Below are 492500 nucleotides of genomic sequence, written 5' to 3'. Positions count from 1 at the left end.
TTTGGCTTGCTCACTGGGGAGGTCTAAAGTTTTTATCTCCTGTTGATCTCTTGTTATGATGCCAGTTGTAAAAAGCACTATACAAACTGATTTGATTTAAAAAAAAATCATCTACAGGGCCTAGGATCAGAAAAGGAAAAGAAGGGGAATAATAATAAAAAAAAACTTATCTTGTGTGCTTCTCTGTGAAGAACTCCTAGTTTACACACACACACACACACACACACACACAGTCATAGACAACCGAGAATGCACATACTTCCTGAATGGAGCATCAGTCTGCAGTGCAGGACAGTCTTACAGTGATGGGGGGCTGTTAGGCAACCACCAGTAGTCCAGGCACGATTTGAAGGCTATATGTATGCGGAGACATACCCACACCTGATGTCTGCTGAGACTTATCCACACTTATCCACACAGTTTCTCAGAGAAGCCACCAACCTTTTCTCTCCTCCTGACCCTACACGAGAATGTACAACATTAAACGTGTTATATATATATATATGCACGGTCATGCATACTTATTATAGTGCAGCTAGTTCATGAACTGGTGCTTGCTTTGTTAAATAGCTAGTAGCTAGCTGTGTGCTGGCTAGTATATTTAAATGTAACCAAGCAAATATCATTAGCTAGCATGAATTAGCTGCACTAGCTGAAACAGGTATGCAGGACAATGTAGTGTAAGCTTACAGCACACGTTCAGTGAAATAACATCTTAAAAGAATTAGCCAAAAACGTTTGCAAATGTTAATGCAATAACTGAACTTAATATAAACATGTCGTTTAGCTTAGCTCTATCATAGTCAGCATATAGCGCACGTGACTGGTGGCACTAGCTAACTGCTACACACTCAGCTTACTTAGCTAGCTAGATAGCTCCGAAAATAACATACCAGGTCTTACCTAATATGAAAATTAATATGTTCAGGCATCTTTCGTAGGCTTTTATAAAAGAAAAACCTGTGAAAAACACTAGCTATCAACTAGGAGCAGCCATTTTTTTCTCCCATACATAAATTTAGTTTACCAAGCAAACAGCACTGCATGAATGAGGTGTGCATGGAAGTGAATTGTCAGCTTACAGCACACGTTAAGTTAAATATCAGCTTCAAATAATAAACCAAACACGTTTGCAAATGTTAACATAACTGAACTTACTAGCTATAAACATGTAGTTCCCGCATAGTCACGTGACTACAAATACACGTGGCTGCTACACGCAAATCTTACTTATCTCCGAAAATAACATAACGGGTCTTACCTAATATGAAAAATAATATTTCGTAGGCTTTTATAAAGTAAACCTGTGAAAAACACTAGCACTAGCTAGCTATCAACACTAAAAGCGAGTTCCAAAGAGCAGCCACCAATGCTTTTCTCTCCTCCATCATTACACGTGTGCTGTAAGCTTACATACGCTCTCATGCATACGTATTTAAGTGCAGATAACTGTTGAAATGAGGTTAACTAAATGTAGCTAGCTCGCATATATAAATTTATATATAAATATATATATAATAAATTTATATATAATAAATTTAGTTTATATATAAATTCAGTTTACCAAGCAAACAGCACTGCATGAATGAGGTGTGCATGACAGAGTACTGCCAGCTTACAGCACACGTTAAGTTAAATATCAGCTTCAAATAATGAACCAAACACGTTTGCAAATGTTAACATGACTGAACTTACTATATAAACATGTAGCTAATTTCCCCTCATAGTCACGTGACTACACATACACGTGGCTGCTACACGCAAAGCTTACTTATCTCCGCAAATAACATAACAGGTCTCACCTAATATGAAAAATAATATATTAAGGCATCTTTCGTATGCTTTCATTATATAAACCAGTGGAAAACACTAGCTAGCTAGCTATCCACACTGAAAGCCAGTTCCTACAATCAGCCACCAAACTTCTCTCTCCTGACGCCAGACTGCTTGAGCATGTGACCTAAAGGAGGCGCTGCAGGACAACTCTCAGACACCCAAACTAGCAGAGAAAAAGACTGATCTGAGCATGTGCCTGGATATACACCACAAGTTCTTCATAGAAGAAACAAATAAACCAAATAAAAGTATAAGTATCATATACTGAACACAGATGTGTACTATATCGCCGTTGTCCAGTGAAAACCATGATTGGTGTGGCGCAACACACACCACCATTACCTGACCTGATCTTCTTATCTAGCTACAGTTCCGGGCTGTTTGCATGACCGAGATCTGTTCATGATGATGGTAATGAACAGTGCAGCACCGAAGAAGCACAGGTCTGTTATTGAAACTGCTTATTAAGAGCGGAACTCCACATCATTAAAACACCAGGGCGAACAATGATCCACAGGCCTAAACATCGACAACACAGGCTACAAGACTGATGTCTGAATGGATTTTCTCTACTCTGATATAATTTAGGTTTAAAAATACTTTAAAATACTTTCTGAACAAACGAACATTTTTATATTAAGCGTATAGCCTAAGTGCACCCCCCTCCAAAAAAAACGAAAAAAAAAAATACAGCAATAGGGCTATGCATTGCACAACCATTTAACTGCAATAGGCCAACAGCAATAACACAATTAACATGTACAATAAACCACGAAAACATCGGATATTCTTAGGCCCATTATAGCCTATCAAACAAACTGTAGTCTAATCAAAACGAATTCAATAGGCCATACGCTGCTGCAAACGGACATTAATTCTGCATTTAGATTACAACATATGATTTAAAAATAAATAAATAAATGATCAACGAGGTTCAACATTTGATCAACATTTTTAGCAGGCTGAAGGATTCCAGGACAGGTGGACGCCGGGCTCGTCCCGCTGGCTACAAGGTCAAGTGTAACGCGGGCAGTGGAGGAGTTCACGTGTGCGCGCTGCGCGTTCCAGCGCTGCGTGATTAAGACTTAATAACTTATGCAGCTTTTTTACGATCACAGTGTGATTTGTTACTTTGCTATATTGAGATTATCACGCCATAGCGATTCATTTAATTAAAAATAGCATTAAAAACGTAGGCGAGTTCGGGTGGGCATCTGGTTCGGTTTGGGCAGAGATGGATGTAAATCTCCTGTAGCTGCTCTGTACACTGTGTGACTACTTCTGGATGATTAGACCAATAGAAATGCTAGCTACACATTGCTTGGAATAAATAATAATAATAAATAATATTTGACATTAAGTTTCATTCAAAGTTGTTTGTCTTTCTTTTGTAAACTCAGCATTTGGAGATCCCCATCCCCCAGACAGTCGCTCTGAGCCTATAGTCATGGCTGCTTTGCTGGTGAGAAACACACCCTAAGGTGGAGGAACTCGAGGGATGACTCAGATGTGTTTTGGCTAGTGTTCCCGGTCGGCCTTTCTGTGGTCTGCGTGTGAAGCGAGACGAGACTGGGTGGAGGTGGGCGCGATGTTTGTTCTTCAAAGCGGGCTTGAATGTGAGGTGGGTATATAGAGGGGTTGAAGACCTAAGGGTAAGGGGCGTGGTCCTTGTACCCAAAATAAGTTAAATTGTTAACTCTCCACATCAACCTCTATCTAGATCATGGGCCCAGCACACTTACACACACACACGCTGTATTTTTACATTTACAGTTAATGGTGCTACTAATTTAAACGTGCACTATACTGTACACTGTACAGCGAAATGTGTCCTCCGCATTTAACCCATCTGTGGTAGTGAACATACACACACACTGGTGAACTAGGGGCAGTGAGTACACACACACACACACACACACAGCGGTGGGCAGCCAACTCCAGCGCCCGGGGAGCAGAGAGGGTAAAGGGCCTTTAATCCACGTGTTTCAGATGTTTTTTTTTCTAATCATAGACAGCAGGCACGTTCACTCAGCAGAGTTCACAGACTTGTAAAATGAGGTGATGTCACACGCTTACTCTTTACTGACACTTACTGGACCAACGAGGTAATGACTGGAACTCCCTGGAACTCAGTCAGGCTGCCTACAAAGCTTGAGCAGCACGCCGAGCTCAGGTCAACTCAACGAGAGCTGCGACTGTTTCAGACAGAGCAATCCCGAGACCACAGGGCCACAGCAAAAATGTCCAGTCTTTGTAGATTCCAGCCTTCCTACAAGCCATTCGCAGACATTCACTGGCCGGAGGTTGTTCCTCTTTACAATCACACAGATTCACTGTATATATATATATATATATATATATATATATATATATATATATATACACCTACACATATTCTTTCTAAAGCATATAGAGTGCTATTGACATGCAATGATACATGGTTAGACTTAGTCTGTGTTTTGCACAGATGGCTTTCATGGCACAATATCTGCACTAGATGGCAGCCTTACTTTGTCTAAACTGCTGAGCTAAATAAGAGAAGTCTATATTCACTATTTGCAAATGTAAACTACATTGAGTTCATTGTAAGATATAATACACACTCCAGTCCTCATACTCTTGTTCCAAAGCAAGTATATACACTTCATCCAGCCAAAATCTACTCATATACTCTTTTTAAGAATGATTTTTAAATAACTAGAGAAGCAACATTTAACCATCAAATGGTTATTATAACTGGTTCTATACTGTATAGTTCCATTACATTTGCTTATATAACTCTAAATGATTCCTTTTTGGATGGATTGGATGTGTCGGGTGTGAGCTAACATAAATGCAAGAGAGGGCAATGCTTTTTTAATAGCAGAATCACACACCAATTCAAAACAGTCAGAGAAACAGACAGTTTCAATTACATCTAAGAAACCAACATCAAAACAATTCAGGATGCTCACAATGAAAATACACAATGCACACAATGAAAACTTTGCAAAAGAGCAGATTCTAGGCACTAATGTGTGTCTTTAAATAGGGTGTAACAGATTTCAGTTACCTTCAGCCTAGAGAACCTCGGTGCTTCTGTAAAGCTGTAGTGAGTGTGTGTGAATGACTTGAAAATGTCTCTTGTGGTTTTGTGGCTACGGTCATTTTGTGCTGTGCTGGTAAAGTTTACCACACTCTTAGCCTGCACAGGTTGCTTTCCTGTTCAGCTTTTGCTTGCCCTCATAACAATGTTGGTATGTTTAGAACAATATATTTTGTAAGAAATATTTTTGTAAGTACTGCTGTTTTTGATTGCTGTAAATATTTATAAAACATATAGGCCATAAACACAGAATTTCAAAATGGAAATCTATTTTCTCTCCAACCAACCTCTGGTACAGCCTGATCACACCCCAGAACACATGGCAATCAAATCGCACCTCTTTCTCACCCTTCCCCTCAGGCGTTTCCTTTACCTCTCACTTACAGCTGAATTACCGTGGCCTAGTCTGTGTGAAAGAGGACACATTTAAATCATGTCTGTCAGGAATGCATGAATTAGGCCTCCTTTTGCACCATAATACGATTTTATATTACCATATCAAAAGCTCCATTAGGAGCTCCAGTGAGGGTTTGAGTGTGCTTTTTTTAATATAACATAAGGCATAGAACTGTCCAAGCTATTTCATTGCAATGGTATTCTGTGAAAATTGTGAAGCCCTACAATTGGTTTGACCTATGTACACTCTTACGTACACTCAATTTGCATTTGTCCTAATAGTTTCTTGAAATATTTTCTGAAATTGTATTGGATTACTATCAATATGGTAGCAAAATTATCAATTTAAAATCCAATTCAAAATCTATTAGTGTACTGAATAAAAGTTTAGCACTATAGAGGAAGCTGACAGGACATTTTACTCATCAGTTACTGCATGAGAACATGAGGCTTCCTTTGATGTTGGATGTACTGTGAGTGAGCATGTGAGCTCAATCAGAGAACTTATTATTAATATGTTTATATATATATGTATATATATATATATATATATATATATATATATATGTATATATCAGTCAATCAGTCTTAAAGTGAAATGATGTTAAATACACTACATACACTAAATCAACAAAAGTATTGGGACGCCTGCTCATTCATTGTTTCATCTGAAATCAAGACTATTAAAAAGGGTTTATCCTTTAAGTGTCTTTACTGTCTAGGGAAGGCTTTCTACTAGATTTCATTGCATTTAGGGCATTCGTGATGTCAGGATGTCGGACGGTCACCAACCCACCTCATCCCCAACGCCCCCAAACTCGTCCCAAATGTACTGGAAGGAGCAAAACGTTTCCAGAGAAAACATTTGGACATTTGGTGTAGCAATATAGCAACGTAGCTTGTGTTCACCTGACCGGTATGCTAATACCATGTTTCATTAGCATCCTTACAGGGTGTACAGTGTTTCTCCCCCTGTAGCATTTTACTGGTGACTGCATGATGAGTTTGATGATGGTGATGTTCTGGGTGGAGGAATTGAATCCACTGGAGTGGAATTGAACCCACACATCTCGTGATCAGTGTGTAGCGAATATAAGTGCACTGCTTAGGGACCCTGTGGAAAGGAATGCAGCTGTAGTACAACATGCACAAACCCCAGCTCAATACAGGGAGCAAGAATCCAGTGCAGGTATAGTGCTCTGGAACTGAAAGACACACGCATACACACTTTTTCCTAATGATAGCTTCAGCTCTTAAATGCTCTGGTTGATTGGCAGCAGCTTCTGGGGGTTAAGGACAGTGTGTGTATGGATGGAGGAGGGGGAGGGTCTTGAAGAAATCTCAGCACTTTCTCCCTAGGGTCCTCCCCCAGACCCACAGGCTGCTTTCCCAGAAGGCCCTGCAGAAAGCCTAACCTCTGGGCCTCCCCGTGTGTTTACTCAGAGTTAATGAATGAGCCAGTGTTGAAGGGGAGATAGGAAGAGGGGGTGACACGCATGTTCTCGTTCTAGTTCTCCCTCTCGCTTTATTCCTGCTTACTATTGCCCCTCTCAGATGAGCTGTTAGGAAAAAGGAATTTGACTAAAGCAGATGTGTTAAAAGTATTTTATTGAGTCTATTTCTGGCCCATTAGAATACGTAAGAATGCCACAGCTTGTGGGAAAATGCTAAAGTTTTAGGAACCTGTTACTTTGGAATTAAACAGCTCCTTATTTGGGCATTTAGTGATTATCTGCTCAGTATAACACAAACAGCATTCATACAAAAACTTGTATTTTTATGTATGTCACTGTGTATATTTCTAAGGCTCTCTCCCAGACAGCCTAGCATTACTTGTAGTTATCATCTAATCATCTAACATGGTTTGGCAATTTAATGTGTAATTATGTCAAATCAGGTGTGAAATCAGGTGTGTAAAAGCTAGCGATGGAACCCAACAAATCCACACACTGGCTGGGGGCATCCAGGAGAAATCTGCAACCAAGCTTTGTTCTTTAAACTAGTTTGTTACTTGCATCTGTTCTAATGCAATATGGTGTTTTTACAAGCAAAAAGACTCTTTTTGCCAAGATAAACAGTTTTAGATAATGTGCTTAGGTGTCTAAGACCCCGTTTACACTTGGTCATTTCATGCGTCTTTAGTATCAGGATTATATCTGTGTAACACGCCCACAGCACTTTTAAACCAGATACAAATCCGCTCACTCAAACCACTTCAGGAGGTGGTTTCTGATGCATTTGAGCCACATGTTAGAGCACTGTAAACACATCAATCTCTCCAAGATACATTTAACAACCCAAATTCTTTCCAGTGCAGCCACTAGTACTAATTGCCACGCAATGAGCAAATTTACATATTCTGTCCCACACAGCAATCGGCTACCAAGTGTAAATGCATGTGTCTAAAATAGTCACATGCAGTGACCAGGTGTAAACAGGGTCAAACATATATAAAATGTAGAAATTAGGAAATAAAGAGAGGTATGTTATATTTCTGTAGGTTTACAAATACAGTAAAAGTGTGGATATTGTGACACAGTCGGCCATATAATACATATTCACTGTCAGATGATTTTTGTTTTGTTTTTATTTATGAATTATTGGTTGTTTATAATTGAAAAACACTTCCTTGTGTTTCACAGTAAAAACTAAACAAACATCAGTAACAATATAACTTATCATGGTTGTGCTTATGAATTGGATTGTATTTAGAAAAAAAAGGGATGGGGGGTGGGGTGGGGTGGGGTTAAGAGCAGACTGAGCTGAGGGCAATCAAAACCAGGCTGCTTCTCTTGCTCACACATTACAGCACATTTGCCATGCCAATAAAGTAACTGTCACGTACATGATGAGGCATGGTGGGGAAAGGTTGGACATGAAAGAGAGAGGCTGAGAGGGAGGGAGGGAGGGGCTGCCTTTACTTTCTCCTGTGTGTGAGGGCGGAGACAGAGTGGAGTGAGCCAAACACACAGACAGAGAGAGAGAGAGAGAGAGAGAGAGAGAGAGAGAGAGAGAGAGAGAGAGAGAGAGAGAGAAAGAAAGAAAGAAAGCAGGACTGCTGAGCCTGTAGGAGAGAGGAGAGGGAGAGAGAGAGATAGAGAGAGAGAGAGAGAGAAAGAAAGAAAGAAAGCAGGACTGCTGAGCCTGTAGGAGAGAGGAGAGGGAGAGAGAGAGATAGAGAGAGAGCAGGACTGAACTTGAAAGAAAGAGAGTAAGTGAGTGAGTGAGTTAGTGGAGCTGAAGCTGAAGCATGTTGTCCTGCATCTCTCTGGTTTGGACTGGGGCTCTGCTCCTGGTGCTTGGGGCTCCACAGGCCCAGGCCATTGATGACTTCAAGCACCACAGCTATGAGGAGATGGTGCGCGCCCTGTTCTCTGTGCAGAGCCAGTGCCCCTACATCACCCGCATCTACAGCATCGGCCGCAGCGCGGAGGGACGCCACCTTTATGTGCTGGAGTTCAGTGACAGCCCTGGCATCCATGAAGCATGTGAGTGCTTTTTTACCTCTAAACATTCAGCACAGTCCACTGCTGCTGTAGTGATGTCTTATCCGAGCTGTAAGGTCCTTCAGGAATGGAAAGCTTAGGAGAAATTATTGCTGAAGCTGTACAGCCGCCAGAGCAAACTTTGATTTGCAGGCAGTGCTTTGGTAATCTCAGTTGCTTGGTTGCAGGTGTTCCAGGTTTTTTTCAAAGGAAAAAAAAACAGACTCTGTCATCACTTTCTTGAGAATGTTGCTGGCAGAGTATCTATTTTAAATGGAGACTTGGCAGGTGATACAAGTCTTGGCCAGACAGAGCAAACCATCAGTCTATCACTTTGAAACCGCCTGCTTTTATGCACTGTGAGTATCTCACTTACTGTTAAAACTTTAAACCCTTAACGCTTTTGTTGGCCTAAGGGTCGGAATGAGCCGCCACCATGTTTAACAGCAGAGAACCCCCTAAATGCTCTTTCCTTTCAGCCTGCAATTAAATGACTTTAGACCTAGAGTGATCCCAACATTAGAGAATGCAGACCATTGGATTTAATCATTCTTTCATGCAGGCTGTACATCACCTTTTTTACCCCTATGACAAGGGGAGTAAACTGTATGTTAAGAATACACAAGGGTTAAAATAATTGGGAATAATTGGGAAAGATAAATAAATAGAACAGGATTACACTACAAGATAATCTTCTTCTAATGAAGATTAGCAAGAAGAGATGACCACACTAAGGAGGGACTTCCTTGCCTAATTACGTTTAGTAGATGAAGTTTAATCTAATCCGGCCTGTCCCTGGTGTACCCGTGAGTGTAGGTTGCTGATTCATGACCTGCAGAGACCTGACGACCCTGTGTTTCTGAATTACTGGAAATAGTATCTACGTTCTGTCAACAGTGAAGGTAAACAGAGCACATTTTATGCCAAAATGGTCTGATTGGGGAAAAAAAATCCTCAGAGGATGCATGCCAAACACCCATCTCTCCACTATGGGCTCAAAGTAGACAGCACTGTCTCTTGATGTTCCCCCACATTGTGTAACTTTGAGGACAGCTTAGGGTTTAAGCGCAGGAGATGCTTTTTAACTCTGCAGTTTCAGCTGACAAAAGACATGCTAGGCACGAGTATTGTATGAGTGGTGCCGGCCTGAACCAGGCGGGCTTTTTGCTGATGTAGGGGCTTCCTTCAGTAGAATTGGAGGATGTATGCATGTTCCACAATGAGGTGAAAGAGCACAAAAACAGGAACAGGGCAAGGGCAACCATGAGCCTGCTCTTTAGTTTCCGGCCAGTATGTTGCTTATATTAAAGAGCATGTTTGCATGTATGGCTGTGCTGATGGTAAGAGTGGCCAACGTGGTAACATTTCGACCATGGCACTTTGACAGTTTTCCAATACGCATTCAGGGTTAGGAATAAGAGTGGATAACATTGCATCAACAAAACAGCAGTGCTATGTTTTAGGTTAAAAACGTTGAAAAATTATAGAACAAATAGAAAAAAGAGGAAAAATCAGTCTTTTCTGAAAACATCATTATTAATAATATAAAAAAGGCATAATGGGCTTACATTAAAAAGGCTGCTTGTTAAGAAGCAGTTTATGCAAGTACTTAATAATAGATCACTAGATAATGTTGGTAACATGCTTGGTCCCCATACAGAAATCTGATGTATAGCCATATATGCACATATATCATACATAATTGGGCATATATTTAAAAATAAATCTACATATATATTGTATACATATATTATATATCTCTATCTATATATATTTTGTAGGTAAATACATATACATACATAAATGTAATAAACAAGTAAATATCAGTTGTAGTACGTTTAGGTAAATTACTTTGTATGATACATAGCATCACTGTCACACTAAAACCTTGTATCTCCATTTTTGTCATTTTAAATGTTTTCAATATATACATGTAACAAATATGCTGGATTTTTTTATAATTACATATGTCCTAATATATGTAAAATACTTGAAATCTATATGTTGCCATATAGATTGTTCCGTATGGGTCAAAATGCCCATGATGTACTGTAGTTTTAGGCCTAGTTGTTTGGTGAGAGGAAAGAAATAAAAGACTTTGAATTTAAAAGTTTAAAGTTAAATTGGACCCTCTCTCCACCTCAACACTTCATCAGTCACCTTCGGAAGTGTTGTCACACTTCCAGTAATCCAATCATTATATGTTTCACAACTGGTAAATGAGCAGCCTGCCTCCTTCACACTGCCAACAAGATTTACATCTCCCTGGAACTGATAGTTTCACTACAGGAGTGAAGTGAAGTCTCCCCAGTGGTGTCCGATTGGATCATCTTGATAATGAAGTCACAGCCAGACAGAAACAATAGGTGCTTTACATTTAAGGGTTTTTGTAGAAGATAGTTATCAGCTTTAGGCTTAGTGTTTATATCCATGAGTATCGGTTGCATAGCCACATGTCACAATCTCTGATGGTGAAAGATAGCACTGGAAATCTAATTAACAGAGGATGTGACGTCACCCAGCACCTGCAGAAACAGTGGGGTTTGCACAATTAGCACAAAAGCTGTCCTAAGTGTTTCCACTCTGAAGAAACGCTTCATCTGCACTAATAGTGGCCCTGCTGCCTGTCCACTTTTTGTGCTTTTGGAGGACGTGACCTCACACCCTCCTGACTTCCTGACACTGATCACTTGATATGTGTTTTGCAGTGGAGCCGGAGTTCAAGTACGTGGGGAACATGCATGGTAACGAAGTGCTGGGTCGCGAGCTCCTCATCCAGTTGTGCCAGTTCCTGTGTGAGGAGTACCTCGCAGGCAACCAGCGCATAACCAGCCTCATCCACAACACTCGCATCCACATCCTGCCCTCAATGAACCCAGACGGCTATGAGGTGGCAGCCAGGCAGGTATTACAGCCTTGTTGGCTCATGAGTAAAAAGAAAAAAAAAGTCTATACACACACAAAAATAAAGGTTCCTACATGGTTCCTGACTTGGGCTGGAATGCTTATCTGCCTTATTGGGGTTCTAGGATATTCTGCCCTGGTCAGACTTTTCTAGAAGGTTTGCCTCATTCAGATAGTTTGAGAATACTTCTCTTCATTCACAGTGTCTAAGAATGCTTCTCCTCATTCAGTATCCTAGAAAGCTCTCATAATTCACACTGTACTCAAAAGCTTTTCTGCAACCGCACTGTTCAAGAATGTTCTCCAAACTGGCTAGATTTCTTAGAAAAGCTGCACCATGTAAGCCTACTTCTTAAATTGTCAAATGCCATCTGACCTCTTCTTCTCCAGTTGGACAGGGATTCAATTTCAAATCATAGTCTGACCTGTGAGCTAGGTGTGCTGCAAGTCTTTCTTATCCCCTCCCTTATTCCCTGTATTATAAACACCCGGTAAGAATTTTCCTTCCTGAGACTAAAAATACCAGCCAAGAAATAACACAATACACACACACACACATCCTCCGCATTCACAAGCACATGCTGTTTTCGCTTATATATATATATATAGTGCAAACACTCACAACACTAGGACACACTAAGATGCACTTTCGCACCCTCTCTGACACTAATCATACAGTATGTGCAGAAGACTCGCCTCTAACACTCAATTATCATCGTCTGGCTCGGCCTCTGGAGTGGTCCCCAGAGTAACAGTTCTGTCTGCACCAGACTTCCAGATCAGCTTTTTTTACACTCCGACTCAGAGCCTGGGAAAACACCCCTGTGACAAAACAACTGTATATCACATACTGTATTAATGTTGCGCAAAAAGCTCGTATATCCAGCTTGGCTTTACTGAAGAAGGGAAAAAAAACTTTCAATGGAGGTCAATATAAAAAGATTTTATTACAGGTTATTTTGAAGCATTGCTATTGGCTCATTTGTCATGTCATTTTAAAACACTAGAAAGTGGCAGATTCCAATGAAGTCAAAAAGGGGAACACGCAAGGTTTTGCGCTACAGTGAAGATACTGTATGTTTATCCCTGTGGAATTACTGTGTTTTGGATACAGTGTCATGATATTAGTTATCTTCACAGTTATTAAGGAAATGCAGCATCAATCATGTCAAAACTTTACAACGTTTTTTCTTTCTTTTTTTCTATTATTTATTATTTTATTATTTTATTTTATACCATTTGAAAATAGAGAATGGTCAAGTACCTTTGGATCATTTCCTGGTAAAGAATCAATCATGACAAAGCATTGTATACTGTAAACTACTTCTACCTATGCACATTAAACCACACTTATCTGTCTCCTGCAAAGTTACTGTTTCAAAGATACAGTATTTTACAATAGCAAAAAAGAAACTGTAAAAAATCTTATTTGTCCTGCTTTCCAGGGTCCAGAATTCAACGGGTACCTGGTGGGCCGTGGGAATTCCAGAGACGTTGACCTCAATCGCAATTTCCCAGACTTAAATGGCCTAATGTACTACTACGAGAAGAACAACGGGCAAAACCATCACCTGCCCCTGCCTGACAAATGGGAACTACAGGTGGGCAGTGTAGAGTGACAACTGTGGCACAAAAGGCAGCTCTGCGGACAGAACTGTGTGTGTGTGGATAGGGGGTTGGAGCTAGGCCAGGATTTGCTTGTGGAGTAAGCTGTGCAGTTTCAGACGTTATGATATCAAGATAACATTGCATTTACTTATGGTTACTCAATATGGTTCTGAACAGAACAGTGAACAGAAACCACAGAGAAGTGCAGATAAGTGCACATAAGGCATTCTCCATATTCAGCATGGGTTCAACTCAAAAACACAGAAAGAACAACAGAGGATCCAGCGCTACATTTCAAAATATTGCCGTTTTTACAGCGTAAAGGTCAGCGAGCAAACACACAAGCACTGTTTCTGGTCTAGATAAGCATCCCCGGATCTCACAGGTTTGGTCTGGCCTCTATCAAACACTGACAGATCCACCTATCAGCACCTTTCCTTGAGTAAGCAGACAGTGGTCTGTGTAAGGGGACTTTTTTTGGTGAGAAAATGCCGAGTTCTCAGAATGGGGTGCTGTTAAATTTCATATTATTTACTGGATTTACTCACTATGAAGGCATTTGGCAGTTAGGTCAGTGGCAAAGCACAGAGGCACTAGAAATCAGAAGGTATCCCATGTAGCAATGCAGTGTGCAAAGCTCAAACCAATAGCAGCTCAAATTCAGCTCAGGTAATGGTACAAAATATGCTAAAATATTTTAATTAAACATTTTGTTCAATAAATAAATTGTTTTAATTGGTTATTAAGGATCGTTTTAGTAAACAGTACTACTATCATGCAATATAATTAACAATATAACGTACAAATAAATTACTTGTGTTTCTTAAGGGTAAAGTGACACCAACATTAGAGCCAGTTAAACACTCCCTTGACTTCAAATTTTATAAAAGCTGTACACTACCAGGGTACATAGAGTGTCCTTGGGTATTTTTTGGACCCTTAGGATAAGATGATTATACAGATTTTTAAGACTTCATAAGTGTTAAAGATTTTAATAACTATGCTTAATAATAATTTGATTGACATGTCGTAATACATGTTTACGTAGTATAATGAGTGCTTGTTTTTTCTTTTACCAAAACTCCAGCCTAGAGCTTTTAAATGTTTAGGTAAGTCCTGTCGCTTTCAGCTGTTTCTCATGACAAAGACAGGAGCTGGAGGAGAGTGACATGTTCCTGACATAGCTGCATTGCTGCATAAGCTTTCACTCCCACATCGCATGGTCCTGGACCAGGCCCTCTGTGGGCGCCACACTCCTCTGGGCAGGAAAACATCTGTGTGTATCAGCAGCATGAAACCCAACTCTCCACTGACAGCCGAGGTCACAAAGGAACATGTCTATATATATATATATATATATATATATATATATATATATATATATATATATATATAGAGAGAGAGAGAGAGAGAGAGATCCACACATAATAAATATTAGCCTTCTGACTGGGTCAGCATCCCTGTAGCCATCTCCAAGGACAACAAACTGTCCGGCCAGACTGATCTGACCCAAGGCAGTAAAAGGTAGCCCAGGATTTATTTTCCCAACTGCTCCACTGGGATGTATTACGCCACGTTAGATCTCCCAGATAAAGCGTCTGAGAATAAAGGTTCCACTGACGTAATCATGCTTTCTGTCTGGGGCAGTGTGTTGGTTTATATCACAGGGTTGCACTTGCACACATGATATTTGGTAATTAAAGGGTGTCTTGGCCCCTCAGTGTCTCGGTTTTTCAGACATGTTTTTTCTCGTATGCTCTTGGTTTTCTCTAGGTTGAACCAGAAACATTGGCAGTTATCAAATGGATGCAGAACTACAACTTTGTTCTATCAGCGAACCTGCATGGAGGAGCAGTGGTGGCCAACTACCCTTTTGATAAATCCCGGGAGGCCCGTGTTAGAGGGAAGTCTGCATATTCAGCCACCCCCGATGACAAGATCTTTAAAAAGGTATGTATTGATTAAATTCAATTGAATAAACATTGCCATTTCATTTTAAGGAGGCATTCATACAGGCAACCAGTATCACCCAAAACCATTTCTGTTAATACATGCTCACACACTTCTCTCAAACTGCATCTAGGTCTTTACAGTGTCAACTATAAACTCTAAACTATTAAAAAAAAAAAAGTCACCAGCTGGCACATCCTAAAGCAAGCAGCACTTCACTTGACACATTTAGCTATCAACACTGTGACCTCAACTTTTAGCTTTAGCCGGGTTCTCAGATCAGTCCTTGTGATAGTGGCTACAGCCACAGTCCTACTGAAGTTCTCCTATTCTTACTCAGATTTGTTAGTGCAGATGAGGAATGAAATATTGCCCAATAACAAACATGTTTACAAATACAGCAAACTGTTTCTTACAAAACAGCAATGAAGATTTGTCACTTAAATGGCCCCTATAGAATGGGTATGTATAAATGATTAATGTTTACATATCTATCTGTGTGTGTGTATAGTTGGCAAAGGCCTACTCTTATGCTCACAGTTGGATGCATAAAGGCTGGAACTGTGGAGACTACTTTGAGGAAGGGATTACTAATGGAGCCAACTGGTACTCTCTGTCCAAGGGTCAGTGGATCTTTCCTAATGTTACTTGATTTTTTATTTATGATTAATTAATCATACGTCATCAAAAATGCTGACTTTATGGGTTTGCTGTGTTTATGTGCAAATATGTGGGGTTAAATAATTATTAATTATTTTGTAAACATATATTTTAAAATGAAGGACAGCACAGTACAGATGTAAATATGTAAATAATGTAAATATATTGGCATGCATCCCATATTTTCTTATCTAATACGTTAATAATATATTTAAGAGGATTAGTGTGTGTTTATTATGTGTATATGCTCTCCAGTGTTTATTACTGCAACAGCAGCAACAACAAAAAATCCCTCTCTGCATTGCAATGCACCATTTATTACATGATTAGGTATTACATGTGTTTTACCATCAGCTTCTTGTAACCTGTGTTACAGGCATGCAGGACTTTAACTACCTCTACACCAACTGCTTTGAGATCACTCTGGAGTTGAGCTGTGATAAGTTCCCCCCAGCAAGTGCTCTAGCAAAGGAGTGGCTAGCCAACAGGGAGGCTCTGGTGTCCTACCTGGAACAGGTGAGTTCTCCTTCCCACACAGCTCAGCTCCTGCTCCGGATTGGGACCCATCTGGCTGCACTGAAACACTTAGAAGTTCAAGCTCTCATCCTGCTGCCAAGCATGCACATGGTGCAAGTGTATTGTATTCATGATGAAACAGGTAATAAAGGGCCCAGTATGCAATCAAGATGGAGAGAGGGGCAGAAAAAGGACCAAGTGGTTTACTGTTGCATTAGTATGTAATCAACCTGTCCCTGGGTGCTTGCGGTGTGGAATGGATATGAATGTTCTGTGCCTTAGTTAAAGTCAGTGTAACACTATTCTTGGTCTTTGTTGGCACGTAGCAAGAAATGGATGGAGAATCTACCTAGACTCTACCTCTATCTAGGGACTTGCAGCCACCTACCTAGAAGACATCAATACAATACATGCAAAAATGGTACGGTACTGTACACACAGACTGGAGGGTAATATGGTTGTGTTTCCCCAAGGTACACCACGGCATTAAGGGAATGGTCTATGATGAGAACAACAACCCCATCAGCAATGCAGACATCGCAGTGGCAGGCATAAACCATGATGTCACCACTGGTCAGTACAGTATTACAATAAGAATAAGAAACAAATAATAAAGAAAGCAGTAGCTTGGTTTCCTAATATAAACAAGTTGCTAAGTAGGTAGCTCTTATGCAAAGTGTATTGCTCAGTTCTCACCTCTTTAACTATGTTGCAGGTGCTGATGGAGACTACTTCCGTCTGCTTTTGCCAGGGACCTACACTGTGACTGCTTCTGCATCAGGGTACCAGCCCTACAGTAGCACGGTCACAGTTGGACCTGCAGAGGCCATACAGGTGAGAACAGACACGCTGCACTTACACACATCCACATACTGTTCACTGGCAGTCAGAAATCCTCAACATGATTGAAAAACTAAAAGTTTGGGTGATTGAATAAGGCTGTCCAAACAAGAGCTGATGTAGCTGCAGGTTTGCTTAACCTTTTGAACCCACTGCATACTGACTGACTTGTGATGTCCATGGATATCCAGTTTTGGGCCAGGTTGGCTTGACCTACATCAACATGTAACTTTCTTGGAGCTGCACAAGACCTCTCGCAAGAACTGCATAGCACTGCATGGTTCTTTCATGTTCAGGGGAAGCTCCAAGTGTTACACTCCACAACTGTAAGGGGAGTCCATGAGCAATACAAATGATCATATAATCATATAATGCTGCTTTAAATTGGCCCACAAAAAGAACACTATCTGTGTCCATAACTGTGGAACCCTGTTCACTGTCCCCTACATGTGAAAATCCAGATCACTACATTTACAGCATTTAGCAGACACTCTTATCCAGAGCAACTTACAAGGTTACTCGTATTACAGAGGTGGGCCAATGTAGTGTTCGGAGTCTGGCCCAAGGACTCTTATTGCATTTACATTACATTTACATTTACGGCATTTAGCAGACGCTCTTATCCAGAGCGACTTACAAAGTGCTTTGCTATTTACCCAAGAAAACCTCAGCTAGTTAGAATAGGCTAATAATTCAAAAGATACCTCTAAGCTTAGACATTACTAAACACAAGACAATAAGGCGACCATAGTACTCTATTCGTCCAAGTACTCTCTGAAGAGGTGGGTCTTCAGTCTGCGTTTGAAGACAGCGAGCGACTCGGCCGTTCGGACACCCAGGGGAAGCTCGTTCCACCACTTTGGTGCCAGGACAGAAAAAAGCCTGGACGCTCGTCTTCCGCGGTAGCACAGCATAGTCACCCAGACCGGGAATCGAACCCCAGTCTCCCACATGGTGTGGTAGCTCAATGGCACGTATCTGTTGGTTATTTGTTGCACCACACCAACTACTACATAGAGCACTATTATAGGACGCAGAATTCAAGGGTCGTGAATGATTACCAGACATGTCGTTATATGTGTGAACTCATTTTTGTGCGACTGCAGAGTGTGTCAGAAGCTGCGCGTGAATCTTCAAACCAAACAACATAGTGAATTATGGGTAATTCCATGTTTGATTAGTGTTTATAATTTGTGCACTGTATATTTTGATACATTGTGGGATTGATACAGTGACACCTCTACAAAATTACAGAACCCCAAAATAATGCACTATATAGTAAATAGGGCGCTGTTTAGGACCTCATTCAGCTTTCAGTCTTCAGTTGATCAGTTGTATCAGAACCCTGCTTCTGCTTAGGTAAAATTTAGCAGCCCTTTCTCAGATAAGCTCAGACACCTCAGCTACTAAGCTTAGAGTGTTTCCTTCCTATGCAACCCATACAAAGTCCCTGGCAACCACTCTAATGTTAACCACATGCATCAAACATGCATTTTTGTGGTTTTCCTCCATTACATGAACAGGAAGGATAGATCTCCTTGAACACGTCAAGAACATTTTTGGCTGCCAGTGTACAAACTCAAATGCTTTTCCAATCATATACATGACATTTATATGATACGTTTCTGCTTGCATATGCCTCAGTTATGTTTTTTACTAATTTATTCTTTCACTTTTTTAGTTACACTTCTATTTGAAGCCTGCACCTAAAGGGACAAACTTGAACGCGAAGGGCCACCAAGGCAAGAAAAACTTGTCCACTGCCAAGGTTCCTCCTACCAACCTCGGCCCAAGATAAAAAAAATATCAGAAGGACACTTCCCTCAACAAAGAGAAACTCCCATCTCTTTCCCAGAAATGAGAAGGAGGTGAAGAATGTGGAGAGGCGTGGGCTAACTCCGTCACAAACCTCACATTTTCTATTCAGTGAAAAATCACTTCCAGATTCCTCTGTTTGTATTGATTTTTAATAGAGTGTTGTTGTTTTTTCACAGGGACATTCTTTTGCTATGAGTGTCGTATTTATGTAATACATAAGAAATGTATGTGTTAAATAATGAGAAAAAAAGGAAGTGAAAAGAGTCTGGAATATTATCCATGCTCTAATGTAGGTAACTGAGCAATGTTATGAAGTGCAACACACACTGTACACCAGCACTTATAGACAATGAACCACAGAGATCTGAGACATTTTGCAGCCAAAAACTTCAGTACCATCAGATATGTCAGTGATGTGGGTCCTGAATTGGGATTGCCTTGGGATTTTTAATTTTACAAACATTTTACAACTTGAAGAATAAAACTTGATTATCTTCTACATTAAACAACAGATACATTTAGCCTTCCTGTGAATGTGTGAATATGTGTACCAGAACTGTTGGTAACATTAAAGGGCCTATATATTGACATTTAATTTTTATTCCTTTCTTTAAAGTGCAAGGAAAGTCTTCCCTTTTTTTATATCTACAAATAGTTTCACACACATACGCCATGTAGTATTTTGTTTAAACAAGTGATTTGTGATAAATAGCAATTTTGCTGTTCCAAACCTGGCTAGTGCACCCCCTAGAGGTTGGACTGAATTCAGTTCAGCTGCATATGTAGCTCCACGACCACTGCTGATCAAATACTAAAGATTTGTCCTTCTATCACGTGATGGTGGGCAGCGGCTTTCTAAATGTAAAGAAAGCCTCTGATTGGCTTCTATCAGCCCTGAGCCCATTTCCAACTAAGCCCTGATTTCACATATTTTATACACACCCTGTAATGTGCATTTTTGTAATGTGCTGAGTAGGCAGGAGACCTGCTGATACTGAGGGTGAATGTTTAAATCAAAATGTACGTTTTACTCCCCAGTCCAAATGTACAAAAACAGCTCTTCTTAAATACATTGTTTTTATGATGTGAGTAGAATCAACATATTTCCATGTATGTGACCAACCAGCCTACAACTGTTTTAGCCCCGCTCATTTACAATGAAGTTATAAGAAGTTGTTTCAGCAAATAAGAGATCATATATATATATGATCTCTGCTCTTATTAGATGAAACACTCCTTATAACTTATACAATCTGTGTATATATCACACACACACACACACACACACACACTCACACATACACATATATATACACCAATTGTAGAATCCCAGGGAGAAAATAAAGTACACGAAAATAGTGGGATATGGGCCATTTAAAGCATATACAGAGATATTATAGTACTCTATAGCAGAAGGTTCATGAACAGTGTATTTCTAGGCTCATTTGGCTTTAGTGTCAGTTTGGCTCTGTTTGGTAGCAGGAGATGGAAACCGCTTTTCCCAGTTTTAAAGGTATTTAAATAATAAGGGGTGAGTAGCTGTAGGGTAACTGTAGAGTATCTATAAGGAACAGTTTGATTTAAACAGTAACATTAGAAGTACATTTATTAAAATACAAAAAAGGAGTGTAGACATCCAGTTAAGCATCTGTCCACCAGTGAATAAATATTCATAATATGAAAAGTTAATTTTCATTCTTGTACACCAGAGGTCAGTGTTTCCCACTTAAAACATGTGCTCATCCAACGTTAATGAAATGGTAGCAATTTAGAATATTTTGGGTCTGAATGTGTACTTTATTGGTCAAGAAAAATCTAGCTTAGTCATTTCATTGCTTATATTGTTTGTTATGATTTTTTAAGCTCTTCCAAACCATTATTGAATGGTTATATACATTAAAAACATCTGTTAAAAGACTTGGAAAATGCTCTTGGAAAAGATGAGTTATTGATACTGTATGTATATTTATATTTGGTTATAAAAAGGACACTGCTTTTTCCATTGTTTTTCCTTTGGATGATAAGCACACAAACCATCTGACAAGCAGGAAAAGGAAAAACGCACTTTAGTAATGAACCTTGGACAGTGTGCCCTACTGCCGGAAACTGACCGGACAGCACATCTTTTATGCATAACAACACACACACATACACAGAGTTCCCTGTTTTTAGAGCCATAGAACACAGCTGATTAGATCTGTATGGAAATGATGTATTGTAAGTAAGGCTAATGCACTATTATTAGTTTAAAACTACATTTAACTTTGCTATTCAAATCAATTATATATACACAATCAAATTGCTAGAAAGCATCTAGGTTTACTTGGCTTCAAATCTAAATGTGATCCTAAATGCATTAAGGATATAATTCTTAAGAATCTGTAAATGTTTTAAACAATAACCCCATTACATTTATTCCTGTACTGGGCGAGCTCGGCCACCCATTCATAGTGCCATCATTCTGTACAAAATGATCCCAGTCAGGGCACAACATGCCACTGTAAAGCGTATGGTGTTTCAGGGCACGTCAAACAAAGTGTTGTGCGACAGAAAAATGAGTAATGATAATGAAGAATGGAAACAAAGAGCTCAAAGCTCACATGATCTCTCTCAATGAAAATGGCAGTGTAGGACTGGACAACACAGCTTTTCATACAGACTGAGCGTGACGGCTCTGGAGTTTTCCCACAGATGCAGTGGGCAGTCTAGTGTCAGAGGAATTTACACTAAGCTGAATGCGCCAATACCGCTCACACTACAATGGATATTACAATAACCTCCTCCACTCAGTCAGCTAGCAGTGACTCAGCTTGGGCTCGTTTGCCAGGCTGTGACAAAGGACACCTACATACTGTGTAAAATCAGCTGGGTAATTATATCAATATGTCATGTTGAAAATGGAGGTTTGAATTGAACAGAAGTTGCAATAAATACCCTGCAATACTCTGCAAGATAATGTGTGTGAGATTTACACCTCTGCTGAGTCCCATCACCTCATGCCATTGCTTTCCCAGCAAGCTTCCTTCAATTGTTGTCTGCTTAAGGAAGTCAAATTTAGTGCTGGCATAGCACAAACCCACAAAACCCTAAATGCTCTGTGATCGCTTTGTAGATCACTGAATCCTTCCATGGGCTTTTAACTAAGCATTAAGTATATGTAAATAATGTAATCATACATTTATCATGCATAATCATAATGTAATCATGCAGGTATCTAGTTTAAACATTTCCTCTCCATGAGGCAAATTAGCCATGACCCTCTGTCAGAGTATAAAAATAAAATCTCTAAGCACAATATTACAGTGGTGGCTCGGAGGTTAGAATGCTAGCTTATTGATCACAGGGTTGTGGATTTGATACCTGGTTGCAGTAAGCTGACACTGTTGGATCCTTGAGCGACAGCTATGGGAACTCTGATCCGAGCTCCTAAGATGGGATATAGGAAGAGAAGAAAGGCATTGTACTGTACAAACATAAATGACAATACAGGCACATTTTAGTATTATCACATAAACCCTTCTTGCTGCTGTACTATGTCTTCATGAATTGCCACAAAGTCTGGCCTGCTAGAATATAGAGGACACAATGTACTGACCTTTGACCTTTGACAAGTGGCACACCAAAAAAAGATATGAATTAAACTTCAGGTCATAAACTGATTGTTTCTGTATGTGCAACATAATTATATGGCTGTTCTTTAGGTTATTTCACCAAAGAACCAATACCTGAATCTAGGGTTCGGCAACCGGCTACCGCTTGTAAACAGTCATGCCATATAGGACATATGTTGTAGTCCTTCAACATACCGTCTTCTACAAAGGTTTGGGCACTTTGGATAAATCACACTATTTTTTTAATGAATTAGTAGAAGTAGTAGTAATGATTAACAGCATACAAACATTTCTTGTCGAGGGGAATTTCCTGGTCCTCTAGACCTCATCTTGACCTCCACAGGTCCCTTGAACTTCCATTTCCTAAATTCAGCCCACACTGTAGAAACAGTAATCTGAGAATGCTTGGGTATGTTTCTAACCTTCTGATCTACCTTGTGGACATCAATTGCTTTCATTATCAGATCTTTAGACAGTCGCTTGGAGGAGCCGATGTCTGATGAGTGTTAGTTCAAGCTTTAAAGAGTCTGAGAATTTACAAAGCTGGGAAATTTGATTCGGCTGTCAGTTCTAATAGCAACTGATGGTATGCCTCAGGCCTGAGTGACTGAAGGTCTGAGACCTTGTCAAAAATATTTTTGGCAGCGGTCAGGGAATTACTGCAAATGTTTCATTTTATTATTATTTTGTTGACCAGATTTCCTTAAGGAGACCTGGGTAGCACTCAGTTCTTTATGTCATTCTACTTTCTTTACAAATAAATCAAATGTAGATAGAATTTAGTGACCTTTCTCAAATGATGTTTAACCAATGTTATTAGACTTCTCAAGTAAAGAAGGTTAGTACTTTCTCGGACACTGGATCAGATCCTCAACCAGGCCTGTATTCTTCCAATATGAACACAGTCACACTAACAGAGGTAAATAGAAGAAAGTGGTGAACTCCTGCTTCCCAGTAATGATGAGAGACGTGCAGGACTTTCTGTCAGGCAATAGTAAGACAGCCCAGTGCAGGCCCGTGTGTGTGTGTGTGTGTGTGTGTGTGTGTGAGTGGGGCTGGAGGGCGGTGTTGATGTCAGCATGGAGGGAGCTGGGATCAGCCTGCTGGAGCCTCCAGCGGGGGAGATGACAGCTGAGTTTAGCGCAGTACACACGAACCTACAGCGCGTGTGTGGACACACTATGTAGACCACCGCACCCCCAGCACTGAACTGGTAGTCCTCCAGTAGAAGAAGTGGGGGAAGAAGAAGTAGCTACGATATTCATGGCAGAAAGCAACAGGCGACCGAGCAGTGAGCGGATAGCGAGAGTTCACCCAGCGCTCATCCCTGACTAGCGGCTCTCAGCAGAACAGCGAGGAGGGCTGTACCGAGAGCTGTAGTTAGCTAGAACCCAGGTAGGTCCACCTAAATCCAGCACAGTGCTCTCTCGTTAGTCCCTCGGTGTAACGTGCTTATATTATCTACCTGACAGGAGTGGTTAGATTACTTTCAGCCAGCTTTTAGTCGCTGGAGCAGAGTGAGGCCGTTAACATTTGCTGCGTCAAAAAACACACTTTTCTTAAACTCTAATAAAGCAATAAATGAACTCGTAGTTAATAAAAACAGAGCCAGCGGAGGAGTTTGGGTCTGGTGTGGTGTTTGTATGGGGGTGTTTTTGGACGCAGCAGTGGGCTGTGTTACAGGGCTGTGTTGTGTTTGCATACGTGTGATGTGGAAACGCTGGTCTTTAGCTAATGTTGGCGTTTAACTAATCTATCATTAGTTTATCTATCTGTGTTAGATAAGGAAATCAGCACGTCTACAGTGTTTTCCTATCGCTTCAAATATTTGTTCAGGGGCATGTTAGACTATGGCTTTTTTGGCCTAGTATGTTTGTACACGCTAGACATTTCTCTTGGTGCTGGGCGATGTGCGGTATACCGTGATCCTGCCTTTTCACACGCTAGCGATGTATCTGATTGATCATTAGGACTATTTTCATGTTGTAGAAGTTAGAAGAAAAAAGCATGACTTCCTGTCTTTTATTATAAAAGTACATTGAAATGGGTTTTCTGAGAGTTCATGTTAATTAACATTATTATAATGATATAATAATGAGCTTTCCTCGATTACAGAATAATTGTCTTAAGGAAACATCTATTTAACATCTGTTTTTTTTCTAGAATATTCTGCTAGCAAAACATCTTTTATCATCCCCTGATATTTTCAGATCTCATAATTATTTATTGGACATTGGAGTAAATGAAATAAATGAACCCATGTCTCTTTACAGCTTTTAAAAACAAGCTATGTTAGGTTTTTAAGACATTATCTTTTAAATCAGACCAGCAGTGCTAAGAAATTATATCTATATTAACTTTTTATTTCTATTTTTTATGTGATTCTTTGCAATAGACTGGGAAAATCTTGTGATGCTGAATTAGTTGAAGTATTGCAGCCAGCCAGCACTGCTTTCACAGCAGCTCACGACACACAGTAAATCACAATAGACTTATACACATGTGCAATCACACAGACATTCTACCCTCAAACACATTGTCACATCATATCATTTCCTGTGGACATTTACACATGCACACATTTGTGAATAGTATAAACATAAAGCCAAAGCTCATGAGCTGCCCTTCGCAAGCTCAGGAATTTCCTGATTTCCAAAGCTACGCCGTGTGCATGTCAATGAGAAGGTGGGCTCACGATGCGACCGGAGAGAGAATGGCCTATTTTGGCTCAAACACAATCCTTCTCAGCTGCAGGGCTGATGAACCCAACCTCCAAACATTGCTGAATGGAAAAGGAGCATTCTGGACTGGTGGATTGATGAAGGCTGTCAGGAGCGCTGTTTTATTAGACTGGGCTGTATGTCAGCAGTCTGATCTCAATGCTTTTCACCTGTTACATGGCAGTTGTTGACAACTGTCTCACCACCTGATGCCTTTGCAAAAAGAGCGATGACTGACCGTGGCTGTTGGACATGTGCTGTTTGCGCATTCTCAGTCACAGTGTTCACGCTGCAGGGTTAAATAAGCTTCTTAAGGCATGGATTAGGAGACGTTACGATGGATTATTGTAACGTTGGCGCTTTCATCCAAGGATTTGCGCTGGTCTAATGGCTTTATTGTTACTTGATGACCTGATGTTGTCAAATGTAAATGGTTATACTGGTCATCGTTGTGCTTCTAAGTGGCTCTAAGACACGAAGCAAGTGTTCCCATTGAGAAGCAAGGACACCTTTTTACCTTGAAAGAAGATCATCAGACTTGGTGTTTTTGGATTTGCTGGTTTGTCCTTCTCTCAGTGCTAATGACTGATTCTGTTAGGTACATTCTGATATTGCTGTTCTTCTTGCTGTTCTTATCTTGGTTTTGACCTTTGTAGGAACCATCAAGGCAGTCTTTTGTACATCACCAGTGTATGCTGTACACTTGAGAAACAAAGTGAGACTTGATTCTTTGTTATTCAGGGAAGGCCTGAATTATTGATCCAAATAGCAGACGTGCACTGTTCCACCTTTGACAGCTGAGACAGTTATGTTGCCATTAGGAGACGTAACGAAGTCCCTGGCCTACTTTGGGACATTGGTGGCCTTGTCAATGTTCATTGGAAGACGTTTGCCACAGAATTCTGTCCAGTCTGGACATGAGCTGTTTTACATTTACCCTAAAGTCCATATTTTCATACATAAATCTCTTGGCTCTAGCAGGTTCCTGACAAAGGACTGGAGAACATTCCTTGCATTTTTCCTTTAGCCTGCAGCGCAACTAAAATCGCTTGGGAAAGAACTTTTTCTCAGAGTCCTTAGGGAAATGGCGGCGTTTATTTTTGTATTCTGTTTGTGTGACAGAAATATTCATATTGGTGTTACCACTGTTGTGCCAGCTGGTGCATAGGCTATGTCTACTTAATGGTGTGCTCACATTACTATCATTTGGAGTACAGCATATGTGTAATGCAGCTCAGCAGCTGATGCTTTGTGTTTGCCCATAGGCCCTGCAGTGTCAATTCTGGCATCAGCTGTAGGTTCCACATCATGGCTCTATGAGTAATGCTCTCTTGTTCTGAAATGCCTACACAGAAGAGGCTGACGCAGCATCAGAAATGCTGCTCAGTTAATATATTCAGGCATGTATGCAATGGCAAATAAAGACAAAAACCTGATTTTCCCATTTGATTTTAAATGGAACAAATGCTGTTCATGCTTAGGCTGTACACACAGACAAGATGGGCAAGATCTGCATTCATTTGTGTCTACAGCTCTGTTCTTGCGTTGCCTAGTGAGTAAGCACCCTCATGGTTTGTCAGCTCCAGCCGAACTGTGAACCATCTGACCTGCCATGTGACAACCCCCCCCACGCTTTCTGTACCTAGCCAACTGAAATGAGGAGCTGAACGACAGCAAGTGATAGTGAGTGTCTCTGAAATGGATGTGGTATTTGGAGAGCTTGTGTCACTACACAGCTCTGTGGTTTTGTCAGGGAGAAGAGTTATGGCCTGCTGTGAAAGGTCTTCTTTTGTGGTAGCTTGATTACTGAGCTTTTGGTCAAATGGAAGCTTCTTTATTGAGCGTGTGAATGCCACATCACCTGCAGAGTAGTTGGGGCCTTCATTTGTACCTTTATTGCTCTCAAAACAGGATAAATAACAGGGTAAAATGTCTGTTCCAAGTGGATATTGCATAGAAAATGGATTTAAAAAAAAATAGTATTCAAAATATTTGCCCCAAAATGCTTTTAGTTTCTAGATTCGTTTAAGATACACTATATGGCTAAAAGTATTGGGACACCTGCACATTACACCTAATGGATATTCCATTCTAAATCCATAGGCATTAATATGGAGTTCAGAATGGCATTCTGAACTCCATAATAATGCCGTGTTGGATGAGAGGGGTTCAGTGGAATTGAAGTCAGGACCCAGTCAAGTTTTTCCAAATCAGACTCCCCCAACCAAGCCTTTATGGACCTTGCTTTGTGCATTCTGGAACAGAAAAGGGCCTCCCCAACATTGTCTAAAATGTCTTGGTATGCGAAAGCATCAAGGTTTTCCTCAACCCCATAGCATGCAACATATTATCTCTCATCCAAGAAATGTTACAGTTGGCACAATGCAGTTAGGCAGGTAACGTTTTCCATAAGAAGGTGTTTGTTTTCAGTATTGAAAGCAACTGCGTCAGTTATAGGCATGTTTACAACAGATAAATCTTCATTTTCACTGGATTGTCTCTTTTAATCTATTAGGGTAAATCTCACCATTAATGAATTAAGTTCATTGAAGTATTTACAATATTCGAATTGAAAGGAAATTAGATTTTTCTTTTTTTTTTTTTTTTTTACTTTAGAAGCTACTATTTCACTAATGTAAGTGGCAAGTAGGTATGTTTACAACAAATGTATGCCGCTTTAATGTATGAAGATTATTATTATTATTATTATTATTATTATTAATGTATTAATACTGTATTTACCCATAATGTATTGATTAACTCAGTGGTTCCCTCATCACTCTTATCTTCAACTCCTTTTGGGTTGTGTAAGACTGGCAGAATCAAAGCAATGGTAATGTAACTGCAAAATGTAATTTCAACACAGACGTTTGACTCATACTTTTCTGTTACACTGATTGTTGTGCACATTGGAGGCTAGTGAGTCTGTCAGGAAGCTGGTGATTATATATAGCTCAACATCCTGCTGCACTTATTGATCACTCCTTTAGTTCTCCATGAATGTTCTTCAGAGAAAATGAGTCTTTGTTGCGTAACATTGAGGCCTGGAGACTTCAGAATGAGGTAGTGGGCAGTAGTCCAACACCCTCCTTAGAGGCCAACTGCACATGCTTAGCTGTGTGCTATGCACTGCACTATGCACTAAAGGAGAAAGCTATGGGGAAATGTTAACACCTTGAAGGTTCTTCTTATGCAGCCTCCCAAAACAGTCCTCAGAAGCCATAGCAACCGTGTCCATCTGGGCAGTGTCCCTTCTCAGTCAAAATGTTTGGGTTGGGGAAATGCTCCACCTCTCCCTCATGTGCTCATGTGGCTTCCCCTGAAAAAACTCCCGGCTTCACTGCCAAAGATCCAACTCCCATTACCCTTATGCATGACATCAGCCCAGAGACACAACATGTTTCGGGGGGGACGATAAAATGAGGAAGTGTGAGCGATCGGAGCAAAAGGAAGTGTGAAGACTGAATTGTAGGTTACAGAGAGGATTCAAGAGAAGGAGCTTCACTTCTGAAAACCAGCTGTCTTATATTAAAAGACACATGGGGAACAAAACAGAAGGAGAAAAGAGAAGTAAGAATTGTAGTTGAGAATGATCATCTATGGTTATCATCAGACGGTGCAAGGCTAGTTTTGTCTGCCCTTGTAACTGGCTGTAGGCTACATAGAAATCATTGGGCCAGTCATAGTCTGGGGCCTTCAGTTTCCAGTCTCTACATGTTGACAAGCTCTATGCACAAACATGTCTTAACATAGCAGCTTCAAAATCATGGTGATGTTCCACTGACCTGTAAGGAGAATAGGCTTTCTAGCTTTGCTAGTAAAGACTGCTAGTCTTGGCTCACTGCTAACTGCACTATGTAACTTTGGTAAAGCAGACAGGAGAACACTTGCAAGAAGTGCATGACGCTGCATATCCAGAGTCATATTTGTGTGAAACCTTTATTATTGTGTCTGCTCAGTCTACTTTCTTTTTTTTTTTTTTTCCCCTCCCCCCAGATGCCGGTTCAGTATCTCTCGGCTTGTCCAGAAATGTGTGCAGCGTTGTGTTTATACTTGGACCAAGCAAGAAAATGATACATTCTTACATTGTAGTCCTGTTTGCTTTGCATTTATACTGACATTCTTGCAATCAAACCAAAATTAGGGGAAGAATAAGTGATGTATGATGCACATATGACAGAAGGCTGCAAATAAAGGTGTGTTCGCGGGTGCTGCGTGAGCCACACAATAATTGGCGGGTGGGATTTAATTTGCAGCACTGCGGTCAGTGTGGGCAAACATCCAGTGGGGTGTGGGTTGAAGCAGGCGGGCGAGGACTGCAGAGAAAAGAACTTTTACTAAATCAAATAGTCCTACAACAAAAGATGGGCCTATTAACATATTAACCCTTTAATCTTTGTGGACATCCTCATTCTAGGGCTTATTATTCAGTAACTGCATTGAAAACTGTTCTCAATAGTGGAGTTCTCAGGGAGTTTAAGATTGTATTCCCTAAAATCTGTGTATTGTTTTCTTTGTAATATCTTTGTTTTGGACATTTTGAACAACTATTTAAGTCTGCTATTTAAGAGAACCTGAAATAAGATCAGCTTTTGTTCGACCCTGCTCAGCTCTCATTATACACCTCCTGCCATGAGCTTTCATTTTAATGAGCTTCTGCCTTCCCTCACTCGCCGTTCTGGGCTGAGTAAAAGAGAAGCTTGTTTGCTGGTCTGGAACGATCCACTGCACCACCTGTTAGGACCTGTGTTGTTTGAATGAAAGCTTTTTGCATTTTCGTGGAGGCAGCATTCTTATGCCTGGCTGTATAGTAAACAGCCAGCGGTAATATAAAAAACACAAAACAGAAAGGTGACACAATATGGAAGCTTCCAGCCTTGAATGCGTGCCGAGGTCAATGCTATAGCGGTGAGGGGCAGCATGCGACTCCCCCATTGTTGGCACGGAATCGGTCCTGTTCAATAAATAAAAGCAGGCAGTCAGCAGATCGAATTTCAGCACGGCTCCGGCCCACACTGACCATCTCGCCACGGCCTGACAGAGATGCAGAACTGCTGGAGAGCGAGGGAAGAAGAGAAAGAGAGGGAGATGGGAGGGTGGTTTGTGTTCTGTCACAGGCAGGATGTTTTTACTTTGAGTTTCTCTGGAGCATGAAGACATGAATGAGTGCTGAAGCTGGGAGAGGGGAGAGAGGGGAGAGAAAGGAGAGAGAGAGTGTGTAAACTGGAGGGAAAAAGTAGACATGTTCATTCATCAGGGCTGAGGTGTGTGGATAGAAAGCTAGTCATTGTGATTTCATTGATCTGCAGGTGGAGATTCAGCTGCATCAGTTTTGGATTGTTGATCTATAACACTTATGCAAAATCATAGGCACATCCTAAGTTCACATACAGAGAACACACTTCTCTGAAGTGCACATTGAAATCAATACTATGGAAAATGGGCATTTCTTGCTCCGGTGGGGGCAGTGATCGAACAGCACTTTCTCCTCCGTCAGCGTTTACGGCTGAGGTGCTTTTGAGCAAGGCACTCAAAGCCCAATTGCTCCCCAGGCACTGGGGTGGCTGCCCACTGCTCTGGGTGTGTGTGTGTTTTCACTTCCCATATTCAGTAGTTTAAGTGTGTGTGTGTGTGTGTGTGTGTGTGTGTGTGTGTGTGTGTGTGTGTGTTTATTGCAGAAAACTGGAATATTGTGGTCTGTATATAAAAAAATAGTAAGCAGAAATGTCTTTAATATCACAAAACTTTATGCTGCACCGCTCGCACATACTGCTCATCCTGATGCTACACATGCCTACAAATAATATAACATGAACCCAGCCATGATAAGGTTGAAATATTATGATGCAATGAATTGCTTCCTAAAAATCCAAACCAACTCTCATGTTGTAACAGATTTCCACCCCCTAGTGCGCGGGTTATTAGCTGGGTTTCATCTTCACTGCTGTTCAGTCATTAGTCTGCAGCTTCTGAGCTTCAGAGCTGCCGTCTTAAAGAGAGGTCAGACTGGGTCAAGCCTTTCAGACAGTAAACACAGAGAGCACACGTGCATCCATGTGCACTGGGGCTTATATCATTTAGTGCTATATAAACACACACACACACACATACATGTCATACAGTAGGACGGCATACTTCACAAACTTCACCAGCATTACCAGGAACCACACATGCACTTACATTACATCATACCAGTCCTCAATGACAGTCATTCCTTTGTCTTTCAGCTGTGTGTGTGTGTGTTTGTGCACAGATGACTCTTAGAATAGACACACTGCAGAAAGTGACTCGTGTTTATAAAGCTGCCTGTCGTTACACTGCCACTTTCTCCCTTGTGCCAAGTGGTAGGGAGACAAAAACGTGCATTCACTTTCCCTCTCTCTCTCTCTTACACACCCTCACACTCTTTCTCAGTCTCACTAGCACTCTTTGTTGTCTCGTCTATATTCATTAGCACAGTCGAGTTACTCACCTCTTTTGTTTTTTGTTCTCTCTGACTTTAAAATCATCTGAGCTTCAAGAGTCTCATGCCTGGCAGTGTCAGCCCACCGCCTGCTTTCAGCTCCAATCAGCGTCACACTCCTCTGAATGAAGGCCTGGAGAAACTCAGTCCAAGTGATGTTCCTTTGTAGAATATGAGCACGTGGGACCAAAATGAAGGTTCTTTAACACGTTAAAGGTTCTGAACCTTCATACATCTCTACTGCAAATATGCTTCTTTATGGAACCACAACTGGTTCTTCCATGGCACCACTCAAAGAACCAAATGAAGCCTCTTTAATGTTCAAGACAGTGTAGCTTACAAGAAGCCGTTTATATGCTGTAAATATGTGCTTTCTTAAACCTACAACAACTGCTATGAAGCCATAAGGAAGAAAAAGGTTAGCCTACAGATGTCTGAGTAGACATCCTTCTGTGGTTTGAGCTGCTCTGTGAAACCAGTTCTCGCTCTCAGCACTCTCGGTTCTTTCTTTCTAAAAACGTGCTCACATGGTGTGCTGGTGGCGTGGGAAAGTGTTGCGTCAATCATAAATCGGCACCGGTGTGGTCATCAGTTGGCGATGGCTATGGGGTGTGATCGGACACAGTTGAATGCAGTCTCACAAGTGTAGACTTTTGAATATCCTGTGCTTTACAGAACAGAATCACAGTTGTTCTAATGAGACATTCTAGTTGGGCTAGTTGAGCTAATGTTAGCATCTCATTTCATTTTCCAACCTTCCAATCATAAGTTATGATTGATTGGCTACAGAATAAAAGGCTATGTTGGGGACCTGTGCTGCATGTTCTGGGGGAAAACTGGAGCTCTCATTTTCTGCAGCATGCATTCATCAACGTTTTGTTGTGTGTTATAAATGTACTGCACCTATGATTATGGTCCTTAGAGTCTTCCTCAGCATTTATAATGTATTCATTAGGGCCTGTTGCCAATTGGCTCTTAGTATGCAGTTCAGCATCTTTCTTCAAGGTCTTTAAGGCCAGTAAAGTTGTACAATTTAAATAATGTATGAAACACAATTTTTCCACTTTAAGATGCATAAAATTTAGAGCTGCACAGTATGTGACCTTGCGGGACCTGCAATGTCAGGTGCAGTGTCAAATTAGACTAAACATGTCATGCTACTTTTTGTATGCAGGAAAATCTGCAGAGGCAGATGACGCAGATCATATCTGCCCAGTATAATTTATTTTACCCTAATCTCGGATACACAGTGCATTTATTATATACTGATATCTATTTCTGTCTTCTGAGATGCCTTTTGTCATGAATTTCATCCTTGCAGTTTGTGGGTGGGGCATGGATAGGTTGGTTGTTTTAGAAATTTTACATTATGTGAAAGTTCTTAAAACTTTAAAAAAATTTCTTCATACTTTACAAAAAGAGCTTTTTAAGGAACATCCCATAAAAAAAAGTTTTTGGCACCTTTGGCACCTGTTTTTAAGAGTGTATTGCTGCTTTTTGTAATTTTATGTAACAGGACTGGTTGTTTTGAACATAGTTAATGAGCAGTGGGATTTGGACAGTCCGTCACAGCCAGCAGGCTTCCAGTCCCACTGTTGTGGAGCTTTCACAGCAGGGATGGATCATGCTGACTGGTGAATTATTGTTCCCAGTGACTTTCCATAAAGGAATGCATGGTAAGAGCTCAATGTTTCAATGAGCCAAACATACCAGCATTTCACAAACATCTCAGACTCGTCAAGAGGAATCGTTAGATCTGTTTGCAGTGTGAGGTAGAGAAGAGACAGGCGTGTTCACGGTGTGTCTGGTAATCTGGCCTTTGCTGTACCTTGTGCAGGTGTCTGTCTGTTGAACTCCCGCTGATCTCTCCCTGCCTACACTGCTACACTTCGGCACACTTAATCTGGATTACTCCGCTTTCACTGTCACCTTTTTTTACGTCCTTGCTTTTTTTCAGTTAGATTGCTGTGTTTTCTTCTGTCTTTGTCTGTTTACTGTCTGTGTTTGTTCTTTTTACTTTTTATTCTTTCTGTTGCATACACTGCACATTCTGTACGGCATCTCTGTCTCTCTCAGCGGGACCATATGCTCAGCTCCTCTATGTGTGAGGTGTCTGTTGTGGGTGTAGGCCTGTGCCCTTCATGCTCTCCTCTTGATCAGCAGGAGAATGAGCAGAGATCATGCAGTGTTTGCAAAGATATAAGAATACACAGCATACAAGGTACATTGATTCAGAGTACATGTTCATTAATACAGTTTAGGATCTAAAGTAGTAGGTAATGTCCTATACAGCAGTGTACCAAAATTACATTCTCATGATGTGTAAAGTTTCTGTTCTGTGTGTATCTAGAACACTGCCAAATTTATGCACATTTATAAGAGCCACAGGATGGGTCGATCATGTACCAGGTATAGTTTATAATGCTAGGTCTGTAGGCAAAAATGGTATTTCTCTGATTAGAGCTTGTTTAAATGCTCCTGTTTCTAAGGGTGTGTCTTCACCTTTGCTCTGTGCCTAAACCTGTCAGTGGATTGGATTCCATTCCTTAAAATCTCCACTTTTCTCCATGTAGACGCCAGATGTTGGGGATGTACAGACATTCTGATCATTTCATGTTTGAACATGGTGCAGGAGACGTGGTGGAAAGCCAAAGGAGTTTTATACATAAGGTACAGAGTCACTGTTCAGGTAGACGTGGCCTTTATGCCAGGGCATGCCACGCTGATCACCTGGTCTAAAGTGATCTCACCTGTGATTATTCAGACACCCACTGTTTATTCATGGTTTCAGGGAACGTCGGGAGACATCACATACACACACGTGAGCTGTAGTCAATTTATAAATCTTATACAGTGTAGAAACAGCATAAGAACAGTACACTGACAGATAGAACAAGATCCAACACAACCAGTTACTATTTTACCTCTACGTTTTATAGAAGGAAGAATCTGCTGGGGAGGATGGATAAGGATTACACCAACAAATTCAGTTGTGGGAATAGCAGACACAATTGAAACCAGTCTTGATGTAAGAATGGATGAGGTTATATGTCTCCTCAGTGCTAGCATCGTGTTTCTTGTTTTCCCCACTCTGATACACCCAGTTCATCCAACCTCGACCTCCTTAATAAGCCAACAATATAATTCAATTGTATTAAACTGAAGAAAACACAACATGCTGCAGCTGTAAGTGAGCCTTCAGGACTTGTGTGTTACTGTTGACTCTTATGTTAGCATAGTTCTTTGTTTGATTTCATGTTCTTTAACGACTGACAGAAATAGACCTTTTTTTATTTAAGAATTAATTTTTTTTATTTGCCCCATGAAATAGCACACTTTATTTCTGTGAAAACTTTGGGTGATAGTCCTGTTAAAGTGCTGGTGTGTTTCATGTGTTCATTTAAACCATGCAGTTTGAACTTTGCTTTAAAAAAGGGGTAATAAAAGCCAGCCCATGAAATAAGCAATAACAACCAATTGAGTCATAAAGACAACACAATCAAGATAGATCAGCCATAAAAGTCATGATCGCTGCATCTGTAAGGAAAATAGAAGCAACTCGGGCTCTGAGTAGCTAAGTCTAATGTGCTACCACTGTCTCCCGGGAATCTCGGGCCATGCCATTTTGCCATCAGCAGCTGGTTTCAGAGGGAGCACAACTGGCCGTTCTCTCTCTGATGATTAGATGCTGCTCTCTCTCCTCATCACTCTTAAGCAATGTTGGACTGTTAGCTTGTGTGGTGGAGCAAGGGACCCAACGCTTTCCTGCAAGAACAGGCAGTGGCTTTTTGTAGACTTCTCTTGTATCGGAGGACAAATGTTAATTCCTTACCTTCCTAGTCTCAGGAGCATTGCTTGCAGTGGTAGATGGGAGCTATGAATGGGTGGGTTAATTGGCAGTACCAACTTAGGAGAAAAGGGGGGATAAATTTACAAACAACTTATTATAACATAAAAGCAAGCAGTAAAATATGAAATCAGTTTGCAACCTGATTAGATGGTTTCGCTTGGGCAAGAATGAAAAGTAAGAAAGTTTGCTTACTGTCTAGCTTGTTCAAAAACACAATAAACCAATTGAATGCAAAAAAATCAGAACAGATCTCAGACAGTTTACCCAGTGTTTTATTAGTGCCTGTCTTTAACACAGTCCCCTGGAAAATGCTTTGAACAATGCATTGCTGACAGCTGACACTGATTGGAATATTATCATTATAAATGAAGAACAGCTGCTAGCCTTCGCTCAGAAGTCATGATGCATTTTTCCTTTCATATCATGACGTATTGTCATTGAAAGTAAAACACAATATTATAAAGGGTCTATGAACTATTTGACTGTTTAACTGAATGATAGGGGGTGGTGGAAGGGGGGAATTGAACATGATATTAATAACTGTAGTTTTTCCCTGCTACTGGTCCAACGTGCCAAAGCCAGAAATCAGAAGATGATTTAGAGGTGGGCAAAATTCATATTGTAGTGGAAGATTATGGGAAAACTTTAAATAATAAATAATATGATACATGGTGCTTAAGATGGTCTAGAGCATGTTTTTTTGTTAGGAAACAGTTGAGCAGTTTCTAATTGTGTTCACTTTGTGGTCATACACATCCATTTAAGGCATAGAAATGCAGGGAGAAGCTTATATATAAGTGCTTCATACTTTTTATTTCTTGGCTTTTCCTTTCAGAAAGAGAAAGGAAATCTTCTTTTGATCCAAACTCATTCATGACTCCTTTAAATGGCCTTAAACGATGCATTGGGATTGGGTTTGGGAGGGCTTTGTGCACTTTCCAGAGACTTAATCAAACCAGATGGTGTGATTGTGTAACCACTTTACTCTGTTAGTGTTATAAACCATCCAGTGCGCCCCTTAAAGTCAACGTAACAAGTTCTGAAGACCTCACGGCACAGGCACACGTTAATGGCTTGATGCTGTTTATAGGCTTCTGTATCTCATGAGGTTGTGTGTGTATCTCCCGTGAGGCGTGGAAAGTTGGTACTCTCTCATGGCCTGTTACGACAGGGCACATTCCTGCAGTAACTGACTCTGGCAGTCTAGAAAGGAAAAAGGTGCCTCTTCTACTGCCTGACTGGAAAAGTGTACTGCTGTATTTACACAGAACCTCAAATCTTGACTTGCCAGATTTTTTGCTGTATGACTATGACTTGGTGCAAAAATGTTGACAGTCTAGGAGTTCCCAAGGAACCGTTTAGGAACCATTAGATTAAACAAAGGATTATCATTAAAACAGTCACTTAGGCGCAGAGAACTAGATGTCAGCCATGTTGCCCCCAAAACTCTTGGAGCATTTTGCAAGCTGTCAAAATGACCAGATCAATCGTATGAATTATAGAGTAGAAGTGAATGGAATTCGCTGAGTTTAAAAGAGCTGACATTTTAATTATAACTATCTATAAAATTGTTGAAAAAAAATGTAAAGTGGGGAAGTCTAACCTCAAAACATGGGGTTTGTGAACTGCATGTAGGAGTTAGACCAATCAGAAGCAGCCATGTTCTGTGAACAGGACAGCACAACTACAACGAAGTGGCATCCCTGTACATTACATTCAGCATTGAAGCAAAGCTGGGCCATATAACTATTCATAAAACATTACACCACAAGACTGATGTCTGGATGTCATGGATGTCCTCAGTACTCATACAACATACAATATTTACAAAAAAAGTAGAATTTGCAGAGATTAACAGATTCTTATTGAACACTCTGCACTAAATCAAATTTTCAGATTTTCATTCAGATTGTCTTTCTTTTCAATGCTCATTATGATAGATGGATATCCTGGCAGATCCCTACATGCCCTATCCCTACATTCAAATTTCATCCTTGAGAATGTGTTGGTCAGTACAGGCCTGTACCTTAATTTATAGACAATATTTGCAATTTAAATTACAGTTAAAATAGTAGTGATGTGAACTGCAGGTAGATATGTTCCTTATTAAACCCTCTTACAGAATGTTTTTGTTTTTACAAAACAAGGTTGTTATTATTACCGTAATCAATTTAGTTGTTGCTAATAGGCTTTTGTGAAAAGACTTTTAAAATACCTGTAAACTGATCAGGAAATTCAACCCCCACACACACATTTAAACAAGGCTATGCTGCACAATTTATGGCTGTGGTCATGGCAAAATGACTCCTGATCCACCCCCACTCCCAGCCGGGTCACCTGTCACCCCTAAACCAAATGGCCAGGTTGTCCACAGAGGACAACTAATCCCCCCCTACCCCCCTCCAGCACATAACACTCCAGACAGAGAAGCCTTTGAGTAAATGAAACATGTGTATCCCCTTCTCTTCTTTCTTTCTTTCTCCTCATCACTGCACTTTACCTTCTCTTCATACCCTGAAACTGCTGTTTATCATAATAAGTCTAGCTCACATAGACCTTTTAATAAAGTAAAGAATGTTACTGTCACACAGAAACCTTAATAATGCCCTGTTTCACTTTTAAACATCTGCCAGTGATGAATGGACGAATGTAAATGCTATGAAATGATATGGAATAAAATCTTTTTCCATTGACTTCCATTAAAAATGGTTGTTTTGAAGATGCCTGTCTTTGCCTGACAGCGACGATTAGTATCTGCTTGTGTTTTTCCATGAAGGGAAAATCCAAAAGCTTTTACTTTCACACAGTCAGATTACGAGAAGAGCTCACTAATGCTGGCCAGGACTTGCCCTCTATAAACATTTTCATGTGCACAGACAAACACTCATTGATTCTCTCTGTTAGAAGCACATACACACACGCTTACACACTGGACTTTATGACTCATTGCCCAGGCAAGGCCTCTCGCTCATATTCTCCACCCAGTTAAGACCTATCTGAATGACTAATGGCATTTTAGAGGACAGATGAACGTGTCTCACCATGTGGAAGAGAAAGTGAAGACCAACCTCTAAGTGGTCCTTTTCTGATATTTCTTACATTCACAGAGTTGTGTTCAGTGTTTGTTTAAAAGTGGTAAATTCCATTTGTTTTATGCTTGTTTGTTTGTGTCCAACAGCTGCTTCAGTGTCCTCATTAATGAAGGTGGAGTGACTAAATCTTCATCATCCTGAGCCATCTAGTGGCCAAACTCTGACAGTGCAATAAGTGACTTTGCTGACTGTCTTTTTGGTTCTCTCAGGTAACGAGGGATGATGGAGGCAGGCTCGGTGGTGCGTGCTGTATTTGAGTTCCTGCCCAGCGTCTCAGAGGAGCTTCCTCTTTTTGCTGGTGATGTGGTTGAAGTCCTTAGCGTGGTGGATGAATTTTGGCTGCTTGGAATCAAAGATGGAGTCACAGGTACAGTTACACTGCAAATTTCTTACTGAAAACATGATTTAAAGCTATTCACAAAAAAGTAAGTTATTTTACACCGACCTTCGTTGAAAGATATGAAGGTTTTTCTTTTGGCCATTTTAGAGGTTTTCAAGATAAGTGTCTTTATTGTCTTTGGACTTTTGTACACACTTGTACAGTATAGTACAGTACAGCTAGATTCTTCTCTTCGCATACCCCCTCGCAAAGCTGGGATCAGAGCGGAGCATTAGCCCCTATGGCACCAAATGGGTTGTTGGCCTTGCCCAAGGGCCCAACAGTGGCAGTTTAGCAAGCCAGGGTATTAAACCCACCACCCTGTAATCAGTAACCCAGTGCTCTAACAACTGCCCCCATTTACAAAGCTGTAGAGCTTCTTATTCTAAAATCATTCAAATGTGCACCTACTTTATTGAGTATTATAATAGTTTTATTTATTAGTAAAAGATCTGACATTCCAAGACTGGTGTAGTTGATTTACCACCTTAAGGCTGTGGCATCATGCCTTTATAGTCTGACGAGTCACAAAATTACTCATTTATTTAATTTATTGGGGTCTCAATTCAAAGCATTTTTGATACAGAAAAAGGAGTGGCTGAAAGAAAGTTCCTTAAGTTAATATATTACTGTTTCAGTTTCGGTTTATGGGAGCATTTAGTGAAATAAATAAATAAAATACGATATGCTGTGATACAGTATGACATGCTGTATTTGTATTGTTATATAAGGCTAATTATAATAAATTGATGCAGTTTACACCCCTGTGAAGTATACTGACATATAAAGAACTGTTACTGGCTTAAGTGCCACATTACTTGCAGTAAATACAGTACATAAATTAATGATAGAACTCACTTGACTAAATACAGATTTTATCTGAGGGATTTTTTTTTCTCGTACAAATCAGCAAGTTTTATTTCTTTGGTTTACCATGCTACTCTCTCTGTCTTTTCCCAGGCCAGTTTCCCAGCACCTTTGTGGAATCCATCACCGTCCCCCCTACTAAGGCAGGAGAGCAACTTTATGTGTGTATCAATGATTTCAGCTCTGTGGAGCCAGGCAACCTTCCCCTGAAAAGAGGTAAACACCTTGCTAAATATGTAATGCTTAAAAGTGCTGTTGCAGTATTTTAAGTGTGTTAAAGCGATATGCTTTACCGGTCTTGTTAGTTCCTGTTTTGTTACTGTCTTTCTCCATATTTCTCAGCCTAAAACCCACACATTCAGAGAGGAGTAATGTCATACCTGAGAGGTAAACATTTTGCAGCAAACTTTATGGAGTTTTGTAGTAGCCCATTCTTCTAGTAACCTCGCTCCTGAGAAAACTGCTCCCTTTCCTTTTCCTTGTAGTACGCTTGCTGTGTTCATTGGAATAGAGGTCTTACAAAAGAGACAGAAACACTTCAACTGTTAATGTAATTATGCATAAAAATAAAGAACTTTTATGTATAATCACATGTATATATCTACCTCTTTGTCCTTTTTAATTTTATTTGTATGTATAGGAATTATCACCCCTAGCAGTCATGATCTGAATGACCACTAGATGTCACTAGTTTTATGTCTAGTAGATTTGGTTAATAGACATAGGTAGAGTACTCTGTATCCTGTTCTACGGTGGAAATCCTTTTTGTTGTGTTGTGTGTGATGACTGTTCATAAGCCTTCGTCATTCTCTAGCACATTTCAAGATGCTTCAGAATGTAACATTGTGTGTGTGTGTGTGTGTGTGTGTGTGTGTGTGTGTGTGTGTGTGTGTGTGTGTGTGTTAGCTTACTGTTTTTTAGGTGTTTAGAGTCCTTTTTCCAGTGTGTCATTTTCAGCATGAACTTTTTCTATGGAAACCTCAGTTCCTGTAGTTGTTTTTCTGTGTGAGAGAGTGAGTTGGATGAATTACATTTCCTGTATATCACTCTACGGAGCTCCTCAGTGTTTTACTTTATGAGCTGAACACAATAGGAGGTGGAGCCGGACTGTGTGGAATTTGACCTCAGTGACCTCAATGGACATTCTGACTCCTGGTAGCTCAGACCTGTGGATACGTATGTCTGTGTTTATAAGTGTGTATGTGTGTATATGTGCACTTGGCTCATTGCCATGGCTGAGTGAAACATAAACATAACATCACTGTCACACGACAACTTTGTACATCCTAAATAGGAAATTTACAGGTGACACAAAAAGGTTAAAAGTTTCAGTGGAAGTCAGTGTACAAATATTTAGTTTTGGAGCTTTTCTATTGGTCGATTCATTAAATTGTAACACAATGCAAGGGAAACTGCCAAAATCCAATTGTCAGAAATTGAAAAACAACAGAAATTAAAGATATAAGATATAAAGCTTTTACAGGACAGTGATGAGAAGCTACATATGTAATGTTGATTTTCCTAGCGAACATAAGTCGAATCTTTTGGTTCTTATGTGTTCAATTTAACGTTAATATAATAAAATATAAAATGTAGCCCATATAGAATGGCATGGAGTCGCAAGGAGGTGTTATGGCACATTTAATTTAATTTAATTTAATTCAGCAAATAAATTGAAATTGTTCTCTACTTGCAGAAAAATGCCATATTCATAATGCCTTTAAACCATATTTCCATATAGTTTGTTTTCTATAGACCAGAGGTTTTCAACATTTTGCAGATACAAAATATTGAAACAATCATAGCTAACTAGCTGTGTTTGTTTTGCCAGATCACAACAAGCTTGACCTGAATATTGTTTTAAATTGCTAATAATTATTAAATCAAAAGTATTTGTTATATTTAAAGTTCAGTTCCGTATGTCTATGTATTGTTATTTGTTAAAACAAATAAAAACAAAACTGACCACAAGAAGCCTCCTAGCACTACCCCCAGTACCTACCAGTCCCAGATGTTGAAAAAAGTGGAATGTAGTCAATAACAAAAAACGATACCAATTTTAATAATTTCTACATTCTGCAATTAACAGTTCATCAATGCCTTTTTACACATCTGTGCTAAATCTTAATGGCCCTTTTTTGTGCTTTATGCCCCTCGTGCCTACAGGTGATGTGGTGGCTGGAGAGGCCAGAGTGGATGCGGTCTGGCAACGGGGTCGGAATGCCTGGGGTTCGTGGGGACTCTTCCCTCTGTCGTGTGTGAAGGAGCTGGAGCTGTCCGGCCGCTCCAGGCAGCTGAGTGAGCGCAGTGCAGCTGCACAGGCATCTGAACTGCCCCCGCATGCTTTGGGCCAGGCCCGTGCTCTAATGGGCCTCCACGCTCAGCTGGATGAGGAGCTGGACTTCCGGGAAGGTGATGTGATCACCATAGTTGGTATACCTGAGCCAGGCTGGTTCCAGGGTGAGCTAGAAGGCAGAACAGGAGTCTTCCCTGAGGGTTTTGTGGAGCTCCTCATGCCCCTGCGTTCGATTCAGCAGGAATTGGAGCCTCAAAGCCCAGGACAGTATCACCAATGCAGAATAGAGGAAGAGGAGCATAGGGAAGAAGAGGAGGAGGAAGAAGATGAGGACGAGGAAGAGGATGAAGAGGCACTGAAAGACGATGTGGAAATGGAGGCACTGCAGCAGTGCCAGGAAGAAGAAGATGAAGAAGACGAGGAGGAAGGAGGTGTTTATGGAGTTGCCCTATATGAGTTTAGAGCTTTAGAGCCTGGAGAACTAGACTTTAATGTTGGGGACAAGATCCGAATACTCGGAACCATGGAAGATGGCTGGCTAGAGGGTCAGTTGCGGGGCCAGAGGGGTATTTTCCCCCATCGGTTTGTGAAAATGGAGGAGCCGCTACAGACTGCGCCCCAAATGCAAACTATAAACAGAGAAATCAGCACCCCTGAAAAAGAGGAAAGGGACAGCTCAGTTTCTGATTACAGTTCTGGTCAGCAAGACCACACTGTACTGGAGTATGACCAAACTTGTGAAACCCATAAGGATCACACTGTGTGGGATCTGGACTACTTTGAGCAAAGGGAGGAAAGCAAGGAGACTCCTTTAAGTGACTCACAATCTAAAAACAAAGCTCAGGATAAAGAAGTAGCTAATCAGAGACACCCTCAGACTCAACCAAGGAGGAGAGAGAGGCCTCCACCACCGCTCATCCATACCGGTCGGTCAGGCAGCTCAGCACACAGAGTGATTCAGAGGACTAACTCAAGCAGCCCCACACCCCCTAGACCACAGCTGCCTCCTAGACCCAGCCTCCATGCACTCAACAACAGGCAGCAGAGCATGGGCACTCGCAGTAGCCCACCCGAACCTTCTGTTGCTCCCACTGCCAGGAGTCTGAGCCTTCATCTACCTGAAAGAACCTCTCCAAGCCCTCAGAGTAACTTCTCTTGGTCTAGAAACAATGGCCACTACGCCTCACATGACCGCAGGAACCCGTTTTTCAGCAGAAGTTCCTCCAACCTGGCGGACAAGAAAAGGCAGAAGAAGTTGACTTGCCATGCCAGTGTTAACGACTCTGACCTTAGTTCTTATGGCCATACTGAGAAGCGGACATGGCTTCAGGGGCGGGGCACCAATGGCCTGTCAGCCTCACACACTCTGGACTCATTAGCCACGTGTGTAGGTGACCTGGAAGCCAAGCTGTCCCAGCAGCTCCTGGAGTTTGAAAAGAGTCTTCCAGGCCGAGGGGGCGGGGCAAGTGAGGAGCAGGACAGGAGGGAGGAGCAAAACAATGGCTGGGGAAACAAAGTGTCACGCCACTTCTCCATCCTTGACTACAGTAGCGAGAATGACATCATCAGAGGCTCTTCTTCGCACCCCTCACTGGGCCGACCCTTGTCGCGCGCTTCCTCTCATTCAGGCTCCACCTCCTCTTTAGAGAGACATAAGACGCTCCGCCCACCTCCTCCTCGTCCCAGGATTTTGAGACCACCAGCGCCCCCTAGCTCCCACGCTCATGCTCCTCTAACAAATGGACGAGCTGCTCCGCAGCCTTACAAGCCAGCTCGCAGAGCACCCCGTCCACCTCCGCCTTGTCCCCGCCCTAACTCTGATGCACACCGCCCCCCTCCAAGGACCTCTACCCTCTTATTCCCAAAAGAGGAAGTGGAGGTGACTCAAGAGGAAGAGATGGTGGCTGAGGAGGTAGAGGAGGCAGAAGATGCTCTTGAAAGGGAAAAAGAGATGGAGCGAGAAAGGGAAAGAGAGGAGGAGGAGCAGTACAGGCTTCTACTCAGGCTTGAGGAAGTAGAGAGGGACATTGATATGTACACCAACACGGCCCAGGAGCTGCGCGCCATGCTGGATGACGAGGAGCAGGAGGACGAGACTGCACGGCAACAGGCCCTGGAGAACCTGGAGTTCTGCACCTACACCCTGGAGACGCTGACCCTGGAGCAGCAGCAGTTACGAGGTAAGACTGATTGACAGCCATGTGACATCATCATGATTTAATTACAATTCGTTAGGGAATCAGCCGTTGCTTTCGTGTGTTTTGATAGTGTGGGAGTATTTTGGTGTCATTCCTGTTTAAACGTCCACTAAATACCAAAGTGTAACTTGATGCACAGGGCCTGTTTACACAGTAGTGAAATAGAGACAACATATCCAGTATATTACTATTAAATAGTTTGTAATAAATAATATAAATAAGGTAATATCCTGAGAGAACCTACTTCTTTGAATCTGATCCAGACATATTTTAATAGATTGGTATCAACTATTTTAATGCCAATCCAGTTCCGAGCACTCTAAACCATCTGCCGTCTAGTGTATTCATAGCGCCATTAACAGACATTATTCCCGACATTTATAACAGACATTATTATTATTAAAAGTAAAATCTGCAGTGTAAAACAAGTTTACAGTGGAACATGGAAAAAAAAACCAAAATAATAATATCTGAAACTATATAAAACTATTTTGGAAAAGTTCTGTTTTTACCTCAGCATTAAGAGACTTGGATCAAGGGGCAAAATAACCTGATCAGAACATCTCTATTATTAAATAGTTGATTACAACATTGATGTGGTTAAATTGCTACCCAAAAGTTTTTATGTACCGAACATTTGTTTAATGTTTGATTTTTGTGAACTTTCTCAAAATGAGCTCACTCCACCAATCACTGTTGTCTCTGCTGTCAGCAACAACCAAGCTGGGCGATCAGTAGTGTTCCAGCATTAGAATTAGTTTTCTGCTCAGTATTTTGGCTTGTATATTCTGCTCAGTTTTTCCAGACCTAAACACAGTTCAGTTTTTCTCCCTATTCATTTACTTTATTGTCCATAGAATGTCAGTAAAATAAGATTAAAGGAAATTGTACAACGTGAATTTACGTGTAAACGTGCAAAAGAAAAAAGAAAACAATGATTTGCATGGATTACATTAACTCGTTGAACTCATCTCAGGCGTCTAGTGAGTGAGCCTCATTCTCAGCACTTCTGTGTAGTATTCAGCAGCCTCTCTGGCCCTGTGTAACACTGGTTGACCCTCACACCTGTATGGGAGCCCTCTGATTAGAATGTAGAAAGTACTCTGACACAGTTGAGAGCTCACTACAGAGAAATCTCCAGAGTGGGGTTGTCTTGATTCCCGAATGCCAGGACCAAGTGCAGTTTCACAGTGCTATGGATCAAACAATACTATAGCAAAATATTCAAATGCACATTATTGTCCCAATGCGCCAAATGTTAATTTACTTTTACATAACTGATTTTCTTTTAATTCAGTCAGTTCACTATCAATAATCAGTAGAGAAATCTTTCATTAAAAAAATACATCAAATAACCAAATGCCTTAATTAGCATGTTTTGAAGGGAAATACGATATAGCCTCATATTAAGAAATACAATTATAGCCTCATTCATCCAACAGGGGTTAACAGAATGGGTCATACTTGTTGATGTTTTTATGAGCATAAGACCACTTTTACTGAATAACACACTTCACCTGAATGTGTTCCATATCGTAGCTGTCATTAGAATCTAGCCGTTGTCCATTACCAATAGAAATGCTCCAAATGACTTGAAATCTTCCGTTAAACGTTATAAAGTTTTTTTTAATATGATAATAAATGAGGACTTTTACACATTCTAATCAAATTGTCTTGAACAATTTAATTTGGCAGATTGATTTAGCTTGTACAATTTGATTGACTTAGCAGCTAGAAAACTAGAGAAGAGCACTGACGCACACTGCATACAGTACCTTGTGCAACACTCCTCCAGAGACTGACTCCTAAAACTGGATTGTGGTACAGATAGAGGTTGTGCCTGACTTTACTCTTCGCCTTTCCAGAAGGAGAGGAGCAGTGAGTAAGAGTGACTTTACTCCTTTACCCTGAACAATAACTCGCTAATTTTGAAGCTCGGTTTCAGAAGATCAAGGAGCTTTTCACAGGGATTACTAGAGTGTAACTAGAAGCTCTTGAGACCAGAGCTGTAATAACACACAGTGAAAGGGTTCTGGTGTCATGGTCACAATTAGAACACAGTGAAGCTATCTAGAACTCATGAGCTCTGTGATTTGTATTCGGTCTGTGGAGAAGGTTTGTGTTTTGCTAGGCCAGAATAACAACTCTAAATTTTTCTAAGAACAGCATAACGCTGAAAATATGAGAGAAAAAATGAATATTTACTTAACTATTTACTAATAAAATCTCAAAACATGTACCCTGTCCACTGTGCACTGTCCCTTTTATACAATAGCAATATGGAGAACTGCCATGATGCTGAGTAGGGTAGGAGGCCATGTAAATGAATCCTAGAGCGTGTCTTCAATGAAGATCTGTCCAGGTGATTCAGTATTCTCAGTTCTCATCAATAGACTCTCCTCTGCAAGCTCCCTACATTGGTCCTCAGTATATTACAGAGTTTTTAATGTGTTTCTTGTTTATATTTATTAAGATCCCAGTAATTCTGAGTCACTGTGTTTAATACCTTAAAAGGCAGTTAATATGTGGATAGGCACTGATATTACTGATGCTTCGATTTTCTATTTAATAAAACAGGCTCAGAGGTAAGATGCTTGAAGTATGATTCTTATCCAAGGATGAAGTGTTTCATAAATGCTTCTACAGGGATACAGGAGCATGCTACTAAGGTGCTGAATGCTGAACCTTTCTCACATAGCCTACATAGGAGCCACATTTTTGACCTGTAGTGAGGAGCAATGTGTGAGGAGCTCCCGCACTCTGCCTGTCTGTTCATATGGGTGTAGCTCCCATCAATGTTGTCAGGGTTCTGTGGAGCTCATGGGGCAGTCAAGGATCCACACTCGACTCTGGACATCTCTTGTGCAGCCCTTAGCGCGGCTTACAACCGTCTTTGGCCAAGTTCTACGCACCAGAGTCGTGCATGTGCCAGGTAGGACTGAGAACTGGGAGGTGGGCCAAATACAGCATCCAAAAAGTGGGTGTAATTTTATAGGGGAAGGTAAGAATTTTATTTAAGATCTGTAACTTAATTCTTAAAAACCTGGTACAATTTCATCTATTTTAATTAAACTCTGCTTGTGGAGAAATTCTGACTGAAGTGCAGATTCTACATTTTCAGTTAAAACCACCTATGTGTTTGTGAGTAGAAGAGCAGATATTTTATTATGATTGACATATATATTTAATACATATATATTATAATTAGAATATAAAGTAATTGTCATGTTTTATTAATGTTTATAGCGAAACATGTGAAATAAGGTTGAATTACAGACTTGACCCTGACAAATAGAATATATGAACTAAAAGCTATAAATAAAATCTGATTTGTAAAGTCAATTAATTACATTAATTGTAAATTCTGTGAACTACGTTTTTTTTATTTTAGATTCTGTAGATTCGTTATGTAATCTGCATATTCTATAAACTAAATTTATTATGTAACTGTAGAGTCTATAGATTCATTACATAAGCTGTAATTCTTGTAGAAAATGTATTTGGGAACTATAAATCTTAAGAACTGTGTATTTGAAGTCTTGAAGGTCTTATGAAGTGTAAATTTCCAACTGCAAATTCAGTAAAGTATAAATGTAATACGTAAACTGTAAATTCTGTCAATGCATGAACGATTAAATACCTAAATAATTATTCCTGTGTTTAGGAACCTTATTACTTTTGGATAAAGAAATGAAAGTAATAACTGTTAATCTCAAAGTTTTACAGAGTTCTGTTGATTCATTGGTCTTGTTTTCTTAGAGCAGCACTGACAGGAAAATGGATAATGGCTGGTATGAGAGTGTTTTCATTTTAGCATTCAGCCGGAGGCCCTGTTATGCTTTTCAGTTTCCTCAGGATTATATATGAATGAACCTTAAACCTGTGTTCTTCTTCTGCAGTGAGGATTGTTCTTGTGCTCGGTGTTTTTTTTGGGCATGCCTTTTTACACAGCAGTCGGTAACATGGACTGAGTATGTATCGTAGTGTTTACACACAGCTGTGCAAGCACTTTGTTTGAGGAGTGGAATTTCTGCAATGCACATTAGTTTCAGCTGTTTATTGGGAAACCTATTTATATTGTATTATTAGAAACGAAAGATTTATTATAATGAATAAGATTTATTACATACAATTGGCAAAAAAAATAATTCTGGGTTTGATTGACCAGTGCTCCGTGTCCTCCTTTTGTCCATTGGACTACCGCTCGCTTCACTGAGCTAGAACACCGGCAGCGTTCATATTGTGATCAGCTGTAGAGTCTTATTTGAGTCTCCACGTTTAGCTAATAGGTGTTGGATCTGTGTTAATCATCCTGGCAGAAAGTCTGCGTCTGTGTTAATGCAGCATGTTCCGAATAGCAGGGTTCACTGACCGGTTTCTGTTTCTTCTGAGGTGCGTTTGTACGTATCATAGTAGGGTGTGTTTCTCAGCTGGGAGGGAGGAACAATACAGGCTGCTTGTTGTGTCACTGCAGGGAGTCAAACGGGAGTGGTCACAGCACCCAGTTCAAAGTCTTGACGGAAGGGTGGAGAAACGTCTTGGAGTAGCTGAGATAGGAAAGGAGACTGGGGGCAAGAGAAGGAGAGAGATTTACAAGCAGAAAGAAAAAATTATAATGTTCTGCTTGAGGTTGTCCCGATACCCGACTTTCCCGATCAGTCACAAGTGTAATATCATAATCTTTGGAACTAAAAGAAAAATACTTTTAAATTGTTGTTGTTTTTAATCAGTCTTTTAATGTTCCTCTGTAAAATGAGGACATGCAGTTTACTTTAAAATTCAGCACCCTACTTTTAAAATAAATACCAAATAAACTATAACTGATACCTTATGTTGACTAAAGAAGCATAATTATTTCTGAATTATTCATCTTATCAAAATTCTTCACCTGTATCTTTTAGATATGCTAATAGATGTTATTGCTCCAACTTGCATGTGTCAGTTTGTATCAAGAAGTACAGAATTTAATTTGTGTACCGTGCTTTATTATTATTATATTATTATTGCAGTACATCATACAAGACTCTTTCAGTGCTTTAACTGAACATTGGCAACATCAGGTTTGAAAGAAAAGAGAGAGAGAGAGATACACACACACACACACACACACACACGCAGGCACTCTGTTGTGAATTATAAGAGACCTAGAAGACAAAAGTAGCCAATCCTAGAGCTGAAGCAGATCCCCTTTTGTGTGATCTGGGGATTCTCATATTGCTAAGGCATTCTTTCTCCTGGGGGAGCTTCTCTAACAGTGAGGGGCTTTAGCAGGAGGTAAACTTCAGTACCAGATACAAGTATCGTGTGTGTGTGTATATAGCCACATGTTGCCATTTTAACATGCCTTGCAATACTTTAAGTGCATCACATTTGCCTAAGTTTAAACATTCCTGGTAAAATGAGAGTTTTTTTTTTTTTTACTTTAAAACTTTCTAAAACCTTTTAAAAATTTCTAGGCTTTATAAGTAAAAATAATCTTCTGCAGGAAACAAGCACAATTATGCCATAGTTCTGTACATTTTACAACATTTGGCTAATGTTGTTATCCAGAGCAACTTACATTTGAATTATTTCACACAGGCAAATCTAGCACTCTTCAAGCTCTTCAACACATGCAAGGTAACCCAGATCTTTACGTTACTCTGAGAAGCTTTATGTGTGAAAGCAAATGTCCATATCATTTGTACTGGATGTTACCCAGATAATTCCGAGGTAATGTCCGAGTAAGCCCTTGTGTGAATTGAGCATATCTCATAATGAGCAACTCCGCATTAATGTCTGGACTGGATTCTCCAGACATTTTCCTGAGTTCAAATGTGAGAACAGTTTTATTGGTGTAGGATTGTGCAAAGGCCAAAATGGTGGCGTTACCCACTGTGCTACAACAACCACACAGTAGTGGATGTGTAACTTAGACTTTATATACAAATCAATAAAACATGTTATTTGTTGAGGGATGCCCAAACTTTTGCATACCACTACATGCATATGGTGAACCGTAAGTATGCATGCTCAGTATGCTCATTACGAGGTAGTTTGTATACTGAAGACGTCATGCTAACAAATAGCAAACAACATTGTGCAGCCCAGGTGTGTGTGTGTGTGTGTGTGTGTGTGTGTGTGTGTGTGTGTGTGTGTGTGTGTGTGTGTGTGTGTGTGTGTGTGTGTGTGTGTGTGCGCATGCTCCACTCCAGCTGACTATTCCACATCACTCTGGCTAATTGGGAACCAGCTTGGCTGCTAAAAATGTGTGAAGTGCTCGTTTCAATCTTGCTGCTGATCTCCAGCTCCGAGCTTTTCTGTGTCGGTCGCCATTCAGGTTAATAGAGGGCTGCTTTAAGTAGCTGTGAATTTTTCTCTCTCTATTGAGAGTGGCTGAGAGAGATGCCATAAAGGACTGTGGAGGAATAACGTGGATGAAGTGAACCACATTATTTAAGTCCCCTTAATTCTGAATGGATGTGTAGACGCTGTTTGTGCTCTGTTGTGTTTTGTGATTGATTTACGATTTGGGAATAATATGGAAGAGTTTGAAAGCTATAGAATTTGATGTGGGAAAATTGTCATGTCTTTAACACTGAGCACAGAGTTCCAACCTGCAGAGTAATGCAAATCCCCACAGTTGCAGCATTCACCTAGCTGTTGTTTGCTTCTTATATCCTGCTTAAACATGGTCGTTATTCTGTTCTGAATTCTGGTCTGTGTGCAGCGGTTATCTTGGTGCTTGTTTGTTAGGAAAGGAACAACGTGATTTGTTGTTTATAAAAGATTGACTACAGCAGCAGTTTCAGTGAGCTATACATATGTAAATGAAACGATTTTCTACCTACCATTACACAGAAGGAATGCTGCACTTAACCCCTTTAGACTGTAAAAGCTATGCATGTTAGGTTTCAGAGCTTTTTGTTTTGGTGGTAATGTGAGATCCACAGTGATAACTTTTAGACAGTTTAAGCTAAAGGAAAAATTTAATTCTTCACTTATCATTTAAACATTCCTCATTTTGTCCACTCTTGCAAAACACACCAACTGCAATTATTTTAGCTGTCACAGTGTTTTGTTGCTGGTGGAGTTTCTTTTCTTTAGCGGGCAGAAGCTTTGAAATGATGTCCCTCATAATTGTTCCTTTTTATTAGTTTGAAAGCGGTGGATATACTATACTAGAACCCATGAATAGCTGTTTTTTTTCTCACACTAAAACATGCCACAGCCTCAGAGACCGGGGACAGTCCTCAACAATAGCTCATTGTGGAGTCTGTAAGCACTTTCCAGCACACCGCAGTCTCTGGTATAATCGGCTTGTGTCCAACTTTCCCAGGTCATCCCAGAAAAACATAAAAGCAAAATTATGAAATCATGGGAATCCTATTGCTCTGAATATGGGCCAAAAAAGTGTCCATATGCTGGTTCCACACCAGTGAGCAGCTTCTAAGGTTATGCTAATCAAGCTGGAACAGAAGTGAATGGTATCTTGCTTGAGAGGAAATGCTAGAAGTGTCAGTCTGCCTGGGTTTCAGCTCAGTCTATTTATGTATTGTTTAAAAGTAAAAGTCTACAAAGCATTTAGTTTGTAGATCGAGTTTGTAAAGCAAGTATTCTCAGGGTCACAATCCTAAGTAGCAGGAAAAAAGTTTTTCTAGTTAACAGTGGAAAGTTTGAAACGCCTCAGAAAAGTTTCTACAAAAAAAAAAAAGGGAGTGAACCCACCTCTTCTGGAGAGGCATTTCTGTGAAGACCAGCCTCTGTTTTTCTGCAAACAGAGACTCTAGCCAATCACAGCAGTCCTGTAATCCACCACTCATGTGACTTTGCTCAATAATTACCCTGAGTTCCTCCCTCTTTCCTCCCTCCCTCTCCTCCTCTGCCTCCTTCCTATTGGCTTGGTCAGCAGAGGGAGTGAGGGATTGGGTTTCTCACGTCTAAACCAGACAGTCCTGCACAAGCAGCTGACGGAGAAGGAGAGTTGGGAAGGAGAGAGAGAGAGAGAGAGAGTTTGACAGAGCAGAGACCATGTCTGACAGGTGGATTCTTGAACGCAAACATGTAAGGAGTGAATGCTGGGGCAGCTAAAGCAGCTATTCATGCTGAAGAGGTGATCCTTGCTGGCAAAATGAAGGGGCAGGTGGCACTGGGACATCCCTTGGTGTTTGCCCCAGTGCCCTGGGACCTCAGCAGGGCTCCTCCTCGGAGAGGGAAGAGTGTGGAGGGGCTGGTGAGTGACAACTGGGAGAGGGAGAGGTACATCCAAATGATGCAGCTCCAACAACAGCAGCAACAGCAGCAGCAGATCATATGCCCGCAGGACTTCAGACCTGCTCCAGGCTATTTGGAACACCAGGCCTATGTGAGACAGGCCAATGGCATGCGTCAGCCAAGCTGGGAATATGAGGATTCGGACAGGATTCCATACAGAGAGGGCCTTCCACAGCAGCGGAATCAGTTCTTCCACCATATGCCTGAGGCTGTGTTTCAGGAGCCCAGAAGGCCACAAGAATGGGCTGCCAACCACTGCTTTTATGTGCCTGGAGAAGACATGAACTGCGTTGACCCTAGAGAGAATAGAGACTGTGTGCAGAGCCCAAGGACTAAGGAGAGTACTAACCACATGGATCGAGACAGGTACGACTACTGGGACGAGGAAGAGTATTATGAAGAGAGGGAGCGTTACAGCAGGCGAGATCGATATGCCTACACCTACGAACGGGACAAGAGGGATTATTACGATAGAGAGAGAGACCATTACAGAGAGAGGGATTTTTATGATCGCAGAGGCCGTGATTACTATGACCAGAAAGAACTGGATGTGTATGACTGCTATGACCAGAGAGAGAGCAAACAGCGGGATTACTATGATACTAGACAAAGGCCTGGACGAGGGGAACGAGATCATTACGAGCGCAGAGAAAGGTTCTATGATCATAGAGAAACAGACCGAAGAGAGAAGGACCAATATGACCGCAGGAAGGAGGACCATCATAATCACAGGGAGAGTGAGCAAGACCATAGGAAATCAGAGCGGTATGCCTATAGAGAGAGAGATATTCATGATCGAAGAGAAAGTGATGAATATGAGCGAAGGAAAGGGGACCGCTGTAAGTACAGGGAGAAGGACATTTATGACCACAGAAAGGTTGACCGCTATGAGTGCAGAGACAACTTTGTTGCCAGAGACCCAGAAAATGATCGCAAGGACAAGCTTCCTTGTGATTCTGGGAAAGGTGACCGCTACATACTCAAGGAGACCATCCAGTATGATCATAATGGAAAGGGCCACTCTGAACACTTAGAACAGGACAGTATGCGAGGGGAAAAATACAGTGTTGAAGGGAGGAGGAAGGACCACTACCAGCCCAGGGATGCTGACCAGTATGATTATAGGGAGAAAGACAGCAGAGACTATAGATCAGATGACCGTTACGATAGTGGTGTTAAAGACTGTTTTGACGACAGGGACGGGGAGGATGATCAGTATGACCAGAAAAGCAAAGAGTGCTACAAAGAAGCAAGGTCTGCTTCCATAGACCATAAACAAGAGGGCTACAACAGTGACCATAGCAGTTGGAAGCACAGTAGGGAATGGGAAGAGGATGTTTACCGTATGCAAACAGTCAGAGAGAGAAGGAGCTATGAGGATCCTGTCACTCTCAGCCACTTGGATCACGAGGACGACAAGCCCAGGGTACACATTCGTCCAGGATCAGGAAGACTAGACCCAGAAAAACAAGGCCGCACCCGGAAAGCACTTTACGTGGGTTCACTGGACAGAAACAGTTTCTATAGGAGGACGGCACCTAGCTCGCTAAGGAAGTCCGAGTTTGCCATCAACAGGAAACAGAAGCAAGGTAAAACTTGAAATAAGGCCATACAGACAGTTCCACAACACCTAAATCAGGGGTTCAGCCAGGCCCAGACAATAGCTTTGAGGGCATAGTGGGATGATACAGTCAAATGAAAAGTTAAGTAACTGTCTGTGGAAGCCAGGCAAAACTATGTGACAGAGTCCACATGGGCCTCACCTTTATTGATAGGCAGACTCTGACCTTCAGTGACATAGTACCTGGTACAGTACCTAATCAATCCAGGAAATGCCAGAAGTGCTGATGATGCTGTCACCAGTGTAATAGTGTGTGTGAGTGTGTGTGTGTGTGTAAGACCAGGCTGTCTGGCTCCTTGAATGGAGCTGAGAAACAGTTTCGCTGATTCTCCTAGAAAGGTGATCTCACAAGGCATGCAGGGTGGAGAGTGGAGATACTAGTCCAGCAGGTTTTGTTGCTTTGAAATTGTGTTCATCTCTCTCTCTCTCTCTCTCTCTCTCTATCTATCTATCTATCTATCTATCTATCTATCTCTGCCTTACTCTCCTATCTTCTGTCTGTCTTTCTCTTTTCCTCTTATTCTACTCTGTATTTTTTTTCTTTGGAAGTGACACCAGTCACCAGTCTAAATGTCATGCATGAAACATGCTTGGGAAAAGTCAATATGCAGAACAAACCCAGGCTTGTTTCGTCTTGTTGGTCCAAACAGTCGTGTCACATCTTGATGCTCTAGTGATCGTGAGAACATAATGCACACTATGATTTAAAAATGTGATAAATACATAACTTAGAACTCGGAATAGTTGTACTTTTTTGACTTATCTCTTTTGTCACCAACAAATATATTGTGTAACGTTAGATTGGGAGTATAACCAAAACGTCCCTGGGTGTGGGGCACCGATTTGGTGGGGCACTGATTTGGTCAAAACTCAAATAGTCTCACTCCTCAAATCATTAGCATGCTTGCTTAAATTTAGATAGGATTGAGAGTAGCTTCTACCGTTGAATTAGCTGTGTGATGTTGCATGAACAACTGTTTGCTATACAGGTCGGAAGCCAAGTCTCTCTGAGTGTTCTTGGCACGGTTAAGGTATGTGTATGAGAATGCAGGTATTTTACTGATATGATGCTAATTGGTTTGATATAAGCTTCTATCAATTGTATATTTGCCTCCCTTGCTACCATCACCTTGTAGATCCAGTTGCTCTTGTGTCTAACATAGAGCAGGTGGCCAGGGGAGCCTGTGGTAATCCTCTGTAGTGCAGGGATGCAGTCATCACCCATTGGGGGATGGTAGAAGCAGGAAAGCCTTAAGGAGAGGTGCTGTCTGGGAATGGGATGTGCCTGGCACCAGAGACCCTCCTCCACAACAAGGATGACCCCGTGTGAGCTGTTACTGGTGGGAGTAAGGGGGACTGCAGAAAGGATTAGACAGACCCAACATTACTCCCAGTCTGAGGTCAGCATCCTCTGGGCTTTGGGGAGCTTCACTAAACCTCGTTTTGGCTAGACTGCCGTTTGTTCTCAGTCTTTTGTAGGGATATGGGGCAGAGTTGACAAAAGATTCAGATCTCTACATTGCAGATCTTTGCTTTTCAGCTATATAGTAATATATTTCAGTTGGTGGAATGGTTTACGGCAAACTTTAAGTACAGGGTGGAGTGGATGAATAACTTAAAGATCTAATTGGATTACTTAGAAACTGATCTAACATCTGAAGTAGGGTAATAACTTTAACAAAGGCCAATGAAAACAAGTCAAGTTTACTGGGAGCAGCAAAGCCCATATGAGGACAAACTTGACCAGCTGGCATTGGTAATGGTGAATTGTGTGTGTGTCTGTGTACGGCGAGACGCCTGTTGCTGGCCTTAGTAATCCCTGTGCAGCTGCCTATGCGGGTGGGCTGGAAGGGGATTAGAAACTTTCAGGCAACGTTCAGACAGCCTTCAAGAAACTTATAAGTCAAGGGCCAGCCTGATTGACAAAAGCCTCAAGTCACGAGCCGAGGAGGGAATTAGCTTGTTAATATAGGTCAGCTACTCTGACACGCTGTGCGAAAACAAACAAAAAATGCACAGACCTTAACACTCACCATTAAACACTACATAAACCTTTGACCCTCACACTCACTGTAGACCTGAGCTTGACCAATTCTAAGCTTTTCAGACCACTTGTTGAAAAGACCTTATGGTTATATTGCCAAGCCCAGTCATTTTTTGGAAAACAAACAAACCCCTCGCTCTAAACTGATCTCTGATACGCAGATGTGAACAGCAGGAAAAAATTTTCACCCAAGGCAGTCATGCATATTGCTTTAATTCCTCCTCTGGAGAGCACTGATTGCTGTAGCCAGTTATCAGTGGGCCGGCAGGCTGCCCAGTTTAATGCTGATGTGCTGCAGTAGCCGCGGCCACAGGCTCACAGGATCCATGCCAGTGGGAAATATACTCTCTGTTTGGTTGTGGAGCGAGACCTTTCAATAGAGCAGTATATCACTCTTCCCTTTTGTGCTCGGACATCTTGCTTTGTCCCATCAAGGTCCTAGATAAAGGGATCGGGGCTGTTAGCGTGCATGCAATTACAGCATATCTCTGTAATGCTAATCTGGCCCTATTCAAGAGATTACATACGCTCAAATGACTTACACTGCACAAACGCATGCAATTTAAACGTGATTGTAACCTTATCAAACCAGGGTGGGAAAGAGGTGGTTCTCTCAGCTAGGTCTACAGGTATGGAACAAAGCAGCGCAAAGCACACCATTGATTGCTGTATATAATGTGTCACACTGTGAACAAGCTTCATGTTTTTGCCTTGAAGGGTTTGCAGAATGTTCCCTGGGATGTGAGCCAGTGTTTTTGTGGCTGTAGCTCTGGAACACATTGTCACTTCTTACTGTAGGCTCAGATTAGAGCTGCACAGTTAACCCCTTTCTAGACATGATATTCAGTTGTTCTTATTTTTTGGACTTTTAGTTAGTCTGTTGCTACTATGACACTAACATGTAAGTCATGTGTTTGTGAGAGTCAAGAATGGAAATAAAGGCCCACCCATGAGTGTTTAATTTGTCATACAGTGAATTCATTAAGTAAGGCCTCGGGTGGTAGTAGTGGTTGTAGAGCTGAAGATCAGATGATTCCCTTTTTGTTGTGTGTTGTCGGTAAACTAATCAGTCTCGCCTTCGTCTGGTTAATGTGTTGTGAGCTGACAGATCACTGTTCACACGCTGGTCCTGCTTACTGCACTGTACCTCCGATATGCTCTTATCAGAGGTCAAACCAACTCAACCTGTCTGCCCAAAACTGTAAACAACCAAACCAAGAGAACCTTTTATGGAACAGCTGAGCAGATATCATCACTGAGATGTTCAAGACAACAGTGTGATCAGGACTTTGGTAAAAACGAGTTTGAAGGCCCTCGAATATGCATGACACTCTAGAAATGTCATGCATATTTATTATCTCATTGACAGAGGACAAAACTAAGAATTTCAGTTGAAGCTTTTTTAAAGCATGGTCAACATTTTTAGGACATCTTTACTTTTTTATTCTAACTTTTACTGTGAATGTGTAAGTCAAGCAAAGTTTGAGGGGAAGTTGGAGAGGCTTAAGGAATGCTCTTACGCACGTTTGGCATGGGTGTATAACAGTGTGGGTTCCTCAGCCCACAAAAATATTTGATGAGGAGCCTGAGTAAGTCTAAAGGGAGAGCAGGAATGTGACCCTGCAGCCTTTTAAACAATAGCAGTATAGACCTGTGTTTGACAGAGCTGAAATCTGCTGAGAAAAAAGCCAGCAGTAGGACATGTAACATGATGAGATATGGTTCTGCTCTCATGCCTTATGAAAAATACCTGCTAGTCGTACAATAAAAATGCTGCAGAGTTTCTGTAATGCTGGACAATACTTCTCTAACAGTCTTTCAGCTCAACTTAATATTCCAGCAGGACTGTCTTCTAGTTGTGTAGAATATGTGTGTTTATCCTAAAACCACAGGTCTTTATGTGGACAAGTTCCTGACCTAACACACTTGCTAATCATTATCATTTTTAAATTTAATTATTAATAGTGCATTAATAGTCCAATCCAGTCTATCCAGTTTACTGGGTGGTAAGTTTGATGAACCCTGTCTAATATAAGCAACAAATCAACAATGTAATGCATTTATAACAGTTTACATAATGATATATATTTATATATATATAAATTATTATTATTATTATGTTTTTGTAAAGAATATATATGTGTGTGTGTTCATATGTTATTTCTTTCAGTTTCTAGTAGTGATGTAATGTTTTCAGGCTTAATGCAGACTAATTCTTTAAAGCTGTCTGGGATGGGCATTTGTTTATTGCTTTTTGCCACTGCTGCTTTTAAGTGCATGTAATCTCAGTTTCACACACACACACACACACACACACACGCACGCACACACCCATGCATGCACGCACGCACCCACGCACCCATGCACAGACACACACAAGTTCACATAATACACACAATGATTGTGGCTTGTACACAGTCTTCCTAATTCTTAGCAAAAGCTGCTCCCCCACTCACTTTCAGTCTTGGCACAATATGAGAGGTCCGCTACCGCATGTATCCATGGCAACTGGCCATTCTTGTGTGAACTTTGTGCTGAGCACACAGCGCTGATAGTGCGTGACCTTAGACTACGCGGTGATACTCAAACAGCTCAGAGGGCAGACCAAGAGTGGCGGTCCATAAACCGCACTAGTTTCAACATGCCAAAGCAAAACTACCCTTGCAAGTCACTGCTTTCAAGCTGTAAATCTGTTCTGCTATGACATGCTTTACAAGTTTACATTTTACTCTCAACCTGATTAGTGTGAGAGCAGTTTCATACACTTACAGAACAAAGTTCTCTTGTATTTGTAGGAATGCCAGAGTAAAAAAAAAACTGCATTGTCTAGAGCAGCTAAATGCTCCTGTCAGGGTGAAGTGCCAAAAGCTACATGTTTAATTTTTTTGGAAACTAACAGGGAACCTGTTAGCGGAGGTTAAAGTTAGGGTTAGGGAGAGAGAGTTTGATTTAGAAAGTACTTGGTAACAGTTTACATAATTAGGTTTACAAAACGGTACATATTCTGTTACAGTAACAGGAAAAAGCAATTCTCTTACAGATACTTTATAAAGTGCAGTGCTTGATTACTAGCTAAATTACAGTACACCATTATTCTGGCACTTATACACTGCTGAGTTATTCAGACATCAGCATATTCAGTAAAATGTGTAGAATTGGAAGACTGCTGAAAACTGCGAACACCAAAGATTTTTAGATTTTTTTTGGACAGTTCAATTTGCAAACTTTGCAAACTCACTTGACCAACCACTGCTGTCTCTAATGTTTAATTGCAACAACCAAGCTGACCCGTAATAAATCCTTTTTTCTTTTGCCTGTTTTTTCTGTTTACATCTAAATACTATTTAAATAAATAATTCAGCATTTTATTCTTATCTATACTTTTAAAGGTAAGTAAAATAAAAGTGACTACAATAAAGTAGTATTTTGGATTAGATTAGATTAGTTAATCAGTAATCTGGACTGAAATACATAGAAAAAATAACTTCTACCCTAATAACTGTCACACAAATCTTGTGTATCCATTTTTACCATTTTGTGCTTTTTGACATAATTTGAATCTGGTAAGGTTTTTCCTTCTCATGTAATTTTGCCTTTTTTGGAGACACACGGTTTTTGCCTGACAGTGACAGTGTATATATATATATATATATATATATATATATATATATATATATATATATATATATATATATATATATATATATAATATACATGGAACTATTCAAGTGACCCCACCACCATTCTCTTTGAGACTGGATATTAAAAATGTATCCTTTTCTAAGAGTTTTTTTTTGTTGTTGTTTGTTTATTACTTTTGGCAATAACTATTGTAATAATTCACATGAAAATATATTAGGATAGCTTTTTTTTTAGCCTTTGGAAATAGATCCTTCACCTGTTCTCAGATGCACCCCAACAAAAGGCTGAGTGCTGAGACATGGAGAGGCCGCCATACTGAGAGATCCTTAAGACCTTGATGGAATTTGGAGTAATTGGGCTAGGCTCTGGAGATGGCTTGGTCATTCTAAAATCATGGTCCAGACCTGCTAAGATCACTTGGCGGTGGAGCTGGGGGTGTGTGTGTATGTGAGTCTGTGTGAATATGAGCGTGAAGAGTCCAGCTCCAGACTTTTGTGTGTGCGCTCGCAGTGGTGGCTGTGCTCACTGGGTTGTGTGTAATGATCGTGGGTTCCCATGCATTCACATGGTAATGTGGGTTCAGAATGGAGCCTGTGTGTCCCACAGAAAGAGCTCTTCGTGATGATACAGTGAGACAATGCAGGTCCTCTCAGCGCCAGGAGAATGCACTGGACATGACCTTGCCACCTGGGGGTGTTTATGAGTGTGCATGGCCTCCAGAAGGAGAAGTTTGTTTATATGGTGGCTACAGGTGAGTGACAGCTAAGTTGGTCAGTCGTATTTGTAGGACACTGTTTTCAAGGAGACGTCAGCATATTGGTATATGTGTGACTTCACAGTGTGCTTGGGTGTGAGAGGGTTGTAAAAATGATGTAATGGGAAGTATATTTAAATGGGTTAGCAGAAGGTGAGGTGTTGTGGAAAATTTAAGTTGTGATAAAAACTGACTGCCATGAGCTAGAGATGTACATTAGTTACAGTGGCTTGTGTATGAATATACTTTATATTTGTAATTATGCCTAGGTGGTTGCTAACAGTTAACAGACTCCTTCCTTATAGCCCACAGTGCAATTTTAGACCTAATGCTCCATAGCATTTCCAGACTTCAAAATAACATATTATCAATATGGCCTTGATTGACTTTGGCTTCTAATTTTAGTAGTGGTCTGTCTCCACTTAGATTGTTGTTTTAGGCATACCTAGTAACTAAATACACTATTGCATGAGGTCATGACATCATTTGAATCTGGCATTTTTACATTGTGTCCAAGTTCCATGATAAATGGACCAATAGAAATACTCCCGAAAATCTTTTTACATTGACTTCTGTTAAGTTAAGGTTTTTTTCTTCCCATGTAAAGCTGGCATTTTGGAGAAAAAAGGTTTTTGTGTGACATTGACAATAGTAATCCTGTGTCTGCTTCTCCTGACCCATGCTTGTTGTGCCTGTATGAAAACTGCCTTTTGGGTGAACCCAAAAGTAGCAGTAGCAGTGATTTCACTCTGGTTGATCAGCGTTACCTCAGAACTATTAGTTCTTATGCTGTTACGTTCATCCTTTCAAAATACAGGCTTGGAAAATGACTTGTTATTTCCTTAGCAAAATGTTGTTGTTTTTTTTTTGTTTTTTTTAACAGTACATGTATCTGCCTTGATGGAGCAAGCCCTCCGATTGCATTGTATCTGGCTTAGCGTAACCTCAACCTAAGTATCCGATTTTATATTTTTCAGAAGTTCTTATTTAGAAAAAAACTAATCTATAGAGAATACACAACGCTTGGACTTCATGCCTTTGTTTGGTGTCTGATCTGTCATGGCCAGGCATAATGATTTATGACCACCATTGCATTGCATGGTTACAGGGTCAGACCTTTGACCAGGACAACCTCTGCAGTGCCACCACTGGGTCTGCAGTTTGTGCCCCTGTAAGGGCACTAAGGGGGCTGCATGGTGTAGACTGGTAGGACCAGCGCTGTGGAAGGAGACCAAACACAATGCCACAAGCAATTACTTCCACTGCACGTCAACAGATTAGAGAGAGGGAGAGAGGGAGGCCTTTGTGTGCCTGTCTGGGATTACCCACTCAACCATTCACCAGGCCATGGCACACATACGTTACTGTAAGAGCCTTGGCATGCTTTCTGTAGGAAAGGTCCTCATGTACCACTCTTTCCCGAGAATGCACTCACACAATTACATTCATACACATAATTACAGCACTAGGAATACTCTGTCCTTAAAAATACTGATGCGAAATGATTGTAATGAAGTAAGTACTAATTATGTAATTAAGTACTAATTATGTAAAGCTGCTTTGTGACGACAACAGTTGTAAAAAGCGCTATACAAATAAATTTGACTTGACTTGAAGTAATGGCATAGATCTACTTTTTTTTTCTTTTAATAAATCTTTGAATGGATGGGACTTTTAATTAAATTCTTGTAAATAACAAGTGAGTACGAACCTTTTTCGCCTCTACAGAACCTAAACCTATTAGAAACCCATAAGTTTCTAGTGTGCATACTTGAATGTCTAAAATTTGGTCTTAATATGTGATTCATCAGTTGAACCTTCCATGTTGCCTTAAAATTGCACTTTAACTGATTGGACGGGTTTGAGTGTGTAGCTAGTTGTGTTTTATATCACAGTTTTGGAATTACTCAACTTTTAGTTTCTATCCAGCTCACGTTTTCCATTCTTCATAAATGCATGATTGGTAAAGCAGGTGAACAACTGGTTCCTGCTTGAATTCTTACAGTCACTGAGTCACTGCTAGGAGTGAACGTCCTGTCTGCTGGTGTGCTTATTTGTGTTAGAGGAATTCTTTGTCGGCTTGGCTTTTTGCTTGGGCCACACTTAAACTTCAGCGCTGCTTAGAATTTAGAATTAACTGATATAGACAGACTTTACTTTAAGAGATTTTATTCAGAACTTAGTAGGTCAAAGTAGGTCAGAACAGCTTGTATTGTACAGTGGGTGTGTTTGTGTGTGTGTGTGTGTGTGTATGTATGACATACAAAGGGGGGGGGTCTGTTTCTGTTTCTGTGCTTGTTTCTGAAATGTATGTAAAGGGAGTAACTTGGATAGCACATAGATAAGTGAAGGCCTATTGTTCTGTTATCTGTCCTTCTTCACATAAAAGATAATGTACTATTTGATAATTTGTCACAAATACTGCTAGACATTCCCTGTATCAGAGTTATTCTGGTGTAGAAAGTTTTGGCTAGGCGTGGGTGGTGGAGCTCCTTTCTCTACTTGAATATTTCCATTCTGTAAAAAATTAAGACTTGATTTCTAGACTAAAAAAACCCATTGAATAGATTTATTATATAAAAAAAAGATTTTTATTACATGTATTCAAGCAGTTCAGTATTGCTTTGCACCAAGATTCCCAAGTTATGTCTCAGATTCAGCCAAAACCTTTTTTGAAAGCAGGTGTTCTGACACCACTGTAGTAGTGGTGGTAGGCAAGCTACTAAATGTATTAAGTGCCATTTGTTTGGGAGGCTAATCTCTTACGGTCCTACTAATGAATCAGCAGCATGAAAGGTTTACCTCAGAATGATGTCACTGCTAGTCACCATATTAGATCCAGGAGGTCAGAATCAGAATCTCTTTATTTCACCAAGTATGTTACACATACAAGGAATTTGTCTTGGTGAGAGCAACACGTATGACAAGTAACAAAAACACAGAACACAGATTATTTACAGTATTAAACTAAAGGAAAATTACACTAAACAATAAATAGGGTAGGGGATAAATTAAAAAAGTAAAACGTACTAAAGGTAATAAAGAGCTGAAGAAGCTGAGAGATGTGAAACAGATTTGGTTGAAAAATATATATAGAAAGTTACAGATGACCTGAATATTAACAGAAAGAGAACATCTGTACAGGTGTGCAAATAGGCAGAGTGCAAATAGGCAGAGTGCAAAATAGCTGTTCAGTCCGGTTTGGTACAGTTCAGTTGTATGTTTTGAGGTTTACATTGGGAGGTGTCCACTGTGGTTGAGGCATGAGGTCCTGCATGGTATCAGGGTTTACTTCACACACCTGTTGCATTCCTTGTAGAACGCTTATGGGTAATTCCTCTCCTGAAAATACATACACACCACTCCATAGTTTACTGTCTGCCCCAACACACTTCGCTGGTGTGGGTTAAAGAAATATGTAAATAGGGCAGTGTTGTGACCTTGGCCTTCAATAACAATTCTATTAGAATAGAATCAAATAATCTTCTAATATAAAAAAGCTAAATGATAAAATGCACTTAATTAACCAGACACAAACAATGCAAAGCCTTTCATAGAAATAATATACTGATGTGTCCCATTATCTTACTGAAAATTAGTAATTAGGCCATAAGTAAAATATTATATATTTTTAAGTAGTCAAACCAGGCTCTGCAATGCCATGAAGTTGACCATGCCCTTTGTAAAGTGAATATGTAAAGAGCCTGATTCACAGCCAAAAGTCCCCGTTGTCTGTAATGGACGGAAACCTTTGCTTCTGTCCCCTGCAGCCTGATCTAGAGCAGCCCAAGCCCCCAAAAAGCCCATGTCTCCGTGAAAGTTGTGGCAGCTCTTTGTGTTCCCACAAAGGCCCTTTTTAGACTCCATTGTGGGGGCCCACTGGTGCATGAGAGCAACTCTGTCTCCAGCAATCCCAGTGTCTTACTCAGCCCAGCCTCAAAGCGGAGAGAAAAAGATCAGAGAGCAGTCAGACTTCACCCTGCGGCGTGACATCCTCTGGACAGTGAGCGGCCACATGCTGCGTAAAGCAATACTTTAAACTGTGCCACCCTAACCACTTTCTTTTATACATATTTTTATTGTTCAATTGCTAAACTTCCATTCTCACAGTCTAGTCCAACAAGCAGGCCATGGTTCAGAAAGACTATATATATCCAAGATTGTTTCTGTGTTAACATTTGCTTCCTTTCTGTCTTCTTCAGAAGAGATGACTCTGCTGTCAGCCCAGCCTAAATCTCTAGACTCAGCCCCAGCCTCTGCGGCCTCCACTGAGGACCCTGAACAGAGAATGCTCGAGAAACGTTCAAAGGTCATAGAGGAGCTTTTGCAGACCGAGGCAGACTACATAAAAGACCTGCGGATGTGTAAAAAGGAGATAATTGAACCTCTAAAGCAAAGACAGGTGGGTATGGTAGCAGCAATATACAAAGCTCTTCATTACAGTTGTCACAAGTGCATATACACAATATGGACAAAAGTATTGGGACACCACCTTCTGAAATCAACAAAATCATTAATTTTGTTGGAGTAAATGTCTTAATTGTCCACCCCAGCTCATCCCAAGTTCCCCAGCTCATCCCAAAAGTATTGGTGATGAAGCATCATCATTCCAGAGAACACGGTTATACCCCTCTAGCCCACATCTGGCATTAGGCATGGTGCCAGTAGGTTTATGTTTATCTGCTCCAGAGAGTCCTATTCTATTGACAGTACTTCTGTTTAGGGGCTAGATAAACTGTGTGTGTGCTTCGCACTTATGTGTCAGCAATGGGTGCGACTTAAAGTAGTTAAATGCATTCATCAGAAGGGCTGTCCACAAACATTGGACATATAGTGTATATCATCACTTTCCAGACAGAACCTCTCTTTTTACAATTCATTTTCTAATGGAAGTTATGAATGTTTAAGGTCATTTTAATGTATTTTAAATGACTTAAATATGAACAACCACTATTTACAGTTTACTGGAATGGTATTGGAATTGTAGCTTTCTCTCCTTCTCCTTTAAAACCACAATATCTATACATTATAAAGGTCCAGAATGTAGACTTTGATGGGCTCTTTGGTAACATCGACTCTGTAATTGAACTCTCGACCCGGCTAAATGAGGCACTTCATGACAATGACTCTATAGGTAAGAAAACTGCACTTCTCAGTTCTAGCCCTGTTGAATGCCATTACCTTTTACATGATCATGTGTCCCTCTCCTGAAGCTTTTCAAAGGGTTTGTCTGTCCTCTGTTTACTAGGACAAGTGTTCCAGGCCTTCAAATCAGAGCTGGAGGATGTGTATAAGGTCTACTGTCAGAATCATGATGATGCCATCTCTCTGCTGGAGACCTATGAGAAAGATGAGCACATCCAGAAACATGTGTTGGAATGCCTGGAGAACCTCAGGTTAGTAGAAAATAAATTCATGCATTTGGAGACACAGTCAGCTCACTGCATGGAGTGATACCATTACCAGAGCATGTTTGCCTTGGTTTGAAACATTGACACTACTAGTTATAACAGACATGGGTGGTTTTTTTTTTGTTTTGTTTTTTTTTACATAGGTTTGTGTTTAATTGAAAGGTGTAATGACTGATATAGGCTAGTGTGTGCCTGGATTCTACTTGGTTTAACGGCCACTTAAAGTGGACATAATGTGTGTCAGGTCCTTTAGGTCTTCCTAAAGGCAGGCTACAGAGTAAACTCTTTGAAAGAAAGACTCCGGAAGTAGATATGCGTGTTGATATTGTGCAGACGTTCTTGCTTTTTTATTCTTGCTTGTCCTTTAGCTGACAGTGGTTGACATGAAAACAGGAAGCTGTCTGTCTTGCTGTCTTGCTGTTATTTTAATTGATAGTATTTAGCTTCTGTGATTTCTGTAAGGTTTGGTGTTCCCTGTTGATGATTTGGATTTGGATGTGTAGGTAACTAGTGGAAGTGCTTGCACAATGTTACATTTATCTAGGTTCATTCTTTCTCAGGTTCATTCTGTGTAGTAAAGCATAACCAGGGAAGAATGTAACTCTCCTCGTTTCACCAGCTCACTGGTTTCGCTCAGTGTTTCAGTCAGGACCTTTATCTAGCATGTTTCGTCTGTTTTCAGTGCAACATGTTATTATTGGATTGTTTGAAGTTACTGTAAACACCGCTCACCAGACCAATGGAAAATACATTTAATAGCCAATGGTGTTGCACCCTGAGACCTTCATGTATCCCCTCGCTTTTACCTGTGTGCTATCTTTATTTTTGGCATGATTCTGAGGAAGGTAGTTCTGACGCGGCTTTTGTTTAGACGACCTGCTGTAATAATAGGAGTGTGTTATCAGTGCAGGGCTTGGCTCCAGGTCCCGCTGAGGTATTTTTGCACTATGTAGGAGAGGAGTAAGCGCTCTGGGCCAGAGAAAACTGACATTTCGTTTTTTTTCTCTCAATGGGAGTGCTTAGTAGGGCCAGCAGGCCCACTACAGACTTGCTGCTCTCTTTAAGTGGGTCACTGCAATGATGTGTTGCCTCAGCAACAGAGAACTTATTAACACAGATCTTTGCTCTTGTTTTGGTATTTGTGATGTTGCCCTTTTGCTTGCTTTCTTCATCCCTGTTACAGTAGAACTGAAAGTCAAATCATCAAAATCTCTCTCTTAAAACAAACTCGTTTAAAGAAACACTCCAGCATATTTAGACCTGATGTGCTGTATCCATATTCATGGACAATCATTTACACACAAAAACCCCTTTATTTAAAAGCCATTGGGCCGCCACATGTGCAATCAAGCAAGAACGTATGTGGTAACATAGTACCACAGTTTCCTCTCTCTGAAAAAATTAAGGGAATCATTCAAATAACAGCCCTGTCCAGGGTTTTTCCTGCCTTGTGCCTAATGATTCTGGACAACCTTGACCAGGAAGAAGTGGATAAGAGAATGGGTGGATAGATGAAATAAGCGAATTATATAGACCTTAATTAAAAAAAAAATGGCAATAACATTTCATCTATTCATAATCATCTATTTTTGTCATTTTGTCATGTAACTTTTTAGCACTTGACATTGGAAATAGTCTGTTGTTCTTTAGAAATTCTTTAAATCTTTTTCAGACTTTCCATTGAAAGTTTAGAAGGTTTTTTTCCTTCTCCTGTAAAGTTGTTGTTTTGGAGATGCAAGGTTTTTGCATGACCACAGCACTATGTATGCTTTGAGGCAGTGAATTTACTTTTTTCGTCAGAATTATTCTGGCCGATAATTAACTGATGCTAGAGATGCATCAGACGGATTAGTGTAAATACTGGGGTCTTCCTTTAAAATCATGTCTGTTGTTTTTGTGTCTCTCTCTAGCTAGCAGTTGTATGATGTCTGAGTTTCAAATGTAGACAGGTCCCTTAACCTGGCATCATCAGTGTTGAACTGTCTTTCTCTCTTTCTTTTCTCTCCCCTCCTCCTGACAGAGCGATATACCGTGGGTGGTAAGTCTTAAGCCAGCAGCTGCATGTAAAAAGCCTGACAACATGCATGCTATCCATTAACCCTCATAACCTCTTTTCTTTTGTTTATGTGTATGACCAAGGGGAGTGTGTTCTCAGAGTTCTGTGTGTGTGTGTGTGTGTGTGTGTGTGTGTGTGTGTGTGTGTGTGTGTGTGTGTGTGTGTGTGTGTGTGTGTGTGTGTGCTTTGTGTGTTTGGTTGTTTTGGCTCTCCTTTGTTAGGGCTGTATTCTGGCTTGACTGAGTAAATTTGTTATTTAGAATCCAGAGACTTCAGATTTATTTTATGTAAAATGTGTCAAGTCAGAATTTACCCTCTCAATTGGAAAATTGGCTGCTTGTTGTTTCTCAGCTGGTTGTTTTTTTTTGTTGCTGGCAACTGACACAACGCTACCTGGTGATTTAAAGATATTAACATGGCCTCTAAGCAAATTTCAGCAAATTTGGCTTTTCTGCTGCTCATGTTGTTGCAGATTTGATCTTATCTGCAGAACAGAAATTTAATTAAATTATTTCCCATTCTTAAAAATATTGATATTTCCCCCTTCCTGCAACATTTCAGTGTTAGTATAAAGGTTCATCTTCATCATCTTCAAAATGGGCCGTGTTCATTCCATCAATCAGATGTGACAAAATAGTTTGTTTTTCCCTTTAGTATCTTTGATTGGCCGTATTTCTCAGGTTTGTCTTTGTGAAATGTGATATACACAAGTTTTACTGATTGATGGGTAGGAAGAAATGACACAGTAATGGTCCATTTTTAAAGAATGATGACAAGACATGTGTGAGTGAGTTAGTGAGTGTACAGTCTCTAATCCACAGTCTCAAGCCACTTTCTCTTTCTTTCTCAGGGGAAAAACAAACTACATTAATCTTGGTTCCTTCCTGATAAAGCCGGTGCAGAGAGTGATGCGCTATCCACTGCTGCTCATGGAGCTCCTGAATGCCACACCAGAGTCCCACCATGATCGGAAACAGCTGGAACATGCTGTGCTGTCTGTTAAAGAGATCAACGGTAACATAAACGAGTACAAGAGGAGGAAGGATCTTGGTAAGTGAACGTTTGTGCTCACATTTGTGCTTTGTGTTTTCTGTCCTCGCTCACTTTTTTGACTATTTGTTGAGCGTACTGCATGTTCTGTGGCCATGACTCATTTCTAACCACAGTGCGCCCTCTAATGTTTATAGTGGTGAAGTACCGCAAAGGTGATGAGGACCGGCTCATTGACAAGATTTCCAAACTAAGCATGCACTCCATCATCAAAAAGTCCAACCGCGTCAGCAGCCATCTCAAGCACTTGACTGGAATTTCACCACAGGTACAATTATTTCATTACCACTCTACATCGCATGCTGACACTCCAGCCCTGTCTGAGCGTTTCTGTAGTTATTGATGTTTTTTTTTCTTTTTCTTGTGTTTCCTCAGATAAAGGATGAAGCATTCGATGAAGCAGAGAAGCGATTTAGGCTTCAGGAGCGATTGATCAAATCCTTCATACGTGATATCTCCCTCTACCTACAACACATAAGGGTGTGAATACTTTTTCGCTACACGACTTTCAGAGCCGCCAGATAGTTGTACTCCTCACACTACACAGCTTGTTGTCTTGTAATCGGAAATCTATCAGTGGTTGTGGTTTGCACACTACACTTCTGATCAGCGATGAAGCAGCAAGACACATTTATTTCCCCAAAATGAATGTCTGTAAAAGACGCTCATTGGCTGTAAATAGTCGCTGCACTAACATCAAGTCATACCACTGGATTTAGATTCACCTACAGGTGAATATATTAAACCTGCTAGATATTTATCGGGGGCCGATCACCAATCAGTCGGCATGCCCTCATCTTTTAGAAGTTTACAGCGACTCAGTCGCTCGGTTTGCCTCCAACCTGAGGCTCATGTCAGTGAACTCCAGAAACAGTCTGTGACTCAAAAGTTGGGGCTAGAGTTGTGCAGTGTGAACCTGGCATAAACATTGTATGAGACACCGATAATAACTTCACAATATGTAGAACACAAGCTGTTTATGTGTGCTCAGCTGGTCTCGTTAACTTTAATACAAATCATGACGTTATTACAGTGCACTACTCAGGGCTCTTCTGTAGCCCTGGTCTTCAAACCCAGGCTTTAAATCCAGTTTCCTGGATTTTGATCTCACTGGAAATTAAAGGAACAGGTTAAGGCCACATAGTGTCACACCTACCAAGCATTACAAAGTCCAGGACTGGAAACTGGAAGATCCAGATTTGAAGACCTTCTATGACATTGTTTAAAGAACCCTTTTTAGCACCTGCATTTTTAAGTGTTGAGTGTGCAGTGGATCAGAATCTTTATCTCACACTTGTCTTTGTTGCTTTTCAGGAGTCTGCCTCAGTAAAGGTGCTTTCAGCCATCAGTTTCTGTGACATCTACACAGAGCGGCAGCAACAGCTGGACCCTGAACGTTTCCAGAGAGCCCACCGCTGCATCAGTGACAAACAGTTTACTGAGTTTGTGAGTTTTGGACACTTCCCATATTACTTGTCACTATTACTTGTCCTTTACTGAAATGCACTGTGCATAAATGTAGAATCTCATAGCATATAAGTTTCTCAAGCAAATAATTTTAAACAAATGCATGGTATCTGTTTTTTACTATTTATCTATTCAAATAAGGTAAAGTCCCAGGTGAAAAACAAATGCTATAATTTTGTGGTCAGTGTGTTCCAATTTTAATGTATTAGATTTTATATTTACATACATTTAATGTGGCTACCTGCCTGACTCTAAACATCTGTGTATGTGTCTGTGTCTCTGAGTAGAAGGAGAGGACAGAGGCACTGGTCATCTCTCCCCTGACACAGCTGCTATCCATGTTTGCTGGGCCACACAAACTGATCCAGAAGCGATTCGACAAACTCCTTGACTACGATAACTGTAAGGAGCGAGCAGACAGGCTGAAAGACAAGCGTGTGCAAGAAGAACTGCAGGCGGCACGGAACAACTATGAGGCCCTGAACGCCCAGCTGCTGGATGAGCTGCCCAAGTTTCACCACGCTGCAGAGGATCTTTTTACCAGTTGTGTGCGGGGCTTTGCTCAGGCCCAGAAAGACTTCATCCGCCTCACACTGGGAGAGCTCACTCCATTACTGCAGGTGAGGAACTGAAGGGAGTTATAAAAGGCAAGGTGTGCAGCAGTAGTGGGTGTGCCAAAGATAAGAGTCTGATTTAGAGGTTTAAAGCTAAAGTGGCAAATAAAATGTATCTTATTTCAGAAGTAGTCAATCAAGCAATAAATTACACATTAAAAAGTTATACACACACAAACTACAAATTATAAAATTAGCAAAATACTCCCAACCATATACAACCATTCAAATCGCCCAATGCAACAAATATATAACCCATGCTTTCTCCTATGCAGCACAAAATTCTGCCAATAATGGCTACTGTAGTTTTAGAACTATTCATCTCCCTGTATAAGAGCACACATTTGGAACTTTTTTAAGCTGGGGATCAGCAGTATGTGTGGAGGAGGAAGAATGAAGTATACACTGAAAAGAACATCCTATCTACAGTAACGCATGCTGGTAGCTCTGTGATTCCTTGGGGCTGCTTTGCTCCTGTGGCACTGGAAACCTGCAGCATGTGGAGGGCAATATAAATTCATATATCCTGCTTTCAAAAGTTGCTCTGGAAGATTCTGGAGTGGCTTTCACAGTCACCTGACTTGAACCCCATAGAAAATTGTTAGTGGGACTTGAGGAAGGCAGTGGCAGCACGCAAACTCAAGAATATTAGAGAAGTGGAAGATACTGCCCATAAGAAATAATTCTTCAGAAATCAGGTGAAGCATCCTGGCTATTTTTTTGCAGAAGATCATAACAGTAAAAGGGTGCCTCACTAAGTACTAAAGACTCTTGTCATGAAGGGGTTGAATCATTCCTGAAACTACAGTAAAAAAAAGTTTTATGTTGAATTTGGAGAAAGCACTGGTTATCTTAGTTGTATTGAGCTAAATTGTTCTTGTTTGATTGGTTTATTGCAAACAGCCAAAAGTGTGTACATTTTGATAATAAACCTAATTTGTAACTGTATATTGAAACCTTAAATGTTAATGAAAACCTTAAATTTATATATATATATATATATATATATATATATATATATATATATATATATATATATATATATATATATAGCTCTGGAAAAAATTAAGACCACTTAATGTTTTTTTTCTTAATTTTGCATCTCTACGTGTATGGCAGCCATTTATTTGGCATGAAGTCACCCAACAGCAATGTGAAAGACTAGTGGAGAGCCTGCCATGATGTGATTATCAGTCAAGGTTATTTCACCATAGTGATTTTTGAATGCTCTCAGAAATCAAATAATAGTACTGTGTTGTTTAAATTCCATAATAACTTATTTTCATTATAATTATTATAATGATTTCTTTGCATTATTTGATCAGTTGTTTTGAGCAGTTGTCATTTCTGTCAATAAATGCTCAAAATATTTTTTATTTGGAACTTAGGGAAAATGTTCCCCATTGTTTATGAACTACAACACAGATGTTCATTTCCCTAAACACATTGCCTATAAATAGTAAAACCAGAGAAACTGATCATGTAGGGTGGCCTCTTACTTTATTATATATATATATATATATATATTCACATACATTCATAACTAGATCATCATCCTAACCATTACTACCATTTCTCTCTCAGCTGTCTGGCTTTGGTGGCACAGAGGGGAACCCGGTGTCACTGTTTCAGGAGGAACATGGCCGAGTACTGCAGCTGTTACAAAGCTTCAGCTTTTTCCCTGAGAACCTGCCCACTTCTCGCAAGCCCTTCGAAAGGAAGACCCTAGAGAAACAAACTTCCAAGAAGCATCTGCAGAGCCCTGTGAGTCTCACTCATTCGTAACAATCCATCCCAGGCATATTGCACCTAATTACAGCAGGGCTGGGATTAGGTCCTCCAGAACTGGATTATTCCTCCAGAACTGGGTTTTCCCACACCAGATTCAACTTCCTTATGAATTAGCAGGTTTATTAGGTGTGTTAGAGAAGAAATATTGCCAAACTCCAACCCTCAACTTTCCTTTACCCCTGCAATAAAAGTGTCCTATATCCAGGCAAACTGATATTTGATAAATCTTACTAAGATCATCAGGAATCTGACTGTTGTTAACTGTTGCCTCTTCCCGATTTCCTCTGTGTGTAGCCCAATTATGTACTGCAGACAGACGAGCACCGGGCAGGGCTGCTGGCCCGCTACACCCCAGAGAAACTCTTCCAGGCTGAAAGGAACTTTAATGCCGCACAGGACCTGGATGTGTCCATATTAGAGGGTGACATAGTGGGTGTCATCAAACAGCAGGACCCCATGGGAAGCCAGAATCGCTGGCTCATAGACAATGGTGGTATGTATTTACCTTCAGAATGGCTTAAATGTTGGTCACTTGTTTTGAGATTGTGTTACACACATTTAGGCTTGTTGGAATAACACTTGTTCAATGTGCTTATCCATAGCCACAAAGGGCTTTGTTTACAGTTCCTTCTTAAAGCCCTATAACCCACGTAGAAGCCAATCAGATGTGTCTATTGAGAGCCAGTCCTCCAATGAGTCTGGTTACGGCGGCTCCTCCCCTGTGTTCTCACGGCAAAACAGCAACAGCACTCTGACGTTCAACCAGGAAACATCCACCGTCAGCTTCTCCACAGCGGCACCCTCAAACCACGCATCCCCACGCCCCACTCAGGACTCTGCCACCTCCAGGAGAAACCCCCACCGAGATGCTCCTACATCTAATTGCCCCCCTACAAATCAGAGGGATTCCCTTGACTTATCCTACAGGAATTCTTCTAATCACAGAGAACTGTCTGATACAGCCTATCACAATGATGCGAATCACAGGGACTATTCAGAGCCTTTGTCCCAGAATCTTACTGATGATAAAGATTCCTCTGGCTCCAACTACAGCACTCCAACAAATCGCAGAGACCTCTCAGACTCTTCAGAGACAGACTCTTGCTCCTCTAATTGGAAATCTAGACATGAGCCATCTCAGAGGTACACAGCCAGTAGCTCTCAACAGAGACGGAACGGGGACTGCACATTGCACCAGAAGAAGCCTCAGTACCCTGCTGATGAGTACATAGAGCCTGACCCTGACCCAGAGTTGGATGGGCATCAGGTAAGCTGGGTCGATGGGATATAATACGTTTTAATAAAATTATTAAAGCGTTCATCTCTACATTTTATTAATAATTTAATTGTGGACCATTTAAACTGGTCCCCTCATCATACAGTGTTCACAGAAATGAAAAGGTAGCTGGTTTCAAATGGTGTAAAAGAATTTCAGATATCTGTGACCTGTGATTTGCTGATATGCTGAGTTCTTAAGCTGTTTCTTTGTTTCTCTTCTTTTTTTAGATATATTATGCTCTCTATTCTTTCAATGCAAGATGCGCAAATGAGCTGAGCATCTCTGCCAACCAGAAAGTACGAATCCTGGAGTTTCAGGACATGAATGGTAACCCAGAATGGTGGCTCGGAGAAGCTGGAGGAAGGCGGGGCTACGTCCCCTCCAACTACATCCGCAAGTCAGAGTACACTTGAGTACACTGCATTCATATGGGGAGATTCAGAGAGCACTCCAACCACCCCAGCTCACCACAAAATAAGCTCAGCTGAGGAGACACACTGAAGAAAGGACTTTACTGTGCCTTTGCTAAATGGGAGATGGATTGATGTGGTGAAAGAGAACGGAATTCTTTTGAAACTGGTCATTGCTGCTGATCGGAAGAGAATGTGATTCTCCATGACTGTATTTATGACTTATCTATATTTTGCATTCTGTTCTGTTCTGGACTGTAACCCTAGACCTCTCCCTCGTGGCTGTAGTGAAACGGTTAAGCACCGTGCATTACGGTTTCCGAGGAGAAAATGAGATGGACTGTGACAGCATGGGTTTTGTTCAGGTTTCTAAATGCACTCCTAATGCCTATACTATAAGTGGTTGAATGGGAGCAGTACAAGAATAGTGGTAGCGCTTAAGTGGTATACATGAAGTGAGGAAAACCTGTGTTTGCCTGACACTGGGCATGAATAGTCATTTGATGCTGAGAGAGTGTGCATGTTTTGTGGGGGGTTAAAGCAGTGGTGTGAGTGTGGTGTGTTTGAGACATCTAGCCTTGGTTGTTAGCCAATCATAGTTCACCTTGAGACAGACACATCCCTCATTCACCTGTTGATTCTTCGCAACATTCAGAGCAAGATTCTACTGAAAAAGTGTAGGTTTTCTGAGAATCTGAATGAAATGTGATGCATTTTATAAAGTACAACACTTCTGTATTCTGCCTTTTTCACCTTTTGAATGATTTTTTTTTTATGATGCACTCTCCTGTGAGTGAGTTTTTAAGAGCTAGAACAATCTTGGGATTTGACCAATATTTGAGAGTTCAACCACTGGTACAAGTGAGACCCCTAAGAGCCTTCAGATGTTTCCCACTTTCAGATACTGGTTATGATTCTCCTACTATCATATTAATCTCTCATGCTGTATAGAACAAAATGTATTTCTGTTTTCCAGTGTCAAGTGATCAATTATTTTCTCATTTGAATAAAAAAAAATGAAAAACTGAAATCACAGACTGAATGACTATTATCTTGGTGTCACAAACTTAATACAACAAAGTGTATTGCTCACATGCACAGTTATACATGGTACAACTAGTAGGAAAGCATAGAAATAGAGAGATATAATATATAATATATAGAACTAAATGCATATACAGAAATAAGAACATTACACAAAAGTGTACAGTTGCATGTCCCGTGCAGGAGCATGGGATAGGATGTTTGGTATATGTGCAGAATTGTCTGTGCAGTGTTGTGCAATAAGCAGGATAAGTGAGTGACCGAAGTAACTAGTAATATGAATATAAATATGAAAATAGTGACCATTTATGAATGCAGAAGTAGATACATGTGAAGTAGAATGTCTTGCTTTATGTATGCTACATAAAGGTGAGTATGCATTATGTACGTTATATGGACAGAAGTATTGGGACACGTTTGGATGTAAGCCTATCTATTAGAAAGGGGGCATTGCTGTGAGGTTTTGTTTGCATTTCATCCCAAATGAATTCATTACTATGCAATTTATTGGATTGAGCACCATCATTCCAAAGAACAAAGTCCCACTTCTCCAAAAGTTTATACCCCTCTAGCCCACACCTAACATTAGGCATGGTCCTATGCTATTGGCAATACTTCTCTACAGGGACTAGACAAGCTGTGTGTGTGTGCATTTGCACATTTGTGCCAAGGTGCTACAGTATCTGAATGCATTCATTAAAGGGGAAGTTTGAACATGGTGTAGGTGACTGACTTCAGCCCAAGCTTAACCATAAGCAGCTAGGTGACATCTAATGTTTGGTTCTTTACTCTTCTGACTCTTATTTAGTTACTGACTCTTAATTGCAGCCCGTTAGTTTACCAAACTGACTATCCTATCGTTTGACAACACAGACAGTTAACTTGCTTATATTATGTTGCATGTTCGAACCACAAACACAAGTAGCAAATGTCCTCCCACTTTACAGCATGGGCCCCTGAGCGAATATTTAATGATCTGTTTGTTTGTAATGCTTTAGTGAAGGTGAGCTCGGGTTCCTAGTACAAAGTAAACAACATGACCTTGCAACATGGCCATTGACCTATGGGCTGAGCTCAGTAAAAGTTAAGGATGGCATCATAAGGGATGTATAACGGTCACAATATATGGTCTAACTGACTTGACAGAATCAGAAACAGAAACAGATACAAGGAATTTTACTTGGTGAGAGGAATTTACAAGTAATGATGTCTAAATCTAGGAGAGAAAAGTACACTAAACAATACATAAAATAAAGAATAATAATGTGTAAAAAGTACTAAGAGTAATAGAGTTGAGGGAGCTAGTAGAGATGTCAAAATCTGTACTTGAACAGGTATGAATACTACATATCCAAATGTAGCCTGAGTAGACATATACACAAACTATTATGTACAGAAAGTTACAGATGATGTAAACATTTACAGAACATGAACATCTGTACAGCTGTGCAGAGTGCATTTACACAGCTAAATGAAGTCAAGACCTCTAGTAGAGGTTGACGCTTTTACCAGCACACTGACTGGTAGTTATCTTAGAAAGTGTCGAAAAGTAACTGTGCTTTGGCCTTTAGGTTAAAAACAGATGAAATGGAATATGCCTTGTGTGTATTAGTGGCACGGTTGGACAGAATAAAAAATCAATGCTGTGGGCTAATGATTAGCAGCCAGAGAGATAAGAGATACTGTATGAATGTCCAAGAAGCAACCCTGGACATCATTGCCTCAGTGCTGTGGGTTGTAGTGGTTTCTTTCCTGTGTCCAGCATTCTCAGCACTATGCTCCCACTGCTGCTGCTCCTGCTGAGCCTTCAGAGCTTCAGTCAGCCTGCAGGAGCGGTTGAGGTGCGTAGTGGCTTTTCTTCAATTCATTATGTTATGTAAAACAGTGACTATGGTTAATGATCTAATATCAATGAAATTCTCCAAGCACTACATTGTAAGTTAAAGTATTTGAAGACCTGGTGTGGCCTGGTGTGCAAAATGACTTTTCCAGTGTGTTCCTCATTTTTATTTGCCAGAGACATCTGGATCAATGAGTGCACTAAACCAGGACTGCCCATAAACATCTAACAAGAGTTAAATTATTCATTTAAAGGCTAAGATTGTTTCTGACTGGTCTTCATGCTCTGCTTACTGTTTTAGGATATCTTCTGGGACACTGTGGGTGGTATATTAGATGGTGAGCCTGGGAGTCTATAAGTCAATAACATACAATATCTGTATGATGTAGAAAGTTTGTCATAATAAAAAACTCAAAACAGTTACATTAATGACACACGTTAACTCACTGTGAAAAACTGGATATACAAATATTTATTCTTTCCAAAGCTCTCAGTGAGTATTTCTCCGACTACGACTCTGAGGATCCTGATTTGGACGAGGTTATTAACAGCACCATTGACTGGCTGTTTGACCTTTTCGATGAGACAGGTAATGGACATACTGCATAGAACGACAGAACTATCACACATGGGTCCCCAATCTTAGCCTTAATGTGCCATGCAGCCATGCCGGCATCCTAATGCCTATGGAATGCATATCCCATCCCATAGAATGGGATGTCATGTAGGTGTCCCAGTACTTTTGTCCATGTAGCGTATATGTGATGTCATGCATTGGGATAGAAATAGCATAATTATTTCAAATATAATTTTTTTTCCCCTCCCTCCTAGACATGTGTGACTCGAACCCCTGTCTAAACAATGGAACATGTGAGACTGGAATTGATGGACCTTATAAATGCACCTGCCCTCGACCATTCATAGGCAAAAAGTGTCAAGATGGTCAGAGCCCTGTACATCAACATCTGTTCTTACACACTTAAAGATAAACGGGTCTGGTGGTGACAGTGTGCTTTTCTTTCTGTTTTCCAGTTGAGAATGTGTGTAAAAATGTGAAGTGTGGCCAAGGTGAATGTGTCCGCATTCCAGAAGAGCCCTTTTATGAGTGCAAGTGCAGAGCCCCCTACCGGCCTCCCAGGTGCAAGAAACGTGAGTATGGCCCCTCTTTCTCAGTAGCGCTGATCCGTGCTAGTGAGATCTGGGATGTATTGTTTCACATTCTTTTAGAAACTATGTATACTTTTAGTGATACTTTTTCTCCTTTAGCTTCACCCTGTAAGCCGAGTCCCTGCTTGAATGGTGGAACGTGTGAACAAGGGAGTAAAAAAGGCAGCTTCCAGTGTGTGTGTCCTGACAACTATACTGGAAAGTTCTGCCAAGTTGGTAATGTGCCTCCAGCTACTACTTGTTACTTTACTAGTTCTCTGTTTACACTGGTCCAATATTTATTTAATTTTTGTTTTTGTTGACAAAGGCAGGCACTACACCAGTACTACAACATTACGATCACTCATAGATAAAGTGAATAACATTAATTAACCCATAGCAAGGCCCTTTACCCTCTCTGCTCCCCGGGCGCTGGAGTTGGCTGCCCACCGCTCTGGGGGTGTGTGTGTACTCACTGCCCCTAACACATGTGTGTGTGTGTGAGTGTGTGTTCACTACCAGATGGGTTAAATGCGGAGGACACATTTCGCTGTACAGTGTACACTGTACAGTGACAAATACGTGCACCTTTACCTTTACCTTTTTAACTGCACATGTGATGGTCTGGGATGTAAGACAGTTACTAAGTAGCCTGTTCTTCTAGTCTTTGTGTTGAACACACGAATAATGGTCAGGCATGAATGTCATGTCGAACTGTGGCAAGGGGGAAATTGTGCTTCTGGTCAGCTGTAGTGGGTAACTAAACGACATGGGAAAGAAAGCTTTCCCATCTGGATGGAACTGACAGAAGGGCTACTGTGTACTGTGCACAAGTACTGTGGCACAACTGTGCATAGCTGTAGAGTGCCTATTTTAATACAATCAAAAGTGCCTATAATGGGCACACACGTGTCTGAACTGGACCTTGGAGCAATAGAATAAGTTTGCCTGGTCTGATGAGGCTGTTTTCTTTTACATTACTTGCATGGCTAGGTACGCGTGTGGCGTTTACCTGTTCAGATTTGCAGTAGATCCACCTCTCAAATGACTGAAGAGGTCAAGGATTTGATGCTAATGTATTGGTGCCAGATACCACAGAACACCTTCTCTGATCTTGGTCTGGTAGAGTGAGATATTTAGCTGGTGCACAGATGACCATCAGCATATTAGGCGGGTGGTCTTAATGTTTTGACTCATCAGTGTACATTTGCTGAAGCTTCTAGACTAACAGTTCATGTTGTTTGGCATACTTAGGTCCTGATGACTGTTATGAGGGCGATGGGGAGTCTTACAGGGGATTTGTTAGTGAAACAATAAATGAGCTGGAGTGTTTGCCCTGGAACTCTCACCTCTTACCATACAGTGAATTTGATGAAGATGATGGAGTTGGACCTCATGACTACTGCAGGTCAGATGTTTGTTTATGAAATTATGTCTTACTTTGATATATCTGTAACCCACAATATGCAGACTATACACTGTTTAGGACCTGGAGCCCATAGACTTAACCCACCAATCTTCTCTGCTAAGGGCTGATGTGGCTGCAGGCCTCCATTGGTTATTGTTTACACTCTGTGTAACTAAAAACAGTACAGCGCCCCCTGCTGCATAGCTGTTGGGTTGCCCATGCTGATCTCTGTCCACCATCAAGAGTGCCTACACTGGACACACAAGTCTGGACTGAACCTTGGAGAACTGTAAGAAGGTTGCCTGGTCTGATGAGTCCGTTTTGATGGTCTGAATGGCAGAGTACAAACACACGTGCAGTGTTCTACATATCAGTTTTCAGCAGTTTTCCTAGATCAGGGTGGGCAACGGGGGCCGGAGTCCAGCACAATTTGCTGATTTCCCTATTCTAACAAATCTACCAAACCTGCCAATTAACAGGTGAGTTAAACCAGGTGTCCTCAAGCAGGAAAAAGCACAAAAAGCACAAAGGTTTCCCACCCCCATCCTAGATCACCTGGATACGCTCTATCTAGTTTTCTTTTCCCAGTGTGACACATGCTACACTACACATGCAATACAGTTTAAGTACCCAGTTTAAGGTAAAGGGAGAGAGAGAAAAAAAGGAAGCAAAGCAGAGAACTGTAGTTTTTTTGTGTGTGTTCCTTCATTCAGGAATCCAGATGGGGAGAGCCAGCCCTGGTGCTTTACCAGATACAAAGGCAAGCTGCGATGGGATAAATGTAAAGTCAAACGCTGCACTGAAGCAGGTACACATTCACTTTTTACCTCCTTTGCCAACCTTTCTCTTCCTCTCCACATACCCTTGCTTTATTTTAACCATGTCTCCTCCACCCTTTTACAACTTGCCCAGCAACCACTGAAGAGACATATCCTGCAGTGGTCACCACGGCCACCCCAAAGAAGGACTTCTCTGTGTGTGGGAAGCCCCAGCCTACCAGGGCTTTGGGTAAGATTTTTGGTGGAAGAAAAGCTCTACCTGGAGCTCATCCCTGGCAAGCCTCTTTGCAGGTTCGCCCCAAAAACAGTACAGATCCCTTCAGTCATATGTGTGGTGGAATCCTTCTCGACTCCTGCTGGATCCTCACTGCAGCTCACTGCTTGTAAGTGTGGTCTCTAGAGGGCAGTGTTGCTACACTGTACACAGGGAAATCAGGTGAAAGCTTTGTATGTTTGATTTAACAGGGAAAGGATGAATGAGACACAGATGCAGGTGGGTCTGGGTGGAGTGAAGCTGGATGTTGATGAAGCTGCAGACCAGACGGTGGAGGTGGAAGATTACATCGTTCATGAGAACTACACTGAGACTTCATTTGCCCTCTACAATGACATAGGTTATCACACTCTGTACTGGACCATTCGTCATGTTCAAATGGATGCTGACCAGTCTATCTTAGCTGCTGATGACTGTCTTCTTGTTTTAACCAATGTCAGCCCTTCTCAAGCTGAAGGCCGTAGATGGACAGTGTGCCAGAGAGACCAGGTTCGTAAAGGCTGCCTGTCTGCCCACTGGTCCAATCCCTGATGGGACAGAGTGCACCATATCAGGCTATGGAGTCACTGAGCATGGTGTGGCTATGTTCTCCACTTCTTTTCACACCTCCCACCCATATATTTGCATAATCTGGGCTCTGTAGATATAATGACCTCTTGCATTCTTTGTTCTTGCAGATGAAGAAGGTTCCAGTCAGCTGCTGGATGCAAAAGTTCTCCTGATCTCCCAAAAGCAATGCATGGCTCCTCGTGTGTATGGGGACAGACTGGATGATAGCATGTTCTGTGCTGGACACATGCATGGAGGAGTGGACTCCTGCCAGGTATGTCTTTATGAGCCTCAGTCACTGCAATGATTAGCTAGAAAATACATTTAATATAGACAAACAGCCATGGCATGTTTAGCATTCAATGTAATTTTGCACTGTAACTACCAGGCGGTAGCCAACACATGATGGAAGCTTATAGCCCACTATTTAGCACTGTGCAAACTGCGAAAAGTAGATCATTGCACACTTGCCTCAAACCAGATTGAGTAGTCACAATTAGACCTGCTTATGTTTTTTTTATGATGTTTTTATGACACATTATTGTCTATATCACATTTGTGGTTGGTTGGTGTGGCGCAACAGATAACTCCACTACCTGCCACTGAGCTACCACACCATGTTGGAGACTGGGGTTCGATTCCCGGTCTGGGTGACTATGCTGCGCTACACCAATAAGAGTCCTTGGGCAAGACTCCTAACACTCCATTGGCCCACCTCTGTAATACAAGTAACGTTGTAAGTCGCTCTGGATAAGAGTGTCTGCTAAATGCCGTAAATGTAAATGTAAATCTATAGAAATGGACAAAGTCACATAGCTAAAGACAGAAGTAGCAGTGATGTGTCCCAGCAGTCAAAGCTGGGATTTTATCCACACAATACCAAACAGGTCTTTGCTGATCTTTGCTGTGAATCTGTGTGTCTGTAGCTGTTTACTTGTTCTTTTGCCTTTATAGGGGGACTCTGGGGGTCCTCTGATCTGCAAGCAGAACAGCACGTCCTATGTCTATGGCGTAGTGAGCTGGGGTGACGCTTGCGGCAAGAAGAATAAACCTGGCATTTATGCCCGTGTTACCCACTTCCTCGACTGGATCGATGAAAAGATGCGCTCCTCATAAAATAGAGCCACATATCCACATGGTTGATCTACCACAAGCCTTTGTGTTCTTAAAAAAGGATTAATGACATCATGAGTCTGGAGTCAATGTGCATTTTTCATATACCCTCATAATTCATGCATTAAGCATGTACTTGTAGTTGTGCTGTATTTGCTAATGGCATACTCACCATGCTGAACCTGTCAGTTAAGACATAGTTCTTAAATATAACATTTCTGCCTTCAACAGAACTCTGTAACTCCACAAAAGAGTCTGATCATTTGATCCTTATTGCCACTACAGACTGATGAAGACCGCTTTGTCACTATTGCAAATGAAGGTTTTGCCTTAAATGAAACAGTGTGCTTCTTTTATTATTAGATGGAAAGAAAGACACGTGTGTTTCCAATTAAGGAATGAAATAAACAGATCCACCTTTTGTTCACGATTTATTATTAAGGTGTAGTTTAATTCCAGACATCTCTCTATTTGTTCCCTATGTTTTCACGAGAAACAGCTGCCTATGTGAACAGCTGCCTTATTTACATTGTGACCGATCAATATGACAAGTCTAGTCATTGTTTTCTAATCATCTGTTTCTATGGCATTGGCTGTTATGGTCAGTTACATTCTTATAAACAGCCATCCATAAATAGCAAATGTCAAGTAGGCATCACCAATCTGCCTCCCTGCTTGGACAGCGAACCAGTGCTTTTACAGCACAAGCTACTGAGTGATGGACAGTAGCGCTGGTGTGTAATGCTTCAGTAAAGATGAGTTCAGGGTCCTGATTTTAAGTAAACAGGGCATGCAAACATGACCATTGACCTAGTGGTACACAAAATAGTCCAAACTGACATTCCAAGACCTGTTAAACTCATGTTAAATGTTAAGGATAGCGCTGCAAACAGTCATGCCAATGTGTTCCTAAACTGACTAGATTGTCATAATATCACATTTGCATGAATGGATAAGTTTATGACCTCTAATAGTAGACCAGGCCTTCAAAAACACACTGAAAGAGGTCTGTGCTATTTGTTGGGGCACCCATTTGGACAGAACGAAGAATCAATGTGGGCTAATGATTACCAGCTAGAGACGAGAGAGATGCTCTATGAATTTCCAAGAAGTGACTTTAGACATTGTCGCCTCAGTGCTGTGGTGGATTCTCTTCTAAATAGTGTCACGTATTCCCAGCACCATGCTCCCACTTCTGCTGCTACTGCTGAGCCTGCAGAGCTGCAGCCAGCCTGCAGGAGCAGCTGAGGTATGTAGCGGCTTTTTATACTACGGTTAATTTAGTTGCATGAAAATGAAAAGTCAGAAGTTACAGTTTTTAAGAGAAGTACTGTCATAGGGCTCAGAATGTATTTCTTACTGGAGCAGAGTATGCTACTAAACATCATGTTCATCATGTTTAGTTATTGAGTTATGTAATTATTTATGAATTTCCTTTCTTGGATCATGCCGTTCTAACGGTTCTCTGTAAAACCTGGATAGTATTGTTTGTTTTGTAGTGATAAGAAACTAAAAGTGTGTTTACTGTTTCCAGGACATATTCTGGGATGTTGTAAGTGGTATAGCTGAGGGTGAGTTTCATAATCTTTGCAGCCAATATCTGCATTCCTGAATTATGTTGGAAAGCTCTTTGCCCTCATTCACAAGCTTGCTATGTGAGTTAAAACAGTTGACTAAAACTTTCACTGATCTTTTTTAATAACAGCATTCAATGAATATTTCTACGACTACACTGAGGAACCATCTGAACTGGACACAACTATTGACAGCACCATTGACTGGCTGTTCGAGCTCTTGGATGAAGAAGGTAACAGACACACTTTATAGAAACCACAGTAGCAGTAAGCTAAAAGACATCATCATGCTAAAAAACTTTTTCTTATTATTTTTTAAAATTATTATTGCATTTTTAAAGATGAGCTGAAATATTATTCAATTCAAAATAAGCCCAAAAAATTAAGATGAGCATATCGTCACTGTCACACAAAAACCTTGTTTCTCAAAAACAGCAACTTTGCAGGAGAAGGAAAAAAAACTTCCAACTTTCAATGGAAGTCAATGAAAAGATTTTATTCAAAAGCATATTTGGAACATTGCTCAATTCAAACTATATTCAAAAATAAAAAATAGCAAAAGTGAAGATACAAGGTTTTATAAGACAGCGATAATACAATTACAGTGGGGAAAAAAAAGTATTTAGTCAGTCACCAATTGTGCAAGTTCTCCCACTTAAAAAAATAAGAGCCTGTAATTGACATCATAGGTAGACCTCAACTATAAGAGATAAAATGAGAAAAACAATTCAGAAAATCACATTGTCTGATTTTTAAAGAATTTATTTGCAAATAATGGTGGAAAATAAGTATTTGGTCACCTACAAACAAGCAAGATTTCTGGCTGTCACAGACCTGTAACTTCTTCTTTAAGAGGCTTCTCTGTCCTCCTCTCATTACCTGTATTAATGGCACCTGTTTGAACTTGTTAACAGTATAAAAGACACCTGCCCACAACCTCAAACAGTCACACTCCAAACTCCACTATGGTGAAGACCAAAGAGCTGTCGAAGGACACCAGAAACAAAATTGTAGACCTTCACCAGGCTGGGAAGACTGAATCTGCAATAGGCAAGCAGCTTGGTGTGAAGAAATCTACTGTGGGAGCAATAATCAGAAAATGGGAGACCTACAAGACCACTGCTAATCTCCCTCGATCAGGGGCTCCACACAAGATCTCAGCCTGTGGGGTCAAAATGATCACAAGAACGGTGAGCAAAAATCCCAGAACCACACGGGGGGACCTAGTGAATGACCTGCAGAAAGCTGGGACCAACGTTACAAAGGCTCCATCAGTAACACATTACACCGCCAGGGACTCAGATCTTGCAGTGCCAGACGTGTTCCCCTGCTTAAGCCAGTACATATCGGGCGCGTCTGAAGTTTGCTAGAGAGCATTTGGATGTTCCGGAAGAGTACTGGGAGAATGTCTTATGGTCAGATGAAACCAAAGTATGTGTTTGGTACAAACACAACTCGTTGTGTTCATAGGAGAGTAAATGCTGAGTTGCATCCAAAGAACACCATACCAACTGTGAAGCATGGGGGTGGCAACATCATGCTTTGGGGCTGTTTCTCTGCAAAGGGACTAGGACGACTGGTCCGTGTACATGAAAGAATGAATGGGGCCATGTATTGTGAGATTTTGAGTGCAAACCTCCTTCCATCAGCAAGGGCATTGAAGATGAAACGTGACTGGGTCTTTCAGCATGACAATGATCCCAAGCACACTGCCAGGGCAACAAAGGAGTGGCTTCGTAAGAAGCATTTCATGGTCCTGGAGTCTCCAGATCTCAACCCCATAAAAAAAAAAACTTTGGAGGGAGTTGAAAGTCTGTGTTGCCCTCGACAGCCCCAAAACATCACTGCTCTAGAGGAGATCTGCATGGAGGAATGGGCCAACATACCAGCAACGGTGTGTGCCAACCTTGTGAAGACTTACAGAAAACATTTGACCTCTGTCATTGCCAACAAAGGATATATAATAAAGTATTGAGATGAACTTTTGTTACCAAATACTTATTTTCCATCATTATTTGCAAATAAATTCTTTAAAAATCAGACAATGTGATTTTCCGAATTTTTTTTCTCATTTTGTCTCTCATATGATGTCAATTACAGGCCTCTCTCATCTTTTTAAGTGGGAGAACTTGCACAATTGGTGACTGACTAAATTGTTTTTTTCCCCACTTTATGTGAAAAGTTCAATAAATGAATATTTATTTAGGGTGTTCTGTACAGTAACTTACAATATTATAATTACTGTAAATAGCAATTTAGCCTTTTAGCAGATACTTTTTAAAAAATCAAATATTATGTACTTTTAAGATTTATCATTTATTTTGTGCTTTAAAATACAACATTTATAAATATGTGCTGTTCTCTGTGTCTGTGTCTCTCCTAGATGTGTGTGACCCAAACCCCTGTTTAAACAATGGAACATGTGATACTAAAACTGACGGCCATTACAAGTGCACCTGCCCTCGACCGTTCATAGGCAAAAAGTGTCAAGATGGTCAGAGCCCATGTACATCTGTTCTTACACACTTAAAGATAAACGGGTCTGGTGGTGACAGTGTGCTTTTCTTTCTGTTTTCCAGTTGAGAATGTGTGTAAAAATGTGAAGTGTGGGAAAGGTGAATGTGTCCGCATTCCAGAAGAGCCCTTTTATGAGTGCAAGTGTAGAGCCCCCTACCGGCCTCCCAGGTGCAAGAAACGTGAGTATGGCCCCTCTTTCTCAGTAGCACAAGCCCAAGCTAGATGGATTTTGTCATCATTTTTTAGTAAATGTACTTTGTAATTTAAGGTAATATTTTTTTGCCAAATGGGTGTAGAACTTCTTTAGTTCTGTGCTGGAAGGATAATGTGGATATATGTCATTTCTCCTTTAGCATCACCCTGTAAGCCGAGCCCCTGTTTGAATGGTGGAACGTGTGTTAAGGGCGGTAAAAAAAGCTTCCGGTGTGTGTGTCCTGAAAGCTATACCGGAAAGTTCTGCCAAGTTGGTAATGTGGCCTTTTGTCAGTCTCAGTCCACTACATCTGCCACTGGCACAGTCATTATTTTTTTTATTTTTGATTGCAGATGTGGTCATGAGTTAAAAAAAATGACATGTTTCATTGTCTATTTTTTAAATATGCTGTTTGGCGTCCCCAGGTCCTGATGACTGTTATGAGGGTGATGGGGAGTCTTACAGAGGATTTGTTAGTGAAACAGTAAATGAGCTGGAGTGTTTGCCCTGGAACTCTCACCTCTTACCATACAGTGAATTTGATGAAGATGATGGAGTCGGACCTCATAACTACTGCAGGTCAGAAAGGCATGCATGTCTTATACAAGTATATATGAAAGGAGTCGACATTCAGCATTCACAGTTTTTACTAAACTCAGTGTCATCTTTTGTATTAAGTGAAATTGAACTTCACAAATATTTTTTGACACCATATAAAAAAAAAAACTCTACAAAACTGAGAAAAAAGATTGCATTGGTTCATTTAACTTTCAACATTTCATTTGTCTTAATTTGTCTGGTATTTGTCACAAGCAAGTTAGAACTAAACAAACAGTAAGTCAGAAAATAAGCAAATCTGATCTGTGAAGATACTGAACATTTCAGGAACCCAGATGGAGAGAGCCAGCCCTGGTGCTTTGTCAGATACCAAGGCAAGCTTCAATGGGATGATTGTAATGTCAGGCGCTGCCCTGAACCAGGTAACCTATGCCCACTTTTGCCTCCTTCCTTCTATCCCATCTCATTCTCCCAATTCCAATCCTCATTTCAAGTCTTCTCAATTTTTTCCCAGTTTCCACAACCAGCCCAGCAACCACTGAAGGGACATATTTCACAATGGTCACCACGCCCCCTCCAAAAGAGGGCTTCTCTGTGTGTGGAAAGCCCCAGCCTCCCAGGGCTTTGGGTAAGATCTTTGGTGGAAGAAAAGCTCGACCTGGAGCTCATCCCTGGCAAGTCTCTTTGCAGGCTCGCCGCAAACGCAGTACTGATGCCTTCCGTCACATTTGTGGAGGGATACTAATCGACTCCTGCTGGGTCCTCACTGCAGCTCACTGCATGTAAGTCTGACCTCTAGTTCAGTATTGCTTCACTGCACACATAGTAGTGATACAGTATCTAAACAGAAATAGCACAGTTTAAGGACATTAAGTATTTCTGAATGAAATGCCATTCTCAGTTTAGATAAGTCTGATAGTGCCTAGAGATGATTGCTAAGCAGTGACATATTTTGTATTAATTCGGTCAGAGATGTACAATGACATCAGATTTAACTTGCCCGGCATCTTTGGTATATAATTTCTAAAAGTTCATGATGTATTAATAAAATTCAAAAAGTGCACAGCATTTAGGCCATGGTGGGTCTATATTCGATTCTATTCTATTATATTCTATTATATTATATTTCCACATCTGCACCAGCAGGTGTGTACATAAAAAATATTGGATATCTGCATCATACCACAATTTCCATATTAGAGCATCCCTAATTCTGGTCATTGGAATCCATTGTGCTCCTTATAGAATCTTAATCTTTTGTTGTTGTTTGACAGCCATAGTCAGATTTGAGAATTCTGTAATGCTGTTTTTTTATGTATACAATGTTGTGTGTTAACTGTGTGTGTGTGTGTGTGTGTGTGTGTGTGTGTGTGTGTGTGTGTAACTTCACAGTGAAAGGTTTAATGAGATGCAGGTGAGTCTGGGGGGAGTGAACCTGGACAAACATGAGGCTGCAGATCAGACAGTTGAGGTGGAAGATTTTGCTGTTCATGAGAACTACAGAGAGACTGAAGATGCCCTCTACAATGACATAGGTCAGCCACTAACACTCTTTAAATAGCAATTCAGTGTATCAAGAGATACATCAAGAGATGCATTATTGATATGTGTGCATCGTTTTATATAATATAATTATATTAAAAAATGGAACGTGTACAAATTACTGTACAAATCCCATCATTTTTTAAAGCTTCAATCATATTTCTGTAATTGCTTTTCCTTTAAAATCAAATCAGTCAAAGTTGTGCTCAACCACCTCTTCCTGTGCATACCATATACAAAGCAGTCTATTTCAGGTGCTGATGACCCTCTTCTTGTTTTAACCAATGTCAGCCCTGCTCAAGCTGAAGGCCGTAGATGGACAGTGTGCCAGAGAGACCAGGTTCGTAAAGGCTGCCTGTCTGCCCACTGGTCCAATCCCTGATGGGACGGAGTGCACCATATCAGGCTATGGAGTCACTGAGCATGGTGTGGCTATGTTCTCCACGTCTTATCAGTCCTCCCACTCATTTGTCTCCCATAATCTGGCCTCTGTAGATATAATCGCTTATGATATATTCTTTGTTCTTGCAGATGAAGGCGGTTCCAATCAACTGCTGGATGCAAAAGTTCTCTTGATCTCTCAGAAGCAATGTATGGCTCCTCACATCCATGGGGACGTGCTGGATGATGGCATGTTCTGTGCCGGACACATGCAAGGAGGTGTGGACTCCTGCCAGGTATGTCTACAGCTGCAACAATGACTGATTAAACCTGACTGTCACATTCATTTGAATCGGCATTATGGAGAACTGAGAATTTCTTGCTCCCCCTAGAGTTGTGAAGTGTAATTCATGCTCAGCTTCAGCAGCAAGTCATTAGTTTAGCATTGGTTCAAAGTTGTTATGCAAAGTTGAACTACCACATGTATTATATATAGAGACAGATGTGAATCTGTTGTTTGATGCCTCTTTCTCTTCATAGGGAGATTCTGGGGGTCCTCTGGTCTGTAAGCAGAATGGCACATATTATATATATGGTGTAGTGAGCTGGGGCGACGCCTGTGGCAAGAAGAATAAACCTGGCATTTATGCCCGTGTTACACACTTCCTCGACTGGATCAACGAAAAGATGCGCTCCTTATAAAACAGAGCCACATGGAGATCATATGAATCAGTGATGGACTGAAAAGTACTACAGCCATGGGTCACAAGTTGCTGTGCAGCTTCCACAAAACCTTTATTTCTAGATTTCATGGTTATACGTCATATATCAAGCAGGTACTCTTAAATGAGCTGTGTATGCTAATGGCATACTCACAAAGCTGAACCTGTCAGGCATACAGTATATCAAATATATCTTAAATATAACACTTTTACCACTGGCAGTCTAAAAGCTTATCTGTCCACCTGTGACTTTACATATCAGTCATTAAGATGATTTTCCTTACTACAGACTGGCAATGTTAAATAAAGATTCCTTGCTATTCCAAAAATAATGTTTTTTTTTCTTAAATGAAGTGGCAAAATTCATTGGTTAAGAAAAACCAAAAAAAGGCACGCATGTCTCCACTACAGGAACACTAAACAAGTTCATCCTTTTTGCACCTGCCCGATACACTTTCCAAAACGTCTCAACCATCTTTTGCATTCCCAATTAATATCCGCCCTAAATGACCATTAGGCACATACAAATTTCAATTATGCACTCTGTCCTTATCTCTTCATCATTCTGTTATTCACATACACAGTCCATTCCTTGTCTTTGCATAAATCTGCTTCAGTCTCACTATCTACTGGTAAGGAACGCCAGGCTCAACATGGCATCCTATATATAAAATCTGGGCTTACATTGTTATAGATTTGTTATCAGTGGACTTCTCTGTAATTGACCTGTGCTGGCTCTCTGTGGACTGGTTTGTAGAAGAGTGAGATGTTACAGACTGCGATGTTATAGTCTTTGCTTGTTTGAAAGTAGTGTGGATGGTCTTCTTCCTTTTCACATGGAGGATCTCCATGGCATCCGGATTGACCACAGACTGCTGGACGTGTTCTTGGGTTTCCACTTGATCCGAGAAGTCCTTCTGCTGCTCCAGCAACTGCTGCTCACGCTGGAACATCTGAAAGAGGACAAAAGAGCAGAAAAGAAGAAAGTGAGTAGACATCAAAAACAGTTTAAGAATAATAATAATGTCTCGAATACAGTAATGTTTAGAAGAATGGACTTTTGCCACTTCTGCTAAATTACATTCATGATTAAGTTTTTTGCTGATTTTCCCCCCAAATTCAAGTTTAGGTCTTACCATCAGTTGCTGGTACTTTGCGATAGCTTCCTCAGTGTCCACTCCCTCAGCCAGGCCAAGTTCTGCTGCCCTCCGAGCCATCTCTACCTTATGAGAGCCCGGAGGGGTCCAACCAACTCCCTTTATCCAGTTTAGGTCTGACTTATATTTCACCTGCAAACACACATTGGTCCACAGCAGAACTACTGTCAGAGTCCATTATCTACTACTCAAAAAAGCCAACAAGCCAGAAAGTTTTTTAACTTAACTTTTTTAAGAGTCCAATCCAGAACTAGTAAATATGTAAGGAGGAGTTTATGATCAAAATAGTAGTACAATAAATTATTGTTCATGAACAATTCTAGACATTCTGGGTTATTCTTGTTTTGTTTTATTCGTGTTAATAATACACATGTCCATCAAACTGAAAATGTCCCACTCACATCACTCTGTAGCTTGTAGGCCTGTTTGGCGTGTTTAAAGTTGAGCTGCTCTGGATCACAAGTGTAGTTGTGGAGGCGCTGGCGGTAGCTGAGGTCACTGGCCTGAGCCTGGCTCTTTCTGGCTTGCAGAAATTCAGGCTGGTCTGCATGGATCTTAAACTGAGAGCGGGTCTCCTGGAACTGCTTCTTGTACTCATTGTCGCTCTGCAACTTGCCTACAGCCAGCGAGTGCCTCATTCTGGGGTCGTCCTCCACACTGAGAAGACCCACCTGCTGACCCTTCTGCTTCACAAAGGCTTCCTTATAGCGGAACTGTTGCATAATATGGAACATCAGGTCAGTCCGAATTCTGTCCATTCAGATTTTTTTATTGATGACTATTTTTATTGAGACCAAGCAAACAAAAATGTAAAACTATTTGAGATTAATGCATGTTATCATAACTCACATCACTAGCGATTTCTCTAGAGGCCTTGGCCGTCTGGAAGGGAATGGCATCTAGCCTCAAGTCATAGCCTGCTGACTTCACCTGGTCTCCTGACGCTTTGTAAACTTTCTGTAGGGTGAAACACAAGATAGAGGATGAGTTAAATTTGTCAGATCTAAAAGGTTCCTATTTAAAAACAAGGCGTTTTTAAAACGTCTCATACATCACTGATCTGCTGAGCGTTCGTCTTTGCTCTGATGAAGTCAGGGTGATCAGGAGGTAAGGTGTATTTATGCATGGACTCAGAATCTCCAGACTTGTACAGCCTCTGAAATGTAGGTAGTAGCAGGTCAGAACTATATCCTGATACATATACTGCTCTTTTTGATCAGTTCTTCACATCAGTGTTTTACTTTTGGACATACCTCGCTACACTGCATGTAGCTGTTCTTGGCATGGATGATATCAGGTGAGTCAGCAATCTGGGTAAACCTCAGCCTGTCAGGTAGCTGACGGTACTTCTTCTGCAAGAACAAAGTAAGAGAGTGCCTTGCTTTAACAAGTATGTCCATTTTCTTCATATTAATATATACTTGTGACAGTAGCTCTGTCAGCATGGACTCACATCACTGATGAGCTCTCCAGCTTTCTTTGCAGATTCTAGTTGAGGAGCTCCAATTGAATCCCATGCCACTCCCTTCATGAAGTTCAAATCTGACTTGTACGCATTCTGGGTTAAAAAAATAAAAGTTTTTGGCTTACATTTCATAACAGTAACCAATACTGTTCTTTTCAGTATTTATATGGATATTGAAAAACTATTTCAATTGATATGATCTAAATGTGTGAATTGTGACATGAATTGAATTGATCAAATATAACCAAAAATAACCAAAAAATAATAATACAAAAAGTAAATTGAAAGACAAAATGTTGATGTTAATAAAATATTTTGGCACTGTCACACAAAAGCCTTGTATCTCCATTTTTGCTGTTTTTTATTTATTGGCATCATTTTTATGTCAGTTCTTTACATTGTGTCAGAATTTCATGGTTAATGGGCCAGTAGAAATGCTAAAAAATGACTTGCAATAAAGATTTTTAATTTTTTCTACAATTGCTGTGTGCAGATATGTTATATGTACAAATAAGACACAACTCTTTTCATCCACAAACCTACCTGGCTCTGCAACTCATATGCCTTCTTGGCCCACTGCACCTTTATGTCATCAGGCAGGACAGTGTAGGAATGGAGGTGGGTCTTGTAGTCCTGGTCACTGGCCAGTGCCTGGGCTTTCTTAGCATGGACCAGGTTGACCAGGTCCAGTCCCAAGTGATATTGGCCACTGGTTGCAATGGCATCTTTGCGGTAATTCTTATCACTTTGCAGGTGTGCTGTCTGCATGCAGTGTAGGAGGTGGGTGTCATCCATGATGCTCCGCGCACCTATGTGCTTGCCTTTCTCCAGGATGTGGTTGTGCTTGTACTGGTACTATGGACAGATGCAAGTGCAGTGCAATCATATAAAAGACATGAATTTTTTTCTATCTGTCTGAGCACTCAGACAGGAGTCGACTTGCACAGTACTCTATATATTAAGTAAAAGTGTAGTTTTGAAGCTTGCATGCAAGTCAGGCTCTGGTTGAGTTACAGAATGGAGAACATTGCTGTCTATGTCTGTAGATGTTTACAGAAGGTGTAAAATTAGCAGGGATTTTCTTACATCACTGGCAATGTCTGTAGATGCTTTGGCTGCCTGGAAGGGGATGTCCTGCATGGTGAGTTTATAGCCTTGCGCTCTCAGTGTGTGCCATGACTCTTTGTACTTGGTCTACAACAAGAACGCACATAGTTAATCATCCAAAACTCAAAAAGCTGCTTTACATCATTTCAGGAGCCAAGCCCTTTTTTTTATAAGTGTATAAAATAATTTAAATTATTTTAAACATTAAACTATAGAAAGTTGGAATTGTAGTGAAGATGGTCTGAATGGCTTACATCACTGAAATTAGCTGCGTTGATCTTGGCCTGGGTGATTTCCGGCCTCTCAGCTGTGATTGTGTAGTTATGTCTGGAGTTCTCACCCTTTTCTTTGTACAGGCGCTGTGGGCAGCAGATCAAAACACATACAACAATGGCTTTCTGTTTTATCTGGGCCTCAAAGAACTGAAGCTGTCAGGATATCAGATCTAAAGGCTAAAGTCCACATACCTCATTGGTGATCTTGTTGCTGAATTTGGCGTGAACAATGTCTGGAGAGTCTGTGATGGATGTATGTTTAAACGTGTAAGGCTGCTGACGATACTTTTTCTGTTGAATGAAGAAAAGAGAAAGACAACATTAGATTGCTGGGTTTTTTTTCATATTTTTGAAGAGATTTATATGACTATATTTGAACATAAGGCCAGAATGACATACATCACTGATCAGTTGTGTAGCATGTTTGGAGCCTTCGATTTGTAAGGCTCCGGTGGCGATCCAGGCCGCCCCACGAAGGTAGTTCAGATCAGAACGGTAGGCTTTCTGTTAAACACACAAAGCATTGCTAAGAAAAACTGCAAACATGGTAATTATGTTCCGTACTATCATTTACATTTCACATTCACATTTTATGGACAAAAGTGTGTGGACACTGGCTCATTCATTGTTTCTTCTAAATTCACAAGTATTTAAAAAGGTTTATCCTGCTTTTGTTGATTTGTTGATTTTGGAGCATTGCTGTCAGGATTTGATTGCATTTGATGACAAGAGTGTTAGTCAGGTTAGAATTGTGGATGATCGTGTACCATCAGCTCAGTGCTGGGGGGCTTTATACCCCTCTAGCCCATGCCAATCATTGGGATCAACAAAGCCAGTTTGAGGTGCTCTCATAGTAGTTCTATAGTATTAAATGACAAAATGTTTAAATGATAATAAGTCATTATATTATGCTTTAAAAGATTCAAGTTTACCTCACTCTGCAGAGTATAAGCTCTCTTGGCAGCCTGCACCTTCAGGTCATCAGGCAGTGCAGTGTAGTTGTGCAGGGTTAGTCTGTAGTCCTGATCACTGACCAAAGCCTGGGCCTTCTTAGCATGGGCCACTTCCAGCATGTCCATCGGTAGGTGGAACTGAGAGTGTACCTTAGTAGAGTCCTTCTTATATTTGATCTGGAGAAAGAATGTGAGAGATAATTTCTGCAAAACTGAAGCTGAATGCATTTGCCCTGTTCATGTCTCTTTTGAAGTGACAGTCAGTCTTGTTGTTTGCTCCATAAGTATACTTACATCGCTCTGTAGCTGGGTAGCATGCACTGAGTGGGCAATGTTAATGTCATCCTGGAGTCCTTTCAGGCCGATCATCTTACCCTTCATCTTCTGAAACTCCTCTTTGTACTTTTGCTGAACAGTAGAGATTATAGAGATTGGTTACTTTTCAAATGCTCACAGAGAATCAGTCCAAAGGAAAGATAAGGACAAAGAATAAGAACAAGGCCACCATTCTTACATCACTGATCATCTCTGCTGAGGATTTGGCAGCCTGGAATGGAATTGCGTCCAAGCGCAGCTTGTAGCCTGCATCTCTGAGCTTCATCCATGACTCTTTGTATCGTGACTGTACGAGATGTTAGTGAAATACATTAAACACAATTGAATATGAAGTTGGATACAGGTGCCTATATATTGCTGCTTTTATAGGCATTTCCTAAAACAGATGTGCTAGAAACTCACCTCGCTAATGTTCATAGCATTCATCTTGGCCTGCATGTGCTCTGGCAGATCTCCTGTCAGTGTGTAATTGTGCTTCTCACTCTCTCCCTTCTCTCTGTACAGCCTCTGCATGATGAAAAAAAGCCTGATATAGTCTGTATTTAAAGTTCCATCCACTCCTCAGTTCATACAGTTCATGTAAAGCTACTATGCTACAGAAAAAAGTATTGGATGGAGCACCATCATTCCAATGAACATAGTTTCACTGCTCCACAGCTTAATGTTAGAGGGCTTTATACTCCTCTAGCCCACGCCTGGCATTGGAAATGGCGCCAATAGATTTTATTGTTGAGATTTTATTATTGACAATACTTCAGGGACAAGCTGTGTGTGCAGTTACATATTTGTGTCAGCAAAGGATGCAACCTGAAATAGCTGACAGCATTAATTAGAAGGGGTGTCCACAAACATTTGGACACATAGTGTATATCCACCGGTTCATCTTACAGCAGTTTAGCTCAACCCATTTTCAAGTTAAAAAAAGAGTGCTGCAGAGTGAACTGCTTTTAAATGACGCACAATTCGGGACAGCCATCCATGTTTTTTTTTGCACATACACCCACACAAATATAAAAAGAAACATTTATATATATATAAACAAAATACATACAGGTCCTTTAAATTACTTAAGTCTCCAGTATACATATATATATATATTATATATATATATATGTATATATATATATATATATATATATATATATATATATATATATATATATATATTTGCTTACGTCTAGTGCCAGCTTATTGCTGAGTTTGGCCTGCACCATCTCTGGTGTGTCCTCCACGCTGGTGAACTTCAGAGCACTAACATGCTGCCGGTACTTTTTCTGGAACACACATGAGACACGTCAGAGATTTATCTGCCCAGTTCATTACTGCAGTCTAATTAGAATGTGTGTTATTTATAGGAGCAACTCAGGCATGGATGTTGCCCAAGACGTACACATTATGTGACCATATTTTAAATATATACATATAGGCTACTTGTTATATTTTACTGTGTATTCTTGACATTCCACACTGATGAAATATGTTCCTTAGAAATATCAACCCAGGCATGTACCCTCCTACTTTAACAGTTCTATTAAAAGAGTTTTTATTTTGAGTAAAGCATGACTGATGATAGTCATAACTGCAGTTAAGGAGGGCGATAATACAAATTCACCAGTATGAACCAGTAATAAGTATTATAAAAGTTTTGTTTGGTCTAATTCATTTCAATTATGCCAATTTGTCTGTTCATTTCAGTATATTATGTAAGACTGTGACTGTGAATTTTCATAATGGCTTTTTAATGGTCTAAATTAACATCAGCTGAAGGTTGCATGGAGTATGTAGTTCTCATGGGTACTGTATTTGCCATTTGCTGAGTAAGAGATTTTTTTTAGGTCAAACAGAGTTCCTACATTTCTTAAAATGATTCCCTTTCACAAAATATGGTCTTAATCATAAACCTGCCAGTCAGTTCTAACTTACTTATAAATGGGTTATTTCCCCAACTCAAATCATGTCAGTCATGTCATGAAATTGTTTGAAAAATGTGTTATTTAATGCAGCCATGCAAAAGTTCCAAACTGTGCTTCACATAAATTACATTTTGACTTTAACTGCTTATAAAATGCTACTACCTGACTGAATTGAGCTGAAAAGTATAAAACATTACTAAAAAAATACTGTAATCAACGACTTAATCAGAACTTACATAACTCATACACTTAAAAATAAAGGTGCTCCGAATAGTTCCTTGAGAGGTGCCATAGAGGAACCACTTTTGGTTCCATAAAGAAGAATGTTTGTAATAGGGATGTGCTAGTGTGCTTGGTAAGGAACCTTTACATCAAGCAATGCTTCTTGACTCCTTTAAAAGGTTCTCCACACATTTCTATTACAAACATGTTTCTTTATAGATCCAAAACTGGTTCTACTATGGCATCCCTTCAAGAACCATTTAAAGCACCTGTTTTTTTTTAGGAGTATGTGTTCTGGTCTCTGGTTAGACTACACAAAGTGGTGTATCAGGATTTTTATAGTAATTTATGAGAGTCCAGAAAAAGTGAACATGATAATGTTAATCTGTACCTCACTAGCCAGATCACTAGCCTTCCTAGCCTGCATCACATCAAGAGATCCGGTGGTTTCCCAGCCCACACCTTTCATCCAGTTTAGATCTGACCGGTACTTTTTCTAAGGAAGAAACAGATTCTCAGTGTACTTGTACAAACAAAGAATGTATGCATATCAATCATGAAAGAATATGTGTTTGTTAAATCTGACTCTTACATCACTTTGTTGGCCATAGGCTTTCTTGGCCCACTCCACCTTCATGTCACTGGGCAGGGTGGTGTACTCGTGCAGGAAAGTTCTGTAGTTGGTGTCTGTGGCCAGATCTTGGGCCTTTTTAGCATGGCTGATGGTCATCATATCAAGCGAGGCACTGTACTTGGTCTTACTATCCTCATACTCCTTCTTATAGTTAAGGTCACTCTGGAGCTTAGAGGCCAGAGCTGAATGGGCCATCTGAGAATCATCTGAGACAGTTTTCACACCGATCATCTTCCCCTTTGTCATCTCATATTGCTGCTTGTACTTCACCTGTAGGCCAATGAAAAAAAGGAAAATTTAATAGAGAAGAAGGACATGTTTCACAGAAATAGCTTTTTTTTTCAACAATACTAACAAAAAAGGGTCTTTTGAATTGTGATGGTTGTGATCACTCACATCACTGGCAAGATCCCTCTTAGCTTTGGCTGTGAGGATAGACAGTGCATCCATACTCAGCTCAAAGCCCTTCTCCCTCTGGGCCTCCCAGTTACTCTTGTATGATTTCTGAAGAGCACAAAATACATATTTTGTTCATAATCTTAAAGCCTTCTAGCTTTTTATTTCATGTACAAATAAACAACACGTTGGGTAATGAGCTCATACGTTGCTGAGAAGCTCTGCATTAGCTTTGGCTTGCTTGTAGAGAGGCTCGTCTTTGCTCACAGTGTACTGATGGATGATCTGCTCTGTACCTGCCTTGTATGTCAGCTGAGAATGAGCAAAGACCAGTCAGACACTAAATGATTTGATAATTTTGTGAATTGCTTGTTTAAAAGAAAGGAAACAAAGTATGATAAACAAAATATTTAAAAATCAGTATCTAACATCACTCTGTAGTTCCTGGCTCCTTTTGGCGTGTTGTATGGAGGGAGTGTCGGCCACCTGGGTGAATTTTACACTATCAACCTTCTGACGATACTTTTTCTGCAGGGGAGAGTTGTAGAGTTGTCAGTTGAAGAAATACACTCAAAATATCATTCTCAAACACACAACCCTTCACACATGTGCACACAACTTACATCACTCAGAAGCTCTCCAGCCTTTCTGGCCTGTTCAACATCCAGACAGCCTTCGGCCTCCCAGCCCACTCCCTTCATCCAGATCAGGTCAGAGCGGTACTTGTTCTATTAGGGTAAAACACCAGTCCTTATGAGGTGCACTGCAGTGACAAAACAGTTCCTTTAGGCTATTGTATGTTGTCTCCCAGTCTTACATCACTCTGCAGGTTGTAGGCCTTCTTGGCCTGCTGAACTTTAATGTCATCAGGCAGGATGGTGTATTCGTGGAGCTTCTTCCTGTAGTCCAGATCACTGGCCAGTGCCTGGGCCTTCTTCGCATGGCTTAGATTCACCATGTCCTTAGGCAGGTTAAACTTAGTCTGAGTTTCCTTTGAGTCCTTCTTATAGGCAATCTATAGGGATGTGGAGCATGAAGGTGACTAATATTAGCTTTTTTACTTGTGAATTAATGTAAGGAGACTATAATAATAATAATTTTGCTCCTGTGATTGTTTTTTCCAATGGTCAATGAATGTTTACCTCACTGTTCAGCTTTGCCACTTGGAGGCAGTGGAGGGTCTTGGAGTCACTCATATTCACACCCACTGCTTTGTTCTTGTCCTTTGCAAATGATTCTTTATATTTGATCTGCAAGAGTCATGTGGGACTGGTTTGTCATCTTTGTTGGCTTTCATAAGATTATTCCAATCAGTCTGGCAATGAAGCACCATATTAAAGCAGAAGTTTCATATGAATAATGTAAACATTTGCTTACATCACTGGCCAGATCTCGAGAGGCTTTGGCAGCTTTGAAGGTCAGCGTGTCCACACCAATATCATATACTTTAGACTTATTTTTCTCCCAGTCCTCTTTATACTTGATCTGTGACCATGGAGAGAGTCAACAATGCAATAAACACACCACTTTTAACTTCTGAAACTAGAAGTATTATTATTATTTTTTTTTATTGTTTTTATTATGGTAGGAACTCACATCACTGATGAGCTCTGCATTGGCTTTGGCCTTCTGCAGCTCAGGCATGTCTTGAGCTAAGGTGTACTGCGTCTTAGTTTTCTCATAGTTGGCTTTGTAGTTTACCTACACAAGACAGTATGTTATGTGATTACACTATATATATATATATATATATATATATATATATATATATATATATATATATATATACATACATATATATCATACATATAATATACATTACATACATGAAGATTTCACTGCTGGGATAAGAGCTCAATACTTACATCACTAAGCTGCTGAGCATTGATTCGAGCTTGAATAATATCTGGAGTGTCTGTCACCTGGCTGTACTTCAGCTTGTCAATGTGCTGTCTGTAATTTTTCTGTACATGTACAGAAGAATATAATCAGACAGCTGTTAAGTAGTTATAGTACTATTAGCTACATTATCAATCACCAGGGTCATCTGCTTCCTTGGCACATTGAAGTGCCTTTCAAAATTCAATGTCACTCATTAATTCATACATTAAGCACACTCACGTCTTTCAGAGGCTCCAGTTTCTTCTGGGTCTGATAAGACGGGGTGATGTCAGCGGGGTAGTTGTATTCTCCCTGCTCTGTCTTTTCCTGCTCATACTCTGACTTGTATGCAATCTGAAATGAAAGACATTAAAGATAACACACTGACTGAATTTGACTAAATTTGACTAAATTTGTCAGTGTAATTGTTATTTAATAATAATAAAGTTTATCAACTATAAAGTTGATCAACTATAAACTATAAATGGAACATAGCAGTGATTTTACAGCACTCCATTAATTAATTAATTCCTGCACATGCATTTGATCACAATTTAACGTGACCATCATGCCAAACAGGATGAAAAGTCAATGAATAACAGTGATAAAACTTACATTACTGGCCAGGTTTCTGACTTTCATGGCATGTGCAGTTTTCTTGTCCATTCCAGTTCCCTCATAGTGACCCTTCATGTGATTGGTATACTTCTCCTTATATTTATTCTGCAATCACACACATGGAAATAAAAGACTTGGTGATTCAATACCTGCAACATTTTTATTATTGAGCCTCCATGTCATATCCTATAAGGTTATGCCATATATGACCCACCTTTAACAGAGATGTGTGAGTGTGAAGAACCTTTAAATTGGTAAAGAACCTTTACATCAAGCAAAGTTTCCATTAACCTTTAAAAGGTTCTTCACACTCACACATCTCTACTCCAACCAGGGGGCAGAAAGCAACAGAAAGCAGCAGTCTCCAGTACGTTCTTGTTCCATCCTATTGCTAACAGGGACTAGACATGCTGTGTGAGTGCATTTGCTCATCTGTGTAAAACAATGGGGGCAGCTTGAAGTAGCTGAATGCATCCATTAGTGTGGATGAAATTTACATACTCTAAATCATTATGGCACTGCAATTCTATGACAGTGAATACCAACTGAGCAAGCGAATGAGCCCTACATAGCCCACCATCTCACTTAAATATAGAAAGTGCTCTCACTCGTTGAGCAGTCACATCATAGATGGCATACTCACATCACTGGTGTACTGCGCGATCTTGGACACATTTTTAAACTGTGGTGTTTCGCAGTAGTTGATGCTGTGCCCTTTTGTGTTCTCGAGGTCCTTCTTGTACTCAACCTGATAGAAGGGGAAAATTAGCTGCAGCACTTGCAACCTTATAAGCTGATACCATACACTGGATTTCATACGTGCAATGAGGCAACACCCTGAAACTCTAGCAGTGACCTTCACACCCCTCACTTCGCCCTTTAACCCCTAAAGATAAATCTGACTCACACAATGGTAGGGTATCATCAGGCATCAACAGAGGAATTTAGACCGAAGTCTAGGTTGCCATCTCTGGGCAGTGATGTCATGTTTATAGGCCATTTTTGTTGTCTGTCTCCATGCTTGGAGTTCTCTGTGAGAGGAGCTGAGCTCAGCAGAAGAGCCATGTGTACCATGAAAACAACACAGGCCTGGAGCCTTTGTGTCTGACTGAGCTCATGACCGATGGCTTTTTTTAATCGTCTCTGTCATCTACAGTATTATCCGAAGGTCTGGTTTTGGTGTTAATGCTTGTCCTCACAATGGCAGTACAACTCGATGGCTCATGATGTACGAGGATACGTTGATCTTCCATAAACATTAAGTGTGCCCTAAGCATTGAACTATTAGCTATGAGAGACTATAAACTGTGTAGCAGTGATTTTACTGTGGTTGATGGTTGTTGTTATGACTCAAAATGCAGTACTTAAATCTCCTAACTGAAGTAACATCACTGTAAGGCACAACCTTGAGTGGTTCATAGCTTCCATAAAATGTTGACAAACACAATATGAAAAAATACACCAATATTAAAGATATAATTCAATGTAATGTTCCCCACCAAGCAATATAAATAACATCACAATTGTTTTTAAAAACCTAATTATTAACCTAACTATAAACCTTATTCTCTCTTTTTTTTATTATTATTACTACTTTTTCCATAATTATTTTGAACATTTATTTTTACATTTCTCTTTTTATGTGCATCACTTTGGGATGCAAATTTTCTCTGAAAAGCACTATATAAATACATACATACATACATACATACATACGTACATAAAATTGTTATTATTATTATTATAATTAGGGCTTTTTTAAGTTTTAACAAGTTCTAGCTTTTATGTCATGGATACAATTATGGTGCAGTTTCACTGACTATGACGCTTATTAAAACCCTCAGAACCTCACCTCGCTGACAATCTTATTGATCTTGCAGGCGTTCTTCAGAGTCAGGTTGTCATCAGTTGTCAGGGAGTGATAGGCAGAGGAACCCTTCATCTTTTTCAGGTCCTTCTTATATTTCAGCTATAGGTTAAAAATGGAGAGAGGGAACAGGGTTAGTGCTGTTCAAAAACAACAATGCTAATGTCAGACTGCATTCCCCTGGTGTGAACAAACACACACATGCTCAACAATACACTCCAGAGGTATGACTATATCTGTCTGCTGGGAGCTTTTGGAGTGACAACACTGGATTCCTGGCTGGCAGTTATGACAGTAAGATTGATTCCCCTGGAGTAGAAATCCCACCCAGAAAGGGCAGCATGAAAAGAGGAGTGTGTTTTTGATAGATGTGGTTCTCTTTTTCAGGTAGTTGTGATATAGATAGACTCAGTAGGACTATCAGTTACAACGAATACCTTTATTTTTATGTAACAGAAAGAATATATTCCTATTGAGAATTAATGTGCAGCACATATTTGGGGTGATAGGTAAATGGAAATAGATGTTAAAGTTCTTATGCCCTCAATAAAAACACAGGATACTGTCATATAAATATGTATATACACCTATACTCACATCACTGGCAATGTCATTGGCTTTCTTGGCAATCTGGTATCCAGGAGTGATCATAGCAGGAAAGCTTCCTTTGCCTCTCTGCTGTTCATATCCCTCAGTATAGGCATGCTGCAAGAACCCACACATACATACACTTGATGATGATGTACTGCACTCACAAAAACACTGTTAATGAGAAACACTATATAAACAAAAGTACTGGAACACCTGCTCGTGTATTATTTCTTCTGAAATCAAGGCTATTAAAAAGAATGTATCCTGATTTAGATGGAGAAACTGTTTCTACTGCCCAGGGAAAGCTTTCTATTCAAGGAATATAAATATTCCTATTTCAAGGAAGCACCATTATTCCAGAGAACACAGTTTCACTGGCCTTATACCCCTCTAGCCCATGCCTGGCAGTAGGTTTGTGTTTAGCTGCTTCAGAGACTCCTATTGAACCTATTGGCAACTTAAAGTAGCACATCATATGCACCAAGGGCCAAAGTGAAATATAAGATAAATATACAGTAATAGATATCTAAAATATATATTTTATATGTATGAGTAATAAGTAACAATTATTCCAAACAATATATCAAATCGTGGAGAACATTTTGAATGAAGTGTATTACCTGGCTGAACTTCTCAGCATTCTCTTTAGCCAGCACAAACTCAGCAGCTCCAGCATCTGTGCTGGCTTTACCCTTTATCTCTTGCTCATACTTCTGCTGGTACTTCACCTACACAACACAGGCAGTTAACTTTGTGCATTTGGGGACATATCAGTGTGAAAGGTAATGCAAATAATGTGCACATCCTTACTTACTTTGCTAGCCATTTCATTTGCTTTCTTAACCATTTGGTATCCAGGAGTGACATGGGCAGGGAAGCTCCCTTTGCCTCGCTGCTGTTCATAATCTTCAGTGTAGACAAACTGTTGATCATGGGTAAAAATGAATATCTGTAGATTTCATATCTACATAATTTAAAAAGATGAGATGAGATGAATGAATGTGGCAGTAAGCTTGTGCTTACGTCACTTGAAATTCTCCCTTGGCTTTTGGCCAGGAGCACTTCAGGGGTATCTGTCACAGTGGTGTACTTCGACACCCTCTCCTCATGCCCCTTCTTATACTCCACCTGAAAATAAATTACATACTCAAACAGCTGGAAACTGTTGTCATCATTTATATTAGGACAAGGTTCTACAGTGGTTGCACCCTAAGGGGTTTGCTTACATTGCTAGCAAGAGTATTGGCTTTCTTGGCCACTTCATATCCTGGAGTGAGCATGGCGGGGAAGCTGCCTTTTCCTTTGGATTGCTCATATCCCTCTGTGTACTTTACCTGTTAATTGAAAACAGACTGCTTAGCTAATATGCTTATGTGCAAGCAGAGGCATGCAGCAGTGCACTTTCAGTAAGAATATATTTAACATGATTGACCCTTGTCTAGTCCTTTTATCACCCCTTGCACAAGTTTCTCTGCTGTTAAACATGGCAGTGAGTCATTTCTGGCCCTTAAGACAGCACAAGGGTTAGGCAAACCTGTTTACTGTGTTTAAAATTCAAATCCCCAGTAATGTTCTTTTTTAATATAGGTTAACCTCTTGGAAATGGAATGAAAAGGTATTTAGACAAATGGCAACAGAAAAAAAAACAGAAATAGGTTAAGTGACCCTATATAGCATTGTCTAGGTAAACACAAGCATTGACTTCTTTGCCTATAAATGGCCTATTTATCGAATATGCAAATATGCATTTCGAAAATACATCTGTAAAACAGTATATGTGCAAAATACTTTGGGACACAAGCTCAGTCATGAGAATACAACCGCAGTTTATACCATCAGTGCTTTTGACCGTGTACTGTCAAGAGCATTTACTGGTCTAAGCTTATTGTATTGTGTTTAGTAATGTCTAAGCTTAGAGGTTTCTTTGAATTTTAGTCTATTCTAACTAGCTAAGGTTTTTTTGGGTAAATAGCAAAGCACTTTTGTAAGTCGCTCTGGATAAGAGCGTCTGCTAAATGCCATAAATGTAAATGTAAGCTTTTCGAAAGCTGTTTAAGCAAAGTGTTAAGTAAAAGTGTAGTGCAAGCCACTGTGGGGGTGCCTTTTAACAGAAAAAGAAAGTGTCCATACATCGCTTGCCAGTGAGGTTCCACTCTTAGCATGCAGGATTCCAGGTGTGTCAGTCACAGAAGTAAACTGTGTAACTCGCTCATCGTGGCCCCGTTTGTACTCCACCTAAGACACAGTAAACAGAAGTGCGTGCCTTCATTTTCCATGGACTGCAGACATCACATGGGCTTCAGTATTCACACACAGCTTTGAGCGAGATCACTTACATCGCTGATGGTCTTCTGTGCCTGAGTCACGCGAACCATCTCCTGGCTTGTTACACTGCCAGAGTACCACGACTGCTGCTCTGAAAACTCAGACTGGTAAGCCTAGGGGACATTTTATTGCATGTGTGAGCTCCTTCCTTTCAGTAGTCCTGGATTTAACATTTGAAGAGTTGATCTGAAAAGGATAGAACTGATTTGTTACCTGGTTGGTCATTTGGCTGGCCTTGCGGGCCTGCTCGATTTCCTTTGACCTCATGTCATAGTGGAACGTGGACATGAAACGCTCGCCCTCTTCTCTGTATTTAATCTAAGAAAAGAACCACAGTGTGGGCACTTAACACCGCTCAGCTCAAGCAATGAAAATGATCTGAATACAAAACGTTGTGTGGGCCTGTATCATCACCATCCAAAACATGTATCTCTATTTTTCTGCATGATTTAAGCAGAGCGGCTGTTCTTTACATTGCATGAACATTCATGACAAGCTGACCAATAAGAACACCCCGAAATACTTGGAATACAATCTCTTTAGGCCTAAGGAGCAGTATGTGGGCCTCCACTTAACTGCTTCACTCTTGTGACTACATAACTTCTCCTGTAATGTTACCACCTTAGAGACACTGTTTTTAGATAGCAACTGCAGTCAAGTGGAAAAGTTAGGACACCCTGTAAAAACCTATGTCTTATATAGTATTATATATAAAATATATATTAACATCTTTATAGATTAAGGTAACACAACTAAACACATAAAACTGAAGAAATGTATTAAATAATGTGGAAAATGTATTTAATAAAAATATTATTTTCCTGTGAGGAAAAAGTTAGGACATCCCTACATTTGTTAATACTTCAAATGTCTGACATTAGAATCAGGTGCACCACATCAGCTGCACATGATTAGAACATCAGTAGAGGGGATTTTGGAGGAGCCTGTCTTATTTAAAACCTTAGACGCTTAGTTTGGTTTGGCCTTGATTGGTAAAGTGAGTGTTATGTACCATGGAGAGATCCATGGGAGATCCAAAGAGCTTAGGCCTTCAGAAAGAAGGCTGCAGATGCAGATGCATTTGGGAAAGAATTTAAACTGAAGTGCAACAACTGCCAACATGACCAGGCCAAGCCGTCCTAGTTCAGTCCAACAGCAGACCACAAAATGTGTAAAGAATCCCAGATCCTAAACAATCCTAAAATGTCATCACAGGATCTACAGGTAGCTCGTGCTACAGCTGAAGTCAAAGTACAGCATCTACCATCAGAAAGAGACCACAAACATTTGTTTTCTAGAGAACACCAAGACCAAGACCAGGACATTTGGAACAATATGCTCTGGACAAATTAATCCAAAGTTGAATTTTTAGACACAGTAACAGAGGACATGTTAAAATGTAAAGGTGCACGTATTTGTCACTGGTGCAAAATGTGTCCTCCGCATTTAACTCATCTGTGGTGGTGAATGCAGACACACACACTAGTGAACTAGGGGCAGTGAGTACACACACTCAAAGCAGAGAGGGTAAAGGGCCCGGGAATCGAACCCACAACCTTGTTATCGATAGCCCGGCGCTCTAACCGCTGAGCCACCACTGCCCTAAATACTGTTTGGTTTAAACTAGACACTGCGTTTCAGCACAAGAATCCAAATCAACTGTTAAGCACTGAGATGGAAAAGTCATGGTTTTGGGCTGCTTTTCTGCAGTAGGGTCTGGAGAGCTCTCCAACATAGAAACCACTAGGAATCCTTTATTGTGTCAGAGAGCTCTTAAGGAAAATGTGATATCATCCGTCTACAAACTACAGCTGAAACGCCACACAGCTGAAAGAATTCTGCATGGAGGAGTGGTAAAACCTTTCTCCCTTTTGCCAAAGGTGTAAGCTAATGTCACAATTACTGAATAATTCATGGGGGATAATGAGTAGTTGTAAGTAGAAGCAAGGGGTTCAACATAATCGCAATTTTAAAACTTTACAACATCCATTTTTACATATCCCTAAAACACTAACGTGACTTGACTGGGGAAGTAAATTCTAGTTATCATAGATCTAAGATAGATATACAAAGTGATGCCGGCTCAGAGCATGTGACCAGTGCTATCTTTTCAAGTTGGAAAACGATCTGTGTTCATACAAGTCTTTCCAGGAAGTGGGGGAATGATGTGCATGATGGAGTTTTGATAGGCCACATTCAGTACACCCAGAGAGAGTAGACTTTTAAGCGCACTGACAGACAGGAGCAGGTGGGTCTCCCAAGATGAGAGAGAGAGAGAGAAAAGGAGAGATAGAGAGAGAGAGAGCTAGAAGCGGGAGGGAGGAAGGAAAAGAGAACGGCTGCTTTCCTGAAGCATAAATTTAACCACCAAATGCATGAAGCAGGCTAGAGAGGGGTGTCATGTCGCTGTCACACTACAGAAATAGCTCTTAGAGCTAGAGCCCATTCCAAACCTGTAGAGTCACCAGGGCTACAGAGTTCTCCTAAAAACAACTTTACAACCCTCTCATAAAGAAGCTTACAGATAAATGACCTTAAATGAACTTTTATTTAGTATATTTTACTTTTATTTAGAATAAAGTATTATTATTATTATTATTATTATTATTATTATTATTATAGATTTGTTATTAATTCTTGAGTGATATAGGTTTAAGACACCATAAAACTTATATATAACTCATAACCACATTCAAGTTCTTCTTAGCATTTACGAACGCCAGCCCTTGATATGTGTGAACATTTAGACCAACAGAAATGGCCCAAAATGACTTGGAATAAAATATCCTTACATTCCATTTCTAATACAGGATTTATGATTTAATAAAGTAACATGTTCTACATACATTATATAAATGAATAAATTACTTATTTTCATACACAGCTAAACTATTTCTGAACTATGCAATCTTTTACATATTCAGTTTGAGAATCTGCCAACCAATAAAACTATGATGTAATCGAACTCTCTCCATATGTACACCATAATATGTATAAGAAATGTACATTGTAAGAAGAAGAATGCCGTCTGGCTTGAAGCATCAGCGAAATAACTGCAAGCTTACCTCGCTGACAGCCTCTGCCTGCTTCTTAGCATTGATGTTGACAGGAGTTTCATAGACGCTAGTGAAGGTGTTGTTTCGTGGATTATGTCTGTGAATTATATACAGATTACAAGCATAGTTAATAGAAAGTGGAGGATTCAGTGGTTTAGTTGTGGGGCAGCAGTAAGCACAGTTGCACTGTTTACAGTGTGGATGAACAGGCCCATCTTCAGAAAAACAAAGAAGCAATAGATGCTTTTTAATTACCAGGAAATGATTTTCTTTAAAATATCAGGAAAGGGCTTCATGTACTCACACTTGACAATACGGCCTCTTCTGATGGCTTACAAAATTATTGGCGGTGAGAACCATCTTACAGACCTCGCAGTGAAAGCATGCTTTGTGCCAGTTCTGTTTAAGTGAGAGAGTACAGACAGAGAAGAAATCACCACCCCCACCACCATTGTAACTAAATCTAAATATATATTATTTTGTCATTTCATCTCAATTTTTGCAGAGATATGGTTGAAAATCAAACATGGTCATTTTACATAATGTCTTGTCCCCATTTGTGATGTGATGGGCAACATCTGTCACAAACTAAATCTTCATCTAGCCTTAAAAGGCATCATAATGTACTAAACTCTTAGTAGCCTAAAAATCAAATGTATTTATTTATTTTTTTAAATCTTGCCTTTAATATTTAACACAGACATATTCACGATTTACGCGAGTTATGTGCTCAGTCTTACCTGACTAATGAGATTGATCTTCTCAGCTGGGTACACCACAAACCCACACCTGGCACAGTTTTGAATATTCATGTTGATTTCCCACTGGATCCGTCACTACAGAGAAAACCAATTTACCATACCACTTCTCTAAAAATCTGTGCTCTTGGATAGGCTACAGAGCAGAAAGGCGAAACGTCCCAGACAGTCCCCTGTTCCCACTTGTGTCCCACTCTCTGACCTGTGTTAAACTTAGCTCTGGTCTTTCGCAGGCCAGCTCTGTCTATTACATGACCTGGATGCAAGGTCCCACCCCTTTATTAGATGCTGTCAGTCAGCTGAATGGCTGCCCAGCTGTCTGTTAGTTGAGAGGGGGTAGAGATGCTACTGGGTCTATGTAATTGAATACTGAATTTATTGTTGTTCCTTTGGGCAGCTTAGTCACAACAGTCTCCACATATCCCAGATATGCACAAAAATAGAGGTGTGACATGACATAGTGCTTGCAGGGTGCATGTGTAATAGTTACCTATGTGCTTTCTTTTACCGCGCTCGGTCATCGTTGGAGTTTTCAACGTGCCTGGCCCACATTATATGACAAACCTGGATAGCCTTAATAGGCTACTGTAAGGGCTGGTCGGCTAGTAGAGTTGGCTAGTAGAGAAAATCTCCCTGCACTGATTTGTTTAATTTCTTCATAATATAATAAATATATAATTTACCATTAATAACCACTAGTGAAATTATATGTACATATAATTATTTATGTGATGGACATGAAAATCATGTCAGGTTACACAGGTAGGACAATGTAGTGTTAGGACTTGTTAATTGTTGAAACAAACGGTATTCTGCCACAGGGTGCTCTACACCAACCACAGTGACCGCTTCTATAGAACATTTCACACCAAACCACTCTGAGGTCTGTGAATATACCCTCACCAAAATAAAACACTAAATGTTATATAACTGTAAATGTTAACTGTAACTGAGTAAAATGTAACTTGTTAAGAAGCAAATCCTTTCCAACCGGTACAAATATTATAATTAGACATTTCTGAATACATATAATTGAGAAATACCAACATCTGCCTATTAATAATGCAAATATTGTACATAAATGTACACCCTTTCTAATGAATGCTACTTTAAGTTGCCCCCATTGCTGCTTCAAAAGCACACACACAGCTTGTCTAGTCCCTGTAGAGGAGTCTTGTCAATAGAATAGGACTTTCTGGAGCAGATAAACATGAACCTATTTGGCGCTATGCCTAATGCTGTGCAATCAAATCCCAGTAGAAAGGTTTCCCTGGACAGTAGACAGCTACTCTACTCAGTTTTTAATATTCTTCATTTCATCAAATTTATTTACTTATTCATTTGTTGATTTATTCATTGTTTATTTATATATAGGCAATGTCAGATATAGTAATGCAAAAGTGTTCAGATTGTAATTAAAATTAAAAGAAATTGGAATTAAAAATCTCAGAGATTAAAATTAATGAGTGAGACTGGTACTTTGCTATGTCTGTCCATCTCCTTGTGGGAGCTACTGGGTCACTGGGTCTAATATAAAACACAGTAGTCCATGACCAACGTGATCTTACTGATCATGTAATATGCCTTATTTAATAAACTACAGTAATACTACAGCAATTTCTACAGGATAGAGCTGGTCTTACAGTGCTTATATTAAATGCGGACAGTTATGACTACAGTTTACTACAGGGAAGGACACAGGCATTACAGATTGCTTTGCAGGAACATACAGGAACATACATACAGTCCTGCTAGAGTTTCTAAACATTCTGCAAACGTCTGCATTATTGGACCTTCTGAAATATGTAATAAAAAGTATGTGAACCTTCAACTAAACGTCAACTAAACATTTCCATCACTGCTGATGAATCCTACACAATGCACTGGGTTAATTTAGTTTTGGATCATTTTGTTTAGTAGTTTTTCTCTATTTTTATTTTTATGGACTGGATGAAAATCTGATCACATTTCAGGTCCACTTTCTGCAGAAATATAAGGGTGCGCAAACTCTCTATTGCCACTGTATAGCAGGTGAACTCTCTTGGTATTACTACAGATTACTTTGCAAGGGATAGTTAGCTAGTTATTAAAGCTATAATCGGGGTAATGTAGCAGGTAAATACATCGATTTCATTTCAAGTTCACTGGATTAAAATAATTCGTCTTCTCTAGCGCACTTAAGACTGTCCCCTGTCTCTTTAAATGACAGTAAGCCAAGTCATGGGCCGGGTATACCTACCTACTGTAGCTACTTGACAGTTGCCTAAAAAGAAAGTTTGCCTTGGTTCAGCCGAGCTTTTTCATTTTCTTTTTCCTGGATCAGTGCTGTGTTAACATTTGGATTGGAGGTGTTCATCAAACAGCTAGCCCTGACGGTTTCCTTTCTGAGTAAGTTATTCAGTATTAGCTATCCCTCTGAGATTTCTGTGGGCGGTTGTTGTTGTTAGCTAGCAGGACCACAAAAATGACCTTAACCTGGCTAGCTAACGTTACCAGCATATGAAGGTTCAATACCTCTTCATGATATATAGCTTATAACATCTCTGGTTTAGTAATTGCTGCCTTATGTCGGTCCGTTATCAAGTTATAATATCCTCAGTTGTCTCAGTGTGTGTGTTGATCAATACACTAGCGAGTAGTCGTAACTTTAGGATGAACTGAAAGAAGGAAATGGTGAACCGTCCCGTCAGTACTGTGCTCTGCTCAGCTAGCACCAGTTGTCGTGAATATGGTTTGCTGTCTAGCTACTTCTGTTTCTGGACCACATAGAAAAAGAGCTGAGGTTCTTCTGAGCTGAGGTAAAGTCATTCACCACAAGTGAAAGTGCTCAGTCGAGCCTCAGCTACTATAGCTAGTCTCAGGCCCAAGTTCAGCACATTTAGCTAGCTAGGCCATGTATGTGCTGTGCTTAGCTTATCAGGTAATGAGGATCACATCTGTTAAAAGAGAAAATGTGGTATTACAGGATCCTATAGCTAGCTACATTAACAATATACAGTGCATGTTGTTATTAATGTGTCCCTTTGCTTTTGTATTAATAGTTTTTAAGCTATTCCAGGCCTTCATATCCAGCAAAGCAATGGACCTGCCTAGTAAAAGTGCAGCGAAAGTTATCCAGCTACTGAACAACACTCGTATTGCTAACTGCTGTAATGTATAAGACCTCTCTCCTGACCTCGTTTCTCCAGAAAAATCAATAATAATAATGTAAGAGCAGGCAGATATGATCCCCTAGCACAATTTCAGCCTTCATCCTCCAGGAGTTTAAGTAAAATTTAAGTGTGTGGCCAACAGGTAGTTATAACCTAGCTATCACTATATGTTCTTTACTGCAGCTGATTTATGATGGAGGAAGAAACTTTGCCTGCTAAAACTGAAGTGAGGGAGAAAGACGTGGAGGAGGGTGGAGAAGGGGACACTGCAGATGCAAAACCTAAACAACATTTTCCTGTTGCTGGCAGGTGAGGAAATGCTGCATACTGTGTTGCACAAAAGTGAACAAGAAAGAAAAGTGTAGCCATATTAATAGGAAGAACAGTAGTGAAGTAGCAGGGATGTGCAGTATTTGTAGGTCTGTTTTCTCCACCAGGTGGCACTCAGCCCCCTGTACTCAGCCCCCTGAGGCACATGTGTATCTACAGGACTGCCCAACATGAGTATTTAAGAAGACATATAACATATAAAATTTGTATTTTTGTGATAGAAATAGTTTTGGGTTATGTTATCTACCGTATTATAGTACATTATTATTTTAAATCTACATATTACAGGTTGGGTGCTTATTTTCAAAATGTATTAAGAAGTTAGAAATGGGTTTAAGTTTTCACACTAAACACATGCTGTCCAACAGCCCTGTGTGACTCACTTTTCCTTTTTCAAATTTATAAAATTAATATATCAGATTATGCACACCCCCACACAGTTTCAGCCATTATTCCCTTGGCCCTTGAGGAAAAGTTGTTCAATGTAAGTGTTGTCTTTACTGCTCTATTTACAGGACAGATGCAGAAACTTTGCTTGAATCTTCAGTTAATACTGAAGTGCCTGATGAAGACTCTGAGGAGGGTGAGGAAGAGGACACAACTGATGCAAAACCTGATCGTACAGCGAGATTTTTTCTTTTTGGACGGTGAGCCAATTATCTTTTTCTAACCCCATTTAAGATTTAATGAAAAGTTAGATTTAATAAAAATGTAGCTTTTTATGACTATGTCAAGTTCAATGTCCAATTTGAACATTTGGTTTAGCCCAGCAGGAAAAATACAAAATGCTTGAAGACCAACTGATTAAACAAGTGGAACCAGTTGAGCTCTTGCATGATTGAAGTGGAAACCTGCCGCCACACTGGTCTGTCACAGAGATTGAGGGGGAAAAAAGATTACAGAGAAACCTGAGAACAAGCCAGAGAACAGGGGCTGGATTCACAAACTTTCCTAAGAAAAAAAACACTAAGAGTTTCATAGTCATGTGATTTTCAGAGAAAACCAGTAAGAAATATTTTTTTAAGAAACATTAAGAAAGTATTAATTATTACACTTTTTTTTTATGTAGATCATTTGTAACAAAGCCTTATATAACATGTTTATATAACATTTTTACAACTTATCATAAACAACATAAGACATATTTTTATTTTCCTTCATTCAATTAAATCTGTGCAAAATAAGTGTTCACAATATGTCAGCAAACAAGAACAGGTAGAGGAAACAGGCAACATTATTAAAAAAAAAAAATGATACTTCTTGGAAAATCTGAATCTGGCCCCAGATTAATGGGTAATACATTATATGGACAAAAGTGTTGAGGGATCTGTTCAATTATTGTTTACTCTGAAATCAAGGCTATTAAAAATAGTTGATCCTGCTTTTGTTGGAGCAAATGTCTACTGTCCAGGAGAGGTGTTTTACTAGACTTTGGCTGCGAGAATTTGATTGCATTCAGTGACAAGTGTGTTAGTCAGGTCAGGCTTTATACCCCTCTAGCCCACGCCTGGCATTAGGCATGGTCCCAATAGGTTAATGTTAATCTGCTCCAGAAAGTTCTGTTCTATTGGCAGTACTTCTCTACAGAGACAAGCTGTATGTGTGCATTTGCACAACTATGGCAGCAATGGGTTCAACTTAATATTTTTGAATGCATTCATTAGAAGGGCTCTTAACAAACATTTGGACATATAGTGTCAGAGTCAGAACAGTGGTCAGACTACAGTAATTTATATTCAATGTCCTGTCCTGTTCCACCAGGTGGCACCTGAAGGATTGTAATTAGTCACCTAAGCTCAGCACATCCTTTATAGTGCAGTTGTAAAACTGACATACACATTTAGCAACAACATGGTAACAAGACAGACATATTTTTGGGATATGATAGTTCATCTGTTGTAGAAGAGTATATACCCGTAGGTATGTGTCTGTACATTTACTTGCCATTATGGACTGTGATGCTTGTGTAAGTGCAGACAATTCAAGGCCCTTCTAGCCAAACCTTCGGCTTTCGTCTAGCTTTAAATCAATCTAGACATCACTCAGGTTATTCCAAAAACTAGCTTTATTAGTTAGAGTCAAAAACATTCATTCAAATGGAAATTTGTTCATGAATAACTGGGACATCATTGTAGCAAATATCTATTTGACTTACTGTAAATCGGTCAAGTACACTTCAGTATGCAAAGCAGTCTCTCCACTACTAAAGTTTTAAGCATTAGCTTGTGTGGCTCTAAATGGATGAGCTAGCCTGTAGGTCCAAGCAGGATTGTGGCAGTCAGCAGAGGTTCACTGGTGTCCTGAATGACCTTGGCAGCACAGTTGAATAGGCCTTTAGAAAGCTCTGGGGGGTGGCGTGGCTGCTGACTCAGGTAGGGTGCACCGCCCCTGGCCAGCGCAGCTATCACTCCACTCTTTATAGAGTATAGAGCATGTCAGGATCCTAGCCTACACCTCGCCACACGTCAAGGACAAAAAAAAAACAACCCAAAGAGGTGAAGTTTGGACAAAACAAGCAGAGCTAAAGAGAGAAGCAACACGTTTCAATGCAGAGTGGCGTAGCGCTCAATGAAGAACCCAGGTAGGATAACCCTCATCCCAGCTGAGGACGAGCTAGCCAGGCCGTGGGTTTTAGGATGGGATGGGTGACTTTGGCAACCTGCTGCTCCAGGTCACATGGGATTTCTATGGAGCAGTGATTCGTCCTTGTGTATGGGGCCCACATGTGTGTGTGTGTGTGTGTTGAATGTGTTAAGAGAGAGAGAGAGATTAGGAGCAATTGTTGTCTGTTGGGTAACGTGTTGACTAGGTTCTTCTGGAATACTTGCACATATTGTGTGGCCAATGGCCGCTCTGGCCTGCCAATCTGGATGGATCTTTTGGAAATATGGCAATGGAGATATGAGAAGTCTGTGAGAATTTTCCCCCAGGCATGTAAAATATACTCTTTTTGGCTTGTATTTAAGGTTATTACACCACCACAATGTTTGATTAGTTAGATTTTAAACTATAGTGTGGAGAAAGACCACTGGATACAGCCTGATAATCAACCATGACATTGCTTTTGTATTCACACTTGTATGTTCCTTTTTTTCTTTGTTTGTTAATATTTTTTAGTCCTGTAGACTCCTTAATTGTTGCTGTTCCTACTGTAGGTATACAGATTTTGGGTGTGTACTTTGTATTCTATTTTTGTGTGGCCTTGAACCTGTTCCAGAATATTTTTAGGCTAAGTGCTATTGGCTTTGGCTAGTTTCCCATTTCATCGCTGAGAGATAGTTAGTAATTAGACTTGTCTTTTTTCATTGATCTTTGTCTGTGATGCCTGTGATGTTTCACTGCCAAGAAATTCTGCAGGGAAGGAAGTTTTTGTCTTTTTTGACTTGTGGTAATACATTGCTGCCATTTGATAGATAATGTAGTGTTCAGAGATGTGCGCTTTTTAATCAAACAACCTGTGTGTGCACTTTTTTTAATATTAACTGATTAATAGACTTTTATGCAGTGCTTTAAAGGTCTGTAATTTTCTGATTGTTAGTAAGAAGAATAAGGATGGCAAGTTGCGGGAGAAGGACCATTACAGGATCGTTACACCAGCATTCCAGTATAAGATGAGCCACCGGCAAGTGGGCAAGTGCGTCATCATTAACAACAAGAACTTTGATGAAAAGACAGGTAGGCCTTATTTTAACTGCTGCCTTTCAAATACTGTAAAAACACTAAATATGATGTCTGTTTGATGATATTCTTATTAAACAAAGTATAAATCACACAAATAATGTTAATAATTACTAAAGCTGTTTCCTTGTGTGTTTTTAAGGGATGAATGTACGCAATGGCACCGATCGAGATGCAGGAGAGCTGTTCAAGTGCTTTAAGAACCTGGGTTTTGATGTTTTCATCTACAACGACCAGACCTGTGCAAGAATGGAGCAGTTGTTGAAAGAGGGTGAGTTTTAAAAAGAAAAACAAAATGTAGTGAGTGTTATACGTTGTGAAAACGTGCAGAGGTATCATTACAGTACAAATATTGCATTGTGCTGTTTCTTTTTTTTTATTTGACTGTTTGTTTTTAATTGTGTTTATAGTCTTTCTGTTACCAAACCATTTAAAGGCAAAACTGGCATATTCACATTGCTAAGACATGAAAGGGGTGGAATTTAAAGCCTAATAGTTGTGTTTCAGTCAGTGACTGTATACAAACATTTATAAGCATATGAGATTTAATGTAGAAGCAAAAAATCAAAAGCTTCTGAACTTGTTTTGTTCTTTGCCCTTATGTTCTGGATATATGTGTGTTTGCATCAGTCTCAGAGGAGGATCACAGCGACAGCTCTTGCTTTGCCTGCATTCTGCTAAGCCATGGAGAAGAGGGCATGATTTACGGAACAGACGGTGCGATGCCTATCAAGAGCATGACCTCACTCTTCAGAGGAGACATGTGCAAGAGCCTTGTGGGCAAGCCCAAGCTCTTCTTCATCCAGGTAAGAAGAGATGAACAACTTAAAGAGAGGGGACAGGAGAGGAGGACCAATATAAATTGACGTCCACTGATGTTATATAAATTGACAATATCATTCATGAATTTGAAATTATGTTATATTAACACTTTGTTATTGTGTTCTTGGTGGTGCACGTTTTTATTCATATTAGGACTTTAGATTTGTAAAGGATAAAGGTGTATTTAAATAACTTTTTAATTTGTAATCATTTTTAATAAGGTTAATAATTTTATCAACTCAGTTAAGGTGGGGAGTATGACAGTATCGTCTTGTTATAGTGACGCACATTGTGCTTTTGGTGCACAGGAGTTTTTTGCACAAGAGCAATGTCTTATAATCATTTATTAATTTATCTGGACATACATTGATTTTATATAATTGAAGACGTAAGTATATTCACTTACCTAGCAAATTCATTCTTGTCCATTTGTGGAGGATATTAATGTGTTATTCACACAGGCTTGTCGAGGTTCAGAGTTTGATGATGGCATACAGACTGACTCAGGACCACCCAATGACACCATTGAGACAGATGCAAATCCTAGACACAAGATTCCAGTGGAAGCAGATTTCTTGTTTGCGTATTCCACTGTTCCAGGTATGTTTTTCTATTGTAGAAACTTCAGGAGGACGGGGATAATGTGCATTATCTACCCTCTAATGCATAGTCAAAAATGTGTCTGTTTCTGCCTTTTAACAGTTGCTCCAACAAAAGCATGATAAACTATTTATTAATACCCTTGATTTCAGAAGAAACAGTAAATAAGCAAGTGTCCCAATACTTTTATTCATATAGTGTAGATTTAAATACTACCATAAACTGTATGTGTGTGCAGTGCGTTTTGACACAGTGCTGTGTTGTCTCTCAGGTTACTACTCATGGAGGAATCCAGGCCGGGGGTCTTGGTTCGTTCAGGCCCTCTGTAATGTCCTCAATGAGTTTGGCAAGCAGCTGGAAATCATGCAGATCCTCACCCGGGTTAACTACATGGTGGCAACCAGCTTTGAGTCCTGGTCTGAAGATCCACGCTTCAGTGAGAAGAAGCAGATCCCCTGTGTGGTCTCCATGCTGACCAAGGAGCTTTACTTCAATTGATGACCTAACAACCACCTCAGACTGTTTCTACAGCCTTTGCACGCTCAGACTTTTTAAATAGTACACAGACTTGCATGTCATATTTTTTACAGTTTTGTAGTTTTACTTTTGTAATTTTTATTCATTTTATTTTCTGATTTTTTTTTATATTTTTTTGGACAGCACAAATCTGCATGGCAGGCAGTACAGACACATCGGCCGGACTGACTGACTGACAGATGTGACCGAGTGGTCTCAATATTCAGGGATCCAGACCCAGCTGGAAGCAGTGTTGTTTGTGTGTGAAAGCTTTTTTTCCTACGTTATGCTGGGCACTTAGTAGATTCTCCAGAAAAGTGCTTCTTTAGTGGCACTCCACGTTCAAGTGATGATGGTGATAATTTGCCTCTTTCAGTTATTTCATGGACCACTGATGTCACTCTTCTTTGTCTGCTGGCAGTGTGAAATATCCATGTCATTTTACCAAATTGGACAGTTTGCTGCCATTGTAGGTGATGATCTGGGGCATGTAGAAATTTCAGCTTTGATGTAGAACCACATATATAACAGATGTATCCATGACCCAAGATCACTGCAATAAGAGACAAAGTGAATCTGGTGTCTGTAGTTAGCAATGAGTAGATCTGGATAAGTACATTGTAATTTCATTCGGTTTATTAGGTAATCCTTGCTAGTTTTGACAGCCTGAACCTCAACACTAAAGAGGATAGTGATCACAGATCACCAGACTGTATTACCCTGCCCTCTGTAGGACTGAAGTATATGGTGTCTGTAAATGGTTGTTTGCCTGGTAAATTACCTCCTTTGTCGGTTACAGCCAGCAAAAGAAAGGAGGACTTAAATTGCATTCTCATTCTCAAAATCAAAGATGATGAAGTCAGCAGTAAAACACCACTAGTTTTTTTTTTTATTGCTTGTCTTTCCATCTTTGACCAGAACAGTCTATAAGTTTTTATCAGTGTCTCGTTCTGGTTTGAATTCTGTGGGTCCTTCAATTTGGCCAACGAATATTAGCTTCTTTTACATTTTAAGTTGTAGGGGATTGAATTGTAATGTGAAAGATGCTGTTTTTTGTTGACCAAAACCTAGGACAGTGTACCATGTGATTTGCACCCAAGCTATAAACCTAAAGCACATGTGGCTATGGGTTTGAGTTCAGTTGATTTCAGTTAGGTTGAGGTGGTCTTACCAGTCCAGAGTTCACAAGCTGGACAGTGAAAGGGCATTAATAGATTTGGAGTGAAATATTTGAGGGTTATGTATTTAAGTAGCTCAGAACTATTGTTTTAAATAACTGTCAGTCTACCTTGCATTTCCTCATCAGATAAAACACCAATTTAAAAACACACTATTGGCTTAAAGGTTGCCATTCATTTTGTTCTTATAATATTTACTTAATGTTCTGTTTTAAAACTAGTTTATAATCTACAGAGGCAGCTACTGTATTACTGGTGACAAGTTCATCCATTACACCACGCAACTGTCCCAACCAGCTGGATCAACGCTGCAGTAGTATTGCAGCAGGACTATGTCATCTGATATTTTTAGAACCAGCTGTATTAGGGCTTTGCTCCACTTTGTTTATTTCATGCCTTCTTTCAGTTGTAAATGTATGTTCAGTTCAGTTCTGGTTCAGTCATACATTCAGTATTCTTCTGGATCACAGTCAGTCTGCTGTACATTGCAGTGTATGAAGCAGGCGGTACTGTCAATGATTTAAGCAGATTTTGATGGGACACAATAGAGATCACCCTTCTGCTAGTGGAACAGATAAACCTGTCAAATCAATTCAGCTCTTGTCTTCTCTCTCTCTCTCTCTCTCTCTCTCTCTCTCACACACACACACACACACACACACACATATACATTTGCTGTTATGAAAAAAAAATCTTTTTGCTGTTCTACTTTTTGACATAAATCTGGCAGTTGTTCTTTACTTTGTGTAAAATTTCATGAGGAATGGACCAATAGAAATGCTCCAAAATTACTTGAAATAAAATCTTTATACATTGACTTCCATTGAGAGATTGAGATTACCTCTTAGTGATGTAGTGCATTGGAATGGAATTTAAGGGAAAAATATATTTTTAAGTGCTTTACAGTGTTCAATTAAATTGTCCTCAGGAATATATTAAATGATTTGAAAATATATTTTTGGGGTATGAATGCTCTAATTTTTTTAATTTATTTTTTTTGATTACTGCCATATATTTTGCCCCTTTTGTAATTCAGGGCTATGTTTTGTTTAAATTACTTCACATGGAAAGAATGCCTTTGTAAACCTAATTTTGTTGTATTAAAACATAAAATACAGCTTTGTGTGTTCCTTCATTCTTTTATCAATGTTCACATATAGAAGAGCCATACTGTACAAATCACCTTTCAATTTCCACCATTCATTTCTTTTCCAGAGACGAATCACAGAAATGGAGCAGATCTAGAGGCATCACAGATAAGCAGCGCTTTCCAGTTGGTACCCTGGTTGTCATGGCCGGGACAGACAGCCTGGTAAAGGGCATCTGTGAACGTGCCTGCACAAAAACTATAAAATGGGGTCATTGTGTCCGCCCCCAGGAAACACACAAGTCCCCCATAAGAGCTAGAAAAGACCCCGATGCGCTGGAAGGTCCTGCCAGTAATGTGGGTCAGCTCATGGGACGTCCCGTTGTGCCAGGCTGTGTAGTCACCATTGAAGAATTCCACACACCAGGACTCTGGCCCACGGCCCAACCAGCAGTCCTCCTCACGACCCTTGCGGGGGATGCTGGGATAGGTAAGGCCCAGCTCCCAGTATGTTTTGTCGCTGACCTGCACCTCCCAGTAGTTGCGTCCTTCTTTGAAGCCCTCTCTGCTTATGACGTTCAGGGTGGTGTCAAAGCGGGAAGGGTTCTCAGGAAGTTCTTGCCAGGTATCTGTGTACAGGGCTGAATCTCCAGCCGTGGAAATGATGAGCTTCGGGTGGGCAGAGTCAGGGTTCAGGATCACCTCTTGGGCATCTGAGAGAGAGTGAAAGATATCAAAGCAACCTATCAGAGACTTCATTACACTATTACATACCCTTTTATAAAAAAGCTATAGTTATAGGAAAAACCTTTAGGTAATAGAATAATCTTAAGGTTCTTCACACACATTATATATATAAATATATAATATATATACTTTTATTATTATTTGAGATTTTTAAGTGTGTATTTAGGGTAATTTGTGTTATTGGCATGAAGGCATGTTTCTGTTGGTATTCTTATATTCATGAAGAATGCTTAGCAAGTTAGGAGGCTCACAGCTCTGGAAGAGTTTCTTCATAACAGGGACCTGTGAGCGGATGAACAGCAGTAAGTTGATGGTTAAACCGAGTAGCTGTTCATTCTTAAACTCATCCATCTGGATCAGCTCTGGATCTGTAATCTTCAGAGTCTCCATTACCCTGTCAGACACAAGAAAGAGGAAAGAACTTGAGCTCTGGCCAGAATGAGTAGTCAGGTCAGTCTGGTTGGTTCACTTATCTCTTTCTAGGGGGAGAAATAATTGCAAATACGAAAGGTGTCAGCTTTGTTATTTGTTATTACTGAAGAGAGGCAATTTCGCTTAGTGACTGACTGGCTGAGTGACTGGCTGAGTGACTGACTGACTGACTGAGTGACTGGCTGAGTGACTGACTGACTGACTGAGTGACTGGCTGAGTGACTGACTGGCTGACTGAGTGACTGATGGACTTTGTTGAAACGCACATGCACAAGAACTGCCTCTTGTTTTCCTAGAAAATAGTTCTCACACACTGACAGCCTGAAAACTACATTGTGCCATAAAGTTAACAAGTATTTGTGCTGCTTAGAGGAGATGCAGGCTTAGGTAAGCTGAGGTTGGGTCCCCTAGCTTGGAATGTTATTGTAAAGGGAGGTGGTGCAAAGGCTGTAGCTATAGCTGTAGCTGTAGCCACAGTGTTAGCATCGCAACTGCGGCGTTAGCACCAAAGCATTAGCATCGCTATTGCGTCAGCTGCAGGTGTCATGCCCTATCTATCCCCCGGACACACCTTAGCCTCTCTGACGTCATCTTACAGAACGACCATTCTTGCCCTGCCTCGCTTGTTAGTCACATGCCACGTTTATAAGGCCCTGGGCACTTCACACTTCACATCACCTTTACCAGGCAGGGTCACATAAAGTGGTACATGAAACATAATAGTTGTCATTTTATGCCACAGAACCCCTTTATTTATTTATTCATTTATTTATTTATTAATTACAATGAAAAGCAGATATTCCCAAACTCCCCATTGTTATAATGCTATTGGTGATTGGTGAGTTATTATTATTATGAGTGATTTCTCATTTACTAGACTGTTTCATTCTGTCCACCTGCTTCTTTATTTTACAAATAAGGACAGCAACCCAACATGACATACCTTTCCTCAGTCTCTGAGATCTGCATGGAAAAAGAATAAAAGTTAGAATAAAAGAATGAATGGATGAGAAGGAAAGACAATAGGGGGAACAGCAAAGTTCCTAGAGTACCCGGTCATAGCTGCACTGTTTGTCTTCTTCTAACAGTGAGGAAATCTCAGCCAGCTGCTGGTCTAGGTCCTGGGTCAGGTGGTAGCACCTTTCTATGTTCTCCTCAAAAGCTCTCTCCATGGCCTCCTCCTCCATGTCTAACTGGCAGAGGGTGATCCGCAGGTCCTCATCTAGAATTCGTTTCATGTCGTCATATTTCTTCTTTATCTTTGTTTTCAGTTCTTCTGTCTTTTTCTGAGAGGCATGATATGTTAGAAACATGTAAATCATATAGAAGAATGATTTGCCCAACCTGTTCCCCTAAATACAAAGGTCACAAGTAATAATAGCAAGACTTACACTGAAGCCCATTTGCTTTGCTGCCAGTTTTTTCATTCGGTAGGCGAGAATGTCCCTTTGCTTTTTTAGATGCTCCTGTTGTTTTACAGGTGTGTTCTGTGTTAAATAGTATGTATTAAAAGAGTGTTGTATCCCAAATTCTACAAACTGACACCCTGAGTGCATCATTATGACCTAAAACACAGCTAAATGCATATTTTACCTGAGCTTCAGTCTTCATGTCTGCAGTATCTTGTCATCTAATTGGGTTCCACCATGCAAATCCCTCTAATCCTTCTGCTCTTTCACTCTACTGTCAGAGGATTCCTCATCATAGGCAGTCTCCAGCCCTTATATTCCATTGCTGGGATGCCAAGGCTGGGGGGTTGGGACATGTTGCCTCCGTCACAGCGAAGCCAATGTCTGTGTGCCCTGGGAAGTATTCAACTTCTGCTATGGAGGTCTGTAAATCTAAAGACATAACTCCTCAGAGAAAAGAGACTGTTCTAGGCTGCAGTCTGACTGTGCTGTGCCCAAACAAGAGGCCACAGCCAAACTGCACCCTATTTATATCTTCTACTCAAGCAAAAGGTGTTTAAAATTGTGCAGGAACATGCTAGAACAAATTCTCACCAGTTTAAATTAGGACCCATAAATCATTGCTCTTGTAAATGAGGTTGTTAACAATGCAGTGAAGGATTGTGTTGTTAAGGTTCTTTTCTTCAGTAAATTACACAGTTAATCCAAGATCCAAGAGTGTCCACATATATATTAGGTGGACCTTATAGGAATAATAGCCATTTTTAGTCATAGCCTCCCTCAAAATAGGCTGTGGCCCTGACCCTGAAAGGTCCTGTGAATGGCTTACAGAAATGGTAGGAATTGTGTGCGCGCACATGAATGCAAGTACAGAGTAATATGCCAAATCACCTACAGCTGCCGCCTGTCTCTCCACTGCTCCACAAAGCAAGAGAGAGTTGAAGGCCGGCCTGCCCAGCATTCTGACCAGGACTGGCAGGGGCTCAAAGAGCAGGCCCACTGACTTCCATCTGATACATGCCAGCAGGTTTATGGCTTTTTGATTGACACTACGCATTTATAAGATGGTTGGGGATTATAACATTGGTTCATTAAAGCAATAGTTTGGTGATAAAACCTAATTGAGGAAAGTCTTTTTTTAGAATGAGCTACACGGCTTATTTGGCTAACCAGTTTATCAAGCGTATATTAGCATGATGAAATCTTCAGCATCACTGCATTGCTAATTCATCACACACGTGCCTTATTTACCTTATTACACATTTTACACATTAAGCTCTTTCTGATTGTGCTTGACAGTTCTTCATTTCTGGTATCCAGCACTGCCTTGCTAAGCTTAAATTAGAGTTGACCATATTTCTCTGAGGCTCTTTTGGCAACTACGTTCTAACCACAGTGGACGACTGTGTGTCCCCAGTGTCCTCTATTTTAATGTAAACTATATTAAAACCATGCAACTCATGCTTTATATATATATTTACACGTTAATATATACATACATACATACATATTAGTGGTGTCAATCAATTAAAATGTCTGATCGTTTTAATCACAACAGTATTCTGTGATTAATTATTATGTCATTTGAATTATGTCTTTGAATTTTTTGGCTGGAGAACAAATAAATGTGTATGTCTAATAAACTGTCTAGAGAAATCTAGTTTGAGGAATGTAGTTTTGAGAACTTTAGCCTTGAACATGGCAAAGCTCGGACACAAGCTTTAACAGAAAATGGTTCAGCATTTTTTTAAGAGATAAATGGAGGATCAGTGAGTGAGTGAGTGAGTGAGTGAGAGAGAGAGAGAGAGAGAGACGGCTAACATGTTAAAGCTTGCAAATCATGTACGTTAACGTTGACAGCACTATATATACACACATACATAATAGCAATATTTTTATTTGGAATTGAGGGGAAATGTTGTCCATGGTTTAATGAAATACAATGCAAATGTATTTTTGCCTATAAATAATAAAACCAGAGAAACTGATAATGTTGGGTGGTCTCTTATTTTTTCCAGAGCTGTACATATATATACATATATAGCAGGTGGCTTTTATATTGTGTGAATATTTTATGATGAATGGATAAAGTAGTTACATTAATGTCCATAAAAGTTAATAAAGGTAAACATTATTTCTGTGAATTTCTGTTTCTGTTCTCCTCATTCCTTTTTGAAATAATGCAGAGTTCAATTGAGTTGAAAAACCCTGAAAATTTCTGGTTACATCCTAATCCTTTTTGTTAGAGTGGTTAGAGTGAAGCAGTGAGGGTAATAGGCTCACAATGATAGACCTAATGATGCGAGCCATGGAGGCCCTTCTTCACAACGTAGTAGATAAGCGATTTGCTTCTAACAGCTCACTGCCAGATACCACAGGATGCATTCAGAGGTCTTGTGGATCTGTCTTGATGTCTTGACAAGGCAGAGCTAATGGGTAGTCTACACAGTATTAGGGAGGTGGTTTTAATGTTATGGCTGACTAGTATATTAGAGCTGCCTTCAGTGTCTGTGTAATCAGATCAACAGTGATGTTGGTCATTTACGGGCTCCTATTACATCCTCTAGAGAAACCCATATGTGTGTTTATCATTTATAGTTGGGTTGGGCTCCATAATGTACCGTTTTTAGTGTCTATGTCAACCCAGTTTGTAGAGCTCATATAATGTGCTTCATTAAACTGAAGTTTTGTAAATAACTAAAAAATAAATAAAAAATAGCACCAAAACAACTGTTGAGCTGGATGGTGACATTTGTTATGTTATAGCTGTTTTAATATAATTTTGCATCTCTGTTGTTGTTCTTAACCTCACAACACTACTTTAAACATCTGTGAAAATTTGAATAATAAAAAAAACTGTAGTAGAAAGTACATTTATTCCCCCAGTAAAACATTAGAAATATTATAACATCTAAAGCTCTCCACATGAGAGTCTGGAGTTATTTAAAGTTATCACCCAAAACCTGGTTTGGTAAATTAGTACTGAATGAGGTCACATCAGGTGAGCAGGTGATGGTATTGAACTAATCCATGCACTGTCTGGGGGCTTCAGTGAGGAATCTGGAACCAAGCATTGCCCCTCAAACTTGCTTACAAGCGATCGACTATTTTCTTCTTTAACATGAGACATTCCTGTATCTGTTCTAATGTGGTGTTCTTACAATGAAAGACACACATCCAAACGTTTGTGGACACCCCTTCTAATGTGTGTAAAAGAAAAAGTGTTTGGCACAGTCACAGATCATTAAAATGCCACAAACAAACACCTATGTGGGAGCCACCTACCAGGAAAACTTGAGATGCTGAACCTGTAAAAAAGTAGGTTCCTAGCTGTCTTTAGCGTTTAATTTTGTACCCACTGAATTTTCCTCTTAAGAACAGCACAGGACTAAAACTCATTTCAATATTTGAAATTAAATGCAAAAACAACTTCTTCAGAGAAGAGCTCATTAACAGTCAGGACCACAAATAAACACAATTTTAGATTTTGTAAAAAAATAAAAAAAAATAAAATAAAAAATAAAAATAAAAACGAAACAAACATAAAAACACCAGAACATTAAATATTTAAACACCCTCACTTTTTTATTAATTCCATACAGCCCTTGGGGGGCACCAGTGCTCAGTATGGTGGTCTGACCAGGAGTCAGGAAATCCAGGATCCCACATTCAGGAACACATAAAGCAGTAGTTTTGACAATGTACACGAATACAAAAGAAATATGAAATTAAAAAAAAAAAACTTAGCCAAAAGATTCAACCCAAATGTAAAAAATCCCTTCTAATGAATCCAGCCAATTACTCGAGTCACTATAAAAGACTCAAACCAAAGAGGACTGTACAATCACTCACAGTATGAGAGAGACACCAGAGGAAAGACCTTGGTTTAACAGCTAGCATTAACTAGCAGATAAGATAAATCAGGTATCAAGCAAAGTTCAATACGCTAGCTGAACTTAGACCCCACTGTGTTAAAACTCTTACAGAATACTGATTTTAAACCCTTAAAGCTACTCCGCCAAAAAAGGCTAAATATTAATACGCGACCATAATCCAGATAAACGTGGGGTGTCCCTGTCGGCTCCTGTTGGCTAATGCTAACGCTACAGCTGAGGTAACGGACAGCTGGAACTTCTCGATTCATTAAAATGTAGATAATTGGGCAGTTGAACATAAAGCTAACTTAGACCCAAGTTTACATTGTGGTGAAGGTATATATATAAGTATATATATATATATATATAGTCTGTGTGTTTACGAACTGTTTCCTGAGCAGCCAGGAGAAACCGGAGGGTGTGGCCAAGCATCTGTAAATTGAAAACGAGGCTTGTGGGCGTGGCGCTGGTCAACGCAGACGCTTGTCAATCAAAGACTACACCTGATTCTTTCTGCAGCACTCAGGAGTCAGGACAGTGAAAGCCTACAGTAAAATTTACAGTAATATTTAGAGACATAAACTGCACTTTCGATTAAGTCCTAATTAAGACTTATCTGTTCTTTCAATTTAATTACTAGTTAGTTCACTCAGTTTAGAGGGGAGGCTTTAGCTAAACTGAGGGAACGAATGATCAAACTAAGTGAGGGATTGATTTATTAAATTGAGATATTGTTTCATTTCAACTGAGGAAATGTTTTAAGTATTTAAACATTAAAAAAATAATAATAATAGTTAATAATTCTGCCTTAATACTTTGATGACAAAGTGCACCAACACTAGTTATTTAACACCAATACTCACCAATACTATATTTTAATACTTACGACGGTGCTTTGTGGCCCCTTTATCATATAAGATAAGGTTCAGACAAAAATCAACAAAATACATTAATTAGCAAACGTCATGGTATCTGAACAGCTTAGTTACATTACAACTACTGCTGTCAATTACTGCACATTCAGTATTCATTCATTAGTTGTAAACAACTAAAAGGGAAAACTCTAGAATTCCCCACTGTTTGTGTGAGATCCAGCAATAACACTAAAGGAACAGTCCCTCTTACCAATTGTTACTGGCATGAGGAAGAAAAGTGTTTGTTACCTAACCCAACCAGTCATTTAAGTAATAGAGTGCAGATCCTTTGTCCATGGACAAAATCAGTCCAATCAGTGAGCAGTGAACACAAAACGAGATTTCATACCCCACTGAAACAGGGGGTTTTCTTGGTTAATGGGAATATCCCAAATTGAAGTTGTCCTGTGCTGTATGTACCTGTTTAAACATACTGTATGGTTAAGGGTTGGGTAACAGGTGTTGTTTATTTCAGTAAATCCATCTTCTTATCCTCTTCTTCCTGGTCAGGGCCACAGTGGCCTACCTGGAATTATTGCGTGCAAGGCAGTAACTGATTTCCAAATTTTCTAAAAACGGTTCCATTATTCAGCCAAAGAACCTGTTGGCTCACTATTTGGATAGTTTGGATAGTTAGAATTATGCCTCCTATAGATTATCTACAGTAATGCAAATTGTGAAACTATCTGGGATATGTTTTGGGCTGAGTCTTATTTAGGGGTTGGTTTAAGTTTTGTGTTGGGGCATTAGGGATAGGGTTAGATTTAGGTTTTGGGTTAGGGTTAGGTATTGGGTAAAGGCTTATTAAGGGCAAGAACCCCTTCCTGTGTAGCAAACTATTCTCACTCATTTTATCAGATTTTAGCTAAGTGACAGATGAGTGTATTGACAATGTAAACATACATGTCAGAGTTTTTATTGGCTCAGAAAAAAACATGGATAAACCCTGAGGTATCCCTGGCTATACACTACTATAGACCACAGTCAGTCTCTAGACCCCACCTTGAGAGCCATGGTTGTGGTGAGTGTATAGAGCAGGAAACACACATAACTGGAAACATACACTTCCCATTACACTGATTAACTATACTAAATAAATAAGCTGTTTTTATTATCTCCAATGATATGAAGTATACTAACTAGTTTTTCTCATGTTTAGCTCTTTAACGTGTGCACTGGGAAAGACAAAAAAAGCTGGCATTTACCCAAGGCATGGACTTCTTGTCAGAACTAATTTCAACACCTGAAACCCTGCCTCCTAGTGATGTCACTGCTCAAACAAAACACTGCCCAGGTTCCCCATGCGACTGCACTCGTCTTGTACAGAATTAGAGTTGAACAGAGGACCTTCTGCTTCTCACGTCAGGTATTTTAGTTCTATTTACCTCAGCTGGTGTTTTTTGCTGTTTCATTATTTCTGGGTTGCAGAGGGCAGCTAATTATTGAAATTATTGGAACAACTGCAGTTGATACATAGGGGGTTTTAATATGAGGTGAAGTGCTTGTTTGTTTTTTTCGTTATGACCCTTTCCTTCTGAAAGCAGTGTGCCTTGAAGGTACAAGCTCAGTACAACTGCCAACTGCTATTCATTTGTTATGTAAAGCTGGACAGAACTCAGTCAGAGGAGCCATAAGCTTCGCATTTAAGGGCTAAAAGTCCTTGAAATTACCCAGGCCTCCAAATCTCGCTCCTCTAATTAAGAAGTTTGCATTGCTTTCTATGTAGTTACTGAATGATATGCTGTATGTTGTAATAAGCCTTGGGATTTTTTTAAGGTTTAGTACATATTTTTTACATGGGCAAGCAAGCATTTGTCAACAATAATCAAATAACCTGGATTGATTTCAGTAATTTGTGGTGTTTTGTGAGTTTATTCACGTTTGTTGGCAAATCAGGTGGAAGGGTTTAGCAAATTCTAGTGCTGTATTTTTTATGTTTCTCTTCAAACGTGTATTTTAAGTGTTATATATATAAAAATAGGTTGATAATCTCATTAGGTTTGCTTGTTCTGTCTTGCACACAACCTTATGACATAACTGTCTGTTTCAGAGCAGTGTCCAATGTCTTTGGTTACTCACCGAAAGATACCAGGTAATTTACTGAATACTATGCAATGCCCATATTATTGTTAATATGAATTCAACTTATATACAATCTGATACAATCTTCACACCACAAGATACACATTTGTTTAGTTTGAATAGATGAACCACTTGTGCAGTAGTTTTGCAGTGCACGAGTGCCTTTAATGACAGCTGAAGTGCTTTTTTCAGCCGTTACCATATACTTTGGAGGCACTACTTCAGTACAACTGCAAAATGGCATCAAGACTAAATAAAGCTGGACAAAACTTACTCAGAAGCAATCAATTGGGAAAAAAACTCAAAAGAGAAGAATAATAGCACACACATTATTAAGGGATTTTTTTTGCTACGCTTGGTAGAGTATCAGATGTCAGATGATTACTATTGTCTTTGTTAATATAATTTTTCTATTCTCAAGTGGGTCGAAATTCCATGTTTTATGAGGTCCCAACTTCAGATGTGGAGGATGTGCAGTCAGGCTACCTCTACAAATCACCCCCTCCGTCTGTCCTCACTAAATCCATGGTATGTTTCAAATTAAGGTGAAGTTAAACATAAAAAAAAAGGTCGTTAGTCCAGGAATATAGATTTTTTCTTTTAATTTTAAAAAAATTCTATGTGATTTTGTAAACTTCTGCAGAAATCATGGAAGCGGAGGTTCTTTGTGCTCAGCATGGTCAATGGGCACCTCCACGAGCTGAAGTACTATAAGGATGAAAATAAGAGAGACAAGCCCATAGGAGAAATCGAACTGTATGAGTATGTACATATTGGCGATATTATAGTCACATAAAAAATACACTATTTACATAACAAAGCCATCAAAAGTCATCAAACATAGTTTAAATGTAGTCAAAAATTACTTTACTACAAGTTTATGGCAAACAAACAAACTATTGTTGATAAATATTTAATATTTTACTTAGGTTTTCATAAGTAATTGAGGTTTAAAAATGTAATACCATTTTAGTTTGCCCATTAATCTTAAAATTTTGTCACAATGTAATTAACTAACAACAAATTTTTGCAACAGTGAAAATAACAATATTACTGAAGCAAATTACCACATTATGTATTCTGATGATTACAATATATCTGTGAAATGGCCCAATCATTTTGGTTCATGTCTCTTTTTATTTAGGACCTCTTTGCTTTTGCTGCAGCCGGAAGCACACCCTACATGGGAATGGATTCAAAAGAATTTTCGGTGTTCTTCGTCCTGTGTTCTGTTTATGAGGGTGATAGACAGAGACTATTTCCTCATTGGAGAAAACAGGTTAGGCATGATTTATGTACACATCAAGCTTTGACTTAATCAGTAATGTAGCTGGCAGGTCCATGAAGCTTGGCGATTATGGATGAATAAATGGTTTAATGTATCTATAGTTTTGTAATGTTGTGAAAAGCCCCGTTATTCAGTCTTGGAGAGGATCTAAGCTGGTGTTTGTAGTCATGTAGGCAAGTGGTAAAGCTGTTTTATTCTTCCCATAGAGAAGTAGGCCAGTCAATTACTTGAGCATCCATATCCTAAGGCACACATCCTATTGTATATTAATGCCACTGAAAACAATAGTAAAATATTTCAGGTGTTAATAATAAGCTTAGTTGTTTAGCTGCTCAATTTTAGAGGTGAAGGATCTCAGCTGCTATATAAACAGTACTGATTTTGGATGATTTTGGAAAAACCATGTTTAACTTTAGAAAACACTCTATTTTTCTCTCAGTACTGAGATGGATGGCTGGTTTAATGCCATATTTGCAGCTCTAAAGACACACACGCTGATCATTCCAGAGGTAAAGCACATTTTTTACACAGATTGCAAAACATTACAAATCATTAGGACAGGGTTTCCCAAAAGCATCTTAGCGCCAAAATGATTCTCAAATGGTTAAGCGGGCATCACATGAACTCGCTTGCTCAATCTCTACCACTTAAGCCGAGGTTTAGATTAAGATGCCTTTAGGAAACTGGGCCTGGATACTTGTCTGTGCAACAAATCCAGTTCAATTATTGTACAATACTGTACTTAAACATTCAAATGGTTCATGCTTTTACTAGGAAAACAGAAAAACGAGGTCAATATCAGAGCCCTCACATGTAAAAACAACCTATAATGATCAAGACCTTGCTGAAAGCGAAGAGCAGGTGAGTCAGAATTTAAATATGAAACATTTCAAACAGAGCTTACAGAGTCCTAGCTGCTTACTGCTTCTTTTCCTTTTTTCCAGGAGTTGCAGAAAAGAACACCGTCTCCTTCAGCGAGAAGGTCTGCCCCAGAATTTACAACCCTGTACGATCACTACGATTATCCGAGAAGTTTCATGATGAAAACATCACCAGTATGTTTTATTTCACTTAAGTACACACATACACGCACATACACCTATGTACACATACAGTACACTCTTAAAAATAAAGATGGTACAAAGGGTTCTTTAAGGGATGCCATAAAAGAACTACTTTTGGTTCCAATAAGAACAATGTTTGTAATAGTGTGAGTGTGAAGAACTGTGGAATTAGTAAAAAAAGTTCTTCACACTCACACATCTCTATTATAAACATGGTTTTATGGTTTTGCTCAACAAACCCTTCGTAGCACCTTTGGGTTTAGAAGAGCGTATATTGACATTGAAATTCTTCCCAAAGAAAAGTGAAGATGAGGAAGAGGAAGAGGAAGAGGAAGAGGTTACCGGCTGCTACATGGATATGGCAAGCGTGTAAGACTATTTATTTCAGTATCAGTTAACTAACTAACTCTAGCAAAATAAACTCATAAAATACATTATATACTGCTCCTGTTACTGCTACTGCTACTGCTATACTGCTCTCCAGGAGGAAAAATATACATTTACCTTTAATTGGAGTACATTTATCATGCAACCTTCACACATATTTCCCTTGTTTAGTCTTAATATTCTTTATACTGTACCCTGGTGGTGTACATCTGTCATGGAAGTTTGAAACACAAGGGTTAATAAATAACAAATGAAAATGTGTGTTGTCCAATGGCAGGAGGAAGGTGGCAATCGCAGTGGACAGTGAAGATGACATGAACCTACAAACGCAGTAAGTACTTGTGCTCTACAATCTGGCAGGTCATAAATGTTGTTCTGTCATTAGACATTAGATTTGCTACAAATCAAGCAGTAGCATATCGACCAGCAGCACATATATTATTCTTGGACACCTCATTACTACCTGCACAGGTTGCCATGTTTCATGGGATTTATAGTGAGCAGACTGTAGTGTTAAATTCTGATTGAAGTCAATATATATATATATATATATATATATATATATATATATATATATATATATATACACACACACACACACACACATATTTACTTCATTCGCTAGCCTACATTACAGCACTGACATGGCATGTGACATCTTCAGGAGTAGCAGAGTTGGATTTGAATGTAGGCTACACTCAACAGACATGTTATGTCTTTAGCCCTATATTTCTGTTACACTATGTAAAAGTGCATTAGTGAAAAAGCACAATATTTAAGCTACAATTGTAGTTCATAATTTCAATATGCATTATGGACACAGTAATATTAGGCTTTCAGTGATTTTTTTGAAACTTGGGGTTTTCTTAGCAAGTTGCAACTTGACCAGATGCTTTTGATAACCATCAGCAAACTTCTGGCAAAATTCTTGTTGAATATTAGACCACTTTTCCATAAAACCTGTTGTTTTTTTCTGGCACAAATCTGATTTTGAGGCACAGTCCACATCGTTTTAATAGGGTTAAGGTCAGGACTCATGACTCATTCTGGCCTAGAAGAAGAACAGTATAAAGACAGCCCAACATTGCCATGACATTCATCTGTAAACTCCTAGTTTTACTCAAATAATTTAGTGCACCAAAAGATATTTTGCACCAGTGTTATTATCAAATCAAATCAAATCAAATTTATTTGTATAGCCTTTTTTACAAATGGTGTTGTCACAAGGCAGCTTTACAACATAAGAAATTAGATGTTGATTTATTTGATTCTCCTAGCTAAAGTTTGCTCACATAGATTTTTGAAAACATTGTCTTAAATCAGCATGACATGCTCATACCTCCGAATGAAGGCTAAAGGGCACTGATCTATTTAGTTGTAAAGTATTGTGTAAGCCACGATCTGATACAAACAAAGAGACCGGAAAAAACAACTACAGACCCCCCACACCTAAACTGCAGACAGAAATGCTGTGGTCATGCTGACTCACTCCTGTGGAGGATTTACTAGTTCCATACATTTCTCAACAATGACTTGAAAGGTCAAATTGACCTGAAGTAACAAGGCTGAGATAAAACAATGTTGTGTTATGTTTTATGTGGGTATGCGGTCAAAGTAAACTGGAGTCACTGATAAACACTCACTGTTGCCTTTTTTAGAACCTGCCAGACTTGTCTAACAGCTGTGATTACTACAGAAACTTCTTACTGACCTTGTATCCTCATACCCAAGACATACAGTCATCAATGGCTGGAAAGTTACTATGGTACTTCTGTAAAGGTTTATGTAATTTAATTGTTTCACATATTTGCCTTTCTTTCATTTTGGCAGGAAAAACACAAATTGCCTATCAGCTTTGTCTTTAAGCGGGGATTTCTGTAATGGCCAAGTTGACGAGGGTCAGGATACAGGACATCCATGCCAGAGGTAAATTCAGCATACATATTTGCTAGCTGAGCTGCAACTGGGATACTGTTCACAATATAATTGTTATTGTTATATAATCTGGTCAGTAGCAAAAATAACAAAAATTACATTGAAAACTGCATGTAAAAAGAACAAAAACTGCAAAGTCATTACCTCATTTTAATTAGATTTAAGCCTTATACTGAATAAAACACTGTAAACTCTCAGACTGTTAAGACAGCCTGATAACTAACCATGTTAAGACACCAAATGTAATTAATGAACTGAGTTATTTTTACTTGTTAGGTTCAGTTACGCTAAAGTTCTTGAGAAAAGTTTGGCTTTGCATGTAATTTAAGGAAAATTTTGAGAACACTGCACTTAAACACATTTAGAAAGTGACAGACAGCCACATTTACCATTTGAGTTAGATGCAGATGGAATTTGGCCTCCAGCTTTTGCTAGTGAGCAAAGACACTCAGTTATACAGCGAGCACCCATGCCTAGGGCGGTGGGCAGCCTTGGTGCAGAGAGAGTTAAGTGCCTTTTTCAAGGGTCCAACAGTGCTAGCTTAGCAAACTCAGGAATCAAACCTACAAGCAGTCTTTATTAACCCAGCGCTCCAACCACTAAGCCACCACCACCACCCCACCCCACCCCAAAAAAAGTCACAATACACTTCACTTTATTCAGCAAAGATACTTGAAGTCTTTCAGTGTGATCACCCCCAAGCTGATTCATACAGTACTTTCCTGAGTACAAAAATAAACACACAACACTGTTTTACTTTTATATACCTGGAATATAAATGGAACAGAGTAGGAGGCCTTCCTCATGCTGATGGGAAAGTTATTTGCTTGTAGATTAACTGGTGGAGATAAAGGCCCTGACGATGCATTCCAGAACACCAAGAGCGGTTCCACTGGTTCAAGCAGACAGATTCCACAGGAAAGGTGAGCCAAATGACTGCTAGATGGACAAACAAAAATATCGATTTCCTCAACTTAAGTAGAAGAGTCTAGAATGCAGACTGGCTGTGGTATTTGGAGTGGTCATTTGGCCAGATTTTAATGAAAGATGCATGTTTTCTCAGTGGAGCACTCAACCCTGTGCAGAAGGAGATTTGCGTGAGCCAAGAAGAGCTGAAAAAAAATGTGATCTTCTCAGAAGAAGCAGGAAAGCCATGGTAAGGAGTGTGCTAAAAACAAACCCATGATCAGAGTTTTGATAATGCTGATAGCACTCTATATCTTCTGATGTCATCAAAACATAGCTGAACTTGGTTAAACAAGTTACAGACTATTAATAATTAACTTCAAATACTTTACTGTCACTCTGTCCTGAGCAGTGTGTCTGACTGGAAGCATATCCAATCTTCTGGCCCATTCCATGAGGGGGATCAAATCGTGGCCATCAATGACTTGCTCACAGACAGTCTGGAGGAGGTACAAACGTATCTAAGGAGACTTAGTAAAGATGAGGTAAGAGTAAATGTCACAGCAGTGTTATTATGTACTTCCTGTTGTACCTGAAAACATACTGAAAATAATCTTTCAACTGCAGGTAAAACTGACAATTCTGAGACAACCAGGATCTCGACCTTTAAGTGGATGCAGTGCATAAGGGGTCTTTTGACCCTAGAGCACCTCTCTGCACAGTTCATTAGTCACTAGAAGTATGCATTATGTGGGGTCTGGCTCAGTGCTTTACAGTGAGCAGCGCTGCTGTTAATACATTTCCTTTTCTAGTTATCCTTTGTCATGGGTTACTACGTAGCATGGATCCCTCTAGTGGTTTCTGCTTGAAATACAATGTGAAGATAAACTGCTCATATAAACACCAAAGCTAGAAATCTTGGACAAATATACACTTTCTGAAAGTCTTGAAGAAATCTTTCCTCTCATCACCATAACAACGATTTGTCTTATTTTGTAACACGCACTGAATTAGTAAAAAGCATGTTAAATAGCCTGATGTATGTAATATTGGATTGCACTGTATATATTGTATTATAAAAAAACAAACTATATTAAAAGAAACATGCCATACCATATTATGCCTCCAGTGTGTGATAAAGTACATTTGTCAAAAATATACAAATGATTAAAAAAATATATATTTCTGCATTTGTAACTCATGACTTCTGATCATTATCCAAATCCCAATTCTAGTTAAACACAGTCTAACTGAACTAATAACACAAATAGGTGTGCTGTTCATGTTGTTTACTGAGCACATTTAGTAAATATTCAGTTCAGTTCATTGCAGTTCATCAAAATTTCTGGAATGGAAGAGGGCTGTGCACAAGGCAGTCATACCACAGCATCATAAGGTTTAAGGTCAGGACTCTGACTTGGACATTCCAACATACAAGTTGTCTTCTTTTTCAACCATTCTTTAAATAATTTACTTTGTTTTGGGTCATTGTCTTGTTGCATGGCCAATGTATATTCCTTCATGTTTAGGAAATGTATATAGGGATATCATAAATTCATCTGTAAACACATTACAAAAGACTACACATACGCTTAAAAAGAATTTATTTTAATTACATATTTTGTATACAAAATTAAAACATTCAAAAGAATAGATTGTAGTGTAATGGAATAAACAATATTAGGACAAGACATCTAAGGAAACTATACAACATGCCCACCTCAGACTGACAATTCAATATTATTTAAAAATCTTTCTTTCAAACTGCTTTGATCGCTTGCTATTTATTCTGAGTGGGCTTGGCAGATGTAAAACAGGTTTTTACTAGAAAATAACTGTAGTAAATAACCATGCAATACTGTAAAGCCTGCTATAAAAAAAACAGTATAAAAATCTGTATAAAATGTGGTTCTGTATTTTCCCCCTGCATCTTTCTAAATGAGGAGAGGTCCTTTGTCCAGCTGTACTTCCATCAGGTCCAAAATCCACCATTTGACTACTTGGCCAAAGGCTAGACTGCCATGCATTACTGCCTTGTGTAGGAGTTACAGCTGCCGTTCCGTGGAACCGTATGCAGGGCTTTCGCCCCAGCCTGCCACTCGCTGAAGCACTGCTGCATGGAGTTCCTGCTGCTCCAGCTGCCTATGTTCACTGTGGGAATGATCTTCAGAGGCCGCAGCCACTGCACAAATCGCTTCAGCTCTAGGAAGCTGCTGTGCTCACTGTATGGAATGCCTGGAACACAAATCCACGACCAGGATAAAAAAATAATTCAACTCTCATAACTCTTCAACTTTCCAGGAGAACCTATATGCATGTCAGTCATCCAGCTACACGTGCAAAATTCTTTGAAAACGTGTTTTTTTTTTAAAGCAAAAATAAATTCCCAGTGGCAAATCTCTCTGGCTTTGCTATATGAAGTTTATTTGTTACAGAGGAACATGCTCTTTCAGTTCATTCAAGTTTGGCATCTGGATATGACCTGAGAAAAGCCTGTGAAATGAGATGTGACTTTTGCTTGGGGCAGCACTTGACTAGGCTACAGAATGCTGATATGTGGAAATTAAATCTCAGAACTGCAAAAAAACAAACAAAACCCCCCCCACCACAGTCTCTCTGGGTCAAAACACATCTGCTGATTCTGTTAATATGGGCCATGCTGTTTGGTGGCTGGAACATTCAGCATTTTTAGTAGGAGCAGAAGAGTAAGAGCAATCAATATAATCAAACTGTAACTCACTTAAAGCGGACCATTTAGTGAGAGAATGACAAGGTCACTGCCAAAGGACTTCACAATCCACTACTATTAGCCCTAAAACCAAAAAAATCATCAAAATCCCATAATGTCCTGCTTAATATCAAAGAAGAAATGGAATGCTGGGATTTGCTCCCAATTAAATTTTTGGGATGAATTAATGTAATAAAAATTAATGTCTTGCCATGATTAAGTTATCCATTTTAGTTAATTTCAATGCATGTTTCTAAGTGCATAAAAAAGGTAGACTCAATTTTTGGAAGAACTCTAAAACGTTAACTAAAACCTAAGAGAAAGGTGGACTGACACTTCCTGACTTTTCATTGTACTATTGGGCTGCTCAAAATTGTTTAATTAGCTGGATACAAAAGCGTAGTACTGCTCACCGATGAGATATGGAAGATTTTTGATCCTCTACACCTATATGACCTCTACCATTAATCAATAATATAAACATATTCCATTCAGTACTAAGAACATATGTAGTCTACAATACTCTCCAGGTTGGCAGGATGTAAAGATGTTCTTTGCTTTGTCTGCTAAAATATCTATGCTATCTCCTTCATCTGCTAATGCAAATCTGCCACACTCAACTGGTGGATATTTATTCACTCAGTGGAAAGAATATGATATATACAAGTTTTAGACCCTGTTTAATGGTGATTCCCTTTAATCTTATTTCTGATTTAAGAAGAGTTCGGCATTCCAAAACATGATTTGTTTTTTTTTTATATTTAGAAATTCAAAAATTGCTTTTTAATCTTTATTTTTTATTCTTGAAACACTCCAGAGCCAATTGCTTGAAAATCAACAGCTACCAGTAATACTACGGTAAAGAAATACCTTAGGCTTCATTATAAATGCCTACTTTCTTACAAGATCAATGTAAACAAACAGTAATTCTAATAGGTAAGGATTCTTTTAAACAGAAAGCCGAATGTACACAAATGTGCAGCTTATAGTAGAACCAACTGAGTTGAAGCAAACGGACAGATTACATACCATAAATACTGATGTTGTCCTGAACTTGAGGTTGTATGTTCTTCACATCCCCTGACTGAGTGAAGGTCCAGCCTGTGGGCTTAAAAGCCACCAGATGATCGTATGACGCCGAAAATTTATCCAAGTGTGCTCTCAAAGTCTGGAAACAAACATTCATTAAGAAGATAAACAGACTGTCATTAGATACAAAACCTTAAATGATTTAGCACAATATAAACCAAGTCAAAATAAAATCCAAATTTCTACAAGATGCTTAAGTGTCAGATCATTAAGTATAATGTATTAGATCAACGGGCGCACATATGAACAATCCCAGTTGGTCTAATTATAGCAACAATGACTGAACATAAATTGTCACAAGGCTCCTGACCTTTGACTGCCCATATGTGCAACAGCCACTCCACCATTATACATAGCAATGGCCAAATCCAAAGCAAGATTAGATTCATTCTGTAAGAGTATCTGCATGACAACATTCATGGACAGAATGTTGGATCTTTCTCAAGGTCCTGCTAGCTATCCTAAAGTAGGAAGATCCAAGTTGCTGACCTGGGCTGTAGTCCAGATCCAAGATTTGGAGATACTGTGGGGCTGATCTCATTAAGGATTGTTAAGACCTAAGAGTGCAAGGAAGAGTTGTAGTAACCCGGTGTATAAATGACCAAAGCTTTGATGAAATTTTGGGTAGCCCTTTGTCAAGAAGGGTGGTGCTTAATGTTGTGGAAAACAAATCTGTAGGATCTGGCAGTGCAGGGGTGTCCAATCTTATCTGCAAAAAGCAGGCTGCAGGTTTTCATTCTGGATACGCTGGATCACACCTGACTCTACTTATTTAATCATTCGGGCTCAGTCTTCAAACAATTAATCCTGTGTGCTCCTGCTCTGTTGGAATGAAAATCTGCAAGTACTTCAACCCTTTGAAGAGAAAATTGATGAACCCTTGGGACAGTGGATGTAACACTCAGACAGAAGGATGGTCCTCCATGTAATGTGAAGAACAAACAGGAAGGATGTAGATTGTGTTTTGCAGGTATGTCTATCTGTTTCATCAGTCAAGAACTTAGTTTCAGGCTATGAGCCTCTATCTAAGAAGAGATGTCAGAGAGGCAGTTTGTTAAACTCTGTACGACTGGAGGGGGAAAAGGGAGGGACATGTGTCGTCAGACCTGATATACAACCATTCTTAAGGACAAATCACTTTGTTGCTTTAGCTTGCACTTTGAATCTGAAGAGAGTACTTTCGGCCTAGTGCTGTGTTTTTGGAAACACCACTAGGCCAAAACAGGAAGGGTGACAATGATTTTACTCAATTACAAAATGTCAATATTTTATTTTTAGCATGCTCAGTGCATCATACTGAAGCATCTCTGACTACAGCACTACTCATCAGATGACTACACTAATAACAGGCTGCTGCATGTTTAGGGCTGCACAGCCCATTAATCACAATAACAACAGTTAACAGTCTTAAATGTTTCAATTCTGTCTAGTCTCAGATTTGAACTGACAAAAGTGCTCAATATACAGGGAGAGTCTTTCGCACGGCTAACACTAACATCAAGCCACTGCAAAAAACAAAAAACTACCCATAACTCCTACATTATCTCCTGTTAATAGTACACTGGGGATTTCCCCCAGTATATAACTAATCCATCAGCACTGGTTAAACAAAGAAACCAACCAAAAACCCTGACCCCTAAAAATCTGTGGGGTAAATAAAATGCTTGCCAGGGTGACTGTGTGCCAGTGTTGCTGCACTCTGTAGCTGTATTTAATACTTTAGTCATGTTGTGCTGAAACCTAGCACACATTAGCATACTCAGGCTGCTGAGTATGCTAATGAGAGATTTAAAAACACATTCAAATGAGAGGCCAAATTAGAGCAATTACAATCCAAATTAAATTGGCCATATGGCCACCATTAAGGTTTATTTGGATGCTGCATTCTCGAACGAACTTGTTTGGCTGTCAACTTCCAAACAGACCAAAACTCACCTTGAAATTGAGTTGCATCATGGGGAGAACGTGGACCTGAGATGCCTTCTGCTCTGTGGTGATACACTTGCGAATCTGCTCGGACTCCAGACAGCACATGGTGTTATATCTATCCCTGGACATAAACACCTTAGAACCTAGCACCTCAGATATGGCTAGGAAGGGATAGGAAAGCAGAGAGAGAGAGAGAAAAAAATATGTTGCTACTCATGAGCATTTGTTGTGAAGAGGGAACAGCAGAACACTGGATGGGATTCTCAGTCACATGAAACTTCCATTTGAGCTGGCAGTTAAGGTATGGTTGCCTAAGGGCCAGACAGAAAGCTAGACAAAAGGAGATGAACAAACCAGGAGCACATCAGGAGAGAAAGAATTATCTTTGACATTTTTCCTTAATCCCTCCACGATACGTCTCATGCTGTTAGACACCAAAGAGGATTTTCTTTCTCCACTGGAAACTCCTGAAGCCATGTGTGAACACGAAGAAACAGGTCTTAGAATAGCAGGAAGGAAAATGTCACTTACCCAAGAAAACCTTCTCTTTCCCCACAGCGTAAGTGCCACACACCACCAGCGTGCGAGGGTTGAGTGTAACCAGCTCGAAGGCTGTGTTAGCAGCAAAGGTTATCACCTCCTGCTGAGTGGGAAACGCATACTCTGGACTGCAGTACCTATTGCAGAACAGGGGACACAAAAACACTGGTGAAAGCTGCTACCTACATTTACAAGGACATGGAGCATCTTTGGGAAAGTAGATAAGCATGTGGCTTAGAATTTCAGCGACTACCGTAACTGTTATCTTTATTACCTAAGGACACCAAGCATTAACTGAAGTGATCCTCAAGTTCTAGACAGTTCTATGTTTTGCTCCGAGTTGAAGTGAGCCATTCTGTTCTTGGGCTGCATTCAGACAAAAGACTCACGTAGTGTCCAGATACAACGTCTGAATCCTAAAGCCCTGCAGCTCTGGGTAGCGCTCCATGGACGGATCAGCCCGGAAGTCACCTGTGTGGAGCACAGTCTGGCCATCTGGCAGCAGGAACAGCAACATAGCTGCCCCTGGACAGCTGGAAAGATAATGTCTCAGTGGATCAGTCATGCAGTCACAAATTAGTAAAAATGCACAAAATTAATTAGAGACTAGAGACAATAACTATTATTATATATTATTTATTTATTTATTATTATTATTATAGTTAAAAGTAAACAATGACCTGATTTCCAAAAGGCATACTTCTTTCATGTATTAATAATTAAGAATGATTACTTTCTATTAAAAAAAATACATTAAAATAAAACAAAAAATATGGGCACCCCTTTGGCAAGTAAGATGCTTGTAAACACATTTTGAAGCCAGCCAAAAGTCATTAAGTTCTTTTTTTAAACAACTAACCCTATTGGAGATCAGTTCCTCTTCTACTCACTTTACTATTCACAGTAACATATTTTGCCCAGAGGTAAACCACTGTAAACAGACAAACCCACATAGGGCTGAGTATAAAAGATTCAGCACTCACTGATTAGCATCCAAAAGAGTGACCTTTACACCATCCACCATGCACTCCGTGTTCATTGGAAGAATGTGGACATATTGCTCATCCACTTTCAGCTTACTCTTCACCAGGTTACCTGTTATCTACCATAACAGAGGCCCATCAGCCAACCCTTGCAGAACAGTTTAAGAGCAGTACTATGATCCAGTCCAACTTATCCAACTACTCAGCTCAATTACAAGGTCTTCATGAACTAATGTAAGCTTTATGCACACGTACTTTAAAGTAATAGAGGCTTACTTTATTGCAGTAGATAGGAAGTGTTGAATGTTTGGTTAGTCCTCCATAGTGATCAGAGTGGAAGTGCGTAAGAAAGTAGGCTGTAATGCCCTGAATGGTCCCATACTGAAACGCATCCACAGCAAAGCCAGTTCCTGGGTAAAGACAGGCAGACTGAGCGAATGAACAGTATGACATTTCAGGACATAAAGCATCTGGCCATTTTACATTTTATGTGGCCTAATGTCAAATCTACTTCACATAATACATCAGCAAAACTGACTGCCACTATAACATGTACTTCACAACTTGGTTTAAATATGGCAAAGAAGCAACAAGTCAGTGTCGTCTCGGCAGTCTTATTACTCTTATTACTTACCAAATTCAATATTGCACAAACACATTGCATATTTTATTACCCTCTTGGTTCATGCAAATGAGACTAGACCCCAAAACGGCCCATCAAGCTCTAATCTTCTCCCCTCAGACAGTTGGTTAAAATAAATAGACCCCAGAAATGCCTACTTGGGTATTAATTCATGAAAGCTAGTCTGGAATGGATGAGTGCACTTCTAAATGCAAGAGGATGTGTGTGTTGTGAGGTAGTGTGTGATTCATGACCAACCCCTTGTATTAGCAAACATGCTTGCCCAATTCCAATTCAGTAGAATTTCGTAAATAGAGGCACAAGGAATGTGTTGAAACATAAAGCATGCAACTCAAACAAGTAAGCATTAACAAGCCAACTAACCAGGGATTTTCTTGTAGAACGGGCATCGCCTGGGCTCTGCTGGTCCTCCATCTGTCGCTCTTCCTCTGTTCCACCTCTTCCTCCCCCCTGCCCTCACTCCTCTGCCTCCTTCTGTTTGCGTGGGCTGAGCAGCTCCTTCTTCGGCTGCCGCTGTTGCTGTGGACTCTTCAGGCACTGCAGTACTCTTCTTGCGCTGCCGACCCTGCCGCTTAGCATTCTTTCCTGCAGAGCTTTTCCTAGGAGTGGAGCTCACCTGTAGATTCTCTTCCTTCACTGAGTTGACCTCCTTTTCAGCCTTTCTACCCAATGGCTTCAGTCCAAAGAACACGCCAATATCAGTTTGCTTTAACCCAGAGACCTTGGTCTGGGTTTTCCTGGGTGTATTGGAGAGGGGCTGGTTCTGGGTGGTAGGCATGGTGGTTTGAGTGGAAAGCATTTTAGAAACAGAGTTCAAATCTGCACAGGCAGAGCCAAGACTCCTGAAATCTGCGGAATTAGATATGTGCTCACGAAGATGCTCCAGTACTAAACTTCCAGGAGACTGTAACTGAGGCTTACCAGCGTTACCTTCACTATCAGTCAACAAATGCTTATCCTCTGAGGTTCTAACTAGGGAACTGAACTGACATGTATCAACAGCAGTACCTTCAAAATGTTTTAAGGACTCTAATTGGTCACAGGTGTAAGTAGACTCCATAATGAGAGAATCTTCTTGGCTTCTGCTGTTCTCTGTCTCAAAATGGTCCAAGACATCAGAGAGTAGGCCATCTTCGCTCCCTGTCTCATCAAACAGCATCAGTGAATCATCTTCATTATCCTTATCTTCTCTTACTAGTGCAGTACTGTGAAAGAGTTTTTTCTTACTACAGGTTGTATCTGTTTCAGCAGGGAGCTCAGAAAGGGGAGAGTAGGAGATATAATCATCATCATTTAAAGCAGAGGGCTCCTGTTTTACTATCTGAACAGCATGGCAGTCTCCTTCTTTAATAGGTGTAGAACTACTAATTTTAGCTTCCTGAGATGAAGACTGGGATCTAGATCCTTTGGCAGAGGAGGACCAACCTTTCTTTTTCTTAACATCCTCAGGGGCTGGTGACCTCAGTAGCATTAAGGCATTAGGGTAAACAGCAGGTGTGTGAAATTCTTGGGATCCATGACTAGGAGAGGCACTCTGGCTGGACACTGAAGACAGATTTACTGCACTGTCCACAGAGCTCTCTTTACTGGAGATGGTGGAATCATTGTTAACGGACTTCTGCTCCAGATGTCCATCTAGTCCTGAGTCTGAGCTGTTTATTGCTCGACTGTGAGCTAAAAGAGAGTGGCTGTACCTCTTGTAGTGATTTGGAATGGATGAAGAGCACTGGAGACCATCTGGGCATTCTGTAAATTTCAGACAAAGCAGTGAACATAAACAATGCAATTAGGATCTAGCATGCAAGGCAGGACAGGTAGCAAGATGCTGTTTTGTCCTTGAGATAAGTTATATTGACATTTTTCAATTGGAACATTTGTGCGCAGCCTCAGCTCTTCTGGAGTTCAAACATTCACATCAAATATTGGTTTGAAATGTCAAACCTAAACATCTGTCCAGTACTAGTCATCTTTTAAGCCAATACACTACACGGTCAAAAGTACTTGGACACCTTCTCATTGTTTCTTCTGAACTCACTGGCATTTAAAAAAGGTTTATGCTGCCTTTGTCATCTTACTACTAGACTTTGGAGCACTGCTGTGAGGATATGACTGCAGTGTTAGTGAGGGCAGAATGTTGGATGATCACCACCTCCACAACTTCTCAACTCCTCCCAAAAGTATTGGACAGTTCCACTGCTCTGCAGCTTGATGCTGGGGGGCTTTATACTTCTTTATACTTAGGTGCAGTGCCAATGGCTTCATGTTTATCTGCTTTAGAGAGTCCTATTCTAATGGAATTAGAAACATTCAAATTTCACAGCCAGGACCTTTCACTCACATGCATTTTATCTTTTAAATTATGTATAGAAAGCATACCTTTGGTAGTTTCTCCAGAGGTATCCAAGCATTCAGCAACATGCCACCGCTCAGACTGGACCACCAAGATAGAAAAAGGCATTTGACAGACAGGACAGTAGCCCCCGGTTTGACCGTCCTTTTTCTTTTCTGTATCTCTCCCAAGAGAAGCGGCACCGTGTGTTTCAGTGGCAGTGGTCAGTGATCCGTTTAGACGAATGTCTTGGACAGATTCCTCGGGCAGGGGACTCCTGGTAGATGCTCCATCGGTTGTACTAGACTCCACATCAGAGCCCTTTTTATTGACCCTGTTCTCTCCAGTGTCTTGGGCTGACTTTTTCTTAGCCATCCCTTGCTTGGTCACCATCTGCCTCTTTGCTACATGTTCGTTGCATTTTTGAGACTTATTTTGTCTTTTCGTCTTCTTAAGAGATTTATACTCCCAGATATCACTTTCTGAACTGTTCTGTGACATTTCACACCTCAGCAGAGGAGCTATGCTAGATAGATAGCTAGCTAAGTTACACAAACACAACAGCCATCAGCAACAGCAGGAATACACCTGTTTTGAACTGCATAACGTAGCAACACAAAACAGTAAAGACCCGGTCTGAACCCCGTTTTGTCAGTATTTATTATCGTGTAAACATCTTTCGCGTAACAAACGCACAGCTAACACGTTTATTAACACAGAGGACTCCTCTGCCCCAGTCCTGTTACATACACGCTTACCGCCACTGAGGAAAGAACACACCCTCACACATTCTCAGCAGCATTTTCCAAACAATAATTCGTCTATCCTAAAGTCTCTAAAATGTGTGTCAGATAACCTGTAGAATTGGTTTGCAGTTGTATGTATGCTAGTTGAAGGTCTTGAAAGCTTTTTATAATAAGATTTTGTAATGCGATGTGCTTATTGTGTATGTCGAATGTGCTGATCGCGATTTCAGAGGCAAGTTTCCCCTTCTGCCGCTGTGCTAGGGAACATGGCGACTTACAGCAGCCTCTCGACTCTGTTTCCACTTCAGAGCCAGTTAGACAGTGGCCTGGAGGACGCGACCACTCAGGAGGAGAAGGAGGAACTCGTCTCGGAGTACCTTCGAAAACTGGACGGAAGGGAAGACTTGAAAGTTCCTGATTTTGAGGAAGGTTCGGGTGGAAACGATTGAGTTCCTCTCTCTCTCTCTCTCTCTCTCTCTCTCTCTCTCTCTCTCTCTCTCTCTCTCTCTCTCTCTCCTAAATTTGCTCAAACTCGAAATTAAGTATTTTAATACTTTGAGATACTTAATTTCTTATTTTCATAAGCTAGAAGTCTTGATGATAAAAAGTAAAAACAACTTTTTTTATATGCATTAATATTATACATTATTATTATTATTATTATTATTATTATTATTATATGTCGTACTAGATTGTTATAGCTAGTAATAATGTACACCTACACCTTCATAAAAACCGTTTCAGCATAACAGTCTCTGGAGTTTACTCAGAATGGTGTAGTTAAGACAAATCTTTCAGTGAGCCGCACCTTTCAAACAGAAACGCCTTGTTGATGAGAGCAACAAAGAATCAGGTAACTCAGATAAACACTCTGTATAGTTGGGATGAACAGTAAAGCAGGTCAGAATGCACAACACGTCGATCATTGAGGTGGATAGGTTACAACATCAGAAGACCAGGTTCTACTTCTGTCAGCCAAGAACAGAAAGCTGAACAGAACCTGAAGAGCTTCTTCAATGTAGCATAGTCTGATGAGTCTTGATTTCTGCTGAGACACCGAGTAACATCAGAATTGAGTGCCAACAGCTTGAAACCGTGGACACAACCTGTCAAAAGTCCAGGCTGGTGGAGGTGGAGTAGTGGTCTCATCAGGCTTATTAGGAATCATTATTAGGTCATTGTTTGAATGCCACAGCCAATTTGAGCATTGTTGCTGACCATGTGAATTCCTTCATGTACTACTTTTGCATGATAATGCAGCACGGCACAAAGCAAGCAATTCCATCAATGCAGCGATACTAATCCTGGTTCTCTGAAAGAGTGGCATTTAAATAGTCATTTGCTTATTGCTATTTATCACACAGCAGTCAGTTAAACACTTCTGTGGTGTTGATGTGGCAGTCTGACCCTAGTGTTGTACTGCAGGACTAGACTGGCTGAACACTGAGGGTCCTCTGTCTCTGCAAAAGGAGCTGGCAGGGAAAGTGGTGGTGCTGGACTTCTTCACCTATTGCTGCATCAACTGCATTCATCTACTGCCTGATCTGCACCAACTGGAGCAGCGTCACACTGTTAAAGGTACATACTCACACCTACCTATCTATGTTCTCTGGTCTCTTGTTAAGTTAAGTAGCCATATTAAATTCCCCTACCCTAATACATTATCTGTTATTGTCCTGATTAAGGAGGATCTTATAGTAGCCTATAAATTAATGCCTGGAAAACCTGCAAAAGTCATTAAGGTTTGAAATATGGCGATGTTACGGGTAATACCCAGTCTTGCATTCCCTAGACATTTGTTTGACTACAGCTGTTATCTTATTATCTGCTTTGTTCCATCTTTTCAATAGAAAGGGTTATGGAGAAGTCATACAAATTTCAGATTTTTGAACAGTTTGAAGAACACATTTTAATCCAACGGTCCAATCATTTTTCAAAAAGTACAGTATTTCTTAGCTAAGTGGCTTCGGAAACCTTGGCACAGTTAAATTAACGTACTGTAACATTGTAACTTTACTCAATCTGCTAATTTTATAATTTATTGCTAGATAAACTAAATTTTTGTGGCCAAACTGAAGATGGCAGCATGCCACAAATCCAACTTTTGATAAACTGCTTTAAAACTGCGAGTTTTAAAAATCCAAGCCAGAAGAAAGAAATGTCCTGTTTTCTAGGATCTATAAACATGGCACAAACATGACTGGGTAAATGATTTCCTGATGGTTTAGCAAAGTTACATAGTAAAGTTTCCAGATTCCAGGGTAGCAGCGATAACAGCGCTACTCACCCTTTTACTGGTCAGTGACCTTGTACTTGAACTTTAGTTATTTGAAGGTAACAATGCCACAGAAGGCTGCCTGAATAAGAGGATCCTGTTACTAGGCAGTAAGACATGTCCTGAAAGTTTGTTATCCGAAGGTAAAATGTCCTATGGTAATAGTCACTAAATAGATGTAAAGAGTCAGATGGTGTGTCTGCGGTCTTTTTCTTCTTTACTGTACTTCAGCTTCAAACACAGTGGAACATTAGTACTCAACAAGGTTACTTTCCTGTAAATTAATGACAAAAGCAGAAAAAATCTGACTTATTCAAATCATTCATTCAGATAATGAAGTTTTATAATTACTTAAATTGGGGATAGGAATGTAGGAGACACATTGGACCCCCATGACTGAGGTTCTAATTTACTTTTTTTTAATTTTATTTATTTATTTTTTTATATAAACAAGGCCACAGAGCAAGAGCACAATGGCAGGCCTAAACGCTAACCTTAGTCGTTCTGTTGGCTGATGGCTTATTATAGCACCCTGTTGAAAAGTCCTATCAGCTCCAGCTGTCAGTGGCATATCATTAGCCCCCTAGTAGGGTCATCTAAGGAAGCAGGCCAAGCCAGTCAGCTCTTAGCCCACTCACTGTCCTATCTCAAAAGTTACAAAGGTCTCTCTGGCACGGAATTCAGTACATTCTGTTACTGTACCTCAGAACATGCCCAAGCCCCCTCTACTCCCACACCATGTTCTGTTATAGCACGTTTGCCTAGAAGCAGCTTTTTGTACAGTAGAGTCACTTTATTACACCCTGTTAATATTTTACATGAATTTGTTGGATGATATTCATATCTGTAGTGTATTCTTGCCATTTACGTTACCATAGTTGTATGCCATAATGGTGTACCATTCAAGTTCCATATACAGCAGGTTACCGCTTGTTTATTATTGGTGAAAGGGGGTTTAATATTGCAGTGCACATATTTAAATAAATCTCTGTGTGGGCAGTCTGGAGTGTTTTTCGCATCCCATTGCAGCAGGGATGGTTATTCCTTTTGGGACTGAATGAGCCTGGGATTTTTGTGCACTGAGAAATGAGAAATATCAACATGCGTGCATTGTATATTTAGCTATTGTAGGTGCATTTCAAATTCATTGATGCATAAAGAGAAAATGTACTGAAATTACCCTCACTTTTCTGTAAGCGTGGTTTGCAGTTCTTTGCTGCTGAGCCTATGAATTTTAATATTTTGATGGACGACTGAAGCGGGAATGTCGAAATCGCCATCTATACGTTTCATTCATTTGTCTCGCACCCTGAGGACATGGAATAGAAGAATGTCGCAGCTAGTGACAAGGCAGAGTAGTTCTTCTGACATTTCACTTGAATTAGACAAAAGGCGGGCTGAGCTTGTGGCGGCAGGAGTGGCAAGCGGCGGAAAGGAAACAAACTTGGGAAGCTGATGTAAAGCTGCACCTTGGTAGTAATGGGCTGCCTGAGGGTTGCATGGACACTTTTTATTAAATGTCTTGTTCATCGTTGATGGGATTTACTCTTCCAGTTGATTTGAAAGCACCCCATCGGCTTTATTCATCAGCTTAGTTGATTGGCTATACAAGTGTGTTTGAAGGTTCACCTGGATTCTTTATTAAAGAAAGATGCTTAATGAAATCATGCCTCGTAAAAAAGTAATTACTAAGTCTAAAAAATTAAATAAATCATTTTGAATGTAGTTTTGCATATTTTGGACTGAGTAAGAATAAAGGTTTAAAACTGTAATTTGTATTCAAAGGGAATCAGCTGTCCTGGGGTGAAAGGAAAGCACAGCTCAGTCAGTGACCAAACACAAAAAGATAAAGGCACCAAAAAAAAAGTCATTTTTGATTAATCTTCCTTTTAAGAACTGTGACTCTGAAGTTAATCGCATCTTGTCTCGTCTTCTAACGTTTTTAGTGAGGAAGAACTTGGCAATTTGTCTGTAAAGTTTCAAACACGTATGAAATATGGATAGGTCTTTAAAAAAAGCCATAAATGGATGAAGACAAAAAGCCATTTCAGAAACCATCAACCAGGGAGGCAATTTGACAGCTCAGACAAACAGGATGTATTCATCCAAGGCTTGAATAAGACATCCACCAACATGTCAATTATACATTCATGCATTGTTTGAGTGAAACTCTACTTTATATATAGCCTTGAATTCCTTTTTTCATAAAAAAAAGAACAAAAGTACTTTGTTTAGGAAGGAACCGTGCATTTTTGTATTTTGGGATCCATTTTCTTTGGGCAATTAAATATTTATAGTTTGATCAACGTTCCTATTAAAACGCCTTTTAAATATTTTGGAGACCTAGTTTTATTTCAGGGCACTTTAATATAACCTCTTAGACCTACAGGCTTTGAAGAAATCTCATTTCTTTTGACTTTACTTGCATTAGTCATGGTGTTCCTTTTGTAAGATGTACACTTTGGTAATGGTATCTATTTGCACAGTATTTTACATCTTGTTTATGTTATAAAATGAAGCAGGCAGCACTCTGTTACAGTGTTCATGTCCTACAGTATATGATGAGGATTCTAACAACTGGAACACAGAGTTCCTTTGTTGCCAGAGAATAAGAGTTAATGAAGTGCAAAACAGTTTTGCTTGAGGGCATATCCCAGAAATACAGCAGTGTGGGACGCAGGTTTATACCAGTCTGTGGGGTTTACCATTCTTGGTTTAGAACCCATGAAGAAGCAATATGATATTTACACTTTAGGCCAGCTGCATGGTTACTGATTGGTTAATTTAATATAAAATTAATTATGTAAACTGTCAAAAAAACAACAACAATGGGACATGATATGATAACCATTTTCCTTTTGCCCTTTTATCTGTGCCTGCTGACATTTGTCTCACCCTCTTTTATCTTAGATGGCCTGGTTGTGGTAGGTGTTCACTCAGCAAAGTTCCCCAATGAGAAGGTTCTACAGAACATTTGCTCTGCGGTGCTGAGGTATGGCATCACCCACCCAGTGGTGAATGACCGTGATGCACGGCTATGGCAGGAGTTGGAGGTGGCTTGCTGGCCTACCCTGGTGATCCTGGGGCCCAGAGGAAACTTGCTGTTCTCTGTGGTTGGTGAAGGCCACCGAGAAAGGCTCTTCCTGTTTACTTCTGCTGCTCTCAAGCACTATGAAGAGCAGGGCCTGCTGCGAGACCATGCTGTGGGAATTAAGCTATTCAGAGATTGCATACCTCCTTCCATTCTCTCCTTCCCTGGAAAGGTAGCAGTGGATCCCATCAGCAAGCAGCTGGCCATTGCAGATACAGGACATCATAGGGTTTTGGTGGTCTCCAGTACTGGGAAAGTCCTGCACTTTGTAGGAGGTAAGAAGTGTTTTTCTTTGCTAGGGATGGGTGTGAGTAATTGATTAACTGATGACTCATCACCACTGGACTGGTAAAATACTTCTGGAAATGGGCAGATTGATTTTGCTTTGGCAGGCAAATCCCTTTTTGTGTCTCAGATGAATCTCCAAGTAACAATTGAGTCTAGGGTGCACCAAATAAATTATAAAGCATTTTTATTTGACAACACAATTACTCATCGATCCAGCAGATTATTATTTAACGGATGTTTAAAGATAAGAACCTTGCTAAATGCACTTCACATTCTCAATCGCTCTTCTCCTGTTTGTTATGGTAGGGTCTGGAAGCGGATGGAAGGATGGAAACTTTTCTGAGGCATTGTTCAACTCTCCTCAAGGACTATTCATAAAGGGAGACACTGTGTTTGTGGCTGACAATGAGAACCATCTGATCAGGAGGGTAAATGAAAAATCAGGGCAGCTCTGCAGTGCACCCCTGGGCTTTGGCATACTTTTTTGAGCGATGCTTGTTAATATGAGTTTCATCATGCTGCATTGTGTCTCTGTTTAAAGCAGTAAATCGCCATTTCTTCTATCAGATTGACCTTTCAGAGGGAAGAGTCACAACTTTAGCTGGTATTGGATTACAAGGCACTGACAAGGAGGGTGGGGCAATGGGACTCCAGCAGCCAGTCAGCTCCCCCTGGGATGTTACCCTCGGCACTGCAGGTGAGGACTTTACATTACAAGGCATTATAAAACAATCAAATTTGAGTCCTCTGTGTAAACCTTTTTATGGGTAAATTTGTTGAATAATTTCACCCACTTTTTCCTTTTGTAATGAGCTTTGTGTTGAGTCCACCAGACTTTGAATTACACAATGCAGGCACTGGATGGCGGTTGAAAGCATGCGGACATCCCAAGATAACATTCATAAGCGCTTTTTTCAGTATTTTCTTTTAAAAAAAAGATTCAAAGTAATTGTCAAAAATCAGTTTTCCATTAAACTTGGATGCACAAGTTTCTCTTTGGGCAGGGGCGAACATCAGACACTTTTCTAAAAAGGGATTCCACTAGATTTAGTGACATTTGGAACTACCTTTTAGTCACAGAAGTATGAGTGAGGTCTGGCACCGATGCTGGTGAGTAAGACCAACAGTAACCAAGCCTAGCTCCTTATTACTGTGACCACCCCTAACAATCGTTAGATCTGTCTGCCCATTTGACATTTTCTCTCATGTTTCATTGGTTAATAACTAAGAATAAGTCTTTTTCTGCATTATAGAACTAATAAGCAACGTTAGGAGGCCCACATCAGCTTATGTCTGAGCTTTCTGGATGTTAAGTCTCCATTATGATAGCCAGAGTTAAAACCAAACTTAGCTTGCTAAGCTAATATTTTAGATTCATTGTACCTAGTTCTCAAGCCAGGCAAATATGAACAAATCATGCTTTATCATGCTATAGGATGGCTCTGAAGTAAGCAGAACAACAGGGTCAAGTGGAGCTTTGCCTCTTGCTGAGTCTGTATTTGGCACGTTGCCTCCTCTGTCTTAATATTTCTTCCCTTTGTGTACTCCCTTCTTGCATTGGAATTAGGGTCACTTAATCTTTTTCTTTCAGTCTTACTCATAAAATTTAATGTCTCATATAAAGCTTCAGTTTATTATTCTGCCAGGAGCCATTTTATAATCTTTTTATTCATCTCCTTCACCCCAATGTCGTCTCCCTATCAGTCCAATCTGTCCTGGCCTCTCCTAATCACAGTTCCTGTTCTTAGAAGTTCTTTTTGTAGTGCTCTTTGCAGATACCATTTGTAACTTTCATTTCACCACGTGAGGAGTGTGACTGGCCCAAGAGCTTTGTTCTCATAGAATAGGCTCAGGTTGTCTAGAGCTACCCAGGATTTAAACAACTTAGTCTACTGGTTGCTAGTCCTAGACAAGCTGAATGCATTTGTGTTGTTTGGGTTCAGCTCAGAAGATGCTGAGATCAAAAACTGGTTTGAACTAGCTGGAGCTTCAAACAGGCCTCTGCCATTTGAAGAACGAACACGGCTGTCTTGAACGAAGTTTGGCTTGTCTAAAGCAATTGGTCCACACAGCATTTATTTATTTATTTATCTATGTATTTATTGATATTAGAATTTCTTTGACAGCTAATCCTGCTAGAATGAAATGCTATCCAAAATGCTTTTTTCGACTTGTTTGGGAAATTCAGTTGACAAGCAAAATATGACACACAGGACGAGATGACATGTCATAAATCTGGAATGATTGATTTGGTTTCATTGCAAAACTGAGATGAATCTAAAAAGGTACCTCCGGCTTTAATTTTTTACGCAATCAGAAATCTGTTGTGGGCATTTGGTGGTGCGGTCATGCTGTTTTCACAAACGGCTAATGAATACACAATGGATATGGTCATCAGAAGCAGAAAATTGAGGTTGGGTAAGGTTCCGTGGTGAAAGGGTATGTCCATGTGTGTTTTTGGTGTCCGTTTCAGTGGGAGAATGTTTTGAGCATTTGATCTCAGTAGTGCATTAGCTCTGTTTTTCGGCCAGCTGTACTCACCTTCTCCCTATTCAGCAGCTTCTTAGCTTTAGTCTGACCTCTATTTCTCTGCCCAGGATGCTTGATACTCAACAATACTGTGGGGGGAAAACATTTGAAACATAAATCTCCAAATGTAGAAAATGCAGTTGCAGTTTTAGAATTAATGGTGGGTTTGAGGAGTTTAGTTTAAATAAAAAAGGAATGGAAATGTTGAAAGTAGTGAATTATTTGCCAAATTGCAGTTTTGAAAAATATAGAATTGTCCATGCTTTTACATCTGAGCCTATTCTTCTTTTATATCATTTGAATATGTATAAATAATTACAATTTTTAAAGTATAATTACTTTCTGACAGATGTGAAACGGGATGTGGTCTTCTGTTATTGTAGCTGATCTGCCTCAAGGTTCAAAGTGCTTTTCTGCTTACCACAGTTGTACAGAGTGGTTATCCAAGCTACTGTAGCCTTTCTGACAGCTCTAGCCAGTCTGGACTTCTTACATCAAGAGGGCGTTTCTGTTGGCAGAACTGCTGCTCACTGGATGCTTTTTCTTTATTGCACTGTTCTGGGTAAACTCTAGAGACTTTTGTGCTGAAAATCCTAAGAGATCAGCAGTTCTAGAAATACTCAAACCAGCCCGCCTGGCGCCAATCACATTTTACTCCATTCTGATTGTTGATTTGAACATTACCTGAAGTTGCTGGCCTGGATCTGGATGATTTTATGAATTGTGCTGCTGTGACATGATTAATTGGCTTATTAGGTAATTGCTTGACTAATAGGTGTTCAGCTGTTCCTAATAAAATGCTTGGTGAGTGTTTCTCAATAATGTGTATAAGCTACAGGTTTCCAATTAATCCCTCTTCTTCTTAATTCCTCTTCTTCCGCATGTTTTTCCTCCTATTTATTTCTAAAGCTCTTTTTTCCCCTTCGTAGCTGGGCTTCAGGCCAATTGAAATTGTCTAGATAAGCATAGTACCATTAGCCAGCTATTGTTAGACAAAAGTGCAATAGCCCTCTTTCCCCATTCCTCTCATAATACGCGCACACGCACACTGAGTGCTGTACTATTTTCTTGAATACAGACACTATCTCGTCTGTGCTTAGATGAGGTTTAATTGAAATGGAATTTAATGGCTGTCTGGGTCTGGACCGTGCTGTTCCTGTTGGTGGGCACTGTGACACACTAGGGCACCCAAATACTCATTAGACATTAATGGGCACAGGCTAGAGAATTGGACCCACTGTAGTTTGCAGTGCATCCTTGACATGATGCTCATCTGATTTGTACAAGATATTCAGCATTCACATGTTTTGTGTTTTTGGTAAAAATAAGCTTGGAGAAATTATCCTAAACTATGGCCATATGTGTGTACTGGTCAGAGTGTTGACTCTGTTGGTGTGTGTTTGTGTTGGCACAGGTGGAATAGAGGATAACGTGTTGTGGATTGCCATGGCAGGGACTCATCAAATCTGGGCTGTGTTCCTGGAGGATGGGAAGCTGCCCAAAGGAAGGTGAAATCTTCCCTAGAGCTTTCACTTTATGTTCACTAGGGACATGACAATACACACACACACAGAGGTCACTAGTGTGCTGCCACTAGGGTACAGCAAGCTGTTTCCTAGCATGTGACTTAGTTATTCATTGTTGACTTGTGTTAATTCATGTTCAATTAAACATGCATTTCAGAAATACACTATGTCCAAACGTTTGTGGACACTCCTTTTAATAAATGCATTCAGCTACTTCAAGTTGTATTTATTGCTGACTGAATGTGCAAAAGCTCGCACTCAGCTTGTCTAGAGAAGGATTGCCGATAGGGCACTCTGGAGCAGATAAACATTAACCTTTTGGGACCATTCCTATTGTGGGCTAGAGGGGAATAAATCCCCCCCTGCACTGAGCAGTGAAGCAGTGGAATGATTGTGTTCTATCCAATACTTTTAGGAAGAAGTTGGGGATAAGTTGGGGTGGTGATCATCCAACACCCTGACCTCACTAACACTCTTTGTCCCAAAATCTAGTAGAAAGCCTTTGTCCATTATTTGTAGTATAATTTTTGTCCATGTAGTGTATTTCTACCAAATCATTTTCTGTTTATACTATAAGTGCTAATATTGTGTATATAGGGTCTGATATTCTAATGTAAAAATGTGACTTTTATTTCCATATTCTCTCATTAAAGTATCTTCATCTCCATCATCTCTTAATGTACATTTTTTGAACAGTCACTGTAATAAAACTCAGTGTCGTCTTCTCTCCTTTTATCAATGTGTGTTTGCAGTGAGTATGGAAAAGGCACATGTGTGCGTTTTGCAGGCAGTGGGAATGAGGAGAACAGAAATAATGCATACCCTCATAAGGCTGGCCTGGCCCAGCCATCAGGTCTGGCCCTTGTCTCCAGCCAGCCGTGGAACTGCCTCTTCATCGCGGACAGTGAGAGCAGCACCATCCGAAGTGTGTCGCTGAGCGATGGGGCCGTCAAGCATGTTGTGGGAGGCGAGAGAGACCCCTTGGTGAGTGTCAACATCAGTTTTTAAAGCTGCTATGGGAGCCTTACTTGTGCTCTCAACATTTGGCCCATTGCATCGTAAAGTTTATCAAAATTGAACTAGCATTGGGAGTCTCTTGTGTGCTTTTTATGATCCAGAGGAAAAGTCAGTGTCTGGTTAGGTTTGACATTTCATGTCCTACAGAAAGAAACTGCTGTTCTCCTCCTCCTCCTCCTCCTCCTCCTCCTCCACTTTCTTCATCTCCTCCTTCCTTTTCTTCTTCTTCTTTTCCATCTCCTCCTTCTTCTGCTTCTTCTCTACCACCTCCTCCTAATTCTTCATCCTTAATCATTGTCTTTTCCTCTTCCTTTAAGTAATCTTTTCCTTCCTCTTCTTCTTCTGCTTGTTCTTTTTTTGTTTTCCGTCTTCCTTTTCTTCTTCTTCTTCTTCTTCATATTATTTTTTTCTTTTTTATGTTCTTCTTTTTCTTCTTTTTCTTCTTCATCATGTTCTTTTTCTTTTCCTCCTCCTTCTTTATCATGTTCTTCTTTTTCTTCTTCATCATGTTCTTTTTCTTTTCCTCCTCCTTCTTTATCATGTTCTTCTTCATCATCATCTCCTCCTCCTCCTCCTCCTCCTCCTCCTTCATTAGAGGATGTACCCATTCAGGGGTGACCTTGTACAGTCAGAAGGGAGTTCTCTCCTCTGCTCTTGTGTAATAAGTTGCTATGAAAGGTGGTCAGATCAGCAGCGTGATCTCCTCCATGCCTGCTTCTTTGGCACTGCAGCCAGCCATTCCTTTCTGTGCTCTAATCAGCTTCAGTTTATGCTCTTTGCCCTGTAGCACTTTGTCTTCCCCTTTCACCGGAGAGTTTGGCAGCAGCTCTGTAAGTGCAGGGAAAGTCCCCCTGTAATACAAATCAGTTCAAAAATGCTCACAGAGTAATTTTCATTTTTATGGTTTCGTAAATTAAGGCAGTGATTACGTGTCAGATTTGAAGACATTGTAACGATGTGTTAAAGTTTTAGTTTGGTTGAGCAAAAATAAGGTCTCCCAAACTGCTGTAATTTTAGACGTTTAATAAATGAGGCTGGGGACCAATTATGAATTATGTACTGAACCAAGATGACCTAGACAGAAAAAGTACTTCCCTTAGTTCCTCCACCTTAATAAAGACATTTTTCAGAGGTGTGAGTTTTCCGGCCCACAGCCTGCCTTTTCCGCCGGCAGGCGATGAGAATGGATTGTGTTGCTCTGTGCATGCTAGACAGATTTGTGTGTAATTAGGTTCTTTCCTGCCTCGTTAGATGAGTTGATTGGTGATATTAAACAAGCCTGTCTGTGACTCCAGCAGAGTGAAGTGGCAGAGGAAGCTTGTTTCTAATTTGCCCCACTTGTACATTGTACCTAATTCCTGGTCCAGCAAGATGTTCAGATTGACACCACCACTGTGGTTATTAATCTGTGGTTGACAACACAACCAGTCAGTACTCATGTTCGATTCCCCAGCTTGGAAGCATGTGTTTATATTAAAAGATTTGTATCTTGAAAAATGTATTTTGTAAATACATTTGATGTTGGATGGAAACACTGGTAATGCTGTGGAAAGACTGTAAATAAGTTTTCCTTTAATGTGAAAATAGTAAGTGTTGGGTCCTCTCTGTGTGATGTGCTTTTAGCAAGGTGAAGAGATTGTAGCTGGTTAGCCTTAAGCCTTGCCTCACTGACTGTGTGTGTTAGCTCCAGTTTGGTAGTCTTTTGAGTTAGTCCTGTTAGTCCTGTTAGGAGTGGATGAAGGGGAGAAGAGATCATAAAAGTTTGTGTCTAGTGTAGATCCCCATTTGCTTTCTCCAGTTTTTGCTTTGTCACATGCCGAGTTTGAGTTTCCCCTCTATGGACACTGGCACAACAAAATCTGTTTGGCCCCGTATTCCTATAACTAGTAGTCTAGACTGTTATGAAACCCTGTTTTTGAGGTGTTGGAATTGGGCTGTTTTCCAATCCTGTTTTGGTTATGCCAGATTTTCTCTCTAATGAAAAGGCAACAGTGTTTACAGTAGGTCACTTACATGTGCTGAACTCTCCTTATTGCACTATGCCAAGGGTAATACAGTTAGACATTCTAGGGCTCCCTTAGGTCTGTAGTCTCTACCTATCCACATTAAAGTGCTGCCTGGGCTGCTTTTTACATGAGGCACAGTACAAAGCAGGCACTTAAAATTCAGGTCATTTACAGTCTTAAAGGCCTAATTACAAAACCAGCCTGCTTAATTCCAAAAAAATGGCTCTGAAAGAGCTACTGAAAAATGGCCTTGCAAAAAAATGATTATGAATGGCTTTCATAAACACAAATGTTATAATTTGCTTCTTCTCTTTGGTTTGGCAGAATCTTTTTGCTTTTGGAGATGTGGATGGTAAAGGAATAGATGCAAAGCTTCAGCACCCATTAGGAGTGGCCTGGGATGCCAGCAGCAGCCTTCTGTATGTTGCTGACTCGTACAACCACAAGGTCTGTCTGCTATAGAGAATAAAGTTATGCTTTCAGGAACTTTTATTCCCTTGCAGTGACACCCATTTCACAAGTTTCTCGCTGTGTTTGTTCACGTTCGTCATGCTGTGAGCTTACACAGATGTCTTTTCATGGATATTACAAAGCATAGCTTTCTGTTCCAGATCAAAGTAGTGGACCCTAAGACTAAGCAGTGCAGGGTGCTGGCAGGTACTGGGGAAGCGAGCAATGTGTTTGGCCCAGGCTTCACAGAATCTAGCTTCAACGAGCCTGGTGGCCTGTGTGTGGCTGAGGAGGGCAAGCTGCTGTACGTAGCGGACACCAACAACCATCACATCAAAGTGCTGGACCTGGAGACCAAAACTGTCTCCCTGGTGAGTGGCAAATGTTTTTTTTGGTCTGTGTACACATGTTTGTGTTGGCTGTATGTCACCGTAACTCTCTTTAGTTTGCTATCTCACTTAGCACCTCCCTGCAAGTTCCCTGCACACTTCTTTTTTTCTTTTTTTTTTATAATATGGGTGGGTGATGTGTCCTTATGATCTCACGAAAATCATGTTGTAGGAATTGTCATATTAAAAGGTGCCAAAGAATGCATTTATTGAGTATTTTGTGTTGTTAAATGATGTATAAATAGTAAGTAAGTGTCTTTTTGGAGGCATAAAATGAACTGTTTAATAAAAAATAAAATAAAAATGCCTGTTTACAACCCTGTAATTTTGCCTCAGAATGAAAAGTGCAATGAAGGGCACCCAAAAAAAATAGTGTTGCTGTCCTCTATGGGTCTTCTCAGCACACTGTGTTGAAGTTGAAGACCAGTTCTCCCTTCTCTGGTCAGCTTAGCGTTAGCTTTTAGCCTTTTAGGCACTCTCTGCTTTTGTTGGCTTCTGCAAGCCAAGTGGTACTTCATGTTGTGATATGGCTGGCTAGCTCTCTCCGACCGACCGACCGTGATGCAGCTTTTTGGCATGTGGTATGAGATTTAGATGGAGCACTCTCGTGGTGTAGCTGTTTAATGTTTTGCTAAATTTTTGGGGAAGAGTTTAAAATAAAAAAAATCCAACAGTCAAAAGTGAGCATAATTAATCCTGGTCAATTAGTCAAAGTGATAAAAATGCTATTGTACTCAATATTTTGCTAGCAGTTATGAAATCTGATACTCCTCCTTAATTGCGTATCTTTGAACTAATGAATCGAAGAGAAGCCAATTTTCCTCCATTGCCCATCTCTGCTCCCTCTGCCTCACTTCTCATGTCTTCCTTCGTCTTCCTCCAGTTCCCTATTGCAGTAGAGGAAGTGGATGCCTCTACTGTCACCGTCCGAAAGGTTCCCAAGCTTCCCAAGTCAGCCCCTGTCCTCAGTGTTGCTGCACTGCCTGTGTCAGCAGGACAGACCATCCGAATGCACCTCAGCCTGACTTTACCTGCTGGCACCAAACTAACCAAGGAGGCGCCCAGCTTCTGGAGTCTTTCTGCTGAAGGTATGTTGTCTATGAAGTCTACGTTGATCATCACATTAACAGTCATTAACAGTCTCACTGTTGAATAATATCGAAACCAGAGGATAAGAAAACCACATGTATGGTATTCAGTAGATTTATGGGATTTTCTTCAATTGAATGAAACACAAGGGAGTTGGATAGCCTCGGGTTTATGCATTGCTGCAAGGAGCGGTTTGTTGGAGTGCTTTGTTCACACATTTTCACCAGGCTGCAGGGACCAGCCGGCCACACTGGGAGCAAGTCCAAGGAAAAAATTAACAATTCCTCTGAGCCTCAGAACACACCAGCATGCTCTATGTATCTCTTTCCCTCCCCTTACTCCTCTTTATATTTCCTCATCTCCCTCTTCATCATTTTGTCACTATTGCACAGATTCGTTCTGTCTCCACATTAATCAAAGCAACATTCCAGATAAAACTCGATAGCAATTTTCAGTCCATTCCTTAGGAGTTTAACCTATTTATTTAATTGTTTAATTACAGTAGCACTCATTGCCTGCAAATGTTTCCCTGGGCAGATGATGGTGCTGAAAGTCCCAAAAGAATATTGTTGGATTGCCTTGATTTTCATTATGAGCTTTGCACCAGTGGGGTCCATATCACTCATTTTATTGCTGAGGTGCAAACCTTGTATCTCCATTTTGCTGTTTTGTTCTTTTTGACGTAACGTGGATCTTGCAGTTGTTCTTTACTTCGTGTTAAAAGTCATTCATTATGAATGGAGCAAAAGAAATGCTACAACTTTATTCAGAATAAAATGTTTTACATTGACTTGAAGTCAATTGGAGCTTTTTTCTTTCCTGTGTAAAGTTATCATTTTGGAGATACATGGTTTTAACGCAGATTCATTAAGGTTAATGCATTTCCAATCCAAAGAGACTAGGCAAGATGCAGCATTCCTAAACTTCAATAAATGGAGGTGGATAATTGTGTGACTAGTATTGCCATGGCGTGGTTTACCTACACTGTATGGACAAAAGGACACCTGCTGATTAATTCCAAGAGCCAAAGCATTAAAAAATGTTTATCCTGCTTTTGTTGGAGTAACTGTCTCTACTGTCCAGGGAAGGCTTTCTACTCGAAACTAGGAGCATTGATTGCATTAGTTAGTGATCTCACATGCTCAATGCTGGGGAACTTCATAGTCCTCTAGCCCACACCTGGCATTAGGCACGGTACCAAAGGTTCATGTTGATCTGCTTCTATTCTGTTGGCAGTACTTATTTACAGGGACTAGACAAACTGTGTGTGTGCGCAGTTGTACATCCGTGTTAGCAATGGGTGCAACTTACAGTAGCTGAAGGCATTCATTCCCTTTGAAAGGACCTAGACCAGATAAAGTCATGGTAAAAAAGGGCTGTGTGCCTTGCCCCCCCCCCACACACACACCCCTGTGTGTGTTTAAGGTGCGTGTTTGATTGGAGCTTGTCCTAATTCAGTTTGGCACTTGTCTTTCTGGCATGCCCTTGGTACAAAGCCAGTAGCGCATACACACACACACACACACATGCACAGGCACTGCAGACTCAGGGATGTAGCTGCTTCTTCTTTCTCTATCTGTCTGTTCACACTGCATCAGCAACCTTGTTAAATAAGGGTGCTACCACTCAACATGAAAAGATGTTCTCCCCCTTCGAGAGCATGAGAGCATGTCTGTGTGCATGCTGAGCGACCTCACAAGCTGCAAAAAAATTCCATTAAATCCACACACACACACACACACACACACACACACACACACACACACACACACACACACACACACACACACACACAGGCGTGTAGAAAAACCATTCACGTATTCTGTTTTATTTAAAGGAGCATCAGTCAGTGGTTTTACAGTAATTGCTGCTGATTTATGACTGAGTTCACTGTGTTCTTGTGCTCTGCAGGTCATGAGTGGTTACTGGAAGGACAGGCTATGATCGGTGATATTGCTGATCTATCCCAGCCGCTATCCATCACCTGCTCTGTCCCAGCTCCTCCTTTGTCCTCAGACCCTACATTAACCCTCAATGCTTGGGTCTACTGCTGCCTCACCGAGGGAGGAGCGTGTATGATGAAGGCAGCGTCCTTTATACAGCCTTTGCTTGTAGACCCCAAACCCAAGGATGGCACAGTTGCCGTGACTCTGGCACATACCTTCTAAGCCAAGCACTTACTGTTTCATATACTGTAATGGTGTTTACCCAATCCTGGTTGTAGAATCTTTTGGCCCTAATTATTTAGCTGTTTCTCTGCTCTAAATGGTCCATATCATCCCGGTTACGGAAACATCCTATCTCCAAAATGCCCACTTTACCTTTAAACTTTCTTAACTCTCAATGTGTCCCGAGGGTTGCAAGGTCGAATCCCAAGCCATGCCACTTTGCCATCAGTGGCTAGAGTCCGAGAACACAATTCCGTGCTTTTTCCGGGTCGGTAGATGGGTCGGTAGATGACTGCCTGGTGCTGCTGCCTTGTTGGCAGTTCAATAAAGGTGGTGGCTGACTTTACATGTATCAGAGGAGAAGTCCTTACCCTTCTGGTATCTCTAGGGGGAGCTATAAACGAGTGTGGTTAATTAGCTGTGCCAAATTGGGAGAAAAAGGGGAAATATTTACAAACAAATCCTAATGGAAGTGTATTCAGTCAGTTTTGGAGCATTTTTATTGATTAATCCATCAAGAATTTCTAATATGATGTAAAAAAAACTGTCTGATTCAAATTATATTGAAATGTGAAAAAGAACAAGGTTTTTGTGTGCCCGTGATGTAATATTACACTTTAACTGCATTTAATTTCCTGTGTAGGCTTATGTTCAACAACGTTCATTATTAATTTTTGCATGACCATTTTCCAGCCTTTCCTTTTCTAAGAGTTAAAGAGGCTGAGTGTCTTACTGTACCTTTTAGACTGAATGTTATTGAGCTCTGTTTTGATTGGCTGCTTAATTCAAGTAGCAGTCTAGGCTCAAACACTCCTTATAACTGTGGCCTAATGGGCGGGGCAACACTGCTGAATAGACAGATATGTAAATGTGCTGTAAATTCAAATGAAGGGAGTGAATGATGCACTTAGGAACTGTGGGTTTGATGGGGAAGAGGGATTTTTTTTTTATGTTTAGAGCAGATGGCCTCCAAGACCAAGGTTGGGGAAACACTTGTGTAATACATACATGATGCAAAGAGTTATGCTTATTTTATGATATGATTTGAGAATTATACAGCATTGAGTGAGCACACGTCCAGTGATAGAATCTGGCTGGTGCGTCTTCATGCTGTCTTAAAGATAACTTGGCAGTGGGAAAGAGAACAAAGTGCCTTTTTCTTAGAAGTGCTTGCACATTACCCAGCTGTTTTGGCTGTCGAGGCTTTTGTGTAGTCAGTCAGTCAAATCTAGGTCTTCCTTTCACATCTGATATACCTTATCTTTTCATTGAAACCTGACTATAAGAACCATTTTTGCTCAAATCTTTTAAACTCCCAGTTTTAACCGCATTCATTTTCTCAGACAGCTGATTTCAGTATATAAGGCCAAACGTCGCTAGCATGTATAAAGTCAGAAAAGGTAAAGAAGGATACAAGTAAAATAGCAGTATATGGTTGCAAGCTCTTTTTGCTTGAATGTGGCATAATTGGGCCATTGTGATAACTTTGTGTAATAGCACGTTCTGACCTATGACGAGAATTGTTTTCTCAAATCTGTGTGTGTTTGGATGTTGTTCATTATTAGTCTTAAATCTTCATTTTCATGCACTGTACACATAGCTAAGTGACTTGAAGGAAAATATCAGTCGTCCTACTGGCAGTGCTACAATGCTCTTTTGTCTATAGCTTTATTATTTAGCATGTCTTCTTCTCTGATCACGCATTGTCCTTTAACACAGCAATGTTACTCTGAGCACTTGAATTACTTATTATTTAGAGTTTGTTATAATAGCAGTGCTTGTTTACAAGGTCTGCACTTATTACCTTTATTTAACTGGGGGGGGGGGGGGGGGGTTCAGGAGTCAGTGATTCGGGCAATTAAGGAAAAACTGAAACATGACTCTTTTTTTTTTCAGAAAACAGTTTTGTCTGATGTGGAGAGACAGGGAAACATAGTTAGCCTCAGTCATGGTTAGCCTCAGTCATAGTTAGCATCTCTTCTCTCCTCTGAAGGCAGCTCTTTTTTTTTCTTTTTTTTTTACACAGCATCTGAATTCTGCACTTTAACCGACTGTTTGGAGCAATTAATATAATAAACATTATTTTACTATTAAACTGTTTGTTTCAGTTTCTGTGATCTTGCTTGAGAAGTCTTCTGCATGGTATAACACTTGAGATTTAAGCAGCGTTCTGCAAGAATTGGTATTTCCTGCCCCCTGGCTCCCCCTACAGTCAGAAAGTGTCACTTGTGCTTTGAGCCGCCACTAAAGCACACACTTTACACATGCATTTCTGGGCAAGCTGAGAGAAACAGAGCCAGCACTGAAAGTGAGAAAATCATGTGGACTTATCGGTTAGAGGTACATTACAAGACAAATATACAATATACAAATAGACTTTGGTTACACTGCTGTACACAGTTCTCGCGAGTGTTGTCCTGCCTGATTCACCAGAGTTATGTAGCATAGTATCTGATGTGCTGGGGTAGATACAGACGCTATTCTCCCGACTGCAAATCAGTTGAAGCTGTTCGTTGAAGTTAAAATGCTACATAATGTGGCCTTAGTGTAAACACGTGCCGTTAGGAATTGGATGGCTTGATCATTAATAACCTGAATTCAGATTTACATTTGGCTGACGAGTTTAGAGTCACTTACATATGAATCATGTTATACCCAACGGCCAGTGTAGCGTTTGGAGTCACTGCACGCTTATTTACATTTACATTTATGGCATTTAGCAGACGCTCTTATCCAGAGCGACTTACAAAGTGCTTTGCTATTTACCCAAGAAAAGCCTTAGCTAGTTAGAATAGACTAATAATACAAAAGATACCTCCAAGCTTAGACATTGCTAAACACAAGACAATAAGGCGACCATAGAACTATTCGTCCAAGTACTCTCTGAAGAGGTGGGTCTTCAGTCTGTGTTTGAAGACAGCAAGCGACTCGGCCGTTCGGACACCCAGGGGCAGCTCGTTCCACCACTTTGGTGCCAGGACAGAGAAAAGCCTGGACGCTTGTCTTCCGCGGATTTTGAGGGATGGCGGGTCGAGCCGAGCCGTACTTGAAGCTCGAAGGGCTCTTGGTGCGGATCGGCTTTTGACCATTGCCATCAGATACGGAGGGGCTGGTCCGTTCTTGGCTTTGTAGGCCAGCGTCAGGGTTTTAAATCTGATGCGGGCAGCTACAGGAAGCCAGTGGAGAGAACGCAGCAGTGGAGTGACATGGCTAAATTTTGGGACATTGAAGACGACCCGTGCTGCTGCATTCTGGATGAGTTGCAGGGGCCTGATGGTGCGCAGAGGGAGACCAGCCAGAAGAGAGTTGCAGTAATCAAGTCTGGAAGTGACGAGAGACTGAACAAGGACCTGGGTGGCCTCTCTAAAGAGGAAGGGTTGAATTCTCCGGATGTTGTACAGAAGAAATCTGCAGGACCGAGTTACGTTTGCAACATGACTTGAGAACGATAACTGATCATCCATCACTACACCAAGGCTTCAGGCTTCAGTAGAGGGAGTGACCAGTGAGTTCTCAAAGGTGATGGCAAGATCGTTTCTTGGTCCAGCAGTTCCCGGGATGTACAGCAGCTCCGTCTTGCTGATTGGTGTGGTGTGGTGTGGTGTGGTGGTATGTGCTTGATTAACTGGGGAATCGAAGCCCAGTTTGCCACTGGGAGGGAAGTGTTGTTACCATTAGAGCCACTGCACCGTTACACAACAGCATGCTGGAATTCAACCTTAGAGCCCAAGGAGCAATTGGGGGTTGGGTGCCTTACTCCGTGTTTAAGATGGAGGCCACACTGTTCCTTCCCTACCCCCAACATCACTTCTTGACAATTCAGGGGATTGAACTGGTGGCCTGGTCTCAAGCCCACTTCGCCAACCTTTAGGCCACAGCTGTCCTTTATACTAGAACATTACTCTGAGTATTTAATTGCATCCAGTCAAAGGAGTGGCAAATGAGTGAGGTCAGGTGTTGATGAGGGATGATTAGCTTGGATTACAAACACAAGTCCAACTCCTGGCAAAGGAATTCAATAGTGCCCCATCACTCCAGAGAAAGCAGTTCAGCAGTGTCAGCAGAGAGTGAAGCTAAAATCACTAATTAGAAGCGGTGTCTGAATACTGGACATACAGTGTCCTTGGCACATTGACTGACATCCACAAAGTACAGCATTAACCACAGCATACGTTCCTTTTTTAATGTTGTTTCTTGGCTTGAACGAATAGGAATCCTTTAATTGTTCTAGCAATTTTACATTATACTATTGAAGTGTTCCTCACTTGTAAATCTGATTTACAAAAATGGTTCCCTAAGGAGTCAAATATGGTTATTATATGGCATCGGTCCAAAAAAACTTTTTATCTGATTCATACAGCACAAACGTTCTCAGGCATTTCAGGCCGCATCAGGAATTAAGCGGGAATTTGGGTATTTAATGATATGGTCGGGTAGTCCGTTTCCAAGTAGTAGAGCCCTGCTGTGATTCATATGCTGCTGCAGTTCTCTGAGTGAGAAATGGGTTGTGTCAGGTTCAGTGAGTAAGACTGATTTGGAACTACTTGACAGTGTAGATGAAATGCAGAGTTTGATGGAAAACACGGATTCTGGGAATCACACTGGCAGCAGGCTTTTTGTCAAGTGCACAAACCTGGTTCAGAAAACATGACGTAATGTTGTGAGAGCAATCACCAAACTACTTTAAAGGAAATCTGGAAGGAGTTAGAGGTAAAAAGAGAGCGAGAGAGTTTTGAAGCTAGCCGATAAGGGCAGCTTTTCATGCTGAGCTTTGTTGATACCATCGCTGTGTGTGTGTGCGCGCACCTCTCATCACTTATAAACACCCCTTAGTGCCCCTCTTCACTTCCCCACATTTAGCCTGCAGGCAGTGCCCTATCTGGTCCCACATCAGTGCTGTGTGCCTCCTACAGTCCTCTTCAGTACCCAACAGATTGAGGCTTATAAAGAGCTGTAGGCTTCTCTGAAGACGTCCAATTAGATTTATAATCAGAAGACTGATGCAAGTACTGCACTTTATTACAAACTGTTGATGAAATGTTCAGTCTGCCACTCATAAACATAAAGGTTCTTTGGACAAATGTATCACAAGAACCACTTTTTGCTCCTTAAAGAAGCATCAGTGAGATGTGTAGGCCTGAAGAACCTCTTTACAGTTTAAAGAACTTCAGCATAATAATAAGGGTTCTATATCTAGCACATAGGCTTGTGAGTAACCTATGTATAGAACCATCAAAATGAATAACCATGTAACTGCTCAGAGAACCACTTACACATTCAACTGGGTATTATAATTTTATAAACAATGCTCAGCCACAACTGACTAATATTGTGTATGTCCCCCTCATGCCACCAAAACATCTCTGACCTGCCAAGTCATGGACTCCACGAGACATATTTAGCTTTTTAGCTAGGAACTGACCACTGCATACCAGGAACAGCCCACAAGACCTGCCTGATGTTTTGGAGATGCTCTGACCCAGTCATCCAGCCATCACAATTTGATGCCTCCAGCACATTCAAATTCAAGAACTGACTGTCCATTTGCTGTCAGATATATATATTCTACCTCTTGACAGATGCCACTATAAGGAGAAAATCATAGTCAGAGGTTTTGGTGTTAGGGCTGATCAGTGTATACAACCATATTGTACCCTATACATTTTTCTACCTTCTCTTAAGGGGCGCCTTAACTCTATACTAATGTGCTACACATGCCAGCCTCCCATCCACTGCACACTTACCAGGTGCAAATCTGAGACGCAGTGTAACGCCAATCGTGGGTCTCAGTGGTAGCGTTGGAGGTTTTAAATTCACTGCAGACGCGGTGTGTGTTTCACATTCATATGTAGAGGAGTATCAGTTTCAGTGTGTGAGGTAAATTCCTCCAGACAGTGTGTAAAGAGGGATTATGTGTTGTGTTAATTGGACTCTCACTCTAGTGTTGATGCCAGGCAGGGTGATGATAATAGCATGCTGTAATGTAAATGTGTTTTTAATAGAGCAGCTGGGGACCTGACCAGACTTGACGGGCTGTCGCCTGTAGGGAAGGCCCAACAGATCAAACTCCATCCGCTTAGTGAAATGTTTACTGTGTGCACTTAACTCTCAGAACCTTTGGCCATCTGTTTGTGTACGTTTGTCTGCTGTATCTAAAGTGACCATAACGAACAGACCTGGTTTTAAAAAGATATGTGCCAAGAGAGATCTCTCAAAAGAAAGCTGTGTTGTAGTACAGTTATTCTCCATTTTGCTCCTGGAGTGTTACTGCCCAGCACATCTTAGAGTTTTTCCTGCTCACCACTCCAGAAGCCTTTCTTGGGATGAACTGGTTGTATAGGAGTAGGGAGAATACTACAACGACTGCTGCGGCGTAGATGTTAATAGTTCACACAAGTGCTGTTTTCGTCTAAAAGAGAGAGAGAGAGAGAGGAAATGATTACTAATGATTACCCTAAATGTATTATTTAGTTAAACGGTTTATGTGTGTATTGAAATACCACTAGTCACAAATCAGACAGTGTTGTGTTCATCCCGAAATGGCATCTGAGCTTTTTCAAAATTCCTTTTGATTACTTTACATTCCACCTTAGCTCTGAATGCATTATTTATTCAATTATTCACAAGATAGGAATAGGTGTTCCTGGCTGAGAATGAGAGCGGCAAAACAGATAAATAATGAAGTCTGTGAGAGCACAATAATGGAGGGAAGTGAAGAGGAAAATGAAAACGGTACTTTACATTCAGGAGACATTCAGTCGTGCCTTAATTTTTGGCCTGGTGGCTTTCATTAAAATGGCATGAACCTAAAGTAATGAGACTGACGTGGACAGAAATTGAAGATTTCATTTAAGGTTTCATTTACTAAACTGTTACTGTCTGTTCCTGGACCACGCATTTTTGGTGCCATGTATGCATTTAAACATTTGTGATAGTGTAGGCAAAATCATATCACATTTTAGTCAACTATTATAAGTGACTTATACGTGTTATATTATCATAAGTGACTTATACATGTTATATTATTATAAGTGACTTATATAAGTGACTTAATTTACATTTTCTAGCGATATGTCCAATTTACTAGTCTAGACCAAGTCTATGCAGTGTTCTGAAATTCAGCCTGAAAGTGCCATTTAACTCTTTAAACTGCAAGCTTATTATTCTGATATATTCTGTTATTCAGTAACTACTACTACATGTGCACTAACCATATTTCAGTTATTTCACATGCACAAACCACTATACTTAATAAATTTACTAATATAAATTATTAGTTACTACTAATACATTTTTACAAGCCACAAATAATTATTTAGTTATTACTATTTACTCTGTACAAGCATCTAATAAATTATTCAGTTACCAGTATTAAACCTGTATAGGGCACTATGAATTATTCAGTTACTATTATTAAATTTGTACAAATCACTATGAATTATTCAGTTTCTACTATTAAGCCCATATAAGCTGCTATAAATAATACAGTAACTACTACTAAACCTGTACAAACCGCAATTTATTTTGTTATTTCTATTATTTCTATTGTTATATATTTCTATTGTTATTTCTGAGAATTTCCCCACTGCGGGACTAATAAAGGATTATCATATCTTAATAATGTACAAACCACTATTAATTAATAAGTTACTACTAATAATTCTGTACAAACATCTAATCAATTATTCAGTTACCACTATTAAACATGTATACGCCATAGATTATTTAGAAACTACTTTTAAAAATGGCCTATTTATTACTATAAATTATTATTATTATTATTATAGGAACTACTTAGAAATTGGGTGAGAGGCATAAATGCATTGACCAAGGAGGCCTGGAAGCAGGATGTAAATGTGAGTAGTCTTTACTGAAATCCGGGTTAACACAAAAAATAAACAGAGAGCCTGAAGACAAAATAGCCAAACACTGAACACAAAACAATAAACAGAGTAAAACAGACAACGATATTGAGGTAAAACACAATAAGTACACAAATACCAAACTACCACGACCAGCTCACATCCAACACTGCACAGCAGGGGACAAGTAGGTATTTCTAAGCTAAACACAGACAAGAAATACTTGTGCAATGACAGGAAAACAGGGTTCCAGACTTAACTCAGGTGAGAGACAGGATCTGGAAAAGACACAATAACAACAAATGGTTTGGACCAGAATTACCGTCTAGAACAGAAAAGAACCAGGGAACCCATGCCAAAAATATGTGCTAGCTACTATGAAATCTAGAGTGACAACTACATTAAAATGAGGTTCTTCAAGTTTTCCACAGTAAAGGCAGAGGGTATATATATATATAGAACCATGACAACCTAAAGAACATTTGAATGTTCAAAGAACTGGCTTAGTGTGTACATTAACATATTTACTAACTCCTATGAATTCTTCAGTTCATGTTATGTAGTTATGAGAGTTTGACTGAACATAGCAGTCTTGGCAGTTTAAGGGATCAGGCCTTTATTGATAATCTATAACTGTGTATTTTCACATTGAAATGAATTACCAAATGTTAGGTTCGCAGAGAGAGTGAAAGAGAGCGAGCGAGCGAGCGAAAGAGAGAGAGAGAGAGAGAGAGAGAGAAAGAGAGAGAGAGACAGAGAGAGAGAGAGATCTTGCTTTCTCACGTCATCAGACATCTTTAAAGCTCTAAAGAAATGTTTCCCTCATTTTTACATTCTGTTCCTCAAAGTTCTGTTAGCGAAACACTGAGTCCATAAACAGGAAACTGTCACTTAAGATGATGAAGTACTTTTGGCCTTTGCCATGGCCTCTATGCCAGTGTCAACACCAGGCACTGGGTCCCCCACCAGATACAACACAGTGCACATGTCTCCTCTAGAATCATCAATCCTGAGTCAACACGGTTGTACCTTGTCGTATTTTAGCCTCTGCAGGCACAGTCTCAGGTGACTTTCTTGGCTGCAAAAAAGTTAAACGTGACATTAAAGCACCTATGGCTATAAAAAATATCTATGTTCCAGACATTTTGAAATAAGAGTATGATATAGTACATATATTCAAACTGCACTATTGCAGTTTCAGTTATTTCATCTTTCTCAGTGTTTCTCAGGGCACGTCTGTTTCTTTTCTGCTGTTGTATTTTAATGTGATCTTGGTTATAGCCGAATCAAAACTGATGTGTTAATAAACAAGCATATTAATGACTGAAACTTAGATTGTGTATCAGCATTACTTCTACTTAATCTGACTGGCTGAGCCTTGCTGAAAGCCACCCTGTGTTAATGCTTTCTAAAATCTCTCTAAAGAAAGTCAAGGTCATCTCAGTGTAGTTGTGCTATCACCAGATATGTACTATTTGGTAGTTTGCCATGATACTCAGTCCAAACAGCTGAAACTAGCCATTTAATTCAATTGGTTAATGAGTTAAGTGTGAGAACATGCATTAAGACTTGCCTGTGATTGATTAAATCCACATTAGTGTCTTACAAAGACCTTCACAATCATTCAGTGGAATCTTTTTGCATGATGGTGTGGTTTACGAATCAGTAACAGTGTATGCTAATGAAGTAAAAGTGCATATAGCTTTTAATGCAGATTGTAAAGAATGTAATCACAGCTCGTGAATTAGCAAACGTGACATTATGACACTGTTTCCTAATCTAGTCCACCGATGTCACAGGGAAGCCAGTCAGAACAGAGGTCATTAACATATGTCAGGTACAAAACATCCTGTTCAATTCTAAAAGACAAAGTGTATTTGGAAATGATTAATATAAAAAATAAGTTATGTCTGTTTTAATACTTTCTTGGAGAACTTATGGGATAAAACTAAAATAAAATATATGTGAATGATTTTGTATTATATTTGATATTATAAACTAATTAATACATGTAAAACATACAATTTCAAACTTTCACATTTCAAAACATCTGGATGTATTTTTCTGGTGTGTGCAGCACACAGATAATCCACCAGTACCTGCTTTTATTTTTTATGTGTGTAATTCCTTATTATTTATTTCATTCACTATTATTATTATTAAATTTATATTATTATATTATTATTATTTCAAAAATATCATTCACAATTTAATTATCACACTGATGTTGCCGTCTCAAAAACTCAAATATGTATAAAATATTTTTAAAACTTTGTTTTAAAAGGTTGCAGATGTTTTCAGTGACACTTTCTAAATGTAAAAGCCCATATCAGTACCACAGCTCTCTCTCAGATATGAAACATGGGGCTCTTCATGCTTCAGAATATTTCTAAGGCTTAGCGACGTGACACTTACACAACCACATACACAGCCAAGCAACCTGACTGATAATCTTGCCATTAGGGGCAGCGAGGCTATTCCGGTCAGAAAAGGTTCCAGCAATCTTTATCAGATCACAACAGTAATATAATGTTCTTGTTGCTGCATTATGTAAGACTCAGTGGCACTGCGGTTCTACTCTGTGTAATGCAGCTACAGTATTTTGCCGAAAGTACCTGTAGTAACTGTCCACTGTGCAATACATTTGGATGAGGGCTGCTGGCACAGTGTTCATGCTCGGAGCGCATAAGAGGACTGTCTGTGGGTCCGAGACACACACACACACACATGCACACAGACACTGCAAGGTCCCAGTGCTGGAATGTAGATGTGAGAGAGACATTATCCATGACTGCAGTGCTGCCCCAATCTGCCTGGCCTGCACCCCTGCTATAAGGAGGGGTAATTATGATCTTATCTACAGTAACAGCTTCCTACTGCTAGAAAAAAAAACTCTCCCGCCGGACTCTTAAGGTTTCGTAAGAAAAGTAAGAGCTGCGAGCTCTTTTTATAGCTTGGCAATGGTGGCGAATTATCTTGGGAAAGTACTGGGGCATGGTGGAAATTATGGTCAGCTGAATCGAGCATTGTGAAGTTTGCAGGGTTGCGCCCTATCTGTCCAAAAGCTCAGTAATTGCTTCGTTCTGTCGGGCCCTGCATGACGGAATATGTTGCTCTCCATGTTGCCCCGAAAAAAACTCAAATCAGTGTGAAGAACGTCATAAGCAGCTACTTAGTGGGTCACCTTCATTAGCCTCAATTTATATTCCTAATGTCTGTATATCCTCATTACAGGATCACATGCTGACAATGGCTCCATAACAGCTGAGTATGGATTTAGTGCTGAAATTGCAGCAATGGTACAGTGTCATGGACGACCTTCCACAGTAACTTTGCCAGTGTTAAATCAATGCTGTGGAGTGTTAAAACTACAGGAATTATCAATAGCATTGATTTAACATTCAGTTCAAATTTATTTCTCTAGAAATAACAAGCAGCTTTTTACAACAAGCTGCTTGTTTGTACAACAAGCAGCTTCGCAAAGATCTAGGATCTGAATCTTTTGAGTAAGCCAAGTGTAACAGTGTCAAGGAAAAACTCATTCAGATGGAGAGGAAGAAATCTTTAGAGGAACCTATCCGTTTCTGGTCGACATCGGATAGCACAGCAAAGAATAAACAAGAGCAACAAGAATACAAATTAACAAAGAAAATGTGAAATCAAGCTCTAAATGATGAACATGAGAGAGAAATGTGAAAGTCTGGCAGTTCTGGGGCAGAACAGCTGGAACAGGGCATTTACATGGGAAAGACAGAGAGAAACAGAGAGAAACCAGAAAGGAAGGGACAACACATGGGTTAAGAGGAGCACAGCACATGCCAAAAAGCTATAAAAGCAGAAGTTTAAACCATGAAACATATAAAATCAATTATAGATATAGAGCTATAATAATTACAACCGGCCTTGGATTGAAATAAAGATAATGCAAAGGTTTGAGCTTTCCGATTTTATCAAAGTCTCAGACCTTAATTAGCTTGTTAGGGCTATACTGTGTTCACAGTCCTCGCTAGGACAGTCCAGGTTATGCAAATTGCAAAGCTAGAAATAAAATCCTCCATAAAAATCCTCAAACCTTGCCCCAAAACTCAGTAGGCATGGACTCCTCTAAACAGCTGCCAAAAATTACTGATGCCCACAAAGGAGGAGGAGTCTTTAAGAAGATGTTTCCTCAACACTTCAAAGTGTTTTAGGTAACCTTATCCTTTGTAATGTATTAACAGGTATGGTAGCGGTCAAGTTGAGGTCTGGAAGACCAAGGTAGCTTTCTGAGGGATCCGCTCGAAAGATTGCTAGAAAGGCAAATCAACCCCCCAAACCCACCCCTGTTTGGCTGCAAAAGACTTTCAGGAAGATTTATACTACAGAGTGGTGGTGCACTGTTCTACTGTGCAGCATCATCTGCAGAAATAAGGCAAGAGCCATCAAAACCTTTCCTGTGTCCTCACCACAAAATTCAGCACCAACCATTATAGATCTCCTGGGTCACTATGAGGAAAGCTATGTCCGAATTAAAAAAGAATTTTGAAAAGAACACCTTTCCAACTGTTATGCACAGAAATTTGGGCCAGGCTGTTAATTTCCTGACTTCCTTCAGTACTGTTAGGATTTACCTTTTCATACCTTTGCATATTTGTACCTTCTTCTATCTAAACTGCTTTTAAAGAAAGGGACTGAATAAAAGGCCTGTTGTGGAGTGAAGTGTGCTGAGCTCACATATCCTTTAATTGTCTGCTTTTATTTCTAACCCTCCTGGTTGCTTCCTCCTTCCCTCTCCAGCCGTGCGTAAAAACGCACTGGCCTCGACCACTTCAGCATCTCCTGGGTCGAAGAGACGCTCCGCCTACTTTGGGCAGCCGCCTCCCTGCGATTGGTGGAGGCGAGGCGTGACGTGAGCGCCCTTTTCCCCCCGCGCGCGCTCTCTCTCGCGCTCTCTATCTCTCTCCGTGGCTCGCGCTCCGAGAGCAGGACGGATGGAGCGCGGCGGCGAGGATGGCGCGCCACACGGGAGAGCGTGCTCGGCGGACAGCGTAAGATCGGCACGCGGAGCGCGCGGGCCCAGCATGGGAGACTACGGCAACGGCTCCAGGCGCGGGCGTGCAGAGTTGCCCACGGGCCCTTCAGAGCAATGGGCTGTGGGCATGGCCGCGGTCATGGCCCTCATAGTGCTGGTGACGGTGGCGGGCAACGCACTGGTGATCGTGGCCATCGCGCGCACGCACCGCCTGCAGACGCTCACCAACGTGTTCATCATGTCGCTCGCGTGCGCCGACCTCATCATGGGCCTGCTGGTGGTGCCCTTCGGTGCCGCGCTGCAGGTGCGCGGCGCGTGGCTCTACGGTCCCTTCCTGTGCGAGCTGTGGATCGCGCTCGACGTGCTGTGCGTCACGGCGAGCATAGACACACTGTGCGTGATCGCCGTGGACCGCTACGTGGCCGTCACACGGCCCTTCCGCTACCAGAGCTTGCTGACCAAGGCGCGCGCCAAGGTGGCCGTGTGCGCCGTGTGGCTAGTTTCGGCGCTCGTCTCCTTTCCCCCCATCCTGCTGCACTGGTCGCGGCGCGCGGACGACACGGCGTGCTACGAGGACCCGGAGTGCTGCGACTTCGAGACGAACGGCGCGTACGCCGTGGCCTCGTCCGTCATCTCCTTCTATCTGCCGCTGGTCGTCATGGCCTTCGTGTACGCACGCGTCTACGGCGAGGCCAAGAAGCAGTCGAGGAAGATCGACCGTTGCGAGGGTCGCTTCCACAACAGCGGTGCCAAGGTGCTGGGCGCCAAGGAGCAGAAGGCGCTGCGGACGCTCGGCCTCATCATGGGCACGTTCACGCTCTGCTGGCTGCCCTTCTTCGTGGCCAACGTGGTGCGCGTGTTCCGCGCGAGCGCCGTCGACGACGGCCTCTTCGTCTTCCTCAACTGGCTCGGCTATGCCAACTCTGCCTTCAACCCGCTCATCTACTGCCGCAGCCCGGACTTCAGGCGCGCGTTCAGGGCGCTTGTGCGCTGCGATCGGAGCTTTGCAGGAGCCGCTGAAGCGCGAGACCCGTGGCGTCCGGCCGTCAGCTCACCGGAGCCGAGCGCACTCGCCACGTGCTCGCGCTGCGACGACGGCGGCATCACGACCCGGTGCTGAGGGTCCGAGTCGGACCACTAACCGACCTGAGGATTACAGACCAGGGACGGAGCACGTGATGATGTCTGTAAGGCAAAACAGCACGGATAGAAGACATGCGTTTTATTTTGTACCATACAAACAGCCAACTTACTGCAGCCACACAGTGCGGGAGAGCTGGGAGAATGTAGAAACGTCTATTTTGCTAGATTTGCCCATTTTTCTGCCCCTTTTCGGAAACAAATCAGGACTAGAGCCCGAAATAGACTAGACATGTGACCTAGAAATGGCCCATTTACTGCAGCTATATGGTGCGGACATTACACTCCTAAAAATAAGGGTTCTTTGAGTAGTGCCATTGAAGAACCACATTTGGCTCCAAAAGGAAGCATTTTAAAGTGGTAAAAGTATAGTAATCTAAGAGAACCCATTGTAGCACTTTTAATTGTAAGACTGTAGGGTGATGGGAGACACTTAAAGTGGGAATTCCACCTGCATACTTCAATCACAGAGAAGTAAGCCGTGTCATGCAGACGGGTTTGGTGTGAGATGGTTTATTGTGGAGAAATTTACTGACATTCATTTCTTTACAGTGGTGCTGAAAGGAACCGCAGTGTTCAATATCTACAGTGCAAACATGGCCCATTTACTTACTATCCAAACCACCAGCAAGCGTTTATACATAATGTAGGTGGTGATACAGGAGAGACACATCTGAAAACTGTAAAGACTTTCTTTGGGAGGACCTGTATTTTAAACTCACTTGGTGAATCTTAAGCTAGTGCAGAGCAGTGCGGAATAACGTCCAGGGATGTAAGTTTTATACACATCAAACATTCCAGCAGCACCACCACACTGAACAACTCTGACTCAGTAAGTCTCTCTAGAACGAGGCATTTCACACCAAAGCACTCTGAACTACGTCTTAATGATTCAATAACATAAAAAAGAGAAAGTATTGAGTTAAAACACTCAAAAACAGCCTCTTTACATTACCAAGGATTCATGACCTATTGACCCGTGTATCTCATTCGACCTAATGTCCAGTAATATCTACCTGAGACCACCCAGCAAGTGCAGGGATTGCAAGAGGAACAGAAAGATTTTGCGGGGTTGCCAACTTTTTGGCCCTGTTCTAAATAAAGCCCAGCTGAGGACTAATATGTGCAGCTTCAGATAAAGCCCCCCGTGCTCCGCCCTAGCCTCAGACATATGCCACACATGCGCAGTTACAGGCCTTCCCTAACGCTGTTGCACAATGTAGATTTGTTTCTGTTTTAACTAGAAAAAAAATGGTAAACTCACGAACATCCTCCTCCACCTTTCCAGAAAAATAAACGAGAAAGGCCTAAGTCCATTCACATCTGCTTGTTTCTTTTAGGCCTGCTTATTTTTAGTTAGTGACCGCTGCCTAAATGCTGATGCTGAATTGAAAAAGGGCTTCAGTGGAAATCTTTACAGTAAGTATTTTATGTGTAAACATCTTAACTGGTAGAGAGAGTGCTCGGTGGGATGCTCACTCAACTATTTAGGCATCAACTATGTCCTAAAAGTGCTTTTCAGTCGTCCAGAAATTACTGTCCCGTTTAGAGAAACTGCCGTTAGCAGCTTAGTGCTGCCAGCATTGCGCACAGGACTGTGAGACGGCTGGTCAATAACCGCCTTTTTGATTGGCTTGATTGGTCAGTTTCTGCACTTCTGTCTGTTGTAAATGCTTGTAGCTGCACAGGAGCACTGTTGGGTGGGTTGGAGAGTTTGAACGATTCTATAGGCCTGTGACTGACAGGGGCTCTAAAAATGCATTGAGTGAGTATTTTGGAAGAACGGTTAAAGTTCTTTTCACGGGACCTAAAATCACCCATAATACACCAACATTAATCACGTGTTCACTTTTATAGTCAGTCCAAAACTTCACACTACCACACTGCAGTACTAACCAGTAGACCAGAAATAGTACAGTCATTACATTCACTAGTACATAACACCTATAGTGCAGTAGTATGTGGTGAGAGAGACAGCCTCGTTTCTGACTGTGCAAAAAGAAGCCCACAAAATGAGGTCCTTTTGTTAAATATTAATGCTCTAAGCTAATTATCCCCTCACAATATGAGAAAAGTAGTCCAGTCGCAGGACATAGCCCAAGTTGGCAACCCTGTGGATTTGTTCTGACTTGTCTTGAGCACTTCTGCAAATACGAGCTTTTTCATTTTCAACAGTTTGCAGTTGTCACTAAACCTCCAGCCTTCATGTTGTACATAGGAATGTGACGTTTTAGGAAATCTCCTTTTTACAGCCTTACTTTACCTCATACCTTAGAAATGTGCAAATTGTACGAAAGGAAGTTGTTTATATTAAACAATCTTGTCAAACTATACAGTATTTATTTGGTACCAAGTAGGCTGTAGCTGATGGAGTGAGCGTGATGAACTGTCAGGACAATGATAATGTAAAGGGCAACTGTGATTCATTGCTATGTTTGCACCGCATATTTTGTCCAATGTGAGCGAGCTGCTTCTTTTCTCTTTTAATATCATATTAATATTTAATATTTGAATACATCGGTTTGCCTAAAGATGAAAAGGGGGCTCAGTATTTTATTCATTGACGCACAACTAGGTCTGGTTCTGTTTTATGTAGTACAATTTCTGCCCATTTGCCATATATCTGCATTAGTACTTCATGTAGCGATGCCTCATGTAATGTATAAGGTCTTCATGTTTACGAGTGTGGAATAAAGTGTCCTATTGGAAACACAGTGGATGTGAATCCTCCCAGCTCTTTCTTCTTGTGCTGAATTAATCTCAGGTAGTCTGTTTGAAGGACACCTTGCTCCCATTTCCTTGCTTTTGCATCACCGTTGGGGTGGCTTGAAAAGTAAATCGTATTTCTAACCCACCAGACTTTTAGAATTTAAGAAAATTCAGCCTAAATAGTTAAGACAGTGAGACTGCAGCCAGACCCTGAATTTATATAATCTACATGATTAAAAATTAAAGTAGACTCCCATTCAAGAGTCCACCAAATGCTCAGTCAATCACAATGAGTCCATTAGTGCACCTATTAAATATTAATGCTTATTGGTCTAATTTTGATAGACTTAATGCATCCCAAATGAAGGGCACTTAAAAAAAAGCCACCCATATTTTATTTAATTGAAATGACCTAATATCCCACAACATGACATACAGTGGCCAGCCCTGTTACTGTGAATAATTAAGTGAGTAAAAGATTAACTGATATTTAAAAGGCACAGTTAAAATGGAATATACTAATAATATAAATTAAAATATATATAACATTTTCCTTATTTTCATTTGTTTTGTTTTGGACAATTTTAAAGTAAAAAAAAGGTAAAGGCATCACCATGCAAATGTTTGGGCACCCCTAGACATGTAAGCTCATTAATCATTTTTATCAAGGACCTTAAATGGCTTGTAAGAACTATGAATCAACAAATGCCAAAGATTAAAAAAAAAACTCCAGATTCCTCAAACCTTATTCCAACAATTAGCAGCCACGGCCCCCTCTGAGCAGCTGCTTAGCACAATAGGAATTACAATAGTTGATCTCTGCAAAGCAGGCGAAGGCTTTTTTTCAGGTAGCCATTTCCTCAGTTTGTTCCTCAGTTAACATGAACGGTGGAGGTCTGGAAGATCAAATCAAAGCCTCCATTTCACTGCAAAAAAGACCTTCAGGAAGATGTAGCAGACTCTGGAGTGGTGGTGCACTATTCTACTGTGCAGCAATATCAGCACAAATAGGTCTGTGGAAGAGTCATGAGGGGGGAAAAAACATTTCCTACATTCTCAATATACTGGTGCATTTTCTTTTTTTTAGGATACCCAAACATTTGCTTCAGGCTTATCTCCTTTTTGTTATTGGGGAAAAATAGGGAAAAAATCTTATTTAACATGATTTATATAATTGAAAACTTAACAACTATCAGGTCATCTTTTACTCAGGTAGGCATTCACAGTATTTTGACCTGGGGTGCCCAAACTTTTGCATGCCACTTGAAGGTGTTTTGTATTTTTATGACAAACAAAGCACCATGATGCTCGTCTCCTTTAAAACATGGTATTAATAAACATTAATTAACTTTCAGCATGGCCTCTCTTACTGAATAAGACAGTTGTTATGCAAACTCACCTGCTGAAACAGCTGTGCAGATTCCCAACAAGAGATTTCCCTGTTTTAACACTTATGTTAGCTTGTGAAGTGATGATTTTGAATATTTGTATAGTGTGACACATTCCTCTATTCTTAAGAGCAGACAACTTGTTGACTTAAATGTGCTGAAGCATTCCCATTTTAGGGCAGTGGCCTACTTATAGATTTAGAGGGCCAGCTACCCAGCATTATTTCCCAGAGACATCGCTTTAATAGGGATCATAACTGTCAACTAGCCTACTACACTGGAGCTAAGTCATTTAAAAATACTCTACCACAGTTAGAGGCAAAACACATTCCTGAATTCTAGACTCACAACAAGTAAAAGTGGCCCAAATTCAATCTTTTTCATCATATGTGACACAGATGTTATATGGGACTAATATGGGACACTTTCACATGTGGTATTGAAGTCTGATAATGTGATGTGAAAAAAAAGTTACGTGAAAAAATTGGTTATATAATTTGGGCCACTTTACCTGCTGTGTGAAAGTAGCCATAGTTTTGTCCCTACTATAACCACTGACAGCATCATTTTCAAGGTATTGGCTTAACAGCTCAGTACTAGCTAAGTAAGCAGCCTATTGAAACTAGCACTGCTCAGCTATGGTCCTACAGTCAGCAGAAACAGTGGAGCAGAGTGATGCTGTTTACATACTGCTGTTAAAAAAGGTCATGTGCCTGAATTCTAAACACCAACTGTACACAGCCAACGGCAGGGCGATAGCACATGAAAACTGATGATGATCTAGGGAGATCTTTGGCAGTAATGTTTAATTGAAGGTGAGAAAGAGACCTTTGTGTTATGAGTACATGTTAAACTTGCGTTTTTACTTCCTTAAGAATTCTACAGGATTATGTAACCCCCCAGCCACCACGCTGGTTGACCAGCATGACCAGCAAGACCATGCTGGACAACCAACATGACCAAATCAAATCCAACATACAGTTTGCTGGTCAAGACCTGGTTAACCAGCTAGCTTACCAGCATACCGTTTTCGCCTGGATGACTAGCTTTTCAACCACCTTTAGCATCAAAGACCAGCTCAGACTATCCGAAACCAGCTACCAAATATAGGTCTTGAGCTGGATTTGTCAGCAGGGTTGACAGATGCAGAACTTGCCCTGATGAATAACTGCAACTGAGGTCAGTAATAAATCCTGTTACTTTAAGGCTCTGTCAGATTTCGTTATGGTTTCCTCCTCTATCACAGAGCTTATGATACTAACCCTTAGCATAGACAAAACTCTGGATGATGGAAGGACGGTAAGAGGAGGTTAAAAATGACTTTCTTCCTGTTCCAGTAGACTACAGGCCGTTTAATTCTTCTGTGAAAATCTAGGCGTAAGCAGCTGTAATGGCCTGACGTTTTGAATTGGCTCATAAGGGAAACATTTTATTTGAGTCCACAGCTGTGTGCTATTAATCATGGCGGGATTGGATGCTTTAAAATGCATTAGCGTTTTGAGCTGTCCCCAGAGGCCCACTGCACATTTAAAACCACTCTAGAAAGGCTGAGTGGAATATGGCCGGTCTGATTTAGCTAATGAACCTTATTTGAATGCGATTACCCTTTCTAATACAACGGTGCAGAGTTTAAAAAAACAGTAACACTACTGCCTACATCATCAGCGCTCTGCTGGCACCGTCCCACCTTGTTATTAGTAATTATTTGTTTGGCAGGAGCTCATATCTAGCCTGACAGGAGGGAGGCCTTTCAGACAAGGGCCCTTATGGTGCGAACACATACGTGTGATACGCTTTGGATTAAACACCTGTGAAATGAACGCTTCCCCATCATCCTGGCATTCTATTTGATATGGCCACATGTCTGGAGTGTGTACCATCGCTGACATGCAGCAGTGGCCATTTGGTAGCTGTTGTTTTTGAAAGAAAAAACAGAAAGAGAGCTGGAGGAACAGGAATAATTGACTGAGGATGAGAGATCATTTACATTTGGGTTATAAACGATGGGTTTACTTTACATTACATTATGGAAGTAGCTGAATCTGCAGGTGTATCGAAGCGTACGGTCATACGGGTCTACCAGCAGTGACAAAAATCCCAGTCTACTGAAAATTCTCTGCATTCTTGAGCAGAAGCAGGCCTGTTGCGTTCCACTCTGCGATATATGTTGATGATATGCAATCGAGATCCAGACTTGTGACTTGGTACATGGACTTGTAATAGGAGGGTCTGTCATTGCTAATTTAGGCCCAGGCATGCCGGCTACTACACAATGTAACTCTCTCGTGAGAACTGCGTAATGCTGTGTAACTCTACACCTCTCCTCAGTAATAAAAAAGAACAGACAGCAATTACATTAGGCTAAATTACATTATAATAGGACACTGGCTCTTAAGTAGTTCAGGGCGAAGCAAAATTACAATTATTTTTTTTATTTTTATGAAAGTTTTCATTTCATAATTTAGAACTTGTTTAATAAGCTCCCCAGACACAAAATTGCATGTTTAAGGTGGTAAGAACTTCAGGCTCTTGCAGATGATTAGGCTATAAATACCTGTGGGGTGTGTGGCGGGATTCATAGATTGAGAAGAGGTGGTACGGTACAAAATGGGTCGTAAAGCAGGCAAAAATTAATTGGCAAAAAGTGATTGGCAAAAAGGATTGATTGCATTTGGACGTGCCAAAGGCCATAGTGTGAAGGAGGAGCTGAATCTGCAGGTGTATCGAAGCGTACGGTCATACGGGTCTACCAGCAGTGGCAAAAATCCCAGTCTACCAGAAATTCTCTGCATTCTTGAGTTGAAGTGGGAAAAGGCCTGTTGCTTGCCACTCTGCTATATATGTTGGTGGTATGCAATACCCTGGCGAGTGTTTTTTCTAAAATTAATTGTGAAGGACCTGCATTGACATTAAGAAGCAGTTCTTGCTTCAAATTTAGCTACTTTCATCACACTATGGCCTTTGGCACACAGTGTGACTTTGTCACTCTTTTTTGCCAATCATTAACATCTGCTTTGCTATCGAACAAGACATTCACTGCACTGTACCACCTCTTCCCAATCTATGAATCTTGTTGCACACCCCGCAGGTATTTATAGATCAATCATCCGTGTGCAACACTATCTGTAAAAGCCTGAACTTACTACCACCTTAAACAAGCAAGATGACTTTTTATTGTCCAAGGAGCTTATTAGACACTTAAACGTTTTTGCGTTGCCCTGACTTACATAAGAGCCAGTGTCATATGATAATGTGATTTAGCCTAAAATAATTGCTGTCTGGATGTGAGTTTTATCACAAAGGGGAGGTGTAAAGTTTTTATTACAAACTAATCCCGTCCGAATAAGGTTTAGGGTTACACTGCGCATTAGCCGAAAGGACCCATAAGGACCCGAGTTGTCATAAAAATGAATGGATTTAAATACACCCACCTATTCAGCCTGAAGTCATTTAAGTGGTTATTAACAGAGGCAGAAAGTCACATTCAAAGATGTGCCAGGTTGAAAATGAACTTCCATTACATGACTATAAGTACCTCGTCTGGATCAGCACCAATCTCTACACACATTTTTATGTCAGCCAGAAGCTGCCATTAGCACATTGCAGAGATAAGACTCCTCTGATTTTCCTCCTCACGCTGACCAGCGGCATGCAGTCACTATGGAGCTGTCTGATGAGGTGCTGATGGCCAAGCATGTAGTGTGTGTACCTGCATGTCTGGCTGGCTTCCAAACATTCTTCAGTGTCTCCGAGTTTCCATTCGTCAGTATGGCCACTGATCAGACTTCCTTAAGAGAACATGCACTATGCTGGGTTCATGTTGCGTAACGGATCATTTGAACATGTGGTCGCAGCGTATTGTCAGAAGCTTCAGTTAAGCTCATGGTTAAAAGAGGTAGAGAGTCATTGTCACACATAAGACATTGAATCTCCAAATCAGCAACTTTACAGGAGACGAAAAACCGTAACTTTCACACCACAATGCAAAGAATAACTGCCAGATTCAAATGATATCAGCAAGTAAAAATGGCAAAAAATTAAGATAGTTTTTTTTCTCTCTCTAAATGACAGTAACAGTAAGTACATTTAAGTTTAATAGTATGCAAACATTTGGTAGATATAGAATTTATTTTCTTAAATAATTGATTAGATTGAATAAATGCAAATTAATTATTCATTCAAATATGCAAAAATGTGCTCCATGTAGAGGACTGGTTCACTTATTTTTACTCATTTGAACAGGGTTGTGGGGGGTTTGAGCAAAGACTGAAATACAACTGTATACACACTACTGTTCAAAAGCCTGGATACACTGGGCCACATTCACCATTATCTTCCTAAGACTCGCATTTGTACTTGTACTGAGAAAAGTTCTAACAAAAAATCTACATCAGACCACAGAGTTGTTCTCAGCTATGCTCTTATAATGATGAATCCTATTGTCCTCATAAATTAAACAAACCCCAGAGAAAACATTGGTGAATGTCAGAATTGTGAAAACTGTGTGCATGAGTTTTAAGATGAAATTTCCTTTTAAGAATTATGAGAGAAATAAATATAATAATATTGAAAAAATAAATCAGATTTCAGATATCAAATAAAACAAGAAAAGGCTTAAATGGCTTTAAAATGAATAACAAAAAATGCTAGAATATAATTAATATCCTCTTTGTATCAAAATTTGTAATTACATCTCAATGTTGTTTAAGGAAAAAAAAAAGTAAAGTGATTAATGCATTACTTTAAATGCTTAAAAAATTAATAAAACATCTAAAAATATATATTTTTATATTTGAATTGGTGACTAGCTGACTGAATATTTAAAATGGGCTTATTGTTGTATTTAGAATTACAGAACATATTAATAAGATTTTTTTTAATAGCGTATGGACAGTTCCATTCCAATCTCCTGCACATTATCAGTGTGTATATGTATATACAAAACATATAAATAGAAAAATTACATTTTTATTTTTTCCAAAAAACGCAGTACTAATTCTAATATAGCACTGATATCTCTTGTATGCATAAAGCCCAGTCCCAACTGAGCTCTATCAAGGGGGGAAATGACTGTTTGGAACTATCTGGTTGTTTTTGTGCTGTGTGAAAGCTGAAAGAAGCAACTTCCACACCAAACATTTTATGAATACTTCTAGGTCTTCTGCACTTTCTGTATTTGCTGTAGTTACTGATGTATTCAATAATTACACAGACATATTAGTAAAGTATAAGAGTTTAATCATCTGTGAGAGTGAGAGTACCATTACCACTGACAAGATAACTGCCCCGGTGGTAGACATTAACCATGGCTTATGAATTCACTGGAGGTCCTCAAGGCTGATGAGTTTCCGAGCGCCTTATCGGGAGGCACTAAAAATAGCCTGCCAGCTGGGTTCATGCAATGTCCTACTGGCACCAAGAGCAAAGACAGCTCTCCAGTTCCCCACCTCCAGCAGCCACCAAAATGTCACACAGGTGAGCCGAATTTCAAGGATGCTTTCTTCACTGTATTGATGAAACTCAGGACCACTTTAAGAGAGAGAGAGAGAGAGACCCTGACAAAGTGAGAGGAGCTGTGATCAGAGAGATCTTGCTTCAGCTATGTGCTTCAGTTTAAATGAGGAGAAAATCATGCCCACAGTCTCAAAGATCACAGCGTTTAAAGTCACGCTGCTCGTCATTTAACGAGCTGGTATGAACACGCTTGCTGTTATCTGGACAGAGCATCATGGGAACATCCATGTTTTTCATCCTTTTTTAGTTCAGCTCTCCTCCAAACATATTTCTGTTTATGCAAGTGATTCCCCGGCTGTCGAAGACTGGTGTATGTTTGCTATTGTGATAGCGTCTCTGTTTTCCGCATACATTCAGACATTTGGGTAAACAGAATTATTATTAGCGCAGGCCGCTAGATTACAGGAAACACACCACCTCAATTACAGCTTAAAATGAGCGAACAAGCCTTCAATGTCCTGCTGCAGTTTTGTTGAGTATAATAGCAGCTTGCGTAACTCCTGAAGGCTCGAACCCTATCAGAGAGGACATTAAACACTGCAGGGACAAGAACTACAGTTACACCACACTGGAAAGCAGTGCAGAAGAGACGGGGTGCCCAACTGAGCCTCGCCTATGCCACTACTGTAAGTGCTGGATGTCAATGGCTGCTTCTGGCAACTAGAGAAAGGCAGCACTTTTCTCTTTTTAAAAGGAATATCATGTGCTAGTACGCAATTCAATGGGGAAGTCAGTGGTTTAGGTGTAAACAAAGCCATTCAGAGGGGGTTTGGTGTGAGACTATTCACTGTAGTGGAACTTTAATCAAAATATAGCCATTATATTTACTATCTAAAACCACCCGTGAAATGTTGATAATGATCAAATAATAAAGAATAAAAAGTTTCCACCATTAATGTTTTTTTGTCGATACATTTTAGAAGCATAGAACCCTTCAGCTTCCTGGTTTTTACCACCCTGTGAACACTAAAGTGAGGCATTTCAGACCATACCAATGTAATTTCAATTTGAAATGTAATTTATCAGAAAATAAATACAATGTATTCTTTAAAGCCCTTGCAATTGGATGGTTCTTTATTTAAAAAAAAAAAAGACAGATATCTATCTATCTATCGAGAGAGAGAGATGCACAAATCAGCCATAACATTGAAATCACCTGCCTAATACTAATATTGTGCAGGTGACCATTGTACCAACTCCCACACATCAAGATGGACTTCACAAGGCATAGGCTTCACATGGTTCTTTGAGCGATGCCATAGAAGAACCACTATTGGTTGCATAATGAACCATATTTGTAATAGAGAGTTCATCATTGAACCAGTAGGCATCAAAGGGCCTTGGGTCACCTCTTCACTGGGTAACTTATGGTAGGTACCAGCCTCTGCACACTGGGAACACCCCATCTGGGAAGACCTGCTTGATGTTTTGGAGAACATCAGACCCAGTCCTCAGACCCAGTCGTCTAGCCATCACAATTTGTCAAAGTCGCTCAGAGCTTTACACTTCTCTATTTTGCCTGCTTTCAACACATCAACTTCAAGAGCTGACTGTTCACCTGCTGAATAAATTTGTGTATGCCACCCTTCCACAGGTGCCAGTGCAACCAGAATGTTATTCAATCAATCAATGTTATACACTTCACCGATCTGTGGCTGATCGGTGTGTATATATAAAACTCTGAAGATCCTCTTCCCTCCATCTGCAAAATATTATAAAACTGTACTAATATTTTGTCCCCTACTGAAAAAGAGATGATGATAAAAAAAATGGCTAAACAAAATGCATCAGACTATGGTCCACAGAGCAGCATGCAGAGGGTGGCGAGTAACCTGCTGTAGTTCCATGTATTTCACTGCCCTTGTGTCAGGGTCACACAACCAGTGTAAACTTCGGGGAGGGCATTCACCATGCAGGTGTTTTAATATTACCTGAGAGGCCAGGAGGTAGAACTAAAACACTGCTGTGTTTGTTCTGGATATCACCTAAATGTTTTGTGATATTGCTCCTGACTACAAGAACACTTAGAGGAGAACACAGAGGGATGAATTATAATGCAGGCGATGCACATAATCCAGCGTTTCTCAATCCTGCTGCTTGCACTGCATAGTTTCCTCTTTGTGTTGCTTAACTCAAACATGCCCACGTTATCCTTCTAAGCTTCGTAATCATTAGAATTGAGTTAGGAGAGTCAGGAGCATGAATTGGGGCTAAGATTAGGAAACACTGATAGACACGCTATCCTCTCTTAAACTGCCCTGTGTCGGAACAGATAGACATTTAAATGCATTTTCCTCTACCTCAGCAATCTACTGACGGGTGGAAGCAAGTCCCTCTACCATGGATCAGAAAATTCACTGGATTGGACACCAGAGAGCCTTTTATTGTGCTTGAATTTATCAGTTCTATCCCTTCGTTTTAAGATCATACCCGATTGAAAATTGAAGTGCTTCAGATGGTTCTTTTAGCAATGCAAAAGAATCATGGTTGTGGGCTCTGGGTGGCTCAGTGGACTAATGCGTTGACACTATGGCATGGGAGCTGTAAGTTTAAATCCAGAGCCATGCTGCTTTGCTACCAGCAGCCCGAGCTCGAGAGGTTTTGAGAATTGTTTGGGGGCTATACTATACTTTGTTGCTATACTGTTAAATAGGGCATGTGCTGATGCTTGACTTTTACCCTGTAATTCACATCATCAGTGATATTTTGAATAACAGGGTAGAAGTTCCATGCTTAGGCATTTACATGAATGCGATCATGCCTAAAAGTAGCACTGCTGCTTTGTGATGCTGAGACGGAGTGGCACACCTCAAATAAAACACCATTTTTGTGGACATGGCCATCTTTTCTTTAATTCCCTGTAAGCACCATATATACAGAAAGGAATCAAGAATCATAGCTTTAAAAACATTAGACCATTGTACATGACATCATATCTACAAATGTATAATCACAGTTTGACAGACTACTCAATCGAACAAAGCATAGAAGACAGACCAGCAACAGAATCAAGACAATTGTTTTTGTTTCTCTTCATCAATTACGATTCACCACTCAGGCGCACACACGCGAGCACACACACACACACACACACACACACACTTCCAGAGATAATTCATCACTTCATACTTCAACAGATCATTTCAGTGGGATATTGAATAAATTAGGAAATTGTCCCTTGAATTATTGACAGTTCAGGCCCCCATGTAAATATCTGTTATCCCAACATTGCATAAATATCTTAATTTCCATCGGCCTTTTCTTATTTCCAGGGAATGTCTCTGGCGTGTCTGAGAGATGATGGAGTGTGGAGAAAAAAGATGCAAGGGAAAAAAAAAAACAAACAAAAAAAAAAACAGAAGATGGCTTGAATAAGCTTGAGCTTTACGTCTTTACGTTTTTTTTTTTTTTTAGAGCAGTTCATGCTTAGCTGGGCTTGATTGCTGGACAAAGGCTGCCAGATGAAGACATGAGGTGGTCCAGTACACACCGACATATCCCAAACGATCCTTCATACTTTCACCTTCTGGAGGTGTAAGGAATAAAGACAGATGAAAGAAGTCTGTAAGCAGCAGCCAATGAGGCATTTGTTCCATTCGTTCTCTTCAGTGTGCAGAGCAGAATTTTCCAGTCAGTCAGAACACAGCCTGCAGAACGCACACAGTGTGGTTTACTTCCACACAAGGAATCTGATGCTACCAAATCCATTATTTTTGGGGTTTTAAATAGGACATTAGCTGCGGTAATCGCGGCTCAGGCATGTTTCATGAACGGGTCACTCTCTCCGGCAAATACCAAAGGGTGGAAAAAGCAGAATTGCACTTATGCCCTCAATATTTACAACGTCTCCTTCAGTTAACCGGGCTTTCCCCACTTATCCCTTTAAACCGCAGCTAAATGAGCAACCGCCTCTTTAATTCAGCCTTACAACAGCTTCATACAAGAAAACACAAACAGCATTAGAGGGAGGAAGAGAGTGTGTATGCTAAAACATAAATACTGGCAGTTTTCGACAGAGGACAAGAGGCAGAGGTTGAATTCCTCTCAGCAAGCAGGACAAAAGGAAAGGGGGAAAAAAACAACAACAAAAAAAAAACAATGACCAATTGATTTAATAAGAAATTAATTCATTAGACCAGGAAAATAAATTAAAAACACACATAAGCTCACTTACTAAAGACCAGCCTTAGACTACCCAACTCTTCCAGATAGTTATTATGATTAATTTGTATTATTCTGCAACAAGACACTTAATATGGGCAAAGTGCAGGCGCTGTATTTTTTGGCATGGCCTTTCCTGCTTAAGTGCTTTACAAGGGCCGTGCAGAGAAAATGGCATCTGGTTGGAAGAGAACCTTGTGAAGAAAACAATGTCCCCTCGCTCTAGCTCTCCCTCTTCCTCTCTCTCAGGGTAGAACACGTGGGAGTGTGCATTAGGGTCTGCTCGTTATGCAACACATTCAGTAATTGGCACGTATACATCATGAGCGAGAGAAAGACGCTTTCGCCTCTACGCGGCGAGATAATAAAGAGGAGCAGGTCTGAAGCCATTTTCTGCTTCTAAAATGCACCATTACCCGTTGAATCCCCCTTTTCCAACATGACTCCATTAGTAGGGTCAAGCACTTTCAATTCTTCAGAGGAAAATGGAAGTACCTTCATCAGGACACCCATTCACCCGGTCATTAATTAATTCATCCATTCATTCATCTTCCAGGCTTTATATCTTGCAAGTCATTGGGTTGTGCAATTCAGCTGGGAGCTTGAGAGACTGGCTCAGGCCACAAAGGGCAGGTGCAGTAGCTACATTCCACAGAGAAGCTCACACTGGCCATGTGTGTGAGAGAGAAAAAAAAGAGAGAGAGAGAGAGAATGTGGAAGGAGGAGTCAGCCAGATGGCAAATAAGAGATGACCGAGAAGATGGAGGTGTCCCCCAAGAGGATGGTGACTTTCTGGCTGGTTGGCCTCTCCCTTTTTTCAACTGGTCATGCATAATGTGGAAGCATGTACTGGACATGTGAATGTTTTTGTGTATATATTTGAGCTAATAACCATAAAAGTTGGTCCTTTAGAGCACCTGATCTCATGGTAAACTTGGTCCGCCATCAGGTGTGATATCCTGTAGAGACCACCTCCTCCGGAGTGTGCCCATCTCTCCACCAAGAGCAGCGCTGTCACTTTCTGCTAACAGTGTGTTCATGCGGCCGCTGCTGTTTAATCAGTCTCTCGATTTCTGAACCCAGGGTTTGTAGATTCTCCTGTGGAGCGGGAAACAAAAATCACACTGCTGTGTTGGTTTAATGTGCTACTTAAGCAGCAATATACAGGGTCTACCTAAAGACATAAGTAAGTAAGAAAGACAGATGATGTGAGAAAGATGGCGGGAAAGAAAAAACAAAATACAGAAGGGGAGAGCAAGAAGGGAAAAGACAGATAGAGGCAAAAAGGAAGAAATGAAGATTGACCAATAAAAAACACAGTACCACAATAAAGACTGAAGGATAGACAGAAGGACAAAAATAAAGACAGAGCAAAAAGTGTGTGCGTGTGTGTGTGAGACTGCCTGAAAGCAGGAATGAAAGATTAGTCTTTCGTTGCTTTGCTTTAAGTCAGTTTGATTGCCTGACCATTCTTCCTAATGTCTCTAATCCTGCTACAATACCCCAAATCCCATTCTCCGCTCGTTGAGCACCCTGTCCTTCCACCAATCCCACTTAATTTCCCTCCATCCTCCTGCTCATTCATTCCCATGTACAGTAAAGCGCTAGTCTTTCTGCACAGAGTTCTGCGTGTGTGTGACCTGGATCAAAAAGCTCCCTCTCTCGCTCGCTATCCTGCATCTTCTGTATCTAGTAAAGTGAAGCTTGTTCATAGAAGGCTGGCAGGCCCGTCCAGCGTGGGAACGTATCCACAGTGCCTCGATCATCAATCACCACTCAATGTGCTTTGTTTCTGATAGCCATCACTAGAAATCCCATTCACTTAAATGCTGCGATTACATCATACATATCGCTGCGAGGCAGCTGTACTGAACCGATTCCCAAGTGGACCATATATAGTCAAATTACCACACGCTGTGACTTAACATACAGCAACACATGTAAGATGCAAGTGGATAAGAGATACGAAAATCACTTACAGTACACAACATACACACACTGAGTGAGGCAGGCAACAATACCTGGAGTTAGATGTATTACAGTACAGGTTTTCAGGTCCGATATGATTATTGACTCTAAGGTCAAGACAGGAGTTCACTATTAAAAGTATCTGAATTCACTATACAGAGCTTTAATATACACTCTGGAAGCACAAAGAACTCTCTTTTGTAAATTAAAATGTATTATTTTTCTTTAATGTATATAAACATATTTGGAGTTTGAATCATGTTTACAACAAATTATGTTTTGAATAGATATTCTTGGAATCTCAAGTTGCTTATTAATTATCTGTCTAATTAAAAAAAAAAAAAAAAACACCCACAACAATCTATGATCATCCATCGCAGTCTTTCATATTGTACTGTGCGTCAGTCCAATTAAGTGCTGCCAAAAAAAATAAAAACATTATGCAGGCACAAAAAGCTACCAGCTGTAGATCGCTAAAGTTAGAAAGCCTTGGCAAGTCAGCACCTGTGAATCAATAACCTAAGTGGGTGTGAGTATAATTTGACCCTGTATGTATAAATTGACCCAGTGGGGGGGAAAAAAAAAAAAAAAAAAAAAAAAAAACAACCCAAACACTTTTTCTGCAGAAAAAAAGTCTGACTGCAACGGACTTCTGGCCACAACCGTAGTTTAACTTTCAATACAGTTTTGAATATTCAGTACTGTACTGACCACGCCCTTACCTTCAGTGTGATGTTCTTGAGCAGCGTGTCCTCTAGCACCGCCTGGAGCTTGCGGTTGATCTCCAGCGAGAGGTCGAGCGTGAGGCCGCTGTCAGCTGGGTGAGATGTGTACAGAGAGGCCATGATGCCCCCCCTCTTACTGAGGTGGGCTTTGTTAAAGTCCGAAGCCTCAGATGAGAGGGCGCCAGACTCCTCCCGCAGTACATAGCTCTGGATAATTCTGCAGGAAACATACAGGCAGCACACATCACAGGTAGGTTTTATTCTCATGGTCTCACACACACACACACACACACACACACACACACACACACACACACACACCTTCAGCAAAAGTAAAGCCCTGGAAAAGCCCCACAATGGTCACTGTGCAACTAATGTTCATCAGGAAAGAGGCTAAAGGTGAAGCCACTATTGGAACTGGACAAAGGAAAAGGCACAGCCCACACATCATTACACAGAGACACCTGACCTTATCTCTGGCTCACCATCACTGAGAGATAAACCTGTGCAAGCTGACTGGAAACATTAGAGCAACTTTTTGAACTGCAGTGTAAGATGCCAATATTACACTGCTAAAAAAATGTAAAAAAAATAAAAAATCTATCTTGCGAGCGTGACCTTTATAAGACATTCATGTTCAGATGGCTGTGCTAGCAGGAAGCCAAGGTTTTTTGTGCAAAAGAGCATAACATAGCAGATAACCAAAAGTGGTTGGACAGGCTAAATTAACTTTTTAATACCTTGTTGCACTGGCTGTTCTCGAACAGGAGAGAGAAACAGAGAACCTAACTCTGGAGATAAATAGCCACTACATCTTAGAACTACATTTTAATAAAGTGCTAAAAACCTCTGAATGCAATTGTGCCCTAAAAACTCGTTATGAAAGTCTAATTTATCTTTGAGTGGCTCAATTTGCAACAGAATGGAAAAAAGCTCAGCACTGATGGAAATTTGAAATCATTATTTTCTCTGCCATTATTGTTGTCTCTTTTTAATATCTAAGGAAACAATGCCGAAAAAAGAAACACCCAAGTGGTTCGGCCTTATTTAGAAGGTATGGCTGAGGGGCACAAACCCTTTAATTCTGTCGTCTCCAAGAGCTACTTCTCTTTTCAACCTCCCCACTTCCAAACCATTTTTACCCACAATGACGCACGGCCCACATAAAGGCCAATTCGATTTTAACGCTTTATTCAGTCCATGGCTTGAGACAAAGATATTGGAGGGCACACTAGTAAAAGGTCCCTGTCTGAGTGAACAGGCATAAACATAGGGCTCCTCCAGCCTCTGAGTTCTCCATGTTGTTTCTAAATTAGAAACTGCTGATTTGATGTTAAATTAATATTTAGGACCAATCACAAGCATGAGTTTACAGATTTACCTTGGATACCTGCTACCTGAAATAGTGAGAGGGAAAGGACTACAAACTGCACGCTCCATAGTGGAAGTTAGAAATGGGAAGAAAGATTAAACTCAGATCTGACATGTATGCAAAGACTACACAGCTAGACAGAAATGGCAAAATTGCACACATTCAAACAAAATCACCACCACAAAGGCGGATTGGCTTACCTTGAACTTATCTTGGGTCCGTTTGGACCCAATTTTCCATCACGGTAGTATTTAACAAAACAAAATAAAAAAGAAATTAAATGTTGCCTCCTATTTAGCAACTGGCATGCGAAGGGATGGGCCACAGGCAGAAGTGCTCGAAATCAGAATCTACAGAAAATGCCCACGTTCTCCGGGGAGAAGCTAATTAAAGCTATGAGTAATGGGGTTATCACCCACTACATCGCTATTTTGACATCTGGTAATGCTACTTTCTGATACAAGTTCAAAACCACATCAGTGGCAACATGGCCTGAAATGATCTGATTTTCTGTTACTATATACAGCTACAGCCAGGGCAGGATGGCATGGCCTGATTCTCTGCTGTAGCAATAAGAGCAGCAGAGGGAAAGTAAAAGATGGCACCTACAGCAGCAGGCTGGTCAGAGATGTGCACATGCAATAAATAAACTCACAGACAAACAAGACACAACTCAGTTGTAGCTTGATTGATATGTCAGTCATATGACTGGTCAGAAACCAGAAACATCACTTTTCATTTCCATTTCATTACTGGAGAGTTTTCTTGAATGAGTTTCAAGTGACACCTTGATTGCCCACAATCAAACTACAACTGAACAAGACAGATAAAATAATGTTAGATCAAAAATAAATATGAAACATTTCCATGAAATCCACACACACACACACACACACACACACACACACACACAAAAAGAATAAACCATGCTTTTTTAACATTTGTCAGTCAGTAGAAAATATCAAAATATGTACAGATACTTTCACGCAAATATAACAACAATTTGTAGCAATTCCTGTGGATAGGCAGCACAGCCATTCATTAAAATCTATTACCAATTTCAGTCTAAGCGACAGAGCAAGAGAGAGAAATCGTGTGAGAGGGCCAAAATGAGAGAGCATGAGAGGGAGAGAGAACGAACAACAAGGAAAAAGAGCCAGAGAGAGCATGAAGGCGAGGGGGGTCGGGGGGAGCAGAAGAGCGTGAGAGAGCGAGACAGCAAGAGGATCTGGATTTGGATAGAAAACTACATCTGAAAAAGAGAAAACTACAGATCACCAAATAAGCAAAATCTTGTCCAGCAGTGGGACAATTAATGAATGTGGGCTAGCAAAAGTGGTCCCTTGAAGACAATCATTATTCAAGAGTACTGACAATCATACCTTCAGGCAGCTCTTCTGCCTTGGACAGTGTCAATGGCCCACGTGTCACAGCGAGTACCATAACCAACTGGACATTTCTCTATGTGACCACAGATATTGCCTGATTGATTTTTTTGGAGGGAGGAGAGGGGGCACATGAATATGCAGCAGACATCTTTAGAAACCTCAGCGATGCATCATTTCCCCAGAACAAACAACTATAAATACCAATACACATCTGCTAGGAGCACAGGGCAGTTCTGTGTTTGTCTGTGTGTGTATATGTGCATGAGCAAACGTGTGAGAGAGCTCAATGTCTGCCAAATCCCATTGTCTGACTAAAGTCTGTGTGACAAACAAGATACAAAGCTGGTCAGGAAGGGAAAATAAGCAAAAGGAAAAATAAGCAAAGGGAAAACCAACAAATGCAAGAAGGACAATGGCCAACGAAAACTTCCGCAGTCAGTCAGAGCCTGTCTTGGTGCCTCGGCATCACAGGATGAGGGAGTCAGGACTAGGAGGAATGACAGGCAGGCAGACAAGACCAAGCAGCTCTGTCCACACCATCTAAAATCAAAGCTCTAACAGCTTCTGTTCTCTCATTAGACACCTCTAACTGCCATTTAGCACACAGTATTGACAATACTGACAAAGCTTAGTCCAACCCAGAGTCACATCTGAGATTTTCTGTACGTCTCTTTTCACAGCCCTGCTCTCTCTCACTCACTCACTTTGTCTTTTTCCGGATCTCTTCCACTAGCTGTTTGATGTGGTCTTCCAAGAACTCAATTTTTTCGTTTTTGCGGGCATGGGCTTTCTGTAGCCGCACAATGCGCTCCACCAACACCGCCTTGTCAACCTCTGGAAAGCTGTCCACCACCACCACTGATGGCCCTGACTGGTTCTCAGGAGAACGATCATCCGTACTGCTCCCTCGAGCATTCAAAGAACCTAAGAAAGAAAGACAGAGAAAGCGTGAGTGTGAATGAAACACACCAGAAGGTCACACAGAGCAAAAAAAAACAAAAACAAAAAAAAAGCACAGCGACAGCAGATTCACTAGATGTACCGAAGTGACAGTCTTTTCTTACAGAGCAGATCACTCACACAGACAATGAGACATCCTTCAAGAGGTGGATGAAAGATACATACAGATAGAGAGATATATGGCCTGTAACATTTATTTTATTTTATTTCATATGCACCAGGCATATTACCATAGACTACACAGTGGTAGAGTAAGACGCTGCAGCAAGTACTACCCTTTAAAAAGGTCTCAACTTTGATATATATTGATCTGCACTTATTGTCTACTATCCTGCAGTTACTGCCAAGTTGTCAAAAATTGTGTGTAAATCATAAAGATTTTCTAAAGGACTTCTAAGAGGAGTCCCTTCGGGCAGCATAAGTGAGAGGTTTAGTCAATTACATACAAAAAGATACTTAACTGTGGCATGGATTTATTTGCTGTGACAGTGATGCATAAAAAAAATCATGAAGCCCCTCCTACCCCCATCATTTATGCTGATATTTCTTATCCCAGCCGTATTTGTCACTAACATTACAGACGTCTGGTGGTAAAAATTCCATTACCCTACTTCACATAAGTCTATAAACCGGTCAGATATTTTAAATTTATAGATTATGGTTAGTAAAATTAACTTAATGGAGGAAGATGCTATTGTGCTTGATGGTGTTCTTCTGGCTTAAAGTATTCATTGCAAATACATGTTATTCATTATAATACATATTTGATACATGTTTTATTTTATGTTTCTTTGAAAACATTTTTTAATTTACCTATAAAAAAAAATCTACATATTTTAAAATTTTATTTTTAAGTATTGTATTGAAGGTCAAAACTTTAGTATCATAATAGTAGTATGTTTTTAATTGAAAAGCAGAAAAAGCTGGACCAGATTTTTCTGGAGAAAAAAGAAAAAAAAATTTATGTGATCCAGTCCTGTAACTAATCTAGTCTGGGACAGCACACACTCTGTAAAATTACACACACTGTGTAATGACATTAGCTGTATTTTTCTTCCTGTGGGGTAGTAGAGTGTTGATTGTCTGCTTACAGGTTCTGATATTATGTGAAGTGCTTTGGTTAAAAATCGCTTACATACTTAAAAATACCGTGTTTATATAGACTGATGAACTGTGGGGGGGGCAACGATTAACTCTTTTTTTTTTTTTTTTTAAGAGGAAGAACATGTAATTTTGGCAACCAGTGACTCCAAGAAGGCTAACTGAAGGTCAGGAGAATCATTATGAAGGTTCTGTGAGATACAGAATGTTGGTTCTTTTTTTTTTTTTCTTTTTTCTTTTTTTAAAAAGGTGTACCTGAGGAGCTGGAGCGACTGCCCATGCTGCTGCCCTCTCGATCACAGCCACCATTCTCCACCTGCTCCAGCTTCTTACGAGCTATCAAAACAGGCAGAGACACATGTGCATGCACATACATTAGCGCTGCTGTTGTCCGCTTACAGCTCTTTTCATTCGACTCACACACTCAAAAACAAATCCAAGAACCACACCAAGCATCAGGGAAGAGAGACACTTGACTGCTCTGAAACTCACTCCATGCTGCTGGTGTGAGCATACGGCAGAGAATAAAACCCTCCCCCCCACGGGGCACTTCCTCACCACACGCCAAATACATTCAATTAAAAGACTTCACATTCAAGGACTGGACCTTGAGATGAAGAAAGGAAGCGGACGGGAGCCTGGAGAGAAAGGGCAGAAATAGAGCTGCTTAAAAATATCTTCATGTTCTCCACGTCTCCTCTGTAGGAATAAGTCCCCAGACACACACTTTTCTCTCTTCTTTCACTCTCTCTTTTTCTCTCCGATAACAAAAATGGCATGAAATCACCCTATGGCCTAACCCAGCTTTTCCTGCAGCCACAGCGAGGCATGAACACATTACCTCAATCTGTCTGTTCCTGCTGCACAACCCCTCCGCCAGCCCACTGAGAGCTCCAATATGGCTTTATAATTACCAACAGTGCCTCAGGGAGTTAGGATGGGGAAAGAGATGCTAATGCCCCATTAAAATAGTGAATAAGAACTTTACCAAAATAAAAAAAGTCATATACACTGCTTGAAATGCATAGACATTCACACAGACATCATGTCTATTTTTTTTAAACAACTCCTTGGGTTTATGTTTTAGATCAATTAGTAGATGTTCTAGCCTCAGAGCTTCTCACTCATTATAGTTAAGTCGTTGCCTGGATCTTTCAACAGGTTTGCTTAATTCAAAAATCCCACATTGAGAAAGTACATTTTCACATTGCTGATGGCTGTGTGTGGGTCTAACAGTGTGAACACAAACAGAGCTGAGAAGTTCTGAGTGAGCATGAATATACGAAACATATTAGTACTATATGAAATATGTCACCAATTGTGGGATTTCTGTTGCTCTTGCTTTTCATGGTGAACTGGAGTCCACCAGCAAGAAAATGTTGGACCACATAATGGAGGGAATCAAACACAGAGGCTCAAGTGCAGGATTTTAAAAACTAAAAAAAGATTTAATTAATTAATAAATAAAAAAATCTCTGAGCTAATATTACTGTATTTCACTCACCTTGCGTGAGCTGCTTTGTGAGATCCTTAATGTTGGCTGCCTGTTTCCTCTTCTGTGTAACCAGCTCATCTCTGAGCTCTTCTACACGCGTCTTCAGCTGAGCTGTCTCCGACTGCAGTGCAGTCCTTTCTGCCTGGAGAGCCTGAACTTCATCCTGCCTCTGCTGCTCCTCTTTCTTCAGTCTGGCCGTCTGAACGTGCAAATATGGCAAGAACACATTCTCAAAACCAAAACTAAATACTAAGGTCTGCCTTTGTTGTGTGATCTTGCCTTGACATGAAGTATATTTATTAATAACTTGTTTAAATAATTCAACAATCAAATCTTCCACCATGTCAGGTATTAAACTAATGCATGTATTTAGTCACTGAAAAAAAAACCTTTCACTCATTCCCTAAAGGAAGATCTACAGAACACTTGGTTTGTAAGATAAAATGATCTTCTACCAGATGTGAACCCACCATGTCTGCAAGGGATCGCTCTGTCTCTTCCAGTCTGCTCTGCAGATCTCTTGTGCTGGCGGCCAAACGGTCCAGCTGGGCCTGCAGGCCGTTGCTCTCAGACTGCAGCTGTGCGTTTTTACTTGTCAGCCTCTCTGTGAAGCCAAGGAGCTCAGCCTCCCGCACTCGACCACCCTGAACATCCTTCTGCAGGTCTGTGATCTGAGAGTTCAGACTCTCCACCTCATCCCTTAAGGATGCTATTTCCTGTTCATCTCTGTCAAGGAATACACACATAGACATATACAATATATTTAATACATATCTCTGATTATTGATATGCTTTTAGTGATGATTTATACGTCCTTTTTTGAACGTAAAATACTGTTCACAAACTTCTACCTGCAAAAGGGTCCCATCACTGAAGAGGGCATGCAGTTTCAGAAGGTCTCACTTACTAATCATTTACATCAATTCATGCTTACTTTTCTTCACAGATCCATTGTAGCCTTAAGATTTGCCAAACCGGCTGCATTAAATTAATAAAATAATATGAAAAATGAAATGTGAAAAGTGAAATATGAAATTGTTATTAAAATAATATTACAATTCTCAATTCTTTGACAGGGTGGGTAACTTCTACTTATATAAGCCAATCAAACAAGACACTCCAATGAATTTGTCTTTAAAAAGTGAAGCCACCACAGATCTAGCACTTCATATCTGACTGACCATTTTCCATCTAATTTTTTACCTCTAAACTGTCTTTCCATCTCTAGTGTCTAATTCCAACAGTACGTTTTCCCAGTGCTAATATTGGCACATTTTAATTTTCTAATTTTAAGTTTTTAAACCCATATCATGCTCTATCGTAAGAAGGCGGGGTTACACTCAGAAATGATGTGATTGACATCCATGGCTAGACCTGCCTGCAGGACATAAGCTGTAGTTGAGTGGTCAGACAGTTAGCTAGTGAAACATGTCTGATGTTAGTGTAAAATGACCATTGTGATAATTAGTGGTTAGCCAGCCTGCTAATGTAAGCCTAGTTAGATGCTGGACTCGGTCTGGGCCAGCACTCTTATCTCAGTCTGGACAGAGTCCAAATACCATTTAAAACATTATTTTGCTTCTTTTAGTCAGCAGTGCATGTTGATTCTCTAGCAGCAACCTGTGGTCAGCAGTGCATGCTGATTCTCTCGCAGCAACCTGTGGTTAAACCGGGCTGTAGCAGCTTTGATTTGGCAAACAGCAAAAATAGTGCTGAGCTCCTGAGCGGTGATTTAATGGAAATCAGAATCGGCTTATAATAAAATGTTTGTAAACCCACAATGAGAAATAACCTTTAACCTCGCCCTGTTTAAGTTTAGTTACGAGTATTTTACTGTTCAAAGAAAAATGCCCCATACAGAAGCCTTTACTTTGTGCTGTAAGCTGGTGGTCTCAGAGGTTTGGTCTGAGAGAAGGTGGTGTTTCTGGCTATGCCATTGGTCTCTACTGCACAGACTGTGATTGTGGTTTTACAAGGTAGTGGACAATTTTGTCTTCATTTTTATAGAAGGGAAGCAATTTGTCCATGTTTTCTACAGCAATTGTGAAACCCAATCCAACAAGACCTTTCAGTTAGGATACCATCATTAAAAACTCCTTAGCAGTAGCCAGTTGGCAAGATTACAAAAGCTGACTAGAAATGTTGGCAAATTGGCAGGATGAAAAAGGAATAACTACACAACATCATATACGAGAACAAACAATGAATGGGTATCAAATAGATTTGTGAATGTGTATTAAAAAATAGCCATAAAGAACAGTAACTACAGCAACTGTATGATTCTTAAAATCAATATGGCACAGAGGTGAAGCACATCAACACAGTCACACGTCCCAACAACACAGAGCAACCCCCAGGAGAAACACGCACACATAAATAATTCTGTTAGCTCCAGCACAGATCAACAGCAGGGACATGAGCATGTAACACTGGGACACAACTAAAGGACGGGTTACATTATTGATGTCCAGGCATGTTCAACTGAGTCATCATCACTGATGGAAAGCCAAATAAACAACCAATGAAAACAGATTCTAAAGTGATGCAAAGCATGGCCTATAAACAGCCAGGCCGGGTGGTCCCAAGAGCATCACTATCCTCAAATTCTAAAAGACAGCATCAACTGAGAAATCTCTGAAGCAGTTATGATGTTCCTAATGTACCCATTTTAGAAACACCCTCTCAAAGAGGAGACTGAATGTACCACTGATTAAGCCATCACTTGGAACTGAGATTACAGTAGCCATGAAGGTCAAGTCATTTTTGGGATACGAGAAATCTGTCAGGTTAGGTTATTTAGGATGCCTCCCTCACCTCTCATGCTGCTCCTCTAACCTCTGGATGGCACACAGCTTCTCACGCTGGTTCTGGATCTCAGATTTCTGTCTGTTGATGATTTCTCTGTATTTACACAGCTCATCCTCCCACCGAGGCCTCTCATCCTCCAGACACTTCACCTGTGGGAAAAGGCATAAAATTAGTTCTCTTACACAATATAAAAAAAAATAATTCTATAAAATGTTTATAATAATTTGTCTTTTCAACAAGCAAGTATGTTTCTTTGAAATTTGTCAGAAATACATATAATAAATACATATTATTGCTGTTTTAAGTAAATTCAAAATAGCTACCTTTGAACTTTTAATGTAAATGAATGAAAATAGATTTTACTCTAAGTTATTGAAAATATTGAATTATTTCTGTTAATATTGCATGATGTTAGTCCAGTCCTCCTGAAACATAATGCAAAGAAATTGCACAACTACAAAGCAGCTGCTGTGTTCAAAGGATGTAGAAAAAATGATCAAGATACTTTTTTTGGATAGCGATATAAAATATACATGGAAACACAATTGTTCCTTTTTTCACACCTTAGTTCTGAGAGTTGTTAGCTCATCCATGCCTTCTTTGAAGGTCCTTTTCAGATCCTCCAGTTCCTTAATCTTGGCTCGGTGCATCTGTCAATCACAACCAAAAGCATGTGACTAATGCAAATGCCTCCTCCATCCTACTACCCACTCTGCTCTTTCCACCCATCCCAATAAATGATGTGATGGCTGAGAGAGCCTTCCAGGTAATGCTGACTGCGTTTAAGGTGCCAGGAAACATACACATACATTTGAGAGTTTGAATTTAAAAAATATGTAAAAACAGACCTCTAAAAACTGTATGGCATGATGCCAACATTGTACTAATGAGAATGAGTACTAATGAGCAAGATCAACATCCTTCCGTCCAAGACTCAGATCAGTGAAAGCGTAGAGTAATGAATGAAACAAGCTCTATAAATCACACAGGAGGTGTTTTTATTGCTTTTGTGTAGCGACACTTAAAGAAGGTAAGCCTCTTATTCACTTTACTGCTTGGTGTGCTTCCCAAAAACACAATGAACAGTTGGACGGATGGCAGGACAAACAGCAGATTGAAAGGGATACAGACAATTGAGCTAGCTTGCTAGATTTTTGTCAAGTCGGTTGTGTTAATTTCAGCTTGGTCGTGACCTTCTTCTGAAATGATGAGCACTGCTATTTGGATAAAAGCTGAAAAACTACAAAAGATGGTAGTGCTTACACACACACACACAACAGTAAACCAGATCAGGACCTTCCCAGTTTACATCTAAAAGGGTGAATTTTGCCAACCTAAATAATTATTTATTGGTTACTGAAATATGGTTAATAGGATGTACTTTGTACATGTAGATCGTGTGCCCAAAGCAGTATTATCTAAGAGCAAAATTCAATTAGGTTGCATAAGGCTTTAACAAAACTAATTAAAAAACACAGATAAAATCTTAGCATTGCAGTCCTGATGTCCCAACGGTACAATTTCACAATGCAAACACACACAAGGTGTAAAAAAACAAAAACAAAAAACATATGTACATAACCATTTGCAAAAGCGTTCCAAAACAGAGCTCTGATAGGTCAGTTTGGGCAGAAAGGTGTGAATAAAACAACGGAAATTTCACCTCCAGCTGGTCTGTCTGTTCCTGCTTGTGCTTCTCCAGCTCTCCCTTCGTCTCCCGCAGCTTCGCATCCAACTCATTAGACTTAATTTCCTCTGACTCCTAGTGAGTGACAGAACAACATAATTGCAAAACACATCCATTAAGCAATAGGAAAATAAGCCATTTCCTCTAAAACAAATCATAAGCAACTCATTGCCACTTCAGCTATACTGCATAATTTATCTCCAGGTAGCTCCCGCAACAACTAAATCAGAAGATTTGGTGAAAGAGTAACAAAAATGAATAACCTAAACATTATAATTACAGACACTGCAAAATCATTTGTTCAATACTTTATCAAGAGACTTCAAAGGAGAGTCTATAGTGCCCTCTGTTGGATTTCTGCAAGACTCAATAGTTCTCAACAGTTCTATCTGGGCTGGTTATTTAACATGTATTTTCCAATGCATGTAGACATACCTGATATGTGCGAATCATGTCCTGGCAATTCTTGCGGATCTGTTCCGTTTCCTCCTTAGCCTGGGTTAACTTTGCAGTTGTCTCCTTTAGTTTGTCCTTTGTTTCCTATTGTTATTGTTTTGTTTTTTTTTAATTGGAGGACAATAACAATCAGAACAAAGCAGAGCAGATTAGCATTAACATGCACACACAGTAAGGATTACCACACACAGAGAGGATTAGCATTAAAATGCATGGATTACCATACACAGAACAGCAAACCAAAACAGGCAACTTATTTTTAACAAATTTCTAAAGAGAGTATTCTGTATCAGTGTGTATCAAGCCAATATGCATGTTCAAAAGTTAGGGTTAGGTAATTAATACACCGAATGCTTTAATAATATCAAGCTGCTTTGATCACTTGCCCCATCAGTCTTCATTAACATAAACACTTAGTGCTGCCAATCAATATTTCAGTCCTATTGATGCATTCCGAATTTTCGCGAAAATTTCCTACTATTTTCCAAAACAGGTATTGATATTTAGGAGGCAGGATTTTAGGAGGAGGGTTTTAAACAATCACTGGATGTTCCATTTCTTAAATATAAGAAAGCCATACAGACCTGAAAAAAGGATGAAGAATGCATATACAATCTAAAGACAATGGATTTAGCTTGCCATATATAAAGGCTCACTAATTAAAAAGAACAACGTTTCCTTTCAAATTAAACAGCGTGTAAATCATAAACTTATCAACAATCTCCAACTGTACAGTAAATGTTAGTTTATCACTCACATATGAAAAATATTTTTAGGTGCAACGCTCTTTTTTAAAATATTTTCCCGTTAGCAGATTCACGTTGCGAGTGGCCTTACAGAAGTATATCATTTGTACAGAATGGCATGTTTCTCATTGTCCCATATGTGCTTTAGTATGGATTGCATAAGAACTTTCAAAGACCTTAGCTGCTTTCTTTCAGCCACGTCTTGTCAGTACGGCTTTGGAATGCTGCAATATGGGAGTTGTCTATATATTTTGTTACTTGCGTAACCCTTGTTCTCTCAACACGGTAAGGTAATCCACCCCACTTCATTTCTTGCATTACGCGTGAGGAAAAGCATGTCAATGAATATTGTAAAGGGGAGTTGAACTGAGCTATATAGGAGAGACAGAGTTCCCTTGTTACAGGTGTGATGGGTCGGTTCTTAGACAGATGTAGACAGACTGGTGTCATTAAAGGCTCAGTTTGTCAGTCATGCCTGACAGGCGTTTCCCCATAGAGAGATACCTCAGAGAACCAGGGTTATGCAAGTAATCAAACCTTTTTTTGTGCTCTGACCCAACATGCTAGCCATGACACAATAGAATTAACATTACAATACACTGAGACTCCCTGGACAAGGACTTCTGTAAAGCTGCTTTGCAACAAAGTTCAAATTTACAAGATTATATTACAAGTGATTGTATCCTTGTGTTTTTGTACGGCACCGGTTTGTGAATGTGCATTATGTTTTTCTGACCTTATGAGCATCTGTCTCGCTCTTCAGTTTGTTCTGTGCCCATTTCACTTTAATGAGATGAGAGTTGATCTCCTCCTTTACTTTCTCCAGCTCCCGGGACAAACGGGCCATTTCATTCTCCTGCAGGCACAGTAATCAAACACAAAGTGATTTCAATAAAACAAATATCAAACATCAGCCAACATTTATCTTTAGATTTCATATCTAAGGAATTCTCATGAACTTTTGCTTAAATTATAGTTGCCTACTAAACACTATACAACTTTGAACTCGAGTGATCTCAGAATCACTGTACTCTTTTGGTGACTGCAACTTACAAATTCCACTGTTGTGAGTTCTCTGTGAATGAATTGTGCTAACAGCACACCCTTTTGGATAAACTATGTAAGACAGATGTCAAAGAAGTGAGTTCTGAAGAAGATTAGGAAAAAAAATGGCTTTGCTGGTTAAAGTGCAGGGGCTCTGGAGTTCAGCTAAAACGGGCCTGTGGGAAAACATGTATTAGAAGTATACAAGTATTAGATTTTGATGATTTTACAACTGCTCCGATTGTGTGACATTGTGTGACAGTGCGTCTCACCTCCAGCAGAGTATCGTAATTCACCATGGCAATATAATCAACAGTAAAAGGTAACAAAATATCATATGTACATATTTACTGTCATTATAATATCAGCCAGGTGGTTGAAATAAACTACAGCACACAGACTGAGCTGTTCGTACTCCACAAGCGATTATGACAGTTAGGCACAATAGAGTGTAGTTGCAGATCTAAAAGATCAGAGTTCTGAGACAAGACAGCAGGAAATCAGACTGTGTGCCCTCGGCATGAGGAAATGTATTTTAGTTAATGCAGTTCCAAGTTGGTAAGTGTTACCTTTGCATCATGTAGTTGCTGAAGCCGTCCTTTCTCCTGTGCTAGCTGGTTCCCCCTTCTGGCCTGTTTGTCCACCTCAGCTGTGGCCTCCCTGAGTTTTCGCTCCAACTGCTCCTTCTCTCTGCGCAAATCCAGTGCCTCCTTTTCCCCTCGCACATACTTCATGACCATTGCCTCCTTCTCCTGCCGTGCCTCTTCACACTTCTTACTAGCCTGAGAAGAGCAGCAAACGGCCAAAAACATGCAGAGAAAGAAATGACTATACAGAATTATGAGCATGCAGATGCCTACAGAGTTTTAAAACATTTGCACTACTGTATCAATCTAAGCAGAGTTTTTATGCTAGTGTATTATTTAATGTGGGTTTGCTAGAAAAAGAACAGCACTAACACTGCTGTGAGAGTTTCACACCGCCATGAGAGTGAGGAGCAGTATGAATAAAACGTATCTCTCTCTTTCCAACAAATCTAGCTCACCACCAGACCTTCACATCTGAATGGAGGCATGGGCATAAACATAATATCCTAGACATGACAGGTAAAAGAGATAAGGACTGGATTTACACATTCAAGCATATTCATTCTAATGGGAATTGAGACATGGAGGATGTGGGAAATGAAAGGAGAACTCTAGGGGAAACACTGTGCCAGACTGAGCCTGATGACCACAGTTGATTCATTGTTTGGAAGTAATTGATCCACTGTGAAAGAAAAAGAGCTTTTGTGTGGGGAGAAAGGTGGGGGGGTGACACACAGTGGTCTTGGAAGACTGTTTCCATGGCACCTGCAACACTGGTCTTAGTGATGCCCCCCCTCACCTGCTCGAGGCGATAGGCCATCTCCCGTTGCATCTGCTGGACAGCACCCTTAGCAGCTTGATCCTGGTGAACCAGTTTATCCTTGGATTCTTTCAGTTCTTTCAGTAGTTCCTCCACCCTGCTCTCAAACTGGTCAGACAAGAAGAGACAGATCATTGGAAAAATAAGTTACTGCCTTCATGCTTAGGAAAGGCTGAAGCAAGGCTAATCGTGAACACTCCCTATATGACGACACAAAAGCAGGTCTGACTGGGCATGGCCGATCAAAGACACAGGAAGAACCGCACACACCCCAAGAGCGTCAATAGTAAAGGTCATTTGTGTATATGTGAAGACAGTAGTGTAATAAACACTAAAAGACACAATAGACTACAGCACACAATAGACACAATTCTATTCTAAACGACTTGGTAATGTTCAGGCTGCCTTAAATATATAATGAAGTACACAACTGAAAGTGTTCTTTGCAGTGGTAACATCTATGCTAACACTGAATCTCAAATTAGATATTTTTTCCCCACTATGTCCATTCAGATTGGATATGTAGGTTTAGACATGCTTCACTGACAAGAATAGACTGTTTACTTGAGTAAATAATGCCAAACATTAACAGTAAAATTTGGGGAAACACACACACACACACAATCCCAAAGGCATTACAACTTTCATGTCTTTACTCCACTTATAGCCTTTTCCATATTAAAACTTCAATAAAAAGTGACTTAATGGCCAACTCAATCAAAGCAGGGAGTAGAAGCTTAATGTTTTGTTTCTTTCATGGTGTTGGATGAGCAATAGATCAGCGATCTGGCAAGAAAATGTTTCAATCCATTTTGCACTCTCTGGAAGATGAGAGAGTCGGATGAGGCAACAGTGTCATGATAGGCCACAGATGTCCCTTCTCATTCAGCCTTGATGAGAAGCTGTGACGGCATAATACACACACACACAGTCGTTTCCTGTCATTACCACGGTACCAGATTATTGCTTTTCACGTACAACCGGACTCCCAGGCTTCTATGTTTGATTTGTGTTATTACCCTCCATGACAAGGGCCCCTTTTCTATTAAATTAGATTGCAATCGCCCTGAGCCCAGGGCTGGCCTCAAACAAGCATGCTTACCCAGCACCAGATGCAGGCTCTTCAGTAAACAAGCATACTATAATCAGGGATGAGAACCTGAACTGGCCATTGGGGTCCCAAGAAGCCATTCAGTTAGCATGAAAAGGTAACTGACAGGCAAATCAAAAATGCATTTATTAGCCTTCACACTGACCACATCTCCAACAGTCGTTTTATAAAAATCGACAGGGGCCATGAAAATATAAATTTGAAAAATACATAGTGCTTATCCTAATCCAAAGGTTCCCTAATCATGGACAAATAAATGCTGCATACTTTTAGCCAGAAGATGAATGTAGACTGATGCTCTTTACCTTCTTAATGGTGCAAATGTGCTGTTTCTCAGTCTCCATCCTCTTCTTGAGTTCCTCTCTCATGTTGTCTTTCTCAGAACAGATGCCCAGGATCAGCTCCTGGTGCTTCTTATTCTCATCAAGCAGCCTGACATGCAATTACAGTTACTGTTATTCTAACAGCTTTACAAACACTCATCAGTGTCTCATGCTGTCCGTCACTGATTTGTTCTACAATATGAGATTTGGCAGGATTTCATTTATAACAAACCGCACATCCCTAAAAAACTCAATCTTCCTGCTAAAGCTGTCAAGGAACAGGTGTCCAAGAATCATCACTGATTAGGCTCCTTAATAATACTGTACTAGAGCAGAGTCCTGGCCCAGCTCCAGTTTCTAGGCAAAGCAGGTGTCATTATGAAAATGAGGAAAGTAAAATCAGGAGGGAGCTTAGGCACATAAAGCAAACACAACATCGTACCTCAATACAGCAAAAACTAAAATGGCCCAAGTTTTTTACGCAGACAGATGTGTTACTTCAGCACTGCAAATGCAGTATATTCTCAGCAAAATTCTGAATGAGCCTTTACCTTTTAATGGCCTTCTCTTGCTGGGAGTACTTGTACTGCACACATTTCTCAAAGACAATCATGGAGCCCTGGTCTTTGGGCAGGCCGTTTGGAGGGCTTGCTCTGAAGTTAACCTGATCTGAGAGTTGACAGTTCAGCAGCTCTGACTCCAACTCATCCAGCAGAGACTCCTGAGATATGGAGCGTTGGATCTCAGACATCAGCTTTCTGCTGCAGTCTGTATCGTACGGGTTAGAACTGGGCGCTGAGTGAGAGTGTTGAGTTTCCTCAGTCTGTGTTGAACATGCTGCATCCGAGCTTATATCTATACCAGTCTGACCGACAGAAGTTTGGGCTTGAGGTTTGGCAGCATCTTCTGAGGTGTTTAATTCAACTGAGGAAGTGTTGTCCGATTCTGGAGGTGAGGGTTCTATTACACTATTCACAGATACCTCTTTTGGAACCGAAAAAGAAGATTCTACCGGCTCAGCTGGGTTACATGACAAAGCTTCTACTGTCCCACCCAGAACTGCAGGCAATGACTCTACTAGCCCATTGTGCTGGGCTGGGGGAGTCCTGGCATCGTCCAAAGAAGCCGTTCCACTGTCACAGCTGGTGTTGCCATCACCATGCCCATTCTCTTGAGCGGCTCCCTCCAGCGCGTGGTCCAAGTGCAGCCTCAGCTCCACTTTATCCGCACCATTAGACTGCATGCAGTCAGGGCTGTCCTGGTAAGATTCGCCATCGTTAACAGGACTATTCCCTTCCACGCCGGTCAACTCCTGTCCACCACCATCACTGCTGTCCTGTGATGACCCTGTTGATATTGAGCTGACCTTGGAAGTCTGAGGAGGGTCAGAGGCTGAGCGTTGTTCTTCCTGGCAGTCAGGCTGCTCCATACTCTCCTAAAGCTCCAGACCTGAAAAGAATACAACATTACCATTCACCAACAAGTAAAGCATATCAGTCAGTACAATAACATTAATACAGCCTAAGCAGGAATATACCTCTAATTCATAAGTAAGTATCTGTCTGACTGAAGTTTTCTAGAAGTCACAACAACATAGAGCTGTTTTGGATTATCATAGTTCCTTCCTGCAATGTGGACAGTAAGCCAGCCGAAACAACAGTCATTTCCTCCTTGTGCTAACCTTAGCTCATGGTCACACCAGGTCCCAGACACACTATCAAACAGCACAGAACTTTTGCACCCTTTTTACAGTCTGTCCTTGCTTACTTTAGCTTGAGCTGGAATTGTTAATTAACATAATAATGTATTAAATATTTAGTGTTAATCAACATTATTATTTAACATGACAAACTACGTACATAGCTTACATAGTAGTCATAGTTTGTCACTGTAATGTCTTTACAATACGCCACCAGTGGTACTCCCCCCCCCCCCCCCCCCCCCCAATAAATACAGTGTGGTGGGAACTGGGCTAACATTATCACTACCAACGTTGTGGCAAGTGCACATAAAGTTACAAGGCAAATCAAGTGTTGCAAATGTAAAAAAAAAAAAAAAAAAAAAAGTGAACCAGGCCTTCTTTCCTTTCCTGAATGAGGCTCTGTGAGAAAGTAAGAGTAAGAGCCAAAGGGCGACAGAAATGAACTTTGAACAGAACTGTGTGAAGCCAGGTACAGTTTACTGTTAAGATCCTTTAAGTCACTGGAAAGGGGGGAGACGGTCCTCTGTCAGGCTACTGACAGAAAGAGTTAGACATTACAGGTAAACAATGTAAACTTGACAAGAACAAGACAAGCTGTATCTGCTGAAACACACCCCTAAACTGAACGTCCAAGGATGGTCCAACATGAGTGAACTGAACTGTACAACCTGCAGCAAACTAAAACTCACCAGATGATCTAGCCAAGATGGCAAAAAAATAACAATAACAATAATAATAATAATTTCACTAATACAAGACAAAAACAATAAATGTTGAGCCTAAGGGGAGAAAAAAGGAGAGCTGACAATCCCTTATTCCCAAAACTACAAAGTAGCGAACACAGACAGCAAACTGCGTATGATGATATTGTGGGTCCAAAAAACGCTTTGCAAGACTGTTACTAAGGATGATAATAAGAGACCGTCAGTGAGCAAAACATGGAACAAATGGTTTAGTATAAATTATTACGTTACACACACACTAAGTGATGGACCTGTTACATGGGGTAACACATTTAATGTATCTAATTTCTAAAATTGAAGAGACCAGGGGAAAAACGTTTTGAGGCTATAACACATTTATTGCCACCACCACCACCACCTCATTAGATAACGACCGGGTCAGAAAAGTCCTGGTCCATAAAGAAGTGAGACAGCTGGGCTAAACTTTTTATATAAAAAGGACTGTATTTAAGCCCCAGTACAGCAGTGTACAGCAGAATACTCCAAAGAAAGTACAAGTACAAGTACAAGCAGTGCTACCTTAAGCAAAACAGGCTGTGAATGTGAATGTGTGATGCTCAACACAGCCAGCTTACTACTGTAGCTTACTAATAGCTAGCTACAGTTTAATCTAGTGGTATGAATAGCTGAATAGATCTGTAGTTTTTCCAAATCGATAACACTGACAATGAGCTATTAATATCATATATAACCGATAGCTTCGGGGGAAACAGCTGCTAGTTTTAAAGCCTCCGGTCAGAAACCGCAGTGTGTAGCAGCGAAAGCCTCCCTTCCCTACTGCTCCAATCCTCCGACAACCTGAAGGAGCTCGGTTAACGACACTATCGGTACAGATAGCTAAATGTCGCATAGAAAAAGCCACTGAAACTGCTCAGGTGTGTGTGTGTGTGTGCCGGCCAACATTTTAAGACTCATGGGCTGCGAGGGTGTAACAGTTAGCTAGCTAGCTAGCTAGCACAGACTCTCCTAGAAAAACACCTGATTAGCTCGCTAGCTACACCGCTAACGCAGACCTGCGCTGTCTGTCAGGTAGCCAGCAGGTTAACTCGGATTACCCTCAACTTAACATCTGACTTACCTGTTATGTTAGATCCATTTGATGTGACCGTTTACCATATTGGCTGAACTATTCACAAGGTACTGGACGTCCAATGCTCTGTTTTCTTGAGGTGACACATCAACAAATATGGCCTCGTCGCTGAACGGACTGATACGGGGGCAGGGAAAGTCCAGCCACTGCGCATGCGCTTTGACGCCTGGTAATGTTTCTGTCTAACTCAGTATAAGGGGTCTATTAGGCCTTATTGGTCTGTCTGATACCGCATACCACGATCATCTAGACGTCTGTGTTTAATAATTATTCAAAACGACAACGTATATATTTTATAGTCCCAGAGGACATGCCAAAAATAACATCAAAAACAGGTACAAACTTTAGGGAAGAGAGGTAGTGTTCACAAAGAGTATCAGCGCATCCATGTTGGCTTTATTACAACATGCTACAGGCCATGTAGGTCAGTAGAAAAAGTACAAAACCAAGTCCTAGAACAGCACTTTCCTTTTTTTAAAACTGGAAAAAGTTCCAGGAAGTTGATCAGTCAACTAAAATATAAAAAAGTAAGATTATTTTAAAAGAATCAGTACCAACAAACAGTCTAACTTACATACAATAGCTAAAACACATGTAACATAGTTAACCAATGCAGTATTCTTATTGATGGAGAGCCCTGAGGGAGAAAGTGTAACATTACTCATATAATTATCACTGGCCTAAGGTAAACAACCAAAGACCCCTAATGCATCAACATAAAATAGGGCATCTAGTCAGGAGATCCATTCAAATGCTACTGAAGGCCTAGGTGCCTTAATCAGGTGTGTTAAGGAACTGAACCCTATAAGGTGGTAGACATAATTCCTCCTTGTGTCCTGGGTCAGGTTTGTTAGAGTAGGAAGAACATAAACGTGCAGAGGATGGCATCTCCTGTTTAGGAACTCCTGTGCTACTACAGTCAATATATTTTTCATATATTTTCACCACAAGAAGATCATAGTCATGATAAAAGAGTCAGCCATGGGGTCATAACTTGTCTAGTTTGGTCTACTGGCACGGAGTTTAAAACGACAACATAGGATGTCGACAAAAAGGCCAACAAGTCTGTGCAGCAAATCTGTAACAGGAGAGAACAGATCAGTCATGTGGTCACACAGCAAAGTCAATGGGAAACTTTCAAATGAAGTAATTAGTAACTTAATAATACTGAATAAACTGTAAACTTAGAAATAGAAATAAAAGGACAGTACTGACTGAACACTTACTGGAGGTGGAAAAGATGCCACCAATAATGCCACACAGACGCACCAGGAATTTTCCTAGAGGCATGTGCTCCTCACTTACCCTCACTATAAGAGGGTTCAACTTGTACTTCACAAAGATTCCAGGTACACCGTTGCTTGCTGTGTGGTTTATCGCCCGCTCCTGAATTAAAGACAAAATTCAGAAGATTCAGCCACATTTAAAAATAAGTCCTGTGTACAAATTATAAGATGATAATTGACCTGCTCTGTGACCGAATACTGGTGCGTATCCAGGGACAGCTCATATGTCTGCAGTTTAGTTGGAACAATAGTGACAAAATACTGAAACTGCTGGTTTCCTGCAAAAAATAAAGCAAAAACAAAGCTTAGCTTTTATCTACGTCTGCCAAAGACAAAGATAAAACACCAAATCATGCAAAAAAAAAACGTTTACAGAACTTTCAAATGGAAATCAATGTATAAAGATTTTATTCCAAGTCATTTTGGAGCATTTATATTACTATAATTCTCACACAATATAAAGAACAACTACCAGATTCAAGCTATGCCAAAAAATTTAAAATAGCTAAATCTGCAGATACAAGGTTATTGCAGGACAGCAACAATTTGCACTGTTAGTAGTCATTTTCATCCTAGTCCAGTTAATTATTTTGTTCTAAAGTTTTATACCTTCTAATGTAATTTTCTCAGTAGTGTCTAGAGGATTGATGCGTCCTGGGAAAAATTCTCCAAAGGAAAGATGGTCTATTCGATGAGAGAAGTTCTGAACATCTTTGAAAGACATAAAGATACCTTTTGTTAAGCTTTGTGAAGGAGAAGAAATTTAATTTAATTAAAAACTGACACTGAGATTTTAGCATCTAGTGGGCATGTTCAGATCAGCATGGGTATACAAGAGGGATCTCACCATTATTCATAAACAAAGTTCCTAAATGGGTGTGACCTCCAGCATAATGTAAGGCCCTTTATTTAAAAAAACAAAAACAATCAGATCTTCCATGGATGCGCAAGGTAATTGGATGAAGAATATCTATATGGTATTTAACTTCAGAAGGACAGCACAAAGACCAGATAATACTGAAGTTTACTGTTTACAATTCACACACATACTTGCCCAGCGTAAAGTGGAGGTTCCCTTCAACTTTGTTCACATAGACTTGTCCATATATCCTACAGGCACTGGGGGCTCTGGAAGGAGAGTCATTCCTTGGAGGGCAAGAAAAGCATTATATATATATATATATATATATATATATATATATATATATATATATATATAGTCATGTTAAATCTTAAAATAATCTTAAAATAAGCACTCTGAAGCACAACTAAATGCACTAAAAACATAATTTTAACAACATTAAAAGATGGAGGTAATATAATTAAACCAATACAATTGTTAATTGTTAAATGTAATTAATAGAAATCAGATTTCCTTGTGAGAAAAAGGTATTTCCCTATGTTTCAGCTGTAGTTTTAGACAGAGGTCCAGATTTTAATTGTAGGCAGTTTAGGCACAATTAGTAATAATTGAGAATTATGAATTGCATTTTACAAATGATTTTTAAGACACATTTCTTCAGTTTTATTGATTTTGTTATATCACCTCCATCTCTTAATATTGTTTAAACTATATTTTCAATGCTTTTAGTTGTGCTTTAGAGTGCTTATTTAAACAGTGTAACCTGAATCTAAGTCGATTTAAGTATGCAATCAACATTGTGCTTAATTATAAATAAAAAATCAAGTGCATATTTTATTCATTTCCGTCAATTATGTTAAATAAAAAAGTAGTTTTAGTATTTCAATTTCAACAATCAATTCAAAACGAATTGTTTTTGCCGCCCTGGAACGATGATGTCCATTGCTTAATGTTCTCTGACTGTTGTTCTTGCAAAGTCATGCCATGACTGGTACACAAGCAAGTTGGTATGCTGACGATAATCCTCTGAATGTCGCAACTGAAACATCATTACAGTGGATAAGTTCTCAGTCCTCCTAAGCATTTGCATTAAAAAAAAACAATTATGATGAAGTGATATTACTTCATCACCCTGTTTATATTGAAGTGTGCAGTATCAAGAAGAAAAGACAAAAACAGGCTACCTTAAACCTGGGGTCAAATGAACCCCCTTTAATGCATCTTTAAAAAGCATATCTTGAAGGGAGTGTTGGCTCTGGAATTGCTGTAGTGTCCTAAAAGGATGGATTTAACAGAGAAGAACTAATTTTAACAATTAACCAACAGAATATACCAAGAACCTTTCTAAATCATGTCTCTGTCCTATGCTACAAATTCACTCAGAAAATGTCTTCTCAGCATGACTGTCTGACTCACTTTTGCCACAGCCTTTGCTGAGGGCTGAGTTCAAAATGAACCTGCATTAAAAGAAAAACAATTAAAAACTAATCAAGCCACAATCATTTCACACTGAGACCCATAAAAACACAGCTTATGTTAGTGACCACTCTCACTTACAGGCTCGTATATGAGTTCTGTTAAAGCAACCATGGTGTTCGCCCTGTCCAGAACGTCTGCCCCGATCACTGTTCAGAACACAGAAATGCACACTTATTGCTGGAATAAAATGTATGCTTAAGACTTTTGCACAGTGAGGGTGAGCAGGGCACAACCTAACACATTTTTGATTCATAAAGTATAGTAATAGTAATATTTCTACCCAGGCAACTTAAATATATCTGCCAAACATGGAAATATAAACTGTTATACTGTTTATAGGCCAAAAGTCATGTTAGTGCATATGCTATGACTTACCCTGTAGGCAGGGTTAATTTGGTTAATTAGATTATGGGGCTAGTTGTGTTAATAGTTATATAATTCTATATAGAAAATTATGCACAGTTAATTCAACACAAATTTTCCCCTCCTAAACACATTATAGTATCAGAGCCAACAGGCTGTGTCAATTATGTTTAATTTAGTCTAATATCGAAAGGTCTAATTTTGAAAGTTATCAATCTGTTCAGTGTAAGTTGTTTATGTGCTTCAAAATTATGAGCGTGAATTAAAAGTTAATAAGCGTGAATGCATGTGGAAAAGATTTAATGGACGGGACACCCAGAACAAGTGTTAAAAGAGCAAAGCAAGCACAAATAACCAGAAGATTAATACATTTTCCAGGTAGAAGCGTGAATAAAACTACAACAAAAATACACACAGAGAACTAGCTAACATAGGAAGGTCAATTACAACGATTAAAGCAGTAAGACACCGCAACTGAGGCTGATGAGCTCAGACACGGGGCAGACGAGTCTCATTATCACTGTGAGGGGCCTGTGCAGTGACTGTCACAGTGGATCCAGAGCCCATGTTTATGTTTAACTACATAAAAAAGTCCATGCTGCATTTTAAAACAAAGTTAGCTTGTGCCTCGCTCTCCCCTGTATGTCCCACAGGTTTGTATTAAAGATTTTTATACATTTTGGGAAGACTTACTCTGGCATTGCATTGCAACGGTGATGTCAAGGTTTATTCTCAGTTTGCTATCAAAGACAACAAAGGGTCATGAGCTTTGCTTCATAGTTCATTGCTTCATAATTTAAATAAATGAATTTTTGTGTTGGGTTATGTATATATATATATATATATATATATATATATATATATGTGTGTGTGTGTGTGTGTGTGTATATATATATATATATATATATATATATATATATATATATATATATATGCAGAATACAAACCTGTAAAAGTTTTTGTCAACTTCATATTCATATTTCATCCATGTGTCTTGATACACGAAGAATTCGAAAATGGTCAGAAGTGCCATGGACATGAAAACAGTCAGTGACACTGAAGGGAAAATGACAATGTAGACGCATTGGCTTGTAAAATGGTCTGTATTTCTGATTCTTTTGGAGAGACACTATACTTTGAAATGTTAGTAGACACAGGCATTCACACACACCTTGTACAATCTCCAAAGTTAAGCATGGCTAACAGAACTCTTCAATTCCAAACATTTGGTTGGGGGGAATAAAGTTCCCCAATATTGGGCTATGGAGCAGTGGACCTGCACTCTCTGGAGTGATGGAGCTCTTATAAAAACATTTGGGATTGAGCTGAAGAGATGTTTGTGATCCAGAACTAATCATCTTGCATCAATACATCAGACTTCCCAGAAGGGTGGAATCTGTTACTACAGCAAATGGAGAGCAACCCCCCCGGTAATAACTTTGAAAACCAAGCAGGTGTCTACAAACTTTTAGACATATGGTGCAGTAATATGAATACATTTTCTATAGAAGGATAAAAGAATATTCATCAGAAGGCACTTATATATTCACCTGCTCCCCCAAGAGCTGATGTTTCTACATAGCTCTCTGGTACTTTTGGAAATGCATCCAACTCCTTCACCAGATTGAGAGCCCCTTTACGGTTCAGTCGCCTCATTGTTCAAATAATTCCCCTGCAGTACACCTGTGCAAACCACCAACTTCACATTAGGGAACTTTACAGTGTAAGCTGTGGTAAACAGCGTAAAATAACAGTATACACTTTGACATACATGTTAGGAGGTGGCAACTGTAACTACACATATGCACACTAATAATTTTACTACTGCAAACTTGTATTATGAGTGTCACTTATCAGCCTCCTATACCATTGACTTGAGTCCATGCTAGTCAGAAGCTACCCAACAACATGTACAAAAGAATAGTAAGAATAACTAATATAGTAAACTACATGAATACTTTTTCATTTGCAATTAAATGACCAAGACACTGAGAAACTACACAGCAAGTCAAAATTGTACTTTACGTCTGTTTTGTACTGCATCTGAAATAAAGACAAAACAAAGGTTTGTACCTACCACAAAGCAGGCACCTTGTCTCCACACTGCCGCATTGTGAAACAGCAGGTTTTTCCTGACAAACAGATAGTACTTCACAAGCAGGAAGAGCTGAACTAATATCGTTTTACCTTGATTTACTCATTCAGTGGGCTCATTCTGAGCATGGAGAGCTAAGAGCAGATAGGTGAACCATCCAGGGGATAACAGACTCACTTACGTTGATGATCTTACCATTACTAATTACTACACTAATTACTTAAGGATTAAATAGGATTACTTAACCACAACATGCTAAAAACAAAACATGCTCCCTAAAGTCTAACTTTCATTTCAAGTCCAGCTTTTACTACCTGCAACAGATATCAATTGTCACAAAGTGTCACTAATATTGACTAATATTAATGTTCAATCAACACTATGAGGGATTTTACCTTAAAATAACAGCTTTAAAAATTTTATGGGACTTCTGACCTGTAATAGGTACAATAGCATCTTGGTATTGGCCAGTCTAGACCGGAACACTGCAACTGCACTATGTAACTTAGGTGGAGCAGCAATAGACCACATGATCACTTATTAATATGACACTGGCACATCAGTTCACATGCTTCTTTCACTTTCACTGCTGGTTCTGTATTACTCAGCTTGCCCAGAAATGCATGTATAAAGTTGAAATGTAATTTCAATTAACTGCAGTGGAGAAAAAGTACATTACACTAAATTACACTAAAGCTAAATTGTGAGTTCTGGTTGGCTGTTGGTATTTTATAATTGACTTGGCTAACTAAATCTCACATTTTGATGGGCTGATTAAATAATGCAATCTGCTATCGTAATATTGCATTCTAGATGGTCAAATCTTATCATGTTCTGATTGGCTGGTTGAGTCCTGTGTTCTTAATCTTGCCTTAATCTAGGCTGGTCCATTGCTATGTATCAATCCTGGCTGACTGCATATTTTATGACTGACAATTTCGGGAAAACTGCTTTCTGATATGAAAGCTTAAGTTTACCTTCTGATTACCTTGTCAAATCCTACAGTGTAACTCACTGTGTGATTCATGTGCTCTCATGAGCTCACTAATCATTATATAAAATATAATAATAATAATATATACTGCACAGGTTGATTGCTAAATGGCTTGGTATAGTGTATGTCATGTGGTTGGTCATGATGACATAGGCCATCAAAATCCAGATACCATCAGAGATAATCTCTGTTACCAGTCACTGCAGAACAAAACGTCCAGGGGGTGGACCATCATTCTGTCATTGGTCCAGGGAGTCAGACTTGATCAAATCTTGGAAGGACCTAGCTGTATGACTGGGAAAGGGTGGCTATATTGTAAAAAATCACTAAATGGTTATATTTAAAGATAATGTTTGCAACATCCTCATTAAAATGTATTTGACTCAACTAGGTCCCTCTAAATGTAGTCAATGCTAATGTCACTCAGGAGAGGTGCTGATGGCTGGTGTTTCCAGATGCTGATGAGTTTCAGCATTCTTATAATTAATGCAGATCAATCATTAGATATTTACCCATGTTTAAACAAACGCACACACACACACACACACACACACATATACATATATACATAGAGATAGACAGATAGAGAGAGGGACTGGATTTGACATGTTTAATAAATATGCAAAGTAAAGATCTTCACAACATTTACTCTCATTTATTTTAATGATTAGTACAGATATGTTTCCGGACGACGGAAATGCGACTTTCTGACAGAACCCTTACTGAACATTTTGCAATGGAACGCAATGTCGATAAGCCTTTCTTGCCCCACGTCCCCTTTAGAGGCTCCATAACCTTTTAGGGACCTATTTTGAGATAACGGTAAGCTTTCTGGTGTAGTCTGTTGAGGCTGTTTGGATGTATCTACAGGTCCAGCGTCTTGCGTTGTGCTCCAATAATATCCGTCTGCAGAGCCGCAATGTCAACGATAATTATCAATAATTTTAATGATCAATTTGAGAGAACTGATAAACAGCGATGTACTAAAACATCTCCGCTCTGCGGCCTTCAGAGTTCACTTGATCACCAAGTGCACTTGGAGTGCGCAGTGCAGGGAAACGCCCCAGCACACTAACTCGTTAGCTAGGTCCGGAAGGTCCAGTTCGGTTTGCGTCTCGTTACACCGTTAGAGCACTTTCCTTTTCACAGTAGTAAAGAGGTGGCCACCACGTGTCGTCATTATCAACCCATATGTAAGCTCTTCTTAAACACATAAAAGGTAAATTTAGTCGTAAACGTACTTATAATAATCCTCTCCAACCACAGGTCGCAGATAGAAACGCTAGGGGCTTCAAATTAGCGTTGGTTCTCAGCAGGCCTCAGCTCGGCGTTAACGCAGGTTCACGCTAGCAGATTTTGGCTAATGCTAACGATAAAGTTAATTGACATTCAGTGCGGGGCTAACGTTACAAATGTCATTCCCAAGCGTGACACCACTTTAACTGTGACTGTGAATGTTTTTCAGCATATTTGAGTAGACAGTGTGAGTCGGTGTGTGACTGTAACTGTGTTTCAGCAGCTGCGCACAAGCCTCAGCTTAGCTAGTGCTATAGCTTTCGGCTAAGTGAAGGTTCGCACGTGGTTGGGCTGTGTAGGACTCCCCGCACCCCTGTTAGTAAAGTGATTCACCGAAATAAAAACATTGAACGTTGTCAGTTAAGAAGGTCAGTTATCATCATTATTATTATTTTAACCCCCCCCAAAAAAAAAAAAAAAAAAAAAAAATGGCATCATTTAGCGAAGTCAAGAGTCAGCAGTGTTGCGTTTCTGAATAGTGAATCGTTTTAAGCCCAAAGACCCATAACACTAGCTACCCATTCCAGCCAAATTAATACGTTAATATTGGTAGTCAGTATTACTTTAAATTAGATGTTTTGAAGTGCAATGAGGCAGTGAAGGCAATTTAATATTTTCTTATTAAATTGTATCCAGAGGACATTGCTGTAAGGATCTGATTGTATTCAGCCAAAAGAGAGAAGGGGGTTGGGGATGTGACCTAATCTTGCTACTACTTAAAGTAGCTGAATTCAGTAACTAGAAGGGCTCATGATACGTTTTGGAATGTAATGGTTGTTGCAGTGATGTTTTCAGGAAAGGTTGTATTCATTAAAATGCATTACTGTTGACATGGCTGTACACTGGTAGACATGTATTAATGTGCTGCACAGATTTTAGTTTGCCATGTTGTCACATTTCTATTCTATTCTATTCTATCTAGTTTTATAAAAATTGAATTTGATATTTTCTTTGTTTTTCAGATAGCATTGCAGCACAGGCATAATGAATCGTGCCTTTTCACCATCCTTGGTTAGACCAAACCTTCCTTTGAGAAGACCTGCAACGGGTCCTGGTTTGATGACAAGGAATCTGAGTCCGGTGTTTACTGAACAAAGCATCAGTTTACCACAAGAATGGCCTCTGACAAATGAGAGCCTAGATGGTATGGTGCAGATATAGAGTATAGTGTGTGCGCACAATGTAGTCCACGATGCATGTTTGGTAACATTTCATTTACTTTGATTTAGTGTTGAAAGCTGAAGCCGACAGAAAGGAAACTGCTTTGGTGGCAGCGCAGGACACCAATGCTGTATGTGACTTGTTTATTACATTACACAATACAGTTTTACTTACAGAATAATGATTTCCCACTGTATTCTTTTTAATATGACATGAACCTGAAGTGTGTTTGTTTCACAGAGAGATGGACTCTTGCCTGCCCCATTGATGGTGAAGCTATGTAATTACTGCAGTCAACAAGGTATGTGCTTAACATTTTATTTGCTAGATAATAATTACGTTATCAACTTATTGTACAATATATGTACATGACCTCCATATTGGCCATTCTGTTCTCTTGCATGCATTTAACCCAGTTGTGGTCTGTTAATTTGTCAGCTCTCTGACATCTAAAAAGTGCAGTGCTTGTCAAACCATACCAAACCCCTATATTCACTACGTCACTAATCTGGTTTTGTGTCTTAGGTATTCTCAGGTGCACACGGTGCCGAAAGACATGCTACTGCTCTGTAGCGTGTCAGTCAGAGGACTGGAAGGCCCATCGCCATGTATGTAAACCAAGCTCTTCAGAGAACAATGCAAGGTACTGGTTAAGTTGATCTTCTAAGATCATTTTTTGCATTTTATGCTCTATGGTAATGTTGTATGTGTTGGGTTGTCTCTGACGTTCAACCAGTGATGAACCAAAGGAGCTCTTGACCATGCCTGGCGGAAGTGGGCCTAGTGTCTTAAAGTCCAAGGTATTGTTTTACCTGTATTCGGGTTGATATTGTAAAGATGTTTTAAAATCCATAGTGTGTATTCATGCACGGACTTTTCCTTACAGGCAAACAATGATGTAGTTCAGTTGAAGAGAGTTTTCTTGCATGATTTACGCAAGAATGACATCTCCAGAGGAGATGAAGTGCAGGTATGTTAAATTTAAGTCTTCTGTTTTGGCGTTTCAGCTTTTTCCATAATTGCACATCAATTCTGTGTCTTTTAAGGGGACTGTGGTGGAGCTAAGGAATCCAGGAAAGTTTTTCATCCACATCCAGTCGGTGGAGATGACTGAGACTCTGACTTCCATCACCGTGAGGTTGCAGAAGACCTATGGCAGCTCACATGCAGCCGAGTACAAGCCTGAAATTGGGGAACTCTGTGCAGTCAAATTCTCTCTAGATCAGGTTAATAGCTGGAGAAGAGTTTAAATTGGTTCCGTTTATTAAGACGATATTTAGAAAGAATCTGCAGATGAATTTTTCTTTCATTCAGTCTTGGATGACCATGGTACTTTTTCATTTCCTTCTTCTCCAATATAGAATTGGTATCGAGGTGAAGTTGAGTCTGTTGATTTGGATCGCCTCACTGCGAAAGTACTCTACATAGACTTTGGAAACGAGGAAGATGTTACATTTGATCAGATTCGTCCCCTGGCAGAAAGCATTGATCTTGCGCCGCCGTGTGTAAGTTGTGTGTGTGGGGGGGTTTTCCCCTCTTCTCCCTGCTCTGGTAGAACATTGTTTGCTGGTTCATATCAGATCTCACATGTTGGTCTCTGAACTGGGCAGGCTTTACAGTGCTGTGTTGCTGGGGTAACTGCGCTAACGGGGAGCTGGACGGGCGAATGCGCTATTGCTGTGAGACAACTTGTAGCAGGAAAGAACCTAAACTTCATTGTGATGGACATCATGAACAGTGGTGCCCTGCTTGCAGTAGATTTCTCTCTGTCCACACTTGGTAAAATATATTTATTTGAAATGGTCATCTTATGATTAGGCACTATTTAGATGCTAAACCTTTTTTATTCTTCCCAAAGGTAAAAACCTGAGTACTTTTCTGATCGATCAGGGGTATGCCATGACAGAGGGCACCCCTACTAAACCACGGACTAAACAAGATATCAGTAAGTTTTGTGTGATTTCAGTGATGTATTTTACATAGAGTATTGAGTGTAATTATTCAGTGTCTTTTTTGTGCTTTTATTGTTTTTTAAGACTCTTTAATGACAGCCTCTTTTGAGAACTTCACGCGTTTTTCCACTGGAAAGAATAAAAACATTGAGGCTCAGCCACCAGAGCCCCTGACCCAAGTAGTGGGAGATACTTTCACAGCCATAGTCACCCATCTTCAGTCACCTTCAGAGATCATCTGCCAAAAGCTAGAAAATGCCAGTAAGTAATTTATTTTACCTGCTAGGTGCAATTAAGAATCCTGGCAGTCCTTATACAGCTGTGACAACAGTTCTCAAGATATTGTTTGCAATAATGTTTACATTGATTGCTAGATGTTTTATGGCTACAATCAGAGTTAATGTATACTCATGGAATTGTAATTTGCATTGAGGTTTTTGGGAATTGGGTTTGCCTGTGCAGGTGCTATCCAACAGTTACAAATGAGTCTGAGGGAACATTGTACAAAGACCCCAGCCAGTGAGAACTTTAGGCCTGCTCCTGGAACGGTCTGCTGTTCTCTTTTCTCAGGTGAGGTTAGGCTTTACCATAATCTACAAATAGCAGTTCCTAGACCTGTTCATCTTTTTTTGGTTAGTGTATGTTTTCCCAATAGTTTTTACAGTATTGAATGTGTTTTCTTTTAGGAGCATAAGAGCAATTTGGTGGAATTGTTATGCTTAGTTTTAATATAGTCATAAGTTTTTTTCCCTCTCTGTTTGCTCTACAGAGGACAACCAGTGGTATAGGGCCAAAGTTCTAGCATATTCATCTGAGGATCGAGTTTGTGTGGGTTACGTAGACTTTGGGAACTCAGAAGAAGTTACGTTGATTCATTTGCGACCCATTTGTGTGGAGCTGTTGGCTTTGGCTTCTCAGGCAATTCCCTGTGCCCTAGCAGGTAATGCAGAGTTGTTTGGCTTTCATTTTTTCATGGGGTCCCTCACTCCCAGGCAACTGTGTTTGAGTAGAAGAAGCTAAAACCGTAGCATTATGAGAAATATGTTTGAACACTGCCATCTCCAAGATCTGTTACATGCTAATTATAGACTTCTCTGTGTCTCGATAGTGTGGTAGTAAAACTGTAAATAAATAAATGGACAAAGAAATAAGCAGGTTAATGATATAGAACCATTGATATTAACAAGGTAAAATGATGGGATCTATCCTGGACAATATTATTGTTATTTGTTGTTACAGGTATTAAGTCTACCGCAGACGTATGGTCAGAGGACGTGATATTGATGCTGAAACGATTGGTTTGTAACCGGTTCATCCAAGTGAAGGTCCTTGGAGAGCAAGAAGGAATGGCTTTGGTTTCAATGATCGACGAGTCCAGTGATCCTCAGGCTAATATAGCTGAGATACTGGTTGCTACAGGATATGCTGCTGTGGAAGATTCAGAGACAATAAAAGAAGTAGCTAAAGTTGTTGTCTCTGAAACTCCTGGTAAATCTAAACTATATATGAGGATATTCCTTTTGTTTTGTTCATGATAGCAGTGTTACTTGTTATTGCTAACTGACATTTTTGAGCGCTCATGTGTCTTAATCCTCTAGCTGTGGACAAGTTGGAGTGGTCTTGTGCTGAGCTTCCCATTGATGGCCAGGAGGTGGTGCTGGTGATCAGTGTACTAGAGAATCCCGGTGAATTCTACTGCTATAATTATAATGCAGAAGGTATAGTTGCTCATCCTGCTGAACTGTTCTGTCAGAGCCAAAGTGTGTAGTGCATGAACTGCAGTGTAATTCTGTCTGCGTTGAGGAGTCCGGTGTCAGGGATGTTCCTTCATATTATGTGATTGACAGACATGCAGACTTTGGGAGAGTTGTCCTCTGCTCTTACGAAGCATTGTGAGACAGAGAAGACTACTTTCAGCCCTGCTGTAGGAAAACCCTGCTGCGCTCTCTTCAGCGGTCAGTTGCATCTCCTCCACTTTGCTACTTGTAACGTCTTAACGTCTGTTTGTCTTTAATTGGCTTGAACTTGTTTAAACTGTTCAATGTGTAGTTCTGTAATCTGTGTGTGTAGGAGATGGCAGCTGGTACAGGGGCATGGTGCAGAGTGTGGAGGGTGAAGGAAAGGCTAAAGTATACTTTGTGGATTATGGGAACTCTTGTGAAGTAGAGGTGACCCATCTCAGAGCCATTGACCCTAGCCTGCTTAAACTCCCTTTCCAGGCTATACGCTGTACGCTTGCAGGTATGTCAGTGTGTGTGCAAGTGCATGGGTTTTGTTTTTTTGTTTTTTGTTTTTTTGTTTTTTGTTTTTTTTTGCCTGGAATATTAATATACTGCATGTTTTATGCTCCAATAATCTGTCTGCAGGTGTTGAGCCTGTGGGAGGCCAGTGGAAGGAGACTGCAGTTCAGAGGTTCCAGGAATTGTGTGCAGGGAAGCAGCTCAGTGGCAAAGTGCTTTCCATCACTGAGAAGGGATATGGGGTGGAGTTGAAGTGCAGTGGCCAAAACATTACTGCTGTGCTTTTCTCAGAACAGCTTGCCAAACCTTCAGGACAGGAGAATAAACCCAAAAATGCCCAACAAAACAGACCCAATGATCTGAAAGAGACGTCCTCTGCACAGGCAGCAGGGCAGACTGAAAAACCATCACTTGCCGAGCAGCCAGCTAGCATCGCCAGACAAGAAGCTGCCCCATCACAGTCCAACCACACCTCAAGTGAATGCACAGTATTTTTCTAAGCTCTTTTTTCAAATGTTAGTCATGGAAGACTGCACCATGTTTTGATCACGTCTTTGATCTACATGCCTTATGCCAAGTTCAGACTGCATAAATTCAGCCAGTATTGTCAGTCATTGGAGCTGCTGTATAATGAAACATTTATGAACTCATTATGAAGGACCTACGAACTCACGCAAGGACGTGAACAATGATAGTCATCAAACGCGTCGCGATTCCAAACTCTCAAACAATGATCACCACAAAAATTTCTAGCACAATGTGTGCCATAAACATAGTGAACATCATGAAACACAAAGGTATTGTTTAGTCTGAGCTTGGCATTATAGAGCTTTTCAGAGAACTGTATAATTACGAGACGAGTTAAATGCCTTGGTTTTCCAGAACTGATGTTGAAGTTTGTACTCTAATAGTAGAGTTTCTGAGCTATAGTAGAAGTAATTTATTACTATTTGTTGTGGTTGTTACTGTCATTATTTATGACATTTCTTCCTCTGTAGTTGCTTCCTTTGTTTTGGACTGGAAGACGGTGGGGTTACCTAAACAAGAAACTTTTCAGCCACAGGTGGCAGCAGTGACCAATCCAGGTCTCTTCTATGTGATGAATCCTAGAGAGGGTGAGAAGAAAACTTGGTCTCGCTACTAGTTTGTTTTGTGTGTCTGAAGTTTAATCACTTATTCCTTTGCACTGCAGCAAACATAGAGGTGTTGCAGGCTGTCATGACAGATGTGGCAAAGTACTGCAGCAGGCAGACGGTGCCCAACCAGAGCATTCCTTTACCTGGAGCAGCTTGCTGCGCGCAGTTCTCAGGTTATTCACACTGAAACACAAGAGCCAAGAGTCATATCACTAATGTTGTACTATAGGGTGTTAGTGCTGTTTTGCTTTGCAGAAATAGTTGTAACAATTATTTTCCTGAGCATGTGTGAAATTACTTTAATAACAGACTGGAATTTTTGTTTAAAGCGAAATGAGTTTTCCCCCTGAAACTCCAGGTGACGCTTAAAGATCATTAAAATCCCAGGAAAGACGCCATTGTACAAATGCAGTGGCAAATTCCAGCCTAAGTCAGTAATTCCATGTCTGTCCTAAAATAATTATACACTGCTTGTGTGTGAGTTTACTCTTAAACCACAGTGAGGAGGGAGGAATTGTAGTGAGCATTCCACCGTAGAGAGAATGTAGAGAGTTGGACATATTGCTACTTTTAAACAATTTGGTTCATTAGGTATTTTTCCGTCTTCATAGAGCAGCAGTTAAAGGTCCCCTGTAAGGATCTTTCTAAGTTGTATTTATTAGCTACCTGATGATTTTAAAAAGGACTGTGCAATCAAGTGAAAATGTCCTAAATGGTTTTCTTAAACAGGTGACAAGAATTGGTACAGAGCTGTGGTACTGGACACAACAAGCACACATGTAAATGTGATTTATGCAGATTACGGGAATTGCGAGAGGATTCCTATCTCCAGTATCTTACCGATCCCTAAAGAGCTTCTGCAGCACCCTTTTCAGATTGCCAGGTGTGCTCTTGCAGGTAATAACACTAGTAGGGCAGTCATATCTCAAAAGTAACATGTTTGTTGTTTAGATTTGTTCGTGTATAATATTTTTATTTCTGTTTTTTTTATTAGGTAAAGAGAACTTCCCTACTGTCTGGCCTCCTGAGGTCCTTAAACTCTTTGGGGTTCAGCTGAGAAACAAGATACTGGCCTCTGTACAGGGTTTTGATGGCAACTTTAACCTGCTGATGCTTACCCAGCACTCAGGCCAGGGAGGAAACATCAACTCTATTATTCTGGGAGCCTTGAGGAAACCTCCTGTCAAAGCAAGAACAGACGAGGTGACCCAGGAGAAGCATGTTGTGTCTCAGGGCCGGCCTCAGGCTGGCAGGGCAGCCATGCCTACAGGACACACATCTTTAGACACTGAGAAGCCCAAACTCAGAAGTCCAGAGATTGGTACGTCAGCCAGGAGATTAATAAGAATTTTATTAATAAATACTTTTATTTATTTTATTTACGATTAAATATAGGACGGTTTATTGCAAGTTAATTCCAAGTCAATGTTTTAGTTTTAAATGTCGCAAACAGCTTTTGATCCCAGTGTGAAAACCTGCTATAACATAAATAACGTTGTGTAGTATGTGTAGGTTATTGTCACTATGTTAATTGCTACCATGTAAGTACTAGCTAGAAATACTATGCATATAGCTTTTCATGGATTATTTCAATGGTTACTTCTCAGTAGCTATATTTGCATTAATTTGTCTGTTAACCTTTAGCAGATAACCAGTTTGTCAGAATTACAAAAGGAGTGCTGCCCCTTTTTAGCATAAACAGAAAGATGTCCAACCAGCTCTATTTAGCAGAGAAAAACGATATCTCCATCACTAATATGCACGGAAAGTCAGTGGAAATTGAATGCATGCATGCTTTGCATCAGTGCTTTTATTGGTCACTCTTCTGAGGACCTGATCTGCTATAGTACTAGTGAAGTATTGCTTGATTTGGGCTCAATAAACTGTGCATTCTGTGGTCCTACATGCTAATAGTTTAAGTAAATGTTTTATTGTTAAAGCTAGTTTAAGAGCTGTGTTAGAACTGAGAAAAACATTATGAGCTCTCTGCCATAGAAATGCAGATTATGCAGCTTCAGTGCACAGGTGCTGTACCACCTGGAATCTTCGTCTGTGGCCCAAAGCTGTTATTTAGCATGGAGCCTTGTCATCATATGTACAGGAGCAGTTATCCAACTTTTATTATGTCTGATTTCAGAAAAAACGAAGACTGTGATGAACAGTGTGGAAAAAAAGGACCTACAGGCCACTGCGGGTTCAAAGGGCGACAGTAGTGGTGGGTGTCGGTGGATTATATTGGTCAAGAACATGCAGATCCGGTTAAGAAATGCAACAGTTGGCATAGTTATAACTAGATAAGTCGTTCTCATAGATTAGCATTTTAGATTATAGATTAGTCATTTCTTATAATCCTTTGTGAGCTTGGAGGTCTGTTTTCAGTGATGATGGATAGCCTTCTTATAGTAGCCTGCTTCATTCGCATGGTTTAATTTTTTTTTTTTTTTTTAAGTTCCAGTTCCTTTATGCTGCTGTGATGCCCTAAAGCAAAAGGTGAGAGAATGTTTCCTACTCTTTTTGAGATGCAGTGTGTTATTTCAACCATCCACAAGATATTTAACCACCTGGTTTTCCCCCTAGATTGACAGAATTGAGGAGATGGTCATACTGCTCTTGAAGCACACAGGAGGAAACCAAAAATAAGACAGATTACATAATTAACATCATTCAGATTGTTTAAGTGTAACTGGATACTAAGACACTGTTAAACTGAGGCACTTAAGAGTTAAATTATGGTTTAAAAAAGTTTGATTCAAATTCCATCGTTTCTTTTATTGTGTTTTATCTATGTTTGTGTTGTTATGCAAGTACAGGGCGTAATGTCCTCAAATAAATCCCAAACTAGATATTGAATGTTATGTTGGGTTAAAAGCATGCTTTTTTGTATTTCAAAAAACTAAAAAAGTCTGGCCTTTTGGTATGTTTTAGTTGCAGTTTTAATAAACATATTATATTACTTATTAATTTTGCACCTTGTATTCATAAAGTCTATGTGGACCTAGACTTTTAGGTTTTTATGTACGTTTGTAAGGTTCTAAATTGTGTAAAGCAGTGTATTTATACATTTGACTGTTCTGCCTACAGCTGTTCAGATCCTTTCTCATTTAAGTTACAAGAAGTGTTCATCAGTCTGAGCTCCTGTTTGAACAAGACCAAATGCCGGGCAGCTACTGAACAGGGCGCATTTACATGTATCAGTCTTGCAAGCACAGCAACAAAACCAGCCTATTTTCCAGGATTGGTTGGTAGGTAAAGTATTGTGAACTGGAGGATATAGGCCCTAAACTGTGTTTACTGGAATTCCACTGTCTGGTGCAGCTTTAAAGTCCCATTTTACTTTATTGTGACTTCCTCTTGCTCTTATGAGCCTTTCACTGCCAGTGTGGCCCTCAGTTTAATTAGGCTACCTCTGTTTCAGTGAACCGCTTTGTAATTGGGAAGCTCTGTACAACTCAAATTTAATTGAGCATTAGAGGGAGGTATAAAGGGGGGGGGGGGAGGTCCACATTGCTCGGGGTACTTCGGGCCCAGAGTGTTGTTGGATGTGTTGGAGTACGCTAAATGGGAGCGGTTGACGCTTGTAGTGGGATGAGCTGGAGGGTGGAGGATGAGGTGGGATGAGCTGTAGAGGTTTCAGTTTTGCCTGGAGACGGACGGTGGGTGTGTTGCTGCCCTCTGCTGCTTCGCACAGTCTGCTACGGAGAGGAGGTCGGTTTCCAGAGAGCGATAATAAAAGGTAAGATACTTGCATTTTGTGCTCGACCTCTGACGATATTCAGTGTCCTGTGTCGAGCCGCGGTTAAGAAGTTAAAACGCCTCAGTTTGGTGAGGTTCCAGGGGTGTGGGGGGGAGCGCGGATACGGTCCTCAGATGAACAGAAACTTGAACCTGTCACAGTTTGGCTTCAGAGTGCCGCGTTCAGAGACTGCAGTGAAAGCCGGGATTAAGCTGGAAGGCTAGACCAGCCTTTGCTGGCCATTTGCTAGATCCTTGCGATGGCCAACGAAGGTCAAGGTGACCAGCTGGTCTATGTGCTGCTTCAACTGGTTTGGTTTGGTTTGGCCAAGCTGTTTTGGAGACTTGCTTAGTTGTATTGGTTCTGTGTAATGTTTTCTTACTTTGCTGTACAATATAATTAGCACTAGCTAGTTCAAATGTGAGTGACAGCGTGGAGGTTTCTGTTTACAGGTCCTCCATGATAGAGCTATCTTGTGTTTATTTTGTTGCTTAATACTGATGAGGATAACGCCGGATAGCTCAGCTCATCTGCTCTTTAGCTAGCGACCTACCTTTCCCCCTAAGACCTTACTACAGCTGAGGTTATCAGTGCTGCAAACATATTAACGTGCCTTTCTCCTTCAAAACTGTAGCTTGCTGCCTGTTGAAAGCTGCTGGTTAGTCTGAGGGGGAATTTGTCTCCATTACTGTTGAGGCTAGAGGTTACTGTAACTCTCTGAAGTGGTTCCAAGGCCTTTCCTTTCTAATCACCCCCTGTACAGGCATCTTCTGACTTGTCACACTCTCAGAACAGATCTCTGAGAGATCTCAGGCCAGGGTAGTTATATAGACTATTTGTGTTAAGAAGTTAAAAAAATAAGATAAAAATAAAATAAAAAAATAGATATATTTTAATCCATGTAGCTAATAAATGTACCATTGTAATAGTATGTAATGTAATAATATAATGGATGTCCATGCGGTGTTCAGAAAAAATTAAGTGGGCTTTGGTTAGTAAGACAATTGGTTAAAGTTTAAGGGCAAGCCTGCTCTTATAGGTAGGGATGGTGTCCACCCCACGCAGGCGGGTGCTGCCATACTTCCCTGCAGCCCATACTAGCCCATAGTCTTTTAGTCTGTCTGCAGAGTAGTGGTATAAGCTGCTGACAATCCAGAGCCGGACCAGGCTGCAGACCGACAGACAGGCTAAACTGACCCTTTGTGAGCTGCCTTGAGACCCTTAACTAGGTTTAACCGTATTGAGACTGTGTTGAAACCCAAATTAATTAAACAAACAAAAAAAACATAGAATAACTCAATAATTTAATCAGTGTTAAATCGTCCTGTTCAAATAGTAACAGCACCAGCCCAGATCTGAAGTTTTGACTAGTCAGTATAAGATTATGAAAAGCAGACAATAAGATGATCAGATCAGAAATGAGATGGAAACTTGGATTAGACCTGGTCAATATTTAGCCCTGAATGAAGCCACCCCTGCCATTCATAATTATGTGCGTAGCCCAATATTGTCAGGCAGAGACGGGTCATCTGTCTGTCATATCTGTATTGATTGCCACTAGGTGATTAGGGCTTCTTCTCTAAAGCAGCGATAATTTAGTGATGGTGAAACGCGTGAGACGCATGAAACCCTAGCTTTAGGCAGGAATGTAAGAAATCCATGGGAAACAAGGGCAAAGATAAAAGGGACCTGATACACTTAAGCACACTCGCTCACGTGCTCTCTCTCTCTCATATACTCTCTGTCTCTCTCTCTCTCATATACTCTCTCTCACTCTCTAAGAACTCCAGCAGCTATAATGTGGATCTCTGATGCTTATCAGGAAATGGCTCCATAGCAGGTTTCACAGAGGTGGTCCTGTGCTTATACCTGAGATATCCATCAGTCCTACAAGCCAAAGTCCATATGAACTGCAGATCCAGTGCTGCCTGCTTCTGGACGTCCATTCATGGTCAGGAAATATACTTCCTCTTATCAATGATGAGGGTTCATATTTCCTTTGACGGCTCTCATTTGAGCTCCCTCAAATCCCCCATACAGAAATCTTGTATTTCACTTTTTTTCCTTTTTTTTGGGTTGGGTGGGGGGGTTGAACTGATTTTTCACTTTACAGCAGTACAGCGATTCCTGCTGTATTTGGCTAATGCATTTGCTCAAAGTGGCCATTCTCAAACAGGTGGGCTACAACACAATACTAACCCATTGTGTTTTCTAGCGTGGCACTCTCCTAGCTCATACCCTTGTAGCACCATAAAAATGTCGTATTGTGTGCCTGGTGTCTATGGTAGGTGTTGATGTCTGTAGATAAACTATACAGCCAGTCGAAGTGTAGGCTCTCTGTACAGGGCTTTATGGTTCAGGAACGTCTCCATAATAACTTGTTGAATTCGAAAACTGATAACAGCCCTGCTTTTCAACTACTTCTTAAACCCGGAACCTAACCATTTTGATACCGCAGCCTAGACATAACACCCCCCCCCCCCCCCCCCCCCCCCCACCTCTGCTGTTCTTCCCCCCGTCAATGCCGCTGCTCTAAGAAGCACATCAAAAGCATACTAGGTGTTTTTGATTGCTATCTTCGGCTCAATCCCATCTTTAAGTAGAGCTGAAGGAATGCTGCAGTGTGCATTTTCCTTGTTCATAGAGACTAAATGCAGGTAAGATGATAACATAGTGTGAACCACGATGCCCATGAGTGACAGTGAGTCTGCGGTGTTGCTTTTTTTTTTTTTCTTTAGAAAGCCACATATTATCACATTCTGGAATCGGGACGTATTCTGTTCCTGTAGGTGAATTAGCCCATCACTTTGTAGTCAATGCATAATTCATTGTGGTTAGTGAATAAATAAAAGATCACTTTTATGTGACCCAGCCTTTCTCCCCAGCTTGGGTGGGGTTGAATGACTTCAGCTTCACTTTAAACTGGAGAACAGAACAAGAAAGACAGAGATTAAAAAAAAAAAAAAAAAAAAAAAAAAAACCCTCACCTAAGGCAATGGATGTTCCACTTCAATGAGGAGGTGTTGATTTAACTAGTGTTTCATTTTTTAAAGACATGCACTTTTGACCTGGAGCTGTAGGAATGAGACTGGAGTGTCCAGAAGTGTGTGTAGGAGTTGGATGATTCGTGTCATGCTGCTTTTCTAGGACTTTTACTCTGCTTTAGAGAAAGCAGGCACAAGTCAATGATTAGCCTCTGGCGACAGCAGGCCTGACTATGACCTGAGCTTGCCCACTGCTTGTCTTGAGATTCCTCGTGTTCAATACTTGCTGTGGTGATGTGATTTACTTGCTTCTGCTAATTCTACTTTACTTTTAGCCTAGAGTAGACTGATGAAAATATTCCTGTTATCTAAAATCAATGCTATCTGACATGTACCCTTAATAGTCCACTTGATATCACTGTAGGCTACAGTATGAGTGCAGCAGCTCTTGTTCATGTGGTAAAATTCCTAAAAGGGTTCTTCCCACTCTCCCACTCATCTCTGGCCTTTCATAGCCATTCCCAGCTGCTCTGGACCTCATTAGTCCTCTCAGGCCCTGGCTTTTTCATGGTCACCACTTCAAGCCTGCTATTTGGCCTCTTTAAAGACTGTGTGGATCCTAAAAGAATTTTGTCTACATGTTAAGACATTTCTTTTTGCTCCTCATTTTAGGTCACCAAAAATGTTCTGCTGCGGTCTCCTACAGCTCCTAGTCGTCCTGCTCACTCAAGGTAAGAATGTGTGTGACATTCTCATAAAACACAGCTTCATTAGCTGGTTTGTGATTCATTCCAATAATCAAGTTGTTTAGACCAAAATGGAGGTAAGGCAGAATACTAGGTTATTTTTTCTCAGAAATTAGAAAAAGGCACACACTGTCTGTTTATGCCTGTGTTTTGTGTAAACCACAGTTGTGAAATCTAGAATCTGTTCATTTGGCAGCTGAACCTCGGAAATGTTATTGCCAATCATCCTCATTACCATCTCTCTAAAAGAAATTTTTAGAGATATAATAATAGGATTGTCCAACCACAATAAGCATTTGCCCTTAGAGAATGGTGAGGTCTTAGTGATTAGACTACAGCACCAAATAAACATTGATTTGCTTCCTTTTTTTGAATGTGTTGGTGAAAATACCTCAGTGTTTATTATGCTTATTATTTGTGGTTGTACAAAATGATATACATCAACAAGCAACAGAATGTTGGGCTCTTAACCCTCCACTCTATTCGTGAAATACATCTGCAGGGATCTCCACAACTAAAGCGTAAATAGGCTGGATGAGGGCCTACTTTTCTTATAGTATCTAGAAACCTCTTGATTGCTAAGGTCAGACACACATGGGGCTACTGAATTAAGATGTCGAGAGGCTGCTGTTTCCTCCACATGCACTGGACACACACCATAAATTACCAAAGTAGAGCAGCTGAGAGGCACTGCTTGAATAGCTCAAAATGTGATATGAAAATGCCTTCTGGTTTAGGATTTACAGATTTTCTCCAGATTACAACAGGAGTTTCTTTTGTGGCCCCCAGTGCCCTTCTACTTTTTTGGGCCCATCTATCTCAAAGCAGAAATCTGAAGATGCAGCCCAAATGTGCCCTAGTATAAAGATAAATAGATTTAGAATTCTTTCTGATTTAGTTTATAACTTCATCCACTAGATGCCTGCATTTTGTCCAAGATGAGTTCTACAGAGTTAGAAATCAGCAGATCCATGGATATGCTTATTGGGTTGCTGGAGATATTTTAATGTTCATAATCATTACTTGATCTAAACTAACTAAAAGAGTGACAAATGAAAGTGGCTGTTTTACAGAGATATCCATGAATAGTAGCAGATAGAAGAATAGTACCTCTTAGTTTGTCGCTGTACTTGATGTTTGATGATAGAGATTTTGTTTGTTTTGCTCATATTTTTATGAGATGTTCAGAGGGAGTCCGAGGTGATTGGGCAAGGAGGCGCTGGAATGGCGGAATGAACAAAACACCAGGCTGCAATATTGCGTCCATCTCCCACAATAAAAGGATTAAAACCTTTCAGGGGCTGCTTTTATGACCTCATAACTTTGCCCCATAGGGTTTCAAGCTCTTTGCTCTTTCAGGGGCTTTTGCAGGTTTTTCTAGTTGAGGCTTATCACCATGGAGAGCACTACGGCTCTTCATAGGTCTCCTGTGTAGGAAAGGCATTCTGTCATAGTCGATGTGATTCATGTACATGGCAGGTTAATTATGTATATGACATGTTAACAAACGACACGTCTACATCTTGAATAGCACATGAAGAATACATTCTATCAAGTCCACTATGTTAACTTCACTGGTCACTCTCTGATCATTGTCATTATTTATCACAGTGTTGCTGAGCTCTGTTAAAGCCTGAGTAGACTGATTAAATAATTGGGATTTAGTTCTATGAAGTCTTTGTGTAGGTAGCAAAATATGCCGCCATCCTTCATTCAGTTGTCTGATGTGATTAACATTTGTAGTCAATTAATTTAAGCCTAACAACCAAAAACATGTTCCAACATCATGTTCAAGCCATTATATTCATTCCATTAAAGTGTGATGGGTGTCTGTGTCCACAGGTTGCAATGTGTTTAGCTAGATCTGTTGGTTACATTACTAGCTAGGTGTTTGTTTGTTGTTGTTTTGTGTATAATCCTAAAATGAGGCAGGACAGTTGCAAAGCGAAACACCTAGCTCATATGACAAATTTAATGAAGTTGGTCAAGACAATCAGATTTAACAGGGCAGTCTCCAGTTGCTCCAGGTCTCTTTTCCCAATTCACGAAGCAAGATACAGCTCTCTTAATAACAGGATGTTTGGTGATTGTCATGTTTAATCACCAAAGTAATAAAATTTCATCAGAACAATATTTTGGTACAAACTTTTTGTAACAAGATATTTTTAATTTTCCGAACTATATAAAGCAGTATATAAGTTGTATCCAGTGGACATAAGTAGTGCCCAAAACTCTAGACTAACTCAGTGCTGCATGTCTGACCCCCTTCCGAAAGAGAGGGCACAGGGAGTCAGGGCTGTCCCCTGTCAGCTGTTCACGTGACCCTCTTCCACTCAATCACCTATTGTGTGTGTGTGTGTGTGTGAGAGCGAGACGGGAGAGCATTGCATCGGGCCATGCTCAGTCAAGCGTCAAGAAAGCAACCCCTTTAGCACGAGGGTGACTGTTTTCTGCATGTTCAGTGGGCGTTGTTGGAATGCTGATGGCTCTAAATTATCCCTCCAAAAGGAGCCAAACACCAGGAGTTATACACAGAGAGAGCCATGCCTGGGGCCAGGGTCAGCTCAGCTGCCCTGAAATAGTGCTCAAATAAGGGGGTTGTCATTTCACACATGTTCCCTGTCGTTGACTTTACTAGTTGCTGCACTTTATCTCGAATAGCCTCATTAAACCATTATCATCACATTACGGTTGTGTGCTCATAAGCTCATACATTGGGGGGCTTTCATAAACCTTGAAGTTATCAGCTGGACTGCTATCTAAAGTGGTGTTCTCTTTCTCCAGTTCTCTGTGGTGCTGCTGTGCAGGAAATCCAGACTGATCATGAAACCATCATGAAGATCAATGCTGCAGGGGAAAGTGAGTATGTGCTGCTCATCACAGAATCGCAATCACTGAAATGTGGCATACTAGTATCCACATTTAACTAGTAGGAAGTGTAGTTAAATGGAAGTGCATGCACCAATCAGCCATAACATTAGTACTACTGACAGGTGAAGTGAAAAACTTTGGTCACCTTCATTTACGGTGGCATCTGTCGAGGGGTGGATATATTAGGCAGCAAGTGAAAAGTCAGTTCTTGAAGGTGATGCGCTAAAAGCAGGACCAATGACCAGGCATAAGGATCAGAGCTACTTTGATAGAAACCACACTGTGATGGCTAGACTACTGGGTCAGTGCATCTCCAAAACATCAGGCAGGTCTTGTGGTGTTTCCAGTATGCAGTGGATAGTACTGACCTACAGTGGTCCAAGAAAGGTCAACTGGTAAACTGGCAACAGAGCATGCAGTCCAAGGAGGCCCCACCTTACAACTTACGAAGATCTGCTGCTATAGTTTCGGAGGCAGATACCACAGGGCTCTTTCAGCGGTCTTGTGGAGTCCATGCTTTAAATGGTTAGACCTTTTGTCACAAGGTGAATCAGTATTAAGTTATAAGTATTAAAAGGTGGTGCTAATTTTATTTTGTTTTGTCCCCCCCCCCCCCCCCCCCCCAAGTTATTATTTAGGCTATTTTTCCCTCTTGTAGGCTAATAACCTCACTTGTTTTGATTTGATATTATGTTTTTTATGGCTTTCTACAGTTTGATGTAGTTGTATCATTTTAATACAAATTTTCTTTACATGGATCTACAACAAACTGTCTTAATGTTATTGAAAACTGAATGCAAGTGTATTAACCAGCATTAATTCAATTCAGTTCAATGTTTAATTCAATGTTATTTATATAGGCCTTTTACAACAAATGTTGTCACAAAGCAGCTTTACAGAGATAAGAGGTCACATTTCTCCACCCTGTTAACGAAGCTGTGAAAATGTCTCTGTCTAATTAGAGTATTAGGGAACGATAGGCCTTCATTTATATATCTGAAAAGGGAGTGAGTGTGTGTGTGTGTGTGTGTATGTGTGCGCACGTGTTTTCACAGACACTGGCATGCTGTTTTTGTCCAATCACCTGCTTTATGACAGGCAGCGGGTTTGAACCTGACAGTTACACACATTATAATTTAGCCTTCTGACTAGAGCTAACTTGTCGTCTGTGTCTGTGAATGTGTGTGTATGCGTGTGTGTATAAGTGTATGTCTTTGGTGGAAAAATAAGCTTGGACTTGCCGCAAGCATGTGTCAGATACAGAACAGTTGTTGTGTGGTAGTAATTATTACTTCCTGTGCTACAGGAAAAATCTTTTTCCAAGTAAATTGCATAATTCTAATGCTGTTCTTGTGAATTATGGTGGATTTCTTTCAGTATATGTAAACAAATGAATTAATTAAATTGATATCAAATAAAAGAAAACTACACTACAGCCATTAAATGTATTAAAAATTAAAGTTCATGAGATAAAATATGGCATGATTGTATAGATAGACAGCAAAAATAATGCATGCAACTTTTCCATTAGATCTTCTATACATATATATATATATTGCTAGATAACATTTTTAGTACCACTTTAAATAACCAGCGATGATGATGATTAATTTAACAATTGATCAGACATAAATCTATAAACAAAATATTGATGTATTGAAGTATCGTAATGTTGTTTTGCACAGTATAGATTTAATAGATGAATAGTTTACATGAAAAGATTGGTGTCTGTAGATCCCACTATTATGATTGGATGAAAATTGTGTTGTATTTTTATAGTATGACAGTTTTCTTAAAATTTGTTTAAAAAAAAAAACAACACACACAGTATTTTTTTTTTTTTTTTTTTACAATATTGCAGTATATTGCCACCTGGGGTGGTTGTGTTTGAAGCATCTTCACAAACATGACAATGCAAGATGCTGCACTGTTCATCAAGTGATAAAGTATATTAAAGAGTAAGAAGGTTTAGGTTATGACATTTACAGATTTATTAAGCATTGAGAACTTGTGGGCCTGTTTTGGGAAATGTGGAGAGAACAACAATCCAACCTTTGTAGGAGGTCCATGAACAGAAGTGAAGAATGTAAGGGAAGCAAATTAAGATGATTTAAGAAAGTATTATGAAAGTGAGTGAGTGAGTGAAGGGGGGGGGTCATCAAGATCAGAGGATGACAAACAAAATACTAATACACACTTTCTGATTGTTGTCTGTCTTTGGTAATGTGTATCACTAATGACAGAAGAGACTGCATTGTAATGTCAATATCAATGAATGTAGAAGTGTATGATGGGTATATTTTCTGAATGACGTTTTTTTTTTTGTGCTTGTGGACAGTGATGAAGTGTTCTGGTGCCATGGATGTCCTCTTTGTGATGGATAGCTCCTACAGTGTTGGAAAGGGTGGTTTCGAGAGGTCTAGACACTGTGTTCTGAAACTGTGTGAAGCTCTGGACATCGGCCCAGACACGGTCAGCAAACACCCAACCACACTAAGATGTCCACAGCACTTTATCCTTAGCTTTAAAACTGCCTATGTGAGCCAGGTTAAAGTATTTTGTAAAAAACCTTTATGTGCATTCCTCAGGTGAGAGTGGGAGTTATCGTGTTTGGCTCAGCACCCAGGCTGGAGATCTCTCTGGACTCGTACAGCAGTAAGGAGGACCTGGGGAAGCGCATCAAGAAAATACACTACAGGTATAACATTGCATATGTGTCTCCTGACCTAAATCAGTTTTACTAAGATAGGAGCCCTTACCGCAATGCCATGACCCCCATGAATGCAATCCAAGATTCAACTAACTCTTCTCTGCCCCTAAACGTATTGCTTAATGATCTGAATCGGGTGTTTTGAGGCAGGGAAGGGATCGAAAGGCATTAAGAAACAGGATTAGAAAACACTGTTCTAGACAAAACTGAGCAAAGCGTAACATTAGTTGGAGATGTACACTGTTAAAAGCTAAAAGTCCTTGAGGAACTTTTTGGAGTTTTTCCATGTGAAACTGAGGAGGAGCCTGTTAAGACGGCTTTTGTTAGCCATGTGACTTGGTGGGGTTGTGGTTAGCATGCTTTCTTTTATTAAACCAGTAAGTTCTCCTCTCATGCCACTTGCCAATTTTGCCCAAGACAAAATTTTCCACTGATATGCATTATCAAATTCATGCTTTATTAAAAAAAAAAGGCCTTATTCAACGACAGTTTTTCCAGAGATTCTGACATTCAGCAGTGTTCTCTTATTTTTGTTCAATGTACAAGGACAATGAGGTCCATCATTATAAGAGTATAACTGCGGCCAATTCTGCGGTTTAAAAGAACATCATGAATCTAAGGAAAACTTTTTGTTAGGGCTTACAAAACAATACAAAAAGGAGAACAATTTCCTTGTCTTAAAGTACTTTAAAGATCTACATCAAAATCTGGTTGACACAATTGCAGTGTGTGTTTAAGGTTGGGAAAGTTGAATATCTCTAAAATCATGCAACTATGTTAATAAATAATACATATGTTTAGTAATTTACCAAAACTAATTAATAGCCCTAAATTCTATATTGCTAAATCTCCGTTCAGTTCAAAGTATGTCTTTAATATTAAAGTCTGAAAGAAATAACTGTTTTAGTTTTACCACCTTACATAATGTTTTTTTTTTTCATGACTATGTAAGAAATGAATAAGTACATTAATTACAAAAAAATTAGGTTAAGTCTAGATGGTTTGTGTTTACATTTGCATTTACACATTTTAGGCTGTGGTTAATTGGCTGTGGTGGAAAGCGGTTTGGCCAATGATTGATCTTGTTGCAGGTACATTGCGGTTAGAAGATATTAAAATCCGCACACAGAATGTGTGGTGACTGTACAGGCAAACACTAATGTGAAATCATTGCGAAATCTAGAACATTTTACACAATTAAACCATTGTGTCTGAATGCACTATTCACATCTCAAATAAAAGATGTGTATGGTCATGTATGGGCTAGGAAAAAAAAGACCTTTGATCACCCTACCTCAAGTTTGGTCTACTCTTTTTCATTCTTTTTGCCGCATTGTCATCAAGAGTGCCCCCAGCTCTCAATAGTAGTGGTGTTAAGGATGCTGTTTTAGACATGACTATTTTACTAAGCATTGAAGGAACCCTAGTGTTTCCTTAAAATTAAACTAGATGCTGAATCTCAGGAGATCAAAAAGATATTCTGGTGAGCAAAATTGACATTGTGTTTATGCAAACGTGTGTTTGATGCTTTATGGTTGGGTTAATGCAGTGTGTTTGTGGCTACTGTACTCTGTAATGACCACTCTGTTAGTGTGCTAATGTCAGCTAACGGATTTACACCCCTCCCCAACACAGACAGCTGGCTTGTTCCCACAGCAGTCGGAACATACCATTTGCCCCAACAGTGTGTGAAATTACCATTTCAGATCAGCCCTGTAAAGATATCAGCACTTGTCAGCCTTGCTGAACAACTGCAGCTCTAGGATCCCTGCTGGCAGCGTGCCTGTTTTCCCCCTGCATGCCAGTGGCAGGAAGGAAGAGATCATGGATTAGAGTGCCATATAGAAATACTGTCAGCAGACATTGTGGTTAAATCATGGTTTTATTGAGTGGAATCAAAACTGCTTGTGGTTTGAGAGACTTTAGGCCATGGATTCTCAGTCCTGGTCTTTGGGTATCGCTGTGTTGTCTGTAATACACCCAGTTCATAGTTTTCACTCATTCTGGAATTCGGACAGTCTTCATGGACATCATGTCTTTTTCAGACTGGGTGGTAGAACAATGATCCTAGAGAACCCCCTGCCCTTCACATTTTAGTGGCTTCCTGCTCTAACACACACACAGCTCATCAAGGACTTGGTAATTAGCTGATTAGCTAGATCAGATGTGTTTGGAGCAGAGCAAATGCTAAAATGTGCAGGGCAGGGGTTCCTCCAGGACCACAGTTGGAGGCCACTGCTCTAGCTAGCACTTTGCACATAAAATGACAGCATTACAACCTTTACGAGAGCTGCAAGAGGGTCAGACAATAACACACCAAAACAGCTGAAGAAACATCAAATAAATGTTGCAGTCTGATGAGACCTTGTGAACGGCCATGGTCAGGGTTGGGCAACGGAGCTGGAGTCCACTTTCAGAAATCGAGGATGATATTCCTCTTCGATTGTTCTGCACACATCAGAATGTCATAACTTTCACCAGCCTTTCATTTTACCCAGCTTTTTCTGTTTCTCTTTCTCAGAGGAGGGAGCACCCAAACAGGCCTGGCCTTGAAGTATGTTTTGAGGAAGGGTTTTCCCAGCAAAGGGAATTCCACCGTGCCTCGCATCGTCATCCTCCTGACTGATGGAAAGTCCCAGGGTGCTGTGCAGCTGGCTGCCTCTGAGCTCAAGCAGTCTGGAGTCTCACTGTTTGCTGTCGGCCTCCGCTACCCCAGGTATAACACACACCAAGGGTTGTTTTTTTTGGGTTTTTTTTTTTACATCACACAGAGACTTTTTAACTCAACAATATCATTCAACAATTTGAAATCATATTAATAATAATAAGATAAAGGTACTTTGTGTGTGTTTTAGTAAGTAATGTACTAAATTTATACACTTATTGAGCACATTTCGCTCGTAAAACAGCCCCAATTCTGCAAGTTGTTCCTATTAAATTCCGGTCCATGTTCACATGATTGTGTCACACAATTCCTGCAGATTTTGTTGGAGCATTTTCATGCTGCAAATCACCTGTTGTTCCACATCCAGAAGGTTGTGCTATAGGATTCAGATACAGTGACAGTGATCATGTTGACTTTAGATATGGTGAGCTGGTGCCCACTGCAGCCTCAGCTTTCTGTTCTTGGCTGACAGAAGTGGAACCCAATGTGCTCGTCTGCTGTTGTAGCACATCCGCATCAGGGCTTAATGAGATGTGCATTCTGAGGTGCTTTTCTGCTCGTCACATTTGTACACAGTTGTTTTCTGAGCTACCATAACCTTTCAGTGAGCTCCAACCAGTCTGGCCATTTACTCACCAACAAGATGTTTTTCAAGATGTTTTTTCTTTATTTATTGCACCATTTTCATTAAATTCTAGAAATACTCATAACCAGCCTTCTTCACCTTTTCTCCCATTCTGATGGTTGATGTAAAAAAAAAAATATTGAAAGCTGCTGATCTGTATTAGCATGATTTTAAGCACTGCATTGCTTCCACACAATTAGCTACATAATTGTGTTAATGAGTAGGTGTACAGGTCTTCCTAATAAATTTCTCAGTAAGTGTATAATTATATTTGTTATTAATCACCGCTTCTTAAATACCTGGCATTGTAAATGCTGTTTGTACTGTATATTCTTTCATAATGGTGTCTCTTGTTGCTTTTGCACAGCTTCTTAACATACAGTTAATTATTTAAAAGACGAAATTGCTACTATTAAACCAGTCAATCAGAATAAGCAAACTGGTTTTGGGATTGTAAAACATTGATTCGTCCAAACGTTTGGAACAGTAATGTATTGTGTGTTTGCTCAAAGCTGTTGGTGTAGACGTGTGCTAAATGAAATCATGTTGAAAGGTCTCAAGTGGCATCATACAACCTCGACAGATGTGTTGAGCTAGTGTCAAAATATTAGGAGCTGCACTTTACACAGGCAGCAGATGTGCTGATAGTTTTCTGACAGTCCTCCAGTGCATGAACAGGTGGGCTGCCGCATTCTGATAGATTGCTGACAGTGTGTGTCCACATCAGCTTCTGGACAGAGGAAGAAGAGACAGTCTTAGCGGTTAAGCACATTTCAGGGCCACAAATCTCGTTACTATATGTGTGTCTGCAGGGACATGTGTGCATTTTTGAAATGCATAGGTGAAAGATGCAGGATCATGTATATTGCTATTTCCTGGCACAGTCTCTGAGCACTGAGACGTCAGGCGTCACAGCTATATATCTACACTTTCAGCACCAGCAGTTCATCCTGCTCTGGTGTCCAACTCCAGTCTCTGTCTCTCTCTGCTCCTTGCATGCTCTCTCCATTATTCAGCTCATTCAAAGTAAATGACTGATCCCCAGACCTCTAAATAAATTAAGACAGCTCTTCATTTATTTTGTTTTAGGTCAAAGCAGTTAATAAAAATACCTTCATTTTTCACTGTCGAGGGAGAATATCAAAAACATGAATTTAATAGAAAATAACACAGAAGTCTCAACAACCAAATCCAAGTTTCAGCATTTTCTGCTTCTAACCATCTTAGTAATCTCAAACTGGCTTTGAGGTATGGTGCACCATTATACTTCAAGTAGCTGTTAGAACAGGAAGAGATAGTGGCCTTGAGAGGATGCCCATGGTCAGCACTTTCAGTGATTTTGAGGTCTGGGTGGTCAATACATTGTTCTGAGAACACCAGCAACCAGTTTGTTAGCTAATGTTTTTTTTTATTATCTTCTTGATCATCTCCACATCCTTCTCCGATCCACTGTAATAATGTACCTAACACCTGGGAATATCTTCAGATCTGAAGTGAGAGTGGAGCTTGATATTCTCTTCTCTCTCTAAAAAAATAAAAAAATAAAAAAATGGGCCCCTGGGGCATTTGTCCCATTACGCTGTATCTTTTAATCATTTTAACTCCAGTTTTGGAAACTTCATTTGTTTGACTTTGGATTTTCTCGTTCTTATGCAAGTGGGTTATGTCATGACAATATATGTATTTATAGTCTCGTTAGCAACATCTCCTGAAAAAATGTATAACTTGTACTAATAACTAATGTCTGTGTTGCCTGTAAATGTAAAAAAAGCAGTGTACCCTGTTACAAAATTTTTTTTTAATTGTGTTTTCCTGTCCCCTGTCATCCCTGTCTCAGATGGGAAGAGCTCCACTCTATAGCCAGTGTTCCAGTGGAGAATCATGTATTTTTTGCGGAGCACTTCAGTGATGCTGTGAATGGGCTGATCACGTCCCTCTCCTCCTTCTCCTCCGTTTGCACAGCCATCCCCTCAGGTACGCTCTCAGCCCTCAGGCTGCGAGCTGCTGAATGACTGCCTAATCTCTCCACACTCTCTGCTCTCGCTGTCAATAGAGCAGCTGGAGCTTCTTGCAAGCTGTTCATTTGTGTGTGTGTGTGTGTGTGTGTGTGTGTGTGTGTGTGTGTGTGTGTGTGTGTGTTCACAGGGTGTAAGGCGGAGTCTTATGCGTGTGTGCGGAAAACTCTGGAGACCATCAAAGAACTGCAAGGAAACTTTATGTGCTGGAAGGGATCTAAGAGCTTTTCACCATATACTTCTTTATGTCCGTTCTACAGGCAAGAGAAGTACCACTGATAAACACCTACTCACACACAACCTCCTGTTTGTCTGCGTTTGAAGGGTTAGGTTGTGCATAACATAAATAGCTATTTTCTTAATTTAATGAATTTTCAGTGTAGGGATTCATGGGTAGGGCCTTTACATATATATGCGATTTTGTTCTATAAGATTTCACACATTTTGCCATTTGGAGAAGCAAAAATATGTTTGCCTGTTTAAGGACACCCTACTTTTGTTTTTAATATTCTTTGTCACAGAGACCTCACAGTGGTGGTGATAGAAATCCGGGGTCATGATATCTACCAAAACGTACAACATACAGTTTTGAAATGTAGTGCTTATAATGGTCAAATAGGGATACATATTTATTTATGATACATTTAACATAATAACATTTTAAGCTAATAATAGCTTAAAATGCTGTTAAATAGAAATACTATTGTAAAATATAGACATACTATTGTAAAATAAGTTACAATACTCACACATCAGGCACCATATGCATAGCAATTTTGTTTAATATATAATAACTATCTGTGTAATTAGTTTAGGTAGAAATAGCTCATATATGCCTCAAACTGGTTACCATGGACATCTTGTTACCATCACTGTAAACAATGCTCAGTAAGACACATTAATGAACATGAAGCTGAATAATGCAGAATATCAATAAACTCTAAATAAATAAATGCTTAATGTTATAAAAACACTTTTTTCTGTTATATTTCAAACATTATAGGTGGCAAGTAAATACCATAAATACCATAATAATACATATGGCAACTATACCAAACATTTACTGGACGTTTTGGAGATTTTGTATTGGTCCATTCACCATTACATTTGATACATGGTAAAGAACAACTGCCAGGTTCACGTTATGTCAAAAAGTGAAAAATGGAAAATAGAGATGCAAGGTTTTTGACAAAACTATAAATATTGTGCTCTAAAGTATGACTTTAGGCTGTAACAGAAGAAACACTGTATGACTGTGATATCACTGCAGTGTTATGATCATGTTCAGGTACTTGTGTAAGCATATTTAAAGCTTTACTGAAGTGCATCATGTTTAAGTATACTTAATCTATCAGCATTCTGCACATTGACTGATGTCATACTTTCTAACAGGTACACCAAAGCTTACAAGATGCTCCCCACAGTCTGTCTCCGGACAGTATGCTCAGGTAGGATGTTTGAGTTAGGGAGAGTTAGTTTTAAACACATCTATGTAATAAATGTAAATGTTGAGACCAAACCAAAAACCCTCTCCCTGCTCAGATCCGTGCGATTCCCAGCCGTGTCAGAATGGTGGGACGTGTGTGTCTGAAGGTCTGGAGAAATACCACTGCGAGTGTCCTGCAGGCTACGGAAGTGACCCCAACTGTGGTGAGCCACACGCTCCTCTACATAGCCACCCCGGCTAAAGGTTCACTAGTTTTTGGCTCTGGTCCACAGTGGTTAATGCGGTTTATATGTTTTCTTTGGCCGGTTCGTTGGTCTGCCTGTGCGGTCGCAGCTGTCAAGCTTGCACTGTGAGAACGTGTGTGAGGGTGTTGCTGTGAGTTCACTTCAGTTGGCATGGGTTTGGGTTACAGTGGAGGTCAGATTTCAGACTGGGTCACGCTTGGCTGGAGTGTTCCTCAACCCCTCCGAGGCTTTGTGTCCCTCTGATGAAAAGCACAGTCTAATTTTGCCCAGAGTGAAAACCCACACATTCCTCATCTCTAAATACTCCCATAGCATCCACCTTATTGCACTGATACGCAACAAACCCTGTAACCCAGCACTGTTGCCAAGTAACTGAACCTAGCTCATTGTCCTGTACATAGTATGCTTCTAATACTTCCCTCTGGCTTTCTTCCCTCCCTGTCGATTACGTTAAAAAACATGCACACATACACACTTTCTAATTTAAAGGGCTAGTATAATTGAAAAATGACCATCACAATCATGCTTGCTCATGGAAAGTTCGACAGCATAACCGCAGCCAGCCAGTCAGTCCTAGTTTTCTTTGACTAAATTGTTTGACTCTTGGCAGACGAGCGCTAAAGTAGTAGTTACCTGCAGAATGCATTTTTTTTTTTATATGTGAGGCCCAGCATCAGAGACGTAGGCTGTGTTTCCCAAAAGCCCCTTAGCTCAAAGGTGATCATGCAAGCATCACAATGAACACTCTCTCTACTGGGTAACATGATCTTAACGCTAAGATGCTTTTTGGAAACTGGACCCTGAATGGTTCATTTCAAATGATGTAACCTCTTAAGCTGAACAAAACCAAAGCTATACCTTAGATTCAAAATGGTTGTGTAAAAATGAATTATGATTATTTCTGGTACATAAACCCACACTTGTGTAATTAAGTCCAGTCCAGGAACAAGGAAATAATTAAACACTAGAATTTATTTTATGCTTCAAAGGCTTAGGGGAAGGTAATGCATGTTGGAATGGACAGCTGAAGTAAATGGAGGGGGGTTCAGTTAATGAGGGTCAGTGACTGAAACAGTCAACACTTGTTTTTTTTATTTAATAAATTTAATGGTCCCTGACCTAATGATACATGATTCCTCAGCCAGTCCTTTCTGACACTGGTGACCCCAGTTAGATCTTAAGAGCTCCTTCACTTAATTAGGAGATTATTTGCAGAGCTTTCTTTTGCATGAGAGACATACTGGTGTATGTGTAATATATATATTCTTCATCTTTTTAGATGTTAATTTTTTGACAACTGACATCATAAACAAACGTATAAAAAATTATAAGCACATAATACAATATTAAATAAACTTATATTGATGAACTAATAAATACCTTCCTGGCATTATGTTTTAATTTGAGACACCACTTTTTTATTGATTGTTCTCGGCTGTTTCTTCTTTATGAAGCATCTAAGTGGCCGATGTTGTAGATGTGTATTATCGTAGCGCACACCCCTAAACCTAGGTCTGAAGCCCAGGATTTCACCCCAAAATAAAACATGCATTATACAGAAGTGGTATGTTAAGTATGTGGTATCAAGCATTGAGCTTCTGCACCAGGTGTGGGACTCGAGGTCACATTAATCAGTACAGCATTGAACCATACCCCCCCCTTTTTTTTTTTTTTTTTTTTTTTTGGGTCCAGCTCCCATGCTGACACTGGACTGCTCGGTGGAAGTGCTTTTCCTGGTGGAGAGCTCTACTGCACTCACCCTCGAAGGCTTCCTGCGCTTCAAATCTTTCCTGAAGCGCTTCATGCAGGCTGTACTGAGCTCAGACGCCCCCGTGAAGATTGGCCTGGCCCAGTACGGCAGTGATGTGAAGCTGGAGACGCTGATCGGGCAGCACAGAGAGCCAGTAAAGCTGATGCGAGCCGTAGAGTCTCTGCAGTACAGGAAGGGAGAAGCTAAGACTGGGAATGCTCTGCGCTACGTCACACGCCATGGCTTTCAGAGTGCACCGGTCTTCGCTGATGTCCAAGTAAGGGTGTCACTTTGCTGATCTGATATTGATATCAGTATAAATTATGCCTTCTAATACATGCCTTCAGCTAGTTGCACCCAATTGCTTATAGAGATGTGCAAAAACACACAGCTTGTCCAGTCCCTGTAGAGTACTGCCAATAGAATAGCACTCTTTGGAGCAGATACACATGGATCTATTGGGATATACAGCTCTGTATACAGCACTGAGCTGTGGAGCAGTAAAATTGTGTTCTCTGAATGATGGTGCATCATCCAGTACTTTGGGGATAAGGCAGGGAAGTGATCATCCAACATCCTGACCTCACTAATGCTCTTGTCACTGAAGTCAGTCAGATTCTCAGAATCGAGTGCTTCAGAATCTAATAGAAAGCATTTTTTGGACAGTAGAGACAGTTATTCTAACAAAAGCAGGATAAACTATTTTTAAATACCCTTGATTTCGGAAGCAACAGTGAATATGCAAGTGTCCCAATACTTTTGTCCATATTGTAGTTACATATAGGTGCCCTCGTAGGGACAAAAAAAAAACATGGTGGCTTTCTTCACACCTACATTTATACATTCAGGATGATCTGCCACGGGTGGTGGTGCTGATCACTGGGACACCGTCTGCTGATCCTGTAGTGGAGGCTGCGAAATACGCACGAGACCGAGAGATTTTCATCATCGGTGTGGCGCTGGAGAGAATGAGGGAGGAGATCAACAACATCACAGGAAACCCTCAGCGCTCCATCACCTACAGCACTCCTGACAGACTGAGTGCCAAGATCCCTGAGCTCAGAGCCAAAATCTGCAGCGTGGACAACCAAGGTATTGTTTATCTGCCTTTACTGCAATACAGCCTAGTCAGATCCAGCAGGATACATGCTGCCCACAGTACCAATGTGCCTTCCTTTTCCTGTCTTACAACACTTCAGTATGTCTTCCATGCTTTATTGATGCATGCAAGAGTGTCTAATAATCCGATACACATTTTCCCACCTGATCTACAGGATATTTCTGTTAATGTGCTGTACATTTCATTGTGTTTTGTGAAATTCATTGTGCTTTTGTGACATTCTGTCATTCTATATACAAAAGTAAATCTCTCGCAGGCCATCAGTGCCGATTCAGGTTATTCTGAATCATAGGCAATTTAAAAACCACAAAATATACACACATGTGATTGAAGGAACTATTTAGTGTACTATAGAGAATATAAACAACACAGACCTCATTACGTTACCCTTGATTCTGTATTGACGAAGTCCCAATTTCACAAAGACAAACTCCTCATAGCTTTTTGCAGCTCACTCTAGCACTAGCAGTCCCCTCCCAACATTAATTGTTAACTGGCATTAATAGGCAGGAGGAAAGTGCCGGGTCCCCTGCTACATCACACCAGCTAACAACCAAGATTGGCTTAAAAGCAAAGACAGCACGGCCAATTATGCTCTCTCAGACTCCGGATGCTGATGGCAAAGCAGCATGGCTTGGGATTCAAACTCACAAACTCCGGGCCATACTGGCAGCACATTAAACTGCTGAACCACTCTGAGCCCTTGTGCACCATACATTCATCTAGGATACCATAGAAACCACCTGGCAAAAATCCCAATTTGACCCCTGTGACCATATAGCAACAGTCTTGCAAATGCCTGTAAGTAGGAAGCACTTAAGCTGCACTCAAACTATTTATTGTTTCCTTCAGGAAATGCACTTTTCTGGTTATAATTGCCTTTTTGTAACCGACTGAATTCCTTTGTCTCTTGCAGGGTGTCTGGGGCAGGCAGTGGACATCGTCTTCGTCCTGGATGCTTCAGGAAGAGTCGGCAAAGACAATTTCATCCACCTGCAGGACTTTGTGCGCAGTACCTCTGTGCAGTTTGACATTAACCGAGATGTGGCTCAGGTGGGGCTGGTAGTCTATGGCAGACAGCCCGTGTCCGTCTTCGAGTTGGACACTCATGACTCTGGCTCGGCTGTGCTGAGAGCGGTGGGGGAGGCATCCTATCAGGGTGGGAGAGGATCCACAGGCTCAGCGCTGCTCCATGTCCACTCTCACAGCCTGACAGTGGGCAAAGGAGCGCGACCAGGGGTCAACAAGGTCGTGGTGGTGCTGACGGACGGGTCTGGGGCAGAGGACGCAGCGGTGCCAGCCCAGAAGCTCCGGGACAACGGGGTGTCATTGTTTGTGATCAGCACAGGAGACTTGCAGAGAGAGAACCTGTTGCGCATCGCCGGCTCTGAGGATCATGTGATTACGGTGCCCTTCTACGAGGAGCTGAAGTACTTTGAGGATGTGCTGGTGCAGATGGTGTGTGCAGGTGAGAGGAGGGGAGGGTATAGCAGGGAAAACTGCACTGATGCGTGAAGGAAGCATCTTACTAAAACTGTCATAATAGGGGTTTTATGACGGTGATGTACGTCAGTTAAAACTACAGGCGATATAATACGGATTAGTATAGTCCTCCACTAGTAATAAATAACGATTTTTCACACTGTAAAGGTTTAGGTCTGTGAATTACACAGCATTGGATCTTGGATGAGTAAGTCAGAGTATGTTTAGACAGATGAAATCTGGAATGAGTAATCCCCATTTCTGTCCTGTCCTTCTTTCTGTGTAGATGTGAAGAAGCCGGTGAACCTATGTAAGCCCAATCCTTGCATGAATGATGGCGTCTGTGTCCTGTTCAACAGGACCTATCGCTGTGAATGCCAGGGCTGGGAGGGCCCTCACTGCGAGACACGTCTGTACCAAATCACTGTTCTTAAGTGAATTTACTGTAGTGGCCCTTTGTCTGCTGTCTAAACATACATTAACTTGCTAGGAAAAGCAGCGTTATATTATACAGTATGTTAAGACTAAACAAGGGTTAAAAAAATAATAAAATAAAAACAGTGATTAACAATCATTTCCCAGCTTGACAACTTTTAACATAAACCTGGTTAGTGTTTAGTATATAAAGATCTTGCAAGCTGACACTTGTGTGTCAATGTTTTGATGGTCATAATTTGTGCTTTGGGGAAGGCACCTTATGAATGTCGTTAAGTTTAAATCTTCTGAAAGCTTTAATTGCTGGAACTGTTTTTGCTTTGTTTATGTGGAGAATCCATTGGTGATCCAGTACGTGTTGCATTGTCTTACAGGAAGTAGACAACAGCCTTCCAGAGGAGACCTCCCAAGACTTGCAGCACTGAGACGGCGCCACCGAATGAGCAGCAAAGAGCTGCAACAGCGCTACAAAGAGCACCGCAGGAGACACGCTGCACAATCCTGGTGATGAGGCAGATCAAACGCACACATACACACCCATACATACGCATGCGCACACACACGCCATTCCACACACTTACTGGCTCTTTAGAGAGTGTCAAAAATTACCTAACAGGAGAAAAGGGAAACATTAAAAGGAAGTGTGTGTTTTGTCAGATTTAGACCGGCTTAGTCTGATCTATCTACTGCTGACTTTCTGCAGCGTACATGTAACACCGGCTCTGTCAACATTAGATCAGACTGGTAAACATATCATTACACTTCTTGTGAGGGACTGAGGAAGCCACTTCCTTTTTGACAACTTTAAAGACTGCTCTTCATCAAGCTTTTACAAACATGCAGCTGTGAAAGCAAGACAACAGAGTTTAGTGCCTCACCTCAGGAGGAGCATGGTCTACTAGCTCTTAGTGTTTGATGTTCTGAAGCGCTGTGGTATCAGACACCAAGATGTTGCCATTGAGCACTTAACTCCCGTCAGTTGAGGGGGTGGATCTACTGCGGATCCAGCGTATTCTACAGGTAAACAGCACACGTAGGTACCTGGCCATCAAAGTGATCTAAATCAAAACCAGACTCATCAGACGAGATGAGGCATCTTTGACACTGGACAAGGGTTGGCATGGGCACTCTACAGCTAAGCGGCAAGGGTCTCCTCGGACCACTGTGAGTACATGCCTACCAATGCACTTCACCAGCCTGGCTGTTTTGGAGATTGCCCTTGTCAAATTCACTCAGGTCTTCACACTTCACCTATTTTACTGCATCCAACACGTTGCCTTTGAGAACCAGCTGTTCTTCCAGGATAATCTGTTATTTGCTTCACTTGTGTGTGTGCTTATTGGTATATCATAGTCATATTAGTCTTGTGGCACCACCTAATCAGAAATACGGATTCTGATTAGGTAGTGCCACAAGGCACTAATGACTTGTAGGTCTAATGGGGAACAGCTTGTTAGTACATTTTGTAAGTTTATTTGCTTATCTGTTGTTCTAAACTGTAAAATTCTGAAATTACTATTTTTTTAGTCTTTTGATGTACATACAAATTAGTTGTTTATGGGTGCCACCTGCTGGAGAAGCAAGATCAGTTAAATGTTGTCATTAATCTGTGATTTGTTTTTTTTTTTTTAAATATTATAAATCTTGTTTGGTCTAGTAGTAGGTATTTAAAAAGTACACATGTCGGTACTCATTTTTATTTGAATAAAAAGTGCATGTTTTAGCTAGCATACAGTAATAAGTCGAACAAAACTGAACTGCTTTGTAATATGTATTTACATCTAGGCTACCAGCATACATGAACCAGGCTACAATCTAGACCGTATCAAATGGCTAATGTTACAAGGGACCCTTTGTAGCATGCTGCAATGTAAAAAATAATGGTTCTCCAAACTTGCTGTATTAAAACGCTCTTCTCTTCAATGTGCTCATCACTGTTATAAAACATACTCCAATCCCTCCCTTCTTCATAAAAAAATGATTTAAATATTGATTCAACAGTGTCCAGTGGCATTGCTGGGAAAACAGGGAGACAACAGCATTGCCTCTATTAAGCTGCCTGCAGTGAGCAGTACCATTGCAGTCTCTCATTGGAGTAAAAGCAGGCGGGCCATGAGGACTGAGGGAGCTGAGACTGCAGGTCTGAAGAACGCATGTCTTCGCTCCTTTCCTACAAAAATAAAAAGCCCTGGCTAAAACAGACATTACAGCTTGAGCTGGCCAGAGGCGCGGGCTAGTCGAGGGTCTTGATTAGGTCACATTTTGAGCTCTCTCTTGTTCCATTTCCTAGGTCGTTGATTTCTTTTCCCACTCCTGTGAAGAAACATATACTTGGTTAAAATCCTACTTATCTCAGGTCCAATATTATGCCACGAAATTATTCTGCATACAGGCAATGCTGAAGTTTCTATGACTGAAGCTCAATAAAACAATTTTGTGTACAGTAAAGCCCTGAAGAAACATCAATAACCTTAGATGTAAGAAAAGCGGAAGGCTAGAGTGATGGGACTCAAGATGACAAACAACGGTTATGGCACTGAACAAAAAAAACGCTACAATTGATAGTTAATCCAAGCTGGCAAAAGCTGTCCACCTTCTAAATCTTCACTGACAACAAAAGGATCCAGCAGTAAAAAAATATGATGTAGTCACACTTGGCAAAGACAAGGATGAAGAAGCAAGATCCTCAGAACTGATGACTTGTCTCTCCAAATAAAGATCAAGCCAGCGATTGGTGCTTGCACCCAGTGATTCCTGACCCACCAGTGCATATGTAAAGAAATGAAATAATGGATTGTCCAGGTGATGGTCTTTCTGTAGGGTGTGAACGTTGAACCTGAGTAATTTGGATGGTGAAAAAAATAGATATTTCATCAAAAGGTTTGGAAGACAAGAATGGTTGCTTCAGAAAGTCTTGTCTGTGCCAGGAGCTGAGACTGACTTGAAAGCACTTAAGAATTGACTGATCTCATTATTAAATCAAACAGACTACATAACCAAAACAGAAAGGCCTGTCTGTCCAATTCTGTGTTTTTTTGCCCGTTGTTTGCTTCGGGGTGGATTTCAGATTACCTTGGCCTTCTGCAGTACATTTCCTTTGCTTGCTGCCATGATAGACAAAGGTCTGCTCTTCAGTGCTGTGGCTGAATTTACAGGTGAGGAGTCTCCATTGTTGACAGGTGTTATTGGGGCAGGAGGAACGGTCTTGGGCTGAAATTAAATAGGACAACATATTAGCATCTACTAGTTACATGCAATTTGGTTGTGACAATCAGACTAACGTAATCTACATCATTTCTATAATTAAGGTTATTTAAAGATAGATTTTATACATCTGTCACTTGTGCAATGTTTGAGGAATATGCTGTGGTGGACACACTGACCAAAGGCTGTGTATCCAGTAGGCTGCTGTCCACAGTGGTGCCCAGAGTAAAGGGTCCAGCCTCCACCTTCCTTAAGCTCTCCTTCACCTCAACCAGACTGAGCTCCACCTCCACCCGTCGGCGCTCCGCCTCCCGACATGCCTCCTCCCTCAGTTTCAGATACGCTTCCAGAGACGCTTGTTTAGAGGGGTCTATGAAAGAAAGTAGCATTTGGGATGATTTGGGGATAAAGAGGGGTGATCCTCCACCATCCTGACCTCACTAAATCACATCTTGCTGAAAGCAATCAAATCCTCACAGCAATGATCAAGTCTTTTTGTTACTCAGTTACTCCAATAAAAGCAGGATAAACCCTTAACACACTTGATTTCAGAAAAAAATATGAATAAGCAGGTGTCCAAATACTTTTGTCCATTCACAAATCCTTTGATTTACAATGCGTATGCTTTTCCAAAATCACCAAATCCATTTATACTACCATTGTTGAAACAATAATGGTAAACTTGTCCTCTAGAGGGGGCTCCTGTACCTTGGCAGGAGCTCAGCTCCTCTTTTGCTTCCTTTCTCTCCTTCCTCAGTGTGGCCAGGGTGTTTTTGACCTCTTCCCTCTCTCGCTCCAGCCGGTCTCTATCATCTGTGAAGCGCCGCACGTCAGCCTCTGTCCGGTTCTTTCCCAGCTTCACCTCGATTGACCCAGAGCATGCTGCACAGGGTGGAATTTGGAGGAGATTCATATTTAGAGACTTAAAGCCTCAACAGATCAGCTTCTGGGAAACTGTTTAGTGACATTAATAAATGAAGTGTTAATGGAACTGTAGTGCTGTTGACTGTCACCTGATACAGATGGCTTCAGTCTGTCGAGGAACCTATCAGTGCTTGCAGCTCTTCCTCTGGCGGTCGGGGGGCTTTGGGGTGTGTGAGAAGGTGTGTGTGGCTGACTCTGCATTTGGCTTTGTGGAGTGCTAGCGCTGTGGGGAGCAACCTTCTTCTGGCCGTCTTGACAGGGCAAGCTGATCTTCTGGGGCTGAGAGTGGGGTGTTTGTTGTTGGTTCTGAGCCTGGGTCTGGTTCTGGACACTGGGACTGGAGGATGTTGCAGGGTCTAGATCCGGTCTGGGCGTGATGGGTGGAGGAAGATCAAGGCACTCTGTGGTTGTGGGTAATGAAGTTTCATACTCAGACTCTGCAGGTTTAACATCCTAAGAGTGGGAAGAACAAATGCTGTGTGTTTAGAAATACAGATGTATCCTTATGTGCTTTTTCACACTGCAAAGGTGTGACAGCTACACTTGCATACAAGAATGCCTTGTATGCATCATTACCCTGACGTTAGCAATTGGTTTTATTTTCCTTAAAGGCAAGAAATCACAAAATGATACTGCAGGGTGCAGTAGGTCATCAAGTCTTAAGGAAAACCTCACACTGCTTTAGAGGTAACCTAAGCCCAAAGTGGCCAGGTAAAATATCAGATTCTGGACAGTTTTTCACGCTGGGGTCAGGCTCTGGTTTCTAATGAGTGATTTTTTTTTTTATTTTTTTTTTTAAATGTAGTAGGATGGTGCCTACCTAAATTTCACTTACAAAATCTCTCTCCCTCCCTCCCTCCAACTGTCTCTCTTGCTTCATTTTAATCTACTGATGCGTTTGGGGGAGCAGGCTTTTTGTCAGATTTGAGCAGTGCCACTTTGGCCTGATCAGGCTAGGTTGGCAAGTGAAATGTGAAATCTTATTATCAGCATAGTCAATATTAAGTATCAGGTATGTATTTAGGTAACAAAATACTTTATTAGCCAACTTTTAAACCCTATTAACTTTTGTACCAAACTTGAATGAAGAAAAATGATGACTGAAATCCATGCTGTTACAGCATCTACCAACGGGACCACTGCCGCGTGATGGGCACAGTACATGACTGCTGAAGTGGGTAGCTGTTTGCTGGATAATGCTGGACTGCTGCCTTTGTTACCCTATAATAGAGTGACTATTCTGAACAATGCACATTGCCATGTGTTTGCACTGTAATGTATTAATTTTACAATGTATTAATAAACCACTAGCATCTAATGTTTCTCTTTATGAAAACATTGGAAGAATGCTGTAAGAAATGCACACAACTGTGCTCAAATTAAAAGAATAATGCTTAAGTTAAATTGTCTTATGTAAGATATATTTATGTAAGATATATAATATTCATCCTGAGCCTGCCCGGAAACTCTGGCACAATGCATTATCACATGATAAGAATACCAGTTAGATTAATCTCACGGTTGCCATTATGTGTGAAGCTAACATTAAACCTCTGAGATATCGGGTGGTTCCTGACTATGTCAGGGTGGTTCACCCTGTTCTGTGTTTTAGCTAAAGTATTGATGGAATTAGCCTAGTGTGCAATTTTAAACTGCATAATCTGTTTAGTACCCAAGAGATGGAATTTCACAGCTACACAGCTTAAACGTTTCAGAACAGAGGCAAAGGAAAACATTTGGTTTGGCCTGGTCTGCAAGTCCTGACCTCATTCACAGTGTCCTGTGGCTCGACAGTGGGAGCTGAGATGGGGCTGGGCTCTGTCTGTGGAGAATGAGCGGACTGGGGGGACACTCTGCCCGAACTCGTGTGGAGGAAGGAGCGGACAGGGATGAGGTCTAGATACACTCTGTCTCTTCCATCCTGCTCTGTGTTCACCAACTCACTGCTGCCTTCCTGACCATCCTGCATGACAAACGCAGAGATGCACACAGAGCACAAGATTAAAACCTGTGAGTTATCATGAGTGTGATCTTTGCTTGGTGCAGCATAGTGGATAACAACATTGTAATAACATTGCCCTCAATAGTGTAAACGTAACAATCCTGACACATCGGTGACTCTCGGGGCCCTCATTGTTTCTCAGACACTGTGTGGGCATTTCTGCACTTTTCCTTTTTAAGAGTCAAGGAGAGTTTACTCTGTGAATCAAGACAGTCACAGATGACTACTAACAGAAACATGACCTTTCTAAAAAGTTAAACCCAAGGCAATGTTTCTCACCTCTTGTTCATTCTCTGTGGAGGCCACATCATCGTATATGTCGTCAGAGCCGTTGGGATTTGAAGGGGGGCTATCTGTGTAAGTGTTGGGCTCAGAGTATCTTCTCTGCATGAGGCTGTCAAAAAGATTTACAATAAATGTATTATTTTTTTATATATATACAATGCAACTTAATACAGAGGAGGTGTACATTTCAGATCTTGATCACTTTGAGATAAATATGGATGCACTACATCAAACAATGTCTTTCTTCTTCACGGTTCCAGTGATAGCATTCCAAGACAGAACGCAAGGTCTAATGTCACTGAAATTTTGGCCACCAAAACCTTTCTAACATAGTAAACAATAGCACTTTTATTTTGGTAAAAATTGGATGGCTTAGTTGAGGATGTTGGATTTCATTAGTCATTGTTTTTTATTGGCCTATATACTATAATAACTGAACCAGTTGGTACCAATTATTTGGTAAAATAATAAGTATTTTCTTTACTACCTTGTATGTCTTCTATTTAGAACACTTATTTAAACTATAATAGTATGACAAAAGTTTTGTTTTCCTGAATATCTTGGTTTTGGCCCGGATGTTTCAGTTTGGTGCTACTACCAAGTGTTCAAAATTATAGTTAATGCATTTTTCACAATGTAAATTTGTCCATTGAGAAAATATGTGCTCTATTACAAAATTGTTGCACATGGATAGATTGGGTTGTGAAAAAAAATGTTATGGATATAAGCTGTCCATCAGACAAGGCTAATACTTACTACATGGAGGTCTTGGCTGCATTGACTATACTGGATATCCTTTCAGAGTTTACATAGTCATAGGTGAGTTCCTCTGGGTCAGTTTTGGTCCCTGTCTGTGACAGTAACAACCCCAACCAGTGGCCCATGTCAGCAGATGATTTAGCCTAAGAGTCAAGAAGACGACAAACTCATCTCAGTTAAAAAGTTAAATCTTTTCCATGCCATTAACACTGCTACATTAGTTACCTCTCAGTCTGTAAAATTCTAATAATGGATGATTATAGTATGTAGAAATAAATCTGTCCAGAAGATGGCAGTCATGTTGAGCACTGTTCATCAGAATATCATTATTCTTCATGACTGAAAGTTCCCATTTTGTCTTCTTCCTCTTTGTTTACAGAAAAATGTCTTTCTAAAAATAGACCATAAGCAGCCAGACGCTAAAATGCTGGAATGTGAGCAGGAAATCAGTTGTTTATCTTTCATCTGAGAGTATACTTTATCACAAAGTTTAATAACCACATGTTTATGGATATAGATGGCAAAATACAAACAATAACCCTTAGAGTATTAAAAATGTCAAAACAAAGTTTAGATTTAATCTTATGTACCACAAAAATCAGAAGCATAGAGCTAGAGTGAGAGGACAGTCTATCTAACTCCCGAGGCCTGTAAACGCTGCCTTACTGGGCTTTTACTCTTGCAGTGTAATGATTTCAGACATGGGCTAGCATTGTTTAATTGATGCAGATTACTGAACTAGCCACAGCTCCCACTTATGTCTAGTCTGGTTAGGAGGTGCGTGTAGCAGCTAAAGTGTTGCACAGTATACTGTGTAGAGAGGCGTCATCAGGGGAGATAATAGCGTTTAGTGTAGTCAAGTTAATAATTGCACTTGAGAAGTCACAATTAAACCAATTAACTTAATCATAAAATATAGACATGAGTGAAGAAAATCTTTAGAATCTGGCAGAAACTATGCCAAAGATTTAAAAATACAAAACACAAACAAGCTTCATCAAATAGTGTCTGTCTGGTACAGGAGCGCATCAAGTACAACTAACGTCTGTGCTCCTTCTCACCTCTAGAATGGCAAGCTCCTCCCCATCCATCTGAATGCGAAATGAGTAAAGGTGTTCGGGGCTAGGGTCTGGCAAGACCATACACCCTTCCAGAGGCACAGGCTGCTGAGCCACCTTAGACTTGCCCTTGTCCTGGTAGAACCAAAGTTGCCCGTTCTTTATCAGACACCAGCGGGTCCGCCACTGGCTGTTCACCAAGACATTCAGATATCCTGTTCGAAAGAGGAGGGAAGAGGTGTTAATGCTGACAGTCTTGCCCCATAACAATAAATGTGCCAAAAAGCACCTGCACTGTATCTGCAATCATTTACCTGATGTGTCCATACACTTCTCAGGACTCTCTAAAGAGGAAATCTTCTTTTTCCCAATGTTCATCAGATTGCTTAACTTTAGGCCAGCGCCATATTTCTTTTTAACTACATGGAAATATAAAAGCATTTAATGAGAAAGAGACACCAACACACACACAAGCAAAAGAAGGAGGTTACAGAAATGGAGGCAACAACAATCTTACCATCTTTAGTCTCCAGGTTCTCAGCATGGCTATCTGTGCTGCTGCCGCTCTCTGAGGCCACAGAGTATCTCTCATTAAGCTCACCCTGCAGAGCGGAAGAGGTAAAATGTTTCAGCCCGTTGCTCATTTCTGTTCAGGGTTCTAATCAGGGCTCAACTGATTTAAGCCCTTTATGCAGATCTGTGTTTAACCCATCTGTGGCAGCAAACAATAAATTGCAGACAATAAATAGTAAGCAATTGGGGGTTAAATGCCTTGATCAAGGGCATGAATATTGAGGATTTCTACAAATGACCTCAAGCTTGCTTTCTCTCTTACCTTTAGGTCATGGCTGCCCCCAAAGGCATGCATAATAACTTATACAGCATTTAAAAATATGCTGTAAACTTTTGACAGGCAGTATGAATTGCCAGAAAATTAGACATTCTCCAAACTATTGTTTATTAAATGTTCATTGCTCTTTAAAGAGGCCTAAATGTTGTTGCTATAAAATGCTTTTATATTATCATCATATCAGGCATAAACTGTTGACAATAATAACATTATTTCTGGGACAACGCATCGTCCACAGAAATGCATATCCTGACAGGCCTGTCCATATAACTGACTGAACAAATGTTTCCCACATCCAAAATGTCAAAAATCTGTTAATGATTCAAACTGTAATAGGAAAGCGTAGCTGTGCTTGTTTGTGCACGGTTGAGCCTATCACAGTGTCATATCTAACACAAACACTGTAACTGAGACACTATTGTGGATCTGCAACTGCCAGCATTATCTCTACTGACCTTTAACATTATTTACATTTCATTTATTAACCACATAAAGCTGTTTAATATGGTTAATAAGTTAAAATGCAGCTTTTAAAATGCAGATACTTGTGTATCTGCCAACTACTAGGCCACACCTGGTTTATGTATATATTTAGCTTGATTTCCTTTCATTAATTCAGTTTTAGGCCTGTATGAAAAGTGCTAATGTCTTTTTCCAATTCACTTTGTGAGTATCAGTTATATTAAAAAATACATACATACATTATATATATATATCATACCTTAGTGCAGATGAGTCTGGGGGAATCCGAGATGTCCGAGCTCTCTGCAGATTTAGGACTAATCTCCTGGATCACCTGTGTGAACAAACAAGTGTAAATCATTAACTGTCCAAACTGAGAGCCACTGTTTGTGTTCTTTTTTGTTTGTTTGGTTTTTTTTTTTCAGCCTCACTTTCAGCCACTGTTCGGCCTGCTCTTTGCTCTGCAAGCCCAGCACGATGGCCTCTCCACCCTGGGGGATGATCTTCAGCTTGTGCTCTTTCCTCTTGAGCTGTTTCTCTTTGTAGATGACACTGCATCCCATCAGACTGACATCCAGCAGGGGAGTCTGGTCCTTTGAGCTTTTGTAGCACTGCATACAAAACAATGATTATGATTAAACCGGTGATTAAACATGATTAAACTTGTGATTAAAAGTTTCTCAAAAATCTGTTAAGGGAAAATTATATAAATTATATAAATTATTATATTATTAATCCATAATCTTAGCATTTTGTTTTTTATTACTGGTGTTATTTGGTCTGTAATTGAGTGGTCTGACTATGAACACTAGGACCCTTAGTGGTCAGTAAATGGGTGGGGAATGGGTGTGTGTGACACTGGCTCTGAGATCACCTACCAAGAGACGATTCTCTCGGATGACGCACAGCTGTTTGGCCCACTGGCCCAGCCACTTCTTTCTCCAGAGGAAAGCACAGATCCGTGCGTCCTTCATCAGCTCAATGGATGCTTCTGTTGATGGCCACTGGTGCTGTGCTGTAGACGGCTGTTCCTTTGACACCTCTTCTTCATCATAAGACTCATAAGAGCTGCTCACTGCATCTGCTTCATCTGTGAAGTTAAAGAAAGGTCAAGTAAGTCAATTAAGGCTCAATCAGGAAGAATGAAAGTGTGAGAAGGAATGCTAACTGAGGTAAAATGCTGATATAATTATAATGACGCCCACACTTCACCCAATAATGCAGAAAGAAAATGATACCCTGACTGATTACACTCGATTTCTGGTCCCTGTGATGACCATGAAAAATTAAAACTTCTAAAGAGAGGGAAAAGATAGATAGTGTACATAAGTTATGAAAACTCAATGACGGCTACTTGAAAGAAACCGAAAGAACATGGTCTTTTTAGGTCAGGTCAGATGTAACAGTGAAATAAAAAGGTGCATGGAGTTGCATTTAGAAAACCCAGAGTCATATTTTAGGGTGACTGATAGGGTGACTGAGTAACAGCCATCACTGGATATAAGAAAGTATTGTAGTTCAGTAAACCAAGCAGTTCTGCTAAGAGAGATTATTCTGAACATTTATTCAGGCAATGTCTCATTGCTGTTTGTAACCAAAAGATTTATTATGGATCATTTCTAATTGTTCTAAGACTGATATGCATCTCCAACCTGTTTTCTGAAGATCACTCACTTCAACAATCAAAAGCAAACCAAACTAAATGTTTGGGGTTTGAATAAGACATGAGACAAGACTTTTAGCAGCAATTAATGTGGTTGTTTCCAAACAAGAAATCTCTTAATTTCTATTAATTACATTTCACAAAAAAATTTAGTAACATTACCCCCTCAAATGAAGATCATATGTCCATGTGTTTAAATATATATATATAAAACAACGGTTTTCATAGGGTGTCCTTATAACTTGACTGTACAACGCATGTAATTCTTTTATTAATAGATATTGAATAAGACAGCAGCTTGATAAAGTCATTGTGCCTTCTGCACATTTGCTGAAGACATAAATTTCCCCTCCCCTCAAGGTTGCTCTATCTACCAAAGACGCTGCTTCAGCTGCCCCCCATTTCCTGGGCTCACGGTCAATGTTCCTTCACTGTGTCCAGTGCCAGAGGACCCAGTGTAGCCGAACAAAGAGCATCACTGTTCTGTGCTCCCTAGCCGCAGGGTCCTCTGTGTCAAGGCACTGTTTGAAGGGGAACCTTCCAAAAAGCCGCAGACCAAATTTGGAGATGGTAGCTCTCTATTGCATTAGCTAGAATTTGGTGGCAGTAGCTAAGTTGTGCTAAATCAGGACACTGAGTGAACAGTGTGTCCGCCCATTTGCTGTAGAAAAGAAGGGCTGCCAGAACAACAAAACTGAGTGTCAAACTGGGTGACCTGACCATGAAAATTGAATTTACATGAATTAATGATCCATAAACAGCATGGGTTCTTGTTGAATTCCTGAACTCTAAAAAAAATACATGCTTTTTGTGTTAACATGTTTTTGATCTTTCTGTAATATGTCATGTGAGAGCTGTCAAAGTGGAGGGCTTACCATTAATGGCTGAATCATAGGGCTGAGCTTCCTCGTAGTAACTCTCTGAAGACTCCAGACATGCTGGTGCTGGGGGAAGAGGAAAGGGCTCCCTTGCTATTATAGGCTATAGACAAGTAGATAAATAAATAAAGAGAGAGAGAAACATCAATGATTACTAATAATGAACTACTGGTTAATCCACTCGGCATGTATTAATCTTGTATGTCTGTCCTTGACCTTGTATCTCTGTCATGGCAAAGAAAATAGAAGCGTGCTGTTAACTCTAATGTTTGTGGTCTAGGTTTTGATATGACCTTGAGGATTTGAGTTGATGCAATCTGCATCACACAATAAGCAAAACTCAGGGGTGCTTCATGTGCACCTGTCTTTGGGTCGTTCTCTGTGAGGGGAATTCCTCCACCCTGAATCTGAGCTCCCTCTGACCTCAGCCTTACGCGGTTCAGACAGGAATTCCACACGTGTTTGCCTGCAGAAGTAATGGTTTTAGATGGGTGTGGAGTGGTATAGTGGGTTTCCCAAATCAGTCTACTCAAAACATCACTAAATCCCTACATATGATACCCCGTCACACAGTGACGCCTGCCCCGGGGCAAAACACACAGCCCTGAGCCTCCCTATATTAACCACCCACACAGAGAAAACAAGGTCCTGGTTGGCTTGCGAACCATGATGTTAATTTATGTTGATTTATCATGAGGGATAGACGGAGACTCCCCTTACACTTTACACTTCTATCTGCTGCTCAGTTTAGATGCCTATTCAATGAAGGTGACATGGCCAAAGAGGTTAGCGAGGTTAACTGAAGGGATAAGTGTCCATTTTAAAACAAAGGCAGGGGAGTACTCATAAACAACTGGGCTCAGAGCCTTGGTGGAGAAACAGGATGTTGACTGTTAGTGAAAGCGAAAGTTTGCTATGGGTCTTAATATAAGAGTACAACAAATGTCAGCCGTCACAAAGACCACTAGTGCTGATTTTAGCAATGCAGCATAGGTTTGTGCATTGTTATAGAAAGCAGACTGTCACACAGTGTTATAAACCATATAGGCAAGTTTACCTGAGACTACTGTACAATCTGAGGAAGTCTGATGCTAACTGGCGATAGCTTCCATTGCTTGTTAGATACATTAGCCTCATAGCTGCAGTGCAAAATATAAAAAGCAAAAATCATGTATTGGCACAATTGTGTAAACTTTAGTTCAGTATAAATTAAACTGAAGTTTTAATTTGAAGCTGGAAAAGAAGGGCAGTTGTGAATACACAGACCTAGAAAACAAGGGACTGGTGGGAAAATGAGTAGCCCCACATATAGTGCACACAAGCTCAGGAGGGTCTCAACTAAGCTAAATGGAAACTATTTTTCTCACACACTCTCACAACTCTACACCCCCCCCCTCCCCCTCCCCCCACCACAACTCCCTCTTTTCCTCCTTCACCCTGTGACACTGTAACAGGCTGAAAATACACTGGGAGGTAAGAAAAGCAGCTTATGAGTGCTTGTGCATCTGCCAGTGATTAAAAGGAAAGAGCAAGCGATTGCTTCCTCCCTCTCAAACTGATTATGAGTGCTGCTTTGGCCTCACCCAAAGGCCAGAACCTAGAGCCCAGCAGACCCTTTAATAAATAAATAAATAAATAAATAAATAAATAAATAATCCAGGACAGTTGCTGCTTATGCTGATAAGTGCGACAAGAGAACACACACTGTAAGCAGCAATCCTGAGTACAACCCCCGGCCTAGACCCACATTTTGGAACCCCAATCCTCTTGACTTTGTTCAAACAAACAGCCCCCCTGTTCTCTCATCACCACGGAAACCCATTCTCAGGAGGAAGCAGATGAGGAGGCAGGCATAAATAAGGAAAAAGCGCCAGTCTTAAGGAAAAAAGAAAGAGAGAAAAAAAAGACAAGTGGGAATGAGACCAAATGAACACCCAGAACATGGAAAATCCCTGGTTCCCATGCCAAGAATCCAGCTCAGTAAAAACACAGGCCGGCCTGGGCCCAACAGTGCTGGGGTACAGAGGGTAGAGGGGAAAATAATCAGCACTGTTAACAGACTTATTAACCACTGACATGCTCTCTGACCAGCTGTCACCACCTCCTGATCGTCTTCTGAACTCACCCTGACCTACTGTAGGCCCTGAGGTACACACAATTATTTATTTCAGTTGTTTCAGTTTAGTGACATTTGATTTCTTCATAACCCTTTGTGATAAAACCTTGCTGAGTTTAGTCAAATGACATACTGAACATTTTACTGATTGTAAGCAGGATTGGGGGTAACATTTGCTGTGCTGTCATAATTACACCTATTAAACTTGATTAAAAAATGAAAACTGATACCTAGACATACCTAAAAAAGACAGAGAAAGACGCTTTAAAAATTTGTACTTCTTCCTATTTTATCTTTTTCACTCACTTTTAATTACTTCACTTTATTATTTTACTTTAAGTTTTTATTGTTAGGCCTTAAAATAATAATAATAATAAAAATAAAAATGTGATTAGATGGTGATCACTTGATTTCTTAACAGCCTTAGATACGACAAGTGTCCAATTCACAAGAAGTGGAAACCAATTCCGATTCCCTTCTCAATTTAGCCTAACCTTGGACTAAATTGCAATGATAATAAAGAATCACAGCTGAAAGTCCTGTTGCAGTTTTAACTTAGAATTTGGGTTTGGAAAATAAGAACCTTAGAACAACATTATCCACTATTTATAAGATTAGACTCTTTCTGTCTGCAGTATACAACACACTCCCTTTCCTGACTGACTCTGGTGACCGGCCTTGTTGCTATCTTTAGGGTGGCTCTATTTTCAGCAACAGGAGAGGAGTGTGCCTGTAACACGACAGTACCACTGACACACTTATGTTTAGCGTCAAGCCTGGACAAAAACAATAATTATTTGGACCTCCTTAAGGCCACATGGTAAGAGTGGATGAATTACTAGGTGGACAAAGGCAAGCTGGAGGTGTTATGGAGCCTCCCAGCAGACTGGAGCTGGACAGGAGTCCTACAGCCCAGATTGAAGCGTCTGTGTTGGGAGAGGGACTGGGGCCAACAGACTCTTTGAGGGTGCGAGTGGAAGGTAGTGTATTTACTGTGGATAAGGCCTTGCTGGAGCAGAATTCAGAGTACTTTCGCGCTCTGTTCCGCTCCGGGATGAGGGAGAGCCATCAAGATGAGCTCCATCTTCAGGGGGGACTGAAGGCAAGGGGGTTCCTAATCGCTTTGGCTATATCCAGGGGTGAACAGCTAAGTATCAGGGACCCTGATGAGATTGTGGAAGCTGCAGAGTGTGCTGCCTTTCTTCAAGTGGATGCCTTGATCCAGCACCTTATAGACATCCTGGACACCGACAACTGTTTCCTCCTCTGCCATACGGCAGCAGTGTTTGGCCTGTGGCACCTATTTCATAGTGCGGCCCTGTTCATCCGTGACGCCTTCCAGGACCTGCAGGAAGCAGCAGACTTTCTGCCAGAGGAAATGCTTCGCTATGTGGAGTCCCTTTCACCTGCTTCTTTCATCGCTTTTGGGACACACATCCCTTCTATGAAGATTCTGCAGGATGCCTTCAGGACAGTGTGGACCCTAAATGAAGAGGAAGGAGACTGGAGGTTCCTGACTGACTTGCCCACGGACGCCAGCACTTCCATGGCTGGGGTGGCTGTGGTGGACAACCGGCTGTACGTGGTGGGAGGTGTGCGAGGGATTAGCAAGGAGACAGTAGATTTCAGCTTCTGCTACAATGTGCTCAGCAACTCCTGGAGCGTGTTTGATGGGCCTCAGCAGCCCAGGTACAACTTCACCCTTTTGGGTCATGAAGGACATTTGTATGCCTTCGGTGGAGAGTACGACAGGAGGATCATATCTTCTTCAGAAGTGTGTGACGTGTCCACTCGTGCTTGGACTTTAGTTAAGCATGCGCCCCGTCCGGTGGCAGGGGCGGCGAGCGCAGTGGCACGGAGAAGGATCTTTGTGTGTTTCTGGAAGCCTCCTGACACTACGGATATTTACGAATACATTCCCGTCAAGGATGAATGGATCTTGACCACCACTATGATACGGCCTCAGAGTTATGGTCACTGCATGGTGGCGCATGGTGATAAGTTGTATGTGATGAGGAATGGTCCTTCTGATGACTTCCTGCGCTGTCTCATGGACTGCTACAACATCACAACTGGCCAGTGGACGTCTATGCCAGGACACTATGTTAACAGCAAGGGGGCACTCTTTACAGCTATGGTACGAGGGGACTCAGCCTTCACAGTGAACCGCAGTCTGACTCTGGAATACCGAATATATGGGGATAAATGGAAACCCCATAGGCAGATGACAGGGTTCCCAAAAAACGGGTCACTCTGGACCTGCTTGCTCAGGCTTCCCAGGATCACAGACATGAAAGAAGTAAATAGTACAGATGAATCACTTGAGACCGCTACTGATGATCAGAACGAGGAGGAGAAGACTGAAGTTAACCCTTAGAGATCTACAACTGTTATTAGCTTTAATTATACTCAACCTTAACTCATACTATACTTTGCTTGCTGTAGTTATTTTATGTAATTAGGCAATTAAATAGTTAACTACACAGCTTGTTATGTACAGATACACCGATTAGCCATAACATACATAATGGCATAGATAATGTAGCACCAGATCAAGTGGAAAAACATCATCTGCAGTGGTATCCGTCAAAAAGTGTGATATATTAGACAGCAAGTCAATAAGCATAAGGATCTGAGACACTTTGACAAGGGCCAAATTGTGATGGCTAGATGACTGGCCCAGAGCATCTTAATAAGGGTAGGCTTTGTAGTGGTCAGTAGATGCAAAAAAGTGGTCCAAGAAAGAACAACCAGTAAACAGGTTCAAAGATGCGATGCATGGGGGCCTCACCTTACAACTTACAGGACTTAAAGGATCTGCTGATAAAGTCTTGGTGCCAGATCCCACAGGACGCCTTTAGAGGTCTCACAGAGTTTATGTCAAATGTTGTGGCGGCCCAATGTGGACCTACTCAATATTAGGCATGTGGTGCTAAAGTTATACATTTTCATCCTTTTCCTATTTGTTTTGATGGCAAGACAAAAACAGGACAGTGGATTGTACACACAAACTTATTTTTATATTAAACCTAAATCAGAATTGATTAAATGTACACTGCTTGATCAAACTTCTATTGCTACACACTCTTGAATATCTGTTACTTTACAATATTATAAAACATCTAGTATGTCTTCAACAGCTTTGTGTTCTTTGAGGGTTGTTAAAGACGTAGTATGCCTGCTAGGGTCTGATAAGGCTAGAGCTGAGTACCTCTGGTTTGAACAACCAACATAAATACATTTTTTGTAGAATAATTTTAGAGATTAGTTAGAGTTTTTAGGAAACTGGCCACCACAGTATCTCACTCTGTCATGCGCTAACTCACATACACACACAAACGACACGTCTACACTCGAGCGGTGTCTCCCAAACTGCTGCGGCAGCTGTTGTTAATCAGTGGCTGCACCCTGTAGACCTGTGGATGGGTCTGGAGTTCAAAGCCTTCTCACTAGGCTCTACTAATTCTCTCCATCCTCCTGTCTGTCTGTAGTCCCCACTACAAACCCTCATAGAACACTGCGGCAACCACAGGAGCACCACACACTCACACACTCACGTTTTTTGCACTGGAGATGAAGATGAATTAATTGGCCCAGAAGGTGATTGCAGCATCTATTAAAATACAGGATTTATTGGGGATTTTAGAACTGCCAGTAATAAGAATTTATGGTCATTCATATGGTCTGTAAAACACAGACATGGCTGTTTTACTAAGCGTGAGAAACACACTCATTTGGCTTTCACCGAAGCTGAAACCCACACTAAACAAACAGCAGATAACACCGGCATGAGTCCGAAAACAGCTTTTACACTGTAGTGAACTAGAGTGAGAGCCAAAGTGAATTTCGATAGGTGGGCAGTAAAAGCCATCTCAAAATGTCTCAAAATCTCCACTATAAACAGATCTGCTAAATGACCTTTCAGATGTCTCTGGAAAAGCTGTATAGGTATAGATCACCACTATAAACTGTAGCCACTAACTACTTATACAGTAATTCTATTTTATATTATTAATCATATTTTGCATATTTACTTCTAATAGTCCTTTTCTCCACAGTTAATTAAAATGAGACTGAAATCAGTCCAGCGGGAGTAAGCTGAATCTAGGTTATGTGGGTCTGTATGTATCCAGATCTTTGATTCTGTTGGAACGATTGCTGTATGATCACAGAGTTATACAGTAGGCCAGTTGTAACAAAGCTGGTAATCACTCACTGTTCTTGGTGGGGGCAGCTCTGGTAGACTCTTTTGTGGGGCACAGGCGTGCTTTCCTGATCTTCCATTGGCCTCTGCTTCCGCTCTGTGGTCTGATTGGCATGTTGTATTTCACACACAGGATGATAAGAGAGGAGAAATGAAAACAAACGAGCTGAGTGTCAAAAGGCTACCAAAATGACACTTCACAATGCATCGTTCATTGAATTGGCAACTAAAAAAGAAACTGTTGTATGAACACAATCAATTATTTGCATTTTCAAGATGTCTTTTTTAATATACAATTTAGTTCTCATATCTGCCATATAGGGAAATTATTCTTAACATACTACTGTACATAAATCCTCCATCTTACAGCAGTTGAATCCCACTCATTCACTTTTGAGGTTCTACAGAGACTTTTTGAATAAGACATAATACAGGTGTAGTTTCATTAAAAACTCCTCACTGTTTCTACACTGTTCATTTATCAGCTCCACTTAACATATAAAAGCACTTTGTTGTTGTATAATGTAGTCCATCTGTTTCTCTGCATACTTTGTTAGCCTCCTTTCACTGTGTTATTCAGGTCAGGACCCCACAGAGCATGTATTTCTGAGTGGTGGTTCATTCTCTGCACCGTAGTGACACTGATGTGGTAGTGGTGGTGTTAGTGTGTGTTGCACAGTAGCTGTTGGAATTTCTAAACATTGTAGATGTAAAGTCAGAGACAGAAGCTAATCTCTTGCTCCGCAGTTTGTTTCGGTCATCTTCTAGTCCTTCATCAGTGGTCACAGGATGCTCCCCACAGGACAGTGTGTGAACATTTCTGGTTGGTGGACTATCCTTAGTCCAGCAGTGACACTAAGGTGTTTAAAAACTCCAGCAGCACTGCTGTGTCTGATCCACATAGTGCAACACACACACAAACACGTCACCATGACATCAGTGTCACTGATGTCCTGAGAATGACCACCCAAATAACACCTGCTCTGTGGTGTTCCTGTGGGGTGCTGACCGCTGAAGAACAAGGAGGCCTGATAGGAGTGAAAGTGTGCACAGAAACGGATTGACCACAGTCTGTAATTATAGAACAACAATATATAGAAGAGTGTAAAAACAAGGAGGTGTTTTTAGTGTTACTGCTGTTATTGCCAGGTGTGGGCTACATATTTATAATGCACCCCCAGCATTAAGTTGTGGAGCAGCGGAACAGCGGCTCATTCTGTGGAATGATGGTGCACCATTCAAAGCTTTTGGGATGAGTTGGGGACTTGGGAATGAGGTGGGGTTGTGATCATCCAACATCCTTACACATTTGTCGCTCAATGCAATCAAATCCCTACAGCAATGCCCCAGTAGAAAGTCTTCCCTGGACAGTAGAGACAGTTACTCCAACAGAAGCAGGGGAAACTGATTTCGGAAGCAGGTGTCCCAATACTTTTATCCATACATACAATTCCTACACATACACAAAGTACATACACAGAATGCATCCCATTTATGCTGTGTTAATGCCATGTAAAAGAGAAAGGGAGAGTGTGAATGAATGCTGCAACTGACATACAGTCCTTATAGGCTGCAAGTCGTCTCCTCCTAATTTATGCAGCCTGTGGCAGTATTTTAAGAGCCAGTGGCCATACTCAAGCACTTCCTATCAGACATTCCTCTCTGACTTCCTCTCCAAATGCTAACATCTGGGTTGCTGCAAGATGAACACCAAACTTGCAGAGCAAAGGGCTAAGAGTCACTGAGGAGTCAAGATGATGGCAGGAACTTTTTAAAGTGGAATTTCAGCTGCTAAAGGTCGTAAGACCTTCAATTTCTCTGTAAATCTGAATGTGTTACTTTCCTGGATGTTGCACAATATAATATAGTCATTTATATCAGTTATCACTATTCACGAACAATGAACCAACACTGTGCACATATTTGTACAAGGGAGAAATACGGTTAAAGGAACATCACACAGCTTCGACAGATACAATGTGAAGCCACTTTTTTTAATGGTTCTGGACCTCAAAGGGCATTTCTACTAAAAGTCTTTTCCCTTTATTTCTTTTCTGTTCTTGCTGCTCTTCAAAATGGGTGATTTTCCTACACAATGGTGAGAGCTGTTAATCCGCCTGATCAAAGAACACTATCGCATCTGATCCACACATACGTCTTGTGGCTTAGACAGCCATAATGCGAATGTTAGGTCTAGTTTTCCACGAGTCTCATTCTTCAGTGAAATCTAAACAAAGCAGCTTGGCCTCAGATGGGGGTCTGGCTGTGAGAAGCTGAGGGGAGTTATTGAGAAACAGACAGGAAATAGTGGTGGAGAAAAAGGGGGTGGGGGGGGTTCACAGATATACCGCAACCAGTCACCTCGCTGAAAATGACAGACCATTCAGCAGTGTTAAATCTAAGCTTTCTGGAAATGATGCTTGTTTAATCAACAGCAAAACAGGCACAATAAACCAAACCACAACACGGTGTGTTTATCTCTCAGTGCTATTTGCTACAGACCGTTGCGCTAACAGCACACCAGAGACCCGTGACCAGGTTATTTTGTGTTGTGAATTACAGCTGAGATGTTGAATGATACACTCACCTCTGTCTGCCTTGTCCTGGTTCTGTCCAGTGACAATGACTTTGTTCATATAGATGTATTCTTCATCCCCTCCTGAAAGACAGTAGGAATGAAGAGACTGCAGATTCAATCAGAAATGAACCAAGCTCAGTCCACCTTGTTTTTTCGATCACAACTTTCAGGAATAATTATAATGATACACAACTGCCATTTGAAATGTTGGAATCACTTGTCATTAGGTCTGGGCAATTCATTGAAAATGAAAGAAACTTGACTTTTTAAGTTAATCTTGCTCATCTTCATTTATTTATTGCATTCTGTTAATACATTTGTTCAAATTCTGTTAGTATTTTTCCTACAGTATGTGTTGATTTACTGCCCCTTGAAAAAAACACATGGGTAGTCACATAACCTGTTCAGCATTTAACATGGAAGCAATAAGAAGGAGAACTCTGAATGAGCAACTCAAAAAGCTTATATAATCACTCATTAATCGCAATCTTGATATTGATTTGGTCATATCACCAAATATAGCACTACTTGCCTTTTCATATTTTAAATCTGTAATTTGTATAAAATGTAGATTTAATTAATATGCATTTTAGAACAAAAAATAGATGTTTTATTCCAGATTTTCAGTGATAAACAATATATATAATTTTTATTATTTAAAATAATTCTCTATTAAATTTGTCTTGAGATTAGATCACTACTTGTAAACCAAAAGTTATTCTGAATGTTATTTTTTTACTGATGCTTTTAGTAACCATCAACAAGCTTCTTGCAGCATTCTGGTTGGACATTTGACATTGCTCTTCTCTGCAGAACTAGTAGCGTTCAATTAAATGTGTTGGTTTTCACAGACACGACTTTAAAGCACAGCATATTTTCAACAGGGTCATTCCAAAAGCTTAATGCCTGCTTAATCCATTCTACAACCATGTTGACGTGTGCTGCCATTGTCCTTTTGTGTCCAAGTCTAGTTAAAGGTTTGAGGTTATGCTGAAGAATGATGAATTTTCTAATTTATTTTAAAATGTCAAATTCATAATACAAAGTGTGCTCTAAAACTAATACAAATACAATATTTGTTTGCATTATTGAAAGAAAGAAACAACAAAACATGTAACTTCAATAAATGTGTCAGAAAATGTAAATGCAACTATATGCATATTTCAGTCACATCTTATATAATATATTTACTTGATTTATTGTCAGAATAATTTGCAAGTTATCTGCAGGCCATAATAATAAAAGTAATAAATGCCCTACAAAATACTTTTTCTCTTTTTATCTCCTGTACTGCTATTCATTTTACACTTAAAACATCAGATGTATTCTTCATTTATCTCTTTTAGCGGGAAGTAGATTTTTGAGAGAGACAGAAAAACAAACATAGTTCTGTCCTGCTGACAAGCCTGACAGCACCTCTAGGGCCTCCACCCACTATTCACATCAAAGCCAGGCAAGGGGAAGGGGACGGGACACACACAAAGGGTCATTTTTTTTCACAATACAAAAAATTCTGTTTCAATCCCAGCGTGCTGAGACTGCTTTATAGGCCGGAGTTTGAAGGAACGGTCACAGAGTATTCAGAGCTTTTAGAGTTCTAATTCTGTGGAATTCTATGCAGTATAATGGGGAAGATGTTATAATCTGCAGCCTGTAAGATATTCAAGTGTCAAACGTGGAGCACTAAGCTTTGATATGGTTATGAAGAGAGAAAAAACAGCACACTAAAAACTGCAATGTGCTTTACGGGTACAGTGAAAACAGATTAGGATTTGGAGGATGGAAATAAAGGCTATTTATAAGCTGCTACTCAAAGGAAGTGAGTGTCCCTTGAGGATAAAAACAGCCTTGGAAAATGATACAGTTTGGAGCCAGAGGAAGAAGTACAGAAGCCCAACACAACATAGAACTTACTGCCATGTCTATACAAAAAAAACAACAATAACAACATATGCTCAACAGCTACTTGGCTTTGTATTGAACAGAATCCACACTAAGCATGCATGACAACATTGTACTAAACAATCACCCTCTATGAAGGGAAACAGTGGTTGTGAATATACAGCAGTGTGCGGTATGCAGTAACTGGGGTGCAAGCATGTAGGACATACTCTTAAAAATAAAGATTCTACAAATGGTTCTTTTAGTGATGCCATAGAAGAACCATTTTTAAGATAAGAGTGTGAAGAAATGTTCTTTATGCATTTTTCTTTATAAATACTGCTCATAATAAGACCAAAATGGTCTTCTATGGCATCTTGGGCTGCAGTAACCACGCAATATCACAATATCGTGCTATTAACAAGCGAACTGCAGGGAATGGCACGCAACCGACACACCGCTGTGTTTCTCTGGTTTGTAAGAACACCCAGAGCACCATCAGAGAGAGTGTTTGATACAGTTGGGAATATCATTAGCACACTCAGGTCCTCTCTAAACCACACAAGCTTCATGAGCTTCAGGGGTGCGTTCTAAAACTCTGGTGATCAGTTTTTGTCTCCGATTGGCAGAAGTGGTCATCTGAGCAAGCAGAGGAATCTGGGAAATTGAGTAAATATACAACGACTGACAGTAAAACTGCATATTGCAATGTTGAGCCACCCTAAATCATTGCAGGTAAAATAACCCTTTTTAGCACCTTCATTTTTAAGAACATGTACTTCTTGCTTGCGCCCCAGTTACTGCAGAACACATACACTGTACAAAAGAGCTTTTGGACATGTCCTACGGCTGGCTGTGTTGCCATCCAAGTATGGTGCGTTACCATTTGAGGATTTGTAAGACTGCAGCAGGTCATTGAGAAGGTTCTTCTGCACTGTGGCATTTCCACTCAGGTACTCTCCATCCAGGATTTTCAGAAAACGCTGCAGCTCCTCCAGCAGCCGCTCCAGCACTGCAAGGACACAGAACAAAGCACACAGTGACACTGGGTACCAGTATGTTGTATGCTGAAATGACATTCACAAATAACTAAGTGCTTTAGTGAAACGCTAGTTACACAATGACTGAAATGTGGAAAAAACACTGTCTAAAACTCCACCCTTCTAGTTTATACATTCCCTGCTTGCCACCAATATTCTCTGCGATGAGTTTGCACACCCTAGCACCTCCCTTGTCTGTGTCCTTCCCATCTATCATGACTCCTACGCTTCACTACTGGATTCTCAGCAAGGGGGCCCAGCCTTCTAGTATAAAGTAGTAGCCTCCCACATTCAGTCTAAGTTCTTTCCTTAGGGACCTTAAAGAACTGAACTAGAGCACTGGAGAACAAAACACCACAGTTTTGAAATCATTCCTCAAACCACAACTAATTAACAGGAAACTGATGACGGTTTCAGCTGAAGTTACTTGAAAGACAATGTCCTTACACACTCATTATCCATAACATCAATACCACCTGCCTAATATTTAGTATACACCAAGACATTAACAGCACATCCTTTAGGTCCTATAAGTTGCGAGTTGGGACCTCCATGAATCACATCAATGAGACATAGGTGCCCATGACCCGGTCAGAGGTTGTCCTTTCTTGGACCACATTTGGTAGGTTTTGACTAGAAATGAAGGGTGGTCGTCGACGTCTGCACATTACTGTGTAATCTCTTTGTGTAGATAAGCAGAGCATCCTATCCCATTATCAATTTGTTTTAGACAACTCATTTGCTTTTGTAAGCAATCCATTATGTCAGTCCTGGCTAAAGATGCTAACATCCTTTAGCATCAGGTATTCTACAGGACTCGTTTGACATCTTATCACAAGTCCAAGGTCTTTTGTATTGTGTTAGGTTGGATTGTGCCATGTCTCTTTAAAGCTGAGGGGGCTGTAGACTGGGGGTGAGCTGTAGGTCAAAGATCATAGATGGTGAAAGGCTGTGCTTTGTCACCCTGTCTATGAGTGCATCCCACACAGATCCTCCAGGGGTCAGCGCCGAGCCAGCCCACCAGGCCCACTCTGCCCAGGCTATGAAGCTTCTCTTTGTGCTTCTTTCATTGTCATGAATAAGTCTGCTTTCCGACTAAAATCAGTGTATCCAACAAAGGGAAAAAGGAGGAGGAAAAAGTGAGCCAGATTGTCATACTAAACACACAAACACTAAAGATTGCAATGAAACACTCGAGTATACAACCTAAACACCATCTAAACTCTCGGACATCACATTCTGAACACTTTCCAAACCGACTGCCCAGTATTTGTCTTTAGTAAACTGCACATCAAAAGTTATTTGAGAACCTAATGGTTTAGTATAATGATTAGTTTCACACTCTGGTAAATATTTAATCTGTTTCCCAGCTAACTGCAGTTAGCGCTTGCACCCTGCTGACAATCAGAACTTCTTCGGGGGGGAAATCACAGCACCTCAGACACTTCAAAGAGTTCAGAAACACTTTTCTGCAGTGTAAGGAAAAGAGAACTGTGGCAGTTTTGCCTTCAGGAAAGACTGAGCCCAGTTTTCACAGAGCTCCTCTATATCCCCATCTCACTGCTGAGTCAGCCAACAGAGAACATAAGCAACCATGTGTCATTACTTTAGAAATGCACACCACATGTTACTGTTGTAGCAAATTCACATACATGAGTTTTACACAGTGCTTTAGAAGGAGGTCTATTTTGTTATTTTGTTTAATGAGAAGTAGTAAACACTGCCTCTGTAGCTAACTGAACATATATTTTCACAATATTTTCAGAAAGTGGTAATGCACAGTTTATCGGTCTTATATAACAACCATCTGTATGGCCTGTGCAACAGTTTGGGCATCTTACAGAGTCAGGACTTAACAACCCTTTTGGCAGAAATCTTGCTTGTAAATACTTTTTTTGTAGCAACTTAAAGCCCCCCCCCCACCCCTTCTTTGTAGAAGGCGTCTTGTTTGGAGATATTCTTGGATCGTCTTTCACACAGAGCTTGTTTAAGGTCTATCCGTGGTCAGGTGAGGTGAGGGCCATTCCATGGTGTATTTTGAATCGTTATTCTCTTTCTTATCCTTTTTTCAGCTTAGAATTTCAAACAGATGGGTTGCCATTTTCCATCCAGGACTAGCTTGTATTGCGTAGAATATTGCGAATATTGCTGACTGCAACACAACCCTAAAGCACGATAGAGCCACACCCATGCTTCACAGTTGGCAAACTGTTCTTTTCATTCAATGCAGTTCTTTTTTTCTACAAAAGAAATTTCTTTGGTAATCATGGCCAAAGAGTACAGTTTTGACTTTCTCAGTCGACAGAATTTTTTTTCAAAACTCATTTCTTCCTTCTTTAGCATGCATCAAACTTTTATGACTCTTCCATGAAGATTATGATCATACAAGAAATGCTGTGCAGTGGAATGGTATACCAACTCTTGACTATGCTAAACCTCTCTATTGGTTCTTGGTGCTCACATGGAGGTTTTGATTTGCCTTTCTAATCAGGATACTAGCAGTTCTCTCCAAGAGTTGTCTTGGTCTTGTTCCAAGAACTGTAGTTTCTTAATCACATTCCACAGTGGAGAAACTGTAAGACACCCAGCCATGTGGGCATTGGTTACTTTCGTTTTGAGACCTTAAGGCAGTTATGACAACACCATGGTTGCTGAAGGTTAGCACAAGGTTTGAGGAGTCAGAATTTTATAAAGCTTTCAAACGGGAACCTGAACCTTATAACCTCAAACTCAAAGTTGGAAAACTAGATTAATCCATGCTCCTGAAAGGGAAGGCAGAACTATTTTCCTGGAGAATTTGGTGCTAAGGTAATTACCTAGGGTAATGCTCAGATAATTACCTTGGTCATTAAGGAGCTCATAATTACTGTTATTTGGTTCAAAACATCCTCCTGGAAGTCTACTGTAGTATGAGTCAGGCTCAGTCTACTAGACCACCCTGCCCAAGTCTACATGCACTAGGACTACATGCAAAAATACCAATATGAAGTATTTATTAGGGTCCATTTCTAAACATTTAGCTAAAAGTGTACAAATCTGTGCAAAATTTAAATTAATTAGCCATGTCAAATTCACATTAAGTAGCGGCACAGAACTACCCTACTATATAATACTATTCACATCCACTAACATTTTCTTATTTTAAGGTTTATTATAGAAAATCTGATAGCAGCAATTTTACTCTGAAATTCAACATTTGCTATCAATTTACCAGGTGGAACCTTTCTGCCTTTTGCAATCATGCGTAACAAAACATGGGTTTTTCCTTTGTTGCCCACAATATCCACCTCCGTGCACCTTCTAACCAGCAGAAACTTTGAGTTGTTTGCGAGTTGCAACACTTGCCCACACAGAGGAAGGAGGTGAGGAAGTCCACATGAATGATGTCATGAACACTATCACCTGAAGCATCTAAGGGTTTAGGATGTATTTAAATCCTATTCTGTACTGACTTTACAATGATTCGATCCTAACATATAAGAATCATATAGGTGAGGAATGGCAAGAAATAATACAGAGCATCATGAAAACTCATTTTACCAGTTACACTTGAGTCAATAATTTGGGGATTTTTTTTTGATCACTTAATACACAAATAGTGGTAGAAACTATTTACATGGTCGATGTAGATCTTTATATCTATATTTGGCAATACACCTGAAAAACGATGCAATGATGAATGTGTACACTGTACACCGTGTCGCACTTTCACATGACAAACTACCATTTACGACATGCATGCACCTCAACTAACTAAGGAGCGTCTTATACCAATACAGCTCTAGAGGAACATGAAATCTGCTCTTCACTGTGGTGTGCCTTCACTTCCCATTGTAATGTGAACTGAAATTTTCTTTCAACATTTCCCCTGCCGTGTGTTTTCACAGATTGACTTTGATGCCCTTCTCCAGAGGGACCCTGGGAATGTGAGTCAGCTGACTCCAGCCTAGATTGGCTTCAGTTTCCATTGGTTTACAGTTTTTGGTCACACGGATGCACTGAAAGTACAATACCACATCCCTGTTTAACACTTCCTCAAAACCATGAAACCTGTGCCTGAATAGCCCCCATAGTTTCCCACCAAATTCTAATTATCAGGATCATCTATTGCAGATTGCTTTCTGCTCAGATTCCAAAGGTGTGCAGAATGATTGCGCCATAGTTTCAGTGAGATTCCTGGAAAAACCCCCAGAAAGGAAGTTTTTGAATGCAGGCAGGTCATGTTTAAGAACTGCATGCCTGCTTACCTGTCTATACTGGCCTCTAGTACCTGCTTTTACACGGTGAGGGGGATTTCCTCCTTGTCAAAGTAAAACACTTCCTTCTTCTTCAACAAAGATCAATCACAGATAAAAGTGAAAGGGTTATTTCTACTTCTTGCGTCCAGTCACGTCTACCATCTACTTTTTCCTGATATCAAACAGATGTGTGAAAACACAACTGGATGGAATGAGGAAAATCTCCATTAAACCCACGTCAGAGCTACTGATTTGGTTGATCATGACCTGCTGACCTGATATTAGGCATGTTGATGAATAATTGTAAGGTTAAGTGCCTCATCTCTCAGAATTAAACTCACATTTTGTGACACAGCAACAGAGTAATAAACAGCTGTTAAAATGTAGCCGTGTTTGAGTGGAACTTTCACTGGGGTGTGTTTTGAAGTCACTTTGGCTTGCGCTGTTGTCCAGAGTGGTTTAATTTTGAAGTAGCCTGTTTCTGCTTGGCTCTAAAATACATGCTGGTGGTAGCTGTGGCTGGTATACTTAGCACAGCTTCAGGCACCATGTCGTTGTGCATCAGTTATTTGATTCCATAGTTGAACCTTCATTCCCTAAAATTAAGGGCTGTTAGTCATGTGGGCAGTCTGTCACCACTATGGTTGCACATTATTTTGGTGGAATCTCTCTTCTTTAAAGGACAGAGGCTCTGCTAACAGCTTCACATCTGCAGTGCTGCAAAACAGCACCAGTGACCTGCTGAGTGTAAGAAATTTACAGGAACTCTGCTAATGAATCAGTAGTGTTTGTGACCTTTTCCCCTTCACATTCCCAGGGTCACTGTGAGAACAAATGGTACCTTTTTTCATTAAAGTAAATTTCATTTACAAATGTTACAGTGCCTTACTTCCATAGCTTAATTATTTGTCTAATGTTAATATAATGACCATATAGTTATATCAACTAGACAAGCTTATGTCACATGTTACTGAAAAATGAATAATGATATATCCTGCACCAAAAGCAATTAACACCATTTACCTGCAGGGTTTCCTATAGTGTGTTTGGTTGGGAACCACAATATTGCTACACTGGTGCATTACCATTCTTCTGGACAAGCTTATCCATGTCCTCTATTGGAAAGCAGATTTTATGAATAAGAGTTTATTTGTTTCATTTGTATAAACACTGTCATTGTTTACAAGATTGAAAATCTATGTTTTAATCTCTTCACATTGCCTTCAAAGGATGAACTGTGTAGCTGATTAGTTGTTGGGGTTTTGTATGTATAGTCTGTCATTAACTGCAGTATTTTCTATTGTAAACTTATTTATTTTTAATAAGCATATATTAGAATTATTGCACAAAGAAATCATTTCTTAAGGTCAAAACATAAAAAATAACACCTAGCACCACCTAATTCAAATTATTGTGATATACAACGATGCCGATGTTGAAGTCCAAAGCTAGTTCAAATTCTACAGTTCAGTAATTCCTCACAAACACACCCAACTACAAGCACAGTATCAGTCAAACAGTGAGTGTGGCAAAACACATGCCTAGCAAATCGAGCTCCAGTGAACTGTCAGTCAACCGAAACAATACAAGTAATGTATCAGTGCTTGTGGCATTCTCAGCAATGTTCTCTGACAGCTGGTACATGTGCAAACTCTAGTCTGGTCTTTGAACGACGTGTAGGGCCTTGCGCTGTGAACTTGGAACACATCATGGTCTGGCTCTCTGGCTCCAGTCTATGCATTTCAGTTTATTTGTCTTGAGCAATCAGGATTAAACCACTGGCTAAAGGAAATCAGATTTTGCTAAAAAAAAAAACTGCAACAGAAACTCCATTTCCCACAATTACTCCTTATCGAATGCAGCCAAAATATTCTCTTTGGCTAGGCTGTGTATAATCACAAGTGCAAAAAGCACACCAGTTATGGGTGAGATGGGTGGGAAACCATAGCCAAAAATATCAGCACTTTATCTCATCCATAAAGTAAGGCAACATCTTCAATACGATTCTGCCAAAACACATAAGAATAACAGAACATCCGTTAACCCTAAAATGGTCTAAATGTAACTATGGTGCGGACATTCTTCTCAGTATTGTTCCGCAGTAGTACAGTGGTTTAGATGATATAAAGTGACATAGGCTTCTTGAGATCAACTGAACTATTGTGTAGGGTCACAAAGACTGAACTTACAACTGAGGTAAAAAAAAGGGTGACTGACTAACCAGACTGTACCAAATGTCTTATACTAATGCACAATTCCTGCACACTGACGAACAACAGTGTCTTCATAAATTAGTCAGAGAAGGCCTGAGGAACTCCTCTGGCAAAAGGCTGGGTGCAGCTGTGCTGTTTTCCATCAATCACTCACTTAAATATCAACAGCACACAGCTTTTATGATAGTGTATCAACTATACTGGTTCTTTCACTCTGATATTCGTATGGAGGCCTGTCATCACAGAACTGCACCCTAGGTTGCACTGTGTGCATGTTAACTATTACGCTAGTCTGAAGTAGTAGAGTGTGTTTGGGCCGGTGTGGGTCCATATTAAGCATGCAAAAGCAATCAGATTCCTTTTTAAAGGGGACATGAAAAACACTTTGTTGGTGGGGTGTCAGTTGTTTGTGGGATGCATAGGAGAGAAAACCAAGCATTCAACACACCTTTCAGAATTGGCTCAGCAGCCGTGGGTCAAAATCATCATGTTCTTTTAAGGGGCTACTTTGAAATGCACCATTGTCATCAAAAATGTGACTGTAGAGTGTGTGTGTTTTGTTTGTGTGTGCATGGGCTGTAAGAGAGTGAGCGAGCAAACGAGCAAGAAAGAGAGAGAGAGAAAAGTAGAGAGAGAAAGTGTATGTTCTGTGGTAGAGCAAGCAAGCAAAAAGAGATATGAACTCAAGGTGAAGTAAATGCAAGCACGGACAAGCCTCAGGGATCAGTGTTAACTTGTGGGAAAAGGGTCAAATATGTTACCTTTAAGAAACTATTTAAAGCATCCTAAAATCTCAAACTTTGGCATGGTTCAGAAAGAATGTTAATATGTCTTCTGAATCTACACATATCAACAGAGGAACTCAACACGGTAGTGGAGTACAGACAATAAAAACACCATACCAATATTTGCTGCACTTTTTTTAGAATTTTAATTGCTTCTAATCAGTACTAAAACATCAGAATCAGATTGATGCATCATTTTACACTGATGCATTTTCCCCTCAATTGTCAGTAGCCTTGCTGGTCATTTTATAGTCAGCAGTTGTTGCGCTGGCTGTGCTGAGAGTTCAGGCCACGCTCTCTGAACCTGCTCCAGTAGTGCTGCGGTGTCTGCAGGGGAGCAAAACAGGAACAGATGCGGCAGAGTGCCTCCTGCTCCAACAATAACGACCTCACTCAGCCTCTCTCTCTTCTGCTTTTCGAACAAACAATCCACACGCATAAAAGCCAGTGGCTGCTTGATTTAAAACACCGCAAAGCCCTCTCCTACGGCCTGCTGCCCTCTCCCACACACACCTCTCCAGCCCTGCTGCTGGGATTTTTTTTCTCTCTCTCTTTCTCTCTCCCTCCTGTTGTTTCTGGGCTCTATGGTGCAAGGAATCGCAAAATAACCTTTTCGTCCATGTTTCCTTTTCGTCATTTCTCAGTGTATGCTTGTATTAGTTACGGTCGCCTTTTCACAGGCATAAAATTGGCATATCTGCTTATGATTGACATTTGCTGCACAGATGATAATTATGAGTAACAGCCCTGGCGAAGCTGCGATGGCTTTGGACGTGGCCTTTGTTTAAAAGGGGATCTGAGTTCATTTCTGTGAGTGAGTCACACTGCAAAGTGTGCCAGTGGAACGCGTCGCTGAGGCCTCCATGTTTCACAGATGGATCTGTCCATGTCCCTCAAACACACTGGAGCAGTTAGTGACTGGACACAGGCACTTGCTTTATTTTACGTCAGTCCTTTTCTGCACAATTTCAGCCCATTCGCCACCACTAGACCTGTCGTTGCTCTGGAGAACACCTACAGTTCGGTTCACACTTTAGGAACTTCACGGTTTAGTACAGCAGCAAACACTCCCCACCCAAACCCTCAAATGCATATGCCTAACCTAGGTCTCTTTTCATTTGAATAGACAGTACTGCAAGTTACAGTTTGTTCCACCTTGTGTCGTACTGCAACCCAGGTTAGTTGATATGGCATGTAGTGTGCTAATTAAGCAGTAAAATGTATGCATTAGCTAACCCTACAAATGACAAACAACACTGACGCACCATCCTCGTCCTACCCACCATGATCTTATGAGTTGAAATAAAATGGAAATTCATAAGCTAGGAAAATGCCTGAATATTGATGAAAGACTTGATGGTTATTTTCAGTCATTTGCATGCTTGTACCTGCTAAAAACATGCTGTTATGAGATGAGACCATGAGTAAAACACATCTAATATTCAATTTAATATTCAGTCATTAAACACTACCAAGCTTTGAAATGAGCTGTTTTAACTGAAGCATGTTACTAAAGCCCAGTTTCCTTTCTCAGTTTAAAAATATTCTCATCAACCTTGCAAATTAGGCTAGCATGTTCAAATGACTTTACTTACTAGGAAGAAACACCCAGCTAATATCATCACATCACAGTGTGAATGTGTGTTTTTTCAGTGTTACAGGGTTTACAATTTTTTTTTCTCTAATCCGATATCCAATCCAGTATTTCTGTTAACATCAACACATATGCTGTATCTAACATTAGGCACACAGAACTAGTCAGAACTGTGCAACATACAGTGAGAAGCTTCTGTAGAGTGTACATAGGATTGCAAAAAGCTGTATTGCTCAAGGCACACCATTTTTACAGGCAATACTCAGATAATAGCCTGGTGTGTAGATAAGCATGGAACTCTGTTGCTCAACAGAACTCATCATGTCTCTGGTTAATACTACTTATGTTGGGAAATAATGTTTAAGCTAGGCTAAACAATCTTTAACATGTTGCAATGTAATGAGGTTTACACTTGAGTTGAGTGTATACATTCTTTGTACTGTACATGCTTTGTACTGATAGCAGGTGCCATGTACATGACCTCCACAGAGCCACACTCCCCACACTTACACAAGCGGATGCACACACTTGTACAGTTTACTGGAGGGCCACTGTGTTAAAGTCTGATTGGCTCACCCCTAATTCACTCTGCTGCAGCGCATGTGACCTCAGAGGCGGAGTAAAGAATAACTGGTTGATGACAGACCTGACCAGGATCCCTCGCTCAGTGGCATTACATCTTTATTTCCTTTGGCTACAGAAAGATGCTTGATAAGGTTCAAATCAAGGGGAAAAGATTTGAAAATAGCAAGATTCTGTTGTACTGCTTTCTTGCCATTGCAAGACCATTAAGCAGTGGATAATGTAATGTCTTCAGATTCAGCCAAAGACACTTAAAGCTGGACAGGCGTGCACATTTCAGACCCGCAGAAAAAAGACTGCACCCAAACAAGAACATAAAATGCCTTCACTAGGCGAGCACTGCCAGAATAAATGGAATTATGGATCAGTTAAGTAAAAGAGCGCAAAAGCCAATAAATATATAGAAATCTATTCTAATAATTGAAAAATAACCCATGAATTAATAGTTTTAGTTAAACAGTGCTTTCCTGGATGATATAACTATTGTGAAGATGGTTTTGGTTTCTATTCATTATCTTGTATTTTTATCAGATTTTCTTCATATTAAATAAATGTGTTATTCTCATGCTAATAGGGAAAGGGTATTTAACACTTTTTTGTATCATGTAACCATGACAGGAATTAAAAATTAATCAAATAATTGACTATAACCTTAAACTGTGTTCTTCAATGGTTCTTAAGTAAAGTCAATGGATCTATATCTAGTCTTCTGCAAACCTTTGGTGGGCCCACACATGTTGTTTAGAGTTTCTAGATCAAAAGAAGTGAATTATTCATCCACATGAAAGAAACCTTAATGTACAATATCTTCTAGAGCCCAAATTCTATTATATATTTTTTGTATTAAAAAGCACAGTAACTATGCTTATTTAGAATATGCAGAAGTGTTTCTCTGAGAAAACTTTACATTACAGGTGCCAACATTTTTGCATAGGACTGCAGAACAATCCCTTTAAAGTAGATACCGTTTTTAAATAGTTCTAAAAAGCATCAACAGGGTTCCACTATTGTTACAAGCTGAAGAGCCCTTTTTCAGTGCTATACAGAACTCTTCAACAGAAGACAATTCTTATTCATCTACTAAGTGTCTGGACTAGGGTTTTCCTATATTATGGGGAGATTGGTCTTGCTGTTGCCATTATAAGGTAAAGGTTTACCAACACTCAGAAATCAACAAGTTTTTATTTAATATTGGAAAATGCTGTCAGTAAACCAATACACTGTAAAAGTCTAGCTCTATTATAGATATGCGGAATAGAGGAACACAAATATATGTTTTTGTCTATTTATTTATTTATTATTAATAATAATAATAATAATAATAATAAGTCACAAAATACAGTGTGTACTAGGGCTGCAACAACTAATTGACGACCAAATTACTTGGCAACGAAATGAATAATCGATTAGTTGGTGACGTCATCGCGCGTGTTTCTCGCGCGGACTAGGGACGGTTCGCGGCACAAGTGCAGCGCGTATCAATCGTCAAAGCTCAACAATAACAATGTGGAGTACAGTTTTACTGCCGCTGGTACTTTCACAGTAATAATTACCTCAGTCTGGCATGAAAAGCTGTCTGTCACGTGAACGAAGCGTGTAGAGGAAACCGGTACTGAGCAAGAAGGCAGAACCGACACACATCTGAGGCGCCATCACTCTGTTAGTGTGAGCCGTGGCAGTCTCATATGGACTCATATGGACTCGTGCTGAGTGTGAACAGGAGAAATGAATGGCGACGACCACTGGTTGAAGTATCAGCGGGGGTTCTCGTAACGCTCAACATGGCGTCCGTTTACAGATTAAGTCCCAACACCTCAACAAAAAGAGCTAATCAGCTGGCTGATTGCTCCGCGAGGGTCAGACCGTGTCAAAATAAAAGTCACTAATACACGAAGCAGTAACTCAAAATACTAATAAACTAATGAACTGACAAAATGGAAGCCAGGATTTCTGTCTCATATGTGTCTCCCTTTTTCTTTTATGCTGATTGGGATAATTAAGGGAAAATTAAGGGGATTTAGTTGTGTAATATTTTATTGCTGCCACTTTGCTCATCCTTGGTTTAAACTTTTGACAGTAAAAACATTGGAGTTTTATGTATGTTCCATGTTTGCAGAAAAGCCCATTAAAACACTGTATTTTTGAATTTCATTCATCTATATTGTCTTCATTGTTAGTTAGCAAATATATAAAACAAGCCACATTTAAAAGTTGTGAGCTACATAAAATCTAATCGATTCATCTTTTCATAATTGATTGATTGGTGCAGCCCTAGTGTGTACTTACTAACAAGTCATTGGACACTACATGGCTTTGTTTCACAACAGTTTCCGATAAAGCGATGTGAGTGAGGAAGTGACTGAACAGCACAGACTCCATTATTGACTCAGAACTACAGCAATCATTGTATTCCCACACATGCCACATGTTTTTATCACACTTAAAACTTTACAACAACACCGCAATTGCCAAACTGCAATTATTACTGTAGACAAATCACCACTGACCTCCGTCTCAATGGGAGATAAGACTAAAACAACCAAACCACCCCTCAATCACGCCTACCATGCTTCAATCATAACAGGTCATTAACTTGGCCCTTTGGCGCAGTGTAGTGTGGGTAGGCAATTTCACTTCCTAATGCTCCACTGAAGCTCTGTGAGTGTGCTGTGTGCACTAGAGGGATAATCAGAGGCCAAGTGCTGAGGCACTAGGACACAATGTAGTAAAAAATACAGTACTAGCTTTTTATATTACATGATAGGTATTTAAGTGACCCAAGCGTTGGTAAGTGGGTGATTGTGAGTTTGACCTCCAGCGATAGCTTCCTCTAGGCTTGGGCAGTATAACACTAATACGGTACGAAGCAGATTTTTTAAATTATTTTTATCCATCCATGTACATTTAGGGAAGCTAAGGACTGGTGATTGTTGAGCTGTGAGTTTGAATGAAAGGCAGAGCAGGCAAACATGAATGAAACAGTGTACTAAATGTGCCTGAAAACAGTCAAAGACACTGCTAAGACCATTCACTCCACGCTGTGCTCCCGGATATGATAAAGGTGTAAAGGTCCATCTCTACTACAGAGCTCTGGGTTCGAGAAAAACCAATACTATGTCCTGTCAACATGTGTGCATCATAACATGACATGCTGTATATGAATCACTTCAACACCAGTCAGTCTTCGCTCTTCCAGACACACGTTTTTATCGGCAACACTTGTGTCTTTGGTGCAGAATAGGAGGTGTACAGAGTGGTACTCAGTGGTTCTTTAGCTAAGAGACCTAAGCAAAGTTAGATTAGTGAGTGGGCTACAGATCCAACACCACAGAAATTTCAGCCGCCTGTTCTTTCAACACCTGTCACTCGATCTGAGTCACTATCATCTAAACGTTTATAAGTGGGGTTCCTGTCAGCCAGACTTGAGCGTGTGAGCAAAATCTGGCAGGCTGGTATCCAACTAGCTACTTGTTCCTATCCTATCCTTAATGTAGTTATTATAAGATGAGAAACTACTGAAGTGAAAGTATCGGTTCTGTCGGTACAGTTAAAAGTGAAAGCAGAGCCCAAAATACACTTGAATAGAAGCACATTACATTAAAGCAGTGCTCACAGATAACACTCTGCATCACCCAGAAGAGAAGGTGCCTTGTCTTAACCCTTTTAAGGACATACAGTACCATGTACCACAACCATGGCTCTGAACTGTACTGTCTCTCATACTGCACTCTTCATCTTATTTTCATTCTGCTCCTCATCCTCCTCCTCACTAACACACTGCATCCTTGCTCTTCATCTTCATTACTAACACACTGTACTACTGGTCCTCATCTTCATCACTAACACACTACACTCCTCCTCTTTGTCATCATCACTCACACTACACTATTGCTCCTTATCTTCACCACTAACACACTGTACACCATACTCATCTTCCTCACTAAAACACTTCACTCCCCATCCTTATCTTCATCACTAACACACTACACTCCTCATCATTATCACTAACACACTACACTCCTCCTCTTTGTCATCATCATCACTCACACTACACTATTGCTCCTTATCTTCACCACTAACACACTGTACACCATACTCATCTTCATCACTAAAAGACTTCACTCCCCATCCTAATCTTTATCACTTATACACTGCAGTCCTGATCCTCTTCTTCATCACTAACACAGTGCACTCCACATCTTCATCACTAACACGCTGTACTCACCATCCTCATCTTAATCACTAACACACTGTACTTCCCATCCTCATTTTCCTCACTCGCTCACTGCACTCCTCATCTTCATCACGACACAACCGTTTCGATCTTAAGCATGACTCCTGTGAACACTAATGAGTGAAGATGTTCCCTCTTGACTCTCTTCAGAAGTCATTGCAATGCAGACTACAGCCTTAAAGCTTAAACTTCAGTGCTGAAAAAAGTGCTGATTTCTTGTTCCAGGCTAACTTGAGAGCTCATCCAGCACAGGGGCTGGATTATTAAGATGCACTGGGTGTCCCTATGTCTCCTGCTAGAGAGCTGACACACTCGGAACTCTGGCCAGGACAGCAAGGCCCACGGGTGGGTCAGGAAACACGTTGGTATCAGACAGAACCTCAGGGGTGAGATCTGGTTCCGCATGTCTCCTTTGAAGAGAGGAGAGAGGGCGGAAACGGAGGAAATCGACGGGATAAGAAAAGAACACATCATGGTTTCATTTGGAAATGCCGTTCAGTATGAGAGAACCTCTCAGCCGCATGATGGGCTGGGCTATCTATATCTGATGTATCTTGATCTCATCTGAAACCAAGCGTGTTAGTAGAGCTTCCTGTCTTGGCTTGCACAGTGACAAACAAGCGATGGATTTCATGGATTTGAAGCATGAATGGATTTTCGAAATAAGTTAGGGGTGCATGATGATACATGAATCATATCTGTACTGGCAGGCAATTGTTGAAAAGCGTCATTGTACATACTGCCTTATGTGAAAGAGTCATTTGTTGTGTTCTGAAAGAACATTTAGGTGATGCTAGGCTACTGTGCTAATATGTCAGCATTTTAAGACTGTCATGAATCATGTTCAGAATGTTGGTATTTGTTCCTTTTACTGGAAGTGCCTCGACAAATTAGCTATTAAGAATTTCCATTCCCAATTATGAACAAATATTATGAAAAAATTCAAATCTCAAATTTATTTGGCCATGTGTGTCTCTCCAAGTAGATATTCTTCCAATATTATTTAATGGAGCTAAACAAGGTTGGAACATCATATGGAGGAATAGGTGTTTTACTGAAAGACTACTTTGAAATTAAATTGATGACATAAGTGAGACTTATAAAAGGATTTAATATCCTTAATGGTCAAGTTTGAAAATCATTCACAGTCAAAAAGGTCTAGAAAGATCGGTTTTCACCAGGTTTTGAAACCTTTGGTTTTAACATTCCAACAATGTTTATCTTGCGTGTATGTTTTATCAGAACAGACTACAGCACTTTTATATACAGAAACACAGACTATGCCAGAACTAACAGCGATTCTTCACTCACGCTGCACCCTGACTCATGTAAGACTGCGGTCTTGTCCAAAGCCCAAAACCACGACTCATGACTAAACCCCATATTACAAAACCCAAAATTCAGACCATATATTTTCGTATGGTCTCAGGAGGCAAAGCACCCAAGGTTTGGACTCCAGCCTCAGGGCCCACTGGTGTTAAGTGACTGCATAGAAGTCCCACTAAACCAACGGCAGAGGAGTTTGGTGGTGCACATGGTGGTGGTAAACATCTCCCACATTGTTTTATCGTGGAAAACATGCACTACTCCTCAAAATGCCAACTCTGGTCCATCTCTTTCCCTCCCTCTATCGCTTCTTTCCTCCCTCTTACTCTTATCTCACAAAAACAAAATTCACAAAGGCTTCTTAAGAGGCAGGGCCCCTCAGCCGCCCCTGACCACAACAACTGCAGCCCTGTTCCCAACACAGCTTGACTTACACGGAAAAGTCCTAGAAGACATGACCTTAAATCATTGCTATGCGTCAAGGCCCACTGCTCGCGTGGGACCACAGCAAATCAGCTGACTTAGAAACAAAGAGAAACAATGTCACAAATGCTTACAGCACGCTTGTCTGTCTCAGCAAGCTGACACAAAGTCTGACATCGAGAGGAAGTTTACTTTGGTTTGGGAAAGGGTTCTAAAGGGGGAAAAGTGCACTTAGGGTAAAACAGTATGAAGTATTATTTTGACCACTGGAATTTTGTAAAGAATAAGCTACTTGAGGCCGTGCATTGCAGTGATGCCATTTATGCCTGGTCACTTCACGTGCCCAGAGTATCAGGATTATATCTGGATATGGCCAAACCACATCAAAATGCAAGTGTAAACACACCCAAGATACATTTGAACCAGATTCAAATCCAATCACTCAAACCACTTCAACAGGTGGTCTGAGATGCATTTGAGCCATGTTATAGCAGTGTAAACACTTCCGTCTCTCCAAGACACATTCAACAAGCAAATTTATGAGTCCCATAGCAATCAGATTTCAGTCTGACCCACCCAGAGACGCATTTAACTACCGAGCGTGAATGCATGTGACTAAATTCAGGATACAATCCAGAACTGAGCTGTAAAAGGGCTACAATCATGATGAGGGCTTCTACAATGATTAAGGGGTATTGTTACTTACCAGCCATCTATGTTTGAACAGAAAAATACATTATGAAATAAATTAGTTCATCCTCAACAATCTATTTATTAACAGTAATAAAGTTTGCAACTTATTCCGTATCAAACAATCATACTTAAAACATTGGATGTATGCTCCTTGATCTCTTTTGAGGATCTCTCATTTATCATATCTTTTACATCTATATGAACACAAATTGATTTTCAGGTTCTCCTTATTTTTGCTGTATCAGAAAAAGCATTGTATGGAGACACCACCATGTGCAATAGAATAGAAATGTGAATGTTGGGTATCGTTACACCTTCATCAGTAATAATAAATAAAAAGGCTATGAGCTAAGGTTGCCAATAGTTCTGTGAACAGCAGTTTTTTTTTTATATCTGTGGTCCCATGTGTTGAGTATTTCACTCAGCATGGCTCTGAATGTGGTTCAGATAATCAGATTTTCAAACCAGAACTATCCGTTTCATAAACATGCCTTTAGCTGAGCTTGCCATCAGCCTCAATGATGAAGCACGCCAACCCTGTGAGCACCAAATAGGACAAAATGCAGTTCATAGAAATCATACAGCACATAGCACAGTAGTCTCAGCACCATAACTCATTAGATAGTGACAGAGATCCTCAGTTCAGCAGGCCTGCAACCAAATTGACTTAGTGGGACATGTCTCACAGGTCATGGGACTGTATAATGGGGTGAAAAACCCAAGACGACAAAAAATTCAATTCCTCATTCAATTCCACCTCATTCAGAAATCCCTTAAATACACAAAGCCAGATGGGCTGCCATGCTTTTGGAATAAACACGGCGGTGGTTGTCTCAGGAAGTGGAAACCTGTATGATAACAGTTTGGGAACAGGTCGAGACTTTATTCACTACAAAGGTTTGTTCAGTTCAAGTTCCTAACGGTTACCTCCAGTTCATCCGAGGAAGTGCTGACATCCGCCTTGGAAATTCAATTTCTTTAACAAACAAGATAACCGATCTGCAGTGATGTTCCCACACATCATCGGCCTGTTGGCGTCCATGGACAGCAGCATCCAAATAGTCCACTCCATCACCCAGCTACAGGTCTAATATTAGTGAAGTGCTGTAATCACCATACAGTAACAAGCCCAGAGGATATTCCACCACAGCGGAGTGCCACATTTCCTGACAGAAGAGAGCGGCCCGAGGAGAACCTTATCACAGTGTTGTGTGTAATGAAGTATTAGCAGCCTACATTCCCCCTCCTATCAAACTCTCACCACAGGCATGCGCGGAATCTTGGGAAACAACTGTTGTTGTTGGATCCCATCTCCCTCTCCAGTGGCTGTCTCCAATAATGCTGTTTACGTACTCACTGTAAAAAGTGATCGTAAATATTGAGCTGGGAGAAGAGTTAATTGGGACATGGGTGAATCAGCACGAAACCAAAACCAAACAAGAATATGGGAAGAAGCTACGGCGGCTTATTCTCCCAGACGCTAAATTATATTCACAAGGTTGTGAGGGTGAGGAGGAACGGCCCGGGGGGGTTGGGTTGGGGGTGTGGGGGGGGGAGGGGGGCATAGTAAAACATCCCAATACTTGTAGACTTTTTCATGAGACACGATATATATCTTGTTTTTCTGAAATGTTTGATTAGTTAGAACCAATTAGACCATTAAAACGTATTCAACGTCAATGATGCCCCAGCAGTAACAGGAGCGCGCACGCTCAGAAAAGCATACGGGCTTTATCACATTGTCCACTCTTGAGGGGGACTGTTGACATGCAGCATCCAGAGGGTGGCGCCCTGTCAGATCTCTCATGTCCCAGACACAGTGTAGAAAGGTATAGACAATGAATATACACCTGAAAACGTCCATCAAACATTCATCCTATTCATCTCATTTAATATTGAACTAATATTTCAAATATGTTAGAGCCGCTGCCCCACAGCTCTTCGTCCAAAACGCAAACACAAAGAGCCTCGTTTAACAGCTCTCCAGTCCTCTGCTGTTAAAATGGTCGGATCGTGTACCGCTGTTTTCAAGTGTTTTCAACGCGAAACATCTCCACTAAGTTTGTCTTCAGTGTGAACTGAGCCCTGAGCCAGTCTCCGGTTCCCCAGTCAGAGGGATGTTCACTGGAGCGACGAGGTTTCTCTTACCAAGCCTGTAGGAGCAGCTGCGCTAAAGGCGACTCCTCTCACCTCCTCCTCCTCCTCGTTGTTGTTATCAGTAAACATGACTGAAAAGGTGCTGCTTAAGCTGACAGTTTTCCTACCTTTGTGCTTTTCCATTCCTGCAGACGCCAGGAGCAACTCTCTGGTGAACTCCTCCGTTTCCTCGAAAACAGCTGTAATAAGGCAGTCCACAGTTTCTCCTGTGAGGAGGTGAAGGTGCTGAGGCTCCTTTGACAGCCCCGTTCTCCCTCAGCGGGGTCCAGCTGTGTAACGCGCTGGGAAAGAAGACCGGACGGACGTTTTTCTTTTTACACTCGTTTTCAGACAGACCACACCCACCAGCCAAGCAGTTGGTCAGAAGTTCGTTCTCGCGAGCGAAACGGACGGTCGGTAGCCAATCATAGAGTAGGGGCGGGGTTTGTCTGAATACAGGTAGGAAGAACTAGCCCTCTTGTCAAGCTCCATCCAAACCAGCATCAATAGCAGAAAGTGCTATTTCCTCTGAATGGGTTAAACCCAGGGACACCTACACGACGAGGTAGAAACTCAAAACCTGTGACCTGAAAAAGGCTTTACGATTTAGCGTGTTTGCCAGTGAAAAGTCGCCATCTACTTTTATCTGAATAACAAAACCAACCCAGTCTATTTTCTTTTCCTGGATTATTTTTTTGATTTTGGAGGGGGAAAGGCCCATGTTCCCAGAAAGCAGCCCCCGCTTTCAGCCCGAGGGGAGGAGAGTTTCTGAACCTTAAAATGAAAGAGCGACTCCTGGGAGCATCGTGGCCCGGGCAAAACACGGCAGGAATGCGCTGCGCACGCGCGCAACACAGGGGCGCCTGTGTGCGGAGAAAGCTTAGATGGTTGCAAGCGCGAGCAGAGCCGCGCAGTGATGATGCAGGAGTCTGAGCAGAAATCCAAGCCCTCCGGACATGTAAATAAATAAGAGACTTCATGGTGATTTCAAAAGGTCTTGCACATTCCTCAAATAAAGCTCTCTGAATGCTGAGCAGGTTCTGTTTACCTCAGACGCCTCTCCTTTCCCATTGTTCTGAACAGGAAAGGCAAAACAGCCCTGATGGCTAAACACTCCCTGGATCAAGGTGAGAATCCCAGCCATGCAGGCCAGTCTCCACATGCCACTGGTTGGTACATCAGGGGCTGGTTTCTCAGACCCAGAACAAATTGATGCCTAGACCGAAAAGCTTTGTAATTGTGAGGCACCTCCGATTATTATGAATTTAGTCCTAGGCCTAATCTGCGTCCAGAATTCTGCCTTGTGGAATGACCACAGCCAGACATGGCCAGACAAGGTTATATTCTCATCCTGTTGTCATGTGTCCATTGGTCAGTCGTGTGAGAACTCAACTCTCTTCCTCTGTAAGCTGGCTGAATGAGAGTCACATGCTCTGAGAAGCTGACCCCTCTGCGAAGCCCCATGGGGGCTGAAGAAAGTTTCCATCCAAACTCTCCCGCGCTAAGTGCCTTCCTGCAAATCAGAGCTTTTTCTGAAGGACCAACATCTGATAGCGTGCTCTATTTATTTTCTCCTTGTGGATAAGCAGGTCAGTGGCACTGCACATCGCAAGCAAACATGCAGCTTCTAATTCCCCTAGGGTAAACCCCTTTGTGCTGGTTGGAGTGATGGGTCATCTTCTGTGAACTGGATGCTGCTTACAGTAGAGATCAAGGAAGCAAGGAACATGCATTGTTATTGTACACTGAATTATGTTTTTACTAAATAAAATAAAATAAAAAACCCAACACCTTCACTTTACATTACAGTATTTTACACATGGACCATTTCAGAGTTTTGAGTGGTCTCAGGCCACTACATCATACACATATGAAAACATCAAATGAGCTCAGACCCCTCTAAATGGACCCACAAATGGACAGAGCTCAGATCAGTTCCTAAAGGCGTTATGGTGTGAACAACAGGTGCTCTTATGTCTCATCAGTTCTGGGGAAGGCCAGAAATAGAACGTTTGCTTACATTGTAAACACAAAAAAGTACAGAGGTAATTCGAGAACTGAGCCAAAATCAGAAAACAGTCAGCGGGACAGTGTGTTACCATTTCAACCGTGAAATGCAGCAGTAAGAAAAAATCATTCAGTTCTAAAGTCAAGTGGAACCCATGATGTACAACAAAACACTCAATTAAATGAGAAATAAAAACACGTAAGTTGGTACATTAGCATTTGTTTAACACACCTAGGTTAAAACAGTGGCAAGTAGCATCATGGCACACATGAGCATGATCACCAACACTAGTAATGCTATCACTACAGCAGTGCAGGCTGCCATTGGTTGCATACGATGATATGAGGCATGAGGGTTTTTTTATTTTATTTTAAAATGTAAATTAGGGCTGCATGAGATCGGTTATAAGACCATAGCAATGTCAGGGTTGGAGGAGTTAAAAAACTTTTAAACATGCTCATACATCAGTGCATTAGGGAATCAGGAATTCCAGTGAGGGCAACATAACAGTGCCATTGATACAAAACAGCCTTTTGAGTATTAACTGGACCCCCTTATCTTTAGTCTAATAGACATGAGTGAGTGAGTCAGTGAATATGTGAGTGACATATAATCTTGTGGATGAGGGGTGTCATATCTAATAATTAAAAAATGCAAGAAAACATATAGTCTTTAAATCTTTTGGGATTCACTGGAGCATTTCTCCAACAAGTTCTCGGTACCACTTAGCAGAGATCGCCACCTTCCTTCACCATCCATTTGTAGCAATGTCTTGACTGTGTTCACGGTGTGAGTTTGAATTTCACACAGATTGGAAAACCCCCGGAGTGATCTCAGTGAGGGACATGTCAGAACTCATTTTTCAATGAAGGGTCTCAGAATAAAATGCAGTGTGGCTGAAGGTGTGTGTGTGTGTTCTATAGCTGTTTTGATTCTGGGTTACTCATCTTAGAAATACAGGGTAATCCCCTCATGCTGAATCAGTATGGGAGCGGCACAGTGGCTTCCACCGTCTTCAGTCCCCCCACCAGTCCTGTGGCTTTGGCCATGAATGTGTGGATGAAAAGCAGTCTAGGAGATGTGTATGGGAAGGGGGCTGGAGGGAGGGGGGGGGGGGTACTAGAGGGTGGTCCACCTCTCAAAAGTCTGTTTTCAGGGAAGAGGGACGGGAGTCATATTGTTCCTGTTCATAAGGCATGAAAGTCATTACACATGGAAGCTAGAAAGCACTGTCCTGTTACGGATGTTACTGCACTTTATTGGGCACCGTTTCATTTGGCCTTGGAGAAGATGTTGGAGGAGTTGTAGAGCAATTAAGGAGATTCACATACAGACAGGAAATGTCACTCAAATACTTCAAATTCAGTGGTGCAGCACTGTGGGAACACTGTTTGAGCGTTTTTTGTGTCAGCTGGAGTGGGTAGGTGCAGACACTGGCAGATTATCTAGACTTGCTGCTGGTTGAAGCACAAAGAGCATTCCACAGCTGTGACGAAGAGGCCAAGGGTCACTGACTCAGCCCCATCTGAGCACTGAGCCTTTTCATTCAAGGACCTTTTCCCATATAAAACACACACACATACACAGTGACTCCCCTACAGTACTTCTACACAAAGAGATGCTCAGGATGCGCCAAGTGTGTCAGTCTGAATGAAGAGTGATGATGGCAAAGAGTAGATCACAGGCAATTTTTCATTGACTAACTAGGGCACAGGGTGTGATGTGGTCAAATGCACAGAGATGAAAGCATCCTCACTTTTTCTATGGGTTGAAGGTATGCATGTAGGCAGATCACACTGCATCTGTTCAGATTCCCCCCAAAAGTTGTAACTTTTGCTCTTAACTTTAATAAACACAGATGTAACATGATTTTCGATTCTTTTCTGTTGGTGTAGTTGTTATGAAATACACACGTTTGAAGGACAACCACTGTCAAAGGGTGTAAACAATAGGAGTTACAAGTTTTGGATATGACAGTGGCAGCATATTTTATGAGTTCAAAGTCTCAAAATGATTGTATAAGTGCACAAGTCCAGACTTGGGCCATGTTTCTGCAGTCTTGGTCTTAATAGTGTTTGCACTCTGGCTTGTCTTGGTCTCAGTCAGTGGCTTTGCCAAATTCACTCTGTTGTCTCAACTGAGACCAACTGAGATCTACTGAAATCATGTGATTTACATGGAAATGTAATATATTACATAACAAAATAATTTGAAAATTAAGCTGGCAATGCCTTTAGACTCAATATTTTGGGTCCTAATCTAAACGCCTTACTCTTGGTCCCCTTTAGACTCAGCCATGTCTCAATCTCAACTTGGACACAAAAGTCCTGAATACTCCCAAGCTGAGACTTCTTTTTTGACTTGACAGCGTTATTGTCTTGCCTCACTCTTTTCACACCGTCCTCAAGTTAATCGAGTTTTTGCAGAGTTAAGGAAAGGCAGACAGCTGATCAAACTTCTGCTGATCTCCAGGGTCCTTAGGAGCAGAGCATTTATGTCATAAAGCAATATTATTCCACCACTCCTCCACACAGTGATCAGGCTCAGTCTGGCTCAAACCGGGAGAGAACAGTTTTTTTTGCAAAACACTGTGTGAGAATGGTAAGTGCACATACTCAGAAGACATTGTGGGGACACATGGCTTGATGTGTTGTGGCAAAACCTCTCATTAACCCCACATTTCTGTCCTACTCCATTCTGCAGGCTTTGGAATTCGCTTGCAGGGTCGGAAACCCAAGCCTGATGTGCAGCATCCCAGACACTAACATCAGCGCCTACTGGATCTTGAACGAGCTGTACACATGGAAATGTCTGCAGGGCAAGGCATACAGTTACAGCACAAATGTGGTCCTATTCAGGACAGGAAAAGATGGAGGAATTACAAAAGTAAAGCATAGCTTCGATGTCTCGCAAAATAATGACCTGGGTCTATGTGTGAATGTACATGTGCTTTTTATTCTTAGGGGTTTCCTGTAGGAAAGGCATGACAGCATCCATCCATCTAGGCATCCATCTTTTTATCCACTGGTATGGGTCACGATGAGACCAGATCCTACCTGAAATCTCTGGGCACAAGGCAGGAATACCCCTTGGACAGAGCTCCAGTCCATTGCAAGGTACCACACACATCTACTCACTCACATCTAGGGGGCAATTTAGCATAGCCAATTTACCTGCCATCTGTGTTTTTGGAAGATGGGATAAAACCAGAATACCCGGAGGAGATGCAGGGGAAACACACCAAGCTCCTCACAGAGAGAGACCAGAGTGAAGAACAAACCCACAACCCCTGGCCCCTAGAGTTGAGCAGCACACACACTTCCTGCTACAACGGGCATGACGGCATGCCATATAGAAATCACATCAAGTCAGCATGTTCAGAGTCGTACACATACATACACACACACCTTTTATAAACACAGTCAGCTTTCACTTCATTAGAAACTCCTTCCTCTCGAGTCCACCTTGTTAGTCTACAGTCTACAGTGCTTGAGAGTTGAGAGCGGTACACCACCCAAATAGTTGCTTTCTGGTGGTCAGGAACTGGGGGAAGGTTGACAAATTGTGCATGACCACAGATGGGCTACACTCTGTAATTGTTCACCTGTGTAGTAGATCTATAAGGTAGGTGGGGTTATCGAGTGGGCATAAAAGATAGATGCCTCTAAACAAAGCTGGTAAAATGATTATTTGATGTAACAGACAAAACAAACAAATAAAAACATGAATGTGAATCTGAAGCAGAGTTTTATTACCCAGTCAAGAGTTTACATCATTGTCATCAAATCTTTCCTTCAAAAAAGACAAAAGGGTGAGGAACACAGCATGGGTATCAAAACCAACTTTTTCTTCATTCCATTGTACGTGTGAAATAGGTTGGGTTCTAAGAGTCACCATAAGCTTGTTACATATGTTTTGTGATATTATAAAAACCATATATCTATATATATATATCTATATATCTATATATATTTATTTATTTATTTTTTCATTTCCCAGTCCAAAGTCTTTGAACCCGTTAGCAACACAGGACATTCCTGGGAATAGGTCAGCAACAGCCCATAACACTACTGCAAGCACACCCAGTGTCTATGGGAACGGCATCGTCTGGCAGCTTTAAACAGAATGGCAAACAGGGCCCTGATATCAAACCTACATCTGGCACAAATGCTATGGCTACAGCTCCATCAATCCTCCAGCAACACAGTGGCAGTTTGAAATACTTCGGCTTTATAAAATGCATTCAATATCAAAGACTTTTTCAAATTTAGCTTTAGTCAAAGTGATATGCTGTTAAAAGATATATTGCAATTTTGATAGTGGTTAAAAGGAGAGGATTGTCAAATTCAGTGGTACTCTGGAGGGGTCTGAGAAGAACCTCTCATGTCCCCCTCCATGACACAAGCCTGACCTCTAGTGGTGGACATTCCTGCTCCTTTCTTTAAGTGGGAGCAAGAAGTGGGCTTTAATTTCCTAAATGTTCACCCCCACCACCTCACCTGACTGTCAAATACAATATTAGCTTATATGTTAAAAACTAGGAGACGGGAGTAAAAAGGATAGAGGAAGAGCATCCAGCTCAGGAGGAGCATTTTTGGTTGTAACAAAGCAAGGGCTCATGATTTGAGAGGAGATGGAAGCTAGGTGGGCCACAGTAGAGGCGTCTCTTCAGGTTCTAATGCGTTCCAGAGCCAAAACCCAGGCCCTTTCCCCCCTGCAGGAGGGACTCAGGTCTGTCATCTTCAGCTCCACACAGTAGCTCTCACTTCCCCCTGTTAATGCACATCAAGGCCCTAGTTAGGACCGTAGCAGCAGGGGGCTGCTGGAACTCTTCTGCCTCCAACACTTTATTAGCCTCTGTAGAGGAAGAACCCTGCCGATAGCCTTCAGGTTCCCCCCTCCAACTCCAGAAATTGCAGTCCTGTTTTACGAGATGGGCAGGAAAGAGTAGAAGTGGAGAAAGCTTTTGCTCTGAAGGCAGCTTTAATGAGAGTACAGAGACCATGGCCTCTCCTCGTTTCTTGGGCTTCTCACCTGAAGAGCTAAAAAGCACTGTATTTCACTCCTAACCTAATTTCCACTCAAATGAAAACTCTGCATTTTCTGGAAAGAAAATGAAGGTGTGGTTGTCTTCTTGAAGCAAAAAGGAGATAACTTATCCAACTGTTGGAAAGCAAACCAAAAAAAAACCCAAAAAACAAACAAAAAAAATAAAGGAAAAAGAAAAATCAGAAGACTATAGCTATAGTACATTATTGGAGTGGCTGATAAATTAAAACATGCAGATTCCTGGCTAGAAGAGCTTGGCCTTCTTCTTCATGTCATTGCGCTTCCATAAGGGAAGTCTGTCGAACTCGTGGATCTCCATCCCAAAGACGTCAAAGAACACCTCAGGGGGCAAATGACGCTGGGGGGGAGAAAGAGACAGAAGTCAAGATAAAGAAAGCGAACGAGGAGGACGGAAAAAGGGAAAATGTGAACAGCAGAAAGAGCAGCATTAGCAATTGGAAATTCCCACGCCACCACATAGAGTGTGGCCTACAGCCTGTTAGAGCTAATTACCTCCAGTCTCGTCCTGTCCACATCCTTCGGGAGCTTAGCACGCCCTCTGTTGGTGACAGTGAGCATTTCATATGGATACACCTTTACAAAAGGAGGGATTGTCTTGTTATGGAGAATGCTATGCAAGGCATTTGCCAAACACAATGAATCAATGAAAAAGCAACAGTGGACGAAAGGACAGTGTATGCACGTTGCATTCTGCCAAGAGACAAACTTCAAAAGTGCACAGCGAGAGAGAGGGAGGGGGGTAAAAATGCTAGTGGCGATGCTAGAGGGTAGGAGGGAGAGAACAAAGAGGGGGTGCGAACATTTAGTGACATCTGGTGTGTTTTTCTTAAATAGTGGTCTCAAATCACTTCTTAAATAAGAGCACGAACTTAAGTGAGTAAAGATTGTCAAATGAAAAAATGGCAAAAGGAAAAAAAAAACAACGATCATGTTAGCAAATGCATGATGTCTAAATAAAAAGAAAAGGAATGAGCAACACTCTAAAAATAAAGGTGCTACAAAGGGTTGTTTCAGTGGTGCTATAGATCTAAAACCATTTTGGCTCTTTTGGTAAAAGAGATTTGCATGTGAAGAACCCTTTAACAACACTTAAACCCACTACATTGGTTCACACTTCAGTTCTTCACCCTCGTAACTACATTACTGTCATAATTAACATCAGTTTCACAAGCCCTAAAATAGAACCTTGTGGGAGTCCACAAATAATGCTCACCAAATAATTTAGCAGAATAATTAGCCTAGAGCTCAGTGCATTAAAGGTTTAAAGAATGTAAAGATTCTTCACACAAAAATGGTTATTTTTAAAACGTAAAAGTGGTTCTTTAACAGCAACGCTCAAAGAACCCCTTCGTAGCACCTTTCATTTTAAGAGTGGAGGTGGGATTACAACCCTCGATGGTTAAGGCAATCCTCTGGCTAACACAAAGAGTAATGAAGAACACTGAATAATCAAGTTAGAATTGTGGTTACTACAGCAGCACCTTCAAAGAAATCAGGAACATGCAGCTGTTAAGCCTCTTTCAGCCAGATTTAGGAAAACCAAGGGGATCAACGATCTGGAAAAATGTGCATAGCTCAGACATAGTAAAGCATATCATTACATCATTTCATAGCACTAGAAGGAATGCAAGCAGTGCAAATCCTCCTGCCTTCTCCCACTGCCTATGGCCTCTGAGGCTGTGCCAAAAATAACCTCCCTGACTGTAACGAATAACCTGGGCTTTAAGGGGGGGATATTTATTGAACTCGGAGGAGCACTCACAGAATGGAAAAGAGAAGAGAAAACAGAATTCTCACAAAAGGAAAAAAAAAAGATGTGGGATACTTGCTTTATGCTCCAACATATTAGGCATTGACATTCCCCTGTCCATTCTGGTTATGGGAACCTGGCCATCTTGGATGGGCTACAGAACAGAACACACACATGTGATGTGAAATGCTAAAGAAAATAAAGAAGAACTGGATTTGTAGGAAAAACCTTGGGAAAGAAAAACCTTGGGAAAGAATTCCTATGTAATGCAAAACACCTGCTTCCCTTTTCCATGATATTTGGAGGGGAGTGCAACTGTGACTGTGACTACTCAGCTTACGATGCTGCTGCTGATGAGGCTGTTACTCCTGAATCACTGCTGTGGCTACACCAAGACTGCTCAGAATGAGGTTCTTTAAATATGAATAGACCCCTCTGTCTATGCTCTCCCCCTTGCCCAAGCTAATTTTGACTCAGACACAAGCATAGCAGGGTGTGAGTGGCATTCCGGTCACACGTAGCATGACTCCACATTCTCATGTATGATGGCTGATAGGCATGCGCGGTGCAGCTGATCGGCTAATGTGTGTCATACACGTACCTTGAAATCTGCATAAAAGGGGGAGAGAGGAAGAGGAATTAGTACATACTTACACAATTCACTCAGAAACAATTAGGAACATGGTGACAGGTTAGAGTTAGCAATAGCACAGGTACCTCTCTGACCCCCACACACATCTCCATAACTGTTATACTGAGAGAATTCTGTAGACTGTGGCTGGAAAAAAAAGAAAACCCAAACACATAAATTAATGATGTGTAACTCTGTTGCTGAGAATAGATATGTTTTATATAATCATAAAAGTATGTGCTGTTGTGCTCAAAATGGTTCTTAATTATTTAATGCTGAGGCAAAAAAGTCTATTTCTGCCTTTTGATATACTCTTTTTTTAATAAGGTGATTTGTCAGTGTTATTCTCACATTTATTTTAATATATAAAGAAATTAAATATTTGGTTGTGTTGCAAACTACCATTATGGACATTAAAACACATGAATAAGAATATTGTCGATGCTTCAAGCACCTTGTCAATAACAGTCAATAAAAATAAAACAATAATAATAAGTCTTTTGTGGCCTAAATTGTGTTCTACTGTAGTGCATCCAACAATAAAGGTAGCATTGTACTGGTGTTATATACTGATTAAAAACACTTGCACATATTGACACATTTTACCATGTCTGATGCGATACAAGAATTGTCTCTTACACGATGGAGGCCGTTCCGTCCATATCCCGGCAGTGAAGAGGTTTTCGATGTTGGGTCTGAAGGAGCAGAAGTTATCAGTAAGACTTACAGTACTAGTGGAATAGCACTTCTTAAAAAAGCCAAAAATACAGCACAATACCTGCAGTGCAGTTAGGATACTGAGAGTCAAAGCGCTGGGCGGCCACACTGCGGGAATATCTTTCTCTGTTCATCTCCCTCTCCATCTCCTCCTTCAGAATGAGCTTTCCTAGACCAGACTGAATCTGCAGTACAGGGAGAGGTCAGTCATATTACAGTTGTCAGCTTTTCCATGTATCCACTGAGTGCAGTGTACTCTATATCTGTATATAGTATGACCTGCCTATCCCTGTTGATTTCTCTGCCTGCTTTGATTCACTGAGGACTCTAATAAATTACTCTAATAAATACTAGAGGTTCCTGACCTTGCTGAGATGCTCTTCTTGCAGCTGTCTGCGTTTCAGTTGCTCGTCTTCCTCCTCATCTCGCGAGCGACTCCTCATATCTGAGCCTGCCAGAGTCAGCAATCCCACAGTGAATGTCAGTCAAAGTAAACATGATACAAAAACCAAGTGCACTTCATCACCATCTTCATCATCCCTTTTGACTCTTTCACTCTTGAGAAAGCACCCAAACGTGTTCATTTTCACAAAAAACAATGATGTAATGTAAATGTATCATGACTAAAAACAGACGAACGAGATTTGTGAATATAATTAACACTAACAAGATATACAGTACATTCTCTAACCCAGTGGTTCCCAAACCAACCCTCAGTGTGTCTCAGATGGTCCATATATTTGATAGAACGCAGCTCATATTCCAGGTGCATTTAGTGTTAAATTGTTTGGTTCAAGTGGTGTAGGAGTTAGGAACCTCTGGAAAGCCCTGAGAACTGGTTTGAGAACCACTGCCCTAATCAAACTGTAGCATCCTGCAGCAGTCCTGTAACCGACTCTGAAGACACAATGAAACACAGTAAACACAAAAAACAGGGTTAGCACCGACACCAACATCACTCTGTCATTGAAAGTGACCATCAAAATATCAGCTTCCTTCGGCTTTGCTTTCACAGGCTTCCATGCACTGTGATGGACTTCCTAAAGGAGCCAGTAGGAGAAGCCTACCTAGGGCAGCAAGAGAGGGAGGGCAGGGCCAGTAGTCAGTCTCAATCTTTGGTGTTTCATCCGGTCTGGGAGCGTGAGCAGCAGGGAACTTGGAAGATTTGATGATGTCATCAGCAGACTTGCTTTGCGCTGCCAGGGCAGCTGAATCTGGATTGGTATTTTGGGGGAACTGGACTATCAGTGATTGGCTCACATTGGCTAGAGGCAGACACAGTGCTGGCCAATCCAACCAAAGCATGACATTTCATTCTTTCTTGATTTTTATGAAAATGTATGGTAAACTACTACTCACTATGATAACAATTTCTACTTTATTAAGTTTTTAAGGAAAAGATGCTTTGAAAAATGTCACATGCTTTGATATATCAATGGTCATCACTGTGGTTTATACAGAAGCTTATAAAGCAGTGTGCTACATTTGCTACTTTTGTATTTCGTCAGATATATTTAGTAGAGTAAGACAAGTGCGTGCTATTGTAAATATTGTAAGTGATTCTAGTGAACCTCTGCAGACCATTAACCCATGCAACTACAAAGCAAAGGTCAGTAATTAAAGCCCACAGCCAGAAAACGAGAGGAAGAAAGTCTTTTAGTTTCAGGTCTGGCTTTTAGTGTCAGGAGTTGGCAGTGAGGAAGGAGGAGACAGTTGAAGAAATAGCTTTCAAAGCCTAATTTGAGTGGAGTTGATCACTTTAAATGATACTTACATGAGAACATAGGATATGTGGTCACATATGCCACAACCAAAAGTTATTGGTGGGATGGTGTCAACACACAACATGATCAAACATAAACATATAAAAAGATGGTCAAAGAATGCACACACACTCCACATACACATCCACTCAACAATATCGGCCTGCTTTTTACATAGTTAAATAATTAATGCCATGATTAGGAAAGCACATGATTAGGAAAGCACAAAATACAAACCATGTAAACATCTATACCATGTAATTCAGAGAACTTATAATGTCAAGCCTTTATTTGACTCATACCATGACTGTGCATTACTGTTTAATCAGATATGCAAAATTAGAAACAAATGCTTCAAAGATCAAAGCTGAATTAGAAACCCCAAAATAAATGTAATTAGCCTCTAATTGTTATATATGTCATTGGGTTAATAATGAACTTTAATAGCCATACCATGCTGTTTGTAGATTGGTGGTTTTCTGTACATGTTCATGCCTTGGTCTGGAATTAAAGATAAAAATGTGGATCAGTGCAAATATTAACAATGCAATGAAGTAGTGTAATGAACATGATTAAAGATAATGAATATTATGGTCATAAGAAAATGACTGAAACCACAATGAACTTGGTAATACAAGATAATACATACAGCATAAATAAAGTGGAGGGGGTCAAATAACAAACAAGACATAGAACGGGGCATGAAAAAAGTATGTTTGAGGGAGTGGATAAGCAGATGGGTTGATAGACAGGTAGACAGGTAGACAGGTAGATAGACAGACAGACAGACAGACAGATAGATAGATAGACAGATAGCTCTATAGATAGACACACAGACAGACAGATAGATAGATAGATAGATAGATAGATAGATAGATAGATAGATAGATAGATAGCGCTATAGATAGACACACAGACAGACAGACAGACAGATAGATAGATAGATAGATGGATAGATAGATAGACAAGAAAGTGGTCAGACAGACATGACTGATGGACAGATAATGAGACAGACAGATCAATGACAGGATGACAGAAAGACTGACAGATGGTGACTGGTGGATTTGTGGTCACTCCTCCTCCTACCTGGGATGTGGAAATGTTTAGGGGTCAGAGAGAGGGTCGGGGTGGCCGGCCGAGAGGAAAGGGGGGAACTGCGGCCACTCGACGGCTCAGTGCCTCCAAACAAGAAGAGGAGAAAGAGTGGGAGGAAGAAAACAAGGAAGAAAGGAAGAAGGAAAGGAAGAAAGAGATGTTGGAATAAAATTTTACTAATTGAAAGAGATGGACAAAAAAGAAGAGGGTGAACATGGTGGATGAAACAGAGCATGTCCACTCCGCATGACAGAAAGAGGGAGAGAGGAAGAAAGTGTGGTGGATGGGTAGGGAGTATGACAGCAATCCCACACACACTCCTCAGCATTCTCCATCAAAACGTGCAATGTGTATGCATGTCTGGAGCACTCACACTGGTCCTGTATTCCAAGGGAAATGTGAAGATACAACATTCACAGGGTTAGGACTTCTACATTACAAACAGTTGAGGCAGCATGCAGCACTGAATGCTAATCATGGAATCATGCAATTATCATCCAACAAGCATATTGCTAAATAAGACCAGAGATGGGAAAAAAAGAAAAGAGAGAGAGACTGGAGCTTGTGGTGTGCCTCACAGATGCCAGAAACTAAAGAAAGCATCACACAAACACAGCAACAGCCACAAAGCCAAGACATACCTATGCAGTAAGAATCTGTAGGGAGGACAGAGTCACATGTGCATTATAAACAGGAGCATGTGGTTTGTTGGCAGTGTTCAGTTTACATGTAGCTGTGGAGCAGCAGCTGACTGAGTACAGCTTTCAGACTAACAGTACAGAAAAGAATACACGTGCCATGCCCAAGTTACATGTGCAGAACTCGTTCTCCCTAGAACAGATCAGCCATGTATGAAGCGCAAACCAACTGCCTATCAACAAGAGGGCTATCAACATAGCATGGGGGTGTAATTCAAGTAGGACGGTAGGATGTTATTCCATAACCGTGCAAATATAGACCATAAACATTGTGTGTGTATGTTGTTGTGTTTATTTCCCTGTATGTAATTAGAAATCATACCCAAAATTGCATCAATCTGAATCAATTGAGTGATTGGTGAAATCTGAACAGAACTGGACTAATAATAATAAATTAAATTGGACAAAAAGAACACAACTCTCAGCTACAGATAAAATATTTTATGTAAAAATCTAATAATATATATATATTAAAATATGTCTATATTACACTACTCTATATGAATTTATAACGTGTTATGTATTTGGTAAAAAAATAGAGACTGTCAATCAAAAAGAATCATTGAGAGGTTAGAGATGTACACCCCTTTGGAGCATTCTGCGAGAAAAAGGCTCCAATTCACAGCCTTAAGTAAAAGTATAGAGGCAGGGAAGGACAGTGGACTGGACTGCAGGGTCCGGAGTGGTAGAGGTGAGGTTGGGGTGGGGGAGGGGGGGGGGGGGGGCTTACCTTTATTATGGGGGAGGAAGTGATGTCGGAAAGGGGAAGTGGGACGGTTGTCGCTGTTGCCAGAACGCAAAGAGGAGCAGAGCTTCAGCATACCTGCCAGCCACTCAGAGGAAGAGGAGGAAGAGGAAAAATAGGAGAAACGGGAGGAGAGACAGGACAAAGGGAGGCAAGGAGAAAGAAATATGAGCGAAGGGCAGAGAGACAGAGGAAAGGCGAGGGAAAGCAAGAAGAGGCAAAGCTCTGGAAGAAGGTGGGTGGCCTGCAATGCTCTTCTACAGCTCAAAGAGAATTATTTTGAAGCATATATCATGCAAAACCTTGTATCTCAAAAAAAGGCAAGTTTGCAGGGAGAGGTAAAAATCATCTTAATCCAAGTCATTTTGAGGCATGTTGAAATATGGAGATACAAGTGTCATACACTGTACATATATATATATATATATATACACACACACACACACACACAAACTAGACCACTGCTCCTTTATGTGGCATTTCAGTCCTGGTGGAAAGAGAATGAGTAAATGGAGGTTATGGGCTCACACTCACCTGGTCTGTGAAAGTGCTGAGGTGATTTCGACAGTGAGGGTGTGTAATTATGACGACTGTAGACCGGCGAGCCAATGGAGCCCTGGCTGGTAGATCTCTGCATAATGCGCTCTCTCATGTCATAGCAGCCCTAGCACACAGACACAGTGACCGTTTACACAACCTGCGCACAAACTGCTGATTGAGGACAAACTTTATAGCCACTATGTCTTAGTTTTGGTACAGAGACTGGATGAGACTGCACTACAAACAGTAAAACATTGGATTTACAGATTCAAATGTAAAATCCATCCATATAATCATTTTCACATCAGCACAGTTGTTGTGCAAAGGTTAGTGAATTGAAAAATTTAAATGCTGAAAATTGTATTATTATGACTTATTATTATAATAATTACTACCTCCTGCTCTGTTGCACAACATTATGTTGCACACTTTACTTTGCTCTTGACAACTCATCCCTGCATTTTATATTCTGTTGTATTTTGTGTACATTTTGTGTATATTGATACTTTCATTCTTATGTTATTTTATACTTATTGCTTATTTTAGGTTATTTTATTTGACAAGTATACCTTATATACCTATTTCTACATTCTATCCTGTTGTTTCATGTGAGTGAAAGTGAAAGCATTTCACTGCTAGTAGTACTGTGTATAACCATGTGTATGACTAATAAAACTTTGAACTTGAAAAAGGATTGGGCAACCGTTCCATGAACCACAATAAACATGCAAAACAGCAAATAAATAAATAAATAAATAAATAATCTTATGCTTCGAAAATTGATTAAATGAAGGAATGACACAACAAGGAAAAACACTTATCATTGTCTCTTGTTTTTTCAAAATTCTGATAAACGCAAAGGCTTTCTAATGCCAGTGATAATAAACACAATAACAACAACAAATAAACAGTAGGCAAACATTCTGACTTGAGTTCTGAAGCATTGTGAATGTAGGTCTAAGTGGTAGTGCATTAGAAAGCAGGATCTAACCTCAGCAGAGGGGGTGGGCGACAGGGTCCGTGGAGACTGGAACAAAACCACACACAACATGGAGAAGAACTCTAAGTGTCACTGAATATCAATGCTTTAGGCAGAGAAGGAAACAGAGTGAGAAATGGTAGGATTAATAGAAGGGGACAAGCCTCTATGCGGGATCGGGTCACAGTTGTATAGAACTTGCTAATGTTTATACAACTCTGTATCTGAAAATGTGCTTGATAGCTTTGTTAGGCAGAGAAAGCAGCGATGAGGCAGCCTGCAACGAATTCCTGAAGGTTTGTAATGTCACAAAGAGAGACAATCTTGCATACACTCTCAGTCCACTGGCTAACACACACACACACACACAAATGTGCTCACAGAACAGATGTACTCTTTCAGGTTAAACACTCAAATGCACAGAAGGCATTTTTATTAGGGAGGAATGTGTTTTCAGGAAGAAGGAGAGATAAGAGAATACCGGTTAAGTTTTGCAAGATATGGTCAGTTGGTCAGAGGCTGCTATATCCACCACTGTTAACTTACTGTCTCTGCTGACATAGGTGCTGACATAGGTGCTGACATAGGGGAAAGATCTTGTGGCATGGTCTGAGAATGTAGACACAAAATGTAAGGTCACTATCAAAATAGCAATGTCATATTTCACTGCAGCAGCACCATCATCTATTTTGGAGAACTGCAGCACACTTAATGCAAGGTTTTACTTTTAAGAAATTGTGAATACAAAGAGTAAATCACACTGAAGCATTTGTAGGTTTGGAAAAAGCTTGGTGAAACTTTACTGAGGACAGCTTTCATACACTGTTGAAATTAAAGGTGCTTTTAAAGGTCCATTACACGATACAGTAGAAGAACCACATTCAGATACCTAAAGAACCACTTTTGTAAAAGAGTCACACTATATGTCCAAATGTTTGTGGACACCCCTTCTAATGAATATGTTCATCTACTTTAAGTTGGACATGCATGCACACATGCACACAGAGAAGTATGGTCAATAGAACAGAACTCTCCGGAGCAGATAAACATGAACCTTTTGGCACCATGTGTCCATACATTTAGGTGTGGAGCAGTAGAACTGTCTTCATTGAAATGTTGGTGCTCCATCCAATACTTTTTGGATGAGTTGGGGAGGTAGGGTGGCTCTTACTAATACTCTGGTCGCTGAATGCAACCAAATCCTCACAGCAATGCTTCAAAGTCTAATACTCCAACAAAAGCAGGAATAACTCTTTTTGAAGTCCCTTGATTTCAGACGAAACAATAAAAGAGCAGGTGTCCCAATACTTTTGTCCATATAGTGCATGTGAGTGTGAAGAACTTTATGGAATCAAAAGTGGTTCTTCATCACTCAAACAATCCTCTGTAGCACTTTTAGAAGGTACTCAGCCCATTTCAGCCTGGAACGTGTCAGGACTAATGTCTGCAAGCTGAAATGAAAGACTTATGTTGGAGTTACGTAGCCGTATAAACACTGCCCTTCAGCAAAGGCTTCTCAAAAGCTTTTCTCCACAGAGCTGGCTGGCGTTGCACTGAAAGATCGATTTGGAGCAATTTGAAGCAATTGTTGCTTGTGTGAGAAAGGACAAGAAAGAAGAACTGAATACTGACTACAGGATGAGTTCATTAAGGTCATGCATATCCTTCGGGCCTTATCTGTTTCTCAAAGACATGCTAAATTATGTGTTAGTACTGCTAGAATGCTATTGTAGGGTTACTGATTAGTTCCGAAAAAAGGTTTATCAGATAACGACTACTTGCTAAGAGCTAATTGAGTTATTTAATATCTATTGTCTAACAGGTCATGTTAGAAATTGTTCAGATGTTAGAAAAACTGCCTGATGTTTACTGCTTGTACACACTTACTGTGGCACGGCCTCTTGGTGAATGATCACCTTCGATGCTCTGAGACTGTAAGAAGGATGGACGGCCTATGGTTACTATTTTGCTTTTCCAAGAGCACAGTATCACCTGAACACATTGTGCCTTCAAAACCCGATCTATCATGCTGATGACCAACGAACGTAGGTGTAAACTAAATGTACCTAATAAGGCAGAAAGCCTGTGTGTAAATACATATACTGAGCGACTGACTCATCATGCTACAGAACAGACAGTGTGACCCTCTCTGTGCCCAGCAGGGGGAGCCGTGACACTGCTTTGTGATGTACGCAGACACGGCACAGGCAGATCTGGGTACAGCACAGTAGGTTTAATATGAGAGACAACACAAACAGCAGTCAATAATAATAGCAAAAAAACAAACATGTAATACATGTTCCTCTCATACAACCATACACATGTAACAGTGACTGGTACACATAGGACAATGTACACATAATACATGTACAATACATGATATTATACAGTACATTAGAACTGACGGAAACATAGACACACAAGACACACAAAACACAGGCATACACACATGCACGTACACACACACATAAGCAGAGAAGCATACACAGGCCATGTCCAGGCCTGCTCAAAGCCTGACCATACCAAAGTGTTCTCTTGGAGAAACAATGTATTTTAAATTCTGGCAGCTGTGATGGTGCAATGACAGAGCAGTAGCTAGGAATAGGGAGGCAGGGGGAGGGCTATTGACTGGGCAAGGCTGAGTGGATGTGTGGGTCTGTAGGATGGGGATGGGGCAGGCAGTGGCTGGGCCAGGATGAGTGGGCTTTATGGGGCCCTGTGAGGCCGAGGCCCACTTACACGCAGGTCCGGTAAAGGGGAACGCACCCGCCTGGACAGCAAAAGCTGTTGACAGAGGGGACTATTACTGTACTATATCATCTACTAGCACACTACAACATGGTGAAGATTAGAGTGGAGTGCAGCTTTGTTTAATAATATAATATAATATAATATTATAACAGCTCAAATCTCCAATCTCCGCAACATTGGCCTGTATTGTACCCTCTTGTGCCAAATTGCCATTGTTTTATTAATCTACCCAATAATCTACCCACACTATGTACATACTCTACCATTCAAATGTTAGGAAGTTTTGGTCAAACATTTGGCATCAATGTTTGTAATGATATATAACTAATTCAGTTGTAAATAAATCATTCTAATGGCTTAGGCAGCTCCATAGACCACACACTGATATTCTCAATATGGTCAAAATAATGAATATGAAGTTGCAGACATAAGAACTTAGAAGGTTTCTTATAAAATGTAATTAAATTATCATTCAATTAATATTATTAATATAAATTAATATTTGCACTAGAAGAAGGGAACTGGTCACCTGAGATGTGGAAGGAGGCTTTGTGGCCCAATAAGTTTGTTATTCTGTAAAGGCTGGTTCATACCTAGTGCAGACGTAGCATGGCTCAGGTGTCGTAGCGCCGGCCTGTCCATAATTGCTCCATTATACCTCTTGTACCATCAACCCGGGGGACTGCATACTTTTGCGGATGCATGGAAGCTGCTTGTTCCCGCACAGCACAAACGAGGAACAAAGGAAACAGGCCGCACTGTTTCTGTGTAAAGGTATTTTGGGACTGGATCTGTAACTGGGTGGAGGTGAAGTTGAATTTATTGATGACCCATTTATTTCTTCATGTTATTAAAAAACAACCCATGTAAACGTAGTCAAACGCTATGGAGCTGGTTGTTGATCAATAAAGAGGAGGGGCTTTTGGTGAAGTTGGCTGACAGACAGAGAAGGCAGTGGCATTTACATCCTAAAAGGCAGCAATGTGAATTTAGCCAATGAGCGATCAAGGCATGTTTGCCTCACCCGGCGGACTGGTCGCACTGTTTCAATTCAGGCCCTCACACCCAGCCATTTCATCTGCAATTATGTTGCATTGGTCGTGTGCCTTATGCCACATCCGCATCCACAGTACATATAAACCAGCCTTAAGAAGTAGTAATGCAGACTGATTTTTGGAGGTGTGAAAAAAATCGTCCTGCACATTTCTGCAGAAAATCTGAGCATGTCTCCTTAAACAATGCTGATAAATGTGCTGTTTTTGTGCTGTAATTGTACATTACATTACTGTCGTTATATGGATGTGTTACTATTCCAGTTGTTTTGTACAAATATATGACTTTTACAGCTTATTACTGTTACTAAACAGCTGAATACAGATCTATCACACTAATCCTGTGGTCAGGGTGACTGAAGTTACAGTATACAGTTGCATTTTTACTGTTATTTACGGTTACATAGTGCAATCAAATACTGTGAATGTAATGCAGCCAGTAATTTACTGTAATTGTACAGTTTCCCTTCTGTATTTTTTAATTATTCTTGTTGGACTGATCTCGACATTACGTTTTGTTTCCCAAACATTTCGTAAAACATGATCTGTCCTCTCCAGGCTCTTATGTTGCCTTCCTCGGTGTTGTCAAAGTACACAGCTATCAAAGTGGATTTTCACCAGTAGATTCTAGGCTAAATCTAGAGCAGCACAGTTGCGAGCATGCATTGGCCAGGATAGGTGAGAGTAGCTTTGTGTTACCTCTCCGGGGCTGTGTCTGCCCTGTCTGTCCAAGGTAGAGGAGGTGGAGTGGAGAGACTCGTAGGAAATCATGTCTGGACGCTCTATGTCATAAATGGCCTTGACCCTGGGGATGGCTGCTAGGTCCCTGTAATCAATGATTTCATTGTCTACTTTTGCCTGGAGGGAGGAGAAATGGAAGACAGAAAAGGAAAGGGGGGGGGGGGGGTGAGGGAGAGGGAATCACAAAGATGGAGAGACACAGGGAAAGAGAATGGAGAGGGTGGAGGAAGGTCAAGCAAGGGGTCAAACAGATCCACATCACATCCAAACAGAGTTACAGCACTTCACGTGGGTCACCAAAGAGGATAAAGACACTGAATATGGGGCTAATGTGCGGACAAATGTGCTTGCATCATTCTTAAAAATACAGCTTCATACGAGGCTACCGTCCATAACCTTTCAGCTCTGAGGCCTTCTAATAAACATGGGCTTCCTAGTGGTTTCTGTGTGTGTATGGATGCATATTTAGTTATGATGGTGTCTGTAAAAGAAAGATGGACATCCACAACTCAAGGCAAATATAACTGGATACTGTTTGTAGGGGAATAAGACAAAATGGAACAAAGGATTCTGCAGCCTCAGCCTCAAAATCCATTTGGGACTGAGCAGTGATCAGCTCCGATGGACTCAGGGAGTGACAGGGGGCGCCGGCGAGTGGGACTCACATAGATGGTGTGACCTGGAGAGCCAGGGATGCTGGAACCAGGCCGAGAACAGATACTCTCTGACGAAGACCTTGTGGGCTGCAGGGGAACAAGACACTGTGTTAGCGACCAGCCAAATACACTCCCATACATACACTCACATGTTCAATTAAAGAAATACTCCAGGCTCTTTCAACTGGATGGCCTGTAATGGATCTGCAATGTACAGTTGATTATCAGTGAAAACATTTAAGATGTGTTTTCCTGTACTTACACATATCCAAATGCTTGTGAACAACCCTTCCAATGAATGAATTCATGCTACTTTAAGTTGCACCTATTGCTGAGATAGACATGCCAATGCAGACACACTCACAGCTTGTCTAGTCCCTGTTAAACAGTATTGCCTCCCTGTAGCATATGAACATGTACCTATAGACACCATGTCTAATGCCAGGTATGGGCTACAGGGGTAAACACTGAACTGTGGAGCAGTGGAACTGTGTTCTCTGGAATGATGGTGCTCCATCCAATACTTTTGGGATGAGTTACGGATTTGGGGATGAGGTGACCACTGTCTTGAGTTTGTCAAAAAATGAAATAAGGGCTGTTTTGCAAGAGATGGGACTTGTATTCCAGGGGGGAGTGTTTGTGGTAATAATTGACCAATGTTGCATGGGTGGAGTTTTCGTTGTTGCCTGCCTGATCATGCATGGATACCAGAAAGCCTATGGGAAAGTTAAAGTTTTATTTTCTGTGCTGCTCCAGTTTTCGAAGGCTGAATTAAAGTTAATGTGAATTGTAAATCACAAAGCATTTTCTTTCATAATGTGACATAGTTCTGAGGGAAACAGCATATTCAGGCAGGAAATAATTAGGATCGGGACATGATTTTATCCATCAGGATTCGATTGAGCCCGAGCAGTGAGCCTTCCGAGGCAAACGTGACCTCAGACGGAGGTGATAATCGCTGTATTCGCTCGATGACAGGGTGGTGGGAGGAGATGCTATGACATGATTGGTCAATATAATTTTTCCTGGCTGCTTATGCACGTTGATGTAACCAACTCTCAGAAGGCGTTCAGAGACGGGCAAGTCACTACACTTCCACAAAGATTACAGGGATTTTTAAATTATATGACACAATAGATATTGCTTGATAAGACAAAGGACATGCACATAAACGATTCACTTCGATTTCAGACATGAACAGATCTGCCAGACATGGAATGTTATGGTTTCTGAATAGTTGTAGTTTTTAATTACTGTCTCATACAGTCACATATTTCAAACGTCTGCTGCCCAACCGCTCATCAGCTGCCCAACCGTTTCTATTATAAGTGAGCTTTCAGTTTTTTGTTGATAACATGTACTGTATGCTGAGATTGTGTGAATGCATTGTGGATAACAGAGATTAGGCTGAAAAACTCTGGAGTATTCCTTTAATCTTGAAAGACAGGATTGAGTTAACACCCAAGCCAAGATAACAATAGCAGTGCCAACAGCCTTTCAATGTCTAATTTTCAGTGCAATTACATATCACAACATTCTCCAGCCGCCTCTAGCCATCCATACGCCACAGCTCATGCAGCATGGCCCTTCAGATATGGCTCTCAGTACTCAGAACGTCACAGTTTCTGAATGGCTACTTGATGACTTACAGCACTCTGGGAGTAATTTAGTGTGGACTAGTATTATAAATTATATGTGGTCAGCATCTGCGGCGGCGTGTGCAGAGTGAGCTCATATCTGAGTCCAGTTAATGCGATGAGTCAGAGTTCTTTCACTTACAGCAGGGCAGAGGGGGGCCGCAGCCACATGCCTGTGGTGGCTAAAAGCGTAATCTCTGTGTCTCAATTCGGCCATTATGCACTTTATTCTTACGCTTCACACTGAGTACCTCACTATCTATTACCTTCATTTTCTATGATAATATTATATCAACACTAATGTCAACACGAATGCCATGCCTGAATAGCCTCCATGCAAACTAATGTCAGCTTTAAAATTACAATTATTAATTGCCTTATTTTGTTCATGCTCCTCCCATTTCACCATATATGGCAGCCTGTGGCCACAGAGTGTAAACAACATGCAACGTCCACACTTTATTTTACAGCGGTTCTAACACATCAGCGTCATCCTGCTTCTACTAAAACTGGCTACTACTACTCGATTTGAGACATGGCAAATGATTGGTGCACAGGCTTCTATGTGGGCAAAAGAAGGCGCCCTCTGCTGTGCGGGAGCTGCAAGAGACATGCCACACTCTGCTGCCAGTAGCAGAATACAGTACCTGCCTTTCTGATTGGTGCAGTGAGGTTACAGAGGGAGGGAGGAGCTGTGGATGGAGGAAGAGGGGTCACATGAGATCACACATCAAACGCTCGGACACACACTGCTGTGTGATCCACCTCAGCTCTACACACCATGTGCAGGTAGAGCTACCTCAGTCCTCCATTTTCTCATTCCTGTGCATGCATGTAGTCTTATAACTGGAGGCCTTTGAATGATAGATGTAATGGTTATCTATTGCATGACACAAGTCCTGTGGTTATGAAGACCACACATAATTTAGTGTCTAACTACTAGCTTAGCATAGCAGACAGCAAGCTAACACTCTACATGTGGTGCAAAGCAGTGGGGATCAACCTTTCAGAGGTTCTCAACATCATTACTCAAGTATTGATTTATAACGGCTTGCATTTATGCAGCATTAACAAACATTTGTGTAATATTCAAGCATACAAAAGCAATGTGATCTGGAATATATTCTAAAAAAATATAGTGATCACAATTCCAAGGTCTCCCAAGACAAGACTCTGTTGCGTAGAGGAAGCACTGGGTGTGCTTGAGCCAGTGTTTTGCCCCTTCTCTTTTTTTTGCAAATACACGAGTGAACTTCAATGTGCTAACAGAACACACTGCAGCTAATTTGTCTTGCTTCCAGGTGAAGCATGACAGTGGGGTTAGCTCAAAGCAGTGCAGGGCGAGGGACAACATGGGACTGCAAACCTGCGGCCTGCCTGCGGACCGCCGAGAGCCAGCGCTGCCCTGACTCTTACACTGAGACGGACAGTCAGGCAGAGGAAAAAAGATATCAAAGGGACTGGGCTTTCTCCTCAGACGCTGTGACGCTGCCTACAGAGGAGAAGCAGAACAGAATGGACACACTGACACATCCACATGCATTCCCTTCACCCTCTACCACCCCCAGGGTAAGCAACTGGCTCTGAGAGCCTGTCCCATCAACTCAAGTGTAAACCTTAGGAGAGATGCCAGAAAGATGTTTGGAAAAGTTTGGAAGGAAGGATGTGAGTGAAAGTAAAAGAGGGGCTTAGAGCTCAGGAGAGAGTGCATGAGGTGTGTTTGGGAGAGGGAGCTGACTCTTACCCTGTACTTCTCATCTACTCTGGTGTTGCCCTTACAGTCTGGATGCCACACTGTAGAGCCTGGAGAAATAAAGAGAGAATGCATTTGAACTAAATAAGAGTAGTAACATAGATACAATTGCAAATCTTTATTTTCCATAATATAAGGTCCATTACCATTTGTTGTGAGAACCTACAAAACTCCAAAAGGTTGGAATGCAGAGGGAGGGGGAACAATCCTATCTACATACAACTCTCCATGAAATTTATGAAACTATGTACGCCTAAGCATAGATGAAGAGCATAGATGAAGAAACCAAAAATATCATCAAGGACCCTTTAAGAGTTTAAAGAACAGGTGGTTCTTATTAGTCGAGTTTCAGCTGCTTCACCCACCTTGCAGGTACATCTCCTCTCCCTCCGTGAACATCTGGTTGCACCGGCTGCATCGTGCACAGCTGGGGTGGTAGTGCTTATCTCCTGCCTGTAGACAAAGGTCAGGGGAGTTAACCAAACAGGGGAACAAACAAGGATTTGTACGTTTACTGCAGACACACACACTCACACAAGTACAAATACAATTAAATTAGAATCTATAAATATCTACTGTACAAAACAAGGACCTGTAGGAGAAAGGACAGGTGTGCTGTCTTTATTTGCCACTTATCAGCATCACTTTCTCTCTCTCTCTCTCTCTCTCTCTCTCTCCTTTACTTTTGTGTATGTATGTATGTGTGTGTGTGTGTGTGTGTGTGTGTGTGTGTGTGTGTGTGTGAGCACTTGTCCTCAGTGAATGGGCCTCTGTCTAAGGTTGCATAGTCACTGATTACACAGCATACTCTGCAGGATCACTTTTTACCCTGGCACACAAAACTTCATGACCTCTCAGGGAAAGGCTTCCTACTAGATTTTGGAGCATTGCCATGAGGATCTGATTGCATTCAGCGACAAGAGCGTTAGTGAAGTCGGGATGTTGGATGATGACCACTTTACCTCATCCACAACTCCCCCAACTCATCCCAAATTGGATTCCAGACAGCACAGTTCCAATGCTCCACAGCTCAATGCTGGGGGGTTTTATACCCCTTCAGCCCACACCTGGCATTAGGCATGGCACCAATAATTCATGTATATCTGCTCCAGAGAGTCCTATTCTATTGGACGTACTTCTCAACAGAGACTAGACATGCTGGGTGTATGCATTAGCACATCTGTGTCAGCAATGGGTGCAACTTAAAGTAGCTGAATGCATTCATTAGAAGGGGTGTCCACAAACATTTTGACATATAGTCTATGTACAGGTACACACAGTATGTTCCATAACATAATCAGAAATTGACTTTGTCAACATGTCATGATAAATGGATCAACAAAAATACTCCAAAAATACTTCCTCATGAATTTAATACAAAACCTTTCATTAAAGCTTAGTTTTATATATGGTCTATATATTGTTTTGAGTACTGTATATTCTGAGTATGTTACAAGTATGAAACTGTATGTTTCCATATTACTTTATTAATAATTAAAAAGGTAAAATTCATTTTTTACATCAGTTTACATTAAAAGTTATTGTCTACTTTAGATATTATTTTTTATATAAACGGAGATAGGTAATATATACATGTAATAACAATGTTTTAAGTATGATGTCTAACCATACATTTGTTATCTAACCCTGACACTACTCTTTGTAGATAAAAATATGTTTTTTTTCCCTTTCCAGTTTCTTTTCAGTTCTGAAACTTGCAGTTGTTGTGCTTAAATCTTCTCTCTTGGAACTGTTGTCTGCTTGTGAGCTTTTAAATAGTAGTACGTTTAGCTAGATTCTGTTAGTTGTGTAGTCTGCTTGATAGTGTACTTAGTTTCTCAATCTAGTTCTGCTTGGTCCTAAATAGAGTCTTGGTTTGGGGTTGGATATTTGATAGAACTGTTGATGGGGCAGAACCAGCTACTGACTGGTTAAATTTACTAGACATCCCTGACAGGAATTATTTGGGCTTGGACCTTCTCTCTTGGAATTGTGCTCTGCTCTGGAGGTAGGCTTTTGAATTGTAGTCCTTTTAGCTAGTTTCTGCTTGTTGTGTGGTCTGCTTGATAATCAACGTATTCTGAGTAATTTACTAAGAACGTTTTTTTAATACACACAGGATAGGAGCGTCTGAAAAAAAAAAAAAAACACTGTTCAGGACAGTGAGTCAGGACCTAGAAATTGAATGAACACACACACATGCACATGCTCACATACAGAGACAGAAACACAGACACTCCCATGTAGAACCATACATTTCAACAAATTTTCACTCTGTCTGCTTGGCATCCCAACATGAGAACAAGCCTTTGTCTTCCAGTACATGGATAAAGCTAGAGCAATGAGGCATCCAGTTCTGTTTATGTCTTTTTACGAAGCACAAACTAAGTCAGGAATCGCTACAACAAACTCATGCACAACACATGCGCATACAAACAGATACATACACACACAGACACCATATACACTAATGCTACAGGATATCTATGGCATTCCTTTCTATTGCAATTACACTGCTACACATTGTGGTTTACAATACTGTGGTGGGAACTGTGTATGGAAATTTAAAACTGTATCTCAGATTCCATCTTTCGTGGAAACCACGGTCGACAATCAAAACGAGCCATGTGGATGCAGCCTATTGGAGTAACGTGGGTGGTCATTTTCAGTGGTGGGAGAGGCTTTTGTTGGGCATGCACCTATGCAAAGACAATCGTGTGAAAGTCTTGATTCAAAGAAATAAAAGGATTTAGTGACTGGTTAGAGGGTTCAATTAGATATTGCAGTGGCCAACATCAGGATAACAACAGACAATAAACTATTCCACAGATTTACACTGTAAAAAATAAAAATAAAAAATAAAATAAAAGGCCTACAAATGGTTCTTTGAGGAACGCCACAGAAGAACTAGTAACCACTACATTGGTAAAGTAACTTTTACATAAAGGTTCTTATGGAACCAAAAGTGGTTCTCCTATGGCATTCCTCAAAGCACCATTTGCAGTCCTATTATTATTAAGAGTGTAACATAATACTGGAAGTTTCCCTGACATCTGAGCTGCTGATAAGAATCTACACAGCGAGGAATTCTGCAGCTCTGCTTTGGTCGCTGCTGGTTGTAAAGAGCTCTGAAGGATGTGAAAAAAAGAACAGCAGCAAATCTGGAAGTGGTTTAGTCTGCTCCGATGAGAGCAAGTGGAATTCTGGGGCAGAAAAAGTGACATCTTTACTAACACTGCACAATCCAACAGGTCAAGGTAATTTGTATTACCTAAAGTAAGTGTGTGTGTGTGTTTTGAATCAAGTGCCCATTGGGCAGTGCTGATAGTACACAGCTGTAAGTCATCTGCAGTGCTGTCTCGTCATCCTGCTGTTTTGAATTAGCTCTGGGAATGCTGATGAGATTCTGCAGCTTCAAGAGCTTTCCTTTTTACTCTCACTCAATCTTTCGTTCTCTCTCTCTCCTTTAACAACGGTCTTCCTCTTTACTCTGAATAGCAATCTCTCTCTCTCTCTCTCTCTCTCTCTCTCTCGCTCTCTGCTCCTCCAAAAAGCATTATTGTCTGTTCTCCATCAACAGTTTTCCCCAACATGCATTCCTTCTCCTTCTCCATCTCTCTGTCCTTGATATCCTGCCACATTTCTATAAGCACGACTCATTCTTGTTCTCCAGCCATTCTTTTTCGTCCTCCCTTATTCTGAAACAACGACACCCCTCCTTGCACACACACACTTTGTTTTCATTTGGAAATGGAGAGGTGGGTATAGAGCAGCTTTACTTTGCATTGCATTACTTCATCCTTCAAAGAATGCAGACAGAATGGAAATGAAAGGAAACACACACACACACACACACACACACACACACACACACACACACACACACCCACACCCACCCACCCTGTCCTTTCGGTGGATTGTGTTTTAATTGTGATTATGCTGGGGGAATCACCTCCAGCACATTGGCCGTTCTCCCATGATCGTCCTCCGTGGTGAACTATGAGGCAATGCCGCAGAAACGCATGATTTCACACAGATGTGACCCCATCCCTTTCCCGACCCGCCTTGCCATGGCAACGGGCCCATGTAACACTCTTCCTGTAAACAAACGCCACTGGCAACAGTGGACGTACTTTCTAGTCAGCCTCCGGCGAGACACCATCGAGCATTCCGTATTGCATCATACAAATGCAAGTGTATCTGGGGAGAGCGCTGAGGAAAACAGAAAGGCCTGCTTGGCTAGTTCAGAGACACTGGCTAGAAGAGAGAGAGAGAGAGAGAGAGAGAGAGAGAAAGGGGGGAAAGCGTTAGTTCCAGATGGAAGGGTGTGGACAGTAGAGAGAGCCAGGGAGAGGGACTGAAAGGGGCAAGAACTAAAAGGCAAGGGGAAATGATGAGTACAAGAGGGAGAAGAAAAGAACAACAGAAAGAAAAACAAGGGCCTTAGAAACAGGACAAACACCCTAAAAGAGGTGTGAATGGCAACAGCCAAGCTGTATCTTTAAGAAGTTGTATAACATGGTGTGTGTGTGTGTGTGTTTCAAATTAAAATTAGAAAAAATCATTAAAGTATCAGAGAGAACACCTATGTACCTACTCATGCTAATTAGCAATTATCTGATTAGCCAATCGTGGCAGCAGTGCTGTGCATAAACTCATGCAGATACGGCCCAGCAGCTGCAGGTAATGTTAACATCAATCATCAGAATGGGGCAAAATATAATCAAAATAATTGTCAATCATGGCATGTTTTCTGGTGCGGGTTGGTTTGAGGTCATCAGGGAATAGACAGACTGGTTTGAGCTGATAGAAAGGCTACAGTAACTCAGATAACCATTCTGAACTATTTTGGTGAGCAGAGAAGCGCCTCAACATGAACAACATGCCCATCCGCTTCAAGGTTGACTACAACAGGACACGGCCGCAGGTGGTAGGGCCAGAATTTGGCACAAACAGCGTGAATCCATAGACCCAACCTGCCTTGTGTCAACAGTCCAGGCTGGTGAAAGTGCTGTAATGGTGGTGTGGGGAATGTTTTCTTGGCACACTTTGCGTCTAAAAATACTGCTTGAATGCCACAATGATATTTACACGGATCAGCCATAACATTAGTATCACTGAAGGGTGGAGTGAACAACATTGAGTATCTTCATCTACAGAAGCATCTGTCAAGGAGTGGGGTATATTAGGCAGCAAGTGAACAGTCCGGTCTTGTAGGTGAGGTGTTAAAAGCAGGAAAAATGGATGAGTGAAAGAATCTAAGACATTTTCAAGAAGCCTAATTGTGATGTCTAGACAACTGGGTTAGAGCACCTCCAAATCATCAGTGGTCAGTGCCTATTAAAAGTGGTCCAAGAAAGAACAACCGGTGAACTTGAGACAGAGTCATGGGCACCTAATGCTCACTGATGTGATCCATGGAGGTCCCACCTCATAACTTACTGGACTTCTGCTGCTAACGTTTTGGTATTCCACAGGACACTTTCAGAGGCTTTGAATGGTCAGATCTGTTGTGGCAGCACAAGGGAGACCTCCTTCATATTAGGCAGGTGGCACTAAGGTTACTAATGTCTAATGTACTAATTTCTGATTGGCGTATATATCATTGTTACATGTCATTGTCTTGGGCATGCCCTTAACTGGCAATTTCAAAGGACAAGAAAAAATAAAACAATAAAAACACAAACCTGTTAAAATGCCCTCTTGTTGTATTTGGGTTCAGCTCAGAGCCTCAGGCCAGATTAAAGTTCTAACCTTTGTGCTTACTCATAGGTGCTTAGCTCAAACAAACACCTCCACACTCTATACTTCCACAAGAACATGGTGCACTAGTGGAGCTGACACTAGCCTCTTAGCTTCTGAGGAATTGGGTTCTATTATTGTTAAGTGAAAAAGCCAACACTGAGAGCATACTCTGCAATCCCTGCTGAAGATAAATGCACACAGCAGACTGAGAGGACACTCTGAACAGTCTCCCACAGACTCCTGCAACCCTCCATCAACCACTAGTTCTTGTATGAGAGTGTGATAACAGAGGATCAACATTAACTTGGTTTAACCATGAAAGGGGTTCTCTCACAAGGGGTTCTTTCACTTCAACAAGCCATGCGTGACCCACTGAAGAACACACATGTTGTGTCTCCAGTAATGTTACCTCATGGTAACCATAGAAGATCTGATTTGAATGCCAAGTCATATCAAACCACTTGTCCTACTTCTCAGCATTCTCTGTTAAGGCATGAAGGCTATGCAGGGCCATCTGCGTCTGTCTTACAAGGAAGGATATGAAGGATATCTACTGGGATGTATATAGAAGCATCTCCTACTTTAAATCTCCAGTGGTCACACATTGATAAAATTCCACTGGCTTTCTCACCACCATATGTGGATGCGTGAAGCCATGTGAACAACGCTGTCACCATAACTGCTTCTAAATGTCTTACAATCTATTTTAGCCTGTTTTAGATGGTATTTTCTTTCATTTTTAATCTTATTGTTTTCATTTGCTTACTTTGTCCTTTTACACATATTATGTATGCGTAACATTTTACATGCAATATGTGCTATATACAGTCACGTGAATAAAGACCCCAAATTTGGGGGAAAATTGTCTTTTTTACCATATTTAAACACATGGACATATAATCCTAATGTTATCAATATTGACTGATATATGTTATATAACTACACACACAACTGGAGGAATGTCCTTTAAAATAATTTGTAAAATGTAACTAATAGAAATGCAATATTCTTTTATTAAAGGTAGGCCACCCCCACATTTATTACTACTAAAATTAGAATGAGGTGCAGCACATCAGTTGCAGATGATTAGAACATTGTTAAAGAGGATTTTGGATCCCAAAATATCATCACGGGACTTCCAGGTAACTCCTGCCACAGTGCAGCATCAGAAAGAGACTGCACAAGTTGGATTTTCATGGGTGTCTCAATTTTTAGCCTTGCTTTCGCTGGGAGGATTTGTGTAAGATGGAAAACACGAAAACACAAGTGTCTTTGCAAACCGCAGGACAGTTTGCATGTCTGGCTGCATAAAATTGAAGTCATAAATTAATACTTATTTTTCACTATTAATATGCAGGCCCAGAGACAAACTGTGCAGCGGCTACAAGGATTCTGAGAAAACACACTGACCACAGAGGCCCCATCCAGCCACATCAAGCAGAAAGCAACACACTCAGAGGAGCTGGCCCAAATTTATAATTCCCCAGCATCTTTACACTCACACACCCCATTCACTCTGTCTGATAAGATTTCCAAAACACTCAGACATCAGACAATACACCAGCAGATCTGGTAACAAGCATACAGGTCATTTGCCCTCTGATGTAGACTGTTGGAATAAAGAGTGGTCCAGTGCTCTTACCTTAGGCAGGCTGCTTGTGTGGACCCCCAGCTTTGCGATTTAATAGATAGACTACTGTCACACTACTAACTTTTAGCTTCACTCAATGCCTTGCAAACTCCCTCTACTATCCACTAAGTCCGTCAATCTGTCTCTCAGACTTTTCCCTGAGAACACTCTTACTCTCCATCCATCCCCCCTCCCTCCCCTTCCTGCTCCCTCATGTCGTCTGGCCTATCAGAAGGCCCCAGCCTCAGAGGCTGCTCTGTCTACAGTGGTAGGGTGGGACGTTGGCATGTGGCCAACAGCTCTGCTGCTTGTTCTGCTCCGCTCTGTTCTCTGAGGGCCAGCACTGAGGTCGTGAGAGCTCAGAGCGCTTCAAAAAGGGCAGTGCAGCTATGTCAAGCTGGGTGCTGAATGATGATCCCAGCATTAGTGCATGTGTTGTGCCTCTGTGTGTGTGTGTGTGTTTGAGGCCATTGAGACTTACAAGGTATCCAGCTGCAGATGTTTAGCACTAATGCAATTCCAGAAAAAAGCGATGTGAAGAAAACCACAGACACCACAGTACACCAAACAGCACAAGGTCCTAAGCTTTTACTCTTTAGAGTGTTTACTGGACGGAGGACCAGAGGACAGTGACAGGCAGGGCACTCACCTCCAGAACCTTTCCTGTTATAAACTGATGACAGGCCTCACACTGCACACCAAAGTGGATCTGGTAGTCTCTCTCACAGTATGGAGCTCCATCCCTGAGAAAGAGGAAATGAGTGGGCACATTTATTGTCTGAGACTACGGATGGGGAATGCTGTTTAAGGTTACTCTGAGCGCTGAGTAAAAATTTGACAGATGCCAACACCCGGCCAGCACTCTGCAAACGCATGGTCTACTTACTGGTTACAGCTTACAGATTTTATTAGTGATTTTTTTAAACAATTATTTGACCTCCAGTTTCCAGTATTTTGATCTCTCTCCCCATACAGAGAGATAAAAGCCTAGTCTCATATAACTGGAAATAACTGCCAAGGTGGCTGTTTGGCTTGTGTTGCATTATGAAATGCATCATGACAAATTGAACACAACTATGTGTGAAAGACAGTCTGTGTAGCTCAAACCGTCCTTCGTAAAGTATGTTTTTGGGCATTATAAGGCATTTGCATAATTATTTTATTTTCTTGCAACCACTTGATACCTTTAATGAACCACTTAATTACCTATATTTATATAACCTACATTCTACATGTTTGAAGGGTTATCAAATCACCTTATGAGGTTCCTCCACAGTTTCAATATATATATATCTTTATTTGTTTATTTTATTTAACTATTTGCTAGTAGTTATACTAGTTACACCATGAAGTCACATTACAGTTATATAGGTTACTCAGGTAGTTTTTGACATAGTACTTCCACTTCTATTTAGCCATTATTTTAATGTAGTATCTAATTTGCTCTTTTTGCATCAAAGTGAGGAAGATTCTAACTAAAGAAGAGCAATGCCTGAACAGAACCTAGGAACTGGAGGATAATTACACACAGAGAGGAAGAGGTTTTAGCTTGACTCACTTGCTGATGTACTCTCCACTCAGCACTTTGCCACAGGCCTTGCACTTGAAGCAGCCGAGATGCCACTGTTTGTCCAAGGCCAGCAGCGCCTGTCCATTCTTTATGTCCCTGCCACAGCCTGCACAGTCTGCAGAGAAAACACACATACAACACACAGCTGAGCTTAAATAGGTGACACATTTGATTAAAATGACAAAAATGTCATTTGTCATTATAAAATATCAACGTAAAATTGACTGATTTACTAAAAAACTACTGACATTCAGTACAAGCGCTCATCACACATTTGAGTGTTAACACACAGACATTCAAACACACGCTCAAAGATCCATTCTGGCCACTAGGTGGAGATGTAAGCTCATCCGAACCAAGTCAAGGGGATCACACTCAGTGACTCACTATTTCACAGAAGGTTTCAGAGCAGCAGCTCCAGATACGATAAAACCTACTGATCTTTCTCTACTGCTGGAAATACTCTGCCTGGAAATGTGTCATTACGTTCATTGGTGAATCACCAGTAATTTGCTTTTCTCAGAGCTGGGCTGACTAAGCCCCTTCTTCGCTTTACCAGTGGTTGGTTTTCTAAAGAGCAAGCATTAGCGTCTTTCTGTGAAGAAAAGCAGCCTTCTCCATGAGGAATATGGTGGAATTAAGCGTGCATGCTTAATGTGTGTAAAGGTTTGGCTCTAAAAATAGCTCAGGATTGTCATCTTGTATTTACATCCTTTGGCTGAGGTCCCAAAAGCTTTTTAAAAAATGGAGCAGAGGCAGACACACACATACACCCAAATACACACACACACAAAGATTGATGGAGTGGTGGATACAGTGGAGCAAAGTAAAGGTGTGTCACATTACTCTAAGGTATGATTTAAACCATCTCTACTTTGCCCTGCCTTCCTCACATACACATGTGTATCGCTGCTGTGGTGCCAATATCCTTAAATCTCCGAAATGGTAGCTTGACAGATTCACAGAAGGAAAGAACCTACTTACATTTCAATGGAAGTCAGTGTAAAAAGATTTTATGCCATTTCATGCCATTTTGGAGCATTTGTATTTGACACCTGCTCATTCACATTCAAGGGTATTATAAAGAGAAGGTCCTGCCTTTGTTGGAGTAACTGTCTCTACTGTCCAAGGGAGGCTAAACAGACTAGATTATAGAGCATTGCTGCGTGGATTTGATTGCATCCAGCAACAAGAACATTAGTGAGGTCAGGATGTTGGGTGATCACCACTCCACCTCATCCCCATCTCCACAACTCAACCCAAAAGTATTGGCTGAATCACCATAATTTCAGAGACACAGTTCCACTGCACCACAGCTCAGTGCTGGAGGGCTTAATACCCCTGAAGCCCACACCTGGCATTAGACATTGTGCCAAGAGGTTCATAGTAATCTGCTCCAGAAAATCCTATTCTATTGGCAGTACTTCTCGATAGGGACTACACAAGCTCTGTGTGTGTGTGTGTGTGTGCATTTGCAATGGGCGCAACTTAAAGTAGCTAAATACATTCATTAGAAGGGGTTTCCACAAACATATAGACATGTTAACTGCCAAATCTGGGATTTAGTGAGTGGGGAAAAAGAGTCAATTATGACAGTTTTTCTCACAATGTACATTTATATTATAAACTAGGCACTAAAATGTATTGTAGATATTTCCTTAATGTGTCAAATAATTACTGAGCATTTTTATGCTGTGCAGCTTCTGCAACTAACAATTAAAACACTGATTGCAACCTTGTGAAAGCTAATCTATAAAACACACAGCAGAGAGAGAGAGAGAGAGAGAGAGAGAGAGAATATCACCTTTCAAGGAGATTCGTGCTCTTCTCCTCTCATAAGGCATATCAAAGGCTCTGTACTCTCAGAACTGTGTGTTTTAGAAGTCTATAAATAAGGCTATGAAGGCTATAAAAAGTGTGCAGAGTTTGCAAGATTCACCAGCAGCCATGCAGTTCATTTTCACTGTCTTCTTATCAGGGCTGAAGAATTTCATCAGTGACCAATCACTCTCTGCCCATATGACAAATTATTAGCCAAGCGCAACACAGAGAATCATTCATTAGTGCACTTCAAAGAAAGGTGTGTGTGTGTGAGAGAGAAAGAGAGAGAGAGAATGGACACTGTGGAGCTTGCTGTGTTTCTAAGACCGTTTCAATTATCATGAGAATAATCTTGTTCTCTATCATGGCAAACAACAGTATGTGAGTTTCATCATTCTGTAAATGCTGGTCCATTTTTCCATTAGCTGTTGGCAGGCATGCAGCAGAATTCATTTAGACAGTAGCACAATGAACTGGTGATACAGGTCATAGAGTCTCTAAATCAACATAGGGTCAAAATATAGATACAGGCTCCAAAATATACAAACACGACATAGCTTTAATGAGCTTCTGTCAGAACTCTGGTTGGATATTTGACCATTCTTCTTGGCAGAATTGGTGGAGTTCAATTAAGTTGGTTGGTTTCCTGCCATGGACTTAATGTTTAAGAACAGTTGACATTTTTTCAACAGGGTTGAGGTCAGGATTTAGGAACACCAAGCCAAAACCACCTCTGATGTGTGTCTGTGGTGACTGTCCTGGCGGAACACTCAATTGTGTCAATGTTTCAATAATCTGTCTGATGTTTTGAGTTTATGTTGAAGAATTCTGAGGTAGTCCTCATTCTTCATTATTCCACCCACTTCCAGTTCCACTGTCAGCAAAACAGCTCCAGAGCATGAGGCTACCACCATCATCATGCTAAACAGTTGGCACTGTGTTCTTGAGGTGAAATGCCTGCCCTTTAGTCTTCCAAACAAGCACTTTTTCATTGTCTCTGTGGTCACCTGCAAACTGTTGTCAAGCTTGAAGGTGTCAGTTTTGGTGCAGGGGCTTTCTTGGACAGCAGCCTCCCAGTCCATAAAAAAAGTCGCTCAACTGTAGACAGTGACATTGGTGTTCCAGCAGCTAATTCAAATTCATGGCAGGGCAGTGTCTTGGTGGTTCTAGAGATGTTCCTGACCATCCAGACCATCATTCTGAGGGTGCGGCTTGGGTCTTCTTACAGCCCTTGGCAAAGTATCTACATCTGACAATAACTTAAACTTTAGTCCAGTTGTTTAAACTGATGACCTTGGAATCATCAGTTGTGTAGTCAATTATGAATACTGACAGGAAGTTAAGAGGCCTTGGCCTAGGCAAAAAAGACATGTGGTTGTATGAATATTTTTGACCATATACATAGAATTTTGACCCTGCGTTGTTCTATATATACACAATACTACAATTATTGTACTGTCTGTTACTGTACTACATTGCCATCTATTTATCTATCTGTCTATCTATCTATCTATGTATATTTATTTATTTATTTATTTCAGGAAACATCCAAAAAAGTTATATTTGTGCACAACATTTTTCTTTTAGGCTATTAAATATGTATGTTGTACATTAATTGTGACCCAAAAAAGAGCAGCTCAATGAAACATAGTATAGTGCATGCAGCTCTTTCCTATCGGCTCATATTCGGTAATATGGAGTGTGAAACAACTCCACTAGAAAATCCACATCCTTCCATGAGTTTCCTTGGAAGGGTAAGTTACCTTGCAAAATAGGAATGTAAATCTAAGGTGGCAGACTCCTTCATGCCTCCTCTTGGTGCCAGTCATGGCTTTTGATTCATTAACTTTAAATGAGCCCTGTCACGTCACGCATTCTCTGTAATCTTCAAGGCATTATCATAATTTGATTCTATGCCATTCAATGTAATAAGTAATCCTCGGCATCCAGGAATCTCAATGACATTTGGCTGCATTAATAAGGACTCAAGCTAAAGAAAACAATAGTGTCAGGCATTTAAAAGAGAAAGACTGCATGCCTTATAAAGCCTAATGGACAACTAAATCTGCACAACTCAATTTAGAGAACAGCCGGAGCCGGGTGGCTGGAGAATGTTAGTGAAAGAGACAGGCCTGCGTTGCGGAAATCCGAGCGAAAAAAAAAAAGCTCTATTAGTTGGCTATGTGATTCTCTCTCTTTTCCTCTCCCTCTCTCTTACTCTCATTGCATTCTCTCATCTGCTTCGTTTGGAGGCTGGGGCCCTGCATCTTGAATTACCCTGCAAAACCACTAATCTACCGCAGAAGGATGAGGAAGTTCCTCTGAGTGAGACACTGAGAGAGAGAGAGAGAGAGAGAGAGAGAGAGAGCTGTTCTCTGGTTGACAGCACAGCAGCAGAGCCATAGTCAGCTCGGATAACACTGCAGGAAGCCTGAGGAGGGCTTGAAACCTGATTAAAAAGCTTATTAAGACATCATAGAACTATTATGAACTCTGTTTTTGGATTACTGAGATTCTCATTACATGAAAACAAACCAGACTTTCAAATTCTATTTCCTAGAAATAAGACATGCCTGAGTTTGTGGCTTGTGACCAACATTTGCAGTTCATCATTTAAAACCTGGCCTCAAAGTGGACAGAGGTTTCGAATTGAGGTTTGCTATTTCATTCAAACCAATCAACTAACCAAGCATATATGAGCCATAATACAGCGCTACAGTACAGTACTGTCACTCAGGCATTTTCTGTCCATGTGTGCGGGCCAGATTTCTGTGAATTGGGACTGAAGCACGGTTCAAGTTGGATTAATTGATTGCTTGATTTGTACAGGATACAGTATCTGAGGCAAGACTGAAACATCACAGCCTGACTGTACAGTAAAGGCCTGGTGAATCTCCAGAGAAAGTTACATTGTGAAAGCTATTTATCTGGGAAGTGTTTACTTACTCAAAGTACTACAGTTACAATCAATACAAATAACAGTCATACATTTCCAAACCTTAAGCATCTGCAATCCTGTCTTTAACCTATGCATAGTCTTAACATTCTGTATACTCCCCTTGTCCTAAGAATTAGAAATGATCCGACTATAATCAATGCAGTAGGAACACTTTTGATTTCTCCAATGTTGGGTTCACTCGATCCAAATTTTGAGATCATTTAGGGTTTTTTCTCTGCTGTTAAACATGGTGGTGGCTTATTTATGACTCGTATGACACAATTGCTGATCAGTGCTTCAGTTATATCAGGTGTGATGCTGCTGGTAGATTTGAACAAATTTACGCAGTAGCTGCGGGATATTGTGTAGAAGTCCTGAACCAAACCTGTGTACTTATACACCATAAACAGGTATTGGGACACCTGCTCATTCCTTGTTTCTTCCTAAATCAAGAGTATTAAAAATAGTTTATCCTTGTTTTGCTGGAGAAACTGCCTCTACTGTCCAGAGAAGGTTTTCTACTAGAAGGATCTGACACATTCAGCGACAAGAGCTTTAGTGAGGTCAGGATGTTGGATGATTGTCACCCCACCTCTTCCCCAACTCCCTAGCTAATTCCAAATGTATTGGATGAAGCATCATCATGCCAGAGAACACAGTTCCACTGCTCCACAGCTCAATGTTGGGGGACTTTATACCCCTTTAGCCCACGCCTGGCATTAGGCATGGTGCCAGTGGACTAAATGATCTATGTGTGCATTTGCACATCTTTGTCAGCAATAGGTGTAACTTAAAGAAGCTGAAAGCATTCATATGAAGAGGTGTTCATAAACATTTAAACATGCAGTGTAGCTTAAAATATATAAACAATGTTTTTAACGGAATAAATGAACTCCCGTCATACCAGTCAAGCTGTGAAGGTACGACATCAGCAAAGATTATTGGGCTATAACAGCACTTTTGTGGAAAGCTGCGGCAGAGTGACTCGAAGTAAGGAATGAACTTGTGTCAGCCTGCCCTGGAAACTAACCGCACGCTCGACAGAACATCGCATCCCTCTCAAAATCCTGCAACAACACCAACAACAACAACACTAATTCTCCCACTCCACTCTGATTTTCTCATTCTTATTTTTAAACTATTGACCACTTTTTCTAAAAATCAGCACTGTCACTAACAGTAAATCCAAGTGTTGCTCTCACAAAAGGTTTCAGAATTCTGCCAAAAGCATTGTTAAAAAAGCTGTCAGTAATCACGTTAAATAGAATTAGTTTTTTTATAATTCTATTATTAATTTAGTCATTTTAGTTCTTATAGCTTCCGTATGAGCTTGCTTTTGTTTTATTTTTTATTATGTTGCTTGGTTGTTTTAAAATATTACTTTTTTATCTTAAAGATAATATAATTTTTCAATGTTGACTTATATTTTTTACATTTTGTCATTTTGGTTTATTTCTATTTCTGCTTTATATTTATTTTTCACATAATTTATTCATGTTCTTCTCTCTTACTAATTACATTAATTTGTTCATTTGATCATATTTACTCTTACTCTTCTATTATCTTCATTGTTTTCTGTTTAACATTCCTAATTTGTTCTTTTACCTCCATTTAATGTTGATTAAATATTATTTGTACTTTCTCTTTCAGTGTCTTACTGCAAATGATCAGCTACCCTGAAAATGAGAGTAACCCTTAATGTACTTCAAAATGGAAATAAAGGTTCACTGACTGATTGGTTGACGTTACCTTTGGTGAACTTTACAAAAAGATTACTTGATGCACTTAGCTCCATATTCGCCCAAACATGGTTTGTTTGAAATCTCATCAGTAGTTGCTTATAGTAATTATAAAGCCATCATACTGCCTAAATGAATGTCCTCTAGAGCTGTAGTTTTTATTGAAAAATAATGGGATCAGTGAAAGAACGTTGCTTTCTAGTATAGTGCGTGCCACTGTGCACACATACACACACGTGCCCTGACACACACAGTGACTCACTACTGGAAGCACTGATGTCTTTTGGAGGAGGGGACATTGGCTGGATGCAGCGCTGGCACAGGCAGTCCTTTCCATTAAAGGTGACGCGATCTCCAGCAGGAAACGGCCGTCTGGACAAAAACAGAGTGGCCTGAGGTTAAACACAGCTCACTGACATACACACTTTGCAATTTACTGCCAATAGGTGATGGAGAATACCCAAACATCTACACCATCTCACTGTGATCACATTCTCAGTGCACTCATAGTGTAACATTTTTCAACACTGATGCTAGGATGTATGAGCACATCATTATTTTTTAGAACAGTTTTCAGAATGCTCATTAATGGACAATAGCTGTCCATTACTTTATAGTAGTCTACAATAGCACACTTTTGATAGCAAATTGGTTCTTGGATACAAATAATAGAAATATCCACCCAAACTATCAGACTATGGCATCAGCATATGGGAGGAGACTGTAGGAGAGGGGAGAACTCAGAGAACACTGGGCGGGTGTTTAGGTGGCTTCTGCTTTGTGGTAGAAACTGAAGAACTGTTCTGAGGTCTGTGTTTAGATGTATGGGGTATATTTCCTGCAAATGCCTAATTTTTAATGAACTTGTGAACAAAGTAGAGATGGAATTTATAAAAAGGTAAGATTGGGAGGAGGAGGAGCTTCAGGCATGTACCTTCTCTATAGTCCATTCAGCGTTTCCATCACTGTACAGTTCTACACAACTGTAATTTCTACTACTGTCTGTAATACCAACATGACGAGGGTGCTCTAAACATACTGTGCTTATATCTATATCTAAGCTTATAAGCTTATTGTTCATTCAGTATGCAGATACGGTAAATACGGTGAAATGCCTATAATACAAAAGTAATTGTATTGTTTTATATTGAAGTACAACTACTTGAAACATACAAATCATAATTCTTTTTTTAGGTGCAGGTGTGCATAAGCAGGTCAATTTATCACCATCATTAACAGGGGTTTCTGAAATCGTCTTTAGCAACAGCAATGATTCTATACAGAACATGGCAACTCACAGAACCAAATGAGTGCTCAAATTGGTGTATTGCATATGGCTTTTTAGTAATAACCTACTGAAGGCTCATTTATGCTCAGCATTAAATAAGGATATGGATACTGACAGAGCCTTTTGTCTGTACTCTGCGTTCAACTCATCCATATATGTGCACGTTTTCTAAAAGCTTACAGATATGGATGAAATAAAGCAGTACCACTGGAAACTGTAGGGGCAGTGTAGGCAATACCTGAAGCGAAACGTGAACACCAGAGCATTTGTGCATGTGTATGTTTGAGTATGTGTATGTGTGTGTGCATCTGTCCCCTACGCCACTGACTTGCAGATGGTGCAGACGAAGCATGCAGGGTGGTAGGTCTTCCCCAGAGCAGTCACCACCTCTCCTTCCACAAAATCCCCACAGCCGTTACAGCGTGTCCCGTGCAGCCTCTGATAGTCCAGCGTGCATAAATACTCTCCATTCTTCATGAAGAATCCACCCTGCGCCAGGTCACAGCCACACACTGCTCACACACAGAAGGAAGAGGGAGAAAGAAGTGTACTGTTAACTGGAGTAGAGAGAGATCTTTATCCATTCAAATGAACGATTCAATGACGAATTCATGATTGGTTACACAGGTATGGGAAAGGTTTATGTACAGGTGTTTTACATTCTGTATCAACAGAAGAATATCAGGAACTCCTAAAGTTCATTTACCCATGAATATTCATCAGTCATCATCTTTTAAAAGTTCTAAAAAAAAGCTGAACAACAGCCAAAAAGACTATATTGCATACATGGTTTGATCCCTCATTCCTGCACTTCATTTTTGGCTTCCTTATTTTTTGGACATTTGGAAATGGGGCCATCATAAGATCAATTATGCCCTGGTCAAATACTGTGAAAGAACTGTCAAAATGAAAAAAAAAAAATCAAAATCAAATCAAAATGTCTTTTTAATTTCTTTGTTGTAATAGTACTTATATATTTAATATATTTGCTCTTAATACATCTTCTCCTCTGATGTGAATGTACCACTGACCCTCACTACTATAATCTTCAACTTTATTATTTTTGGTATCTAATAGTAACAATTAACGTTATACTGAATCTATTGTGAACATAGTTCCTGTGAGCTATATGCTTATTTGCTAAAATATAGATCACAAAAAGCAGTTAAAAAGTTTATTTTCTTTGTCATTTATTTATTTATTTATATGTCTGATCCTTTTTTTGTTCTGTTTTGTTACCATTAACAGACATGATTCTCAGTTGCCACAGTGAGAAACTTCTCAGAAGGTAATAAAATAGTTTAGAGTCTGCAGTGTGGAACTGAAAATGTGATACAATATCTGTAGTTCTTTTGTTTTGACTGTGTTTAAACCACTCTTCCTCAAAATGTTTCTCTATTTTCTACCATCATAATAATAATAATTCACCATTCTCCAAGTTGTGAGGCTGTATTATTAATAAAAAAAAGATCAAAACAGGTCGCTAATTGGCCAACAGCCAGTATTAACTCCTTATGCTTCCTGACTTTTATTACACCCGAAGAATTACTATTCATGCAAAGCAATGCAAACTGAGTTGTTCCTAAGTTATAACAGAGGGCAAAATAATCACTGGTAATCACAAGGAATTTAAAAGGGTTTAGGTACTTGGATCAGATCAGAGGGCAAAAGTTAGCACTTATTACTTATTTCCTTGGATGATTTAGTTGTTAACATTATTGTGAAGCACACAACATTTATTAGTGATATTATAAAGGTTAATATCCATGTTTAGTGCACAATTGCTAAAACAGGTTCAGTTTAAGTGAAATTGTACTAAAACTGTAATTCAGACACAAATAAAAATAGCTTATGCTTTCTGTGGCATATCCTTCCTACCCTACTGATCCATTGAGTGGCTGTAAATACCTTTCATACTGGACTTTACAGTTCTTGGCTGCCTGCAAATACAAGCTGAAAACGCTGATGCCAAATACACAAAGATGAGGTTTTGGTCAGCTCCACATTTCCTCTGCTCCAGCTTGCCTTTAAGCTTCTGGCACAAATTCAGATGTGTGTGTAAAAGAGAGAGCTGCTCTGGCCTCTATGGGTGTGATGCAGCGCATAGGCCAGGTATGTGTGACGGGCCAGGGAAATGGATATCATTCTACTTCTTCAAGGCCATTTAATATTCACTTCTGCTCATCACCAACCCTACACCCACTCTTCCAATTTTTGTTGAATAAAGCTCAGATGTGAAGTAGAAGTGTTCATATCCAGCCTTATCCATGCTGTAAACTTGCTGAGCTTTGTGCAGGGTGAGTATCCTCTTAAAAATAAAGGTGCTACAAAGGGTTTTTTGATGCCACAGAAGAACCCTTTTTGGTTCAATAAAGAATATGTTTTGGAGGACTCTTCACACACACACACACACACACACACACACACACACACACACACACACACACACACACACACACACACATACACATCACAGTCAAAAATGGTTCTTTATGGAACCAAAAATTCTACTTCTATGGTGTAGATGTTTGTGGGAGGCTCAATGCTTATAGAGTTTTATCCTGCATGCTGAGCGATGATGGGACTAGGCATAGTCCCAAAAGAAACGGTGAATAAATAGGACTGTAACTTTGACCTGGTGCAGAGCACCCAGCCAACTTCTCTGGGTAAAGAGCCTGAAGGGATAAATGCATAATTTACTGTAATAACACACATAATAATGCAAAGGAATGCATCTGTAATGGGAACTGAAGGTAATGGGGCGAGACAGTATTTTTTTGGGCAGTTCTTTGCAGTTCTCTGTCCAGAACAGGGCACACTTTGATTGATCATGTAGCTCAACCACATTCATATTTGTGCTTCAACTGTTTGTTATTTTTTTATTTTATGATTTTGTCACCCCTCACCGCGGCAGCTCAGGGCCTCTGAGCGGCCATCTTCGTTTGACAACCTTCCCATTATTTGCATGACGATTGCCATGGCAACAGACTAACAAGTGTGACAAGCAGGTGGCCGTGGCGACAGTCGTCATTAGCAGCAGAGGGGCGGTTGTGTAAGTGCCTCTCTGGCTGTTGTTTGAGTAACCTTCAGTTACCATGCAGAGAGCCACAGATGCAGTGTGGGAAATGTCAGGCCCATTAACCAGGACACACATACACACATATACACACACACACTCACAAACAACCAATACAACCAATATAGGGTCGCATATTAAAAACATCTTCATTTTTTGGAAATGCCATAGAAGAACCACTTTTTACTTCTGCATCCCTAAAGAGCCAACCAAGAACTAACTGCACTTTAGCTGAAGGTTCTATACAAGTGTAAGGGTTCTTCCTTTGACTTTTACATTATAAGGAGGTTTATAAAACGTAGTCAAACTTGATCTTATTAACAAAAATAAAGATGCTTTGAGAAATTGAGAACATTCTTTAAGCCACACCATTTAAAACCCCCTTCTGGTGGTTGATGAATCATGTTTGCAAAAGAAAGTGAGTGTGAAGAGCATTTAAATTTGTAAAGAACATTTAAACCTAGGAATGCCCTGTTCTGATCCAGAGGTTCAGGAGGTCCAATCCATGCAATTTTGTTTGTTGAATTTTCTCACAATTTGGTACTGCCAATTAACCCACCGTTTCATAGCTCCCCCCAGCACTAACAATGCTAGTAGGGAACCTAACACATGTCATCTCTGATACGCGTCATGCCAGTGAGGCAAAGTCGGGCAGCTCCGGTGCACCAGCTAACAGACCCATATGCTGGCCAACATCGCTGCAAAAGGGAAGAGAGCACGGTCTCTCGTGCGGTCTCACTCTGGCCATTGGTGGCAAAGCGGCGTGGCTAGGGATTGAAACTCGCAACCCCCTGGCCATAGTGACAGCGCATTACTCCGCTGAGCCACTCAGAGTCTCAATCCAGTCATATTTTAATAGATCGGGTATCAGCTATTAACCCAATTCCAGTTCCGAGTCTTTGTTATAACCAAAGTGTTCAAAGCGCCATCTGGTGTGTTCAAGGCACCATTAACGAACATTATTCCCCGCCGGCAGCGCTGGGGAACGTTCTCAGAAGGTGAATAAAAAGGTTTGCAGTGTGAACCTATTTCACATTTGAACAGGATATCTGAAACTTTAGAAAACTATGGCAGAAACTGCATTTAGAAACTTGAGGAAGCTAACTCTAATGCTAATACACACATTCTATAGGAATCCAAAGTATAGCACATTCAACTATTAAACAGCAATTTCACATTGAAATATATAGAAAATAGTACATTTATGCTCCCTAAATAAAGACATAGGGATAAAGTTATTTTTTTAATCTATGCAAAGCTATAAATCACAACCTCCAGATTATTGTTTGCAAATAAAACTTTTTTATTATAATATTATCTATTTAAGGTTTTTTGGTTTCCACAAACACGACTTAAACAATCAAAATCTAGCACAAACATCCAAACTGCACAGCTCTCCGAGCTTCACAAGGCTCTTTGTTTCTCCTCACACCATTTCATCAGAGTCGGTAAGTAATTACAGAGAAACAGGCAGAGGCAGAGGCAGTCACTCAGAATGCGTGGTGATGGAAGTGTGACAGTGCTCCTGTGTTCTGCGCTGGGGTCCTCTCTCACTTCAGGGTCAGTTCAGTCTGTCATTTCACTGAGCAATCACAGACCCATCACAGTGTAACGTCCACTTCCACACAAAAGCTTCCAGGAACTCCCGCCAGAGAGAAAGTAAAGGATTCATTAGCACCAGGGGACAGAAACTAGAACAACAGGGCAGTGGCAGAGCAGCTCTGTGTTCCACTACCATCACTTGGTGTGCTCTCTGCCGTCTCCCTGCTCGGAGTTAGTGCAGCGATGGGTCTCCTGCTGCTCATTTGCTGTGTGTTATACAAGCTTTCACACACTTCATTAATATTTCACTGGATTTCCCCAGATTGCTGGTACTTCCCTAAGCTCTGCTGCACCACTCTGTGCTACTTCTGCACCTCTGTATGAATTAAGGGTGGGTGATATGGCAGTCCTATAACATCATGATGCTTCAGGACATGTATACGTTATTATAGGCACAAAAAAATATTTTGGTGTGATGATTTGATATGACATTATTTTACATGATGATATTACATCATGTTACATGTCCAAATGTTTATGGACATCCTTTCTAATGAATATATTGAGCTACTTCTAGTTGCACCCACTACTATTATATTGGCAATACATTTCTGCTGGGACTAGACAAGCTGTGTGTGTGTGTGTGTGTGTGTGTGTGTGTGTGTGTGTGTGTGTGCGCGCACCTGCACCTCTGTGGCAGCAATGAGTACAACTTAAAGTAGCTGAATACATTTATTAGAAGGGGTGTCCACAAACATTTGAACACATAATTTAATTATTGGACTCCAGAATGTATAGATATGCACTCTTTAACTCCACAGAAGTTACATATTTCTCTGTAACACTTCATCAAGATAGATGTAAGCATGGTTGTAAGTTGTCCGGTTTATAAATGTGTATGTAACAGTAAGGTACGTGAAAAATATCGCCATTGGCTATTGGCCCACAATTCTCATATTGGTGCATCCTTAGTATGATACACATATTTTCAAAAATATTTAAAACTGACAAAATGCACCAGCCAAACAACACTGCAACATAACAACAGCTTATTTAAACTGTGAGTACATCATATTATCCATCACCAGCCCACATAATGCTTGCTATTGTGCAGATTAAGCAATTATTGTTTTGTTTATTTTTACATATTTAATAGTCTAGATGTACAGATGATACCCACTAGATGCTCAGAAAAAGCCTGTTATTTCTTATTTATGCTATTTTATAATGATAAAAAAATAATATATGTCGTCCACCCTTCCTGTGAATGCCATGTTAACTCGTAGACCGGAAACACAGACATGTGGGAATATGTGGAAAGAAGCTTTGTTTCTAATCACTCCCTGTATGCCACAATTAGTCCAACTGCATGCCAGAATAGCCTTTGATGCCTCCTCTCATTTAAAGCTAAGACTGTAGCTGTCTTAGTGGTCACACTTGCCCGAAAGGGAGGTAAAGAGTGTAAATGCGTAGCTCTTAACTGTAATACTGTTTTATCCTGATGCACTTTCCCATCCTTTGTGGTCAACCAGTGAAGCAGACAAAATGAAGCCTAAATAAGGCCCTTGGCATTGGAGGACTCTTGGCATGCACCTTGGCTTTCAAAGCCCCTTCATTATCCATGTGGAGCTAGCAACATCATCATCACCACAATGCAACGCAACAGCGTGATAGGCCTGTCCAACTCGATTAGCCTCGATGGCTCTCCGCTGACTTTGGGGGCTGTTAGCCTCACAGCAATGCTAACAGGCTCCGGTCTGCTGTGTGGAACTCACAAACATGCATCAAACACTCACCAAGACATTCTTACAGCTGAGCTTTCAGAATCGGGCTGTTTTTTGATGGCAGACTTGGTGTGACAGGCCATGTCGGTTAAGTAAATAGGTTTAATGGGGGCAAGTTTGTCATGCTGTGTTTGTTCTGGGGTTCAACTAATATAAAGCAGTATATTTATAATTAATATATATTAATATTGCACCTTTATTACACTGAAAGTTGCACAATTGTAAGTTTTTCTGGGCATGAGCTTCTGCCCAATAAATGTAAACATGAATATGTAAAGGTAAGGCAAACTATGACTTGCGGCCTGGGAAAAATTGGCAAAGAAGAACTTTTTTTTTTCGGACAAAAACAACAGATGCAATTTTTAAAATAGTGGAACCTTCACATCAAGTCTGATGCGTCTTTTGTCTTCTGTGCTCTGTAAAAGAGGATAGACACAGGATAGGCTCTCAATTTTCCACTCTTCCTTTTTCTCTGCTCCCTATCCGCTTTTGCTCACGTTAATAATTTCCATAGGTGGTCATTAGTGAGGCAAGATAGTTTGCAGGTCTTTGAGAAGATGAACAGAACATGATCAGATTACATTATAAATGAGGGGACTGACCACTGGTTGAAATACCAATGGGAGTTCTCATAACGCTCAACATGACGTATGTTACCAGAAAGTCCTGCCTTTCAAGAAAATGAGCAAATTTACAGCGGAGGAAACCACCCTCCCCCTATGATGTGGAGATCTGCACAGGCGCAGTAGCCAGAACAAGCCAAAAAATCATGCATTTGTGAGCCAAATGCTACAAACTATTCATGAGGCTTTTGTCAGATTTTATCAGTGACGATGTTTACTCGTATGTCTGAAAGTAACTGCTCGGCGGCATTGCAAAGAAGGACTTTGCTATGATGCACCAAGACAAACTTTATCATTTACATTCTCTGTAAATTCGCTGCTCATTCACCATCCCCTATGCACCGCATGTAGTGCTGCTTACTATAAGCTTTTGTGTTCTGCTACAAACAAGACAAGCTGTTCTGCCACTGTCTTGATGCTCATTTGTTTGGTCTGCAACCATGACAAGCTTTGATTGGTAAGGCTGTTTTTAACGCGACCGCACAGCGCTATAAATACATAAGGCTATGACTGCAACATTTACGCAACTTCACAGTCCATTAGTTTCAAACCCTGTGAATCATCAATAAAGGTGTGTTTGTTTTCAAATAATAAAGGTGTGTTGCCTTTTTGGCCTGTAAAAATCAAACTCTGGGTGAACTGACCATAAGTGTTAACTGTCCAAAGTGAAGTGAGCACGGTGAAACAAAGATACAAAGTTAAAGTTTAAACAAAAGGCAAGTAAATCTGTGTATATTTTGCATATAAAATAGACAAATATCATGAATTTGAGGTCATTATAAACAGGGCACTTAAAGAGGATATTGAGGGGTTTTGGTCATGTAGACAGAGGCCTTTGAATCCAGATTTCTGTTCATATAATTGATCAGCCACCTACTGTCTTAAACTTTTCCAAATGAATGTTCCTAAATGTCCTTGGCTTGGATGTATGGTTAGAGTTATAAAGGTCCTTTATATAATATTGAGGTTATTTAAACACTTTTCTTTACACTTTCACTTTATACTCATTTATGTATTCCGTAAAGAAGCATCCACTGAAAGGGTCTGCTGTGAGATGGTTCTTTTAGGCAGTCACTCCAAAGAACCTCTTTTGCTACCTATATCTTCAAGTGTGTACCTACTAATGGTTCTGAAATCCATCAATGACCTTTTGGTTTGAGCTAATTAAAGAAGCCAGGTAGTTAAGGAGGATTTTTATTTTCTGGACCTGAAGGTTCTTTTGCCATTGAGAAATATTTCTCAGCTGTTGTTTTTTCTAACTCGAAGCTCATGTGTAAGATGCATCATTATCTTTAAGCTAACACATACAATACAGTGCATCCTTGTCATAAAATCCAACCACTAGACCAGTTCTTGAAGTTCCTATATATGGTTAACGTTTTGAGGGAGGAACCTGTGTGATCAGGAAGAAGATCTATTCAGGGCCTGGAAATGGCTCTAGCACATGGCTGTTTAGAGGAGAACCTCAGGGTGACCCTTGGTTAGACTCATGAAGAGTGCTCCTCCCTGCCGCCTCTTTGAAGCCACAGTATTACAGGCTTTCGGCAATTGCACATTAAAACAGTTAAGGCAACTTCTGAAGAAACTATTGTGAAAGCTGACCACACACACACACATACACACACATACACACACACACATATATTTGTAACATGCATCCATGGCAACCTGGTGATATAATGTGAAGTTTGTGGTCGCTTTTAATGGCTTATTTTACTATGAGCCACAACATTTTTTACAACAGTCCAGTCCAGTGTGTCAGACTGAGATGAGGTACAGAGGACACTGACGTCTATGTGTGTGTGTATTATTTGTCACTACTAACAGGTGCTGCATATGTGTGTGTGTGTGTGTGTTTGTGAAATCTGTAAAATGGGAGGAGCACTGGTGTAAGTGACTGTGACAGCGACAGCTGCCAGAAAAATCCACTCAACTATTTTTGTACAGAATGCATGTGCTTATCAGCCCTCCTACAAAACACCACCTTCATTATCACCACCAACACAAAACATTCAGCCTGATTCTGAGTGAGGATGGAGGTAAAGGTGGGAATTTTCTATGGGGGGTGGGTGTGGGATGTTAACTGATCAGGTCAAAATGTCATGATGTCAATATGAAACACTTGTCGGCTGGAATCATTGTGGGGGAGACTACTGACTATTATAAGGGCCCAAAATGACTCACCACCATGTTTAATAGCAGAGATAACCTGCTCCAAATTAAAGCAGCATCATAAAGGATTGGTATTTTTTGCTCCTGGGCTCCCCCTACAGTTGGAAAGTGGAATTCATGATTTGAACCACCACTAAAGGACACACCTTTTTTGGACAAGCTGAGAGATACAGAACCGCCACTGAAAAGGAAAGAAGCATGGGGACTGATGTGTTAATATTAGAGGGTTTTACACAAACATGACCCGGAGCAGTAATGTCAGCGAACCTATTCTCCCTATTACAGTCAGTGGAGCATCAGCATAATTCTGAAGCTGCTATTTTGAGCTACAAATGCTACATAGTGTTACTTTAAGTGTCACAGTCTTTGGCCTCAAATTGAAACGTGAATAGTGTGGTGAGCTTTGCTCTGACTAGATTGTTTACAGCACAGCAATGGCTCACAGAAGCCATGTAGAACAGCATAGCCAGTTTGTATAAAAAGTGGGGGCATGTGAGGTCTAATAAAATTAGGAGGGTGGTGCATGTGCACCTGTGCTACCAGCAATCCTGTGAAATTCCATGCAAGAACTGGTACAGAACTTTATTTTCTCCCGATGGCACCTGCCCAATACCAACAATGAGTATTGGAATGGTGCCGTCTCTTCCTACCAATCCCATGGCCAGTGGACTGTGAATGCATTAATCTTATATTACCCACACTCAGGCTGACCTGGGTATGACAGCGAGTAATGCAGCCTCCTCTTCCTTCCTGATAAAGCACACTTTCATTCACTCTAAAACGTGAACCGCATACGCTGTGGTTCAGCGCACATGCATTTCATAAGTCTCGTTACCACCTCATAAATCAAGAGCTATGAGAACGGTAACTTTATCAGCTGTGACTTGCTTATTTTTCTAATGCTAAGGAATAAGTCAATGCTTACGTATGAAACCTTTAAACTTTTTAAATGTAAAAATAATTAAATGAAATAAAAATGATATATATTTTATTCATTTATTCATTTCAAATACTGTGCAAATATTATCAATAATAAATGGACCAATATAAATGGCCCAAGTATTAAGTCATTTTATTATGAACAAAAGTTCTCTCTTAATATGTTGGACGTATGGAATTTTGTTACAACAATGACGACAAGCTAAATGAACTAAATTAAAAGCTCAAACAATTCATCTTGAGGCTTGTAACAGCATCCTGTGGGAAGGCTGTGAGAATGACATCTTGAAATAACCTCTAAGGGTATGCAGCCTTTGACCCCTATGGTGGTCTGCCACTCCTCGTTAGTGTAAATCCACAGCTGCTGAGTGGCTGTGATTCCTGGCGCAACAGCGTAGCCCGCCCCCTCAGGACACTCGCATGCACACACAAACAGGCCCACAGACACATAGGCACACAAACACGCACACATACACATATATACACACTCTGCAGAGGTGTACGGACCCATCCCTGGCTGTGATCTCTGTCCCAGTGGAGATCAGCAGAGCTATTTCCAGGCACACAGTGCTTTAACGGCTCCCGGAGACTATGCTGAAAATAGCACAGAGCCGCTCTGACTGACACAGCATTCACAAAGTGGGGTGGGTGGTGCTGGCAAATGTAGAGGGACAGAAGAGTGAGACACTGAAGGGGAATGAATGGGGGGAGTAGACAGACATATGGCTAAGGCACACGCTGGTAAGGGTTACTTACTGGTAAGGGTGAATGATATGGCAAAAAACATAACATCATACTTGATAACCATATTCAAGCATGATATGCATGTTTTTTTTACTTTTTTTTAATTACACACAAGGTGGAGCAGACACAATGCACCAACAAAACAGTAGTATCATGTCGGCTAAAAGGCTATGACACTAAGACTGTGTATTGGCAAGAACCTGGCGATTTGATGCACATCACGATACATGGGTTACGATATATGATATATTGCGATACGGTTACAGTTAAGGCTAGCTATTTTCATTTTTCTATTTTCAACATTTTAAGAGAGCACCCCACCCTATGCATAAATTCTGAGAAAAAGAAACCTACTTTTTATGAAGTCAGAACAGTAAGATCAATCTGAAGAAAACACTGTCTTTAGATTGCACTGTCAACACGGCTGTGTTTCTGAGAATCGATACAGTATTGCAAAACATTACACTGCGATACTTTGATACCCCGTCTTACACCTCTAAATGACACACAGATGTTTTTAATTCAGCATTTGCTAAAATGACTTTTCAATCCATTCCTAATATACAGTCAGGCCCATAAGTATTTGGACAGTGACTGGTCATTTGTAAACATAAATATTGAACAAAAATATTAAATATACTGTTAATAATTAAAATATAAGTCAAGAAGCAATGGACATCACCAAATGCTGAGTTTACTTTCCTTGCAATACTTCACAGCCCCCCCAGTTGCTGCTTGTTTGTGGGTGAGGTGTCTGACTCACAACTTAGATTTCAGAACATTTCAATACTTTGCCTTAAGAACCTCTTGGATTGCTTTCGTTGTATGTTTTGGGTCATTCTCCATCTGCACCTTGAAGCATTTGACTGAATTTAAGCAGAAAGTATATCTCTATAAACTGCAGAATTCACCCTCCTACTTCTATCAGCAGTCTCATCCTCAATATACACCAGTGGCCAAACTCCACTGGCAGCAATAGATGCCCATGTCATAACAGTGCCTCCACCATGAACTCTTCTTTTTATTTTCCATAATCAAGTTAATTCTGGTTTCGTCTATCCAAAGAATCTTGTTCCTGAACTGTGCAGATGTTTTTTTGAATGTTGTCTAGCAGTCTAATCTGATTAAGTCTGTAAAATTAAAGCTGAACGTCAACACTCCAATCACATCTTAATTGCTTTAATGTGGTAGCCTACAGAGGCAATGGTACAACAAATCTGCCGATACCCAAAATGCTTATGGAGCAGAATGTAAGATAAATGCATCATAAGTTGGCCTCCAATCAGCTCCTTGTTGCTATACAGGTTATTGTTGTTCACAGACTCTCTACAATTGGTCTAAATTCATAATTTTTATCTGGGACAGACAACATAAATTTACTCTAACTTAACAACTGCTGTTAATAGGACAGCAAAGACAAAACACAGTCTGCTGGCTCTGAACTCAGACATAGACTCAAGCCGTGTGGCAAAAACTCAGGTGCTGGCAAACCTTAACTGTACTTTCACTGCAGCCAGGTATTTCCAGACACAATTATATTAGACCTTATGTAACTCCTGCGCTTGCATCCTGCTTTCCAGGAATGGAGCTAAACATAAGGACGAGTAGAAAGATTATGGATTTATTTAAGGCACACTAAAGTTCTCTGGCCTAATTAGGCCCAGCCCAGTACTGCTCATCTTTTAGCCATTCTTGTGGACTGCGGTGATTTACCATGAGAAGACACGCAGGCGTTCCTTACAGCTTCTATAAATAATTCATTGTGCAGCATCGAGGACAGTCATGTTCACATTAGAAATCAAATGGGCACAGCAGCTGCTGTGTACTTCTCAAGTACAAGATATGTGTTATGAGTAAAGGTCTGGAATCACATTCCTCATCCAAGCATTCAATCAAACATCTGAATGCTGTAATAATGCATATTTCTAGTCTAACTTTTAAATTTAATCTCAGAATAGCGGTAAGGATTCTTCATACCATTAAGAATATGTCTCTGGCAAGCAAAATCTTAATTATCTCTGTCTTTCATGGAAAGACGAATAGATCAAGTAAGCCTTAAAAATTTGAGGTTAATTTAGTTTGAGGTAAATGCAAATGTCAAAAACACTTCCCACAGACAGGCTATGGTCAAGTTCCTAGTAGTAAACTGACATCATGTGACTGAAGCCCTGGTGCTAGCTCTGAGCTCCAGTAGAAATAAGACTGACCCCTTGGCCTAATTCAATTCATGGGATACGTTCCAGAGGATGCAACAAGTCATATGATGTGTTTTATACAACTGTAGGTTGTTAGGAGCTACAAACATGAAGCTTACTGTAGTATAAACCTTTGTGTTTGGACTTTTAGATGTCAGATCTAGCACAATTCTCTTCTTTCGCTTGATCTAAAAAAGAACCAGCACCAGTTGTGTGCTGGTTGATGATGGTGGAACTGCTTATGCTAAACTACAATCCAATAGAGGGTTTCATCAAGGGTTCTTTAGTAAAGTTAATGGTTTCATAGAGAACCAGGACATAACAAATAACCATTTGAATACATACATGGGTTTTTTACCCAATTATCTGGTTCTCTAGCACCCCCCTTTGATTATTTCCAATGTTTTCTTTTAAAAAGTCAGAAAACATACACTCATACAGGCTAGCATCACATGGGGAGAGGAAGGGCCTTTGAGACCAAGGCCAATTATACTGCAGGACCCCTTGTCATGCATGGCAGTATAGGGAATTGAACCTGCAATTTCCCAATGTCAGGGCCAGCATTTAGATGTCTGTGCCACCCAGGAGCCTTTTAAAACACTTTTTAACATCACTTTTAGTACCATGTAGAGCTCATGTAGAGTTTATATAAAAAACTCAGGGAGTAATGACAAATCCCATCTATCAAGGTTCCTGAGAAATGTAATGCAATTCTGAAGACCTCACTCTGCTTCTGTGATAAAACAGAACTCAAGTTTAAAGCAATATTATGTTTTCTTAACCTCAAAACAGCTTTAGAATGATTTTGATGCTCCACTGACTTGTAACAGTAGGAATGGTGTACTTGTCATTGCCACCCACTGCTACTACACGATGTAACTGAGGTGCAATGGGCACAAGACTGCACACCCCACATCATATTTGTGTACAATCTTGTAATGTTGCTCTACCTCGTCAGTCCACATTCTTCTTTAACTTTTAATGCCAGTTCTGTATCTCTCAGCTTGTCCAGAAATGCATGTATAAAGTGTGTTTGAGGGGGGCTTTAAAGCATGATTTGTATTCTCTACAGTGGCGTAAAAGTGAATTACACTTCCCACTTGTAGCAAAAAATACCAAGTCGTGCATCAGGCTGCTTTAAAAAACTGTGCTTATTGTTCAGTCAGTAAAGAACTATCAGTAATTAGAAGTCATGTAGAACCACAAGGTAGCTCTGTTGTCAGGCTGGGGGAATAGAGGGAATCTGAGAGAACTCTGAGTGCTTTAGAGCACTTAATATGTGTCTAGTAACTGGATCTAAGATCACTACCATCTGAATTCTGAGATTTATAGACTTAGGCCATGTCTATAGTCAGGAACTGGTTCTGCTGTTGTTATAACTGCGTTGGCAAGGGCTGCTGGGATGCCTGCAAAGCAGAGTACACTGTACATTAAAGCAGTCCCTAAAACTTTGATAGATTCGCAAAATGAATTTATGATAACCAGAACATTTTCTGTAAGATGATTTGGCTCTTTGAGTCTCTTGAGTTCTCAGAGGGAAATGAGTGAATGCTCTCTCTGCCTAGCAAGATATAATTTGGAATAAATCTCACATTCTCTCTTAGAAACTAGATGCTCTGCTGGACAAGCATGGAGGACGCTGAGAGTATGATACCAAACCAACCCATTTTTATACACAGCGACTGGCTAATGCTTAATCCTTCTCATGTAAGTCCAGTAGCATAAAAAGGACTCACCCAAATTCCAAATGATGAATGATTTCCAGTCCAACAATAATCGATTAGCAGTTCACAGGTAAAATGATGGGAAAAATCCAAAGTCCAGTTCTTGAGTTAACTGTGCACAGGGCATGAATGTGGTATGTGTGTGAGTGTTCAGCCTGATGAAATTACTCAGGCTGCAAGGAGGGGGAGTGGTGTAGCTTTAAACCTTGTTAAAACTTTAAATTTAAGAGAATTAAACTGCCTGACTCCAAAAGCCCTCCTCTCCTTCTTGTCTTCTTTGATTGAACACAGGAAATAAAAACTGCACCCTCAAATGCACAAGTGGGGTACATCCATTTTCCTTCACCTTGCCACTCACTTATGACCTGAGGAGCACATCAGAGCCATCAGTGTCATTCATAACACTTCGCCCCCTCACTGTCACGCAACCTTGATTAATGTTCCCCACCCTGGATAACCCTCAGACAACACACTTCAGATTTATTTTCAGCTGTAACACTGTATTCTCTAATTCACCCAGCTAATTATGAAGCTCCTCCCGTGCTGCAGCAGGTGAAGCCTCACTCCCATCACAGTCATGCAACCTTGTTTGACACTCCTCCTCCTGGAGAACCCTTAAGACATCACACTTCAGAGTCTGCCCTAATACCATGTACCACGTTCTCTGATACACTATTGCTGTGCTGAGCTGGTGCAGGTGTAGGAACAGATGTTCTTACCTTTGCAGGTGAAGCACTTGATGTGAAAATGCCTGGACTGCACACGCAGCACCTCTCCCTTGCATGGCTCCCCACACTTGTAACACTGGATCACCAGCTTCTCTGGGGGGTGATGGGGTTCCTGAGGATGGGCCACTGTAGAGGAGAGCACAGACAACACGCTTCATCAGCATGAGCCCTCTCATAATGTACAACAGCCTGAAACAGATGTGTTCAAAACCAACACATAGGGTGTCGCATTAAAGATAACAGATTGTTGTGTTGTTTTTAACACAAACTAACGTGTTATCTTATTTAATATAGGCTGTGCTCCTATGTTTAACATATACATTGTACTAATTATGCAGTTTGCATCAGAGATACGTTGCGAAATAAGATGGGTATTTTATATAAAGTATATATAAAGTATGTTGTATTAGCACAAAAATGATATGTTAAAGGGGAATTCCATCCATTTTATGTTGGGAAGTCATGTGACTACACACACAGTAGTATGTTTTTAAGACAACAGTACATCGACACACACAGTAGGGAAAGTATTAACAGAATAAATAAAAAAAATAAAAAACATGGACAGGATTATTATTATTATAAGTTTTAATACATTTTCTAATAATTGCTCAGCCTTATATCAGGTCTTATTATCAATGCCTTTTGACTGTGGACGAATTGTGGAAACATGATTACGATAAGACATGAACACGACGAGAGTACTATAATTTTTTAGAATGCACTTGTAATCTATAGTAAATATATATAAACAAAATGCATTGTGAGTCTAACTAAGCAACAGACAGCGGAACTGTCTGGAGCCGATGACGTTTGCTCTGCAGAAAAAGACGTTTGCTAAGCAAGTGATAGTTATAAGCAACCAGAGAATGTGAATTTCAGATATTTTATTAATAGGAGGCTTTTGCTTTTAAGCATCGACTAGCACAATGATTTTAACAATAACAATAACAATCAGGAAACAATGCTATACTACCCCCTTTAACCTCCACCCACACCCATTCCATCCCATTCCACCCAACCACACAATGCATTTTACTGATTCAGACTTCAGTCAATCTCTGTAATGATATGATAACCCTTGTTTTGATTTCCTGTTAACAGTAAAAATTTTATCATGCTCTGTGTTTTTAAGCGTACATATTCCTATACCTATACCTATTATTTGAATAGCGATTTTAAAAGTGGTCATAATCACATTAAGAATGAAAGAGTGGGTCCACATACAGGCTCTTTATATTTAATGGGTAAAGTAATGAGAAAGTACTTTTCAGAAAGAAAAGTGGTTGAAGACCACTGGGGGTTTGATTCCTGGTTTGGTTCTGCACTACACTAATAAGTCCTTGGGCAAGACTCCTATCATTCCGTTGGCCCACCTCTGTGAGATAACCTTGTCGCTCTGGATAAGAGCATCACCTAAACGACATACATGTAAATGTAATAAATGAAAGGTCCAGGTCATACTTAACATCTGCTTAGATGGATACCTGAGTCTGTTTCGTCGTTATCTAAATCAAATGCTCAGTCAGACTACCAAGGCAGAACACTTTCATACTGAACACCAACGGACAGAACACGAACACCAAGAGCCTCAACCTGCCTGACTTATATAACGCTGAAGTGTTTTTCTACCGGCCAAAGCCCACACCGCGGGTGACGGAACACAGTGTGTAGGTGTGAGTGGAGCATTGTGCTGGAGGTGTGTAGAGTGAACCATAGGGCTTGTTAGCCAAGATGCTCTGTCTATTACAGGCACATGGAGAGGTGCTAACCCCCTCACTCACCCGCCCACTCCCTCACGCACTTCTTTATTGTTCGTAAATCACACTTGCTTGTCACAAATGTCACTCAGTGATTAAACTTCTTACATAAGGGCAGCTAATGTTTAACGGGCTGAGCTTCTTCGCACATGCCAGGTTCCTGTAACTTATAATGCTTACTCATGCATGCATTATCTGTACGTCTTCAAGAACATGCACATTCACCCATGCACATGAATACTCACTAACGGATTGAGCATTGGAGGTGGAACATTTTGATAATTGTATGGCCTGCAGTAGATCAGCTGATAGTGGTGAGCACAGATATGGACACATAATGAAGCAAGTTTTGTTCTACTGTAGCTCAAGTGAAGTTTGTGTGGGAATTTGCAAGGATGGACATTTGACTTAACATTAATGACTAAAAGCTTGCTAGTTAGCAAGTCAAGAGCTAGACAGTTAGCAGCATAAAAAGCACCACAGTTCTTATTCCATACCTTAAGCTCAACCCTTTAACACTCCAAGGCTTTTTACACACTAAGGCGTATTATTCAGAAATTGGCTACTCTCTAGTAATAGAAGTTTGTAAAAACACGTTTGCCCCGCCAGCGGGCCGTAAGCTTTTTATGGGGTTAAAGGGCAAGTCCACTGATTATTCAAAATGACTGTTTAATTCAGTTGTTGAGAGAAAGTCATTCAGTCATTCGGTTTTGTGTGTTGAACAAATGTAAACAGTAAACGTACAGAAACGTACTGCCTGAACTGTGTTTACAGAAGCGGTGATAGGCCACAATGTCTACAAAACAAATCCTGACTCTTCCAGCACTCTTGTTACTAAATGCAATCCTCACGAATCCTCACAGCAATGCTCCAAAATCTAATAGAAACCAGTTACTCTTTTTATAATACCACAGATTACGGAAAAACAATAAATTAGCAGGTGTCCCAATCCTTTTACCATATAATTTATTTCCAGTCCTTTTTTTAGTGGTAGGATGTGTTTTGCACACTGATTTTGGCACCTTTAGGCACTCTATATGAGCTCTGCTGGTGTTCTGTACTGAGCGCTTTGGTTCATATTCAATAAAAAATAGAAATTCAAAGGAGCGTAAACGGATGGGAGCATTTGTTTCTGTGCTGACCAATCACAGTGGCACAGTTCTGAAATGGCAGAACTGTTATTGATTGCAGTTCTCATGGATTAAAATCATCATATTCAAATACGCTTTTATTAGGTTAAGCCTGGTTTTGCAAGAAGAGCCTAATTGGGTAGTTAATAGTCATAAATAAACTTTCTGCCACATTAACATACAGCATCTTGCTAACAATGCTGACTGACAGTTGTAGCTTAGTACCATTAAGATGCACAGCCTCAAAGCAGCTTTTGAAAAGTAGTGTAAACTCCCCAGACCACGTGCAGTGCAGCATTCTTTCCACCCTTTCTTTCCATGTAGGCATTTTTAATATTTGGTGGAATTCCTCTATAAGCCAGTAAAAACATTTTTTCACAATTATTCAAGGTTACGAACATTACCCAGAATTGTCTGCATTATAAAAGTTTGATTAATTAGCTACAAAGCACTTTGAAGCCTAACCAAGGGCAAGCGTGGTCCTATGGAAAAGTCTTCTCTATGGTCTTTTAAAAAGTGTCCATGTAACATAGGTACAATGCCTATATTAGCCACGAGGTAAATACAGCAAAGGACTGTCACAAGCACCCTTTTTTGTTCTCCTTCCTAAACCAAGATGCAACCAGATCACCACTGTCAAGGTCATTAGGCCTTTAGATGCCAAAATGGTGCCTCCTCACACGTCCAGACCCAGCAGCTGCAGAAAACTGATCAGGCTTCTCAGGATGAAGCTAATGCAGGAGGATAAAACTCTCAGCCTTTCACTAGTGCTCTTCATCAGCATGCCCTGATTCACTCTCTCAAGTCTCTCGTCCTCCCTCTTCTTTCTCACATCTCCACCCCTTCTCTTGATCTTTCCTTTACTATCAGTCTTCTTGTCTCTTAATCACACTCCAAGCAGGCCCAAGTCATCCCTGAAGAATATTTATTCTCTGTCTCGCTCCCTCTCTCTCTCTCTCTCTCTCTCTCTCTCTCTGTTAGAGTTGATGCATGCCTCTCTAATCTAATTGCTGACCACTTGAAGGGTCTGTTAGATTAGTCAAGGAAAGAATGTGTCATTTTGAGAGCACACTCCTACCACCATTCTCTGCTCCTTATCGGCTGGGGAGGTTACTCGAGGCCTCTATCTCAGAGCCTCTCCGCTAACCAAACAACTGGCGGGCGTTTTACGAGCTCCGTCATCCGTTCCCACGACTGGCAGTTCTCTCGCACGGCTCGCAAAACACACCGGCTGAGTTAATTAAGCTGCTCTCGGAGGCTCTGGCTGAGACATGCGGTCTCAGGAATGCTTCTCCTGCAGAGCAAGCGGAAGTGCAGGATTTCTCTCAGACCACCTATCACTGCTGGAGAGAGCTGTTGCCATGACGACCAGTTAACGGCACGGCAACAACGCGGCACGAGAGAACTCATATAAAGTAACGCAAAAATGAGGCTGCGGTATCTGTCAGGCCTGCCCTGAAGAACTGGCAGATGAATTAGTGCTGCTTGTTGTACTACTGCAGAAGAACGAGAAGGCTCGAGAGATGGAGGTAGTAATAAAAAGGGAGACCTATGATAAAAATCAAAGTGATCTCCCGTCTTCCCTCAACAGTTGCTGAGTACCCATGATTTTGAGCTTGTGTTAAAGAAAGAAAGCATATTAATAATCCTTACTGTGATTTAAAATAATTTTGGGTTCATGAGCTACAAGTAAAATACCAGAGGAACATTCAGTCTGCAAATCTCACACTGAAAGTGTTGTGGAGGTTTTGCAAAATATTGTGACTCAGTTCTTTAAGCAGATCAGCACTTGCAGAAGTAGCACAGAGCTTCATCCACTCCTGCAAATCAACATACTTAAGGATTTCCTTAAGTAGTGCCATCCATACTGAGCCTGAAGCCCAGATGGGAAGCACAGACAGCAAAGCTGGCCATGTGCAGAAAAGTGTGGTAGAAAGGTGTAGAATGAGTCAACAAACCCAGGAGATCCACAACAGAGGCAAACAGGACTGACATGATAGGAGTGATATAGGACAGGACTGAGGCCAGTTATTAGCAGTTTAACACGTCATTAAACATAAAACAGCACTCACACAGAACACATACCATTCATTTAACCTATGGCAGAGGATCCCAATATAATATCATGACACTTGACAAGACATTTGTCATGATACAGAACACATAATATAAAGCTCACTGTGATGTGATTTTTCTTCATAACAATATTGGCTAACATTTTAACGTATATAACATGTTATCATATATTATCATGTGACATCGACCCTACATGCATTTACACACTGTAGTCAAATGTGTCTCCGGTTAGTCAGACTAAAATCTGACCACTGTGTGGGGCAGAATATGCAATTTCACTCACTGAGTGGCAATTATTCCTGGTGTTTTGGCTTTACTGGGAGGGGTTTTGGTTGTTGAATGTATCTTGGAGAGATGAATGAGTCTACACTCCTACAACACGTGGCTCGAATGTGTTTTGGAACACTTCCTGAAGGGGGCTGAGTGATCGGATTTGTATCTGGTTCAAATGAGTCTTGGGTGTGTTTACACTTGCATTTTTATGTAGCTTGGGATTAAGTAAAGTGTTACTTAACGTTGCATGTCATCCCTAGCCTTGGAGTGCTCGAGATATGCATACCTTTCTCTGCTCTAACAAACCTAATCCAACTAATCAGCTAATTAAAAAGCTCCTCCTGAGCTGAAGTGGATTGTTAGAGAAGGGCAGGGGCTCTCTGGACTGGGAATCTTGGTTCTGTAAAAGTCATGACATCAAACATTATAGTACCTGTCATGGCAATTGCTGGTAATGGTAACAAGACACTGTTATATTCAGATACAATGTGTCATGACAGGATATGACATGTTCATGGCATGGTAATGGTAATGCTGTGTAGCAGGGTTTATTACAATAAACTTTTTCTTCTGAGCATTCTTTAAAAGCACTTACCAACACACACATGTACACACACACACACAAGGATGAATAAGAAGAGTCTTAGGCAGCATTTAAGCATGGTGCATCACTTGAGCATGGTGGTTGTGCAGTGATGAGTCACTATAGGAGCCAATTTCTAGCACAGAAATAGCAGAGAAAAAGTACACCTATCTATTTCCACACTGTCCCCATCTGATCAAACACAGTTAACCTTTAGCAGGTCTTTGTAGTGCATCTGCTGTCTAAGCCATGGCTAATCCTCTTCTACCCTCCCCCCCACACACACACCATCATTTAGGTTTTCATATTGATCATTTCACCCTTTCCCCCTTCAGAATTGTGCTAGACCAGCACTTGTCTGGGGAAAGGCCCAGGGTTAGTTCACCTCTGACCTTCACATTTACTGAAATGCTGACTTCCTAATTTCAGTCTACATGAACCAACACACTCAAACATCAACCTAGCTTCTTTCAACCAACTAAGACTGGACAGAAAGAGTATTCTTTTTACAGTTAGGGGAACACACACACACATTAAAAAAGTATGCTGCATAGCTAAAAACTGCATTAGCCATCACATAGCTTCAGTTTTGTCTGAACTTCTGTCCATTTATACAGATAGAGAGAACATGTTTTAAATCATAGTGGTGAGAACAGTCAACTGGATTTAATGCCATCTCCCCCAACTAGACGCAGGGCAGTCCTTTGAAATCCTCTTGGCAAAATGTGAAAACAGTAAGCTGTGCACATTCTGCAGTACCGGTGCACTGGTAATCAGAGGCCAGGCTTGGAGTCAAGAACCACGACAGGCAAGCATACACATATCAGTCACACAGGATAACGCACAGCGCGGGCCACAAAGGAACTTCTTCAAATGGGCACAGTAACTGTTAGTCTTTTTCCTGTGGGCTCAAAATGATATTCGGCTCGCTGTTCCAGATGGGAGTGGATATTTGTGTAATGACAGACAAGTCACTGAGTAAATCTCATTAGAGAGCATGGCAACCGGCCTGCCCTTTTTGTAAAATGCCACTAAGAGCATTAAGACATGCTGACCCCACAGCACGGAGAACAGGAGTCATCTCAGTATTCCAATAAACAGCAGCAGAGCCAGAGCAGCACACGACAGCAGGGGGCAGGCATCCCTTTAGTTTTTCTTTAGTTTTAGTCCATTTTCAGAATGGTTAAAATGTCTGTTTACATATTTATTACGTTGTGTGTTGTGCAATGGATTACATTTACACTCAATTTACATTTTGTTCATATCTTTCCATACAACAACAACTGCAGGCAATAATGTTTCCTCAAATTCAAATCACAGCAAAAGACTATCTCTTTCACTTATGAGAGTTTATCCACTTATTACAATGAGCTAGAAGTGAGAAACACTAATACTACTTCATAGTAAATTACCCCATATACTGCTGTCATCTTCAGTAAAAACTAACTTGTTAGGGTTGAAACACCGGCATTGCCCCCTTTAAACCAACTCCCTTCTGATTTCCTCTATGCTTTCCTCCCTAGTTGCAGCAACAGCAGCACACCTTTGACCCACAGCATTAACCGCAAGCATGTGACCTGTTGTGCAGCATGTACTAACACACCCTTTCTCAATCCTCTGCACTTCTTATTTTAGTGTTATCACTGCTCCCAACCAACCTTCTTAAACTCATCAGCTAATTAACAAGCCTTTCCTGAGATGAACAGGCCGTGTCAGAACAGGGAAGCTAAACGCTAAATATGGAAAACCAACACCGTGGTATTCCAGGACCGAGGCCGAGGACCACTGGAGATTATCAGAGCTATGTGCTTTTGTTGAGAGCCCGATTGTCCTCCCATTCTGATAACAAAAAGCGCTTGTCAGTTTGTGTTGACCAGAGTCTGGAAGCTTCTACACAGTGTGTGAGGCTCCACTACTAAGTCAGGCTGCTCTGTCACATGCACAGAACTGATGGATAAGCCTTTGCATTTGGCACTGAAGGCCTGGGATGCCACTTGGCCACCAATGACTATCCTAAGGGCTGCTGACCGAAGCTCTTCTTATATTATTACAGACACTGCTTGGAATGTTTAATGAAGATTGAAAAGGCCGAAACAAAGAAGTCATAGACAACACATTCAACACATGCTCTCCGTACCTTTTATGCAAGGTGTAAATACTATTGTGTGAGCCTTATATGTATACCATATGCAAAATATTAACTTTTATGTGATTCACAGTATTATTGTGAATTAGACTTGCACAATATATTGGCTGTTAATTGTAAATATAGGGTAAACATAGGGTGCGGATAAGAAAGTCTTGTACTGATGCCATACAATCACAGCCCTATGTGGAAGTACTTTTTAATGTGAACTTGCTAATATATATACTATATTACTATACTTGATATTATATATACTATGATATATATTTGGAAATTGCTAAGACACTAAATTAAATCAATATTGGCCAGCGCTGCCAATGTATAACAATACATGATGCAGCAATAAGCATCAATCTTTATTTATTTATTTATTTATTTATATTAATTATTTTAACAGCAGGGAACCATCAGGGCCTCCTAAGCCTTAGTGGTAACACAGAGCTTCACCCTTTAAAAATAAATATATATATATATATATAATCAGACAATATGATCCTAATTGTATGTACACTGTAAGATACCAGTAACACACATAAATACACAGTCATATCAGAACATTATACCGACCTAATAATAATAATAACCACCTATGGCTCGCTTGACACTAGCAAGACATTGTGACATGGACTGTATTAGGTGACAGAAGGTATTATACAGGTTAAATGCTCCACAGTGGCACGTTGACTGTTCTGTACCACTCACCGGAGTCATTCCCCTCTGGCATCAATGGCCTGTGGGGCACCACTGTTATGCCACTGGGAGGCACTCAATGTTCGAGTAGTCCATTCTTGGTACACCTTTACTACGCAGGCTCTAGAACATCGCACAAAGTTAGCGGTTTCTGAGATGCTACTACCTTCCCCCACTGTCACAGTCATATCAGAATATTATGACCATCCCTAGTTTGGAATGAACTCAGCCCAGGATGTCACAGATGCCACGTGACAGGGTTTGCTGCATGTTTAAAAAAGCAAGCACACCAGTCAGTTGCAGCAGAGTACAAAACTACTGTCATGGACAAAGGACGTGATTTGACTGATGTCCAGAAGGGTATGACAATAGCTCTATGAGAGGTGCTCTAACCATGTTCTAGACAGTTGATAGAAATAGAAATTTGTAATGGCAACTCCGGGCAACTCTGGGCAAACTCTTTTAGAAGCTTTAAAGGTCTGTTTTTAAATACAGAACACCCAAATAGTTTATGTGCATTGCTGGTATCTTAGTACTAACATACTTTAAGAAACCTAAAGGGTGTTTGGAAGAAATTAGCGTTTTGGGGTTTTTCTTTTCTTATTTTTTCCCTTGACATTCATGTCCGAAAGCCTGGGTCTAATAGTTACAATTTACCAGTGTGTAATGTAAACATCCTAACCAAACATACTGTATTTTCATCTTTTTTCTTACGGAACACGGTATAATCTGAACAAATCTGTATTTTGTTCAGAATATTGCAGGTATGCAATAAAATGTCGCAAAGTCTCATGTAGCACGTAACACAGCAGTGTAATTGGAATGATGGCGTTGTGCCTGTTGGCACATATATGCTTGTGCTTTGTGTGTATATATATAAATAAATGTATATGTATGTGACTGCAGACATGTGTCAGGAAATATGAACAGTTTGTATGCATGTGTGTGTGTGTGTGTGTGCATGTGGAGAAGGGGGTATCTTGCAGGTGTGATTAACGTAAACGGTATAGGTTTTTTGGGTTATGATTCACACAGGCTACGGCCTCAGCAGCGGACCACTCTTCGCCGCCTGGTTGCCATGGATACAGTGGTGGGCTAAATACGTTACTGAGTCTATTCTCTCTCTCACTCTCTCTCTGTCTCTCTCCCTCTCTTTCTCTCTCCCTGCACAGATCATTTAAGCGCATTTTTCCCCGAATCATGATCTACTTTCCAAAACACATGCGCAGCATTCCCTCAGCATCCCCTCGACATCTTCCCTGCCTCCGCTGTCTAAGTTATGGTAGGATAAGCTGGTGAACAGCATGCCTCTTTCTGAATGAAATCTTGAACATTCTGTCCTACACAGCGAGTCAGTGTGCGCTGCCCGCATTCTGTAAATAATTCAAAAGCTTTTCAATCCTTAAATAGCCTTACACAATATCTTTGCTGGAAAACTGTAAACTGGACCTCCTCCTAAACAGGGGCTGTGCTTCAAAAATAAGCAGAAAGCTTCGCTATGTTAGGTTCCTCTACTTGTAAATGACAGTGCTGCCAGATTCAGGTGTTGTGGGAGAAGGTGAGGTGTTGAGAGGTGTTGTGGAGACGGAAGTGGGCCGGCAAAACCCCCACAGCTGTTTCTGTTCCGATCACCAGAGCAGTTTCACGCATCAGAGATCTGTGAGATTTCAGACAGGGCTTCTACTGTGCACCACACTCACGTACACACACACACACACACACACACACACACAAGCTTAAATATAAATACAGGGCCGGCACAATGCATGCAAGTGTAATACTATTTTTCCTGGTCAGGTCTTCTCAGCTGAGACTTTAGCGACTAATCATAGACACACACACACACACAACACTACTGATATTAACTGTCATAATGCTAGCCACAGGTTACAACGACCAATACAATAACTACATTTAAAAAATCTCGTTTTAAGATCTATATATACGCAGAATTAACAATCCCACCCACATCTATACACACACACACACACACACACATTTTCCACAGAGAGGAAGTATCTTCTCTACATTCACACATACAAACACACAGGCTGGCCTGGTTTTCTGTCCCTAAAGCCCCCGCTGTCTCTGGTCGCCCACCCCGTTGGTGTGAAGCACCATGCCGGCTACCTTTCTCCTTCACCATGACCATTGGCTCCTGCTGCTCACACTGCTGCTGCTGCTGCTGCTGGGGCTGGAGAGAGAAGAAAACTGCTGCTGCTCTACTGCCTTCACTGAGTCTTCACCCGTCCAGAGAGAGAGAGAGCAGGGAGAGAGAGAGAGAGAGCAGAGAGAGGGAGCAGAGAGAGGGAGGGAGAGAGACACGGAGAGAGGGTGGCAGAGAGAGAGAGGGAGAGAGAGAGAGAAGGATAGAAACCAGCTAAGAAGAAGAGAAGAAGGAGAGAAGGAAATGAAGGGGAAGGTAGAACAGATAGATTGCTGCTCCTCTCAAACTAAGCAGTCAACCGGCTCTGTGGAGCTGCACGCTTAGCCTCCGTTTCTCAAGCCTTCCCTGTTTCTCCCAATGTGTGTGCGTGCGCGTGTGTGTGCGTGTCTTTGTGGACTCTGCCCTCGCTGTGCTGAAATAACCAGGTTGCAGCTGCTGTGTGTGACAAATGCAGATTCCATAGCCATAATCCCTCCCAGTCAGAGACACCACCTTAAAATTCTTCAAAAAGACAGAGAGGGGAGGGCTGTGCACATGTGACTCCTTTTAATACTCGCTACTACGCTCTCTCTCTCTCTCTCTCTCTCTCTCTCTCTCTCTCTCTCTCTCTCTTTTTACTCTGTCTGACTGCTTGTCAGTCTGTCTCTCTGTCTCAGTTGTTCTGTCTTTCTCCTTCATTGTTCAGGACAAGAGCTTGTTTGCTGTGGTTACCTCAGATAGTAAGTTAGCAAGTTCTGACTTGGGGTGTGTCCCAAATTGCAATTGCGCACTATGTACTAATACTATAAGGCATATACACTACACTAAACTTAATAGCGTAAAAGAGTGTGACAAGTAAACAAAGTATTAACATACACTCAGTCACTTACGCTTAAGCATAGATACAGATACGGTCAGAGCCTTTTGTCCGTTCTCTGCCTTCATTTAGTCTGTCTTTAAGCACATTTCAAGCTTACGGATACAGGCGGAACGGAGTAGCACCATTGGAAATTGTGGGGGCAAAGTAACCAATAGTTCACTCGAAACACAATGGACGCTGCGTAGAAGAAACTCCAGCCGTTTTTACACCACTGACGCTTTTGTGAAAGCCATTGTGTCGCTATGCTAATATACATGAATCTCTCGCCAGCATAGCTGGTGTGCATACTTCGTTGTCCACCAGACTTGACCAGACATGAGTATCTGCTCAAGAGAGTCCTGTGTTATTGGCAATGCTTCTCTACAAGGACTAGACAAGCTGTGTGTGTGTCAGCAATGGGTGCAACATGGGGTGTCCACAAACATATAGTGTAGTAGTATAAGTGGTCATGGTAAAAGAAGGAAAAACATCTAATTGTAGTCATTTGTAAATAATGTTGGACCATTTCTGTTGGTCCACCTACCATGAAATCTTCACACAATGTGAAGGGCAGTTGGCATTTATAAAACGATGTTAAAAAAACTGTGTGTGCGAGAGAAGTTTCTGAGCCCCTGCCAGGCCTCTCTTGGGCCTATTCTTGCAACATGGTGGTGGATTATAGGATTACGGAGCCAACAATTGAGTTTGGGAGTTGATTGAGGGCCGTTATTTATGTCGGGCCCAGTGTATTGGCGTCTCTGGGGGTGAGCGTGTGCTGAGGGAATGAGGCCACTCTAAGGAATTACCCATCAGCCTCAGCGTGACCAAAACACAACCAAACAAAAGGTGGCTGAGACTCCTGCTTCCCCCCCATGTCTGCCACTGTCTGTGCTGCAGTACACACACACTCTGAGTGAGAGCTAATGCAGAGTGACTGAGGTCTACTTTGAACCAGGCACGTTTGATGGTGTCAGAGGAGATGATGAGCTGCACGCAAGATGAATTTCAAATAGAGGATGAGCGTGTGTGAGCATGTGTGTGTATATGTGTATGGATGGGTGTGTGTCTGAAAACATGGAGGGGGGAGCCATCAGACAGCAGGTGCTGATTTTACACTGCCTTTACACACACAGTTCTACTAGTGTTCTTCACATGTACATTAAGGACACTACTTTGGAGTTCACATACAAATAGGTAAACGTACAGAATCTTGCAACATATATTATATCTCAAGCTCCCTTTAATAGATTAACAGGTTTTGTGATTAGCACTTCTAGATGCTATCAGCTGTACGAGCTTAACATCTGCTTTCAGGAACTTAATGGAGGGGAATGCAATGCTGAATACTTTCAACAATCATTTAGAATCCGACTGAATGAAAAATATGTCAAATATTATGTAGAAAAATGTGCAAAATATCTACAAACATAATTGGCATTGCTGTCCTTTCCAGGAATTACTGCATTTTTGGATAAAAAGTCTCTCTTAGCTTATAAAACTGCACCAAATAGCTCATCGGCAAAACCTAAAACCTGGGCAGTCCCGAGAGGCGCAGTGTGTTGGCCTTATCATATCAAATTGCCAGTTTGATTCTAAGTGAGAGAGTGTCTGTTAGGTAACGTAACCATATTTGCAGTTGGCATTCTCCTTCTAGTATGTTAAGCTGCTTTTACACAGAACACAGAAAATTCACAGCTTTTTGCAGATTTTTGCTGTGCAAAGTCTCAGCGTGGCCAATCAGAGGGCCAGGGGATGTGTCTGGTAGTTCCCTCTATGGAAGAAAGGCTAGTTTTGCATGTTTCTGAACACAAGCCGTGCAACACCAGTCTGAAAATATATTGTGACCCATCAGAAAAGGTTTAGCATGGAAACTGGTGTCAGCCCAAGTTGGTCTTCCAGGTTTGTAGTTACCAGCGTTTACTCAAGCTAAGCAGAGGTAGCCTCTGAAATAGGCGTGCAAGCTAATGTGCTGTTTCCAGCTAACCAGTACACATATGCAGACCCTCGCTACAGAGAGAGCCTCCTACTTTTGTGCCCAACCAGCAAGTGCTGCACATATCGCAAGTAGTGTTGACAACAGCTTACATGGATGTGAGTGGCGAGCGCAGCACATACCATTTCAGGGTGAAAAGCTTTGCGCTGAACAAGGATGTTGCATTAGCACCGTTAGTTGAAAAACAGACAGTGGTGTAAGTGTCTAGGCCCAAACCCAATCATTGTGAGATTGTGATTCAAGATGTCACAGCTATCTGTGGCCAGGAGTCCAGGAAAGTATCACCTCTGGGTGGGTATGATGCCCCTTCCTTTCCACCATTCCCTGGTATGATGTTAACCAATGTGGGCATCTGTAGCTGGCAGAATAGAATTGGCAGTTAGCGTACTCCTCCAGGCTCCATCAGCTGTTCAGTGAGTTTAGCAGCAGTTCATGAGAAGAAACACGTGCTAGCCTTCACCTTCCCAGCACTGGTGGAATCACTGATGGGAGAGACCTAGCTAATGAGTGTGAATTGGAGGGAAAATCTTAATAACTGAAAAAGTTATTTTTAATCAAATATGAACTATAGAAGTCTTCTAACTAAATGTACTGAAGATTTGCCCTTGATGTAAATCAGACAAGTGTATATACCTTGAATTTATATGTTTTTTACAGAATAAGTTATTTCCTAAAACCTAAAGGCCTGAACAGTCTTATCTGGGGTTTCCTTACGGCTTAGGCTGTCAGTCTGGTCCCCGCTAGAGGGGACTACATTATTTCCATCTTGCCAGATAATAAATAATTGATTGAATGAAGATGTAATTAAGGTACTGCATCAGTTCTATTCCACCAGCCAGTTCTAGCATAGCTGATATGTCTGTGTACGAACACACAAGCGCATAGATAGACGTACTGTGTATACAATAAACACTGGACTGTAAAACTATTACGGCAAGCAACTCAGTGTTACCACCTTCACACACTAGTAAAAACGCTGACATTTGCAAGTCACCAGCAATAAAGTTCTGAATTGCTTTCCACAAAGACAAATCCATACGCATGTCCCACACTGTTAGTGTAAATATATCCTATGTGGTCGCACATGTGGCCAAAGACGTCCCAAGACTATTGTGTGTAATCTGAGCGGCCCGATGGTCCGCTTGTTTGAAGCTGGAATATACAGTAAGAGGATTACCTTTCATTTTAGTTTTCTGTCTTTTATGTCTCTGAGGTTGAGATGATAAAAAGAGCATGATTGTGTGTTCCAGCGTACAAAGGGTCAGAGTACAGTGGGGGGTCAGGGTATGCTTGTTTCTTTGCAACTGAAACTTTTCTTTGTGAGCTGCTTGGCCTTTTGTGTGCACCGTGAGTCAAAATAAGCGCTGGTATGGAGGCAGTCAACCACAATTCAACAAGTCAACCAGTTAAATGTGAGGATTTTAGGAAGTGCCAAAACATTCAAAACACTAAATGACTGTTGCACCAGTTGGATATACTGGATCAACACCAATGCTTACTTCAGCATAACACTAGTTCGGGTCCTGCAGCAAATCTTAATGTGTTAAGGAAAAATACCATTAAAAAATCTTCTGATTGGTCAAATGTGATTCATTGTTGTATACCTATACCTTGGATTAACAGCTACCAGTACTTAATTAAGAAGATTTCTCCATGGTTGTTTCAAATAAACTGATTGAATATTAGTCAGACATAATTTACAAAGGTCGTTATTAATATATTAATAATTTGTTCCTTTATACTTATGCACTACAATGGAATCCCAGTTGAGAAAACTGGGGTCAGAGATGGTATGACACTCACACAGCATAAAGGGTGAAGTTCTTTGTTTAAAGACCCAACAGCTTAGCAAACCCACGTATTGATCGGTTACTCAGAGCTCTAAGCATTAAGCCACCACTTGGGTGGTTCCATACAGAAGGACAGTTTATTAAAAAAAAAAAAAGAAATACACCACAGCCTTAAAAAGAAGAGTTTTCAGTCAAGATCAAGATTTTTAGCTAAGTTTTAAAGGACAAATGGGTATAAGCAAGCTTGATGAGATTGTGTTAGAGAGTTCGGAAGTTTGGGAGCAACTGCAGTGAATTCATTAGTTAGAATCTTACGTGTGGAACTGCAAGAAGCCCAGCGGCAGAAAACTGGAGGCCCAATACAGAATGTAGTGATTATTACTAGATTTGTATGCGCACTTCTTTATCACAGATACTTCTTATACAATGTCTTGTCTAACACACTTTCACTTCCTGTTAGCCAATGATTCTGGGTAGGCTCCGAACCCAGTGCAACCCTGAACAGGAAGAATTGGATAAGAAGATGAATGAATGAATAAATGAATGTTCTGTTTTTAAAAGAGGTATCTCAAACATCTCAAATCTTCTCAGCTATTCCGCTTTGAATCACATGGTTATTAGTTTCAATACACCACAGAAAGTAGCAACATCTTAACAATGAGGTGCTTTAATGGTAGTAGGGATAAGGGATTCTGAAGAAGTGGCACTGCCTCTCTGACCGCAGCAGATTAATCAACAGATTTGTTCTAGAAAGTGGCCACCACAGCAGCCATAAGCCTGCCAGAAGGCCAGCAGGAGAGAGCTGCCTCCAGCTCCAAAGCACACACTGCATGTCTCACACAAACACTGACTGCTGCTTCATCCAGTGTTGACAGTTGGAGCATATGCCTCCCTTACTCTCTGCAGTCCTGTTTATTCCAAACTTTTGCAGGGAAACTAGGTTTCAAAAATCATAAGACATTTTACACAGATTGTCTCTCACTCTACAAGACTCAATTTGCAACTTCTTATATGCTATGCTTTCAAAACATTAAGATGGAGTGCAATCTCTCAATCTGCAGTATATGGGATATGATAACAAAAGAAGACCAAGAACTCTATATTCAGCATGAAAAGAGACTCTGGAGGATGATGTGGGTATAAAATTTCAAAAGCACTGGAAATGTAATTCTGTCTAGACCATATGCAAATGCCTGCAGGGATATAAACTCAACTAATCACACAAAAACTGTGATATCAATGGCAGCACATTTAAAAGAAGGCTGTCCTTATTGACGATATCAATATTGTAATCTGCTGAATATTTTAAAAGTCTACCTGAGAAATCCTAAGTTTTTAAAAAAGGATTACACAAGCCATGCTCAGAATGGCCAAGACATTGTTCAAAAACACTGTTTAATTGTTTTAAATATTGATTAAAAGTATTCAAAAAAATTAAATAAAAATCAAGGAACTGATTTTAATCAACTTTAATCAGGTTTAATCAAGTAATCATAGCAGTTCTAATTCACGCTGACTTTTTTCTATCTGAGACACTTTATGCCACTGTGATTTCTACACTCCCTTACCGGGTCCCATGGCTGGAGGTGCCATCTTCTCCAGGATAACATACTCATTGGGGTTGAGGAAGGGCAGCTGCTCCATCATGGACTGCTTGGGGATGAGGTACAGCACCTCAGCTATGTTTCCATCCTCGATGATGGACATGCGGCGCACAGAGTTCTTGTGCCTTGCTCGGTCCTGGATGATGGAGTCATCGCTGCGTCCGGAGCCACACAGCTTGCCCAGGCTGTTGAGGTTGGGCAGGTTGGGCATGGTGACGACTTCGATCCAGCACTGCAGGCTATTCAGTGTAGACAGAGAAGACACCATACAGGTCCAGCTCAAAAATGGTTTGATCGCCCAATGATGGGACCATAAAGTCTGAGGACAGCTGAGCCACAGGTAGCAGATTAAAGTGCTCCTGGGATGGGAAGGGCTGCTGCGTTTGTTGCCGAAGCAGTCCTGAGCCGCTGCTGTGAGCTCCTTCCTGCTCGCCTTAAGCAGCTTAGGGCTGATGTATTTTTAGTGATTATCTTCCCAGGAGGGGAAAACAGAGCACCTGGGCCAGCCGGAGTCACGACTGATGACCGGGAGCCTGGCAGACTGCGTCCACCCTAGTGGCATTATGAAAAATGAGACATAACCAAAGCCCAGACCTCTGCAATTGGGAGATCTTTAAGAGGATTACGAAGTTCATCTTTGTGGGTTATTATTGTTTTTCATTATAACGTACATCAGCCTTTTCATCTGAAGTCCAGATGAGGCCATTAGCCGTCCACATCTGCACAGGTAAATAAAAAGTGCCAGCATGCATTCTGTCCAGCCCTTTGTTTGTTACGATGTTATTTGGACCAGACATAATTTTCATAATGCCTCTTAAGACCCGCACTGTACATGCACCAGGGATTTAAGATATAGCGATTTTGCCTTGCCTTGCACATTGTAATATTTTAGGTATGCGATAAATACTGCGGAAAAGGAGTTGAAATTTTAATAAAAATAAATAAAAACAACACGTATAAAATATCAATATTATGATTATGTACGATTATATAAGACATGCTGGTTGAGGTTTTACAGGCCTATTTACAACCCTGTTATTTAGTCTAAAAATAAAACACACTGTTATTTCTTTTATGGTTGAGTTGTATTAATAATAATTTACAAAACCATAACACTTTATCATCATTTTGTAATAATTTTTTTAAATATTTCCAATAGTACTGGTACTCACCAAATAGTACGGGTGTTCTCTATCTGTTCTATCAATGTGGGGGGCGCTTTGCTAGAGGAAGAGACAGTCAGCTCTCTGGGTTAGCTTTTAGCTCAAAACCTGCCTAGCACCTGCACTTCCCATTAGCGTTCCCACACCATGAGGCATGTGTGGCAGTCCCTTGGCTTTCCTGCATCCCAGTGGACAGTTCTGGTCAGCCTGTCTCATCTCTCCAGTCAGTCTAACCTTTTTAGCCTCACTACTCCAGAAGCAACCCTCAGTTTAGCCTTGAAAGCCTTTTACTAGGTTTTGGGTCCATAAATATAATGAGTAATGATTGTTATGTTTCCACTTTGAGGTTTTAGAACTGGCCCTGCTTTGATTCTGCTGGGTTTCTTTCTAGTGAAGAGACAATTTGAGTATGTCACTTCCATGTACTGAACTCTCATTATTCAACTAAGCCAAAGATTAAATGCAGTTGCCCATTCTAGGGAACCTTTAACTCACAGAAATCAAAAATCAGAAAACAGATGATGAAGTGTTGCAGTATTTGTGTTGTGCACCTGTTTGGTTACACTGATTTGTTTTTTTGTTTGTTTTTTATGTAAAGAATAGAAGATTACATTTCCAGGAACAGTAATGTATTTATACAGACTCTAACCTACCTTTAGCCAGATGAATATCCGCATTTAACCTGGCATTTAACCAACACCTCAGACGGGCACCTTCACCATGGGCTGGTCGGAGTTACAGCAGTTGCTGTATTGCTTGAGTGGACGGTCTCATTTTAAAATAGGCTCCCACTTTTATGTGTGTATGATTTGTGCAAGGCCGTAAAGAAGCCTCTCTTCAGCAATACCTAGAAGGGAGTTAATTGTTGAATCAACTCTCTTGGAGACACTATTCAGCAGGGTAATTACACTGCTCATATAATATTTGTCATCTCAGCAGGATATGTGTAAGATTTGTCGTCAGGAATCACCAAGGTACAGGAAATGATATTTCAGAACAAAACACACACATATGAACACAAACACTTCTCTACTCACACCTATTGATTCCAGGGAACTGAGGGCAGAGGTGCATGATGTCATGCTAGTTACATAAACCATTCTGGATCAAAGGTGACTCTCGCCTGACGTAAAGAACGTTGATAAAATATTCGGCCTGCATGGATGATGCTAAGTATTCTGAGGGTCATTCTTTTTTTGGGGGGGTTTGTGGGGTAAGGATCTTTGGCAGCAGTTTCTATTTTTACTACTCAGAGTGTTTTCAGGTTTCTTTTCTGCTGTGCATCTCCAATGTGGTAGATAATAACTGTGGCACTAGAAATGGTACTGCCACTCCCCTAATAGGTGGTATGATGCTTGCAGAGCTTTGGCATGGACACAGTTACTCATAATAATGTTTGATGATAGAGTAGAATCCAGGAAGCCTTTAACCAGACCGTCTTCAGTAAAATAGAGAAGGACAGTGTACACTGCACTGCACAAACAAGTTAGAAATGGCTTGATATGAAACACCTGGTTAACATTAATTCATTTATTTTATTTATTATTTATTTGACAACAAATCTAGGTAAACTGCCTTTTAGCCTATCAGGGTTTTTATGTTGAACTCTTGAAACATTTACAGCATGTCCTGCCCACTGCATATGAGTAGCCTATGGCACTGTGTCAGTAGCCTAGGAACACACACCCACACACATACACAATACTACGAAAAGTGGTACAAACTTGGTTGGTGCTTTCATTTTAGTAAAAGAAGCTCAAAACCACCTTTTACCAAAAACAACAAACACACACTTGCAGACAATTTGCTGTTCAGTTGGTCTTCTATATTGTAAGTAGTACATGTAAGAAGAACATGCACGACTTGCATAACACAAACACACACGAGAGTGGGGGACCTTGTGTCCTCTTGGCATTTTGAAATGTTGTGTCATTCAGTTGCTGACCATTGTGCACAGGCATGCATTACAAGCAACACCCACCCTCAGAGTCGCTGACGCACAAGGTTAAACAAACACAGAAGTATGGGAGATTTGTGGAGGAGAGGTGACGTGACCCCACAACCCGAAATACTCACTCAACCATGTCCATTATTTCTGCTGGACTTCAGAAAACCCACACACACTATTGACAAAAAGTTTAGAATCATGTCATATTCGTAATATTTATATATATATATATATATGGAATTTCATGATAAGAAGATAAAATAATCTATTTATAATAATTTGTCAGTTTGTCTGCCACTACTTTTGAATGCACATTTATTTATTTATTTTGTGAAATACTACAGAAAAAGATGACAAGATCCTGCACCTAATACTTGGGGTTACACATAGCACCCATATTCTAATCACCCAGGTAGGCACCTCCCTTCATCAGTGTTTCGCTGGCGACCCAGACCCACTCTCCTCAAAGCTCACTTCACAGAACTACATCACTACATATCTCAACTTCATCACTGTAGAACCACACTGGGGATTGACTGTGCACACTTTGAAGAAGGTGTGTATTGGTTTGCCCTCACTAGTGTCGGGGGCATTGCATGTGTGTGTGTGTGTTTGGGGGGGATTACATTCAAGAAATGGATTCTCTTTCTCAAATGAATCATGTAGCCAGTCTTCATATACAGGTCGCTTGATGAACATACATTCACTTTACTCATTCAGCATCTCATAATTTGCCCTGTGGCAAATTTCACATATGTTTCCTTTATCCAGGCAAGGTCAGCACAATCAACCAGCTGTAATGTGCCCACCACAGCACTGGCCAGCACGCTCTTGGGCCTGTTCCTATATACTCAGCACCCACAGCTCAATCACACTGCCACTGGGCCAACAACCCCCTGTTCTTCTTGGGACATGGATGTGGCTTATTCTGAACCACATACAGCGTGACTCTGGTCTTCAGTGTTTTATAGGAGGCACTTGTCTTATTGGAAAAGTCTATATATATATAAGCCAATATCCAAGGTTTAACTACCAGAATAATAGTACACTGCCTGCTTCTTCTTGCTTGTTTAGTGCAAATTATAGAGGGGCCAAGAATGTATAACGGAGAACAAGCCTCATGCATTGCTCTGTACTGCCCAGTGCTCACAAACACAAAAAAAATAATTTAATGTATCATGCTCTGGCTATTCCTGAATTACTGCCCATAACAATTCCCATCCTTATCTTAGGTCACTCTTTACATGTAAATTAGCAGTGCAAGTGGTAAATCCTATTTCTCCCTTTCCATTATGAAAGCACTGATTCTGTCTGGCATGGCTGTGGCTCGTCTCTAAACTACAGCAGTGTCCAGTGTTCCAGTAATTTAACATTCACTCCCCCTGGTGGTACCTTAAAGAAGTGGAGGAATTTTAGACTGGCACATGGGGTCAGTCCTATATTACTCTTAGGCCTAGGCTAAAAATAATGGTAATTAACCACTGACGTTGCAAATTAGTCCAAGACAAGGGCTTAATTCAAACCTGGAAAACAAAGCCTTGATCCTAAAAATGAAAATAAAGCATCATCCAATCAGTACACTGTAAACTGCATACTGTGTGTTTAACAGGCCAAAATCCAGCAAATACTTCCACAGTAAAGCTTAAGATAATCAGCATGTGCTACATCTGTAATATTTCACTGTACTACTCCTTTAATAAACTAAAGCAGCATCTAATGCCTCTCATTTTGTATCTGAGGGCTGTCACATCAAGTCAGCCGCTAGCACAAAGCAGATTTACAAAGATCTGGGTTCGAGCCCCTACTGAGCAAGCCATGGGCGAGAACATTAAAATACCTCAGTGCTTCGAGCTTCACACATCATGTTCTGCAGTGGAGAACTTTAAGTGACATCCCAAGGCTCAAAGACTGAAACATCTGCTTGGTGCTTTTTTTTCTGGATGTATGACCCCAATTCAACATCCCTGCAGGAATTCTCCTCAACAACAATGGTGTTCTCTCAAAAGGCCACGACGGATGTATGTGTAATATGCATGGGTGTGTGTATGAGAAAGAGAGAGACAGCAGAGATTAAAGAGACAGAGAGAAAGCATTTATTACTGTTGAGAAATCTGGAGCAAGGTGCTTGCGTCATTTAGGTACACTGAGATTTCTCCCGTTCTCCTCATACTTACTCACTCTGGAGGCTGGAATGGCTCCATCTCCTGACTCTCTCCTTACATACATGCATTTTTCCTTTTTTTTCAGTTCTACTGAATATATATCAGTAAGAAATGTAATCTTTTTACACGGTTCTACTTCAGCTATTTACACAAAATTTGGCATCATGTGCTTCCATTTATTCACAAGGGAGACATAAAATCCACCCATTCAACTGATACATTTCAAACAGATTGTAATTAATAAACAACTGAGAAAGTGGTTGCACAAGTCAACCAGCCAGTTGACTCGTCCAGTTAAGGTCATTCTAGACTTCAACTAATTCTAGACTTTAACTAACAGGTATTACAAAACAATCACTATAATACTATAAAATTAGAAGATAATCAAGTTTATGGTGCTAAACCGAACATGGGCACATATGTTCATCCCTTGAGTTACAGCCTAATGTAAAATGTAATGTTCATAGCTGTAGCTGTAGCTATTCAACGCACAATCTTTTTCAGTAAGCCTCAGCTGTGATGGCTATGGCAGAAAGAATGAGAAGTACTACTCATATCTCAAGAAAAAAGGTCTACTATGTATTTACAATGCCTGTTAAGGGGTTAAACGGAGTAACTGAGTAAATGTGCTGTAATCATCCACCCACCACTTTCACTACTGCTTGGGTCATTACTAAAGTCACAATACTTTTACTTGAGCTCAAGCTTTTAGGGTTTCCTTCACTGACCTCTGCACACATTCCCAGATGTACAGAGATGTGTGCTGTCCCAGAACAGTTGAGATGAAGCATTGCACTTCAGGGAGCGGCAGCTGTGTGCCCTGGTCGCTGTGTTTCTGTATCAGATTAAATTTGCTCATCAAGAACAGCCCCGCAGCTGACAAAGTAGGACTGTGCCGCATCTGCGCCAGGAACCACTTAAGTCGTATTCACAGACACATCCACAAGAGAGAGATGAGAGAGAAGAGTGAGCCCCTTCTATATGCGAGTTACTACAAGGTTGACTAATTCTTATCAACCATTTAGCCAATGCTTTCGCTCAGGAGGATAAAAACAAGCATGTGTCCTGCCTGCAATCTTAAACCAACAGATTCACCAGTGCTTCACAGAAGACCACACTTTGCCTCAGAGTTGAGGAAATGTTAGGGAAATTCTTTCTTAATGTCGTCATTCTTTCCAGTTGAAAGAATTTTTTTTTCCTCACTCCCTTCTGCGTTTCGTGTAAGGCTGCTCCAAACGAGACTCCTACTGACAGGTTTCTCACATACCCTTTAGCATAAGGTAGCACTTACTGCTTGGCAACCCAAGAGGTGTGTTTATTTGTTCAGATAACCTTCGTCCTATGTCAGAACGAAAGCTTTATGACCCTCAAGTGACTCCCTTTAGTTGGGACGCGCCGGCCAATAAGAAACAGAGGCTGTGAGGGAGAGCACTGAGTGATCAGCATTCTCATTTCATCTAATATCCAGGCTGCTGCAGACAGGCCTATAACCCTTAATGCACAAGCATTAAATATATGGCATTACTCTGGGACATAAAAAAAAAACCCTAGCAGAAATGCAATCAAGGCTAACTGTTCATGACATGCATCAATTCATGACATGCAGTGAAAGGGGGGACGCCTAAATGCACTGATTTAAGAGAGATTTTATAAAGAAAGCTATTTTCATCTAAGGGGATGAGGGCCGTGTGTGTGTGTGTTGTACATTACAAGTCAAATGTGTGTTAGGTATGTAGGAAAACAAGGGGAAATCAGGACTAACCTATAATGGGCTGTTTTTGGAGAGCTGAGCCCGTTTAGAGAAGGACACATGCTGCCAATTCTGTTACATCAGCTAAAGGATGCTACATTAGGTAGTATTGTGCTGAGTGATGTGATGAGAGCAAGGCCTATTACACTCTCCTGGACCCCTGCCCATGCATGGCTGTGGCATCGAACAAGCATTGAACTTGCATCTTCTGATGATGGAGCCAACAGTTAGTAAAAAACAGGCTTTTGGGTGCTTCTTGTCAGAAAAAAAAGGGTGTGGTAACTGCTACATTTACTGGCACTCCACCGCCTGCCCCAAGCATAGCCATGCATTTTGCGACTGTGGCAGATTAGAAAGGAAAAGTCATATTGCCCAAAAGCATTTACATGTACATTGTCCACACTACCAGGCTGAATTAGCATGTTATGCTACCTGCTATAAAAACAATGCCAGTATATAAATATAAATATAAATAAGTATATAAACATAGCTTGAGGGTCTAGGGTGCACCTGTATCTAAGGTGCAGGTGATGTGCACATCAGGAAGCAACGTTTTTTTCAGTATGTGTACTCAGCACTCGGGGACCCACTCTGTAACTTTACATGGTTACTCTGATTCCTAAACGCTTTTCAGTAAAACCACTTACAGCTGGAATATCTAAGAAGGAAGAGATTTCACAAACTGACTTGCTGCAATAGTGGCATCCTCTCACAGTACCACCCTGGAATTCAGTGAACTCTTTAGAACCACCCATTCTTTTACTAATGTACGTAAAGGCAGACTGCATGGCTAGGTGCTTGATTTTATACACCTGTGGCAATGGAACTGAATGAAGCCCTTGAATTTAATAATTGTGTCCCAATACTTTTGTCAATACTTTTAAACCTCACATCCTGATTTTGTGTAAAATAAAACAAACATAAAATAAACAAGTGTGTGTGTATGCACCATGTGCCTGGAATGTCTCCAGGTCGGTGACTCCTAAGTGGGAATATCTTCCTTAAATCTTCCTTATCTGCCTTAAAATGATGTCAGGCAGCCAGTGGCAATGGCCTTGTCCTAAGCACACACATTCAGAGGCTTTGCCCTGACCCAGTGCTATTCAGCCCTCTTCATGCTCCACTCTCACTTATGTAAGCACTGCTCGGAGTGGCAGTCACGGCTGAGGCACGTGACTACTCACAGCACGAGTCACACAGGAGCGGCACAATGCAATAAAAACTCTCTCCAGGCAGGCCTCACAGGGCCTAACCCACAGCACCTGTCATCAACATTTCTGTGACCAACATTTTTAATGTGAATGTGTGTTTGTGTGTCTTTGATAAAGATAATTTTTTACTATTAGACTGAATCTGAATTACTAAAGCTAATGTATATATTCACATTACAGAGCTGAAGTGACACCTAATCTGATATGTTTTGCCTAAATCGACACAGATCTGATGTCTTCAGAGGCATGTGGACAGCCAAATAACTAGATCAGATTTAAGGAAGATTCATAGGTGGTCCTGATATAATGCTTTTAAGGTTAATGTTAACAAAAAGTGCCTGTTTCAGTATTTCACTTGCTGTTGCAAATAAAGAATTGAAAGTTGAAAACTCATCTGTAAAGTTTAGGTTTTGGTAATTAATGTTTCCCCTTAGATAAAGGTTGTAGGTCCAGGGGTTCACAGACACAGGTAGTATACTGAGATGCTGGAGCTGGGGTGCTCCCTTGTCTGTGTTATCTTCTGGTTCTCTTCTTTTAGTTAGGCTGTTATAGTCAGACCCACCGGAGTCGTCAGACACACTCTGATACTGCTCAATATTCTCTGCTCTCTAAATCCATTCAGAACTAACTCTGTCTCTTTACCTTCTCCGAGTAAATGGTCACCCAGTCCGACCTGCTGAAACCCGCTGAGGTCCTTTCTACCTGCGTCAGACCAGCCACCACCTACCAATCCGACCAGCACTGGAGGGCTGTATTCCAGCATGTTTTTGAGACTTCACTGCTTAACAACACTTACTGAACCTGACAATTCACAGATAATTTGGACCAGGTGTGTTTGAGCAGGGAGACCACTAAACTGTGCTGGACCATGGCCCTCCAGGACTGGGAGCGAATCTTCATGTTGTACACTGTTTACTGCATTTTATTAGTCCAAGGCCGTTAAGTTGTTACTAGCACAAAGCCCTAAAAGAGCATCACGTCATTATGCATCACAGCAAATCCCTCTCTGCCTGAAGTGATCTTCACCAGAACACGCTGAGACACTTGTGACCACATATCATAATGATGAAAGAACTAAACAGCCTGAACCAATGCTCCAAATCCACAACATTTCATTCTGGCAATTATAAGCGCATGTGTAGCATCAAATCAGGGCAGGAGGCTGAACGAACAAAGAAAGGTCCCTTAAGGCTGTAGCTTGGTCAGTGGCTCTGTTTGCATTTGCTGCTTTGAGGAATCTGGGGGAAATGAAACAGCCTGATGCCAGAAACAGACATTCCATTCCATTATGGATGTGCGCATATTGGCTAAGATCCAATCAGTCAAGATGCTATTCCTTTAATTTCACCCAAGATGTAATTAATATAATTGCACTCTGTCAGTGAAAGGAAGCTTTGGTAGCAGCAATTACTGGTCTGTAACTGGCCTTGTGTACACCAGTTCCAGAGAGTGGAAACTCATGCTTCCAGAGCAGCAGTATTGCTGTTCCCAGAAAGCTCCACAATTAGTTTACAAACCCTGCCATTCTACCAGAATCTGTTTTTAATTTGCATGCGCTGGTGCTTGCCAGTGTACACAATATTCCCAGGCTGCAAAAAGGGACTTATTGTGATGTTACTGAAACAACGTCAAAGTACAGGCAAACTCTCTAGCTCTTTTTCTGCTTGAACCTGCTGCTTGAACTGAACATTCAGACTCTGTTTACACTGCACATCTGAGGTTCACAAATTCATTTTGTATGCTTTTACCACAACCCTGTCCGAATTGTGTAAATACAAAAATACGACTCTTTTAAAATCAGATTTAAACAACCTTGAATGTGGTTCTAGATTGGATACATAAGCATTTTGTGGCAATGTAACCTAAATCAGACTGAAAACATGCTATTTTTTATGCAACAAATATTTCTGTCAGCATCCAGTGTCTGCAGCATGGCAGCAGGGGATAACCTGAAATTAGAGGCAGTAATAACTTCATAAATGCATTTGGCCTTTTGTCGCCTACTCGCCTTAATCATGAACAGCTGACAAGCTATTCAGAGCACATCATCTTTAGCCTCAATGACGCCCTAAGCTTCCTCCAAGGCTGCATGTAGGTGACGTCATTAATTGCTTGGTTTAAATGTGTGCATTGAAGACAGACTCTGACTTTTTTTTTAATGACACATTTGCTTTTGTACAGTGGCAATAATGCAGATGACAAGCATAATGGACATTACAAGCATAATGGGCTTCTCTGCCATGGTGGTCAGACAGCTGTAAATAACTTCATCAGTTTATTAGTATACTTACTTTATAGTAAAGTGTACTTATTTTATACTTATTTTATACAGGTAAGTATGCTTTCAATTTACTTTTTAATGTACTGATTAAATATTTTACAACCCAAATTATTCTTAGGTATACTTGGCTTATATTGACAAGTATACAAATATGTATAAGTATACAGAAAAGATTAAGTATGTTTGACACACTTATATCTAATCTTTTGCCCTGGCAATACTTTTAAAAAAGGCATTAAACGAAGTGATTACTACGATTAAACTAAGTCATTTCCATATACATATATTTTTAGTATAGTTTAAACTTGAATGTCGGTTTAAGTCATTCTCATTTATGATCATCAAATACAATATTTGTTTTTTCATTTTCATTTCATTAAGAAAAGAAATATGCTTATGCATGTTTATATGTGTAGTCCACTGGGAATGTTTATAACAGCCAAGTGTATGTAAGAACAGTTAAATACATTTTTCAAATAGAATACAAATATAATACCTATGTGTACTTTCAAGTGTAACAATTACATTTAAGTAGTAAATATCATTGTCAGACAATGGGTCCATTGACCCTAAAGTATAAACATGGATGTGAATTATCTGAGCAAAAAAGCAGACCTCAGAAGTAAGGCAAGTAATGTAGCATTAGGAGCCTTGCCCAAATCCTCTTATTGGTATAGTATGGTGTTCTTGACCAGTCAGTCACATGGAGTAAAGCAGTGTTACCCACTTTGCTTTAGCAACCACACAGCCTCACCTTTAAATATTAGCTTTTATGTTGTATCATCACTATTAACTCGAAACCACGCAGCACTGCTTGCTGAAAACTTAGAAACCAATCAACTAATTATTTAACTTTGCGAAAGCCTGACCTGATCGGTATCAGTGTATCATTAGGACGAGTGAAAACCAGGACACTGGGCTTAGCTTTCTTACTGAACTCTCATCTGATATGGCCCAAGCTGTAGCTATATTCAGGGCATCGCTGTTTTATAGACAGTGTTTTTATGGATGTGCCACTCAGGAGCCCCATGGAGAGTCAAAGAACTCCAGCAGATCTAGCAAAGGAGAAATGAAGGGCATGTTCTGACGTCACAGAGTGGGAAAAACAGAAGCTTGAGAGAGAGAGAAAAAAATGACGGTGCAAAATTAAGACCATACCTAAAGACTCTCTCTCTTTCTTTCTCTATCACACACACAGCAAACCCACAATAACACAAAGCATTCTAATGCTGCTGTGGAAACACTGCTTCCACAAGATTTCCGTTCTACGTTTTATGTCTGGTTGCACTACACACAATAATAAAGACCAGGGCCGTCATCTCAGCCCGTTTCTCTTTAAATAAATAAAAACTGGCAGACTTTGGTGCAACAAGGAAGGCATGAAGTAAAATATAAAAAGCCTCAACCAGTTTGTTATTAGGTTTTGGTCACAGTGCAGGAGATAATGGCTCTTTATTATGAGAGGGATCACTGGGTTTGCTCACTTCTACAATAACACAGGAAATAATATAGACAAAAGTTGTCTGGCTGCCAAAAATACAAGCAGTCCTTTCCCTGTGGGACTTCAAGTGGACTTCTGTCTGAGGAGCGATAAGCTGGGGAAACTGAATGGGCTTCAACTTGAAACAGTACAGACCACAGGAGAATGTGGACCCAAACATTTCGCTAATGCCCTGTAAGATAAACTGTGAAATGAAGCTGAGCATTTATTTTGCAGTATGTGAGTGGCTCTGGGGCCTGGCGCAGATGGAGTGTTAGTCAGGATGGCAGTTTTTTTTAGTGTAGAAGCACAGAATCAGCAGCCCAGGGGGAATATAGAGCACAGGAGTGTGTGGTCAGCTAGAATCAAAATGATGGGCTCCGTCCGGTGCTCAAACACCTGCAAGGGATATATATATATATATATATATATATATATATATATATATATATACTGTGGAATATTTATTTGTGAAAAAAAGAAGAATAGAATATATGGCCCCTTCTAGAATTGAAGGTACATTATAAGTTAAAGATTATAAAGATTTGACTCTTCTAAACCATTTAAACCAGTAACAGAGCTGACAGTAGGGCTGGGCGATATGGTAAAAATACTATGCCACAATATTGAAAAACTTTTGCCAAGATACGCAATATTTCTCCCTATACATGTAACCACAGACTAAATACATCAGTAGCGACTGATTCTTAAAAACTACTATTCAGATACTTTCCTGTACTGAATACAGTGATTTTACTTCAACATCTGCTGCACTTCATTCCATTAAACCAGTCTAATTACAGTGTTTGTAATGAAACCTGCAGTTGATCAGTGTTTATTAAGCACTAATAATATCCTTGATTATGTTTAGAAAAGCATATTGTGTATCACAATAAAAAAATACCTTACTGCCTTCCACGTCTTCCGCTAGAGGAAGTGACATCGCTGAGTGCAGGTTACATGCTTTTTATTAGAAATAGAGTTCATCAGAACATCAGAATGCACATTTTTTTAATGACTGAAATTAATTAGTATTTTAAAAGTGTTTTACTGAAAATATATACTCTGCAGTTGACTCAACTGTTAATAAAGTGAGCACAAAATGAAAATTAGACCTTATTATTTTATGTTACTTCAAATTGAACATATGAATCAGGAGGTCAATAATGTGTGGACTGGGAGTCATACTGCGATAAATGTGTGCATTTTGTGTATAAACTTCATCAAGCAATATTAATAGTAAATATTTAATGTAACTAGAATTCATTTTTTAAACTAATTCATTAAATATTGTGTTTTGGATAAATAACAATAACATCTGGGAGACATGAAATTCTAGACTGGACCATATACAGAAGTAAACATTACAAGTGTGTTAAGTCTGTGATTGTGTTAGCTTTAATATTTCCAACATTCTCCTTCTGGAAGCTCTGTATTTACAGTTATCATCCAATGCATAGCTTATCTAATCAGTCCTGAACTAAATTAAATCAGGGGCTGAATTCACATTCTTCAAAAAATCTTTTCTTATTTTTTCACTTTTTTGGCAGCATTTGCTTTTCCCAAAAAACATATATTTTCTTAAACTTGCAATGGCCTCACACTTGTCTTTGAGTGTAGGAGTTCAATCTGTAAGCAGTTTAAATAGTTGAATTACAGAATTAATGTATAATTTAACAGGATTAAAAGTGGAGATTTGTCAAGTATTGTCAGTGTCTACATAAACAAATACTTTTACCTTTTGTTTTCTGTTGTAAAAAAACAAACAGAACACATGCTAGAACACTTAGTTTGATTCTGTTTTTCTTCAATTTTGTTCTCCAATGTACAGGTTTAACTGTATTTTGGAAAATAAAAAAAGGTATTTCACATCGTTCATGATAAGCTATGAAATATGGCATAAAAGACTGTGCTAAAAATGGCATAAAGAAGAAAACTACGATGTGTCTAATGAAAAGCTTAGGAAAATAAATATGTTTTCTAAAATAAATAAGTCCACTAAGAATTTCATAGTGTTTATCTAAAGATCCTTCATGAGTTTTTCTTAGGAAAGCTTTTGCGAATCTGGCCCTGCTTTCTTTTAACACATTAACTTTACTGAAACTGACATATTCTGACTGTACTTCACCACATATGTCTATATTTATTCCAATGTTATATAGTGTTTATAAAGCTGCGGTTAAATAGTTTTAATTGCAATGACTGTTTAAGACTTTTGCACATATATAACGCCACTGTAACACTACTACACATTACTGTTACAATACTATTATTTAAAAAATACTGATATCAATTAACAAACCATAAACTATGCAGCCACAATATGTGTATATACATTTATATTATATATTTCGTAGTGGGAGATATGGCACACACAACCACCGTACCTATGCTGCCAGTTCACTCTGAGGTTATCACCAGCACACAACATACAAACAGCAAATAGCCTCCCAGGCTCTGGGTGAGGCCCAGCTCCTGCCATTGTTCTAAGTGAGTGCACTGATGCCCAAAGGAGCTCCGAACAATGTAGTGTGGAAGATCAGAATCTACACACAAAAAATTACTGACATGGCACAGAGACTGGCCAAGGCTTGAAGTGGAACCAGAGGGACTGAAATAGTGGGGAGAAACGTGCTTTCATTATGGAGTGTGTTCAGTCTTTCATTATTCATTACTTGCTGAATGCTGAAAAACCTAGAACCACCTTTTTAAAACAGTCATGCAGTCACCATCACCCTTTGTGAGGCTCAGCTGCAGTTGGCCGTTTTATGCTCATGACCTCATGGACATGTCCTCCTTCAGCTAGCAGCAGACCCATTCAGCATCACAGAGGACCTGTCCCTTCATCCTTTCGCTCCAAACATTAGATATGCTACTGTTTTTAAAGTTTGGTATTGCCACTGAAAAGTCTGAAATCAATGTTTTAGTCATATAAAAGCATTTTTGTGGTTACAGGTATAAAAGGATTTATTTGGCTGCTCTTGTACAATGTTAAAGGGTGGTAATCGATAGGTTGTAGGAGGCTGTAAGTTTTTTTTAGACATACCGCAGATGAACCACCAATATTTCAGCCACTAGAAATCATTCAGAATGGTTTGATGTGAAATGGTTCTCTGCAGGGGTCACGATGCGAAGTATCTGTCTATTTTATTTTCTATCTTTCTAGCTCTCTATAACAGCTTTTCCATCCACCAGGTTCTTGCGAAGTTTGAAAATGTGCAAAAAACTACCCAAATAATTTTTATTTTTAGGTGGAAAAGCTGGAACATCAAAAGAGAAAAGAAAGCGATATAAAAGTCATATCCAGCCGTAAGTCACGTGATTCTTTGATCAGTTGGCACAGGTGACCAGGTGTCAAGAAAACAACTGACTCTATGGATGGTCTGTTCATGACAGACATCTATGTACTTGCTCACTTTATTAGTAGCTTGTTCAACTTCACTTGTTTTATTAACAAACTAAACACACAAAAAAAATCATTTCTGTATTAAATTCATCAAGTTGCTCCAGTGGCTCCGCACTCGTCTGCCATCTTCATGGTTGAATTTTGCGCCAAGAGCAACCACATTGCATTGTGGTCCATTTGGCCGAAAGCAGAGTGCATCGTTGTTCCTGGCTTTACAGTGCATTCAACTGTACTATATAAGGACCTGAATTTGTCCCTGAAAATTCGATCCCTGAAAATTCAGACAACTCTACAAAATGACTGACATGGAAGACAACACAGTGAGAAGGGAGTGAATTCAGACACAGCTACAGCTTTCCAAAGGTTGCTTTTAACATTTCAACATGAAATGCTGGATGCAAAGATGGTCTAAAGAAATCTCTTCACTATGTTTTCCCAGAACTGTCTGGTGCATTTGCGCTCCCAGATGCTTGCTGTTTTAAATTTCTATTATTTATATTGTGTATATAACGGTAATTTATCTACATTTTTGCATCTGAGTGTCTTGCAATCCTTTTTCTGCTGTGACACTGATAATTTCCCCACTGTGGAACTAATAAAGGATTATCTTATGTTATCTTATCTTAGATGGATCTGCTAAAATCAAAGACCAATTAAGCTAAATCTTTCCATTTTGCTTGTTTTGATACCAGTCCTATTCACTGTTTTGTTTTGTTTTTTATTTTAGACTGGAACTTTATCTAAACCCTTATAACACTACAACAACATTTGGAACGTCTGATTCCTATCACCACTGCTTTTAAACAATTTCAGCGTTTCTCAACAATGCACCATTTCACATCATATCATTCTGGATTACTTGTAGGAATTTAGAAAAAAATGGTGGAATTCTCATATTTGAAAGGTGGTGATCAAATTCTATACGATATATATATTTGCCATTTAAGAACTTTTTGCTGTTCTCATCATTAAAATAATAATGGGAAACAAAGCATCATAAACACATTTTGATGTGTAGTTTATGCTTTTTATGTACATGGTTACTAAGTACAAAGTTATTGCATGTAAAAAACAAAAATATGACTTATAAGACTTAGTGTCCTGTGGTTTTGTATGATTTCAGATGATAACCCTTTGAACGCCAGACTAATTCCCTGTCATTGACTACTCCGTCTCCCCTTCCCCCAAACTGCCACTTATCCAGGCCGGCTGCTGAGAGGTGACATCCCAGTGACTGGAATGCAGTGAGCCCGGGTCTTGCCCACTGAGGGCTGCTTGTGAACAGAGAGGGGGCGAGGGGGCAGCTTCCTGGTGGGATCAAACCTAATTAAGCCTGGAACAACAGCTAAAGCCCCGCTGCTTTCGTTGCACTTCAACTTTAGCAGTCAGCAGCTGGGCTCCACCTCCGCTGGCTAGCATCACCAGCGCAGGCCTGCAGAGGACCTAACCGGCCTTCCTCAGAGACCTGAGTGCCAACAGCCAGCCCAACGGTAGACAAACAGCTCTACAAACAAGATATACTGGATGCACACCAAAAGGTTTTGGCACAAGTGCAACAAACTTACACTATTCTCTTGTACTGAAGTAATGTTATATCAGGTCTAAATAAATGTTAGCTTTAGATGGAAAGCAGAGAAGAAGAAAAACAGCAGTTGCTAGGTGAAGAGTGAATCATGGGTATAATCCATTGTACATTTTCATGTTTATTCCAAAACACAGGTGAGAAAGAGCTGCCGAGTATGGGGACAGGGCAGTGAGGGGTGGCCAGTGTTACTGCACAACCTTATATAGCAATGACTACTGCTGACCTCATCCTGCCATTCACTGCAGACATATATTAAAGCCCAAGGTCTGCTAAAACCTCAAAAACACACCAGCAACTGCAACGATAGCAGGATAGACAAGTTGTATTGATGCCATCTCTTCAAAAATCAAAGTCACTGAACATCCATCATCTGAACGTCACTGAGTCCACCACCAGTGAGGTAATCACCACTGACTACATAAGTAAACAAGCATTCTACCAATTATTTTGACAATTGATCTTGAGCTTTAAAAGCTGTAAAAATGAGCCAAACAATAACAATCTCCACTGAACAGCATACACTGCTGTCTGTAGTCTCTGAAAGATGTCAAATAAAGTACTTTACTGCAAAAAGAACAAACTGGGAGGCTTGTAAAGGACTCTATAGCACTTTGTCATCCATTCCCTCGAAAACAAACTGGACTACTTCGGTTGACTACCAAACTGGAGGTAAACACTCCACTGGGTTACATTTTGATTCAAGAAAGCCAAACCTGGGGAGGTGAGTGGAGGCAGAGCTAAATGCTAACTGCCTGTAAACCCCTTCAGCTTGCTAACAGCACATCGTGCTAGGAGGACACAACGAGAGAACAGCAACACTATCCGGAAAGACTTGGGACTACTTGCCGTTAAAACTATGCTATATTATACAGATTCTGTGATCCCGTCATAGTGCCGTAATAATGTTGTAATGGTGCCAAAAAAAAGAGATTATAGATTTTTCCACAAGCCATATGTAAAAGCTAAAAAAAATTAGTTTCATTCGGAGGTTAAATATCAGGATTGTAGACTAAAAAATAAAAAACATCTGACCATTTATCACCAACAACCAAAGTCACATACCTACTACTTCTACATCAAAAAGCTACAAAAAAAAAAAAAAACTCAACACATGCAAACTATGGCAGCTTTTGAAGACTGCATAACTTTCCATTCGGTGTAATTTGAAGAGAAAACACGACAAAATTGTTAAAACTATTGGGTAAGACATGGTGTACTAAAATATCGATATCAAACTATTGTGATAGGTTTTGCTATACTGTATTCATTAATTAAAACAGTATTCATTTTTAATGAAGGGTTTACAGGTTAGGATTGGTAGCAGTTCATTTTGTGTTGTGTTTAAACCCAAATTGTTCTGATTAAATAACATTTTCTTTTACTCAGATATTATGCATATGATGGTGTGTTTATATTATGACAGTTATCCTAAAATGAGCTATTTATTGTCTTGTTTACAGTATCGCAATATATTGCAACATATTAAATAGTAACACCGGTATTGTGGTGCATAGTATCGCTAGGTACTATCACCTTAGAAGGTAGTTAAAATAGGCCTTACGAAATATGAAATCAGCTCACACACCTCACTTAACACCCTAGACAACTACATACATGCCCTATAGTACTGCACACCCATTACACTCTCTGGGCAACAAGCAATCATTCAGTTAACCTTACTGCTGAATCATCCTATCCCACTATACTCTCACACCCTCTGTGTGAGGGTGACACATCAGGAGACACATCAGGAATTGGTCTAACCGCAGAAAAAACAGAAAACAGTACTTCTCATGGCACTGACCTTTGCCAAGAAAACCAAATGATTTTTATTAGAACTGGAATTAAAAACCTATTATTCACACATCTATCACATCTAACAAAAACCGCAGAATACAGCTCAGCCTGGACAGCACTTCTCATCTGTTTATTGCTTATTTTCCTGAGATTTGATTTAATGTGTCAATGTTTGTTCTCCCTCTTGATGGAACTGAACCCCTTAATTCACCAAACCATATCTTACCATTAACAAAGTTTAAAGGTCCTATAAAAATGAGGTTGCTGGGGGGGAAAAAACCTGCTGTTTTGAGGCACTCCTGTATAAAGCGAGGCCTCTGGGCCCCATCTTCAATAGACTCTATTTCGTTTTCACCCTTGGGGTGATTTGTTTGGGCAGGTGTCAATATAATAACTCCACTGACGCAGACCAAAACAACTGCATCAAGACCCTTGAGAAGAGGTGGTTTCGGTTCAGTCTCAAACAAACTTTGGAGCAGTTAGTTTGTAGTGAGAACGTGATCTGACCTCCCTCCGACCCAACTATCAGGTGTGCTCTGCAAGTCTGAGCTAAACAGCTCCCACAGCCAGGTGCTAAACTGGTAAGTTGTCCAGATAATTACTTCAGCTATGAACAGATGCCCCTCTCTCTCTGCCGTTGCTCTATGTTAAACTGCACCGAAATCTGCACTAGTCCAGGGCGCAGGAGCATCTTCCTGTATTTACGTTCTAGCTCCCACTTCAAACATGTCTGACCAGCAAATGGACAGAACGTTCTCCCGTTTTTTTTTTTTTTGTTCCGTCTATAAACACGTTAACTGATTTGGACCAGCGCAAACGAGCTAAAGGTGTGAAAATGCCCAGAGACCCGACTCACTGAAACAGGCGAACACAAACCCAGTGTTAAAAGCACAAAGGCAGAGGATAAACATTTTAATAAAACAATTAGAGGAAACAGTCACAATCATACTCTGATCCAACACCGAAAAACATCTCGAAGGTTATTCTGTAGATGTTGTTAGACAAGGTTTACTTTTCAGCTCCTCGCACTAATTCCATCTGACAGCCTTAACTGGGCTTCCCTGTGGGTTGACAGCGATCCAGAGAGGCAGAGAGAGGGAGAGAGGGGGAGAAACAGATTAGCGAGAGACTGGGAGAGCCAGAGGGAGAGAGCGAGCTGGGATGGATGTCCAGAAGCAAGTGGCTGAGAAAAAGCCATCAGATTCATCAGTGTGTATTTATTTGTTTCGCCCTCATGAGTTTTTAGGAGTTCATCACTGTGACCTTCCTGATTGCACGTTAACGAGTGGCCACCTGTGTAAAGCACTGTAGTCTAACCCAGGGTGCAGAGGTTACAGGCCAAAAGTGAAACATGTGTGACCCCTTTGACTCAGAGCTACTAAGGACTGTGGAGGGAATGTAAGAAAAACACAGAGTCACTTGAATACACTGGAGAGGGATGTTACTGGGGCTTTGCCCAAGTTAAATAATCTGAGAAGAAACTGGACACGTCAGAAGTTAAACAGACCCTTCAAGCCACAGCTCAGTTCTATGACCATGATGGAGCCTCACTGAGCAGCTGCTCTACAGACCAGACACTACTTACAGATTTCTAACTGAAAGCTTTCACTAGGAACTGCTGGGAATCCGTACACTGTGTGGAAACTGGTTTAAGAAACAGTTTAAATAAAAAACAAAAAGAAAAACAGTAGTGTAAAACCAATGACTTTTGGTCGTACTATATTTAGACACATTCCTTAACCGCTCGTGCTGCCGTTCACCGCTTCACTGTGCACAAATCAACAGCACCATCAGTTCTGCAGAAACAGACCTATTAAGAACAGAGCACATCACCAACAAACACAAACAGAGAAGTTTGGCTGGTGCGTCATACCTGTTTCTGAACTTTCTTTTATTTGGGTTCATTTGGTTTATCAGTTTTTTCTGGACATTCCACAGACAACTGCAGACGTCCTAATGTCAGTGTGCTCTTGTGTATTCATAGATTTTTTTTTACAGCACATTATTCCATTAAAAATGATCATACAGATACATGCTTACTAGTTTACACAAACAAAAATCAGAGGCATAATATCCTTAAACCCTTACATGTCTTTATAGAGGCCCACATTTTAGGTTCTTACTTACTTACTTTAAGGACTTACTTAAGTCATATTTACATAACTTTCATGTTTCATAGCAACTAGGAAACACTGATAGTAATTCTGTATAATACTAATATCCAATCATTTTTACAAGCATCTGCTAATGCCGCTACAACATTTTTAAAACATGAAAAATCAGGATTATATTCCCTCTGATTAGACTTATGACTTAGACATAGTAATAACATGTATTTGTAGAGGTACAAATGCATTAAAACAAAGGATGCAGAGATTCCAGCATAGCAGCCCGGCCTACATACTGTCCTCTTCCAGGGTACAATAAATGCACCATCAAACAACAGTCAAATCTAAACAGCTGTTAAATGGTAATATTTTTCAGAAAACATAAACTACATGTCTAAATGTCAGTGGACACCCCTTCTAATGAATGTCTAATGTCAGAGTCAGAATCTCTATCTCTTCAGCTCCTTTAAGTTGCACCCATTGCTGACACAGATGTGCAAATGCACATACAGCTTGTCTAGTCCCTGTAAAGACATACTGTCAATAAAATAGAAATCTGAACCTATTGGCACCATGCCTAATGCCAGGCATGGGCTAGAGAGGTATAAAGCCACCCAGCATTGAGCTGTGGAGCGATGGAACTGTGTTCTCTGGAATTAGGGGGCTCTATACAATACTTTTGGGATAAGTTGGGGAGATGGGGATGAAGAGGGGTGGTAACCATCCAACATCCTGAGGAGAAAGTCTTCCCTGGACAGTAGAGACAGTTACTCCAACAAAAGCAGGATATACCCTTTAATACCCTTGATTTCGGCAGAAACAACGAATGGGCAGGTGTCCTGATACTTTTGCCTATAAAGTGCATGATTTCTAGATTCCTACATTATTGTGCAACCATATTAATAACAATTATGAATCTCAGGTGGGGTTAAAGGGGTGGATTCACTTTCACTTATCCAGTAAGAAAAGCACAGCAGGATTACAGGCAGGGTTTATGGACTGTAACTGAACATGCTACAGTTGAGTCCCCTAATGCTACCATCCTGGTAATAACTGAGTGCCCCCTAATTTAAAAAAGTTTGAGAGTTTGATTATTCAACAACTTGTTTTTATGCTGTAGTTCAGTGGTCATCAGTCCTACTCCTGGAGATCTAACCCCAAGCAGCTCTCCCCCGCCTGCCTTCAGAAGTGCTTGATTAGCTGAAGTCAGTTATATTTGGGTTGGAGGTGAAACCCACAGGAAGGTGGATCTCTCCAGAAGGAGGGATGGTGAGCACTGTTGCAATTCCTGAGCTTGCCAGTGATCAGCTGATCTGCGAGTACCAGGGTTAGGGTTAGGGTTAAGGTTAGTCACACAGAAAACCACCACTGTACGGGGTAGGAAATTCTTCAACTGTATTCAACTGTAGCTGGACATAATGTGCCATACATCACGGGATACCTTCCAAGATAGGATTTCACACATACTGACCCCACTACCCACATCAGCCACCTGCCATGGGGAAGAATGCAGTGTTTATTATAGACTGACTGAAACGCTTAGAAAGTGCTATCCTTTTCTGTCCAGTGCACGACCTCTCTGGAGACACTTAATATTTTTATATGAATTTAATACAGTCAGGCTACAGCAGGAGGTTCACACACACACACACACACACACGGGTTTATATTACGAGAGCCCGTTTGAAAGTTAGAATGATACAATGAGTTTACAATTAAAAAACTTTACCTTGACAGTCCATTCCGGCACACACACACACACACACACACACACACACACACACACACACAGTACTGAAAACTATAATAAAACCCTTACCTCTCGTAGACATGGCGCTGGGAAAACAGGGATTTTCCACCTGGGAAAAAACAGACGACGTTCAGAAACGTGTCTTCAGAGCTGAACGTAGTCCCGTCACTTTGAAGACCGGGCTGATAGAGGACGTGTGTGTGTGTGTGTGTGTGTGTGTGTGTCTCCATAGGCAGGACGGCGTTGTATCCGTGTGAGCGGACATGCAGCTCCCACTCCACGGAGCAGAGACTGCCTCCACGATGGGCGTGCCCACCCAACTACTGCCTGGCTGGAGCGCAGGCTTTCCAATGAATTACTGACCACCGTGTGTCATGGTACAAGCCTGTAGCCCACAGTGCGTGTAGCATCGTTTCTTTTCAGTAACTCGACACTAAACCCCACATTACCGATATTCAGACTGATGTGTCAAACTGAACAGCTCGTATACATGAAGGAACATCCCTGCGGGTGTAAACACCGCCCCTGTCAAACTTTCGCAGAGGCGGATTTTGCCGTTATCTTGCCTTAAGAATTCTTCCGTTGCATTGAAACTCGTCAGGTGTGTAAACACCGCCCCCGTGTGGGCCGTTCCCTTACTGCACTTACCATCAACACCGCACGACTGGCATATCTGACATTATTACACTATATCACTATAATATCTAACTAAATATCTAAATGTTTTATTTACTGACATGCAATTATTGAAGACTGTTCATGTATGTATTTATTATATATATTTACTGTAATCTTTATAAAAGCTAAGGGTTTTCCCGACCACTGAACGTGAGACCTAAAACTCTGCCTAAATTGAGACCACTTCATCTTTTGTTTCTTAAATTTGCATCTCTACGTGTATGGTAGCCATTTATTGCATGTATTAATTTTTGATTTCATCAAAAAAAGCGGAGTTACCTGAATTTGCAGACTATGAATAGCATAAAATCGTGCAACAGCAATGTGAGAGACTAGTGGAGAGCCTGCCAAGACATGAAAGCTGTAAATGGCAGTCAAGGTTATCTCACCACAGTGATTTCTGAATGCTCTCAAAGTTCAGATATTAGTACTGTGTTGTTCAAATTTCAATAATAACTTCTTTATTGCATTATAATTATCATCATTTCTTTGCATTATTTGAGCAGTTGTCATTTCTGCAAATAAATGCTCTAAATAGCAATATTTTTATTTGGAATTTAGGGGAAATGTTGTCCATGGTTTATGAAATAACCACATCGTTAATTTCCCTGAACACATTGCCTATAAATAGTAAAACCAGAGAAACTGATCATGTAGGGGGGGGGGTTTCTTTATTTTTTTGTGGAGCTGTATATGTAAGACAGTAAAGAACAGTAAATATTTAACTTATTTTCATCCGTCTTCTTTCTTGAGGATGCTACAATATTATTTATGCGTTGTATTGCAGTTTTTCAACAATTAAATAAAAAGCCCTACAGACTATAACAGGAGGAACACTAGATCATAATAATAATTAATGAGACCAAACAGGTTAGAGCGCCGGGATATTGATAACAGGGTTGTGGGTTCGATTCCCGGGCTCGGCAAGCTGCCACTGTTGGGCCCTTGAGCAAGGCCCTTTACCCTCTCTGCTCCCCCGGCGGTGGAGTTGGCTGCCCACCGCTCTGGGGGTGTGTGTGTACTCACTGCCCCTAACACGTGTGTGTGTGAGAGTTCACTACCAGATGGGTTAAATGCGGAGGACACATTTCGCTGTACAGTGTACAGTACAGTGACAAATACGTGCACCTTTACCTTTACCTTGTGGTGGTGAGGACCAACGCGTTATCTTTTAATGGGGCCCAAAGTCAGAGTGAAGAGCAGGGAATCTGCAGCGCGACTGCCGCCACCTGGTGGTCCGAACCGTTAACATCGCCTCACATAAGAAACAGGGACCTCCTCCTGCCCAAGCGTTCAAGACGCTTAAACTCAAGCTCAAGGTACAGTGTGTTTTCCCTCACTACAGCTCACAGCAGAGAAGTCTGACAGACAGAGTGATTGCTTTATTGTAATTTGCAGAGTACAGAGGAACTGAATCTGTAATTTAAAGTGCAGAAGGGTAAAACAGACAAAAAAAAACAAAATAAAACTGTGTAAACTGCGCTGAAAAATATAAATGAAAAAAAAAATAAAGGTGGTTAAGCTTAATTGTTTAGCAACTGGCTGAACAGCTCATTTTAGTTCATTCTACACTAAAATAAAACTTCATGATTAATTAACATTAATATAAAGACTGGTACAACAAAGTCTGACATTTTCACCAAATCAAACAGTTCACAACTCTGGATTACATCGTCTAGTTAGACCACCTTAATATTTTACACCGCTTCCCCCAAATGAACAAAATGTTGGTCATTAAGTTACTGAGAAGTGAGTACTTGCAAGTTTTGTTGTGGGAAAACATTCAGCGGGGGAAATGTTATTTAACCAAGGCAAACAAAGATTGTGTTCCTTCCAGAAGCTTCATTTGTCGCTGAACACTTTGTGATTTAAAGCATTTCAGTGCTGCCACTCGACTGGGCTGATTAGATGACTGCTTGAAGAAGTAGGTGTGGATGCATGGCCGTGTTTCTGGAATGGTGCAAGCAGTTTTTCAAGGTTTGCCTGAAAAATAAATACAAAATACTTACAGAGCAGAAAGTTAACAAGATTAACCTTGTTAACCATCACTTCATTGCATAATTAGGTCTCTACTCTTATCAAACCCTGACAGAAACCATCATCATGTGCCCGGCGTTACAGATATAACCCAACTTATCCAGGAGGTCTACTCAGACTGACCATTTGTGCGATCATTTAGGAACCAATGGCCACCATACAAAAACAACATCAGCACAAAATAAACAGCAAAAAAAAAAAGAAAAAAAAAGGGAAAAGCATTTTCATATGGAGAAAATATCCATTACTATATTTATTCTTCTAGTACATCTCAAACGCATACTCACACACAATGACTAGCAAACACATTTTAAGTGTCTGTCAACCACAACACTGAAGCCTGAAAAAGACTCTGTTCTTAATGAAGTGAAACATCTACATTATAAACTTGTGCATTATAAACTTGAGTACATAATTAGTTGTGTATTTAACTAAAGTACTGATTGTAACAATTACTGTGTGAAAGCCTAACTAACCAAAATAATCACATTCTGATTTGATACGTTTCAAAAAGTTCCCGACTCACGAGCCGACTCAGTGTCGGGATTCGAATCATTTTACATTTGGACCCCTTCTCAAAAGGTTCAACATGTTGAAAGAGAGAGAGCAACGGGTCACACGTACACACACACACACACACACACACACATATATGACAATATGTTTGTCAAGCTATTAAAACTTGATTATTGATTAAGCATATTTGTTGTAAACCTTTACTTAAGTATTGGTGTGATTACACTGATCACGTGTTGAGACTCGGGTCAACAGCCATTTCTCAGCAGCAGTGAGAAAATCAAGTCAACAGGCTTTTATTGTCCTCTCAGCTCTGTACGGGTTTTTTTCAGGAAGGTGCAACATGGAACAAAACGAGAACAAAAGCAATACAGTACAGGGCAGACTGCAGAAAGTGCAATTGGTACTGTGACTCGTTTGCACTAATATTTCAACTTTAATACATTAAACTCACACGACCAAACCAATGAATTCCAGGGTTTCTTCTCCTCAACTTGATTGGTTTTGTGCCGCTGAAGCTCAAGACTCACCAAATTAGTGATCTGTCAAATATTTAAAGTTTACTGCAGTAAGAAAAACCTCACATTTGGGTTGTTTCGAGCTGCTGAAAGACGTTCAGTGGGTTTTACCCAACTGAGCTGAAGCACCCAGGCTAGCCGCCAGCTAACGTTCACTAAACTAACTCGCTAGTCATGCTCTCGGAGTAAACGGAACTGTATACAACATTTTAACTCATATTTCAGTTTAGTTAAGATTAACTTGATACACGGTTGAGTTGTTCACGCTTACCTTGGCATTATATTTGAATCACGTACCTTATTTTTACCACTTAACACGGCGTCCACAATCGAGTCATTTAGTTAGACCGGAAGAGTCAGTTAGCCTGCGCTAGCTAAATTGTCAAAAATTAGCACTAGCTAGCCGACAGTATCAGCAGCTAGACGGACATTTATAATAAAAAATATGACATTAAGACTAAAATACATTTTATAAAAGTTTATATAAGATTCTTACAGATCCTCCATGCCGCTGTTATCGTATTCCTTGGTCTACACTGCTTTTCCAGCCAGTGCTTTTGGAGTGGTGAAGAATCAACCCTAAAAGAGCCGATTATTCGACTTCAGTGGGTCTGCGGGTCGAGGTCGACTTTTGGCCAACGACTCTTTCCACATTTTCATTATTAGTTGAAAGTCTAAAAGCTGAAAGTCATTTTAAAGGAGGAGGTGTAAGACGACTGATTTTTGTTAGCTAGGATCTTGATATTCTTTATGATTAAGGTAACAATAAACAAAGACAGAGCCACAAATAAGCGATATTTTTGCCTACCTTTGTGGGGAAAATGGAAACAAGACAACATCCAGTTGCCACAGAAGTTACTGGTTAAGACTTAGACTATTAATTATCTGCGATGAAGTGTCCTGCTCTTTATACAGCGGTGTTACCAACTCCTCTTTCCCCCTAAAGTTTTACCCCTAGCGTTTTAGACTGAAGTTAAACACAACAGAGACACCAAAGTCATATATTTATTAAAGGAGGTTTACGTTAAAGGTACTAAACGAAGAAATAAATGGGGGAAAGGGCCACATACAGGACAGTCAGACCGAGGACTGACTGGGTTGTTGGAGGCAAGATGAACACCACCCTTACATCCAACTCACATGCTCAAATCTTCTTGATCTCCAACCCCATAGGGAACACTATAGTTATTATAGTATTAATTAATAATAATTAATTACATAAAACATTTAGGTTTTTATTCCTTCCCATAAGCATTTATTATAAAATTAATTTAAATTTATAATTTTAATGTTTTACAACACCACTAAAAAGGTAATACATGCATTATAAGCGTCCATATTAATGTAATTCTTCGTTTTTCACATGAAAAAAAAAACGTATGGAGTGAAACCTTAATTTGGAAGGGATTTCACACCGTGTAGAGAGAAGTGAACACAGTGTATCACTTCACAGAAAGGTGGAAGAAAGTCTCAGTCTTCTCATGTGTGCTGGTGCTGGTGCTGGTGCTGGTGCTGGTGCTGGTGCTGGTGCACAGTGTGGATGGAGGTCTTTGGTGTAATCAGCTGCAGCTCCTCTAAACCCCAGCCCGAGCTCAGACTACAGGAATATAAGGGTACTGCGCGGGGACCCTGTCGGTCAGATTACGTCATCTTCGTGCGCCTGGCTGCAGGAGAGCATGGCTGTCAACAACGTTACTTTATCCAAGTTACAGTCTTTAAATGGCATTTTCGCCATATATAAGAAACAGGGACCTACTTCTGCCGATGTGTTAAACACGCTAAAACACAAGCTTTTAAAAGGTACCCTGTTATTTTACTACTGCTTACTGTAGAGAAGCGGTTACTAGCTAAAGCTAAGCTGCATAATGAGCCTCTGCAGGAAACAGGTTTGTGACGAACTGAGAAATGATCAATTATTATGATCTCGATGTATGGTTTCTATAAATCTCCTAAATAACATTTACATAGACTATTAATAAAAAAAATAACACTAGCAAACATTTCTGATGTCATGTATTGTTTTATTTACTTATTTATGTAGTTTAGGTTAGATCAGTTGAATGAGATGAACAGTTCAAGCCCTTTATTAAATACTTCAGTCAAATCAAAATTGAAATTGAATTGTGAGCTGCCTACAGGTTTTAGTCCCTTAGTCCCTTAGTGTTGTGGTTTCTTGTATTGACTGCTTCTTCTCATTTATTCAGAGGCTGGTGTAGTTAATCCGAACTGTCGGAAAAGGAAGAAGCAAGTCTTAAAGATTGGCCATGGTGGGACCCTAGACAGCAATGCTTCTGGTGTCCTGGGTAAGGTTATGCAATTAAACCATCACATGCAGGGGTAAAAAAAAAAAAGAACAGGCCCATTTTTAATGCGGTTTGTCTTTCCTGCAGTGGTTGGAATTGGTGAAGGGACTAAGATGCTCACCACAATGCTTGCTGGATCTAAGGTACACTGTTGTTTATTCCCTTTTCTGGTGTACATTATAGATTATAGAGTGTGGCTGTAACTTTTTGTTTTTTTGTTTTCTGGGGAAAAAAAAAAAACAGAAATACACCGCTGTTGGAGAGCTGGGCAAAGCAACGGACACCCTGGATTGCACAGGAAATGTTGTTCAAGAGAAGGGCTATGGTACAGTAAATTTGATGTTATATTTGTAGAAGCAAGCAAGATTTAAATATATTAAAAGTCACAACATCTGTTTTCGTTTTCAAGATCACATCACAAGTGAGGTTTTACAAGAGAAGCTAAAGGAATTTACTGGGGAAATCATGCAGGTCCCTCCTCTGTAAGTCACTGTCATACCATTCTGCTATCTTGTACCATATTGTTTCGCATTATGATGATGATGATGATGATGATGATGATGATACACTAATGAAAGTTGAAGAGATGTTCAGAGCTCAAGTTCAAAGTTTTATTTCACATACATAGCTACACTTGGCAGTGAAAAGCTTTGATAACTGTCCACTTAAATGAAACAGGATAGAATATAAGGTAAAATGTATGAAATAAAATAAGGAAAGAAGATTTAGCTTTGTCAAATAAAATAACCTAACTTGTGTAACCTAAATAAAAGTATAAGCAATAAATACAAAGATAATACTATATATACAAATACAAATAGCAATATATACACTACATTTACACAAAATACAAAAAGAAATGTACAATGCAGTGTTTGAACGTGTACAATTAATCTTGGCCTACAGAAACGGTTGCATGGTAGCGCATGGACATTAGAGATAGTAAATCAGAATGCAACTGGAACCTGATTATTATGCCCACAGAGTGGATTCTCTGTTTGTGTGGGCCACCTGTTTTGTATTAAGCAGACCACAACTGTAAAGTTTTTGTCAGTGGGCTTGTCACATAATTATCAACTTATTGTACAGTATATGGACAAGACCTCCATATTGCCCTTTGTGGTTACTTGTGTGTTTGTTTACCTAAGAATGAATGGCACCAATGTGTGTTGTGGTTTTTTTGCTGTGGGTTCCTGTAAACACACAGTATGTGTTCCAGTGAAGCGCTGGGAAATGACGATGAATAATAATACATTCTAATCCTTTTGATCTTGTAGGTATTCTGCACTGAAAAAAGACGGCAAGCGCCTTTCTGTCTTATTAAAGCAAGGGCATGAAGTAGAGGCTAAGCCCGCACGACCAGTAACAGTTTACAACCTCTCAGTACAAGACTTCAATCTGCCGCATTTCACTTTAGGTTAGTAAAGATTTTAAGATGATGTTTATTTTAGTTACATATCATTGTTTAGAACCAGTGCTTTCATTACATTAGGTTGGAGTTAGATATGTAGTTCAATTCTAAAAAATATTGTTTTGTAAACCTAATGATGGACAGAACTGTGGATGATTCTTGAATTATGGAGAAAGCTGTATTATGCCAAAAATGAAAAAGTTATAATAAAAATAAATATCTAGTAGTCCTTATTTCACATGTGATTGTTAAATCTTGAACTCAATTCTAAGTCTTTAATCCCTTTTTCACAAAAGCAATTAAAATATTGAGAAAAATACCAGAAAAATTCTGTGTTTATAATACTTAAATATGCATTGTGATTTTATTTTATTTTACTATGTATTTTTGATTATTATACAGCAGTTAGCCACAGCCACGCAAGCCGATTGGTTGAAAAAAAATTCCAACCGTGTTATTTTGCCATAACAGCACATTTTATCACAAACACTTTAATAGTCCACCAAACATTGCTATAAATCATAAAATGAACCAAGAAGTTACGGAAATGCCCTGAGCAAAAGAAAACAAGAATGACCTAAAATGAAACTGAGTTTAATTAGTTGGTCTATGTAAAGAGCAGTTCCTCATGTTTTTGCGTTTCAGTCATTTCTATACTATTTGTCCTCAAACACAAATGCAGTGCAGAAAAAAACCCTCAAAAGGTGGTGGAGTGAGATGGGCTTGCAGTAAATATAAATGTGTGTGTGCGTGCGTGCGTGTGCGTGTGTGTGTGCTCCTTTAAACCACTACAGTTATTTAGTCCACTGTGTTTTGTTTACGTTGACAGATGTTGAGTGTGGTGGAGGGTTTTATGTCAGAAGCCTGGTGGATGATCTGGGAAAAGGTAGTGTGCAAAAAAAAAAAAAAAAAAAAAAGTCTAATTTGAGACACAATCTTTTACATGTTTAAAAAAATGTTTCTAACCCTGTGTGTTATTTTTCTTTCTCCACCTTCTGTGCAGCTCTCAATTCATGTGCCCATGTTCGGGAACTGACCAGGACTAAGCAGGGTCAGTTTACACTGGAAGAGAATGTGTTGAGGGAGGAATGCTGGACCTTTCAGGACATTTCTCAGTCCTTACAGCCCTGCCCAGAGCCTGCATCTCAGCAGAACAGCAGCAAAAAAGGAAAACCATATAGTAAACCCACCCAGCCTGGCTCTGAAAGTTCTGGTGGAGATCACAATCACGACTCAGCTAAAAGTGCCAGTGGAGATCACAATGACTAGAGGCGCTAGCAAAGCCTTATCTCTACTCTCTTGCTTAGAGAAATGAAAGGACTTTCCTTTGTCCAGTAACTCTAGATCTTTATTTTAATTGTTTTTTTGTGACCTTATTCCTTTTTCTTTTTTTTTACATGCTCTACATTTATTGAGTTTTTGACAGATAGTAAGCCCAGATATTGTCAAGTAACAATGCAGTGAGTGGTGAAGGTTCACTGTAACAAAAGGTCTTCAGAGTTAGACAAGGCGTGTTCAAGATATTGTTTATAACAATGTTTGGTCTGGAGTGTAAATTATTATTTCACTTTCAAATCTGCCTCAAAAGTGCTGGGGAAACCACATTTGTGATTAAAAGAAGCTCCTGATGATAACTCTGGAATTTGTTGTCCGCTACAGTGTTAAACGGTGTGTTACAGTTAATCCTCAGATTAACTGTTCAAAGTTGCAATCACAAGCATGCTCTAGGACTGTCATTTGCATTTAGAACCGGTTCCTGGTAGTTGGGATGTGGTTTAATTGCAAAGGTAGAGAAAGCTGGAGGTAATTAAGGTATTTTTTTTTATGCTATTACAGTTATAAAGAAAAGTACTTCATAATTGTCTTGTAAATTTGGGACGCTAAACCATAATTAAGATTGGGCTGAAAAACAATCTTCAAAAAATAAAAAATCACTATGTGTGAGCTGTGTAATTGATATACATCAATCTAAACACACCATGTTTAGATTGTATTCAGCTTCATCTCCTTCTTGTCAAAACAACCATTAGTGGTGGTGTCATGCTAACTCGAACTTTAGAAGTACCGCATCAACCTCATAGAGAAATATTAGCTGCCTTGCTTGAGGGAACTTGATGACGTTTGCTGGACAAATTGAACACGTTGAAGGTCTGTGATCTCCCACCCTAGAATATGTGAAATGATTCCTTTTTGCACATTTTATTTTTATATGTCCATCTCAGGTCCCAGTTCCCATCACAGAAGTTTAAGATCTTCTGACACTCCTTACTGATGATGCAGAAATAGCAGCAGTGTCTCCCTAGTGACTCCATGTCTACAGAGAATGCCTCCATCCTTTACAACTAAGTGCAAAACCTGGTAGTGAATGCTCAGCTTCAGGGCATTAAATGGACCAAAAACAATTTAGGGACAACCTCCAAATAATTCGACTGAGACGAGAAAGGGTATGGGGGCCTCAAGGCTAATTTATGCTGACCAAAACAGCTTTGGTTGTATGTTTTCACATTTTGACATTTTTGTACTTTCATCATGGAGTCATTGCTTCATGGAAGCCAATCTGCTGAGAGAAAAGAATATAAATAATGTATGTGTGTGTGTGTGTTCTTGGATAAAGACAATAAATCATAGCTGTGTGATAATCTGTATGAGCTTCTATGACAATGGGCAGTCCAGCCATTTAAAGTCATGTAAAAATAAGCCACTGGGTCTCTACCAGCAGATGGCATTGCAGTGTCATTTTTAAAACTTATCAAATATCAAAGCTGTTTATTTTTCCTTAGGAAATGTATGTATGTCTGTTATACAAACTGTGTCCTTTTGAGTCATTAGTTAACTGTCTTGTTAACTATTTAGACTTAATCTCTTTCTAGAATATCCAAGTTGTTGGTGTGAATATATGTAATTGGGGCACCCTGGAGATTTTTCTCTTTGCTCTGTGTTCTTCCCATGCTGTGCTGGCTGAGAGGTGTAATTTTAGAGTGCATGGTTAGGAACAGGTCTCACTCTTTCAACAGTGGAGATGTGACCACTTCACTATCAGTGTGCTTTGCCTAGGTTAGTGATTGCTTGGGGAGTGGAAGTAAAGTTGACAAGATGTCTGTTGAACATTAACCCCTAATCAGCCCAAGCATTGTAATAATTGAGGTTGTGATGGTGGTTTTCAGGGAGAGAAAGAATTAGATAATGCCCTCTTCTTGGAAATGGTTGTCCAGAGTCATCACCAAATATTACATTTCTCTACAGAGGATGGGAAGGTGGTATGCAGTTATACTTCTCAGGTTGCATCCATTCAAACGTCAGCATCTAGCCCAGTACATGGTCGGATGTGTTCTGGTTTCGCTCGTCCCTCAGTTTAATTTAGAGCACATACTTTATATTGACACACTTTCTGCATATAGCTACACAATCACCAATTGTATATCTATATATCTATATATATACATATATCTATATCTATATATATACACACATACACACACACATACACATAATGTACATATACATATGCATTAATGTATTGAGAATCTCTGTCTACGTTCTGTTTCTTTTGGAGTTGGACACCTGACTTTACATGCCTGCAACAGTTTGTCTGGCTGACTTTTTCTTTCCTCACTGCGTTCATGCAGTTTATGGCCAGGCCTTTAGAAAAGATGTGCCTGATTGTGGAGTGGTCTAAAAAGATCTGTAGTCCATTTCGAGAGGGTGCTACAGCCTTTCTATGGATGGTGTAATTTCTTTATAATGTAAAGTCTATAAATTAACACTTTATTTTTAGAACTTCATATTGTAGAATACAGGTTAAATAACTCAAAGATTGCCAAACCTTTATTTTTCAAAAACAGTGCCTAGAGAACAGAAACGCAGGAAGATTAGTATGTAACGTCATGTACCACATGGAGAATGAACTAGCTTTCTTTCAAGGCTTGTATCCTTTGACCAGTTGGCCTCAAACGAGGCTTCAAGTAGAACATTAAACCACCTACTATAGACTATAGTAGCACAGAAAACAAGGCTCTTGGGCATTTCTGTATCATACATATTGGTCTTTCCACACTGTAAAACAATGTCAATGTCAACACTTTAAAAAACAACATTAAATGAGAGACCTGGTATCGGTTTCAAATGTTAAATGTTAACAGGCAAATGTTAAATACAGTTAGGTTTTTAAAATAATGCAAATAAAAAAAATAAATAATTATTCAACATTGTAAACTGCTAATGAAATGATTCTTTATACACTGAGAACACAGCTTACCCATGAACATGGTACAGTTCCACCTTTCTAGGAGTGAGAGTCATCTATGGACTTTCCAAGCATGGCCACACTCTTAATTTTGTTCAGTCAATGTTAATTGTAATGATAATTTGCCACTTTGGATCATGACCTTAACATACAGTTTTTTTTTTTTTTAAATAAAGCAAGAAATGTCCAAACTCAGCCCTGGAATGCCTCAATACATCACAGTCTTAGTGTTTACCTTGCCTTACTGCTCTGATTCAACTCATTAGCTAATTTACCAAGTACTCCATGAGTGTAAATCACAATAGTAGTGCAGGGAAAGTACTAAATACAGTGCTGCAGACTCTCTGGACCGGATCTTGGACTGTACGCACTTTGGTATAAAACATAGTGGGAACATACAGTGAAACATTTCAGGTGCAAACCAGTCAGATGCGATCGCTGATGCTAGCCTAAAGGAGCTGATGCCTGCCAAGCCTGTCATCTTCATCAAAGCTATCCCAGTAGACCGTCAGGAGACCAAGAATGTATACGGGTGACCTGTGTGCAAGACACACATGTGAGGGCCGATCTTCGAGGGGACTTAATCTGAAACCTAAAGAAAAAACAATTAAGTGGATTCTAGCTGCTGGAAGCCTGCTTCTCAGTGTGTGAACATTACAAGGAACAATTATTAGTGATTACAATTACCCTGGTGCTTGATATTTAACATGCAGACACATGTTTGTTAAAAGAACTGGGCTTTCTCATGGTGATGCACAGCACAGAAATTCACAAGGGGGCAGTCTAATAGCACTAAATAGGCAGCCAGGTATTACAGTGCTACAATACGCAGAACACAAATACACTACAGGTATTTTACTGTCCAGGAATATATCAGAGAACAGTTCCAAGTTGCAGTTTGGCTGGCTGTTTTTTTTTTGTATGTATGTATGTACGTACGTACGCATGTATTGACTTCCCTCTACTGCTCCGTCAGTGAGTAAACACAGTAGGTAACAAAGTCTTTTTACACTGCAGTGTTGACAAACACATACGATTAAAGTAAATTCCTTCCAATACCCTGAACTAAACACTAAAACTACTAAACAATGAAACTTTTTTTTTTATGTTGCCCGAACCATTTATCACCAATTCACTTTCTGTAGCTCTTTACTAAATGTTGTAACAGTACATATATTCATACCACACTGTCATGATACGGTGCACACAGTCACAAGAAGAATACACGGTACACACATTAGGGTAAATGCGGTAATTTCACAAGTGCGCGTGCCATCCAAAAACCTTAAGCTGTAGGATTTGCATGGTATTGCGGAAACTGTAGTGGATTCAGGAGTATCGCTACGGTAATTGAGGTATTGTTTTCTAAAGTTCTTGTTACATTTTATTGCTTAATTAACACAGTACATGTTGTACTACCTCAGCAGAACCATGACGTTTGTGTACTATTACAACCATGATAAATGTTGTCTCTTCCTGAAACCCTAAATTAAGAGACAAAAGGTTTTATGAATCTGAATATTCCATACCGAAAACATGTCTGACCGATCTTATGCAAATGTTTGGGCATCCATGTTCAAACACTGCATTGTCTAAATAACAAATTGAATAAATCCTTGGCAGAAAAACGCATTGTTTTTTGTATTATTATTATTATTATTATTATTATTTTTTGAATATAACATTCAGGCAAAAAAAACATAAACCTTTTGTTTATTTTTTGTACTTTTGTACATTAATGTTTTGTCCTTTTTTTTTTGGCAAGGTTTTAAAATAATTATGCTTGTATATTGTACAGAAGTACTGTTCTCTGTCGAGAATGAGAACTTATTTTCATTTAGAAAATGAAAACCACAATTTGACCATGGGTGCTCAAACTTTTGCATAAGACTGTATACAGTAGACAAAACACTACTGTAAAAAGCTCCAGATGTTAGCAGCAGATGCCGAAGGAGGTCACTGCCAGTGCAGCATAGAGGCTAAAGCCCGACAGCACTGCAATAATGCACGGCGCAGATTGTGCTGTGGTCTGGGCTTGCTAGTTCTACACTCAGCTATGTGATGGAATTTAGGATGTAAGAACCACTGTAGTGACGTTGCACATTTTTAAGAACCCACTGTCTGCCTGCTTGGGCTCTGTGTGGATCCATGTCCATGGAAACACAGCATGTGCAATGTCAAAAAGAGACAGGACAGACAAAACCAAAAGCAAAATGGGGATTTCTGTTTTCCTTAACTCTAACTCTATAGTTTTCAACTTTGATGCAGGTATTGATAGACAGATGGTGGAAGTCCAATTGAGGCAGAATACTTTACATATAGTCCGAGTATTGACTATACAGACTGTTCAACAAAGTATGCCTACTTTTTATGCTTTGAGTGCTTATTCTTAGAAAGTTGTTTTTTTTTGCCTTTCTCAGACACCTGATTCAGATCATCAGATGAGTAACCATGCATCTCTAACAGAATTGATTGCTCTAAGAAAGTGTGCAGGGCAGGGGATCTTCAGTACTGGAGTGCACAACCCCTGTAGTAAATTTACCAACCTTGTATGGATTGTAGGAAGTTCAGAAACTCAGGCATGTAGCTCCTTAGAAGAAGTTCTTAATGAGAGGAGTGACCAGCTTCACCCATAACTTAACATAACGGTCAGGCTGTTTAAAAGTGGAGCTCGACACCTCTGTGGACCTCTGGTACAACATTTCCTGCTCCTAGAGAAGAGAGAAAATATTAACATATTGCAAAAAGAAAGAAAGATATGAAAATCTGGTGTGTGCCAAATAAATGCCCCATATGCACCACACATGGTCATATTAGAATATTATGACCACCCCTGGTTTGGAATGTACCATTATATCAGCTCCACTGACCATATAGGAGCACTTTGTAGTTCTATAATTACAGACTGTAGTCCATCTGTTCCTGGACCCCACAGGACCACCACAGAGGAGCTATTATTTGGGAGGTGGGTTATTCTGAGCTGTGTAGTGACACTGACGTGGTGGTGGTGGAGTGTGTTTTGTGCTGGTCCAAGTGGATCAGAGACAGCAGTGCTGCTGGAGTTTTTAAACACTGTACATGCTTACTGTCCACTCCATTAGACACTTCTAACTAGGTGTAAAGTCAGATGTAAAGTCGGAGACAAAAACCTAATTTGTTGCTGCGGATTGTGTTCCTCATCTCCTTTATCCTTATTTCTGGTTGGTGGACTATTTTACCTAAAACAAATAACACTCACTTACTGATGTGTATGTTTTTTGCCAATACCACCATTGTAGATTAGAAGTGCTCACACTTTCATAGTGTATGTTACTCATGCTTTTGTAATGAGAATCTATTCTTGTCCATCGAGTGAACTAGGGCTTGGATATTGTATTGCACAGTCTACCTTTAGGCTACATTAGCAGCAATTTAGGAATATTCATATTTAATGTCCAGAGATGGGGGTGGAAGAGGGGTGTTGACTCATCACAGAACATGACTTGATGGCCTTCACCATAAGCTTATATAACTACCTGATAAGCACTGACAAAGAGTTAATGAGCCTCTGAACTCATTTATGGTAACTCAGCTTTTATTACCACTCATGAACGGGTTTCCCAGAAGGATCACGTGGCCTTGGCCTAAAAATGTACTAAAGAGTAAACGCTGTAGATACAGCGAGCTTACAACAAAGGGAAAGGCTGTGGTGTGTTTGTGGTATGGACACGCACCATGATATCAGTTAACATTACAGAGATAATGAGGTCTTAAATAACCCTACTAATTATGCTAAAGATTTGCAATCAGTAAATGAATGTTCAGAGCCATTCTTACGTAATTAAGTTACAGATTCTTGAGTCTAACCTGCCGCAGGTTGGCCTGGAGCTCTTCATTCTCAGTCACAATGGCAATTTGGGCCTCTATGTCCCTATGCACAGATCGGTAACCAAAATTGGGAGAGCCAATAAGAGTGAGGCAAGGGCGATCTTGTCCTTTCAGGTAGTACCACAGTCCTGTGAGGATAGAGAAGGTGAACGAACAAACAAACAAAAGTGAATGGCTAGAACGTTCACAGTCACATCAGAAACATGCCTACGAGGAAATGCGTGCACATGCTTGTTCCAATCAGCTCAATTAGCAGTGAGCAACATTTCAAAGAAATATTTAGTCTGTGCTGTGCTGTGTATACTCAAGCCAGGTTACTTGTGGTTTTTGTAAAGAAAGCTTTGTAAGTACCAGGGTCTGAATGAACATTACCCAGCTTAAATAACATTATTTCAAGTTGGCCACATTTCTTTGGCTGCCACAGGATTTGTGAGCTCAATGACATGTGGCCTTTATTCAGCCCTTACAGGAAACCCTGAACATGAAATCTGATATCTTGGCATTTCAGAACAAACAGATCCTTTTGGGTCTTCAGTTTAAAGGCATAAAGGTAGCAGTCAACAATTGACATGGTGGACTTCTGAACACTTCATTCCAAAATACAAGATCACCAACACACCAGGTGTGACCACGATGTCACACTTATAAAAGGAATGTTGTTACTTGCTGCCATGTGTCACACAGAGTAGTTCTGGCCCTAGCTATGCATTCTTTTGAATGGAAGTTGATAATCAGGTACAGTTGACGGGAATACAAGTTCACTCTCTTGGACTTCCTTGTAAGTACACAGTGTCAATTATGATTCCCAAAAGCCTTTGGGGTAACTGAAGTTTAATCAGTCCATGAACTACTTCACTCAATTCTAAAACATTTTAGTTAAAGGAGTTTTGTTACATCATGGCCATATTTTCTTTCTTCTTCCTGCTTCCATCTGTCCATCTCTCTCACTCACAGTCAGTCAGTCGGTCGGTCGGTCACCCTCACTTAGGCCAGCTCATTGTCTCTTGCCTGGGGTAAATAGGTCCCTTGTAGGCTGAGGGCCAGCGTCAGAATGCCAGCTAATGGTCATTGATTCTTTTTCCTACTTGACCGAGGGGACCTCTGCACCCCGTCTATTCCCACTTCTGCTCCTCTGTTTACTAGAAATGACGGCACTGACAGGGCTTTATCTAATAAGCGGGACTTCTCAACGGGAGCGTGAAATTGAATTCCACTGATGCTGCCCATATTTACTGAACTTCAGCTCTCTTTGCTCTATTCTAGTCTCTCCCCTCCCTCCCTGGCTAGCCTGCTTACTTGCTCCCTCCTTCCATCGCATCTCCAGGTCAGGGAACAGAGTGTGCAAATGTGTTTGTGTGGCTGTTTTGTTCACACAAAATGAAAAACTAATTTCATCAAAGTAGCACAATCTATTTCTTCATAAAATATCTATGTATTATGACAAATAATTGCATACACAGCTGTAGCTGAATGTGAGATCAAGTTATTGCTGTTGTTTTTGGCTCTCCTGGAGTTCTCAATTTCCCTCAATTGACATCCCAGAACAGAAAAGGCTGAAATGCCTTAAACATCAGCAAATGCCAAAGAATTTGGTCTGCTCATTCCACTAGTTTACAGAGAAAACATCACAAGTGTCTGGCAGCCTCAGCGGTTTAAAGTAGAGCGGGAAGAATCAAAGGCCATCCCACCAGACATAAGATGCTGGGAAACCTATTCATTTCCTGACAATGAATTTTCCAGGTACCTTGAAGTGTTCCTTACAGGGTTATTGAGAACTCTGAATGCAGTGTGTAAGTGGATGTTGTAAAACACAGGACACTATAGGCATCTAAACCACTCACCCTTGGCATGGAAAGTCCAGTCAGGCCGATGATACTCATGTAGGTGGACACGACCTTGTTGACCAAGCTCACATACCTTTAAATAGAAATATAACAACAATAACAACAATAAGAATAGCAACAGTACTATATTTTATGCCCAGTCTGTCTTTATGATGTCAAAACAATCAAGAGTCTTGCTTACCTGTCTGTAGAACTGGTGTGCGAGGTGAATGTACGCTTCAGGAATAGCCCCTGCCACCCCTTTGGCCCCAAAGAAACCGTTGACCTCTGGTGAGGCCATGAGGATGCGGTAATCTGCTGCAGCTCCCAGCACCAGTTTCATGTAGGTTTGCGTCAGGTTGAAATAACCTGAGGTCAGGTAGACTGTGGAATCTCCACCCGCCTCCCACAGCAGTCGCTGTGTTACATCCTCATCCAGGCGGATGCCCAAAGGTTTCATCTGGACAAGGGGGAAGACCCAGGTGTCACTGCGCTCCTCTCCAGATTCCAGTTCCAAGTCTGAATCTTGTGAATGTTCCAAATCCAGCATGTTCTGCTGGGCCCTAGTCATGTTCATCACCTCCATGATCTGCCGTCGGGCTGAGGTTGAGAACTCTATGCGATCACCTGAGAATCAGACCTCAGAGTAAGAAGCTGAACTTCAGGGAACACTCCCTGCTTGTCAGATGTGTTTGAATAATCTTAAGGGGGCCATATTCTACTTTTTTACGCTTGTAACATTTAGTGGTCACAACTGATTTCCATCACTTTTTGAATTTATTAAATCATATGAAATCCCTCAGGACCTTTTTGTTACCTGCCGTTTAAGGCTGACCTGCAAATAAGCTTTGTTCTGATTGGCTGGCCTGTACCTTGTTTAAAATGCAGTCCATGACAAAACTCTTTATAACTTCTGTGTGAATGGGTTGCACCAACCTGCTTTAGGCTGAAAACTTCAGGTCATAAAGACATCCAAGTCCTTGGGATTTCTTAAGCATAAGATGCTTCAGGCATGCAGTTTGCACAATGCTAGCTGATGTAGACAACCTACCATTGTTCTCTACATCAGCCTAGTAGCTTCAGGGCAAAAGTAAAGCTGCTAACTCTGAACACCATACCTGTCCTGACTTATTAAATACATGTTGGCATGTATAAACAAGTATTTTCTTTATTCATTTTTCACCAAACAGGCTTTTCAGGGTTGCCACTAGTACTGCTATAGCTTATCACACTCATAACGCTTTGCATTCTTTAAACCTAGCAGTCATTCAGGGAAGAAAGCCTAGCCTTATTCACAATGGACAACTGATACATGTATGAAACAGCACTGCCTTGAAGCACTTTGTTCAGAGGAGATGTGTTCCATGCCTCTCCGAGAGGCCGCTGCACATACAAGGATCTCGCAAATGCATGATCCAAACCTCAGAGACACGGGTCAATAACTGCTGACCGTCTGGAAAGGCGCTCTGTCAAAGCCTGGCGCCTCTGCTAGACATAATGTGCCACGGTGAGTCATAGAAAGAGATGCAATCTGTAAATAATGAATTAGTTTCAGGACAAAAGTGCTGTGTGTTTGTAATGTATGGCCAAAACCTGCTGATCTGGGGCCAGTTTGCTTGCGCACTCCACAATAAGGATGTGTTAAGGATTGACTAGGAGAGGCTAATCCAAAGACTGTTTGCCGACGTTAGAAAGGAGGCAAAGCCACAAATATGTGTGGAGCAAACAAGCCATGCTTTGATGGCAAAGACAGGGGCTTTCCCCACAGGCAGTGCACCAGAAACCCCAAGCCTCTGAAGCCTCTGAGGACCAAACACATCCAGTTAAGAGGGCCGTCGAGTTCAGCCACTCTTACCGACAAGCGGGAGGATCCGATTACTGGTGCTACACGGGCAGCAGAGTGCAGACTCAGCAGATAGGCTTCTCGATGGGTCATCCAGTTCCAGTTTAGTGGAATTGCATGCTCTGCCTTAATCACTCCTCAGTGTGATTTGTTTAATGCAAAGGTGTGAGGGGTAAGAGAGAGCAAAAATAACTAGGGATGCACCGGTATGGAAAATAACAGCAACCCCTGACAAATGTTCACATTGTAATCCATATATGATGTGTTAGACAAGTTGAAACTATGAAGATGGATCAGCTCTGCAGAAGCTCCACAAAACTCCACTTTCACTTTGAAAGAACCCACAAGTCAATCTAAAGAAGAATGTTTCTAATAGAGCTGTGCGAATGTAAAAAATAAATTTTACATCAAATGCAGGTACTTCAGACTTGCACACAATATTACAATCATGGCTCTTTACTGAAACCAAAAGTGGTTCTTATATGGAGTTTCTCAAAGATACATTTGAAGCACCTTTATTTTTATAAGTGCACTTAAGATTGAGACAACAAACTTGGGTATGAAACGATGTGTGACTGTCAAGATGCCCTTACTAAGAAAAAATGCAAAAAGCGCATAACTTCTAGTTCACTGTGAACTAAAGAAATGGATGGTGCAAGTTGCACAATATATCAGACATGAATTCTCTACTGATTATACTTAGCACCATATTTTGCTTGCAAGAAGCACAAATGAGTCATTAGGTCCATAAAGCCATGCCCATAACCCAAGCACCAGCACTGAGAAGCGTGGTTGTTGTGGTGCAAAGATCACCAAAACCTGCCTGTGAAGTACCACACCATGTGGGAGACTGGGCTTTGATTCCTGGTCTTGGTCACCATGCTGTGCTACACAAACAAGAGTCCTTGGGCAACACTACATTGGCCCACCTCTATAACACGAGGAAACTTGCTTTGGATAAGAGCATCAGCTAAATGCCAAGAGCAAGCAAAACAGGGTGCCGACTTATTCAATAGACTCCAGCAGAGCCTAGCTAAGATGCGTCTCTCTATCCACTGCACCCTGCCTCGATCCCTCCCTTTCGCAGATCATTTACCACCAGCAAGGTGACATCATCACTCTATTTCTAGGATCTGTGACAAACTGTAGTCCCGTTCTGGAGTGGTTATGTCATAGTCCGGCGCTGGCTTCTCAGTGGTGGTGCTAGGGTTACGGATATGCCTTTACGGAGTGGACGTAATCACTCATTCACTCGTCTGTGCTCCTCTGCAATCCCAGAGAGCAGTCTAAATGTAAGACACACCAGCCATAGATCAACCAGGGCACTGCTACCCCAACCATTAACACTATCAGGATCTCTGGAGCCTTACAGAGGCTGGGCTGGCACAGGGTATGCAGCAACAGTGGAAGTTTAAAAAAGTGCAAGCGGTACAATAAAAAACCTGTGCGTTAGTGTGAGGAGAAGGGAGCGTGTTATGACGTGTTACCAGTCATACAGCACAGTCTTTAGCTCCTGCCAACTGCCTGAGAACCTTCTGTAGATATTTTGAACCATTATATACAGATAACTCCTAAACATACTTTAAGGCTTACGTTTGGCAGAAATGAAATGTACACAATTTTTGCACCCACCCCAAATACAACCAAAGTGTTACTCATTTAGTAAGTAATAAGTACAAGGCAAATACATGCTGTAAAATCATCACAGCATCATACAACTGTACGTTTTTAAATAATCTCAAGCAGACTTGCTTATGTGTTGGGCTAACTGTCTCTACTGTCCAGAGGAGGCTTTCTACAAGACTTTGGAGCACTGCTGTGAAGACAAAGAACAGAAAGTTGGATGATCATCACCTCACCTCATTGTTAAGTATTGGATCAAGCACTATTAATTCCAGAGAACTCTTCACTCTTCAGAAGAGAACTCACAGCTTCACAGTGCTTCACAGCTTAATGCTAGAGGGGCTTTATGCTCTTCTAGACCATGCCTGGCATTAGACATGGTGCCAACAGGTTTATGTTTATCTGCTGCAGAATCTCCTATTTTGTTTGCAACACTTCTCTACAGGGACTAGACAAACTGTGTGCATTTGCACTTGCACATCTGTGTCAGCAATGGGTGCAACTTAAATTAGCTGAATGCATTCATTAGAAGGGGTGTCTGCAAACATTTAGACATATAGTATAGGTTTGTCAATCAGTGGTCCAGCGGTCTTCTGTCAGTCAGGCCAAGTCTTTTTTTTTTTTTTTTTTTTTTAGTTATGTAGCTGACCTGGCAATTTACCTTTATAAGACCCATTACAGCACCTGGGAAATTATCAGAAAGGCTAATGCGTTAACAGAAGCTCAGACTACAGTTCAGACTATAGCCTGTAAAGTAAAACACTTCTGTAGTGATTTTGGTCGTACAGTTGAATGTTTCGAGTTTTACTTTGTGAAAAAAAACACCAAAGGAGTGCATTTTGAACATGAATAATGTGAGACGTGGTAGCAGTCTGCTCTGCCTGACTGCTTCTACGCAAAAGCATTTCAGCATGAAAACATGTTTGTTTTTACAGGCAAGCTTTCAGTTTTAGTGAAAGGAAAAGTTGTGTGTACAGGATTCAGAAACAAAGGACCTGTTGGTTGTTTGCTAAAAGGAGTCATTTATGAACATGCGCATCCCGCCCCGAACGTACATACAAGCTGCGAGCGTGCCTGACGCAAAGCCTGAAACTTCCCACCAAAAGTAACTCCACTGTTACCAGTGGACACCGCAACTTGCCTTTGTAGGGGTGAACCATTCCCTCCTTCATGTGGACACGGTCATCAGGCTCAAGCTGCAGTGACACATCACCCACAGCTCGCACAAACTCAGCAAAGAAATCTGCCACCTCTTTGCAATCCTCCAAGAGCACATAACGATCCTGCCGGTTTGTGAAGTACGAATCACTCAGATTCGCTCTGCAAGACAAGATCATATGAATGATTCAAGCAAGCTAAACAACGTTGCATCCTAGAGTTTACGTTGGTTTTGCTTTTCTAATGGTGTTAGTGTGATAGGTATGGTATGGTAATACAGTTTAATATATTTTACCCAACATTAGTATTCAAGCATTGCTTCTGTTCTGTAATTAATACTATATTCATCACACACAAGAAACATTTAGAGGCCATATACTGATTTGTTTTGTGAATTGTACATGCTACAACCCTAAAACTGTAATTATTTGCATTTGATGGCAGATGTGTGTTTTTCCTTTCCGTCCATACCCACTGATGATCAGACTATCATCAAAGAGATAAACTTTGATATGCTGCACGCCAATGGTCTCGTTGAAGCGTTCAGGCACTAAAAGGCGCAGCAAACCACGCAGATCTGGAGTGTGATACAGACATACTCTCATCTGCTCCGGGAAACGCTGCAGCAAAGGCAAAAGCATTGTACGAGAATTGTTCTTTCCTGCAAAAGACACAAAAGCACATTTACACGCACACACTGACAGGATCAACGAATAAAGCATTATGTGGAGTGTGGGCAGCAAGTCAAATACTGCAGACTGCTACATGTCTATAATTAATGTGAGAAAAGCAACAAAAAACCTCAACAAGAAATTACATTTACTCAACTAATCACTGAAGTAATAGACTCCCAACATTTCACAACAAACTCCCAACATTTCATGATGTACTCCCGATATTTCAAAACACTTATGCCATTAGGTGAAAAGCAAAATTTAAATGACAGGCGGATGACAAATGATTCCTTAAGCCCCCCCCCCCACCCCCCTTACCACAAGAAAGGCCCTTTCTACAGCAGAAAAGTTACACCCTGTAGTAAGCTATGCAAAATTACTCAATTACACCCATACTTCACTGTTTGGCTGTACAAATCAGAATTCCACAGAAAGGAAGTAGGACATTCAATGGGTTTTCCCCTCTGGTTCTATACTCATTAGCCCCAGTTCTCAGGAATTTAATCATAGTGATCATGTTTTAACATGCTGTCAAATCAGTTATGGGCCATTGTGTTTTTATGTGCTACTTGCAGGAGCAAAGTGAGAACGGAAGAGAGCCAACAAGGTAGGAAAAGAGCAGCATACTAGACCTCTAGATCCTCTGGTGTAGTCTAGTAGTATAGACACTTTTAAATTAGCAGCAGCATCTTCCTGAGACCGCTCAAGTGCCTCTTCTATACAATTTACCTGTAAGCATATAAATAAGCATAAGAGACCAATTTCTCACCAGTTCTTCTTAGTTAGTTTTATTTTACAAAATGCCAGTATTTTTATGCAAACATAATTCTCCTACAACTGGATTCATTGGCATCGAGCACGCATAACTCATGACTCATAACAGTCATGGTTCAATCACCATTCAAAGAATCCTATTGCTAATTCCACCAAACAACAGATACACCAAGAAAACATACAAGCTCTTGCTCCAGTGGTCCTGTGCCGAGATACAAGGATGCCATCACCACTCGTCTCTTGGCTGTCTTGATACGTGCCTGGAAGAACACACAGGAATAATACACTGAACACTGAAATGTTCACTACAGATGAAAGCTTCACTACAACAGAATGATTCATGCTACTGGGATTTACAACTGATCAGTACTGTTTGAAATCTTCGAAAGGTTCTACATGGTCTTTTACTGCTTCATTAAGCCAGTTTTCATTAATTGAGACATTTTGATACATTTCACCACGGGCACAGTTCTGACTCTGGAGAGCTACTACCCACCAGAGTTTAACTGCAGCTCTAATCTAACACAGCTGTTCCAGGTAAAGCAGGCCTTAAGGAGGCTCTGAACATTAGAGCCAGAGTGCTGGATCTGACTTACGTTCACATTACAAGCCTCATTAATCAATTTTGATTTTTCAGATCGTATTTGGCTATCTTGATGGTTCACATTCAGAAATGTCAGTGACCTGTTTCTGTCTGTAATGCGAACAAATCTCTCCCCAAAACGACATGCATGCACACACTGATACATTCATGCCTCCAGCACCACCACCAACAACAAAAAAACCCTCTCTTCTTCCATTGTTGTTTTGCCATGCTGCCAGTGCTGGCTGTTTGTCAAAGATGAAGACACAAAGATGCATTAAACCCAATCTGACTGTTCACATTCATGCTGCATGCCCACAAATCGATACATTAGATATGTAACCAATCCAGGACCATATATAAAAGTGACTCAAATCTAAAAAGTGACTCAGGCCTAATGAATGAGATCTGTGTCACATTAAAGCAACACTATATAGCATTTTCACAAACAAAACAGCATCGTTGTCATTGCTACTCTGGGCTCAGCATGCTGCTCACCGCACCATGTAACTTTGGTGAAGCGGGCAGGACAATGTTCACGAGAACTGCTTAACGCTGCATAATAATAATAATAATAATAATAATAATAATAAAAAATGAGGAATGATCAATTTTGTTATTTTAAAATACACATGCTTTTTCACTTTCAGTGACTGTTCTGTATCTCTCTTGAGGGGAGTCTTTTCGTAATGCCTCAAAGCATTACGCTCCCTGACTGTAGGGAGAGCCCAGAAGCAATATTAGGGATGCACTAATTTAAAGTATTAGCAGAGGTTTATTAAATTCTTTGCATCATACAGATATTTCGATTTGTCTGTTATTTCAAACGGATATTTGATGACATTTCTTGCACTCTAGAAGAGCAGAATGGTTAGATGACAAAGGACTACTGCTCTAAAATATCTGCATTATGTTGTTCAAAACGCACATGTAATTGGCATTAGCACCAATGAATATGTATGTATGTGGAATTATGTGTGTATGTGTATTAGTGCCAGCCTAAATGTGAAAATAAAAGCAGTGTATTTTTTTCACACCTAAATGTTTCTGCTACAGGTTATCTTTTATAAGCACACTTAATTCTGAAATGCGGTTTTAAAATAAAAAAAGGCAAAAGCAAGATACCATTCATAACATGGCAAGGACACAACACTGCTGTTACTGCAGTAAGAGGGTTTTGTGATAGAGAAGGATGAAGAACAATAAAAATGCGTCACTCAAACGCAGAGTGGGGCAACCTTAAAGCTTTCAAAGATCTGTAAAAGTTTCAAGAGCAATCAATCAATTCTCTTTCAACTAAGTGCAGTATATGCGCAGTGAAGTAACAGTCCACTCCGCAGAATAGAACCGCACACAACACAGGGTCTGTAAATACAGTATTCTAGTGAAGAAATTCAATCACCTCCAAACTAGTGACAGGCTGGTGGACAAACCAAGCCAAGAAGGCCTAGGTTTTAGAATACATGTCTTTTTTTTATGAAAATAAAGACCAAGGGAATGACTAGCCATGTGGTCACTAACAAGTAGTTACTCCTTCAATTACTGTGAGGTCTGATCACTGACAAGTTACTAACTAAAGAACACAGCCAGCAGGGCTAAATCTCAAGACATCGCAGAAAGCATTTTGTTTTTCCAATTAGAATACCCATCCAATTATATAGCATTGCTGTAAGGATTTGATTGCACTCAGCGACAAACCCGTTAATGAGATAAATATGTTGGATAATCGCCACCCAAACTCATCCCAAAAGTATTGGATGGAGTACAATCATTTCAGAGAACACAGTTCCACTGCTCCGCAGCCCAATGCTTTAGGGTCCACACCTGGTATTAGGCATGGAGGCAGCAGGTTCATGTTTATCTGCTCCAGAGAGTCCTATACTCTGAGAGTAGACAAACGCTATGTCCGCAATAGATGCGACTTAAAGTAGCTGATTTCATTTACTTAAAGGTGCGTCCACAAACAATTTATTAAGGTCATATTTAGACAGGTGTTTCTGCACAGTTGAACAGTGCACCACTACTCCAGCGTCTGCTAAAGCGTCATAAAGGTCTCTTGCAGTAAAACATGGGTTGCCTTCTACCAAATAGGCAGCTAGGCAGCTGCTTAGAGAAGTGGCTGCTGATTACTGGAACCAAGTTTGAAATTAGCAACTTTACTGAAGATCACTGAAAACAAGCTAATTAAGGTCTGGGATACTGGCAAAAATTTGAGGGCTAAAATCTCACACTGCAGGGCTAATCCACACTCACATTGCAGTAACCGAATCTGCGGTGATCTGCTTTTGACTGACATTTGAATTTCCAGAATAGTCTAAAGTGCTTTCATTCTTCCACACTCCTCTAACATCAGGAAATAAGTCATTTTAAATTCCTTATAGACCTGCACACACATTCATAGGCAAATTCTGACCAACTCGTAACACAACTCTCTCACACACAGATTAGGAAACGATAGCTTGACATTTGGCTTCCCTTTCTGATAGCTAAATATAGTCACAATGCAAATCCTCTGTAGTATCAGTATCAAACACATGATATAGAGGGTGCAGATTGTAGTTTGTAGACCTGCATGTATGTATATGCCAAAGCACACACCTTCATTGCCTGATAGAACTCATCAGGGGAGCGAAGGATGTGGATGCGGCCCCCGTGCACCTTGAAGGCCGGTACATGGTCAGCGATCCAGTGGAAGCGAGAGTGGAGCCCTGCAGCTCCAGTAGAGCCTGGAGGCCTGGAGGAAGCAAGTGTGGTGTCTGTCTCTGCCAGGAGAGGAGCCAAGAGGAGCAGGGAGGACCTATAGGGTGAACAGATTGGGAAGGAAAAATAAATAATAGGCATCAATACAAAAGTTCAAGTATTAATGTTGTATTAGTCAAACATTAGTATGCAAGATGCTGAGCGAATTTTCTTCTGAGACCTTCAGTCAGAGATGTGTGTTTTTGTTTTAGATTATACAATTACTATACACTTATACTGGGGTTTGAGTGGAGGTTTAAATGAATAAATCCCAATAGATCAGCATTCATAAGGATTTGAAAATTGCAACACAGTGATCCCAATACTAGAACTTTACTTTCAATACCAAGGGTCACAATGTTTGACACCAAACCATCCTGTCTGAACACCAAAAGGCTGCTGAATTGAATTTTTCAGTACATCCTAATCAAAAGAGCATACAGTTTGGTTTAACTGCAGTTAAAAATCTTACTTGGCTGTGAAATACAGTTACAGGACAAAGCTTTAATTGAGGAGATGTACAAGCATGTGGAAATTCTTCATGCTTGTACATCTCATTTTAACAAATCCATTTCCTGGTGTGAAGTTCTTTAGAAAAGCAAAACTGGCAAAATATAAAATGCTGTATGTATTTAAATAAAGAATTGAAGGTTAAAGTATTGAATTGTTTGCCAAACTGCAGTACTGATAGTCTCATGTAGCTCCAACAGTGACTTGCAGCATTAAAAACAGTTTTTAAATGAAGAATTTTAAAAGAAAGAAAGAAACTTAAGAAAAGAAATTTAAAGGAAAATAAATTTAAAGGAAGAACAATGAATTCAATGCAGGAAGAAAAGTTAACAGATATGATCCGGTTTTTCTCAGTCAAACGAAATAACTTTAGCGGAACTGCCTCTTATGCCATACGGGAAGCAGACCACTTTAAAGAAATGCTGCTATGTAAAATATGTTGAAATCTAGCTTATGTTTACACTTAAAGGTGAATGCTGTTATTTCTAAAAGTGTGCCAGAAAGAATGAGCCTCCATGAGATCACTGCTGGGTAATGTATTTCATCAGCTTCCTCTGAAGTGATCTAAAGGTTTCATTTCCATTTCACTTCTTCCTGATGACGGCAAAGTTCAGCAGGGGAAAAAAGACAGACTTGTCTTTGGTTTGCTTAGACATCACAATTTTAAAAGATATTACCACAAGCTGGTTGGAGGTTGAATGTGAGTAGTCACACAACTGCAATAAGTCAAATAATCTGCGGTTTAGGTCACGTTGGAAGAAAGATTTTAAGTAAGTTTGTGCAACAACAAACGTTACTGGCTTACAACAACGGAGACGCCTGTTTTCGCCTCTTCCAGTAAAGAGTTCTCAACACCAGACTCTGAGATACAGGTCAGAATGACTTCACCCTCTACTGAAAAGGGTGACACAGTAGAATAGTTTTCTTAATAGAAAACCAAGCACCTAAATGGCAGATGCATCTGGGTGAATGACAGCGGTTAGAAAGAATGTCAGTGAGGTCACAAAATAAAGACATTACGATATCAAAAAAAACCCTCAAAAACCCAACATCTAGATTCAACGAGGAAGTGCTTCCACCATAACTTTCCAAAGCAATGTGCTCACTGAGTTTCTGTCAACAGACTGCTACCATTTCTTTGCTAAATACTTTGCAGGCTAAACAAGTAGTCGATTTGTTTGGCTTTCTTCCGACACTTGATAATTTCTTTATGTCCGTTACCAAACTTAAGCAGCACAGCACAGCTACTTAAACACAGTATATGAGCCTGTGCCAAAAACGACAGTACTCAGATGACAGGAAGGGAATAACATGACCTACGAGAGACAGCATGAAGTCTAACTCTACAACCCTTCTCAGATCCACTGCCAAACACCAAGGTCATCCTGAGTTTACTCCAACCCAATCCCAGACATGTTTTTCTCCACTGCACCCACACGGACCACAAATACAGTTAAGATTTCACGTTCTTATTCCAAAAAACAAAAGGAGGGAGCTATGTCTACCATGCAGAGAAACCATGACAGGCTGTAGCCACCCAAAGAACAAATATGACGGTGAATGCGCAAGAGTCAATGGTTCATTCTACCTCTGATCGGCTCAATATCACTAGTTCAATGTAGAAAATCACACACACACACACACACACACACACACATATATATATATAAGTTTGCCGTAACAAAATGAAATTTGAGAGCAGAGCCTCTTAGAGTAAACCGGCATTTGAAGTGTATTTTTAATCCAAAGACAATGAGTCAATGATAAAGCACCAAACTGGACTTATGAACTGTGTGGTAGCTTTAAGCATCATAAATGCTTTGGATGTCTGGTTTCTTTTACCACCGCTCACAACAATTCTGAAATTTTACATTTTTAAAAAGAGAAAATGTAATTTTAAATTAAATTTATGTAGCAATATGAAGCAATTTTCTAGATTTATTCTACTCAAACACAATTGGTTAAACTGGTGGAATCGCCCTTTAAGATAGGCCTCTAAAAAGGTTATGCTCAAACTACTCCAAAAATGCAAGGCTACAAGAAATACACAGCCAACAATTTTTCTTCCTTCTGATATCCAATGTTACATTTTTTGCTGAAAGCATTTGGATACCGATACTGGAATCAAATCTTAATGAGATCTTGATGGGATCTTGATGAGCCTTTACCATGCAATGTTAAACTGTATTTACAGTTGAAACCAAAAGTTTACATGCACTATACAAAAAGACACATACGCATTTTTTTTTTCTCAATGTCAATTTAGAATAAACTTTTGTTGTTTTAGGTCAATTAGGATTACCAAAATTATTTCTATTTGCTAAATGCCAGAATAATGAGAGAGGGAATTTATTAAGGCAATTTTCTATTACTTTCTTCAAAGTCAAAAGTTTAAATACATTTCATTAGTATAGGGTACCACTGCCTTGAGTCAAATGTTTTGGATATCCTCCACAAGCTTCTCACAATAGTTTTCTGTCTATTCCTGCTAACAGAACTGGTGTAACTGAGCCATGTTTGTAGGCCACCATGCTTGCACATGCCTTTTCAGCTTTGCCCCTAAATTTTATAATAGGATTGAGATCAGGGCTTTGTGATGGACACTGCAAAATACTGACTTTGTTCTCCTTACGCATATATGTAACCAGTTTGGCAGTGTGCTTCACATTGCATACAGTTTCTCCAAAAATGAAGGTCTTTGGTTCCTGTGTGCATTTGCAAACATTAATCTGGCTATTTTATGTTTCTTTTGGAATTACCGGCTTCATCCTGGCAGAGTGGCCTTTCAGCCCATGTCGATACAGTACTCGTTTCACTGTGGATAATGACACTCTATACCAGCTTCAGCCAGCATCTTCACAAGCTCTTTTGCTTTTGTTCTTGAGTTCATTTGGAAACATTTTCGACCAAAGCACCAGAATCTGCTTCCTGAGTGGTATGATGGACGGACATTCCCATCTTGGTTGCACAGATGAACAAGGCACCTTCAGGTATCTGGAAATTGCACCCAGGGATGAGCCAGACTTGTGCAAGTCCACAGTTCTCTTCCTGATATCTTGGCTGATTTCATTCAACTTTACCATGATGTTACACAAAGAAGCAGTGTGTTTCAGGTGTGCCTTAAAATACATCCACAGGTGTGTGCCAAAGACATGACATCATCATGTGGGCTGTCCCAAACTGTTTAAAGGCATGTTAAGTATATTTAATTGTTTGACTGAAGAAAGTAATACAAATTGCAATTAAAAATTCTCTCTATCATTATTCTGGCATTTAGCAAATAGAAATAATTTTGGTAATCCTAACTGACCTAACTGAAAAGTTTATTCTAAATTCATGTCAGAGATTGAGAAAAAAAAACATGTCTTTTTATATAGTGTATGTAAACTTCTGGTTTCAACTGTATCTAAACATAATCTTATGAAGATTGACAACCTTAATCAAGTAGCTATAACTAATTCTACACAGTGGAGAAAGAGTAACACCTCACTTTAGGCTCTATAAAACTGAGATTTGGATTTTTCACAGCAGAATGGCAATGGGTGAAGAATTCTCGACTAAATTTATAAAAATTCTACACTAAAAATTTAGATATTTACAAACGACACTCCAGATGAGGGTTTTTGCTTAACACTGTCCACATCTGGAATTAAATAGAAAAACAAGGCAAAGTATGCCATAATCAAAACCTTTACACACTTGTAATTTAGGAAAAATGGTTGTTACCAATCACCTTCATTGATCTAATGACATGCCTGCATCTTACTGCTCAGCAGGATTACTTTAGAAGGCCATAGATAACATTGCAGAACACAGCTTCCACTCACACCCCAAGGCTACATTAGCATGCTTTTACAAACTGTTCTTCAAATGGACAACTGACCATGAACCAACAGCATATCCAACAGGAAGAACTGTTAAAAAGGCACCAGTTAGAAAAATTGCAGGCATATTTTGTACATCAATAAATAATAGACTTGAATGGAAACCAGTGCTAAAACAGCATTTCAGGCATTGTAAAAAGTTTAATATCTCTAATAAACCACAGTTATTCCATGAAATGACTGAATATGTTGCTTGGCACCTGAGACAATGCTTTACAATAGTTTAATGTAAATACATGGTGGTAAGGTTAAACAGTTCTAAAACAAATGTATCAGATCTAAGACTAGAGTATTGGATTTACCACTATTTTAAAAATGATCAGCGTTACATAAATCTTAGAAGGCAAGTAGTTTCACTGGTTTTGAACAGCAAATAAAAAGACTATATTTGTGCTGTAGAGATTATGACCTCCTCATCACCACATCACCAAAAAAAGAGTAGTTTCTCTATTAGACACTATTTCACCTCTGAACAAACTGAACTACTTTGTTTACATCCAAAAGATTAAATTAAGCAGTTTTTTTAAAAATAGTGAATTCCCATTTAGGCAGCAAACCTCAAAGAAAATCTCAAAGTGTTGAGATGTTCCAGCTGTAAGTGAAGATAAACAGACAATCTAACATTAATGTTACTGTCTCTTAAACTAGAGTCACATTAGTTAAACTAACAGTCTAACCCTGGATCACTTGATCACCACATGAAGTGTATCTGCTGATCATTAGCTAAACTCTGCTGTTATCTTTTACAGTTTAGGCAGGGTGAGATTCAGGTCGAGCAGGGATGAGGGGAAGGTAGTGTCTTTCTATTAAACTGGGCTTAGGTTCAGAACATGAACCTCCTTCAGAAGGTGTCTCACTGCCAAGTGTCAGCCCTGTAGGGTAACCTATGATGCTAGCCGCGCACTTTAAAACACCGACATACATTTATATGAATACCAACTATAAGCCAGTAGTTCAGCAGAGTGTGTGTAAGTCTGCAGCCCTTCAGAGAAGTAATGACAGCTCAGCTCAGCTCAGCTCAGCTCAGCTCAGCTCAGCGTCGACATGCTCCCCACTGCACTGCCGGACAAACAACGCGCTTTAACAAGCTCCTAAATCTAATACTGCACCGAGCGAAATCACAGTTTACCCTCTCCTCCTGTCGTGCGTCCTGAAGAACCTGTCCGAAATTCTGCTGAAAGCCCCAAAGAGAGCCGGAGTGTACACAGAGTACACAAGTCTCCTCCAGGTCATGGGGGCCGCCATTTTTTCATAGCCTCCTTGAATACAGGAAACTTTATGTGAAGGAGAGAGAGAACAGGACAGTCTTAAAGCAGCCGCTTCCTGCGGACAGATCTGCTTAACTTCAATATAAATTTCGTGTGTTGGATAAAAATATGCTTTCATGTAATTTAACACACATATGCAAATAACATAATTTATTTTTATCTATAATTAAGTTAAGCAGGTCAGGCCCTTCTAGGACCAGTGCCTCGTTTCCAGAAGGGCCCTGAAATATACAAAAAAGTAAGACAGTTAAACAATATAATCAAACATACAACACAATATTTTCTGTAAATCCTAATGCAGTGTTATTCTTCCTCTCGTATATACATAAAAAATTAAAAATATGATGGTGACCTGTGCAAATGTTTGGACAACCTTGGTGTTAAAAAGGCTTAGGTCTTTTTTTTGACAATGTACCAGACTTTGATTAGCAAATCAGGCCTTCAAACCCGATTCACTCATCAAACATGGCTCCTTTACAACAGTCTAAAGATCTGAAAATGAAAGTAATCGATGCCCAAAAGGCTCTAATAACATAATGTTATTAAGAAATTGCAGTTCAGGGAAACATGAGACCTGGAAGACCAAGAAAACCCTCATAGAGAACTGTTTGTATGCTGGTAAGAGAGGTAAACCAATCCCCCATGACTGCCAAAAGACTGCATGAAGGTTTAGCCGAGTAAAAAAATATGGTGGATGGTTTCACTGTTCAGTGCTGCTTGCACAAACACAATTCATTGAAGAGTCAGTTGAAGAAAACCTTACCTGCAACCGCATCACAAAACACAATGTTTGAAATATGCCATAGAGAAACTCTAGATAAGCCAGATGAGTTTTTAAACAAGCATGCTGTGGACTGATGAAATGAATGAATAATGTATGAAGATCAAAAGAAACTGCATTTCCTGAAAAGAACACCTTGCCAACTGTGAACATGGGGTTGGATGTACCATGCTTTGGGGTTGTGTTGCTGACAGTGGCATTGGTACAAGTAGAGGGAAAAAAGGATTCCACAGGTTTCCACCAGGTTCTGAATGCAAACGTCAAACCATTGGTTAAAAGGTTGAAGTTGGAAAAAAGTGGATGTGGCTGTCCTTCACAGTTCCCTAACCTAAACACCATAGAACATTTGTGGCTACACCTTTAGCAAGCTGTGCATGCAAGATGATCCACGTCTGTCTCAGAACTACTGGCTTCTGCTGAAAGAAAAAAAAGTGGGGAAAAAATTATAACAAGACTTAACTGGCCACAGTTCATTTCTGCTAAAGGGGGGTGTTACTGACTCGGTCGAAACATTTGCAACCTCAGGCTACCCTTTTTTGATGTTGTTGTAAAAGACAGAGTAACTGTGCATTAGCATTTTCTGAAAATATTAGTTTCATATTTAATCAGCTACAAAAGCTGTGTTTACGACTTTTTTTTATATAGGCTGCAAATGCACACCTACAGCTTCCTTCCCTGCAGAGAAGTGCGAGAATGCACAATAGCCTATGCGTTTGAAAAGACTGGAGAAAGTTGAGAATGGAAAACAGTAAATTCCAGTTTTTATTGCATGTTTGCAGAACGTGCATTTTCTTCCAATAATTTCCAAACTAATTATAATAAAATAAAAAAATATCTAATTATAATAAAACGTGATTAAAAAGAGACGTTGCACCCGAGCGTGTGCAGCTAATTCTGCAAGGGCGCTTTAACTTTTTCACCTTGTAGTCTGGCGGGGAAGGGGGAAGGGAGGGAGGACTGCCAATACCAGGAATCGTCCCGTAGAAAAAGGTCACGCTGAATATTTATTGGCAGTCCGCCAAGAGAGTGAGGGAAAGTAAGTGTGTGTGTGTGTGTGTGTGTGTGTGTGTGTGTGTGTGTGTGTGTGTGTGTGCGCGCGCTCGTTCGCTTACTGGAAAACGAAGGGGTGGAGCCTTTTAGAAAATATCAGTCTGCTCTCACTCGATGAGAAGAACAGTACTTGCACTACCCCTCGTCTTGGGGGGAAGATGTGAGAGGGGTTTCCAACTCACTGAGTCCAAACTGAGAGATATAAACATTTGTCCAAGACGGCATCACTTTTGAAACGCCATTTTCGACCGTTAAACGGATCTCAGACGGAGCTCTACAGCCCTTGAAACCCAACTTGGAGATTGGGCTCGGATAAGACTTTCAAGGTAACCCAAACCGTTTGGCTGTTACGGTGTTTATGCAAGCGGTAAACTACTGTATATAGGCATGGATATGTACTAGCGGTGGCAGTATATGTTCTTTATAGCATTTTGGATAAACCGTCATTAATGCTCTAATGTTTATATTACTGTGTAAAGCAATGCGAGCTTGTGGTTTTGTGTTGGGCTTGTATTAGACGTCTGGTAAATAGTCTACCATCGTCTTCTTAAAGTCAATCGCCATAGCCAGACCACTGCACCCTGGCGCCTCCAGTCAGTATTTAGCATTATTTTCGATAGAAAGGAGGCCCAGGAGCCACTCTCTGCATTTGTGTCCAGCTTACAGGCTGTATTTACAATTCAGAACGAGAAAGAGTCCGTTTGGCATGAATGAGGAATTGGGTCATTCACAATGAACTGCAGGACCTCATTCACATGAACTGCCCCTCCAAAAGCCCGAGCGCGATCGAAGTGTTGCCTGTATCAGGTGTACATGATCGGCAGTGCAGCAGTTAACTAAAGATAAAGTTTCGATTGCACGCCAGTTAATCTGTCTGGACATATATGAGGCAGTGTAGGATATACTGCAGGATATTCACTACCCCTCTAAAGCCCCCCCCCCCCCCCCCCCTCACTACCTTATTAAGAAGACTTCATGAATGGGTTCTGTTTAATTCATTAAACTGCAGGTTTATTAGTTGGTTATTCATCATAATTACTCCTAATAGCTGCCATAAATCCAAGCCCTCATCATCTCAGATGTCTGAGTTTTCTAATCAGAGATAACCACAAGCTGGCGCCAGCTCCTCTGCTCAGTGCAAATACTGACATATGTACTGTTTTTGTCCTTCTCCCCTCATTCAGCTGCATTCCTTACCCATTGAGCCATCATTGCTTCTGGATGTTGAGAAGGCAGTGGAGCTCTGGGCTTTGTGTTGCTGCTCCCCGCTGCACGCACGCCCTGGCTGGGACGGCTCCTCGGCCCTGGACCCCGAGCCCCAGCAGCGGCTGGGCGGGACAGGGCGCAGGCAGAGCGCCATGGTAACGCACAGCAGGTTTGACGGCGCCATGAGCAGCAGCCCCTTTCAAGGCGGAGTGCGCCTGTCCCCCCACCGCTTCAAAACATTCAGCTCCGGGGCACAGTATGAGATGGTGCTGGCGGCCGTGCGCAAACTGCAGGAGAGCGGCTTCTACTGGAACGCCGTAAGCGGAAAGGATGCCAGCTCCCTGCTGAGCGCAGAGCCACCCGGCACGTTCCTGGTGCGGGACAGCTCAGACCACCACCACTTCTTCACCCTGAGCGTGAAGACTGCCACGGGCACCAAGAACTTGCGCATCCAGTGTGATGCCTGCTCCTTCTTCCTGCAGACGGACCCCCGGAGCTCGCAGGCTGTGCCACGGTTTGATTGCGTCTTGAAACTCATACATCATTACATGCCCTCTGCCCGAGGAACAGAAGCCACCACATCTGTGGTCCAGGCTGGAGGGGACAGAGTTGATGGCAGCAGCGGAGTGGACGGGAGTACGTACTTCATCTACTCTGGAGGAGAAAAGATTCCGTTGCAGCTGATCAGGCCCCTGGCCTCCAGCATGTCCAGCTTGCAGCACCTCTGCCGCAAGACGCTTAACGGACACATAGACATATCGGCTAAGCGCGATCAGCTGCCTCAGACGCTTCAAGAGTTCCTACAGGACTATGATGCGCCTATCTAAACAGCTAGCGCATGCTGCAGACCAGATGTGCAGAACTGTAAGGGCAGCGATGGAATTGACCAGCAAAAGCCCATGAAAAGATGGAGAGCATCTGAGCAGTGCTACAAGCCCTAAAGTTTAATAATAAGGGTGTGAGCAATTTGCTCCGAAAAGCTCTTGGCATCTATCAGTATTGCAGGCCGGCCATGGCCTACTGTGCCTTTGACCTCTCTAGTGTGAACTGTGGGCAGTGGGTTGCTGTGTGTGACGGACAGCACAAGTATGTACGAACTGGTGAACTGACAGCAGAGCAGTCATGGACATGAGTGAAAGCAGATTGTATGGTCGTCATCTTTTAGCCCCTAGCTTTTTGTTGTCGGATTGGTTCTGGAAAACATACCTTGTCAAAGATGAACACGATTGAGTGATAGAAAGGTAGTACAAGGGTTAAGTGTACTGCTATGGCTGAGTCCCAGCTTTCTGCCATAGGAAAAGCTCTCACACCTCTTCATCCCCTGTTAACATTTTGACTCTGCTAGGAGGAGAGTTCTGGCCGTCTGTGTTTGAGGGAGTGCCCAGAGCCGGGTGTTTGCAATGACATATACATTTCCACTGGGGCTTGCCAAGCATAATTGCCTCATGAGTAGGCGCAGTGAAGTGAACGCAATGGCTACTCACTACAGACACCGCTGTGTCAACAGTGGCCACTATGCAGGGTCACAACACAAGACTGATGTATCAAAAGATACGGAAGGATCAAAGCAGACAGGAGAGGCCTGTTACTACAGGCGGTTTCAGCCTCAGACCTTACACTTCTCCCCGAAGGAAAACTCTGTGGACTGTTGTCACTTGGTTCTCGATGGGAACCAAGGTAAACAGTTTACAGTTTAGCTGGGAAATGGCAGACGGTTCTAGAACAACACGCTGCTGAACGAAATTACAATACAACACAAACTTCCAAGAGCTGACAGTTCATGTGCTGTGAAGCCGAGCCAAGCACAGTATGCAAGACCCTTACTTACTGGTCCTGGAGTTTGACATGGAGGATTGCGTTCCTCTAAAAGCAGAGGCGTTCGTTCTGTACTGTATGTGCAAAGGAGTAATCAGTCTTGCCTCGTAACCCTCATTCAGTAACAATGACGTAGTGTTTCTTTCAGCAGGACATGCTCTCTACAATTAAATGAATGTATTGTGAGTCAATGGAAGGGCTTATGGTTCCACTTGTAGTTCTTGCTTTTTTTTTTTTTTTTTTTGTACTTTGTCCAATAGCGACAATGTTTACATGTGTCACCACAAGAGGACAACATGTTTTGTACTCTGTCTTTTATAAAGATATGGGATCTTAAGGTCTAGTCTAATGACCTACAGTGCAAGCTTGAATATCTGAAAACAAAGGCATTACAATAAAAAATGCAGCAAGGAACTTTGCACATATTTATATTTATAAAATATTTCAATAATTTATATTAAAGAGTACTATTTTTACAAAACCGATCTTGCTGTGTGCTTTCACTTCTTGAGAAGATGCGTTCTCTTGACATGATCTGATACCACATCCGTCCATGTACAGTTTAACACTTTTTTTCACCTTTTTTTTCTTCTTGCTGGAGCATTATGTGTAGAAATCAGATTTCCCACGTTACGGCACACACACACACACATATGCTGATGGAAATACCACAGCTACCCTCTCTCTCAAAAACAAAGAACTGAGGCTCTTTTTTTCCATTCCTTCATGTTTTGTGCGTGTGTTCTCACAGGATGTCACCTTGTGCATTCTCTTCAGCTCAATGCCAAACTTTGCACCGAAGCTCTCAGATCTCAGAGCTCTAATGACTTGTATAATAGCTTTATCCCACAACACCATATTGTTAACCACCCACAAATTCAAAAATCCTTATATCTCTGATCTGGCACTTTTTTAGACATAATTTAAATGTCGGTTGACATTTGCTGAATTTCAAACTAATCAATAGAAATGCTTCCAAAAAATCCCGGTTCATGCAGCTAGAGTCAGAGAGAGCACAATTGGTCTTGCTCTCTCAGAGGTGTGCTGATGGCACTTCCTCCCCACATCACTCCTAGCGTTGGGGGCATTGCTAGTGATAGTGGAAGTTCATATGAACGGGGATTGGGTAATTAGCCTTCCGAACTGAGTCTCCTTCTCCTGTAAAGTTGTCAATTTGCAGATGTGCACAGTGACGATAGGCTACATTACACAAGCTGGATTTCCTGTTGATTTTAAACTCTACTGACCTTTTTTCCCCTGCTCTAAGGACCCGACTCTGAGCTCTTAATGATGCCTCATTGATTACTGACTCGCTGATCGATTATTTTGCACTGTAAGTAAAAGCTGTTATCAGATCTCTTTCTTCTTATTATTGTAATTAACACACTGTAAAAGTAGTTGCCAATGAAGCAGCACTTAATGGCAAAGTGAGAATGGAATAAATAGTCTTGATTAGAGTCCCAAGTCCAGCTGAATGCATTATATGGGTAAGACCGCTCAATCTATGTGAGCAGTTTGAATAAAGCAATTTAACGAAAGCTTGTTCTCCTGACTATGGAATAGGTTCCTTCCCTAGAACTGAAAAACATATAGCAATTATAATTATTATGCCGTCATAGAGCATTGCTTTTGAGAGGATTAAATCAATAGGGTAATTAATTAGGTTGTTTGTTTGCAGAGTCTCCGTTTACCCACTCAATCATTAAGGCATTACTCTCTGTGTAAGACTTTAGTAATATTGTAACAGGAAGAGGAATTCTATGAGGACAGATTAGATTATCCCAGTGAAGGATTATGCATCAGCACAAATCTAGTATATCGGAGCATTTTAGAGATCTTCTGTGAACCTATTTCCATTCACATTTAGGACTAAAGCAGCAGGTGTTTTATTTGCATGGCACTACTACTGTGCCTATTTGCATCACACCAGGCTTGTTATTTTTTGTCATTTTGCTAGAAATGAAAGTATTAGTACCTCTTTAGTTGGACCAAAAGAATGTAATCTGTAAAGATAACTGCATACTTTATGCATTCCTCATTTCAAGCAATTTAGAGCAGTGGGAATGTGGTCAGTGCAAAAAAAGGGCTGTTTTGCTTCTTAGCTCTTTCTGCTCTTCCTGTACTGTGGATGATAATAGACATATCTACAGAAATACAATACCATGTTGATATGTTTGTGGACACCTGCTCACCCAACATTTCTTCTGAAATCAGGGTTATTGATAAGTGACAACCTCTACTCTTCTGCAAAGGCCTTACACCAGAATGAGCTTTGCTGTGAAGATTTGACTGCATTCAGACACACAAGCATTACGGATGTAGTAAAATTTTGATATATCAAAGTACCATGGTATTATATTTTGCAATACTGTATCGATTCTCAAAAGCACAATATCAGTTTTTCATTATTAGTTTACATGTAAAGATTTGTGGCAGACAGTGGTTCATTCTGTGTAGTTGAAACCCGGATCGCTACATAGCAATGGTATACTCTGTACATTTTTTTTTTTAAATGTTAAAAAATTTACTCCGATTTTATGCATATGGTGGTGTGTTTTTAATGATTTTTCTTAAAACTGTATTTAAAAAAAAAATGTATTCATGTTTTTTCATGCTTTTTAGTATCACAATATATCGTGATGTATCGAATCGTAACCCCTGTACTGTAATAGGTATTGTACTGCCAGATTCTTGCCAATACACAGCCCCAACGAGCATTAGTGAGGTCAGGTACTGATTTTAGATGATTAGTCCTGGATGCCACAGGTTTTGGATGGAGATTTATCACAGAACATAGCTCCACTGCTTGACAGCCCAATGCTGGGCTATACACCCCTCTAGCTAACACCTGACTTTGGACATAAGGACCATAAGCGCATGTGTGGATGCTCCAGGGTGTCCCACTGTATTAACATTTCTATGTTGTGCACATTTGGATGCATTTAGTGTATTGATATAGTGTATACCTAGTGTATACATAGAGTGTATTAAATGGCACCACAATATCCATGTTAATAGCACAATATGCAGTAAATCTTACTGAAATAGTGCCTGAATGAATGTGAAGAGTTGCATAATAAAATATATTTACATGGAATTATTTATATGAAAACTTTACAGCAGCAAGTGAGTTAATGAAATTTCCTCCTTCTTGGATTTTCTACCATCAACTGTGAGTGGTATTATAGAAAAGTGGAAGAGTGTAGCAACAGCAGCCTTGAAGTGGCAGACCACATAAAGTTACAGAGCGAGTGTCAAGGCGCATAGTGCAAAACGATCACCAACGCTCTGCTGACTCAATAACTGCCTCTGGTGTTATCAGCACAAAAACTGTGCACCTGGAGTGGTGTAAAGCATACTGCCACTGGACTCTGGAGCAGTGGAAATGTGTTCTGTGGAGTGACATATCATGCTTCTCTATCTGTCAGTCTGATTGATGAGTCTGGATTTAGTGAATGCCAAAAGAACGTTACCTGCCTCACTGCATTGTGCCAACTGTAACATTTAGTTGAGGAGGGAATTTTTTTTATGCTTCAGCAAACCAAGACATTTTGGAGAGCTGTATGCTTTCAACTTTGTGGAAACAGTTTGGAAAGGCCATTTTCTGTTCCAGCATGACAGCATGAAAGCAAGGCATGTCAATAAAGTCTATGAAGGCATCGTTGGGTGGGTTTGGTGTAGAAGAACCTGGCTGACCTAAACATGGAATTGAATATTTTCTGAATTGAATATACACTGATAATAAAAAAGTTGACGATGAACTTTCATTACGTTTTGAACTATGCCTACAAAACATGAAAAGACCATGTTCAACTTTGAGAATAAAGTAAAGTAAATAAAACCATTCTAGGAACTTCCAGAAACCTTGACAGATTGAACTTTCAACGAACCAAAATCATAATATTCACAATGTTCATGTAACATCTTACAAACCAAATATTTCTAGCTGGGAAATCAACTAAGATTCAAGTACAATGATGACATCATCAAATTTGTTTTAATGCGAATATTGGAAGCTGAGCAAAACATCTCATGGTTCTAGTAAACAAGGCAATAAATGTAGCCAAGCTACATCTAGATCTACGGCACTGTGATTATACCAGCAAAAAAGAAATACCTGTTTAAATGCCAGGAGGAGGAGAATCTTCAGAAAAAGCGAATAGAGAGTCTGAGCATTGTTAGCAGCTCAGCTGATCATTAAGAGCCTAAAGCTGCCCTTCACTGGAGAGGAGCTTATGCTCCCATTAACTGTATATAATGGTATATTGTAATATTGAAATAGAGGGGCTGTATTCATAAAAAAAATATTTGGGATTCTGTGGGTTGTTCTCAATCACAGCCAGAATTCTTCGAACTTTGTGTACCCAGGGAACCCTTCATATGTATGAAGGGTTCCCTGGGTACACAAAGTTCGAAGAATTCTGGCTGTGATTGAGATCACAGTCACTGTTTTTGGGTGGGAAGGTATCTGTTCTTGTTCTTATGTTCACCCTCGCGCCCACCCCAGGAATTATACTAGGTTTGCCTGGGTAAACTGCCATGTCAACGTTACTGGGATTTCCAATCTGGCTTGTGTTTACATAATCTCCTTCCACAGGCCTTGACTAGTTCAGTGTTTTTGCAGGTTTTAATCTTCTGTAAAACAGAGCTGTGTCATATCATGCTTTTGTTGTTGACAAGACGTTCATTCTTGTTGGATGCACTGTATTTTTCCCCCAGAGAAGGCACATTTAGCTCATTCAGAGTACAGTTTAAGATTATTATTTTTATTAGAAGTGATTAATTGTCACATGCAATCTTATTCACTGTGTAAACACAACAACCTTATTACGATGACATATTATTAATGGAGAAAGGTAGATTTGAACAGTAGAAATGGCAGAAATGGCAGCCATTCAATTATTAGTAGGATTGCATGTGTGAAAGGGGCTTATGTGCTGTGGTCATGTGACTGAAACAAACAAATAAATTTATTCAATACCCAGAAAAGAACTTAGTAGTAAAGTAAAGATTGATATGCTTTCACTCATGCCTGAGCATTGTGGGTAAATTCCATGCTCATTAGTACCAGACATCCAAACAGAAGCCATGATGTGTTTTTGTGTGAGAGTGTGTGGAGGGGCCAGGCTGAGGTACACATGGTAGAGAGGTAGACTCTGTGGCTGGTTTATATTACAGGAAATGTTTGGCAAAGGAGACACACACACACACACACACACACACACACACACACACACACAATGATTGCTTTGCACAACTCTACTATCTCCTGCTGTATTCCTTTCATGCCATTTGGGAAATCTCCACCTTTTCTTTGCGCTTGTTTAGGCCCCTCCTCTCCTCCATCCATCTCCTCCAAGGTCCAGAAACAAAAGCTGATGTCAGTGAGTCCACGGCTTAAACAGTCAGAGCCAACGCCCGCCAAACACAAAGCCCTAGGGCCGTGGAGTTCCCGACACCCCCCCGCCCCCACCCGGCTCGCAAATACAGTATGGCTTTTGTGTACACTAAATATGACACACTCACGCACACAAAACCCACAGACGATGGTTTCTTTCACATGTGACACAAGACACCCACTGCAGGCTGCAGAGAAGGAGAGATAGCAGGAGTGCCGTGCAGGAAGTTTACATTTCCCAGCTATCCACAGCCATCAAGGTGACAATCAGGGGTTTCCTGTAAATCATCTCTCAATCTTTTTTCTCTTCACAGTTCTGATGGGCTTTCTGTTAACCATAATGGCAAATCATCAACTACAGTGCACTCTCCTGAGCTTGCATTGCAAGTGCTTGGATTTTGCTGAAGTTTCTAAATAGCCTAATAAAGTAAAACTAATGCTTTTGCAGAAAAATAAGCAAAATGCTAATTCTTATCAAGCAAACTCAGAACTCAGGAGCATGCAGCACACTTTAGGGCTGCAGTAAGCTCTTCAGAATGGTAAAGAGCTACAAGATTAAGAGCTGACGCAGAACAGTGCAGCAACTTCTGCTCCTCAGATTTGCCATGATTATCAGATTGTTATCAAGTTATCGTCTCTTTCTTTGTGGCATCCCGTTCACATAGCCACCGTGTGCTTTGTGAGAAAAAGCTATTCACGATAAAGACAAAGTCATCGTCACTGTGACCAGATCTAACATACACATCAATTTAGAACCTCAAGACGAACTCATCACTTGATTTTATAAACTGAAACCGCAACCTCTAAATGGAAGAACCAAATGAAACCTGAATAAGCATGGTTTACAGCTCTCCTTCCTGTGTTTCTATTAGCATTGCTTGCAAAAACCTCTCATGATTGGTGCAACGCTCATAAAATCGGCTGAGGAGTTTACTTTGAGTCCTCAAGGAATCTTTAATAACAAACCTTTCAATACACTAAAGCTCATGTAAACAGAGGTCTGCAAAATTCCCAGCATGGTACAGAAACACATACATTTTAAAATGAAAACCTATCCTTGATATCTTTGGAGAGCTTAGCACCACACAGCTGGCCTGAGAACAGTTTATGGTTCCACTGTTTGGATAAGTTAGGCCCATAAGTTTGATTTTACTAAAGAAGCAGTGTTTTCACTTTTGTATGAGTATATATGAATGTGTGTGTATATGTGTGAGTGTGTGTGCAAAGGCCTCGCACAGAGACTAGGAGTAACAGGACTCCAGAGGGTTAGTGTGTGCTGGGAAGCAGTCCAGTCCTCTCGTGTGTCAGTCCCATATTGTGGTTGACCTAACAGGAAAGGAATGTGAGGCAGTTTTTTATACATCCTGTACGACTGCAGAGGCCCAGGGAAGACTGTGTTTTGAGTGCGAGTGGCCGTATGTGTGTGCATAAGAGTGTGAAAGTGTATGCGGAATGTGGAATGTGTATGTAAATGAATGCTTGACTTGTGTTGCTTCCTCACATTTGTGCACAGCAGTGTCAACTGTTTCACCATAAAGACGTTATACCCATCTTACTTACACGTCCCTTCAGTTGCTGTTTGGTACGCATCTAATATACTTCTATTTACTGTAATATAGCAGTCACTGCAATTTTCATTAGACATCAAAGCAGGTGGTCAATGTCATTGTCTGGCTGGTCCACCCCACATGAGGTTCAGCTCTGGCTGTTTTTTTCTACAAAGCATTTCTGCTCCACCATCATTTCCACAGGCTCAGTGACATAAGCTTCAGGAAACTGCCATCAGAGCACCTGTGAACCCAATGGCACTGGCCGGACAGGGTGTGCATGCTTTGATATACTTTCACATATAAGCCGACACATAGATATCACAGACTGTTGTATGCAAATAACAAAACAAATTTGGTGAACACAACCTCTGCAGCAAGCTATAATAAAATGGTTAAATAATTACTAATTGGATTAGAAATTGTAAGATGTAAGCAGCTAACTAACTGACGATCAGAAAAGCAGAAGATGGCTATTAAAACATAGCAAAGCATTTTTCGCTCCCAGTTTCCACTTTACGAAATGATACACAAGAAACCACCAAGAAAACTCTATGTTGGAACCTAAATTCAGCCATATCACTCTACTGCTGCGTTCTCTTCACTGGCTTCTTGTAGCTGCATGCATCAGCTTCAAAACCTTGACATTGGCCTACAAAGCCAAGAACGGGCTTCCTGGGATTTTGGCTCTCATGAAAAGATATTACACTGGTCCCCACATCTCTAACAATTCTGCCAATTCTGCTTAAATACTCATTTAATCCGTTTTTAGGGCCTCTGTCAGTTACAGGCCCTTAGAATTGTCCTAACTCCCCCTATACGCATTGTCAACCCCCATATGGTACCTAGGACCCGCAGGAAGGTTTAGAGGAGAGGTGTGTTGCGTGCAGAAATGCTGATCTGCATGAAAACACTGTCAAAACGAAACCTTACCTGCAACCTCATTTCCAGTTTGTAAAATATTGTAAAATATGTAACAAATATGGGACGGGAGATCGTGCAAATGTTGATTATTTCTTGTGGTGTCTTTGTGGTGCACTCTCCGTAAAGTGCACTGACACTGATCCATAGTCCTAGAGAGATGGAACAATTCACAATTTCCAATACAAGGACGGGTTTTTTTTCCAAAACAGTGAAATCAAACTCTAATACAGTGCCCTCCATAATTATTGGCACCCCTGGTTAAGATGTGTTCTTTAGCTTCTAATAAATGGAGTTTTTTTGTAAATAATATAGGACCACGATGGAAAAAAGAGTAAAATCCAACCTTTAACTCAAGTGAATTTTAAGGGGAAAAAAAATCCCTGACTAAGAAATAATTATTCTTCATAAAATCACCTGTTCCACAATTATTGGCACCCCTAACATTTCTTAGGAAATGTAATTAAAGTATTTCTGTCAATTCTACAGTCGTTTACGAAGTTGATCAGAGTATGTAGGAACATTTAATTAGTAATTCACAACTTCCTGTTTCCCTGGGGTATAAATATAACGTGACACAGAGGCCATTTCTCTTCAACATGGGAAAGACAAAGGAACATATTATTCAAGTAAGGCAGATGTGTGTTGACCTCCACAAGTCAGGCAATGGCTACAAGAAAATAGCCACTCACCTACACCTGTCCATATCTACTGCCAGAGGAATTATTAAAAAGTTTAAAACAACTGGAACAGTGATAAACAAGCCTGGACGAGGACGCAAGTTTATTTTGCCACCACGCACAGTGAGGAGGATGATAAGAGAAATAAAAAGGTCTCCAAAGCTCACTGTTACAGAATTGCAACAAATGGTAGCTTCTTGGGGTCACAAAGTCTCCAAAACAACCATCAGGCGCTATCTGCATGCCAACAAGCTGTTTGGGAGGCATGCATGGAAAAAACCTTTTCTCACTCACAATCATAAACGCAAACGTTTGGAGTTTGCTAAGCAGTACTGGAACTTCAAATGGGACCGTGTGCTTTGGTCAGATGAAACTAAGATAGAGCTTTTTGGCAATAAATGCTCTAAGTGGGTCTGGCGTAACACAAGAGCTGAGTATGCAGAAAAGCACCTCATGCCCACTGTGAAATATGGGGGAGGATCAGTGATGCTGTGGGCCTGTTTCTCTTCCAAAGGCCCTGGGAACCTTGTTAGGGTGCATGGCATCATGAACGCTTTGAAATACCAGGACATTTTAAAACAAAATCTGGTGGCTTCTGCCCAAAAGCTGAAGATGGGTCATCACTGGGTCTTTCAGCAAGATAATGACCCAAAACTTATGGCCATATCTACACAGAAATGGTTCACCACACACAGAATCAAGCTCCTCCCATGGCCATCTCAGTCCCCAGACCTCAACCCCATTGAAAACCTGTGGGGTGAGCTGAAGAGGAGAGTGCAGAGGAGAGGACCCAGGTCGCTGGATGATTTAGAGAGATTGTGCAAAGAGGAATGGATCCCTCTATCTGTATTCTCCCATCTTGTGAAACATAAGAGAAGATTAGGTGCTGTTTTGTTGGAAAAAAGGGGGTTGTACAAAGTATTAACATCAGGGGTGCCAATAATTGTGGCACACATGATTTGATGTTAAACAATTATTTCTTAATGTAGGATTTTTTTCCTACTGAATAAATTCACTTGAGTTAAAGGTTGGATTTTACTCTTTTTTCCATTGTGGTCCTATATTATTTAGAAAAAAACTCAATTTATTAGAAGCTAAAGAACACATCTTAACCAGGGGTGCCAATAATTATGGAGGGCACTGTATTATGGATTCTAAATGTATTTCAAGAGCAAGGTAGACGTTATCACAGTGAGAAGGATGTTGATGTGGCCTATGTTCTCTAGAGTAGAGGTTATCTCAGTGTGAGAGCGATTGATTGGGCCTGTGTTCTCAGGAAGCAGGTAAAAAAACATGCCACCAGGAGAAATGCTGATTTGCCTTGTGTTTTCCAGTGGAAAGTTGATGTTATCCAGATGTGAGGGATTTTGATTGGACCTACGTACTCCAAAGGCAGGTAGATCCCAGTGAGAGAGATGTTGATTTGTCCTGTGTTCTCTAGAGGAAGGGAGCGGTTATCCCAGCACGAGGGCTGTTGATTGGGCCTTTTCTCTCTAGGGGCAAGGAGAGGTAATCCTAGTAAGAGAGAGCTATTGGTTAGGCCTGTGCTTTCTGCAGGGGTTATGGTGCTGTGGGAGGTCACAGTGTGCAGGCTGGGATGAAAGATGGCTTGTGGGAGAGATTTACAACAGGGACTCTGTGGTCAAACAGTTAATGGCTTGTGGCATTACGTGAGTGCGCCTGTGTGTGGGTGAGAAATGGGAGAAAGGAGGGTTATGGAGAAGAAGTGAGCATAGCTCTGTCTAGCATTCCACCGAATTTCAAGGTAATCATGCATAACGGAAAGCCGAGAGAGTGCTCTCGCTTTCCTCACCGAGAACACTCCACCCCACCTCCCCCACCCCCCATCTTTTTCTGTTCTTTCTCAGCATGTGCCTACTCAATCATCCTCCAGTCTTTTTTCTTCCTTATTTCTGCCCTCGGTCTCTGTCTTTTCCACAACACTACCCCCCCCCCCCCCCCCCCCCCCCCCAACACACACTTACACACGCACACATATACACACACTCTGACCCTTCCCCAACTAACACACATGGTTCCCATTCGCTACATACCTCCTGTGCCATCAGAGCCTGGTTTCCAGGAAAGAGGCTCTTTAATTGAGTTGACTCTTTACTGCTCGCACATTGTGCATGTGCGTGAGTGTGTGTGTGCGTGTGTGTGTGTGTGAGTGTCTGTGTGTGTGAGAGAAAGATAGACCGAATGAAAGAGAGGGAGTGAGAGAGAGAAAAAAGAGGGGGTAGTGCATGTGTTTGAGAGCTTAAGTGTGTGTGTGTGAGAGAGAGAGAGAGAGAGAGAGAGAGAGAGAGAGAGGGAGAGAGAGAGAGAGAGGGAGAGAGAGAGAGAGAGAACACAGGCAGGAAGGGGAGGTGCAGAGCGGGAGCTCATGCTCAAACTCACGTTCCTTTACTGTAAGAACTCATTTCCCCCCTCCTTACCGCTCACTTTTTTTCCTCTTCCATTCTCCCTGCTTTCTTCTCTCTTTGTTTTGAACAATGCCCTGAAAACAGGACGTCTGTGCTCTGCAGACACAATAAGACCACTTGGAAAACAATTCACATTCGATGTAAGGGTGAGCTATCAGGGGCCATTAATGTAATTCAATTGTAGTGCGATAATATGAGCATTATTCAAATTATTCAGATGTTTAAAGACTCAGGATTCCTGTTGCAAGGAGGCTAATGGAAGAGCTGTTAGCCAAAAGGCATAGAGCAAACATCTCCAGGTGGTGAACGCATTGCAGCATGTGAGCCCCCTGTGTCTTGTGATCCTCACATGGTGGGACACATGGTGGGTATCCAATCAAGAGAAACTTGTACCGTGAACCCCCAGGCCTTCAGATGCTCCAGCAAAGTCTTGGTTGTTTTATGAATTTACACAACGGCTGAGAATGTGCTGTAGCGCGCACGGAAGCAGCAGTGCTATGCAATGAGTCTCATGCATGTACTTACTTCAAACCTTGATTTTGTGCATGAGTCACGTTCGGGGTAGGTATGCTGGACCTGGCGTAGCACAGAAGGTCATTAAACAACTTAAAAAGAGATCAAGGTCAAAAAGTGAGAACACTGGAGCCATTGATGGCAAACACTAGTGACCAAGACTGAGAAAAGGCTGTGTTCAGCAAAGTGGCAGAAATGAGAGCGAGCAAAGAGATGTAGCCAACACTGTCTTCTAGACTTTGAGAAGATGGGAAACCAGAGAGATGAGAGGCTTCCTGTCTATGTCATGAAAAAGGAATGGTGAACACCTGAACATAACGTTCCTCAGACACAAACACCAAACCACTCACCGCACACACCTACAGAACCACCAGAAACAACACACACTTACTGGCTGTACCAAGAAATGAAGTGTTAATGTGAGAAGACAAGCATATTCACACACACATACAGCTTTGAGTGTGGAGGGTACATGTGGGCGGAATGAGTTTCGAAGAAATCTCACAAGGTAGTGTGTGATGCAGAGATACTCCAGAGAAGCATGAACCCACTAAAAAAAAACAAAAAAAAAAAAAAACAAGCATATAGTGTTAAAAACTAAGCAGAGCGAGAGCTAGAGAAGCACACAGACACACAGACACACACAAGCCCTAATTTTCTAGTACGCCTCTGCTGGTAGTTTTCTTTGACTTCTGTTTCACCTTTGGTTCTGTGGTGGTGGAGAGTCTGCTTACTGGAACATGAAGAGCGTTCCTCCACTGGCAGCGTCCTTTTCTATTCCAGCTGATATCTGACCTCATTTTTCTCCTATCCCATTACCAAAGATATTCATATAACAGTGACCACAACCCACATTTACAGCTTTAAAGAAAAACTTGGTTTAGGCCACATTTAAACCCTCATATTTCCTGAAAACGAAGAAGCCGCAGCAGAATGTGCTGCTTCCTAGATATACAGTATGTGATGGCTAACTAGGGTTGGGTTTCTTACAGGAATATGTGGTAGTTTGTTGGAACAGGCAGTGTTTAAACAGTTTAATGCCTTGAAAAATATGATTCGTATCCTGGTGAATGCGTTCATCTAACATTTACATTAAAAAAAAAACACGGCACTCACGGCAATCATAGATATGTGCACTTTAGTGTTACTCAATTTAATACAGGGCTTTTTGTTCTGTGATAACTCTGTACCAAATTACTTACAACTGCATTTAGTTACACTGATGTGAATGTTACATTGAAATAAATCATACACTCTAAGCAAAAAGTGTTATTTAGTCAGCCAATGGTGGGGCAGAAGTGCAATGCATAAAGAATATGCAGATACACATGATCTCTCAGCTTCAGGCCATGTTCGCATCAATCATCTGAAAGAATGTGATCTCAGGGATTTTAAATGTGGTTGTGTATGACTGTTGGTGTCAGAAGAGCTGGGTTGAGTATTTCTAGAACTGCTTATCTCCTGGGATTTTCCACGTAATATATAGAGTTTACTTAGAATGGTGCAATTAAGAAACATCCATTAGTTCTGTGGAAACGAAATGTATTATATTGTTATTGTATTATTTTAAACCATCCAAGGTTTTTCACCTATCCAAAAAATCTGTTAACCAGGCAAAGAACCAAATAACAATTGAATGCCTGAATAAGTTGTTGTGGTTCCAAGCACTTATAAATAGGCTACATTATAATGTAGATAGATGCTAGAGTAATTTGTCCTTTTTTTGTTTGTGACAGATGAAACTTTTATATTATATAACTTTTTCCTTCTAATTTTAGATTAGATTATTAGTGCGCCACATAACACTGTTTTATTTATTTATTTATTATTATTTTTTAGATTATGTGTGATAGTGGTGTTTGCTCTATGTCTACTCTAGTCATGCAGAAGTGTTTCTGTTTTTACACTTGTCTTGATGTTTTGATTTGGCGTTTGTTTATTTTATGTTTTCTTTTGCTTTTATTACATTTTTCTTATCTTATTGTTGGAGTACAGGGGGCTCACAAGAACATGACCCATCTCTAGCTACTGTGTTTACTTTGGCATAGATTAATGATGAGAGTTTGGTACAAGGAAGTGAAACAAACACTGTTGTCTCTTGATTGAAAAGAAAAACTTGCATAACCAAAACAGGGCTGTAAAACACCAACACCCCTTCATCTCCTCATTTTATTCATGCTGTCATTTATTTACATACATCCAGCCCACTAGCACAAGACCTTACAGTCAAAGCTGAGATGTGGTAAATAGCTACAACTACTTCAGGAGAATATGGTTGTTGTTCATACTTGCAATTGCATTGCCAGACTCGCTATCAGGAAAACGGGTAGCTACATGAATCAGGCTTTGTGACCCTGGCTTTGTCTGTGACGGTGTCTGTGAAAAGGGAGCTCAAATAAGGCACGTAAGAATGCTAAAGCTGGTACGGTAAGCGAGTGTCTGTGTTAGTGCTAGATCCTGGCTGTTTTTACTATCTCTTTTGTCCATCATATGCTCTTTTAAAAAAGAGCAAACTTAAAAGCAGGGCAACATGCAATGAAATCAATTTAAGGTAGCGAGTAAACGCTGTGAGCGTGAGTGAGACAGACGCTTGACTAAAGCTAATGCGAGTCGACTGGCTACTATCTCTTCATATAGCTAACTGCACAACACTGAGTGGACAGAAAGACTATCCAATAACTCCGTTATTGTACAATCTGTTATTGTTACACTGCTAAAAACAAGCCTATGCTATGTTATGCTACTAACACTGATTTCAAATGTGCTAATCTCTGTTATTATGTATAATGAATTGCAGCAACCAATGATGTTCAGCTAATAATTCTCTACCTGGTTACATTTTATTTATATTTATTATATTTTCAACAATAACATCTAGCCCCCTATCTTACACCCTGCTCAAGGCACATCGCAATGCTCATTGCTGTCTCGCACCCCGCCAACAGTCTATTTTCACGCCTTCCGCCTACGTCATGTAGACTTGCGAATATATCTACGCCGATGGGCATGGTGGTCTCGAAATGAGGTGTTTCCAGGAAGATTCTGGCGTATTGTTCTCTTGGCAACGGAAAACTGAGGTGCGCCACTGACTGAAAACAACCTAGGCAGAAAATTGTGCGCCTAATGAGCGTACACCACCGCTTGTTATGCACACATGCACAAACCCATGGTGCGTGCCAGTTAGCGGCTATGCAACTTTTACATCAACAATAAACAGAATACAAAATAAAAGAACATTATTCTAGAGGTGAGGCGCTCCATCGCTTCAGTAAGATCTTGCACAATGCGCCATTGAAATAGCATTCTGCTTTTGAGTGTTTCGAGCCACTCAAAAACCACTGCGTACTTTTCCCATCCTTACGATAGCAAAGACACACTGACGCCCCAAATTAAGCTACGCTGTTCGCATTTGATGGTTCACCTAAGAAACGCTAAAATAAGGCCCCTAGGCTTTTTCAGAACATCCTCTGAAGCCATGCACTTTCCTGATAAATGCATGTGTTCGGAGTATGAATCTTGGTAGAGTATAGCAGTATATTAGTAATATTACATTAGTATACTAGTATATTATTCATTTGGGATTGCACCCTAATATTAAACATTTATTTTTGCTTTAGTCAAGTCACGGTGCTGGTCCAAATGACTTATGGCAGATATATGCCACAGAACAGATAAATAGCATGGAGTTGACATTCTCTGCAAGAAAATGGTAAAATAATTCCCAACAAGTAGGTCACAAGAATGTTTGACCACTTCAGTCCATAACTGATGCAGATACAGAACACTGTCCTCTAAATACACTGACTCAAACATCTGTAGAAGTTGCTGGAAAACAATTAGAGAAGCTAAAGATATGTGTGGTAGATTAGCTCTTGCGTCATTTGATGGTCACATAGATATGAATTATGATTCATAATTCGTACAGTTTAAACCACACACAGTTTCTATGATGACACGTCACCGTACATTGAATTCAGACACATCTGCAGTGATAAGAAACAAGCAATGCATATACATCAAAGTTAGTCATGCTAAAAATATGTATCACTGCCGTCACACAACAGAGCATCTCCAAAATGGCAACTTTACAGAAGAAGTAATAACTTTTTAAACTTTTAATAGACCACTGAAGTCGTGCCTTGTTTTGCAGCCTTATGCCCATATTTGACACTCTGGGTCTAAACTGGGTTTCCAACTGCAAAAATGGGTGGGTTTTTCAAAATATCACCTTCTCACACATTCTGTGTGAGATCATCATCACATTCTGTGGCAAATCAATATGTTTAGAACCCTATACATCTTGTTCTGTGCACATTATTGTCCTGTACATCAATGGATCCTCTGACGATGTCTTTTAAGAGTCTTAATACTAATATCGCTACATGCAAGCTTACACTGCTGTCTGATTAGTTCGATTTCCGTAAGCAACACCAAAGTAAAGCCGGCTATAGTGTTTTTTTCCCCACTTTGTGGTTTGTCCTCCTTCTTCAGAGAAGACCACAAAAGTATTAAAAAAAGGTCCAAACCACTTTCAGTCTGGTCATGTTAAGCAGTGTATCCTGACTGCAGGTCAACTTAGGGGCCAAGCTGTCAAAGCAAGCTAAGAAGGGAAAGCTCTATCGTGTTTCAGTGAGTATTAGATGAAGAACAGAGAACTGCATCGAACCTACATTACTACCCTGCAGAAAAAGCTCAAGACCAGCTTCTGCTGGTAACTGCTTTCAGATGATCTAAGCTGGTCCTTACATGGTCAAGGTGGTTGAAAAGCTGCTCGTACAGGCGAAAATGTACTTTTTGGAGCATTTGGAGTCATTTTAAAGCATTTCTATTGGTCCACTCATTATAAAATTCTGACCCAATGTAAAAAAGACAGAATCGAATGGAATTATTGGATGTTCATATGGATAGAAGTAAACATACACAAAATAAACACATATTTATCACATGAATCTACTGCACATTCAAGGCTAAAGAAATATAAGTGTAAAATGAAAACCACAACAACGCTGTTTCACCATCTTCGCTGTTGATGAGGAGCAGGTGGGCAGTGTGTTGCTGCAGGACAGATGCAGTGTGAGGGATCATGCTGTGCAATGCAATAGTCATAATGGCCATATCACATTATAAGTTTAGAAATGAAGATTCCTAAATGGTTAAACATTATGTCAAGCTTATTAAACCCTTGTGTTGTCTTTAAGGTCAAAAATGAGCCACCACCATGTTTAACAGATGTTAACTGTACGTTTTCTACCTCTGTTGGTTTTAGATCAAACATGGCATCAGAGTTGACTGACATGCCTCAGGTCTCTGACCCAGTACTGGATTCAGGCCTGGACTGTGTGGACTGTGCTGAGTCTATTTACACACAGTGCTTTCCTCTGTCAGATCTAATCAATACTTTTATTTCTGCGGCCAGAGTACTCCTCGTGAAATCATCACCTAGACCCCTCTCCTTCAACAAACATTGACACACAATGTTTAAAACACAAACAGATGCATACACACACACAATGTGAGTTTGTGTGTCCAAAGAGCTTCTGTGGTCTTTAACACTGTTGCGTACTGTAAATCACACTAAACTGTTTCAGTTCAGGAATTTAGACATAAATTATATGATATAGGTCAAATACACTTTGCAATAGTGTTTTATTTACTTTTTTGTGGTTTTATTGTCATTGTTCTGGGAAAAGGTTTCCACGTCTTGGGATGTACTTACACCCACCTGAGTCTGGACTGTAGTCAGACATATCTGTGGAATTAAACAAAGCATAATGATTATACTTGATCACAGAAGCATGTGCACACTGAGACTGCCTGGAAGGTTACAGGGTTTTATGAGCGAGAAGTTGGGCTTAGATTAAACAGCTTTTTATTTTAGATATTAACCCTTTTGCAAGTGCGGTCCCACCTGTGGTCTGAACATACAGCTTCTAATGTGACACAACAGGCAGCTTTAATTCTATTTATCAAACCCATCCATTGATTAGTTGTAGTTCCACAACATACAGTGCATCCCAAAAAGACAAGACTTTTCCACCGTTTAATGGTGCAGATGGTTACAGGATGTTACAGAACAGCGGCAGTGCTCATGCTAAGAGAACTCACTCAAGGCAAGCCAGAACTTACTTGCAAAAGTAACTACTTGGTTGCTAAATGGTTAATTAAATCCACCCAATTCAAAGAAGAAGTCTCTAAGTCAGAAAGAGTCTTAGACCAGAGGTAAATGTCAAAATCATCTTATTCCACTCTCTCTCTCTTTCTGCTTTTCATGAAATTGACATTTCCACATACAGAAAATGAACAAAGGAAGTGCACTTCTGGTTGAACTGTTTCTCAATTTCTGTTCTTCTTCTGTTTTTCTGTGATGCAGCCTGGAAAACAGACTGCCAGGACGGTGGCGTGCTGAAGGCAGCGACTGACGCAAACGGAACAGCCTTAAGACAATGTGTCTTCCTTCCCAAATACACTCCAAAATAAAGCTGCTGTTAAAATAGAACAGTAGACTGCCGTGCAGGACATTCTTCACTCAAAATAGTTGGATAACAATAATAACGTCTTACTATGCTTTGTTACCAAATTAACTTTGGAAGAGACAAACTGCAGAAACTGCAGGACTTGTTTTATCTTGTTTGAGATCTGAGATAAAATATGCTGACATCAGACATCAAAAGGAAGAAGGAAAGAGAAATGAGTGTACAAGACAGACAGGAGGCTCCCTCAGCTCAGATGTGTCATTCCCAGCTGTTGTCTGGGAAAGAGAGAAACTTCTTCCCCTTCAGTCATCATTGAGTGACTGTGACTCAAGCTCACTTCCACAAAGTTATCCCCTCCACATGTTCGCTGACCACACAGCCCGATCAACTCGGCAGGCTTCTCTTGTAATGAACAGTAATAAGAAACCTGCAGACAGTACTGGCCACACTAATGGCGCAGGAATTTTAACTGCAGTACAGTACACTCATTTGAACTGCCCTTTAAATAACATGTATTATCAGGGACGTTTGGTTCACAAGAAGCATCGCTATGGCCACAAAAGCATTAACTCCTCATATTCCCAGGTTTATTACATCCTAACCCTTGTCATTAAGAGCAGTCAAGTTGGTTATGACTCCAAAAAAGAAAACTTTGGACACCAAATGTTGCTCCATTTCTTTACCCAATTTGAAAGGCCAAAACTCAATCCTAGTTCATGTGAACTCCCCCATCACTAGCAATGCCCCCACAACACTAGGGGGGTGAAGACTGGCCTGTCTCCTTCGACACATGTTAAGTCAATCACCGCCTCTTTTCGGACTGCCGTTGATGCAACATCGCTTGGTAGCCAGCGGACTCTGAGGAAAGCATGGCTCCCAAGTTTCAATATAACAGCTAACAGACGGCTGTTCTGACCAACAACACACTAAGAGTGATGTAGGGAGGAAGTGCCATCAACCCACCCCTGCAAAAGCAAGGTCAGTTGTGCTCTCTCTGACTCTGGCTGCCACCAAACATGTCTTTCTTAGCTGATCATCTCTATTTGGGGAGTAGGGAATGGAAGGATAGGTGGGGACCTATCCTGGGGCTCTGAGCATTAAAGGGGTTAAGTAAAGTGTACCTATTAGCCAAGCCCTCAGGAGTGTCCAATGATTTTGCACATGCCCTTAAAGCGAATGTATTTATTTATTGCTTTTCATTCCTTTGTCCAAACCTCACTGTGAACAAACCTCATGCTCAACAAGACAAAAACAACAGCCTTGCCAATTTTCCTGGAAATACTGAGGCTACCCAGCATTCATCAGGGAAGCATGTTCCCAGATGTCACACTGATTATGTGACAAAATGGCTACAGCTCAGTAAGCCTCCCCTGGGGAGACAGGTTGTGAGGGTCATTAGGTAAGAGAAGCCTATTGTTGGGTAAATAATGCAAGACTCATTGGAATTGGCTTGCTTCAGTGAACTGAATATGTTTTCCTGGTTGTGCTCAGTGGTGATCGTGGCCTTGGTGGTGATGTGTCATGTTGGGGCAGGCAGGATAGACCAGCTTTGTATGCATATGTGAAAGTGTGTATGAGTGAGTGTGCGTGTGTGTGTGTATGTTTTTTCTAAATGACTGACTGACCTGGTTTACCAGAAACACCATCAGTTATTTCCTGTCTCATGGACACCCGCTGCTGTTCCCAATCACATTTCCTCAGTTGAAGTGAACTATACTTCAAAAGTATGGTACTGCAGGCTGGGGGCCTTAGTTCCACATTATCATATTGCTAGATAAAAGCATCGAATCCGAAGACTCCTCCCAGCAGTGCCAGGAATAGGTGGAAGTGAATCTTAGAAGTGAATCTTTGAAGACACATATTACAGCATTTCTCAAATCAGTTCCTGTTGTTTTGTTCAGATAAGAATTTCCTTTTTGCTAGCAAAAAGGAAGAAAAAAGGCCTATACACACAAAACGAAAACTCTACTTAATTGCCATTATGTTTTTACACAACTCTAGAGTACAGATAACATGATCACAGTACATAATCCAATGCAATTCTACATAGGTCAGCTAATCATAATAGGAAGCAATTAACAGACTATTAAAGAGACAGACATAAGAACACAGTGCGACAGTGTGAGTATGAAAGTTGAAGCATTACTGAAGGTGAGGTTTCTGTTATATACACATTCAGGTCTCCACAGCATGCAATGGATGACTATCCGTCTACCACAGAAAAAGTGAGGGAGGGAGAAGTTCATGGAACTCATGGGTAAAGCAGAAGTTCAGTAAGTCACAGGTGTCTGGTTACAATCTGGTTACAAGGAACACTGTACTGACAAATGTATTGAGACACCTGCTCATTCATTGTTTCTTCCAAAATCAAGGGTATTAAAAAAGAGTTTATCCTGATTTTGTTGGAGTAACTGACTCTACTGTCCAGGGAAGGCTTTCTACTAGATTTTGGAGCATTGCTGTGAGGATTTGATTAAATTCAAGGAGTGTTAGCGACGTCAGGATGCTGGATGATCACCACCGCACCTCATCCTCAACTCTCCAACTCATTCCTAAAGTATTGGAAGGTGGCCGATTATTCCAGAGAACACAGTTCCACTGATCCACAACTCAATGCTGGGAAGTGTTCTACCTCTCTAGCCCATGCCCGGCATGTTTATCTACAAGGACTACGCACTACTGTGTGTATATGTGCGTGTGTGCATTTGGACATCAGTGTCTTGTCTTACAGTGACTGAATGCATTCTTTAGGAGGTGTGTCCACAACCATGTAGACATATACTGTAAATGTACCTTGTTATTTAATTTTCACTTGCCAACCATGAGGCCTCGGGGTTCTTGTTTTATTCAAATAGCTTTCAAATCACAATACCTCACCACAACCTCAATGCATTTTTGGGTGATTACCAATTGCAAAATTAATTGACCTGAAACCAAAACAAACCGATCACAGTGTTCACAATTTTATTTCAGTTTATGTGTCATGGATCTGAAAGACGTTTGTGGCGGAACAATATTAAATCCAAGGTTTCCCAGTATTAGTGCTGGAATTCTCTGAAGTTTTGCTTGTTCTTCCTACTTTTACACATCTGACCCAGCAAATGAGGAGCTTGTTAAGTAGTTAATGAGTTAATGCATATAATTTGGTGAAATTAGGGAAAGGCTAAAAATGCATTGTGTGGGATCCTTAGAACTGGCACTGGGAATATAATTTTTTTTCATAAATGACAATGATAGTCCAAAGTACATTATTATATTATATTAAATATAGATCATAAATGTTTTCCAAATTATTGGAATATCTGACATCAATTGACAACAATTGTTCTAATTATTCAAAAAGCTCAGTCCCAGGTACCCAGGATTAGCTACAGTTGCAAAGCTGTGACTGACCAATCAGTATTTAGGGGCAGCATTTGCATATACTTAATTACAGTAAACTGCAGATAATTTATTCAGTTATTAAGTACGAACATTTATTCATTCAACATCCTGTGCTTCTTTTGGCAACCACTAATAACAGCACCACCAAGGAGCATCAACACTAAGCTGTAACAGGTTACCAATGCATCATAAGTCTGGCACTCATTGTGAAATGCCAGCCATGACCCAGAGGACACATTAGCAGTTCTGTTGGTCATTTGCATTTGGACAACCACTGCAACGAGTCCCAAAACTGCCATATTCACTGTGTCACTATAGCGGCCAAAAACAACTGCTGAATCCGTCTTTCTGGAAACGTAAAGACGCCTAGAAAAACAAAAGTCATTTCTATGGCAATGGCAGGGTGAGCATAGGAGATCCAAATGAGTTCCAGAATGATGGATGGTTTCCCTAGCCTTCAAGGGTGTATGAATTCAAAACAGACCAGTGTGAGACATGCAAGCTCCAGCTTGGAAACATAGGCATGAAAATGACCGTGTGTTCAGTTAGGGCACACAGAAAATGTTACGTCACTGACCTTTCACTGGAAGTCTGGAAAGAATTAAATGTTATAGCATGTCATGACGAAGTTTACACAGCGCTTAGTGGGGTAAACTCTTATCAGATGCAGACACTGGAAAATGAAACCCGAAGGTGCTTATTAAGGTGAAGATGTTGAAAGAAATGTCACGTAGAAGAATAACATTACTCAATTAAAGAGGCGTAACAATTCTGTTTCTGATGTTTTTGATATGTTTCTAGCTGTAACTGACATTTAAGATGATACACATTTTGCTGTTATACTATCATAAGGCCTTGTGAGAGTCTCAGTCACATGCAAACACTGCCCACTGACTTCAGCTTAGTCAGACTATCCTGGAGTCTATTTTTCCTTCATCCTCCAGGTCCACTGAAAATAAGCCACAGCGCAGTGACCGTAAACGCAACACACTGGCCTGTCTACACCGCTTTGGAAACGAGACTCAAATTGACTTTGCGACTCAGAGGTTCAGAGGCGAAATAAGGACACGTCCAAGGCCATGCAGAGGGCGTGGGGAGGGGGCAACAATACTGACTTTACAAACTCTGTCTGACTCACTCTCACACATGTAAGCCAGCAAGTCGCACATCACCCTAAAATGCAGAGTCAGAGTCATTTCACAGCGCAGCAGAGTGGAGTACAGATCATATCTAAAGCCACAGAGCAACCATAGGGTAACCACTACAGTAGGAAATGGAAAGAACCCAGTCATTCATTCTCACAGAGGTACAGTAAAAACCTTTGATTTCACTTGAACTTGATCAGCAGGCTCACAAAAGCTAATGGCTTTTGCTGACAGTTATGTAAACCGAAAATATGATGATGAGATAAATAATCCCGTTGAAAGAGAAAATCCCGCTGAAAAGAGAATATCTAAAGACAGGACACCAGATACGAGTAAAAGTAGGCATAAAAGGTTTAAATAAAAGGGATAGTTTCATTCTAGCAAGTCCTCTTTAAGGATTTTGAAGCATTTCTGAGTGAGAGTACAGGCCCTGCAGACTCTCAGCAGGCTTTAAAAAGCTATGGGAGAGAACAGAGAAGGGTCTGAGTCACCTTCAGGAACAGATGTGTCCTCACACGCTACACTCGGCCTCCATGTGCGCACACCATGCGTCACTACTAAACCCCTTCCACATCATCACCAGTACCATGGAATTTCAGCCCAGTCGCAGTTAATAATCAAAGGGAAAGAGAAGTATGTATATATTTAGATATGTTGGTTGAGTTCCAGGTCAGGAATGGGAGCTAAGTGAAGTTCATAATTACTCTTACACTTACCATAAACAGTTATGATGTAAGGGCAGGAGATAGCAATCAATGCATTATTTATCTCTAATTACATACCTTCAGTGGGGAAAGGGGGGCTTTTTCCAGGAATTACACTGTACTTAGGGGGTCAAACATCAGGTGAACATGTTGCTACATACATGTAAAAAGATCGGAGTCTGCAAACTTTACAAGAAAAAAAGATATTGTACATTTAACACGATAAAAAAATAGGATATATGATAAAACATTGATTGTATTTTAATTACAATCAATATGTTTAATTCCAATTATTTGACTGTAGTTAAAAAAATGGCATTTTCAGTTTGAAATCCTACACAGACTGTTTGCCTTTAATAGCGGATGTTTTTCTTTCATTTTCCTATGAAAACATCATGCGCCAATAGGTCCACATATGGCTGTCCTCTGCCCATGTGGTTAAAAGTTGTCCACAATTGTGATCCCATTTTCAGTAAGTGCTGTGTATTACTGGTTGTTTTCTTTCTGGTTGCTTCATCTCAGAGTTCCAGCTTTGCATTGTGCTGTTGAAATTGAGTGAGGGGTCACAGCTCACCACAGGATTGGGCCATGATCATCAGGAATGAGGGTACATGTTTACTCTGAGGGCAAAGGGCTGCTAGTGCTGTTTGAAAATTCTATGGGCCTGTTTTCTAGACGCTAAATCATAATGTCAGTGTGATAACATCTAAATAACATCTACGTCCAATCCCAGCTCTTAAAATGCAGGAATCTGTTAACTGGAGGGTCTGTCAGCAAACTTTTTTTTTCTGTTCATGAGACACTTCTAGCTAACAATGTTTTTTTTTTTTTTTTTAAAGAGTCTGCAAAAAAAGTGGTGTATTCAGTAAATGATTTTTTTAAGAATGAGTAAGAAAACTGACTGTGTTGTTAAAGGGTATGCACAGTATCTTGAAAAAAAAGGGTTTTACCCCCTTCAAAGTCATCAGGGATTGCAAATGACTTTTCCAGCTAAAATGTCTTGTCAGAAGATTTTTAATAAAAACTTTAAACATAAAAACACAAATTCTGCAAAAGTATACAACCCCTTCAGAATGCTTCTTGTTAGAACCATCTTTTGACAGCATTAAGTATATTGGGATAGATTAGTATATTAGGGAGTGTCTAGCAGATTTGCACTAGGTTCTTCAGGGTTGGCTGTAATTTTCAAATAGTGCCACAGGTTCTTGATTATATGAAGATCTGGACTTTGACTTGGCCATTTACCTTCGTAGAACAATGTAGAACATTCAGCTTTTTGTTCTCCAACCATTCAAGTCAAGTCAAGTGGGTTTTATTGTCATTTCAACTACATACAGAGTACACAGTGAAACGAAACAACATTCCTCCAGGACCATGGTGCAACATAGACAGTGCATACAAGACACAAGTGCAACACAAACAAACAAGTCACTCCTGGGTTGCTTTGGCCTTGGCCCTGGGATCATTGGATCTAATTTCTTGCTCCTTGTGCTTTGAGACATGCTTAAGAAAACACTTTACACATGCTTTTCTGGATTTTGAAGCTGCTATTTTAGGGTCAGAATTCTACATTTTGCATTCTAAATTTACATTCCAGGGAGTCTTTTTAATCCAGAAAAGATGGGTTTGTAGAGGTGGCTTAAGAGACATATCGTGAGGGCCGGCCTTTTAAAATAGAATAAAATATAACTACTAATCTGATAAGTAAAATACTTTTGCAGTGCACTGTATGTTAGACTGAGTGAACAGTGTAGGGATCTACGGCTCTTTTTATACTCAGTCCTCCCATATTAAGAGAATAAAGTAATTGAAAAATTGGCTGCTGCACTGACTACTGTTTCTTGGCCAACTCTGTGCTGTTAAATCTGTGGCTCATGCACAAAAAGCTAACAAACAAAAAGTCTGATGTTGAATTTAGATGTGGCATTTGCATCTGGAGTCTGTTACTGTTGCCAAAATGGGGACCGAAGAAGTGTCAATGCCAGTAAAGCAGACTATCATTACATTGCTAAATTAGAATAAATCAGAAACATAGCCCAAACATTGTGTGCATCAAAATCAGAAGCATGGTACATTTTTAAGAAGCAACCTGGCAGTCTACATAAAACCACAGCAGTGGATGGCTAAAAAATATTTTCAGCTATGAAGAAAAGCAAACAAACAGATCAAGAGAACTATCCAGAATTCTGTCATAGACATGCCAAGAAGACTATCACAAAAACAAGAATACACCAGTGTGATGTGAAATGATTCTTACCAAGCACTGGCAAGTCCAAGAACAAAAAGTGCAGCTTACTTCTACTAGTAATAACCTGTACAAGTCTTTTACAACCTGTACAGGAGTGATGGAAGAATATGGAAGTTAAGAAAAATAGAATGTTTTGGAAGGTATCGAAAGCATAGAATCTTAACAGTTCAGATTCAATGTTTCGAAAATTGGAAGGCAACTTTGGATGGATCTTTTCAAGGCTAAAACAGCATCCCCATAATTGCCATGCTGACTGTCTAAGCTAGGCATGTGTCCTAAGCTAGAATGTCCCTTACTGAAGACAAGACTGAAGGCAAGGCTCCACCAACAAAAGCAGGAACTAAAAATGAGCATGGCACCAGGCAGAATCCCCAACCTGCATTCATTTCCACTGGGCTCCTAAGCATTAACTTATATTCTCCAAACACTGAGCCTAGGGTGTACTGTTGCATCATCATTTTACAAGAACCAACACATGCTCTTCAAGAGATGCAATGACTGATAGGTGACCTCCCTGCAGCTTCTTGTAAAGTGATAAATCCATTGTACTCAGTTTGAAGTTCCCTTAAAACATAACTTGTACTCCCCATGGTTTGGAATTACAGTCTAAAATGCCTGAATACCCAGTGTAGCCCTCCTTGCAGGGACTTCCAAGGCAACTGGAATGCACCTGGTGATGTCTGTGGGTCACAGAGTTCAGTCAGTCATCTTCTGCAAGCTGGTGAATTACCAGAACAGGTGAATGAATGACTGAATGTATAGGCAAATGAATTACAGAGAATTAAACTGACACTTTAACCACAGAGCCTATTTATCCTGTAACACAAAGCTTTGGCGTGAGAAAGTGAACAAATGCGTTAATAAGTATAAAGCCCAGTATTTTGCCTACTCCTAACAGCTGTCATTTGAAAGATGCTATTCAGTCGTCTGTGCCTTTATGTGTGTGTGTGCATGTGCATGCATGCATGTGTGTATGTGTCTGTTGGGGGGAGTAATTATATTGAAGAAGAGCAATGCATTTATGTCAGGAGATGTTCTAACCATTCATTGCCCAATTTAGCTGTTCAAAGAATTGCTTGCAGACACTGGGAAGATGACTCACTCTGTCAGGAAACCCTTCTCCCTCCAACCGCAAAGTGCCTTGAGCAAGACATGTCCCGTAGAGCTTGATTACCAACTTTAGGCTAGGCTGTGTGACTAGCACTGGGTCACTGTACATCTCCCTAGGTGGCTGACCACGCTCTTCACTTAGCTCTTCCAATTAGTAGGTTCCATTCTGATTAGAAGTCCAGTGAAATGCACAGCAATGCCAATATTTTCCCCACTGCTTGTTATTGAGGCAGTCTCTTATTTATCAAAGTACAAACATGGCAGTGGCATTTAATTAGGCAGGCACAACAGACATCTCTTAAGGCGGCCAACAGCTTAATCATATGGCGGATCCAACTCTAAAAGATGAAATGGTGGAACTTTTAACTCTCTTTAATAGACATGTGACTCACCAAGAAGGAAGTTTCCATATAGCTGACTTACTAATGCGTCATGTCATATTAGGAAATTCTGGTTTTGGCCAGGAACCATCATCTGAATGACACCAGTGTGGTTTCTTGCTCATTTCACTTCAGGTAGAGACACAATTTGGAAGACATGCCTTCCCAGACATGAGGTGAGATGGGCCTCAGAACACCATAATTGACCAAGAAAACATCTGCTTGACACATCTGCTTGACACAGTTTTACTGTCAGTCCTTTGACTGTTACTAGTGTTACACTTACCGGAAGCCTAGCTAGAAGTAAAAGGTTCCCTCTGGCAGTGTTTTTTTTCTGATTGTTTGATTAACAGTTCTGGAATTTGGGTTCAGTTTCTAGAGCGAGCAAATTTGCTGCTTCCACACGAGCTGACCGTGACGCATTCTTGATGCTCACTGTTTATCAAGCCGTCTGTTGGGCCTAAACAGAGAGGTTCTGAATTAGAATGAGAGGCAATAAATACAAATAAAACGTTGTCCCCATAGCAACATTATGTCTCTTGCACTGACTGAGGCGCTGGAAGATCTGCTGAGAATGAGAAATGGTCAGAGGAAAAGCCTCCAGCTCAGCTCATGCCAAATAACCGGCCGAGAAGCATGACTCATGGCTTCCCTGCAATGCAAAACTATGGTGAATTCCTCCCTCAGGCAAATGGTTGAGCCATGGAAAAGAGTTGTTAACACTTCTCTCTGTTAACTCCTTACAAGCCAATTGTAGCCAATAGTGGAAAACTGATTTTGCATTCAAAAGCACTCACTGTTACGGGAAGAGTGCACTGTATGGCTTGTCAGTCACACTGTATTATTGTTCAAATTGTCAACGACAAATTCATAATTCAATAGTGAGTTCTTTATATGCCAAATGCTGCACCAAATGCTGTGTATGACCCCCACCCCATTGGACATAGCACCATAGTTCCAAAGAACACAGTTCCACTACTCTACAGCTCAATGCTGGGGGGCTTAATACTCCTTTAGCCCATGCCTGGCATTAGGCATGGTGCAAATAGGTTCATGTTTATTTGCTCCATGGTACCGTCTCTACAGGGACTAGACAAGCAGTGTATGTACACATTTGCACATCTTTGTCACCAAGGGGCGAAAGTTAAAGGGGATGTCCATAAACATTTGGACATATGGCAGAACTTCGAATAAATAAAAACATTAAGTAAATGCAACTTACATAGGTTAAATAACCAAATAAGCCAAATAATTATTTAATATCTTTACATCAAGATTTACTTGGCAAACTGTATATTTCTTACGGTGTGGTTATATAACTTATATAAGTCTGACAAATACTCTCATATTAAGAAGTAACAACAAAGAGTTTTCCTTCTAGACACAGTCTTTGCAATTTTGAAAAATGCACATTCTAATTTACGTGATGGCTCAAATGACAGAGCCTATGAATAAGATGACTTTAATAGTGGCAACTTGGCCACTACTCACATCGCAATTTAATCTCTATACGTTTGCATGCCTTAGTACCATAAGACTGAATATTACAGTCAGGTCTATATACTCAAGTTAACTTGCCCAGCCTGTCATAACAAAAACCCCTCTGGAGTTCCAGGAATCCCTCTTTGTGGGCCTAGGCTGAGGTAATTCCATTAAAGCCACTGCAGATAAAGCCAGAAGCATTCCAGGAACCAGAGGTGCTTTCAGCCACATTCCTCCACACAGCATCAGCATCTGCCAGACTGACTCTACTTCTGCCGTCATGGGATTTGTATAGTTTAACAGAGTCCTCCAAAGTTCTGCTAATAAGGTCTTTATCTGCCTCTTCAGAGAAAACCATTGTGAAATCATTCAGCTTGACTGTGGAGCATCTTATTATCCACAGATGATTTCATTACACATTTTGGAAGCGGTTTCACAGCTTACAGTCAGAGTTAATGTACTTAGTGTGTAATGCTGTTCTAATGTGAAATTCTGCTAAAACAGTTCAGTATGCCTTTGAAGGCTGCTTTATCTGCCCTTAAATCGCAGATGCTAAGAATAAGCAGTTCAGCTTTTACTGCACTGTTTTTGGTTTTGGTTCTTGCTCATATGCAAACTGAGAATTGTTCTCATGCCTTTGTTCCTGTGTTCTAGTTGACACAGACACTCTCTCTGTTTCACACCGTCACTGCGTTCTCACTGTCAGAGAAGTCTGTGGCAATGATTCTCAAACTAGCCACTTGACAATCCATCATTTTGGTCTATCCCAGAACCCAGACATAAAGATAGAGCAAAAATGTGCAGATGTGAACGGCCCTGAGAACCCGTTTGAGAACCATCAGGCTAAACTTTAACATTCAAGTTAGGGTCTATCTTAAGATATATGTATCAATAATGTACCATAAACTATATAGACAAAAAGTATTGGGAAACACCTCTTAACACCTTAAAAAGCCTATGGCCCACTGGCAGCCAAAAGTGTTATTACAAACTTCAATTACCAAAGAATAGCCCCACCAGTTTGTAAAGAAGTCCCTGTAGTTACTGAGTAACAAGCCTTGGTGTGTTAAAGGCTTAATTCAGTCCCATTTTCATTTGGTCCCATTGCCACAGGTGTAGAAAAAAAATCAGCTTTTACAAACATCAGTAAAAGAATGGGTGGTTCTAAAGAGCTCACTGAATTCCAGCATGGTACTGGAATAGGATGCCAAAAAGTCAGTTGGTGAAATTTATTCCCTCCTAGATATTCCATGATCCATTGTGAGTTTGGGGAGGCAATTTTCTGTTTCTGCATGACTGTGGCCTAGTGCACAAAGCAAGTCCATAAAAGCATGGTTTGGTGTGGAAAATCTTGACTGGTCTGCACAGAGCCCTGACTCTGACCCCATCAAACACCTTTGGAATTAACTATAATGGAGATTGGGAACATCAGTGTCTGACCTCACAAATGCTCTTCTGGCAAAATGGGCAAAACTTCTCACAGACACACTCCAAAATCTTGAAGAAAGCCTTCCCAGAAGAGTGGAAGCTGTTACAGACGCAAAGGGGGGACCAACTCCATATTAATGGATTTATACTTATGGATTTAGAATATGAGGTCTTAAAGCTCATGTAGGTGTAATATGTGGATGTCCCAATACATCCATATTATAGATATATTTAGTTTGTATGCATTGTTTGAATACCCCTTTTAAATCCCCATATCAGAATGTTATTACCAAACTACGAAAAACTAATCTGAAAAGCTGGTAACTGAACTGCTGATTTAAATTTTTTTAATTATTAAATTAATATTAATCATTTAGGTATTCCTTTGATGCAAAATTCTGTTGTGAGGAACGAAATGTCACATGTCACTGTTGTTGCTGCACAGTAGAATAGTGCACCACCACTCCAGCATCTTCTAAATCTTTCAATATGTCTTTCTTAGTCACACTGGGGTTTTGGTTTGTCTTCCTAGCAATCCTACAAGCAGGTCTCTCAGAAAATTATCTTGTGCTTCTTTCTTCCAGACCCCCTCTGTTCCTGTTCATTGATATTTCCTAAATACATTATGAACTAGCTAGATGGCTACATGAAAACGCTTTGCTATTTTCTTAAATCCTGTTCTGTGAGCCCAAATTATTTAAACTATTAGTGTACTAGGCAGCTGGTTAAAGGAGGCCTGCTGACTGCTGGGCCCAATTTGATCTCAGAAGGTCTGAGTATTTATAAAGCTTTAAAATTAGCATCACCTGGCCTTACCTATTGACGCCTAAACACCATTTCCCTAAACAGAGGCCTTGGCAAAAGAGCCTCAAATATTTTGGAGTTGGGGTAACCGGAGATGTATTGGACTATAAAGTATAAATGCATTTAGCTAAAATCCAGATATTAGTCACATGAAGTGACCAGGTGTAAATGGGGTCATTAAGACATTGAGAAAGAGAGAGAGAGAGAGAGAGAGAAAGAGAGGCAAGGCATTCACAGTCAATTGTTGGTTGAGGTACCATTTGTGCAGCAGAAGACAGATAGCAGAAAAACAGACTGAAGTCAGGTTCCTCATTGCTTCATTTAGAAAAACTATCCATCCAAAACCATCCAACCCTATAACCACAGCCAATGGCCTAACAATATTTATCCACAGAACAGGGCAGAGGTCAGTATATCTGTGTGCACACACAGAGCTTTAGCCATTTGCTTGTTTTCCCAGCCTCCTTCCTCCAAATGACACACAGCTGTAGCAATATTTTTGGTCATTCCCTGCTCTTTCACAGCCGTTCATGTTATGGTATATTATATAAACCATTACTACCACGCTGACAATGATTATAAGAACAGATTAAGAACCACTGTTCCATGAAATAAGTAATTGGAGCTTCTGATAGATTACACTTAGAAACATTAGGCAGGCACACAGAGGGTAAATGCTTTAACTGCTTTTCCTGGACTGCAATAAACTAGAGTTCTGCAAAGTTGAAATATTTTGATTGTTGCATAACTGAGCAATATCCTTTAAGACTGTAGATTATCTGGCCTCTGGTTCTGGGTGTAACTGTTTATTTGATATGGCAGTGATTTCATCAACATGACGCCGTCTACCCAGATTAACAGAACGCGGGAACAGTAGAGCTCTCTGATTTGGAGAAAACGTTCTGTATTGGATTTGTTTAAAACTCAAGCTTACATGGGCTTCTTCATCAAGGCAAGAAAATGTGATTTTACATATCTGAACAGAATCAGAGATTCATCTTGTTTTTACATCTCCAGGTTTAAAGAGTGGCTGCATGATAATAAATACAATAAAAATACCATGAAATTTCCTGTAAGGGCAAAAGTGCTCTTTCCTTCCCTTCCCAATATCTGATATGTTACACATTTAAAATAAATGTACTAAAATGATCACATGATGAACACCTTTAGTTCTGCAAGTAATTTGTCTGTGGAACCTCCTTTAAAAAAATATTTTTGTAAATGAGATGATGCTGAAGAACCTGAAGTCCTTTCTTCATCATAATTTCCTCAACCTTCTAGCCAAGAACTATTTCAGAGCCTTTATTTTTATGACTGTATGCTTAATTCTGCATAGGACCTGTTACTAAATGCACTCATAATATGCTGAGTGTGGCTTCCAGTCTTACAGGCTACTGTTTGGGCTGCAGATTATTATTTAGCATGACATTTATGAAATGTTCTGCAAGACTCAGCATAAACACCCCAGGGACATTCTATTTTGCCAAGCACTGGATTTTGCACTGCAGCATGGGAACCAATGGAGAGGGCTACTAGTGTTGGGCCTGAAAGCAAAGCAGCCCCCCCCCTCTTTGCTCTATGCTTTATGGTGCTCCACTTCAGGGAAACCATGTGACTTTCCACACAGCACTGGGGGTGCAATACAGAGGGAGAAGAAGATAAAAAGAGGGGGGTGGGGGGCAGGGGATTAATGAGGGTCCACTGAGGATAAATTACAGTGTGAGGTTAACAAACTGAGAAAAAGAGCGAAATGAGGAAGAGATGAAACAGATAAAAGGGAGGAGACAGGCGTGTTACTGAGCGAGAGCAAATGTTCGGGGAAATAAATGAGAAAAAGGAGAAAACGAGAGAAGTGAGAGGAAACAGGTATAACACTGCATCTACCCACACTTTAGTTCTGCAGGCTCATAGCTACAGCACTGCCACAATAAGCATTTTCACTAGCCCTAGAACAGAACACAAAATGTGTGGAGCATAATTGCATAATTTCTGCATTAGGACATTTAATATTTTTTTTTTGATCAGTAAAACTAGATGCTGAGGATTACTTTTTTAAAGTGTCATACTTTACCCTAGCATTTGAAGTTGATGTTTGAACTGGTGGAAAAAAAGAGTTTATTCTTTTTTCAAACTGTAATTGTGCTTCATTGAATGTTTTTAATATAATTTGCAGCTAATACTGTATGTTGTTTTGCTATATGCTAAATTCAGTTTGATTAAGTCTAAGATTTCCTTTATCACAGATTTTTATAAAATAAAAAACAGAGCTATGTGTTTTTGAAGTTTTCACTAAAACTGATTACGTAAAAGTGTGTACTGGATGATTTCACTTTTTCAAGTTTTTTGCAGTTTTTGCAGCTGAAGACATCTGGGCACTTGCTACTCATGTGTCAATCAAGGAACACAAGGAAACAAAAACTGTGTGCAAAGAAAATTTCTGTTGAAGGAATGCCAGCTCCCGTTCTTACAGAAACACCCAACTGTGGCACTGAAACCTGTTTCAGATATAGCTGGACAGATGAGATTCTGTGAGAATTAATTCAGAATATGTTTTTTGCAGGGGTCTGTACAGGTATGTTTTTGTAGGAAGTCAGTAACCCTATTGACTCCATACTGTATTTGGAGCGGTTGTCTGCTGCGCAGCAAAGTCTGCTAAACTGTGTAAAATGAAGTATGCTGTGGGAAGATGAGGGCACATATAATCAGTAAGCTATCTTAGTGTTATCATATTTGCTCACCACATAGTTTTCCTTGTTTACACAGCGTTACTTGTTTTCTCACACATGGAATGGTGTTGTGTTTGTAGAAGCAGGAAGGCTGCTTTCTGATCAGAACCCATCATTCATTTCTGCAACAGCGCAGAGATGGAGATGGTATTGAATGAAGGACTTTATATTAAACCAACAAAAATATTTGCATATGGATACAGGAATGATGTGGTTTAGGTTAGCATCGTTAAGACACTGCTGTGAGACAGCCCTGCTGGCACAGTCGGATTTTGCTCTGCAATTGTCCTTGGAGTTTGACTTCCTGCTCGGAACAATAAAGAGAGGGGGGGGGGGGGGGGGTGGACTGACTGCAGACTGACTGCAGATGGCAAGTCTCACTTTTGCAAAGTCACCGCTGTATGGGATAGGGAAGGGTTTACCCAGCATTAGACAGTCAGTCAAGGAAGTGTTTACACCTAGAAAAGAAAGACACATTAATTAACTGAACTTTGTGTATAGGTGGTTTCCTTTGTGCTCTTTCAAACACAAGCATACTAAGAAGCACCCATGGCCTCTCTGCGTGGCTAATGTGTAAAGGCCTCTGGACAGTGAATATCAGTGAATAATAGGAACAAAATGAATAATCATAAATGAAGTTTACTTTGGTCGTAATAAAAAAAAAAAGCGCCATTTAACAAGCTACACTGTACATGGTCTGTTCCATCAGCCTAAAAAAAGGAAAAGGATTTGGATTTGGGGAAATAGATTATTGATGTACAAATGTTTATGGACAACCCTCCAAAAAAATGCATTCAGCTTCTTTCACTCGTCCGACACAGATGTTCCACCTTTTCTGCTTAGTTATTGATTTTTTACTGCATTTAACATATAACCCAAACAATGCCTGGTCCTCCCGCAGGTACATAAGTAACATTACCTTTCCAGAGACACTTGAAGCAATGGTTAGAGTACTAGGTTATCGTGCGCAGGGTTGTGCTCGGACACCTTGTATCTTTTTTTTTTGATGTGGATCTGGCAGTTTGAGTGAACCAATAGAAATGCTCCAAAATTACTTGAAATTATAATGACTTCCGTTGAAAGATAAGACTCCTGTAACCTTTGGGTGACGGCAACAATATGCAGACAAAACAGTTTTGTGGTACTGTATAAGCATAATGACCCTAAAAGCCCTTGACTTGTAATTGAAAGGTTCATTTTTAGGGAAAAAGAGCCACCCCTTCTAGTAGGTTGGCTTCACTCCTGCTGTATGCAGGTGACTGATTGTGATCAAAATCTCTGGGTTTTACAGGAAGAACTACTACAAATACGGGAACGAGTGAGCTAGTGAGACAGAGAGAGAGAGTAAGAGAACGAGAAAGAGCGGAAGAAAAAGCAAACAAACCTTACTGGAAGAGCATGTCATTGGCTTGTCATTTGCTGACTCTGACAAACAAAAATGTACTTAGAGAAGCACAAAGAAGCAGGAAATTATGACCTGTACACATTTAACCTCATATAAATATAGCAACAGTATACCTGTGTACATGCACCAACAAATATGTATGAACTACATCTACGTTTGCGTTGGGTTTGCCATCGCGGCTCCTTGTGCTAAGAATGAAAACACACACACACACACACACTGGCAGAGTGCCCTGATAGTAGTAGCTAATTTGCCACATTCTCTTCTGATTACTGGCATTGCTACTATCACGTTGACTTAAGAGAGACTGATTGCACCTTGAAAGAGAAAGTGGAAGAGAAGTGTTCCCTGCCTGCAGGAGCTCAGCAGGAGCTCACGTGTGATATATACACATTTGTATGGTCTATTTTCAGCCTCAGGGTTTATGGTTATTGGAAAGGCGTCACCCTCTCTCTGTGCTTTTCCGAGAAGGAGTCAATATTTCTTTGTCTCTCCCTCTGTTCACAGCTAATCCAATTTTGTGTCAGAAAAACGGCTCAGCTGAGGCACAGCATATTTCTCAGGCCTGTGCACAGCAAGCATGTGGACAAACACGCAAGCGCACCACAGGATAGGCGAAAACAGTAGCGACAGGGGAGTTTTCATCCTTGTTAAAAACAAAGAGATAAATCTAAATTAATCTAAAGAAACAAACTAAAGACTGTATAAAACTTAGAAAGTCCGTTTGTGAACACATTGCCATATGTAAATAAAACAAACATTAAAAAACAATATTTATTTAAAAAAAAACAGGAAAGTCATTCCATCATAAGAAAAAATGTCCCTTTTTTTCTCACAATATGGTACTGCAAAATAACCCACCTACTAGCTACGCATTCAACACTAGGAGAAAGTAAAGATTTAATACGCCACTTCCGATACATGCAAAGGCAGCAACCGCCTCTTTTGAGTTCCCGCTGTTGCGCCACACCAGCGAACAGACGCCAATGCTGGCCAAAACTGCTTAAGAGTGATGAGGAGAGAGAGCGCCATCTAGCCACCAAGAAAGATTGTATCCAATTGTGCTCCATCGGACTCCGGCCGCTGATGGCTCGGGATTCAAACTTACGACCTCTGGACCTCACAACCATAGTGGTAGCTGACCACTGTGCCTCTCTAGCCTCAGCCCCAGCCTAAATATTATTATTATTATAATTATTAATTAAACAAATTTAAAGAATACAAATTTATTGGTCATGGCCTTTTTCACATATCTGTATTGACAAACAATGACATCTGCATCTAAAAATGTTAAAATGTTTGTGTATGCATTCTTCAGGTTGACTACCACCCTGTCACACTAACTTGTTTCATCTATAAATAATGTACTGTTCCTTTAAATGTCTTTACATTGAGACATGAACAAAAAAGCTACTTTTACATTTATAATTTGTTACTTTTAAATAAATTAATAATAATTAAAATTAATTGGCATGTGTGACATGTCAAGAACTTAAACACATGAAAAACTATGGATCTTTTAAGGTTGAAATTTAACCCTTCAACACATACAGTATATGGCCAAAAATATTGGGACAGCAAGACATAATACCTACAGGAGCGTTTATGACACCACATTCTAAATGCATAGGCATTAATATGAAGTTTGTCCCCCAACTTTTATGCACTGTGCGCATTTATACACTCGGCGACCCCACTCTGTAATTTTACATGGTCTGCCGAGTTGCTGTGGTTCCTAAACTTGATGAACTTTTTAGAACCACCCATTCTTTCACTATGTGTGTAAAGTCAGACTACATGGCTAGGTGCTTGATTTTATACACCTGTGGCAATGGAACTGTATAAAGCACCTGAATTAAATGATTAATAATATTAATGATTAATCAGCATTTTATGCCTGAGGTGGGAAAACATATGTTTTTGGATCTGCATGGTGTGGATTTGTAGAAAATATAGAAAAAGAATAATGACACCCTTTTTATCTAAAACTGCAACAAAAAAAACAACAACTTTGAGCTATTTCACCCAACTGCTTCTGTCCTGCATCTTACACTGATATAAGAGTGCAATTGTTAATGATGGGTGTATGAAAGGGCCTGCTGTTGGAGCATGCCGCTGCATTACTGTAAGATGCAGATGCAAGAACTAAGGATCTCTGCAGAATGAAGACCAGGGCTTTTTATAACAAGCACACACACATACACATACACACACATGTGGTTTGTGCTTATGAAAGAAAAAAGGAGCGTCAGTGACCCTATGGCTTATGTAACACTCCTGGAGAGATCTGATAAAACAAACAGTAGGAGATCGAAAGGCATCACTTTGAACTGTAGTCACACAGGCCTTTACTATAACAACCCAGAATCATGTGGTCTATCCGCTTTTACTGGAATACCTGAGGAATCCCATCTACTGCCAGGAATCAGGTCTTGAAGAAGAAAAAAAACAAGAGAGAGCGAGCAAGAAGGAGAGCGAGAATTGCAGGATAGATTTAGACCAGGGCAGGTGAAATTAAAGCAGTGCTGTTGTCCTGGCGCCCTTGGTGGCATGCATTTTTCCTAATGGAAAGCGGGAATCCCTCGCTCATGAAACCAACAGATGGGTGTATGGGAGTGATATTTTGCGGAAATCTGCATAAACACTGACAGGAAATGAATTGCTGCAATATAATTGAGCAAAGGTCTATCAGCCACTAAAAGGAGCCGCCTTGTAGCTGTAAACTGCTTAAGTAATAAAACTGGAAACAGAAGTGTGACTTTTGAAAGGGGTATCATTCATTTTGAACTGTAGATATGTTTACTGGGAAAATGCCTGTGCATCTTATACTGCAATTACAGTTCCTTACAAGGTACTGCACTGTCCACATATTTTGGGTTTGATCAGAATTTCAGCTTTTATTTCCAGATTTTTTTTTATTTATCTTGAAAATACCACGGCAGCTTGGATGACAGACAACATAATCGGTAAGTATTGGAATAGTTTTAAAAGTAAACAACGCTTAATATTTGGTTGCATATGCGGTACAAGCAATAACTGCATCAAACTGCCAACACACATTTCACTCCTATTGTCTGCTGCTTTTCTGCAGCTTTTTCAGTTGTTGTTTGTTACTGGGAGCTTCTCCCTTCAGTCTCCTCTTCAGAAGGTGAAATTGAGCTTAGCTGGGTTAAGGTCTGGTGATTCATTTTGTTTTTCTCCTAATAAAGTGCTTTGTTGTTTTGGCAGAGTGTCTTGAATTATTGTCCTGCTGCATGATGAAGCTCCTCCAGATTAGACTGGACACATTTCTCTGTAAATCGGCTTCTGTAGACTTCTTAATGAATCCTGCTGGTACCATCGTGAGTTACATCATCAATAAAAATAGTGACCCCATTCCTGAAGCAGCTATGCAAACTAAAGCCATGGCACTACATCCTCAGTGCTTGACTAATAAGCAGATCCTTTCTTTCTTCACACTTTGGCTTTTCCATCACTTTGTCTCACCAGTCTATAAACCTTTTAAAAACATTTGTGGACCAGCGTTGCAAATTCCAATCTGGCTTCCAATTCATGAGCGATTTGCTGAGTGATTTGCATCTTGTGGTGTGGCCTTTTTATTGCCTTCACAATCCCTGCAATGTAAAGGTTCTTGGTAAAAACTGTTGTTGTTAGGTTTTTCATCACAGCTCTCATGATTTTTTTTTGTTAGTTTTTTTTTTTACTAATGGCCGTTGTTTTTTCTTTACTGAATGCTCAAATGTCTGATTGTTCAAACACTAACTGGTGTCTTTTCTTTTAGGACTTTTTGGCTAGACAATGGCTGACTGGTTTACCCTCTTTTCTCAGATTCTAAATGGTTTACTTTTCTGCCATAGACAACTCTCTAGTCATCATGTTGGTCTATCCTTTTTAACAACAAATGCAGTCTTTAAAGGCAAAAAATCTTTTGAGCTTACCCATACCCATACCTGTCTTGGAAGATTACGCATAACACGTGCACTCCCTTCTATCCACTCTCTGGTCCCTAGATCCTCCACTGCTATTTCACTGGCTGTCTCTTGCCGTGCCTGTTCTTTCTCTTCCCTGACTTCCCCGGACTCATCTGTGTGATAAAGTAAACCCTCAAGAACACACACTACATATGTCTACACACACACACACACACACACTCTCACACACACACATACATACATACATATATACATACATACCGGCCACAAGATATTATTAGTTGATTATACAGAATACTATATTTGATAAGGTATGCAAAGAAACAGAAGGACTACAATCTGTAATTATTGTAACTGTAATAATAACTGTAATAATAATAATAACTGTAATTATATTAACTACAGATGATAAACAGAGCTGATAAAATGGACAAGGAGATGTACCTAAATACTTTACTAATGGTTTACTAATGGTACTAAAGTATATTTATATAATTCTGTTTTTAAATACACATATAATAAAATATTCACATTTACACAAACGTTCATTGTACTAGCAGGGTTTTGCAGAGGCGCTACACTTAGTGTAATGTAATGTAACCAGGTTAACAGGTTTACATTACAGCTTACAGGTTACATTGGGGCAATAGTTTTGTCATTTTTACATTAAATAAAGGTAATCAAATATTAGATTGTAAGTTTGCTTAAGTTAGTTTCAACACACTAAACTACTACTACAGCTATCTTTTGTCAAGTGTATTACGTTGCGGTAGATATTCAGATCTACTGCGTACACAGTAAACTTCATCTAGCGTTAACCAGAGCTGTATCCCAGGGGTTCTCACGCCAGCTAGTGTCCCAGTGTCCCAGTGAGCTAATGCTTAATTATGCTAAACATGTCACTCACTCACTGCTGACTCACCTGACACATCGTTTTCTGTGGGTGAGGGCTTCTTTAATATATATATATATATATATATATATATATATATATATATATATATATATTCATCTTTAGCTAGCAACCTAACTTGAACTGGCTCTGCTGCAGCTACCTATACATCCAGGCTTGCTCACTGAGGTGACAGACCGAATGCCTGACAACACAACTCTCTTGACAGGACAGACAGACACTAGATGGTGATCATTTGCAACTATGGGGCAATTATTTCGCCAGTCCAGTCAGAGAAATGGACAATGTTATTTTTAAAGTTATTTTGAAGAAAAAAAATTCGGGGTTTTTGATCAATCATCCGGGGCTTGAGCCCCATAAGCCACCCCCTGCTCCGCCACAGCATTCAGAGCTGTTCATTATTAAGACACCCAATCTAACAGTGCACGCACGGGCAAGAAGAAACACACAGCTCAATTGTTTTGTTCAATGGAAAAACAGGCCGGTGCACACCGTTACAAAAAAACACAGTTGGCTCAAAATGTTCAAGGGCATGTGGAGAAACAAATGCAAATGTCATGATGCAAATACTTTTTTTTCCCCAATTAAATTCAAATGTATTTGTATAGCACTTTTTTCAACTGACGATATCACAAAGCAGCTTTACAGGAATCCAGTAATGGGACAAGAGATCAACAAATCATAAAACATAAACATTAAAAACCCCAGTGAGTAAACCAAAGGCAGTAGTGGCAAGGAAAAACTCCCTCAGAGCTGGAAAGAAAGAAACCTTGGGAGAAACCAAGATTCACAGGCTCATTCACTCTGGTCAAAACTACTTATATATTTATTTATTTATTTTTTTACATTTTTTTTAGTTTTATTTTTTAATAGAAAGTCACTGTACCACATAAGATTGTTCTTCTACTCAGGTGTGCTGATATAATCATAATATAATGCAATTAATATAATCAATATTATATTAGTAATTAGAAAGTAATGATGATTAATGTTGATAATAATAATAAAGGTAGCAAATAGTTAGAGCCCATGTAAACTTTAACATCGGTAGGCAGATAGCAGTATTAATCGTCTCTTCTGGCAAGAAATACAGAAAAAGGAGAATGTTTAAACAACAATAAGCACCATGTAACTTTCAAATAATGTATTTGGGTCTTTCACAATGGATACATGCCAGCTTAGAATGATATTAACAGCAAGTAAAAAATCTATAACTAGAAAATGGCTACAAATACAACCATCAACTGTAAAGGATTTTCTCGGTGTGGTCTACAACAATTTTTGACACGGAGAAACTGACTTTTTGACATGAAGGAACAACTTTTCCTAAAAAAGATGGAATAGCACAAAGTGGAAAACACTGAAAGTTTTGTGCATACAGCTTAATAATATTACAATAAATAAATAAATGTGTGGGTCAAATAAAAAGTTGAAAATAAATGAAAAGAATAAAAGAAGAAATTATGAAGAAATTATCTCAAACTCAAGTGTGTTTGGTATAACACAGTAACTGCCATTGCCAGTCCTTTTTTTTTGGGGGGGGGGGGGGGGGGTGCTGTATATTGCCTAGACATCAATAGTTAGACTTGTGGTGTTGAGGTTTAGGTCAGTTGTGCTATTGATGAGGTTTGGAGGTTTAGGTCAGTACTATGTGTTGACAAAACATGACAAGTGGCATGTGCTAGAAAAGGGGGCTTGTAATGTTTGTGTTTGTATTGTTGCTGTGAACACGCCACCAAAATAGAGACATTAGATTCTAGACACAGCTTATGCTCATTGAACCATGCCCTAACTCACCCCTGCTATGTTTAGCCTTTATGTAAAGTCTCTAAGCGGGAAATGATGTGGCCAGCACTGCAGGACACTCTGGCCATTTTGGGTTTTATAACGCTGGTCAAATATAGCAGCTGAATAATGTAATCAGCCCAGCCTCATCTGATGCAATCGAATGTGATGCAGCAATAAAATCAGCCATATAACATGTGTCGGTTTTATTAGATAAATCTATTTGCAGATAATACGCTATCTTATCTACTACAGGAAAGTGCAGAAACCGGCCCTTTGTACAATATGCAAACGCTAGGCTTTTAAAAAAAAAAAAATTTATAGTGAATTAGAAAAATGTATATGAATGAGTAACAAATATTGCACTTGTTTTTAAACTATGAAAAAAACCTACATTCCTAAAGTAAATATTACACATGTACATATAACATAATGTTTGTATGCATAGTTTTGGTTGGAAAAATATGCAATGCAATCTGTGAGTAGAATCTTGCTGCAGAGAAAAAAAAACTCAAGAATGAAGGCAACCCTTTCAAACCGACTTCCAGTAACTACCCCCCACCCCCCACCCCTTACTGCATTGCAATGACAGCTTTCACAACAGAGCACTTTTCTACCGTTGTGTAAAAATGCCGCCAGAACACATTTCGTGAGCATGAAACAAAGAGTGTATCAAACTCAAATACACACACTCTGAAAAGACTTCCTTGAGGCCCATAAACAGAAGGACCTCCACTGGGAATTCTGGCCAAATTAACATTCCTAATAATCTAACACTATTTACTGCATCTACATTACGAATTCTGCACACGGCAGTGCTTTTGTAGATGCCACCCACGATTGTTCTATTACCTTAACCTTTAACCAAACTCACAGCTAGAGATATTCAAAGCATTGGCAAAAGGCAAATGAGCTTTTCTGCAGCAGTTCTGGGTCATGTCCAGCCTCCAGAGGTACAAGCAGAAGAGCCTGCCATGGCACTGAGCCAGCAGGACAAATGTGCTCATTAGAATACAATGTGAACACAGAGTGCCAGCGGACACACCCACCTCTCCACTCCCCTTCCCACCATCATGCCTCTTACTGGAAACCTGGGCAGCTGTTCTCTTCACTTTCGCAGCCCAGCCTGACACCTCCTGTAGGCTTTTATTAGAGTCAGCCTGACAAAGCTGGCCACTGTAAACACAGCCAGTAAAGGCCTGGAAACCTCCACTCCTGCCTGCATGACCTCACAGCATCAGGAGGGCCGGCCTGCCTGTGTGGTTGTAAATGGGAGCACATTACTTAAAACTATTTAAATGTGACACCAGAGAGTCCAGACACATTACAGAGTTCTGCTGACAAATGATCTGTGACGTTATTGTCTATTTAGAGCAAGGTTGTTAAGTATGTGTCTTTGTGTGTGTGTGTGTGTGTGTTATTATGAGGACCAAATGGGCCTCACATTGATAGGACAACATTTTTGAACAAGCAAGGATACTTTTTAAGGAAAAAACTAAAAGAGCAGAAATTCAGAGTTTAATGTTTTAGGTTTAGGTTACTGAGATTAAGTTTAGGGTTAGGTGTAGGCTACTGAGGTCTAGGTTAAAGTTACTAAGGTTAGGTTAAGGGCTAGGTTTAGGTTTAGATTACTGAGGTTATGTTTAGGGTTAGGATTAGGTGTAGGCTACTGAGATTAAGTTTAGGTTTAGGTTACTAAGGTTAAGTTTAGGTTACTGGGGTTATGTTTGGGGTTAGGATTAGGTGTAGGCTACTGAGATTAAGTTTAGGTCTAGGTTTAGGTTTAGGTTACTAAGGTTAGGTTTGAATTACTGAGGTTATGTTTAGGGTTAAGTGTAGGCTATTGAGGTTGAGTTCAGGGCTAGTGTTACTTGTAGGCTACTAAGAGTTAAGTTTAGGGCTAGGTTTAGGTTACTGAGGTTATGTTTAGGGTTTGGATTAGGTGTAGATTACTGAGGTTATGTTTAGGGTTTGGATTAGTTGTAGGTGACTGAAGTTTTGGTTAGGGTTAGATATAGGTAAGTGTGGTAAAGGTTAGGATTAGGATTAGGTGTAGGTTACTGAAGTTTTGGTTAGGCTTAGATATAGGTAACTGTGGTTAAGGTTAGGAGTAGGTTTAAGGTTACTATTGTTGGGGTTAGGACTAGATTTAGATGTAGAACTACGTAGTTACACAAAAATCAGTGGCAGTCCTCACTAATGCAGTAAAACAAATATGTGTGTGTGTGTGTGTGTGTGTGTGTGTGTGTGTGTGTGTGGGTGTGTGTTTTATAAGCCTGTAATAAGTTGTAACAATTACACCAATAAGTCTATAATAAGTCACTACAACAACACCATAAAGGCATGAAAAATATCACTGGCTGACAAAGAAGAGAGTGTGCGCCATCGCATGGACAAAGTGAGAGTGCTTTACAAACATCATACCTAGGCAAGATAGGGGCCAGCAAGAGGCCTATGTTGCTGGAGAGGTCCTATAGAAATAACAGTAGGATGTATTAACATTAAATTAATATTAATACATAAATATAAATATGTGATTAATAGTCATTATACATTTCAAATCAATGGCCCTGACCTCCCCTTCAAAAAATGGTTCTGTCCTCCTGAGGCTGAAAAGTAGTAAAGCAGTGTTACTCCAGCAGAGGACGCCAGCCTATACACAGAGAGGATTAGTGCAGGGTCGTAGTTCCTATTATTGTCATTTTTTCTAAGATAAAATACCAGAGGAGTGAAGGTGATGTTCAGTTAACATCAGTGAACAGATCAGACTACCAGCAGCTTTTATTTTTGTGCTAAACATTATTGCAAATTATTAAAAAATAACAAAGAAAGAAAAGAATTTGCTGAAATATCTTCACAAGTCGCTCAATTACTTTTATCTAATTCACTGATGAACAGCTTAAAATCTGTTAAACATCTAAAAAACAACTAGAGCTTTTCTATATTGTCAACATCTCCCTGCTTTCAATGATCAGAGAGCGTCCTCTACTGGCAGTCTTTTTTTTTTTTTTGTCTTTTTACAAATATAGCAGTAGCCTGCCTCATGCTGTTTGAATTTTTTTCTTTTCTGATAGTTGGTTAATGCAGTTCCCAATAGTTTGTATGGTGTATTCACATAATGCATGCTGGGTATTGTAGTGAAAGTCAGCTCTGTAGCCTTTTCCAGCTGTTTTTGTAAAGAAAACGGCCAAAACTTTTGACATGGATTAGTTCATCTGTTTTTGTTTAGGTACTGCTAGTATTCAGAGAGGCAGCGCACTCAGTCTGTGAGGTGAGGTAGGATGGCATGACAAATGAGCTGAAATGAGGAAGTTTCTCTGGTCCTTACTTCTAAACTGTCTGTTTTACTTTTTATAAAAACTTAAAGGAGCAGAATGTTCAGCTTTTGAATACTGAGGTTAATCTTAGGGTTAGGTTTAGGTGCAGGTTACTGAGGTTAAGGATAGGATTAGGTTTAGGTGCAGGTTACTGAGGTTAAGGATAGGGTTAGGTTTAGGTGCAGGTTACTGAGGTTAAGGATAGGGTTAGGTTTAGGTGCAGGTTACTGAGGTTAAGGATAGGGTTAGGTTTAGGTGCAGGTTACTGAGGTTAAGGATAGGGTTAGGTTTAGGTGCAGGTTACTGAGGTTTAAGGATAGGGTTAGGTGGAGGTTTCTGATATTAAGACTAGAGTTTAGGTGTAGGTTACTGAGATTAAGATTAGGGTTCAGGTGCAGGTTACTGAGGTTAAGGTTAGATTCTGCCAAAATACTCAATCAATACAATTTAGCGCCCCTCTGGCCCTTAGAATCGTCCTGACTTTCCTCCACATGGCGCCTCTATTTCTTGAACTGGTGCTTAGGGGTTCTATCGATGTATCATGTTCTACTGCTGATGCCTTTCAGTAGGCTCTAGTCAATGATTGCCGAAGGCAACGAATCCAAAGTTCTTGCAAATCAACGAACCTAGCGCTACCTGTAAACCCTGAGACTCTGAGTGTGGAGAACCCACTCTAGATTTTAACCATGACTTCTAGCACACCCCTCGTTTCTATTCGTGCTCTCATACGATGCACAAACCGCTTTCCGGCTTCGCTCAGCAGTCGTCCTCTCCGCCGTGTCCTGAGAGCGGACCCGGTGAGATTTTACTACGACCGTCCCGGAGCAAGAACCGGGGCGGGATCTCCAGACAGTAGCGGATCAGCCCCGGTGCACACGGTGGACCTCCGCAGCGACACGGTCACCAAACCGGGGGCAGCGATGCGCCGAGCCATGGCAGAGGCCGAGGTGGGGGACGATGTTTTTGGAGAAGATCCCACGATTGCTGGTTAGAAATATTACCCACTTATATCTCTATAGTTAATTAGCTAGTTTTGCGTAGTGTGTAGTAAGTTAATGAATAAGTACTTACAGACCTGCGGTACCAGAGCAGGACCAGAGAGGGGCGCAGGAGATCCCCCCCGTTTACTGTACATACGGTCAGTTTGATAATTAGCTAAACCAACGCAATTATTACAGAATTTATAGTTTCATCGTTAAAATTTAAACAACCAAACAACTACTTTGTCCTTATGTGTCCTATAGGTCTATATACATATATGTATATATCAGCTAAAAGACTAGTAATGTAAAAAAAAACTGCACATTTATTCTGTCGTCTACACGATGCATCAGTATTATTTGGCTATTTTAATTTAGCCAAAGTTAGTAGTTATTTTACAGACTTTACAATGTAGTAATTTTATTATAGGATTATAGTTATTGAGGTTGCTGCTTAATATTTGTGATTAATTCCTGTGACTCGCAGAAGAGGGCTCTAAACCCTCTGTGTCAAGATGACAGGCTGTAGATGAATGGGATTGCCTGCAAAGATGGCATCACGAGTTGCCTAAAGTCTCATAAACTGACAAAAATTCAGTGTAAATAAATGCAGAGACACAATACAGCTATTTTCGTCCCCAATCTGTATCATTTTATGTGAATAATTCGATCTATGCTGTTTTTTAATGGTTAAAAAAACTCTCTTTCTGTTTTTGTAGAACTGCAGAAGATGGCAGCTGATATTTTTGGCATGGAGGCAGCTTTGTTCATCCCCACAGGGACCATGAGCAATCTGATTGCAGGTAAGATGGATGGTGAACTGTGCCCAGAGGTTAAGTTAAAATTAGTTTCCATTCTTCACTGGTAAAAGCATAGGGGGAGAAAATGGACAGAGGTAATAATATTTTTTCACTGTAACCCTCAGAAGAACAGAGAGACTCACATTCTTCGTAAGCTTTTGAGTATGAGCATGAAAGTGTGGCTACCTAAAACCCGAACCCAGAAAAGGTTCCTAAAGTTCTTCAAGATAGACTTGCCAGAATTTGGCAGACAGTGACATCAACCATTCAGCACGCATGTGAAGGTATAAGGAGTAGCACTCATATTAAAGATTAAAATCAGTACTTAAATAACTGAAGAATTTATTAATTCTATGACTTATATTAGGCATAAAATTTAGAAAAAATTCTTGATCGTTTATACTGTACATCATTTTTAAGACATAAGAACTAAAAATGATATTGAACCTGAAAAATGTGCATTGTTATGACCCTAGTGCACATGGATGTAAGCTGAGTGCAAAGTGCAAGCACCACAAAAATGTTATGTCACTAGGCACATTGTCATATTAACATATTCAGTCACATCACATTGAAACACTACTGTATGATATCGAATCAATCCTTGAATTGTGTGTAGTGCTGTATGATAACCCCTTAAAATGATTTGGGATGCTTTCTTTGAAGTCTTACATGTCTGTCCATCTCTCTCTCTCTTTCTGTTTCACAGTCATGGTGCATTGTAGGGAGAGGGGAGATGCAATGATAGTAGGTGATCTCTCTCACCTGCACATATATGAGCAGGGTGGAAGTGCACAGGTAAGATTTATAAATGCTTATCACTGAAGACATTTAATTCATTTAATATACACCATATGTCCAAAAGGGTTCTCAGGAGGAGATAAACATGAACCTATTGTCTCCATGCCTAATGCCAAGATTGGAATGTGGACTAACTAGTGCCTCGTGCACAATGGTGCTGATCTATGTATATTTTCACTGCAGGTTCTGCAGGTTTTCACATATTTAAAATGTAACAAATCAGTCTGTACAAATGTTTTTCATGGTCAATCTACAGTCAACTCCAGAATGTTGCCCAAGAAACCAGACAAAAAACATTATCTTAAAAAAACAATAAAATACAAAATAATGATTAACAACTGTTTGGAGGACAAACAGCTTTTCTTTGCTTTTATTCATTTTTGCATAAATAAAATTACTTTATATTGAAAATAGTGTTTTCTTTTAATGAATTCTTTTAATTTTCCTTTTAATTAAAACACTGCTAAAAATAACTGAAGTAATTTGCTTCTTTTGTTTGCACCTATATCCAGGATGTTCATTGCTGGTAGATGTCCAGGGATTCTTTAGAGTTTAAAATGTTGAGCATAGCCAGATTATTTGCATAGTCAGATTATATCATTATTTAAAGATGTTTATTGTTCATTTAAATTACAACATTTAAATTAAATGAAACATTCTTGCAAGATTAATATTTTATTTTAACATCACATGTTGCTGGAATCAATGTCAATGCCCAAAATATTAATTTATGAATTTCAATGAATGTTTTTAACCATCATTGTAAACCACAGTTCCAAAGCTAAACAGTTAAACCAATAGTCCAAGAAGTCCATTTTGATTTGCTCCAATGAGGCAGACTCTGAAGAACATGCATTTTCTGATGTCATGCAATGCCATATTATCTTTGGGTCTGATCAGGGTGTGTTGGATGTTGATGAAAGGCACCTGCTCTGATGCATTTTCCCCAGCTTGCAGGAGTACACTCCACTACAGTCACGACTCTGCCTAATGGAACGTTTGATCTGGACCAGCTGGATTCAAAGATTTGTCACGGTTACCCTGATGCTCACTACTCCCGCTCCCGACTGGTGTGTGTGGAAAACACACACAACATTCTGGGCGGACGTGTTCTCCCAATCTCCTTCCTTCAGGAGGTTAGAGACGTATTACAAAGTCCTATTATATTAGTCAGAATGACATGTGGTTCATTGGAAATACGCAGATTTATGTAGAGTTTGTGTAGATCGTGTGACTTAGGAGATATTATTTAAGCTGGGTATGTGAGGTCAAAGCAGTGTTTTTGTACTATGTAGTCCTATATGTTAGGCTTTATGAAGTGTATGTTAGAGTGTCCATCTGTTGATATTATGTCTAGTAGTACTTTATGTATATCATTCTCTCTCTGTGTGTTAGCTACGTTCTTTAGCAGATAAATATGAGCTTGCGGTGCACATGGATGGTGCTAGATTAATGAATGCAGCAGTGGCACTGGGTGTACAACCGTCTGTCATACTGAAACACTGCCACACTGTCAGCGTCTGTCTGTCTAAGGTAAGACTGTTCTCATTCAGTCCTTAATACTAAGTTTGTTCTTTTCACACGTTAAATGGCCTATATAGCGTACTGTATTACATGACACGGTGCCTAGAGGGCCTCAGGAACCTGCAAGGAACCTTTTTCTTTAAAAAAAAAACTTTTCTTGTTGTGTTCCTCAAAGGCACCTTAAGAGGATCTTCCACAGTTTCAAAATGAAGAACCTCCAAATGTTCCTCACAGTATAGTATATATTGATAGTGATTTTCATATTTTACATAAACATTATTATGCTGCCAATTTAGAAATTAATGAAATTTTCCATAAAAAAATGTATAAGCACTATAAATACACTATGTGTCCAAATGTTTCTGGACACCCCTTCTAACTTTAGGTTGCACCCATTGCTGACACAGATGTAAACAAAATGCTCACACATGGCATGTCTAGTACCTGTAGAAAAGTATTGCCAATAGAATAGGACTCTCTTGAGCAGATAAACATCTATTTTTGTGCCATGTGTGGGCTAGAGAGCTATAAAGCCCCCCAGCATTGCGCTGTAGAGCCGTGGAACTGTGCTGTCTGAATGATGGTGCTCTATCCAATACTTATGGAAAGAGGTGAGGTGGGATGAATAAAGATGAATAAAATTAATTTGTAAATCTCTACGAATTTAACAAGTTGATACGAATACTCATCCTGCTTACTTTATCAAATTATAAGAAAAAAAGTAGAAGAAATAAAAATACCCAGAAATGGTTCCTCACACCTAATGACTAACGCGTTGACATGCAGCTTCTGATTAATTATAGATTTCTTACATAAATCATGTACACAATAGAGATTTACCTGCATAATAAAGGCAGTGTAATGTTATGTAACCTGTTGGAGCGTTTCTGCTGTCCATGTAATCAAGCTTCTTTGTTCTACACAATATTGAATCTCATGGCTGGCAGCAGGCCTGTAATCATGCTCTACCATCCAGGATTTGAGACTCCCTGCCTGTCTCTCCAGAAGAAGTAAGCTCTGTATTGCTATTCACTTCATTGCTCACATGCAGAGTTGCCTGGCTGAAGTAAACCCAATCACACTTGCCACTTAATGTGTGGCAGAGTGTGGGTGTCAAAGAGGATATTTGCATTTTAATTACAGGACTTGTTTGTATCTTTCAGGAAATGAGCCTTCTCTTTTGCATAATTTTTACTCTTTTCCTGACACTGAAAGACATCAAATGAAATACATGAATAGATATTACTAACAGATTGCTGTTTTTGTCCCTTAACACCAGTTCGGATTAGAAGTTAGGATGCAAACTCCCTTACTGTCCATATTACACGTCTTATGGCCTGCATTGAATTTGGATTCTTCTTTTTGTGCTTGTCAAAGGACGAGAGGAGACTCGCTCTGGATTCAGTTTGTTCGTTTATTTGGAGCTCTCAGTAACACCAGAGTTCAGTGGCTAATTTATATAGTCCAAAATGTGCTTTGGTACTGACCACTGCATACCGGAAAAAACCCACAAGACCTGCGTGATGTTTTGAAAATGCTCAGACCCAGTCGTCTAGCCATCACAATTGTGTCAATCTGCAATCACAAAGTGTCTCAGATTCTTATTCTTACCCATTTGTCCTGCTTTTAACACATAACCTTAAAGAACTGACTTTTTACTTGCTGCCTAATATATCCACCCCTTGACAGATACCACTGTAGATGAAGATTATAAAAGTTCTTCACTTGACCTGTCAGTGGTGCTAATGACTGATCAGTTTATATACTGCATGACCCAAGGAAAAAGAAACAAACAAACTACAGTTCTAGAATCAGTTCTATCTGTCATACACCCTCCTATTGTAAAGTTCCTATTAAGAGTGGGAGAAGTATTTAGTAAAAATCATTCCCCTGGTCATCATGTGCTGGTCATCATATGCTTACTCTGTATGTTGTTTGTAATTTGCAAATTTAACTCAGTTCTTAATGCTGTTGAGAATACAAATAATAAAAACCATATTCGAAGACAAATGATTATTGTTGTTTGATTCAGCATGGTTAATTTGTTATGATGTCTGTCTTTGGTAGGGACTGGGGGCACCAGTGGGCACCATGCTTGGTGGGTCCAACGACTTCATTCAGAGAGCGCTGCGTGCTCGAAAAGCACTGGGTGGTGGAATGCGCCAGTCAGGTATTTTGGCTGGAGCTGGTAAGATTGCCCTGTCAGACATGATTGGTAGACTGGCCGAGGACCACAGGAACGCCAGGGGCTTTGCTGAAGGTGATGTAAAATTTATGACTAAAGTCATTATAACTAGACTTATGTGAATCAATAGCGTATTTGAGATGGGTGTCTCTGTGGGTTCTACTGGATGCACACACTGTCTCCTGTAACAATTCAAATTTTAAGTGGTCATGCAGGGACTTATTCCAACAACCATTAGTTGCCATAAAGGCTGCATTGTTAGTTTCTGTCATTTCACCTGTAAGTTGCCAACTGATTGACTCATTGGTTTCAGGAAAGATAACTAGTTACTAAATATATACAGTACCAGATATGTTATAAATGAGGAGACCGGCCACTCGTTAAAACATGAATGTGAGTTCTCCTAATGCTTAACATGGCGTTTGTTTATGGATAAAGTCCCGTCATTCAACAATTAAAAGCCAATCTCTTCTTGCATGACGTGTGAATGGTCTTAAAGATGGCCACCGAGTGAACAGACTTGGCTATAAGGACAAAAACTGTGCAAAAGTTTTAGTCATCTGTTAAATGGAGTTAAAAAGCTCAGTTTCTTGGCAGCAAGTGTTTTTTTTTTGTTTTTGCTCAATAAAACACTAATATTTGAATAAATACAAATATATTCAAATTTAAATAAATACATTTAATACAAAAAGTGGTGGTTTTATGTCACAGCGTTCATTAAAACACTTCCATCAGTTTGACAAATGATTGCTTGAGTTAAGTTAAACTAGGTGAGCTGGTGGTGGTGATGAACAAATTCATGTGCTGGCTGGTGGCGTCCAGGAGAAATCTGGAACCTCTGGAGGCTTTGTTCTTCAAACTAGCTCACCAGATATCAACTATTATCTTCAAAAGAAAACATTCTTGTTACGTTTTACTGTATTTATGTTTACCTGCATCTGGTCAAACGTAAACATTCTAAAATGGATAAGTTTGGGGAAAAATCTGTATCCAAAGCTATACAGTGATTAAAGTATGAGAGAAAAATCAGTCTAATATAAAGTCTCAATGTTTACTTGCAGTTCTGGCACAGTGCGACCCTCCTCTGTACCAGGTGGACTTGGCTGGCTTGGAGACGAACATTTTTCGATTCTCCCTGCGAGATCCTGAGCTGAGTCCTACTGAGTTCTGTAAGCTGATGGGAACAGTGAACGAGGGGGAAGTAGAAGCTCTGGGTCAGGGAGTGTGTGTCCTGATGTTTCCTCATGTTGGAAATACTGTGAGAGCTGTGTGGCATCTGGACATTAGTGAGGAGGACACTCAGCTGGCTATAAAGAAAGCACAATTTGTGGCCCAGCAGCACAGCTTAAGGTCACAAAAAGGCAGATGAAGCCACAGGAGAAATTGCCAATCACCTACTAAAGACACATAAGCTAAATAATGGATACATTTGTGGTACCTTGGAATCAGCACCTTGAACTTGATTTTGAAAGATTATTTTTTTACTTTTTATAGCCTGATAGGCCTTTTAGTAAATTTGTATTTTACTAAATTTGTATTAAGCATTTTTAACAGATTATCCAGCATTAGTATATTCTAATTTCAAATGTATCACTGCATTGCAAACATAGACTGAGGCTAATTTAAGCCATTTGAATCTGTCTGTATATATAAAACAGTGCTCAAAACTATTCTCACCAGTTAGATGGCCAGTATACTGTATGTACAAGGTTCCAGGGGGCATGCACAGCTTTCAATTAGTATAGATATCAAAAATATGTATTTATATACAACCAGCAAAAATAATTGAAATAAACTCTGGCAGAGTCCCTGAAACCCTAGGCATAAATGATTAAGAGACACGCAACTCACTTTAGGAGGCTTTCTCATTTTTGGAGTAATTGGCTTTATCACCAGGGTTTATGTAACAGTGTCCCATAAGTGTGTAATACGCTCATTATAGAGATGGATTGTCATGACGACTAGAATGAGATTGCATTTGTTGTGCTGCAGCTCCAGAGGAGGCTAGGCCCACATGCTAGTAGCAGCACATATCTCAGAGCCTTCATATCCAGAAGGCTTGTTTGTGCTTTACAGCATTGCTATGAATCTGAGTCAATGGCATGTAATGTACAAATTGACAGAATGTATTAAATTGTGCATCCTGCACATAAACCTTGTATTTGTGTTAAGGTTTATGGTCTGATCAATAGTTGCCTATGGCAACAATATGCCCTATCATTCTCATGTTAATAATTCTCTTTCCTAAAAATAGATAGCTGCAACTACTTCGTACACAGTGCTGGCGTTTTACATCCTTTGGAATAAATTGCTGCTTAATCGGAGATACTCTGCCGTAGTGAACTTCAACAGTGTGCTCTGGCACGTAATTAGCTCCTCAGTATGTAAAATAAGGTTGCAGTGGCTAAACACAGCATACACAAGCTAAAAGGAAAAGGCTCATTAACCAAATAAATAACCAAATAACACACTGTTTCCAACTTGTAATTTATGGTGCTTGAAGCATGGAACAAACAGGGGAGACTAAATTAAACAGCCCAAAGAGACAATGATCACATGTTTACTAGAAAAGTACATTTATTTAGATTAAAGGAGAGATAACTGAATTAAATAAAGAAAAATAAAGATTTTAAAAATGTGAGATGTGTTGACATCACGTCACATTTTGTCAATTGCAAAATGTAGTTTCTAATAATGGTTAAGCACCTCCTTTACCTAATAACAGTGTCAACCCTGTCTGGTAAATATTACCAAAACCTTTGCTCTGTTTTACATCATGTATGTTGAACCCAGATTTGAACCTATATAAGCTACAGTTTTCTATCTCGAATGTGGGACTGTCAGTGTTGTGTACTGCTTAGACACGAAGCACAGAGTTAGTGGGCGAGTGGGCTACCGCAGACGAACTGAGGAGACTCAGTGGAATCTTTACCTGACAGGATTGGCTTACTAAATTAAGGGACTGCGCAACCGACTACTAGAGAAGAGATAATGCCTGTGACTTTTTTGTTATGTTTTAGCTAATAACCACTTCCAGATTTCTTTAGAAATAGAAATGTCTGTTTTAAATGTGCCACAGAATTTTATTCTGTATTTGTTTTATTCAAAAATGGCCCAATATAATTGTATATGTCCAATAAAAACCTTGCTATTCCAGCCAAGAATAAAGTAGCTAGGGTAGTCATTGCGTTTTGCCTCAAAAGGTTTTCAATGGTGGGCTGGGTATACGTCTTTTTTGGGGATCCAAATATAATAAGTCAAGTCTGGGGTTTTGGAATTAGCCTGTTTTACAGCTCTTATTTGGTTTTCAGTGAAGAAGCAGCAGTGTTCACAGTACAGTTTTTCATTCTAGGACACTGTTCAAAATACATGAAATATCTGCCAAAACTGTTTTAAGATCTCACCAAGCTGCTTTAAACAAACAACAGCAAAATGTCCATCAGTCACTGCTGTCTTCCATAATAAAGAATAATTTGGTAATAAAAGGTAACATGCATTGGCTCAATCGTCAGGACAAAAAGGTACTTCAAAATTGCTGTCTGTAGAAGGAACTGGTATTCAGTTTAGATAAGAAAAAATACAGGGACAAAGTATGCTAAAACAAGCACTTTTCAACTTGACAAATACATGCAGTAATTACTTTTAAATAGCAATGCTTTGAACTGGAAACATGCATGTCTTATATGGGGGCCACCGTTTCCTGGTACTGGGGTAATTGGGCCAACCTGGCAGCAAGCAGCAGGAGTAGACCGGTTATCACTTCTAGAATAAAGGAGAGCCAGGCCATGCCCATTGACCAACCGAATGACGTGTGAACCAGAGCCATCTGCTCCGGCCCCATCCTCCTTTCTGTTATCTCCAGAGCCTGCTGCGAATACCTGATGTACAGACTTACACCAGAGAGAGTAAGAAGACCTGAGAACAAACACACAAGTTTCCAGTTAGGTCCACCTACCCTGTACCAACAAGTATTTGCCATATCTTATTAGGCACCTACCCTAAAGTTGTATGTAAAGATTTGGGCACCAATTGAAAAAAAATACATTTTATGTGATCAAAACCTGCCTCAAAATCCATCTTTAGAAATACAAACTTTAATACTGCTCAATTTAAAGAATGACAGAACGTGTCACTTGCCTAAGGGTGCCCAGACATTAGAATAAAATGGGACACTAAAATGCTTTATATACATATATAATAACTGATTAGCCCACCTATTGCTATGGGAGTCTTTTGTCAGTATTTTTTTTTACTACCATAACACTGTATGCCAAATCAATACAACAGTGCTAACATGCTACTACCATGTTTGTGTCCCTTCTATGCTGAAAACAATATCTTGTCAGTGGTGGGACCATGTTGCTTTCTTTGCATTGAAAAATGTGATGTAGGATTTAATTGGTAAACTGCAACAAAGATCAGAAAGGAAGAGCAGCATTCCCGTTTTTCCTTGTAAACTGACGCTAATGAGATGTCATTGGACTAACTGTCTAACTGTCAACTCTGTTACATTAAGTAGTTTCTTTGGTTGGATAGCACCATGCTGATGATGGAGGGAGAGAGAGCAAGCCCAGTTATGCTCTCTCAGCCACAGATAGCTCTAGCATCATCTGGGCTAGAAATGGCGACCTCCTGATGATGGGAACAGCACTTGGACTGCTGCGGCATGGGAGCCAAATAATATTTAAATATAATATATGGTATCTTTTTTTCATTCTAAATCATTAATAAGGAGCCATCAGTACAAACTATAACAACCATAACACCTGTATATAAGAAAACGTTATCATTAAATATCAGCTTATCAACTGTTTTGTGCATTCTGTCTTAGTGTCTTATATGCTAGACTTGGACCCCGACTTGACCACCTAGTCACCTCATCTGTCTTGAGTATCTGGATATCTGGATTAGGCCAAGCCACATGAAAAAATGCAAGGGTAAACGCATCCAAGACTCTGATACAAATCCGATCGCTCAAACCACTTCCGGAGGTCGTCTGAGACGCATTTGAGCCACGTTATATCAGTGTAAACACATCCGTCTCTCTAAGAAACATTTGCCTACCACCAAAACCCCTCCCAGTATAACCGAAACACCAGTAGTATCTGCCGCGCAATTAACTAATTCACATATTCCATCCAAATCAACAACCAAATTTAGATCTGACTAACCAGAGACACCTTTGACTACCATGTGTAAATGCAATCTAATCAGGAGACAACCCAGATACTAGTCGCATGAAGTGACCAGGTGTAAACGGGGTCTGAGTTGCGAGTTTTAAATATTACAAAACTGTACGTTTCTATAGAGTTTAACTTTCTGAGTTTAACAGTCCTGTGAACTTCCAACACATCTCAGTTATTTGAAGGACACTCTGCTGATTCAGATGTGTAGTGTTGCTGGGGCTCTGCATCTGATTTAGATGACTATAACTCACCTTTTACAGCCCAACCGGCCAACATGGCTGCAGAGATAAATCTTACACACTCTTTCAGGTCCACCTAATTATGTTCTCAAGTTGACTCAAACAATGCAAGCATTTGCCAAAGAACAGATATAAATCTAGTCTCATGCCATGCCAGTGTGCCAATCGTAACCATCAACATGCTTTATAATAGCACTCAGCAGATGAACTACCACATTCTACGTATAAGAGCTGCATCACAGGAACGAAACTGACTCGCCAAGCGGCCTGGGCAGATCTACTGCCCCGTTGAATCAGGGCAGAGCTCATATCACCGTTACTAAAGCACCCTCGGATGACCTGATTCTCAGGCAGCAGGCAATAGAACCAAATCACCATTAGAGTGTGCCTCTGTGGAACTGTTGCGGCAAAACCACATCTAGTTAAACTCCGACAGAATGAGGCTGGATTTTCACACCAGCTGTAAACTTAGGAGGCAATAAAGAGTGAAATTAATGCAAGTTCTAATTAGCAAAAGTAGCTATAATACAAGATTGGAACAGACTGAATGAATGTGGAATTTATACATTAATTTATTCAGCTAAACACATCAAGGTTTTTCCACCTGCCTTTGCAATAGATGAGAAGACATTTGGAGACACGGAAGTATTAAATTCTTGATACATACAAGCAGTGAAACTGAAACCTTTGGGTTGAAATGACTGCTGAGTGTGATTGAAATAAAATGCCAATTCCTGTTGTGAGCTTTCTCTTGCCTTGTTCGTTCTTTTTCACTGTGCCGATCAATTTTGGCCTAACATTTCAAGAACAATAGAGAAACTCGCAGAATCCAGCATCTGCCCTGTGCGCCTCTCTCATGGTCAGTGGGAGATGGAAATTTGTGCTCTATGATCACCAAGGGTGGCCCATTGTATGTTTTGGTTTTTGCAATGTGGATCTACTCATGATTATTTGTTAACAAAGCTGGTCTTTCTCATGTTTCAACAGTACAAAGCACTTGTGTTGAATTAAAGCAGCTTTATGTAGCATTTGTACCTTAAAATAACAGCTTCAAAGTCCAGCTGATGCTCCGCTGGCATGTAACAGGGAGAACAGTGCAGCTATCAAAGCTACTTCAGGCTTGGCCTGCTGCTAACAGCACTGTGTAACTTTGGTGAAGTGGGTAAGACAATACTGTGACAGTCCACATGATTCTTTAATAAAGCTGCCAGTTTTTGTAGCTTTCTGCTTGTAAAAGGTATATGAGAAGTATGTCCATTAGTGGTGGCTCAAAGAGCGATTTCCACTTCCTGACTGTAGGGGGAGCCCAGGAACGAGGAAATGCCAATTCTCGCATAAAGCTGCTTTAATACAGCGAACATTGGAGACTAGCATTTTGAATTAGCCTGAAACAGAATGAAGACTGAGTTCAGAAGTGAAGTAATATACTTGACCTCAGGACACACAGTGACTAAGAGAAAAGCAGACGCTTAGAAATTTAGTTCATTTACATTCCATGTTTGACAGTGTTAAACACATCCCATGTGCCCCTCATTACCGCTAGGATAAGTGTAAAGCATTATTTACTGGCTGCCCCTTATATTTCAGGACAAGGAGACCTTTATGTGCGTCATACGCTTTTGAGTGCCAATTGAGAGGACACTATGCCACAGGCTTTGAAATGCTGTTTGTTAACAGCAAACTGACTGTATCTCTGTAGACCGCTGAGGACGTGACATGCATTTCTCCTCTGAATGGTGATGGTTTCTCTGAATTATGAGGTTGTTAAATTAATATTGCTGCAAGCAGGCAAATGTTGATGTGCATTGAGTTGTTAGAAGACTGGCCCTCACAAACCGGCAAGCTTTGTCAAGTGTGGTACTTAAGAGGCTTTTGCAGCACTAGCAAACAATTTGAAAAGCTGTTTTTGGACTCTTCTTACAGATGGTTAAGCTTGAACATAATACATCAGTGATTTCCAAACCTGCTCCTGAGAAAGATATCATCCCACATACTTTGAGTCCAACCTTAATCGTCCCCACCTGATCCAACAAATTTCTACCTCCAGAAGTGTGTGACTGGCTGAATGGAGCAAGTTAGATTTGGCTTGATTTGAGTTGAAGCTTGCTGGAAAATGGTTAGCGGGTTAGAGACCACTACAGTATAAAAACCCCTTTTATCAATATTAATATACTGATTTCATTCCATCCATTTTCCAAAAAAGTACTATACTCTGATTAAAAGCATCTTATTTTGTAATCAAATTCAGGCAGGACATTTTAGAACATTCAAGAAAGAGGTTCACCCCCCCACCCCCTTGTAAAACAGATAAAACTGGAGATGAGGAAAATGTAATAACGCTATTCATTTCTCCCACAGGTATTAGAAGCTAATTCGCTGTAATAACATCAGTCCCAAATCTCTTAACAAAATTACTCCTTGTGAGTTAAATTTTTAAGACCGCAAATTTCCTCTCTGGCTTCCTTCCTGTTAGTGAGCAAAAGCACAATACTCATTAAGAGCTATCAGAAATTGCAATCACAAAATGCGTCATTCCGCTGTATATTACATGACCACTACCTTCAAATAACCAGTTAATGGGCTTTAGAGTCTTACAATGCTTTGAGGCAACACTTGACGCAGAAAAACATTGCTGTTCAGCCTAGGTGAGATGTAAGTCACTTCTACAAGATGAAACTAATCCAACAAGGACATGCAGACTTACTGAAAGGCTGAAACTTACTGCAGAGGAGAAAGTAGGAGGCGGCACCCGTGAGAAGAGCTCTACTCCGGGCCAGAGAGCTGACCAGACCACATATTCCTCCAAACACTAATAGAACCAGACTCAGGGGCAACAGAATGGCAATCACATTATGCATGTCTGCATGAAAGAAGGTGAATTACAACAGATTAGGTTGGACTGTACGCATCTTCATGTAGATATGTTTACTGGGCTATGTTAAGCAAAGCACACCCTGTTAAAAATTCCAGCTACAGACCAGCTTCTGCTGATAGCTGGTTTTAGATTGTGTAGGCTGGTCTTTGAGGTCAAGAAGGTTGAAAAGCTGATCATCCAGACAAAAACATACTCTGTGCTGGTAGATCTTCTGGTTAAGCAGGTTAACCAGTTTAGTTCTGTACTGGTGGACAAGAGTGGTCAGATTTTTGTGCTGGTCCACCAGCTTGGTCGTGACAGGCATGTTGGTCAAAAAATGTGGCCATATTGGTTGACCAGCTAAACCACCAAATGAAATCATACCCTTTGCTGGTCAGTAGCTGCGATGGTCAACCAGCTTTATCAGTTTGTGCTGGCCAGGCTGTTTTTTTAAGAGGGTAACTGTGTAACTTTAAAAGATCTAAAATAGTCCTTTATTAAAAGTTAAGTATGCACTTACTTTGCATGTGTATTTCTGAGTCTGAAAAGCTCGGTGGGGTTTCTGAGAAGGGCTGAACATCTATAATAAAAGACAGCAACATTATCATCCACAAAAAGAAGAGATGGTCACAAGTTATGGCATCTTTCCAGCTTTTAGAAGACAGAACAGTAGAATACTGTGTTGAAATGGGGTAACATGCAGGTATCAACTGGCAAAAGACACTCCGGCTGAAAAATCCAGCTCACACTGGTTTCAGATGGTTTAAGCTGGTCATTGATGGTCAAGCTGGTCATCCAGGCAAATGCATAGCCTGCTCTTTGCTGGTAGGTCAGCTGGTTTACCAGTTCTTGACCAATGGGACCAAAATGGTCGCCCAGATGGTCATACTGGACCAGATTGGTGAAGCTGGTGAAGCTGGTTAACCGGATTGGTCATACTAGCTTGCTCATGCTGAAAACAGCTCAAACTCGAAAGCAAACATAACTTTATACTGGTTAAGAGCTTAGCTGGTCAACCACCAGCTTCGCCAGCTAAGTAGCACAAACATCAGACATACTGTTAGATCACTATTAGTCCAGTGGACGTTTACAGATATAGACAGGAAAAAAGGCAGGAAAAAAAAAATAGACATTGTCTTACCATCACTCACACCCCAAAGTCCAGAATGCAGGTGATTCGGATCTGTGTGATTCGCGCGCTTGTCGTCTATAATGTACCAGTACTCGGTTCCTATTGCGAGCGCTAGAAAGCAGAAGCTGAGGATGCCAGTAACTCCAGCGGTGACGACCACAGATCCGAACCCAACTTTCATATCGAGCTGTGTCTGTTATGAAAAGCTGAACGGAGGACGATCCAGACAGCAAACTTCCACCACTTACACACAAAAGCAATGAAGTGCACTGTAGTCACTCCTCGCGCTCTTATACCGATGGTAGTGACTGAGGGAAACATCCCACCGCGCCAGTAAAGACGTTCACGACTATTAGTTCCTCGAGCGCGCGACCCCCCGACACAAAAGAAGGCACGCGCTCCGCGGTCCCTCACGGCAGCGTCTGTACATATGGCTTCCTGTGTTACAACTCAGCCAACACTGCTCGTCTTATAGGGCGTTGTGTAATGCCTCAATCGTTTATTTTATTCGTTTTGTAGAAAATAAAAGTATCGGTACAATAGAGGCTTTAACCCTCCTATTGAGTTCCGGTCAGATTTGACCGACGGACACTGTAAATGAATAAGCGCGTGGATGTTTGTGCGCCCTTAGTGCGCCTAAACCTGACCAACCACATGGGGTACCACAGCAATCACTTGACAATATGTTAGCAACCACCTGAGACACCATAGCAACCTCCACTGCTTAGAAGTGGGAACCACTTAAGTCCGTTTACACCTGGTCACTTAACTGGCCTCGAGTTTTAGGAATCTGGATTAGACCAAGACTCATTTAAACCAGATACAAATCTGATCGCTTAAACCTCTTTAGAAGGTGGTCTGAGACACATTTGAGCCACATGTTAGAGCAGTGTAAACACACCCATCTCTCCAAGACACATCCAACAACCAAAACCCCTCCCAGTGCACCAGACATAATCACAGCCCAACAAGCAAACTTGCATATTTCATCCCACATCATTGGATTTCAAGTCTGATTTGACTACCAAGTGTAAATGCATGCTAAAACCTTACCAGGTTACAATCCAGATACTACTCACATAAGTAGCCCAACTGAATATTTATAATAGAAAAATAAAAAAAATCCATACATTAAGATTTTTACTTAAAAATGAGGTGCAATTGTTTTTACGCACATTGCAAATATGCTAGCAAATTTATGTACTTAAAATATGTTTTAAACATTAAAATGATCCTTCAGCTAAGTTTGATTACACAAAATATAGTATTAATAAAAATAAAACAGTATATGTGTATAAATACATTGCTACACAGCAATGAGAGCTTTATTAGCAGCAGATCAGATAATGTACACCAAAACAGTCCATGGCTTATTTACAGGTCTTGGATATACAGTACTGAACAAAAATCTTTAGTTTGTATGAGTTTCCAAGTTGTCTACCTAGCTGGGCAGTAAATGTGTTTTTCGCTTGTACATATTTAATCATTACATAAATACAATTACATTAAATAAATACAAACATATACTACACTGATGCATTTGAAGGTACAGGCCCAGTCCCCATACCTTCTCAGTACTATCCAACCACTGGATTCTTCTACCAGCAAGTATTAATAAATGAAAGCGTATTAGACAGCGACCAGAAATTGTAAATTGTAACGTTAACAACCTCAATATTTATTGGTTTTAATAGTTCCCCCCCCCCCCCCCCAATTAAGCAAACATGTTCTCATCAGACAAATGAGACTTTAAATGAGAGTTTCTTCAGGTGATCCATGACTTTTACACAGTACTTTTAGCAATTATACTCTTTATACATACATACATAAATACAAAACACAGACATACATAACCCATTCCAGATAATGATTACATATCATAAAATGCCCACAATAGGAAGAAAAAGCCAAACATATGTAGGCAAGTCTCTTGGTCCATTTTCATTCTTCACCCATCGCTGTCTGGATGATCTGGCCTCGCTTGATCTTCACAGCCTCTTCAAATTTATCAATGGCTTGATTACATTTCTTTTTCTAAAATATAAAGAACAAACTTATTTCAGGTTAACATATGATTAGGGAGGGGGTGGGGGGTGTTTAGCAGTTACATGTTTTGGTCATATCTGAAACC

The 492500-nt window shown here is 40.4% G+C and overlaps 24 protein-coding genes and 1 long non-coding RNA gene across 37 annotated transcripts in view; 15 read left to right on the top strand and 10 right to left on the bottom strand.

Annotated features, from left to right (window-relative positions):
• LOC140544083 (uncharacterized) overlaps positions 1-452 on the top strand; it is a 3966-nt gene extending 3514 nt beyond the window's left edge. Inside the window, exon 6 of the long non-coding RNA XR_011978214.1 lies at positions 1-452. This exon is cut by the window's left edge and continues 1496 nt beyond it. This is a non-coding gene — a long non-coding RNA (uncharacterized lncRNA).
• A 7894-nt stretch (positions 453-8346) lies between these two features.
• cpn1 (carboxypeptidase N, polypeptide 1) lies at positions 8347-19688 on the top strand. Its single transcript, XM_072667612.1, has 9 exons — positions 8347-8805; positions 11511-11707; positions 13152-13307; positions 15088-15264; positions 15776-15887; positions 16301-16440; positions 16914-17013; positions 17156-17274; positions 18962-19688. Exons 1-9 carry the CDS (start codon positions 8568-8570, stop codon positions 19076-19078), a joined length of 1356 nt encoding a protein of 451 aa, XP_072523713.1. The 5' UTR covers positions 8347-8567; the 3' UTR covers positions 19079-19688.
• A 4083-nt stretch (positions 19689-23771) lies between these two features.
• dnmbp (dynamin binding protein) lies at positions 23772-75996 on the top strand. 3 transcript variants are annotated; one of them, XM_072666691.1, is made up of 17 exons: positions 23772-24104; positions 39044-39201; positions 40174-40296; positions 42247-44556; positions 65091-65290; positions 65923-66022; positions 66137-66284; positions 68320-68337; positions 69206-69405; positions 69543-69673; positions 69781-69885; positions 70720-70851; positions 71160-71492; positions 73071-73250; positions 73572-73770; positions 73880-74544; positions 74784-75996. In XM_072666691.1, exons 2-17 carry the CDS (start codon positions 39054-39056, stop codon positions 74967-74969), a joined length of 5178 nt encoding a protein of 1725 aa, XP_072522792.1. In that variant the 5' UTR covers positions 23772-24104; positions 39044-39053; the 3' UTR covers positions 74970-75996. The 3 variants fall into 3 exon arrangements, with proteins under 3 accessions (XP_072522792.1, XP_072522793.1, XP_072522794.1); XM_072666692.1 differs by lacking the exon at positions 68320-68337; XM_072666693.1 differs by lacking the exons at positions 23772-24104; positions 39044-39201; positions 40174-40296; positions 42247-44556 and adding an exon at positions 52520-54416.
• A 1762-nt stretch (positions 75997-77758) lies between these two features.
• On the top strand, positions 77759-83222 carry LOC140544067 (hyaluronan-binding protein 2-like). Its single transcript, XM_072667430.1, has 13 exons — positions 77759-77851; positions 78152-78188; positions 78338-78439; positions 78682-78792; positions 78883-78999; positions 79117-79233; positions 80251-80404; positions 81118-81212; positions 81317-81566; positions 81649-81797; positions 81898-82032; positions 82135-82280; positions 82961-83222. The coding sequence occupies exons 1-13, from the start codon at positions 77786-77788 to the stop codon at positions 83120-83122; spliced, it is 1641 nt and encodes a 546-aa protein (XP_072523531.1). The 5' UTR covers positions 77759-77785; the 3' UTR covers positions 83123-83222.
• Positions 83223-84302: 1080 nt separating this feature from the next.
• Positions 84303-90895, top strand: LOC140544098 (hyaluronan-binding protein 2-like). Its single transcript, XM_072667473.1, has 13 exons — positions 84303-84368; positions 84654-84690; positions 84825-84926; positions 87077-87187; positions 87273-87389; positions 87564-87677; positions 87829-87982; positions 88289-88383; positions 88476-88743; positions 89354-89496; positions 89795-89929; positions 90035-90180; positions 90425-90895. The coding sequence occupies exons 1-13, from the start codon at positions 84303-84305 to the stop codon at positions 90584-90586; spliced, it is 1650 nt and encodes a 549-aa protein (XP_072523574.1). The 3' UTR covers positions 90587-90895.
• A 112-nt stretch (positions 90896-91007) lies between these two features.
• Positions 91008-110214, bottom strand: nrap (nebulin-related anchoring protein). Its single transcript, XM_072667348.1, has 43 exons — positions 110143-110214; positions 109707-109801; positions 109412-109499; positions 106560-106664; positions 106358-106459; positions 106152-106256; positions 105248-105355; positions 105045-105149; positions 104836-104943; positions 104642-104749; positions 104028-104135; positions 103416-103532; positions 102207-102311; positions 101561-101668; positions 101186-101299; positions 100930-101028; positions 100661-100765; positions 100442-100549; positions 100207-100314; positions 99882-100079; positions 99688-99792; positions 99494-99592; positions 99272-99376; positions 99065-99172; positions 98627-98938; positions 98426-98530; positions 97075-97173; positions 96302-96406; positions 96078-96185; positions 95858-95971; positions 95543-95740; positions 95010-95114; positions 94803-94901; positions 94590-94694; positions 94315-94422; positions 93772-94083; positions 93217-93321; positions 93017-93115; positions 92815-92919; positions 92613-92720; positions 92165-92476; positions 91743-91895; positions 91008-91559 (listed from the first exon to the last, which is right to left on the bottom strand). Exons 1-43 carry the CDS (start codon positions 110212-110214, stop codon positions 91287-91289), a joined length of 5508 nt encoding a protein of 1835 aa, XP_072523449.1. The 3' UTR covers positions 91008-91286.
• Positions 110215-112394: 2180 nt separating this feature from the next.
• casp7 (caspase 7, apoptosis-related cysteine peptidase) lies at positions 112395-121553 on the top strand. 3 transcript variants are annotated; one of them, XR_011978196.1, is made up of 9 exons: positions 112395-112548; positions 113496-113621; positions 114158-114289; positions 117181-117317; positions 117463-117591; positions 117951-118126; positions 118604-118742; positions 119014-119300; positions 119403-121553. XR_011978196.1 is itself a non-coding variant. In XM_072666916.1 (8 exons), exons 2-8 carry the CDS (start codon positions 113503-113505, stop codon positions 119238-119240), a joined length of 1059 nt encoding a protein of 352 aa, XP_072523017.1. In that variant the 5' UTR covers positions 112395-112548; positions 113496-113502; the 3' UTR covers positions 119241-121553. The 3 variants fall into 3 exon arrangements, 2 of the variants coding, with proteins under 2 accessions (XP_072523017.1, XP_072523018.1); XM_072666916.1 differs by having other exon boundaries at positions 119014-121553; XM_072666917.1 differs by lacking the exon at positions 112395-112548 and adding an exon at positions 113163-113367 and having other exon boundaries at positions 119014-121553.
• Positions 121554-121658: 105 nt separating this feature from the next.
• LOC140544459 (probable E3 ubiquitin-protein ligase TRIML1) lies at positions 121659-124313 on the bottom strand. Its single transcript, XM_072667984.1, has 6 exons — positions 124296-124313; positions 124094-124189; positions 123755-123988; positions 123646-123665; positions 122522-122664; positions 121659-122236 (listed from the first exon to the last, which is right to left on the bottom strand). The coding sequence occupies exons 1-6, from the start codon at positions 124311-124313 to the stop codon at positions 121659-121661; spliced, it is 1089 nt and encodes a 362-aa protein (XP_072524085.1).
• Positions 124314-130221: 5908 nt separating this feature from the next.
• On the top strand, positions 130222-137679 carry LOC140544024 (pleckstrin homology domain-containing family S member 1-like). The gene is made up of 15 exons (XM_072667372.1): positions 130222-130266; positions 130951-130992; positions 131404-131510; positions 131626-131744; positions 132127-132261; positions 132710-132779; positions 133045-133131; positions 133215-133325; positions 133633-133703; positions 133999-134052; positions 135552-135647; positions 136490-136579; positions 136720-136812; positions 136975-137107; positions 137190-137679. The coding sequence occupies exons 2-15, from the start codon at positions 130962-130964 to the stop codon at positions 137247-137249; spliced, it is 1257 nt and encodes a 418-aa protein (XP_072523473.1). The 5' UTR covers positions 130222-130266; positions 130951-130961; the 3' UTR covers positions 137250-137679.
• A 503-nt stretch (positions 137680-138182) lies between these two features.
• On the bottom strand, positions 138183-147834 carry dclre1a (DNA cross-link repair 1A (PSO2 homolog, S. cerevisiae)). The gene is made up of 9 exons (XM_072666905.1): positions 146851-147834; positions 144838-146220; positions 144108-144241; positions 143832-143950; positions 143238-143381; positions 142840-142985; positions 142315-142469; positions 140320-140458; positions 138183-138797 (listed from the first exon to the last, which is right to left on the bottom strand). Exons 1-9 carry the CDS (start codon positions 147302-147304, stop codon positions 138589-138591), a joined length of 2883 nt encoding a protein of 960 aa, XP_072523006.1. The 5' UTR covers positions 147305-147834; the 3' UTR covers positions 138183-138588.
• On the top strand, positions 147812-166191 carry nhlrc2 (NHL repeat containing 2). Its single transcript, XM_072666906.1, has 11 exons — positions 147812-147978; positions 148975-149127; positions 152735-153190; positions 153510-153631; positions 153771-153900; positions 157147-157240; positions 158011-158242; positions 160606-160728; positions 160893-161102; positions 162004-162208; positions 164121-166191. Exons 1-11 carry the CDS (start codon positions 147816-147818, stop codon positions 164375-164377), a joined length of 2145 nt encoding a protein of 714 aa, XP_072523007.1. The 5' UTR covers positions 147812-147815; the 3' UTR covers positions 164378-166191.
• An 11015-nt stretch (positions 166192-177206) lies between these two features.
• On the top strand, positions 177207-181099 carry adrb1 (adrenoceptor beta 1). Its single transcript, XM_072667055.1, has one exon. The coding sequence runs from the start codon at positions 177210-177212 to the stop codon at positions 178368-178370; it is 1161 nt and encodes a 386-aa protein (XP_072523156.1). The 5' UTR covers positions 177207-177209; the 3' UTR covers positions 178371-181099.
• A 9726-nt stretch (positions 181100-190825) lies between these two features.
• On the bottom strand, positions 190826-214405 carry ccdc186 (coiled-coil domain-containing protein 186). 2 transcript variants are annotated; one of them, XM_072667246.1, is made up of 16 exons: positions 214277-214405; positions 211305-212202; positions 210736-210862; positions 209299-209427; positions 208482-208694; positions 207605-207724; positions 206102-206206; positions 205643-205741; positions 204543-204629; positions 203986-204128; positions 201642-201897; positions 201181-201370; positions 199932-200012; positions 198320-198539; positions 194853-195072; positions 190826-193260 (listed from the first exon to the last, which is right to left on the bottom strand). In XM_072667246.1, exons 2-16 carry the CDS (start codon positions 212180-212182, stop codon positions 193177-193179), a joined length of 2952 nt encoding a protein of 983 aa, XP_072523347.1. In that variant the 5' UTR covers positions 212183-212202; positions 214277-214405; the 3' UTR covers positions 190826-193176. The 2 variants fall into 2 exon arrangements, 1 of the variants encoding a protein (XP_072523347.1); XR_011978205.1 differs by lacking the exon at positions 190826-193260 and having other exon boundaries at positions 194996-195072; positions 196428-198539.
• Positions 214406-215286: 881 nt separating this feature from the next.
• LOC140544160 (endoplasmic reticulum-Golgi intermediate compartment protein 2) lies at positions 215287-219934 on the bottom strand. The gene is made up of 12 exons (XM_072667565.1): positions 219829-219934; positions 219226-219334; positions 218972-219018; positions 217994-218061; positions 217853-217893; positions 217621-217710; positions 216625-216720; positions 216422-216477; positions 216184-216285; positions 215755-215852; positions 215515-215674; positions 215287-215366 (listed from the first exon to the last, which is right to left on the bottom strand). Exons 1-12 carry the CDS (start codon positions 219932-219934, stop codon positions 215287-215289), a joined length of 1053 nt encoding a protein of 350 aa, XP_072523666.1.
• A 3713-nt stretch (positions 219935-223647) lies between these two features.
• On the top strand, positions 223648-231792 carry tdrd1 (tudor domain containing 1). Its single transcript, XM_072667466.1, has 25 exons — positions 223648-223807; positions 223893-223954; positions 224065-224125; positions 224350-224460; positions 224551-224624; positions 224711-224794; positions 224871-225050; positions 225186-225329; positions 225435-225603; positions 225683-225769; positions 225861-226037; positions 226239-226346; positions 226546-226716; positions 227016-227264; positions 227375-227494; positions 227624-227731; positions 227847-228017; positions 228143-228493; positions 229015-229131; positions 229209-229325; positions 229882-230049; positions 230147-230473; positions 231290-231367; positions 231602-231642; positions 231730-231792. Exons 1-25 carry the CDS (start codon positions 223648-223650, stop codon positions 231790-231792), a joined length of 3498 nt encoding a protein of 1165 aa, XP_072523567.1.
• Positions 231793-232776: 984 nt separating this feature from the next.
• On the top strand, positions 232777-255901 carry vwa2 (von Willebrand factor A domain containing 2). Its single transcript, XM_072666765.1, has 15 exons — positions 232777-232885; positions 236542-236600; positions 239400-239474; positions 241825-241958; positions 242075-242184; positions 244718-244912; positions 247324-247460; positions 247632-247761; positions 248894-248949; positions 249044-249151; positions 250886-251220; positions 251792-252035; positions 252980-253531; positions 253832-253954; positions 254355-255901. Exons 2-15 carry the CDS (start codon positions 236552-236554, stop codon positions 254486-254488), a joined length of 2382 nt encoding a protein of 793 aa, XP_072522866.1. The 5' UTR covers positions 232777-232885; positions 236542-236551; the 3' UTR covers positions 254489-255901.
• On the bottom strand, positions 255662-296396 carry afap1l2 (actin filament associated protein 1-like 2). Its single transcript, XM_072666764.1, has 19 exons — positions 296237-296396; positions 277728-277856; positions 274973-275044; positions 272398-272489; positions 266063-266168; positions 264403-264614; positions 263956-264135; positions 263784-263858; positions 262730-262814; positions 262527-262631; positions 262216-262427; positions 261152-261297; positions 260390-260504; positions 259874-260071; positions 258198-258561; positions 257893-258066; positions 257364-257554; positions 257053-257190; positions 255662-256293 (listed from the first exon to the last, which is right to left on the bottom strand). Exons 1-19 carry the CDS (start codon positions 296250-296252, stop codon positions 256267-256269), a joined length of 2637 nt encoding a protein of 878 aa, XP_072522865.1. The 5' UTR covers positions 296253-296396; the 3' UTR covers positions 255662-256266.
• LOC140543655 (kelch repeat and BTB domain-containing protein 13) lies at positions 268999-270558 on the top strand. The gene has a single exon (XM_072666766.1). It carries the CDS (start codon positions 268999-269001, stop codon positions 270556-270558), a length of 1560 nt encoding a protein of 519 aa, XP_072522867.1.
• Positions 296397-301844: 5448 nt separating the features above from the next.
• On the bottom strand, positions 301845-364184 carry ablim1b (actin binding LIM protein 1b). 7 transcript variants are annotated; one of them, XR_011978239.1, is made up of 26 exons: positions 363711-364183; positions 352944-353078; positions 337754-337937; positions 336400-336509; positions 329628-329754; positions 328719-328812; positions 321060-321147; positions 320686-320744; positions 319589-319633; positions 317314-317391; positions 316607-316765; positions 313992-314036; positions 312651-312713; positions 312117-312152; positions 311120-311249; positions 310571-310663; positions 309784-309798; positions 309134-309226; positions 308501-308548; positions 307352-307492; positions 306650-306735; positions 306346-306469; positions 306207-306262; positions 305654-305714; positions 305016-305545; positions 303679-303759 (listed from the first exon to the last, which is right to left on the bottom strand). XR_011978239.1 is itself a non-coding variant. In XM_072667825.1 (24 exons), exons 1-24 carry the CDS (start codon positions 363760-363762, stop codon positions 303410-303412), a joined length of 2154 nt encoding a protein of 717 aa, XP_072523926.1. In that variant the 5' UTR covers positions 363763-364179; the 3' UTR covers positions 301845-303409. The 7 variants fall into 7 exon arrangements, 1 of the variants encoding a protein (XP_072523926.1); XR_011978240.1 differs by lacking the exon at positions 307352-307492 and having other exon boundaries at positions 363711-364184; XR_011978241.1 differs by lacking the exon at positions 307352-307492 and having other exon boundaries at positions 306650-306729; positions 363711-364184.
• Positions 364185-398047: 33863 nt separating this feature from the next.
• Positions 398048-401740, top strand: trub1 (TruB pseudouridine (psi) synthase family member 1). The gene is made up of 8 exons (XM_072667997.1): positions 398048-398192; positions 398597-398695; positions 398783-398838; positions 398939-399020; positions 399105-399177; positions 399973-400112; positions 400936-400992; positions 401110-401740. Exons 1-8 carry the CDS (start codon positions 398069-398071, stop codon positions 401373-401375), a joined length of 897 nt encoding a protein of 298 aa, XP_072524098.1. The 5' UTR covers positions 398048-398068; the 3' UTR covers positions 401376-401740.
• Positions 401741-403909: 2169 nt separating this feature from the next.
• Positions 403910-425083, bottom strand: pgs1 (phosphatidylglycerophosphate synthase 1). 2 transcript variants are annotated; one of them, XM_072667994.1, is made up of 11 exons: positions 424957-425083; positions 419293-419491; positions 416294-416371; positions 415970-416066; positions 415135-415324; positions 414647-414825; positions 410242-410666; positions 410058-410133; positions 408196-408344; positions 406896-407060; positions 403910-404941 (listed from the first exon to the last, which is right to left on the bottom strand). In XM_072667994.1, exons 1-10 carry the CDS (start codon positions 425070-425072, stop codon positions 406941-406943), a joined length of 1629 nt encoding a protein of 542 aa, XP_072524095.1. In that variant the 5' UTR covers positions 425073-425083; the 3' UTR covers positions 403910-404941; positions 406896-406940. The 2 variants fall into 2 exon arrangements, with proteins under 2 accessions (XP_072524095.1, XP_072524096.1); XM_072667995.1 differs by having other exon boundaries at positions 406896-407054.
• A 3030-nt stretch (positions 425084-428113) lies between these two features.
• On the top strand, positions 428114-430428 carry socs3b (suppressor of cytokine signaling 3b). The gene has a single exon (XM_072667593.1). It carries the CDS (start codon positions 428285-428287, stop codon positions 428957-428959), a length of 675 nt encoding a protein of 224 aa, XP_072523694.1. The 5' UTR covers positions 428114-428284; the 3' UTR covers positions 428960-430428.
• Positions 430429-475250: 44822 nt separating this feature from the next.
• On the top strand, positions 475251-484130 carry tha1 (threonine aldolase 1). Its single transcript, XM_072667996.1, has 7 exons — positions 475251-475655; positions 476368-476451; positions 477158-477246; positions 478200-478385; positions 478645-478782; positions 480841-481033; positions 482020-484130. Exons 1-7 carry the CDS (start codon positions 475355-475357, stop codon positions 482325-482327), a joined length of 1299 nt encoding a protein of 432 aa, XP_072524097.1. The 5' UTR covers positions 475251-475354; the 3' UTR covers positions 482328-484130.
• tmem235b (transmembrane protein 235b) lies at positions 481502-490758 on the bottom strand. Its single transcript, XM_072667998.1, has 4 exons — positions 490379-490758; positions 489758-489817; positions 489106-489243; positions 481502-484873 (listed from the first exon to the last, which is right to left on the bottom strand). The coding sequence occupies exons 1-4, from the start codon at positions 490548-490550 to the stop codon at positions 484638-484640; spliced, it is 606 nt and encodes a 201-aa protein (XP_072524099.1). The 5' UTR covers positions 490551-490758; the 3' UTR covers positions 481502-484637.
• A 1552-nt stretch (positions 490759-492310) lies between these two features.
• The window catches only part of birc5a (baculoviral IAP repeat containing 5a), a 3204-nt gene continuing 3014 nt past the window's right edge, over positions 492311-492500 (bottom strand). Inside the window, exon 4 of the mRNA XM_072667685.1 lies at positions 492311-492403. Coding sequence (XP_072523786.1) covers positions 492311-492403 — 93 coding nt within the window. The remainder of the gene's footprint in view (positions 492404-492500) is intronic.

The sequence above is a fragment of the Salminus brasiliensis genome, chromosome 22, assembly GCF_030463535.1.
Source record: "Salminus brasiliensis chromosome 22, fSalBra1.hap2, whole genome shotgun sequence".
In the NCBI taxonomy this organism is placed as follows: Eukaryota; Metazoa; Chordata; class Actinopteri; order Characiformes; family Bryconidae; genus Salminus; species Salminus brasiliensis.
This window is presented reverse-complemented; position numbering and strand designations above follow the sequence as displayed.

What these genes read in the sequence shown, in the direction of transcription:
- cpn1 (XM_072667612.1), top strand. Translation starts at nt 8,568, where the DNA reads ATGTTGTCCTGCATCTCTCTGGTTTGGACTGGGGCTCTGCTCCTGGTG. An exon ending in CCCTGGCATCCATGAAGCAT is followed by an intron (nt 8,806 to 11,510) that starts GTGAGTGCTTTT and finishes TGTGTTTTGCAG; the next exon opens with TGGAGCCGGAGTTCAAGTAC. An exon ending in TGGTGTCCTACCTGGAACAG is followed by an intron (nt 16,441 to 16,913) that starts GTGAGTTCTCCT and finishes TGTTTCCCCAAG; the next exon opens with GTACACCACGGCATTAAGGG.
- dnmbp (XM_072666691.1), top strand. Translation starts at nt 39,054, where the DNA reads ATGATGGAGGCAGGCTCGGTGGTGCGTGCTGTATTTGAGTTCCTGCCC. An exon ending in AATCAAAGATGGAGTCACAG is followed by an intron (nt 39,202 to 40,173) that starts GTACAGTTACAC and finishes GTCTTTTCCCAG; the next exon opens with GCCAGTTTCCCAGCACCTTT. An exon ending in ACAAACAGTTTACTGAGTTT is followed by an intron (nt 70,852 to 71,159) that starts GTGAGTTTTGGA and finishes GTCTCTGAGTAG; the next exon opens with AAGGAGAGGACAGAGGCACT.
- LOC140544067 (XM_072667430.1), top strand. Translation starts at nt 77,786, where the DNA reads ATGCTCCCACTGCTGCTGCTCCTGCTGAGCCTTCAGAGCTTCAGTCAG. An exon ending in AGCCTGCAGGAGCGGTTGAG is followed by an intron (nt 77,852 to 78,151) that starts GTGCGTAGTGGC and finishes TTACTGTTTTAG; the next exon opens with GATATCTTCTGGGACACTGT. An exon ending in TGGAAAGTTCTGCCAAGTTG is followed by an intron (nt 79,234 to 80,250) that starts GTAATGTGCCTC and finishes TGGCATACTTAG; the next exon opens with GTCCTGATGACTGTTATGAG.
- LOC140544098 (XM_072667473.1), top strand. Translation starts at nt 84,303, where the DNA reads ATGCTCCCACTTCTGCTGCTACTGCTGAGCCTGCAGAGCTGCAGCCAG. An exon ending in AGGCAAAAAGTGTCAAGATG is followed by an intron (nt 87,188 to 87,272) that starts GTCAGAGCCCAT and finishes TCTGTTTTCCAG; the next exon opens with TTGAGAATGTGTGTAAAAAT. An exon ending in CTCACTGCAGCTCACTGCAT is followed by an intron (nt 88,744 to 89,353) that starts GTAAGTCTGACC and finishes GTAACTTCACAG; the next exon opens with TGAAAGGTTTAATGAGATGC.
- nrap (XM_072667348.1), bottom strand. Translation starts at nt 110,214, where the DNA reads ATGAATATTCAAAACTGTGCCAGGTGTGGGTTTGTGGTGTACCCAGCT. An exon ending in CAAATGAAATGGCTAGCAAA is followed by an intron (nt 104,750 to 104,835) that starts GTAAGTAAGGAT and finishes TGTGTTGTGTAG; the next exon opens with GTGAAGTACCAGCAGAAGTA. An exon ending in ATGCAGAGCTTCTCAGCAAC is followed by an intron (nt 99,173 to 99,271) that starts GTATGAGCTCAT and finishes TGTGCTCTTCAG; the next exon opens with AAATCATACAAGAGTAACTG.
- casp7 (XM_072666916.1), top strand. Translation starts at nt 113,503, where the DNA reads ATGATGGAGGAAGAAACTTTGCCTGCTAAAACTGAAGTGAGGGAGAAA. An exon ending in GAACTTTGATGAAAAGACAG is followed by an intron (nt 117,318 to 117,462) that starts GTAGGCCTTATT and finishes TGTGTTTTTAAG; the next exon opens with GGATGAATGTACGCAATGGC. An exon ending in CCAAGCTCTTCTTCATCCAG is followed by an intron (nt 118,127 to 118,603) that starts GTAAGAAGAGAT and finishes TTATTCACACAG; the next exon opens with GCTTGTCGAGGTTCAGAGTT.
- LOC140544459 (XM_072667984.1), bottom strand. An exon ending in CAAAGCAAATGGGCTTCAGT is followed by an intron (nt 123,989 to 124,093) that starts GTAAGTCTTGCT and finishes CATGCCTCTCAG; the next exon opens with AAAAAGACAGAAGAACTGAA. An exon ending in ATCTCAGAGACTGAGGAAAG is followed by an intron (nt 122,665 to 123,645) that starts GTATGTCATGTT and finishes TGTGTCTGACAG; the next exon opens with GGTAATGGAGACTCTGAAGA.
- LOC140544024 (XM_072667372.1), top strand. Translation starts at nt 130,962, where the DNA reads ATGTCTTTGGTTACTCACCGAAAGATACCAG. An exon ending in TTCCTCATTGGAGAAAACAG is followed by an intron (nt 132,262 to 132,709) that starts GTTAGGCATGAT and finishes TTTTTCTCTCAG; the next exon opens with TACTGAGATGGATGGCTGGT. An exon ending in TCATGATGAAAACATCACCA is followed by an intron (nt 133,326 to 133,632) that starts GTATGTTTTATT and finishes TTCTTCCCAAAG; the next exon opens with AAAAGTGAAGATGAGGAAGA.
- dclre1a (XM_072666905.1), bottom strand. Translation starts at nt 147,304, where the DNA reads ATGTCACAGAACAGTTCAGAAAGTGATATCTGGGAGTATAAATCTCTT. An exon ending in GTTCTACAAGAAAATCCCTG is followed by an intron (nt 144,242 to 144,837) that starts GTTAGTTGGCTT and finishes GTCTTTACCCAG; the next exon opens with GAACTGGCTTTGCTGTGGAT. An exon ending in ACGTTGTATCTGGACACTAC is followed by an intron (nt 142,986 to 143,237) that starts GTGAGTCTTTTG and finishes GTTCTGCAATAG; the next exon opens with GTACTGCAGTCCAGAGTATG.
- nhlrc2 (XM_072666906.1), top strand. Translation starts at nt 147,816, where the DNA reads ATGGCGACTTACAGCAGCCTCTCGACTCTGTTTCCACTTCAGAGCCAG. An exon ending in AGTCCTGCACTTTGTAGGAG is followed by an intron (nt 153,191 to 153,509) that starts GTAAGAAGTGTT and finishes TTGTTATGGTAG; the next exon opens with GGTCTGGAAGCGGATGGAAG. An exon ending in TGTTACCCTCGGCACTGCAG is followed by an intron (nt 153,901 to 157,146) that starts GTGAGGACTTTA and finishes GTGTTGGCACAG; the next exon opens with GTGGAATAGAGGATAACGTG.
- adrb1 (XM_072667055.1), top strand. Translation starts at nt 177,210, where the DNA reads ATGGAGCGCGGCGGCGAGGATGGCGCGCCACACGGGAGAGCGTGCTCG.
- ccdc186 (XM_072667246.1), bottom strand. Translation starts at nt 212,182, where the DNA reads ATGGAGCAGCCTGACTGCCAGGAAGAACAACGCTCAGCCTCTGACCCT. An exon ending in AGCAACTACATGATGCAAAG is followed by an intron (nt 207,725 to 208,481) that starts GTAACACTTACC and finishes CTGTGCCTGCAG; the next exon opens with GAGAATGAAATGGCCCGTTT. An exon ending in CAGTCGCTCCAGCTCCTCAG is followed by an intron (nt 198,540 to 199,931) that starts GTACACCTTTTT and finishes TTTCTTTCTTAG; the next exon opens with GTTCTTTGAATGCTCGAGGG.
- LOC140544160 (XM_072667565.1), bottom strand. Translation starts at nt 219,934, where the DNA reads ATGAGGCGACTGAACCGTAAAGGGGCTCTCAATCTGGTGAAGGAGTTG. An exon ending in CGTTGCAATGCAATGCCAGA is followed by an intron (nt 218,062 to 218,971) that starts GTAAGTCTTCCC and finishes TGTTCTGAACAG; the next exon opens with TGATCGGGGCAGACGTTCTG. An exon ending in CAGAACTCATATACGAGCCT is followed by an intron (nt 217,894 to 217,993) that starts GTAAGTGAGAGT and finishes CTTTTAATGCAG; the next exon opens with GTTCATTTTGAACTCAGCCC.
- tdrd1 (XM_072667466.1), top strand. Translation starts at nt 223,648, where the DNA reads ATGAATCGTGCCTTTTCACCATCCTTGGTTAGACCAAACCTTCCTTTG. An exon ending in CCAGAGGAGATGAAGTGCAG is followed by an intron (nt 224,795 to 224,870) that starts GTATGTTAAATT and finishes GTGTCTTTTAAG; the next exon opens with GGGACTGTGGTGGAGCTAAG. An exon ending in ACAGTCCAACCACACCTCAA is followed by an intron (nt 228,494 to 229,014) that starts GTGAATGCACAG and finishes CTTCCTCTGTAG; the next exon opens with TTGCTTCCTTTGTTTTGGAC.
- vwa2 (XM_072666765.1), top strand. Translation starts at nt 236,552, where the DNA reads ATGTTCTGCTGCGGTCTCCTACAGCTCCTAGTCGTCCTGCTCACTCAA. An exon ending in GTCGGCCTCCGCTACCCCAG is followed by an intron (nt 244,913 to 247,323) that starts GTATAACACACA and finishes TCCCTGTCTCAG; the next exon opens with ATGGGAAGAGCTCCACTCTA. An exon ending in CTGCAGCGTGGACAACCAAG is followed by an intron (nt 252,036 to 252,979) that starts GTATTGTTTATC and finishes TGTCTCTTGCAG; the next exon opens with GGTGTCTGGGGCAGGCAGTG.
- LOC140543655 (XM_072666766.1), top strand. Translation starts at nt 268,999, where the DNA reads ATGGTAAGAGTGGATGAATTACTAGGTGGACAAAGGCAAGCTGGAGGT.
- afap1l2 (XM_072666764.1), bottom strand. An exon ending in AGGCCGAACAGTGGCTGAAA is followed by an intron (nt 263,859 to 263,955) that starts GTGAGGCTGAAA and finishes TTGTTCACACAG; the next exon opens with GTGATCCAGGAGATTAGTCC. An exon ending in GAAGTGTATGGACACATCAG is followed by an intron (nt 262,428 to 262,526) that starts GTAAATGATTGC and finishes TCTTTCGAACAG; the next exon opens with GATATCTGAATGTCTTGGTG.
- ablim1b (XM_072667825.1), bottom strand. Translation starts at nt 363,762, where the DNA reads ATGGTCATGGTGAAGGAGAAAGGTAGCCGGCATGGTGCTTCACACCAA. An exon ending in AGAGGAGATGTACCTGCAAG is followed by an intron (nt 320,745 to 321,059) that starts GTGGGTGAAGCA and finishes TTATTTCTCCAG; the next exon opens with GCTCTACAGTGTGGCATCCA. An exon ending in ACCAATCTACAAACAGCATG is followed by an intron (nt 307,493 to 308,500) that starts GTATGGCTATTA and finishes ATCCAGATTCAG; the next exon opens with CTGCCCTGGCAGCGCAAAGC.
- trub1 (XM_072667997.1), top strand. Translation starts at nt 398,069, where the DNA reads ATGGCTGTCAACAACGTTACTTTATCCAAGTTACAGTCTTTAAATGGC. An exon ending in AAAACACAAGCTTTTAAAAG is followed by an intron (nt 398,193 to 398,596) that starts GTACCCTGTTAT and finishes TCATTTATTCAG; the next exon opens with AGGCTGGTGTAGTTAATCCG. An exon ending in CAATGCTTGCTGGATCTAAG is followed by an intron (nt 398,839 to 398,938) that starts GTACACTGTTGT and finishes AAAAAAAAACAG; the next exon opens with AAATACACCGCTGTTGGAGA.
- pgs1 (XM_072667994.1), bottom strand. Translation starts at nt 425,072, where the DNA reads ATGGCGGCCCCCATGACCTGGAGGAGACTTGTGTACTCTGTGTACACT. An exon ending in AGTTCTATCAGGCAATGAAG is followed by an intron (nt 416,372 to 419,292) that starts GTGTGTGCTTTG and finishes GTGTTCTTCCAG; the next exon opens with GCACGTATCAAGACAGCCAA. An exon ending in CTACACCAGAGGATCTAGAG is followed by an intron (nt 415,325 to 415,969) that starts GTCTAGTATGCT and finishes TGTCTTTTGCAG; the next exon opens with GAAAGAACAATTCTCGTACA.
- socs3b (XM_072667593.1), top strand. Translation starts at nt 428,285, where the DNA reads ATGGTAACGCACAGCAGGTTTGACGGCGCCATGAGCAGCAGCCCCTTT.
- tha1 (XM_072667996.1), top strand. Translation starts at nt 475,355, where the DNA reads ATGACTTCTAGCACACCCCTCGTTTCTATTCGTGCTCTCATACGATGC. An exon ending in CATGAGCAATCTGATTGCAG is followed by an intron (nt 476,452 to 477,157) that starts GTAAGATGGATG and finishes TCTGTTTCACAG; the next exon opens with TCATGGTGCATTGTAGGGAG. An exon ending in CAATCTCCTTCCTTCAGGAG is followed by an intron (nt 478,386 to 478,644) that starts GTTAGAGACGTA and finishes TCTGTGTGTTAG; the next exon opens with CTACGTTCTTTAGCAGATAA.
- tmem235b (XM_072667998.1), bottom strand. Translation starts at nt 490,550, where the DNA reads ATGAAAGTTGGGTTCGGATCTGTGGTCGTCACCGCTGGAGTTACTGGC. An exon ending in ACTTTGGGGTGTGAGTGATG is followed by an intron (nt 489,818 to 490,378) that starts GTAAGACAATGT and finishes CTTTTATTATAG; the next exon opens with ATGTTCAGCCCTTCTCAGAA. An exon ending in CTCAGAAATACACATGCAAA is followed by an intron (nt 489,244 to 489,757) that starts GTAAGTGCATAC and finishes TCTTTCATGCAG; the next exon opens with ACATGCATAATGTGATTGCC.